Here is a 508,252-nt window from a genome sequence, read left to right as displayed (position 1 = left end):
TTTCTTGCATTATGATAGCAACAGTAAAGTGGCACTAGTGTGAAACTGATAAAACCAAGATCCTGAGAAGGTTAATGTGTTTTTTTTTTAAGTGACCACAAATAGCACTTGTGAATGGAAATCTGCAGCGTCTACTTAGAAAAGCTATCTGTTATGGCAGTATTATGAGGGAAAAGGAAAAGATAACATCATAAGACTTCCTGATTCTAGCTTAGTCTCTTTGTGAACTGAGGGATGCAAAACTCTCTAAATCAGAGATCTGAGGTGGGCAGGATCGGGCGCTGTAAAATGTGAGCATTTATATGGGTCCTGTAAAACCAAGCACATATAAAAAGGGGGGTTGATTTTCAAGTCCCTTTTGTCTCTGTAAGCACATGCCACTCACTACCTCTTAAGAACTGTAGAAAACACCTGGTACCTACAACTGAACAATGGGCCTGAACTCTTGCATTTTTGCTGTGTGATGTGAAGTTAAAAGGTTTAGTACAACGGACTTGATTTAGACAAGCAAACAGAAACAAATATGGTATTTACTTACTGTAGGCGCTTTCAGTATCTAAGGTTAAAGAGCTGCCTGTTTCTCCGGTATAATTCCAGTGGTTTCAATGGATAAATTTGATGCAATACATTCACCTGGTCACCTAGCACACAGCAGAGCTGTTCCCTTTGTGTAGAACTCTGGATACAATCAGTTTGCCATCTAGTGGCAACTATTTTGAACACAGACAGTAATTTAAAACAGTAGATGTTATTTTAAATACTGGAGTATATGAAATCATCTGAGTCTGAAAACATACTCTATCAGGAAAAAAATATTTTGAAGCATCAAAGCGTAACTGCATGTATACCCAGCGTTATACATTCAGACTGGAAAAGAATTCTGACTCAAGCTGACTATCAACAGAAAACCATTTCCAATTGTGCTAATATGTTCCATACAGTGTGTTTGGATATATACTACCTGTAGCATTTTGTGTGAAAGAAGATGGAATGAAACAGTGACAATGTGACAGCTTTTAATTCACCCGTGTCCCTCCTGCCAGTCTCTCTGGGATTAAAAGAAATGTTATTACTTAAAATTTCTACATAGCCAAACTGTTTGCCTTACTTGAGTAGTCTCAATGACTGGAATGGCAGTTGCTCGTGTGGGAAAAGCAAAGACATGACCAAGTCAGATTCTTTGTGTTAAGGTTATGAGTTACTAATACAAAGACCAGTTCCAGGTAATGATCACATGCCGTACCTCCTAACCCAAGGCAGCTACTAGAATTTGCTCAGGAAATGCAAAAAAAAAAGGTGTACTGTTTGGTGGTGGATGGCCTGGTAGTACTTATGCACTTAGGTAAGTGGGTTTATTTTCCCTTCTTTTAGTTCTATTTTGGCTGTTCTCGAGAGTAATGGGACATGTATCTACTTCTAGCACTTAAATGATCTTTGTCACTATACTATTCATTGTTTTACCACTGTTACCATATGTATCGTGACACAGGAAATGTATCTGACACAAGGAAATGTTATTATCTTATTATATCGATGCAAGTCTTATTGCTTAAAACTGCAAGTGGCTAGACTTCTACCCTTCCTTCTCAGCAAGGAGTTCCATAAATTTCTTAAGAACCTTAAAAAAACATTAAACCCAGTGTCAGAATACAGACACTGGATCTGATTTTAAAATAGCAAAAAGATACAAGTCCTGCATGTCTAATTCCTACTGGGATCCAATTCCATAATGATGGAGATGAAATACTTGAGAGCCACGTGATGTCAGTCAGCCTAGAAGACATGCCAAATAGCTAGCAGTAGCTAACCTCAGTGAATGACAGGAACCAAAGGTTGACGAAAGGTCAGAAATGAACACAGGTCCTCCAATTTAGAGTATCCAGAATTGACAGGGCAATCCTCCAAACACTGAAAACTTGAGCAATATGATGTGAAAAACTGGATTTAGAGAAGTCTTAGGCTGCTGGAATGTGTTTTAGGATCGTTAGCTATTATTCTGCAGAAAACCATTTAATAATGAGTTCTACTAAACAGGACCTGTTCTGAAGGGTTGTTGAAATACATTTTGGAGGTGTCATAAATACATTTTTTGTTTGGTTTTTTTTTCTGACAGATATCAGCTGGATCTAATGGCAGGGGAGCAGTAAAAAATTGAGTAAAAATTGTTTAGATGAGAGCATTTATTAGTTTTCTGAGCTTAATGATGTCTGCCTACATTGTGGTAGTCAAAAATATGAATATACATAGATATTTCATTGAGTTACTGAATGCATCAGTATTCAACCTCCTATTCAGTGATCACAGACAAATGCTCAATTCATTGAAAATATACTTTAGCCCCCGTTGCAAAGCTAGTTGCGATTAAGTGCCTTGCATTCTGTTCTGGGCCATGAATCATGGTCACAGAGTTAATTAAAGATCTAATGACAGGGTCAACAGGGTCAAGTGAATGAGTTTGTCTATATGTAATTAGGGCAGAAAGGAAGATAATGAAGTTCAGCAGGTGTAACTGAGATCAGAAGCTGTCTGTTGTATTAAAGTGCTTGACTTAAAGGTCCAAAATTGTTTCTGGAGTGAAAAGTTGGGAAAAATACCTTTTTACGTGTCAGTGGAAGACATTTTTCTCTAGAAATGACAAGTCTGAAAACAGACAATTTCCCAGCAGCATCTTTAATCTCCGCTGAACTCAAGAATGTGAATAATATGATTATTGCAACAGTATACATTCTTTGTTTTCTAGGCAAATGCAATGTATCTATGACTGCAGAAAAATAAAGATAAATGAGAAAATTTTTGAGATGGAAATTCACCCTGAATGTGGTTTATTCTGTATGACATCAATTTTAGAATTTCTGTATTACCTCATTTTAAAACAATGAATTAAAACTAAAGATGGCAAATGACAGAAATCATAAATTTGTGGCTCTTTTCAATCTAATAATAAAATATACACTTTATCATGGCTCCTTTATACAGACATCTCTTGCTCACCAGCTTGCTTTCTTAAAACAATCACTTTCCTCAAATGTGCGTGAACAGCAAAAGCACACTCCATGAACAAGACAAAACACTTGCAGAATAATTTGTTGCACAATCCCAAGAACCCATTGTAAAAGCACTGAGGCAGGTTTATTTATACTTCCTCTCTGGAGAGGAAAGGGAAACATGAACATGTTAAGTGTCCCAATAGTCCCTCCCCAGAAGTCCCCCAGCTATATATTAACACATTTATGATAGCTATTGGCAGTGCAAATTTCTTTCTACTACCTTGCCAGCACTCAAATTAGTCCTTCAATCAGAAGGTACACTTCTGAAAATGAACAAGGAGTTCAGAATCCATGCTCAATCAATCCTGGTATCTCTCCTCAGAGTGCCAAAAAGGGAGGGCTAATTAGTGCCATGTATTACTGCGCTTGGGACACCTGCCTGCAATGAACAAATATGAGACCGTTAGGTCATTTCATAGAGACTCTACAGCCACATCTACCCTAGAAAATTAAAACAGTGACTGCAAACGTTCCTGGGCATAGAAATGGGATTGTACATTAAATTAAATGATGATGGAAAAGATTCTTGCCTGTGCTGGAGAGCACAACTGTGGAGGCTAGTGCAGGCCTGGTTCGTGCTACTGGGCAGCTTGTGGACTTTCATCCTGTCTGGTAGAGTACACACTGGTCATATCATGTCATTTGGACCAGGAGCCTTCCCAGCATTTTTGTGGCACTAGTATACACATAGTCTACTGTCACTTGTTGAGCTTTCACATTAATCCCATAATTAATTAATTCCATAAGATGTCCAACCATCCCAAAATCATCCATTATATCCTGTCAGCTAGATTTTGGCTTTTTCAAAAGACAGAAACCCAGACTTGTTAGGTTATGTGGTTAACAGACCATCTGCACATACATGAAAGAACAGAGAAATGCTGTTGTAGGGGCAGCCCAAATAATACCATAATGGCCCGCTCCCAAGTTCGTCAAGGAGAGCCATTGGTCCATCTCCACAAGCCCAGAGGAGCAAGGATGCGCTGTGGCGGGTGGGAACCCAAATTACAGCCTTCTGAAGAGCAAACAACTTGTCCCTTCTCCTTCCAGATTTCTGTCAGGAAAGCCTTAGCCCCATTGCCCTGTTATGAAACCCATCAAGATGAACCATTGGGACCAGCTCTTGGGAGCAGCTTTCAGGCTGAGGGGGTTACTGCCTAGGGGTGTGGGACACATTATGGGATGCAGAGGAAGAGGGGTTTTGAGATTGCCCAGTATTTATTATGGAGTGTTTACAGGAAGGAACGAAAGGCTGGGAAAGGAGGGATTTAAGTGATTTGGATAAGAACAAGTGTGGAAACGTGTGCTTGTGTGTGAGAGAGAGTCTGGACCAGTACCTGGAGTGGGTCTGCAGCCACTGTCCAAGTTCCAGCAACAAGGAGACCAGGATCCAGAGGCCAGCTATGGGTCAGACTGCATGTCTGAGCCCAGCAGTCAGAGGGACCTACCATGCACCTATGTATAAGCGTATATTCTTGCTAATGTGTCTCGAGCCTATTCAAACAGGGAGAGGAGCAGACTGAGACCACTGGTGTTTGTGTTTGCGTGAGTACTCTGTATGCCTGAGTGTGATCTGTGTGGTGTACATGTATATATAAATGCATATATGTGATGCATATGTATGCTCTGTGTGTGTATGCTTACTGGGAATTCATCTTCAGCCTTGCTTCTGTTTGGACCTGGGGGCATGGAGTTACAGCAGCCTTGCTTCTCACAGACTGTTTGTTCCAGCACAAAATATTTTCCTCTAACAGTAGCAGCAATTCTGCAGCCCACTTCTCAATTTGTGTGGGTCTAGTCCTAAAGATTATTTTTCCTTTCTTCACTATATTCATCAAAAATTCCCACTACCACTAGCGGAGATGCCTGAATAGCTTCAAAATGTAGGCTTGTGATAACCAGCACATTAAGCTTCTCAACAGAAAGGTCAAATATTGATCTTTTAAAAATACAGATAATTAAACTTGGTTCTTAGGCATACAGTAGGGGCAGGGTGGAAAGTTTACACTGCTGCAATTGTGTTATAGCTTCTCTCTGGATAAACAGAGGACTTCATTTTCAGTTCTATCTATCCCACACCGTTCACAAACAATAAAATTAATTTCTAGTTTGAATAAATAAAGCCTACTAAATTGGTTCCTTTGCCAGTACTTGCAAGCTTTATACTGAACTTGTTCACAAAGCCAACAGTGTCAGCTAGCAAAACAAAATATGTTATTTACTATTTTTCCTATTAATTAAGCCAGCTCCTTAGATAAAAGCAGCTCATTGGAGTTAATTATTTCTAAATTAATCCGGTTCATTTGCAGTTTGCAAATCAGAAAGAATTCTACCATTTTTTTTTAGTTGAATTCTTTTAGTACTATGAACATTTTAAAGTTCTTGAGCATTTACACTGAAATTCAGGGAGACAACTTTTCAGGTGCTGAAGGTGTCTAACATTCACTTCTTATTTAATCAATTATATTGAAAGCTCTTTTTCATGTTATTTTGAGGAAGGAGGGCCTTGTTTAAAGCAATCCAACAAATTTGGGAACTAATAATAGACTGATACATTCAAAGCATATTGCTGCTTCCACTTAATTCTCAGCTTTCCCATCCCTCAAAATTTACCTGTCTGCAACCGTGGTTACAGAAGGAAAGAACCTTATTGCTTTAATCTTCATGGACAGAGAACCTAGACCTCTCATAATTCTATCTCCTTCCATATCAAGGCCAAGCTGCCATATTAAGGCTGTACAATGCATATATGATCAACACCAAACTGTGTGGGCTGTCTTTCATAAGATACAAATAAGTTATATTTGCTAAAATTGTAATACATTATAAGTCAATGAATTATAGTTCTTTTTTTCTTTTACAATGCATTTTCATCAAATTCCCTTCGCTGCATTTACAGAGTTTTCCAGTCACTGCAGCAAAAGAACAAAAATAGTTGCCACTAATTATTTTTCCAAGCTCTTTTGTCCTTGTACATGATATAAGTATTGTTCTTCCCCATCAGCAGATGGAGACAGAGTACACATGTTTTGATGTCATTGTCTTTCAGTTATTTAAGAATTTCTCACCACACAACCTAGACATCATCCATTTGGTTGGTCTTCGTGTTTTCTTGAAGATTGCAGGATAATGAATCAACATACCATGGGGTTTAGTAATTTCCCCGATTTTAAGACTTTTTCTCGGTTTTGGGATCACCTAAGAAATATGGGTGTAGCTCTACTTTTAAGGCACAGTGTGCTGCAGAGCGGACAACCAGCTAACAGTAACACAAATCCCTTGTAAGCTTCCATGAGAGGTATTCCTATAATGTTGGTCTATGATGTAATTCTTCAAATTGTTTATTATTTTTGCAATGCTGTTCAACAGCATCATAAAATGTGGGCTTAAATGGGAACATTCTGAAAAATAACCCGTAAGTAATAAGCTTAGGCAGCAAAGTTATCAGTAAGCTTTTACCAAATTTTTTTTACAGTTCACTATTACAAATTGCCTTTTTTTGACTCAGGTAGCAGATAGGAACTAGGTTTTTCCTGGGTAATATTAAATGCCATTATCAGTTTCTTAAAAGAGATAATGCCCTATAGAAGTATCCTTAATTTCACTTTCAAAAGGTGTCTTTAATTATTCTCCATTCTGCGATTGTCTGCACTTAGGCTTTTGTCACTCTCTTAAGTCTTGTCCATTAGATATCACTACAAAGAAAGTACATGGGTACAGCCAGATGCCAAATAACTGTATTCATTAATTATTCTCAAGCATGTGAGACTAAGGTATTGATAACCTACCAAAGTAATTGGTTTGTGGGTGTTTCTGTAAGGTAAACCAGCACAAACTCCAGGAGTTCAAAAGTAACAGAGTACTGTTTTTCCTCATAGCCATAATAATAATCTGTTGCATAATGTTTCAGAAAATAGTTTGTATTTGAAAGTAGGGCTTGTTGAACCCAAAGTAGTCTATTTTAACCTCAATTAAAATTTGTCTTCTGTCTCCCTTTGATGAATATGAGTTGTCATGTTTCCTATAGCTGACCCAGTAGAAAAGAATTTGGAGAAATTAAGAAATACAAAAAGTGATTTTGCTAACAGCAACAGAACCCACAGAACATCTCTTCCATTAACAGCCACTATTGAGTGATTTAGCCAGAATTTTGGGTCATACACAGTTTCTGCCACTCCTAAACTTGATTTGCTCCTGTTCACTGGCTTACCACAATTCTGGTGCTTCTAATCTCCATGCAAGGATGCAACAGAAATATTATCCTTTCTCTTGCAGTATTTAAAGTTTTCAGTTCTGCAATAGAAATGGGAAGAACCTCTTGGTCTCCTCAACTAATCCATGCCTACAGCTTCCATAACTTTCCAGCCAAACTTGACTTTGGTTCTGTCTTCAATCTTTGTCTGTTTAGATTGACTCACTGTGAAGAAGTCTGTCAGTAAATGTAAACTTTCATTATGTTTAGTAAATGGTCATAGATTAATGCAATCTATTAATCTCACAATTATCTTACTACTTAGAGTTACTGCAAAAGTTTATGTGAATTAATTCTAGGTCATTGCTGTTTTCAGCTGATACTTTGTGGTAGGTAGGATGCTCTTTGAACAAAACCTTTTTTTCCTTCCAAATACTTTTTAATTACTAATGCAAATATTTCTTCATTAATTTGTTCCTTGTAACTACTGCAACCATCTAAGGCAATTAATTTAGTTTTTAGATTTTGTTTCAGTCTATTCCTTTGACATGTCTTCAGCCCTCAAAATAGAACTTAACTGATATGCAGATTTTTGTGGTAGCATTTTGCACAGGAACGAATTTCATACAATACTACCAGTACTTCTCCTGACAGTATTCACAATCTGAGCTGTCGAATCCATGAGCAAAAGCTCTTTTTTTGCTGAGTGCAGACTATATCTTAAAGCAGATAACTTTTATTTTGTATGATTAAAAAAGCACAAAAATCCCCAGTGAAACTTCCACATATGTTAGTGGTAGCAAAAAAGCAAAAAAAGTTGATTTGTCATTCAGTTTCAGAAGTGTTCCCTTGTATGATCTCTTTTTTTTCAAAATAACACACTATACTGAATCATAATGTGTCTGTAAAAAGCCAAATCTGAACCATTAAGGGACTGCTCAGTAGAAGTTAGATCTGCTCTAAGGCACACTAAATTTCATCCTACTGAAGGAACAAAATATGGTTCAGGAAAAGGAGAAGGGTCATAATATGTCAGGTATTTCTTAACCTAATTATACATAATTTAGTGTGAATTATGCTTGATGTACTAAAGTAATAGTCAGAAGAAAAATGTCAGCAAAGAACATTGTAAAGAACGTACCACTCCACAACTGCAGTCAATAGAATTAATGTTAGAGATTGTAAACTAATTAAAATTGTAAACCAACTAAATTGTAAAACTAATTAAAAGTAGGAAGGTATAGTATAGTAACCCCAAGGAAAGGTGATCAAATGAATGTCGATGAAAGCAAATAGAAGGTAGAAACTAATGTTGTTAATGTTGCCTCTAAGTAGCCAAGTTATATTATAGACACACTTTGGCTGACTGTGGCTACGGAAGTATGACCATTAAATGAGATAGTAGGATTTTCTCTTTGCTCTTCAGCAGCTTATGGTTAGCTCACAGATGGCTTCTGTCTCAATTCAATTTAATCCAATCAATTCACCTCACTCTGTCCTATACTTACCTATAAGAATGTTTTTTGGGGTGAAAACCAGCTGCTTCTTCCTGCTGATACTGGCGTACGGAATATAGCAACAGCACCTCCTTTCACTCATCATGTGTCCATGGCTCTCAAGGTCAAAACTGCTGAAACCAAGGTAAAAGGAATTGAGTTTGTGTAGTATTGTATGTAATCAGATAGTATTTAGAGAATTAAACAGGTACTGAGGGGCTTGAAAAAGCAGTTGCTTTCATTCTTACTGTAAGAGTGTTCTTCGGTGTTCTCTTCCTAAAGACCAAAATGAAAATGACACCTTTCACTATAGTGCTGGTAGTAAGTACTGCGAAGTACATTTTATAAAAGGGATTTCAAAATATGTCATGTATTTCATTTGAGAGAGATAATTCTTGAAAGTGTTTAATAAAATCCTACATTTAATGACAGCAGTATATTCCTAAAATTCTTCCTTTAAGTTGTTCTAACGTATAATAAATACCTCTGTGGTTTTTAACTTGCATTTTTTGCTTTGAAATATTTGAGGGGTTAGAAAGGGAAAACCAGATTGAAAATAAAATGTATTCTGAGGTTTTAAAAATATTTGTCTAAATTTTAGTGAAATGTTTGACCAAAAAAATGAAGTAAAATATGATAAAAATGGATTTTTTTCAAAGGGTTTTTGTTTTCTTGATATTATTTTAAGAATATACTCTTAGAGCTGAGCTGCATGCATTTCCTTAGCTTACTTGACTGAGCAAAGCATGCTATACCTAATACATCACTACATCCCTGTGACAGGAACTAAGAGTATTCTGGGCACATAGAGAAAAATCCTGGGCCTTTGACGCCAATTAAAGTTTGTCACCAACTTCATGAGAGGCTAGGAATTTACCTACTGTAATTAGAAGTCAATAGGTCATTGGCTCACAGCTGTCCTTCAGCTCTGTGATTTTCACTTCAGTCCTGTCTCATCACTTTTATTATTGTATAAATCTACGTAGAGAGCAGATAAGGCTTCAAGAAGACAGCTTCTAGAGGAGGGGCAGCAGATAAAGCAGAATTACAGGACATGTGCATCTGCTCAGAGCAATGGAATGAAAAGGATTCCCACCAAAAATGTGCAGAAGATTAAACTTCCAGTGCTTAGACATACTTTCAGGGGGGTAAGAGATAGCACGGCTGCCAAAACTGCACGTGACTTTGTAGTATCATTATAGTGACCATGGGCTACACTATGGAAAAAAACGGATCAAATGGAATATTTGCCTGATTTTCATTTAGAATAAGACTAAGGACAATGGAAATGGGAAAGCTGTATTTAGGCCTCAGACCAACAGGACTGAAGAAATTACTCGTTCTCAGTTTTTGCTTGACTTCGTTTTGATGTAGGGAAAGAAGAAAGAATAAAGAAGAAAAGAGGAAGAATGTCCTGGACATCTACTTATTGACAAATATGTTTGTACAGGCATGATGTATTTCTCTCCTATTGCATTAGAAACTAAAGCTCCTTGATCTCCCTCCTCGTGGGAGATAAATGCATTTTTCAATATTTAGCACTTTACACTATTTAGCAATATAAATAAAAGCAGTTTGCTAAATTCACAGTATTCATGCTTCTGTCAATTTCAGATGGTTCCATAAAGATGTTATCTACCACACAACCAGGCCAGCAGTGATCCAGTGAGGCATCTGGTTTTGCTCTGGAGGATCTGTTCTTTCCAAAGGCAGTTTGTTCCGTTGGCTAATTGCCTTTACAGTTAAAAATGTCCTTCATGCACCTTTTAAATTTGTCTAGCTATAACTTGCAGCTGTTTACTTCTTGTGGCTTTTCTGATAGATTAAAGAGCCCTTAAGTACCTGGTATTTTCTGCTTGTGAAGGTACTTATCCATCATAATCAAATCAGCTCTTAGAGCTAAACAGATTGACCTCTTTAGGGCTGTAGTCCTAATGAAAAAAAAAACCAAACCCAAACATTTCTAGCCATCAGTTCCCTTTTGTGGCTCTTCTCTTCACCTTCTGAATTTCTTAACAAATTGGATACCACTTCCTAGTGCTGCATTTAGAGACAATACTTTTTCCTTACTTCTATTCATATTCTCCCACCGTAAACCCCAAATTCTTAAGGTCTTCTTTTGTGCCACAATAGTGCAAAAGAAGCTGAAAAAATGAGCTAGTATGAGATAATGCTCATCTACAGCCCTTCTCAAAGTCTCTGCTCCCTTGAATAAGGGTTCCTTTTACAAGCATATAACAAACTAAATCAAAATGGAAATTGTACTTTAGAGGTAGCTTATGTTTTGTTTTTCCCACTGCAATCTTAACTGCCAACTGAGTTTAATGTAAAAATGGCGACTTAGAAGAATATTCTGTACCTTTTGTTTTGTTTTCTTTTCTTTGTGCATTAATTTTGAAGAACTTGTCAAGAACACTATTCAACTTTATGTTCCAAATCCATAGCGATCATAAGGACACTCAATAACCAGTTTTGATAAAAATTCTGGAATAAAACCAAATAAATAAAATGAGCAAGTCTCTTTCAAACTTTGTGAAACATAAATTGTTTTTTAATCTTCACGGCATCTTATACATTTGGGTTTTGGTTTCATTCCTTTAGTATTAGTTTTTCTCCAAGTAATTCCTCTTTCTTTTTAGTTATGAATATGAAGTTATTATTTCTGCTACCTTGGTCCCTATAACCAACCTACACAAATGTAATTCCTTTTTCCTTTCTTCAGAATTGGGTCCTATTCCTCTGTTAGTTGTTACCTTTTTTTTCCCCTCAAACTCATTCCCATTATATGTACAGTGTCACCATTGAAAGAGATAAACTAGCTTCTTTTGCATTGAAATAATGCTTGACTATATGCAGTCTATACTCTCTGCTTGCCATTCTGATACACTGAAAAATTGCATCCAGTCCTCCGTATGTTTTTGGTTTTTTTGAACAACAGAGACGAGAAGTCCTGTAAAACATCAAAACTTCCAAACTCACTAGCTGTTAGCTCATTTCCATTGATCTCAGGGGAAATTCAGCATGGGATCTCGCAGGGCATAAAGTGTGCAGGCTTAGGACACTAAGTCTCATTATTGCATAATGTATCATACTTTGGAGATCCATGGAAGTGTTACCAGAAGAGTCAAGTAAACATACATTGCTAGTTACAAATATTTGATAGCCAAACTGTAGGAAGGGGAAAAAAATTCTCATTACACTTGTTGTGGCTGGATGGAGAATTTACACAATAGTCTATGCCTAAAACAGAAACTGGAATGTGTTAGTAGCAAAAAGCAAAATGTAGCCACAGATCATTCCATTGGAAAGCATCATGCAGCAAAATATTGAAGACAGACAATATGGAACTGGTAGCAATTCTGTCTGCATTCACTGTGTTTTTCATGACTGCTTTCTACCTACATTTTTATATAAAGAGTAGAAGATGCAGAATGGAGGGAATAGGCAAGGAAAAGAATGAAACAGTAAAGAAAAAGTCAGCAGTTTAAAAAAATGGCTATTGACAGAGGAAAGATACAATGAAGTTAGGAAAGAGGAAAGGAGAACTATGACATGATAAAGCACTAGCTACAGTGGTAAAATAAAAGTCAATCTGGAGTCTATTAAAAAAACCCCTCTTATTTTACTGACTGATGTACTGACTGTAGTACACGACTTGATTTTCATGTTCTAAAGCAAGCACGCAATATTGCAAAGCAGTTGCTCATGTTTGATGCATAGAGATGTCTAGTTCAAATGTCCCATATTTCCCTTTAAAAAAATAAAACTAAACATCTGGAATGTCATTATATCATAACAGAAAACCAGAAATTAGCAAGACTATTACTATTACAAGAACATATAAACCTTCAAACCATAATTTTACATTATACCTGTAGGAATGAATACAAGTCCTATGGTCTCCCTAATTCAGGAAGCCAACTTAGTAGGTGAGAGATATGTGATCAAAGATATGTTCACTTGAAAGAATCTCAAGGAATTTTATGAAACTTACCAGGTGAAAGCTAAGAGTTTTTCTCTGGCTGCATTTCTCCTGAAACTTCAGTTTAGAAATGAAAACAGTAAAATGCAATGAAAAAATAGTGATACTAAGGTATCTTGGGAAACGTGTATTCTTTGTATAACTCTGTATATAGTGTTTCTCTTTTCTTAAAGACAGAGTATTTGATCATAAGACAGTGGTTTCTTTATGAAACTCATATTTTTAGGGGTATTTTTTCAGTTTGGAGTTGGAATTTATTTAGAACTAATCCACAAAAAAATGAACTTTGAAAAATATTTAACATGTGTGCCTTATTACTCGTTTAAGGTGTCTACATCCTTACCTTTGGAAGTAAGCACCACAGTGATGTTTTCTTGAGGCTGGAAAACTTAGGAGTAACTGCTTTACAGTTTTATAAATTTTATTTGTTTCAACATATTTACAAGGAAGGTATTTCTTTTATGCTAAAAACTAGGCTACAACTATGTTAAAAACTAATTAAGCATCTGGATGATCTTTCAAGCTGATTGATAGAAATATGGAATTAATCTCTAACAATTATGTATTAAATGTAAACATAACATTAGGCTTTACTCTCTTTTTTCCTTTTGCAGGTTGTTCTGGTGAACTTGTTGATATGCATGGCAGTTTTCTACATCGTGTACTATGTGGTCCTATATGTGTGCTTCGCAGTATTCAAGTAAGATTTTCTTGTCTTTAATCTAATCTGATGGCATAGCACAACTGGCTGTAATGGGTAGAGTTATGACCCTGTAGAGGAGGCATCCAGACTGGAGGCATCCAGTCCTAGTTATCCGGTGAACATAATTTTCAAATTCATTTGAATTGATGTACCTGAACCTTCATTCAAGTGCACAAATTGGCAAACAGAGACTCAAAACTAACATAAAATGTTGGTTCTAATCTACCTCCTTGCACTTGCTACATGTAAATAAATGAACATAAGAGCAGAGATTACATTTAAAAAGGAAAAGGAAGGTTTTATAAACAATTAAAAAGAGAAATTATATTCCCTTGGGAAGTTGATTAGCATATATAGTGCCAGACAGGTGGCACAAAAAAAAAGTGGAAATCACGGACACTATGTGCAAGGACAAGACCAAAACACGCAATAGAACATAGAAAGCTTGTAAAAGCCCAAAGTATTCAATTTCAAATCACATTTAAAAACACCTATAATGTGTTGCATAATCACTAAGGCTTTATTAAAAAGCTCTAGTTAAATTTATTCTTTCTATTTCCACAGGATTAAAATGTTGGATGGCTTGGCACCTTTCGATTTTAAGACAAATCCCTCATGGATTAACCCATATTATTTAGGTGACTGAAGTTTGTTTCTCTCTTTTTCCCCAGCCAAGAAAATAGACTGTGTCTGGATGTAAACTTTTCTTCCTTATGGATAGTATCGTAGAGATGTTTTAGTTATACCAATGATTTCTGTATTTTAACTACACTGCATTTAAATGCTTATTCATCTTCCCTGAACCTCCCATTTCTGTTCTGCTACTTATCATGCAACTAATTGTTAGGCCTTTCCTTGAGCTGTTCTGATCTTGCATCTTCTGAAGCAAATGTGCTGCTTTGGCAGGATGCTTCATTTTCACTGCAGAACAATTACCTTTTCTCTGTAAAGTTCCTCCACAAAGTAAAGTCTAATTTTCATACTGAAGCAAATCTCTAATCAACCATATCAGATTCAGATCTGAATAACAAGTCACATTCAACTAATGGAAATTTTGTTTTGGTAGTGCCTGAATACAGTGTGCTTTAAAATTTCAGGGCTCCATTGTAGCTCAGTTCCTAAACATATCTTTATATATCTTAAAAAAAATATAAAAAATTCTATAAATTTCTACATCTTCATCTGAAACTCTCAAAACATTTCTTTTTCCTAAACAGTAATTCCTAAAAAAGTATACACATACATGAAATTTTACCAGATTTGTAATCTGTTTTATAAAGGCAAACCATATCATCTGTCAGTAAAGTAAACTGGTTAGTTCATAGGGTTAAAAAGAGTAATAAAAATTTATGGATATTGCAAATGAGAACTACTTTACTCAATAGTCTCAGGCCTCTCACTCATGCCTGTTAAAAACAGAATACTGTCTTTAAAACATAACCTTAAAATAAAAATGGAAGTCAGCTCAGGACTGAACTATTATTACTGGCCCATTTTTGTAAAAAAGCTTACAGAGCACCTATCTGCACTAAGCATACTTTCAGAATTATAAAATTATTGGCAAAATTTAAAAGGTTCATAAACTATAGTAAACAAAAAAAACATAATAAAGCAAAATCCCTAAAATGTGTTGTAAAACATTAATCTTTTTGGAAGTGTTATTTCCCATTTCCATACTTACACATGGATTTCCACTCCTCCTCTTCTTATTTTTTACATCTTTTTTAACTGCTAGGTGAAAGATTCATAATACAGTAGGAACTTATTGACCGTATTAAAAAAAAGAATAAAATGGAAAGGTATAAAATGCTGCCAAATATATAAAATAAATACAGTGAAAAAATAACGATGGTCTCTACTTTTGGTGACAGCAATCTTAAGTATCACATTACTGCAACAGTACCATAGCCACCAAGCATACAGCCAAAGTTTGCCCTAAAAGTGATTGGTTTTGTTCCTGCTACATGCAGTAGCAAGTAAACAAGCTGAAAACTAAGCACGACTTCATTGCTATGTATGTTGAAGAATACATCACATTAAATGCAACAATGAGGTTCCCTACGCTTCCCAGTGCAGGTGCTCCATGCCTTCCAGAGTGTTTTCCTGCCTGTGGAGGAGGCACAGCTTGCCCATGCCAAGCTGTAAACCCTCAAAGGAGGTGGTCAGCACAGGCTGGTGGCACAGCATGGCTCAGCGCGCTGCACAGAAAGTGATGAGGCAGAAGAGCACTGTTCTGTCACTGAGAGAAGTAATTTTCTAGATCAGATAACATTAATAGCAGCATAGTTTAGTTATTATCACTTTGCTGGAAATCCCTATTCATGGTTTAACACAACACAGAGACAGCTGCTGAATGTCAGGCATGGCGAGTGCATGGTAGCCGAGTCAGCCTTACTATCAGAGCTGAGAAAAGCCAGGCTCCTGGTTGTACATACCATGAGATCCATACAGATGGATGGCCTCTGTTCACCTTGTAGGCTCTCTGTTCTATCTCCCCTTGTATGTCTCTTCTTTAAATTGTTTTGATCTGTATACATATACACATACACATATTTTTATATATATATGTATTCTTGATGCAATGATGTGCACAAGGTGAAAGCTATGAAGTTTCTTACTAAACATATTCCCTTAACTACACAATTCTGTTTTGGATAAGAAGAATTTGATCAATGTTAGCATCAACCTAATCTATCTGGTACCATATACAAAGAGTGGGGATGATTCCTAAGTAAAATTTCCGCACAATTTCTCTTCCAGGCTATATGAACTGGCCATAATCCTATGGTTCCTCAAGTTTTTCCATAAAATATATAACACTTTAAAGTCTGTAGGCAAATCAGCACAAGCCATGCAGATGTCGGTAGCAAAATTAGAAATTAACTTTATAATTAAGACATTAGCATACCTGATCTTGTAAAACATAATTTGCGTAACTATCTGACAATCTAACTTTACATTGCTATTATTTTGACTATAAGAAAAAAAGCCTTTCAAAACTGTGTCTGGTGTAAATATTTTATTTTCATGTACAGTTCTTGTGATATCATTGGAAATAACTTTCTTCATTTGTGGTCTGCTGTTTGCCCTGGTTGTGGAAGAATGGGTATGGGATTATGCTGTAACAGTTACTGTTATTCATATCATCATAACTTCAGTTGGTAAGTAGACTTACTGCTAAATATATGTATACTATCACAAATTGAAGGGCCAGTCCGCTATGATTCATCTGCTGTATTACTGGACTGACTTCATGATTTTTTCCTTAAAGCTAAATAAATACCTGTCTCAAATTTCCATCCATTTGGCTCATGCATGTATTTAAACCTGCCTTTTAAAACTCAAATCTGTTTTTGTTGTAGAGTTTTAAAATACAATTTTCTTATAACAATTTCAGAGTATTAGTTCTTAATTTGGCAATTAATAGCAAACAGATCCAGCCTACATAAAATCTCAGTGGCTGGGAAGTGTGGTTTTCTCTAAACCAGGAAATTAACAGTTGTCCATGTCCTGACACTTTGCGACGTACTCATTAACACATCAGCTCTAGTTCAGAGTAAAAATGAGGCTTGCTGCAGCAGAGTCAATTCAAAGTTCTAAACTTAGATCATTTGAAATAAATCTCATTGAGGAAAATAAAGCATTTTACTATCAAAGCATCTTCCCACTTCCCCCCATCCTGAAACTGTTCCCCTCAAAGGAAAGGAAAAGAACTGGCTGCAGTAAACAAGACTCATCACTTCTTACCAGTCCCTGGTAGCCTGCTTCCTCTTCTCATGCTGTTTAGAAGAATTTTGCTATGGCTGATTAGGAAATATATTTTAACATCATCTCTACCAGAGCCCATTTTTTTTCTTCTATAGCAATGAACTTAGTATTTTTATTCTATAATTTAGAAAAATTAGGAAAATAGGATAAGTATCACTGACAAATTAGGACTCACTCTCTACTACATAATAATTCATCGTCCACCTTCCAGTGCTTTGTCCATTTGTCTTTTAGTACTTTATACAGATGGGGATTCCCCAGCTCCCATGGCAAGCGCTGCCAGACACCAAGAGACTTCATCTTAAAAATTAAGCATAATTTCTTATCTACTGAATTTGATTTCCTGGATTTTAAACTACTGTTACTCCTTATGAATAATTCTATATTTAAATAAGAAAAAAATTACAGAAACAGCAACAAAAAGTGCTTTGTAGATAATCTGTAGAATCATAGAATCATAGAACAGTTTGGGTTGGAAGGGACCTTAAAGATCATCTGGTTCTACACCCCGTTCCATAGTCAGGGACACCTCCCACCAGACCAGGCTGCTCAAGGCCTCGTCCAACCTGGCCTTGAACACCTCCAGGGATGGGGCAGCCACAACTTCCCTGGGCAACCCATGCCAGTGCCTCACCACTTTCATCATGAAGAATTTCTTCCTAATGTCTAATCTAAATATCCCCCTTCCAATTTAAAGCCATTTCCTGTAGTCCTGTCACTACATATCCTTGTAAAAAAAGTGCCTCTCCAGGTTTCTTGTAGCCCCTTCAGGTACTGGAAGGTCACTATAAGTTCTCCTCAGAGCCTCCTCTTCTCCAGGCTGAACAAGCCCAACTCTCTCAGCCTGTCCTCACAGTAGAGGTGCTCCAACCCTCTGATCATCTTTGTAGCCCTCCTCTGGACCCGTTCCAACAGCTCCATATCCTTCTTAAGTTGAGGATTCTAGAACTGGACACAGTATTCCAGATGAGATCTCACCAGTGCAGAGCATAGGGGCAGAATCCCCTCCCTTGCCCTGCTGGCCACGCTTCTTTTGATTTAGCCCAGGATAAGGTTGGCCTTCTGGGCTGTGAACACACATTGCCGGCTCATGTCAGGCTTCTCGTCGACCAGCAGCCCCAAGCCCTTCTCTGCAGGGCTGCTCTCAATCATTTCATCCCCTCTCCTGTGCTGAAACCATGGATTGTCCTGACCCAGGGTAGGACAGGAAGGTATCATCTGTCATACATACAGGAGATATATATGTATGTATATATATATAAAGGGTGGTATCTTCTGTCATTACATTAGGTGACACATTTTGATTTCTTAACAACCCCAGATTTATTATCGTTTCTTTCAGATGGCCAGCCAAAGCTCTGCCAACTGTGAGCTGCTATGCAGTGTACCTCCCAGCTCACTTTGCTGTCTCTGTAGCCCTGACAGCTCTTTTTGAGGGGTGCAGCATTGAGTCATGTAATGGCCCTACATTTGCTCATGCAGTGGGGATCTGGGTCAGCTTGCATGAGGTAAGGGTGAGTGCCTGACATAGGAGAGAGCATGTTGTGCAGTAGTGCTAACACAGTGTGCAGACTCAGCCTGCATTGCATGTTAAATTGAAACTGTCAGGCAGCTTAATTTATTTGGATTGCAGCAATATGTAGACACTCTACCAAAGGATCAGTGTCTCTGTTGTTCAGGTACAGGTATGTAAGAAAAAAGGCAGTTCTTCCTCAGAAAGCCTAAGAGTTCCATTTAGCACACACTTGTTGGGTTTAAGATTTGCCTTCCAGTGGGATGTCTCACCAGCCTAATCTTAATGGTATAGCCAAATATCTGAGTGATCAGGATCTAAATATGCAATTGCAATTTCAATGAAGGTAAAGTATATAATATATGAAACATAATTAAGCAGACCTTTGATAACATAATGTTTGCATGTTATCATCCTTATTGTTTAAAAATTTACATTTCGCCTTTTCTTCTCCTTGCAGTTATGTCTGAATTCCCCCTGATGTTACACTGGTGGCTGGCATTAGGTATAATTACATTCTTGAAAGTTTCAATTTTTAGGCTCTGTGTAGAGAATTAGTGTGTACAGTATGAATTGTTTCTATGAAATATCTGTTGTCTCGTTAATTTGAGAATTGTCAACATTTAAATAAGAAATATATGCTTTTCATTTATACTTCTTTTCATGACACAGGCAAGTAAGGCTGGACTAACATTTGCCTTGCCTTAAAAAAATATTCTGTTTTAAAACCAGAATGCACTTGGCTTATGTTAACCTTGCTAACAAACAGCAGATACGCTCATGCTCTTAAAATAAACCATGACTAAATCACGACTAATCAAACTATCTCACTTAATTCAGGAGTCAAAAAAACAGTTGTCCAAACTCTTCTCCTTGGTACCCTTATAATCAATGGAAAGAAACAGGCACCTCCAGAGGGAATTTTATGAACACTGCTCAGCAGTGCTTATGATGCATGAAATAAATCCTCGTCATCACATATCCTTAGAGTGAATGGCAAACCTACAGTTTTCTGAATGTTTAATTTTCTGTAAAATTAAAAGCATAGCTTTGTACTAGAATATATTATCTTGAAAAATAGTTATGGGAACAGGACTGGCTTCTGTTCTTTCTGATATGATGGATAACAAGGATTGGCAGCTGCAGTAAATTCCTAAATGATGGGGACATGCAAATAAATCCCCTGCCCTGTAACTGGTTTTGCATCAGCAGCTGCTGGGGCTGATATCTTTGTAGGTGGTTAAAGCCTTGGGAAAATGTTAAAGTAGACAGGCCATTTTTAAAATATTGAAGATAAAAAGAATGTCTGTTTAAAGATTTATCATAACATTTGTATTCCACTATAAAGATTAATATAAAACAGTCATACATTTTCTTTCAGGATCTGGAGTGATTTCAATGATTTGTGGAGGACAGATTTTGGCATACTGCTTGTTCAAAGACAACTTCATTTACCCAATTCTAGATGACTTTTGAAAAGAAAAATTAGAACTTGCCTTTGTATTTATATGAATTCTGTGTTTTTGTTGGCAACATAATTAAAATGGAGTTAGCAACTGTCTAATTGTAAGGCTAATATTTAGCTTACCAGACCTCTTGTATCTTACATTTGTTTGTAAAGTCAATGTCATCACTTTTAGCGGTTGCATGTAATCACTTTATGTTTTGTATGTACATTTTCCATTAAGCAAATAATTAGATACACAGTCTTTTATTTGAAAACAAATAAAACAGAAGAGGAGTAGAGCAATAATGCAACATTCTTGCAAAATCCTACAAGGAAAAGGAAAAAACAGATTTGAATTTAGTATTTTCAGGGTGCTTGTTATCTATTGCATTTTATGAAATGCTGTCTCTAATTTAGCCTGGAGTCTGACCTCTCACAAGTGCTGCAAAAATTTAAAGTCACACTATGTAGCATAAAGCACTGTAGGTTGGAGCAGTCTTTACTAGAAAACCCTTGGCAAAGAGAATCCATGAACAGAACATAGATCTGCATCTCTTACTGTATTAAATCTTTCACCTAGAAGCTGCCCAAGACAATCGCAGGCAGACACACAAACCCAGTGTTCGGTTGACTCTTTTGCTTCCAGAGATCCTACAGACAAATGTTTTCTACAATAGCTTCAGGCTATTCTCTCTTTTGCTAATGATCCTTTTATGCTCTGGCTGTGCTGGAAGGAGGAAAGGCAAATGCTACCGACAGCCACTTTTTTACATATCTCTTTCTTTCTCCCCCAGCTGCATATGGCAAATGACAAAATGTGAATCTATGGGTACTGGTAATTAAAAAACAACAAACAAACCACAGTAGTGCCTTCAAGTAACTCTTTATCTCTTTAACCATAATAAAGTTGTAACAGGGAAATTGCTAGAAGGCAACTTCATCTTAATTATACCAGTCATTGGATTTCAACCAGAGTTTGCTTAGAAAAGCAAGACTGGATTGCTCTTGGCACAGGAGTATTAAATGCTGCTTCGCCTTTATCTTAATCAACAGATAATGCCTCTGAAAAACCCATCCCCTGTTGATCTAATCAACCATCTTAACATTTATTGCAAGTTTTACAATTTTCAATTATGATTCAATACAGAAAGTACATATATGGTGAGAAGAACCTTTCAGAAGACTCCCAAAAGAATGAGCTTGTCTCTCGTGAGTGACAGATATGTAAGTTATTTTAGAGACAACCCACGTTTTAAATCCATAGCACTGAATAGATGTAGAATTTACAAATTGTTCAGCATAACATGCTGTGTACTGTAGTCAGCAGAGATTGTTCCAGAAAGTGAATTAACTGACCTGCACTGATCACTGCTCTGAACCATGGACCGTTTTTGGTTTGCTGGATTTGTATCCCAATAACATTACTGTGAAGGTAATCAATTGATATTATGTGTTAGAAAAGCATTTGCACATTTCTTCCATATTTGTTTCAGTTCAGAACTATAAAAATGGATGGAAAGGAAGTACTGTCTGCAGTGAATTCATACCTCTGTACTCATCCTCATACACTTTGTGTGTGTAGATAGTGTGCCATGTGGCAGAACATGAGTGGATTAGACATAAAGTTAATCCATGGGTGGAATAAGTTTCTATATTTAACTTGTCAGGATTTTCCTCTATGTGTGTCAGCCCAGATGCAGCTTTTAGTAGCTCTGCTGCCTGATCTTGACATTTTAAAGTTTTGTTTTCTATTTAATACCTTAAATCACTAGCAAGAGATAGCTTCAGACCAATATGAAGAGTGCTTTAGTTCCAAGATTTCTCCAAAGCACATACAACTAGGCCAGGCCTAGAAAAAGAACCACAGTAAGTACTCTACTGGAGATTAAAAGCCTTAGACTGGCTATTAAAGAGTCATTAGCATTTTGCATTACTTTCAGATATGGAATGGTGAGACAATTTCAACATTATTTATTTCATCTTTTCTATCACTTTTATGTTGAACACAAATGACAAACGTTACACATAATGTTTAAAGTGTAGAAGAATTTCATATTATACAAATAAATATTCATCATATAAGCAATATGAGTTATATCTGTGTAGGCATTACCAGGTCAGACGCCTTCAAAGATAATAGCTAATACTGTGTGTTTTCTATCCAACACATCAAAAGAGTACTTTTGAATATGACAAACCTGGCTGTTTCTGGAACAATAATAATGGGACCCACTTGAGCAATTTGCATGTAATTAACTAATAACAGTCAAGATAGAGGTAAGAAAGAAGAACAGCTGGAGGGAAAGAAGGGTGTTGCGTATGTTTCACAACAACCTCCCAAAGACTACAAGAAGACTGCTACAGAAAGCAGAAGGAAAACAAAGCTGAAACAGGGACCTGTGTTTGAAAAGAAGAAATTAATTGAACGCAAGAAATGAAAAGACAGAAATGGACAAGATCAATGAAAGAAGAAAAATCTTCAGACTGGTTCCTGCCTCAGGATTTTCAGAATTCTTTGCTCTTTGATTCAGCAAGACACAGGAATATTGTCTAATTTAGTTAGTGCGGGCTTAGCATTAAGTTATTTAACCCTTTGTGATACAGTCTGGTAGTCAAGGATTTGCACAAGTATCAGTGGGAGTGTAGACCGTCTAGAAAAAAAAATGGAGACTTAATTCACTTCCAGGCAGAGTCTGCAGGGAAGAAGGTTGAAAGTTGGAAACATTAGGTACAGAAATTAATAGAACAGTATACAAATGCCATACCTTAATAATACCATACTTGGAGTAATTTAAGACTTTTTTTTCAGAGGGAAGAAACTCCTTTTTATCTTATCCAGTCACCTACTGCAAGAGATTATTGTTCTCCTCAATTCAACACTCTCTCCAAACAGCTCTGCATTCATTCCTGTTCCAAATGGTGAAGTGACTTTCTCATAATAAAACATAAGTGAAATGCACTTTTTTTGGAGATCTTAAGCACATATTCCTGGGCTAATAGCACTGCTTTCAATGCAATGTCAAAGTGTAAATCAATTTAAAAAGTTGTTCTGAGATCAACAAACTAACACAGACATGTAAAACCAGCCAAATACCAAACTGTGGAGTAGTTCAATACACAGACAACGTAATTATTTTAGTTGGTGTTTCCATAAAAATATAGATCTAAATACTTATAATTTCCTAGTTAAGTAATGAGCTAGCTATTCAAGGTAAGCCTGTCATTTTCCACCTCTATAAATTAGTTGATCAACATTTCCAGCTCTTTTGCATCCACTTAAAAAAGCAAACAAAACAAAACCCAGCAGTAATTATTTCTGTGCTCCTAAAAATACCAACCACTGATACACTAATAAATACAGAAAACACAGTATGAATAATACTAGATCACTACCAATTGGTAGATGAGACACCTGACTGCAGTCTCCTACACTGAATAACTCATGCAGAGGGTTCCTACAACCCATATACTTCTGACTAGAAATATCCATTGTGACCAAGTGAGCTTTGCTGAACAGAGAAAAGATGTGAAAGCTCATTCCATCATCTGGTATGTATGTTGTCACACAATAAAGTTAGGTCCTTGTTAATCTCCACAGGTATTTAAAGCTTTACTTATATATTTTTTATCTTCCAAATGTCACTTACCGAGAATATTTATTTCTTGGCTTAAGATCCTGTGTAATGATCCATCTGCTCAGTAATGGCTAATACTCTAATCTCTCCTTTTTGTGAGCTAATCACAGTCCCAGACAGCGTACACTCTCTTACTAGATGTCAGAGAGGACAAAGGTCTTGGGAATGGTTATAAAATTTGATGATGTAATTAATAACTTTTATTATTGGGTTTAAACCTTTCAGTGTGAGGCTATGATTTTAAGACACAAATCCATTTCCCAGTGTCTCCTTTGCTCAAGGAGAATGATACAAATCCTTTCAGAGTGCTGAATCCCTCTTCAGCACAATTACACCTGTGTTGCAGGGCAGGTGTGATCCATGATAGACTTACATTCTTCTCCATACTTGCTTTTGTTTAGGGGACCAAATGAATACCTTGCAGTGATCCTCCAGTTCACGTACTCGGGTTTCCATTGTAAATGAGGGTGAAAGAAGAAAAAGATGTGTGCTTAGATGTGATCCTGACATGCAGTTTTGGCACAGCATTGGCTTGGACTGGGGATTTGGGAAGTGACAGTACAACAGCAACTATGGACAACCAAAATCTGAGGAAAGGCCTTGGCCCCAAGACTTTAAAGTTGCCTACCCCTAGAAAACAGGCACGATCAAATATAAGGATGTTTGTTGAAACTGGAGCCTGTAAAAAATAATCAAAGGTACTTTCAGTCTGCTGCTGTCATTGTCCTAAATCAAAGGTAGTCACAGCCTGGCCATTACTCTTCCGAATCTTTCAATAATAATAAATCCTAATATGAGATTATTTGCTGTGGATTTGCAAACTGATTTGTAAACAAAGGGTCTGCTCCCGCTTCTGATAGCAAAGACCCCGTTATCTCTATTTGAGCAATACTTTAGCAAAGGACAACTTATATATAACCAGACCCTCTCTCAGAGCAATCTTGTCACTAGATTTTCAGCAGTAAAAGAAAAAGTGTTTAAACGAAATATGAGTGATGGCAAAATGCTCAAATACATTAAGAATTGTCAGTTTCCTAGCAGTCTTCAGACACCTTTGAACTGAAATTATATCTACATGCGTAGCTTTCAAAATAAACTGGAAAAAGGCTTCAATTCAGTTCATAGACCTTGATGGGGGTCCACACAAAGACATACCTTCAAAAAGGACAAAAAAAAAAGATCAGTATCTCTGATATCTCACGAGGTATTAAATGACATAAAAATTGTAGATAGTAGCCAAATTACATGGGCAAATTCTGCAGTAAACCATAGGTATACAAATACATTTAAAATTAATCTGGATTGTAAGGAATTGCTTTAACACTACTTCACCAAAAAATTGTAGTGAATCCTACAGAAGCTGGTAATGTTCCTTAGCAAAGTCGCAAGAAACAGAAGAGCAGGCAGGGAGTGGTAAAGGTAAAGGGAAGAGGGCATTTCAAGAGTGTAGATTCTTCAGTACCCAGGAAGAATGAAAGGGAACTTGTAGGATACAAAAGAACTTACTCAGCTGGGAGCAATTTTTCTTTCTAATGGGAGATGTGCTGGTAACTAGGTCCTGGCAAAAGTTTTCTGTACATCATTTATACACAAGAAAATTTGTTTTAAGACAGCCAAAACCATCTGTGAACACAGTTAAAAAGAAAGAAAAGGTTAACAGTGTCTATGCCTGTTCATATCAGTCCCATTAGATCTCAACTGTTCAAGTTAGACTCGCAAGGGTACCAACAAAGAGAGAATAGGAGGGTTGCAATGACAGTGGGTGCATTCAGATCTAAAGCAGTAAAATCTCTAGATTGAATTAATCAGTCAATTATTTGGTGTGCCTTGTTTTCCAAAGCATTTTAAGCATGCAATCACTGCTTCAGAAATAAATTTTATTTCCTGAACATGTGTCATTAAACACTTCAAGAAAAATGCGAGTTGTAATTGAAAAGCAGCTACTGTTTTCCATTGTGAGGAAATGAAACAATGTTAGGTCTTCAGGTTTAAAGCAAATAAAATCAGTTTGGATTAAAAACAAAGTCATATTAAAAGGAAATTTTCACATAAAAATCTGCTTATACCAGAAGGTGTTTTTATTGAAAAAAAAAAATTTCCCAGATGATAATGTTTCATACCTTATTTGTTGTATTTATTTTTAGAATGTGTTATGTATCACTAGATAGCATTTGCAGATTGTTCCAGTTGCCGAGGTAACTACGTTATTTTAATGATCGGTGCAGAAGATCATTATGTAAAACATGATGTTAATTTCAAACACAGAAAATTGATGTCTTGCTGTTACCTTGAAGCTCCACTTCCCTGCCCTCTTCCCCCCCAAGTGGCTTTTTCCATGAAAATTAATGGTATAGCTAAGTGCTCAAGGATGATTTGGGTTGGCTTTGGAGATAACTAAGGCAAAAATGACACCTGACAACCAATGAGGGATGAACAAATTTCAAGCCGCTACAGTTTGTACGGAAATATTATTGGAAAAAATGTTGCACATATTCTTAACTAATACACATGAGCAGTTGGAGGGAATTTTAGGAAGGCACATCTTACTCTAATTTCATTTTTAATTTTGAAAAATATTATTGCTTAGCAAATTATAGTATTGCTAAGCAAATTATAAAACACATGTAAGTATTGTCCGTGATCAACTGACATTTAACTGTTGCTACTTTTACTAGATTATACATCTACTAGACTATATCAGCAGTACACATGCCATGCATTTATGATTTTATTGCAATCATAAGTGCTCTTTCTGAGGCTGCAGTGAGAACCTTGCTGATGTTAGTAGGTCGTGCTGTGTTTCCATTCCCAAATCTGCTTTCCTCGTCAAAAAAAAAGTATATGTTTAAAAATCATCAAAACTAAGTCTCACACAATTTCTAGGGCACGTAAAAGCAACTGCTCCTATAGCTGACCAGTCTCACAAATGCAAATTGTCTCAGGCTACCAAATGCAACTGAGTTTTGTCACCAAAATCTTCTTTTGCCTCTTCTCCAGATTTCTGCCTGCAGTTTGTGTTAAATTATGGACATTTAATTCTCTAGGTGGAACTGGATGCTTTTATGTATTAGAACCCGATATGCTCAAGACATTTGCTAGCTTCTGTATTCTCCTGATACTTCATGGCAATCACCCAACATGTTTTAGAGTCAGCGAACTGTTCTGACAATACTGAAAGTGCATTTTGATAGAGACTACCTTTATACACACTGTACCTCTTCACTCCATGGAGCTTATTTGAATCCTTTCCAAAGGATTTCCTCTGCAGGCAAAGCTCAGACTTCAAAAGGCAAGAGATCTTTCTCAAATTCTTTACCCATAATTACACCTACTACACTGGTCTTCTATTTCAACCTCTCTACCCCAACTTCTCTGACATGCTAAGGTTTGCCAATTTATATACATCACAATGAGGACTGCAAGCTGAAAATGTAAGAATGTGAAAAAAATACAGTTGTATTAAATCAGTTAGATACTGTAAGAAGAGCATACAATATAGCTGGGAATAAGCCATCTATTAACTAACAGGATTAGGAATTAATATCCCCTTTCCAACAGCTTATGCCTCACTTGTCCACTATGTTTGACCACATACTTTATCCTGAGAAGCTTTGCTTTCATCCTTAGCTCTTACCGGTCTAAATTTTCAGTCTTTGGAATGTTTTAAAACTTTCTGATGAGTAACTTTCTGTTCGAACGTGCTGATTACATAAAATCTAAAGATTTCAAGGAAAGAAATATTCTTTTTATTGAAATTTGTTGACAGAATGTAATAAAAACAAATATATTACCCAGTTGACTACAGAATATGATGTAAAAAACTCAGTCAAGCAGTGTAATAAAGCAAAGCAAAACTGAAACAAAACTGCTGAAGTGTATGCTTTATTTCAAATATTTTGATAGGTGCTTTTAGAAATTGTAAAACAGACTTTTCAGACTATTTCATGGAAAATTTAAATTCTTGCAGGAAAAAAAGAAAAAATGGAATATGTCGGATCAATTTTTAGTATAGTAAGATGATTCATATTTTTTTGAGAACAAGCACTCTGAATTATCACAGAATTACCAGATCACAACTACTTCAGATTTTTTTAATCTTTTTGCAAACAAACGTATTGTATGAACAACTATAAGCACAGAATTAGCAACTGAAGATTACTTAAGGAACAGTGAGAAATAATAGATTTTAAGAGCAAACATGAAAAGGAGGAACACTAACCACAAAAAAATAAGCCAGCCATGTTAAACCTGCTAGAGGGGAAACACTCCACCTCTGCTGTAAATGGTGTAGAGAGGCTATAGAGCCATATGTAGAATGGGTAAAAAAAAATTACAGTATTAAACACAGAAAAAAAAAATCTGTTTATTCAACTCCTATATGTTTGCAGATTCTTTGTACTCTGATTCATCACCAAAAACTAAACACATTTCTCACAAGTCTGATACTGTCAAGAACGTAAACAGAAGGAAGTGAACAACAGTTACAGTTCTTACTGTCACTGAGGATTTTCAATGAATTCTTCCTAGAAAAAATTGAAACACAATTTTCCGTAGCCAACTTATTTCAAAAGGATACAGTGACTGAATCGTAACTACACTATGTGTACAACAAATATTTAAGATGTGTCTTTGTGGCACTACTTACTTCCAAGCTGTCCATGATCCCCAAATACTTCCAGGTGAACTACAAACATTTCATGTGCTATGGCTTCTTTTAGTTTCTAAGTTTCAGTAATTTGAATTACATCACAACAATGAAGTGCTTCGTTAAGAGTCATTACAATAAATCAAGTATTGAGTCAGAAAATACAGACTACATTTTTGTATGCAATCTTCCCTCATCAAGTTAATGTGTGCATGATGATCATTTTTGAATTACACTTAGTACGTACTACTTTTTCAAGAGTCTCGCCTGGTGCAGCGCCCATGGTGGATGCACAAGAAGGGGAGAATAAGGCTGAAGATATAGTCTCGATTTGGGGAGCACTAATTAGTCATAGATTTGAAAACCTGGAATTACTCTTCTGATAAACTACTTTGTGATTGTCTAGGCTGATCTAGAATTTTCTCCATAACTCCAATCAAACAGATGCAGCCATTATTTGTATGTGGTTTATATGGGGAGGTCACCCACTGTAGAGCTAAAATTTCTAGAGATCCAAGATTCAGGAGTGCTTTATATAAACCGTTTCAGTGTTTCAGTACCCTTATGGTAACACAAAAGGTGTTTCCTTGTTCCCAGCCTGTATTTGTTGAGCTTCTACCTCAATCTTATCATTCTTCTTATGTCTTTGGTAGGTCAAAGAACTCTCTGCTACAACAAATCCTCCTGCACAGGTATTTACACGCCTTCATCAAACCACTCCTTTATCCTCAGTCCCCTGCAGAGCTGAACGTGATTGCTCAGACCTGCTATCATTCCCTTCACTCCGCATGGCACCCTTCTCCACCGAGCAGTCTTCGAAAGAGCATCCTGGCACTGCGCAGGTGCTGTTTCCCTCCTCTTGCTAGAGGCTCACCCCCTCACACCCCCAAACCCTCACTCCAGGGGGGTCACACAGCATCCCTTCCCTGCTGGGCAGCCATATCCGGATTCAGGGCAGACTTCTGGGAGGAAGTGCTGACCTGCTTGAAGGTAGGGAGTCTCTACAAAGGGATCTGAACAGGCTGGACCGATGGGCTGAGACCAATGGCTTGAGGTTCAACAAGCTTGGGGAAGATGGCTGGAAAGCTGCCTTGCAGAGGAGGACCTGGGGTTGCTGGTTGAGAGCCAACTGAACATGTGCTAGCAGTGTGCTCAGGTGGCCAAGAAGGCCAGTGGCATCTCAGCTTGTATCAGAAACAGTGTGGCCATCAGGTCCAGGGAAGTGATTGTGCCCCTGTACTCGGCACTGGTGAGGTCACACCTTGAATACTGTGTTCAGTTTTGAGTCCCTCACCACAAGAAAGACAGTGAGATGCTGGAGTGCATCCAGAGAAGAGCAAGGAAGTTGGTGAAAGGGCTGGAGAACAAGTCTTATGAGGCAACTGGGACTGTTTAGCCTAGAGAAAAGGAGGCTGAGGGAAGATCTTATCACTGTCTACAACTACCTGAAAGCAGGTTGTAGTGAGGTGAGTGTTGGTCTCTTCTTTCGAGTGACAGGTGATAGGATGAGAATGAGCCATGAAAATGGCTTCAAGTTGCATCAGGGGAGGATTGGACATTAGGAAAAACTTCCTCACTGAAAGGGTCGTCGGGCACTGGAATAGACTGCCAAAGGAGATGATTGAGTTCCCATCCCTGGAGGTATTTAAAAGATGGGTAGATGAAGTGCTCAGGAATATGATTTAGCAGTGGGCAGGTATGGCTGGGCTTGATGATCTCAAAAGTCTTTTCCAACCTAGTGATTTTATGAACTGCGTCCACCCCAAAGCAAGCCGAGAGCCCACCGGCACCGCCGGGCCTGCGTGGGCGCTTCGCACCGGGCCGCGGCCTCTCCCCGTGGGAGGGTTCGCGGGGGGGCGGCGGTCCCGCCCCTGCCCGACCGGGAGGCGAAGCCAGGGGGAGTCCCGCGGGAGCGGCGTCCTTCTCCGAGGCGGCAGCGGGCAAGCGGAGCCGCGAGGATGGTGACCGTGGTGACGAAGCTGGTGCACTACCTGCACTTGAGGTAAGGCTCCACCCGCCCCGTGTCCCGCCGGGCGCTGCTCGCACCCTCTTTTCTCCTTTACTCTTTCCTGGCTTCATTGTTATATTGCTGTAGGAGTAGCTGTTCGTGCCTGACTGGCACGGATGAAGCCTCCACATCACCTCTCTGTCACGATTTTGCGATGGACAAAGCGACACGGGTGGCTGGTGCCGCGGGTCCCTGCCCGCCCCGCCGCCTCCAGCCCGCGGCTCCCGGCGCTGCAGCGCGTCCTGCGGCACAGCGGGACAACGAGGAGCCGCGGGGAAAACAGCGGCTCTTGCTTGGTGGTCCGAGGAGTTGATGTCCCTACAGTGCTTTGTAGCGTAATTATCGTGGCGTGGATTAGGCAAATCCGTGTTTATTCTCTTATATAGGACTGATAGGATGCGTTACATGGGATACATAGGATATATTGCTAAGGCGGTTTTCCCAATATCATCTATTCTCATTAGAATTCAGCAGTTTTTACCAATATCATCTATTCTTGTTAAAATCAAGCGTTTTTCCACAATGTCATCTATTCTTGTTAGAATTCAGCAGCTAAGTAAGAGTGGGTTTTTTCTTAGAGCAAATAGAAAGCAAGATGTGCCGTCCCAAAGATGTTCTGGTTGCATTTTGTTGGATCGCAGTTTTTCTCATGGTTGTGAGCACTTAGTCTGCATTAAGAGACTTGACCGAAAATATAAAGAAAACGCATCAAGAGGGAGCATATATGGAGACGGAAGTTTAATTGGTGGAAGCAGTGATGGTTTTATGTAGCATTTTCACATAAGGCACACCGGCTCTGGGAACTGATTTCCTTAGCTAAATTTTTCCTATGTGGCTGTAGGAATGATTGGACAAAAGGGCCACCAATTGTACTGTAACTTTGTATTGGCATGATTTAAGACTTGATTCTTAGGGTATGTGCAGTCTCTAGATTTTTTTTTTTACAACAATTATTAAATAATAAAACTTTGGCATGAATTACGTGAGAGACGTGTGTAAGGTCACCAATTTTTAACCTCTGTTCCAATGAGATGTTTTAACTGCTAAAACTGTTTAACCCATTCTGCAAGCCTAGCCAAAATCACAGCTCTAATTTTCTAAATTTGTGTGGTTTTATACTGCCATTCCAATGCTGGGAAAATAGAGAAGGAAGTCAAGATGGAAAAATCCCTGCCAATTCCTTATGCCTGTCTCTCTTCTCTTGTCATTCTCTGAACAGCGGTTATTTGTTCAGCTGCATATTACTACTGGTTTGAACCAGAGTTTCATGGCTCTATTTGCTTTATAAGCATCAGGCAAAAAATATCTCAGCCTCAAAGACTTAATAATATAAAGGGAATTAGGAAACAGCCAATAATGCAGACGGATGGGGGAGTGCAGCAAAGTGATAACGTTATGTCCTTGAACCAGCAGCAGACTGATCACTGTTAAGTGTTTTGTAGGTGTCATGAGAAAGAATGCAAAGAAGCTAACAAGGTTACAAAACTTTAAAGGAAGCTGTTCTCATGCTGGACAAGCATCAAGATATCGAGAAAGTGTAGTGAACATATCTGAAAATTTAATAAATGTGTGGCCTGTGGCCTGGCTGAAGGCAGAATTTGATTATTTTAGTAGTGAGTGAAAGAAGTCCGTAAAATTAGGGAAGATGTTAAAAAGCCCAGCAGTTTGCTTTTACAGGAGAAGTAGAGCTATTGGAGATGTGACTGCAAAGTCAACCAGTAAATGCCACAGGTGAAGAAACTGGATTTTATAGTCTTTAACTCATGAATGAACATGAGTTAGGATAAGTTGCTGTTTGTCAAAGTTCAGTGAGAGGATAGATCTTTCACTGAGCATTGCTGGAGTGGTAAACAGTGGTAGAACCTGGCAGGACATAAATGAGCAAGAGGTGTTCCCTGGAGCCAGTATGCATGAGCAAGACAGTGTATATTGGCATGCAGAACATATCAGGGAAGGGTACTTGGTCATCTCTAGTGAGTCTATAGGCTTGAATTGCAGCTTGATTTTAGCAAAATCACATATTAGCTTTGTCCATCCACATCACAAAATTGTGACAGATAAGTGATGTGAATGTTTCATGCATGCCAGTCAGGCACGAACAGCTACTACAGTGTGCTTATTAGCAAGAGACCAGCAATATAACAATGAACCCAGCAAACAGTAAAAGAGAAAAGAGAGCACACAAATATGACATTATCTGGCATATTCTTGAAATACTATAATTTATGAGCTCTGCTTAAACCATGGTTTTAACCAGTAGGTTTCTGGCTAGCCATGCAGTAATATTTTTCCTATACGCGAGGATGGAAATAGTTAAAAAACAACTAACAACAAGGAAACTGAAAAATAAATTGCTCAATCGAATTAAGAACAGTTAGGCAGCTGGTGTGCTGGGGAAAGTGCTTATCATCAGCATTGTGCCTTTTCCTCCACTGAGCGCAGCATACACAGAAATGCTCAGGGTCAGCTGTCATCTTCGTATTCTGTATAAATTCTTAACCAGGGAGGCCTGGTCAGTAAATTGCATTTTAAGGTCCTGCCAGAGTTGAGAGAATGAGTATGATGTTAATATGTCATAAGAAAGAGATATTTGAAAGTGAAAGACTGTACTTAATAAGTTTATGAGAAGACAGTTTGTGGCAAGTTTAGACTATGCCAATAAAATAATACACTGGGCAACCCAAACAATTACTGTAATCAGATCCTTAGAGAATCATAATTATGCCCTTAATTTAGTACTTACTGAGAAACAGATAATTAATTCAAATCACTGTAGGACTTGCACGGTTAGCATAAATGACGACATCATAGGAATCTGTCTTACCTTTGAATCCTTACACCTTACACCCTGCAAAACATAGGATTCCGAAGCTACAGGAATAATATTACAACCGTGGGCACTATACAACTGTTCTACGAAATGCTCTTTCTGAAAATTAGAAGTAAATACATTGAAATACAATATTCATACTTACTAGAAGAAATCATGTAGCAGTACTTGGTCTCTTACACTTACCTCGAATAATTAGCCCTTTTGAGGCTGGTTCGGTAACCATTTAAAGTCCCATTCAGCTTGGTCATAAATTTCTGATTAGTTTCAGTCAGATAAAAGCAGACATACTGAATGGGAATGGATCAGCCAAGAAAATAATTGTAAAAATAGTAAATTACGTTCTCAGCAAGGTGAGATGTTTCCGCATAAATATACTTCATGTAATTATCTCTATGTAAATAAAGATTGTGCACCAAGTGAAAGCAGGGCAGCATACAAAAAACAAGATGAGCAGTGATTCTTGAGAACAACAGACAAAGGAGATGGCAGCAGATAGAGCAGCTTCCAAGGGTAACACCAAGCATCATGAGCAAACTGAAGACAAAGATGTAGACTTATGAATGTTAGACATTCATGCAGGAGTGAAAATTTAATGCTACCAAGGAGATTTCCAGAATAAATCATATTGCAGAAATTTGAACTGAAGCATGGCTGTGGTGATTCCTCATTTTGGGAAATGAAAATGATTAAGCTGCACAAGTGCAAAGGAGCAGTCCCAGGCTTGAGGTGCTTTTTGGGGAGTTCAGCATTTATTGTATTATGAATTAATTATCTGATTTTGTAACCTGCCTCTAAGAGGCATGAAATGGAACAAGATTGTTAATTGAAGCAGCAACTAATATGACTATTCTGGAGTGGATATGAGATCTCTGCTTTTATATGTGCAATTTTTATATCTTTAAAAAGTTAGCCAGCAAATAAAAAACCTTGTGCTAATACTCTTAGTCAGATTTTTCTTCATCTTTCCGATTCCAACATCTTTACAGCCAGCAAGAGGTTTCACTTAAGTTGTGCAGGCTTTGATAGGAGCATGGCCTTAAGATCACTTTAAAAATCTATGATCTTGGTTTGTGCTGTTCAAGATGTGGCTGATGGACTGAATCCTGCCTGAGGAGTGTTTCTAGCTGGCCTGGCACGTTTTTCTCAAAGGAGCCCATGACCAAGAATTTTGGACAAGACACCACACTGTTCCTCTGGTGCCTCAGCATGTGGCTGAGCATGATTAGCTTGGCGAAGGAGCAGAGAGGAGAGAGAGGATGAGGGAGGAGAGGAAGGAGCACTACTCTTCCTCCTGCTTAGAGGTCCAGCAGAGATTGAAGTTGCTGATGTTGCTGTGACAAATACACACAGTCTGGACGTCTTGGTTCAGCATCCCTGGCTACCATGCTTGCACAAAGTGTTTCCCTGTGAAACTTCTTTTTCAGAAGTTTCATGTCCCTCTTAGAGCACCCCAGGGAACACTCATGATTCCCAAGTCCAACTACATGTTCTTGCATCCACTCCTCTGGAGGCTTGGTACCAGTCTGGCCATCTTGATGGACAAGTAAAGGATACAGGGTTCTGCTGAATGCTGCAGCTGAGTTTAAACAGCACAGGTATTATTTTATGCCTCTTTACACGCTTGTACTAGCAGGCAAATGATCTACTGGGACCACTGCCTGGTCTTTGATTCTTACCAACCCCCTTTCTCCCCTCAAAGCCAAAGATGTGATAATTGTACATATATTTTTTTTCATTTGTAAAATTATGCATTGCAACAATTAACATATTGGAATACATAGACCTGAAGTAACTTTGTTGACTTTTAAAGTTCTTGAGTTCACTTAGATGCTTAATTTAGCTTAAAGTAAGATTTTTTTTTTTACGTTTCGTGTAACTATTTTCTGTTGCTTCTTCCACACAGTGTAGGAACACAGCACAGGACAATGACAGGTTGGAGAGAACTTAATAGCTCACTGAGTGCTACCTTGCGGCTTATAAAAAAGCTACCATCTCTAATCCATTTCATAAACATGCTGAGCTTTTTTAAAGATTAAGTTGTTTGTCCTTCTTGATGGGTGGACTGGAACCTTTCTCCTCATGATATTTAGAAACAAATTTCTAATTTTCCACCTATTGAAAATTTCTACACATTTCTTTTGTATCGATATTTTCCATTAACTTCAATGGATCTTGCCACTGGAGATATCTATGTTATGAGTACGCAGAAACAGCAATTATATAGTTTCTTCTTAGTTGCTCATGCTGAGTAGATTCCACTCTTTTCCAAGTGATTGTCTGTATTTGATTATGTCTGTCTTCATTATGAGTGATCAGAAGTGACAGTATAGTTTTGAGTAATGTCTGATCAATGTCTCTGGTGATATTAAACTTGTGCTATGTAGCCTGATACAGCTAGATGTAAGTAGGACTGTGTATGACATCTTTATTGCTGCATTACACTGTATCTCATTATTGCCTTATGACCAATTAATATCTATCATTTCAAACTGATGAGTCCCCTGGCTTGTAGCATAAAATCTAGCTATAAAGTCTATTAAATAGATGTACTTTGTGTATATTTTTTATTTTTCCAGTCCTTTTATTCATCCGTTTTTTCTGTTCAATACTCTGGCCTTTCTGTAAATTGATATCTTTAGTTTCATACTATTACTAAATGTCACATTTTTCTTTCTGTGCCAAATTTATGAATGAAAAATGATAAGAACATTAGTAAGAGGGAACCTTTAGAAATTTTGAATGAGAAGACTCTCTTTCCACCAATTAATCAATTAGCTTTCCAACATAATGTATTGCTATCGCTCTGCAGCTAAGTTTTTCCCCAGTTTACAAACTTGCTTTGTTCCCAATCTCCTGTTTGTGTAACCATGTATGTAGTTATGCTTCTTATGTGGTATAATATCAAATGCAGTATTACAGTCCATGTTGGTTAGATTTGCTGCAGCCCTCCCATCTTTAACAAAGAAAGTTATTTGATTACCAAAATCTATATTCACCTTGTTAAAGTAATGTTGTATTTTATCCCAGGTTTTCATTTACCTCTGTATCTCAAAATACCTTTTCCTTTGAAGTTCTTAAAAAGACTTGCACACTATTGAGCTCAGAGTAACAAGTGTGAAGTTGTCAGGTTTTCTGGTTTTCTTTTCCTGAATTCTATCGCTTATGTTGACATGCTCTAGTAATGTGGCATCACTTGAGCTGATAAATTTTTTAAATTATTTGTTATTGCATTTATAGGTGAATTGTTTCAGTATTTTGGGGCAGGAGATAATCTATTTTGCCTTGCTTAATCTTACCGAACATTAAAAAACTTTGCTTCTATCTTGAATGCTATTTAATGTTACACACAAGGCCAGCTGGCAGATGTTTCTCAGGCTGTGTCTTCTCTTTCTAATACAACCTGCCAAGCCAGACACGGCCCTGGCTGGATTGGTCCATGTGGTGGCTTTTCCGGCATTGGAAGGTATATGGCTGTAATAGCTGTGTAGTAATTTCCCTTGTTCTGTTAAGGAATGCAAAGATAATAACTGTGGTTTATGCATATACCTTTGTTCCCTCACTTTTCCTGCTGGAATGCTTATTTCTATTCAGTACTCCAGAGAATCACAGAATCATACATTGTTGAGGCTTGAAAAGACCTTTAAGATCATTGAGCCCACTGTATCCTTTCGGACGCGTCCTCTCAGAGAAACTGACTGCAATAAGTAATCAAAAAGCCTAATGTCTCCATCTATTTTTTTTCTGAAACAGCAGTCAATAGAATCCTTAAATACTTGGTTCCTATCATGCAATAAGTTTAAATTTTTATCTGCTTCATTCTTCCATTGTACTTTCAAAACCACCTTAATAATCCATGGCCAAAAAAAAAAAAGCCAGTGTGGCCATCACAATCCACCAGCTGGGTTACATCACTTTAATAATTTTTCTCTCTGCAGCACAAAATATCAAACTATCAAAATGAGGAACAATGCTGCATAAAGTAAGCTAGATCAGAGATTTAAAACAGGAGTTCAAAGTACAGTGAAAAGAAGAATTGGGATCCTTGCTGGAAGATGATGCTTATTTGGATGAAGGCAAGGAAAGGTGTTGCTCCGCCATCATAGTGCAGTACTTCAATACTTCAATAATACTTGTGTAATACTTTTGTTTAGACACAGAAGTGAACAAAGATTGTAAGTATTCTGTGGAAAGAAGGCTAGAGCCCTCCTAAGAAAAGAATTGTAAATGAAATTTACACTATTACAGTAGTACAGTGCCTCTTCTGTTTTATTTGTCTTGGACCAGACGGGTCAATTTTTCTTCTCAGTCCTGTTATGTGATACACGTTTAAGAGCAGTTAAGGAATAACAGAAGTCCGTCAGTCTTTAGTGTTTTTGATTGCTGTGAATATGAAATTAACTTTCTAAAGAGAAAGTAATGTGTGTTATTTTGTACTTAATGAGCCTTACCCTTTCCTATGTGAGGACTCTTCAAGCCTCATAAGAAGGGCCATTGTCTGCTCTGGGTGCAGGCACCCACTGCAGTCCAGGTTGCTCAGATCTGCAGATGAATGAGCATGCATGGGAAGATAATAACAGTTGTGGTAACATCTGACATCTAAAAGAGAAACGTCCTTTAGGACCAGTTTCAGTCCATCTCAGATGATTAAATTGATTTTTTGCTACAGAGGTGAGCTGCTGGACCCTTGTCCCTCCGTGTTGTTGGTGTGGGATGACTACAGGGAAGGGTAGGTGTGAGAGGAAAACTGGTCTCAACATCTTTTTTTCCTGTTGGAAGTTTAATTCTGTTAAAACAATTTTGCTCCTTTCTGCTCTTCAGAGTAAAGAAGCATATGGTCCCACATTTGAAGGCCAGCACTAGCAACAAATTAACGTCTTAGATAAATGCTACATTTTGTTATTATGACAGCAAATGCAATTACACCTGGACATAATGAGACAAAAGATTCCATACCCAGAGAAAAGCACGTTTTCTACAAATTAGAGACCAAATATTGATTTGTAATTATATATATGAGATAGGATGGTTTATATCTCCAATAATCTTTAAAGACTGCCATCTGCCTCTAGACAAACTTAAGAAGGAAACTTAATTTGGATAAAAACCTGCTGTGGCTATTTAATTCAGTTAAGGGATCAATTTCTAATAAAATTTAAGGATTGGTCTGTGTGATAACCCTCTGGACAACCTCCAACAGCAAATTTGTCCTTAGCTTTTATTCCCCACAGTGTCACAGGGGTACTCCACTTCTTCATAAGTGATGTGCCCAATATAGTCAATAAAAAATGACTGAAATAAAATTGGAAGGATATAAAGATGACTGCTAGTAATAATAACTTCGAAACTGATAGAAACGAGATAATGAGAAAGTGCATTAAAATATTTCTTTGTTAAAAGTAGTAGAGATGTGAGGTAAATTGCCTTTTTAAGATTAATTTAAAATATGGATTATGAATGCATGCATGTGTGCATGCACTTGCTGCAAAAGGGATGAACAAAGACCTTCAATATTATGGGATAAGACACACATGAAATGAGGGCAGAACAGAAGTGTTCGAGTACATGTCAGTTTGAAGTATCTTCTCAGTCTTTCAGGACTGCATTTCTGCTCTAAGCAAGGGAAGTTTGCATGCAATGAACTCCCTGGTATACACTGACTCCCCCTGCACTCTGTGCCCTTAGCAATTTACTTTGAACTCTCTCACTCAGCCGAGTAAAAGGTCCAGTTCAATTTGATAAAAAGGATATGGTGATGACCTGTAGATAACAGGTTTAAGTGCAGTGTGGGATGTTATATTTTCTTTCAATGTTTCTTGCAGCTAATGCAGAGAAACCATTTTAATGTTTTGGGTTTCGTGTTGCTGCTCATTTAACAGTTTACAGCAGATTTGTAAATCTTTCACGACATTTTTACTAAAGGAAATATTACTTCATCTATTACACTGCTAACAACCACATACAGTTTTCTTAGGTAAGTCAGAAGTTCAGGCTGTGTTACAGGTTAGCTGCGTTAGTCATTTGTGATGAAAGAAAAGCCAGTATTAATGCTTATGCACTAGGATTAAGATGACTTGAGTGCTGTAATCCTTCCTGTTCGACTGCTGGCATCACGCTGCCATCTGACAACAGCTGTTTCCTCCTTACCCTAATAGAAAACATTGTGGTAGATCGTTGCTTGAGCGTTATAAGCTCAATCCTTCCAATTTAAATTTTAGTAAATATGCATATTTATCACAATAACAACCTCTTAAATGTGTGTACATATTACTTATAGTCTTATTTAGTTTTGGCATCTCCTTTAGTAAGTACCCAAGGAATCAATGAAGAATATTCTAACTAACACTTAGTTTTTAGTACTGTAGTTAGTAGTGTGCCATGTGGGACAGCAGTGTCCAAAATGTGTAATAAAGACAAAAGCAGGCATCTGGGGCACATAAAAAAATGATTAAGCATTGCATGCCATGACACTTTGTAATTGCCACTCTTGGCAGGAGGCCAAGTGTGAAGTGTGCAGGGTCTTTTGAAGCTACTGGAGCTGGAAGATCTTGCCTTGGAGCTCGGCAACAGGCTGGCATTTCTCTATTTCCTGCTAGCTGCTACTTTCAGGACACGAAACTGCATTTCCCTCTAGTATTCCCTGAGCTTCAGATTGTAGGGATTCTTGGGTGAAGCTTGGCATTCCAAAACTCATCCACTGATTTGTTTGACAGTGACCAGTATGTTTATATGTATTGCACACATTTGGTACTGAAGGTAAAATAAAGGCTTGCTAAATGACAAAGTATTCCTTGAAAGTGGAAGACCAATATTTGTGGTTTGTTTTGTTGTTTTTTTTTTTTTTTTAAATAGCTCATTTTGAATTGGTGATGCACAGAAGAGTGACCACTGTTGGTTATGAAGTGGGAGAATTTTGCCTGAAAATCTTGTCCCTCTTTATGAATGTTTTCTGAGTTTAGCTTGGGAACACAGTGAAATACAGAGATGGACAGAGAGTAAAAGAAAAAGGCCTGAAAAGTCAAGCAAATACTTCTGTACCTTTCAAGAGTAGAAACTCTGAACTGAAGGATCCCACCATTACCCAGCACTCTGTGTGTGCTGTAGGTTGTGCTAGGGATACCACTAATACGCAGGAAAGAGGGGAAGGATTATCTAAGTGTCAGTTTGAGAACTATTATGAGCTGATTCAGAGAGTTATTATAAAAATAATAACCTAACTCTTAACTTCCAGTGGCTGAACTCCCAACTTCTGCTGGGGAAAAATGAGCTCATGGCCAGGGTGTCCCAAAATTCACCTATACCAGCCTGTAGGTAACGGTTGAGAGTCATGAAAATAAAGCTGCTCCCTCTTTTGCAAAACACAAAACTTTGCTGTCTACTCTTCCTAGTAGATGTGCATTATGAGAAACAGAATTCCCTACTTCATGTTGGAAGATGATGATTTCATAGGCTGGAACACACCATGGACCTACCAGGCGTAGACTGAACTTCTCATTGACTTCTAGAATCATGCTCTGGAGTTTGTGCAGCCACAAATTTGCAGTCCATGGCATCTTTGGGCATACTTTTGTGTTAGCCAAGATAAATGCTAAGATTGTTAGCTTAGCAAATCATTGGATTCTGCAGGGCTTTTGTATTAGCTCCTTCTGGTAATGAGCCTCTGCATGCAAATATGAATAGTTGGACCAAATTAAAATATTACAAGCTCTAACAGGTAAAATCAAATGTTGCCGTTATTTTTACGACACTGCAGAATGTATGAATAGTGATCAAATGTTTAGGGAAGAAATGAAAGGGAACAAAATATGGAATACACTGTTTATATTAAGGGTCTGTTCTATAAGCTGTAATTAATATCATCTTTAGACAAATGAATTCTTGTGAGTATTTTCAAGGGAGGAGGATTATTCGCACCATCTGCCTTGGTTGAGTTTGAAGGAAATCTAATTCATTTGAAATGCTTTCTTAGGTTTTAGTCCTACTTCCTCAAACATAACACCAAAATCAAATAATCAGTAGGACTATCTGTGTATGCACCAGTATTAACTGGATTATGAGTTCTGAGGATGCATGTGAATGTATTTTTTAGAAGGACACAGGAGCTGTTACTATATTCTGAGTTTTTATAGTGAGAACAGATCTTCTTTTAGGAAGTCTTCAATCCAGAGTTATTCTTAAAATTAGTACTTTTTGCTTTAGCAAAATGTATTTGACAGTTGTAATTCTTTAACTCAAAATATCACTGAGACATATAAAGTCATGCAGAGGACAGATTTCTATTTGTCCATTGACATTTTTTATGTTTACATTTCCAACCAGGGCGTAAACAGTTTCACCTGACTAAAATGCACCATTAAAATTTAAATACATGTTTATTTTGCTAATATGTAGTTCACTGAATTAAGATAACCCTGAACACCCACTATGAGCTGAAAACTTGGCTTGTGATTTAGAAAGGGGCCTGTGTTTTGCAGATAAGTACAGTGTCAGTGTTATTCTATGTTTGTAATATTTCAGCTACAGGGGTTAGAATAGAAGAATTGCTTCATTTCTGCAGAGCGGGACAAGGCCAACCTGTGCATCACAAGATCCGGGTTTAGAAGTGCAGGAGACTGATTCTTTTTGACTGCCTTATACTACTTGGTTTTGACTGTAGCAGAGGTAGTGTCATTCAGCCTTATCTCACCAAGCAACCCAGCTGCACTTGCTGCCAGAGGGGTCGTGGTGTAATCTTGCCAGTAGGGAGAGCAGGAGTGTAATGATACACACCTCAGATCCCAGAGGCCTCCCAGACTCAGCGTGTAGAACTTTCCTAGAAGGAACACTGAGCAGGCCCACCAAAAACTATAAATAATACTCTTGAAGAGGGGCCTTTTGCAGCAGCGTGCCCATCATCCTGGGCACGACCGGAGCCCAGGTGGTGTCCTTGCACTTTGCTCTCTCTCTCTCCCTTTCCTCTCTTTCTTTCTTTTCCATTAACGTAGATTTAGCAAGCCAATACCAACCTTATCCCTAAGAATGCCTGTACAAATAAGTTTCTTTTTGGACCAGTTGTTTGGCATTGTTTTGCTTTCCTTTAGCCCAGTGTGTACTGAACCCATACATTTTATGGGGAGATCCAGGGTCTTATCCTCGATGACCCCTGGACTGTCCAGGCTGGATTGCGACAAGAACTGAGTTCCTGGAAGTCATTTGTGACGACACCATGTGAAATGTGATTCTGATTTCCTTGAATGGTGATGCTTTTAAGTCTAAACAGAAAATGGTATCCTCAGGAATTTAAAGATATTAAATTATAAAGTTAACAGAGTGTGTTTCTTTTTTTAATTAAAGTTATTTTTAAAAATAATGCAGTATAATAAAGGGGTTTTGATGTTATCCTGGTTTGTACTGAATCATAATTTGTATTTTTTGTCATTCATGCAGATTCACATTACTTTTGTTGTTGCAAGGAAACAGAATTTTTTCTAATTATGGCCTATATGAACATAAAAGGAACTGGACTAGACAGAAAGTCCATCTACTTGGTACCTTAGCAGTGTTCAAAAGACACCCATACCAGATTTTTAAAATTCCTGATGCTTTCCCAGCTTGCAGCCATATGCTGCCAGGCAGTTCCCAAGTCAGATGTTCTTTCTATGTATTTAGTAATAGACCATGAATTTCTTTTCTATGAACATGTCCAGACTTGCCAAGAACCTGTGTGAGCTTTTAGCTTCCCCAGCATCCTGTGGCAAGCAATTCTGCTGCATAATGACACACTATAACCAGCTTCTGTTAGTTTTGAATCAGTGTTTTCATTCCAGTTATAGTTGATGCCCCTTAGTTCTGGTACTGGAAGAGGCAGTGAATGATGCATTGATGGAGCTCTTTTTCTTTTTCCCATCACTGTTTGTATCTTACTAATTTAAGGCCCAGTCTTTACCTGCAGGCCACCATTTCTTCTTTGTTTAGGTTTTTAATTTTAGGTTTTGTTTTTAATTGATCTTATAATTTTAGTAGCTGGCAGTAAAATCACTAGGATTACTTGTATGAGCAAGGTATACCCAACTGAGCCCTGAATTAGAAATGACATTTAATATAGATTAAATATGAGTATTGTTTGAACATGAAGACAGCTTCCATTATATTTTGTTTGGATGTTGGGGGCAATCAGTGTCTTAACAGAAAACTTGATCTGACTGTACAGTTTAGGCCAATACTTATTTTATTATTAATGTGCATTGTTTACTTCAGTAAGAGTATGTTAGGCCAAAAGAGTTTGCCAAGTGCTTTAGGAGTTCAAAAGATTTCTTGACATACACCAGGTATAATACAGAAAATGCCATTGGCATATATTCCCAGTATTCTTCTGTATTTTGCTATATGCCTATGATTTAAGAATAGCATATAAGCATCTGTTGCAGCACTTCTCTCCTGTCCCTAAATATGAATAATACAAAACAATAAATAATACTCATACTGAGTCTTTATACTTTGAAATTTGTGTCCTTGTAAAGCAACTGTGATGATGCTTAATTTTAAAATAATAGCCTTGCTTTTCATTGTACTTACCTGCAGTCAAAAGAATGAGAAATTAGGTTGACAAAAATTGTTACAATATTTTGAATAGAACAGTCACAAGTAGGGAATTCCACTGACTGAAGCAAGATACTTGAAGACCTTGAAGCCTGGCATTAGTTGTGGGGGGATGTGACAACATCCTAAAGTTATTGCCATTTCACAGCTTGTTGGCAGCTAAAAAACAATGTATTTGCTTCATGGGGAAAACCAACTTGCCAGTTTTGCCCAAGTAATGAGTACTTTAGGCAGCAGTTAAGACATTTAAAACTGTTACAGTTATATATTGTAATGTATATTTCTGCATACATTACAGCACACATTATACATTGTGCTGATTCCTTGTGAAAATATCTTTCTGTTACTACTGTAATGAAATGCACTTTCCATAGATAATGGTGTAGAACCTGATGCTTCCACAAACACAATAACTCTCAAGCTGGGGCTAGGAAAAAGAAAAAATTGCAGCTTGAAATCTGCTCTTACAAGCATCTGCTCTTTTTATAACAACAATAATCTTTTATAGAAATTTTGTCTTAATTTTTAGTGATGCCCCAAAGCAACCGAAGGGAAGAAACTAACAGGCTAAGAAAAGGAAAAAGAAAGATTTTGGCAGGCATGCAGCTTCTTCCCCTTAACAGTTTATTCATTGCCAGGAGCCCCAGAAACAGCATACAGGCACATAGTCTCTGCTGATTCTTTGGTAAAACTATAACTAATACCTGAAGAGGGTAAAGGAGCTCACGCGTTGCAACTAATGTTCTGTTCATAGGACAGGAACTTGTGAGTGAAACTTTAGTCCCCAGAAAATCAGTGGAGGCTCAGTTTCTGACTTGGTGGGGTTAACGCGTTGCTTCACGTGCTTTGGCTGCCAAAAAGCTGCTGTAGTCTACTGTCTTGTCATTTATAATCCCATTTCCACTGCTTTTTCAGCTTTTGATGAAGTAAGGCTACCTTATTCATAAGCACTGATGATCCCAGCTATAGAAATCTGGTAATTTCTTGTCCTAGAGCCTGGGCATTTACCATATAATTTATCAATTTATCGATGTTTGTCATATCTGTCCCTTCTAAGAACAGAACCTAAGACAATCAATGGTAATGTCAATTAAACATTTAAAAAATCTGGAAACAAGTGCTGGATGTTATTATGTTATATATGGCCCATAAGGGAGAAAAAAAACATTTGGACAATATATGAGGTTTGCTTGTTCGTTTATGGCCTGTGTGGCCTGGTTTCGACGTGCTTGTGATTTGTCCCTCACCTTTCAGTTTGTCCTCTTAAATCCAGATTTATATGTGAATAGCACAGAGGGAAGCAAAATACAAACAATGTAACTTTCATATAACTACTACTTGATTACCCCTAACCTGCTAAGCTAACAGAAAGGTAATTTCATTATATTTGTTAATTTGACTGTTATAATTCTGGGAAAATTGCAGACTCTTCTGGAGCAGGATGTAGCTGAAGCTTTTCTGCATCAGCCAGCAGGCGGCAAGGAGATGAAAACTTCTACAGATGATTATCCCCATATGTACTTCTGTAACATGTTCCGAAACAAAGTTAAATTAAATAGGTACTAAATTCCCTCAAGAGCAACAGAGCTGATGGTATCACAAGTACCTTCTTTGTAATATTTTCTACCAAATTTTGTTGTCATGCACACTTACATACAAGATGAGTCTCTTCAGTGACAATTTGTGAAATATTCAAACTACTGAAAGTGCTTAATTCTTATAGTTCAGTTTTAAAGACAGTAAAAATTTAGTTTGGAAAAAGAGGTAAAAACAAAATAGTTTTTGCAGCCTGCTTACTATACAGGGATTGTTAAAATGCGTAATTTCTGATGGAGAGACGATTCTCTGGCTGGAAACAATGTCCCTTTTCTAAAAATGCTACTTTCCATTAACATAAAATGTGGTCCTCAGCTCTGTGCCTCTGTCTGTCACTCGTATACACAAATTCACAGAAAATAAAGTAATACAGTGCTTTCTTTTACTGTCAAGGAAGGGTAGAAAAGCAAAGATGGTGATTTCTTCATAATTTACATAATTTATCCCACGAAAAGAGACAGGTAGACTCGTATGAATTCTGAGATGGAAATATTAGTGACCAGATTATGGTGCCTTCTGGCAATGTGATTTTTGTTTAGTAAAAATACATGAAAAATGTGTAAGAGGTGGTGTTCCCCAATCCTGGGAATTGCTTTCTGTCTCTGAGAAAAATGTATGCTTTCACTCATGCAAGTTAGTAGTAACATTTCCATTGATTTTCAAGTGCCAGGATGTAACCATCCCTGGATTTGAGAGCACTAGGCAAGGGCTGCAGATGGCTCCTTTCCAAAGACCAAACCCTGACGCAGCCACACGTTGTGACTACTCACGCAGAGCCCCACTTTCTTGTGGCAGCCATATGGCTCAGAGCCATTCCCTGGGTGCCCTTCCCTCTCGCTGGGTGCACGTGTGGGTCCTACTCTGTAAACTGCCCCACTTCCCCAGCCTTTTTTGTGCTGTACGGTCTTGTTCAGATTTTGTTTCTGACAGTATTGATTACACCCAGTGAAGCTATAATTGCATTTCCCAGATTGAAATTTCAGGACACTTGGGTATAGATGTCTCATAGTATTTATATGTTACCTTGTATATATTTACATTGTTTTTCCCCAGATAGATACAAGCTTATTTAAAAGATACTTCAGCTTCTCTTATTTTTTTCTGAACATATGGTGAACAGTACTGTACATAGCATGAGTTATTAAATAGCAAGCTACTATATTAAATCAAAGCAAATCTGATGGCTATAACATAAATATCATTTTTTGGATTAATTTCTACCAAATGAAATATAAACGTTACATTTTTCCTGCAGAAACTACACAGATGATATCCTGATGTAGGCCAACTTTCAAGTTTAGCCTTCTGTAACACCAGTGATTGCTTCCAAAATACACAAGACTGGTCGTGTATTCTTGCCTTTCATTTCTGCAGCTCCTGCTGAACTTTGCTCTACAAATCTATCACTATTCCTTTGCAGACATGAGCAAATTAGCTGGTTTTTTTGTGAAGTTTAGTCATTTGTGACTGTCACAAATGTGCCCTTAGAGGACTGAAGCCCTAGAAGCTAAAAATTTGATGCTTTCTTTAAAATTACTTGTGACTAGTGGTGTAGCTATGCATCAGTTTAGAAATACTCATGAACTTTATAGTTGCTGTTAGGTATGTGGTACTAAAATGCAACTATAATAGTACTTTATTATTCTTCCTGTATGACTGGTTTTTTTATCTTTTTCACTGGCTGCTTTCAATCACAAAGAAACAAAACCTCAAATATTTATTCCCTGAACAAATTTTTCCACATTTTATTCACGTTAATTTTCCTTGTAGCTGTTATTCATGGGAGTAACATGAGGGTTACTTTTGAATAGCTATGAAGAGCAAATAAAAAGCATGAGAAGTGCTATCAGAAACAAATAATCAGTTTTTTTCAACAGTTTATTTTTGTGAATTTCTTTGTTCAGATTTGGGCCAATCTTTGTTACAATAATGGTACTGGAAAATAGCTTCCAATTCCAACTGTCATACACTTACACTCAAATTTAATTCAAAATTAAAAGTGGTAAGTGTTGCTGTCAAAGGCAATTTATGCAACAGATTTAGAGAAAAAAAATTGGTTGTATTAATGCATGAATTTTTACGGAGTGCAAGCATAACAGAATGAAGCCTGGCAAGCTGATGAAAAAGGTAATACAAGTAAGAATGTGGAGAGTTCTGTTCCTCCTTTCTGATTTGCTACTGAAAATCACAGACACAGTTTTAAGATATATTGTCCCATTAATATGCTATTTGTCAAACTGTAGTCAGGACTTCAGATGTGGCTAAAGAATAATGACCTTCTTTTGGATTTTAATCAAAGTTCTGGAAAATGCTGTTCTGAGTTGATATAAACCAGTTTTTAATTCATGTTGAATTCAGAAGATTTGTTTCAATTCAAAATAGCAAAAATAATACTAACAGCTTGACATAGTCAATATTAAGGTTGGCTGAATTTTATCGCATTACATGAAATGTGAGAGAAGGAAACATTTTTATAAGATTTGTTTGGGATGAAAGAGAATTGCTACAAAACGAATATTTTTGTCAATAGGAAGGTACCAAGAATATTTTGCTTTGTGTTAACTTGAAGTTTTACTGGGTAATCTTCAGTCTGAAGGCCCTTACAGAGAAGTGGTTTTCTTTCTTGCAGCCCATGACTCATGCAATTGTTCCTTTCTTTGTTCTGAAGCATTTCTTCGCCTCTCATAGCGACATTTCTGGATAGCTCTGGTTTGCTCAGCTTAGGATTGTTGTCACAATTTTCGTGAGCTTTTATGATTCACTAAAGTCAGAAGAAACTCTTCTCCTTTGTGGCTGTTGTATATTTACTTTTCCAGATGTTTCTGTGCCACTAATTCAGCTGGAATCAAATCTGCAGACAACAGCAAGATCAGAAGGATAACGAAGAGTTCTCAGTCAACATGGAGACTGACATGGTGAACATGTGCAGGAGAGAGCATGGTTTCAACTTCCTAGCCAGATGTAGACTGAAAAAGCTATCCCAGCCCCTAGTCAAACCTATCTAAAGCAGGGAGGGGGTAGCGAACACAGACTGTGAACCTGAGTGAGTGATACATACAGCCTGCCTTTTAAAGCAGCTAATCATGCATTTATTTTCAAGTATGTTCTCCACACTTGCTAGCACCGTCTCCATCTCAGCTGATGAAACTCTGGTTGATCAGCTAAACCATTCAGTTACACCCTAAATGTTGGATATAAGGGTCTACTTCCTGACTTAAAGGAGAAGAGAGGTGGAGTTGTGGGTTACAGGAATCTTCTCTGTTCCTGCCTTTCCAGAGGGTTTGATGTTGATTGCAATGTCGAAGAGAAGAGACAAATCCAGGATTTCTGGCATTCATATAGCAGCGCTTTCACAACAACAAAGCGAATGCCCCCTACCACTCTGTACTTATCCCTTATAAAAATTTCAGACAGAGCTTCCTATGTGTTCTTCAGTCTGCAAACTGGTCAGTAAATCTGCTCAAACTGTATCATATGCATATGTTCAAGTCAGTCATAGAAGGACTGTAAGCACTGATGTGGCAAGCAGCCATGAGAAAAGCTAATGTTTTCCACAATCCTGTGTTTATGGTACAGCCGGGACAGTATTTGTCATGTGGTACAAGGTCTCAGTTGCTGTACAGAATTCAGGACCCTAATGTTCAGAAAAGATCAATTCAAATTGGAACAGGTGCAAAAAGTCAACAAGAATGGTCAGGAGGGTGGAAGAAAGCAAAAAGCATGTAGCATGTTTAACCTAGAAAACCTCTTTTTGAACCTGAGGGTTATACAACAAAGGGTTATACAACTGCCTTTTATAAATGTAAAACAGAATTGAACAGGAACATGAGATACCATGCTCCAGAGTTTTCCTTTTATCATTTTCATACACTAGCAGAGTGTGTACACCTATGCAGTGAATGTATTCAGTGTGAGCTGTATCTAGGTGACACCTTGGGAGAAATAAGAAGGAACGAGGACATTATATTCTGAAAATACACTGTCTTTTTATAAGTGGCATATGTGAAGTCATGGTTTATAAAACCAAAATTGTAACAAAACTAGCTCAAGAGAAAGGGGGCATTCAGTCACCAGTGAAAATCTCCCAGACCCCAACATTCATGCTGACTTCCCACCTCCCAAAAGTGGCATGAAGTACCCGTTGTATTACTAAATTTTCCTCAGAAGCTCTATCCCTCCTGTTGAGATAATGCGAAGTGTGCTAGATTTATCATCTGTTATTTGTGCTTGGGGATACAGAAATCCATGCCATTTTATCCTTATTAAATCATGCACCAAGAGAAAGTAGACATCAGGATATAAAAGGATGCAATGTGCTGCATTTTTTTTGGTACCTGTCAATGTAATTGTACATATGGTGAATAGTCCTTGTAAATAGCTAGATATCATTAGCCCTGTAGGGGTTAATAGATATTATTTCCTGATAGGGAAAAGGAAGTAAGAATTGATATGACGGTTTGCACAAGGTCACACTACAAATAAGTGTGAATAGATTACTACCACTGAAGCTGATATATCTCTGGGTAAAATTCAGCAGCTCTACGACCATGAACAAAACCATAGAGCAGATAAGAACCTCAACCATTCAGCCCAAATGTGATTTATGTAATGTAAGCAGATGGGCTGTCATGGGCAAGATCTGAATTTCTCCTGGAGATGCATTCAAGAAAAATCAAACTTGATAAACTTAAATAAATTCATTTACTTATTACTCTTCGTACGGATAATTTAAAATCCAGCATCCTTAGTTACAGCTTCACATTTTGCGAAGTCATCGAATTACGAATTACCGAAGCAGCCACCAGAGTGCACCAGATACATTTTAGAGCGACTTGCTAGAAAAAAAGAGGAACTTAAGAAGTGCACTTCCCTATTCTTATTTTCTTGCTATGGGAAACAAATGCATAAAATGTCTATGTGGAGGGCACTGAGGGAGAAGGTGCAGACTCTCAAAACACTGGAAGGTGTCAGTTCTCTTACTTGTAGTCATGTCCTTGCAGTTGCTTTTGTTCTGATTTTAGGTCTTGCTTGTTAAATTCCCCCCACATATCGAGCTGCCTCTTGATAGTATTGGACATTTTTCCTCCATAAAAATCCTATGAATATTTGAATATTGGATACATATTAGCTTGCAGGATCAGACCATAATAAATGTTTATAATGTGCTGACTAGCAAACACGGCATAGCCTTCTGTATACAAATCTGCTTTCCGTGTACACGTGTGACTTCATCCTCATCTTTGATATTCAGGGAAATGTAAGCTGATCTGAAACACCTCCTACATAGCAGTACTGTACATTTCAGAGTACCGACTAGTCCACATTGTGTATGCCATGTGGTACACGTTGTAACTGAACATTGTGTATTCTCTATTTTGAAGGGCAAGATAAAGCATTAAAGGTGGAGCTTATCTGATGGATGTGGACATCTGCATGTGACCTACTTATTTAGTAAACCTTTCTAGTCAGTGGAAATAAATAGACAATTCTAGGGTGTGATTCATCTGTATGTCCTAAGGTGGATGTCTAACAGAGGGCAGAGGATTTTACCCTCTAAAATTTTCTTTTACAACCTTTCAGTGGAGCATAAAACCACTTGCATGGGTGTAGACATAAAGAATGAAGCAAGAGAAATCATACCCTGAATATGTAACCTGTAATATTCTTTTTCATATTACTTCTGGCATCGGTTATTAACAGTTATAGGACACTATTCATATATATGGGTTTTTTATATAGTGGAGTGCAGCAATACATGAAATGCGAAGCTTAATAAGGGTTAGATTTCATCTTACAATATACAAATAACTTTCCATTTCATGCCTTTTCTGTCTAGGAGCTGGAACCCTGGAAACACAGTTTGGGCAATGGAAGTGCTGCCATTTTATTTGAACAAGAATTAGATGAGTGAGCTAATAAGACATGTTCTGTCCAGTTTAAAGCTCGTTTAAACAAATTTTATAGTAGAAAATGTTAGAGAAAAAAAATGAAAGTATCCTGCATTAAAAATATACTTTAAAAGTCCTGAAGAACAGTTGCATTTCCACTGCAGCACTGCATTGGTTGTCTAAACACTATGGCATTGGCTCCAGAGGGACCTCCGACCTCAGCAGGAATAAATCCTTCTCCTGCCATTGAAGTCAGCCTGTAAATTCAAATTCATAAGCCAGGGTTTCTCAGTGGATTGTGTGATCTGCTGATAACTGACACATCACTAGGAACATGGAATTTGAAAAATCACCTATACAAAATATATAGTCATAGATTTATAAAAAAGATGAAAATCAGTGTGGTTTTTTTTATTTTGCAAAACTCTGAAAAGGAAAAAGATCACTGTGCAGTGAAGAGTCAAAAGCATATGTTGAATGCATGCATATTCAAACCTTGTAATACAGCAATGAAGGATGGTACTGATGAGAAGTTCTCTTTTTGAGCAATCGCTTTGAGAGAAAGCACTAAGCAAAAGAATCCTGTGTGATCTCCTTGGCTCTGGTAACTGACTACATTAAGTCTAAAGGCGCTGAATGACATCTTAATCTAAATATTTAAACTCTTTGAAGGAGTGTTGGAATCCGTAGCAAGATGGACTGATTTGTAATCTCCTTTCTCAATGTTATCTCCTTTTATCACATACAGCTATATGCCTCAAATGATGCATTCTTATCTAGTTGATAATGAACAACCTTACTTTGCAAATAGCCATGCCCTAACCTTGCTATATAATACATTTGTAAGTCAAAATTGTTTGTCTGACTCCACTGTAAATTGGGCATAATTTCATGACAGAAAACTATGCTGATGTAATGCTGTTGTGACAGGACAGTTTGATCCTATCAAATTGTCAGACATAGTAAAGAAAAAAGTGTGCCTAGACCTAAGGTCCTAAATCCCCTTTTGTGTTTGAAGTGCCTCATATTAAAGACAGATTTAAGAAGGAAATCAGTATTTCTGGTGGTTTTATCAAGAATTTGAGCACTCTTTTCATTTATTAATAGAACTTATTTCTTTCTAGCTCCTTTGTCCATTCTACTTGTGATATGTTCACAAAAGCTTTCTTACTTTCCCATTGCCTGGCACGAACATTCTGGGCCTTGCCATTCTTCATTTCCTACACACGCACTCCCACTCCTCACCCCTCTCCTGAAGCAGTAACATTTTCTTTGAGCAGTCCCTGGTGACCTTGCATTAGCAACATCTTGTTTCTGCATTCTTCTTTTTACAGCATGTTATGGTGTGCCTTAATTACGATGTGTTTTAAGATGCTTATCAAAGAAAAAGCAGCTTATATTTTTGTTCTTATAGCACCTAATATATATTTAGTTTGTGCAAAGGGCTTTGGAAAGCACTCTTTAAACATGGAATGCTTTAAATATGTTTACTTTTCTTTCTATTATTTTGTAACTATTCTTTAAAGGAAGTGCTATAACTAAGTGGAGTATTTGGCACACAAACAAGGAGCTAAAGCTTTAGAAATGACTACGTCCTAAGGTTCCTAGTATTTACACGTTTAGTTTTCTTGATTTAGTTTAAAAGGAAGAGGTTGGGCCCTTCGGAAAATAATTTTGCATTCTGCATAGGCTGTTTGACAATTAACCATGTGCATTTAAATAAAGAGCCAAAGGCACCAGCAGATCGGTGTAGTGACATATATTAGTGACATACAGTAACAGGATGTTTTCTCATCTCATGCTGATGTCAAGTGAGCAGTGAAAACAGATGAGTCATTTGTGTGTTTATGTGAGAAGTTAGGACAATTTTTGCCTTTTGGACACAGCCTGAGATGTAGAGAGAGTACTCTACCTTTGCAGGGGGAGTACAGGGATATTTTCACAGTTCCAAGTTTCGCAGTGGTTTCTTGTCCTTGTTTTTGTGTATGTTCCTGTGAGTAGGCACATGCAGATAATTTATCCCAATGTATTGCTCTTGGTGCGTACTGCTAGTTAAGCTGTTGTAGCCGTGCTACTAAGCTACATTCTTAGCAAGGTAAAGCATACTTATCTGCTGAAGGAGAACTGTAGCTGTGCCTTCTCTTCTACGCGTTTGTTTTGGAGACAGGGAACATGTTGGGAGGAGGGACAGCACCAATCTCTTTTCTATGCACTGTAAATCTTATGAAAAGATCCACTTAGTTCAAAATAGACTTCTTTTTATTTCTAATTTATATGCAAAGCTTATCTGTTGGTACTAACATCTACTTTACTGTTTTTTTAAATTTAATATGAAAGTTTTGATTAAAAATAAACAATACAAAACTTTTTAGCCATAACACCTTGGCCAGCTGCCTAGAGTTAAAACATCTTAGAGAAGCCATGGAAGAGGCAGGCTTTATTAAAACTCAACCCTACAGTAAATTCTTCAGATGAACTGAAAACTAAGGCAGCAGTTGACCTTCGGTGATGCGAGAAGTGAAAGGGCACCTCTGCAACAGTTGGTATATTGAATGTTGGCCAAGTTTTCCCATGCTTGTAATGTTGAGACTCTTGGCAAAAGTTTGTGATGACCGTGCCCTTTTTAAAGAAATTGGGGACTTCCTGATTGACATTCTGTAGAAGGCCACCTTTTTAAGAAGAGATCTACTGGATTAAATTATCTGCTTAAGTCCATGACAAAGCTGTTATGTCTGGATATCACTCATGAACTCCATGGAGTCACCAGCTGTAAGTAGCAAGGATTCTGAAGGAAAAACTGATCGTGCTTAAACGTGACAGGAAGTCCTTCCTATTTGGTTCTCTGCTTGGAGCAACTTCACAGTGACGATAGGTTGAAATTTCTGTGCTGCCTCTGCTTGGCAGCTCTGTGCTGGAGAATAGCAGCACAGAAAAATGTGTGGTTCATCCACGACTGCATGCAGCTTTCTGATTTAGGTGTACAATGCTTTAAATAAGTAAAGGTTAAGAACTCAATACCTGCACGCTCCAGAATATTTCACATAGCCTGGTACTGAACTTTTCAAATGCTGAACTGCAAGCAAAGCAGTTGCATGATTTTTTTGCTTGTTTAAAAGGAAGAAGGAAATGCATTGCAAGTTACACTCCCATTGAAACTGATCTATTCACTTATGGCACAAAGCAGTTATAATTCAGACAAATCATACGCTTCTGTGAACACAGACAGATTACAAACCTAAATAGTGTATACACTTTTACAGGTTATGGTATAGTTGCCATGGAAAAAAAAACCCAACATAAACAGGTTTGAGTGTTGTGTTACGGAACCTGCCAACCAGTTCAAAATACCAAGGCACTGAGTCCTTTCTCACCAGAGTTTGTGAACCATGTGCAGAGGAGGCTGGCCCTACTGAAATGGTTGACCCAACACTGCACTTCTCCGGCAGTCGCTGGTTGGTAGAGCGCAACCTTGGAACTAACGGCAGCTGGTTTAAGGCACAGCAGCTCTAAGGCAGCTCAGTCACCTTGTGTCTTTGCCTGATGTTATCACCTGCCAGGATTTTTATAATGGTAGAATCATAGAATCATAAATGGTTTGGATTGGAAGGGACCTTAGAGATCATCCAGTTCCAACCCCTCTGCCATGGGCAGGGACACCTCCCACTAGATCAGGCCTGTCCAACCTGGCCTTGAACACTGCCAGGGATGGGGCATCCACAACTTCCCTGGGCAACCTGTGCCAGTGCCTCACCACCCTCATGGTGAAGAAATTCCTCTTTATGTCTAGTCTAAATCCGCCCCTCTCCAGTTTATACCCATTGCCCCTCGTCCTATCACTACAAGCCTTTGTGAACAGTCCCTCCCCAGCTTTCCTGTAGCCCCTTCGGGTACTGGAAGGTTGCTGTAAGGTCTCCTTGGAGCCTTCTCCAGGCTGAACAACCCCTACTCTCTTCTAGCTTGTAATTTTAAAAAAAAAAAAACAAAAACAAAAAAACAAAAAAAACCACCATTGTTTTTAGCATGCAAAGTTAAACCAAGCACAGAATAACGTTGTGATTCACTGAAACGGCCAACGCCCAAAGCAAATGCTTAACGCTGACGGCATCCTTTATTTCTCCCAGCTGCGTTCGCAGCCCCCCGGGGCAGCAGCCATCCGTGCAGGGCACCCAGCAACTCCTCTCTCATTGACTCGCTTTTCTTCGCCGTGCTTTAAACCGAATTTCAGGCTGGCTAAGGCACGCCGAGATCTTAACACTACGCGGTGTACGGGACCCCTCGGAACGCGGCGGGGAGCGGGGCTGCCGCTGCGGAGCCGGGAGGAGGCGCCCATCCATCCATCCCATCGCATCCCGCCCCGTCCTGTCCCGGCGGAGGGCGCGCAGGAGGCGCCGCATCGCCCGGCCCAGCCCAGCCCAGCCCGGGGGCGCTGCTGCCGGGACGCGCCGGGGCTCGGCGTCCCCACCGAGGGATGCGCACGCCATGAGCTGGCGCTCCGGGTCCCGCGGCGTGGTCCTCACCGCCTACCACCCCAGCGGCGGCGCCGGCGGGTGAGTGCGGGGCGAAGCACGGGGGGAAGGTGCTTCCTTAGCCCCTCCGGGCTGGGGTGGGGGGAGCTGTGCTTCGTCTCGCATCCTCCCAAGCGGTTTTTCCTTTCTCTCTCCCTTCTCAACCCCTGCACGTCCTGGAAAAGTCCAGGCGCTTTTGCTGGGCTCGAGCGCCAAGGGCAGACGCTGTTGCCACGGTGTTTGTAGCTGGAAACAGATCCTTGGCAGCCCGAGCGTGTTAAACCCAAGCGTTTAACCCTGCTCGGTGCGTTTCTGGGCTTGGAGCGTTTATAGGATGCAGCGCTTGGAGCGGTTTGTAGGATGGATGGTAGGTGCTGCATCCAGGGAGAGCTGGACCCCAGAGCCTTTGGGATCGTGCTGTTTGTACCATGCGGTGCATGGATTTTCATATGACCCCTTTGCACTCTACTGCGTTTTACTTTGCATTGTTATTGTTACTGCTATTATTATTGTTATTACTTTGTTATTATTATTATCATCATCATTTTTACTGTGATAAACATAAGGAAGGTGCAGGCAAGGGTAAGATAAACTTTCAAAGACTTTGTGAATTTGCTTAAAAGGAGCGACTGATAATAGACAAAGAAGCCGGCTTCATTTATATGAAGGTTTAGGACCTCCGAGTGCCTCCCAGCGTGTGTTTAATACGGGCAGAAGCGCTGAGGGCTTTTCCATAGCAATAAGCAGAGAGACTGCTGTATGCAGAGTTTTGTCTTTAAGGCCCATTCAGCTTTGCCTCTTCCTTGCTGCAACTCTCAACAAAGCTCCCATTGATAAAGATGGGACTTTTATTAATGCTGAGAAGCCAGCTGAAACTGGAAAGGTATTGAAACTGGCATGCCATTTGCATGTGCCCATAGGAAGAGCTTGTCTCATAAAAGGCATTACAGTCTGATTAAAAGAAAAGAGGAAGTACAGTGTGTCATCCTGTGCAAAAGATAACTGATGCGTGATGATACGTCATAGCAAGAGTCCATGGCAAAAGTGAGAACTGAACCGAGAAATACAGCCTACCCTGTGTTTGAACCACAAAGCCATGCCTCTCTTTTTATTGAGGTACTTCCTTCTCCATTACTAATGTTATTTATCAACGCTGCTTTTAGTTCTGATGTCATCTTAACTACATGTAGAAGGGCATCACAGATCTAGTTGTTTACTACTGAATGCAAACTGTGTGCGTTTTGCAAAAACATCACAAAATTCACCACCTTCTCTGTTATTTTTTGTGATGGTTTTACTTCTCATACCTCTTCTCAGTCTTCCCATGGAGGAGAGGTAAGATTATTTATATCCTGCTCCTCAGGATAATTTCTGAATAAAGACCTGTGTATCTGTACACTGTTGGGATCAGTTCCCCCTTTTAATGTATGTTTGCCTGCATGCATGTCTCTAGGCTGCAGTTCCTCTGGGCTCCCAGAGGCCCCAGACACATGAGGACAGTCCCAGGGGCCCCTCCATGGCCTAGAAACTTGTATCCTCTGCCAAAGTCGTTCCGTTAGGAGCAGCGATCTCATCAGGTTCTCTGCAGCTGCTTCTGGGAACAGCCTCCTGGGTAAACTGAGACATTGCCATGCAAGTAATGGTGAACCTTCATAAATTGTTCTAATGTGGGATTAAGGGAGTGTGTGGGGAAATTAATGTGAAAAGCAATGCAATTTCCTTAATTATAGCAAATAAATATGTACCATAAAGCTGTGCAGAACAGGATATTCCCACAGTTAGTTTGCTTGAGTTCCACAGCTGGCAGTGTTACAACTTTTAAAGCCTTGCATGTTTGCCATTTAGCTCATTAAACTGAAGAACCTGAAGGAGACCTCTCTGCCTTTCTGCTGTGCCACTCTAAATTTGTACCTCAGTTCTGTCTATCCTATTTTCATTAACTGGGATCTCAAATCTGTAGTCCTTATTCATCTTCTCTCTTCTGCCCTAGATCCTCAGTGTCTTCCCACTACTGAAGTAAGAGGTCAGGATTATTGTTTTCATGAGGCAGGGAGGGAAGCGAATGATCACTTGTTATTTTTTGGTCTTTTTAAAAACAATGAACCAACCAAAACTTTTCTGAAACAATGTAACAGTTCTGTAGGATGTTTTTGTATTTTTCTAGCTACTTCTTTATCAACATTCCCAAGATGTGCAGAGCTGTGTGGTAATAATAGAACAAACTCCCAAACCCGTATAATTCTGAAACATTTTGTGGAAATGTGTTCTTCCTTTATGCTCTGTAAATGCGTATAATGTAAATGTGGGTAAATGCATCAGCTCTGTGGTCCAAGTTCTGCGTTTTATTGCTGGTGTAGAATTGGAACTTATTTTGCCTTTTATAATAAAAGAACAAAATAAGAACAACTTAGTATCTAGGTTAGCATATCTGCTAATTTGAAAATTCTGTAGATTTTTAACATGGATCTGAATATTAGGAAGCCTATACTCCTTAACCATTTTTTTTTCCTAACTGAGAAATCTTGCTTCAGGAGATGAAATAATTTTACTGATCTAATAGATTGTTGAGCTGCTTTCTCATTCTTTTTTTTTTGCCCTTTAAAGGTGCAATGAGCCTGTGAAATATTTCCTTTAGGAAAGGTGTACCTTACTGTTAGTTCATTAGGCTAAGGCTAAGACTAAAACTCAGTGTGATCAATGTGGTTACTTTCAGTTTGACAGTATAGCAATATTGCCTTGACAGTGGTGATGCTCAAAATAGCCTCAGAGCTGCCTTCTTTGCCACAGGGATGTTTATTTTACATTTTACTTTGAAGTAACAGTTAAAGGAATATCTTCTTACATTGTAGGTATTGTGGGTGATTTCTGTGGTATACCTAAATATTAATCCTAGAACTTCCTCAGAGAAATCACAAAGGCAGATTACCAAGTATCAAATTCAATTTTAATTGGTCTGGTTTTCATATTGCATCAGTTTTCTCACTTTCCAGTTTTAACCCCAGTGGGTCCACTAATGCTAGATTGGCTATCTTCCTATGTGCATTTTGATGTCATCTCCTTTTCTTTATGATGTTCATGCACAAGCTTTTAAATAATTTCTTCTTGTTTTTCCCATGGAACCATTTGTTGTTGTAAATGGACTCTGGAAAATGCAAATGAATCAAGTAGCTTGCAGTCTAAGACCCTGCTTCAGTGGCTGCTTGTAGGCATGTCACCTCGTGCACATGACTTGAAATCCACACTCTTAAGAATAAACTTCCAGTGCCATTTAAGTTCCTTCCTGGGGAATTTTACCCCATATACTGCGGAAAAAAAGGACAGCAGGTCTTGTGTCCTATTTGCCAGCCACATGTAGGCGTTTCAGATAACAAGTCTTCTCATATGGCTGCATAGGCTTTACCCTCAGGCAATCAAAAGCCATCCAGAGGATCCTCTATAGGACTATTTCTGTCCTGTAGAGTGAGTGAATATATCTATGTATGCATATATATGTATGTATGTGTATATATTTGTGAACATACACATATGTAAAAATATTTTTTAAATGTGATTAGGAGTCTGGAGTATTCCATGGATGGGAAATAGGATATAGTGAAACTACAAGTGAGTGAATGCAGAACTAACTGCATATGTAGCACTGCGCAAGGCACATAAATTTCCGCTACAGAGTATTTTCAAGAACCAAGCCTAAAATGCAGACTAAGTAACAGATAAATGACTGTAAATGTAGTGGCCACTGGAGTATGACTTTTCTTTTCTCTCCATACCTTAGTCTTATCTGGGAAATTACTCTTTTCTATTGTCTCCTGGACTGCACCAGGCTGTCCTGTGAGTCACGGCTTCCCTGTATCTGTTTCCAGTGAGTTGTTGTGCTTGCTTACCAGCAGCCACCACGTGCACTTCTGCTGCCACTTCACGTGCACTTCTCTAATTTACATTGGAAGACCAGTTTGAGTTTTGAAGCTTTGCAAGCCAGCACCTGTTTAACATTATATGTACCTGAAGGGCCTGTGAATCTTCATATTGCCAATGACTCATTAAGGACTTCAGCATTTCATAGAGCCTAGGAGATGGCTTTTTTCCCCTCACAGGCCATGCAGTTATGTGCACCTTCCCTTATTTGCCCAGTTTCAATCTTGCATACTCATTTGCAAAATGAAAACGATGAGTTGAGTTTCACTGAGATGAAGCTAAGGCCCAGACCAGTTCTGGAAGGAGTGCTGTAACCCTTAGCTACTGTAGAAGAGAAGATTGCTGCTGCCTCATGTCTCCTCTTTAGAGTGACACCTGCTAGCCAGGGCCTGTGATTCCCAAGGCTCACTGTCCCACTTCATTAATAAATCCACGTGACTTTCTGAGAAGCCATCTGACACTGTGTGGCAGTGAAATGAGGGGGGTCTCCATTGGGTTTTGTTGTAGAGAAGTGCCCTTTTTTCTGTGGGTTACTGTGTAAGTCTGCATAAAACAAAATATTTATTTGTGTATGACTTTGTAAATGTGGGCTTTACTAAATTAGTAGTGGTAACGTTAGTGTTCACTGTGGAGATGGGTGACAAGTGAGGGACATAAAATACTTGGTATTCTCTACTGACAGCTGTGGTTTAAATCAATCACTCACTGCTTCTCCCTGAGAAAGAAACCAGATGACAAAAGTCCTTTGAGCTTGGAAAAACGACTAAGACTTCTGCTATGAATTGCCCAGAATCTATTATTTTTTCAAATGTTGACCATAAAGACATTACAAATCATGGATACAAGAGGAGTTTGTTTTCCTTTCCAGAATAATCTGCCTCATTCATTATTCAAATATTTGCTCATTTTAATCCGAAGACTTAATTGTTTCCATCTTAAGCTGAGTAGAAATCTAGTAGTAAGCATGAATTCATGCCTTTTTTCAAGGGAAGTTTCCATTTCCATTCTTTCTTTTCCCACCAGTGACTCACTATTGGAATTGAAATACAGTGAAACCCAGTATGAAGCACTAAAGCAGTGTGAGAGATACATGTAATGCTTAATGTATAAGCAGGAACTCAAAAGGGCACAACTCCCATACAAGGACAGGCTGAGAGAGTTGGGGTTGTTCAGCTTGAGGAAGAGAAGGCTCCAGGGAGACTTTTTAACAACCTTCTAGTACCTGAAGGGGCTACAGAAAAGCTTGGGAGGGACTGTTTACGAAGGCTTGTAGTGACAGGACGAAGGAGAACGGGTATAAACTGGAGAGGGGCAGATTTAGGCTAGACATTAGGAAGAATTTCTTCACCATGAGGGTGGTGAGGCACTGGCACAGGTTGCCCAGGGAAGTTGTGGATGCCCCATCCCTGCAGGTGTTCAAGGTCAGGTTGGATGGGGCCTTGGGCAGCCTGATCTAGTGGGAGGTGTCGCTGCCCATGGCAGGGAGGGTGGAACTGGATGATCTTTAAGGTCCCTTCCCACCCTAACTATTCTATGATTCTGTGATTCTATGATTACTTACAACGGACTTAAGTTGGTGCAGTCTTTCGCAATTTAATTTGCAGTCTGCTAGTACAGCACAGATTTTGGGTTCTCCACATCATTACAGCATTAGTTGTTCCTAACCCCTGTAACCTGTCTTTTGAGATGCCAGTATGGATGGTTCAGTACCTTCCATGTGTTCAAAGATCTATCACATTATAACTTGCTTTACAAAATAATAGCAATGTTTTTATCAGCTGAGTTTACAAGCTCTGCGTGAACACAGTCTATCTAAATGCAGTAGAAAAATCTTGCCTTGGCTTTGCCTGCTAATTTGAACAGCGTTTATTGTCCAATGCCTACCAACATCTTCAAATAGAGCTGACAGGCAACAATGCTTTAATTGCTTTATTTAGAATTGCTTTTATGTCTGTTGTACTTAATGCATGTATAAATATGTAGTATACTGTAGACCCGTAATGTGTTGCTTAGTTACCAGTGTATTGATCCCAGTAACTTGATCTACTGACAGCAAGATGTGTCCTGACATTTCCTGCTTCCTTGATTCCAGATTGTTGCTTCATGGGGTAGCTTCTTCCCCCAGTTTGCACCTTTTTTCTTCTTTGAATTGGTCTTGCTCCTGCCTTTGGTGCTTACTGTGTCTTTCCAATCAATTCAAAAGCCCTTCTAGTGCCTGTTACCTATTGCCAAGTTGCTGTTCAATTTTATCTTGTTAGAGGAAGCAAATAATCCTCTTCGAGTCTCTTTGTTTCTTCAGTCTGAAAACTCATTTTGTAACACTTCAGTATTTTCAGCATCCTTCTTTATGCTTGTCCTGCTACTTTGCTTCTCCTTCATCTCCCAGTCTGAATTACATGCAGTACTTCAGTGTCAGTCTCATGAGTGTTACCCACACAGGTAAAATCTCTGCCTTGCTCCTAATTACCACCTCAGCCAGTTGTGTATGCTGCAGTCATGCTGTCTTGTTTTTCTAAGCATCCTAGTGGAACTCGTGTTGAGTTGCATGTCCTTTCTGATCCACAGGTCTACTCGAGCTTTTATTTTTCAGTGCAGTCCCTGTTGTCTGACATAGACATTGTCACTGTTTCTTGCACTTAGATATCCATTTAGCATCTGTCAGTATGATAAAACAACATTATTTCAACAAGCCTAGTTCAACGTGTGACCCAGATTATTCAACATAATGGAGGTAGGTTTGATTTAACACCTTTTGCTCTCAGTGAAAACAGTCTATTCAGTTCTGCTGTGTGTCAGGCCCTTAAATAGATATAAAATGAGAAAAACTGTGCTGAATCAGTGGAACTACATAGCAGAAAGGAGTAATACCAGGGCCTTGGGAATATAGGCTTTCTTTTTTCTTTTAATGACACACAGAGAATGAGATGTCATGCTTGTCTAGCTATAAGGGATGTGAAGCATAAAGGCCTTTTGAACATTTTAATTAAGGACTTTCCCGTTTTTTCTTGAGAGTGTACAGAACATAATGTAATGTATTACTAGATGTACTGTTATACGCATGTAGACTTCATGCAAAATTGGGGTGTAACTGAACTTCCGATGAGCAAAGTGCCAGAGGAACTGTGTAAGTCTGAACTCCACTGTTTCCTCCAAGTGTGGTATCAAATAAATATTTTTCTATTGTTTCTCTAAATTCTTTTTCTTTGAAGAGCAGAATTGGTGAAATTTTTTTTCAAATAAGATGGATGGCATTTTCAGTCTGCTGATAGTGGCACTCAATTAAGAAGTGTTATTATCTATTGCCAATATTTTACTTTTGTTTCATAACCGGAACTGAGAGGTCTAAGGTTTTAAAAGGCTACTCATACATTTTTCAGTAACATTTGCAATGCCAGCACCCTTCTCTGTTTTTAGTGCTTTTTTACTAAGGTTACTGAGTATGCACCTTCATTTTTTCACACAGAATAGTGTGGCTGAATGGAGGCCTTCTGCGACACCCTTGTTTCCTTGGGACACTTCTTAGCCCAGAAGTTGAAAAATAGATAAAAACTTCTTAGAATATTTATTTTGCAGTGCCCTTGCTGTTGTTGGAGGACTAGATGAATCAGGGTGAATATTTGAGGAGGTGCAAATGTCAATGCTTTTAACTTGTTTAGAAATGCTATTGATGGTACACTACTCATGAGAAAGCAGCGAAGTGAGAATAATGCTGACTTCAGCAAATAAAGAAATCTCATATATCCTTAGTGCTAGACTGCAGCAGAACAACTGGTATGTTTTGCTTGATTTATCATCGGTACAAATCTTCGATTTACCAGTCCTCAGACTACCTTTTCTTCCTGTTCATCAGTCCCTAAACTACCCAGACAGCTTTTGCTGTGGCTTAGGGAAGTCAGATATTTTTTAATTTCACTTCCCTGTCTGAAAACCAAGGAAATACTTAAGAGGATGTGTGGGAACTGTTTACTTAATATTTAGTGGTATGCGCTTAATAAAGTACATTGTTTAATTTTTATTATTTTTGATCAGTGGATTGTTTTTAGCTGATTTCTATGTAATTGTCAGAACCATAGTTGATGGGACTCAAGGCCACTGACGAAATATTCCCTCTATCAGTAATTCCCTGCCTTTAATAAAATACAACAGGAGGGCCAGGAGTTTACAGGAGGTCCAGAGGTATCGGGGAGCCTTGCCTCTGGTTTAAGAGAGTGCAAGGTTAGATTTTGACTGTACAAATAAAGCCGAAAGTTCTTTTGGGCTTGTAGTCACCCAAGGAATCCTTTAGTAATTGTGGTTATAACTGTCGTTATGAGTCTGTGGTCACAGATGGAAAGCATGAGGCTCAGAGTAGTAACCAGAAGGCTCAGAAACTGCACAGCGAGGAAGTCGCTGGCCAGTCACAGCAGGAGGACAGAGCTATGGTTACTGTGGGCCAGTGGAAGATGCTTTCTTTCTTGGCAGTTGCCCAGAGGATGATAGATCTAACAGCTCTGTAGCGTAGCTTCTGGAACCTCACCACGTGATTCCCTTTGCTACAGCCAGGTAAGGGAACACTGGTAATGGCATTAGCACTGTGGGAATAGTTACGTCCACCATAACCCAGTTAGAGGGCAAGCTTTTGTGTCCTACTGTAAACTCATTCTGATGGCTTGTCTGTGCCAGCTTCTCCTGAGAAACCTATGCCTTCCTAATATTTTTCTTGCCCTGGCATTGGCATTTCTTGGGTGACAGAAGTACATTGAGCTGAATTAAAAAAAAAAAAATCCAACTAAAAGGAATATTTTTTTTGCAAGTCTTGTTCTCAGACAGATTGGCCCAGCAAGTGAGTGCATCAATGATGGTGCTGGAAAACCATAGGAAAGTGAGATTTAACAGAACCCTCTGGCAGCAGACTACGTCTGTGCCAGGTTAATGTAATCACTATGGGACTGCGATTTGACAAGATAAATAATTTTTATGAGTCCTGGTGCTGGCTGTGGCCTCATCCTGTGAGAGGCTTATCTGATAACTCCATCGGTTCAGATTTGCTAAAAAGATGCTTGATGGCTTAACTTTATACTGATAGGTTTTTAGTCAGTTCAGGTACAGCTCATCCTTTATCAGCCGCTCTAAAGCTAGCGTAAGTTTCATCTCTGGGTCATTTAGTCATGAGTCGCACTGTTCAGTGATTCAGTCATGTGCAGTGCCACCACCTGCAAAAGGCAGGCTGTGATGTGAGAAAAGATCCTTGGGATCCAGGTGCATTATGCAGCAGGGAACATCTGCACTTCTGTTATGGAACCTGCCTTCCCCTCATCATTTGCACGTGGAATGGAGCAGTCTGCCTCACCAAAAGAAACAGAAGCTGAGCTTAGATTTGCACACAGTGTAATGAGGTAAATTAAAGTGCAGCTTCTAAGCTATGGTTGGTTGTTAGTTGATAAGCTCTCGAACGCTGGTTGACTTGTGCCTTGTTTAAACACACCTTTCTTTGCTCTGAACTTTGCACCAGAAAGATTGCTTTGGTTTCATGGTGCCCAAGGTAATACATCAAAACTGTATCAGGAATGAGAAGTATAATCAGAACAGCTCAGATAATTTTCTGTAGGAAACACAACCTGACCTTTCACTGCGGTAATATTTTAAGGGTAAAAACACCTAAGACATTAAATATATAGGACATATGCAAATACAAGTAATTAAAAATCTTAGATACTAATTAAAATGTCCAGGCATTTGGCCAGTGATACAAATTCTATCTGCCTTCCTCTTTCAGAGAAGGGCATTTGCACTGTTACTTGTTCTCCTTGAGGTGAAAGCAAAGGACAAACTGTGTCTGAGCTTCTTACTGTGGATGGTGCATACAAGAATAAACTAAAATGTGATCTTTTTTCTACTAGTAAGTATGAGCTGCTCATGAAAGTTTATGGGAAACTTTGAGTTTCGTGCTGTGAAAGCTGGTATTTGGCACTCTGTACTTAAAATCAGAAAACAATTTATGAAGACGTATGGTGATAAAATCTGTGTGATGTGTCATAGTGTTTGGGTTTCTGAGTCTTGCTTGAGTTTTTGTAATGATTGTTAAAGAAAGGTTAGTCTTCCTGCCTTAGGGATTGGAAGGGAGGCATTCACTTACACATTTTTCACTTGCTCTCCGTTTGCTGAACTATTTGATATGGATTTCCCTAAACACAAACCTCGGTACGGGTTGCTATAATTTCTCTTAAGTCATTTTGTATACATGCATATATTTAATCTCTGAAATACAGATTAGGTGAAAATTTAGGTTTTGTTGTTTACTTCTGAAGAAATTGCTAAGTGAGATCCAGTCAGTTAGCAGCCAGCAGCTTGTGCCAGGATGTCAGTCAATATCTCTGCATAGGGCCATGCCAGCAGGAAGCAGGGCAGAGAACAGGACAGGATGGGATGGGAAGAGATGATAAAGCACTTGGCGTAAGTGCCCTTATACAACAGTCTTTTCAAACCTTTCAAACGGTTTGTTCTAATGTAAGCGTGTACTCATAATTTCATAGGAGCCAGGAGCCAGGCTTTCAGCAGTTTTTTAGCAACAAGGCGTTCTCTCCGATCACCAGGCTGTGCTGAGTGGTATCTTTCTTAGGCCACGTTTCCACTGCAGTATGCTCAGACCTTGGCCCGGCACCAGCATGAGGCTACTGGATAGCTGTGTAGCTGTCTTCATGTGGATAGCTGTGTAGCTGTGTTTGAGCCTAGGCTGAGAAACCTTTCCTTCAAGCCTTGGCCATTTGGGTTGGTTTCTTTCTTCTCCCCGTGTGTGGTATAGTGTTGACACAGGTGCACAACCTCCGATTCTGGATGAGATCGGTGCCTTTTGTACCATGCTGTATTGTGTTATTCGCCTGGAGGTTTTTGAACCCCTATTTCTATCTCACCTTCCAAGTCTTCTCACGTAAGTAACTTCATATCTAAAATGTAGTTCAACTTTGACTCAAAAGAGCTTCAGTTAGATAAAGAGTATTTCTCCAAGTAGATTATCTTGTAGGAGTTACTGGTCTTAAGAAATGGAAGAATCAAGTTCACATCTGCATATACTGTGTTGGTTTCTTTTAATTTTATTTGCAACCTTCCTTGTAAGTAAGACCGTAGATAACCTTAGTGCCTGTTCATGCAAACATTTTTTATGTGGGTGTATTGTTAAATAAGTTGTTGGTTTCGGGTTTGTTTTTTTTTACAATGTATAATCACCTGTATGATTTTATATACAGCTGTAGCTGTATTTCAGTTTACTGGCTAGGAACACTAAGTTTTTTGCTAGCAGCATTGCTCTGGGCAGCAATTTTTTATATAAAAACCTTTTATTGTCCTGCTATAAATTTCTTTCTACAAGTTCAATTTCCTTTAAGACCTGAAGTTCTTCTCTGCATAGAATTCTTTCCTTCCATTCTATACTATACATATATAAGTATGTATGTTTATATATGAATAGATGATCTGGAATTCTACAGATTTGTTTTCTATGGAGTGGTGATTTCATCACATCTGAGCATACAGGTCATATTGTAGATATGCATATTAACCTCTTCCTTAAGATTTCTTTTGTTTTCCTTTTATTTTGTTTATTTGAAATTGCAAATGAAGACTTGTAGGTAAAAGCGTTTTGTTACAACAGCCACATCATCTTTTAATGAATATCTCTGAAATAATGGGGGACTCTTACACTAAAAACAGTGCAGGACTGCTTAGAAGCTAAGACACTTTTGCAGCTTATAGTAAGCAGTGAGGGAGGTGTAGTATTTTAAAGCTTTGACTTTTTTTGTCATTAACTATGTTCCTTTGATTCTGTGACTTGTTCTGAGCTAGTCAGAGATGATCCTTTGTCCCATTACAAGTGACTGCTGTCATGAGAGTTCATTGCTAGTGCTTTAAATAAGGAAATAACTTAAAATAACTCCCAAAGGGTCATGTCATCTTCCAGATCAAGATTGGGACATTCATTTGTCGGTATGTAAGCTGCCTTGTGGCTGGCCTCATTAGCTTTGGAGGTACAGAGCGTGTGTTTTCCAGGCCTTCATCCTGATCCCAGGGTATGTTATATCTCTCACTGATAACTGTCCATCAACGTCGTCTGTCAAACTAGCATGGCAATTTTAATTCAGAAATCCGGTGTCCTCAGTGGTCTTCAAGCACTGTGAGTCCATGTGCCATTTAGTCTGCTTCCAACTTATTAGCATCTGAGAAGGGTGGGAGAGTATTACTGCTTTGAGGTGTCACAGGACAGTAAGCTGTGCCAGCCTACTAAAAAGACATCCATATCCGTTTAGTTTTCTAAGGAGGACACCTGTGACCCTTGCAACCAGAAAAGGATATTACTTTATCTTTTTTCCATTGCATATTGCTTTCTATTTTTACACTATTAAGGTTCCCTTATGCCACAGGTTTTACTTTGTCAGAAACGCTTGCTTTTTGTGATTGTCAACAAATTACTGGGGGACTTTCCCTGTACATCATCTGTCTGATTGGCCTCTCCGTAATACTAAGGAAATTATTAACATTAAGTAGATATGACTAAGATATCTTGCATGTTCTTTCTTCTAGATCCACCAAGGTCTGCCTTCCCTTTTTTGTTTTGCGTGATAACTTGGAAAAAAGGCAGTGTGGCAGGCATATCCAGCTGTGGCAGGCTCATGTGTGGTAACTACTGGACAGCTGTGACTCTGTACATTGAGGTTCCCTTAAATGGTGCTTTGCAGGTGTTTTGCAAAGGACCTCTAGGATTAAATGGCATTAAGGAAAAAACCTTTACAAGGCCATTTGAAGTCCATTGTGCAATCCTGGGAATCTTCTGATGTGTCGGGTTGAGTGAGCAATACAAGGGAAAAAGCAGTGATCTTTTTTTTTTTGTGGGGTGTGGCTTTGCTGCTGAAGAGGTCACTGTGGTACCTTGGGGTCTAATCGTGACTTCCAGTAGAAGAAAGCCTAGCTGTTGGCTGGAGGTGTGGTGCTGAAGTGATTTTGATGCCCTTCCCATGAATACCTATGAATTCCCATGAATTTTTGATGCCCTACCCATCGCTGTTTCCAAACGAAGCATTGTTCTCTGCTGTAGCCACACAGGGTGGTGACTTGCACTGGGCTGGTGGCCTGCTTCAGTCTTGCATCTAGTTGGCTTTGTGCAGTGTTGTCACTCAGTCCTCTGACAGTCCTGCTAGCTGAATTTTTCCCATGTAGTCTATTCTAGCAAATGGTGATACTCTTTCCTTTCCACTGGATAGCACAGCCTGCAGGTTGGCTGCCTGCGTGCTTGTGCTGGCTTTGAAGGGGTCTGCCTGTTAAGGATGGGGTGTGGATTTAGGCTGCTCTGAGAAGGGCACTGAAAGGTTGTGTCTGCCTCTTGCAAGCTACTTCATAAAGGCTTAGGTGACCTTGAGGTATCACCTCTTGGAGCACTCTTGTGGAAGTGACAGCTTCAGTGTATTACCTTATGATTTAAAACAATTGTGTATATACATGGTAATAAAAAGGTCATGTTTTTTTCTGAGATGGGATTGTACAAATAATTCTAATTCATTTACTTCTGAGGTTTTATGAAATGGTGAAAGAGGGAAAATGAGGTCAGTTGCCTAGAGGGCAGAGTCAATGAAAATATCCTAAAATTCTTGTTTGCACCTTCCTGACTTTAAAAGAGGAAGGAGATCTGAATACCCCCAGTAAAAACATCAGTAGGGGTGGCACAACCTGTAAGTTTACACACTGGTTGCAATTAGAGAATTGGGAATTCAGAAAATACTGTAATTTGGGTGTATGGACATTTGTCTTTCTTTGAATATCTCCTTTTCATCTTCATGTTAAATTGTGTTGTAAAATTCCTGTTACGCTGTTTCTTCTTCCCCTGCCATTGCTGTATTAACTTACACTGTAAGTTATAAACCCTTTTGAAATTCACAAGTGTGTTTCCTTTTCTGTGTTAACCTGGCGGCACTTGTATAGTCCTTGTAAATCTATAGTAAATATAATGCTTTGTTCAGGTGCTTTATTTTGGCAAGGGAATTATCCTCTGAGATAGAATTGGTACTTATGCAATCAATTATTTCTTGCATCCAAAGAAACCTCTAAGGTTGCAAAACTGCATGTTCAGTGCAGAAAATATTAAGAATGTGTTTACTTTAATACTTCTGGTAGGAAGGGACTAACTGTGTCACCCCTCCTGAGCTTGAAGGATGCATTTGTCACCCGCATCAGGCCCAGAGATATTTCAATTCCTTCATTGCCTCCCCAGCAGTCTTGGTTATGTGCTGGTTCCTTAATTTCTAGGATGGATTAGGTAGCACTTTAGGGAAAGCCAGCAGGGTCCTGCCTGGCACGGCAAGGCAGTGTGAGGGCTGGGAATGAATAGAGTGGTTGGGCAGTGCAGCCTTGGAACTGAGAGTGAAGGACTCGTGGGGCTCCCTGCAGCTTCTGCTCTGGTTTGCCTCACGCTTTTGTTCCCGTTGCTGTCTAGAAATGTCTGCTCTGTGCACTCCGGTCAGACCTGTTCAGGCTGTCTTTCTTTCCTTCCAAACTGCAGACTTAGATAGCTGTCATAATATGATATTTTCAAATTAATTAAAGTGGAGCTTTTTTGTATGTGACTTAATATTGCATTCAGCATTTTATTTTTCTGTGTACACATGATACTTTCTAAAAACATATGGTATTCACTTGTGGAAGGTGCGTCTTGTAATGGGAAGTACAGATGTTGGGCATTGAGATCTTGGCCCTGTAACTGAACATCGTGGATAGTAATACTCCAGAGTGCATGGCATTGTTCTTGTTCTTCTGTACACAGTGTGTGTGTACATACAGCAAAAGGAAATATGAATTTGTATTTATAGGAGCATCTGCATATGACTTGTGCCTTATTTCAGATTTAGTGTGTTATACATGAATCACTGTTTGATTTTCCTTGATTATTACTGGTGTCTGTAATCATAGCTATTTAGTATTATGAATATGTGCTATTTTTACTCTGTTCACACAAAGGAATATCTAAAGTTGAAGTCAAAGATTTAACCTCTAGATACGTGGGGGAAGTTAAAAAGAGTAAATGTCATTTTTTACTTGCATTTTTTGCTGGCAGTTAACCCTCCACTGAAATGTTTTGTTTGGGAATGCAGGGTAAGAGTTATGGCTAATATTAGTGACACAATAATTTTTAAAATACAGATTGATGTTGCTTTATATAGCTGACTGACATCTTCCAAAGTGGACTGATACCTTTTTTGAACAATAATCATGGAGAACATTGTCAACTGAAAAAACATAAGTGGCACCTATATATTGATTTAGAAACCGGTATCTCATATTTGTAAGATGCTGGTAAGGAAAGGAGTGTTAGTTAAGAAGGAAAACAGAGGATTGTACTAAATTTATATTAGGAATTATGATCTAAATAGTTTATAAATCTAAAATATTACTTTTTTTTAAAAAAAATTACAGTATTTAAATCCCCAAATTCTCATAGTCCCTGCCTGCATCCTTTTCTTGAAAAGTATATACAGTTGATGAGCTATTTTGGTCTTCTATTTCCATAATTCTGGAAACACTTTTTTTCTCATTTTACTAGCAGCATTTTTTTTAAAGCTGCAGAGCAAGCTGTGACTGTCAGCCTTCCATTTCTGACCAGGCTTGAATATTTCCTCTTGCCATCTTAATATATGATCAAGTCTTCCATGACTGTGTTAAGTTTTGATGAACTCGCTGCCCATTTGCCCACATGGAAAGGAGACTGCTTACACAAAAAAAGAATCAGATCTAAGAGCAAAAATCAAAAAAACATTCATGCTGTTAGTGAAAAGTGAGAAATAAGGATTACATGTGTAGTTATGAACAACTAATAATAGAACACATGTGATTTTTTTTTTTACGGTTTGGTTTTCATTTTGGACTGCTGTTTGTATCAAATGATTGTTTATTTCATTTGCATGTTTTGTTTACTTTTTCTTAATTTCTAGTGTTTGTTTCTTTTTTTGTCCCCTGCAGTCCCCCCCTTGTTTGTTTTGTGTTGTGTTCTCTTTGATTTTTCCCTCTCCTGAAACAAAACCAAACCTCTTTTAAATCCTGTTTTGTTGTCATATTCAGGTCCTGATGCTCAGACCTTGTGGACAGGTAGCGTGCTCCCGAACGCTATGGTAGGCATTCAGTGATGGGAGGCGCCCTGTCAAGGGAGACCCAGACTGGAAGAATGAATTAACTGCTGTGGGTAATCTGAATTCTCCTCCCCGTCTCTCCTCTCGAACCTGACACAAGAGAAAATATGTAGTTTCTTCCTTGGTGTCACCTCCATCTCTCATGGTGAAGCAACAGAGCAGCTGTAGCTTTTAAATTGTGCAGCAGGGTTTTTATGTTAGGGTTACTAGTAGCTTCCAAACTTGTACTTGAATGCATCTGTGTATTCAAATCGGTAGCTGTACATCTGCATACTTAACTTGTAAGTGAAGTTAAGTACCAGAACAGCTTTTTTTTTGGTTGAAAAAATACATGTTTTTATATTGTTTCTGCCGATGTTCAGGAAACAGAGGTGGTAGTAAAGCGGGAGAAGGAAGGAAGGAAAGAATCTGTGCTCCTGAGTTTCTTCCTGCTTGCTTGGTTGTCTACTGACATTTAAAAACTACCAGAAATATGAGCAGGAGAATGAGGTTCATGCTGGGTCATAGGACACCAAGCCATTGGAAGTGTTTGTTGGTCTAGGTAAGAGAGAGCTACAGATGATTCAGTTGTTACACCACAGGAACAGGTATTTCCCAGCAATATTTGCTTAGAAGAAGGAATTTGATAGGAAAGGAGATGTTGTAAAGGTTCATGGCTTTGGCAGTTGCCCTTGAAGATAGGAAGTAAGGATTGTGATTGGGTGCCCTTTTCAGTCTCTTTTGCTGAGGTGACAATGGATTTTACCGCTGCTCCTTTCTTTGTGCATGGGTCTGTGGGTCACGTTATGAAGGAAACAGCTGGGTCAGGGGAGACCTGCATTGCCCTCTGCAGTGATGCACACTGCCTAGCTTCTAGCAGGGGAGTTCTTCAAAGCACTTTTGCCTCATTATGTGGAGACATATGCAGCGTTGTTGTGTTAGCTCCTCTGAGAGCAGATGATCACTTCTCTGAAGCTGGTTGCAAACACCTCCTTCCTCATGCTGAGCCTGAACTAAACCCATATGGTCCATCCCTTGCAGTGTCCTTGAGGCCTCCATATTTCCTATCCTTCTTGCCTTTAAGGATGCTTCTTAAAGTCATCCTCTCTGGCATTTTCGTTCTGAACAGACTCATATCCCTCAGTATACTGGTGTGCTGGTCTTCTCAGACCCTTCTGCTTCTTCTTCTCCCTTTCTCACCCAGCTACTGCGAGAGCACCTTTGTCTACTTTGTCTTCCTGGGTCTTTGTCGATGGTTTGTTTGGACAATGAAATGGTTTCCTGACAAAACGTCTTTAAACTCCTGTGTGGATTTCCTCCCCTGCTATTTGAGAATGCTAATACAAATGCATTTATGATCTATTCTGAATGTAAGGATTATATCGTAATACATTGACTATGAATGCCAGTTTCCTTCGAGCATAAACAAAACTACTGTATTGTGCTGCAGGCCTTATATTTGCAAGTAAAAGGGTTATAGATCTAACCAATAGACCTTTTAACATGGTAAGAGCTAGTGCTTTTAGAGAGCTAATTGCTTTCAGAGTCAGGAAAGTGAGTCTAGTATCATTTCATGGTTGTAACTGTACTTTACTAGATGGTCCTGGTATTTGCCAGGATGGCTTAAATCCGGCTTTGTTGCTATGCTCCTATTTTTTTTTCACTGTGAAAAGAAAAATTAATTATTTAAAGCTTTCCTGTCTGTGCCTCTCAATAATGGAATTACAAATACTGTATCTATTTCACTTCCTGGTTTATTCACTTTGATATTTGTGGAGCCTGAAGTAATTTCACACAGGCTTTATTCTCTTCTTTGGGAGAAGATTAGTTCCAGTCATTCTCTTAGAAGATTAAAGAAGAAGTGTTCTTTTAAAATGTGTGTGATTTGTGCGAATGTTTTCCTAATAAGCGGCATTAGAGTAGTTATAGAGAACATGTTTTGCATACGCTTTTGTAATTGATAGGAATTGTGAAGAATGAAAAGAATCAAAACTGCAGAGGACACATCCGTGTCCACATGAAGCCAGGTAATGTAGAAGACATTTGGAGGGAATGAGAAAGGTCATGAACAAGGATTCATTTGGAAGGAATGAGAAAGGAGATTTGAGTGAGGCCATTCTTTTCCTTATTTTCCTAACTGTGAGCAATATGTTTTGTTTAAAACTAGAGCTTTAAACACAATTAAGGTTGTACATAAGGGAAATAGAGTCTGTCTGTCGAGTTTGGAGACTGACTTCTGCTTTCATTTAGTGGGACTTGAGGTTCTCTAGTCCCTTCCAGTTCTTCCAAAAGCATGCACCGGTTGCAAACCTGCTTGGAACATGGTGCCACTTGTGTCAGTGTATCTGTACAGGTCACTCGGATTCCCTCGTCGCCTTGTTTTCCCTTCTGGTGGATTTGACACTCCCAGGAATGGATATTTCTCTTTCTGAAATGTATGCTTTTGAATCAGAAATTTCTGTGGGCAAAATTAGGAATGTGTTTTCAAAGCCTTTGAGAATCTTCATTCAAGTAGTATTAGAATTAAAAGGGTCAGAACCCTTGTTTCAGGACCTGAGATAAAACAGACTACTGCATTTTGCCAATACAGAAGTAAAACCAAAACTGATTTCTTCTGATACCACTTCTCCATTTAGCTAATTGTGCTAATTATTGCAAGTCTGATAATATCATAGAATCATAGAATAGTTAGGGTTGGAAGGGACCTTAAAGATCATCTAGTTCCAACTCCCCTGCCACGTGCAGGGACACCTCCCACTAGATCAGGCTGCCCAAGGCCCTTTCCAACCTGGCCTTGAATACCTCCAGGGATGGAGCATCCACAACCTCCCTGGGCAACCTGTGCCAGTGTCTCACCACTCTCATAGTGAAGAAATTCTTCCCAATGTCTATTCTAAATCTGCTCCTCTCCAGTTTATACCCGTTCCGTCTCATCCTATCCCCACAAGCCTTTATGAATAGCCCTTCTCCAGCTTTCCTGTAGCTCCTTCAGGTACTGGAAGGTCGCTATAAGTTCTCCTCTGAGCCTTCTCTTCTCCAGGCTGAATAAGCCCAACTCTCTCAGCTTGCCCTCATATGGAATGTGCTCCAGCCCTCTGATCATCTTTTTAGCCCTCCTCTGGACCCGTTCCAACAGCTCCATATCCTTCTTATGTTGAGGATTCCAGAACTGGACACAGCATTCCAGATGAGGTCTCACCACTGCAGAGCAGAGGGGCAGAATCCCCTCCCTCGCCCTGCTGGCCACACTTCTATTGATGCAGCCCAGGACACGTTTGGCCTTCTGGGCTGTGAGCGCACATTGCCGGCTCATGTTGAGCTTCTCATTGACCAGCACCCCCAAGCCCTTCTCTGCAGGGCTGCTCTCAATCACGTCATCTCCCATCGTCTACTGAGAACAGGGATTGCCCTGTCACAGGTGTAGGATCTTATACTTAGCCTTGTTGAACCTCATGAGGTTCTCACAGGCCCATAATATGTGATGTTCTAGTTAAGCTCCAAATTTGAGTCCTTGAGTCTCGTGTCTCACTGAAAGAAGTAAGCAAGCTTCTGTGTTTCCTGGTTGAAGAGTAATCCTTAAAAGCCTGCAGAGTTGAACAACTCGGACACTGGAATGCAACAGTCCCGGAACCCACGAGGAAATACAACTGGTGCTGTCATTTTCTAGTGGACAGGCTTCATGGCTGCAGTTATCAATCCTGAATTCTTTCTCACTTTATGCGGGGTGGAACAAGATCACATTTGTTCTGAAACAACATGGTATATCAAGTAACTCTTTTTGCAAATGTTCAGAAGTGTGTATGTTATAGTTCTAACACCTTTCTTCATAATAAATCATTTCATGTCATCACTCATACACAAGGGCTAATGATCTGTACCATCATTATAGATAGATTGTGTATGTCTATTTACAACAATTATAATTTATCTAACCAGAAGCAGAAAATAGGTGGTGTCTAAATGGCTGTGTAGGAAAACAGGGATCTCTTAAAGGAAATGTCATGAAATATTTTAATCTTCTTAGAAGTGCTGTATATAGTTCAGGCAGATTACGTTTTGGCATTTTATCTGGAATCTCCCATTTCTGGTGTAGTGGATTAGAATATCAAGTGTAGTAGTCTGTGACATGGCCACAATTTCCCTCCTGTTTTCTTCAGTGACAGGTGGGGATTGGAAAAGGAGGAAGCTCATATTCACTAAGGTAAAAAGAATCTTATATAAATAATGATGAGATTGTGACTGAAAAGAGTACTCTGTATGTGTGTGTATATATATACACGCGCACACACACTTTTTAGACTTACAGTCTGACAGCCTAACTTTGGCCTGGTTTACATTTATTATTCATGGAGGGGTTTAGTGAGTTTTCCAGTTTTCGTTTGGTGGTTGGTTTTGTTATGTTTGGTAGTGCTTGTATGGGGTTTTTTTTGTTAATCTCCAGAGCAGTTTTGAGCGGGTATTAACAGCAGCTGATGGTATTACAAAAAAATCCAAGAGACCTGATTCTCCTTGCTCAGCCTCTTTTATGCTCATTTAGAAAGTGAGTACTGTTTTATACCCTTTCTGCAATCACTTTGTACTCCATATTTGGAAGGAGAACAGAGCTTTTCCTCAGTTCCTACTTTTCTGGCTTTTCTTTGGAGTTTAAGGGGGATTTGGGCAAGTTTGATTGCAATTGACATTCAAAATGTCTCATAAGGTCACAAGGTAGCCAAAAGAAAACTTTTTAAGTTGGGAGAGAAGGAGTGCTAAGTGTCAATTCACTAAAAATATTGGAGATTATGTTGTTTCATTACTGATATCTTTGTATGTCCTGTATGACTTTCTTGAAAAGACTGAGTTTCAGGAGAACTTTTGTCAGTCATGGAAAGAATAAAAGATGGAAAAGGTAGAAAGGAAAATGCAATTTTTGCAAGGAGTGACAAGTTTTAGGAGCTGGAATGAAAAGCAGAAATATAAGCTCAAACTTAAGTTTCTCTAATGCCTTCTAAAAGTTATGAAGTGCTTTAAAAGTGGTGAGAAATGTTGTTGCCTTGTTCTGGACACCAAATGTCCGGACTTGGGTCATGGCAGGTATTGCTAAGGGTTTACCTGCTGCTCTGAAAGACAGTGATATTGGCTTTTGTTTGACAGGATTTTTTAGCTATCAATGCAATAGAATCTTTTTAATATGTAAGCCATATAAAAAGGTGAAAGCATTTACATCTAATTTTAGGGAGTGTCAGTACTCTGTGGTTTTACACAAAGTAAACTTACTTTAGAACAACCTACTTTGATGGATACGTCAGTTGCAATTTGATCTTATTTTAACAAAAGACTTTGAAAGATTCTCAAAGCTGCACTGCAGAATACTTGCTACTGTGCCAACAGGGTGGTGTGAAGAAATTTCTTAAAGGTTAGATTGAAACCAATTAGAATAAGTGCTGTGGTAATAGATATACTTGATTTAACACATCCTTGGAATCAAGGCCTTGTGTTGTCTTCATGTCTGATTATTTGGGTTGCAGTTTTGCCTAGAAACTCTGAAAGATCTGGATGTCCTTCTAGTAGGTGCTGTAGCTATGGGAAAGCCTGCTGATGTCCTGGGGCAGTGTCCCAAGCAAGAACAGGGAGCTCAAGCCAGGCATCTGCTGTAGCCATTAGATTAGAGCTTTCTTGGTTAATTCAGTTAAGAAGTCTTGGCACCTTGTAGTGCTACTTGGCTTCTTGAAACAAGGGGAGGAATGGGGGGAGCTTTGGGCTTAGGAGCTTTACTTATTCCCACACTTCTGTTGCTGAGCTTTCAGGATGAGAAGCAGGACAGGAGACCACATTGTTTCCCTCTCCTTATCTTGTTGGTTGTTTAGCTTTGAAAATACTTGGGAAGTTCTGTATTTATATTTAAGAGCACAAGATCTCATGGGTGTGATTACTTAGTAAATAGTTTTCAAAATGGGCCACAGTACCCATAGGCATTTTTAGGTTGTTTAAACTTAGTTAGCCATTGTACAAACTTAAAATTGCTGACATGGATTACTGCTTAACCTTGTAACTTCTATGTCAAGATAATTCTGTTTTGAGAGTGCTACTCTATTTATAGCCACATTGCTGGAGTCTATCATAAACCCACATCAGCAAAGCTTCCTCTTATGTGCCTTGCAGTTCACTGTGGGGCAGATCCTGATTTTTAACGCTCAGTGGTGCAGTGGGTGAAAGTCTGCAGAGATCTGAGACTCATCCTTGTTTCTGTTGCTGATTTGCCTCATGAATTTGAACAGCATGCTTCATCTCTCTGGGCCAAATACCCACCCCTTTTTTCACCCCTCTCACAGCCTTTGTGTATCTTGTTTATCAGGTTATTAATACATCCACCCATGCATTGATATGATGCTCAGAATCAGGGAGCCCTAGATCAGCTGAGGTATGGCTGCACTAATACTGCTAATAGCTTTTATGTAAATGGCCAAATGTACCTTGGCTTTAGGAGTGATGACTTGCTTTGCACAGGGATTTCAGAAGTGCTGCTATAATATAGGTGTAGTCAGGTATGTCTTTATAATTTTAGATAACTCTGGAAGGAAAGTTCCAGTTTATTGAGTTGTCAAGAGCATGTATCTGAAGGGGCTGCAGTGCTCAAGATGTTGCCTGTATAAGAACTCCAATAGCAATGGTTTATGGCCAGGATTACTTAAAGGAGCTTTACAGGCCAAGAATATGAAGATTGTGTTTTCTTTGTACAGCTTAAGTAGGTGTAATAGTCCAGTTTGACTAGTAATTACGTCACTTGTTAAAGCAATGCTATTTCTACACTGTTCTCAATGGTGAAAGTTGGCTGATACAAACATAAAACTTTTAATCGCATAGAATATTGAATTGGCCTTCAGTTTATAGCCTGTTTAAAGACAATGTTTAAGACTCCCAACAGAGTTCATTACAAGAATTGTTTTTAATAGCTTTCCTCTGGAAGAGCTGGAATCCTTCATCTTGCATCCTTGATGTTTCTACTAAATAGATGTATCTCTAGTGGGTGGTACAAGAATATTAACTCTGGTAATTGCAATAACTGTATTGAAGAATGGCTTTTATACTTGGGGGTTCAGTCTTGTACTGAGATAAATAGGCAGCAATCTCATCGCCTGCAAAGGGCATATGTATGAGTATCAGGTCAGAACTGACTGTGTAATTTGTAAATGAGAGCATTGCACTGTTCTTTGTAAAGCTATTTGAAGAGTGAACTATTTACTAACGTTTGGAAATAGATGTCAATAAGATAAGTTTGAGAGTGTTGTTAGTAAAGACATTAATGGAAATACAAGTTTTCTAGGGGAAAAGAAACTTCTGAGGAGTAAATTTCGCATTTAGCGATCTGAAATGCTAAGTGGGTAGTGTTTGAAAATTAAATGACTGTGTTTGTTAGCAGTAGCTTACATTTCCCGGGAGAAGAAAAGAGATCTCTTTAAGGATACTTGTGAAAAGCAACTGTGTTCTTAAAATTTAAAGATCACTTAGACTTAAGAATGTGCTGGAGAAGTAATCTATTTTCTGCAGCCACAGTAATAGCTCTTTTTATAATGAGTTGTGCTTATTTTGTACTAATAGTTTTTTTGGGAAAGAAGTCTTCTACAAAATTTTTTGAAGGTTGCAACACGGGGTATTTGTAATACTTTAAGATTTTTTTTTTTTTTTTTTAATGAGCCAGTCTGTGCAAGTGGGATTAATTATTTTTAAAAACATGTCTCTTCCAGATTCCTTATAATATTATTACCGAGACTTACTGGTTTTCCCCTTCTAATCCCTTTTTTCTTGGCCTTAACTTGTTCCCACCTATACATTTTTATTGTAATATGCAACTAGTGCTTACTTAAGCATATGTTTGGAAAAACATGTAATTCAGTGGAAGGTCACAGCAGAAATGCCATGTTCTTGGTCTTGTCAATAAATATCTAAAAATAAAAATCTTCATTGGCAGCCTATTTTTCCCTATACTGTGCATTTTAACACTTTTCCTTTCTCATCCAAACAACTGTGATGTCAAGACTGTACTCATTATCCTCAAAAGGTCTTTCTCATTGGTGCCTCTCGTTGTGCAGAGAGAAGGATTTCCAGAGCCACTGCTGTAGAGATTATGCACCAAATACCTCTTCGCTGGTACCTTTCCCTGGTGGGCCATGCAAGGCAAGAAACATTGAAACAAGCGTAGTTAGAATAAGATCTGACCTGCTCTGTCAGCTAAAGTGTTAGCGGTTGTTCTCTTCCAGCCTGAGCCTCTCTCTCTGTCCTAGCCCACAGAATTATGATTCATGGGTGTGGACAAATGCAAATGTCTTTGCAAGGTTTTGCAGTCCAAACAGAAACTGGAGATGGGGGTTGGTTGAATCTGGTAAGAAAAGACAAGACATTGGTGAGTGGACCAGGAGCCTGTGGCTTCAGCTCCTGAAGAGCCCGAGTGCTCCCAGTCATCTGTGGGGCTGCAAGCTGTGGATGGGCCCAAAGCTATGTGCAGTCTGAAAGAGAGATTCACAGTGGAGTGGTGAGGTCTTTGTGTGAATATTTTGTGGAAGGCTTCCCATGTCTTTCGTGTCCTTCTCTGAGGGCTTTCGTGACGAGAAGTGGCAATATTGCCTGCTCAGAGCTGGGAGTTGCTGTATCAATTCATTAATGACAGATGGAAGGGTCAGACCTTACAAGAAAAGCAGCTGATTTTGGTGGCGAAGGGCAAGTGTGTGTGGTGATTGAAGGGTAAGATGCAATCTGTGAGAGTTAATGGAGTGTTTTTAACACGCAGCAAATGCTCACAGGACCCTGAAAATGACCTGAAGTGCTCTGTGCTGAGTATCAGCTCTGCATTTCAGGACACAGACTTCACTTCTTTTAAACAGGACTCTAGTCTGGAGAAGGTAATGAGCTGGCTTTTTTGGAAGGACAGTAGGAGCACGGCCCTGGAAGTGTGGCACAGAGCCATGATATACTGCAGCAAGTCCCACCTCAGCCTGCCAGACCTTGCCAGTGTGTGTGCTTTTAACATATTCAGTCTGTTAGTTTTATATTTTGCACGGTGTGCTGCGGTGGTTAAATTTCAGCTGAGGTGGGTCAGTGCGAGCAGATTGTTCCAAAGGTGAAAGGCCACCAAAGAGTTGCTGAGCAGCTCTGCGGTGTTAAGCTGAGGGACGATAAGCTGAGATCTGACCTCACTCAGGCTGTAGTTCAAGTTTACAGACCCTGTTTGTGAGAGGAACGCCATCTGCTCTGAGCACCTTCAGCTGCTGGAGGAGAGAAGCCTTGGCAAGGGCTGGGAACCTCAAGCTGTTTTGGTGACATTTGACCTGCTTTGGCCGTGCTTGGCACCTACATCAGCTGCTGAGGACGTTTCTGATGCAACTCCATGAATGCCTTTCTGCAGCACAGGTTGCATGCAGGACGCACCTGTCAGGAGAAGTATTAAGGACTGAGGTAGCCACGTGGAAAAAAGTGTTCGTTGGGTAGCTTGTACAACTAGCAAGATGTTGTTATTGCCAGTAATACTAAAGCTAAATACTCCTATATGTGTTTTTTTAATTTGTCTTCCAAATAAGGGCAGGTTAAGGAATGGTGTTGGGGTATATATTAGCATGGTAATTTATTGTCATTTATTAACTTGTACCTGGAGCAGAGAGGCAGGGCGGGTGGAAACACATAGTCCTTCCATAAAGCTCTTTACCTTTAAAGGCAAAGTCCATATAGGATTTCTTATCAGAGAATCAAGCACATATGGTGTGAAAGGATTTGTGACTTGGACACAAAAGGGGCTTATCTTCAGAGAGAAAGGTATGGCTTTTTTACTTAGGGGCAGCTAACAAGCTCAGTTGCCCCAAGATAAAAAGAAAGGACAAGGTGATTTTTGTTTTAATTCTAGATAAACTTGCAAAGTCAGCCAAATCAGAAGCTAGGACTTAATTTACTGGGTTTACATTGTGATAAATCCACAATGCTTGATCTCTGATATGTTTTTCTCTCAGAATCAACCCCAAATCATGCCTCCTTTTTTTAGAATATGGAGACAAACCCAGACATAAAAGACATCTGAAGCTGTTCCTGAAATGTTAAGAACTTACTGTTTTTTCATACATGGAAGAATGTTGATATACTGTCATAATAGTAATTTAAGTTTAGATATAACCACTGGAGATCGTCTTGTCCAATCTACCCACTGCTCAAAATAGGACAGCTGAAGTTACAACAGATTCCTATTCATGTAATCCACATCTTCTTTCTGATAGTCTGAATCAGTTTGTGGCTTTTGATTTGGTATATTTGACTGTAACTATGACCTGTAACTTCAATGACATAATTATAACTTATTTTGCATTTTTTTAAGAGGGATTTTGTGCTAGGTCAGTGGTAGTTTTTTGCTGGTGAGTTAATGAGGCCAAGGTGAGACCTAGAGGTTTCAGCTTGTTGGTTTCTTTTTCATAATTGCAGGTGTACTTAAGATGAAAGATCCCTTTTGAGAGACTTGGCAACGTGTATTTGGCAGGGTGAGCCAAAAACTAGTAATCTCAAACTATAAAAATGGCAAGCTTTCAGCCAAAAAGGAAGCAAGATAGAAACAAATAGTAGCCTTTCTTAAACGTTTGGATGCAGCAGTTTACTCCTCAAACTGTAATTTCAATAATTCTATTTTGTGCTTTCCCAGCTGTAATTAAGGTCATAGATATCAGACTAAACATTTATGAAAAATAATAGCAGAATAGCGAAGGATAAAAAGTAGGGGTACTGTCAAGTTATAAGAATTTACTCAGCCAGAAAGGCACTTTTGAAATATTCTTTATGAACCGTGATGCTAGGAAGAAATGTGCCATGAAGTTGGTGGAACTGACTGTTGTGAATTGAATTAGAGGTTTGGTTTATCTAGGATTACTAGAACTTGGATTCATTATTTCCTCTTTAATACAGACTCTTGTGCCATTCCAGACTGGGAGATACTTACAGCAGAAATGTTAAATTATACATATATTCCAGATATTAAAAGTAATTTTTAATATCTTTGGTTTGCTTGTTGACAGTAGCTTTGATACTTTGACACAATTCATCACTAACTGCCTTCACAGCTATTAATATATCCTGTATCTTAAAATGCTCATCAAGAATTGCCTTTTGGTTTATGTTTCTAGCCGTCGATCTGGCCAGTATACAATGAACCATGACCATTCCAAGAAGACGCTTGATGGAGCATCATTTGACCGCTCAGGATCCCAAGACTCTTTGGATGAACTGTCTATGGATGACTACTGGAAAGAACTTGAAAACATCCATGAAACCAGAGGAAACAATCATGAGGAACGAATAGCACTTGTGGTGAAAGAGCCAGATGGTAATGAAATCCACTCTTGTGAATGATCATCGGTTTGCTCATTTAGAGTTTGTTCCTTAAGCCTTGTTTTAAGAGGCGGTACCCACCAAACATATTTAAATCAAAAAGGAGGTCACTGTGCTGAAGATCCATGTGGAAAATTCCATTGCCTCTGATGCATATCACCAGAAACAGATAGTATCCTCAAAGAGAATGTCATCAGAAATAAGTAAAAGGCTGGTTTTCCTTTAAATGGTATTTGCAGAACTTCAGAAAGGTGCTTGTACTTGCAAATCAGAACAGTCAAGGCTTTATTTGCAGTTTACTGTTAAACTAACTTACCCTTTCACTCTTTGTGTGTGTTGTTCGTTATTGTAGCTATTGTGGATAGAAACCTCACGCTTTAGAAGACAAGCCAATGATTAACCGGTTTAAGTTTAGTGAGTAACTTTCTACACTTGTAACTATTGTGACTGTTCAGTTGTATTATTTTTGTTTCTCAGAAGCATCAGTTAAGGGCCATTCCTGAGGGCATGAACTTAGGAGAAGCTGGGCAATTTGTTTATTTTTCTTGTCCTATCATACGAAAGAGGAGTAACACCCTTATTTCCACTCTTCTCTCAAAAATTCTTTTTAACAGTACAGTGTCTGCCTCTACTTATCTTACAATAGGCTCATAGTCTCAGTAAATTGAAATCGTGAGTTCTGTCTGCATGTTGATATGACCTCTATGTGAGTGAGAAAAATGGACTCCATTAGCTTTCAAAGAGATTTGCTCTTTTGCCTCCATAAGCATCTTGAAACATCACTGCTATTTACAAGTGTTCTGAAGAGGGATGGCCTCTGGAGAAAGCAAGGCTCTGATCCTGCATGCCCAGAGAGCAGGGCATCTGACAGAGCTGTGAGGCTTTCTCCAGAGCAGCAAAGCCCATTCTTCTGCAGCACATGAGCTTACTGATGCTGTTACTCCTTCAGGCTCTGCACTCCAAACTCCACCATTTCCTTTTTATTTATATGTAGCCTTCTTCCTCCTAGTTGCTGCTCCAGCTTGAGCTGCTGACTCTGTCATGAAGTGCGAGTGAGTCAGCTCAGATGAGCTGATCAGCTTGAGCATGTGGTGTTCTGCCCCACACCTTTTGACCTTTTTTCTGAGGCTCAGGATTTGGCTGCACAGCCATAGCAATATTCATACTTAGAATTTTGTGTCTGTTTTCTGGGCACTATGGGAAACTACAGGTGAAGCTGACATGCCAGCATTGGAGTACTGATTAATGAGAATGTTGCTTGAACATTTGAGAGGGTTGCTAGCATTCAGGACAAGCTCAGCTGCTACAGACAGAACTTAATATTTTAAAGAAAGTATCATTGGAGAGATACTGGTTTCATAAGCAGAATTTTTGCCATTGGTGACAGTATTTAATGGCTTTCTCCTCTTTTATGTGCAGTGATCTGTCAACTATAAGACTAAAGCAACAGTTGCTTTGTGGACTGCCAGCAGGCTGGAGATCATGTCTTAAGAACTGATTAAAAAATAGCATTAAGGTGACTCCTGTAGCCTGGTTTCTCCTTCATTAAATTGAGCTAGTGGAGAGCAGTAGGGTTAATGTGTCAAGAAAAGTGGGCAGAACTGTGTCAGTAAAGGAGCTAAAAAGATTGAAAACTGAACTAAAAATCAATGAAGCAGCAACGATCAGAAGCTTTCAGACTTCCCCATGCACATTTATACCTAGGTACATTCATAAAACGGTACATGATTTAATGGAAGTGTTGTAGATTATTATAAAGATTGCCCAGTAGCCGTCTGTATTGGATTAACTATTTTAAAAGCTTTGATATCCTGTTAACCCTTTTGAAGCTCTTTAGAAACAATAGCTTTTTTCAAAGTCACTATAGTGTAATTGTTCTTAATTGTGTATCCCCTTAGTACTTTCCCTGTGAACTGCCTTAGCATCCAGTGTGACCAATGGTACACAAAAGCCAATGTTTATGCTTTTTTCTCTTTGCCTTGCTCAGAGGGAGAACTGGAAGAAGAATGGCTGAAGGAGGCAGGTCTGTCAAATCTATTTGGTGAGAGCTCCGGAGACTCCCTGGAAAGCATGGTCTTTCTGTCCACACTGACGCGAACCCAGAAGGCAGCAGTAGAAAAGCGAGTAGAGACTGTCACACAGACTATGAGGAAAAAAAACAAACAGCACCAGATTCCTGATGTCAGAGATATCTTCAGGCTACAAAATGACTCAAAGGGAAATGTAAGTTCCTGTCTGTAGTTTCGTTTGATTCTGGCAAAGAGAAGAGAGGGACATCCAGGAGTAGAGGGAGAGGGGAAGGAAGCACAGTAACAAAATCTTTCCGTATTTCTGTAATTTCCGTATTTCCGTAAGATTTGTGTCTAACTTTTCACTGATTTCCAAGGGAATTTATCAGAAAAGCATTGGTTCAAATTTACCATTGCAATAAGCAATTTTAGTATGTAAAAAGAAGTGTGTATATTTGCCTTGTATTACTTAAAAGGTGATGAACAAACCAACCACTCCATGGTCAAGATATTAACTTGAATTAATTCTAATGCAGATGCAAATCTCATGACAGCAATCCTCTAAATTGCTACCAAAAGCTCACTTTTATCTTTGAGTGGTAGTGCCGTGCAGCAATCTGGACGGGTCTGCCAAATAGGGAGCAGTACCTTTTACTGGTGCTCTTGTTTCTTTTTTTTCTTAAAAAAAGGGGGAGAAAATGGTACATCAATGTAACCTCCTCTATTTTGGCTAGGTCTTTATGCCTGTCAGCTGGGGGCTTAGTCCCCACACTAACTCCCAGAGCCTGTGTGTCGTTAATCTGTGTGGGAAGTTGCTCTGACAGGTCTTGGAGGGTCCTCTTGTGGGGCATCAGACAGGAGAGTTCCTCTCCTGCATATAGGAATGAGGAAGGAGGGAAATGGAGACTATCATTAGAATTCCTCTTCCGTGGAGAAGTGTAAGTGTCCTCTCTTGTCCCTTAAAAGCAATGAGATCTTCAGCTGTCAGAAGACTCTGACCTGACGAAGACGCACAGCTGGCTTACTTGACCTGTCCCTTGTTCTCGCTGCTACTGCTGCCATTCAGCACAATGCTAGTGGAAAGCACAGTGAATTTTGAGGGAATTTAACTTCCTCCTTCCCACAAGAGCTTCCTTTGCTTTGGCAATTCCTTTCAAATATAGTACAGGCTAAATGTATTGGGGTGAATTTGTAAGCTCAAACGTGTCTTCTGGAGGCACAACTTCCTTACACTGTTCTGCTTTGCGTGTGGTTGTAGAAGGGGTATTAACTCCACAAAAGCTTTCCAGGATCTGGTTTGGAATTGACTATGCTGAAAAATTATAACATCTAATAGCAGAGCGATTTAGGTAAAATATTATGTAACTTAATGCAATGTAATTTCTAAGTATCTTATTTCAGTAAAGCACAAGAAATACTCCTGTTCCTGTGTTTAAGCCACACGTTTTAATGTTACAAAATAGTGTCACAGTGTTCAGTTGATTTGTCACCCTTAAACTACATGCGTTGATATTGATGACATCACTGGGAAGTAATGCAAACAGACAAATGCAAATAGCCATTAAACATGTATGAAAAAGAACAATATTTCTTAAATATAGAAATAGCTGAAAAAAAAGAATCCTTCTAAACCTGTCTTCCTGACTGAAATAAAGTAATACAAGTGTAGCTCCTCAAACCTGTACTGCACTCCTTTCTCCAGAGCAAGATTATTCAGAAATCATTTCTTGTGCTTATTCACCTGTTCTGTCACAGAAAGCCTGTAGTGAATTAACTTCTACAGCCTCCGTAGGTAACTTGTTTCTGTGCTTTGTTACTCTCCCATCATTAGAAAGCTTTTTATTTAACAAAGGAGGAACGAAGACATTTGCAGCTGTATGAAGTCATTCTAGTTTAATAATAGCCTCTGAAAATCCTGTAACCTCCTTTCACCTGGAGGAAAGCAGGAGGAAAGGTAAAACAATAGTGATGATGTTTTGCATGAATGCAACAATTGTGTTGTTGTTTCTATTAAATTTCCTGCCATATTCCCAAAAAGAAGCTAGACTTCTGGCACCTTGATAGCTTCCCAGTCTGCTTCTACTGCTCTGTGAAACAGTAATAATTTTCTGGGCAGTCGCATTGTCTTCTTCCACCTCTCAAGATCCCCAATTTTAATAAAAAGTGAATATACAAATTTGTGTTGGTAGGAAAAATCTTTAGAACTTGATTTTTTTTTCTCAGTAAGTATGGAGCTACAGAGTGCTTGAGTAAAATACAATTAAAAATCCAGAGTGCAAACCAATTCACTGTTGATATGATTTACCAAAAAGATAATAAAAATAATATGTGGGTAAAAATGTATATGGGTATATATATACATATATATATATATATATGGATATAGATTTTCTACATATTCTGAAATATATTTTTCTGTAGTAAATGTCATTCAGTTCGTGGGGTATGACAAATCTTGAGAACTCAGTAGTGCAATATTGTAGAAAGGACAAGTGTTTCAAATCCTTTCCTGTTCTGTTGACTCTCCGAAGTGTCCTAATGTTGCTGTTGGGAATCTAAGCTATAAGCACAGATATTAATGTCAGTCTACCCTGAAAAAGGGATGGGAGTGTTCTGTAGGGGAGGCAGTCATGTAAGATTTTGCAAGAGGAAGGAATTTGGACTGAGTCAGTCTCCTCCAGATTCCCTTTCTATATCCTTTCCAGTGCAAACTATGGCTTCAGATCGAAGATTTTCTTACTGTTTGCAACTCTAAAAAAATTAAGTCTTGTATCCACTTATCCTTTTGGGAAGAAGGGGAATAGTCTTAATTAGTAATTTTTTAATCACCTAGATTTCAGATCCCCTTAGTCTTTGGCAAAGAGTTTTCTACTGAAACACATAGGTGTGCTTTTGTGTAGCTCTGATTTGCAGGAGTATGTTTTAGTCATGCACAGGGTCAAAGGAGTTTCTACAGCCATGTATTTATTTTTTATAGGCATGTGTATTTATTGTTCCTTTCTCAGGTCTGTGAAGGAAATGAACCCTCAACTGTGAGAGGAAGTGAAAACAAAAATGAAACTCAAGATGGATCAAAAGGTAATGCCAAATAACTCCCTTTTCTTTTTCTTTTTTTTTTTTTATTTGTAGGCTTTCAACTACACAACCTACCATATAGATCCTTATTTCCAGTAAATTTTCAGTGAAAGAAATCACTGTGACATTCCTGTTCTTGTGACAAACCTGTTCTGACCTGCGTTGTAGTAAATTTTTAAGTGTGGCTGTAGATAGTATCCTTGAGCCATGTGTGAAATCTTGTTTGTTAGCGGTGATCATTTTATAATCAAATAATCTGTGAGAAGTCTCCTCTCATAGCTTATGTTTAGGTCTTTCCTGATCCTTAATTTATCCTTTCTGGTTTATCTCTGCTGTACAGTACAGGAAATTAAGTGTTACACAAAATGTCATCAATGCATACAGGAGAACAAAAACAATTGGACTATAAACATCCAAGAAAGTGAGAGCTTGCTATATATCTGCAGCTCAAGAAAAAAACAGGGATGGAAGAGCAAAGTTTGTTTACCTTTTAAAGGAAAATGGAAAGGAAATAGCATTCTGTTTGTGCAGGACTGGGTTATGTCCAAAAGCGCATGATTACACAGGAGAGGTAGAGTACCAAGGGAAGACTCCTCTCTCTCGCTGTCAAGTAGGACAGAACATCACAGAAGTCCTTAGCTGTTTCCATAGTTTCTGCTTTCAGAGTGTGATGAAGAGCTTCAGTAAAGCTTTTGGCTGCTCTTCAGGTCCAATAATAAAAGGTTGGCAGCCCTGCATCGTCTTAGGTTTCTTTGAAGTAGGCATTGCACTGTCTGTCATACCGCCATAACCATTACTTTATACATCAGGATATTGGTAACTGGCAGCCATTTAAGCTTTAAGAGACTGCATTGCTATTCTGCTTTGCTTGTGTGTTGGGTTTTTTTTCTTCTTCTGGTGGACTGGGTAGTCCATAAGTGTTACACTGAACCCTATAGCAGCTTAAATAGTTAGGCAGGCAGATCACGTTCCCTACTGCACGTTACTTATCTATAATTAAGCCACCACATAAATTTCTGCTCCAGTTCTAGAATACTGACCAGTAGTATTCTGGAAAAATGGTTACTGTGGGATTAGATTTAGGAAACGGCAACAGACAATATAGGATGTGGATGGAGGTTGAAGTGAGAGAGATGAATATAAGCCAGCCGTGAATATAGAATCAATCATAGAGTGGTTTGAATCAGAAGAAACATTAAAGATTGTTTAGTTCCAAATCCCCTGCCATGCAGGGACACGTCCCACTAGATCAGGCTGCTCAAGGCCCCATCCAACCTGGCCTTGAACACCTCCAGGGATGGGGCACTGGCACAGGTTGCCCAGGGAAGCTATGAGTGCCTCACCACTCTCATTGTGAAAAATTTCTTCCTAACGTCTAATCTAAATCTTCCTCCTTCCAATTTAAAGTCCTATGTCCTATCACTACAAGCCTTTGTAAACAGTCCCTCCTCAGCTTTCTTGTAGCCCCTTCAGGTATTGGAAGGTCGCTATGAGGTCTCCTCAGAGCCTTCTCTTCTCCAGGCTGAACAACCCCAATTCTCTCAGCCTGGCCTCATAGCAGTAGTCCAGGTGAGGTCTCACTAGAGAGGAATAGAGGGGCAGAATCACCTCCCTCGACCTGCTGACCATGCTTCTTTTGATGCAGCCCAGAATATGGTTGGTCTTCTGGGCTGCAAGCGCACATTGCCGGCTCATGTCGACCTTCTCATCAATCAGCACCCCAAGTCCTTCTCCACAGGGATCCTCTCAATATCACCAAATATGTGCATTCCCAGAAGTGCTGTTAATCCTTCCCTTCCTCCCTTGCATCTCGGCAAACCTCACTCCTATAAGAACAGTAAAAAATTGGGAGGACTGCCAGACTGCTGGTTCAGCACAAAGGAAGGAAGAGATGGCCGGTGTTTGTGTCAGTAAACTGCACTGTAGGATTCAGAGCTGGAAAATTACCAAGCAATTATTACAGAATTTTTATCACATCTGGTTCTTTTTGTCCAGTGGCCCTGATGAATTCTTAAGAAATGGGAAGTTCTGAAAGGCAACTTCCATATGCTAGCTCTCCTCAGCACAGATTGTGGTGTGGATGGGAAATGCAGCCTTGCTTACATCCTGATACACTTCTGCTTTTGTCAACATGCAAAAGTGGGCTCTGCTCCCAAGATTGGAGGAGGAAGAAATAAATCACTTCAACTTGCAGTTGAACCGTGCAAGTCTGGCAGTGTCAAAACCACCACACCTGTTTCAGTGCTGTGCTATGGCCTTACCTCAAGAATAATGAGCAAATTAGTGTTATGCAAACAGTGAATTAATTTAAGGCAAAAAGTAAACAATGCTTGATATTTCAAAGATATTAAATATTTATGAAATCCAAATCCAAAGAAATTATTTTAAAATGGACCCCCTCCCCCTCTTTGACAGAGACGTAATACCAGTTTTACCTAAAAAATATGGATATAATCTCAGACCTTATTAAAAAAAAATCCAAAGTTTCAGTAAACTGAAATGTCTTAAAACTGTTAGAGTGAATTACTCTGGCCCTTCTCCAAGGGTGATGACTGTGTTCCTATATTGGTATTTGAATGTTGCATTCCCAAGTGCTTCTGCCAGACTGAAGGTGATAATGGTTTGCCCTTAGGTCATACGCGGGCTGTGTGAACTTGTGTTCACTCCTGCTTTCTTGCCAGTCCAACACACCTTGTTTCTTGTCTGAACAACGTGAGCAGACTCAGGGAATAATGTGAAACCATTATGTTTTGTTTTTTTCCCCTTTCTGCCTGATCCTGCTCAAATAGGACAGTTTAATGAGTTCCTAAGTTTTTTTTTTTTGGTGGTGGTAGATGCATATTTGAGGGTTTTTGGAAGGACCTTTACCTACTGGCTTCAAATGCCTCTTTTTGTTTTATGTAGGTGCAGAATGTGTCTACAGGAAAGAAAAAAGAAAATTTAGAATTATGAATTAAGCTGTCAGAAGACATTATAATTTTAACAATCCATAACACTCACTAAAGACTTGCAGACTTGTAAAGCTAGGAATATGTTCAACAGCTATGAAAGAAAAAAATAGATTTTCTATGGATGCCTATGAAAAGGAATGAATAACCATGTTGGTTGAGACAACTTGAGAAATAGAAAGGGAGGAATAAAGCAGATGAAAAGTTAAATACTCGCTAGCTTAAACAGAGGAGCAGCAAAAGTTGGGACTGCAGTTGTCCTTCTGAACAGACGGGATTAGCTGAAAGGAAAGAATGTTAGATAAGACCTCTGCATAATGGCAACCTGAAAGCATAATGGTCTGGCAAATGGATGAAAGCATTGTGTGTGCTTTTATAGCGTGTGGGAAAAAAGCTGTAATGTTTGCTTCTTGATAGGGAAAAAGACTGACATTTGGTTGTGTTTTTAATTAGAGTTTGTTTCTACTTTTCATTTTACATGATAAATGAAGAATTTATGGCTGGAGTGATACAATGTTTGTGAAAAGATTACAAAGCTTCTTATTTGCTACTTAAAATCATTAGCCATTTTATCTTTCTAGTTATAAAGATCTATCAGCATAGCTTCATCAGGGTATACTCTAGATTCTCTAGCAAAACCAGGAAATAGCAAGGTTGAAACTTCCAGTGTTTCCATGTCCTATTAGTACAGGACTAATATTAAGTACAGCTTCCATATCCTTTAGTGAAAATATTTACATTTTCCTGTATCACACTTTCATGAATTTCATCACATTTCTTTCATGAAATATTGCATGTAGTTGGCAGGTTGACAGAACATCAAAGCTGCTTCCTCTTAGAGCTACTTCCTAATTAATGTTTGCACAACAATAGGACCAAGGCTTTATGACCAAGAAGAAACTCCCCACAACAGCAGCATTTCCAGACCTTTAAAACGTGCACAGCATTACTAAGACATCTGCTTTACACGGCACCTTCGCTTGACCAGAGGACTGAAACAGGAGCTACTGCTTTATTATTTGTTAACATCAGATCCTTTCCAAGCTGGTAGGAAGTATGTAGGTCATATATAGGCCACATTAGCAAGACAAAAGTCTTGGGGGGACAGGGTACTGTCTTCCTTTGGTTTGGATGCATTAAATAGTTTACATGATATATATAGATATACAAACAGGGAGGCCAAAGATCACAGCTGGGAACGAATTTGACCTTGATTATGTTTGGTTACTGAGATCTCAAATATCAATTTACTGAAAGGACCAGCTCTAGTTTCAGGATCAGCTTAATCTTTAGCGTATGTCTCAGGCATTTTCCGAGCTCTGTGGAAAGTGGCCAGAAGCCACTCTGGAAAGAGCAAGAGGCTGATGTGCGAAAACAGACAAGGGGGGCTGGGAGCGTTCATTAGAGCTTGGCGTTGTTCGCCTTAAAGACCTTGGAAGTTGATAATGAAGGAGCCAGCAAGCAGCAGTTTACTGATAAGTGAGTAGGCATTGGAATGCAGAAAGCTGGCTGCATTTGGTTCAGGAGTTTGAAAACAGCCTGAGGAAGACTTCCTACTTCATCCCTAAGACCCCGGCCAATGACCATCAGGAGGCACTACGCAGGCGCAAGATTGGAGTGAACTTTCCAGTTCTAATTATAATACGAAGTGGGGATAGGGTATGAATATGTAGTAGGCGCTTATACCTGTGCATGTCTTTACACTATAAGTAGCTGCTTGTTAAGCTATACGGTGTGCAAGCTAGGAGGAGAACCCCCTTGCACCCCAGCACTGGAAATAAACATGCCTGCTTTATAGCTTATTTTGGGTTATATAGTTTTATTCCGCAAAACAAGGCAACATGTGCAGCAGGCAGTGTTTGGAAATGTTTTATTCTACTTCTCACAGCATTGGTTGTAAGTAGAGTCAAAGTGTTAACTCAAATACACTTTCTCTCTCTGGAAGCATCTCAGCTCTAGATCAATTACATTGATGTGGGAGCGGTTGCATAAATTACTGTGCCCTACTAGAGGATGGCTGTGGTGGCTGCAGCCACTTGCCTGTCTGTAGGGTCCAGCAGGCTGAGGTCGATTCACTAATTGCTCTAAAGAACAGAGACTAGTCTTGGTTTTGTGTCTTTCAATTAGATGCAGATAAGGTGCAGAAAAATTTTCAAGTTGGTGTAATTTTTATTATTTTAAAACTTGATGCTTTTTATGTTGTTTGGGTTGCGTGCTTGCAACTCAGCTCTTTTGCAGACCACTGAAAGAATGAGTGTTGAGCAAGACTTCCCTGATGCCTTCTTTCTTAATCAGCCTGTCTTGCAGCTTCAAGGTCAAAGGTTGCTATACCTATAAATATTGTCAGGGATTTTTTTTCTGGCTTGGTTTAGTACAGTTATTCTAGGCAATGTGAAATTTTCCCATAGTGATGTAAAGAAATTAATCTATTATGTTACACAATACTCATTTACCAAAGAATGCGGTATACTATTTCCATCACACTTATTCTGGACTTGTGGTATGTTAGCTTTGAACATGTTGCATTCTCCTGTGAGTTGGAGCCAGTGGCAGAATCACGGTCCCACTAAAATGAGCAGGATTGATTTGTTTATATTAGCCTTGATTTTAAGAATATATGACTTTTAGACTTCAGTAAAGCCTTTGACACAGTTTCTCACAGCATTCTGCTATGGAAACTGTCAGCCTGGACAGGCATACACTCTCCTGGGTTGAAAACTGGTTGGATGGCCGGGCCCAGAGAGTGGTGGTCAATGGAGTTAACTCCAGCTGGAGGCCAGTTACAAGTGGGGTTCCCCAGGGCTCAGTACTGGGTCCAGCTCTGTTCAATGTCTTTATCAATGACCTGGATGAAGGCATTGAGTGCACCCTCAGCAAGTTTGCAGATGACACTAAGCTGGGTGGAAGCGTGGATCTGCTGGAGGGTAGGGAGGCTCTGCAAAGGGATCTGAACAGGCTGGACCAATGTGCTGAGACCAATGGGATGAGGTTTGACAAGGCCAAATGCCGGGTCCTGCACTTGGGGCACAACAACCCTATGCAGTGCTACAGACTAGGAGAAGTCTGGCTAGAAAGCTGCCTGGAGGAGAAGGACCTAGGGGTGTTGGTTGACAGCCGACTGAACATGAGCCAGCAGTGTGCCCAGGTGGCCAAGAAGGCCAATGGCATCTTGGCTTGTATCAGAAACAGCGTGACCAGCAGGTCCAGGGAGGTTATTCTCCCTCTGGACTTGGCACTGGTGAGACCACACCTTGAGTACTGTGTTCAGTTCTGGGCCCCTCACCACAAGGATGTTGAGGCTCTGGAGCGTGTCCAGAGAGGAGCAACGAAGCTGGTGAGGGGGCTGGAGAACAAGTCTTATGAGGAGCGGCTGAGAGAGCTGGGGTTGTTCAGCCTGGAGAAGAGGAGGCTGAGGGGAGACCTTTTTGCTCTCTACAACTACCTGAAAGGAGGTTGTGGAGAGGAGGGAGCTGGCCTCTTCTCCCAGGTGGCAGGGGACAGGACAAGGGGGAATGGCCTTAAGGTGCACCAGTGGAGGTTCAAGCTGGACATCAGGAAAAAAAATTTTCACAGAAAGGATCATTGGGCACTGGAACAGGCTGCCCAGGGAGGTGGTGGAGTCGCCTTCTCTGGAGGTGTTTAAGGAACGGGTGGATGAGGTGCTGAAGGGCGTGGTTTAGTGGTTGATAGGAATGGTTGGACTCAATGGTCCTAGAGGTCTTTTCCAACCTAGTGATTCTATGATTCTATGAATTGCATCACAAATACTTGCAGGGTATTTGTAATTTCTTGTACAAGGAACCTAGTGCTGGATATATCCTTTGAGGTACTACATCACCAGAGAGATACTGGAGAGATCAGGGTCTTTCTCCTGCTGAATTGTCTCTGATGCATTGTGTTAGTATTACTTATAATATAAGTTCCCTTTTGGGTCTTTCGTGATGTATTTTAACTCAAAAGTAGTGGTTGATTTACTATGAAATTAGATGACTTCTTTTTCTAAAATCTGTACTGTCTCTCCCTTTATTTCCTGCTGGTTTTTTTTGTTTGGTTTTGGTTGTTTTTTTTAATACCAAAAAATGTTCTAAATTTGCATAGCGTTTGATTCTTTTAAGGAACAAAGAAAGAGAAGTAAGGCCCTTTTTGTGTACTTCCCTGTGCCATGGAAACCTGTCTAAACAGTTTTGAGGAATCTAGACTCTTAACACTGAGATGAGGACAGGAATGTTTAGACAAAGACTGTACTTGCTGTTATTCCCAGATGTTAATGCTTTGGATCATAGGAGAAATGTTCTCTTCTGCTTTCGTAATTTTAACAGCTGAAAGAATTGCTCGTTTGTTGCAGGATGTTACAGTCTTTTGAGGTTGCCAAGTGTTTGATGGCAAGAAACTTCTGATGCCGAAACTATTTGGCTCTAAGATTCTGGGAGTCTGCTGTTTGTTTGAGGTTGATTGCTTTATCTTTTCATAATAGAAAAATAAGAGAAAACCCCGTTAAAGAAAAACTATGGAAGACGAATCCTTGCAAGAAGCTAAATTTGCAACTGACATAAAAAGTGCAAAGTCAGTGAACTTGCAGCCAGAAAATCCATCCTTTGCGCAGCGTCAACTTCTACTTGGTTTTAAACTCAGTATTATACATCAAGTGATGTTCAGTTGTGCTACTGTTGATGATTAGTTTTTTTCTACACTATTTTCAGGTTCAAAGTACAGTCTTGGAACTGATGAGCAGAAGAGTCCGCTTGAAGATTTGCCATCTTTGGACACTGACATCAATTTGGAGATATCGTTTTCAGAACAGGCAGCTAATCTCAAAGACAGCTCAGTAGACAAAATGTGCAAGGTTGGAGGGGGTGACACTCTTCTTCCGGTACGTGTTTCCTATTTATTGCTCTCATTCTTTGTTTTTACTACTGGTTCTGATTGGATGATATTTTTCTGATAGTGGATGAACTAGACTTAGAAGAATGTTGTTGGATCTAGCTTCATGGAGACACACCTTCTCAAGATAACTCATTTTTGGGAAGAGTATTATTGGTAACATAGAAGGAACTACTTTTATGCCTATTTATTTTATTGTCTCTCTGGAAAAATGTACTTCATGTGTAAGGAATAATGACTAGTAATATTAAGCTGAAATAGTGGCTTAGAAGTAATTGTACACAAACTGTGTCTTCATTTGTTTACAGCCTCTTTTCTTGTTATGTGAGTTGAGATATTTTACTTCTGATATGAAAAATCTCTGTTGTCATGTAGAAAGGGCTGGTGGATGTCCATAGAAACTGTGTGCAGCTTACTGATGCAGATAGGTGAGGGATGGGAATGAAGAGCAAAATGACCTATGCAAGTCTAAAGTCAAGTAGCAGGCAATAAAGGATTAGTTTGTGCTCAGTTTTTATTTCCAAATCTTAATTTTAAAAGGCTCATTCCGATTTAATCTGAATAAACACAAAGAAGACCCTTCAAGACATTTTGTTGTTGATCCTCAGGCATCTCTTTGAGGATCCCTCTCTACTTAACAGTTCTTGAACATGCAGTTACATGTGACCTGTAAAACTAATGACTGGTGTGAAAAATGTCTTTTTTTTAACAGTGTATGCAAACATGTTTGAGTAAACATAGTGTCTGAATTAATAATGTTCCATAGTTCTTCAAGCACTTAATATAGATAAGGACATGTATAGTTTTTCAGATAGTAATTACCCCATGTATCTTGGTTTAAACATTATGAACCAGACACTAATGGATATTTAGAAATGGATTCTAGAGTGTTTGAATCATGTTCTTCTAATGCAGCCTATATCAAGGAAACTATTGCTATACTCTAACTTACTTCTATATATATGCGCATATACATATATGCGTAAACATAATTTACCTATACTTTTAGCTAGGCTTATGAAGAAGAATTGCTCAAAGACATGGCTATGGGATTTCTCCTTCAGTGACTGAAAGAGTGGCAAAATCATAGGAAAGGAAGTTACCTGTTTAAATCTACAATTTGTGTTTGTTGCACCTTTATCATTGGCAGCTATTTTTAAACATACATCTTTGTTGACGTAAATGAAACTTCAAGGTGGGAAACTGACTATCTATCTGACTATATACCTACAATTTGTAAATTATTTTTCTGTTTCTGTATGTAGTCATGTACCATAGCTACCAAGTTAACTGCACTATCACTGGGTCTGTGCAGGATGAGAAAATAATTCTAGAGTACAATATATCTTTCTAGATGGAAGAGAGTCTTGTCAACCTTCCTGCTGTGAGTTCAGCACACTGCTAATGTCAGGCACAGGCAAGAGTCTTACTTAGAAGCCTACTGGTGAGACATGGAGTTTAGAAGCTCTATGAACTGGGAAATCCCTCTGCCTTGCCCTCTCAGCTCAGTGCCTCATATTAGACTCAGACTGCAGCTTCTAACCATTTGGGACAGTAGAAAGAGCCATAATTAAGAATTCCCCTTCCCTAAGAAAGGGATTGCTTTTTTTTATTATTTATATAGCAGCCAAATACGTTATTTTGTTTGCATAAGTGCAGAGGGATTTCTATTCCAATTGTATATGCAAAGGATTGTTCATGGACAGCCATTTCCTCCACTGTAAATTTCAAAAGAATACAGGAGATGGTGGTGGGTGGTTACAAGCAAGACAAAGCCAGACTCTGGAGGTGCACAGTGAAAGGGCAAGACGCAACGTCCAGAAGTGACCACAGGGGAAATTCTATTTTGCAAAGAAAAAAGTCACCATGAGGGCATTAAGCAGTGAAGTGGTTGCCCACGGAGGTTTTTGGGACAATGCAATTTAGTTAGCTGAATTAGATGACCTCCAGAAGTCACTAGGAACCCTTTTCCTTATATGACTTTAAGATCACCTGATTTTTGGCCTGTCTAGGGAATTCTCCCACGATTTAGTCGGTAACAGCAGGCTTCATGATAAAAGTTTGTGCCCTAAAGGAAACGTAACCTTCAAGCTAAGAAATTTGTTGTGGCTTGTATTATTCACTCTGCTGCAAATCTCTGCTTTTAGAATTTCAGGCTGCCAAAGGACAAAACAGGTACCACAAAGATTGGTGACCTGGCCCCTCAGGACATGAAGAAAGTCTATTCTTTAGCACTGATTGAATTAACTGCTCTCTATGATGTACTTGGGACAGAATTCAAGCAGCAGAAAGCTGTAAAAATCAAAACCAAAGGTGAGTCAGTTTCATGTTCTGAACCAGATGGGTCTGTTTTAATCTAGTAAAACAAATGCATCTTGTTCTTTAAGATTTTTCAGCAGAAAATTTATATTTTTATATATATATATATATATATATATAAATGACATAGGTCCTGAGCATTTAATTATGTGCCTTACCTCGAGGCACACCTAAGAAGTTCATGGATATAGTCACTCCAGCTACAGGACCGTGCTCTTTGTCTAAATACAAAAGTCAGGTCGGTCACTGAGCAGATAAACCAAGGAGTGAAGAAGGGGTACTCTCTTAGTAGCGTGCTGTGTTGGAAGAATTACTTCACAGAAATTCTTATGTGTAGCTACATTCCCTGGGAGAACACGTGTAGATGTTCTTTGTGGATATTCTTTTCCTGCTTTCCTGAAGGTAAGTACTGTGCTACTTCTACCTGACTTTTTTTTTTGCTTTAGTTGCCCTTGGCAGGATATGCTGGGAGCCTTTGTCACCTGCTTTCCTTTTCTGTCTGGTATAAACTTTCTGTGTCATATATGCCTTTCCCGTCCAGCATTTACTCAAGCCATAATGCAGTTTTTATGCTGAGTGGCATATTTTGAGTGGAAGATTTGGGCTGTTGCAGAGGATGTCAAGACAGCTGCAAGGTGTCATTTTGCTCTGCAAGCTGTTGGAGCATATGTATAATCACGATGGTTTTTTTGGGAACATGGGACACATGGAAACCAATTTCAAGATACTAGAGGTTTTCGGTGCTCTGTTTGTTTTCTGTGTTTATGGCTTCTGCTAAATTCTTTACAAGAGCTTGAAATGTGTTACCAGTTAATAACAAGACTACTTTGGTCAAAACCCTGTTGTCAAGGTTCAGTGAATGTGACAGTGCAGTAGCTCACTTCATGTAATTGAAAGAAACAGAGAGAGTTGAGAGATGTACATCAAGGTACAATAGATTCTTTAGGATATGCTCCTTGCTGTACAGTTATAGAAAATATTTTTTAAAATGCAAAAGGCATACACAGAAACATCTATTAGGTCTTGATCCCTTTTAAACATTTTTTTTCTTGAAGAAGTGTTTGTGCTTTCACTAATAAAGAGACAAAACACTTTCTTCTCTTGTGTTTTTGGTCTTAGTTTTAATTGATTCTTCTTACCAAAGTTATTGTAAATTGAATTTCACTCATAGCATTGTTATTTGAATTATAGACAGTCTTGAAAGACATTGAATTGATTAAGCCCCCTATTTTCCCCAAAGTTAGAGATGGACTAGACTTATAGAAATGTGCAGTAAATAGACAACAGCATGTCACCCATTCTGCCAGACAAACCTGCTTTTGCAGTGTAATGCCTTCACCACCTTGTTGCTTTAGCTGACCCTCACCTCTTCAATCCTGAAGTGCTGTTTTGCTTATTGATTCATACAATGGTGGATCTATTGGCTGTTCCCCTTTGTATTTGAGTACGTGAAGACGATGAAAACATAATTCTTCTATGGAATGTTGGTGCCGTGCCTGGCCCTGCCTTTCTGTTGATCTACTACAGTTTGTTTTTCCAACTCCATCTCAGTAGAAACTTTTATTATTGACAAGATCTTAAAGATGATAAAACTAAGGGATATGGATATCAAGTGTATGTATGAGTCTCTACATATTTTATAGGTAGAATTTTTACGCTGATAGAAATACAAGAACTCCCTGATTTGGCACTGAAACTGATGTTTCTTTGATGTATATCACATTCCCTCAAGGGCTGGCATATTTTTAGTAATTACAGCTGTTCTGTGCTCAGTGTTGGCACGGCATCATACCAGGCAGGAGTTTTTAGCTACACGTAGTATTATGTGCTCTTTCAGAGAAACTGCACATATTGCAATTATCGGTATTTCTGACAGAGAAGTTCTGTCAGTGTTGTGGTTTACCAAAGCCAGCACCACACAGCCCCTCGCTTGCTCACCCTCCCTGATGGGATGGGAAAGAGGATCAAAAGAGTAAAAGCGAGGAAGCTCATGGGTTGGGATAAAAACAGTTTAATAAGTAAAGCAGAAGCTGTACACACAAGCAAAGAAAAACAAGGGATTCATTCACTACTTCACATCTGCAGACAGATGTTCAGCTGTCACCAGGAAAGCAGGGCTTCATCATGCCTAATGCTTACTTGGGAAGACAAAATGCCATAACTCCGGATGTTCTCCTCCTCCTTCCTGCAGCTTTATACACTGTGGAAGATGTCATATGGCGTGGTCTATTCCTTCAGTCAGTTGGGGCCAGCTGTCCCAGCTGTGTCACCTCCCAACTTCTTGTGCACCCCCAGCCTACTCACTGGTGGGGTGGTATGAGAAGCAGAAAAGGCCTAGACTCTGTATAAGGCTGCCCAGCAAGAACAAAAACATCCCTGTATTATCAACACTGTTCTCAGCACAAATCCAGAACATAGCCCTGTATTAGCTGCTACAGAGGAAATTAACTCTATCTCAGCCAAAACCATCTTGGTCAGCAAAGTTTGGTTTAGCAATTACTAGTATAGCTCTCTTCTAATGGTCGTTCACTTCTGCTCAGCTGAGCCGTAAACACATAGGAGTCCTGTTTACTTGAAGACTAAGGCTAGTTTTGCTTCTGGGCTAGATAAACTGAGACTAGATTATTTTTCTTTTAATTTGCATTGCATTAGTACTATTGTAAAGACCAAGGCTTAACTGTAGTTTTGCTTTAATTAAAAAAAAAAAAAAAATATGGAGATGAAACACCTTTGGCAAGATGTATCCTGCCAGTGTTGTATAATGCAAAAGCACAAGAGTTGAAAAGTTCTTTCAAAACCTTCATAAAGAGAAGTGCTTAGAGTAACTCTGGGTGATAATTACTCATTACAGTAGCCAAATTTCTGGATGCTTTACTCATGCTATTTGCATCTTAGCTGTAATAACTTGCATTGAATGGTGACGATCTGCATTGCAGGGTCATCATCGCACCAATTCTGCAAACCAGAACCACACAGATGGTTCATTTATGCAGTTTGCTTCAGTGTACTGCAGAATACGTGGATGGCAATTTGAAGTCAAAGCAGAAGACTTCTGATATACAGTTGAAGGAAGAGATGAATGAATCCTTCTAGCCAGAATGCTTTTTCTAATAGCTTGATGGACAAAGACATTCAAACACTTTGAACAAAAGGCCAATAGCTCTGAATAGGCTTATCACTTCAAAAATGTGGTTTATGACAGTATCACATATATTGAAACAGATGTGGATAATATCTGTTCCCTTTTCTTTATTCTTCAGACTCTGGCTTGTTTGGTGTTCCACTGTCAGTTTTACTGGAACAGGATCAGAAGAAGGTGCCAGGAACCAAGATACCACTGATTTTTCAAAAGGTAAATAGGCACAAGGAAGTCAACCTGTTAAATACCAGTAAATGACAAATAACATTTTGTCCTGGATTTATTTGCTCCTTGTAGGAAAGTTTTCAGTATATTACTCTAATAAAAGTTATTTTAAGTTTTATTTGCAGCTTTAATTATTAATTCAGTAAATGTGATACTTTGCTTTCTATCAGACATATTTTGAGGTAAAGGAACAAAGTTTGGTTTTTGTTACAAGTGGTCTCCATGACTTAAGCAAGTATACTAATAAGCCTGTGAAAACTGACGGTGTAAGAACCTGCTGTAGTTAATTCCATTTCATAATGCTGGCATATCTTTCATCATCAGTAGGGCTGTCCTTTATTTTTTTTTCAGAGCAAATGCATGAAATTCCTTAGAAATTCTTGATCCTTGTGCACAGGCTGAACCTACCTATCTAGGAAGTTTTTTTTTCCTTTCAGAACTGATTTGGGCCATGAGGCAGCTTGCTAAAGACTAGGCATCAGGCTGGATGGATAATTGTCTCTGGTGGTGGCAGCTGCCTTTTTTCCAGATTTCTTGCTTTAGTATAGGGCAGGATGCTTTGGCCTTTATCATATCGTGGTAATGGGAAAGATGATGGACACCTTGGATTTACTACCCATGCATAGTAGGTGTCATTGCATGAGAAGGGAAACACCACAGTGTGCAGAGCTGTCCTAACACTGACAGAAACTCAATGCTGTGTCCTCTCCATTTCAGTAGGTTTGGGGACCTGCTTGTTAAGTTATTTTTCAAGAAACAGAAAGCTCAGTAGTTTTGCATCACTCCCTCAAAACTATTGCTATCATTCATGACAGGAATTACTTCCTCAGGATCAGAAAAATACATTTCTGGGAAAGATGCTCTCTAGAAAAAAAGAAAGTAAATGATAAAAAGTGATTGATCCGTGTGCTATCCTAGCAACGTAGTAAGCGTAGTTCTTCAGGAAGGAAATTTTGCATAAACATTTCTAGCTTACAGATGTGATTTGTTTTCAAGGTACAGACATCATATGGAATACAGTTTTTATTTAAATGAGAATATGAAAATATGAATTTTCTTATTTAAAGAATATGAAAATAAAGTTTCCTGTTTTTTCAGCCTATTCTTTACAGCACCTGCTTTCCAAGAATAGGGGATTCATGTAGAATGCAAGAAAAAATGGTTTTTTTTGTGGCGTCTACCTTGGTTATCACTAAAATGAAACAAACAAAGCTAATAGAAAGACTGCTATCTAATCTTCTAATAAAAAAATACATCAGTTTTTATTTAATTGAGGAATTATGGTTAAAAATAATGCCATAATTTAGCATAAGGGTTTTCCGACTGGAAAATCTGAGAATAATACCTATTAACAAATCTCCACCAGTAGTTTCTGCTAAGAGTAATTTAGGTCTCTGGCCTGTAATGAAGCCATGCAAAGTAGCCCTGTTAGAAATGAAAAGGAGATTTTCTGTAGGCAGAAGGCTGGTGATGGCCATCAGCCAGCAAGTTTTGCTGGCTGTCAAGGGGGCATTTCTGAGTGATTCTATGTGAAGCAGTCATGACCAGCAGTGGCACCAGACACTGCCTCCATATAGACTTGAGGATGGTGCCAAACTGTCATGGTTTAGCCCTGGTCTGGCAAAGTCCTTAAACAGTCAACAGCAGAACACAAGCCACATAACATGTTCACAACTTCCTTTTGCCCGACAGATGAAAGTGGCAGCCACTGTTCTGGTGTAATCCAGGTATGATGAGAGTTGGATGTGGCCAATTAGCACATTGTTTTTTTTAATTTTTAACCAAGGAAGATATGCCAGGGTGATGTGTTGGATTTTTTTTTTTAATGGCATTTAGCAGTTAAATAAAAACAGTGGTAGGTAAGCCCCCTTTAATTTCTGTAACTGGAGAAAACACAACTGTGTTGCATAATTGCTCTTACACAAGAGCTGGCATAGGTAGGTATGTAACAAAGGCACTGCCTTAGTTAAACATTGTAAGAACTATTTGTGCTAAAATGATCTCATCACCATTTGAAGTTTACAAATTTCTTTTGAATACTCTTAGATCCATACTGCAATGAATACTTCTAGGCATATATTTCAGAGAAACAGAATTTATTATATGTGTTTTTAAGTACTTTTACAGAATTTCTACTAATGCCAAGCCATATATTTGACTGCATACTGTTGAGTTTGTTAGGAGAATGCCAGTATTTGCAAAACTGAGACTTCTTTAAAGCCTAAAGCTACTTAGTTCTTCTCTTGTTATAAAGAATATTTGTGAGAAAGCTAGTACTGTATCTCTAATGTTACCTTAATTGTTTTGATTCTGAGACAGTTTAACAAGGGTAGTAACTGGGATTTACTTTTGAAGCTAGCATTCTTTTGGAAAAAAATTCTTCAGTCTTCAGAAGAGACTTGAAGGAGGCTTGAAAAATGTAGTTTTCTTTTTTAATAAAACAGACAAATTCTTCTTTAATAGTGTTCCTAAGGCATGTAAGAGCCATATTTAAGATTTTGCTCTATATCTACAGCTGTAATCCATTTGTAAACTATGTGTTTGTATTTCTGCTTGTTACATATGTGCCAGCACAAATGCGTGCATACACATACCCACACACACAGATGCATACATAAGGGCTCCAATATATCGGAACTATTTAGCAGTAATTTATAATTGGCATCTTTGTTCATGCAGTTTGGTTTATGTTTGACAGCTGATTGCCCAAATAGAAGAGTCAACTCTGGAAACAGAAGGACTTCTTAGAATACCAGGAGTTGCAACAAGAATAAAGGTAAAATGTTGCATAGGTTCTTGACATCCCTCAAAACCTATCTGTGTTTGCAGATTTTATTTTGTCATACAAATATATTTTAATCTTCAAAACAGAAAGACAAATCTCTTTACAAAGAAATTAACTTATATTATCTAGAAAGCTCATGGTTTCATCCAGTGTAGGTTTGGGGAGAAGACTAGAGTTCAAATTTGAAGGAGCTATGTTTCAAATTCAGTTGTGCCAAAATCTCATTAATTCTTGGCATGAGCTTTTCAGCGTTTTGGTTTTTCCCTGAATCAGCTTAATCATCTGAACAGTTCATGCACAGTCTTTCTACCCCAGGAGGAAGTTTTTCTCTTGGCATTGTGACCTTATTTTAACAGCTAAACTTAACCTATGATATAGTGCAAGGCAGCCAGCACGCATTGAAGAACCTCTCACATTTATTTTTATGAACAGCAGTATAACTACTCAGCTCGCTAAGTGCAATCTTGTTAGGCACGTCTGTGCACACCGACACTTTGCAGAGTGAGTGCCAAGTACATGCAGACTCTTCCCCAGTATTTGCCTTAATGCAGGAAACTAAATAAGCAGTATGATTCATGCCAAGACTCAATGTGTTAAAAAGACTCTCTGAACTGGCTATAAATTCTGAACAGAAAGGACCATTTAAGGGGATTCAGCTGTCCAAAGACATCTGCCAGCCTCTGTCATGTAGAGCTTGGTCCAGCAGCTGGTTCGTTAGGAACAACTGAAAGAGGGAATATTACAGAAAGTGACTTTGTTTATTTACCAATAACTAGGATGTATTTTTTCAGTTTTCCTTCATTCTTTATTTTCTACTTTTCTTCAGTTCTGTATATTGGAATGATTTTGGAGTGATTTTGTTTATTTGTTTACTCTTTGATTTTATCAATTTAATACAATTTCCCAGGCAGGGGATCATTCACTATTTGATTTTCATTAAATTTTTGCATATTCATTTGCAGTAGCTGCTTCTTTGAATTAACCAATTGTTTTATTAGCAAAGATTTGAAGTTCATTTGCTTATTCAAATGGGAAACTTCATAGAGAACCAAAGAAGCTAGCATGCTAAAGGACTGATATTTTCTCTTTATTTTCTTAAACTTTGTTCTATAGAAAAAGAAAATGTTTTTCTCCTTAGATAGGTTTATAGAAGGGCATAGTTAATCTCAAGAAGAAAAATATTTTGCTGTGTTATTTTATAGATATTAGGGGAGTTATTTAAAAATTGCAATGCATATCTAGAATGCTGTATAGTTAAATACATTTACCTTAAAATCTAAGCATTGGTCCATTAGGATGCATAGTTGACGTTTCTGCTCTTGCCTCTCAGACAGAGCAATTCATTTTATCCGTTGTTTAATACTGCATTTGCCCCAGTGATTTGATCTGAATGTGGGTGGATGAGTTGATGAGACTTAGAGGGAGGATTGGAGTCTTTATTTGTAAAGCTTGCTTTTGTTGATGAGCAACAAATCATACCCCCTTGATTTTAGCCATTTGAGTTTGGACCTTGGCATCTTTGAAACCCCTATATAATTACAGGAATTGTTTAAAAATTGCATTGCATCTTCAGCGGAGACTGAAGATCTCTCTGGGAAACAACTGAAGACATCCAACTTCTATGTCAACCTAAGTGTCCACGTTTTCTTTGGAAATTAGATCCAATTTCCATTTGGATCAGTTAAATGAGAACAGTATCTTAAAGATGTGTCTGGTGTCTTCTATCCAATGTGCTCTTCTTGCCCAGATAAATAATTAAGGCCATACTTTTCCATAGCACTTTCCCTCGCTTCATCTCACATAGTTCACAAAACAAGCCAATGTCTCTGTCCCCATTTTCTGTCTGGAAAAACTGAGTCTAGAAGAAGGGAGGGACTTATAATAGGTGCCTTAGGGCCACTGGCCCTATACTGAGGCCACTTCCCATTCTGCTGGACTGAGAAATAAATGAAGTGGGTGCAAGGTCAGGATTGGTGCTTAATGGGAGACTGAGAAAGACTCAGTCTTTGCAGCATGTTCCTGTTCATCCGTCTCTGGAAGCCCAGTAATAGCACTGCTGTGGGAGCACGGCTGGTATATGGTAATGTCTGCTGCCAACAGTATCCCACCTTTTCCCAGTCCCAGATTTATGAGGTATCATTGAGACTTTCAGTGCTGTTTGTTCTACTACATAATCTCATGTTTTGCAGTACAGTCCCCTTCCATAGACAGCACGTTTGACATCCAGTGTTAGGCAAAGTGGTATGTAACCAGCAGCATTGAGTTCCCTGTAGATGACAAGACATCCAGTCACACAAATATTTTCCCTCTTTTTTTATAAAGAGAACCAGCCTCACCTTAGTGTATGTTTTGATAGAAAACTGTGTGTTAACTGCCATATTTGTTTATAGAAACAGCCATGCATGCTTAGAGTAATGCCCTTTGGTAGTAGTTTCAAAATTGTTGTTTGTATCAGCCACATCTTAATATTTGGGGAGGTGGGAAGTCATAACCCTTATGTGAATGGATATGATATCTGGTTCTAATAGTTTATTCCGTATGGCCCTGAGGCAGGCCCCTGGAAATTTTTCCTGTATGATTTGGCTGTCTGCTACTTATTGCTACATGCTTGCTTGCAGTGTTTCTGACCCCCAATTTATCTTTTTGTTGCAAAAGATCAGAGGCATCTGGAGTTAAGTAATATTTCAGATGTCCCCTTTTTTCCCCCCTTTCAAATAATGGAAAGTATTGTTATGTGTGTAATACATGATTTCCAGCAGCCAAGTGTTATTGGTATTCTTTGTATCTGCTGCCTTTCAGAGTCTTTGCCAAGAACTAGAAGCAAAATTTTATGAAGGGACTTTCAACTGGGAAAATGTAAAGCAACATGATGCAGCAAGTCTTTTAAAGCTCTTCATCCGTGAACTGCCTCAGCCACTCCTCACTGTAGAATATCTCAAAGCTTTTCAAGATGTACAGAGTGAGTAGTGTCCTTTCTGTCTCAGCTGCAAAGAACCAGTACCAATGCAGAAATATGCGTCTTTGCCAGAGCAGTATTTTCTGTAATGATATGTGAAACTGAAAAACAAATTGAATAACAACAATATGACTTCTAAGAAAAACTGGGTATATTTTTGCTAATGTACAAATAACATTTTTCATGGGACATCTAATTTAATTGTTTACGCATAAAATGAAGGCACACTGCCACTTTCTGATAACATGTTTCTGATAGTCATTAGGAGGTATAGATGTGTTTATAAGGAAATGGTGTATGATGGTATCAGTTTATAAACAATATTTGCTTCAAAAGAAAACAGCAAAGATTTAACAGTTCTACAGAAAATATAACAAGTGGTAATTTATAGTGTTTAGAGTATTTTATTCATTTACACCAGGAAAAATTAGAGCAGAATAGTCAGAACTGCTGATAATCCCCAGTCCCTTGAGGGTCTGCAAGTTCCTCTGAAAACATCCTCCTTGCCAACTGGTCACCAAGACAGCAAACATACCAGTTGTAATTGAAGGAGAGCTGTTTGGTTATAATGAATCAGGAGTGAGAACTCACATGTGTTAACTTCTCAGCCGACATAGGAGTGCAAGTTGCAGAAAAAATGTATTCCCCTTGCCTGCAGACAGAACAGTGGCTCATTTCTAAGGGACAGTTTCAAGGAATTCTCATGGACAGGCAGACAGACAAATATTCTTGAATACTGTGGCAGTCACTGAGTTGTGAGCTGCCCTTACGACCATTAAGTTGGTGGGAGTAGGGGCCGGTGCTTCATCCTGCTGCATACTGGGTTTGATTTTGCAGTGCTCAGTAGCAAGTTAAAGCTGGCCAGAATGCTTTCAAATAATGCTGGCAGCAAACAGATCCTCAAGGTTGTTCCACTTACCAGATACCGATTGGAGCCAGGAGAGTTTCTGCCTGCCACTCCTGAGCTGCCCTGAGGCTTATGTGCTTTTATCCAGAAAATGCTCAGGTGCCAGGAGCCAAACTCCTTCTTACTTAGAGCCAGAGGGTTTGATGTAAAACAAATGTAGCACTTCATAGCCTCCTATTGTTTAAATTATCTGCCTGTCTTGTTGGTTACATTTAGTAAGATTAGATATTAGAGAATAAGGGCCATCTTTCTGACAGTAATTGTTTTTTTCATGACACTGTGACTTAGTGTGGTTAAGTTGTTGAAATATTTATTTCTAATTTAAACAATTGTATTTGTTAATTTAAGTAATTCAGACCACTACGATTCAATTGTTGTTTAGGAGAACTGACAGAAAACCTTGATTTATGTAAGAAGTTTTAATTTTTTTGCAATTCTATTTTTGCTTACTTTTCTGAGGAAAGATTAATTCTCGTTGTTATTTGAACATTGTGGCATGGTATTTCAGAATTAAATTTAAGCCTTACTTTTATTGTTTAATGTTTGTTTTTCTAGAGCAGGTGGATACATTGTCATCACTACTTATGTGTTTTAAATGGCTACATAATTTTTCACTCATTTATTCAGATCCTTAATTTTTATGACAGAAAGCAGTCAGCAAGGGTTTTTGTTTTTTTTTTTTTTTATTCCGTCAATGATTTATTTTTTGTGGTATCTCCCAAACTGATTTGGATGAAATGTATTTGAAATAGCAGTTCAGTTGGGATCCCAGCAGGATGCATGAGAACATCCCTGTTGCATTTTGAAATACTGTGACAAAAATATGTCAAGTGCAGGTAGCTCATTCTTCACTTGTTTTATGTACAACCTGACTCATTAGGAATCTGCTGAGATGACTTGGTAGAGTACGTCCTCTAAAGCACGACAGGAGAAAGTTTATCACAAGTGACAAACGTGGGAGAGTTGGGGCTTTCTGCTGCTCAATACTACTTGAACACAAGAGCTCTCCTAGGAGGTGGAGGAGTGTAGGGATGCACTCATCCTGCTTCTCGGGTGAATGATGAACCACTGAGTAATTGGGTAAAAGGCAGAACCAACGTCACTGTTCTTTAATTATAACTTGCTTCGTTTGGCACAGCACTCACTGCTGTAGATGCATATAAAACTTCTCTGATCTTGGCTTTAAACCCACTGGTTTGCCATTGCAGCTGCTGCTGCTTATGTCGCTGGAGACCTGCCTTGTTCAGCAACACATGGTATTCATCCTGCGTGGGTGACTTGGGAGACCATGCAACTGTTAAAGCAATCAGAGAAACTGTGAAAGCAGTTTTGAACATATCCTTTCATATGTTGGGGCACAGGCTCAGAAAGGGAGTAACCGTTAGCTGACTATTTCTTCTTGTAACATTGCAAAACAAAGAGTCACAAGGCATCTAGAAAATATTGCCAGAAGACTGCTGAGTCATGCAGCAACTGATTCCTAAAAGAACATTTGGAAATCAGTATTAGAAAAGAAGGATCTGCCAATCCTTTGTCATGCTATGACAGTTAGCCATGTGTATGCATTCAGCATTTTGCAAGAGGTTTCCACTCTGAGATCTTGTTTTTCGAAGAGGACAGTTTTAAAATACTGAGGTTCATGTGCTTCACTGGCAGATCTTCCAACGAAGAAACAGCAACTGCAAGCTTTGAATCTTTTGGTTCTCCTTCTACCTGAAGCAAACAGAGACACTCTGAAGGTTAGAATTGCTAATATTTTTTTCCTGCACAAATGTTTTGACTATTTCTCTGAATTCACTGTGATGAATGCTGTTGTCCTTTAACATTATTTCTTTTTCAGTCCAGAGTTAATAGTGAAACTAGTGATTTTTTTCTTTCTTCATACTTCACGGAACTTCAGAAAAAAAAAGACTTGGGACCCTAATTCCTCCCAAATGACTCTTAAGAATGTGACTTGAAATTTTTCTAGGCAATTGCAATAATAATTTCCCAGTGAGCAACCTTTTCTCTTTTCTCTTTTCTTCCCCCCCCTTTTTTTTCCAGCTGTCATGATTTTCAGTGCAAAAATAAATAGTGTTAGAATTCTATAAGTGAGGGTATGCTTTCATGAAATATGTTTAGCTCTTCATTTTTATTCCCCACTTTTCTCTGTGCTGTTTGTTTTTACTCTCAATAAGCTAGAAATTCACACTCCTGTTGGTATTTGTAGCACGTTGCACGGAATCTTCTGATTTGGTCTTGTCCTTTTTTAGCAAAGCTATTAATTTTTCTTGGACTATACTTACTACTAAAATTGCTACAATAAAAAATTATTTTGCTGGATATGTGTAGGATGCAGAACATCTATTACAGGCAAAAAATCCCATTGAGTCTTACTGTTTAGACATGACTTTCTTTTCATTTACTGTGTGGAAGCAGTCGAGGGCTCCTGGATTGAGTTACGAGTATCTGGAACTGAGTTAATTGAAGGCTAACAGTTAATAACTGTCTATCTGTCATTTGCAATGCTGTGGTTTACTTATAAATTGCTTACCTTACAGAATTGGCCGCACCATGTTTCCCTAACCATGACAGCTGTCACTGTTGTGTTCACTTTTAATTTAAGAAAAGCCAACAGTAGTATTTTTAAAAGCATCTGTAGGATGCTACTTAGGCACCTACAGAATGAGGGGTTTGAAAAAAATTTTACTGTACAGGGCTTCAAAGTCTTTTGAATGCCTTTGTAGATGTTATCCACAAAGATAATGAGAATTATTTCCTTCATTACTTAAAGGAAACAAAACTTGCATTACAGTCCTGTGAACAAATCCATACTCGCACTTCATATTATTGATCGCTTCTAATGTCTTTTGTTAGGAATGAAGAGCTTTTCAAAAAAATGTGTAGCATTGTTTCACTTGTAACTTTTTCATGTGCTGAGTTGAGCTATAAGTTCTGCTGTTATTTCAGGTACTGCTTGAATTCCTCCAAAGGGTCATCGATCATCGAGACAAAAATAAAATGACGTTAAAAAATGTTGCGATGGTGATGGCCCCAAACCTTTTCACATTTCATGGGTTTGGCTCAAAGACTATTGAACAAAGCGAGTTTGTGATGGCAGCTGGAACTGCGAATGTCATGCGCTTTATGATTCGGTACCAAAACCTTCTCTGGACAGTAAGTGTATTCTTAAGGGAGAGGGAAAATCATAAACTTTGCAAACAAGGCATCTGAACAAAGAAATAATATGAATTTATTTCCATGATTTAGAGAAATATCAGCCCCATTCAGCTGAGTTCTTGCTCATAGGTAACTCTTAGGGGAATGAAACAGAATCGTTACGTCTTATAGTTGAGTTAAAACTCTGATCATGAGAGCTTAATGTCATATGCACCACATGTGGACTCTAAAATAAAAGTCCTTGAGGTATCTTTATATTTGGACTATTAATATCCATTGTTATAAAGAACTTATTCTTTTCTGCTTAGAGATATTAGCAGGAAACGGTGTTTTGGTCCCTTTTGCTTTTGGGCCAAATGTCTTATTATATAAAACAACTTTTGATAAAACATGAAGTTATGTCTTAAGGAAAGCTGTGACTTAGACAGCCTGGAAAAGTTCAGGCTTTGTTGTCCATCAAGAACTTTAAACATTCTTGGCCTTTGCTGCGTGTGAGGAAAAGTTGTTATAGCCATTAAACAGACTAAGTGTTGAGTAATTTTTTTAGGTTTTGGCTGAGGGCAGTAAAAACACCACATAATTCTACCTCTCTTCCTCTGAGACCTTACTGAATGGAGTATAATATCACAAATGGAGTAGTTTTTAAATTGTTTACCAGCTTTATAGTATCTGAATCTTTAATTATTGCTGGAAATAAATACTAGTTTTTTGAATTCTACCTGACAACAACATGTTAATTTACAAAGTGTTGATGAGTTAGTTGCTTAAGGAAATTATTTATTCATACTTGCTGTCTATGTTCATCTAGATTCCTAAGTTTATTGTTAACCAAGTGAGAAAACAAAACACTGAAAGGCAGAAGAAGGAGAAAAAGGACAAAGCTATGAAGAAACTCCTGAAGAAGATGGCATATGACAGAGAAAAGCATGAGAAACAGGAAAAGACTTCTAATGATGTAAGGAAACATAGATGTGAAATATTTTATTAATAAGACTTATCATCTCTAGGGAAAAGGGAACATAGCAGAGGGGATATCTACATTTATTTAACTGGGAATTTCAATAGATAGCAAGTTAATATGGATTTTGCAGTTTATTGGTTAGCAGCCTGACACATAGGTTGGACTGTTTGTTTCTTTTCCCAGACTTTTCAAAATATTTCTTTTCTGAAAAATTATATCCCGCAGGTTGTTTCAAATTGGGCATCTGAAACAAATGTACATTAGATCTGTATCTGTAGAGAGAGCAAATGCTGTGACAATACTCAGTATTACTGTATCCATGTTTAGGTGCCTTGCTGCCTAGTGGAAGTCACAGCAAATTAAGTTTACTTAAAAATAAATATCTCGATTTCACTATTTGATATTTTATAGTGTTTGTAATCAAAACTAGCTTTTAATCCTTCTTCCTTTTATAGGAGTTCCCAAACCACTGAACTCTTTGCCTTAATGAATCTTTAACTATTCTTTGTAAAGTGGAGCATGCTAGAGCATGCGCGGTTTGCCCATCCCAAGTAACCCCAAGGAATGAAGCAAATGTGAAAAACTGATAAATATAATCGTGAATATAATCTACAGTTCAGCATGTCTTCGTTAGGTAACTGACTTCTCCCAGACCCATCAGTGATGTTAAGGCGTAAGTTTCAGTGTAACACTCTTCACCTGTTCTTTACAATGAAAAAAGAAATCCTGTGGCATTATAGTGTTATTTTTTTCCTGTACTTTAGAAATATTTGAATTGAACTGTTCCCACTGACATGGAAACTTTTCAAAAATATATCTTGTGTACCTGGAAATTGTTATTTAAGATTTCAATGAAGTTAGCAATTGCAATTTTTTGAAGATCATTGGCCAATACAGTATGCTATCTTAATTATAATGCATTTTAAATACATCATTCTGAAGTTATTTTAAATAAGTAAACAGGTAGCACCAAATATGTGTATCCTGATAACATCATGAATCAGACTGTGGGTTGAGGTCGTATTGACGATTCTGGTGAATTAGAGACATCTTGTGGTAGCTTTTAAAAATGCATTTATCTGAATAGGCTGTTTTTCTTAAGTGTGTGTATGGGAAACTGTTACAAGAAAGGGTTGTCATATTCTAATGAAGGCATTTTTTTAAGCTCTTAAGCAAAAAAAATACAGAATTTTGCATTTCAATATGCTATAATATCCCTCAAATCTGCCTGGTTTAATCTTGCGAGTATGCCTTCTTTACTATTTTTGTACAAAAAGCTGAATTCTTTGGACAACTGCGTCCAATATCCAAATATATTTCACTGCTCCTACCTCATTTTTTATGCAGTATTTGACACACCTTTTAATGTCCAAAATGAATTAATTCCCTGCACATCACTTTGCCTTACTTTCGTGTCTGTCTATATGAAGGAATCTGTACACAAAATGCGGACTTACATACAATTTTAAAATAAAGATAATTGAACACTGACATTTGTTTTTCTAATAAGAAAAGGATTCTTCACATACAATTCAGTTGAGACAATGTTTAATGCTGCCATCCCCTGTTCAACATAGAAATAACAGCAAATGTACTGAAATAGGCAAATGCTGTTGCAACTTCAATTATTGGATTTTTTTTGTAGTTCAGTGCTGTTGAACTTTTAGAGTAAAATACGCCTTTTTAATCCTTTGGGGAGTTAGGGCTGAAGTTTCATGTAGTACATACCTAAATGTAAATGTTAAATTACTATTCAAGAGTTTTCTTTAAGTCCTAGAAATCTGTGAATTTCTTTCAGAATTAAATGGTACAATTATTCACGAATCTTTCATGCTTCTTTATTCAGTAATTTGGGTGCCTTTCAGAATAAGTTTCAAATTTATAAAGCTTCATTGTGAATGAAAATTCTATACCTCTTTCTAAGTAAAAATTTTCTCATTATTTAAGGGAAACTTGTTAGGTTTTTTTTTCTTCCCAATTTTCAATTTATACTTCCTTAATTTGAAATTGAAGTGATTTTCCTCTGAAGTTCCTGAACTGCATTCCACTATTAGATGGCAAGTGAGGCACCTAGACTTGTGGTGATTCCCCACTCCAGTGAGGACTCTTTGAAACTTTTGGGAGTTAATTATCTTGCATGTAGCTGAAGTAAAACCAGGTAAAAGCTGCTGGTTTTTACTACATACTGTGACACCTCACATGATTAAATGTAGATGGACAGAGCTTCTGTCACTTCCACACTCCCTGGAAATACCTCAGTATCTGCATTTTTAATGGCAGTCAGTTCAGTTGGGTAAAATTTCATTTTATCTGTGATGAGGCCTCTCTATCAATCAAATTTCCCCTTTTAAGACAGACATTAAATAACTTTGACTGCAAACTATAGGCAAGACCTATGTGAAGTGCTAAAAGTGGTTAATATTAAAGGACTTGTGAGGGTTAATTGAGAGTTGTTGGTATTAGAGGGTTCTTGAGGGTTAATTGCTTTTTTGGGATACCTGTGCATACCTACGACTCCAAGTCTGTCTTAGGGATTAAGTCTTAATGTTGCTGGTGATGTGCATTATGCTCTAGGTGGGGAAAGAAAGATGCACTCAGGACTAGAAGTTCACATACTACCATAGCCAGATTTATACCATTGGTCATTGTATTCTTCTATATGCTGCAGTTGCTGCAAAAAAAACCCAAAAAAAATTAGCAGTCATGTTAGCAGCAGAATGCAATACAATTGGGTTTATCTATTTACCATTGTATCCATAGCTGTTCCGTTTGCATAACTCTTTTGAATTTTTACAGTATAACGTTACTGACTTGCTGAATTTGTTCTCCACTGTAATGCTAGATTTTTTACTAAAAAATTGCTACTTGTTAAATCATTTCTCTTTATATAGTTTTATACTTGTTTGTCTCAATCTGGGTGCAGCATTTTGCAATTCAAAACTGCATACCATTTCTTTCAGACTTTGTCTCCCAGGTAGCAAGACCCTTTGGAATTCCAGTTTTGTTCTTTGTAATTCTCATTCGCCATTCCTACTTGATATCATTCACACATTTAATAAGTATATATTTTATTCCATCATCTGAATTATTAGTGAAAATACTGCATAGTCACTTCATTCCTCTCTTCATCTAGCCTGATGAATACTTACGTTTGTCCTGCAAAATGGAACAGCAGACTCTGGAAGAGACCTGCCCCAGATCCTATAGCCAAGCAGCTGCAGGTTTTTTTGTGTTATATAGATTCAAGTTCCTCTGAAAAACAAGAGTTTGAAAGAAGATGAGTACCACACAGATGACTGCTGCGCCTGCTACAGATTAATTGTTTTAGGCCTGTGTATTTTCCATCAACTAAGGATCTATCTTTCTTCAGGCTTTTAAAGTGTGCAAGCACCTAACTCGGCCAGGGAGATTTCAGTGTTGTAGACTTCATCCTGTGAGAGCCCGTGAGAGAGGAGAGGGGACTCACAAACTAAATAGTATAGGTGACCTACCCTTCAGCATATTGTCAATCACCTTACAGCTACTTATATGTTAAAATGTGGAGCCCTGACTTGAATGTTTTGAACTGTACCGTGCAGAAAACAGGTCCTTCTGTGATTCTGCTCTGTTTTATGGCTACATTTTCTTTCTGACCAACTTGCACAGTGAAGGGGGTGAGGGATGCTCAGTATCTGTATCTTTATAGTTGAGTACCATGAACATACTGTGCAGCTGAGCATGAGTTCTTCTGTAAATGCAGGTGATGGTCCAAAACATATACTAGTAGTAGCTACTATGAAGAAAATTAACTCTATCCCAGACAAAACTTGCACAAAGTGGCAAAATGTACTCATTAGCTGCGCTAATAATGATTCAGTGTGAGTAACTGAGTAATTATTCTGCTTGATCTGTGACCATAATGTAATGGTTTTGTGGACATTTCTTATTCCTTCTCTTACACACTTAAAACAGCCAGGTTTATAAATAATTTATGATGTGCCTGCTGTATGGAAAAAAGACCCTGTTACCCAGCTGAAGGTTCGAAAAACTCCATTAAAATCAAATGAGACAAAATGAAACAGGATTGTATACAAAAATGAAAACCAATTTAAAACTACCATACTGAATTTGATGCACGACTAGTTTGGGCATCTGTAAATAAACCTCTCATCCTTAAAAGTTTCCTTTCCTTTTGCCAGGATCCCAACAGATTGGAAAGAGACAAATGATGTTTAGGTAGGTGTTAACTTCCTAGCAGATGGCTACAGACATTGTTTCTGTAGTTGGAGGTCCTAAAGAACAGAGTTTAGGGGTAAATTTAGGGAGTTTTTCTGCGAGATCCACTGCAGCCTTAAAAGTCTTTGCTTTCATCATTACTACTAAGCAATTTCTCGGTTTCGTGATCATAATTCTCTAGACAGAAATAGTTGTTATGTCTAGTATTTTTAAAATCAATGAATAAAAGACTGGGTAAAAAAGGATTGTTTGGTTAAAATTGCTTACTATAGCTCATCACTTGTATAGTAACGAGCCTTTAGCTTTCTCAGTAAGCTGTACTTCTGATTCTCCTCACGTTTATACTTGTTCTGTATTCACTTAACTCAGATGGTTCCAGAGAAGCTATCCTAGATTCACAGGTGCCCAAATTTGTTCATTGATTATGGAAGAAGAAATGTTCAGCCTTACAATTGCAGAAAATGAGGAGAAAAAAGAAGAGAATGAACTGTCATAATCAACATTGACTACTGAGACTCTGACATTTCTTTTCCCATTAAAATGAGTATACTTGGGTAAATGGTAATGTAATACGAATAGAAAAATTACCTCAAGATTTCCAGGGACAGAAATTAGGATCTTATTCACAAATAAATTATGCCTTTTGTAACTGCAAATGTCATGTACTGCAAATTGAACAGAAAAACTGTCCTTTCGAGTCCTCCTTCTCTGTAACTAATATGACTGATATTCATCATCAAGGATTTTTGAGTTGAAATAAAATACAAGCCTATTATGTAGTCATACCTGCAAGTTGACTAGCTGAATATATTGTAGTGAGTAAAAAAGTAGGGAGAAAAAGCTGCCATAGTGAATATCTGTTTTAAAAGGAAATTATATTTGAAAAGAAAAATCACTTAAAGTAGATGGACCTGTGAATACTTTGTGATTTCTTATTTTGGTATGAAACTCAGATTAAATGAGACTGGAAAGGCTTCTGGAAGTCTTAGTGGGAGTGAGGGGTGGGAGAGTGTTGTGGTGCAGGGGGATTGTCTGGCTTTCGTGCATGCAGCAAGTCTTTTCCATATCAATCTCGTATTCTTTCTATAATAGCAAAGTGTATTCTTAATATAGCAGTAATTGTTCTTGTTATTCTTAACATCTTTGAAAAATTATGAAACACTACTGTTTTTTTGTTCCAAAGTTCTTCTTGCTGTTAAAAAGAGATATGAAGGTCTGATGTAATTTTCTGAATTACTGCGTAGTTACCATATTTCAGCAGTGAAGTGTAGTAGATAGTAGTTAAGTGTACTTATGGAGCACTGTACTATGTTACTTATTCTGTACCGTATTTTGAGAAGCTCATCAAAGCCAGCTGCTAGCAGCTCTGTTCCAACACTGTTATTGCTTTGCAGGTTGATGTTCCTCAGGGAGTGATACGGGTGCAAGCGCCTCATCTTTTGAAAGTTTCCATGGCAATACAGCTGACAGAAGAACTGAAAGCTGGTGATGTAGTAGCCAGGTTTCTCAGCCAGAAAAGGTACAAACACATTTTTGTTTTCTTGTTGTTTCGGGAGAAGTGGCTTTTTATATATTATATCAAGAAAAAAGTTTTAAAATACTTTAATTCCAGGTGAGTTCATGAACTTTTGAGACTATTAGAATACATGCTTCATGCTTCTAATGTCGTTAAAGTTCATGAAGCCTTCAGGAATACATGAGTGCCCTTACTAAAAAATTAACTACTATTTCATGTCATGGATCAGGAATACATTTGTTACTTTCTGTCGAGAAGGTAGAAGGGAACTTTAAGGAAATAAGTCTAGGAAACAAAGGAATGAGGAAAAGACAAAGAAAATAATTTGTAAAAAATGCATTTATATATAGCAACAGTATAGGTATTAGGATATAAATATATGCAAATGGTGTGCACGTTTAGTGATGTAAAAGGAAAGCTATATTTGAATCATCCAAAGCCATTTAGAGAGAAGTTTTAATCAAGCTTTTGCATTTATTTTTATATACATGAGCAAAGTAAGAAATCATAATAGACTTAGAAAAACCTATTTAACACGAGTGTATTATATGTAACTATTCAAGCTAAAGCAAGAATGTGCTCTGCTAGTTGAGGTTAAGAAGTTGCTTTTTCTTAAATGCTGTATTTAGACGTTTATATGTTTGACAGAAAGTTATTTTCTGGCTGTGCCTTAGCATATATTACTACAATTAAGCAGTGAGAATAATAGAATCCCTTTGTAATACAGGGACTTTATTTTTCCACTGTCTGTTTTTTACTTCTTTTAGCTGAAGCAAAATTAAAAACAGCAAGAATGGGTTTTTTCCCACCCAACCATAAGGCTTTTTCAGAAATATGGAGGGTTTGAGAATACTTATTTTTACACCAGCAGTAAAAGAAAAATCAGAGGGTAAATATCAGGCTACTTGCTAATAACAATGGAATTCTTTTCTAAATTTGTAGTTTCTTAACGTCTCTCTTATTTTACCTTTTCTATACTGTATTGCTCACTTGCATGACTATTCATCTTCGCTAGCGTGCAAAGGTATTCTTATTCACTTACTGTATCAGTAAATGAGTGTAAGCACAAAGGGTTTATGACAGGTACACTGCTGACCTTAATTAACATAAATTCTCCCAGACACACCTAAGTGGCTTTTTCACAATATTGATACTCATTGTGTTGTTTTCCTGACAGTCTCCAAGCACTCAAGAAAGAAGAGGTCTTTCTTTATGAAATAGGAGGAAATATTGGTAAGAATGGTTTCTGAAATACTTTTTTTTGGGGTTTTTTTGCTAGAATAGGATTTTTCAGCAGGTTGTCCCTGGGGTTCATTGTGGTTGCAATTTTTATTCATGTCCCTTGTTCTCCTTGACACTAAGGCAGACAGTTAACGTGGAGAAGGAAGCAGAGATATCGGTGTGATCATCATATTAGCAGTGTCGTCTTATCTCCCCCAGAGGAAGGTGGCAGCTGTAACAGGTGTTCCTGATATGTATTTACAGTGAAGAATCCCAGAAAGGTTGGATAAGAAGGAGCTTGAAGTTCATCTTATTCATCTTTTCGCATTGAGGCACAAAAAGTGAACTTACAGTCCTTCACGCTCTGCATTTTCACGTTGATTACAAGTTCCTTTGGGGAAAAAGTGCTTAACCAGAAAGATGACCTCGTGATAAAATTTTCCAACAGTCAGTCTTTCCTGCTCTGTGTCTTCCAGGCCCTCTTCATTAAAGCAAATAGCAGGTCAACAAAGTTGGCACCAAACAATAATTTTGAACAGAGCTCTGAAATTATCTTTGATGAATATATAAGTCTTTTTGCATTGGAAATCAGTTTCTAATTACAGTGTTTTTCATATACTTAGTGAAAAAAGAAGATAATTAGAACACAGTATTGGATTGGACTTATATACTTTTTTCTCATTAACCGTGACCTGTTAAAATTTTATTTGAAGTTATATGATTCCATGAGTACCCAGTACTTCTGCAGTCTGCAAGTTTAAATCCTCTATGTAAATTATTACCTCTAGTATTTTTTCTTTTTACCTAATCACTCTTTTAAAAAATTTGGGGTTTTGTGTATGTCTAAACGAAAAGACTTTGAGTAAATTGAAAATAACATTTTCCTATGTTCTTTATGTCTTAGTGTTTTTACTAAGTCTGATGGCAAAAAAAGAGTTAGTAAGATGGCTGGGTACCAGATTAATGCATTATATGTTCTCTTGCATATCCAATGTATAAATATATTTTCTATGCCTGTTAAAGCAGCTTGTGATCCCAGGTGTAAGACTTTTTTAAAGGAGAAGAGTGTCTTGTTTATTGTACAGAAGTGTAATCATTTGAGAAAAACATTTCTGTAACAGAATTCCAGTGACAGTAGAACAACCTACTGTCACTTTAAACATGTGACAGAACTTGTATGTTTCTTAGAGAAAATACATGGCTAGTTACAGATTTGTTTTGTTATGAAATAGGCTACAAAGCTTAGATGCTTCCTCTATCTGAATGGTTTACTTCCAGACAAGTTCGCCTTTAATCAGTCCTTACAAATACTAGTCCTTATTAATAATCTCACTTGAGATAAAAAAGAATACCTGTCTTTAACCGGCTGTATAGGTTTAAGTAAACCATCTGTTGCAATCTTTGCCATTCTCTCTTTCTGCTTAACGTGACTGACTCATGTAAAGAGAGACCACAACAGAGAAGACTCAGTAGGATTGTGATACACTCATACGCTTACACTTATGCTCATAATTGTAACAAGCATAATGCTGTGATCCTGTGCCCTAGCAGATGGAGCTGCTGAAGTCTCCCAACTTTTTTGAGTACTCAGTACATTATGGGGCTTTAGGGCACTGAACAGTGCTTCTGCCATTGCTTCTTGACCAGGACTGGGTACAGACATGGCAAACCGCTGTCCCTGTGCTCTCACTGCTTGAGCTTGCTGCACAGTGTGTGGGAGAAGGCTGAGTTCAGCAGCATGAGCTTTACAGGTCATATAGGTTGGGATGAAAACGCTAGAGGGAAAACAGGTGCCACCTGGCAAGGTGAGCAGATGGAGAGGGAGCAGATGGGGACTGAGCGTATTTGAGCAGGGCATCTTGCCTTCTTGCCTTCTCTGTGCAGGGAGTCCAAAGAGCTCACAGACAAACCCAGCATCTCACCTCTGCTCACCTCCTGCTTCAGGAGCACATGTGCTTGGAGACGACTGGCTGGCATATGAGCCATCTACCCCGACCACTGTCACAGAGGAGTAGGAGAGGGGCTGTGATGTAGAGCTGTAAATGCATGAGAGAGTGCTTTGCCTGTGAGGGAATGGGGAGAATATGCAAATCCTGATGGGTCAGCATACGCTATTTTCATCGTAGCTACTAGACATAAATTAATTGCTTGTAATGCACCAAAACCACTGTACTACTTCTCGAAGAGTAACCATTAAAAGTGCTATGCAGAACTGCTGAGCAAGATGAGCAGAATAACAAGTAACACCTTCTTAGCAAGGACAAACCTTACTCAAACTCTCCTTATAAGAAGGGAAAAATAACCTGAAATTTTAATGGACTTCTATGCAAATCTAAACATAGTGTTTGCATTGAACCACAAGAGGACCAGGCCATTGCTCCTTTTTTTCCCGAACCTTTCCAGGTGGGAGCTATACACGGTCTATGTGAAGCATCTGACCTAGAATGTGCTACAGCGGTAGCACAACTCCTACTCTCCTTCCTTCTTCCTTTGTCCCCCTTCCTCCCCAAGACAGATTGGAAGGGTGAGAACAGTTCTGGGTTCTAGTTGTGTTGTCCTTTGTTTGATACCACAGAGAGAGATTTAAAACCTAAATGTAAAGTTGTTTCCCTTCTTTTTTTGTTACTAATGTAACCACATATCTCTTCTGTTTTTAGGAGAACGCTGCCTTGATGATGATACCTACATGAAAGACCTATACCAGCTCAACCCAAATGCTGAGTGGGTTATAAAATCTAAGCAGAGCTAAGCTCAAAACTAATGGCAGAAGAACAACCTGTGGACTTTCTTGGCTGAGTGTTTCAAAGGGATAGTATGTCCTTTTAACATTCAACTGTGTGATATCTTTTAATAGAACCTTATGCAGTTTTTTTTTGAAAAAAGTGATGGAAACCCAACAGTGATTATCAGTAATTGTTCAGTTTTACTCACAGAAAAATTTTGGAGATACCACAGTTTTCCCACTCGTATTTGAAATGAGAATAAGTACCTTAACTATTTTAATGGCACTAATCTAGCTCCACCTGGTAGGTCTTGTTTCAGGAGAATTTATTTTTCAAACAGATGTTTAACCACTTTATATTAGATATCCACCATCTGTTTGTGTAAAATTCTGTATTCATATAGGTTTTTACAGTACTACTGCACTGGAGAACCAAATATTGATCAGCACTTCTGAATGGTACAGTATTAAAAATACTTAAAACCACTCATGAATTTCCAAACTAATTGTGAAATTCACAGGAAAAACTGCAATGCAATATGTTTTGTCTCTGGAAGTCCTAATTTTGTTCACTTCGTAGGTAAAGTTTGATGAAAACTATTTAAAAACAACTGTGAAAATGCTTTCTATGCAGCTTTTTTGCTAGATCTTTTAGATATTTTGTATTCTTCTCCAGTTGATTGTATTCTTGAGATTATTTATAAAAAAAAAAAAAGGAAAGGACTGTGTGACTTGTGACAAGGTGAGTAATTTTAAAGCTCACCACTCTTGGCATTGTCCTTTCTGGAATATTGTCATGCACTAGATAGACCTTCTAGGTTTTTCAGCAATATTATGCAGATATGTTACATAAACTGTTTTCAGGTTTTTTGGATATTTGATAGGTTGCAAAGCATTTTGTAAACTGCCAAAACCTGCCAATTACTAACACAATAAAAACTTTAATGTAGAATAAAATAACTGTGGAGGGAAACTGTAGACTAAATTTCATAGTAACAAACTACCAAATATTTTGTTCAAAATCAGTGTAAAAGTCTACTGAGGAGTTCACATGGATATTATCTACTATCAGCTTTATGTCTGGTCTATCCTGGATGAGGCTAGATATCAAGTTCTGATTTCTCTTATGCTGATAGATGCTGTCTAAACCACTTCAAAAATTAATAGTCTAACAGTGAACTCCTGCAAATCCTTCTCTCCACATGGAAGGACTGAAAAGTTCTGTGTGGAGTTCAGTGATGATCAGTTATAGACTGATGTGGCTTATTGCAAAACAAATTGCTGTGGACTGTAGCTCCAGAGCCCCAGTCTCACAGCAACACTTTGAGCTCACTAACTTGTGTACCACTTTACAATTTATTTGTAAACTAGCTCAGCCATGCTGGAGTGCTCACACCTGCATGCTGACTGCCTGCAAAAACTACTGTGAAATTATATCCTTGAAATTAAATATTTTCTTTGAGTGCACACACAGAATTATTTTGACCTCATAGGGAATATTCTATATACAATCAAGGACTGAATTACATATTTTGACTTGATCAAAGTGGATTAAAGGAATAAAGGGTCTTTCTGCTGAGCTTTGGATACGGGCCCTGACTTTTTTCTTCCCAAAGTAACCACCAGAAGTATCCATTTTATAAATAACCAGTGAAACAGAACTCTGGAAGGTCATGAAAAAATTGGGCATCTACTGATTAGTTATCCATAGCATATGAACAATTTTGGGAACATAAGTATTTATTATTTTTTAAAGTCGAACACTTTTCATATGGAAAGGGAGCGCTGAAGGATTCTCAGAAGCAGGATGAATAACAAAGCAAATTGTTCTAATGTGACTGTACTGCCCTCGAAGCTCCATCTTGTTGGGTACCTCTATGTGGTATAGCACCGTGCCGCTATAGGCAAACCCTGTTAGAGAAATCACTTTTGTCATTAGAACAAACCACACTCCCTGTTCTATAATTGTAAGGAGTAGAGTAGAAAAACAGTTCAGTGCTTAGGTAAATATTTATGAATCTTATGTAATAAATATAAGGAATTTTTTTTGTCAAGTAATACAAAAATTATGTATGTTTTCATAACACATTACAGTTCTGTAAAAGATTACTTGTTACTGGAATTCTAGATGTTATTTTGATCAGGAGCAAAGCATAGATTATAGAAACAGCTGTACAGTTCAGTATAAGATTATAACCACCCTGTGACTATGATCTCTTAAATAACTTTGTTTCTGGTTTAGTGCCATTATCTTTTTTAATTTAAAAAGCTCTTTTTTTAATTAAATGTTTTTTTTCTGACTTCTTTTCTCTTTTGAATTATTATGTTTCTACATAAAAGATACACAATTGCCACTAAGTGGTGATTATTTTTTCATTTCACACTTTATATTTATATTAGGAAAAGACAGTCTTGCAACCTAAATACCTACTAGAAAAAGAAATACTGGCTAGAAGTTCAAAAGTTTGCTGCAATCACAGTGCACCTTAGCTAAATGCGTAATACAACACTTACTGGGTATAAGTGAGGGAACAGCAACCCTCTCTCAGCATTTATTGAAAATACTGGCTCTTAATTCTTCATAATTAAAGAATGAGGACACAAGAGGGAAGTCCAAAACGCACTCAGGTAAGCTAATAAAAATCTCTTATAATTAAGAAGACAACGCTGCCTGGATTGCTTATTTGGGGCAATTTGGCAGCCTATCATCATTTGACTGACAACTTGGGAAATGCAGCTGCAGATTTTTTTTCACACAGCTGACAGATTAATTGATTTAACACTTAACGTGCAACTCCACCTGGGCAGAGCAGCGCGGATGCATCTCTTCCAACTCTGCTCACACTGCAAGGCTGGACTAGGGGTAAGAAAGGAGTGGGGAGGCAGGTATTGGCCCCTCATGCAACATGGATGTAGAGGAGCGTGTAAGAAAGGACAGATTTGTGCTTAAAAATTATCCCTGTGTATATTTGGTAGGTCCGCAATCCTCCTGTGGAACAGCTTTCTTGGACTGCCTGTCCTTTTCAAGTACCAAACAATTTGCACTGATTGTTCCATAGCCTTCTTGACTTCCTCACCTTGCATGAAGTGCATATGCCACCTGTGGACCTCCGCAGGCGCTAAGAAAGCCGTCTGCCCTGTGTGACCAGCATTGAGGCAGGCAGCAGCAGCATGGGTTTTTCTTGCGTAGCAGGTCAACAAGCAGTGTGCGTGAGTATGCTGGTGTGGTTTCATGAAGGTGGTAGGCAGCAGGAAAATAAATGGGTCTGGATGTTTCGGAAGCACTGGCAGAGTTTTATTTAGGCCTTTCAGTATGTGTCATGATTTAGATAAATTCAAGAGATAAGGATTTTTATCCAGTGAGCACTGATGGAGAAGGATATCTTTGAGGCAGGCCTGCTTAAAACCTTTTCCAGCCCATTATTTCTTTGTCACTTATTCTCAAAAGCAATGGAACTGCCCAGAAAATATGCTCTTTTGGTATAAAGAGTTAAATTGAAGCAGAAAGCTAACTTGGCAAAAGATTTGCTAAATTAATCATTTCCACTGCATCACACCTAAATGCAGATGAGGGTTAGACATCTATTGTGCTTCTGTTTTTCAAAGGTTGCAGCCCATTCAGAGATAATAAAATGAGTATGTGCTAATCTTACAGCACTATTTGTAACAATTATTTTTTGTGTAGAGCAGTGCTTATAAGATTTTCAAACCACTGTTTGTGTTTGCACACAGAGCACATCTGAGGCAGGTAAGTACTTATCATCCCCATTTAACAGGTGGGAAAAATGTTCATAAATAGCTTGCCTACAGCTAGAAGGAGTGAAATCAATCTGATTTGTAGAAACTGAGTATAATCTTCCAAAAGTTGTTTTAAAAATCTGCCATATTGGCAATAACAGAAGTACAGCAATCATTAATCTGATTTCAGGGGACTGTTTTAATAAATACAGTACCATGGGGTTTAGCCTGGTTTGCAAAGGAAAAGTGTCTTGAGTAATCTTGCTGCCTGTGTGTGTCTTTCCCTAATTACTTTTGAATCTGTTGGCAGACTTCAATCATTTTTGGCAAATGGAGCAGGGGGAGGGAACATCTCAGAAATAATTAAGTTTCTATGAGCTTCATAAAACTAGGCAGCTGGAAGGGAGACAGGGACAGTATGCATCCATGGTTTAAAAAGAAGATGACAGCATAAGTTTAACCTCTATGTAGGCACCGAAATACATGCAAGAGAGACCATATACTTACTCTGACTGTGGAGGGAGCCTGGGCTTGGAACTCAGAGCCAGCCAATGGGTGTTGGCATGAGGCGCTTGGATGCCTGTGAAAACACTTGTTGGTGTTGTCTTCTGACTTCTGAATCTTCTTTGCTGACTTGATGTGGGTGATTGTTGCTGAAGCTGCAGTTCTCCCTAGGGGGCTGGCTTTTGTGGTGCAGCTTCTCTGCAAGTAGTAGAACTTGTCCCCATCCCTTTCCTATGGACTGAGCAACTAACTGAGCACTTTTCTGGATGGAGCTGTACCGACAGTTAATGGTGTTCACACAGGCAAGGAGGTGGGTGGAAGGTTTGTTGGAAATTACCTTCATCCTGGACAAAGATCAGATCTAAGATTGGATTTATACTGTAGTGGGAATATAACTTGCCATTTAGATCCCGTGTTCTAAATCATTCAGAGGTGGTGGTGATGGTTCAAAATCTCTGCAGACATTACCACTCCTTGTTTAGTCCCTTTTGGGATAATGGAAAGGATTTCAGTTCACAAAATTTCACATTCCTCCTATGACACTTTAAAACTGGTAAGTAGCACTCATTCACACTGGGAGACGGTCTCCCTGTTTTACGTGCCAAATGAGCTTTGACCTCAGTGTTACCATTATGTCTCCATAAAGTATTTGTCTTGAAAAATGTGTGGATTTTGTTTTCATAAAATCATAGAATAGAATCACTTGGTTGGACAAGACCTCCGAGATCATGGAGTCCAACCATTCCTACCTGACAGTAAACCATGTCCTTGAGCACCTCATCTACCCATCTTTTAAACACGTCCAGGGATGGTGACTCCACCCCGTCCCTGGGCAGCCTCTGCCAGTGTGTGATGACCCTTTCTGTGAGCATTTTTTTTTTTTTAATTGGCTTCATTCCTTTTGCATCACGTGAGATGTTACTAGATCAGGTCCTGCAGGTCAGTTTTGCATTTCTTTCCCATGAGATTTCGGCCTCCTCCAGTCTGGTGGAACACCTACGTGGTTATTATACGAGGAGCGGCTGAGAGAGCTGGGGTTGTTTAGCCTGGAGAAGAGGAAGGTGAGGGGAGACCTTATTACTCTCTACAAATACCTGAAAGGAGGTTGTGGAGAGGAGGGAGCTGGGCTCTTCTCCCAAGTGACAGAGGACAGGACAAGGGGAAATGGGCTGAAGCTCCGCTAGTGGAGGTTCAGGCTGGATACCAGAAAAAAAATTCTTCATGGAAAGAGTCATTGGGTACTGGAACAGGCTGCCCAGGGAGGTGGTCGAGTCACATTCCCTGGAGGTGTTTAAGGAACGGATTGATGAAGTGTTTAGGGACGGTTGGACTCAATGATCCAGTGGGTCCTTTCCAACCTGGTGATTCTATGATTAGGTGAACATGTGTTTGCTGCCCGCTGTAACGGAGGATCAGCCCTACAGCACGTACGCCTTTTATTTCCGTGCCTTAAAGCCGCTTGCTTTGTGCGAAATCCCTGAGGCTTCGTGGGCAGCCGGTTCTCGCTGTCCTGACCCGACCCCGAGCAGCTTCTCTCTCTTTTTCCCACGGGCGCGGCGGCAGGTGGCGGTGCGGGGCCGCGCTGTGCCACCTCCTGCTCCCGAGACGGCGTGGGGAGATTAATTCCCCCCCACGTGGGCCCATGCTGAACGCAGGAGCCGCAAAACAGAGTGTGTACATCTGATAATGGCTCCCCTTCCATTGTTGTCGTCTGTATCTGTTCCCCCCCCAATATAAATAATAGCAAATTAGTGCCTTTTGGAGAAAGCGAGAATTTAAAATATCATATAGTATCCCATCTATATCATTCCCTTAAGGATATGATTTAGTAATGGACAGGTACGGTTGGGCTTGATGATCTCAAAGGTCTTTTCCAACTTAATGATTCTGTGATAGTGCTCTAAATATTAGGTTGGTGCAAAAATGATTGCCCTTTTTTATCATTGTAAACTGTGATGCTTATTTTAGATTAAACTTTTATTTAACTATGTCAGCATAACTATGAACATGCCTATCCTCAGCATAAGAAGGGTATGGACTGTTGAAAGGGGTCCAGAGGAGGCTACAAGGATGATCAGAGGGCTGGAGCACCTCCAGCTCCAGGACAGGCTGAGAGAGTTGGGGTTGTTCAGCCTGGAGAAGAGAAGGCCCCAGGGAGAGCTTATAGTGACCTTCCAGTACCTGAAGGGGCTACAAGAAAGCTGTGGAGGGACTGTTCACATAGGCTTGTAGTGATAGGACGAGGGGCAATGAGTATAAATTGGAGAAGGGCAGATTTAGACTAGACATAAGGAGGAATTTCTTCACCATGAGGGTGGTGAGGCACTGGAACAGGTTGCCCAGGGAAGTTGTGGATGCCCCATCCCTGAAGGTGTTGAAAGCCAGGTTGGATGGAGCCTTGGACAGCCTGATTTAGTTGGAGGTGTCCCTGCCCATGGCAGGGGGATTGGAACTGGATGATCTTTAAGGCCCCTTCCAACCCAAATTATTCTATAATTCTATTCTACGATTCTATGTTCATGCAGTATGCCATTTTAAAGCACAAAATGCATTCTAGTTATTTATGCTAATGGCTTTATTTTCATTGTTTATTTTTTTTTTATATTACACTGTCAAAGATTGGAGGGGAAAGCATATTAGCACTACAACTTCTTGAATCTTGGTGAAACTGTCACAGCAGAAAAGTATTGCCAGGAAATTGACAAAATGCACCAAGAACAGCAAATGCACCATTTACATCCAGTACTGGTCAGTAGAAAATGACCAATTCTCCATGACAATGCTTGACTGCATGTCTCACAAATGACTCTGCAGAACTTGCACAAACAGGGCTATGAAACTCTAGCTTACTCAATTTATTCACCAGACCTCTCTTGCACCAATTACCACATTTTCAGGCATCTCAACAACTTCCTTCAAGAGAAGGTTTTCCATGACTAAGTTGCAGTTCAGAACACCTTTGAAGAATTCATTAGTTGCAGGACTACAGAATTCTATGCCACTGAAATAAAGACTCATTTCTTGTTGGAAAAAAAAATGCATAGATTCTATTGGTTCTTATTTTGATTAATACATTTTATACTAAGCTGAGACATACTGCTTTAAAGTTGGTGGGTGAAAATGGCAATTATTTTTGCACCAATCTAATATATATATGATCCATAGTAACAGTTACTTGTTTGTTCCTGCCTGCTTTCATGCCATCCATCCTGTCAGCTGCACTGAGAGCTCTTTGACTTGCTAAATTTTTGTATTTAATTTGAAGTATTTTTCCTACATCTGCTTATAGTCACGTAGTAGGTAACTCATTTATCTAAGATGGCGCATCAATCAGGTACAATTTCAGTGCCCGGTTGTCTGGACACAGTGAGACCATGAGGACAGAAGGCTCTGCTTAGGAGAAGATTGCAAGCTTGTGTGAGTTACTGGAGTATCCCGTGTGGGTTATCAACATGAAAACGCATGAGTCACTCCAAAAGACCCAGAATAAATGAGGGAACATGCAATCACTTAGAAATGCTCAAGCATCAGCTGAGGTTCCAAATCCTGGGCTGTGTTTGATTAGCAACTCAAAACTGGTTTCTTGTTTATTCACTTTTTTCCCTAATCTGAGAAGAGTTGATTGATTTAAATCTTGCCTTCTGTTTTTGTATTAGACTGAAATTTACAGTGTTTCTACTCTAATTCAGTTATCTTAATTATATTCCAGCATGTTTCACTTTGTGCTCTGCAAGTTATAAAGCAAATAATCTCCCAAGCCCTTATTCTGAATGCTTCTCCTCCGGTATAGTCTGCCAGAAGCTGTCTTTATTCATAAATACGATTCAGCCTGCGTGAACGGAGTCTCTTTCAGCAGGAACCAGGGCCTATCTCATTGTGGGACTTCATGTGTGTGTGAAAGACAGAGCTGAGAGGTGCCCATCTCCATGTCCCAGTCTGTCTCCTTATTTTCTGTGCGTCAGTCTCATTCAGTACAGCTTCTGTGACTGTAAAATCTTGAGATGCAGCCAGGCAATGTCTGTCTAGGATGCTGTTTTTGTTTAAAACACTTGTTCTTCAAACTAGCAGCATTTTGTGGGATATCATGAAGGTAAAACCTTACTGTGCAGTCTTGGGGTCCTGGCAAAAAATATCTGCTCATGCTTTTAGTATGCCATTGTGAACAAAAAAAAGAAAAAAACAGAACAAAAAAACCCCAAAATTTTCTTCTTGTTGTGTTTAGTTAAGAGAGAGCAGACTGTTCTGTTGTGGTTAGGAGTTCATATATATGAAAATTATAGTGAAAATTCAGCAAAATTAGAAGAATGTGGGTATTTTGGGGCTACGTATATAAAATACATATGATTACCATAGTTTGCTCATCATTCTTTCCAAATAATTTCTAGTTTGCTTATATCAAACCCGCTTGGACCATTATAACAGGAATTAAGCTACAGAAGTAGCTGCTAAACCTGTGACAGAGTGTTAGTAAAGCTAGGAAAGAACTATTTTTTTTTTTTAATGCCAAAACACCTGTGGATGTAGCACATTCAATTCTGAAAACACTTCTTTGGTTCTAGGAAAAACTAGCATAGACAGTACAACTAAACTGCATAATTAGTTATGCTGATGATGACAGGACTGGTATCCCAAGTCTTTTTATTAGATATTGTCTCACATGTCTCTGTGCTGGTAAGATGTCCTTGATTACAAAGTAATTTCCTGAAGATTCCACCAAGAAATGCTGAATGTGGTCAATACTGCTTAGAGTGGCTATTTTTCATTTGTTTCTACCTTTATTTTTAGGTACTTTTAACCCTCCCACTCTTTGATGAAGCCCTTTCAATATTCAAGCAGCTGGTAAGGCAGAGACAAAAGGTAAAGGTCTACCCTATATGATGTTTTTGTCTGTGCTAGTGTGCTCCATCTACAGTATGCACTGAAGAAAAGGCCAGACGTAGTATCCATCTATGTAACCTCAGAAGGCATAGCTGACAGTTCAGCTTCAATCACTATGAATGCATTTTGGGACCTTTTCTCATATTTATTGCTTTATGCAGTGGATTTCATCTGTCATTTTTTCAGCAGTCATGAGGTCTCCACTATCATGAGGTCTATCTCGAGCCCTCTGCAGTTGGTCCCTTTAAAACCTTCAGAAATTTAGTAACAGAAAAATAACCTTATCACTTCATTTATTCACCTCCTTCTCCAGATCAGGTATATGTTGAAGAGAATGGGCCAGAGTGCTTCACTGGTGACCTGCCTGCAAGAAGACTGTGCTTTCCTACCTTTTCTTTATTATCTTTTGAACTTGTTTATCCATGTGAGTACCTCTTTTTGTTTATTTTCTTTTTCCCCATGCCAACTTAATTTCTTAATTAAGACTTTTGATGTCTGGTTTTATTTTTTGGGTCTTCCTTATCCACATGCTTGTGAACTCACTCAAAAACTGCATTAGGTTCATGAGTCATGACTTTATAAAAACAGTGTATTTTCTTCAGTAATGGATTACTACAGCTAACAATTCAGCTGTGTCATACTGGAGTTCTGTTTAATTGGTGGTTGAAGACCATCTGTTGCTGGTAACTAGCCTGTGTTAGTTTTCTCAGTTTGTGTTACAACTTTTTACTGAAATTCAGTTTGAGATAGTTCCTCTGGAGTCACTCCTGTAAATCCTAGAGAGATAATACAGATGCAGGAAATTTAGTTTTTCTGCTGTGGCCTCTTCTTTGGTCACTCCATTTATGCATTAATTATTGATCCTATAAATTTCTGGCAGACCTACTCCTCAGCAAAGAAAAACTGGTTTTATGGCCTTTTAACAAGTTGTTCCTCAAAACCCTCTTTTGGCTTGCTCACTATAATTTAACATAAAATATGACAGTGTGTGTGTGTGTGTTCTGTTTTGTTCTCTTCCGTTCCTTCCTACTTAAAATTTCAAATAATGCCAGAATGATTAAAGAGCAGAAAGGTTAAATATTAATTCAGTGAGCCTCCACTATAGTGGTTTTGCTACTTCCAAACACTTCAGTTGTTGACTTATGGGGAGGTTTTTTTTTTCAAATGGCTTACTGTTTGTTTTTTTCAGTCTTGGAAAAGTTGAGTCAGGGAAGTTGCTGGTGCTGACACTGTCGAATTGCCCTGGAGCCAATCTTTGTATCTAGCCCAGCCCAGCAAGCACTGAGGTATTTAAGGAATCGCTGTTATTTGTCATCTTTGAGCCATGCCTCAACTGCTTGTCTTCTCCCTGCTGCAGTGTACAGGGTTTGTGTTTTGAGGCATGACCATGATTAACATTTTGGATGTTGTTTGTAGGATCAACAGTGTTGCCTGTTCCTTTGCACTATTACAGTATGTAGTACACTGTAAAGGGAGTTTAAGAGTGTCCAAATCCCTGTGGAGTTTGCCTTTGAATGAAATATTAATAATAAAAAAAAAATGTAAATTTTGCTTCAGCCGCGTCAATGCAGCTCTTAAGACCTTTCTGTTCTCTTCTAACACCTTCCCTGTAGTGCGCTAGTCAAAGGATATGATTGCTACCGGTGGGCAGCTCCATTTTTCTTTACCTTTTAAATATTTTTCTTTTAAGCTTTGCAGCCAGTCTTTGTTGGACTCCTTACTGGATTAAGTCACAAAGGCTCGTTAATTCTCTCTTGAAATTCAGCTAAAGAAATGGTGCCTGGGGCTGTGACACTGTAGCTGCCTGACAGTTTATGTCAAGGTGTGCTTCGGTAAACTAAGGCAGGCAGAACTGTGCTTTCATTTTATAATTCCTGTGTTTAATGGTTAGCAAAGTATTTTAATTTCCTCTTCTCCCTCCCTCCCCAAGTTGGGTGAGCAGTTTTGGTGCCTCTGGAGATGGAGGTTTTTCTGTCCTTACAGGCTGTATCAGAAGTGCCAGTGCAAGTTTTGAGCCACAGATTCCTGTCACTTCCAGGGCCACCATCCCTCCCCCTACCAAGAGCTTTCGCCAAGGGCTTCTGTTGCTCCTGCTTAAGAATCAAAATGAGCAAGAGTGAAGTGAATGCCTGATTTCTGGCTGCTTTCTAAGAAGAGAGGGAGTCTCTGGAGGGTCAGTACTGTGCCCATCTTGTCCCTGTGGGAGGTGGTGTTTTGACGGGGTCCCTCAGAGTGACATTTCAGAAACTGAGTCTTGTTGGACTGTTGGCTTTCTTGTCAAGGTTTTTCTCCGACACTGATCCTCTGCTTCATGATAATTTGATCATTAATTACTACTGAAAAAAAATAATCTTGATGGAACACAACATTTTTCCTTCTTTGACTGTTTGAATCCCAACGTGGTACTTCTTTGTGTCCCTCCCATTCAGAAACATTTTCTTTCCCAGCTGATTCTGTTTTCTCTTTCTCCTCCTCCCACCCTTTTCGTTGTCTTCCAGTCCACTCATGTTGTTCCAGCACCCCAGTCACCTTGAAGGCAGCTGTGCTGTGTGAAGCAAAGAGGGGCAGCTGTGCACAGGTCTTCATTGTAACTCTGCAGTAAGGCTTCTGGACGCTTGCAGAGACTGCAAACTACCAGCAGTCCTGTGCCTTTATACTTTCTCAGTTCATTCTTTTAAATGGTCGTCCAAAGACCTGCTTAGAAACTTTAAACAACTGCTGTAATTACTCAGTCTTTCTTAAATCCTTTTTCATGTGTTACGCTTCCCACAAATGCCATTCATTTCCCAATGAAACAGCATAGGTATAAATGATCTTTTCTTCAATATTAATTTATTTCTCCTCTGACCTTTTCTAACACTTCCAAGTATTTATGGTGTCAAGAATGCGTTGACTCACCACATTTCAGTGCAGTTTTCATCTGCTTTGAGCTCCTGTCTACCCTCTGGCAGTGAAGGGTGAGAACAAGGAAATAGTAGTTTTCAGTTTTGGGTACCGATATTAATCTCAGAAGTTAGGATAATGGCCAGGTGTTAAATATAGAGCCCAAATTTTACCCTTATATTTAGTGTAAAAACCTGGTTTAGCTGGGAGATGTGCAGCAGTTTCAGAATACTGAAGGCAATTTGATGCAAACTTCAGAGAAAACTATTAAATCTGTTTCTAAATTAGAGATCCCTGCATATATATATATATATATATATATATATATATATATATATATAACATTTCATTGTGTCTCTTCCTCCAGGAATAACTTATTGTTATTCCTCTTCAGACTGCCCTCAGATTGTAGCCAGCTGCCTTTGAAAAAAACAGAAAAAGTTGAATAGTTGTACATCAGAAGTACGGAAAATATGAAGCAAGCAGAATTATTCAGCCTAATTGTGTCTGGGGTGTCATTGAAGTTTATTAAGGAATAGAAGGGCCAGTTCTAACTTTTATGGGCCAGATTTTCTTAAGAATTTTGTATAGTATGTGCAACTTTCCTTATACTGAATGTGTTACACTGGAAACTTTGGTCTGAGTGTGTGGTTCATCCCCGTTTTCTCCACAAAAAGCATGATCCCACGTGCTCATTAAGCAATGATAGCTAAACAGTGAGAGACTGGTTGGCAAGTAGTCAATAATTTATTTGTAGCAATGAATTTATAGGAAATAGCACTTTTTTTCCCCCCTCTCCTTGCATTTAGCAAATTACTTGGGATAATTTGCTAAAATATTTTCACAAGAAAGTTCAAACTTTATCATAATTTGCTTTTATAGATGACATGTGGAAAATACTTCCTTTTTTTTAATTGTATTGAAGTGTATTTGAGAGCTGGAGGTAGCTAACTGATTGAACGATTTCTAGAGAAAAATACTTAAACAGATTTTTAAATGGTTACATTTTCAAAAGGTTTGTGCCCTTACCTCTAAGGCTACCCTTTGGTGTTTGAATTTCACACTCTAAAGAAATCTATTTAGAGCAAATAAAACACAAAACACCCACCTGTATTGATCAAATATCAGTGCTACCCTGCAGTTCAGAGATGTGCACACTGAATAGCCTGCATGGCAGAGTGAGTTCTTAGTTTTCTTTGCTCAGCGTTGTAGAAAATGAGATTACATCTCAGTTCTGTAGGGCAGAAAAAGATTTAGACAAAGATTTATTTATGCCGTGAAATGTAATCCAAAATGAATCATCCCTGTTCCTTGTTTTATAACACGGGCAGAAGGGAGCATTGAGTGAAACTGTATCAATATCTATCAACATCTGAGATGGAATATTTATTTAAATAACTAGGTGCTGATTTTGTAGCAAATGAAGGGACATTTGAACTGGCTTATTACATGGTCTGGACTGAATGTTACCTTGTTCAGCTGGAAGTAACAACAGCCTGATGTTGGACCTTGTCTGTTTTGAGCAGAACACAATAACCTCTTCAGAGACACATGTAGAAGCTGGAGGCTGGTGTAGTTAGTTTGTTCTGTTGAGAAGGGCTCCTTCTTTCTTCCTCTGAGCTTCACAGACATGTAGGGTGCACCAGGCTGGAAGAACACGCAAAGAAGGAAGGGTTTTGGAATAAAGCTTTGGGAGTAATGAGAACAGCTGGGAAAGGTAGATAAGGGTTTTCTTCTGATTTCATAAACTCTCTTGGGTTATATCTATGCCCTAATGGGAATAATTCTTTTCCTGGAAGACAAAGACTTTCTATACAAAACTTCAATAACTTAGGAAAAAGCAGGAGGTGAGACCCTGTCTGTGGGAGAGTCTGCTATATGTGCTGTTTTGAAGCTTCAGAAGAGAGCTGCTTCTGCTTGTTCTGCTTATGTGAGCCACCCTGGAGTTGTCTTTTATGGGGGCTGAGTTGAGTCATTCATGTGGGTCCATGAGTCACTTGTTGGGCTTTTGCAATGCGCTTAAGCCCGAGGCCGACATGTCTGTGACTGCAATCTGAACACTGTTAGAGTAGATGGAGCCTGACTGGAAGTGGTAATTCGTATGTCCTAATGGGCTGCTGAAGCCTCACAGTCCAGGAAGTGAAGAGACTGGTAGAAATCATGAACTATTTTGACAATGATGTCAGAGGAAAGATGATAGTGAAGCTGAGTTCGTAGACCCTGCAGAGCAATGTGGCCTAGGTACAGTCAAGATTCTTGTAGGGCTCCTGAGCTGTGTGATTCAGAGAAGTTGCAGAGGGCTGGTGGCAGCATTGAGATCTACCAAACTGTCAAGGCTGTGATAGAGATGGGGACAGCATCTAATACTCAGCACACTGTAGGGCTTGAAGATTATAGGAATACCTTATACTTCCCACCCACATCTGCAGTGGAGCACTGTTACATATCGGGATGGCTTAGAAAGGGAAACCATTCATGCTCTCCAATAATAAAAATGTCTTGTAACAACATAATCAGTCTGTTCTTACTTTTGCAGTCAATAGCATTTATATGTATGAAAGAAGGGTGATTTATGAAATGCACACCGTATTGTGCTTTGTTGTGTACTAGTAGTGCTTTCCAGATCATCATCATTAGACTGGATCAAGCAGCCATAACACAGAGATTGCCATCAATAACACTTTCTACCAGTGGTCTTGCTGCAATTGCACTTCAGTGTGGGTTGAGTTACAGTTTTCTGTTCATGACAAAGAACTGTAATGCAAGTTGAGACCAAAAACTTTCTTCTGCAAAGATTCCCAGAAATCAGACTGCTTAGAGGTTAATACAAAAGAGTTAGAGCATATTCAGGCTTTTAAAATTTCCCTCTTGAATACAGTATTCACGGATGTCTGCCAACTCTGCACCTTTCATGGTCCTTTCAGCTCCTTAGGAAAAAAAAAGGTGGGGGAGGTAAGAAGAATAATTCCTGTTAAAGTATTGGAACTCATTCACATAGGGATTTGCCATTTCTTTAAAGACATGAAAGCTATGCTAGTCTTTAATTCTGCATCTGAAATGCCCTGACTTGCAGCAGGGAACAAAGAGGATGTGTAGTCCATTTTTCTGTGGACTCTACAGATTTTACATGGAAGCTCTTGCCTGATGCTACTGAGCTTTAGGCTGAAAATTGACTATGAAACATCTTAAGAAGGAGGGTCAGTAAAGAATGTTTCTGATATAGTATTAAGTGGAGTTCCTTAAATTTAAAAGTATAATGTAAGCCAAAGCCATTGAGGAGGCTCTACAATATTCAAATTTCTTGTCTTTTCTTCTCGAGGTAGTTGACACTATCCTGCTAGTCTCTGTGCGTATGAATCCATAGAAAACTTTGTAATAACTCTTACTTCCAGCTGACAATCTAGTATGTTTATGCTACAACACTGAAGTGAGGCAGATAACCCTATTTGCTGCTCTATGTGTTAATTCTATTTTATTGATGAAATATGTGATGTACAATTATATAAAGAGTTCTAGTAGCATCTGATACTTTCTAAGAATTAGGTAGGGAGGCAGCTGGAGGAGAGTATAGTTAAATTACTTGTACATCTGAAGCATTTAATTGTTTTTGCTCCACAAATTTTGTGGAGCAAAATTGTTCCTGTCATTCCTCACCTGTCATATAGCTATTTCTGTAGCTAGAAATGCAAAGTATACTAAAGCAAGTTTTATTTTGGTAATGTCTGACCTATTATGTTTTTTCTTATGCAGTGTTTGTCTTGTCACCCTGTTGTAAGATAGCAGATGCTTATAATGCAGTTCTCTCTCGTACTTTCAATGTAAGAAGAATTTCCAGTTATGTCTTGTTTGCTACAGCCTCGGCTTTGTGGCACAGCATTTGTACAAGTGCCAGAGTTTTGCCTACTCCCTTAGTCCAAGCTTGAGTAAGTTAATAGTGACAGATTGATCATGCTTGTATTTTGTATATCAGACACTAGGTAAATTATCTTTTCCTTTTGAAAGGCCTAAAAAAGAGTTTGACTTTCTTTTTAATCATCAGGAAGGGGAGAATGGTGCAGCAACTGCTGTCAGGGGAGGGAAAAATACAGACTGCACTCCTTGCAGTTGGGAAAGATGCTGCCCTGCACAGTGCCTGACTGCTCAGTTCAGTGCTGATCCGCCTTCAGAAGCTTCCTAAGAAGCACTGTGACAAGCCTAACATGTCCCGCACATGCTATAATTATGTGTTTGTCAGCTGGCATTACTTTAAACAAGTTTTTAGAACAAAATCAAGGGATGGAATAGTTTCTGATAGTGAACCGCAAGAAGGCAATTTAGAAATGCGGTTGTAAAAAGGTTGCTACCAACTGGAGTCTAGCTCACAGTAAATTACTTCAAATATATTTGCTGTTTCTGATTCTACAGTGTTTCCTCTAATTACATCATTGCCTTGGAGGGACAGTAGCTCTCTATCAGCTTGTTCAAATTGGTTCTGGAGACAACATGACAAAATGTTGTCTCCTTTACAGTGAAAGACACCAAATAGACAGAACACCAGTTCCTTAATGCAGTTGTTCATTACCCATGAAGAGAATGATTTTATCTATGTTGATATGATGGTTGACTCTCCCATGCACCAGTCTTTCCAGTCGCATTAAATTGGCTTCAATGCAAGGAAGTCAGTGATGACTATTTATTCTTTTTATTAGTTTGAAACTACACTAACTATAAGCAGATTGGCGGGAGACAGACTGACAATACGTGTACACCTAACTGCTGAGAAAAAGGAAGAACGCATCTTTGTTAAGTAAATTCTTGTTTGGTGCTGTAGACAAGGATGTCTGGTTTTGAGGAAAGGAACACTGAAAAGAGAGGGGTTGAATTGAATTTACTTCATATTGTTTTTTAAGCTGACATCACTCTGTATTATGCAAGCATAAAAGGGTTTGCACTGTATGTAGGCCTTCTTTAGTGGTACTTGGTTGACAGCTGCCTTCCACTGCTGAAGAAAGGAATGCAAGCTTGTATTTATTTTTATGTAACATAAGGTTAGATTGTTAGGAGATGTCTGTGTGCCTGAAGAGCCCCTGCAGCTGATGACAGCATGCTAATCACAGTGTTGGCAGTGGTCCAGAAAGAAGAAATGGTACTCAGCATCCCTGCTGTATTAACAACCCCTAGAAACATCTCTGCCTATATCATCTCTTTGATGAGACTGTGATTTTTGGGGAGGTACCTGGGCTGCATCTAACCTGGTACCAATGGCAGTAACTGGTAACGTAGGTGCTGTGCACGTACAGGGTTGGCGTAGTCCACACCGCAACCTCTTCATGCTATTCCCTGCTGTTTCTATGCATCATGTCTAGGGTTTATGCACTGTTAGCGACTTCCAGCTTCACAGTGCAGTTGTAGATCACACAGCATTTTCTTTAGCATCTAATGGGCAAGGTAATGCCAGTGGAATGTACTCTGGAGGAGAAATGGAAGTGATTAGACTGCTACAGCTCATTTAGTTTTCTAGATCTATGGCACCCCTTGAGCTCCAGGTCAGTTGTTTTTGGACAGGGGAATTCTAAGGGCAGTAATTGGTTTTCCATAAAGGATGGAACAAGTGCTGATGGGTTTCAATAAACCTCTACCTGCACTGGAATTAAAGCAGTAACACTGCTGTGGCTTTCTTTATGGCTTTACTGGTTCTTTGCATCATTTATTTCCTCAGGATACAGCAAATATGTGATTTACCCTGGATCTATTCCAGTGTTTATATTCTAGTATGCTTACTGGACTATAAAATAAAGGGAGTGCTCAGTATAGAAAAGTAGTTCATTTCTTAAAAACTCTTAAAAAAAAAAATAAAAATCAGGACACAGACCAAGGATCTTAATTCCATTCACAGTAAAGTTTGTTCTTGTTTACCAGGGAAGAACCTTGCTGAGTAGCCCCAGTTGTTGCATCTAGATTCGTGTGCAGGGATTCATCTGTGCAGGGAAGACATAGCAAATCTTAACTGCAAACTTAGCAAGCAAATCAAACAAGAAGATGTGTTCAAAGGTCCTAATTTTTGTGTTTTAGATATCTATAATTTCAGTCCAGCAGGCAGAGTTCCTTTGGTGGCTGCTGTTTGAAGAAATGCTTTCTTAATGTTTTCTCTGCTGCCATTCAACATTGCCTCCTGCCCTATGTCCTGCTGCCTTGCCTGCCTGCCTTTTCAGCGTCCTTTTTTTTTGAGTTGAGTGAGGACGTGTCACACAAAACATTAGCCACATTCAAAAATCTCCAGAAGAAGCCTTGCCTTTTGGCAACTTTTTCTACTACCAAGGAAGAATTTGCACTGGATTGCTGTTGCTGTTGCTTAGTGTGCTATAGCAAGTTCTCATTTGGCAGTCACCCTACGAGCCTGTAGTTCTCCATGTTTAGAATCAACTGCCATTAATCCTCAACAGAAATATTAAAAAATTAATAGTTGTTGCAAAACACTGATAATTCCCAGACCCTCCATGTGTTTCTTACCAGTACTATGGAGAGTGAAGACCCCCCTGCAGTGAAGAATTATTTCTCAACCACAAGACGTCCTTCCTTTATTATTGCTTTCACTCTTCAGGGCCAATTTATATGAAGCAGCACCTGTGCACATCTCAGGCACGTCTGAAGAAAATCTGTCTGTAGTAGTACTGTTTATAATTCTTTAACATGTTATCTTAGAAACCACAACAGAGTCTCACTTGTTGATTTTTGATGGAAATTAGCATAGATGGAACTGGGGGCAGAATTTTCAAAGGAGAGAGAGATAAAGTAGAATAGTGTAGTTATTGTGTTGGATAACTTAATTTCCTGGGGTTTATGGGTTTGCTATAGGCATGCTGTTTGTAGTGAGCCTGAATTATGACTTTTGATTATTAATAAAAAAATGGATGACAATATTCCTAAAGCATCTTAAAGATAACTATTGCATTAATGCTACATTTTATTTATAGTTTATATTATAATCTTGGCAGTTGTTCCTGACATTAGTGTGCTAGCTTGAGACTTTCAATTCTGGTTATAAATTTATTTTATATATATCAGCAAAAAAATGTTTCTATTGTCTTATTGATTTTAGTAACACTTTTTTTCCTTCAAGGCAGCTAGATACTTGGTTTGAACTTAGCTGAGAATGAACATCACTGCTTAAGCTTCCTTGCGCCATAGCTTGAAGGCACCCCATGATAGTAAATTCTAGCAAGAATACTTAGAGTAGTAGTACTGCCCTGCTGTAATAATTCTCCATAATAGAACAACTATTGGTATGCCTGGTGTACCACGTGCCATTAAGATATTATTTTCAATACGCATGAAGCTTTAAATACTTCTAATCCAATCTATGTTTTCTAAAGCTAATGTAAAGTACTAGATACTGGCTTCCATTGTTATCGCCACAATTATATTTAAATTACAAAGGCACTGAAATAAGTTTACACTAGTGAAATACTTGGGGTAGGTTGCAGTGCAGTTGATAGTCTTCCTTCTTTCAGGTGGATCCTGGTTTGGGCATCTTTCATTAAGAGGCTGAATGCGTTTTTGACTGGTAGCAGAGTGTTAGTTTTTAAATGGTTACTTTCCAATTGCAAATCAAAGTCTCTTTCAAAGCACTGAGTCAGAGGCAGATCAGTGTGACTCAACCGCATTTGCGCTGCTATAAAAAACATGTATGGCTGCCGTTTTATGACCCTCTCTATAAATGTGTGCTGGGTGGTTGAGATCTTTAAGGATGGCTATGGCTTAGCTAATGTATGCATTAACAGGGATATTCAAATGTACCTTTCTCCACTGGTTCCTTTTCATTACACTGGAAAACAAGATTTAGTTGCTTTGGTTGCAGTACTTGATAAAGCTAAGTATGCTTCTTGCACTTCTGTTTAGAGGGGGGAAAAAAATATTCGAGGCCTCAGACTGCTAAATGAAATAGAGGGAGAAACATGGTCATTAGCTGGAGTGGTGGCTGGCTCCCGAGCCAACTCTTCCATTGTAAGGAAGCAATGGATGCTTTTAAGAGACTGACTTATCAGTGGCTAATGGTTCTGTTTATTGAGCTTGCGCAAATGCATTTGATTTAGTCAATTTAGGCTTTGCATTTAAGCAAATTACAAGTTAGGACTTGATCAGCAAGAGGTAAATTAGTTTGAATGCATATAAAAGGATCTTGCTGAGGTTAAATTTACAGTCAAACCATTACATGGAAATCATAATGTGCAATACATGTCAAGTTTGATAAATGAAGTAGGACTGTAAAATTGCTCTTATCTTGAAGTGTGCTTGCATTTGGCCAGCTATAGAGCTGAAGTGCTGTTACGACTGCTGTCTTAAACTGGCTCAGGAGAGTGAAATCTTTCCGAAGTTGGAATTACTAAATTTAAAAAGGACGAGTTGAAGAATCCTTGCAGGCAAGTAAACTACAAAGCTCTTCTTCCTCTGCTAAACTACCCAGGTCTTCTTCCTCTGCTCCTGGGTTTTCCCTCCATCAGGATACTTCCCAGCAAATATGGACTTCTGATGCCTGTTAGGGAAAGGTATTGTTGCAAACACAAATGGTGAATTACTGGGCAGGCCATGGCTCTGCAAATAGAGAGGATGAACTAGGTGGCCTCTTCAAGCCCTCCCTGCTGTGTAGTGGGGTTTTTGGTTGTTTGGGATTTTTGTTGCTACAAGGCTATTTCCTCTAGAGCCAGTCCTATCCACATCTCTTTCAAGAATATCCCCCATGGTATAGCAAAACCCTCACTTTTCTTTATTGACTGCCTCACATCAGCCACATAAGAAGTGGTAGAAACACCTGAGCCAAACAGGTTTTTGTTTTGTTTTTAAGAACTGAAAAAAGCCTCTTGTTGTTACTAAGGTGACTAACTGTAGATTATCAGTGCAAAATAACAGCTATCAATCAAAACTATCAGTTCTTATATACCGGAAAACGGGATATTACAAAGATGCAACACAACAAAGTGAAAGATGGAATGGCTTATTAGAACGACCATGTTAAAAAGAAAGGCTAGTAAAACAATAAAAATTCTAGTTTCAAAAATGTTTGGCAGGGGAACAGAAAATGGTCCATGGACAAAGCAGCTAAATGGTAAACTTTATTCTCCATCTGTTCTAGTACTTTTAACAGTTCCTAAGTTGCAGTAACATCCAATCTCTGTTACGGAATCATGTTTTACAGACTTCACAACCCAGTGTGCCACTACTAACTGATGTTAGAGCTCACTGCTACTGCAGTTAACTGTATAAAATTTCTTGGAGGCTTAAAATAGACAATGTATACAAAGGTGTGCTTGTGCATTGTGGACATGCTTGCCCTAGTCTTGCACTGAATATGTTAGTATCTTGCAGATTTGGCCTTAGAGCTACGATATGGATGAAAATTGAATCACAGAATCACTTGGTTGGAAAAGATCTTAGAGATCATTGAGTCTAACTGAACCTGTCCTCTACTAGACCATGATCCCTAGTACTTCATCTACCTGTCTTTTAAATACCTCCAGGGATGGTGACTCAACCACCTCCCTGGGCAGCCTGTTCCAGCACCTGACTACCCTTCTGGTGAAGAAATTTTTCCTGATGTCTAATCCGAACCTCCCCTGGCACGAGTTGAGGCCATTGCCTCTTGTCCTATCACCTGTCACTTGGAAGGAAATACAAACACCCACCTCGCTACAACAAGGTAGTTGTAGACAGTGATAAAGTCTCTCTTCAGCCTTCTTTTCTCTAGGCTAAACAACCCCAGTTCCCTCAGCCACTCCTCAAAAGACTTGTTCTCCACCAGCATTGTTGCCGTTCTCTGGACACCCTTCAGGACCTCAATGTCTTTCTTGTAGTGAGGGTCCCAAAACTGAGCACAGTAGTCAAAGTGTGGCCTCACCAATGCTGAGTACAGGGGCACAGTCACTTCCTTGGTTCTGCTGGCCATGCTGTTTTTGATACAGGCCAAGATGCCATTAGCCTTCTTGGCCACCTGAGCACACTGCTGACTCATGTTCAGTTGGCTGTCAAACAACCCCCATGTAGAAACATTTTCTATTCTTTCACAGAATTGGCCAATCAAAGTTCTAGTAGGGCTTTAGCCCTTCTGATTTTCTCTCTGTGTGATCTCACTTCATTGTTATAGTCTTCCTGAGATGCCTACCCCTTCTTCCAAATCTCATATATTTTCCGTTTTTTTCCAAGATCCACCCAGAGCTCTCTGCTCAGCCAAGCTGGTTTTCTTCCCTGACAGCCATTTTTTCAGCACATGGGGATGGCCTACTCTTGCGATGCCAGGATTTCCTTCTTCTTAAAGAGCATCCATCCCTCTTGGGCTCCTTTGCCCTTAAGGACTGTCTCCAATGGAGACCAGCCTTCTGAACAGTCCAAAGTCTGCCCTCTGGAAGTCCAAGGTGGCAGTTCTGCTGACCCCCTCCTTACTTCTAGAACTGAGAATTCTATCATATTGTGATCACTGCACACCAGGAGTCTACAACCGTCACACCTCTCACAAGGCCTTCTCTGTTCACAAACAACAGGTCCAGCAGGGCATCATCCCTAGTTGGTTCACTCACCAGTTGTGTCAGGAAGTTTCTGGACATCAGGAAAAAAATTTTCACAGAAAGGGTCATTGGCACTGGAACAGGCCACCCAGGGAGGTGGTTGAGTCACCTTCCCTGGAGGTGTTTAAGGGACGGGTGGATGAGGTGCTGAGGGGCATGGTTTAGGGATTGTTAGGAATGGTTGGACTTCATGATCCAGTGGGTCCTTTCCAACCTAGTGATTTTATGATTCTATGATTCTATGAAATTGTCTTCCACACACTCCAGGAACATCCTAGACTGTTCCCTCTCTGCTGTATTATAATTCCAGCAGACATCTGGTAAGTTGAAGTGTCCCACAAGGACAAGTGCTAGTGATTGCGAGACTTCTCCTAGTTGCTTGCAGAATATCTCATTGGCCTCTTCTTCTTGTCTGGGCAGTCTACAGCAGACTCCTACCATGATATCTGCCTTATTGGGTGTTTTTACCAACAGACACTCAACCCCATCATCACCATGATTGAGCTTAAGCCAATCAAAACACTCTAACATAGAGGGCTACCGCACTGCCTCTACTTCCTCACCTATCCTGCCTGAAGAGTTTATAGCCAACCACGGCAGCACTCCAGTTTTGCTTACTGTAACTTGAGTTTACTCTAACTCTTCGAACCTTACCTTACCAGGTTTAAAGTGGCTCTGTTGGATTTTGGTCAATGACGACTGCTAAATTCTTCTCTAATGTAACTGGCATGCAGCACTCATCTTTAGTTTGTATTTTCAAGCATGATGTCTGCATACAAGTTTTTTTTTCCCCTTTCCATTTTTCCCTTACAGGACGAACAGTAAGCAACTTTAGTGTGAGAAGCAGCGTTGAATTTTCTGGCCATTATAAACATATAAACAAAAAAAAACAAAAAAAATTCCAGACTGTTAAAAACCCTACCTATACCAGTGCCCATTAGCTGATTATTGAATAATTGTAATCTTTAGGAGAGTAAACAGCTGGAAGTATACAGATGCACCACGCAGAATTTTTTTTTTTCATTCTTTCATTTACATGAGAAAAGCCAGAAACAAACCACTGTGAGCTATTTTGTACCTGGCCCTGGTGCAGCTTTGCAGGTCAAGTACTCCCATCTGTAGCCACTCTTTCCTCTGCCCTGCCATAACGGCATTCCTGACCTGCTTATTTCCTTCTCAGAGCTGTCCACTTGACTGTATGAATGCGTAATCTCATACGTAGATGAAATTTCAGTGTTTTGTATGTTGTAACCTTTTCTTTCAGTGGGCACCAGCTGTATTTAGCAGCAGATGAAAACCGGGATTTCTAATTAGGGAAACCTACTGTAGTAATAGTTGTTATCTGGGGAATTTGTTCTTCTGTCCAGCTGCCCATGGACTGAAGGAGATGCAGTATAGTATTAGCAGTACCCTGGCATGTCAGCCTTGAGAATTCCAAGACAGCAGTCAGAGGTTACTCAGATTTTGCCTACTTGCTTCAGTATCAGTGAATTCTCAACCAAATTCATCAACTGTTCCAGCCAAATTCATCCCCTTTGTTAAATCTCCTGTTACTGAACACAGAGATTTGTTCAGATTGTCAAAATTAACTGAATAGTAGCAATAATGCAGCAGCTAACAGAAAGACTTGAGGGGAATATACACGTAAGGTAATTCCTTAAAATGCTGCAGCTGTGGGACAAAGATCTAAGTGGTTGCGTCTGAATGTCAGTCTTACTGCGGAGTGCATTTCTTTGTGGAAAAGAAACTAGCCAGTAATGCATGGCATTACCTGGAATCTTTTCCCTAAGCTGAGGTTCTGCTTTATTCAATCAAGAGTAGCCCAAACGCAGGGTGTTGTATTGAATTGTGGAAGAGCTATCACGTTGAATTAGGAAGAAAGATTTTACCAGTGACATGAAATGAAGCAAAACACCAGGGTTATGACAGGCCTGCCTACAGCTTCTGGAGTGACCAAAGTTTGCTGTGTATTGGTCGCTGGCACAGTCTGGGTATGTGGCCCTGCTGTCTGAATTTGTAGATCAGCTTCACCATTTGGATGTTGTGGCAGTGGGAACCAGAGGAGATCTGGAGGTGGCATTTGAGGTGAAAACTGTAGTCTGATGGCTATAGCAATAACAGATTGACATGACACTGTTTATTTCCAGGCAGCAATATTTCTTTTCAGTTGAAGATTTACTCTCACCTCAGTTGAAGGACATAGTTGTCCACAAGACAGGTAAAGAAAAAACAAATGAAAAAAATTGAGGGATGTAGGAGCCTATGTTGCTCCACGTGTTGCGTTCCCTCAGTGCAGACGGGTGGGTGCACACACGGCGGTTTTTCATCTCCCAGGGTGCCAGTTTCTTGACATGAAACTCAGTGAAAGACTGAGGCCTTTGGCTGTTTAAATCAAATTCATGTTATATTATAGTACAGAATCATAATGTTGAAAACCACAGGAAACGTAGCTGCTCTAGGGCTTCAACTGCCAGTCATCCCTTCTTGCTCATGCTAACTAGAAGAACCAAAGTAGTCAAAATATGTTATGATTAAAAGGAGAGATGTCACAGCAGATTATTCAACTTCACAGAATATTTCATATTACTATATATCATAAAAGTCTTTGAAACTCCAGACATCTTTCATTATTGTTGTTATCACGCAGTGTTAGATAAAGATGGGGAAACAGAAAGCATGGGTTTAATTTTGTACTCAAAGATCCTTTTGATAAAGAAATTAAAAATGAGGAGACTAGCATTAGGAAAGTTTCGTGCAGTTCTCTTCAAAGTAAGTAATTCTGTAGCCAAGTGAAAATGAATAATGGCATAGAAATATACACAGACTAGAAAGACATTGACTGAATACTTTCACATTTTGTTTCAATTCTGTTGTGTGACACATCTACAGTATACTTAAGAAATTATTTTGCAGAAAGGTCTGGATGGGTTTGTGTCTGTTTATGAAGCGTGAAACAGTGAAAGTGATGTTTCTTCCTACATATTTACACTAGACATTCAGCTTGTATGTACAATGTAAGACTTGATGGATAGCTGAAGAACTGGTAGGGTTTTGTCATTAGGGAACACAGGTGATGTAAAGAAAAAACTATCTTAGGTTAAAAATCCAGTTGTCTAGCTATAGTATCTCATTAAATTCATAGACTCATAAAATGCTCTGAGTTGGAAGGGACTTTAAAGATCATCTAATTCCAACCCCATTGCTATGTGCAGGGATACCTTCCAGTAGACCAGGTTGCTCAAATCCCATCCAACCTGGCATTAAACACTTCCAGGGTGAGGGCATCCATGACTTCTCTGAGCAACCTGTTCCAGTGCCTCACCACCTTCAAGGCGAAAGATTCCCTCCTTTAATCTAAATCTACCCTCCTGCAGTTTAAAGCCATTAAGCCTTGTCCTATCATTTTTGCTCTGAATTACTCTGACAACAATGTTTTTCATTGCATAGAGCATTTTCAGAAGAGTTTTATAGGCTTTTTATGAAACCTGAAAATTGTGAAGTCTTCATTAAAGGTTTAAAAACTGGTATGTATCTGGCGGTAGTGAACTTTTGTGGGTCCTTCAGGAAGGTGTTCTGATGAAAGGTATGGCATACATTTTTCTTATTGGTCAGAAACAGGTCAGTGAAAAATGTTACTTGCACATACCGAGAAACCCCTCAGCAGGCATCCGAGATCTCCCAGAAGCCTCACGGCTGAACAAGGAAAAGACAAGAATTGGCATTCCCAGTGGTTTCTATTGTTAAAATAGAGACAGGAAAAATGGTTTGGATTTTTAAGTACTGTAAGTTTTTCTTGTGCATTCTAAAGAAAATTATTAAGCCAGCAAGATGTTTTTCCCTTTTTATAAGCTTCTATGAAAAGCTGAAAGTGAGGTTTGACAGAAAGAACGATTTGCTCATTACAAAGAGTCTAAGTTGGAAACTGTTTGTATTTTAAATGAAAAACATAACTTTTTTTATATGTATAGCAGTTTGCCTAAAGAGAGAGAGGAAGAGGCATTTCTACCATGCAGAGTGAACGTTTGTTATAAATGCCTAAAAGTGACCTCAGTCAACAGGGTCACTCTTAAACACAATTTTAAAAACTTGCAGATGTGAAGTTTCAGTTTTGAAGTTCATCAGTGAAATGTATTTAATGAGTCTGCAAAACAAAGCTGTAAAATATTCTGCATATAAAAAAAATCCACCCAAACAAGGGTTTAAATACCTGTGTTCCTTAAATGCGTATTAGTTTGCAGTCTTGACTTGGGAAATTACATTGCTCCTGGCACTGCAGTCCAGCAATTTCCATACGGTGCTGAGGCTCACGAACTGCTATTTTTAGGAAATTTTATCTATGAATATGTCATGTGGCAAAAGGTCATAATAGGGAGCTGGGATTATTCCCAGATGCTTTGCTGAATCTTCCAAGCCAGAAAGCTTTCCTAACAGTACTTGCTGTATCTAGTCAGGGATCTGCAAAATCAAATTAAGCAGGTTTTTCTCTTTCCTTTTAGATTGGCTGTTTGCTGAAGTAGCTGTTGTTTCAGCCTACTGCATCTATTTCCTTTAGCAGAGGACAGCAGCTCGTTGATGCTTTCCACTCAAAAGTTCAAGAAATAATGTGCATTGTTTCCTTGTTTTTGCTCTGTGTCACGCATTCCTGGAAGGCCACGCAAGGGAAAAATAATTCAACAGAGCAAAGAACATAAAGGACTCTCTCTCTTTTTTTTTTTTTCTTTTCTTTCCATTTCTTTTATGCAGAAACTCCGGTATTTGTTTCGAAGGCAAAGACATCTTTATGTGAAAGACCATTGCTGATGCAGCACTGAGCAAAGCAGTGGCAATTTCCTGCCTCTGAGGCAGGTCGTGGTATTAACTCTTGGCACTCAGTTGTTTGAATTTCCCTTTTCTCTTAAAGTCCAGAAAAATTCCAACCCTTTGCAAGCAAGTTTGGATTAGAAAAGAATTCAACATGCTGAATAGAATCCAGAGGCTAGGAAGTATGTCTCAGAACTAGGTAATGTGTGTAGGTGTAATGGCCTGAGCTGTTTGGCTGTTCTGTGTTTTGAGAAACTCATGACAAGAACATTTGTCCCTCTGCAGAAAAGTGTTTGGTCTTCCTTTGTTCATATTTTTTCAAGACTTTTGGAAATTATCAACTGTATTTGAAGTGTTACATGCTATTTTTCTTGAACTGCTCAAAATATCCTGAAATATAGCAGTAAGAGTAGGTAAATACAAGAGACATAAAAAATAAAACAGAAACAAATGAATATTTTACAGTATGTTTGCTAGTAGCACTAGAATGTAGAAGTTATTGTAAGACAGTGCACGTTGCAAAACCAGGCTTTTTCAGAGACAAATGCATGCTTTACTAATTCTTAGCATTTTGAATGTGCATAACATTGCACAGACATTGACTGTTAACATTAAAGGGCCAGCTGCAACTCAAAACTAGGTTACTTGCTGATGTCAATTACTTCAGGGCTTTACTGCAGCTAGATGTTTTTCTTCAGATGTATCTGTCTGATGAATGTTAGACTCCCCAAATGGTTAGAGTGGTAATATACATATTTATTACCACCTCTTTAATGTACTTTCCTGGTGCAAAGGTGTTTTTTTCATAGCAATTTAGAGAAATATTGCATGCCAAAGAGGCCTTTTGTACAATACAAAGCACTCCTGGAGGACAGCTCTGGCAGCGCACATTTCGCAGCTAGCCTATGCACAATTTTTGCAGCTAACCTTTTTTTAGTCATGTCAGAAATTCTGAAGAAATGTATTCAAAGCTTACTGCGGGCAGAAAAACATAATTTAAAAAACCCTTTTCTTTTAATTGTGTGGTTGTTCTACCTTACTGCTGGGTTTGTGTTTTGTTTTGTTTTTTTTTTTTTTTTCTGTTGTTTTTCTCTTTTGTGGAGGTTTTAATATTTGTAAAGTATTGTATTTGGTTTTATATTTTGTATATGTTCTGCATGTCCAAGCATGACCTTTGCAAAAGGAGCTTTTTAAAATTTTGATACCATCTATAGAAAAGATAATGCATGTTCCAGTGATTATTTCATAGTCCCCTAAAACATACAAAGCACTGAGGAAAATCACTGGGATTTGGCATTTTTAGTGAGAATCTAGGAAGTACCTTTCCTCTTCCTATCTATGTTTAAACTGCTATTCACAGAACACTCTGAATTTCATTTAAGGAAGGTCTTGGGTGGCTTCTGCATCCAGAATTCCTCACGAACTGACACCATCGAGCAAGAGAAGTGGAGTCTAACTTCTGAAGCTGCTTCTGAAGCTGCTTTTGCCTTAAGGGTGTAATTAAATAGATGACAGCAGAGATTAGTGACGTCTGTGCTGGTAATCTAGGATTTTCCTGTTTTGTCTCCATTCTGCTTCAATGCAGTAGTGGCAGATTTCATCTTCCTTTAGAAACCTGGCTTGTGAATTTCGCTATGTGTAACTCCAGTATCACGTGCAGTTGGAGAGAGGGGGAGTATCAAACTTTATTTACAAAGGATCATTTAAAACCGTACTTCCAGGTTAGTGATAGGGCCTTGGTCCTATTCCTTCCATTAGAGACTGCATGTCTCAACATCAAACAACATAGAATTATAGAATCATAAAATCACCAGGTTGGAAAGGACCCACTGGATCATCGAGTCCAACCATATGCACTTAATATGCATCCAACTAAGATGCACTTAATCAGAACATGGCTAATAGTAAAAAGCAAAATTTCCCCTAGGTAACAACTGTACTTATTTCAGAGCTCACTTTATTTCCTTTAAAAAAGAAAAAAACACACCATATTTAATGTCTTCCAAATTTTCCTTGTCTATTAGATCCCACGCAATTAGAAAACCAGATCACTTAGATCAAGACAGTATGTAATCCCTGATAAAATCCAGTGCTGTTCAAATTACATAGCAGGGATTTTAAATGCAGCATATTTTCTTCAATAATCCCAAATAAATTACAAGCAGTAACATTTTCCTTCCCTACGCTTGCTTCCATGGCTATAGCATGGCAACAGCCATGTAGACTACATACAGTCTCGAATTTCTCAAGTGAGATTTTCATAGGAAATATTATTGTCAGACGAATTTTCTAAAACCTCTTGGGAGTGATCAAAGCAAACTTTTTTGAAGCAAGGTAATATGCCTGTTTCTAATGAAGGACGAAGGCATGCATGCACACAAGTGCATTATTTAGAATGGTAAAGGACCACAAATTTACAAATCTACTTAGCAAAAGCATTTAGGAATTTCAGCATTTCAGGGAGTTGGACTTGATAATCCTTATGGGTCCCCTTCCAGCATGAGATATGCCATGATTCTAAGTTTTGTAGTAAAGGGACATTTTGCATAGTATGAGGTCTCACTCATCAGAAGAATGATGAATTTCAAGCTGTAAGGAAGGAGATAAAAATTATTGCTCTACTCCTTTAATGAAGGTGATGAGGGGAAAGGATTAGACCTTGCATTCTTGGGAGCTACCCTGAAATAGCCACTTCAATATACCACAAACACTACTCAAATACTTGCATAAAGACATTTTATTATGAATGCAATGTATATATAGATTTTTTTCTTTTTGTTTTGTTTTAAATCAGAGGTACTTATATAAACAAACAGCCTCATACTGGCTGAATGACACTTAGTTTGCAGGGCATGACAATGGCTGAACACCTTTCAGCTCCAGACCTTTGCTGAAGTTAATCTCTTGAGGTTTAGCAGTACCCTTGGTGAGCTTCAGAGATCGAATGCATCCTTTAAAACGGATATTAGTCGTCAGCCCAAACTGGGTCACACCATCTGAAGAATGCAAAAGAAAAGGTAAAGAGAATTATGTTAGTTTGAGTTCATACTTCAGTTAGTTTTTTCAGAGTGCTGCAGGAGAATCCATGTCCCCAGCAATACATTGTTTTATTTGCGCTGTACCTTCTTTAGTGAAAAAAAGGACAAACATGTGACAAATGCTTCTGTTAGTGGTAATAATCCATTTTTCTTTCCTTTTTCTGTCCTAGCATTACAGTGGCAGGATCTGGACACATTTAAACTCCCATTGTAAACCATTTAACTCAGGTACATGACAGAGAGGAAATTAAGGAAAATGGCCAAGTGGCAGTTTGCTACCTACAAATGGTGTATGATGTGTACCTGCCAGTCCTACGGATCTTCAACTTCTCAAGCTATTTAACAGAGCTAAAAAAAAAAAAAAGACCAAAATGGATGCAATTCTCAGCCCTAATATCATGAGAAAGCCATTCCTCACTATGGATTTCAGGTGTCATTTAAGGAACAGGTTTGAGAGTTTTAAAGCATTCTGATTTTTTTTCCCCCCCTTGCTGATAGTAAAGCTAAGGATTTGAGTACTCTTCCACTAAAGAAGGGGGGGATAAAAGTGAGGGCTGGTTTGACTCGGAAGCTGGAAATATTTCTCTCAACTGCTTGAAGTGCATGGCCCAACTTATTGCTCAGTATTCTTCCAAGTGAAAACATGGCTCCAGGTATGTACTCTGATATAAAACTGACTGATAAAGTAAGGGTTTCAGAAATAACATTACACTTGTAGAGGACTGGCCAGCCATAGCACTATGCTGTTTCACAGAGGATGATATGGCTGAATCCACCTGTCCCTCCTTCCACAGGGAAGAGCGATAGTAGGAGATGAGTAATGGCTTTTATGGGTAGCCAGGAATTTATATTCTTGCTCGTGCTCTGGTGGCAAAAAGTTTCTCAGCACAGGATATTCTCCACCAGCTAATTCTAGCTCATTTACAACTGTTTTGCACTGATTATGCAACCAAGAGGACCAGAAAATACAAGTGTTTACTAACTTTACAAAATACCACGACACTTTAAATTTGTGATGAGGGTATTGGGAATGTTAAAACTAATCTTGGATGAGCCATACTAGACTGTGGGAGGAGTGTGAGGCATTTAAATTTGCATGTAGGCTTATTAAATCATTTCATGACTTGCCATGTGGCTGAACTCAGGAATAATCACTTCAATGCGGTGTAGGTGTAGGCTTGTTTTGTGCAGGCTGCAATGTTACTGCCATTTGTTTCTCTTGCTATGTTCCTCTTGACGTACAGTCCAGAATGAGATAGTAACTCCATCTGCAGTATCTCTTTAGTGCGAGCTGCTATGGTAAAATCCTCCTTTGTTATATAAAGGCTGCCACAAATCTGTTTTCTTCTGGCAAAAATTTGTTGGTCCTTATCAATAGTCACTGTGACTGAAGTACAACTCTCATATATCAGTATCAAGAAAATGTTTGAAAAATGTTCTGAAGATTGAGAGAGAAGGCTTTTTGATGCATTGTATCACATATTAGAATGAGGGGAAAAACAGCTTCCAGAAAATCATTCAGGAATTAGCTCAAGAGGCATCTTCCTTTTGACCTCAGTATGCACTAGTGCAGACAAATACTGCAGATATAATTAGCTGCTTCGTTTGCAGACTAGAGGGGAACTTTATTACAAATGCAGGAAAATTGGCACTTTGCAGACATCTTAACTCTGTTTTCAGAAAATAAACTGCTACTAGATAAACTTATTGATTGTCTATGAACGGATGAATCGTAGTATTCATTATCAGCTTAGTGGAAGATGAAGCTAGCTACAGAGCTCAGCCCAGTTCTGGATCCTGTTCAACTACCTCTGTGTGAAGGAAGTTCTCTCGAGGGATTCCAGAATACTCAGTAGAGAATTTTGGGTTTTTTTTTTTTTCCCTTTAAAATCCACCAGACCACAGGCAAAAACAATAATCAGAAAGAGACGGTTTCCTCTCACCTCTCTGTGCAAGCTGTTGTCCACATTCCTCCGTTCCTCAGGTTTTACAGGGTGATTTACACATTCAGTGCCCTGCTGCCCAGGGGCATATATGCATTCTTTAGCTAAATTTAAATTTGCCAAATGCTGTTACTATTGAAATATAATTTTTATGCTCTTACTAAACAGAAAGGTTTAAGACAGGAGGCTGTGTGTGAATGTGAGCAGCAGAAGGCAGAAAGTCTGCCTACTGAAATGTGACTGCCTACATTTGAAACTGAGCAGGGGAATATGTGAGAGTCTCTTGCTGCTGCAGAACTTCTTGTTCTGAAATGCAGCTGAATGCAGAAATGAACATCCACGCCAACTGAGACAAATTTGGACAGTCTTACCCATAATCTTTAGCATACTAATCCTAATTGCATTTAAGACATTATCAAGGCAGTGTTGCTAGAGCATAAGTAAAGCATTATTTGCATGTTAAATGCTCACCAGGATATCCTCCAACAAAGACAGGGTCGTTAGTGTCTGCTGAGGTTGAGGCCCTGTTTGGGCTGCTACCATCCACCTGTCTGTCATCCACAATCAACTCTAAACGGTGTTTGATCTTTTTGGCTAGAACCTTGTGCCACTGTCCATCACACAAGCTGCCTGGTGCGTCGGGCTCATAGATAGCAGAGAATCGGCCTGCTCCGTTGTCAACGTGAAACATCACCTAAAAAGTGTGACATAACAGTCAGCTAGTTCTCAAAACAGTTCTTTTGTTTGCTTGTTTGTTTTTATTTAAGTCAACATGCTCTGACTGCACACACTAAAGCTCTAATTAAATACCAGACTCTAAGTGGATTGCTGTCCCTCTGAGATCTGGGTTATGCCACTGAGAATAAACACCAGTGGAAATATGTAAAATTGTTGTAAAGGTTGTAATTTTTCCATTTTTTTTGTCTTAGTTTTTGGGTGTTTTACACCCCCACACCATGTTCTTTAGAGTGGAAGGTTACTGTCTGTTTTTCCAGACTGAAATAAAATTACACATAAGAAACTAATAAGATTAATGACAAAGACTTGCCTCAAAACTTTCTGTATTCTTACTAATATAAGTCGTGAAGTTGCAGGTTTAGGAAACTTGTTACAGAATCTTGCAAAATATCTTTGTAAAGTGTAAAAGCCTCTTGATGTATGGGAGGTGGCAAATGCTGCATAAAGGAGAAACCTGATATTGACTGAGACACCTTGAGATTGGGGTAGTTAGTTAGCTAACTAGCTAGTTAGTTACCTGTGCTTTCTAAAACCAGTCTCTTGAAAGAGCTTTGCTACTCACTTTTCCATCTACTAATTCGATGCCAAGCCCATCCATTTTCTGGCTGCTGACTCCCAGCAGAACACCGTTCATTTGTGTTGTGCGGAATTCAAACTCCACGAGCAGGTCTGTTCCAACTTTGTATGCACCAACTTACAGAGAAAAGGGAAAGGGTAATGAAACAAAGAAAAGCATTTAATAAATTACTCCTAATAATCACACAAAGTGTGCCGTTAAGGCAAGGTAACTAACTCAGCATTACTAATGCACCCCATTTCACGTTAAATCATGTAAGCAACATGTAAGCTGTGCTTGGTGTGAGGCCTTGCTCGAAAGTCATATAGCCCGTCACTAGGCAAGATAACTAAAAATGATAAGCAAAGAGCTTCAAGTATTGGTTTCACTTTGCCTCCAGTCTACAGGAGTTAGGTAGCACTGGAAGTTTTTAAAAGTAGCATCTCTTCTTTGGTCTTTGCCTATCAGCAGAATTGCTGTTCATTACCTGTTTTGGCAAAGCCTGTTCCATCAAAGTATGTTCCTTCCTGTGCAGTGACAAAGCATTTGCCAACATTGAAGCTGGAAGTTGGATTATCCAAGTCAACGGGTGATTCTGTCATTTTAAAATTTCTGATGCAGCCATTGATGCTATAGGTGACCTGCAGTCAATATTTCAAACAAAATGCATAAGTGTATAAAGCAAGCTGAAATGCTCAGAATAAAGGCCTAAAGTATGTCATCAAAAAGCACTTTTCTTCTGCTTCTTGGCTGGATTTATGGAGCTGAATAAAACTTGAATTTTACATGGCTAATCCTTATTATCTGTTTGTAACTGGAATCTAATTTCAGTCATACTGAGGATGAATTACAATACATTTCTGGGATGTGGTCTGAGTCACATCTATTTGACTTAATGGAGGGGACATAAAATAATACACTGCATAATGAAACACAGCAAATTACATCAGCAATGTAGGAATTTAATGGCCTATACTTTACCTTTCTAATTGACTAGGGTTTGTGAGTAGATAAAGATACTGGATATAGTTCTCTGGTTGCTGGTGATTTTACTAGGGATATCTTTTTTCCCTTTTAATCACTTTACTCTGGGCCTAGTGTTACATGGTAAGACAGAGCTAATGCAGGTACGCATCTACTTAAATGAACAATGTCCCTATGTAAAGGTTGTTGAATGCACATAGTTCTTTGTATAATAGCTATGTTTAGGTCTGGTAAGCACAGTGACAAGGACCATTCCTGGTCAGAGAGGTAGATGGAGGTGGGGCATGGGCTCAGGTGAGCGTGCATGGTAGCAAACTGCAACTCCAGTTTGGCTTCTATGCTGGGAGCATGCTTCTGTGACTGTGAGTGATACGTGCACAATTAAGCTGGTGGTGTAAGTAAATGAGATCCTGACTGGGACTCTACACCCTGGGTTGCCCTGGGTGTGACCAGTGTATCCCAGTGGGACCTCTGACAGCCACTGGCATCTCTTCCAGACCTCTCCTTCCCTTTTTTCTCTGAGGTGTGCAGAAGCTGCATTTTGGATCTCGGCTTCAGACAAAGTCTTTGACCTCTGACTTAGAGTCAGGAAAATTATCCCTGATATCAGTGGGAGAAAGGAAAATGATAGACCTGTATTTTGAGAAAAAGACATATTGATAATCAATGCAGTAGGAAGGAGGAAAATAAAAATTGGCATATAAAATACAGCATAGAAATAAGTCTAAATACAGAAGGGAGAAAGGCATACGTGCTGAGAAAAGTCTTGACTCTGCACAGAACCTCCTCTAAAAATATCCTGACTACTAATTTGTAAGAATTCCACAAGGATTTCTATCTTTGTAAATAAAAGCTGAATGTACTGTGGAAATATATAGATTATCTGTGCTAAACATGCTTGTTCAAAATTTTCATGAGAACTTGAGCACTACCAGTGAATAAAATAATTCCTGAGCTAAACAATGCTTTCTGTGAGATTTTTCATAAGTAGACCTTTTTCTAATTTATAAGTAAAAGTCATCCCCAGATCAACAAGTTTTGATACAAAAATAGAAAAACATCATAAAAGAAAACAAATTTTGCTATCTTCATTGTGAGAATAAATCACAGAAAAGCAAGATTTGTAAACAACTTGATAACATTCTCTAACTTTAAGATTTCACTTTCCCTATGGAAAAGCAAATCTGGTAATATTTTAGCATGGTAACTAGTAATATAACATCTTTTGCTGAAAGCAGAGTTTTGAGTGCCTAAAATGTGACATTTGCTGAAGCCAAACAAGTAGATATTGGTCTTCTCCACTGAATAGGAAGCCATCCCACCTATGGTTATGTATTAGATTAGTGTCTTGAAAGGCTGATGTGTGTTTAGCAGAAAGTCCTAACTAAGGTAATAAATGCTCTCAACTTACTTTGCTTCAGAGCCTTTACATGAAGCCTACAACACAATACCCCATACAATCTACATCATGCTGTGTATTTTAATGAATGACTGAAAAGCAAGCACTGTTTCTTAACTTCTGTGAATGACATTTGAAGTCACAGCTTCATTTAAATCCTAAAGCACATAAGAGCGTCAGGATCTGACATGGCAGCGATTGCCTGACTGAGCCACTTATCTGCACAAGTTACTCCATTACTTCTGATGAGGAGCAATAGGTAGGGATTTAGTGTTACCTTTCTCCTTAGGTTAGTGATTGTAAATTGCACGTGTATTTCAAAGAGCTTAATTTGATAGTATTAGGAATTATATTTTGTGGGTAATTAAGTATTGCTTTTATTTCTAAGCGCTTCAGATTTGGTTTGGTAAATCCAAATGATCAGTAGATTTGCTTCAGTTTGGGCCTTCTGCGCAATCCAAAATTTGCTGAGAAATATGATTTTACAGGTAAGTTTTCTTTATGGAATATGACTCTCAGATTTAAAGGGGCTACTCTTTCCCTTCATCCCTTGTCCATGAGTTGTTACAGGGCCTTATTAAGCAGGACCTAGGGATTTCTTTTCTGCATTTATTTTGTCCACCTAAACTGGTGGACTCTTGCCTGTCTATAGACTAGTATTTTCCATTCCATAACCATCTTATTACAATGGTATTTACTCATGTGTAGTTTCTTTGAGAGTCTGTTTTGTTTCTTTGCCAGGATTTGTATTTTCGCCTCTTCTTTACAGATTCTGCATAATCACTGACAATGAGTCAAGACATACTGCTACTGACATTCCAGTTATTTGTCCACGTTGTGCTACACTATATGCCTAATTTGTTGTTTGCCAGAATTAAATTCACTCAAGTTCTGGCTTCTGCTTTGAAAGACCCCTCTGTGCAAAGAGAAAAATAATGCAGGGAGGAGTTTTTCTCTCATTCTGATACTGGCATATCCTGGGGTGTGGGAGGGCAGCAGGAAAGCAAGATGACTGACATGGGGTTGTGTGGATAGATGAAGTAAATGGTCTGGGAGAGGGAATACAGTATTCCTAGTTAATTCAACAAAGTTTAGGCCCAAATGATAATCACCTCTCTGTGCTCCCTGTTTGCCAAGGTTTCTTCTGTGTCAGCACAGAAGCTGGGCATTTAGACTGAAACAGTGATAAACTGATACATGCATATTTCATTTGGAAACAGAAAGAGTTTTCATGGCCTTACTTCAAAACACATTATTTCATAGTTTAGTGATAACAACACAAAAGCAATTACTACAGTAAGCAGTAGTGCTACTGTGTTCTTTGTCCAGGGTAATTTTGGCTTCTACTCCTTCTCTTAGGACACGCTTTCACTGTTTATTAGCACTTATTGTTTATGGTTAGATGAATTCCTGCCAAGAAAAAGGCAAGTAGTATTCAGGACTTAATACACCAGCTGTTCAGTGAGCTAAGTGGATTCAAGTGTATGGATGGAACTCTGTTATTTCTAGTTCTTTTCATTAACTGGGTTCCAAGTTGGATCTTTCCATTGAAAGAATTTAGTGGACTTCCAGTAAGATTCATTTTATCAATGTTCTTGCCCAGTCAGGGCAAACAAAACAAAACTGCAAAGACATTGGTACCAATAAAGGTACACGTAAGAAGTGTAGGATAACTTAATTGAACTTGCTTACCGGACCAATTCTTCTAGTTGTGTAGTTAATGGGCAATCCACCAACATACAGCATTCCGACAACATCCAATATATCAGCTTTCTTGGGACTAACAGTCCTATTTGAAACATCATCTACAATGAGGCTTCCTTCTTGCTTCATTCGAATTACTTTTATCTAAAAAAAAAAAAAAAAACACAAATGCAACACAATTATGGATAGTTTTCTGATAACAGTTTCCAGATTGTAACTTGCCTTACGGTCCAAAATATATAATGATATGGGAGAAAGCAGTAGGAGTGGGTAGCAGAAGTACTGTGGCAGCAACTATGGATAATGCCCATGGAACACAGCTCCTGTGCAAGATTTGTGCAAATACATGACTGCTTTTTAATTAGTTCTGGTTGAGGAGGCATCATGACTATTACTTATTAGAATTACTGAAAGGACTTGGGGTTTCTTTAGAACGCTTGTTACTATCATACACACGCCACAATATTGTTTTTCCTGGAATTAGATAGCAATTTTAAGTACTAGAAGCAGTAAATGCTGAATATTGATGGCACCAGTTGCAAATCTTTATTACAGCACATGCTTGCAGACAATATTGACTTTATGATTCCACAAGTAGATATGCCTCAGATCATAGTTCACGCTAGTGTAAATATAATACCAACTATGTTCTGTTGGTATCATGGCTTCTGTTTAGAGAAATGGTTTGTGAATTGCATGGAGGAAGTGCAATTGCTGAAGAGCTGAGGAAACTCTACCCCAACAACCGCACGCCAACTTTGTTCCAAAGATCTATACTGAAACGTCTACAAATCAGTATAGTAATGATTCTGTACTAAAAAAAAAAAAGAGATAAAATGTAAAATGTAACACATGCATTAGCAGATTCCCAAGTAGCACAGCAGTTAGGTCACCAAAGTAGCAGAGAGAGAGCAACAGCATTTTTCTTTGGCTTTTCTTTAATGTGGGTGCTTTTGCTTCAGTGTGGCAGCACATCTGTCATGCAACAGGAATGACTGAGCACTGACAAGGGGTGGCCTAAAGGCAGGGGACTGAACTTGGTACTTATAGACCACTGTAAATTTGAGATGTACAGTTACAGTCTGGGCAGGAGGATTTGGTGAGCAAGATACGAAGTGAGAACAGTCAGTCTTACAAACAACCTAAAGAGATAACAGCAGGCTCCTGTTAGCCTGGCAGAGAATGTTTCAACCTAAACCATTTCAAACGGAGTAAAGCGTCTCACTAGAAGGATTATTTTAAGGAGAAGCCCCCACTTCTTAAAAATAAAGACTGTGGCCTATGGTCAAAGAGACTGTCTTTTCCCATGCTCTCAACACAGACTTTCTTATGCTATTTGGGAATTGTGACTTTGGATCTTGTCTCCATTCTTGCCTGCAAAAAGGGCACCTACAACAAGGGTGCCTCTCTTGCGGAGTGCCAAGCTGCATGCCCAAAGAGCACAGTCTTCCATTAAGAAAGAGATCATCTAGTTAGTTCTCTTAGAACACAGAGAAAATGGCTAAAAAAGCAAAAATACAACTCTTCTGTATTTATAGAGGGCCTAGCAGAAAGAGGCCCTGGCCTACTGCCAGTGGTCCTAGGCAGTATATAAACCAGATAAACAGTGACTACAATTTTACTTTTTCCCTTCATAAAATATGTTGGTATAGTGCATTTGCTAATATCAGGATGTTCACAAACAAAAATCCAGTGAGAATAAAATCCCTATGGAACAGGATGGGAATGAAGCAGAGAGGGACTAAGGATGACCGCAAAGAGTGTTTCATAAGAGCAATTCAGATGTAATAGAAAATACAATAAGATTTTTTCTTATTTGGTGATGGAGAGGTGGACGATGACTTTTCAAATACCTGTCCAGAATTTAGTACCTCTTAGCGTATATGACCTGAATACATAGTTACATGTATTCTTTGCTTCTCTGCCTTTATTGATGTCTTCAAGCACGTTACCAAATGAACCTACCTATATGTCTGTTGTCCTTGGTCCAGTAAATACTAAACTTTACAGCTGTGATATTATTTCTTCCTTTACCATTTGAATGCCACAGGCATTGTATATAAATGCATCCTGTCATGAAGTTACAGAAGGGGATGCCAAAGATATCCATGAATGTCATAAATATTCCCTAACGAATTGAATTAATAATGCAGGGAAGAGTTACTTAAATGTTACTTTTTTTTTTCCTTTGATCTTAGCATATGGCCAAACAACGACATTATTAACAGAAAAACAACTGGCTTTAATGATGCATTCCATCATCATGAACTGATACTCACTAAGTCCTATTAGGCAAGAAGAAACTTTTCTGTGGTTCCTTACCATACATGGGAAATATTCTAATATGTCCAGAAACACGTTTCCTGAAGGACAGTTTCAAAGATAAGCACTAACATTTTTGCTAGTGGAATATGTACTGTGTGCTTAACGGATTTTGCAGGCTACAGAACACCCTAGTTGTAAAGTTTAGTTTCTATAGACTACAATTTGCAAATATTTTAAGGCAAAACAAAGCTCACTCTTAGCATTACAAAGAATAATTTATCATTAGAGATCATTATACCTTGTGCCACTGGCCATCACTTATTTTGTTGGAAATCATTGTGTTGGTGTCTCCACTCCCGAGATCATAGCTGAAGTAAGGCAGCCCATTCTTTATCTGAACTGTAGCAAAATCGGCATGGTTGATGCGGGCCATATAGAACAGCAAGCCAGAATCAGCTGTTGTTCGGACTTCAAATTCAATTGTAAGTCTGGAAAACAAACAAATGGGAAAACAGCAATAAAGTAAAAGATATCCAGAGTCAGAAAGTAGGCACCTTTATCTGCTTTACCTTTTTGTTCTCCTCTAAAACCACTCTACAGTTAGTGGCCTATTTTACTAAACCATCAGAGTTTAAGAAAAATAATTTAATTATCTGTGAATTGCGTTTCACACATATCTGTTCCCTGACACATGAGTGTTCGTTAGTTCTTTTGCTGTGGAAATAGAAAAGTGCAACTTTGGCATAGAATTTCAAGATATAATTCTCAGCTGCAATTGTAGTTGCTAGAAAATCTCAGCGCTTGTAAAATTTCAGCAGTGTTATCCATCATCCACACACATAATGCTCACAAAGAAGAGTGAGCTGTAGTGACAGCTGGCAGATGTTGAGTTTCTAATCACTTGTATTGCCTGAACACAGCTCACAAAACTTTTAAAGATGCAGAGAGAAGAGTTTACAATCAGGATATAGAACGCTTATTCTGATTTCTCCCAACAGAAAATGGGAGTGCATATGAGGAGGTCTCCTGACCCTTTAGACAGAATGGTGATGCCAAAAACCTCCCCTACAGCAAAGAACTTGGGAAGAAGTGATTCAGGTTATCTTGATGCTAAGGTTGTAAAGGCAGTATATCATTAATCTAGTGCAAGCTAAGCTGCAAAGTCAGTAGTTGATAATATAAACATGAAAAATCATTGCATGAAAATGATCAGGCCAGGATTTTTATTTGAAAACAAGACAGGCAAGGACTGTAGGATTACATATTTCTATTAATTATTTTCTAAAATTAGCATATGTGAAAATATGCAGTACAGCATCTTAATAGATAAAAATAAGTATGAGGCTGATGGACTCATAAGCTATAAGGTAGCAAAAATGCTTAGTGCTGTGACACAGCACATTTGTTAACAATCACGTGCCTTCAGAGCAAAAATGAACAATTAACAAGTTATAACTTCACAAATCCATTGAAAACAGCTGTGTTTTTCTAAGTAGCTCTTGGAATTCCTTTGTGTATCAACATGTATATGTACCTATTGTTATACTTCGGGAGAGCAATGTCATTTTGCCTCTTTACTGTGTAAGTTTGCCCTTAAGCATTGGAGGAAATGGGAAAATGTTTGCTTATTACAAGAAATTATCAAGTTATGGAACCATGAAAGCTTCTGAAAAAGCAACCTATGAACTCAGTTGTATGACCCAGTTCCATTTTTTCTGTTTGTTGTGTGCAAATCAGTCTGGGATCTGTGTGTCCCCAAATCTTTACAAATAAAGAAGCAAACTGGTTTTGTGACAGCTACTTAGGTGGGCACTTCATTGCCTAGATTTCATGTTTTATGTTTGCTTAATGAAATGAATTAGCTATGAGGCGTGACCTTTCCCAGGTTATGCCCATAATTTCGGGAGATGCTTTTGAGAATATTCGGAGGGGCACCTTGTTTAGCACATGATTCCTTCAAAACTCACTGCTGAACTCAATGGTTTACCTGTTTTTCACCTTGGTGTCATCAAATGCAACTGCAATATGGCTGTTCCTTGAAAGACCAAATTGCTTGCCACCTTCCAAAACGGCTGGTTCTGTGTCAGCAGCACAGGAGTCCTGCAAAATATACAGCAATCACACAAATGTCATATTTTGTATCTATCTCTGCTAAGCACACACTGGAAGTCTTCCAGGTGCTCAGGAGTGACAATATTCCACCTAGTCTAGACACTGGCCCTGCAATTTTCTGGCGTCTTGAAGTCCCATCACACCAGCTAAAGTTATAAACCAGCATGACAGGAACTTGGTGTCAAAGCAGAGCTCATTAAGCTGGCTGTAAAAACTAATAAAAGCAATATATGAACATTGTTGCTTTCATGCCACCAATGGATGTTTACAAGGGTCTTAAGTGCTTTCCAGGTGGCTCAGTGGACTCCTAGCTCACATAACTGAGTTTCATACAGCATCATGCTCTCTTGCAGAAATGAAGCAAGATTTAAGTTTTAAAGGGATACTTTGCTGTTGACCTGAAATCTAGTTGCATTAAAAATAATGAATTACAAGTAGTTTCATATTCTCTACCTGTCAATGATGCCCCCATTTCACCTCTTTATATTGTTTTAAAATTTTGTTCTGTATTTAATGTGCTGTTGTTTCCCCTGGTGCTGTTGAAAGGCCCCCCAAACAATAAGGGAAGCTGAATAACTGATGTTTAGAACCAATAAGTGTTAAACTCCCTGAGCTGTCTAATGCAGACACATTACCCAGGGGGTAAAGAAAGAAAACCCTCCCTGTCTGTTCCACTTCTGTTAATCTTAAAGTGGTACAACAATGGAAGGTAAAATATTCCCTGCCCAGTAAAATTACTCCTTTTAATTTTGCCAAGTCTTTTAATCTCTGGCACTAATGCTCTTGTACACGGGTGCCTGGGGCAAAGAGAGACCGTGGTAATTACCAGCTCCTAGTCATGTCTAGCTTCTGCCTCCCACTGAGAGTATTGTGAAGAAACTACTCAAAGGATCTAACACAACACAATATCAGGACAATACTGCTGGAAAAATCCCAAACTTTGATAGCTGTGAGCTCTGCCTTCAAGCACTGTGGCTGATATCATTTTGGATTAGCAACAGTCTCTTATTTGAGCCCTGATTCAGCAGAGACCTGCAAAGCACAAGGTGTGGTGCTCTGCTGACAGAGTCCTTTCTGTGAAACATTTTGAAAATGTCATCAGTGATTCATCAGGCATTGAGAGTTCAGCTGCAAAGAGAAAATTTATTTCCCCCCTCACTCAGTTTTTCAGTGCTGTTACATTTTTTGCTGTCACACGTCACAAAAATCTTCACAACATTATAGAGCACTTCTAAAAATTAGTCTTCCAAATGTGTGCTCCAGTTTGAATATGACAGAGTAGAACACCATGCATTATGATAAGAATATATCAATGTTTAATGAACGGGAAGAAACAGGGAAAATTCAGCAGGACCAAACAAAGTTATGAATGTGTGATAGTAGTCTTCCAGTGACCATCAAATAGAAAAAAAATCATATTCCCATAATGTTGGGTAAAGTTTTGGATTACTTTAAGCTTTACACATTTATCTAGATGTTTAAAATCTATGTTAATAATAATACTGTGTATATAATACTTTCAATAGCATTTGGGCTTGCTAAAATTTGAAGATGGGGACTAATTGCTGGTACTGGAACAACAGGGAAGAATTGGAAAATACATTAACACACACTTTTCTCTGGCATGGTGTTACATGGTAAAGGGAAATATTCTGACAGTAAATTCGATCCTTGGCTAATATATATCAGTAAAAGCTCTGGCCCTGACACTTTAGCTGCTCCCTATCATCAGCAAACACTGCTGGTTTTCTTCATCCCAGGAGGAGGACTGTAAGGAAGGGCAGGGTGTAGGGGGACTGTAAGGAAGGGCAGGGTGTAGGGGGAAGTGTCAAATACATTGTGATGGCTGGAATCATAGCAAGCATACACCAACTATTTATTAATAAATACTAATCTATTATAGTGAGCATTCATTAAGTTGATGTGGAAACATAAGTAAAAGGAAGAAACATCAGTAAGGCATGCTTAAAAATCTTCCAGGTTTTATTAATAAGCCTGTGCCTGCTTTCACTTTATCTAAGGATAGGCAGGTTTACAGCCTTCACAAGACTGTGAACTAAGCATGGATCACCAGCCTCTATTAAAATATTTCAGCTTTGTTTTTTCAGTAATGGCCTAAAAGTGTCCTGAGCTTAAAGCTTGCTGCTTAATAATTACCCATATTAACTGAGAGCCTCAAGATGAACTCTTAAGCCACACTTCAGCCTTATCAGATGTCAGGGACTGGATTGGTAATCAAGAAGCTAAGTGTGTATCACAGTGGAAACGAAGCATAGAAAAGCCCACTGGTGGACTGTCACACATTCTCTACAAACAATGCTATGTTAGCAATTACAAAGAAAGTAATTAGGGAAAAAAGGAAGCACCACTGAAGTAGTCCTCATAGTTTACTGAGGAGTGTTAATGAAGCAATGAAGTAATGCATGGAAAAATAGTGGAAGATACCGTCATGGAGTCAAATGCAGAAGCAATGCTGGCGCTCTTCATTTCAGTAGCAAGTGAATCCTGAGAAGCAGTGAAAAACATGAGGCTGAAGCAGCAGTTACCCAATATAGAAAAATATTTTGGCATCCATAGCAAGCAGCAGCAGCAGACTGGTGACAAGTGTATTTCCCAACTTCTAGATCTTGTTTTGCCTTTAGCAGAGGGTAGGGTTTTTTCATTTGAGATTAAACTCCTCTCCCCTTTTTCATGCAGATAGATAACAGAGACAAAAAAGCCTTAAAAGGGCTTTTTTTAAAGTAGAACAGATACCTTACTTAAGTCTACTATGTGGATATAATTTTTTCCTGCTGTATATTTTCAATACACAGCCCTCCACTGACTTTCTGTATAATTAACTGTCACACAAGTTATTCTGTTGCAGCATTCCCCAGAAAAATACTTGGGAAAACTTTCTTAGATGAACACAAAAACTACCCAGAAGTTGATTTATTTCAAATACTTTCAAGTCTTCAGAATACTAAAACTGTTTCACTTTTTTTCTAAGAGAACAATTGGACTAATGGTATCTTATTTAGATTTTTATTTTGAACTCCTGTTTTGAGTTATCATGGCTCTAAATATGTGATATACAAAACATCTAATTACAATGGGACTCGTTTTTGGTATTAAGGAGCAGATCTATTCCTCTCAATTTTGCAAGTTAAAAGCTAGTGCTTAGAGTCCTAGACAGTGCGTACTTTCTCTCTCATGTGCTTCTGTGTTGTTTTATCTTGTCTGCAATGCTTGATCAAGGGATGATATGACTGCGCTCTTTCCAACAGTGAGCAATAAACTGGATAAACTTTTTTTACCTTGTTGTTGCCTGGTGCCCTATCTTCTACGGTAGCCTTACTATACTGCAAATTTGCATACTTTAAATTCTAAACAGAAGGATGCATCAGAGCCCTCATGTTACAACTACTCCACCTTGTGGGAATGAATAAAAAATGCTGCCCTGGAGCATTAAAAAGGCCGATATATATGACTCTGGGGCTCAGGGCAAGGTAATAACTAAGATGGAACTTGCTTATCTTGAAGCCCAGGCTCCCATTGCCAGGTACACAGATGCATGCTGTGCTGTGGAGACTTCAGTAGAGCCTTACAAGTCCTTCTAGATAAAGCTGTGCCATATACACACGGTTAATGAAGATGGGCACGAATGTCAAATATAAATTTAACCTTAATGAGTATGGGGTTTTGATCTAATATTAGTGCCATTTTTCTATTTTTTGTAGGAAAACTTTGTTAGAAATCCTACCTGTGTCCAAGGAAAACCAGATATAAATTCTGAAAACAAGTCAGGTAACAGTAAGTGACTGCAACAATGAATTCAGGTTCCTTTGTCTCTGAGAGACTTACAGCTGACACTAAAAATCACAGCTTTTTTGTGTGTTCGTGTGTGGTCTTAAATTAATTGATAATTTTAGTCTCTGGGTCACACAGAAAAAGCCAGCACAAACAAATTCAGTGTCCTATAATCTTGTGTCAGTGAGGTGTGAAATAGGAGTGAAGATTAAACCTGATCCAGTGTGGGAGCACCTCCCAAAATAGTCCAAAGATCACATGAAGCCAGTTACAGAAGTTACAAAATACCAGTGGAGGAACTGCCATATCAAACGAACATCTCTGGTTCACCTGTTTCTTCATTCTGTCACTGACATGGCAGTTATCGTGTGCCTTGGAGAATAGCACAAGAGATGGATTTCCCACAGGAAAATTTCCCTTCCAATTCCAATCAGATATTTCTTGGCTTACATCTAAAGTGAAAGGGATTAGGGCTAAGCATGCAAACTAAAGGGAATTCTACTGCTATATGATTCTTTAAATTACTATGTAATAATTCAAGCAAATTACATCAACCGGTTTTCTATTATCCACAGGTTTTACTGCAAAAGGTGTTGTTACAATACCATGCTGAATTGTTACCATTTTTGTGTCAAATTACTTCATTATTCTTGATGGTTAACCTTTCAGTTTTCCCTGGGAAGGGAAACTTTTCAAACTTTACCTGAGGGAAGTGATCTACACTTACAAGTGCTAAAGAGAGAGATGGTGTTGGAGGAGGAAGGGAAGCAGGAGTCGTCCTTGGTCTTTCTTCCTCCCCATTAGTGTCTGGTTCAGGTTGTACCAGGACGGCTGTGCGGACTGGTTTATCTTCATCCTCAGGTGGCCTAACCTCTGGTTCCAGAGAGGGACATCGTCCGATATCCGCATTTTCAAAGGACACTGGTTGAGCAAAGTCCATGGGGCTGAGAATACACAAAGAAATTGATCTCTGTTATTAATTTTCCTTACTTTTTACTACCCGTTTATACAGAATAGCTATGTGCTGCAGTGCAATTCCTCTTCAGAGGACATGAGAGTCAGGATTCATCCCATCTGTTTCAGGCACAGAAGTGGGACACTTAAATTAGACGCAATAGTCACCACTGACTTCCCTTTCTACAGTCAGCGTAGAGTGACAGGCATTTTCGTTGGCAAACTTTACCAGCTTAAGGCTGAATCACATTGCGGAGAAGTCCTTCTCTTGAATGTACATTGATGGAGTGTGGAGTGATGACATTCTAATATAGGTATTTCAGTTATGTTAAAGAAAGATTTAGACGGGAACTTTTACAGAGGTTTTACCTTATTTACCATTCCCTTTCTTTTTACTTAAATGTGCCTTCCAGATTACTGAGGCATGCACTTCCACAAAGCAAGTTAATTCCCATGGTGGTTCTCAGAACTTGTATGCTCTTGGTGATCAACCTTACTTAAGATACAGTGTTACAGAACACTGTAAATACCTGTCACTAAAGCAAGTCTTACTGCAGTGTTACAGTTGAATTTCTCTGATTTTATGGATAAATAGCCAGGTGTTGGCTTGTTGGTAAAGTAGTTCATTAATTGAATAGCCTGTGGAGCGTATATTGTAGTCAAAAAAAGAAAACAGATCATATTCTAGGATTTGCTATTAGTATTATTCCTTGCATCAATGGAGTTTCTTTTGGCAGTCAAGACAGTTATTCAGACCTCACTAACTGGAAATTTGTTGGCATCAGTGAGACTTACGTGGCATTAATGACAAGATTCCATATACAGCCCTCAAATGGTGGTATATTCCTGAGAGGTGCAGTCTGAAACTGAGAAGAAGTACCCCCTACAAAGAGTTTCCTAACAGAGATGGGGTGGTCTGTTGGCAATCTCTGAGTCTGGCCTTTGTCTTCATCTACTTGTACAGTGAACATCCTGTGAAAAAGATTTGAAAGCAAAGAAATATATATTTTACTCTGGTTATTACTCGTATTGAAATCACCACTTTGCAGGCTCCATTTACTCCTACACCAGCTGTAACACTGAGCAACCCAAATTACGTAATTAGCAGCTAACATTAAATGCATATTAACCACTAGAAGGTTTTCAGTTATTGCTATGCTTCCCTGGTAGTTCTCTGACAGAGCTTTTTAAAGCCATGCTGCAGAGAGGCATCAATACCAGTCACTGGTTAAATAGGAAGAAGTGGTTCGTAGTGTGCCACACTGACCTGATAAGAGCCCAGTCTGCTGTACTGGGATGGTAGGTATAATCATCTAGTGCTCAGCAGAATAGGAACAGCATGGGGGCATGTTTTGTTTGTGCTCCCTGTTTCCAAGTTTGCACAAGTTATGCCCCATCTGTTGGAGTAAGGGGGTATTAAAAGGTGTGTCCTTCAGGACACATCTAGGATTTGCCCAGACCCCTCAGCAGTGGAAGCAGGAGCAAAGAGATTTCTCAGTGGGCAGTTCAGAGCAACAGATTAATTTGGTTTCTGATAAGTGTTCCAGAGAGGACACTTCTCTCCACTGCCTTCAGAGAAAATGTAGAGAAATTGGACTGTAAGGACTCCAGTTACCCTTTGTGCTGCTGTGTGATAGCCATGGTTACTGATGGTCAATTTCTTCCATCAGTATGCAATATTTCATCTCTTTTTTAGCCATTATCATAATATACATTTTGGGTCCAAGCAGAACCATACAATGATGTATACTAGCCTTCAACAGTGTCCCATAATTACCTTGGAAGAGAAAGCAAATACTTCATAATTATATGGACAATTATTTCTCTGAAGAGTTTTCAAAGGGTGTTCCTCGTATTTAATCACATAAAACTTGAGTTTGTGATGAGCAGAGGAGGAGTTAATCTTAATTTATAACTTTTCATATCCATTTTGGCTTACAGAAACTGCAAGGTTTAGACAATTTGATTTCTAACAGAGTTACTTTGAAAACACAGAGGTTTCATCAGAACAAGCATCATCACTGGATGGCATTGTACAGCCATTGTGTCCTAATGTACTCTCACAGGTCAAGTTGCTGTACTTGTTATAATACTGCATAAAAGAACTAACTTGTTTTTGTTTAGGAGCTCCTTGTTATCATCTACATATCTGTGTTCTGTCACAGTGACACAAAATGTTTCGCAAAATGCAGTCATCCATTTCCAAAATAACTCTTTCTCCTGAAGAATTTGCAGTTTTACCTTGAACTAGTGATTGAGTCTGGGGAGAGATATTGTCTGAAGGCGTTATTTACAAGTTGGTTTTTTTTAATGACACAATAGATTATATTCAGTCAGAAAGTTATACTGACAAAGGATAAAGAAAAGCAAAGCAGATTAAAAAGAGGACAGGACACCTCGGGACTAGAAAGACAGAAATTGTTGCTAGACAAGGCTGCAGTGTTGTGAGGGTAAAAGGATGAAGCCCAGGGTTCACAATGCTTGGTTAAGCGCATTTTGTAATACGCTGGATAGTACATCTTTCTGATATTTTTTTCTTTAAACAAAACAGAACAGCATTGTCCATACTGGACTAATTCATTGAATTTCTGTACAGTATGTACACATTTGTACGTCCAAATGTCCACAACAAATCCTATTTTGAACAAGGGTTATTCCAGGCCATAAATAATACTGACTGCCTGAGTTCTACACAATAGAGCAGTGCTGTTTCTAATCACTTTCTGAACGATGAATTGTAATTAGCATTTTTTTACCACCTCTGAGGAAAGCCAAAGGAATTTTGGTGAAATTCTGCTTAAAACAGCATCGTCTGAGATGGTCTGCAGTGGCTTTCCAGCAATAACAGTGACTGCCATTTATTCAGGACTGTCTTCATTGTTTTACCATATTTACCTGGGCACCACCCCAACCTCATGAATATACACCAGCACATGGCATCTCTAAAAGACTATAGACTGCTGTACTGTTGCTGTTCATATACTTTGAAAACAGTCTTTTTTTCTACATGTCTTGAAAAGGCGCAGCGTTGCTGCAGTTTTTCTCATCCACAGATTTGATTAATAAAGTATATTTTCCAAGTATCAGAAGTTTAAAGATGTCAATTCAGACAAATGTAGGTCTCTGGAGAAACAGGCTGACAACCTGTGAAAGCATGTAAACCCATTTCTGCAGAATAAGAATCACTGTCAGAAAGCGATTTCAGAAAACATTTGGATAAGGAAGGAATTACTTGAAATTGTCTCAACATTGTCTCATTTGCATGGATTGGTAATGACATTGGTACATTCGCTTTACTGAAATAGTTGTGCTGCGTGGTCTGTTGCCCTTCTAGATATTTATTACCCTTTAGCTCTTTCTATCCGGATGGAGTGTGCTCTGCCATCGTGAAACTCGCCAGACTCTGGTTTGATGGTGATTCTGTGGGGATCCCGTATCCCAGTGGAGAGGTGCACTTCTAGTCGACCTCTGTTCAAGAACACTGCATAGTAGGCCTGCAATGTGTATGTTGGTACAAGAAGGTAAGTTACATTTGGAAAGGAATTATTTCACTTACTTTTACGTTAGTGTGCATGTTTAATTTTCTTACAGTGTTTTTTAATTTACTCACCATGGCAAAGATACTGTAGTTTCTGTTCTGCTGCTATTGCCGTATACAGACTGTCTTGTATTTTTATAACGAGGAATGGATAAAATGAGGTCATGCGGAAAAGTCTCATCAAAACTGCTTATCTATTTTGCAGGGAAGGATGAAGACTTCTAACCTACAATTCTTTTTGCTGTTACAAGGCCTGGTCTTAAACCCATCAAGCCTTTAACAGCATTGATCTCAGTGCGAGTTCTGTGTTTGGATGGCTGGCAAATCATGCTAGTAGTTACTCTAGCAACCAACATCATGTTGTAGCAGATTTCAGGATCTAACCTCCAGTTACTATAGCAATGAGTGTCATGCTCATTTCTGTGACCTGAAGTGCTGGGTAATGATAAAGGAGCCCCTACCCTGAAGTTAATATCATCCGAGAGAGCCATTATAATGTGTTGTTCCTGGAGTGTGTTGCTACAGGTCACTGAAAAGCCTTTTCCAAAACAGACAGGAAGGAGAATCATGGAATATCACTTCCCAGAAGTCCTGAACAAAGAAGGCATCAAAATATTCTGTTTATCTCTGTTATTCTATACTTGTCCATGAGGTTTATAATTAATCAAGGCTTGAATAATTTCTAAGAACAATCACACTTTTACTAGTTAGTCATTTGGATTCTGTAGCTAAGTTCCCTGAACAGCCTGCCTCTATCCTTTTCTTCAGAATGGATTTATATTGCATATTTTTATTTTATGGAAGAGAAGGAGAGGCTGGAACATTCTTAAGTCTTGCATTGCACAGCAATACAGGGGCTTACCTTGCAGTGCTTGTAGCAGATTTATTTTTTTTTTGGGGGGTCTTAGGGGAAACAGAATGATCCTAATTTATGCCTGTATGAACAGGAATGAGTCACATTTCCACACACTAATAGTGCATAAGTAGTCCTCAGAATGAGTGAACAAAAGTATCTTTAATATTCAGGTTTGACTAAAAAAACAACATGAAAGTGTCTATATGATAGAAAAACAAATTTGTTGTTTAGCAACAAACAATCGGTGCCTCACTGTAAATCTGTAAGAGAAACTGTTAGTCAAATGCAAAAAACCACTTCTGAGTCTCTACCAGATTCTTCATTAGATAAAGAATAGCATTAAAAATAATGAAAGTATAAAGTGTCTTGAAACAAACCAAGTGGAAAAAGTTCAGTAAAATTGTGGGTTTTATCTTTTGCTAGGTTCCTCATACCTGCCCCGTTTGTCTGCGCTTTCTCCTCAGTGGGGCAGCTTTCCTCCCAGTGTACCTGCGCTTTCTCCTTGGGGGGACAACTGTGCCACTTGTGCCAAACAAGATGATTCCAGACTCATTCTTGGTGCTGAAGGAGAGGTTGATTTCTGTGCCTATGTCAAAGGAGACAGGCGGCAGTTCCACAAAACCTGGCTTGGGGAAGCTAACTGTATAAATGCTCTGCAGAAAAAAAGAGGACAGGAAAGTGCATTAGTAGGATTAAAAGCAAGAGTATGAATATACAGAAAGATTTCTTAACAAAAATAATAAATGTAAATATGACTACTGTGAAGAGATGGAAAGTAATCTTAAAGACTAAGCAATTTACTTCTCAAAGTGTTCTGCAAACACTAATTTACCTGTTTACATCTGGCATCATTAGAGTATTTATGGAATCCTGTCTTACAGGAAGACAAAGTTCCAGTCTTATTTCAGTATATCCTCTTGGATTAAAAGTAACTGCTCACAGGTGGGTTTTTCCTTCTATATATATGTTTGCCTTTGGTTGATTCAATGAGATTTTGCTTTTAAATCAATACAATCGGTAACAGTGGCTGAGACAGCTGGGGTTGTTTAGCCTGGAGAAGAGGAGGCTGAGGGGAGACCTTATTACCCTCTACAACTACCTGAAAGGAGGTTGTGGAGAGGAGGGAGCTGGCCTCTTCTCCCAAGTGACAGGGGACAGGACAAGAGGTAATGGCCTGAAGCTCCGTCAGGGGAGGTTCAGGTTGGATATCAGAAAAAAATTCTTCACAGTAAGAGTCATTGGGCACTGGAACAGGCTGCCCAGGGAGGTGGTCGAGTCGCCTTCCCTGGAGGTGTTTAAGGAACGGGTGGATGAAGTGCTGAGGGACATGGTTTAGGGAGTGTTAGGAATGGTTGGACTCGATGATCCAATGGGTCCTTTCCAACCTTGTGATTCTGTGATTCTGTGAACATAAACTAGGTTCTATTATTTGTCAAATGTGCCCAGAAAATACTCCCCATTAATCTGTCATTGTTGTTTCATCATTACTGTTTCACTAAACACCAATGTTTTCTTGATGACTCAGGCTTGTAAATGAAGCACTTGCTGTACACAGCCCAGCTCTTAGGACATTAGCAGCCATTAACAAAATTTCAAGAGTAGTATATGTCATCAAATAATAAATCACTGCATATTCTTGGAGATTTTCTGTAATCACTGCCAATTCTTCTACTCTTCCAGTGCAGAAAACCAGTCTCTAGAAACAATGACTTTTTTTTTGAAATAATTCACCATTTTTTTTGTACAGTAGAACCTCTTTCAGGAATAGATATAATGGATTATTAAGCGAGATAAAATCATTGCTGATGATGTTCACCTTCTCTGAAATCTGAGGGTATTTAAATAATTGAGTGCATATCCAGTCTTTATCCTTAGCTTTTACTTCACTTCTTTTTAATTACCTTAAATTTCTTGTTTTGTACAATTAGATCTTATTTAATTCCCCAACAAAATGGTTAATCCAATTAGATTTCAGATTCTGAAACCTCAAGAGTTACAAAATAATGTGAAAATTTTTACCTAATTCAAATTTGTAAGATTGGAAAGTATTCGAGCAATCCAGTTGTTTACAGTTTAGTTTTGTCACAAACCTGAAAAAAATGGCCATCTCATGACAGATGCATCTAGCCTTATATCATGTCTGAGGGTCCTATTACTGTGTGCTTTTTGCTCTGATGAAGGCCAGAGACAGAAGAGATGAAACACAGCAAAAGAGGGCACTCATCTTTATTTGGCCAGGTTTCAATCATTGCTCAAAGGAAATTTTTAATATTTTGGAGAAAAATGGTTGGAAAGTATCTGTTTAACAAAAACTCATTTGGATTTGCTGTAGTCGTAACTGATACAGCACTTGAGATCATACAGTTGCTTGCAAAACTATCTTAAATGGTATACATTTCCAGGGAAGAAATATAAACGATTTATTGAAGACAAATTTCACTGCAAACATTTTCTCATATATGAAGATTCTTCTTTTCCATAGAAAATTACTATAACCTCTCTCAAGCTTAGGATCAGATTCCTTGAATTTTATACACATTGCAAGCCTGTTAATTAGAAGCAGCGACAACTGAAAATAATTAGAATTAAGTTGTATATATTTAAAGTTAAAATAATAACATCAGTTTTGCACATTCCTAGTGAACAGCTAGGAATGTGAAATGTGCCTTCCAGTTCAGCGGTAACAGTACTCATAACAGTAAGTGCTCTACAGTTCCTATCCTAAGGATGACTTTCTTTCAGGTACCCCTAAATATACTGATTGTCAAAGTACCTCTGGTTTTCTGTAATGAAAGATTTTGCAATAACTTCTATTTAAAAAAAAATAAATCTTTGGATTTTATGTTCATCAAAATTTTTTAAGGTTTTTGCAATATGTCATTGCCTAATTCAATCCTCATTAGTGTCAATAATTTCCATTTAAGTAAGCTGAAACAAAGCTAGATCATTGCTAAGCATTTTTACTTTTTACAAAGGCATGTAGTGATAGGATGAGGGGGAATAGCTTTAAATTGGAGAGGGGAAGATTTAGACTAGACATTAGGAAGAAATTCTTGATAAGACACTGGATTGGGTTGCCCAGGGAAGCTGTGGATGCCCCATCCTGGGAAGTGTTCAAGGCCAGGTTGGATGGGGCCTTGGGCAACCTGGTCTAGTGGGACGTGTCCCTGCCCATGGCAGGGCATTGGAACTAGGTGATCTTTAAGGTCCCTTCCAACCCAAACTGTTCTATGATTTCAGAAAATCCTACCTTTTAGGGATATTACAACCGTCTAGGGATAGTCCAAGAAGTTAATTCATCTTTCTTTCTCTTAAATAGAACTATTCCGATTTTCAAACTAGATTCGTATGTGTGTCTGACTATGATTTATACAACTAATGTGCTATGCCGTAAAATCAGAAACCAGAAAATATTTATACCCATTAAGACCAAAAATACGTGGAAGTCAGACTAACCTCTAGTGTGCATCCTTTGGTTAGACCAACAAAATCAGGACTACTCAATATATTATACGGTGTCCTTGAAATTTCAATGTCTTTGAGGCAACCTGTATATTTCTTTAAGTTCACTTCAGGCCTAAAAAAATAGAAGTACAATGTATTTTCACAAACAGAATTTAGGGAGAACACAATCAGCCAGACACACACACACACACACACACACACTTTCAGATGGACAGCTGCCTGGCTTTTTTTTTTTAAAGACACACATACACTCAAATGAGTACATCTTGCCTTATGCCTCTTATCAGCACATATTACACTCTGCCTTCCATCACTCAAAAGTGTACTGGATCTCATGTCCAATTGGCAACAGTCACCTGTCAATTTTTTTCTTTATTTCCTATAATTCTTTTGGTAAAGCAGTGCTGTCACCTAGGGTGTTTAAATGCAGTGAGCTATGAAACAGTTGTTCCTTAGGCAAAGCAGAAAGATGCAAACTAGGAAATCTTAACAACAAGAAGGGACCTTAACTGGAAAACAAATGTTTCACTCATCTTTTTGCATGCTATATCCTAATGAAAGAGAAACTTTAGCAAACATTTTGGATTAAGTATTTACCAAAGACTGGAAAAAAATTTCATTTGATTTTTTTTTTATCCTTTAAGAATTCTTTATGTTCAGGTGGACTGACATTTATTTTCTATGTATTTTATGTTCCCAGTATCTTTCTTAGGAAAATCACTGCATATTTCCTTGTGACACAGCAATGCATTTGCTGATCTCAGGCAGTTAAAGAAAAAAAAACCCACCTGGGTTTGCAATAGAACCTGACTATCCAACCAAGACAGGAAAATATTGTAGTAGAATGGCAAAGTTCCATGGTCTGGCTCATTAGCTGATTGCCAGAAGAAATAAGAAACCCCCTTAAAGTAACAAAAGCTACTAGCATGTTTGAAAGCAAAAATATTATTTCCCAGCCTCAGACCACAACTACTGGCAACATCTGAACCAGGCTTGCAAGAAGAAACGTCTTATAAAGTGATTTCAGAAAAAAAGTTGCTATTCATAGCATGGAGAGTAAATAAAAAAAAAGAAAAAGCACTATTTAATTCACTCATGATATTATCCATGAGTGCTTCATAGAATATCTGAATAATATAAACAGGTCAAAGAATGAAAAATGAATTTGGAAAATAAATAAGGAGTTATTAGAGGGAAGAAAATAAACCCCAAACCAACCAAACATTTCAGATCCCTGGAAGGAAAGAAAAGATTGAAATGACTATTAATTACAAAATAAAACCATTTTGCACAGATATTGTTCAGCTGCATATTTTGGTACTGAAAGCCATTCTTTGCATTTCAGCCATCCCAGCAAGCGCGGTGTATTCTCTGGCAAATTAGCATCCCCTGTGTAAGTTAAAGTAAGCATCTGGTTTTCTAAAATAATCCATACTTTGTTTTATTTATGATCACGTAGTTATAGTCGCCTTTCATTTTTCATTTTTTACTTCCTCCTCAGTTCCTTTACAGATACATCTTCCTGGCAGCAGAACAGTGTTGCCATGTCTTTAGAAGCTGTGCCCATGGTCCTCTGTCTTTGTCATGCAGAAAACATCCACGCTCCTAAGCCCTTCCTGTCCTTTATGGTTACAGACTGCCCTTTTGCTGTCCCATTACAAGCAGTTGCTGTTATCTTTTAATTTCCAACCTGCATGAACTCTACATCCTCGCAGACATTGAACACTTGCTTGATTTTTTCTTAAAGACTTCCATTTACCCTTGTTCCCTTCCAAAACATACAAAACAAGGTCCAAGTTCATTCACATCTGGCATAAATTCTTGGCTTTTTTTTTTTTTTTTTTTTTTTTTTTCCCTCCAGTTTCAAGGGAACAGCAGCAAGGATTTCTATAGCTTGGGAAGAAATAAACTTTCTCAGGTTTGGGTGTGGGATGGGAGTGAAGATATATTTTTGTAATTCAAACCAGGAATTAAGCTCCAAGACATAGTGAAGTTCCTACATTGAGAATATCAAAGCAAAAGCAACTGACACAAATAGTTGCAAACTGAAAACACAGTCAGAAGTAGGTGACCTCCCCTATTCCCCCATTCATCCTCCTGCTCTTAAACTCAGAAGGGGCAAATTTCACAAAAACCTGCACTTTGCTTTCACACCCGCCTCAGTAACTACTTCACTGCCTTGGAGTGCTTCTCGCTGACCTGGAACTACGTTGCTCTTACAGCCTGGAGATTACAACCAAACTTGGCAATACAGCTTTGCCGCAGCTTTGCTTCTAAGGCATTCCAATGTTATAAAGAAACACAGCTGAAGTAAGCAGCTGTATACAGAAAAGAAAAGTTGTTCGGCTAGGTATGTGCACAGCAGGTAAGATGACAGCGTAAGCACTTGGGAGCAGCTTTGCTTGTTGCAGCTGAAGCAGCTCGCTGAATTAACAGCCTTAGCGTAACAGCTGGTATAGATACTACCCACAAGCTGCTTCTGCATTGCCGCCTGTGCTTTCAAGCTGCACTTACTAGGCACATGCAAGTCATGCGAATAATCTAATTATTTTTACCTTGCTTTCATACTAGGGTGAGAAAGAAAGACAAAAAACCACCGAAAATCAAAATTACATGAATTGTAGCAAATGATACTTAATAGCAAGGTTCAAAATATTTCACAATGAAGCAGATATACATCGTTTACAAACATCACATTATGGATGGTGAGATTCTATATGCTCTATCAAGCCATAATAATTAACAGGGTTACTCAGCAAACAGCTACATTAAAATGTTGTAAGTCAGAGGCCTTTTAAAATTTTTTGCTATACTTCATTGTGAGTAAAAAAAAAAAACCGTGTAAAAGATTTTGGCCAAACTGACATGACCTGGTAATTACAAAGTCACGAGTACCTCAGTGCCTATTGTTTGTAGTATCTAATCCTCCTTTCACTATTCTTGATTCTAAGTTACCATGACATTCATCTTGTCCCAGTGACTGATGAATCATAGTTGTAGGCAAAATGGTTACCACAGGCCTAAGTAGCTGGGGTACACTGAATTTCTAAGCAACCACAAAGGATTTGTGGGAAGATAATTGCTGTAGACATTTTGTTATGCACTAGTGTGATCTCACACTTACAGAATATAGTATTATATTTCATTAGTAAAAGAGATCTTAGATCTTTTTATTGCTGGGTGATTTGACATCAGAGGTCAGTTATTAACCTAATAAATTAACAAATATGTCTTTTCTTTTAATTGCAAATCAGCTTGTGGACTAATTACAACAGTTACTTGTGCACAAGACCACTTCAAGGCTGTCATTATGCCATGTAGCTAAAGTTGACATAGATTAATGGGCTTGTTTCTGTGTTGCTCATCTATTCAGTGTAGCACAGAATTCTCATTCTTGTCATTGCAAAACTGCTGAATATTCATTTAAACTACAAGTAAGCTTTTTGGTCTACTTATATCCATGTAATACAGCCACTAAATTCAAGTATCTGTTATCCCACTTACTCAGTTTATTAAAGCTTAACTTAAACTTTACCAAGAATAATAGATGATATTTAAAAAACAAATAATGGGAATTTTACTTGAGTAAGAGTTTCAGGATCAGGCTTCTGAAGGGAAGAGGCTGCCATATTTCATTCTACTTACATTAAACATATCAAGAGTATTGTATCATACACTTCAATTTTCTGAATACAGGAAGAATTTAATCTAAGGAGCCCAGGAACTTTGGTCTACAAATAGTTTTAAATCATTTATAAGCACAAAAATGTTCTATGTATTTAAAGTATACTGACCCTAATTATGCAGATGTGCAAACTCATTTAACTGTAACCCTGTGAGGGGCTGTCTGTAGTTCTATTTTTCTACTGATGCACAAGGTAAACACTTGTGCTTAATTTTTTGGAGGTATGGAGCCATTTATGCAAGTTTTTAGTCACAAATTCTATTAATTAAATAAAAAACACATAAAAAGATGAAGTAAGCTACATCACAGTTCTGCACAGCATCAGAAAATTGTTAACATGATTTCCATTATACTTCTGTAGTGTGAGCTGTGTGAAGCACATTGAAATATATAATATATGTAAATAAAGCATTGATCTGGCAACGTCGGGTGTGTTGGGTGCTCACCATTCATTTACTGCAAGTGAACTTGAGAAACAGATACAGAGAATAAGATTACACTGCATTTACAATCTCTTTTCAAGGGTAAAGAAATTAGTGTGAATCAAGTTACCTCAGATTTCGCAGAGTTGGCAATCCCCCAAAATATATTTTCTCATGCCCTTTTAAGTTGAGTCCAAAGTGGCTGCCTGAAGAAGTTGTTGCTATGGTCTCTTCTTCATTGGTGTCTATGTCTACAATCGATATGTTAGCTGGAAAAGATTTGAGATTAGTTTCAAAATATCAGACATAAACAAGGATGTCTTAATGTAAGAAAGCAACAGATAAATACTTGAAGGGTTGGTAGGTGGGGGTAAAGGCAAGAAGGGTTGTATTTAGCAATTAAGACACTGGATTTCCAATTTGCCAATTATGGGCAGAGGAAGAGACCTGCACTTTCCTCTGTTTCCATAGCAACCTGAATACCTATAGTAATTCTGTATGCTTTATTTTACATATTTTGTAAATCTGTTTCAATTTGGAATGTTCTTCTTGTCAATGTAATTTGGAGCTAACACTCCAGGAAAAAATCAAGGCAGAAAACATTATTTTACATCTAATTTGTGATTTCAGTACAAAGGTTGTCACTTGACCAGGATTTTTTAGTGTAAAAGTTTGTTAAGCATTGTCATCATGTGCCTTAGAGATTGGTGACCAGTCACTCTAAACCATTTTCAAACCCAAACCAGCCACTTGTTCTCACGTCTAATCTCAATCTGGAGTCATATAACCATCCAATTTAAATGCTTGTTCCATGTGTATTTTTAATGTATGGATTAATACAGAATATAAAGTTCAATGAAAGAGACAAGACACACTGAGAAATGCTGATCAGCTTGCAGGGAGGAATTCTACCATAGAGATGAAAAGAAAGGGTTCGTTCATTCCTTCATTCCTTCATTCATTCGTTCCTTCCTTCTTTTTTTAATTCCTTTAGACAGTTAAATGCAAGAGATTGCTTACTATCTACACTCCACAGCCTCACACCTCCCGCTGTCTACACACTTAAGGAATGAAACGAACCTTTATTTTAATTAAAAAAGCTACCAGCATGATTTCTGGTTAAGGATGGAATAGAGTGTGTTTGGAGATGAAAGACCTGTCAACCTCAGGGGATTTCAAAGGGAGGACTGGCTAGAAGAGCTAATGCATACTCTGTGGAGAGGAAGGAGCGATGGGAGGAAGAATGTTCTCTGATAGAAGATCTCCCCACGGGTAAGTCTTGTAGAAGCAGCTGACTAAATAAATGCCTTAAAAGAGAGAAAGAATGTGCAAAACCTGAAACCAAATTACAGTTTTCAGGAATGAAAGAGAACTGCATGTGGTTATAGACTTTCCTGCTATAACCCACTGTAAATAGAATATTTTCCCTTTAATTTCTATACATATGTTTTCTTTACAAACAGAAGGATGATATGAATAAATTATAACTATGAGACATATTTTTCCTTAATACCTCCTGAGTGAAGTATGAACTACGATAACCAGCTAGCAACAAGACTTTCCTTGTCTAAAAGTGCAGCAAATCTACAAGTGAGAGCTCTGAGTTATTTTGGCCAGTGTACCAGTTCCCAAGTCTACTTCAGTCAAATGACAAGAGAGTGGGGCTATGTTTGAGATGCAAAGGTCAGGTAGAGAGCTGGCACCACAAGGGACAGAGGAGTAAGAGTGTGTTCAGGGGCTCATGCTGACCCTGAAGATTCAGAATGCATTAAGACTTCTGGACATAAATGCACAGAGAATGTCACGGACTCCATAACAAAATTAATACGGCTCAGGTAAGATTCTACCAGCCCAATAACTAGATTAAAAACAAATAACAAAAAAGAGTGTTTTGTCAGCACAACAGCCAGCATTCTATGTGATTTAATCACAGAATCACAGAACGGTTTGGGCTGGAAGGGATCTCTCTGGAGATCATGTAGTCCAAACCCTGCTGCTAAAGCAAGTTGACCTACAGCAGACTGCAGGAACGTGTTCAGGTGGGTTTTGAATATCTCCAGAGAATGAGATTCCACAACCTCCCTGGGCAGCCTGTTCCAGTGCTTTATCACCCTCACAGTAAAGAGTTTTTCCTCATGTTCATGTGGAACTTCCTGTGCTCCAGCTCATGCCCATTGACCCTCACCCTGTTGCTGGGTACCACTGAAAAGAGTCTGGCCCCATCCTCTTGACAACTACCCTTTTGATATCTATAAGCAGTGATAAGATCCCCCATCAGTCTTCACTAACGTAAACAGATCCAGGTCTCTCAGCCTTTCCTCAGAAGAGAGACGCTCCAGTCCCCTGATCATCTTTGTGGTCCTCCACTGGACTTTCTCCAGTAGTTCTTTGACTCTCTTGAGCTGGGAAACCCAGAAGTGGATGTAGTACTCCAGATGCAGCCTGTGGGGCAGAATATATGGGGAGGATAACCTCCCTCGACCTGCTAGCCACACTCTTCCTAATGCACCCTAGATACCATTAGCCTTCTTGGCTATCAGGGCACACTGCTGGTTCATGGCTTGTTGCCCATCAGGACTCCCACGTCCTTCTCTGCAGAGCTGCTTTCCAGCAGGTTAAATCCTAACCTGTACTCCTGCAGGAGGTTATTCCTCCAGAGGTGCAGGACTCTACACTTGCCTTTGTTGAACTTCACTAGGCTCCTCTCCACCCAGTTCTCTAGCCTGTCTAGGTCTCGTTGAACAGCAGCACAGCCTTCAACTGTACCAGCTACTGCTCCCAGTTTTCTATCATCAGCAAGCTTAACGAGAATACACTCTGTCCCCTCATCCAGGTCACCCGTGAATATATTGAATAAGATTGGGCTCAGTACTGACCCCTGGGGAACATTACTGGCTGCAGGCTTCCAACTAGAATTTATGCTGCTGATCACAACCCTCCGAGCTCTGCCATCCACCTAGCTCTCAATCCACCCCACTGCTCAGTCACCTAATCCACAATTCCTAAGCTTACCTATGAGGATATTGTGGGAGACAGTGTCAAAATCCTTGGTCTCTCCTCATCTACCCAGCCAGTTATGCCATCATAGAAAGTTATCAGATTAGTCAAGCATGATTTCCACTTGCTGAATCCATGCTGACCACTCCTAATAACCTTTTCTTATCAAATTGTTAACAAGTGCTATCGCCTCACATTTTGAACCAGTAACAGGTTAAAGAATTAGTAGCACTTTTGAAGATGTTCCCAGTTGTTTCCATGCAGACTCAGAGCATGACACTGTATATTGATAGGGAATATAAAATAGTTGTTGTGTTTGTCTACTTAGATACTGTACTAGTGGTACTGAAGTCATTGCTTTTTTAAGCACTTTGGGATATGCTGAGCATGAGAGAACTGTATGGTATGAAAACTATTGCTGTCCTAACAAAAATCACACAGGTTTGTTTTATGATTTTGAACAACACCAGGGAACAGATGAAAATGCTTTTTTCCCCACACAGAAGCATTTTAGAATGTAGTTTACACAACCGTAATGCAGAATTACGCCTGAAAATAAAGGTACCTGTTCATAAAAAGCCCGCTTGACAGTGCAATCATTCACATGCAAATCATCACACCTGTAATCTAAGCAAAAGAAGTTGCTAAGTCACTAGAACTTTACAATTCTGGCAGTGTTGCACATCTTCCCCACGATTAGACAGTTAGCTGTACTGCACAGGTAAGTGGGAAATTCATGGTATTGACACAATACAAACTCACCTTGCTTTTGAATTCTTGACAGGGTGAAAGATTTCCATTTGCCATCATTATGATTTTGGTTGCTGGTAACAGAAGCTGTACCTGAACCTAGATCGTAGCTCACTTTTATGCGCCCACCACTGAGTTCTACACTCATGAAATCCTTCTGTTAATGAAAAGGATTAGATAGATATAGAAATTATGATTCTTGTGCATTTTGGTAAAGACATATGACAGTAAATAAACACTTAGTAAAAAATCTACTTAGGAATTTACTGCCCCAGACTGTAATGTACAAGAGACTGCTGCCAACAAGCTATTTTTTTCCTCTTTTTTTTTTCTCCTTTGGATTGCTAACTTGGTTGGCATATTGCTAACAACTTAGCTCGAGTTTTAATGGGATGTCTTACTTACTTTTATTTTTCTAGATTGAAGATGAAATGCACATTATAACTATGAAACTTAACAGTCAGCTTTGATTATATGTCTGTACTACAGTTAGTACATTTATTAAATACCTCAGCTAGATTTAAACTTGCAAGGTAGGAAAAAAGAGCAGTAAAGATGGTAAACCAGGCTTGTTTACCAGGGTTTCTAGAGACTATTCTGTACTGAGGGCGCAACACAGCGCTGAACTGTTATTCTTATCAACCATTGACACCAATATTTAAACAGTAACTGAGGATAGAGGAAAATACATTATGATGTGCTGAATACTTACGCAAAACTGATAACAGTGTTATGAATATAAACATAAATTTATGTTAACTAGAAAAGAGTAAAATTTAACCAACTCTAGATACTTATGCTTGTCTATCCATGCATCACTAGAAAGAACATCCTTCAAGATTTTATGCAGTGGGACAATATCTTGAGACAAACTGTATCATGGATCAGTTGCTTTCTGGCTCCCAGTGTTTTTCAGAAGTTCGAGTAAATATCTTTTTTTCTAGAAAACTTCATAAATTAATAATTATACAAAGTAATTATACAAAATAATCTAAAATAATTACATTAATTATACTTTCGATATTTAGTTATGAAAACTAATTAGAAAAATTGTGTAAGTACTTCATTATCATAATAAAATGTTATCTTTTAGTATAATCAGTCAGAAAGAGCACCCTCCTCCTTGATAATTCCAGTAATTTTGATAATTTTTCCCAAAATACAGGAATCTGAAATAAGACTGATTTACACAAACACTGGTTTTGTAAAATAATGAGTGGTCAGTAATTCTTCGAGATGTCAGTGAGAACTGCTGTACATAATTTCTGGCCCATATGAAAGGCTAAGGAAAGGATTCTGTTCCCAGTGGAGATGCAAATCAGTCTGAATCAGAGATGCTGAAGCTGAGTTATTCCCAATTCACGTGGATGACCTGGTCAGATATCTTTATAAATTACTTCTTGTTATCCACACACATATTGATAGAGTGTGTGAATAAAAACGTCAAACAGCTTTGTAACTAATGTTTATATTCTCTATTTCAGCTGTAAAAGGCAACATTTTTTGACCCTGTAAAAATGTCATCATCATCACATCCTATTTATTGCACCATTCAGTTTTCCTTTAACACCACTCACATTAAATACAAGCTTTTTCTTTGTAGGACTTCCATCTAATACTTGTCTCTTCCCATATTCTTCCTGCCCTCACACTATGATACTTGACACTATGAAGGCACAACCACAACTGGCAATGTTCGTACAGGTAAACTTTTGAGATAAATGAAAATTAATTAATAAGTTCATAAATTATTGGAGAAGTGGGCCTCTGAGAACCTCATGAGGTTCAACAAGGCCAAGTATAAGGTCCTGCACCTGGGTCAGGACAATCCCCATTTTCAATACACGATGGGGGATGATATGCTTGAGAGCAGCCCTGAGGAGAAGGACTTGGGGGTGCTGGTCGATGAGAAGCTCAACATGAGCTGGCAATGTGCGCTCGCAGCCCAGAAGGCCAACCATATCCTGGGCTGCATCAAAACAACCATGTCCAGCAGGGTGAGGAAGGTGATTCTGCCCCTCTATTCCTCTCTTGTGAGACCCTGTCTGGAGTATTGTGTCCAGTTCTGGAATCCTCAATGTAAGAAGGATATGGAGCTGTTAGAATGGGTCCAGAGGAGGGCTACAAAGATGATCAGAGGGCTGAAGCACCTTCCCTACGAGGACAGGCTGAGAGAGTTGGGCCTGGTCAGCCTGGAGAAGGCTCCGAGGTCTTATAGCGACCTTCCAGTACATGAAGGGGGCCTAGAGGAAAGCTGGAGAGGGGCTATTTGTAAAGGCTTGTGGGGATAGGTCCCAGGGGAATGGGTATAAACCGGAAAGGGGCAGATTTACACTGGACATTAGGAAGAATTTCTTCACCATGAGAGTGGTGAGACACTGGCACAGGTTGCCCAGGGAGGTTGTGGCCGCCCCATCCCTGGAGATGTTTGAGGCCAGGTTGGATGGGGCCTTGGGCAGCCTGATCTAATGGGATGTCCCTGCCCATGGCAGGGAGGTTGGAACTAGATGATTTTTAAGGTCCCTTTCAACCCTAACTATACTATGACACTATGATACAAGCTGTAATTTCCTTAGACTAACGTAACGCCCCTTAGTTAGTAAATACTAGGTAGTCAACATCCGCATCATAACATTGTCTTCACTTGGACAGCAGTGAAGCACGATACTATGCAACATCATACCAGGACAGTGCTATATTAAATTACTATTTGTTTTCATAATGCTATGAATTAAGTCCCTGTAATGATGGCATGAAACCCGTAAGCAGTGTGGAGGTTATTTGTTTTTTCTCACCAAGTCATCAGTAGCAAGATACATCAAGAGGGCATTCGATGAAAAGGTCCTGAATTTGAACATGACTGTGGAAATATTGGGGTTCCAGCGGACTGGGCGGCTCACCATGGCATAGCTGTCGCCATCAAACTGGACTGTCCCTTCACTGTCTGCCACCTGTGGGCTGAAAAGAGGCAATTCCAATCAGTTTCCTTCACTGTGTGAAGTTGAACAAAAAGAAGTGGGGCCCAGGGAGGTGAGGGGACACCTCTTAGGAGTCTTCCTGAACTTGGTTTGATTTCATATCAAACTCATATTTTTTCACAATGAGGGTCATTGAGGCACTGGCACAGGTTGCCCAGGGAAGTTGTGGCTGCCCCATCCCTGGAAGTGTTCAAGGCCAGGTTGGATGGGACCTTGGGCAACCTGATCTAGTGGGAAGTGTCTCTGCCCATTGCAGGGGGGTTGGAATTACATGATCTTTAAGGTCCCTTCCAACTCAAACCATTCCACGATTCTAGGATTCTATGACAAGTGAAGCTGCAATGTCACCTCACCGGCTGTCAAATGCAAAAGCACATCTTGGAGGAAGATGGAAGAGGAATGTGTCACATGTATGTCACGGTCTGTAATGACTAATTTTGCAAACCTCAGTATAAAATAGCATTATGTACTCATTCATCTCTAATTAACTTGGATTTGTTATTGCTAGTGATTTTATAACTTCTGGATGGTCTCACACTGAGACCCCTGGACACTGTGATCCACAAATTACCAACACCACAAGAGCACAATCATCAGTCCCTTCACGGTTTTTGGTATTACAGAAAATACCAAAACAGAACAGAAAAGATCAGGCCTTGAGTTTGATATGATTTTTATGATAGACTCTTCCCCATTTCTGTCACACAGATCAGATAGCTGCAAGAAAGCAATTTTTTGGTTTAATCACAAACACAACAGAATATGAACAAGGGACCTATGTGTGAAATATTGGCCAGGACCATGCTTCCTATATATCTTGGCATGCATACAAGGATCTTGAATGTAGTCCTCTCACTTTCAACAGCTACATTTAATGGTTACACTTTTTGCAGGAGAACAGGAATCTTCCTGGTACTGGAACAATGGGGTAAGGCAAAAGGAATTTCTAATACAGTTTTCTGCAAATCTCAAATCTAGTATTCTTTCTTATCTATCACTAATGAATGAGAAATTTAAATTTAGGGAGAGATGCACATAAATGTTTAGGCATTTCTATTGAGACTTGCTTGGAACTAAAATGCATATATCATTATGCTCCTTAAATTTCCACCTAGGTGTCAAGGGCCTACATTTGTAGTCAAGAAAATCCTTTGGTAAAACTGCTCTGTTCACAACTGAAATTTCCATAATTTTCAAAGGGCTAAGCTTTAGCAGGCTGTCAAGCTAGCAGCCTAATTTGAAAACTAGCCTACCCTTAACTGCCTTGACTGGGTCTACAATTATTTTACCTAACACAGTATGAGCTGCATTATACCATATACTAACATTGCCCTGTTCCCTAAAAAAACCAGGAGCATCTAAGAGGACACTGCTGCTTTCATGCAATGGGTCATTGTGGAAGTCATAAACCATAAACAATGTTATGAAAGACCTAGAGTCTGTGTTCTTTACATGATAATTTCCCAGGACTGTGCTGTAGGATCAGGTGGTGCCTCCGTATAAGGACCCTCAGCTTCTGAAGTTGAGCTGTGGCAACTGTGTTTGCAATTTGTTTCATGCAAAAGACGAATGAAGATGGGTCATAGCTCTCTAAGGACAAGGACACTTCCAGAAAGGAATGTTCTTTTGACAACAACTTATGTTGTTTCTAAATTCCTGAAGAGAGTTCTGAGCCTGTGTATGGCTCATCCTGGTCATGTCTGGATGGCCATCTACCCTGTCCCGAAAAAAACAGGTCACTGACAGGGACAGAATTTCCGATTCTGTTTTGAGAATGGAAATACCTTCCTCTTGTAGGGTCTTTGCTCACTACACTTGTGGCTGTGAAAGCCACCTTGAGGCACGTGACTCTGTCCCATGCTGTATGAGAGCTGCAGACACCCACACCACAGCTGTCCATGAGCCAGAAAGTCCCACTGTGGATCACATCGTCTTCTGTGTTTTAGCTAATCCTGGTTACTGGTTAGCAGAAGTCTGTCCATCACAGCAGTATTACACCACCTTAATTCTGTTAAGACACCAACCATTTATGGCCCAGACTAGGTGCTTCGTGTAATTGCAACCTAACTTGGTATTTCCTGCAACTCCCAGTGTTGCACACAGACCACAGCTGTGTACTGGAACTTGCTGGCGGCTGTGGAAATTCCTGCTGCTCGCCATAGGATGCAGTGTCACTGCAAAGAGGTTCCTAAAGGAGCATAAGAAACAGTCAGTGCTTTACCTACCTGACAGCACATCCTTTACAGTCACCTTCAATATCCCTGAAATTCCACAGTCCTATGGGCTTGCTGTCTAGAAAGGTTTCACCCATGCAGCCAGTGAAGGTGGTGACTCTCACAGCATCTGACTTCTACAAGAAAAAAACCACAAATCTCATTAGAATTCAATTGGAAGTGAACTGCTGTGACAGAAAGCATAACTCCTATGGGAATCACAAATACCAGAAGATGCTTCTTATTATTTCAAGTATCAAGAGTAATATCTGAGAATCCCTCCTATAGCAAGCAATCAACAAAAAAGTGAGCTAAACTTCGTATCAGTCAGGAAGGAAAAACTCACCTGCATTTGAGATGCTGGGAAGGCTTAAGCAGAATTATTCCTGTAGAACAAAGAGCTTCATTGACTTCCATGTCGCCATTCACTTTCCTAGCTTTACCAGTGCTTTACCTACCTGACAGTACATCCTTTACAGTCACCTTTGATATTTCTGAAATTCCACAGCCCTATGGGCTTGATGAATTTTGGATGCAGAAAAAGTGCAGATGGCAAAGCAATTAAAATTCATATCACATCAACACTCATTAAGCTAGGGTCACACACACAGGGTAGAGCACATTAGATCATAACATGGTACTGTGATGAAGGTACTAATATTTGACAGTACACAGAGTACTCAGCTCAAAATTATCCTTCTAAAAATACCTAGTTTCATCTAAATTTCAATTAATCAATATGAGCTGATTAAAAATCAATATACTTAGCTATTTGAGATAGACAAGCACCTGCTGTTTTCCATACAGCAATTATGAATATTAAGATCTTGCAAGAGAATATGGAGAAGTGCAACTTGAAAATATTCAAGGGAAAGTACGACTCAAAAGACTTAATGTACTAGTGATATTTCCCAGAGTAATTGGGAAGATTTTAACTAGCAACAAGCATGAACTTAATGTCACTTTTGAGAAATTCATGACATCTAAATATCAAAGTCTTCTACTCAAGTCAGATGAAAGATGTTTTTAAAAATTAAAAGCCAGTCTTCTTTTTGAATACATTGCAAAGATGCATGCACAAAGCAGATTTCTGAGACTAAGATTTAAGAAGTGTCACTGACCTTGGTAAATGTCCAAAGAGCTTCATGGTTTTAGAAAAGTCTTAATTAAAGTCTCCACTTTGTGAGCCTGACAACTGTACCATGTGATGACAAAAAAAATCCCAAAACTGTCGTGTCTGAACAGATCAAGCCTGACAGTGTTTAAAGCCCTGTACTGCAAATATGTTAGGCATACCAAACTTAAAATATACTGTCTTCCTACCTCTGCCCTTGTCTTTACTTACCTGGAGAAAAAAACAACAAAACTAAACATCAGGTTTGTTTTCCTGACTAAGAAAAAAAAATGAAGAAGTCTGGAAAATATCTGGAGAATTCTTAGTGAGGTTGAAAATGGCTGTTCTGGCATCAGACTTCTGCAGTATCCACTATTCCCATGCCAGTTCAGCACTGCAACTCATACTTGATCCTATGTGCTGAACTGTGCCCATTACCTACCTCTGCCTCACTGTATCTAAATAAAACAAAAAAATAAAAACATTAAGAAAAGAGTTCAGATTTAAATGTTACTGTGTTCTGGGCCTTTTGTTTACCCTGAAACATCAAGGGTAAATCCTGGAAACCTTCTCCCTTTAGAGATTCTGCCAAATCTCTAACTTTTTCCTACATACACACTTCGTGAAGCTTCATTGTTACATAATTCTTCTTGACTAAACATTATTCAAATACTTTTAGCATTCAATTATTAAATAAATACTCCAAATAAAAACTACTAATAAACATGAAATAAAGCAATAGATATAATATTAAATATTTTAAAATGAAAACTAATTTTTTCTCTGACAATGCATTTTAAGTGAGACTGACCTTTGTTAGGAATAGTGATATATTTTATTGGAGCGGTAGGCTCCAGCTTTGGGGCGTGGCTACTCAAATAGTACATATTATCTCTTTATAAACATTTGCCTCAGTTTTCCTACTATCAGACTATAATACTAAGAGTTCTTTATGAAATAAAATAATAACACTTAAACCTACAGATGATACCAAGTACAACATGCACCTCTATTAATCTTATGTAACAGCTTTGTTGTGGAAATAAGTACTAGGCACAAGACTACTTGATGCTGTGACACAGAACAACTGCTGCTGCATTTCTGTATTATTTTTGATTCCCTGGGTCTTAATGTAAACAGGCATTTTTTTTTAAATAGGATTCAGATGAAAGCTCTGGTCTGGGAGTTGTGATGTTCTAAAGCTGTACGAATATAAGCGATATTATTATGTTTCAGTACTTGCCCCACTTGCCTTCTGATAAGTCAAAAGTGATGTCTAAAATAAAATTCAAATAAGGTTTGGATTTAGGCTGGTCTCTGAGTTTGAAGTTTCATGACTCCTCTGGGGCATCATCTTTGGACAACAGACCAAAAGCCACCGGACCATACATCTTCTAGGGTCTCAACTGAGTTAACAAAATTTAAATGTGGCATAAACCAAACTCTCAATGCTTTTCCAAATACAGAGCGATTAAATTATTATTTTAATGATAATTGTGGCAGTTACGATTGTTTCCTGAGCCAGTCTGTTTTCCTGAGTCAGCAGTCAGAATCTGACAAGCATTTTAATGGCACGGGCAAACACGACCCTATCACCTCAAATGGACTCCTGTGTGTTTGCGCCTTTGGTCATTATAGCCACACAGCACTGCAACCCCTGAACAGTCCTAATTCAGCTCAGTGGGGCGATTATTCCACTGAATTATTACGGTGAGTGAAAAATAGGACATAATGCTGAATCAATTAAATTTGGTGAAAATTAAATTAAATGGTGAAGACAACAGCAGAAACTAAAGCTTACACAGCAAAATTCCAAGAATGAAAGAAAGCTGAGAAGCATTCTTAGGCATGAGAGATGAAGCACCTCTCCCTGGTTTATTTCCATTTCTTTTGAAAAAGCAAATCAAAGGGACAGAGTACAGAAAACCAGTGAGGCCATTCTGTTTTTGTAAGGGTCACTAATCTCTGCAGTATCACCTTTACAAATAGATTATTTATTAATTTTAGTAATATATTTCAAGAGTTCTTGTTTATGACTTTCAGAAGAAAGCAAACACCTTTAGTTGCCTCTAGATAGAAAGCTGTAAGGTAGAGAGCAAACCAGAACCTCCATTTAAGGTTACAAGCACAACCTAGAAAATTATGACAAAGTCTGCTTTATCCAATACATAGTTCTCCAATAAATTCTTCAACTGACTTTCTTGTCTATTTCCCATCTGAAATCAAATATGTGAAAAAATGTGCATGGCAATTATTTACACTCTTGAAGTTCAAAAGAAAATGTCAAGATTCATTGCATCTCCATCTTCAAAACTTGAAAATGTCCATTATTTTTTGTGGGTCCATTTCTGATAAAGCAGAGCATGCAGGTCCCAGTCCACTAATACAGACTGACTTGCAATTTCACAGCCCAAGATCTCATGTAATTTTTTTCTGTTCCTGTGAATGCTTGTCAATAACATATAACTCAGTTAAGTCAGCTGGCAATTCTGCAATTCTGCTAGGTCTTGCTTTTTTTTATGTATGCAGAAGCCCTGACTTAAGAACCTGATCAAGTTCTAAAATGAAATAAAAGTTATCTGGCTGTGCTTCAAAACACACAGATATCTTTGAAGCTGAAACTGAACTTCAAGACAATTATTTCAAGCAAGTGGAATCTACATTTTCTATTCCTTGTGTCCTCTGACTTTGTTTTTGTCTGTCTGGAGATGTGCATCTATATTATTCTCCATAAGAAAGAAATATGTCCATCCACATATTCCCAAACCAGACCACTCTAGAAAGTTGAACTTTCTAAAAACTAGAATGTTGGGCCATAAAATAATTGTGCTATTTCAACACTGGAGGACTCATACAAACTTGAGTATATAAAAAAAGTTCGTCAAGTTTATAATTTAGGAAAGTCTAATATCAGCTTTTTTAATGTTAAATGATGATTTCTTTTGTAGCATTAACATTTAAAACATCAAAATATTGATTAGGCAATAATAGTTCATTTAAATTGTTTTGTATTGAATTCCTCTGGAAAACACATGATAATTACTACTTATGGGAGAACATTTCTTTTGCTGAAAGATTTCCATCCGTTCTTTTTGGCATAAATCTTCTATTCATTCCCATTAAGTTAAGCAATGTAGAAGCAGTCACCAAAAAATGAACAGGCAAAAAGAGCAGAAAATAGAACAAGGATCTGATGCAGGTAACAGTTAAAAAGAGGGGTAGTGCAGGTGGAAAACAGGAACATCAATTCAGCCAACCACCAAGGTTCTGATTCAATGAAGATGACAGCATGGGCAGCATGCGCCTACACGTCTAGGCAAATCCTAACCATCTTTCAAGAGTGCAGGTGTACTATTTGCTACTAAAGCACCTACTACAATGATGCCAGCACATTAAAGTCTACTATTTCTACTGTAAGCAATAGATAAAATTCTTCACATAACAGTCAGTTAATATACTAGCATTGGACAAGACATTACCTTTATTTTTTCAGTTAAACCACCAACAAACAGCACGGCATTAGCATCTACATCCAGAATGGTATACCCAGGTGGAGAGACAGCACTGAATGTGGCTGGCACGATGCTGGCTTTAGGACCATCCAGAGCTCGCACTGATATTGACCCATTTTTCCCAGTCCTGGAGATTTTAACAAAAAAATTTAAGCATAACGAGTCAGTAGTTAAACCAAACATTGGAAAAATCTATTTTAGATGGCATCTTTTAATAGAGGCATGTATTACTGATTTCATTATGTTCCATTTTGATACAAATTAACAGACTCTCATGCATGCAACAATTAAAGACATGATCACAGAACAAGGGCTTTTTTCCTCACCCCAATGTTCCTTTCAAAGAAAATTTGCTATACAGATGAAATGGAATTTTCATTAACCAAAATAAAGAAGTTGCATTATTTAAATTATTGCAATAACATTAGTGCTAAGTAGTTGTTTCTTGAAGTAACAAATGATGCAGGCAAGATTCCAAATAAAATTTCTGAATTTTGTAAGGTTTATTAGTTTATATTTGAACTGAAATGAATGATCGTGTGATAAAGTACTTCAGTTTGGTCCACTGTAACGCACAGAGTTCACATTTTCTGCAGCAGAGCTCTCTGCTTATCAAACAGGCACAAACATCATTATGTTTAAGGATGTTACCTCAGTGTCTCTGAACCAAATCAAATATTGATGGTAACAACAACAAAAAGAGAATTTACCATTTGAAAATAGTTTCTGCAGCAGTTTGCTTTCTGTTCCTTAGATTATCTTAATGCAGTAACTGTCATGGAAAGAGTTTGCTAGCAGTTTTGTAATAGAAGGAACAGAAGGTGGAGAGAGATGATTCCTCCTAGTCTTTGAGGTATATAGAAAGGTATTTCACAGGAAATTTAAATAATTTTGAATCCTTCGCAATAATTTGCTTAATATTACTTTCACTTATAGCACTATAGATAGTAACTTTACACGAAAAGCTTACTACTTACCTAACAGAAGTAAACAACTAGGCAGTTATAGTCACAACATAACTTACTGTTTCCTCTCATAATAGAAAGAAGTTGGCTAAAGTCATCTACATTATTCTGAAGTATTTTGTTTAAAATTTTCTTTTAATGACAATATTTGATATTTTCTTCCAAAGTCAACTGAATTCTAGGTAGATAATTTTCTATGCAGCAGAAATTCCAAATTTTTACTTTATTTTTTCCAGGAGGTTTACTTATAGGAAGCTCTTTAACGGATAAAAGATCTCCGTGTAGTGATTGTTGAAAGACTAACAGTACCTAAAGACGTTTTTTCAGACTGCTTAAGTTTCATACTCTCTGAAAGAAAGTCATTGGCACTTTCTATCTATATTGCGCTGAAATCAAGATTCCAGTTTAAAAACATCCAAATGCAATAATGCAGAAGTCACTGAGCAGAATGACACCGTGTCTAGTATGTCACAAATAGTACTGATGTCTTTCATCTTCAAACAAACTGAAATGCTAACAACAGACTCTCCTCCATAAATAATTCTCTCTTCTTTAGGGAGGGCAAATGAGTTTGAAGAAAGAACTCGGCTAACTTGACAGCAAAAAGACATTGCTATCCTGTGCATGACAAGTCATCAGGTTAGAAGATATTGTTCTAGTAATAGTCAGTTCTTGCAAAACTGGTGGATTGCAGAACATGTATCAGCACTTTGTGGCTGATCATCTGAAAAATTTATGTAATGCTATGCATACAGATTTTGCTCTTCAGGAGAGGCATTATGTAAATTTGCAAGTCATCAACACCAGATTGCAAAATACTATTTAGAAACCTCTGCTCCTTGACCCCTTGAGAGCACAGAAAATCTTTAGCGGAAAGTATAGATTAGCTATGCCACAGCAATTTAAAACCAAATTCTTGTCAAGCTGGGCTAGATGTGTCTACAGTGATTTTGTCATTCATGTCCTTTGTCCTCAAAGGGAGAGTGCTGCTTACTCTGTCATTAACAATTAAAATAATGGCAATACTTAAATCACATTTGATTAAAATCACAACTAATCAGGTCCTGCTCCTAACCGAGGCCTGCTGAAGTCAAGTGACATTCTTTCACTGATCTAGTGAGTCCCAAAAGTATTCTGTCATCCATTTGACTGTGTCCCAAAACTGACATTGTCTCCATGTCGCAAAACTACTTTAAATCATTTTGTCACATACTGTTATACCAGGTTTTCCTTTGTTCATTGATATTTTGATTGATCACAGTTCTTTATGCCAATCAGATTTGCCTCTGTAAGCAGGTAAGTAACTCTGTAAGTGGCATTTGTTAAATCCGTGTACCATCAAAGTATAGGGAATTTCTACGGGAATTCCTATAGGAATAAACAAGAGAAAACTGGAGAATTGGGCCTCTGAGAACCTCATGAGGTTCAACAAGGCTCAACAAGGCCAACTGTAAGGTCCTGCACCTGCGTTGGAGCAATCCCCATTTTCAGTACACGATGGGGGATGATGTGCTTGAGAGCAGCCCTGCAGAGAAGGACTTGGGGGTGATGGTTGATGAGAAACTTGATGTGAGCCGGCAATGTGTGCTCGCAGCCCAGAAGACCAAACCTGCATTGGGCTGCATCAAAAGAAGCGTGGCCAGCAGGGCGAGGGAAGAGATTCTGCCCTTCTATTCCTCTCTTGTGAGACCCATTCTAGAATGCTGTGTCCAGTTCTGGAATCCTCAACATAAGAAGGATATGGAGCTGTTGGAATGGGTTCAGAGGAGGGCTACAAAGATGATCATAGGGCTGGAGCACCTCCCACACAAGGACAGGCTGAGAGAGTTGGGCTTGTTAAGCCTGGAGAAGAGAAAGCTCAGAGCAGATCTTATAGCGACCTTCCAGTACCTGAAGGGGCTAAAGGAAAGCTGGAGAGGGGCTATTCATAAAAGGTTGTAGGGATAGGACCAGGGGGAATGGGTATAAACTTGCGAGTGGCAGATTTAGACTGGACATTAGGAAGAATTTCTTCACCTCGAGAGTGGTGAGACACTAGCACAGGTTGCCCAGGGAGGTTGTGGCTGCCCCATCCCTGGAGGTGTTCAAGGGCAGGCTGGATGCAGCCTTGGGCAGCCTGATCTAGTGGGATGTGTCCCTGCCCATGGCAGGGGGGTTGGAACTGTATGATCTTTAAGGCCCCTTCCAACTCCTACTATACAATGATACTATGAAACAAATTTTACTTCAATTCCATAAAAAAAAAGTTCTATGATAACGTTTGCATATACGAGATAGTGAAAAGTATTAGCATGCTTTAAATAAAGAGGTGATGAAAATTAATCACTGTAATTATCAATATAGTTTTAACACACTGGAAATTTTGGTGCAGAAGTTAACTGAACTGAATACCTCTGATCATTACTCAACAGTCAGGCTTTCCATATTTAAATTTCACACAGTATGCTGAGTAACCTTGAGAGTTTCACAACCTCTGTGCCACTATAACTCCTTTACGGCCTCTTTGGGATCCCCAATTAAGAACTGCTATCAGCCTTTACGCCTACCATATCATTATGATTGTGTGTCAGTGTCTGTCACCACCGAAATCTATGGCAAAATTCAGTAGGCCAGAGTTTCATCTTATGTCCCCATTCTAAGTGGGTGCTCTGCTCCAGCTATTCAGGCAGCTCGGTCAGGTTGCTGAAAAAGTCTGTGGTTGGAACTGAGCAGAAGTTTAGGAAAGAGAGGTGAGGGAATGGACTGTCCAACAGCTTACAAATGGAGTCAGAAGAGAGTTATCGAATGGACTAAAGTGTTCAAAGTTGAAGAATCTTCAGTGGGGTTTCAGGAGACTGATGAAATCTGCCTTAGGAATGCAAAATCAGTCCTGAGCTTTTCATCTTAATCCCACAAATCCAACTAATGTCTCTGCAATGTAATTATCCTAAACACTGCACTGTACTTCAGATTTGTGAAGCTGTAATTGTTCTAAATTGCTGATCCAGCAGTTTGTGCAAAACTAAGGGCACGCACACTCTATATATCGAGAAGAACTAGCTTAATGGGCAATGTGCTTTTGTAGGATGTGTGAATTTTTATACCATGTCCTGGCTTCATATTCTGCTGAAGCAGCTTTCTTGAAAACAAAAGCCTGGCATTACTGTGTCATGAAGCTATTTTAGTATGCAAAATATGAATGAGTCAAGATTTCAACAATTTTTATTGTAACCCAGTTTGTATTTTCCTAGCAATAAAGTTTCATGGAGCCAGCTTCTGGAGATGGTGCCATAATTTTATTTAATTATCTGCTCCAAATAGCTGATTTCCGTGATTTTACTAAATTATTCAAACTGGATGCCATTTTCCCCTCTGAGAGCTATGGATGTAACCAGAATTAGAGTGCTTTGTTTTCCTTCTCCTTCTTTCTCCCATTTTCTGACTTTATTATTGGTTCTATGTTTAATACTATGTGAAATTAAACATAATGATGCAAGATGAATTGCTCAGCTTCATATCAAATATAGATGATGTTATCCAAATTAGTAAGAGGTGATTAGAAGCAGAAGATAAATCACATTAAGTTATGTAATCCTTACGCTGTAATTACCACACCATATGTCTTCTGTTTGCTATTTCTATGGAAAATAAAAGCTTCAACAAACAAATTTGAAATTTGAGTATTAAGGTATCTATATTTCTAAAGTTCAACAGCATTCAACAGCTCATCTCAAATTATACTTTAACTTTCCAGAATATTTAATCCTTGAGTATTCATGAACTGTATCTTTTAAAATATTTCCCGTTTGAAGAGACATTCTCTCCATGGAAATGTCATTTGGAGTAAGAATTGAGATACTGGTGTATGACAGACCATTCATTTGCCGTACTTATTGAGAGCAGAAATTCAGAAAAGCTGCTCTTCTTTGAAATTCAAGGAGAAAACAATAGTATTTGCCTGTTTGAGTGCCAAAACCTCTAACTGATTTTAAAAGGAAACTAGTTGAAGAAGAGAATCAATAGAGTCATAGGTAAACAAAAGGCGATATAAGCAGTCATAGACTGTTGATACTAGAGGGGAAATACATGATGAAAATAAATTCTTAACACAGAACAACTGACATTTCAATAGTAACTGTACACTTTTTTTACTATTCGACATAGGCTCAAAGGCCTTCCTTCATTAAACCAGACTAGAATTTTCCATGTTTATATATTTTTTCCAAAAAGCTGACATTTCAAACATAGCAAACATTTCCACTTAAACCCGGTGTATGCCAACTTGCAAACAGTGGCTTAGAAACAGAACTTGTTAAATTTAGCCATTTTTTCCTTTAGGAACCATGTCTTGGAAGTGAAATAAAAACTTGCCTAGAGGCTTCAATCCGGTACCAAAACCCATCGTCAATGGTCAGATCTGGATACTCCACTCGTCCAACACCAGATCCCACATCCCACAGGAAGCTCACCTTGCCTTTGCGCATCTCTATGGCCAAGAAGTCAGTCTATATGTAAAATATAAAAACAGAAGCAATCTCATTTTTAGTTAAAGGAAGTTTTCCAAAAGTCTTCACATTTCAGAAGGTCACACGAGGCATCAGAAGCCCATATACAGACAGTGAAGTATGAACATTAATTTTCACAGGGATCTAAAATGAGATTCTTATTTTCCTGCTTTCATTATTTCAAATGATGAATCTTAAGCCAAAGAAGGTGAATTACTTATGTCAGTGATACACAGTAAATGGCTGCTAGAGTTGCAGAAACGTTAATATCATAGCCATCAAAAGAAGGATTTAACTCAGAATAATGTCTGTAAAACATCCATTGGATGGCAGAAAGATCTCAGCATTCTAGGCTAGTACATGATGCCATCTAGCCTCTTAATTTTCTATGTAAATAAAACATACGGTTCAAAATGTTGGGAATAGAATACTTTTCCTATTTACTGAATTACTATTGATTATTCTAGAACTGTCTGCTACAGGGCTCGTGGGAAATGGAATCATTCATGATTATTACGCTTGGAATTGTAGTCTTGACTTAAAATTACAATAAATAGGAGCTTTGACAGATGCAAGATGATTAGTTACTTCATTCCCAAGGGGAAACACAGAACCAACCCCCCAAGTACTCTGGCTGCAGTGTGAATTTTAGAGCTCTAATATAGTCCATGTAGAGAGTCTCTCATTTTATATCTAGTTTGAATTAAAAAAAAAAATGCTGGTCATACTTTAGAAGTCCCTATATTGATAGCAAAGACAGTAAACGTCTTGATTACCTTAGGGCCCCTACTATTGCTTTGAAGTCTCCAAGAGTTTTAAAAAAAAAGCCTTTCTCATCTTTTTTGTCAGTATTTGTCAGTAGTCTGATTTGACTAACCAACCCTGACACGACAAGCAGGAGACAGACTTACAAATTTGGCACTTCCAAGGTAAAAAAGCAGATTGTCAGCAACTACAGTCTTCACATTGACAATGACAGTATTGTATGTTCCTTTCTTTATTTCTGGTCTGTATGTGCGAATACAGTTGCCTCCAGAGGACACGGACACTTTGATCTTAAAAAAAAAGCATAGCAAAAAGAATTCAGTTTACTGCTTATTATTCCAGAAATACCTTTAGATGCTTCCAAATAATTATATTATAATTCCCCCCCCCCTTCTTTCCTTCCCACTTCCATGTTACATGTACCAGGAAGTTGCTTGGATATGTGCAGAAAGTAAAAATGGAATATTCTTTCTGGGATTGTTTATTAGAAGGAAATAAAACTCCTTCTGGCACTCAGATTTGAAAGGACAAACTGTACGGATCAAAAATAGCTAGAATGTATACCAGTCTAACAAAAGCAACAGTGGAATTATAGCAGTAGAGATAGTCTATAAGTAAATTGTGCAGCCAGGAAAACAAGCAGCACTCCCAAAGGGATCATAGTGTATTACTATCAGGTAGATAGGATGATCTAATTTTTCCTTGTAGGATCTCTGATTACACCAATTTAAGACACCTTTTAGCAATTATTTTTAAACAAACAGTTGTATCTATTACTGCTTTTACAATAGCCCCTAATGGAGTTGGTATTCATAATTTTCGTTTTCACAGCTGAGTGACATGCATTTGTATATGTGTGCTAGTTTCTTCAGGCTCTGAGCACAGATAAAAACAATATAATATTTGCTTTCATGATGCCAGCACAGACATAACAACAGTACAATGGTATTTCAATTCCATCTAGACAAGTTTATGTATTAGAGATGCACATAATGGTATCACCTTACGCTTAGGGCAAACTTCATCAAAAAGAAGATCTTTTATGTGAGGCCGAACTCACAATTTCCCTAGCTCAGAAATGCTGAGCAGTTGAATACTTCAAACCCTTCAGACAGAAGATCAATGTAACAAAACCTTATCATCACTGTAGCCAGTCTTTCTAACATGGGCAAATTTACTAAAGTATATGGAATACATTTCTTTCCCAGGATTCTATTATTCTCTAGATTTTTTTTTTCCAACTATTTTTTTGGGGGAAGTTTTCTTAAGTACCATCTTCAAAATTTTTTTTCCTTCGCTGCACTGGGTCACAATATGAATAACATCAGTAACTAGCTGATCCTTGAGTCCTATTACTGACTCGAGGAGTACACTCATTAAATGGACTAGAAATACATTCATAACTCAAGTTCAAATCTTCAGAAGTGCTACTGGACAAAGAAAGTCAAGACCATGGGAAAAGCAAATATGGTCAGCAATTTCATTCAGTGTGAGATGGTGTCATTCTTGGTAATTTAAGTTCTATGAAATGAAATCATGGGCTTAATATCAATGGTGAGGCAAAAAAATACATTTTCATTTCCACAAAAAAACTTTTCTGCTGTACTACCATTCAGAATATTTCTTAAGTAATAACCTTTCCAAATGCATTCCTACAGATGTTATCCATTTATCAAGGGCACGTTTTAAATGAAGAAACAAGATACATAACGCAAATCATCAGAATATTTTCGGTTTATCTGAGAAATTATAATTATTATTTTTTCTCTTAACACACATTTAGATTTAGGAAGGATTCACCCTGTGGAGAAGAAACAGAAAGGCAGAAAATAAAATCCCATCAATATTCAAAAGGTCATCTTACTGAGAAAGAGGGCTTACCGAATTGGCTTGCTTTCGAGCTTGGTTTATCAGCTCTTTTATCTGAGAAATATTTTTCCCTAAGTTATCCTGAAGTTCTTTGATTGGCTTGATTTTATCTAGTAAGCGATCTGCTTCCTTTTCTAGGGTTTTAATACTGGAATCTGCATCAGCAACTTCATAAGAAAGAACAAGACAGAATTTTAGAGAATAGTGTCAAAGAGTAAATACATATTGCAATAATAAATTCCAAGAAAATTGTGCATACACAATACTCAGGTGATTGCATATGCTACGATGAGGGTACACACAGACCACAATGCTACCTGAACTGAAGAAGGCAATTTAAGAATATTTAGAATCAAGTTAAAGTAGCAACAATAGCAAATGCGGGTGTTAAAGCAGGATTTTAAAGCAGTAACTGCTTCAGGTCAGGATGATAGCATTGGAAAACACCTCCTGTAACAAATACTTATGAATGAAATGCTTACTTTCTTTTTTTTTAAACTCCAGTTTTGAAGAAAAATGTTAGATTAATGAAAACTGGTTAGTTTCCATTGGTAATTTCTGAAACAGGGTTAGAATTAAAGTTAATTCTTGAGGTAACTATAATTACCACAGCTAGAAAAGGGGTTTATTCTGGTTGCAAGTTTAACATTCTATATGTGTACTGAAAGCATATTAAAGAACAGTGGTGGTAAATTGCAAATGTTTTCTTTTTTTTTTTCAGGTGAACTTAATAATTTCAGAAGGATATTTTTTTTTCTCTTTTTCTTTAAGCTTCAAATGACTTTTTTTGCCTCTCAACATACAACCGCGAAACAATATCCCCTCTTTGACAATTCATCAGCAGATCTAATGATTGCAACCCTCTAATGAGGGTATGAGTTTGTGTGGATGACACTGAAAGGGACAAACCTACATTTGCCAGAAGAATGCAAATTGCGCGATAATGATAATAATAACAATAATATAAAGCATGAAAGCCTGGATATCTAGTTTTTTAATAGTCACCTAGACATTGATATCAAACCTTCAAGATGCTTCTAAAGGTTCATATAAATGAAACTTTTTACTAAGTCACTTTATGTCAGACCCTTCAAAAAGTAACTACTTAACTATTCAATGAATGTGAAATGCAGAGCACCATGCGGAAGCTTTGGCGGTAAGCAGTAAATCACTGTTTACTGGAAAAGGCACAATAAAAGCAGCAAGAAAGAAAATGTACGTACTGATTTCTGAAGGCAAGATAAGGGACAGAGAAAAGACAAAAAAAACAAAGATAATGTAAGAAAATGTTCCGAAGATCTAAACACAATTGTAAAGCAAATTAAAGGACACGATTAGTCTAGAAAAAAATACTACCTTTTATATATGACACATCGTATAATGAGAATTCAGAGCCTGAATTCTGATATACAAGAAACTATGTCTACTTTAGCATGTAGTCGTGACTGCCAACATACTATCTATATACATTTAGATTGGTTTACTCTGCATTTACTTCAATGTCTTTTCGTAACTTCAGTATCCATTGTTGGAGAGTGGTAAAATACTTCTGGAGAACATCTACCAGTTAAGCTTTAACTGATGGGAAAGAGTTTGCAAGTGTTAAGAACAGTCCTCAATGTAAATGACCTAATGGTGACTGGGGACAATCAAGAGATTCACTTTCAAAATTATTGCTCCTAACTTCAACTAAAATGCTATACTAGCATAGGTATACATAACCTTAGAATACATGGGCTGGGACAGATGGCCTAGTCTAGATCCAGCACTGCCAAGAAATTACTGCTTTTAGTCAACTTCTCAGTTATTCATCACTACCCTGCCAGAGGCCATTACTTTATAGATCTGTTTGTTCTATAACCCACTATAGTCTAACCACACTATTTCAATGAATAACTGCTTTTCATATTGTCTAAACTAACATGGATCATTCTGCCTGATGGGGATCATACCTAAGGCTCATACATGTATCTCAGTTAAAGAGAGATCAGGCATTTGCACTAGGCAAGAAGTTACAAACTATCATGGGAATTAACTTTACGCTGGTACAGCCACACTTTGGAGAAGATACTTGTCCACAGAAAGAGTGTAACAATGCCTTACACTGGATGTTTCAGGTGCCCAGTCCAGCTTCATCAAGCCGATAACAATGTGGGGAGCCCAGGATAGCTGAGAAATTAATCCTTGGGTAATTTTTAAAGACACTCTGGTATTGTGGTCAGCCCTGGCTGTACACTCCTATATGACATGTTCTACTAATCTACCACAAAATGTGCTGTAATTTAGAATAATTTAGAATTCAATTTTATCGATCATAACCCAAATGAAAATGCTACAGCAATTGTCACATTTGATAACAGAACTCACTGTCAAAAGAAAAAAGCATACAATCAACCATTCTCAGAATCTCCTCTTTTTCTTTCTTCTACCAAAAAATAATGTATATGAAAGAAGTCATGAACTTCACGAGCTGATTATCTGCCTGACTGAAGACAAGGTTAGAGAGTGGAATTCTGCTTGAATCAAGGGGTGAACTGTCAGTCAGAGCCTTTGATTATTCACCTCCTAAATACTTTAAAAAGTAGACTGCAGAACAAATCTATCCATTACTTGCTCATCCTGCTGACATTAGCTTTTCTCCAACTGCTAGCAGCAGTCCTTAAGATTTAAAATTCTTTTTATACATAAAGTCCAGAAAATAGAAGCGATAGATTCCTTTTATCCCAGCATACTGTAGTAATGCTATATGTGTGAAATTTTGGACTGTCTGTTTCATCTTGAGATGTGAAATTAATTCCACAAACTGAAAAAAACCCACCACCAAACAAGCCCCAAAAGATCTTACTATTCTTGATAGGATCTTTCACAAGAGCATTTGTTTTTGCCACATCATCTGCAAGTTTACTGTAGTTGTTTCTCAAGCCAAGGAGATTCTGGTTGAGGTCTTTAATCTGGGCCAGGACATCATTTGCTGTATCGTTGGCTTGTCTTGCTTTGTCTTTGGCTGCCTGTACCTTTACAGCTGTATCTGCAGGAAAAAAAAAGATACTGAAATTATTGCCTAGAGTACGGAAGTTTCCTTAATACACCTTAAGAATAAAATCCTTGGATTAAAATTCTACCGTCTTTAAATGTGTTGTGTAGTTCTTTGAGAGCTGCGGCTTCACATGTATTAAGACACTCCTAGTCGACATTCCTGCAGAATCTGCCCCTTTACATCTTTTTTGAGATACCAACTGCACCTCAAGAAGAGAAAATGTCCCAGCCCCATTTGTATGTAAAGATCAAATAATTTTTATTAGGTAAATTTTTGTGTAATTTTGTTGTTGCTGCTGACTCATTGGTTAACCTCTGATCAAGTGTCAGATATAATAGAAATAGGACTTTCAATGTTCTGATGTGCAGAGTATAGAAATCTAACTCCATGTGCTTCAGCTGAAATTGTGACAAATAATCTTGTGAATCAGGAGACCAAGGGTCCATTAACTGAATGAATCACATAAATCATAGACATTCTTGGTGACTGTAAGCAAAACAATTAGTCTAACGCTGCCTCATCTCTCTGCTTGCAAAAAGGAAATGAATGTTCTACCTTTGGGGTGAAAACATTCAAGTCTGGAATGTTTTTGATTCTGCTATTGATAACTCATAAAACAGACAGCTAGGTATTCACGCAGGTATTTTTCAAATCCTGTGTTAGTAAATTAAATTGCTTTAAAACTTGTGCAGCTGTTGAGCAGCTCAGGTGCTGCTGCCAAGCTGGGATTACATCACATAACAAGCCAGCAGCACAGTTTGTGTTGGGCTACGGAGCTGCCAAATTTTCTGAATTCCCACAGATGGGAGGAAGGGAGCACACAGAAAATGCTGTAGTGGACACTCCAGCTTGCAAGGGAACCCATGTGAACTCCCAGTCTACGACCACACCGCAGTCGAGTTGTGGGACTCATAGGAACATGCTTTGCCACCTGCTTTCTGTGGAACTGCTCTTGAGTTGCTTTCCCTTCGCATTCTCCAAGGTAACCTCATGTCCCTGAGTCATATGAGAATTTTGGAGAGTGGCTCAGAAGTTTGGACATGTTAAACAACCTTGCAGAGACAGTGCCACTTGTCCTGACCGGAGCGTCTTGTAGTAGGGTGTGAAATTAATTGACTCCATTGCAGTGGTGTGGAAGGCAGAGGAACTTGTGATTTCTTTCAATTTCTGACTAAGAGACAGTTGATGAATTAGCTCATACAAGCATTTGCTTGAAGCAGATTGTACATTCCTGATTCTGCGACTGCGTAAGGTCATGGGAAACATGGACATTTTCTCCATTTCAAGGGATCAACAGTATAGTTTTCTAAATGGTGTCCTAAGTAGGTCCTTCTCCTTCTGTGGAAAATTTGATGCAATCAAGCCTGTGGCCTGGGAAGCATGTGATGCTTCATAAGGCCAAAGAGAATTGATGGGTTTGTCCTGCACACTGGAGAGTAACATAACCCTTTTTACTTTCTTCAGTAAAGGTATATTACGCCTGTGCTCCAAACACCTCCATCTCTTTTTCTGAAGTTTGAAAAGCCCCCCAAAATACAACAGCACGTTGAAAATACAACTGAACCTTTAATAAACCTTTATCATCACCAGTACCGACAACGTGAAAGAACAGAAAGCTCTGTTTGCCTTTTTTCACCATATGTAAGTATCTCTTATTGAGGCTATTATTAGAGATCATACGCCTTTCTGACAGAGTGAAAGCTGGAGTTACTCCATGAGTTCTCTCTGTTGGTCACACAAAATATATTTATCTTCAGCCACACCTTAAATTACGTCTATCTCTGCACACGTGGTTCCTTGTCCAAAGGCAATCTACCTATCTATCCCATTTTGAATCTTTCTGCTTTTATTTGGCTATTACTATAGCATGGGCAGAAGAAATATCAGTTTAGCGGCTCTCTGCTTTCTTGAATCCTTGAAGAACAAGATTATGTGACAGGATCATTCCCTCCCCCATCCTCATAGGTTATTTCCCTGTTGGAAAAATAACAGCATTTTCTTATCCATGCCATTCATTCTTAATACACATCTGCTTGTTTTTATGAGTGTCCTTGTTCCAAGAGCAAGCACTCTTTAACCCTAATCCGACAAGAGTTTATTACATTGTTAATGGTTTCATATTTCATATTTCTTTACTTGTTTTATATTTAGCATTCTGTGTCCTAAGGTCAACTGGCCTTTTAGAGGCCCATTTTTTTTACTCAGCCATCCATCTGTGTATAAGAGGAGAAACAGATATGCCAATACCTGTGGCCAAAACCTGGGAAATGATATAAAAGCATGACATATGAAAACTAGTTTTTGTGAATACTTAACTTCAAGAATTACTAAATCTAAATCAAACTTTTCAGTTATCTGGAATCTCAAAGCCACAAAAATGTGCAAGATGAAAAGTAAATTGCTCTTTTGTGCCAAGTTTATACTTGCAGTCTAAACCTTCCAGACCATCACAAATCAGACAGAATATAAATTTTCTTTAGAGACTTTTCTTAAGGCATGTCTTCAGTTTATGAAGTGCTCCTTGGAGAGAAAAGTTGTAGCAAATCACATTGATAAAAAACTTCTTATTTTCTAGAACAAACATCCAGTTTATCACTGTCCATTATAATGAAACCACACTGTAACTCCCTGTCTCTTGCTATCATAAGGCAAAGTAGCTAACATTCCAGGACTCTGGGACTTAAGTATCACAGACTTCTAGAAAATTTTTTGGTTCTACAGGATTACAAATGCACATAGCACTTCAGAGGAAAGCTTGTTCCAGGTCTAAGCAATTTACAGTCTGGAAAAGGTACAGAACACCAAAATGTTCTTGGAAATACTACTGTTGGATAAATTCATAAGAGTGTGATAGAAAGGTAAGACAAAACCTGGCGAATTTCATCATGCTTTCTCTAAGAAGTCAGTAAGCCTTCATTCTTCTTGGGTTAAATTACACTGGTTAAATTATAATGGTTCATTAAACAGCGGTTTCATAAAAAGAATTTTCATGTTTAAAGAAAAGACTGTCTCAGATTGCACCATAACTCCTGATATCAAAATTATTTTCTTTCTGAAACGTTTTCAAACTGCAGACGTGTGGTACCTTTTGCGGTGCCAAAACAAAAAACTGATAATATGTAACCGTTTTCAGTTCAGTTCTCTCTCTGACATTGCTCATCTTCATCTTATTACAGTGGATGATGGTCAAAGTGGACATAGCATGGACACAGGCAAAGATTAATCAGACAGATGTTAAATGATGGAAAAAGAAATAAAAAAGCAAGGACGAGTCAAGTGTGACAGCACTCTTCTAGCTTACCGTTAGGAATGGTGGACAGCTTTCCTAAGGTTTCATTCAAAGCTCTCAGGAGAATGGAATTCTTCTCATCAGCATTTTTCAGCCTGTTCCGCATGCTGTCCAGGTCATCCTTCTTTTCTATAAAAAGTGCACATAGTATAGCAGCTTTAATTCTTTGTTTCTACTATACATAATTTAAAATGCATAACAACGAGGAAGCCGTTTATCAGTAAGATATTATATTGTGTAAATAAGAAAGTCCAGTAAAACTGGTTGTAGGGTTCACTGATAAACTTCCGTTTAAGTTCCCTGCTTCTATCATATCTAAATGCTTCAGTTCCTTGTACTGTTGCATATTTATCAAGGGTTTTCCTAAGGTGTACAGAGGAAAGGAGAAAAATGACAACCACAGGTGGTATAATTTATGCAAATTCACACAATGACCCACTGATGGATGCAACAAGTCTGATGTTTAGTCACAGCTTTGATTCCTAGGTTACATTACTATTGAAATTTTCAAGAGGTTTTCTGGTATGAATGAGTTGACCATTACATGAAAGAGGCAAGATGGATTAGGTCAGTTTACTGTTGCAATTAAGTTCACCAGAGCCCAGTTCTCTTGGATTTTCTCAAAGATAACCAATGTTGACATAACATCTAAGGAAAACACATGAGATCACCCTAGCACTGATCATCAATATGAGACTACACTAATCATAGGTTATAATGAAATAATCATACTATTTTTTTTTAAAGATCACCTAGTAAATAAAACTCAAAGCTAAGAATTTGCTCAAACCTAAGAACTAGTCCAAGTCAAAGGCACAAGTGTGTGGTATTCAGTAAATTTCAGATGCAACTGCCGTTATCCTTTACAGGGAAGTTCCTGTTCTTCAGCAGCTGCTTTGAACAAAAATTATGGAGTTTTTTTGGAACAATATCCAGCACAGCAATAATTTTTCACACTCTCAAAAGTGAGATTCCAACTAAGTTTTATGGCTATTTAAGTAGACATTAATTCAAAATTTAGAAGTAAAGTTTGGCAAAGAAAATGGTAGTTAATGCTTAAACTACTATCTTAGGGGGCATTTTTCAACATTTCTTTTTATCAATATGGAACTCCTTGGAACAGACAGCTGGTAATTTCTTACCTTAAAAGCATGCTCATACTAAGAAAGTAATCCAACAGCACTGTGTTTGACAGCAGGAAGAGAAGACTAATTTGTAGAAAAAAGAGTTCAGGATACAAAGTACGACTGTAACCTTCAGATACGTAGTACGTTATTTAAAATAAAAACCTAGTTTCTGATACTTATCCAAGTAGATACTGGCATAGCAAAACATATTGGAGATGAGGTTTCTCAGTGAATTATAGTCACATACTCATCGAAACCAAAAATAATTTCTTTTTATTAAGGGACAATAATTAGATGTATCATTAATACTCTAGTACCTCCAACAGCATCAGGTCTGTAAACCTTTTGTGAGAGAATTAACAGAATAAAAGACTAAACCGAGGGATTGTGGTTCACTTTCCACAAATTCTAAAAAAGTAAGGTTTCTTAGAACTAGATGTGTAATAAACAATTTGTAAAGAGAAAAATCAAACAAAATGTATATTGCCTACAATAAATCATTAACTAATTTTTCCAAGACTATAGCAAGACTGAAATAGAGGATGGAATTTAAATGAGAATCATACTTTTGTTCTTAGACCCTTTGAAATGTCACTCAGGAAGAAATTTCTTTGCTTCATTTAAATTAGAGCAACACACAGGACAGCAGGAATGCCTGGAGCTAAGCCTGCATTCCAGTAAAATATCCTGCAGAGGAACTATGTGAACTGTAAAAGGCACACTAGAATAAAGTTAGGAAAAGTTAGGAAAAATCATGTAAATTATAAGATCACTCTTCGCCTCCAAAATACCTTTATATTTAAATGACAGGTTTTGTCTTCACTGCTTAATGAGGCTACTGATAATGTGATGTTGTTAAACCAGGATGAACTCATGAGATCCTGGTCTTAAATGCTCTGAGATTTTATCCGTTTTCTGCTTTCTACAGTATTACTACTTGTTCAGTAGTAATACTGGTAAAACTCTTTTCAGTTCCTCCATTTAATTCTGAAATTAGATCTGCCTGATATTTCCTCGGTGCCTCTGGTGCCTTCTGCAACATTAGTGCTTATAAAATGCGTTAATATTTCTGAAATATTTGATTCATTTCCGATGGTAGTGTACTAACTTTGTTGCATTCTCCTAAATTATGTCTTTTTCTCCTCTTTACTCTGCAAGATCCAACATTATGCTAATTATCTCCTGATTATATTTCTGAAGAATGTTTCCAGACTTCTGTTTTCAGCTTTGTAACCATAGCAGCAAACTGATTCTTACGGATTTTTATAAGGGAACATTCCCTAGAATCCCTGAAAGTGGATATTTAGACTCCACCAGCTTAATACTTTTAATTTCTTCAGTTGTTTTAGTATTTTGAAGTATCTTCGCATACCGTAAATCAAGATGGCCTCACTTCAGCTTTTCCCTATCCTTCAATTATTAGCATTTATGAAGAATGCTGTAGCTATGATTTGAAGGCCTGAGATCCTCCAGTCAATCAGAGAGGCTAAACAAAATAGAGAGCTACAATCTCAGTTTTTCCAAACAACATAGCTTATCTGACTTAGAAGAGGTCAGTGGGTCTGCACTGAAAGAAGCCAGGCACTGTCAATTCACATGGAAGTGTAGATTGAGGAGTATCCTGAGCAATGTATCTCAATTCTGTTTTCACTTTATTAGTTTTACACGGAGATAGCACAGCATGCTGATCAATGTACTATTCATTGTTCAAATCAACAAATCTATTAATCACTGAAACCATACCCTAAAGACTAAGCAGAATCCTGAAGGATTTTGCAGATAACATGGTACCTACATGGTTAACATGAACAAAAATTTTCAATTTTTCAATTTCCATGTCCATATTTAAACACAGCATAACTGAATAAAGAATTATTCCTTCTTCCTCTGAGTCAATAAAGCGAAATTAGTCAAATGGAAAAAAAAATATGCCTGCACCATCTTTTTCACCTTAAGATGAACTTTAGAACTTACTTACTTACTGTTTACACAGAGTGATGTACTTCTGGAAGAGACAAGTTTTGACGAGTCTCTGCAGATCACATACATAGGTGGCACTCATTAATTACTGATTATGTGCCACCCTCACAATAATAGTGGAAAAAGATGTCTTCTGATAGTATGACCAAATGCAGCGTATGATGTGAAACTGTTCAAGAAGATATCATAAGGCTATGCTACCAATGCACAAACCCCAAAACAAGAATAAGAGAGGAAATATATCAAGGAGCAACATATGCAGCTTTTTTTATAGACTGGATTCTGCACAAATGAACTAGCAGTTACACATATCGCTTTCTGTTATCTTTTTTTCAGTTCTTCAAAACTGCATTCTTGCTCTCCACAGTCTCATCTGATAAAGATGAAGATGAGTCGCAAGTTAAATTTTTTCCCCTTAAAACATACGGGACTTAGAAACTTGCATTAGGAAGAAACAGGAAAGAAATGTAACTAGCGAAATGGAGCTAATGATAGTTAACTTCATAAAAAGACTACTTTCAGCACTGATTGCAGTTTTCGAATGAATATTATGCTGGTCCCCAAACCAATGCAATGATTTGGTGAATGCAATATGCCAAGTCAGTAAAAATACAGAGCAGAGGAGAATACTCAAACAAGGGATTTAGCTGTGTCTATCAGCTGGAAAATGTTTCAGCTAAAAATATTCATGTGTTGTCAGACAAGACAAGTCCCCCTCCAGCTGTCAATTCTTAAGCAAAAGAAATGACATGAGCTGAATTTTAGTAGTCACCTGACAGCAGTCTCCAGCTGAAGAGGAGTTTATACATCTTATTTTTGCTTTCCATTGACCAGTTTTGACAAAGTCTGTATATAGTCTCAAATCTGCACTGGGGCTAGTGCATTTTTAAAACAGTAAATTCAAAATTATAAGGAAGAAATATTGCTGCTAGCAAATGGAAAAAGCCCCAAGGCACAGAGAGAATGAAGTTGGCAGGAGCAGTATTCACTAATTTGTAGGCAAAATTTCAAATGTCCTTCTTAGCCAGAGCACTGCATACAGCTTGTGCTTCTCCCATCAGGGTTATTCCTTATAACTCCTAGCCCCACAGAGAGAAAGAAATAACTCTATCTCCATTTTAATAGCTTCTGTCAGAAGCTTTGCTTTGTAAGGACTGTTTCAGCAGGTTTTGGTGGTAATATAAAATGTTTCCATGATCAAGAGCAGTTTTACAACTCATGTAATTGGCCACAAACCAGAGTAATGTTATAATGTAGCAAGAAAATACTCCCACTTTCATCACAGCCCAGCCTGGATTTTTGGAGCGTGCATTAGTGGAGTGGCTTACTGGTCTTCATTACTTTAACTAATGCACTACCTGTAGAGCAGGTAGAGAGATTTTAAACTAATCATTATTTCTGTCTACTAGATCTCTATGAAGTGCCCATCATCCATCCTGCACTTCCAGTCAAGAATCTGAACAGGGGGGTTTATAAGAATCGTAAAAGAAAATATCTTTATATTAGTCTGACACTCAACTCTCACTTTCTGTCATGGCAACATCAGGACATCAAGAAGGGATTAAGTTTATAACACTAACAACATCACCACTTTGGAGCAAAAGCAGTATGGGGGAAAAAAGAAGTCTAAGAAATTGGTCATCACATTTTATTGTCATGCATCTGCATTCCAGGCACAACATTAACTCATGTCTGTGGATCAAACTGAGGAGCATGGCCACGTCTTATCAGATGCAAAAATGCATACCGCAAAAAGTTCAGAATGTTTGTATGAGGCACTTTAAATCTAAAAATATCAGAGAGCATTAAGAAAGCTCTATCTCATTACCCTTCAGTATGGAGCAAGAACATAGAGAAAGATATAATATGTGCATTTTAAGCACTGCTCTCCGCTGTCATTAGGACTGCTTTATGAATCTTTAGACAGCTTAGACCCTTGCTTCTTATTTATGAAACTGGTATGAAATTATCACTAGCATACAAAGGAAGAATACTATACATTTTTTTTTCAAAAATCTCCGAACTAAATGCCTTAATGAGGTTGTAATACATCTTTTCTCAGGGTTAGATTGGACAGTTTTGTGGGCACTTTGAATTGACATATATCCAAGTAAAGACACTATTTTATTTTATCCTTGAGAATGGGGCCATTAGTCTGTTACAACTGCCTGGGGAGTACATAAAGCTATGGACTCCCCTCTGTGGCACCTAGTCAGCTCAGAGGAACACTGCAGCAGTGAAGAGGCAGCACTGCTCTTTCAGTGTTTCCTACACACTAGCCATAGCAAACTGCAGCCTTCCAGAAAAGGGAATTAACCTTAATCATTCTACTTCAGCCATACTACTTGCACACTGGCCACTCTAAAAAAACTCTAAATATACACCCAAGATTTACTAGTAACTGCAGTCACACTTTTTTCTGAGTTGCAACAAGAAAGTAATGTTTTTAACTTTCAGTGTATGACAGTGAAACGTAATGAACGACCTTATGAAACACTGTGCTTTATGACTTTACTAAACATTATATTTACCTGCTAGCTAGTTCATAGAACCGTTTGGTTGGACCTTTGAGATCATCAAGTCCAACCTCACCTGTTCGCTACTAAACCCCATATCCCTGAGCACCTCATCTATCCGTCTTTTACTTACCTCCAGGGATGGTAACTCAACCACCTCTCTGGACAGCCTGTTACAGTGCCCGATTACCCTTTTGGTGAAGAATGTTTACCTGATGCCTAATCTGAACCTCCTCTGGCACAGCTTGAGGCCATTTCCTCTCATCCTATCACACGTCACCTGGGAGAGGAGACCAAAACCCACCTCACTACAACCTCCTTTCAGGCACTTGTAGACAGTGATAAGGTCTCCCCTCATTCTCCTTTTCTCTAGGCTAAACAAGCCCAGTTACCTCAGCCGCCTCTCATAAGGCTTGTTCTCCAGCCCCTCCACAAGCTTCATTGCCCTTCTCTGGATGTACTCCACCAACTCAATGTCTTTCTTGCCCAAAACCGAACACAGTATTTGAGGTGCGGCCTCACCAATTCAGCCAACCAAATCAGATTAAGCATTAATGTATCTTAGTATGAAAAAAATTTTCAAGAACTATAGTGACTGAACATAAGCTTCTCAAAACATACACAACAAAATTTCAAATTACAAAATCGAGGGGATTGCAATGTACTAAAATGGAATAAACCACAAAGTTATTCACTTGAACTTATTCTGGCTAGACTAAACAAAGCATTACTCAATAGTTGGATAAAAGACCTTAAAAGCAATTCTACAGAGGACTCAGTTAACTGGTGCTCCTCTCAGACTTCACTATACCAGCAGCACAAACACTGTAGACTCCTATTCCTTTCTTTGTTCTAAGTAAAGCTAAAGCAATTAAAGCAGTAATGTTTAACATTTTCACAAAGACAGCTGTGTGAAAGTCAGTGTTGGCCTACTTGAAAGCGGATAATTGTATCATGCTTATTTCCCCTCAGGTTTAATTGAAATTAATTATCTTTCCAATTCCTTCCTAAGACTGCTGTGGAGAAAGAAGTGGTGAGTGCTGCTAAGCAGATGCTTTATCAGCACTGCAATAAGTATTTTCTTAGAGGACCTATAAAACAATCTGTCTGGATAAAGACACAGAAATAAACTGCCTTTGGTTGCAAAGATCAGAAGATCATTGAATCATAGTGTCATAACAGATGTGTGTCCAAAGATAAATTTTTTTCCGTTTGACCAACAGTCATCCCTCACTTCTGACTGTCTAACCTGTTTTCAAAGATTTTCAAAAGTCTGATCTCTAATCTCCTTAGTAAACAATTCCAGTTCTTCTGTATTTTAATTACAATGAAGATTTTCCTAATACGTAATCCGTAGCAGTGCATTTGAGATACGTTAGTCACATCTTTGGAGAAAATTTGACATAACTATAAACTTAATCGTCTCTTTTTCAGTCTACAAATTTAAATTCTTTTATTTCAGTCTTTCCTTATCAGTCTTTTGCTAAATCCCAATTAGTCTTCATGATGTCTTTGGGACTGTCAGCAAACCACCTCAGCCCTAATGAAGTTCAATGCCTAAGACTGTAGTCAGAAATTAGCTGAAGCACAAGGAATGCTTCAAACTGGAAGCAAAGCAGTACAACAATGCTTTTCTTGTACTTAATGGGCCTGAATGCCATATACTGCACATACCTTTAACATCATTTTCAAACATCTTGGCTTCATTCAGGACCCTGAAGCTTTTCTGAAGAGAGTTCTTAGCACCATCCTTCAATGAACCTTGAGGACCAGATGTCTGTAGAAAAACAAGCAATGCCATATGTAAAGGAAAGTCTGAAGTCATGAAAGTTACATGAAGATTGTCTAAGTGAACAGTTATCTGAATTTTAAATGAATGTTAGTGTGCCCTGAATTATATCCTATTGCCATTATATTGGTCTGCAAGCAATAAAAAAAAAAAAATCTCTAATTCATTTTCTGTTGTTTTTACCAGATGCCCCATCTCCGTTGGAGTATGAGTGATGATTTTAATAAAGAGAAAATGTTTACAGTGTTAAAGAAACAGGTTTGATTCTAGAAGAAAAACTTCTTCCAAAACAGACAAACAAACAAAAAAGAGATTTCAACTTGAACACGGGCTTTTTCCTCTAGCTATAGACATACCACCATGCAGTACAGTATATCTCCCTAACAGAAACTACAGTGCCTTCAAAAGCCAGACTGTATCTGATGATCTAAATTCTAATATTGACAATAAAAATGCTGCTGTGATCAAATTCAACAATTGCAATTGTTAGGTCAGTAAAGAAAATATGCTATAAAAGAAATATAGTTTAGAAAGAAGAGGAAACTGCAGTTAATCTGAGAGAGTGTTATTGCTATAATAAATAACCATCCTTCACCATATCATGCTACTTAAAGATCTTTCTTTATAAAAACATCCATCTCTATCTTCTGTGCAGAGATTGATCAAAGACAGAACGATTTTTCTAAATTAGATTAGTATTTTCAGTTGGTAGGAAATGTTCTAGTTTCTGAACCACTGACTGTTCAGTTTGTAATACTGAACTCAGGTCACACATCATACTGAATACATTTATTTAAGAATACTCCTGACAGCCAGATAACATTCTATGTTAGTCATGGGTCATAGCCTTGTAACTAGTATGTAATTAAGCAGCAGCTACTTTTCATTTTCCAGGGCAGATATATAAACTCAAAAATTAACTGTGTGTCAATTAAATTACAGTTATTATTGCTATTCATTACCTATATAATGAGCAAGCCCAGAGGTGATATTTTGCATACTACTCAGGCTTTGTTGTTTTTTGATGATACCGTAAACAACATATATTGGACTTGTCCATTTCTTTTTTAATAAAAAATCTTAGAGAATGCTTTGGATATATGCAAAATTCAGAACCAATTTTTTTGTTACGGGATATCTCATGGCATATGTTGCCCTGTCACAGGGATACAACTATTATAGATTCCTTGTATTTATATAGGATGTAAATGTAAATGTAGCTGTCATCACAGACTAAATGGTTTCAAACACTAAGGCCCATATGACTGCCATATTTCCAAGCTCACCTGAAATATTAAGCTGTGTACACAAATTCCTTTTAGACGAAAAGGTACATTCAAAACATGAACAGAATTAATTTCTTACAAAAATTTTTATCATATAATCCATATAGTATTAGTAACAGAAAATTACATATAAACTAAGAAAAAAGACAAGACTATTCAATTAAGCAGACTATTCAATTAAGACTGCGCCTGAAGAAAGAATGTGTGGCCAGATTTTGTGGCAGATGCACCCATCAAATCAGATAATACTTTTATATGTCTTTTCCCATTACCAACAGAACCGAGGGTATGGCCACTCTGTGGTCACGGACTTTGAAAAGAGTGAATGTTAATATTAAATGACTAGGCTTGGTTGACTGGCTGTTAGAGCAGTTTATATTCAATACCATGAGGGTGGAAGGCCAGATATACAATGCTAAACCAAGTTGTTCCTCAAATCAGGAACAATAATTGGGCATGTGCTGACAATTATTGAGAAACAGGTTACAGCATAAAATTAATACTAGAAAAGCCACTTCATAGACAAATATAATCATGCTGATTAAAAGCTTTGTTTTATATTTATTTTAAAATAATTCTGAAAGGGAGGATTAATCAAGACATCTGCTGCAAAATAAACATTTTTTTGCTAGCTTTTCTTGTGGATCATGAGACATTGAATTATGATGAAGTCAATAATGAAAAAAAACCCAAATATTTCTAGCTTTGTGTTAGGCAAGTTTGGGTGCTTTTGGCAAGCCTGTGTCATGATGAACCCCTTTGGGATTTAATAAGGCTAACAGTCAACGATCTTTCATATGATGTTCAAAATTGCGATACCTGCTGTAAAAAAGTAAAAGAAAAGTAACAGAAATTTTTGATTCTATGTAAACTAGAGTCTCAGGAATCTATTTTACGGTAATTCTGTCTCTTCCAGAGCATCCATAGGCCGGGAATAGTAGCTTCCTCACCCTGTGCCTTCCTTCAGGCCCCTTGCCCTACACATGCAAACTCTGTGCAGCTTGGCTGCTTGTAGCACCTTGTGTTATAAGTGGGATCTCATTATGCAATCTCAATCATAGCTTACAGGCATAAATTCTGTTATAATAATATAATACAAAATGCTGCTACTGAAACTATAGATCATCCTTAATGGTCTGTTTTTTTCCTATCCATGGGTTAGCAAAAATTTTAAGAAACTGAAATAGGAAAAGAAAAACATCTATCAAATTACAGAAAAAAAAAATGTGAATTTATAACTAGCAGAAAATTTTGGGTAAGGAAAGAATTTAGGAAGAATATCCCCTCTGTCTTTCTTTTTTTTTGGTATTTCAATGAATCTTGAACCATGTTTGTGTCAAACAGCCCAGCTTCTGTAAGAGTTGCAGAAAGATTTCAGTTCAGCCCATAGCCTGAAGTTATAGCACTCTTCTGGGATACAGGAAATCTCTCTAGATCTCCCACGGATGACTGTCTGAATCATTGACTTGTCTCATTAGCAGGACAATGTGCTTCAAGCTGCAAGTTTGAATAAGATGAGCCACAGTCAAATCATTCTGTGAAGACTCCTCTGACAGCACATGCTGGACATGATCTGAACATATATCAGACTTAGAATTGCTGAGGACTTTGCAGAAAGGAATTTTTTTCTGAGGTTTCATGAATGGATACGAGTATGAAGTAGGAACCAGGTTGTCCAAACCTGCTGGCATGTTGGTGATTTTGGTACAGCTCCAAGCATGGATGTATGTGCACTGCGACAGTTTTGAGGCTCACGTACATAAACTTATACACGTACAAAGTATTTTATAGACTTAAGTGTTAATTTACAGTACAAAACAGTTCTGCCTTATTGAACTGAATTATTTTCTTTTCACACAGATATACATTCTGTGAAGTTTTCACCTATGCAAGACTTAGGGCTATTCTCATTTTTACTAGTACTGATGACAGCTGAGCATTCTGAAGTATCAGAACATTACAAATTAATTGCTCCTCAGGACATCCTCACAAAGAGGATGGCTAGGCAGCTTTATGCCATTACCACATAAGGTAACCTAGACATCCAGCCATAACTATTAGGGTATCACTACAAACAAAGTCAAAAGCAAAGAAGGAATTTGGACCCTAAACACCTAACATGTCATCTCTGGTTTCAGTTACTAGCCTGTAAGCCCTCTCTAAAAAGCCTAAGAATAATCACACTTTTTTCAAAATATATTGTATAACTATGATCTGCGAGACACAAGCTTGATCTGTTAACACGACTCCTCTCTTCAGTTACTTTCTGCCTTGGCTAAGTAATGGTATGTTGAAGCTGCTTGAACACTAGAGATTTCTCACCTGTGATAAATTTATTTTGCTTTTAAAAGGGAGACCAAATCCATCATAAAAAGGTAAGGAGGGATTTTTCTGTCATATTTTTAATACATTTTTTCCCAGTCATTTATCAGGCTGCCTGTAATCACGATGGATTTTAAGCATCTTTTCATTCCTGCTTTTAGCAACACTAGCTTAATTGGAAAACAAAGTAATTTTCCCATTACAAACGAAAAAAAAAAAAAGCCCAAGATAACACTAAAGTTCATGTAAATTATTTGCTCCAGTGACTTACAGAATCGAGTCTGAAACTTAATCCTATCCCTACCATCTCTAGTTCATGCACCAGCTTGCTGCTGTTGGGAAACCTTCATTCTCTGGAGAATGGGAAAGGCCTGGCTCAGGGATGCATGTGAGCTTCATCCCTTTTCTCCGTTACCTGCTGGAGATCAGATTCTCTTACAGAAGACTGGCACCCACAACTGCTCACTAAAAAAGAAGAGAATGTGGCTCCATCTTTCAAAAGGAGGGGAAAGACATTATCTCTGTCTTCTACACAGGGTCTCAAAGAGCACTTTCTAAGGAAGGAGGGGATACAGTTTAAAGGGGCTTAGCCTGAGGGGACTCAAATCCACAAATGCTGCCTTCTAGGACAGTGTTTGAACCATGGTTCACCACACAGCTCTGAGCGAGGGTATGCTCCTGCTCTCATGCTGAAGCTCAGATAAAAGTAAGTTAGTTTGGGCCTGCAGAAAGGTGGAGTCTGATGTAAGTCGCTAGCAGTTAAGCTCTTCACCTAGGATGAGCAAACTTTCAACAGTCTTTACATACAAACAAACAAATAGTTTAACAAAGAGATGACTGACCTTCACAATTAACACATTTTTTTAAATGTGGCCTGAAATCCTCACATGATCACTTATGAAATAGTGGTTAAAATCTATCCTGTTCTGCAGCAATTTGATTACCTCTGCTCTATATCAAGTCAATTACATTTCGAAGGCAGCAGCTCCCTCCATTTTCTTTTTTATCACCTAGATCCCTGTTACACATACACAGCTTATAAAAAAAAACAAGCTCCCTCTAATGAATAGATGCAATGGAAATGCGCAAAACCTCACTGTAATAATATCTTAATCTCTCTCCTTGCTATTCACTTGTCTCTACATTCATTGTCCATCTTCACCTCTATCTCGTTCAAATTATCTATCCACTTACTCTCCATGGTATAATCAGCTAGTTCACCACCTGATTATACTCTTTTCTAGTCATACTATAATTGCTTGGTTTCTTGACTGCTGTATGTGTCTTTTTTTCCTATTCAATCCTTGAAACAGCTGCCTGCCTCACTCACTGCAAGTCATTAAAGGAGTAAAAGATATCTACCTGTATTAAATCCTAATGAGAAGTAAAAAAAAAAAAAAAAATCACAGCTCCTTATTTACTTCTGAAGTATAATTAGGAATTCCAGTGAAACAAATAAGAGAACTAGTGCATACTAATGTGTAAGCTGAATTTTTTTAATCAAGAGAGAAATACAGTAATTAGTGTTATTTAAATAGACGTTGACAATGTAAACAGCCTAAAAATATTATTTTTTTCTTGTGCAGTGCTAGATCACTTTATCCCTCTCCTAAATACAGACCTCTACAGCATGTTATTGCTTTTGCTATTCTTGTAATCCATTTGACTGAAGTAGCTCTCTGCAAGCTATCTATTCAAGAACAAGTGCTGTAACTACAAGTTGTTTCTGTGCACCTACATGTTTCTGCATCAAATTGCAGAAAAATTTGACAGAGTTTCTCATAGCACTCTGCTCAGGAAACTGTCAGCCTCCGGTCTGGACAGGCACACACTCTCCTGGGTGAAAAATTGGTTGGATGGCCGGGCCCAAAGAGTGGTAGTAAATGGAGTTAACTCCAGCTGGAGGCCAGTTTCACAAGTGGTGCCCCCTGGGGTCAGTACTGGGTCCAGCCCTGTTCAATGTCTTTATCAATGACCTGGATGAGGGGATTGAGTGCACCCTAAGTAAGTTTGTGGATGACACTAAGCTGATGGAAGTGTCGATCTGCTGGAGGGTAGGGAGGCTCTTCAAAGGGATCTGAACAGGCTGGACTGCTGGGCTGAGACCAATGGCATGAGGTTTAACAAGCCAAATGCCGGGTCCTGCACTTGGGGCATAAGAAGCCTATGCAGTGCTACAGACTAGGAGAAGTCTGGCTAGAAAGCTGCCTGGAGGAGAAGCACCTGGGGGTAATGGTTGACAGCTGACTGAACATGAGCCAGCAATGGGCCCAAGGGGCCAAGAAGGCCAATGGCATCTTGGCTTGTATCAGAAACGGCATGAGCACCAGGTCCAGGGAGGTTATTCTCCCTCTGTACTCGGCACTGGTGAGACTGCACCTCCAATACTGTGTTCAGTTCTGGGCCACTCACACCAAGAAGGATGTTGAGGCTCTGGAACGTGTCCAGAGAAGGCAATGAAGCTGGTGAGGGGGCTGGAGAACAAGTCTTATGAGGAGAGGCTGAGAGAGCTGGGGTTGTTTAGCCTGGAGAAGAGGAGGCTGAGGGGAGACCTTATTACTCTCTACAACTACCTGAAAGGAGGTTGTGGAGAGGAGGGAGCTGGCCTCTTCCCCCAAGTGACAGGGGACAGGACAAGGGGGAATGGCGTCAAGCTCCACCAGGGGAGGTTCAGACTGGACATCAGAAAAAAATTTTTCACAGAAAGTGTCATTGGGCACTGGCAGAGGCTGCCCAGGGGGGTAGTGGAGTCACCATCCCTGGAGGTATTTAAAAGATGGGTGGATGAGATACTCAGGGGCATGGTTTAGTGGTTGATAGGAATGGTTGGATTCGATGATCCAGGAGGTCTTTTCCAATCTAGTGATTCTGTGAAATGTAGGGTCTGGCAATTTTACATTATACTGCCACTTCATCGTGTCTCTGTGTGCCTGTAAAGTGCATGTCAGTTGCTCGCTGACTGACTTCCACAAATCAGGCATCAACTCCTTTGATATTCAACATAAAAAAAAAAATTCTAGCTATGCTCAGAATATTTTCTGCTCACAGTATATGCATTAAGGAGCCAAGCTTCTTATTATGACTGGCTGGAGAGCTGGCTTTACCTTACAATCCTATTTTTAAAAGTTCTCTCAGCTTCCTCTGAAAATTTATAGGCAGTTCTTCAGAGTGAGAATAAGATTTCTGAGTGAAAAATGGTGAAGTTTAGAAAAGAAGTTTTATGGTTTCCATGAATAAAACTTTCTGCGCCCCTTCTAAAATTCTCAGTTTCTAGAACTCTGCTAGGTGTGTGCAATTCACCCTACGTTCAGAGAAGTGCCTCTGAGCATTTCTGTGGAACTAGAGGGTGAAGAGTTAATTGAGGTACGGAGCTCTTTAGATGTGTGCAAAACATTCATTAAATATAAACTAGTTTACTGAACATCTCAAAGCTTTCCCGAAGCAGCTGTTGGCTTGAGCCAGAGACAGAATGGCAGAAGATAGACAATAATAAACAAAAAAGAAAGGAAAATAAACAACAGGAGTTAGGAACAAATGGACATGGAGTTTGAAGTTACATGTAGGTCTGACAGAGGCATAGCTTTAAGATCTTGACATGAGAATCTGCAGTGGAAGAGGTCTCTAAATAAAGTCATAAGACAGCAAAACAGGGATATGAGCACAGTGCCACAAAAAAATCTAAACCTTCTTCACAATTTACTTATTTTTCTTACCGCTTGCATAGCTTCATTTGCAAGAGCCTTGGCTTCCTTGGCAACTTTCTCAGCTTCATCTGTGTAATCCTTGATGTTAGTATAAGCATTGAAAGCAAGTGTGGCATTGAAAGAGAGGTTTTTGGCTTCAGCAAGGATTCTGTTGGGATAGGAAAAGTAAACACATCATTAAACTATCAGAGCACAACAGAACATACTTTTTCAGACCTAACAGCCTGTTTTTCTAAGGTATTTCTTCAGAGAGCAATGCTACACTTGATTTCAGGAGTTCTGGCATCATGTGTTTAATGGAATTCACATTTTATCTGTGCAAAAAGACATAAAAACCAATGTTTGCCAAAAGAAAAGGTTCTGTTGGATAAAAATGGATAAGACACTGAAAAAAACCCAGCGTAGCGCTTATCACTATAATCCAGATGACATACATTCATAATGTGGGTTTATAGGTTATGAACATGAGGGGATCATCACAGGGATGTTCTGAAGCAAAACCTATGAACAACTGTTTTCTTGGTCAGGCTGCCAAACACAGAAACACCAGGTTTGGAGGAGCTCTCACTATCTAAGCCAAACCCTAAATGTTAATTTTGCTGACCAAAATGGAAAACATTACAAATACTTCATATTGAATGGGGTGTTCCATTTACACGAAATACTCCATTCTAATAACTATAATTAGATTAAAAGGTAAATATAAACAAATATTTCCTGGTCCTGGGACTGGAGCTCAACTAACCTCCTGCCAGGGGAATTCCTAGCCAGCAGGCTGCAGAAATCTCTTTTCTAGCACTCTCTCTGTATGATATATTCAAATATTTTCTACAAAGAAGTACTGCACCTACAGAATTAACTTGAAGATGCTTTTCCTGAATAAAGGGTTAAAACCCCTGTTTGAAATAGACAAAACCAGATCTGAACTTGGATTTTTGCCTCTCTGGGAAATGTTCTAGTCATCAAGGTTTATGGCAATATATGGGAGGGAAGGGATTACCCCTGCTAGACCTGTTCCAGCTTGTACGACATATGTAGTCGTTGAGATAGTGTGTGTATAAGAAAAAGAAATTCATTCTATAATCTAGTAATTAATCTCTCCTCTAAGGACAGCTTGGCTCCAATCCTTGCTTCAATGAATATTTCTACAAAATGTAACAAGGAAAAACAAAGGGGATGGAAGGTATACCTCCTGGACTCCACATGCAGTTCATAGAGGGAGAGAGATTATCTTTATGCTACTGCTCAAAGGGCATTACTGAGCTGCCTCTGCATCACTCCTGGAAAAACACATCTCCTTCCTCAACTGCTGATAGACCTCACTAGAGTATAGTAAGTTTTTCGGATGCTGTTTCAAGAGAAATGCACAGTCCAGAATAGCTATCTAGCTGTTAGCGCAAGTACTGCTTAGAAATACGGTTCAAATCCCTTCTGGTTAGGAAGGAACTGAACTGAATTTGCCAAATACAAACAGTATTTACTTATCATCAGGCAATTACTCTTAAAGGAAAAGCCTATACTAAATGCTTCCTTGTATACAGAAAAAACAACTTTCTTCTAGGTTAAATTCATGATCTATTCCACGTTTTAACTCTCCAGAGAATTTCCTCACCATCAATCAATATACTATCTGAAGCTTAGGGTGTAATTGGAGAGAAAGGACTTTCCCTCACTTTCTGCTGTAAGACAAAATGGTACTTTTCAGCAAATTTAGTATTAACTGAAAGACACCCAAGTGCCAGTTGTGAAGACAGATATAATTTTTAATTCCTAAGACAGAGACTGCATAGTCCTGTAAAGTATGACTGTTTAATGTCAGTGCATGAAGTCAACAGCTTTATCCTGATGTAGGATTACACAGCACCTTAGTATTTCTTTCTCCTTTGAATTTATTTATCTGTCCACATTAGAAATTTTAATATTGAACAATTTGCTTTTAGATACAATTTTTAATGTCCTTGATTCTGCATTTTTTATAGTGTATCTTGGGGAACTTAGGTTGACATCTGGATCAGGTAGAAGTATACATGGTACTGCTATATAGCAGTGAATGCAACTAAAACACTACCAGAGGCTCTCTAAGGTCAAACTCTCAACCTACGTCAAGACAGAAGCATGTGCACACACACATAAAAGAAGTCCATTTAGCATAGTTAAAAATACCCAGGTCAAAATATGTTTTGCCAATATTTCATTGAGCAGATAAAGTATTCTTTTCATGACTACATTTTCTCTGCTTTGTAGTTCCTCCATGCCAACCTTTCATTTATTTGGATATTTATATCCACATTCAGTATCATGGTTGAATGTGATACTTGTTACCTACTTAGGGCCTGGAAATGCAACACAAAACTGACATCTCCTAATCAGACAGCGCACAGACCATTTACAAAAGCCACATTTTTCTAGAAGCAGTGCCCTTCTAATCCTTCTTACCCTGAAAACCACAGCTATCATTACTATATGTATTCTTCAAAACATACGTTAGACTGAGTATCTACGGTAGTTGACTACACTGCATATTTTACAAGTATCAGACACTTTACCAGAGATAATTCTGTGCTTTTTCCTCAAAATTACAGATGTTGGCAAGAAGAAGTGTGTTAAGTGTCTGCTTGCAAGTCTTTGGGATAATAAAGTCTTCATGTAGATCTAAAAGATGTAAGCAGCAATAAAAGGAGCATTGTTGACATTAAAAAAATACCTCTTTTTAATTCATGCAGTGCTTCTGAGAAAATAAAACTTTAAAGCTACGCTGGGGACAGGTCCAAGAGGGAGAATATCCATGATCTATTTCCAAATACTATCGTTGCAAATTGCACTTACTACTTATTGCTTGCTTTCTTAAATGCAAAATTGTAATAAAAGACATTTCCTATCTTTCTCCTCATCATCCCCCCTCATCAAACACCCCAAAAAACAAAACAAAAAACCCCCTTACCTTCCATTCTTTCCAGGAAACTACATTCATGATGAGTTGTAAGTATGATACTTCTGAAAGGGCTATGGTTATGTAAACCAAGGGTGCTGCAATTTTATTTAGGAATGTGATAGTGGTAAACAGAAACTGAAGTTTCTATACTTAGGTTTAAGCATTTTGGTCTGTGACATCTACTCATTTTGGGAGAGTGTTTTGAAACCACTAGAGCGAATACTGCCTGCCATTACGGGGGATTTCTGACAGTAAACAAATTAGTACCAAGATAAAGGTCGCTTACCAAAATGGTAATTGTAAAAATTAAAATATTGCTTGTTTTTAACAAATGTTTATGAAAACACACAGTGGGGCCTGTAAGACAAAGTTCAATATTTTTTTTCACAAGGAAATAGCAGTAAGAATATGGTAAATTAAACTGTGTTAAGAATGCATTTGAGGCCACTGTTTGCAGGTAACACAGCCTATAAACATCATAAATTATGAAAATTTACATGAGACATACACAAATTAACCAACTGGATATTTGTATATTCACATAGAACACTGGTTATTTGTATAGTTCCAGTCAGCGTCTAAGAAGATGTCAGAGTCTAAGAAGACTGATCTTCAGTTTCTGTCAAGCAGTTCTACAAACCTGCGTCATGATTTTACCATTACTAATGAAGGGCTGCCTTACCCATCCAGTATTGCAGACGATTCATTCAGCTGGGCTGCATGTTTTTCAGCTTGCAACACCTTTTCCGGAAGCATCCTGTCATGAATTTCTTGTGATAAATCATCTATTTTATCCTTCAGCTGATCAGACATCGACTGTATTTTATCTGCAATGCCTTCTACATACTGAAAATGACAAAAGAACAGCCTTTAATTCACTGAATGCAAGCATTCTGTAGTCCTTTATATAAATGTTTTTTTCCCTATGAGGGATTATCTCAAAACTTTCCTATGCATTAAGATTTCAGGGGACCGACAGGCAAAATAAATGGCTGGCCTGGAGAGCAGAGGGGAGAAAAAATAATATTTGAAGAGCTACTTGCATCTCTTGAGCTTAGTAGAAGTTTTTATTTTACAATTAAGGAACTGCACAATTTAAAAGCTTACAAACTCTACAATGGATTTATTTCTTAAATGTAGATGCATACATAGCTACATTAATTTGTCATTGTGTTCCACAATAATAATTAACCAGTGACAGAAGTTTCATGTTTCATGACCCTTTGAGTGAGTCCAATGTATTTTCGCATATTGAAGTATCTTAGTAAGAACTATAATTTTTGAAGACCTGACATTCTTTTTCCAATAAGTCATCTCAAAATGTTTCCTTTACCATTTCTCCAAAAGGCATTTTTCCATTCATTATCACAATTTTTAATGCAAAGATGGAAATATTTCCTGAATCAATAGTATTTCAGGATTATTATTATTTTATTTTTTTCTAGCTAAGGCACTGATCTCAAACTCTGTTGATAAAACTTCAGGCAAAATTTTCATGTTAAAATTTAAGAAGAGAGTGCAATCTTCTCCCTCTGATCTATCTAGACTTAAAATTGTTGCCACAGGCAACAAATTATTTCTGAAGTTTCCTTCTGATATGCACACAGAATTTTGTGAGGATAAATCTACATGTAGATCGCAGAGGCAGAGTGAGATTGTGAATGGGTCTGCTGCATCTGCAATTCTAAAGATAAAGTCAGTACTGCAATCACAATACTATGTTTATAAAAGAAGTCATAGCCTATGAAAAATTGCGAGGTAGCTCTTTATATAATCCAACAAATCATTTAAATCTCAAAGTTAATGATTTTTATATGCCAGATTAGCTTTTCTGCCATATAGCAATGGAAAAATTCTCTCTTCCAATCAAATATTCCAACACTGATAAATAAATAAAAAATCAGGTCTTACTTTAATTATCTATTTTGCTTCCATAATGATACCAAATGGTAAGAATTCTCAGATAAGGATTTTGAAACACTCACCTCTACAGCTAAACTGATATTGTTTGCAAGTTTGTTGGCTTCAACGAGGACATCATTCCCTTCCTGCAGGCTTTTTTCAACGTCTTGTCTGCTGTCTTCTACAGCTTGCTTCTTTTTCTACAGCACGTGTTCACACAAATAAAAGTAGGAGTTGTTTACTAGAACCAGGATGCCAGTTCAAATACCAGCATCCCAATACAAGACTGCATTTTGTCACCATGCCACAATGTCCCTTCTGGAATTCTTTTAGTTTTCAGAGCAAAAACAGAGACAACAATAAAGCACATTTAGTGCAAGATATGTTTTCCTTTCCTCCTGTCCTCAGCTTTGTATCCTCCTTTCGCACAGTAGTTTTTTTGTTGCTGTATAACACAGTTCTCTGACTGTAGCACTATTACAAAATGAATGAGCAAGAAGTTAGAAATCCTACTTTTTATTCAGATGTGCAAGTTTCTCATTTTGACAACTACCTTCTCTGGCTACGAAGGCAAAATTTATCAAAATATTTTGCTACTTTCCTATTTATGCCTACTGGCATTTCACTAACTACTGAACATTAAAAAAAAAAAAAAAAGACGACGGTTTGGAGCAACCTTAGGATTCTTGATTTTCCAACTAGTAAAAGTATTGCATATCGTGTAGTAAGGATGGGCTTCTGAATAAGGAAGCGGCAATTTCCTATGCAAGATCCATGGAGGAGTAGCACAGATTAGTTTGATACAAGACCATGACATTCTAGCATTAAGAGTCCTGTGATGGCTTCTTGGTCAAAACAGGCTCAAAATAAAGTAAAAAACTTCCTGAAAACAGCCAGGTAGGCAGGACTGCTGGAAAGGATGCCCACAGGCACTTTGATACTGTGATGCAGAGAATGTTTTAAAAGCTGAGATAGCAGGCAATTTCTCCAACCTTTATCATTCACCTTTGGGAAGAAAACACACAGAACAGATCACCTAACTTCTTTAGAGCACTGTAATGCCTTAATTCAATCAAGCCCACAAATCTCTGCTGAAAACTGAGGTCTCAGAACTCTAACCTCACCATTGTACATAAGGCAAAAGCTCATCAAGATACAGTCAGAGTTGAAACATTTATATTCATTAGGTTGGCGCTGCTCTTTATGTTTGGTTAAATGCTTGTTAATGTACAGTATAATATACTCTTTAAGTCTCTGCAATTAAAATTAAATCAGGCAGGCCCCTCTGCTATGAGGGAGATAATTTATGACAGCTACTAACTATAGAGGATACAGATTGATTTATTACTCTATAATATCCACATACCCCCTTCAGTCTTCTTCCCAGTGGTTGGAGAGGGAGATGAAAGTGTAAGTTTTCTAGGAGCAAATATATGATAGCAAAGATTTTAATTGAACTACTACTTAAATCTTGAGCTTAGGATTTGAATTTTTCATAACTATGTATACTGGGATGAATCTAATCTCTTCCAGAATAATAAATCCAATGTACCCTCCACTCAAGTGTTTAAAAGCAGATGATATTATTTTGATAAAGCTGAGGAGTAATTCTACTTTTATAAAGCCAATGCATTTCCTCATTCTGAGAAACATGTTTCCTTTTAATACCATCAGATATAGCTATATTTTAATAATATTTTTGGTTTGCTTATATTTTTGTTTCAAGATTTAATCATGCAAAGTTTCAAACTTTGGTCAGACTCCAAGTAATCAAGCACACAACTTGTCAGCACTCACCTCTACCATGGTCATATTTTTTTGGTTGACTGCAGATAAACGATCAGCCTCCCTAATTTTATTCGTAGCTTCTCTTAGCAGATCTCGAGCATCATCAACTTTGGTGTGGTAGTCTGCTAGCTTGTCCCGGACCTCATTTTTGAGATCCTCATTTTTCTCACTAGGCTCACCAAATAATTTCTTCACCTTGTCCAAAACACCTTCTGCATTCCTGCAATACATAACCACCCGTGAAGGCACCGAGTTACTATTCCCTACACTAAATAATCCAATTATTCTCACAAACATGCAAATGAAATACACTTGTGAATAAAACCTCAAAGTAACTTTCAATGGAAGACACGCTTAATAAAGTGAAACAACAGTTGTTCTTAAATCCTTCCTTAAATAGGTTTTTAAATGCTACTAATGCCCTATTTATTAAGTAGACAATATATAAGTTGCCATTCTTGAAATCTGACTAGTAAAGTGAGGTTTTCTGAAACATTTTAACTAAAAGATAAAAAGATTAATCTCACATGTAACAGAAAGTGGTTTCCTACCTTGATCTGAGTGGGACAGACAAAGTGATTCAGACAGTCAAAAATCATGTAACATAAATACCTTCCTGTAACAGAAACAAACTCCAGGATCCTTGGACTTACCACTTCCAGTGAGCAAAGAATTTCGCTTATCTAAAATGAATTCTTGGATATTTTTAACAGACATTGGCTACACAAAAATACCAAGTTTAACAAATGCCTCTTTTTGGGCAGAGGATACAATATTTCTTGATCATCAGAGACTTGCTGCATTTAGTTTTAAAGGACTGGAGTCTTTAGGTCCTGTCATTTCTCTGCCTCATAATACCAGGCCATTGAATCAGTTTCACGTAAAGCAACACCACTGTGTTAATGCAATGATAAGACAACAAGAGAAAAAAAAAAAAAAAAAACAAAACCCACCAAAAAAATAAAAGACAAAAAAAGAGGCACTTTCAAAATGATGCTTTAGAAATAAAGAAAAATCCTATGTAAATAGGAATCTGTGCTGAGGGACATGGTTTAGGGAGTGTTAGGAATGGCTGGACTCGATGATCCAATGGGTCCTTTCCAACCTTGTGATTCTGTGATTCTGTGGGTTAGATAATACTTACAGAAGAAATCTGTTGCACTTCCACCTAGACCAGATTAAGTTTTTTTCCTGCCTCATTATGACAATGTGTCTGAAGAAGCCGTGTGGAAAACTAGAGCTGTATTTTCTGAAAAATACTGCACTTTGGCCTACCTATACGGAGTTTCATTAAAAACTTTCTAAAAATGTAACATATAAATAAATGCAAACAAAAAAAAGTACCTACGAAGTAGAAAAGATACGCTGCTGGGTATAAATTAATTGAAGGATCTGAACCGGAGCCAAGGAAAGCCAAATTGCTACCTTAGCTTTAGGATTTTCTGAGATGGACTTTTCCCCCCCATCTTCCCTGTTTGGTTTTGATGAAAAAAATCATTCATGTTGTACTATTTGCAACTTCTGCGGACCAAATATTTAACCAAAAATTAAATCCCAATATTGAAAACCTGTCACAGAAGAAGCAGAGAAATGAATTCAGAATTTCTCCTGTACCTCCACCATTGTTCTGTGTATAAGCAGCTACTGTCTTCTGGCAGATTTTAACACCTTATGACTTCTGCAGTATTGGAAGAACAGTATAAGAGAGACAGATTTTCTTTTTATGCCCTTGGCTCATAGCATAGTCCAATCACCTATTTGTCCAGTGGTCTGCCTCGAAACTTCTTACTGGTGCTCTAAATATAACACTTCCCTATTGACCTGTTGTGCTTTTTTGCTCTGCTCTTTCTAATGATGTACAAAGCAATAAATCCATGTAATCCCCTGCTTTAGGTACAAGAATTTCTGTGTGACTAGACTGCACCAGATTCCTTGAAATACTGTCTTGCATACTTAAGCTGTGCTACTTTCACTGGGTATCTTCCTAGAAAAAGAACAAAGCTATAGAAAATGTTTGAAGTGGTAGAAGCAGCAATCACAGGGCTGGCCTAGCCCCTGGAATGCTGTAAAGTCTGGATCCTCAAAATGAGTACAAGGAAACAAAAGAAAGATCAGAAACCAATGACAAAATGATTTTATAAAAAAGTAAACTGTATACGTATATGAAAGCCTAAAAATGTTAAAACTGTCCTGCCTGGAGAAGAAATGAGAACTATAACATCATAAGTAGCATGGACGAGGTGATCAACTGTCCAATGTCTCTCCAAATACAAACATTAGAATATCAGGCAGCAATGTCAAAACACAGGAGGCATCTCTTTGAACAGAAGATAAGTTTGGATGGCAGAAGGTCACAATGGCTCAAAAACCATCAGACAAATTTATGGAAGAAAAAGTCACACAAAAATAGTTATTCTGCATGCTAAATAAGAAGAATTCTGGCTCACAGTATCACTTGATAGCAATTCAGTGGCATCCAAGAAAATGTGTATGAATGTTATAAAATACTGAAAGTTTTATTTCGTAAGTATGAAAATCAAGGCAGTTTAGAACAGAAAACAGTGTATTTTTAACATGCTCTTTTTAGAGAGAAATTATTGACTTGTGCTATTTCAGTACACTAAGGCAATCAAACTTCACACTTGATTTGGAAAGTTTGAAGGACGTAAAAGACAGAAAAAGTTGCACATGTTAGAGCAGTTTTGCCATCTATGAAAGCAAGAGGACTTCACTTCATTTGTCTTTTTCATTTAACTTTTGAACGCTCACTGGAAACATAGGAGAGGTAAGAAGAATTGACTGATTCTTGTCAATCTGTTATTGGATGAAAGCGGAATACAATCACTGTCAGAAGATATCTCACCAAAGAGTAAACATGATTAACCTCTTCAAAGTGATCATGAGACTTGCAGAGCTATTCAAAAGTAAATATTTCTAAATAAGTCTGTAAAAATACGTGAGAACATACTGATCCACACTCATGCATGTGTACACACAGTTTTAAGAACGATTAATTTTTCTTCTTTCTTTTTCCTTACATACATCCAATCCACTACCTTACTACATTATTTAGGAAGACTTAACACGTTTTTCTTTAAGATGCAGTACTTTATAAAGAGTTTCAGAAAATGTCATCTAGGGACCTTTCCTCTCCATCTTGTAATCCATAGTGAGTAATTTTTGATCTATTGAGTTCAATGACAAAATTTATTGGATCTCAACGACTGCCTATAAAGAGGTAATCCTATTCTTCAGATGAACCACACAACTTTGAAGAAATCAGTGGTATTTCTTAGTATAAAATGTATTCCTTTATCAGGAAACAAAAATACTCACATTGCACTTTTCAGGAAGAATAGTAAAAGAGAAGTTCTTTCCCTCAAAAAAAGCCCTACTGCATTTCCTACTCTAGCTACTGTGACAGAGCAGAAAACGCTAGTCTGACAATTTGACATTGGCTGTAGTACTTGAGGAAAAGGAATATCTCATTTGAATGATCTCTTAGTTTGCTCTAAAATTGCAGGCAGCACTTTAAAAGCTTTGGCTAAATTTTTCTCACCCCTACGTTTTCCTGGTTTATTTCTGTGTGCGAGTGAAGAAGGGATAGAAGAGGCTCAGAAGTATCAGAAGAAAAAGCAATAAAACTTTGTTGAACAGTAAGTTTGCAATATATTCTTTCTCACGAGAACAGAAAGTAGAATCATCAGTATTGTGGGAAGAAACATTGTACCGGCAGGATTTTCAAAAATGTATCTGGTTTATAAAGTGCAAAATACACAGTGCAAATCTGACTCCATACTGCTTGGAATTCTTAGCTAATCTTGTATTCTATTTGTGTCCTTAAAGTAGGCATGCACCTTATAACTGTCATTTTTAGGCCTGAACATCCCTATATCAGACAGGTTTCTGAGCCATCACAACTTCAATGGACATGTCTCTACTCAGCCGGATTATCTGCTTCTGGTGAAGTGCTGAGCAAAGCCTAGTTCTAGGAATAAGCCTGATCTGACCGATACAGAACTAACAGACTACTAGAATCTTAATTTCAAGCCTTCAATTTTTCTGGATCAAGTACATTTTCACCAATTTGCAAAATGCTCTATAGAGTCACCAATATAATTATATATACATATGCAGTTTTTACAGAAGGCTAAATAGCCAAACCCTGAGCTTCCAAGCTGTGCCATAGGGTTGGAATATTCTGATCTACATTATTCTGTATACAGCACAATACATCCTTTTGAATGTCTATGCTACTGGAAAAACTCTGCAGACAGATAATATTTTTATTACACCAATTAGTTTTCCAGGAAAAACCTCCAAGCTTCTACACAAGCTTTTTTAGTACAAAATCTATTCTTCAGGTCTGAAGCAGAAGCTAAAACAAACTGAGAAAAATTGCTTAGAATCCAATTAGAAATGTCACTGGTACTTGTGGAGCAGAGAAGCAATTTCCTAGGGACTGATTTCCACATATGTAAGCATTTCAAAAAATGCAAATGCTATATTAACAGATATGAAGTATTAGACTTTGCTTTCCTTCACATTTCTATAAGCCTCAGCTTGAAAACTTGGTCGGAAAAGATAACAATCACATTTAGAAGAGTCAGATATCATCACTGGGAGGCTGAAGACTGAGGTCTCTCTACTCACTTTAACTCATCTTGAGCTATTCTTTCTTGCATATTCAGTTCTCGACTTCTCAACTCCATGATCATTCTTTCAGCCTCACTCTGCAGTTCTGGAAGACTCTTCTCCAAGGTCTCATCTTTGGTTCCGAGTGTCTGGTTCAATTTTATAGCATCTTCATTTGCAGCTGCAGGGTGGCAAAAATATATATACATAGAGAGTTAGTAAATAAAAACATCAGAGAGTTTTTAAGTATATACCCATCAACACTATCAGCACGTGGAATGCAACTTGCATGGTTTATTCCTGCTGTGAAATATGAAGGATGGTTGATCCAATGATCAGCAACAAATGAGAAAATGATAAAACCATCAAGCCTTTTAGTATGGCTTACTTTTAAGCACAAAAATTAAAGTGAAGACGTCTCAATATCCAGTATACTAAATATATTGCTCCCCTTCTCTCCCCCTTCCTGCCCCTCCCCAAAAAGAAAGAATTTGCACTGAATCTTTGAAACAGCAGAAGATATTGTGGTATACTGCTCAGAGAATTAAGGAGTAGGCAGTACAAGCAATGAAGATTAGATTCAAACTACTTTTGGAGAACTTAAAAATATGTCATTTTTAGCAGACTTAACAGTGCTAGGACAAATAAATGATCAGGACATTTTACAAAAAGAAGTAGAGAGAAGAGGAGTGAAAGACACCCACAGATGTCTAAAACCCACTTCTATGTTTCAAAGCAATACCCAGAAATGGAAAAGAAGGAGACGAAGGCTAGAATATAGGATGGTATTCTGTAAATGCATTACTTGTTTAGAACAGCTAAATTACCCCTAACTGATAAAACTGTACATATGGTATCATATTCAAGGACTGACTAAAATCTTTCTGTAACAGCACACCAGAACATATTAAAATACACGCTTTCAGAAGCAACTGGGTCATTTACAACAATCAGTTCCATCTTCAGTTTTAAAAAGTACTGCTGCCTTATCAAAGGCGCAGGGCTCCCAATTACCCAATTTCTCAAAGATAGCACAGTTGCTGCTTGCATGGGTACTTCTGAATATTTTAAATTGCATCTCTAATCAAATAAATGAAAAAAATCTGTTTTCCAAAATTCAAATAAATTACTATTTCGTCCACAAATTGTGAAAGTTTAGAGTAAATGACGAAGAAAATTCTAATCCAATGATCTGAAGTCTTTGTCTACTTCTAAGGTATTGCATAAAGGTACCCCTCTCAACGACTTCTAACTGAGTACTTGTTATTGCTAAACCTGCTGGAGGACACTTGTTTGGGCTACAAAACACTAGTCATAAACTTTGTGGAATAAAAAATTGTTTTAGCCCTTATCAACTCAAATTCATCTTGAAATATTAAGAACCTCGTCTTTTCTTTAAAAAACTTCTTGAAAGCTCGCTTAATTTTTCCTGAAACTTCTCCCTCACTTATTGTATGTCAAAGCTGCACGTCCTGAAGATATCCTAAACTGCTCTTCAGTTCAGCTACAGAGCATGAACTAGGATGTGTTACATGAAAGCCAACACAAAATGTATTTTACAGCACTTGGACAGAAGTGAAAACTCTCTCTTCCAATGAAATGGACCTTCAGAAGCATAACTACTGAAATCAGTAGGGTAGTACGAATTTTTAGGAAGAAAGAATAGATCTGTATTTTTCCAGTTAAAAACCTGCCTGTGATTGCCAATCATCTTCATATTTTCAGCCATAATCTTATTTAATAGTTTCATGCAATACAGAGTCTTGCTTCTCAAAGCCATCAACAATAATACTTCTGTTCATAAGTCTTCACTGTATTTATAAGGGCAGTGAATCAGCTTGTGAAAGAGAGTTGGCTCCATGCCACTACTTAGGTAGGGTTAGGAGTCACTTGCAAATTCCAAGCAGCAGAAGTTCATTAACAGCAAGTAGTAATGTATTTTTTAAATCATTTGGGGGAATGAAGATAAAAGTGTGAATGTACCAAGTGCTAAACTTACATCAAGCTTTTTTAACAATATATGTCTTTTAATTGCTTTGAAAATAAACAAAAGCTAAGCCCTGTTAGTTACTTCATCATAATAGCGTTTCCTCAAATAATAGCAAAAATCCTGAAAAAACATACTCAATATTCAAGTAGTCTCTGTTCATAACTACCACTGCACTGTTTATATAAAGTGCGTGTGTAGACTGCAGAAAGTCTGAAGATAGTTGACCACAATTTCTTCACTCAACATTTAAAGCACACATTTCTCAGTGAACAAATGCTTCCGTAGTGTCTCTCAGACCCCCTTCCCCAAGATTCTTCAGTATTTTTGAGAAACAATTGGCCTATTTTTCTTTTTCCAATACCTTCAGCAGCTTGGAGAATGCCTTTGACAAACTGTCCAAGAGATTTCGCTCTGTCATTAGTCCTCTCAGCATCCTGCCCGGTTTGCTCACCATCTGCTGTCACCTTGGTAGCCTAGTGATCCAAATTCAGGAAAAATATAATTAATAAACAAAACAAGGCTGCATTGTGTGATATTCCTACGGGCTGAATCTATGTACAAAACTTTCCTCAAGCAGAAGGCAATCAATGAATTATTGATCAGATGCATAGGAAATGACATCCTCTGTTCAAGTACACAATTAAATTTTATTATCTTTTCCTTTAAATGTAAACTGGAACACTTTATTTTAGGTTATTAGAATGCCTTTTTTTTGTGTGCAACAGCACACAAAGGGAGACAGGATGAAATTACTCACTGAATATGCTTAAAGAAATATGCTTGGAACTTTTTAATAGATTCCTTAGGGAATACTTCCCATAGTTTCACAATTGTGCACTTTTACATTGATAAAATGCAGCAGGTATCATGACCTCTTTGTACCCTCCCCAGACACATTCCTAAAGAGACATCAACAAGCAAGAAGTATTTTAAATCAATACATTAATTAATTCAAGAAACAGAAAAAAAAATATCGCTTGAAGTTGCTTGTTTCTAACATATTGGGGCGCTCAGTAAAATTTTAGCTTTATATAATTAAATGCTTTATAATTTTATTGAATAACAGCAGCAGCAGGAGGATGAAGACAGATGCCTTCTGTAGACCTGAAAACACGCTAAGCAAAGGAATTAAGACATTCAAGGTCCCCATTTACAAAATGGATCCATTTTTATTATAAAGCAGCTGACCATGTCAAGTAAAAAACTTGTCAAATGGTATTGCAAAGCAAAAAAAAAAAAAAATCCCCATTTCTTCTCTGAGGATTGCATTCCAAAGAAACGTCTCCAAGTAGGGCATTACGATCTTTCTAGTCTCTGGGAAATGGCTATAAGGTCAATGTTTCTAAATGAACTCAGTTTTTTTCTGACTTGAGCTCTACTAACTGTTTTTCCAGTTACTCTCAACCCCCATTTCAATAAGAGTCAAAGAGAAATATTATCACTTTAACACATTTATTTTTGCCTGATTAGCTTCTAGATGGAAGCCCTCAAGACACATCAATATAGCTGGGTTTCGGAAATGAAATCCCTGGCATTCATTATCATACCAGTTACAGTTTTCGTCTACTTCAGCATTATTCTGAAAGTAATTTATATGAAAATTGTTCAGATAAATAGAATTATACAGGAAGAATTAAGAACCCATACTGACTGGGGGAAGAAGGGGGGCGGAGCATTTGTTTCCATTTTCATCCCTATATCATAGAAGGACATGGATTTCCACATTTATACATTTTACTTCCTGTAAGATTTACAAAACCCTTTATCTGTCTGGATGAAGAACTAAAATATTGTCACTGTGAGCTGTAAGAGGCAATTGGGATAGGAAAAAAGCAAAAGTACAGAATGCTCTGGATGAACAACTGCTCTAACGCAGCTTGGCATTTCTGATGTTATTTCATTCTTCAAGTTATTGAGAACTACCTTATTATTTACTGCTAAATCCTCCACAATCAGCCTTTTATTCTTTGGGTTTTATTTGCCTGGAATTTTCACATTCACTTTTATTATAGTCTATACTATTTCTAAGCTCTTTATTACAAATGGTGTTTTATAACTTACATATACTTTTCTTAGTTTTGATTACTTTTCCCGCATTCATGCTAACTCCAATTGGCCACTTGAACCTCTCAATATTTATGGCTAGACGGCATGTACTACATTTTTGTGCACATTAATCTGTCACTAAACAATTTTCATTTCCTCTCGATGACAGTTCTCTTTAGTACTTAAATCCCATTCAGCTCCACTGAAGGCTTTCTGTATTTTGCCATAATTTGCTTTGCTGAAAAATAATCTTTCACTTCATTATCTGGTCAAGCTTTAGCTCCACAAACCAAACTAAATGGCAAACATGCTTCACATGATAACTAGCCATTCCACGGCATATAGATTCTATTTGTTGATGAAGTCCTACTCATCTTCTATATATTCAGTTTACTACAGCTTGTCATTTCTATGAGATTAGCCTACCTAACAGGCTAACTCCTAACAGTTTAAACAGGCATGGAACAAGGAACAGGCAGGCTGGACCCAGAGCAATGGTTTGGAATCTTCAAGAAGTCTGGACATAGATAAGACTTTTTGGCATAAAGGAGATCCCTACCATGGTAATCTCAAAAAGAGAGTATCATCTGAGATCAGTAAACCTGCTTAGGTGATGTTCACAGGCTGTACTTAGTGATGAAGTTTCTGTGGAAAGCTTTGTCCCAGTCTTAAGACTATTAGCCACTCAGCAACTTAGACTATTAACAAGTATTAGCAATTACACGTTTTTGGTTTGGCTTTGTTTGTGTGTTTAGTCTGAGGTCTTAATTAAGCCATAACAAACTCCTCTGGGGACAACCAGTGGGGAGCCCTACAGGAATTTCTCCAGCCAGTGAGCTGCAGACCATGGAAGGAGGAGTAAAGACCTCACTGTACAGATGGAAGTTCTTGGCTCTCCCTCCAAAAGCTTTTAACTACTGCAAACTAAGTTGCTTTTGCAACTACTTCTAGAAATGTTTGAGCTTGAGAAATGCAGTGGTATGGGCAAGATGAAATAGTTTACAAAGCTGAAAGAAGCATTTCAATCAAGAGGACAGTTTCTGATCTCTGACTTTCTTGAGGGCCCTGATGGTACCTAATTAGAAAGGAGGAGGGGGTTCTAACTGAAAATAGTGACCTGAAAAGAAGTGAAGAGCCTGAGGTCTGCCTCTGGTGGCAGATGTGGGAATATGCATGCTAACAAGTAATTGGTGCAAGAAAGACGTCAGGCTCTTCTGTCTCACAGAGTGAATGAAGGAAAGACTATGATGGTAAAAAGAAAAGGGAGTTCTGCACCGATGCAAGAGATCACTGGTTGAAAAAAAGACCACAAGAAATTATGTGATTAACAGCCATATCTTCATTTGGAAATGAGACTTGAACACACTATATGACGACTCACTCCTTTTGAGGGGATATTATTCCTATTTACAAATATAGAAAGAGAAGGGTAGGACTTCCCACCAGTAGCCACAAAAAGGCCAAAGGAAAAAGATACTAAAAAGAGTGACCCTGCAAAGTGAAAAATTGTCTTAGCCTATGATTGAGAAATTTTAATACAAGAAATAAAATCTTCCCTACTTGTAGGGCTGTCATGAACTAAAAATCACCACGGATGTAAAACTACCAATAGTTACTTCTGGCACACAAACAAAAGGAAAAAGCAGGCTTTCTTTATATTCACACTGAGACCACGTATAGATAAATACAGCTGCATGCATGTATATGTGGCTATAGAGACACACATAAACATACATACATATGCAAAGACATTACAGATACTTTCTTATTCACTACTCATGATATCATAGTTTTTTTTAAAAAAAAACCCCTTAATATAGTCCACACAAACAAGCCAGTTTCTCTGAGAATTTTAGTTATGTAAATCCATAAAATATTTTAAAATAATATACTAAACCTGTCTGGGGTTTAGGTAAATTCTCTCATGTGTGTATTCATCAGTAGAATAATCCATGTCTTTCTTATTTGGCTATTTCAATGCATGGGAGCACAACTCACAAACATTATTTTTCCTAGTTCTTCATAGTTTGGACAGCTGTAATTTTCTTGTTGCTGGTCCATTTCCCTATTTTTTCTCCACTAGGTGGCACAATTTATATTACTTTCTTAGACAATGTCTTCTACTGACCAAAATAAGGTCTATATTGGAAAAAAACCTTTCCTAATAAAAAAAAGTAAATAGCACATCAATTGAAATCCAGAAGACTCTCAGTACCCTCGTAAATGAAATACAGAATACACAGATTTAAATAAACTCACATATCTCATGCATATATTTGAATTCTCCCTTTAAATATTTTCCCCATTTCAATTACTTCATTCACTGACTTTTAATGAAAAATTGTTATTTGTTAAACCAAGAATTCCACTGCTTTGCTATAAAATTTCTTTAAAGTAAGTGAATCAGGCTAAGCTACCATTTGCTCTACAGCTCAGAGACAATCAAGCCAACAGAACAAAATGGAAAATGAAACCACAAAAGAGCAAAGCTTTTCCTATAATGTACTTGAGATGTCTAGGCACTATGCAACTCGGAAGGAAGCCAAGCTACTTGTATTGCAACAGGCAGTCTCAATGTGTTGACAAGTTATCTGAGACAGTCAGACTTGGGAGATTTGAAAGTAAATGTGATGAGATGATGTTGCAGAAAGCAGATAGCCTTACCAGAAACAGCACTAGTGTTCAGAAGAAAAGGAAGGAAATCAGACAATTCAGTTTCTGAAAGCCTCACCCAGTCAAAGAAAAGCTCTGGACATGTGAGAAACTGTGTGGTACTCCAGTGGTTTTGTTGTTATTGGGCTTGTAACATAACCTGTAGCTAAAGTCATGGGAAAGCCCATAAATGCAAGATCAAGAACTCTCCTTTAGTGTCAGCTTTTCCAAATAAGCTTATTCTTTGGTGCTCCATATGAGTATTATAAAGTTTTCTTACATTATTAAAAACTTTTGCAGAAAACATCTCAATGTATTGGCCCATAAAAAGAGATTGTTAGAGGACTTGCTGCCGTTTCAAACACTGAGAATGAGAAGTATCTTACAATTCATCTATTTATTCATGTTTAATTCATATTCAGGAGATTTCTGTCATTATGCAGCCTTAACCAAATCCATAGACCTCAATGTGATCACAGGCTTACTCTTGTCAGTAGTTCATCCATTTCCGTCACCAGGGTATCCAGATTGTCTTGTGCTAGCTGAAGAAGTCTCTCTGGTGCTCGCTGAGGTGAAAGTAAATGCTGTTGGGGAATAGAAGAGGCAGAGTGAAAATCTGTATTTAATGGAGCTCAGTGCTTCCAAATATTGTAGAGAAGAAGCATCAAAAGTCTCCTTTTCATTACAGTATGCAACTCCCTTTTGACACTGACTCTACTGTCACTCGCATTCAACATTATTCTCAGGAATCTTGACAGTTTTACACAGTTCAGTGGAGAATCCATAAGTATGGCAGGGAACATACAGTATATAAAATATGTAACTGCTGTATGGACCACCAGCATGAATACTATTTTGTTTGTATGTGACATCACTTTTTCCGTACCTGCAGCATAATTCCTTGCATATACATACACAAATTACTGCTGTGATATTTATTTCTTAAAATAAGTCAAAATAAATAACTGTAATAACATTTATCAACCAAAGAAAGTTTGAAGTAATTAAATCTTGGCTTTTTCTTCTTTTCTGAGCCTACTCACAGCTGTGTGTTTGAACAGATTCAGGTACAGTTGTACTGAAGCCCCGTTATTTATATATGTGTATATTGTGAATATACCTTTAATTCTTGTGTCATGTTCTCAAAACCATGCAACATTTTATATGGAGCAGGAAGTGGACCACTAAGGTTAACACTGAGAATCATCTGGTTTAGCTGATCCAGGTCACTGAGAAGCAGTCCTGTGCATTCATCATCACAAGCTAGGGGAAAGAAGAGCAAAGTTTATTCATTCCTGCTAAATGTTTAAGACATATGTTTGAGTTAGAAATTTCATGGCATACATACAATTCTGTGAGAGGTAACAATAATTTCAGATCATTTACTGCAAAAAAGCATAGTGTGAAAACAATGGGATAAACATCTAGGGAACAGGAAAGAACTTAACACTTAGGACTTGCTAATGGGACAGTTTAGTATAAACCATGAAAACAAAATCAGCAGGCATACTCACAAAAAGAGGAAACAATTATCCCCGCCTTTAGGAACTAGCCAATATAAAATCCTAAATCAGACAAGCAATTTAGATAAAGTCTGAGAACAGTGGGCAGGTAATTTGGAAAACCTAAGGAGCAATTTAAGAAGTATAGTATAGTTGTGGATTTGAATGTGTGAAAAAACCAAAGAAATCTTGCAATTTACACTTTAAAATCATATAACAACATGGCCAATCATGCCAAAATTGTAAAAAGTACCTACAGTTCAGGTAAAAATACTGATAGATTTCTTTTAAGAAACACTTATTCCTACCTACTTTTAATAATCAGCTTATAAGTTTTTCATCTATGCTTCATTTCTTGCAAACTCTCTTTAGCATGCAAAATAGTGGTGTATGCTATATATACAGAAAGGAGTTTGTATTCCCCTCCCTCGCTTTCTATTAACCATAACAAGAAATCCTGAAAATCTTAAATTCTTGTATCATTTATGCTGAAGATAGGAAAAATCTTCATCCTTTGGGACAGAGATGCGGGAATGGTTTTTCTGTTTCCCTTCATAAAGATTCTACATATGACTGGCAAACTTAAACAATATCTCAGGAGGTGGAGCAAACCACGAAGCAATGATTTAACCAGTGTTGTTAAGAGATACGGAAGATTATGCTGGAAGCTTTAGAAATACGTAATTGTGTCTTTCAGCAACACTCCTAGGCAGCTCAATGGCTAAAAACCCACTAAACAACGTGTATGTTTCTGTAGAATAAAGATAAGTCATTTTCAATAGAGAATAACACTTTTTTTCCCCTGAAAACTATTCTTCATTTAGATTAATCTTTCCTAATCTTTAAAGTTTTCACAGTTATTTAAATGTTGTTCTTACTCTGTAGGTGGGCTGTTCAATAGAGCAAGGATTTGAGTCAAATACAGAGAAAAGAATAATGAAACCCAGTTTAATATACCATGAAACTTGTGTGATGACTGAAAAGAGACAAGATAGACACTGGATTGATGCAGTAAGAAGTGGGTGCAAAAAACTAGATACTGTTATTTTTAAGACTTCCTTTTGCATTTTTGTTGCTTTTATCTGCAGTCTTCCTCCTATTTCACAGTATTTTGTTATATAAGCTGAACTGCACTGGAATTTCTCTCCAGCTGTTAACTGTGGGTATGATACATTCTGAATTATATTCCTATGTGAAATGATTAAAAAAAGGGTTATTACCATCCCATCTCCTGTGACCTGTGTGCTTGCTTTTACAAGTCTGAGAGAATTAAAGGAAAAAGCAAGTTTTACAGCCAAATGAATGTTTTATAAAACAAACACCTGCTACGTAGCTGGTCAAGAAGGTAAATAAACCTGATAATCATTTTGCAAGATGCAAATAACTATTCTAACTATAGGCAAATAACTATGATAAATACGATTCACACCAATGAGACAAAATGAACAGCTTATGAAGAAATGAAGTATTTTCAATGAGCAAACACTGATAAGTGAGTGTTCAGTATAAGTTAATGCCTCTTGCACTATAATCAGGTTGAAAAGAGGAACTACACCCAATGAGGACCACAGCTGGGTAGATGAGACAGGACTAAGCTACTCCAATATGCAGTCTGAAATGTGCCGTAGCTGTGGGAAATATTTCAAGAGCATGATTTTTCAAGACAAAATATTGCTGTCTAGCTATAAAAATGTCAAGATAAATTTGTGTCTAATGTTAACAAATGCAGCACTAAATTCAAATAATTACAGCAGTGCAAGCATGTAAGAGGCAAATCATGCAGTCAATATTACAATAGTCCAGCAAGCAATTAATTCAAATTACTGCATGTTCCATTTTCACTACACTCTGCCATGCACAATAATTCCTGTAAGGTTTTTGACTTACCTTTTGTGAGAAGAACCTCAAGAGTATGGATGCCAAAGAATTATTTTTTTCAAATAGTTGCTCAAGTATTACAGTACTTTTAAAAAAATAATTGCTCTTTTATTAAAGACACTACAAGACTGTGGACATCTAACAACTTATTCCACCTTACAAAGAGAAGATAATGTGCAATAAAGGAATCACATGTCTGAGCCACAATGTTTTCCTCCAATTGAGTGATTATCTAACACAATTTGGTTTTAATACATTAATTGCTGTTAGTGTTACAGATAGGTAATTTTTGGTCTGAAGGCAACCATGCAATCTCTGATACGAGGTGGTATCCTATGATAGTCAGTGACTCTTCAGTATTAGTTTCCTGCTGCTCGACAATAAAAAGTGTTGAGCTATTGTTAGGCTCACTGATCTGTTGGCTGCTTCCTCATTTTTTCCCATTTTGGCAGTGATCTCATAACAAAAACCAAACAAGCTTTCTTCTACCCTCAGAACAGCTTTAGTTTCCTTGCCTTGGCTGCTGGTTTCAGGGCGTCTGCATGATGTATCTCCAAAATCTTGGAAAATTCATACCCATATCACGGTCTAAAGTACTGACTCATCATTTCATTATAAATAATTTCATTATTTATTAAGCCTCATTTGCTGGTTCTGATGCATACTAATACCAGCTATGTTTATATAGTGCTTGGATCCAGCAAAAGACATTGGAGAGTGGGTCTAAATTCAACAGGAGCTCATGCATCACAAAAAAAGGAGAACAACTGATAGTATATCAACTTCTAGACCAAGTAGCAGTGTTTGTCTCTTATTGAGCTCACGCAGACAGAGAAGCTGCTGGGCAGCACAGAGTTAAGTTTAATTCCTACAGCTGTGCCATGAGGGCTCACAGCTTCTGTTAAACATGGAACACAGCAGAAGCTAGTCCAGTGCTTCATAAATCTGGTGTTTCACACAGTATCATTTTTTTCAGTAAGCTCCTAGCTCCTGCTGATTTAAGGACTCTGTAGGAGCTAGAAGATGCTTCTTTTCACAGATTCTTCAAGATCTGCCCCTGACAGAGACATCATCTCTGCTTAGTTCTGAATTTGGGAGGGCTGAGGTCATGGGGCTATTTCTTATTTTAGAAGGAAACCTTGATTCCACCAGGACCAGCGGCTAGGAGTTTCCTTGTTCTCCTGAGTGCAGAACTGAGTGGCAGCTGGGAAAAACTTCCTCTCATTGCAAGCACCAGTCTACTCAGAGTACAATAGTTAAGTGTCCAAGATCCAACTATTAAAAGAATGTGATTTTCTCCTCTTGCCAATATTGAAGATGTAAATTCATAAAGATATGTTTGTTGACTGTAGTACAGTCAAAGGTTCTTTTTTCTTTTCTGCAAGACTGAGTTAAAGAAAAATTTCTAACAATGTAATATGTTTGATCTCTCTATGTCATGAGTGCTTCCTGTTCCCTGTTAATATTGTACAGCAGAACCACACTGACTGCTTTATATTTAGGTTTTTCCTTGACCCCAAGCCTTTGGAACTTGAGTTCTGACTTGCCATGTGGTTAACAACAAAGCCTTGAAGTTCTTGGTAGAATAATTTTTTCCCCTAAACACTGCACAGTAGCAAGCACAGTCACTGTTCCACAAAAGCATTACAATCTATAGTTCTTCATTTTATGTAAAGCAAATTCTACAATTGAAGTGAAATGGATTGTCACAAGGTGTGACAAAAAAACCCACAAAAGAATTACTAAAAAAAATGCGTGATTGCAACACGCTTGATTCAAACTCCCTTGCAGCTCCTTCTTTCCACTTCAGATTGCTAAAGTCAAAGCTCTATAGGAAGGCTGAAAAGAGAGCAATACATGCTTTGGCTTGCTTATGTATTTCTGGTGTGTATGTATAAAAAACGAATCAAGAATAAACTAATGATCTCAGTCTGCCTGAGCATGTTGGGTACAGATGAACTGAGGAAAGGCTGTTCCTGCTAATATACATCTTAAGTACCGCAGTGATTATAGGCCAGTCAGCCTAGTTGCCAGCCTACAACTTTCAACAGAATAAAATTTACATATATTTGTTACAGTAAAAATGAGTGATGCGCAAGGAAGCATCAAACATGTAAAGGACAATTAATTTATAGTTATAAATAAAAATACGTAAGCATTAGAGGAGATCTGGGAGAACTTCTATCGTACTTGAAAGTATACAAGGATGCAGGCAGCACTATTTCAATAAGTTTGCAATCATTACTAGTTTTCTTATTGGAGACTGTTTCAAAACAGAAGAGAAAGTGAGTATAGGAAGTGGATTAGTTGAGACCAAAAATTACAAGGACATTTTCATCAGCAGAGTATTATGAGTATCTGTACATGATGGTCTAAATGGTCACTTTAGCTGGGGAAATAATACAGTTATTAAACATAATAATGCAAAATTTAGAATTTGTATGATATATAGTAGACCATTTAGACTCTTGTACGACTAATTAAAAAAAAAACCCAACCTTACTCTTTGGATATAATTTTCTATTCCGTAATGTCATCCTAAAGAAAACAACATTGTTCTGTCCTAAGAACATAAAGGGGAGTGAATTCTGTCTGTGTCATTCACCTGTAAGTATCTTTCCATTGCTATTTAGGAGTAAACAAATTCTCCTTTGTACAGTGGCTTTTAAAAAACATACATTCTCCTTCCATTCTACCTCTAGCTTTCTAAAATATAACTGTTATAACACAGCACTGAAAAGTGGCAAGCACTAAGCAACTGAAAAATGACATGTTATGAAAAAAAGCAGTAAGAACCTGGTAAAACAGATTTTCAGCTATAACAGAAATTGATCACTTTAATGAACATGCACGTTCTTCCAGGTTTCTTTTTCCTATCTTTTCTCTGCAGATTTTCACTCTAAATTCTTTAGAATAATTATGATAAATTATTTTGTATGTTACTATATAAATATTATATTTAAACAATAATACATTACAATATTGTGGCTAAAAAAACTGTCTAATTGGATTTAAATATAGCTTTCATGTAAGACTGTGTGGTGACCTTTTATATATTTGCCAAAAATTCATTATTGAGATGGTTATTCTGCTAAATATTCAAAATAAATTTTCACTTTCCTAAATACTAGCTATAACATACTAACTTTGGACAGCTTTATCACACTACATGTTGTATTACTTAAACTACATTTTTTTAGATATTGTTTGTATTTGCATGCATTTTCGTTAAGCAAGACCATTTTATCACCTACCTCAGGGTTCTTCACACTTCTGACAGGTACTGTGCAATTGCAGTATTTAAAATGGAATTCAGAAAATGAGCAGAAGTGGATAAACACATACAGCTCATTTGAAATACTGAATGCAAACAGGATTCTTTGTATGGCATTAGTTTTCTGTACATTAAGAGTACTTAATCACTATTAAGTTTCATTACAACAGAAGCTAGTCAGAAGGGAATTTACTGACTATTGGAAGTGGCTGATACACAAAAGTAAAAATAGATTGTATACAGGACCAAAATCTCAGCTGCATTCTCACCAGATTCTCCAGTCTCAACTCTGACTGGACAGAAAAATGTTCTGAGAGTAAGGAAAGAAAGCATAAGGGTTTCTCCAAAAGGTGTTTCAAATGGTTCTTTGACAGCACAATGACTACTTAAGCACATCAGAGGCTGCAGCAATGAATTCATATCAGAAGAGTTGTACTTTGAAGCCTGTGACATACTAGGCAGTGCTAACCACGAATGAATTCCCACCACGTCTACGCTTGCCACACTCCCTTTGTCTGCCACAGCCACCATGTCTACCACAAGCTACAAAGGTAAATGGTTTATTGATCAGGCTGGTGTTCTATCACATCAGGGTTATTGCCCTACATCAGTAAAGGTGGTTTTGGAGTAATATGGGGGTCGAAGAACCTTTAAGCAAAGGTAAAATCATACAGTGAGAGCAAACAGTCATAAAATGTCTACTGAAATATTTAATTGCAGTTTTTGCAATTTATGACATGAATGTTATTGATGTGGTGTCAGTAGTAACATATTAGTTCATGAGACAGGGAAGAGTCAAAGTACTTTCCACCCGTTCTCACAGCTGGCTCCTATTTTTATGACCAAAGGAAAGAAATCTTTTCAAGTGATTCCACCCTCTTAGCATTGACATGAAACACTGTGTGCAAAGGACTGTCCTTATGGTGAAAACTGATTATCTACTTAAAGTAAAAATGCCAGCACAGGTAGTGGAGACACATTTCAACACTGGCACATGAATATGTTGTAGTTAAATTGCATATTATCATGAACCACACCTTTCAAAGCAAAACCATAGAAAATTTGATTTGCCTGCGCACAGCTTTTCCCATTCTTAGTGAGGATTTTTAGCATTATTATCTACACAATCAAATATTCTGATTAACAAATTGGAAAACGCTTATAAATGACAACTTGCATTTAAGCTGTTTTGTACAAAGAAACTCTGCCATCCTGAATATCCAAGAGACTAATTCAGAATAGTGATATAATAAATAACTAGTAAAAAACATAACCGAGCAGCACTTGAGATTGAAAACACTGTGCAGCACTGGAAATAATGTAATGGGTATTCAGGATGTTGAAATATTAAGCTATTTTTGTTTAGATGCCACTCTGGAAAACACAGTCTTTATTTCAGAAGTTTGTAGCTGTAACGCTTGTCGTCTTAAGTCACGATTACAATTCTCCTTGACATGTAGGCCACAAAATGGAATCCAAAGCATAGTTACTTCAGCAGAGTAGCTGCTTCCTCTATCTGCATTCATTTTATCATCTAAAATAGAGATCATATGCTAGTTTGGAATTAAGTCCTAAACTGTATCATACTGCAAGACATCTTTCTGTACGACTCATGGCATAAAGCATTGCAACTGCTGGTAATTTAGGACAATACTAAAAAAATCACTAAAGTAAATATTGTCACAACAGCAGTGATAATCTTTAGCAAAACTATAGACTTCAAAAAACTCACAAAACGAAATCCTTCAAAGCTTCGTTGTCAGTTTTCAACGAGCATATCAACAAGTATTGAGAGTTTTCACAACGTCTCAAGGCTTGTGAAACAAATGGACCAGAACACTACAGTACTGAGAAACCTGGCAACTATTTTCAAGAATTCCACACAACTGACAAATGCAGAAGCAGGGTTGAATTTCTGAAATACGACAAACGCAATCAAAATTTTTTCAAAATTACATTAGTATACGTACAAATGCATTTCATGCCATCACGTGCATGCCGATGCTCACAGCCAACACACTTCCACCCTGTGAATCCAGGCTTGCAAGTGCACTGTCCAGTGACAGGGTCACAGGGAACAGGCAGGGAACCATAGTGATCACACTCACATTCCTGGCAGGAGCCTCCTGGAGTTTGTGGATTTCCTGTGTAGCCTGGAGAACATCTAGACATTGCAAATACAAAATCAGGTTTGGCTAACTGAGACACATAGTGTATTACAATGAACACTTGGCCAGGTGGTAAACAAAATGTATATGAACATTCATTCATTCACCATTAAATAATCTTGGGTGCTTTATGACTTCTTATGCATTTGTAGAGGCAGACACATTGCAAAATGTCCAACAAACTGATAATAACTTTTCACCAGGACAAGGAACAGTCTGGATAGAGGGAGTATGCAAATGCCATTCCATACACCTAACGGTTTTCAGTTAAACTTCCATTACACCATGACAAAAATGTTTCTACATTAGCAATATTTGGTCTGTACAGTATATAGTGCTTTCCCCACCCCCCAGCCACTTGTGTTATGCATTAGAAGTGAAATTTCACAGTAGACACTTGCAAATCTGAATCATCTTAATCTTAATCTTAAGTTGTCTTTCACAGTCAGTGCCCATGAGGACACAACAGTCACTAGAAGAAAGGGTATCGGTGACATCAACACGCACTATAAGCATCATACCTAATTTTAGATGAATTTCATATATTTCAGTTTAACTTCTGAGGCCCAGGGGTAAAACAACCCCTACAAATCAGGAAGCAAGACCAGGACAACATCAGTGATATACATAACACTGATTATCAGTTTACAGTGGGTGTACATAAAAATTTCCTACTATGGCTGTTTTAACAATATATGAAGAGGAAATAACTTATCCGAAGGCATGTATTTAAACATTAGTAAATACATGTTTATAGTATTAAAGAAAATTGTTCTCCTTCACGTATTGCATGCCTTTCCCTGTCCTTCTTTTTTCTTTTTCCATTCATCCTACCTTTCGCAATACTGGCCTTCATATCCAGGTGGGCATGCAGTACACCGGTAATCACTAGATCCTTCCGCAACACAAGAAGGGCTAAAACTAAAACAAAAACAAGTAAAAATCTTTTCCCACTCTATTGCATCATTTCACTATAAGACAGATGTGCAGAAGGGCCCACTGTAGACTCCATTCAGTGTAAATGGCAGCATTTTCTTATCTGTTTATACACTGGTAGAAGATCACCTCTTTGTGTTAAGAATTTTGTGAATGCCTTGCTGTGATACTTGGCACAATTTATACAAAAGCTGGAAGGGCAGAATCAATGAAGGTTGTATCTAAGGGTACGGAGTCAACAATGCCCATGCTATAGGCTTATGTGATTGAATGGTGCTGTCAATTACAGTGATCAAGTAAAGGTAGTACTGGGACGGATGTGAAGACTAAGAAACTGAGCTAAGGATGCGAAGATCAAGAAACATTCAGCCTTTCTAGTCTGATTTAACTTTAGACTGAATAAAAGGAGATAAGTCAGAAAGAGTTTACTCAAAGGTAAGACATAGAGAGGGAGAAAGGTACCAAAGCCATAGCCACATGGAATCTCCCCAAAAGGTAGCATCAGATGATCTCAAGGATGTACTGAAGAGAAAGGATTGGTCTACGGAGAAAAAAAAAAACCCTAAAAGCTATCTTCTTCATGATCACAGAGGGGTCATATTTTAATTATGAAGACACTAGGTTGTTTTTAGTAAATCATGACATAGATGAATAAATAGTGACTGCAGTGCACACTTATGGGAAGTCCACAAAATACCATGTTGCTGGAATATTAGTGCATTAAGTGCCTGCACAAACAGTTTAAACAAACAAAAACAGTAGGTAAGGGAAAAGAAAAACAGTTAAACATTAAAATGGTGCAATACTGTAAAAGCCTTTCAGCGCTTTGTAGAAGAACCAGAAAACCACCGAGATGGATAGCAGTGAGCCCAGAGCTCCTTCTTTGTACAGTATAGTCAGCATCCTACTCTAACTTGCTTATAATGCACTAAATCAATAGTACTTGAATGAGTATATAAAATTACACCTCTATTAAAAAAAAGTAAACAAATTGGTCTATTATTCATAAACTCATTATCCAACACATTTTCAACTCAATAGAAGTAGATCCATACCCTCAGGAACAACTCATTCTCTGCTCTTTTTATTTTTTTTTTAACTTACCATGTTTAAAGCTGCCTGTTGATTGTAGAGTGGTATAAATACAGTATTTAAAACCTTAATGGAGTTTTGTAAAATTTCATAAATAAAAATAATTGCACTATACTAATTCACAAGTATTATCATGTCAGTCATGACACAGTAAGCTAATGAGACACCTCATTAGTGATCTGTATTTCATGCAGATTATGATTACTCAGCTACCATGCAATAGCTGCAGGTAGTGAGATTTGTTTCCTTAATAGTATCTTGAACAGTTTTCACCAAGCCACACGACACATATATCCAAGGTGTGATACCCTCATTCCAATCTAATTCTGTAGCTTTATGGAACGGATTGATCCCACCTAGGCCTATCCATCTAAAAGTTAGGCATGTAGTCTGAGCCAACCGTACAGACATTCTTGAGTCCACACATTTCTCAGTTGTAAAGCACTTCAGTAAAGCCCTCTTCTGTGTTTTATGTTAGCTTTTAGATGAGATGCTGAAGTGTTCTCTGGAGCACAGTATGGAGAATAAGTCTGAACTCTTGCAGCAGTGTGTCATAACCACCCAGGTGAAGAATCTCGCTCATCCGCTGTTCTGACACCTGTATTTCTGGGAACCAAAGGTTCTAAGCCCCAGGAAAAAAAAAATAGGACCAAATGATATTTTCACACTTCCTACTGCCAGTTACTAACAGAAAAAGGTTTTCCCAGTGTATTTGCTGATATGCAAAGCTGAGAAATTTGGCCAATCTTGTTCTTTGCATCTTGAATGTCCTTTCTTGATACTAGTAGGCAAAACACATAACCCAATTGTGACGGAAAACATTCATGAAAAAGGGTACAAGTCAGAAAAACTTGCAGTTAAGGTGACATAACTTTCTGAGATAAAGAGTACTTCTTTAAGCCTTTCTCATCATTCTTTTGGTTGTTCTCAGTTTGGTATTTATGTGTCTTGGAAGTCTTGCCGTAGATGAAAGATCATAATGTGTTTTTATCTACTGAAGTTTGAGAAAGGGATTCTCTCCTTCAAAATAAACCTCACACTTGACAAAATGACAAAATGAAGAAGAAAGAAAAATAAGGACAAACCCCCTCTCAGATATACTGGCTGAAATGGTCACTAAAACATCCTAAAGGTCAGGCAAAGCACAGAAAAATGGGTTTTAAGAACACTTCCAATCTTTCGAGAGGATGATCACAAGCCTTTTCAGAACATTACTATGGTATGATTCCTAATATCAGCAAGGCCTTTGATACTGTCTTTCACAGGATCCTCCTTAACAAAAAGTGCAGCATACAGATTGATAAACACATAATGCAGTAGGTGAACAACTGGCTGATGAATCAGGCTCAAAGGGTCATAGTGAATAGGGTTACATCAGGCTGGCAACGTGTAACTAGTAGGATTCCACAGGGACCTATCTTGGGACCAGTACTCTTTAATATCTTCATAAATGACCTGGATGCAGGACTCAAAGGTTTACTAACCAAGTTCGCTGATGACACAAACCTGAGGGGAGCTGTTGACACTCTTGAGGGCAAAGAGGCCCTGCAGAGGGATCTAGACAAACTGGAGAGCTCGGCAACTGCCAATCATATGACGTTTAACAAGGGCAAGTGTCAGGTTTTGCACCTGGGATGTGGCAGCCTTGGATATACATACAGACTAGGGAGTGAGAGGCTGGAGAGCAGCCCTGTGGAAAGGGTTCTGGGGGTTCTGGCCAACAACAAGTTGAACATGAGCCAACAGTGTGCCCTGGCAGCCAAGAGGGCCAACCGTGTCCTGGGGTGCATCAAGCATGGCATTGCTAGCCGGTCCAGGGAGGTGACTGTCCCGCTCTACTCTGCAGTGGTGCAGCTCCACCTTGAGCACTGTGCGCAGTTTTGGGTACCACAGAATTAAAAGGATATCAAGTTACTGGAGAGCGTCCAGAGGAGGGACACAAAGTTGGTGAAGGGGCTAGAGGTGAAGTCATATGAGGAACGACTGAAGTGACTCGGTCTGTTCAGTCTGGAGGAGACTGAGAGGGGAACCTCACAGCAGTTTACTGCTTCCTTGTAAGTGAAGGAGGATGATCAGACACTGATTTCTTCTCTCTGGTGACCTAACAATGTTCAAGAAACATTTGGACAATGCCTTCCGACACATGGTGTAAATTCTGGAGTTGCCCTATACAGGGACAGGAGTTGGACATGATGATCCTTATGGGTCCCTTCCATCTCAGGTCATTCTGTGATTCTGTGATATCATTAAGGGCTTCTCAGCAAAACAGCAAACAAATCGCAAGTGCTAAAGTATCATCTGTTGTGAACACATGCGGAGATGTTGTGGTAAGGCTCATTAGCATAAAGCAACTAATAAAATTTATGCTGCAATAACTATATTGCTTTTAAATTATTCTATCTTTCACAAATTGCCTAAAACTCATGTAACATTAAATAAGAAATCAATAAATTCCACAGTGGAGCAAGAAAGGCACTGTAACACATTTATGCCAACATAATATATAAGCATAAGACTTTTTACAGCTCCTTTGTGGCTGTATTGTACTTGAGTTACATTCTAGTTTCATTTGCGAGAATATCTTTATAATACACATTAATTATCTGATGAGTATTGCATTTTCTAGCACTTATTCATTTATTCATCACAAATTAGCAAGGGAGTAATTTCTGACTTTTAAAAGATCAATTAGCAAAAGTAGATATGAAACTTTTTTTTGTACGGCTTACATTCTCCTGTAGCCATCTGAAAAAGGACACGCTGAGCCCAAATCAGAGTTCTGGTTTGATGAAAAGGTAATTCTGCATTATTGGTTTGCTCACTTACTTGTTACTAGAAATGGATAGGGGACAAGCACAAGGCTGACAGTCATCTGGAGAGCCCTGGACAATGCCATAAAATCCTAGTGCACATCTCTCACAGTGGTGACCAGCAGTATTGTGCTGACAATTCTGCAGAGAAAGGAGACAGAATGAAAGCTGTATTTGATAATTACAAGAAAGAAGACAATGCTTTGCTTCCAGCCTCAGAGATTCAAACTTATTTTGATTCATAACTTTTCTCTCCCTGATATGATTTGCAGTGGGACTGCTTGTTTAATTATCTATCAAATGCCTGGTGAGTTATATATGGGTTTACAAGAAGAATATAGGCCTATAGCAAGCCAGATGTATCCTATGGAATTTCTCATCCCATTCATCTTTCCTTTCCTCTTTTGTTCCAGCTGTTGAAGCAGCAGAAATAACCTATTAAAAATCAATCCTACTGTATCAGGTCACACATACTATTACCTATATGAACAGTGTTGTGTTTACATATGGTACATTGCCTCTTTAGTTTGCAGATATTTAGGTTTTCTTTTTACACAAATAATAATTCAGCAGCAATAAAGAACTGCATAATCAGAACTCTAGAAAATCAGAATGGAAAACTTTAAAGGTAGAAGGTTTGCTTTTTTTTGGACCCCCTTTAACTTCGGCACTATAGCTATTTAAGCAGAATTGGATAAAAATACTGCTCTCTATTTTTTTAGATCAGTTACACAACTTATGAATTTTACATTGAGGTCACAACTCAAACACTGTGTTCAGTTTTGGGTTCCTCACTACCAGAAAGTCATTGAGTTCTTGGAGCATGTGCAAAGAAAGACAAAAAAAACCTGGTGAAGTGTCTGGAGAATAAATCTTATAAGGAGAAGCTGAGGGAACTGGGGCTGTTCGGTCTGGTGAAGAGGACGCTGAAGGGAGACCTTATTGCTCTCTACAACTACCTCAAAGGAGGCTGTAGTGAGGCAGGTCTCTTCTCCCAAGTGACTAGTGATTGGACTATAAGAAATGGTCTCAAATTGTGCCAAGGTAGGTTTAGATTGTATAGTAGGAAAAATTTCTTTACTGAAAGAGTGGTGAAGCACTGAAAGAGGCTGCCCATGGAAGTGGTGGACTTACTGTCCCTGGAAGTGTCAAAAAAATGTGTAGATGTGGCTCTTCAGGACATGGTTTTAGTAGGCATGGAGGTGTTGGGTTGACAGTTGGACTTGATGATCTTAAAGGTCTTTTCCCTCAATGACTCTATGATTCTACATTAAGATTAACCTACTGTTAATATGTTCACAAATACAATACCTGACAAATTGATGTTTCAGGGTCACACATAGTACTGTGTCCATGACACTGACATGCAACACAGGCACCTAAGGACTGAGCAGGTGTCCTTCCAGCAGGTGAAGAAGGAAGCCTATAAAATCCTGGAGAGCATGACTGCAATAAAAAAGATGCAGAAGAAAACACATCATTAGAGTGGACTAGGTATGGGAAGCATCGCAAGCTCATCTTTCATACCACCAGTTTTTACAAGTTGTGAAAAGAACCTGACAAGCTTCCAGCTGTGTTACAAACAATATACAGTACTTTACAGACAGCAAAAGCCAGCCCTAATTGGAAATATTGCTAAAAAATCCCTGGAGCACACCACTGCCACCAGGCTTTTCCTATTACAGCTTGGAGAGACACATGGAACACCTCACTGTTGTTACTGTGCACCAAGCATCAATCCTCTCATTTCTTAAAGTTTGTTTTCAAAATAATTTTTTGGCATGGGATGTGGAGAGGAATCATGATGACACTGTTTCCTCTGCCCTTGGTGAGATTTTCAGGTTTGACAAGCTAATACATGCCTACATACTGCCTGATGGATAACAAGCAAAAGCTGGATGATAATAATAATAAAAAAACCTGTCTTGGTGGCTGCATTATTTATAGTAATATAATTTAAAAGACCATAAAAGTAAAGAATTCAAAATATTAAAGGTTTTACATGTCTTGGGACTATTAGCCCCAAATCAAATTTATCTGTCTCTAAGCCTCCTCTACCCCAACTTGGCAATAAAATTCTAAAAGTAACCTAAAAATTACTAGTAAAGTTGACACATGCAAAATCAAGCACTTGATCTTTATTTGAGGCTTATTATGCAAATGTATGAAAGTGTTTACATAGCTCCCAGAAAGCACAGCTATGGCAGCATAAACATGCAAACAGGATCATTTTGATAGTTCAGATGATTAGGGGTAAGTGCATACAGACAAGTCACTTGCCCCATGTATAAATCCCATCACCTAGTGGTGGCAGGAGTGTATGAAAGCTGCGTGACGAGATCATTTCCTACTGCTGACCACAATTTCTGCTCTTTGGAAAGAATGTGAAGAGCGCATTTTTTCAAACAGCAATAAAATGGAGAGAGAGAATCTAGAGTAAGTAACTTTTCATGATCAAAAGTAGGATTCTTCATTCAAACACTAGCTGACATGCCACATTCTATTCATACAATTCCACTCTGACAGTTTTATAATCATTGCCAAAACCTCCAGGAAAAAAAGCATAAACACAGTTATTAGAATCACAAAGAAAGTAATCTAACTCACTCCTGCTTTTCCCCTTTTATTTTGACTTAGACTAACATTAAGATCCCTGAAGCACAGAAATAGCCTATCTGCTTTTTCATGGTTTGTGAAGAATTCCAATTTAGATAAATAATCTCAAATGAAAGTAATTTTTTTCTTACTACAATTTCCCTTTTTCCCCCCCTCCCTCTCATTCCCCAGAAGAGTCGTTGTCCAAACATAAAATGCTATAAAGCATAGTTTTACAAGTTCTGAGTAACTTCAGGATTGGGGTATAAATATATGGTATATCCTCAAACAAATCTAATCTCTAGCTGTTTTTTCTGATATGTTATTGACAGTTGTCTTGTCTATTTTGATCTAACCATTTCTGAGATGAAACGGAACACAGACAAAAGATGAAGCAGACTGCATTTTTCATTACTCGTTTGGAAGTTTTTGAGAAGTAACCATTAGGGAAACTCTTATCACTGCTTTTTTTCAGCCTGCTACTGAATTTTTTAAAAAAATATATATAAATGTTACTTCTAGTAAAAAGTGCTGTGCACATAGTCCTCACAATGCAATTACAGGATAAATCATGAAACAGATACATATATCCTGTTAGCATTTGCTTAATAAATGCCTGAGTATCAGATCCTGTTTTTTTCCTGCTGAAATGAAATAAACCTTCAACGAACACACCACAACCTTCAAAGAGCACACTAAAAATAAACTAAGTTACGATCATGTGAAGACTGTACAATTAAGAACAAAGTATGAAGGTGGAAATAGAGACATTTATTCTAGCCCCTGGCGGCTGTGAATTAAAAATTAATTTCTAGTTGCATCGTTATATACTTTCCTCTAAAAATGGAATTTGTTACAGTAATTTTACAAAAACGTGTACTTCTGAGCAAATGCTGGAGCCTGTTAATTTGTTGTATGGGTATTTACACACATTCAGCTGCACGCTCGTACCAAAACAGAGTGCAAAGAAAATCACTTCATTCACTTCTCTGCACGCACTTCCTATGAACTCAATTTTCCTATTGCCTCATTTGCTGAGTAACACAACCCTATCTAATATCTGAAAGGAAAAGAGTTCTCATGGATAACAAGGCATCTTTCCCTTCATTTACTTACTCCAAATTTCCTCCCGTCACCAGCCTTTGGTAGCCCTCTGCAAGATCCCACTTAGAATGTCTGAGGAATTTTCAAAATAATTGAGTTGGCTTTCCCTGCTACCTCCACCTAGCAATTGCAGCAAAGGTATTTGGAATTGCTTAATAATAAAAACACACTGGTTTGCACACAGAAAGACTGCCAGTCTCAGCATCAAGAGCACATATAGTAGAAAATATTTTCTATTTTGCGGTCAAAGTATTGCATGTTAAACGCTTTCTCTGGTACCTATTATAAGATACATTTTACAAAAACATACAAGTCAGCCAATTTTCTATAAAACTTGAGTACTTTTGAAACACACAACCTTCAGCATGAAAATATTTAGATAAGCAAAATATAAATATAGTGCACGTATGAGGAGCATCGAGCTCATTTAATTGACCAACACTTTTCTCCCAGTGCTCAATGAGTCAGAGATTTACCAAACTTCAACAGTTCAGGACAAAATTTCCATTAATATCAATCAGATACCTTGGTTTTATTTGATTTTATTTCAATGACTTGATCTCTTCTAAGAATAAATTAGAATACCATGGTCCAGAACTTCTGCTTTTCTTTACAAGCAGCTCCACTGCCTATATGAGGTGTACTGAAATTTGATGGGTCACAAGACTATTTTATGGGAGTCCTTTACCAGCACTGGAAGAATAACTGTAGAGGAGTAAAAAAGAAAGATATTTGCCAGAACTCAGTGGCCCTTTTCAATGTATTTTCATAGATCCACTTAGATAAAATATTGGTGCTACAATTTTAGTAACATTCTTTCAACTCTCTTTTGTTTTCAGATTTGGTTTTATAGTTTATTTGGTGAATATTAGTCAACTGACATCTTTTAACTTTTCAGGAATTAGTAGTATACTAACTTCAATTACTCAGTATTACAAATGTTTATTTGTAGTTTACTTACAACTATCAATAATTTATAGAATCAGTTGAGTTTTTTTTAATTCAACATAGAGATTTCCTGTGATTTTCTCCACACAGTCTGTGTATTGTGGTTATAATAAAACGATGCACACAGCTCAGCCTTTGAGAAGATAACTTAACTGTATTGTGTATTACGGCCTCACAATAAGACAATAACACAGTGCAATCTGTTGTACACAGTTATAGCAGTGTTATGCCCTTGTCTGTCCAAAAAGGCTTGAACAGTCAGCATCAGCCCCACAATTCAGCCTCAGAGATGTCAACCCAGTAAAGATCATGTTTCTGAATTCTAAAATTATTTGAGCCTTCGCCATGGTTTCAGTGGCTATTTTGCCTAATGTAAAAAAAATGTGCTTAAATTCCTTGTGAGAGATACTTGAGAGAGAAAGAATGTAGGTAATTAAGAGAGAGTTGTTGCCAGTTAAATGAACTCACACTCCAATTACTTATCACACCTTACTAATGAATGGGCCAAAGAACATAGAAAGACTTTTCTGGAAGTCAGGTTAATACTATACCTCACAAGACAAACCAGAATAACCCAATGGGCAGTCACATTTCTCAATCAAGTATGCCTGAGGAGTCACCCCAGATACAGTGCCAACTTCAGCAACTTCCATTGAGATTTCAGAAATCCTGTAAAAAAAGGAGCAAACATCTCCAATGAGATTAGTCAAGCACTAACCCAAACTCAGTTCATAGCCAGTTTTATTTGTCTGTATGTATGCTTCTTGACGTATAGGAGACAAACAGCACTATTTTTGCCTCTCCTAAGGAAACAACAGAGCTACCACCACCTCCACTCTCATTTTCTATTTCTACCCAATAGTATAACTAACTTTTCTCTCATGCTTGATTCTAACTCTTTTTTTAATCTCTTTTTGGCCAAATTAGTAACAAAAGCGAATATATAATTCTTCAGACGAGGAGCTCATTAAGAATTTGAAGTCACATACTAACTGCAGTTAAATTCCTTATTCTGATAGGTATGACAATAAAATTGTTCACTAAATGAACTTTTAATTAGCCAACTATTAAAAAACAAAATAAAATCTATCCTCAGCAACTAAAGCAATCTAACAAGCTCTAGAGCAGACTTCAAAGGCATTGGACATTTGCCTTTTTAGAAATCTTTTAGCTGTAGCCAGATATCCTTTTTTTTTTTTTTTCTAGGATCATTTAGGCATAAAACCAAACAATTCAAAGCAAACAAGAAATCCTACTACAGAAGCACCTACTAGTATCAGAAAGGAACATGTTTCATGGTAGGGCTTGACATTTCAACTTTCCAAACATATGTTTGATTGTATTAATTACAATATCTTTGTCTCTTAAACATTCCCTGTCTTTCAGGCACGCATGCTGACCTGCCAAATGGGGTTGAGTAGATCATGGACAAAGACAAGAAACATAGTCTCTAATGAAATATATTTAATCCTAATGTATTGCAATGCTGTTCTTTCAGCTTACTCCTTTTCTTGGGGGCTTGTTAGTTTCTTTAAATGAATGCTGTGACCTGGTACCCCTTACTGCCTTTGAGAAACAAGAAAAGGGTAGAACGGCTTAAGTTCTAAACCTTCAAATATGTTACCAACCTAAAAGGAAATCTGGAGCACACGTGACTAACTAGCTGAATAAATGTTGATAGCTGAAGTCTATTCATTATCTGTGTATAAGGCTAATGCAGAGGAACTCACAGAACTGCTCAACTCCTCCTCATGCTCACAGTCCATCTATCTCCTCCCAGACCTTGATTACTGACTGTATTCTGTGCATTGGCATATAAGCATCAATGTCAGGATGACTGTAGGAAGAGCAAATATCCACTGCTCAACCAGATGAGTTTTTTAATTGAGCTTAGGTGACCAGATCCATACCTTTTGATACTTTGTGTCAATGCAAAACAGCCAAATCATCTAGTAAACTTAAACCACTTTCTCCTTTCTTACTACCAGAAGAAAGGGGCTCAGTGTAGAAAGAAAACTGAACAAAAAAAAACCAAGCAAACAAAGCCAGGTCAAGCCAGAAGGCTGAAAATTAATGAGGGTAAAACCATTCAGATCTGATATGTCAATGTATGCTTACACTGAAATCTCTGTACATTTAATAGAAAAACAAGATGAAATCTGCCTCCCCATCATCTTCAAGGCTAAGGCAACGGTCTGTGTGCTGCAAAAACCTCTATTTACTCTCAGAAAGCTTTGTTTACATAATAATATACTCTGGGATCAAAAAGCTACCTGTTGTTTGTGTGAAAATGTTGCTTAAGGAAGGTCAGGCTTGGATGATTTTTGGAACATGTCTAATAGTCAGCAGTCCAACAACTGCTACCTGATCACTGTCAGGGATATTGAAATAATTCACAGTCAAATTGAAAGCATACATCCAATTCAAACTAATTTATTATCACAGCCCAGTTGCCTGAAAAGCAAAACAAAAACCTATTAAAAGAAATGTTTCAATTTGGAGCAGTGAATGTGAAAATGAGGGCAACAAATTCAACAATATAAGAGAAAAATGTTTGGCTTTGGATTCTGAGCAGAAATATCTAAATCACTAGTAATGCTGCAGCTTTGAAGCAGAAATAACATTAGCATTGCTGCTAAACTATATAGCAAATACAGCACTGCTGCTAGAACTGGTTTATTTTTATGCTTCCAAATGCTGCTTTGACTTAATTTTAAAATGCTTTTCCTGTAGTTTATCACTTATCTGTGCCTTTTAAACTCTGCAATTGAAATTAAGACACTACTGAAAACCTTAATTTTTTTAAAAAGACTTCATATATAATGTTCTCCTCCCATCCACAGCTTCTTTCACTTTATACTTTTTAATTTTAAAATGCTTTTCCTGTAGTTTATCACTTATCTGCACCTTTTAAACTCTGCAATTGAAATTAAGACACTACTGAAAACCTTAATTTTTTTAAAAAGACTTCATATATAATGTTCTCCTCCCATCCACAGCTTCTTTCACTTTATACTTTTCTACTATGTACAGTCAAGTAAAAACAGAAGCTTTACTATTTTAGAACTGGGCCACTATTTTGAAAGCATGGCACACTCTATTTAAACAAATGCTTTATTATAAGTCACTTAATTCAAACATGTATTTGAAGCTGAGCATAAATATTGTCCTTTAGAGGGCCTTGGACTATTTTTAATAAGAGCCTTCAGTTCTTATGCAAGCTAATATTCTGCTAACCTTTAACAACATTTTGGGGGATTTATTTTGTGGTCTTATGCAAAACTTCCTCTGAAGTCATTCAAGGTGCTAACTTAAAAAAAAAAAACCAACCTACTGATTATTTTCTACTTAAAGTCTCAAATGCCAAGTGATCTATGCTACCTCTGTAACAAGGTAGGTCATAAAAATCTATTGTAACGTAACTACTTCCAAAATCAAATATGGTCTGATATGCAAAATTATCACTTCAGATGGAGAGTTACCAGAAAGAACAGATGAACTCTTCACTAAGTCCTGCTGTCATATAAAATGCTGCATTCTGAAATCTGATACTCTAAAAATACATCTTGGTTATTGAAGTGCCACCTTGCAAGCCTGCCCTGAAACTGAAAGGTCCTCCCGTGTTCTGTAATATGCCTCATTACTAAGTAGCCTTGATAAAATATTGGTGAATTACAACATGGGTCTAGTTCAGTCACAATGGTCATACGCCTATTAGAACAAAATCATGAAAACAGAGGTTCATTTTCATAACTCATGCTGTTTGAGCTAAGATAGCATTCTTTTTATTTTTTGCTTCCACAGGTTAGCTAGGACCTGCAGTGCATAAAGGAAAGGGAAGAAAGAAATAGACTCAAAACATGGACATCCTTCTCAAATTTTCCATGTCGCACCGGAGTTACTTTCCTATCTCTTTCCACAGGAATACTCTTTGCTTGTAATACAATATCCTAAACTGACTCTGCCAAAAATAAATTAAACCAATGTAAAACATTCATGGCATCTGTTGTTAATATTTAGCATCTAGATAGGGCAAGCCGGTTGACTACTTTCTGTAAATGATATACTTTAAATAGAGACAACATCAGCAACGACTGTTCTCTGTCACACAATGCTACAACACTGCATTGTATCTGCCCCTACTACTCACCCTCATAAAAGCCAAAGGTCACGTTCTTATAGACTTATCTGTGATCCAGAAATGTAGACATATTTTTAGCCTATCACTTTTAGGACAGAGTTATAAAAAGGACCTCCGGAGACTGCTGGACTTTACGTCCAGTTATTCCTATGTACTTGCTGAAAAATTTTGCTTGCAAACGATACAGTGAATTCATCATCAAAAACTTTTAGGTATAGTTTACATAATGTATTCCAGAACTTCTTTACCCCTGATAATTTTTCTCTCATGACTATTATGAATCTTGCCTGCTGAAGTTTAAGCTCATTTCTTTTTTGAATTACCCATCACAGCAACAGAGAACTGATTCCCTTCTTTCTCTTTGTAACAACACTTCATGGATCTCAAGGCAATTTCTAATTTCTAAAGAAATCTCGTTATTTACCAGCGTGCATATTTGTTTCAGGATGAATGTGCTTAAGTATTTTTTCTGTTCTAGGATCCTGAAAAGAAGTATTTCATTTGCCTATTGTGATTTAAATTTTTTACTCTTATAAAATACCCCTCTCCTGCATCTTCTGCTTTGCTGAATGCTAACTCTTTCTATTCTTCTCAGCAACTGCTTATAGCTTATGTTATCAATAAAAATTCTGCTAGGAAGATCTATTCTATTATCTGTGACTACTCCACTATTTCAGAACACTGCACAAAATAGTTACCTGCTCTGCCTCATAATGTTGCCATGAGTAGCCTTAATAAGAATGTAATGAACATCATGCAACACATTCAGGAAGTCTTCCCGGGATACAGCTCTGCTTGGTCTTGAGTCATCTCCATAATGCTTCCATGTCAAATCTGCCTGGGACACCGTCCTGTTGACACCTGTGTTATCATGATAATATTCCCAGGGCATAGTGTTCCTAGCTCTTTGGTCATCAGCATAGTATTCCCACTCATGCTAAAAGACAGTAATATAAAACCAGATTATTTACAGTATGAAAAAGAACCAAGTGCTTAAGTTCTGAGGAAAAAAAAAGAGATGGAAACATTACCTCTGTCATCTCTATCTCATGCCTTGTCAGCTGCCCAATCAGAGGGGCAGCCATGTGCCGAACAATAATCCTTGCATGAGTGGGAGGCCCACCTCTTATGATGACTTGCGGGTAATACGTAGTAAAACCTGTCTCTTCTCGTGCTTCAAAGTAGATTGCATATTTCAGTTTCCCTCCGTAAGTGGTCAGCTAACAAAGCAAAACACAAAGTACAAAAAGAAATCTTATTTTCAGTTAGCTAAAAGTGACCCACGCGGTAGAAAATAGCAATACATGCTGTGGAACTGCCTGGGGACAAAGGCAGCGTTCAAGAACACCCATCAGCGTTTTGTTATTGTACTACACTAAGACCAAAATGTTATCTATTTCTTTATATGTGTCTTGGTGGTCCTCAAATTTCGTGTTTAGAAAAAGAAACACCTAAACTTACGTAAACCAAACCAAGAAATATCAAAAGCACAAGATAAATTGCCACAGAGGTGCATAACAATATCCAAAAGGGGCGTTACTTCAACTGTTTTCTACTACTTAACTTAAAAAGACCAGGTATGTTTTTGTAAAATTAAGAGAAACAAAAAGTTTCAAGAGAGATATACTAAATTAATGCAGTTTAATATTTTACGTAAAATTTTTATGAGAGAATCTTACGGAAAAATATTACATTACTGTCTGTAAATATATATTTTTAAATAGTGTTTAAATGTTACAGACTTATGAATTTCCATGATAACGGAGCAAATAATTTTCAGTGATGGAATGGCATTTCTTATCTTTTGAAGTACCTTCTACTGTTTGAGGACACGCTTATTGAAAGGGAAAAACGGCACTGTAAAATACAAATAATATTTTAAGAAAACATAGATCCATGTCAGTATTCAGTGAAATGTTATGTTTACCTTTTGTCCTTCAAATTGCTCTGGAAGTCTCCAGTAAACAGGTTCTGACCGAAGATCCTGCATCACCTGTTCTATATTTGCTACTATTTCAGGAGGCTGGAATGTAATCCCTGAAATAGTGCTGCGCTGAAGATTTTCATCCACCAGCGGTAGAATCATTTGTTCTGGCTTCAAGGTCACCTATATATATTCAAAAAAATCAAGAAAATCAAGTCTGTTTTTCCCCATGCAGTGTTAGTTTATAAAATTCTTACTCTTTAAAAAAAAAATATTTCTAGATAAACTCATTTCACATCATGAGCAACTTGTCACAGAACAGTCTTCCTGTTCCTTCAGGTACAAACAGTGATAACGATTTCCCACAAGCCATTTGCACCTTGTCCTCATGTTAACAAAGAGCATACTAGCACTAGTTACAAAAATATATCAGCAAGTGATCTTAAGAATTGTACTGAAGTGATTTTCATAGTTCTGTTTCAGTCCTCAGCCTCCTCTGTTCGGATTGTGAGAAATGTACCTTCTGACGAAGCATACTTCCCACCAATGCTTATATGTCACTTGGACTGTGGAACACACTACCTGATCCCTTGATATTTTCACACAATAGTCAAGATAAGCAATCTCCAGGCAACATGCAGAGAGTGAGGGCTCAGGGTTTCTGTTACTCTAAATTCAGATTTAGTGAAAAATATAAGGATGCCACTTAGAAACTTGTAATTTCCTTAGACTTACTGGAAGAGTCTCAATAACATTATACAGAAAACATTATTTTGATCAAAAATTGTATAAACATTCTTATTAATTCTGCGCAGAAGAAATTCTCACAGAAAGTGCGTGAACAAATGCAAAGGGCTGGTATCAAAATTGCTTTTTTGCAAAGTAACAGATGCAGAGTTATATCTCTAACACTCATCCCATCAACATGGTGTTCACAAGATAGGGACAAGTTATTGAGGAATCAAGCATCTTAATATTTCCATGTACAACAGCATCTATGGACCGACCAGACACAGAAAGATTCCCAACACTGTGAGCCCTAAGCAAGATTTCCCGAGTTCCTTTCATAACCATATTTTACTGTTTACTACTTTAGACATCAAGAAAGTGCTCAATATATTTGAATTTCAGATCAGCTTCGCCTTATTGTCATATAAGACAGTATCTGCTTGTTTAAACATGTCTAATGGCATTTGAAGCACCTGAAAATATCTGAAACAGTCACTTATCAGCTGGCAGAACCCAGTCTCATTAAGTTTACAACTCTGAATCAATTCTGAAACAGATAAGAGTACCAAAAACTAGATGAGACGTGGACACACACATTTTTAGATGGGACCATAAATAGGAAAGGAAATTAATCAAGAGTTACAAAATAATCAGGAGTTTTAAAATATGTTTCTGCTTTGTGCTGCCACAAAGGTCAAAGCACAATTTTCTAGAACTGTTGCTGTCATAGAACTTGATTAAATTTTATAACTTGTCAGCCTTTTATAGTCTTTCATCTCCAGACTACCAGCATATGATGGGCAAAACTGAAATAATGAGGAAAAAACTGGGTCAGATCATGATAAATCACTTAGTTCACTGGAAAGGGAAAAAGGTCCTATTAGTGTGAACAGTGAAGGGGAGAATGGGTACTATTCATATTACTATAACCAAGAGATATGAACCCTTTAGTAAGAGGTCACACCTTGACTTCAGTCTGAAGTATCCTTATTCAATTGATGCTTCTGCATGACAAATCAGGGGCTTTGCTTGATTTGCATTACGCAGACGTTCCTGCTATGGTCAACATGCTTTCTAGCAGAGATATGACCGATCATACACGGGGACTGAACTAGTAATTTTCTATTAGAAATAGCTCCTCCAGAATGTAACTGAGAAACTGGCATAGCAGCAATAGACAGCAGTGGTCTCAATGTGTGTTTGTGCTCTCTGGAGATAAATGGAGACATCCAGTCTGCCTTATTTGTCAGTCCAGCATAGGTCTCAAGGACTTCTTCCACAAAAAGGCAGAGAGCTCTTTATTTGCTCTGATTGATTATACATTCTCATTCTTGGATTTAAAAAGAGCTTTAGAAAGTCTTTTAAAAAGAAATAAAAACAAAAAACCATGAAAATAAACAGATTAATTGAACCACAGGAAATCCATGCTGGACAACAAGCATCTGTGACCCTTGGACACACCTGGGTAAACTGTGTTTCATATACCAGAGACTATGTTACAATACACTGGACTGCATAATTTCATCACATGGAATAGTTTGACCTTCCGAGGGCTTTAATAGCTTTACTTTGGTTCGACATTAGCTTTCCTATAACTAGTTTTTCTTACCTACTTATTTCCTCTTAATGCCTTGAACCTGATTGTTTAATGGAACATACAGCCCTCCACTTCTCAAAGTACAAGGAGGAAAATGATCGCTTAAATGCTTGGCCATTTTCTAGCTACCTCTCAGTGCCTAGCTAAAAGATGCCAGCAGGAAACAACATTATCGCATTACATGGCTCAGCAGTTTCCTACTCACCCACATGCGAATCAGCCCCCTTGCCTCACTGCACTGCGTAGTCAGGCCAAAGCAATAGCAACTGCTGCAGCCAAGTGGGTTTCTGGCAGAGAGACCAAATGTACCAGACTTGCACCTGTCACAGTGGACACCTTCCACATTAACCTGGAAGAGAGGGAACAGTGTTTGGGTTTTTTTTTAAGAAGGTAAGCTTTATTTTGAGGCAGGCACAAGAAAAAAATCACACAGTAATGATAATAACAGGGGTAGAAATAAATAATAATAACATGTAAGGAAATATTCCAGGAATTTTCCAGCTTCTTATCATGTGTGTATGCAAACATATACAATTAATATAATTGATGCATTTGCATTTGTATCCACTGAGCAGCTCCGAGCAATGGATGCTGGCTTCATACTGACAGTTGTAAACACAGAAAAATCAAAAGGCACTTTAGGCATGACATGCTCAATAAATGATTAATAAGATAAGAAAAACTATGTCTGTCTGAAATTACCAGGATTAATCAAGCCTTTTATTTAATAGGAATTAGCTTTGACAAGTTAGAGCGTTTAAGGTGCAGTACTAAATGTTCTTGTTGAGAAATATATTTTAATGGAAATATTGTAGGGAAAAGCTTTCACCTCTTTGTGACTGTCTTCCACATCATTGAATAGTATTAACATGGCTGCAGCGTTTCACTGTTGGAATGTCAATGCTTTTATTTTCATTTTTCAATTAATCAAAATAAAAAGCTATAACAGATAGGGCTAGATACACAATAATTTATGCAAAGCCTTCTAGCACCATTTTTTATTGAGACCAAGGTATTTTTAGAAAAATCACCAATATGAAAGCACTGGTTGGCTTCTTCTCTCCACCTTTTTTTCCTCTTGAGAGTAAAGTGAAGAAACCAATCTAAAAAACAAAATCCACTTTCCAAAGCTTATACAGGAAACCAACAGGATCCTGAGGATTTACCATTTTCAACCCTCATTTCCACATGTAACTATATCAGCAAATGTGCCTACACTCTATTTAGCTTAGAATTTGCTGCTTTTGTCAGGGTTGAGAGGCTCCTGAGCCTTTGAAAGCTCATTTCTACAGCTATAACAGCAGGTTTAAAAGGGAACGATTACCATTTTATCTTCTTCAGCTTCCTCAGTATATAACTCTTTCAATAAAGTTACACAAAAGGTTAACCAACTCTAGATTTAAATTCAACCTTAGATTTAAATTCTGGAAAAAAAAAATCTGCTGACTTAATTCAGTATTTTCTGTCACAAATTGCAGTTTCTTATCATTAAGCATTAGCTTAATGTATATTAATATATTAATTTTCACTCACAGAAACACAGAAGTAAATGTATTGGCCTTAAAAGAATCCACAAAGAAACATTTCTATTTAAAAAAACATAAATCCCCATTATTTCTACTTAGTGCTTACCAGAGCTACAAGACATTAACATACTAGACCTAATCAAGGAAAGGGGCAGCAAGCAATTGGTGCACATCATGTTTCAGGAGAAGTTGAAAGAACCAAGATACTTCTATTTTTCCATTTCAGAGGATGACATAGGACAAATAACACTGATCATTAGACTGAGTTTTACTCAGATGGTCCATATGATCAACTCACTCACTTCCCTTTCCTCACGGTCACACCATAATCAGTGTATCAGTATCTGTGAAACAGAACATAATGTTTTCTGTCCAAATACCATAAAAAATGGAGAATGGGCAAGCAGTTTGCACAAGGAGGTTGTGAAAACCCCATCCTTGGAAAAACGGCCTTTCACAAACAAGGTGCTGAACTAGATGACCGTCATAGGTCCCTTTCAATCTATTTTGTTCTATAGTTATTGAGTCTACCCTTTAAACTCAGAATGAAGTGAGTGGTGCCCATTTAACCAAAGAATTACGTGATAATTTAATAATTTAAATTAATCCTTCCATTTTACTAGCGCTTCGTGTCAATACAATCACTGAAAAGGAATGAAACAAAGTCACAAAAGGAATCTCTAGAGGTTGGTTTTTAAAATGTCCTCCTCCAAGCAGGACTATCCCCAATATTAGTTAGGTTACCTATGCCTCTTTCTAGTCAATTCTTGAAAATCTCCAAGAATGGGGACTTCACAAACTTTGTCCACTGTTCCAGTGCTACATAACTCTCCAAGTGATTTTTTTTCCTAGTGCCCAGCCCAAATTTCCCAAGCTGCCATTTGCAGATGTTGTCCTTGTCACATCTTTTACTACTATCAGAAAAGACGTGACTCTTTCAACTACCTTTGAAGTGGCTATAGGCTGCAATTGCATTTTCTCTCCGCCTCTACTTTGTACAGACTTTTAAAAGAGTCCAGCTCTCTCAGTATATCCCTACAGATCATCTGCTCGGAGTCTCTTTGTAGCCCTTCTCTGGGTTGTCTCCAGTTTCTCAACAACACTCTTGAATCAAGTCCTAAAACTCGAAACCACTTCCAAGTGTGTTCTTATCAGCACTGAGTAGAGGCAGATAAAGACTTTCCTCTGCTGGTCATACTCTCCATGATGTCCTTCCTGGCAGCTATATTGGCTAGAATGATGCAGTATGCATGCAGCCCAGTAAGCAGTTTGTCTTATTTACAATAAGAGTACATGACTGGCTTATACGACGTTTGCATTCCCCGAAGCCCATATGTGCTTTTCAATGGGATTGCCACTCAATCTTTTTCTTCCTAATCTGTACTGATTCTTGAGGTTATTCCACTCCATTTCATAATCTTTCTATTTTCTTAATCATCAAGCTTTTCAAGGACCCTCTATGACTGTGGTTCTAGTGTTCAGAATGTCAACCTCTACCTCCATCAAAACAGCAATATTCTCAAATCTGATGATGGTGAATTCTGTCATCTGTGTCACTGATGAAAGCATTGGCTCTGGGATACTCTGCTTGCTGGCTACAGGCTCCATGTCAAAACACCAATTATTGCCCTTTAAGCCCAGCAATTCAGCCAATTTTCAAACCACCTAAGCGTGCTGCTCTTCCAAGAACAATTCCAAATAAGAATGCTGTAGTTGATGATTCCAAAAGTCTTAGCTTTAGGGATCCTGAATTGGATGCAGTCTACCGAGAAGAATGGATACTACTGCAGTGAATTCTACTCGTAAGTTATTAATATTGACTCCCTCTGCGTCAATGAACTACAAAGAACCAGCACTGTGGCGTCCTGTTATTACTGATATGTTTGTTTTTCATTTGCCAAATATCTGAATGGGAATCGTATTGAATAGGGTTGAAGAAATATACATTGAGAAGAAAGCCTAAGTGGATGCTGTCCTGGCAAATATTAGTGTGTGAAAAAAACAACTGAGAAGCATTTAAGTTTTTCTTTAGGTTAGAATCCTCCTATAGCAGTTACCAAATGCACTATCAAAGCCAGACAGATTTGCTTGCATATATTGTTGGAACAGTCAAGTACAAATGTGAATGATTTTTTAATAAACTTCTCATCATCTCTAAGATCAGCTTGCAGCCTTCATTGTCCTACCTTGCAGCTGCATTGGCCAGTATGATCAACGCATGAGCACTTCCCCATCTCTGTATCACAGCTCTGTGGATCAGTCCCAGCCAGGAAGCACTGACAAGCAACACATTGTGGATAATTCCAGTAGCCTGACCTGCACTCAGTGCATTTTTCCCCAGAGAATTCAGGGCGACAGAAGCAACAGCCTGTATTTAAGTCACACTGAGAACTCAGGGCTCCAACGAGGCTGCAGTCACAGGGCTAAAAAGGAGAGGAACAAGGAGAAAATTATAACTGTGCTTCTGAAAAAAAAAAAAAACCAAAAAAACCCCAAACAACCAAATGCAGAACAGAAAAGCAACTCACCTCTTTCAAGTATCTACAAATAAAGTACAGCAGCGAAATGCCATTATCTGAAGGTAACATCTGAATTATAAAGCTAGGCATCCTTATTCAACAAGGGTAAAGCAATTACACTAAGTACATTCACAATACTGTTTTCTTTTTGAACAGACATTGCTAATCACTGATAAGTTAGGCAGTGATATCAAATAAATCCAAAAGAGTCAAGACACTGGAATATTTTGTGGACAAAATTAACTTAAAAATATAAGTACTCTCTAAAAAGTGCTTCCTATGTAAACCCTCTGCAGGGCATGTTCAGACCACTTTGATAAAACTGGAATTGCTCAGGGGCTGCAGTGGAATCTAGTTCAATGTTTATTATTCATGCATCAGACAAGTAACTATCTTCACTGTATGAGCAGGACTCTCAGATGAAAGTAATTTATAGGGTAAGGGATAGAGATTCAATCATGTGGCGTACTGAGAAGAAAACTTGCTCACAGAATGAGAGTTGTGCAGGCAGGTAAGAATAGAAATAGATGATTTGCCAGGGGGTGGTGGCGAGGGGATGCAGGTCTAGATAGTGACTACAGAAGTAAGTAGCAGGGAAAGCTGCAGGCTTCCAAAGAACAGAAGAAACTCTCAGCGTTATTACTGTGACTGCACTGCAAAGTTAGCACAGGACATTTGCTGTGATCACTGGCGTGACCAGAATCTCATATGGTTCGGCTTGCAAAAGCAAATCCAGTGCCAGTAGCACAGGTTACCACAGTAACTGACATGGATAGACTTGCTAAAATTAAGGATACAAAGCTGAAAAAGAGAGGAGGAAAACATGCTTCAGTTTCTGAGCAAAACAGTTTATTACATGGATAGCTACAGCACCTTTCTACTGATCTGCAAAGATTACTTATAGAGGTGATCACATACAGCAAAAGCCAAATTAAATCTTAACCAAATGCCAGAGAAACTATTTAACTACTGGTTAAATGCTAGACTGCTAGACTACTACCTAACCTAAGCAATAAAACCTTCTGACAGAAAGAAACTTATTCTACAAGATAGGTTTGAAAATAAAGCTTAGAAAGCGAATTGTTCACCATACACTGAAACAGCTTGCCGTGCAATATCAAAACCTAATTCACAATCAGATGTTACGTTTGTTTCACGAGCAAGCAGTTTTATGCAATTCTCCCTATCCCCCTGAGTTATGACAGCTCTGAAAATCTACAAGGAGTGCGAGCAGGAGATTCACGTCTCACTTTGCAGAAATTATCTGTAACATACTGAAAGAGATGTGGGCTGATAGATCATTATTAATTTAGATGGTGCCGTGGAACTGCCATACTAATGTGCTCACATAAAAGACAATCAGAGAATATACTCCAGAGCTCAAACAGAGGTCTTCAACCTCATTAGGCTAGTTTCAGAAGCCAAGAGTTTAGATCACAGCAGCACAGCAGAGGTTTCACAAGAGCAGTTTTCCACACATACAAAAAATAAATCACTCTTGATAATTAGTTTGCAGCCTGGGCTACATGACAAATAGCTTTTTAAGAAAGAGCCTTAATGGTGTAAGACCATGTTCAGACAGCACATAGCTTTTCGGACTAATTGCAGCAGTAGTATAAATCCTTCATCATCAATGAGAATGGCAGAGAGGAGAAAGCGTTTGCACAATATTCATCGTCACCAGTTTTTTACCTTAACTGAATTTTGCTCCTTTTAACTCAAGAGTAGGTAACAAACAACAGATTTCATGGCCTCTGACATACTATCATTGTTTTCCTATTCCTTCTCCCTTCTTCACCCTCCTTCAGCATTTTTTTTTAACTGTGCCAAACATGGAAACAAGAAGGATTTAAAGGCTAATGAGTAGGTTTTTTCCCTATTAAGAACCCAGGAAGAAAGTGCATTTTACAGCTACGGTGGCAGTTTCTTTTTGTCTCTCTTCACTGTCTTTTATGCACAAGTAAACTCCAAGTACAAATTCTCAGTGGTAAGACAATTAGAGCCAAAGTAAATTTGTTGTGCAAAGGCATTGTCAGTTACCTGTAGCTCTACATTTATATAAGTTGTGCGACAATGTAGTCGTCTCCTGAATCATGTTAAACACAGCCATAAGAAAAGAAACCAGGCTCAAGCAGGACACTAACTCAGTACGACAGTAGTATAAACAGGGTGTCCAGTGTTACAGGCAGCATAACTGAGACACAGGATCTGTAGTGTTCAGTAATGGACCACCAATATTTACACCACAGCCTGAAAACAAAACTTGCAATGTGGATACAAACCATGATTTACAAACCTAAAACCATATTCAGCTACAAATTACTGTATTTATCCCACTGGAAAGGGGTAACAAAACCAGAGAAAATAGAGGTTGACTCACCTTGCAGCCACTGACAATATTGTGGCCCCAGTAATGTGGTGCACATTTGTCACACATCTCTCCAACAGTATTGGGAGGGCAGATACAGCGGCCACTGACGGGATCGCAGTTATTACCGAAACGTGAACATTCACAGGCTTCACGGGAGGCAGAAAAAATAAAGCAGAGGAAAAGTTACCCCTTTATGGGACACCTGGAGAGCAGACTCTAACAGGGTTAGGACCATTCCACCAAAGACTCAAATGTACAGTGAATTCTCAGTTATCTGTGGACAGAGTGGGGCAGGAAAGGTAGGGTAAACCCAAAGAAACCCAAACCAGGAGCAATGCAACACAGGTTAACTGAGGTTAAAGTGACTGCAACGGGAACAGAATGGGAAAAATAAAGGCACCAACTGTAGAAGTGCAGGGACTTCTGAGGCGATGCATTCATGTCCAGTTTCTGAGCTCACGCTGTCCTGTGTAAGAAGCCACCTGACTGTCTCTGAGCTCTCTACACAGGGAACCTACAGTGTATTCAACCTCTTCCACCAGCCTGAGTCAACATCCTGATATTTCTGCTGCTGTAAGCAGATTTTTCTTAAAGAGCAAAAAAAGGTATTTTAGTTTCTTTTTCCCATTTACTCTGTTGTTTTTCAGATAACATTTGTTCAGTCTTGGGATGACATCAGCAATATGCTTTTTCACAAGAAACTGGGACTCTTTGCAGATTTTATTAAATTTAAAATATTTTGGGTTTGGAAATGGTTGCAAAAATGGTCTTTGTTTCTAAGCAAACAACTCATTGGTGGCAAATACAGATTTAAGGTATGTCAATAGTTATGAGGCATAAGACACGTAATTGCTTGGACACGTAATCCTAGTGCAGGATTATTTTCATACGCACTGCCAACACTACCCTTGAGATCAGAGCCAAAGCATCATAAGCTAACTACGACTCTCTGAGTGATAATCTATTCCTTGGGGTGTTTATAGGGCAGTGTAACATAATGTTCATTGCTGAGGGCTGTGTTGAAGTTCATTACCTTCACTGTGTGAAACGCTTCAATTCAGAGTAAAACTATAAAGTAAGAGACATGCCAAGATATGACTAATATCTATAGTTCAAATAAAAAGTGACCTTTATTTTTCCCCATCAATGTTATCAAAAAAAGGTATCTGATGCAAAGTATATAGTAAGTTTTCCCTCCATCATGCCAGGAACAAGACATTTTGTACTCTACATAAAATCTTTTGACACTGTGGTTTAAAAATGTTTCAGAATACATCTCTCATTGGGAGACTGAGGCTTTCAGATGTGACAGCTCTTTCAGTTCTTACACAAAATTAGATCAAAAGGCATAGAGAGGAAGCAAGTGATACCCCAATATTTTTTGCATTTTTACTTTTATCATTATTAAAAAGGCTATGGGAAAAAGTACAACAGATTTGTTGCAAGCAACAGTGAAATAGAAATCTCTTTTGTATCTTTGCTGCTAGAATGTCAACGCTAACTGATAATGCTTTAAGGGGTTTTTTAGGCTTTATGGTTTTTTTATTGCACAAGAAAAAAAATCAAATTATATTCCTTTTGGATAAATGCTAGATAAAAGAGGTCCAATATTTTATTCGACGCTTAACTGTCACTATGGAATTCATTTTTGTGCACTTTCTTCCTAGCATGATTTGATATACTTCTATTAAATTTCTGATTTTCTCTTGTGATTCATAATTTAATTCCTTTTTTTTGTCATTTGAAGGAATACATAAAAAGCCTGCTAAAAATAAGGGGGGAGGGGGAACCCAACATTTTGAAAACAGAATTCCTTTCCATCCACTGTATTAACTTTTGAACTTTTAAAATATGAATTTTCTGAACATTTTTAGCTCTTGTGACTCTTTAAAATATTTAATGACCACAGGCAGATAATTTTTATTTAAAACACTGTTTGGATCTATACTGCTTTCCCATTTCACCTCTGTTCTTTAAACTCTGTCATTTCAAGTTTGCCAAGAGAGCAATTAAAATTTTAATGTGAAACCTTGCTAATTGGCCTCTTATTTTCCTTTCCCAACTGTATGAAATTAACAACATTTTGTAGTATTTCACAATAGTAATGGGCTTTTAAAACTGTGAAATGTTAGAATAAGAGACTAATTGCGAAGATAAACTATAGTATTTCCCCCATATACATGCTAAGAGATTTAGGACAGCAGTTATTTACATTTTATTTCAAGCTCTCTCATCAGTGCGAACGAATCATTCCCTTTTCCAAGGTGCTAATGTGTTTGCCCTTTTCAAGGTGGTAAACATTTTCTGAGCCCTTCCTTCCCATGGGAGACAATATCATAGAGTAATGTTTTCAAATACGATCTATAAACTTGGCTCAATGTGTATGAACACTACAGGTGAAATCAAATTTTACTGCACAGATGTAGGTCTCAAGGCTTTGCTGCTCCTTCCATAAAAAAAAAAAACAGAGTAAAAAAAGGCAAAAAGCTAGCCTTGCTGGTTTTGCTGCTGTTCTAGATGGAAAAGGAGGAGGAACAGGATACTGGACATGGTGAATTCTGCTTTTGTAAAGAATATAACTTCTGCCTGAAGAATGATAGCAGCAATACCCTTGGCTTTATTTCTCTGCCATCAGCAAAGAACGCGGAGCCACCACATTTCTGGTGTCACAGCAGCCAGTTGCAGAAGACAACTACCTGCGTCTCTCATGATCACATCTAAATGATTCTATCAGACTTTAAAAATACACTTCTATTGGCAAAGATGTATATTTCCCTGTGAAGAGACAATCCATTAGGTTCTTTTCCCTCGGGAAGTCAGTACCGCTTTAAGGACAGGAAGCATTCATTTCAGTGTTTAACCTAATGTCCAGAAGGACAAACATAAATGTAAAGAAGTAGCTGGATATATTTAACTGTGTTGTTGGGGTTTCAGCATCTAGAAAAGTCTACTTTTCTTGTGTTTATACAAAGGACATAATAAAGAATTTTACCTGAAGATCTTGTTGTACTTAAAGAGTACACAAGTAAGAAAGATTCCAAATATTACTGTACAGATATTTTTTTTTCAAAAAAGGATCAAACATGTAAGGACAGTGAAAAGATTTAGGATAAAACTAGAAGCAAAAGGTTTGGTTTTTCTTCTTCTTTTTTCCATCCCTTCATGCTGATGTGATTTGGCAAGAACCTTAATCAGCCTCACATGATACTCTTACCGTAACTAAATTATAGGAATTTTATAGAAATTTTTTTAACAGATAGTACTTCAAGAAAAGAACATTCCTGTTTTTTCTAAATGTAGAATTAATAGATTAGCCATAAACTGATCTTATAATAGAAGTAATCGCTTGGGTCTTTTGCTTTTTCCCAGTCACCATCCTTGCCAGCTGACCATTTTACAAGACTGTCTATGAAAATACCTACCCGTCAGGAAAATTTGTTAGGCAATCTAAAACCAGCCAAACTAGAATTTTAGTAATAAATAAACAAACATGCAAGTAAATGAATCTATAATTGGCTGCAAAGAATTTACATACGAGTACAGCCTCCTTCTTCAAAGTTGTAAAATCCATGAGCACAACGGTCACACTTCTTTCCTGTCACTCCAGGCTGGCAGTAACACTGTCCGTCTCCATCACAGTCGAAGGATTTGGAACCAAAAGAGTTGCAGTTGCAGGGAACACAACCTCTTGAAGACTGTAACCCAAAGGTTCCAGGCTGCCACAAAGAAATGAAGAGCAATTACTACATGAAATCATTGCCAGGAGAACAGAGGAAAGAAAAGCTGAATGTGTAGGTAGATCAGGGTGGTTCTTTCCTTTTCATCACTGAAATACTACTCTTAACAGACTGAACTGTAGCAGTAAAACCCTGGGGCAAAGGTACTAAGTACCCTACACAGCTGAAAAAAATTAGGTTTTCAGAACATTACCTAATTCCACAATGAACGTTGTGCAATGTAACACATCTCCTAAGATGCTGTGTTTCCATAAGTGAAATTCCCACAAGAACATGGAATATATGTCAGCACCATACACATATCCTGCGTCTGGATTGTAAGATTATGTCAGTCAGAGTTTGTTGCTAAATGAGTGAATTCAAATTCTTAGCTATGAATGGAGATGGATTCAACTGGAAAGTCTCTGAACAGATAGACTTTTATCTCCCTGACCAGGGGCAATATCGGTATACAGCACCCTGTAACATGAGGGCATTTATTTTGAATGATACTTAGGAATAACTTTGGAAGAACATAGATACTTGTGTACAGTACAAGCAAATTAAGGGAACTACCTATTTTTTAGACAAAATCTCTCTGTCTTTGGGTTAGGTCTAATACTGATAGAAGTAATCAACGAGGCCCTTTCTCTTCTGGTTTCATTCTTTGCTTTCATTTGCATTAAGTATTACAAAGTTCCTAAAGAACCAGAACAGATGTTATTTACTATAGGAATAAATTTAACTCCTTAACTCCACTAGTGGAGTACAAAAAGTATACTTGTAAAGAAGGGAAAACGTGCTTATTTGCATACTGTAATGTGGGATTCTGCGTGAAGCTTTTAACCAACAGAACATGTGGATTCCACTGTACCAGCTAACAGAGGGTTCTAGGAGCAAACTGTACTTGATATTCAAATTCTGAACTCAGTCTTGAGCTAGAGTGACTTAAAATGGGAGTACTTTTCTACCTTCCTTCCAGTATGATAATTTACAGAGGATACTGAAATCCAAGTTATGTTACTAATTTCACATAAAATTGATATCACAACACTTAAAAGTAAAAAATCTGTCAGAGACTTGGCGAGGAAAGCAAAATGTCAAAAATGAAATATTAAAAAGACAACTGCTAGCTAGTGAACATAAATGGAACAAAGTGAAAAACATTTACTTTTACAATATACTACTGTGTGACCCAGGCATGTCGTGTTAGATTTTAAGCTAGCATACATCAGAACAGATTTTTCAAGTCAGTGGAGCTGCACTGACTTGCATTTTGCATGGATTTGTTTCACAGTGGAACCGCTAACCTCTTGTGTAGGTGAATTCCCAGAGACTTCAGCAGGCTTCCATGTAAAAGTCCTGAAATCTGATCTCCCTTAGAGAATCTGCTTATAGGTAGCAGAATATAGAACCACACCTATGGTCAGAATTTGGCCTGAAGTATCATATTAATCTAAGCAAATGCTTGATTACATATATATATAAAATAAAGAATTACACTGATTTTCATTTCCAAATTCTATATTGGAATTCTTTGTCAACCATATATTTCTGCATGACAAAACATGGTGCACCAGAGAGAAAGAAATACTCAAACTCATAATCGAGTTCCAAGATTCAATTCAATATACGGACTATCTGTAAAAATGTCTTTTCCATAGAAAGAAACACACAGAAATGCAGATATGCAAAAATCTCAGGACAGACATTCAGATTAATTCAGTGAAGCAACCAATGCACAACATGCAGCTCAGTTCTCAGCAGAAAGTTTGGCAGGACCTAATAAATTCTCTTGTAAGGGTGAAAGCCAGAAAAAGTCTCATAAACAAGCATTCCACCCTGTGTGAAGGAAGAAAATATCACTAACACGCTGGGTTGTATTCTGTGATGAGCTCTGCACAGTCAAAGACATCGTGATCAGTCATGCAAACTTCCAAGATGAACCCCCCTCATGTTAAGCCCTCAGCAAAGCTTGTTTACACACAGCAATTCTAAGAATCACATTTACTGAAGAAGATATAAAATCCCGGGTGACAATGAGGAAATACAATGAATTTTCTACATATGTTGTTACATGATTTTTTTCCCTGTATCAGTGCTTGTTGAGTGTTTGTGTGGGCAACAGTTACACAGTATATGCTAAACAGGTAAAAGCTCATGTTCTCCAAGGGTATCTATAGAAGCAAAAAAGGCATGGGTCCCAGCACGCGGCTGAGGAGGAGAAACACTGCCAGGTATTTTCCAAACTGGATGCGATATGTGCAGAGGTTGTGAGTTGCAGGGGGAAGACACCCCAACATTCTTAAAACACTGTTCTGTTAGAATCAATTGCATCATAATTATTTCATTTCAGGAAATAAGTCACTTTGTTGGTACGTGATATCTAATGAATACTTCTGTCATTCTGGATATTACATTCAACTAATGGGCAGTTCATACTTATTTGTACACCAGTTATGTTTAGTATTTCAAGACTCTATATTTGCACTTTCACTCTGAGGCTGATCCTTCATCCAGACGCCTTAAGCTTTTGGTTCTTAAATTGGTAGAAGGGGAACTCCCATCTTGTTGAAGGCCACAAAATCCCACCGATGTATGAACATCACCCACATATCTCACGCATGCTGCTTCTGGACTTATTCTGCTATTTCACTTCTTGCCCACAGTGTCATTCTCATAGTATGAAAAGCCCTAGAAACCGGGAAGTATCCTAAAAAGCTGCCTGTCTTCTGAGCCTGTGCATTTCTTGATGATTTCATATATTGTAGCACATTTATTATAAATAAAAATAAATCAGAAAAAAAAAGTCTGTGGGAGCTCCAAACACAAGCAAATATTAGATTTCAGAGCATGCAATGCACACAGTTTCTGTTTACCGGAGTAGCAGGCCGGTAAGCACCCCGTGGGCACCCACTGGCACTGCTGACGCCCCATCTCCGAGGAGAAACTCGGATCTGCTGACTGCTCCGTGCATTTTCTTTCAGTTTAGGCACCTGTCTGCTGATTTCACAGCGTCTGCCCATGAATCCTGACTTGCAGATACATCTTCCTGACATATCACACTGCAGTGACATGGATCCTAAAGCACTGCAGCCGCATGGTATACAAAACAGCTTTTCAGGGGCCCAGAAGTAGCTGGGCTTTAAGAATGAAAAGTAAACACTGTTAGAAAGAGAAGAGTATAAAACTACAACAAAGAAAACAATACATGAATAAAGATAGTAGTAAATACAGTAGCAAACAAAGATTAATTCCAACCGACAGCCAATATTGTATCAACAAGCTTGACATATTTTCTGTGTACATTATGGAAACTGTGCAAATTCCATTGATATGAACAATTTTTCTTTGAATGGACTCTATAAATACTGTTGAAACTAAAGTGTGAGCAAACTTCTTCAGAAATTACACGGTTTATGCGGGGTGAAAATGATCCTTGTGATTTTAATTACACACACACAGAAGGTGTTCTGAGGGCACAAGCCTAACCCGCAAGTCCTCATGCTGAACTAGATAAATGTGTAGCCAGCTATAACATATTCCTTAGCAGCCTAAAGAAAACTCTGTGGACGCTCACGAAACACTGGGTTTTTTTGCAGTGATTTACATGACAGCAAAACAATATCAAAGCAAAAGACACTTTCACCAAAAAAAGAATACATTATTTGGACAATATAAGAACCCCTAAGAAAGAACATAGAAGTAGAACATTCACAGCAGTAGTAAATTAGTATCCTGGTTTCTTTTTGAAAATCAGATGCTATCAGATATTTTGCAACTCTCTTCATAAAGAGATTTTCCCCAGAGCTATGATACTTTTAACTAGTTTATTTATAACAAGCATTCAGAATATAAAGTGTACATACCACATATAAAATTTATTTACACGTACAGTGAGGCTTAAAATATATTTGCATGCAGTGTTCCATATTTTGTTCTAGAAAAACCTTTGGAAAAACTTTTAAAACCCAGCCATTTTACCTCTCTGTATAAAAGAACTCAGACACACTCTTTAAGTGAAAAATGAGCAAAACCCACAAAACTATCCAAACTTTAACTGTATGTAGTACGAGAAACAGGAAAGAAAACTGAAAGAAAACACTATTTCTTGTCACTCACCTGGCAGGCATCACATCGGCGCCCAATCACATTGGCTTTACACTGGCATTGGCCTGTCCGAGAGTCACAGATCTCTGAGAATGAGCCATTAATGTGACAGTGGCAGGCTGCAGAGGAAAAAGAAGGCACTGTCAATGTATTGCCTAAAACACCCAGGCTGCTGAAGCGAACTCTAACTGCAAAACCTTTACAGCGCAGCTTCTGCCACCCTGAGAAACCCAGGAAAGCAAGTCTGAGTAAAGCAGGAAGGTATTGCTCCCATACAGTGACAACACACATTAACTGACCCATATTAATGTGGAATTTTGGTCCAAATTATTACAGTGAGAAATTTTGCCTCAACTTCATAAACGACTTGTTTTATACGCTCCTTTTAGATCAAACCAAGATTTTTAGTGTACATTACTGAGTATGTGACAATGCAGATTCAAGGTTTTAATGCAGTAACTTTGCCTTTACATTTTAATTAATGTCTAATTTCCAGATTGGAGTGGGGGGAAAGGGAGGTAAGGCTTTCCACCTCTCAGGAAGCTGCTCTCTCAGAACAGCATGGCCATTGCGCCAGATGGGATTTAGCTATAGCAGGTGGGAGTGCTACTGCTCTCCATGATGGTCCTTCTGCTCTGGAGTGCAGTCTATGTTGATAGAGTAGAGAGCATATTTTGGCAGGCTGAGGACCCAGAACAAGGCTACTTCCAGGAGCCTCACTATGGGGCACTAACCTCCTCGATCCCTAAAGAGCGACTCCTCACTAACACCACCCTGTACTACAGCTGAAAAAGAGACTGAGGATTACAAACTCCAGCATCACAGTTCCCAGAGCAAATATAACCCAGCTGACCAGTTTAAGTCATCACAAGGCTCTCTTAAGGATATGAAAAGAAACTGCATTTTCTTGAGGAAAATAGCAATGCTTTGAGCTTCTAAATTCTCTTGTTCTAGGAGAAGAGAAATTTTTGGGAAACTTTCTATCACCCGTTATATTTTGTTGACCACATTTTTTTTGGCTTGCAGAGATTAGGGAAAAAAATCCCTCTTGGCACTCAGAGTAGAGAAGAAGGATATGATCAGGTGTCACAGCGACTATGACCATGCAGTCACCAATTCTATAAGCATGAGCTGGGTCCTGCATGTTATTTTCTTCCCAGAGGGGAATGAATCCACATCTCTCTACTTATTATCAATGTACTCTGTAAACCAGTGCTCCAATCCACAATTTGCCTTCCTGTAGTGCCCTGACTGCATGTGTTGGTCCTTTTCTCAATGTGACAGCTTCATTTTAAGAAACACTTAAGAGTCCCAACAGTGGTCACATACTTGAATGTCGCAAGGTGCCATTTGAGACAAAGCAGTTATATTTTTTCTATATATAAACTATTACAACAGGAGCTTCCTTGTTACTTTATTTTGCTGCATCATAAATAGAAAGGATTATTTTCTGCTCTTCTCTCCACTTTTGAGATATTCTGGAAAAGTCACTTCTTTTAAATGGAAGTGACCTCATGGCTTGCCAGTCTGTTCACGGCCTTATTTCTCAAATGGTTAGACAGATGTCTCATATCCTGGAATAAGTAACAAAATATGTTGGGTGCTCATATCAGTTTGGTAACAACTTCAAAGGTTTCGAAGTCTTTCTGTGAACTTTTAAAAACACTTTTGCTATAATTAACATTACTACTCTTTTCCTATTACTCTCATTTTCCAATACTAAACTATAATTTACCTATTTCATCCTGTATACAGTCCTCCTACCATAATATTTATGTTTTAAAACTGCCGACACTTCAAACTGTATGAGCGATGAGTATCACATACAAATTTCAAGCATCCTTCTAATTAAAAGGATCAGCAGTTAAAAATGATGTGTAAGCCCAAACTCACAAATCCCAATTCTCAATGCAAATTAACAGTATTTCACCACCCCTTTTATACATACCTCAAAAAAAAAAAAAAAAAGCGCCTTTCTTATTTGAATTGTTTTGCTTATCAGGCATATGACATCACAAGATTAAAAAAGACAACTCACACTGATATTATAAACAGAAGATTTGTCCTATTTATATTATATATCACCACAAATGGCATACCACCTATTCTTAGCCACAGATGACTGAGTGCAGTACAGTGGTAAGGCAGAATTTGGAAGTCAAGACTTTGATTATCTTTCTTGGCTCTGGCATTACGTACATACAGGAGAAACATACAGTCAGGGCTATTTATCTAAACTGTTACTCAGTCTGATAAACTGCATTTATCTTACCTAAAGCCTTCCCATTCATTTATCTCTACTGGGAAAATTAGCTATTGTCCAAACCTCCAAATGGTTGCTATAATACCATACAGCCTGTCAGAGAAATCTGTCTTGCTTTCTCTCAAAATGACGCTGGTCAAGACCCTTCTCATTCTCACTTGATTTGTATAAATATTTATTTGAGTGTATTTATAATCAACCTACACACTTATTTGCCTCCAACAGTAGTATCTATGCACTGGCACGTAGGCAAACTTGAACATTTACTTTAATTCCTCTCATGTCACTTAGTTCTACTACCATTAGCACAACCTCCAGGTATTTGCTTCAGTACCTTGTGCTGTTTCAAACCAAGCAGCAAACTCCTAGAGTCAAATCAAATTAAACTAGTACATTTGCCCAGTCGTCTTAGATTTATTATTTTGTACAGATGCACCAAGAAATTTAGAGACGTTACAGTGATATAAAGTTGTACTGTCATTTGAAACGGTTAACGACAACAGTACTATACCAAGAAAGAGCAAGAAACATTTCAAACAATAATTTGAAAGCAAAACCCATGCTTTGCGATACTCTTGGATTTGGCTTTTTAATAAGAAACAAAATTGAAAACAACAAAGTAAAGACACAGTCCCTCTGATATTGTAGCTGCAGGGCAACTTCATGGAAGTCTGCAAAGGAAATAAAAAAATCATATGCAAAAAAAGAAAACCCACATGAAAGACAGAGAGTAGATGAATACAAAGTAACTGTGAGCACAAGGCTACGAATACATTAGGGAGCTCTCCTTGTCAGAGATACTAACTACAAAAGCAAAGCTTGCAATTCTACATTAAATATGTATTTATTTTAATACTTTTTTTTTAATTGTATGTTTTCTGAACTCTCCTCACATTACATCTCTTTCCCATGCAGCTCCACTACACAAACATTCAAGCAGCAGTCCTCTCAGTGCCTCAGGAATGGTGACAAGCTATTAGAAACTAAGATTTTTGAAATACACTTCTTTTTAAATCACATTGTGCACTTAACACTAACTTTATTATTCATCAAGAACTGTTAACTCATGTAGAGAATATATTTGGTTGTCTAGTGACTCAAGACTTCTGTGGTTGCAACACGTACTGCAAAAATGGTACCTCTGTTCCCATCCTCCCCAGAAATAAGACACCTGATATAACACCGTTGTACTCACTGGAGTTGCTCCGAGTTTATCCCAACAAAAGAAATTGATTAAATCTTTGTGACAATGAAATAAAATACTCTGCTCTTTCAGGACAGTTTATTATCTGTGTATTCCACTCTGCAGAATGGAGTGGGAGGGTACGTGAAGAATGTTTTTAAGTTAAAAGCACTTGTTATGCCTATTAGCTGCATTCCGTACGGTGCCAGCAATGGCTCAGGGAGAGCCTCTAGCTCCTACAGAAGCAAAAGCTCCTGTTCTCACCAAATCTTCCATCTACTCTCAATAATTTCTTGCATTCACTATGAGGAAGTATGAACTGGGGCTCATAAACATGCCAACACTCAGTTGAGAAGCGGTAGCTTGCTGCAGTGCCAGGGCAGAGCACCTCAGAGATTTTACACTCTGCTTTGCAGGAGGTGTGAGAATCTTGCCCTGTAAGAGGTAGTAGCTCCCAGCTCTCACTGAGGTAAAGCAGGTAGGAAAAAGGTCACAAGTGCTGCCAAAGTCAGAATCTACAGTCACTGAAAAATCACTCCCTCCTTGCAGCACCAGTCTTAAGAGTTAATGGGATTTCCCTGGATGGCTTATAGCCCTTTTAGTGAATCATTTGCATTTACTTCTATTTTTTTTTGTAGATACGACATTTAGTATAACCTTTTGCATCCATGCAGTGCTCCACAATCCCAGGTTTTTTTCCATGTCTGCTTCATTACTGTTGCAACTACAGTGGGAAGTTTTTTAATAGGTTCTTTTTTCTATTTACTTTGAAGTCTCCCTTTCCAGATGCAGATGCAAGTAAAACACTATTGTTATTAAAAGTATAAGTATACCGGATCATTCTCCTGCTCACAGAAACAGAGCAAGTCTTTCACTCAGGAACAGAGATACAGGATAGATCAATACTGTCAGGAGCAGTAGAAGTTCATGACTTACGTTGACAGTTCCTTGCATCAAGAGCATCACCGAAATATCCATCAGCGCACCTCTCACAATATTGGCCTGTTGTACCTGGCTTACACTTCAGGCAAGCACCAGACAAGCTGTCACAGCTGCCAGGAATGGAGAAGTCAAGGTTGTCATTACACTGGCAAGGCTGGCACGATCCCCCTGGTATTAGAGGCTGTCCAAAATAGCCTTCTGCACACCTAAGGTAAAAGACGCCAACAGTTAATAGTGTTGAATAATCCTCTTATTAAAAATATTTAATTTTCTTGCCTCACTAATCACCAGAAATGATTTGATCTTCTTTCAAATATTTCTTAAGTGTCTTTTTTTTCTCTCTCCTTCCTCCTCCTTTTTAACAACTGTAGATACAGTACCAGCTGAAATCCTGCCAGTTCTGCTAGTAATTAGATTTCAGTGGGAGAAAAATCTTGTCACTGGCACTGAAGACGAGACAAAGCATAATAAGAAGTCTGTCTATTGGCACACTAGAGGAATTCAAGTCCCTGTTAGATAGGCTTTGTATTTCAGCACATCATGTCTAGATACTCTGTATTCATTTACCAGCAAGCTTGATGGTTTTTCCCTCTGTCTTAAAAACATATTCAGTTTAGAAAAGCAGGTTTAGAAAGTAATACAGACATAAATTTGTTTACTTAACAAGATCCTCCCTTGAGTTAGCCTTTCCCTGATCTACTGCATGCTAAGATTGGCTTAATTAATGATTGCTCGCCTCTGTATACAAGCAGGTAACAAAAAGATTGCTCATTATCACAGGAACTACGTTGGCATGTACTAACCTTTCATATTTTAAAAGAGATGTATAAAAATACCGCCAGATTTTCCACTTGTCCACCAGCAGTTTCCTGTGAGTACCGTGTAAAACAGCTTAGTGTACCTGACCTAACGTCAGTGTGTATTTTTAGCAAATTTCTACTTGTCTCACAGTCTATTTCCTATTTATATTCTGGTCTGCTTTCCCTTTCTATTACATTTGCTCACACTTCACAGCAAGAACAACCTGTAGATAGTGAAGAAAAAGAAGAAAAATTGCCCAGGTTCAGCTAATGAAGCTATTCATGTGCATACCAGATGAATTCAGATTAGTGTAAAGAAAACAAACTACATAAAACACATCGCGTAAATTAATATTTCTTACTATTTTAAAGTCAATTTGAAAGCAATTCTAATGGTCAACCAAGGATTTTAGGTATCATCCTAATACAGGAAAGCAAAGCACCACTATGCTTTCACTTTTGTCCCTTTACGCTCACGAAGTTAATCCCTTCCATTGCATCCACAATATCTCATGAAGCTTCCAAGTGGATCCTAAACTAACTGTGCAGTCTAAACATTTACTAAGTATTATTCCATATCACTAGCAAAGATTATAAAAATGGATATCTGAGACTAAGGAGGAAATTATAGTTGTATCTAATTGTTTTTTGTAGTAAGATATTACATGAAGCAGGATTTTTCCCATTCCCTAAAAATACCCACAATGCAGACCACAGATGAATAACATGTATAAATAGTCCAGTGGTTTGGGTGCACTTAAGCACTCAAGAACGTGACTACTTTAGCATACCCCATCTCTCCTTTACTCCTTCTCTCACAATTACCTCCTCATCACAACAATACATCAAAATCCTGTCATTAGGCATTTTATTTTCAGAATCTGTCACAGATGTAGCCATATATTGTATGCGCTTGTACTCCCTGCAAAGAAATGGATATTTTTCCCTTGAAACGGACATATCTTAGCAAGCTCAAAAGACTGATTTTTAGCTTACTTTCACCAGAACAGATAGATTTTTTTTTTTTCAGTGATGGTATCTCAGTTACAAATAACAAGAATGTCTCTCAATACATGTCATAATTAACAACGTTTTATCAAAGCCAAAGAATAATTGGGTAATTTAAGTAGTTATTTTATTTTACCTAAAACTGATGATATGCGAGTTCATCTGTGCTTTGCCAAGATGTTTCTCACTTATTACTGGCATATTTGTCATAAATCTATCTTTTGGTACTGTTGATCTATTTGACTTCACTTAACATGTATTCGTTTTCCTCTTTTACTTTTATTAGTTCTGTATCTACAGCATTCACCGAAACCTACCAAGCAGTTCACAAAAAAAATTACTCCAGGGACTTGTGAGAAATTCACTGCTAATCATTTCCTTCTATTAATAGCAGAGACCTTGATAACTCTTCGTATTCTCATCAGATTAGCCTTTGTTAACTAAAATTAGCAAAAACTACTATAATCACATAGCTATGTTCTACTTATATATGTACATAATTTTGACTTCAGATTCAAGATCATCCTGAAAGGAGGGGCAAACCAGTTAAGCATAAAAGAAAACTGTGTTGCGTATTCTATCTGTAAATTCTTTCACTTTTTCTCCCACTTCTGAATTTACAGGGGAAGATTAAAAAATCCATTTTCATTAACTCTATCTTCATTCCTTTGAAGACATTTCTACTTCAGCAACTTCTTCTCAGATTCAAAGCATTACATGTTTGGCAAGGCTCATATTAAAAAAAAAAAATCTAACAAAAAAAAAAAAACCCAAAACCCTCAACCAAAACCCCAATAATGTTTGTGACAGAAAACTATGTTTATGTATTACACAAAAGACTCATCTGAATAAATAGCTGCTATGTAGAACAGAACGCCTCTAAGATGAAAAAATAAACAAAAATAGAAGCAAAAGCAGAAAGGAAAGATTGTTTCCACATTTTCATTTCTTCCTCTATGCTCACCTTTACCCTCAAATGCAGGCATGTCTGTGACTGACACTATTTGTTTTTATTTGGCGTAACTGGTGCCAAATACAGGGCCAATGAACAAATAGATGCATATGTATGTGTACTGGGTCTGGTTGGGATGAAGTTAATTTTCTTCACAGCAGTCTGTATGGTGATGTGTATATACAGACAGAAACACAGGCCTATTTTATTTAGTTCTTTATATTTACTGGAAAAAAACCCCAAACCTCTTGAGACAGAGTTAAGTTAGGCTACAAATCCAAACACTTTAATGTCTAGAAATAATATTTTTACAGTTGCCTAGAAACTTATTTGCATTCAACCTGTGTACAAAATCAGGCTAAAGCCCTGTGAAGAAATGGCTCATGATCCCACAGTTAAAAATCTTAACCCAGGTGCACAACACAGATATTATTGCTGTGTGACTAACTATAAATCTTACATTTTCTAACATCAGAGTGCCTACCTTCATAAGCCACAAACAATCCTGCATAACACATTTGTTGTATTAAATCTCCTGAATGTTTGTGGCTTTTCCCATCAGCACTGCAATACGGACCTGTACTTCTGGCACTAGCTGGAAAAATTACATTAGCTAGAAGGAGCAGCAGGTTAAAGCCCAGGGACTCCAAAGGGACTGTGGATGGTGGCACTCTGTGGTAGATGTTAAGAATGTGGGGGAAGGAAGGACATGACCCAACTCACCCTTCTCCTCCCAATTAATTTACACTGCCCTCTCATCTCTCCATCTAGGAAGAAACCATATTCATAAATGAAGGAGTGCTACAGGAGAAGCTGGACTCCCATTTTGTTTATTTCCCCTAAAACTCTATGCTCTTGTCTATATCAAGCCTGTGTAGATGGAAAATGCATATCATCATCCTGTAAATGTGCTGGGCTCAAAGGGCAGCTTTTTTACATTCTCATATGCCTCCATGGAGTTAGGAGAGTGTTAGTCCTGCCTCATATGCCTTGGGAAAGCAAGCAGTGAGCAAAGGAAGAATGTAAGTCTAATTCCTCACGGAAAAGGATTAAATGGGGACTTTCTCTACAATTATATACATGGTACCTCCCAACACAGTTTTGCAATCGTTTGGATGTGGTCAGGAGCCAGACCACTCTGAACACTGAGCAATTTTGGCAACATTTTCCTGAGGAGTTCAAGTGAGAGAAGTAGCAACTTTTTTCGACACTTTTCAATTCAGATGTCTGAGTGTATGTATATAAGATCTTATCTCCCTAGGGGGCAGAGGATGATTTTGGAGGCCAAATAAGTTGAGTTTTGCATATGCTCACTTCATGATACTCAGTATGTCCTGATAATTTAGGACTGTTGGGTTAATGAATCATGTGGCTCACATCACTTGTCACTTTGCAGTTGCTAAAGTGAAACAGAATTTCATGTAAACTCTCCTAGCAATTATACAATCACTATTAATAGCAAAAGGCAACACGATTTCTCCTGTTCACTATTACTGGAAGCTGTGGGCATTTCCAAGCAACTTGTTACAACTAAAAGCAAATAGTTCTACAAACACTGGAATTAATGGCCTAATTTCCAATGCATTTATATATATCTCATGGTTACAAGGCTTAGGGCTGAGTATTTGCTGCAGGATGTTGCTATTCAGCAGGGAGTAATCCCTCAGGCTACAGCAGCACATTTTCCTTGCCCTGTGAAAGTTTTCTTATGGTCAGAACATTTAATAATCTCTCTCATTCTCTCTCTCATGTATTCTCTGCTGTTTAATTAGGTGTGAGTTCACACAGTATTCTCTGCCTTAGCTATGACATGTCCTGATTTATTAACCTCTATTCAGCCCCTTCTTTTCATGAAACCTTCACAAACAATTATCTCCAAGACCTCCTACCCTTCCATTAAATTTGGTTGAAATTGACCTACAAGTTCAAATGTCTTTGCAGGCAGCAAAGACAGACAGGCATAAAAAGATCACACTAGCCTAATTTCCTTAGGAAATCAGGCTAAAATCTGAGCTTACCATATATTCAGATTCTGTCCTACTGCATCTTCAGCCTGTGCTCCAATCAGAAATAGCACTTGTTCCTAATGGAAGCTGTCAATGACCCCGCATCGACAAACTGCCACCAAAGTGCTCTAGATGTGATTTATTCCTACCGTCATTAACTTCGCAGCCCACTAGCTGAAAGAAGGTGATGACTTCCAAGACAGGCAGAAATAGCACGCAGCAGGAGCGGACTCAGTGATGATGGGTGGAAACAGGTGACAGCCTGCACTCACACTTTAGGACAGATATAGCACAATTGGAGATTTAAAAGGAAGCAGTTGTAAATGTAAATTGGAAAGACAGGACGAGAGAGTGATTCACAGCATACAGTCGGGCTACTGCTTTTCTGGTTGGCTCTTCTTTTTGGTTCATTCCTACTTTTCCTCATCCCAGCCTGAATATTGTAAGTATTCATTCAGAGGCCTTAGCCTTTTTTCAGGCTTTACGTTGGAAAATGATGCAGGCAGCTCACAGAAGTGTCAAATGGCAAAAGCCTACTAAGAAACAAAAAGGGCATGTTTTCATGCCCCATAACTGCCTAGCCAGACGTTAGGTGTTTGGCCACCCCAACCTTTCTTAAGAAACGTGCCATTTGCAGGGTCACATGGGACTGGGATTATGGAGCCAAAGCCAATGCTGATTCATCACAACCTCCAAACAACTAGCAGTTGTCTCCTGGCACACTAACTGCTCTTGAAAGCTGTTCCATCCATGTGAAATCCCAAGGGACAGAAAGGCGTGCAGACACTGATGATATTCCTTATCTGTATGGTCTCACCTCCTGTGGAAGGGGGTTGCCAGGAGCTTAGCACCAGCACTCACACTAGCCTTCTGTTTCATTTAAATTCTCCATGTGATCCTTCCCAAATAACAGGATATAAGGAAGGGAAACAACTTTCTCTCTCAGTACTAACATATCAGTCAGACCTATCATAGCCAAGACACACTAGACATATTCTTATAATTTTTCTTTTGTATAGGTAGCAATGAAGTGTAGAAAACATTTTGAGCTTTTCCACATGCATGACAAAGAAGTATTATTTTTTCTGTCACTAAAACTTAACTCTTTTTTGCCACTAAAACAGCTTAATCTGTCTGCTAAAGACTACTAGTGGGAAATAGAAGCAACGAAAATGTAAAATACTATTTTAAAAACAACTAAAATCAACAAATAGCTTATTAAAAGAATGCACTTTCACAGCAACTTTTCAAAAAGAAACAACAGTAATTTATTGAATACTTGATTCACCATGCTCTAAACATTCAAATGACAAGAGACAAAGTATTTATAAAAAAATCTCAGAAGAGTGACAGAAAAGCTAGAAAAATCATTTATTTTTTTTTTAAAAAAATCATTCTTCTCAGCAAATGCTGCTTGTCAGTTTTGCACTTTACCATGAAGTAATAAAGCAAGCACTAGAAATATGCAAATATATGGACACAATGTCAGAGGAAGATGCACAGGAATTTCTTCAGTGAGTTTCAGAACATAGAAATGGAGACGATAAGGGGAAGCAAGAAAAAAGTAGAACAGTTCTATCTGATCAATGCTTTTGTTTCTGTTCTCTTATGGTTAAAAGTATGGTGCTTGCTTACCTTTCACAGCGTGGTCCCATGTACCCAGCTGGGCATTCATCACATATTAATCCACGGCTTCGGTCAAAATGGCATATCGGGCTAAAACTGTGTTGTTGATATTGTGTAAGAAGAGGGACGAGGAAGAAACATAAAGAAAAGATTGTTAGCAGCATAGTTTTCTTCCTAACTTCAGAGATCCTTAATTTGCAAAACAGCACCCAGGAAAAGCGATTCTGGTCTAGGACGTGGGGCTTAAGTTTGACTCCAACAAATTCAATTTAGAATGACTCTGCTATTCCTGTGACACTGAATATAGAGTAACGGATGGCAGCATCCCAATAGCCTGTTATTACGGGACTTGAGCCTGCCACGGAGTGGTCTGGATACCATTAAAAAGGCAGGAATGTACAGCTGTTTGTTTGTGCCCCCAAGGGCCTGGCAAAACAATCTATGCCATAATGTGGCCCTTACATAAATCTTTCTGAAGGACAACTGATTTGAAAGTTCAGTTAACTTTGTGTATAACCGGCTGTGAATAAACCCAGTGAACAAGAAAGGGGAGGAGCACAAAGAGAAAAATCTGGTGCAGCTTCCCAGAGAAAGTATTTGAGTAAATCATGTGCCAATGACCTCAAGCAAAAGGCCAAACGGGCACACTGAAGTTTAAGAACAGTTCGCAGGATAGAAAGCTCTACCTCTTTGCTATGTTCTACTTATTTTTATCTGTTTTTTTAATAAATATGGATACCATAGGCATTTGTAAGCTCCACCTCTCGATGTCTGTTTTGTAACTCTGAAATGTGCTCCTTCACTTTTTAGCATTTTGCTTTCTGTAATCTTTGTCCCTCCCTTAACACATTTTTGTGAGGAAGCCTCCTGGCACAATAAAAGACACTACACAGAAGAGGCAACCTGCTCTTCTGTTTTGCTGGAACAATTACTAGAGATAGAGACATATAGGACCTTTACAGGACCTCATCCAAATATAGAAAAATACAAAAAGGAAAAAAAAATATCAGGAAAGACTGAGAGCAGATGCATGGTGGAGTCACTATTCTCAACAGAAAAACAAAAACCCTTATCTTTTGTAACCTAGGAAAACAGAAATTGAGAAGGAATATAATTGCTCTAGCAACCACATCAGAAGGAATGTATCCTCAAGGTAAAAGATCACGCTACAATGCTAACAAAAAGACATAATAAAATCTCCAATAAAGTAAAGCAGAATATAAGATGTAAGTTTCTGGAAAAAAATAAGCACAGGGAAGACAGAAAAACTTAATTAGGATCATGTAACCTGATAACCTGCCGGTGACTGAACCCCACTTCTCAGGAGTCATCCATCCTATGATCTGACCTCAGTTACTCTTTGTTCTGTTTCTGTTATAGATTAGTTGAATTTATAAATACCTTGTCACAGGCCAAGTTATGCTACAGACATAGAAGAGATCAATAAGATAGATGTAGGAACATCAGGTCCAGTAAACACTGACAGGAATCGGGATTTTCCCATTTTCCGTAAGGATTATGTTTGTGTTATTTTGCAATGCCATTCAATTAAGAATAGAGGCATGAATGCATGAGGAGACAACTGAAGAAATAATAACTGTTCATTCTATTTTTAAATAGCAATGAAAGCAATTTTCAACAGAGGCATACATCCTGTTTGTTAGTCCCAACCTCTCTAAGAGTTACATGTGAAACTTTGTGGAGATGCTATCACAGCAAATTATAGTGTCACACAAGATTGCCTGTACCACAGCTCCATGAAAAGCTCTGAATTAAACTGCATAAATTTTAAAGATAACAACAATTAGATGCCCATTACTACTAAGCAATAATAAATAGCAGAATTCCTATGTATTAAGGGTTATGCTCAGACCTAGCACCCTTTGATTCTTTCTTTGACTTGACAGTCAGTCCAGATGTCAACATTAAACATCAATACATTGAAAAATTCCCATTGGCATGCTATAAAGAAAATATGTGATAGGATGAGCAGAGTTTACCTTCCTAATTATTTAGAATTTCATTGCTTAATAGTGATAAATACTAATGAACAGTGTACATTGATCTGTCAAATCAAGCTTGGAAAAAATGTTAGTCCCTCTGGATTCGTCATCACTCTCTTTAGTTTTTACATAAGGAAACAAGATTAATACCACTAAGGACATAGAACAAGTATGAATACACAGTATGCATATGTATGTGATATGTTGGGAGACAAACCTTCCTAAAGGCTTACAAGTATGTTATAGAAAACACCTCTTGGGAACAGGTTTGTGATTTCATTCAACTCTCCAATGAAATATAACATTCTGAGACCAACCAGAATTCCTAGTTCACATCCTATAAATTTAGTTGCAGACTTCTCATTATCTGTATTAAATTTATCACCACTCCAACAGAAAATTAGTGATTACCCTAGACATCTACATTTGGTACAAAGAATTACATAGTTGTATTTCTGAGAAATTCTATGGAAAAGAATCAGTTTATTTGAAACTCCTAAAGATGAAGAAAGTTAGAATAGTCCGTAAGAGTGATGCATTAATAAGAAGAGATAAGACAAAGAAGTCAAAAGTCAAGTGTGCATTATATATGCCGTTTATTACACAAGTATTTATTTCATTTGCATTGTATAAATACCAATATGGATTTAAATGCAAAAAGATGAACATATAGACCAGGACACAGAAAACAAGCTTAGACAAATTCATTTCAGTTTCCTGATTTGGCCAAGTGTTCTTTTATGACATATGGTAAGTAACTCATCACTGTTGTGCTTCAGAAGGCAGTTTTATGGTTGGCTTCGGTGATTGCATATAGAAACTGATGCCATTAGGAAACAAGAGAGGGAATGTGCAGCAATTAAATCAGCTTAAATTAACTACAGAACACCAGCACCATCACATTTCTAAAATGGGTACAACAGTTCTCCCTCATCTTTTGTGGCAAAGACTGAGGTGCTGTGAGAACACTGATGGTAACCATTATAAATATTATACAGAAATGAGACACTGCTCTAAAAGACAAAACTAGTTTCTTAATAGAAATACATCTTAGAGCTCACTATATGAAAAACATTCTCTGTATACAGGAACTTAGTGTTAAGCTTAGACACCTGCAGATGCCCTGTCATGCCATGCTAAGAATTAAGTACTACAGGGATTAAAATCTATAGGTAGCTATTGATAATCATTTAGTATATAAATTCGTCACTTGCTAGGTTGTTCAGAAAGAACATGACATATTCTACATCTGTACAGTGACATGAATTTGGTAGAAATTTCTTTATTTTTCAGATGAAGGAATCTGAATTGTTTACATATATAATCTTCAAGTAACACAGTAAATCTTTAACAATTCTTTCCTCATAAACAAATTGAATAGTTGGTCTAGAAATGTCATAAAAGCTTGAACCTTACAATGATTTCTAAAAAGCTTAAGGATGTTGTTCACAGTTCTGCTTTTGACTACTTTAAAAGTAGGAAGCTATTGCACAGTTCTAATGTAGGGCTAAACAGTTTCACAGCTCAATAACATTTATATTCTGTGTTTGTTTTGTAACTATATTTTTCAAGAAAACAAAGTGTTATAAAGGAGACACTCTTGTTCAATTTCAAAAAAAGGAAAATAAAGCAGTCAGAACTCTGATGAACATGAAATAGAAGTCTCCAGCATTTTGTAAGAAAACCCCTAAATTCAATCTATTTGACTTGATTTGTCGCACATCTGCACAAGATACAGATGTGATACCATTCTTTCTATTTTATCAGTACAGTGTTCTCAAACAAAAGAAAGAATTAATTAACTGTGCAAGGAAATGCTAAGTATATGAAAGCAATGAGGATGTCAGAGGTACTACGCCTCAGCAGCAGACATAATAAACCCATGTATATCTAATAAAACCAGCTGAAGAAATGTGATAACGGGAAGGCAGGCTCCCATGCTACAATCCCCTGGAATTTCTGTTGATAAGTAGTTAGATTATTCCTGCCCTGATTGTTGCAATTTTAATAGGACAGAATACCACCATGAGCAACAGAGTCGGTTTGCACTACTTAAGAGCAAAATCTGTTCATCTATGGACCAACAGTGATTCTTTTCAGGAGAGAGCCACATCCAATTTGTGGTTAGGATATGGATGAGCATTAGTTACCACCATGTCAGACACATGCTCAACAGTTCCTCATCTTCCTGTACGACTATTTGATTTGTTGCCTAACAGCAGCTCTTCTGCATAATCTGTACACTTGCTTCTTATAGCAGAGCTTCATTCCTCTGAAGCCATACTGGATGGCATAAACCAAATGTGCCAATTAAAATTGATACACATAATCTCTTTTTTTTTTTCATGTGCACAAAAAAAAAGTTGACTAGACAAGATTCAGAACAGTTTTTTTCACCTACATCACATCAAACAATTTAAGTATTGTTATTTTCAGGTACCAAGTGTGACGAGACCAATCAAAAAACATTCAAGCCACCTGGGCTATTAAATTTTATGTAGCAAGTAGCATTGACAACTGTTTGTAATAAAATAAATATTTGATTAACTTTTCACTATTGTTTTTATTAAGTAAAACAGAATAATAGTGATTTAGCTGAGATGTGCTGACAAAATATTTTTACTTGCAAGATCTAAGGCTGAATTTAGACTCTAAATAAATCAACTGGAAAGAAAGGAATATTAAAAGCAAAAGAAATCACTGTTTCACCAAATCAACAGAATTGGATTTTAAATTCAATTACTAAAAAAAACAAACATCAAATCTACAACTTCTACTCAAAACTAGAAACAGCTACTCTTAAGGAGAACAGAATAGCAAATGGTAGGTATTGATTTAAAGAAAAGAGTAGTCATCCAAATTCTAGGTTGTTCTTTTTAGCCTAACCTTATCTAGCATTTATCTTGATCTTTGCCTCTCAGCAAAGCTAAGCACTTCATACAACTATAAAAAGAAAATAAAAGTTCATATTGCAGAATATGTTATTTGATTAAAATAAAAAGAATCTCAATTATACATGTAAAAGAATAAATTAAAAACTTATAGAGAAAGTGAAACATGCAATAAGTATACATCTTACTTGTTAGAAGGTATGTTTAGGGGGCAAGCACACAGCTGACAGTCTTCTGCTGTTCCTTTAGTAGGATCACCATAGAAGCCAGGAAGACATCTATCACAATATGAACCACCTGTGTTGTGTTTGCAGTCCTAAACAGAAGATGAAAAGGACAAATTCACAATTAGATAACTTACATATGGGAAGTCCTTGAAGGTCACTCACCTAGCTGATCCTCTCAAAAGGGCTCTAAGAGGGCTGCATTTTCTGCTGCTAGCTGAGAACTAGTTCTAGAGGTTAGCTATGACAACCAGTGCTTCACATGTCAGGTATTTCTATACCTCTGAATGATTTTTCTCAATGTACACCAAAAATAATATTCAACTGCAGACCTTTATCTTTCTACTGTCCAGTCGCTGCATTATTGTCATTTGATGAAAGAAAAGCAATCTATAGAGCAGCGCAAGACAGGTTTAGTATTGCAGTCTTGCAAGAGACTGTATTTTCTGACAAAAAGTTTGCAGTTGTTGATTATAGAAATACAGGTCAGACTATATAATTCATAAAAAGGAATTATAATATTTCACATTTAAGTGCATTAGCTCATTTTACAAGGTATACAGCTAGCAGTATGTTAGAAGTATCTGTGAACAGCAGCAAAGCCTAAATTGCTTAATTAATGCTTGTTTGCTAGAATAGGATCCAGACTACAGCTTGTATGTAGAAACAAGGATGAGTATACTGTATATAGGACCCCAACCAACCGTTTGTGTTCCTGTATGTGACTGGCTTTCATAATAGAAGAGACGGTTTATCTGAGTATATGAAACATCTAATGTATTACATAAATCCAGCAGCATCAGATCTGCATTTCTGTATATAACCTTTGGCCTGATCTCAAATTAAATGATTTTTTTTGGCAGATGGGAATTGGTCCTCTGAGAATACGCTTCCTATGATGACTTGAAAGAACCAAATTTTAAAGAGTAATTACCTCTTCTACTGTTCTTTCCCCTCATCATACAGGATTTAGAGATAATTCCCAATAATTTGGCACAATTCACGATAGGTTCAGCAACTAGTTTTCCGGCTTAAATTCTTTCATTTTGCCACATTTTTAGCATACCATGCTATTCCCTTCACTGCTTTTGGCCCCAAGACACCAAAGTGTAACCCTTCCACAGTGTGGAAAGAGAGGAAGCAAGATAAATGGTTTTGACTTTTAAATACCACCTTGATGTGCTGAGTATAGATTGAAAAAAACATATGGCAACTTCAAAAGGCTAAAACAAAAGCCATTAGAGAGACTTGACTTAATGGGCTGTGTTCTGATCTGATTTAGACAATGGGCCAGATTAAATCTAGAATCTGTTTCACCCAAGCTGCTGCTTTAGAACTCTTGGGTTTTGGCTTTTTTTTCAAACATGTAGATATTTCCAAACTCATGATTTAATTTAAAATATTTTTAAGAACACATTGCAATTATTTTCTCATTTGCAATAAGTCACACATATAGAATCATAGTCAGAGTTGGAAGGGACCTTAAAGATCAACTAATTCCACTCCCCTAGATCAGGCTGCCCAAGGCGCCATCCAACCTGGCCTTGAACACCTCCAGGGACGGGGCATCCACAACCTCCCTGGGCAACCTGTGCCAGTGTCTCACCACTCTCACAGTGAAGAAATTCTTCCTAATGTCTAGTCTAAATCTGCCCCTCTCCAGTTTATACCCATTCACTCTCATCCTATCCCCACAAGCCTTTATGAATAGCCCCTCTCCAGCTTTCCTGTAGCACCTTCAGGTACTGGAAGGTTGCTATAAGATCTCCTCTGAGCTCTCTTTTCCAGGCTGAACAAGCCCAACTCTCTCAGCCTGCCCTCATATGGAATGTGCTCCAGCCCTCCAATCATCTCCGTAGCCTTCCTCTGGACCCGTTCCAACAGCTCCATATCCTTCTTACGTTGAGGATTCCAGAACTGTACACAGGATTCCAGAATGGGTCTCACAAGAGAGGAACAGAGGGGCAGAATCACTTCCCTCATCTTGCTGGCCGTGCTTTTTTTGATGCAGCACAGCATACAGTTGGCCTTCTGGGCTGCAAGCACGCATTGCCAGCTCATGCTGAGCTTCTCATTGACCAGCACCCCCAAACCCTTCTCTGCAGGGCTGCTCTCAAGCATGTCATCCCCCATTTTGTACTGAAAACAGGGATTGCCCTGTCACAAGTGTAGGACCTTACACGTGGCCTAGTTGAACCTCATAAGGTTCTCAGAGGCCCACTTCTCCAGTCTGTCCAGGTCCCTCTGGATGACAACCTGTCCTTCCGGTGTGGCAACTACACCACTCAGCTTGGTGTCATCTGCAAACTTGCTGAGGGTGCACTCAATATCGCTGTCAATATCATAAATATTAAGCAGCACTGGTCGTAGTATGGACCCCTGAGGGACACCACTTGTCATGGATCTCCATCAATACATTTAAAAAAAGAAAATAACTCCAGACATATAGTACTGAAATCTGAGCATATGTTGCACTGTGTATGTGTTAGTGTTTACCTGAGAAATAACGATCTTGTTTGGTCGTATACTTTTGTCCCTGAGCCAGTCTGAATTTTGCAGGACAAAGAACAAAAATATGTAGTATGCATATGAGACATAATTTGCCCGTTCTTTTCAGTAATGTATTAAAATTTATACTGATTTGCCAAATTTATAGATCACTTTAGGTACTGAAGTAGATGAGTTATTAGCCCTTCTACAGATGCTATCAGTAGTCATCAAAAAATTGTGTTTTCTTGAGATCAATTAGTTGACACTCTGTTTGAAACTTGCCAAATGTACAGAAATGATTTTGAGTATTGTCTAGTTTAAGCAATGTCTGATGATATTATTTCCCTAAAACATGCTTAAGCCTGTGAAATCTTAGTTTTATGATCATAGGAACATTTAATTAATTTTTTATGTCATGAGTCTGGGTATGAAGATCGTGATCAATCGTCCCTCATGTATTCATACGCTTTCTTTTTATTCCCTTGAAAATATGGTTTGTTCCAGCATATCTATCTAGTGGTATTGGTGAAATCAATGCCTTGTTCCATAGATTCACAGACTTTGTAGCCACGAATGATTTTATGCTCAAACATTTACGCTTCTCAACTCCAGGTACTGGATCTCAAACTATTTTGAATGCCTCCATTTTCTGGACTTGCTTTACCTCCAAATGTTATTAAACTTCACTTAGATAGCCTTTAAGTAAGACTGTGAAATTCGGTGTTGTCCAGAATTTTATGTATGACTTTGTTGCCCAAAGGCTTTATTGCTGATGTCCTGGAGGAGTGTTTTTCACCATTTCCTACTGAGCTAGCTTTCCACTCTAGAAAAAAACAAATTAACATCTTTATGCCCAGTACCAAGCAATCCTAAATTCTACTCCCACTTAGCTGCATGTGCAGCAGAGTGTACACGAATGTGGAAAGAATGGATCTGAATAGAAGGCTAAAGATGAAAAAAAAAACTTCAGTCAGGGGGTATGACTGAGTCCAAGTTAGCATCTTTGGCATGCTGCTGTCCTACCTCAGGACACCTGTCACAGACACAATCAGGGCAACTGCTAGTTTAAGCTAGTTAAAGAATGCAAAAGGGTAAGTCTGGGTGCCTATTTTAGTATATTCCCTGGCTATCTAGATGAGATAATGGTATTATGTCTTCAGAAGCTTGAATATGCTTATCTGGCATTTTCAAAATACCATAATTTCAAGACTACATGGACAATTCCCTTTCCTGGTGTTACAAATGCAGTGAGGATGTTGTAGAGGATTTACATCATTTTCACCCATGGTATAGCCTATACTTCATTTAGCTTAGAATGCACCATTTAATTACTGTGTATATGAAGATCGGTGAAGACCTTTTGTTGCTCCTGTGATGAACGCTGTCTAAAGCATACGTTCACCAGCTCTGACACTGGCCCCAATCTACATGGTGTGTATCGTTTACAAAGAATAAAATACAAAAGGGATGCCACTGGGGGCTGCTCTCCTAGCACTCTGAGCATATCTTTGGGGAGAAAGATCCGCTTTCTCTGAGCTTCCTAATAGGAACATAGTATCTTGCAATGAATGAAACACCTTGAAATGTGTTTGCTTTTCACGAGACTTAGGTTTAACCAGCCTCCTAAAGCTACTGTTAAAGTGTGTGTAGCACTACAAAAGAGTATTTCTGAATGGTAGAATTTGCCCTGTGTACCAAAGCACTTACATATATCACAATGGTAACGAGAATGATGTATCATGCAGCTCTATATGGTTGCTGTGGGGATCAAAGGGCTCTGCAGGTTACTGCAAGATATGAGTTAAAATGAGCTTTTTATATAGGCCTATGTCGAAGCAGATGATTTGAGCTTTTATCATGAGTCAAAAACATTTTTCAGCTGCTTTTCAAGTACATTTCAAAGCTAAGAAAAAGCATAAAGAAGTATCACATCAGTAAATTAGGTGCCTAAATTGTCTGTTGTATTACTGAAAAAATGCCATGAATAATAATGAGGAGGCCAAAAGGCTGTGTAAACCTCAGTAGAAAGAATGGCTTTGATGTGAAACATTTCTCTTTTTCAGTATTCAGACATCTCTCTCTTTCACTTCAAAAGGCTTATGATCCAAATTGAATAGCAGCGTTTAATAGCCTGCATGGATACTAACCAATCTAACTTCACTTACAGTGTTTTCAAAGTAAGCTGCAAGAAAATCCAGAACTGATTTTAAGCTCCCTGTGCGTCTCTTTTTTTATAGGATGATCTAGTATAAGCTCAGAGAGAAGACATAAAATACAGAATGCTTGATAATGCATGTAGATTAAAGTACATTTTCAACTGGTTATTTCCCACTTCCTTGCCAGTGCTGCGATCCCATTAGATCAGCTCCCTTGACATATCAGAAGGGGGAGCTCTACTGTCTCAGTCCATACCTTACATCAGGAATACAGTATGCAACTATATGGCCTTCTCTAACATCCAGGCCGGTGCTATAGACAAAAATAAAGAGGAAACTTGTACAAAGGCTAAAACTTGAAGGCACAGAAGCAAGGAACCTCAGAACTTGCATCTGGCTATGAACTCCTAAGCCAAATAGTCAATATCTATGATTTTCCTTGAATAGGATTCTCCTTTCCCTTTCTTTTCTATTAACTGATTTTATCCCACACTCATGTTACAGATATCATAGCTGGAGACTATAGGCATTAATGCAATAAATGTCATCGTTGTTGAGAAACATAAATTCATTTTACCCCGGTGATAAACATTTTCATTGCATATAAGCGAAAGATTCAAAACACAACTATCATGTCATAAATATTTTTCATCCCGAGTGTTAGGTACTTCTTTACAGCTCACAGTATAATTAAATTGGGAATAATTTTAAGCTTCTATTTATGAAAAAGCAATTTTTAAAATTCAGTGATGTACACATTATTAATATCTTGTTTTGCTCTGCACTGCAATTAAATATCTTGTACAGGCAAAACAGGAAGACTAGTGATAATTCTAAGTGCCAAAATACATTGAAAAATGCCTGAATTTTATTTTTAGATTTTTTTCCCAGCAAAATTTCTTAAGGGAATAAAAAAGAACATTTAGAAACATGCACAACACAAAGTCTGCTTGAAATTCTGCACGGAAATGAGCATATGATATCCTACTAAACTGGCACTGGCTCAAATTGTGTTTCTGCAAGACTAATGAAATGAGAAATGTTGTTTCAAGCTTCATGCCATGTCAGATGATATAAAGCTAAAAATGCCCATGAATTAATCAGAACAGTCTATTCAGCATAATTCATCCATTCCATAAGGTTTCTGAATGGGCTGGAAAGAGTGGTGTGCTGGTAGGCTTGTTATGGATAATATCAGATACTTAACTGCTGAATCAGCAGGTTACTACATAAAACCTCCATAGCCTATAAGAAATGGGGGGAAAAAAAATAAAAAGTTGATTTTGCCACATTCATATGTTTATTATTTTTAAAAGTACAATTTAAATCTTTCTTCAAGGTTTAGCAGGAATTTAGGTAAAGGAAGCCATTAAATATATCTTCTTGTACTAGAACAGAATTTACAAAGAAGTTACCTGCAACATTCTATAAATTAAATACACTGCAGGAGACAGAAGGGAGGGGGAGATAAATCTTGCATGGAAGAATATTGACGTATTTGCTGCTTTATGCATGCCGTACCTTAAACTACTGACTCTATTTCAAAACATAAATCCTATGTGAATTAAAATTCCTTTTGTTTAACTGCAGAAGCTACCAGATGTTGGTATGAGGGAATCCTTAACTATAGCAACAGTTCTACATAAAGATCTCTCCTGTTAATCGATGATTTTTGTTTTTCTCCTTGAATATTTCAGGTCTCAAAGGCCATTAATTCAATTGCACAGGTATATTGAATTGATGTTGGGCATATCCATCAAGTTTCCTGTAGTGACACTTACCAGGCATTCTCCTGTGATATCATCACAAAAGTCTGCATGACCAAAGCATGTGCATGGTGCACAGATTCCACCAAAAATTGTGCCATTCACACGCCTGTGTCGAGGCCAGCAAGACTGCAAGATAAATGGAATAAAATTATAAACTCACTCAAACAGGGAAAATAATAGGATTTTAAAAATAATGTTGAATTTATAATGCACACACAAAACCACACTTGTAAATTAATAAGAATACCAACATTTCTCTAGAAAGTTGTTCTTCCTGGTGCTATGGGTTTGCACTGACCTTTGCCTCACTGGCAAGTGTGAGATTAGAGGAAGTCTAAATTTGATCATTCTTCTGAAATGGTAAAAAAAGTAGAGAAATGAAGAACTGAAACAAGACAGCATCAAAGCAAGAGGTACAGATTGAAAAGTAGCTAGAAGGCAAAATACTGGAGGAGAGAAGGAGGAAAGAAAACCCTAAAACAACAAAAAAACTTTTCTGAGAAGTTCAGCTGCAAAGAGCAATTAAAACACCATTTAGTCTTTCTTGTTCGAAGTCTAACAAAAAGCTACAGTGAAACAAAGCACAGGATAAAAACAAAGCTATCCTTTTATTTACAAATTGTGCTTCTTAAATATAGAGTATGGTAATTTCCCTTTTGGAAGGTTCTCTGATTTCTTTTCCTTATAAGGTTAAATTCAGATCAATATTAATTAAATGGCCATTTTTTCTGAGAAAGGTGACATCGTACAACTGTGATTCACCAGCAAAAATTCAGCTATTCCATTCCTTCATAATAAGATGTCAAGCAGCAGTCTCCTTTGCTATATATCTCACAAATGGCTTTATAGTTTTGGAAAACTGTCTTTCCTCAATAAGATTGCTCATGTGATCCAGGGACTTTGCATAATGTAAAAAGAGCACATCACAGAATGTTGACCTTCAAAAGCACTTGGCTAATATGAAGAGAAAGTTCTGTAGTGATTAAATACTAAAAGGACCATTTAATAAAGAAAATCCCTTTCCCTTCACATACGCCCTCCAGAGAGGTAACAAGAAGATTCTCCGTTATAAAAATAAAGACAATGTCCCTTTTAGTCTTAGTCCTGCAAAATATTAAAGTAATTTGAAGATAAATTGAAATTATTCTTTCAAAAAAACATTAAAAAACCTGAGACACTACACGTATTTTTTTCTTTTTTAATCCTAACAAAATCCATAAACTAAAAATTAAAATTCAGAGTCATAAAATCTAGAGAAGAAAAACAGGTTAAAAGAAATTATACTCTTTTTTTTCCTGTGGCATGAAATACAACTGACTCAGTTGTTTCAGGATAAATCTATAACTCTTTTTACTTTTCCCACAATTCTGAAGAGAATGATCTTGTGCACAGATATATATGGCATTGCACAAGGTAAAGGTCCAAAAGTCACTAATTCTAAGGAACTAGAATTAACAAAAGAAATTATATAACATTCAAAATCAGGAAAGTTCTTGCGTGTCATAGTGATCCAAGTTAAAGACAACTGCTTTCACAGTAAAGGTGAAAGAGTAGATAGAAAGGGACAAATCTGGTGGAGAAGAGCAATTAGATATGAAGATGATGACAAATAAAGGCCACAAGAGTCACATGAATAGAGCAAAGTAACTATCACAAATAAGTCTCAATTTGAAATTTAAAATTTTACCTGTTTTACCGATGTTCATGAAATTGTGTTCATTTCTCTAACATAATAGCAAAAATATAAAAGTTTTCTTTTATTACAACTTGTAGAAAAATTAATTCAAAATTTTTGTAATGGAACAGCCTCACTAGAGACAGCATATTTTAAATGCATTTGGTTGTCTTCTGAAGACAAAAAACAGTGTGTTCATGTAGAAGACTATCATATCTTCTTGGCCTTCAGTTTTGGGAGGAAAATCAACATGCAGGGAGGGACTACAATATGGTTTAGTTCAATAGGCCTGTGGTGAGCACTTAGCAAGGGCAGGAATGTGCACTAGTGCGCATGGAGACAGTTATCCATAGATGTACTTTCTATTGTGGAATACAATCTCACGTGTGTATCAAATTTGAGGGTCTGTTTTGAACTGGAGAGAAGGTTTAGCACTGAAGCACACAATATCAGACAGAGCATTTCAGCAACACCAAGGCAGTAATTCTACCCAAGTCTACAGCTTCTACAACAAAAGTAGATATTGAAACATCTGCAATTGGGGCCTTTCCAACTGCTTTCTGGGAAATCACACTTAAATTGAGAGGAAAAACGGACAAGTAAAAAAGAAAAAAAATGTGTAAAGCACAACGACACTTCATCCAGCTTTTTCTTTAAATAATTAAACAGACAGACAACGGTCATACTTCAAAGTTATTTCTCAGCCAAGAAACTTCTCCTTTTTTGTGTGCGTCTGTATCATTTTGGAAGTGATAGGAATATTCATTAATTCCTTCAGGCCTTCCTTCTACATTACTGTATCTAGCCCCAGCAACAAGCAACCACATTTGGCATGAAACTAGACTCTAAGCCCTAACTATCACATATAAGCATGTAAGACTTTAAAGACAAAGAGAGTTGACAAGCAAATGCCTAGAGTGCCTGTGTAAATGGCATACTGTCTGCAGTTTTGTGAAGCAGAGCATCTTGGTGTTTGAAACTACCTCCTTAAAGGCAAAGCTTTTGTAGAAATTTTTTTGGCTTCTGTTTTCCTCAAGCTATGCCTACATAAGGTAGTTAATCATATGTATACTTGTATGAACACATTCTGTGTGAAGTAATGCATTTGTTAGGAAAGTGAATATTTTCTGACTGTGCGTATATGTTGATATCTGTAACAGACCCGAACTAAGGTAAAACAATCCTCACAAGAATACACAATCCTCAAAGACTCCAAGACAAATGGCAAAGCTCTGCAAACAAAAAAGGAAACTCAACAACTACTCAGATCACTTGATCCCGCTTTGTTGTACACGCGTCAGCTAATCACCATTTTCATTGTAGTAGTTTCATGCATTTGTAATATCAATTGGCTGAAGAGTACAAATACTGGTTTAATTTTCTTTCTGTTAAGAGATTGGTCTTTTCATAACATCAAAATGTAAAACTTCAGATTTCAAATATAATGAATGACCACCTATAAACAAAGGGAATTAAGACAAGCTATACCAAATTCCTAACGGGAATGGACAGCTCTCTCTCTTCTACCAACACAGGGCCATTCATTGCTTATAATTATCACAGTGCTAGCACAATTGATCTAGATTGCACCATGATACCCACCTCACACGAGGTACCATCATACCCTGGGGGACAGTCACATAACTCCACTGCAGATGCCACCTTTCTCCCAGTTGAAGCATGGTCAGCAGCTTCAATGCTAACGCTTCTTAGCCTGGATGTAGCAGAAATTGAAGTTAACACAAGAAACTAGATAGAAGCATATGTGCAGCTGGATGCAACAAACAGTATATAGTCATATTCAGTGCGTCATTTGTGTTCTCCTGTTTAAAAATAAGCAGGTTTTAATTTTCCTCAATGTCTTCCCGAACTGCATCTTTGTAGGCTTGCTACTACTTCTGTCCATCATGTGAAGGAGACTATGGTCAGATACACATTAATAAAAATAGATTTTAAAAGTCTCACAGCACTATCTCAGAAAACAGAAGGCTATGCCTGGCCTGCAAGCCACAAGTGCCAACTTGCGTTGCAGCTATATATATAGCAAATTTGACACTAAGCAATGTCTTCAAAATTTAGAGACCACTACTCCAGCTTTCTAAAACATTGCATTACTAATTTTTGGTTATAGGGTGTATTCATTCTGGAGATTTGACCTCTGAAAAAGTTTTCAGCTGTGTCCATGAGGATCTGAGTGTTATGTACACAAAAGAGAGATGAAATCTTCTACCATATAACCTTGTTTGCCTAATGACTAAGAAGACAGATTTGGAGAATTTTCTGTTCCATACACAATCACCCATAAAAAATAAATGTTAGACAGTGACCAAATAGCCATTGTTTAGCCAAGCACTGAACACGATTTTTCTTTTAAAAAAGCATGGAAGTATGATGAAAGAGACATCAAAAGTTTTTTTATAATCTTACAGGTAATATATGAAACAAATACAGTTTTCCTCAACAGTACCCATTTGCGGAAAAAAAAAAATGGATTTGGGGAGTCAATTCTTATGAGAATTCAGAAGGAACATTAAGGCATTTTTGAGGCTCAATATCTTTTTTTTGCACCCAGCAACCTTAACAGAGTGTTTGATTACTAGAGCTACCTGAAAAACTTCTTTTGTAAGTCTTTTTCAGAAAAAAATATCCTCCCATTATGGCATGTGTTTTGTAAAAAAAATAATCAGTTTTCTTTGGAAAAAGCGAAGCAAAGTTTTTTCCCTCCATACTAAGGCATTTATCTTTTGGCGGCCAAAACAAATCCTGAAATTTATTTGGGTAACCTTGGATAAGAAAACAACCAAGAAAAATATTTTGTTATTTCTACAGTAGTTAAGACATCATATTTTCCCGTTCAATTTTATCACTACTTTCAGAAAGATAGACATGAAAGTCAAGGGGAAAAAAAAAAAAAAGGAAGATTTCTGCAATTAGGATGGAAGCTCCCAAAAAAAAAAAATGTTATCGTCACTGGGACACGACTAGATTTTGGAGGGATTATGCAGTTAGATTGTGAATTGTGTAGTTAGAAACTTAAATCGATAATAATTTGTTGATACTAAAACATCTGAACAGCCTTGAAACAATTTGAAGAAGAGGATGTATGTTCCTATCCCAATCTTCACTAAGATCTCTCTCACGTTTCAATATTCGCCCTTTGCTTCACTGCTGCATGCCTATTTTACAATCATCCTTTTGAGTTTTCTTTACAATAAGATAACCAATCTCTAGATTATTAGATATCGAATGGTGATGACTTTAACAGTAAAAAATCTAACAATTTAAGGAGAAGAATGAGTAAATAAGAAACAAATAGCTAGTAAAAGGCCAAGTTCTATTTATCCTTTGAACTACAGCTAGTTCCCTCTAAGCACAGATCTCGGAACAAAGAGAAGCATTTACTCACAGAAACAATCTGCCTAGTATTGTCACACATTTACATTCACTGAATTGTTCCAATTTTCATTACATTCTGCTATTTGCTAAATGGGATTTTAATGTGTTTAACAGTTTTTAGCATTAACAGTTACTCGGTGAAGAAAGCTGCAGTGATTTTTTCCTCCCATTTTCATGTTGCAATTTTGGTTCCTTGATGCCATTCTGCATTCATTGAAATACGTAATGCCAGCACTAATGGGGGACTGGATCCTGGAGATGCATAAACAATTTGAGATTTGACATCGAAACCAAATATTTAAGATGACTGTTACTGTCAGCAGGCAACTGTTGACTTCTAAAAACAAACAAGATTAAAAGGGAAGGGGACGTTTCAGGCTGTATCAGCATAGTTTGCTGTCTGCTATGCCAGGCATCTGAATCACATCAGCTACATAAGGCACATGAAGTACTGACCCAATCATTGTTCATTTGTCTTCAAGCCAATTATGCCTTTGCCTTTCCTCCCATCTTTCTCCTTGCATCTAGCACTGATTCCATATGTGGTTGCAAGCAATCCATTATCTTTAGCACCACAATTTCCAATTCCTATCTGAGTCTCTACAGCATTCACCATCAGTGGCTACTCTGAATATTAAAACTGAAGAAACAGTGCTACTAAACTTTCTTTGAAGCACAAGTTAACATTAAATTAAACAAAACTATAAAAGAGAGCTGTCTTTTCCAGGCCTGTTGCTTCTACCACAGACAGATTTAACTTTAACAGTTTGGAAGATCTGTCAAGTTAGTGTAGTATCACGATTTAAACCCAGAAGCTGTAATTACTTGCAAACTGATTGCTGCATTTCTGTGCTCTCATTTTTCATACTTGATCATCTAAATGAAAGCCCACTCATTTGAGGAAGCTTCCTAATCATGCCATAGAGCTACAAAAACATTCTAAGCTTGAAATGCCCCAAAAATGTTCTCAAAAACATGTTCGAGTCAAATTCACCATTACTGCATTAATATTGTTTAGTAACTACTTGAAAGTGCTACTGATTAAGTAATGTTTCTAGTAGGTTAAACTAAACCTGGGTGGACAATATAAACTTTACCTTAAAGCTATCACTAACTGTTAGCTCTCGATAACTCCATTGAACTTCTAATTCTCCTACATGACTACAAGATCATTCTGACTTCTTTTCAAGCACAGATTATAATAGCACCCTTGGAAATCCTTACACATGTAATGTCATTAATAATTTTGAAAACTTTCAGCATTTAAATTAACAGGTTGCTTAATGTAGCAACCTCTAATTAGCATGTTGCATAATTCTGCTGATGCTTTGAGACAGAAATTGTCATTCATGAAGGATTTAATAACGCTGTAATATTCTGTCTCTCTGCCAGACCCTCTTTATTCTCTCAGAGGAATATCCATCTGTCCACCACACATACCTGTTTAAAAGACAATTTAAAAATCTTAGTTCATATCTACTTATCTACTTATCTACTAAGGCTCAGCTCTACACTTTTATTTGGCAAAAATGTCTTCCTTTGGAGCTCATCAACATAGTCCTTAATCTGCCCAAGATACCACAAGAAGTACTGTCTTCATTGGGTCTGGACCTTTGCTCTGAAGACCTAAAAAGGGCAGAATATGGACAAAAGAGTTGTTTTGCATGGTCTTAGACTTCTAAGCACAGCTTTGCACCTAGTATTTTTTAGCATGTGTGAAAGTCAAAGAGAATATAAAAAATTTCTCTTTTTTTATGAGAAATTTCAGGGTATGCCTTCATACCCTGAAAATGATCAATATCCCTACAATAACAGATCACAAGCTGGCCTCGATGACAGTAAATGCTGTTGCTGCTACATCACACACTATTCTGAGATTTATCTCCGTCCAGGAAATTCCACCCAGACTGGTGAAATTATGACTCCTTCAGTTAAATCAGAAGTGAAAAATCCAATTCACTTAATTGTGGCATCAATTTCACACCCTCTCTCTGTCATATTAAATAACAATGAGCACTCTTACATCACTGAATAAAATTTGTTCACTTTATTGCAAACTATTTTCAGAGACTTCTGGACATGCTGATATTACTATAGTAGTAATTACTATAGTAGTAACACAGGAGCCATTGCATTTTTCTCTGGTAAGAGAGATTATAGACACATCTAGAGATGTAACAGTAATACAAAACCATTTCTAGCAAAAAAAATATTCTTCAAAATTACTTTAGTAACTCCCTTTTAAGTCATTATCTTTAAGGGACAACCTTCCTGGCTATAACGTCACTACATCTAGAAGACAATGGATACTAACCTGCAAAGCAGGAATTATATGTTTGTCCCAGAGTTCTTGAAGAATATTTCCAGGACACATATTCATAGTTACCTACTACACACCACTTAAATGTTCCAGAGGCTGAATATGAACAAGGCTACAAAACACTAAGGCACTACACATGGCTAAAGCAGTACTCCAGGGTGCAGGCAGTGATGCATAATCTTTCAAATGTGCCACTAACAGGTCTGCCACTTCTTATTTACAAGGCACAAACTGTAGACTATGGCAGTTCTACACCTGTGCCGATCTGAGCACTGTGTAGTCATCCTGAAGGGATCTGATCTGTCTCATCCACAGTGCTACAAAGTAGAGGCAAGGTGGAGACAGTACACGTCCAGCATGTACTTTCTTCACAGATTTTAACTGCCTAGCCAAAGTGGAATTCTTTTGTAGAAAAGCTCCCCTTCTCATTCTAATGCAAATGTCACTACACAAATGTTTGTTAAACACTGAAAGCTGAAGCTTGAATTTCCCATAATAATTTGTAACACCTTTGGTCCAAACAAAGTCAGTTATACATATCTACTACGAAACAGCATGGTATAAAAGCCCCTAATGTTCCCCCCTAAGTTGGTCCTGCACTCCTTTAGTTTTGAAAATTCTGACTAATGTTTTTTATTTATTTTATTTGAATGAGAACAGAGTGAAAGAACAGCATTCACTGAGCTCCCATTGTCTCAGCTGCAAGCTGTGGATTAGCAGCTTCTCCTGGTCTGCTCATAAAGCATAAGAGATGACCTCTGGTCTGGTGCTTCGACTCTCCCCTAACACCAAGGTGGGAAGGTGGTGGGCCATGAAAGGTTTTCAAAGTGGATGCAAGAGTAAGTAAGACTGATGACCAAATGAGCAAATTAGGAAACAGTTTGGCTCAAACTCAAGCTAGTTATGACTCACAAACTTATTTACAGAGAGGTAATACAAAGTAATTAATCATAGAAAGTGAAAGAGTGTGAAAAACCCATGATCTCTTTTTGCAGGGAAAAAATGTGCACTACCAAAGCTTAAAACAGAAAACTGCATGCTGTTGACACAACCTGCATTTCAACTTAGGATGTATTTTAATTACCTAAGTATTCAAATGATGGTTGGGTTACTTAAGAAATTTCACAGTAGCAAAAATTGTATTTCTGCTCTCAGCAAATAATCACTAATGTCATATCAGCTCCTTCCATTCCGAATTGGCTTATGCTGCTGAATTAAATTCTGTGCAGGTTAAAGAACATTTCAAGGTTTCATGCCTCGTGAGCAGAAAACTACTACATTATCGGTTCCATAGCAAATTTAAAAAATAATATTTATGCTACCTAACTAATAATGTATAGACAGAAAGCAATAATACAATACCAGGAGAGGGGCCGTCGTCCAGCCCATCTGCAGTATATTCTTATGCACTGATGATGATTTTAAATGCAAGCTGAGCTTTACAGGTTCAACCACACTGCAGCCACTGAGATAGAACAACTAGGTTGTCTCAATCAACACCTTTCTTTTGATCAGAAGGAGGAGAAGAGTTGACATGAAATCAGTAAGTTTAAGCATTCCAAGCAGCAAATTGACATAAATCCAGGGAAAAGCTTTGAGATTAGCCAGTTCGGTGTTTGCTACTGATTAAAAACGTAGTACTCTCCCCTGAGGCCACTTTCCATCTTGCAGACTTAGGATATTGTTCTCTAGTCCACTGTTAATGTGGCCTGTATGCTCACTGAATGGGGAGAACAATATTTAAGCAATATATCATCTCTCACTTCAATATGTCGTTACTGCACTCCATAATTTACCACATACGTGGGAATTACAGTGTTCACAAACATATTTATAGAACTGTCATTCATGCCTTAATAGTCCATGTGACTTTGTTTTCTTACAAGGCTGCTTCTTCTGTTGCCTCTCCTCCTCTTGTCTACCCAAAATGAAAAAAAGATACTAACAACTTGTTGAAAGTGTAAATTAATTCTGTGGATTTGACGATAATAAATTAGTATATTTTAGATTACATAAGCTTAGTTCTGGGAAGAGGTAAAACAAGTATTTTGAGAAGCATCCTATAGCAAACAGACACGTTTCCCACATTCACCTGTAGATGGCATTCATCTCATAGCTGTATGTAGCTCTTAGGAGGATCCTCTTCACGTTTGCAAGAACAGTCATGAACTCCCTCCTACTGATTGGAACGTCAGTATCATGCAAAGAGAAAGATTCTGGTTTCAGCACAATTTCTTCAGTGTGCTCTTCAAAAGGCTGCAGGTGAATCCCCTCTTTGGTAGTGCTGATTCTCAAGTCACCTCCCTAGACAGAGCCATGACATTTAAATATGAAAAAAGAAAAAAAAAAGTCAGGAAAAAAAAGCTCTAGCTTTAGACAGCTGGCATACAGGACTTATTGAATAATATATTTTACAAGAATAATAACTATCAGGGATAACATTCATCTTTCAAAGACCTGAAATGGGCTTGCCTGATAAAGTTGAAAGTCAGTGCAAAAGAAAGTTTAGGTTATTCAGCTAAAATCCAGTGTCACGGCTTTGCATAGGCAAAAGTAAATTCATACGCCAAGCTGCACAAGAACAGGTCTGCTGAAAGAATGTCAGTGCATTACTTCAAACAACCAATTGTTTTATTTCTTTATTTTTCCTGATGAAGAATGCAGTTCTGTATCCTACCACAATATTGCCAGAGGTTTCTTGAGATACTGAATATTTTAGTTCTCTAAAGCGCATCCATTTTCTGCCACTATAAATTAGCTGAAAGTACGTGCACCCTGCTATTTTGAGTCCTTAACCATCAGGCTTCATGCTGAACATCTGACAAAGTAGGCAATTTCTTTCTCTCTTTTTTTTTTTTTTCCCCTGGCTAAAAGGACTTTATGATGACATCCACCAGACTGAACAATCAACTGATCACTTTACCTCAATGATGACATCAGATTGAACCATCAATTGAACTGCCTTCTCTTCCTCTGTGAAGTCATAGGAGACTGTAAATTTCAGATGTCCTCCAGCAGCTGCTACCTAGGGAGAAAAAAAAAAAAAAAGACAGAAAAAACGCAATTAAATGCAAAAAACCCAGGTCTTAATTAGTTGTGGGCAGTTTTCTCCAGCACCAGTATTTCCTAGAAACAGACTTCCAGCGTTGCAAAACCATATGCAGATGCCTGGGAATTAAATATCTAAGGACCATTCCCCTTCAAGCTCAACCATCTAGAAATCATGGTCAGTCATTTTTCTTCTATGCCTGTCGATGGCTGGAGATTCCTTAAACACACAGACTAACAAGGATTCAAGAAAGCAAAAATAATGGGAAAACAAAGATGGAGTGGTTTGGGGCAAGCTATAAAAATTATGTACCAAGACAGGTTTTACTTTCTCTCAATCACATAACCTTTGCCTAAGATTAAAATCCTACAAAGGGAATTAATAGATCACACAGACCAAAAATCTGTTAGAGGAATAGACAAACAGATAATAGTTCAGAAAGCAACCAGAATGCATTAACGACTTCAAACATATAACCAACAAGAAATACTACAGGAAAGGGGTGGGTTTGACTGGTCTGGAAAAGAGAACACTAAGAGAGAGTAGGAAAATAGTTTACCAAGACATAAAAGACTGGAAAAAGTAAATGGCCATTTTCAGTTTCCTGTTGCAACTGCAAGTAAGTCATGAAGAAGACTTAACTTGACCAAAGAGAAATCTTTCTGACTGTAGGGATAGTCAAATCAAACTACTTAAAAATGCTATTTAATTTCTTCATTAAATGTTTAACAGCAGTTCAGACATGACAGAGATAATCTAGGTGTGATGCCTAAGAGTTGGGATATGACTGAGAAATCTCTTTTAGGTCTCTGCTCACCACACCAGTCTGAGTTTCATGGCTGCAACTGGCAAGATTTGCATATCACAGACAGGATCACACATTGAAGTCAAGATCCCGAAGTGACACTTACTGGAGAGAATATCTGGTAGTTAAAAATATATATTTACTTTGCGTGCTGAATAATACTAAAGCAGATTAGAAAGAAAACCCAAGCTTATATAAAACAGAAAGTACCACTTCCTTCTGCCATTGTTTATAAAGGTAATTTCCTCCCTCTGTATATTTAAGTTAGAAGTTTATGTACAGGCAAAAGAATTCAGAGGTCAACCCACTTGCTGCATCAACAATAATGTCTCAACTAGTACAAAAACCACTTTTCACTGAATTTTGAATACAAGGGCAATAAAGAAGGTGGGCACCTGTGAAATCCCTTCATTTTGACGTTGTTTCCTGTATCACCTGAAGACTGAGTGTTCTGCCTCAAGGACTGTCATCCGAGGCTATATGAACACCAAAGAGAACAGAGCATAAAAGTTTTCCTTGCTGGTGACAAAAGCACATATTGTTGAGACAAGAATAGCTGACTAAAAACATCAAGAAAGTTCCACAGAAATTCCTTTATCTCTCCCACCTGGTTTTAGATCAATACATCAAATGTTCCTTTCCAGCCCAGAAGGCAGAATCTACGTGTTCAAGAAAAGTCACAGGCTCCTCAAGAAATACAAGTATAGATAGAGATATCACAGCTATCTTAATTCTAATCCACTAAGTTTCTGGTAGATAGTTAATTTTTTGGCTGTTCACTATTAACTGTACTTCTACTGTGATATTACGTGTTATTAAAGGAAGTAATAAGAGAGAGCAGATAAAACTGATTATGACATCCCAACAACTGCATTCTGGGTCAGCCAAAACCCTCTGAAGCAGGAGAGACAGCTGCTTTCCTGTGAACAAATGGCCATGGTCAACAGCAAGAAAGCTGAAGGTTAGGAGGAAGCACTCAGTACTTACTACCTTGTGCAAAGCATGCTTTAATGTTATGAATGTCACACTAAAATCACTTTTAAATCAAGACAAGTGATAGTAAGCCACAAATATTTAAAGCACTGAAAACAAACAGTATTTCTGCAATTATTTGCAAAGCCATAGATAAGAAAAGCTTGCATTTTTTTTATATGGAAATCAGATTCTAGAAGTCTTTCTTTTCCTGCAATTAGTCAGTCTGCTGTCAATGCCTTTCTGAGGCAAGCTGTCAGGATATCTTCTGCTAACGTCATTGGAGAGTACCTCTTCTTTATACAGATTTATAACCTCTCTTATTATTGAATTATTTGGTGATTCACACTTTCCTTCTCTAATGCTTCTTGTAACTCTGCCCACAAAGTTTTAGTACTTACTCTACTACACTAGGGGAGGCTTCCTCATTTCTTCTGAAAAACACATGCCAAACAACTTCAGAAGATCTGCTGCTATCTCCAGTAAATAGGGTGCTTTTTACAATCCCTTATCTCATTAAGCAGTAAAACTCTCTTCTGTCAGCTACGAGGAGACTCAGTTTGTGATTAAAGCATCTAAATACAGTTGTTTGTGAATTAGATGACCATGAGTGGAAGCCAGATGGAATATACTGGGGCATCTGAAATGGTACCATGTGGCTACACACAGACAACCCAAAGAAGTCCCTTACATAGTCAAAGGAATCTAGAAAGTGACTTGTCAAAAGAAGAGGGAGACAGAGATGGAGAGAGAGGTGGAGAGGGAGGCGGAGAGAGAGAGGAAAAAGGAAAAAGGAAAAAAGGAAAGGGAAAGGGAAAGGGAAAGGGAAAGGGAAAAGGGAAAAGGGAAAAGGGAAAGAGAAAAGGGAAAGGGAAAGGGAAAAGGGAAAGAGAAAAGGGAAGGGGAAGGGGAAAAGAAAAGGAAAAGGAAAAGGAAAAAATAAAAACATGAACAGGCAGAATTGGAGAACAGGTGAATTGGAGAAAGCCAATACACATACCACTGAATACAAAACCAAGGAGAAGTCTCACAGCATGTTGCTGGTAGTAACTCAAAGTTCAACAAGATAATATGTTTTCTTATTCCAGAAGACATCCCTAAAACATAAAAACCTCCATTTGTTTTCTGATATGCCTGTGAACATTCTTTTGCTTCCTGTCATGATCATGAGAAACGACACAGATGCTCACTCAGTCTTCCAGTGTCTCTGCCACATTCATGGTGACAATATCTACCAGTAAAAACAGTGCTTCAAGGTAATGAAATCATATTATATACAGTTTAACACTCCATGCTAGCCTTCTTCGATTTCCCCTAAATAGAGCTGCAATAAAATGCTGAAGTTTATTCGGACTCTTTCACCATCAAAAGCTCTCTAGGTACACGTTTATTTTATGACACGGATTTCAGTAAATACAGAGATATCTGACACCAGAACATCACCACCAACTATGTGAAGGAAATCCTTGAAAAAAATAAAAAGAATGCTCCCAGTTTATTAGTGGTGACCAATTTAGTCCATAATGGTACCTATGCAGTTGTGACACGATTTCACAAGGCGCTGAACCATCTTAACTATGTACCATCCTAACCAACGGCTACGTGTATATGTCTTGTTCTAGCCAGCCTACTCAATGTAGAAGGGAATGGACAAAGGGTTGCTTTTCTAACCTAATTTACTTAAGTTTAAGGAAATATTCTATTATTAATCCTACTCTCATCTGGATTGTTATCTTCTTTACAAAAAAGTATGAGCTGTAAATTTATGATATTTAATTGGGTTTTGCTGATTCAGTCTTCATGATAGTTGTAGAATGAAGGAAGGCAAGGACTAGAAAGGAATTCCATTAGAAGCAGCACCAAGAAAACATCAAACTTTTATTCATTTAGTGACAGGTCTCAGTAAAGATTGCATGCTTTAGTTCTACTCAAGATCCAATTAGAGATTAAACAGACTCTCCTCTCTTAGACAGACCTGAATCTAGATAGGATATAAAAGCTATTCTGAGGTATTATAGTAATATTTCAGATAAAGCAAGGAGCAGAATAATCAAGTTGCATTTGAATGACAGCATAGTTCTGGCTAGCTTCAAGAAAATGCCGCTTTCATCACAGGGAAGTTAACTTCTGCCCCTGAAAGAATGGACTCCTTCCATCTCTCCAACACCTAGAGGTCCCCCAACCTCTGTCCCAGGTAGTTCAGAACCCTACCGTTTCCCTGCTTAAGTACACCTAAAATTATTCTACATAAACTGTACAAATTGATGCTACATTCTACTTAAATTCACTTATTCAGAACATTGCTCCAGAGTAGTTAATGGAACAAGGAGGGAATAAACTTTCATAATGCAGCCTGACTACTACATTTGGTTCAGTTGCTTTCCATGAGTGTTCATCTACAACTCTGAAACACTCAAAGAGGAAACAGAGCATTTCAAACCATTCACTGTCACCTCCAGTTTCTTAAAACAGACCAACCTGATAACCAAGTCACATTACAAGAATATTTCCAAGCCATTCTTTTCTGGAATATTATCGAGAATATTATGATACAGCCTCTTTTAATTTTAAGGATTTCCTCCACTCATCCTACATAAAAGCCAACCATAGAATTGTCTGGCCAACCACACCTGAAGTTTAAAATCAACTTTGCTAATGACAAGCCTTTACAAGATTTAGAATATATGATTATTTGTTATAGTTACTTCACCATAGTAATCATAGCACATAACTGTAGTAAGGTTCCTCACTTCTTTCTTCTTCCTTTGCTTTCCATATATTCAAAATCCTTCTGTGACTGTGCCTTCCCAACCACTATACCCCAAGCTGCTGTAACGAGAACAAGGTTTCAGAAATGTAAAGTATATATTCTTCCCATTGTGATGTGGTAATCATAATTCAGGTACAGTTACTGCCCATCGCTCTTACTGTGGTGATAAGTACATCTCAGTCTTTGAAATCACCCAGTCTGGCAAAAACATGCCAGAGGCTGTGACACTGTAGCATAATATGTCAGGCACTGATCATAGAGAGATATTTAAAAAAATTAACCTTGTATGTCACCAAAATTGCAGACATTTTTCCCTGACTGAACACAGTAAAATTGCAGATGAGAAAAAAATAACACGTTTCAAAATATCGTATCCTCATCAAATGTTTCTAAATAAAAACTGTTTACTGCTGGTCTTGCAGCTGTCAACAACCTCATAACTGAAAGTAATTCTTAATTTTGCTGATTAAACATTCATCTCCCCATTTCATGGTCTTCGATTCCAAAGGGACAAACCATAATTACAGTAGACGTATCAATAAATGCCTTTCTGTAATATCAGAATGAAGTACTAACTAGAACATTTATGTCAATGTTCAATTCCATTAGGACACAAGAGCCGACCCTTACCCTTTCATTTCTGGCTGTACTCCTTCATGAATATTTCAAAAAGAAAATCAATTTGCATAATTTTGCAAAACCATAAAAGCTCATACTTCTGTGGCAACAAAATCCCAGCACACAAGGACTATTAAAAACAAAAATGCAGGACTATAAAACAAGAGCAACTGTTCAAGTCCAAATTAATAGCCCCTCTTAGATAAAATACTTCCTTCAGTTTGCTGTTGCATTTAGAGGTAATCAATATTTGCATCCAATATCGATGAGGACATCCCACTGTGTGATGATCTTAAAATCAAAATCCATTACTAATGCAAGTGTTGACTTGCTACTGAAAAAGCTTAAAGTGGCAACAAGAAATAGTTAAATACTATTTCTCTGTTAGGACAGTTCACCAGGTTAGATAAAGCATTCTTAGGCTTTCTTTTCTTTCCATGTTTGTAAAGCACCAAGCAAAACAGCTTAGGAACATTATTTGTGAACATTGCCACAAATGAAAATGAAAATGAAAAAACCCTTAACTTCTAGCCAACCAAAAGAAATTTTCCTACCTCCATCTACTTAACTGTTTCACAACATTACTATGGGCAATATCATACCACAATGATGGCTGCACAAGTAATTCAAAGCAAAGTATGACATAACTAGCACTTTGGGATCCTTTAGGAACTTGAAACATAATGTTTCAAGCATGAAAGAGTTGTCTAACTGCAATATCTGTGTGCAAAATTATTTGGACAGAAAGGAGATGCTGTTTTTAATATCTGTCAGTGTTTTTAACTTTTAAAGTGGGAGACTTTGAATGGAATAGAATGTAAACACACCCATATTTTGAAGAAAATTCCTTCTTTTCTAACAAAATTCAAGGATATGCAATCCCTAAATCTCCAGTCCTCAGAGGTGGCTTATCATTTCATATAATAAACACAGCAATAATGCATTCTTATTTAGTATTTTATTGCACATCATGGAGACCTCTATGGATCATATATCAAAATAAGACAGCAAAAATAAATATTAAAAAGTATTAAACAAAGATATAGATCTGTATAAACATGTTTCTGTGTACTACAATTCACAGGCATTAATCATAAAAATACACAAAAAACTCCTTGCGTTTTGATTTCATTTTTTCAGGGCAGGGGAAAACAAAGCAGTGAATCAGAACTCCCCTGATTTTTCTCTGTTTTCATTCAGTACAAACCATGTTTTGAATTACTTTGCCTCTGGAGCTAATACTTTCTCATGATTAAATTTGTGGCTACTTTCCTTGCTTGTTAGTTTTGCAGTCTTTCTTCTACTAACCTCATTCATGGCAAACTAACATAGCTATGAAAAATACTTATGTTTTCTTTTTGGGAAAGAAACTGGTGTTTGATGTTAGTTGAGAGGTGCACTAGTTAACAGTAACTAAATATATGGATTTATTACACAAAAATTTAATTTTAATACTGTTCGACTCCAAGAACAAAAATTTTTCAGAAGAGTCTAGACAACACTTAATTAACAAATATGCTTTAATATAGAATTCAAAAGAAAATAATTTTAGATAAAATTTGTCATTCCATTCTTTATTTTATCCAACCAAGAAAGCAATTCGACACTTGTTATCACCATCATGGTAATACACAGATGATTCTCACATGAGGTAATGCACTCATACTTGTGAATACTGCACATGCAGAGACATACATACACTATACAGGCAGAAGCACACCAAGTGAAAACAAAACTTGATATGAACTCATCGTTCCAAAAGGTAAGCGAAAACAAGTTTGTTTCAAAATAATCTTAAATAAAACGTCCTTTCTGAAAATCTTTGCAGGTAAACTTTATCGTTTTCTTAAAGTTCAAAGTCTTTATCTTTCTTAGATATGATCTTCTATGGAATAACTATATTTCTTCTTAGAAGGCTGAAGGGAGGGTGAGCAATCAAGCTAATGAGATTTGAGAGCAAAAAGAAAGACAAAAGACAACTGAATTGTTGCCCAAGCATAAGAAAGGAGAAATGGTATAGCTTTATAAGACCACCCTAAAAGAATTCATATTTTCAACTTCAACTTGCCTTAATGGTAGCTGACAAAAAAAATTCTCTAGCTATTGTGAGGATAATCAAGCTCTATGGAATCTACACTTTCTGTGTTCATGTGTGTTATTTTAACATAACTTTTTTTATTTCCTTAAAGCAAAAACTGAACAAATAAATTACATTATTTTACAGCAAGACAATACAGCTTGGCACTTCTTACCATTTGTTCCTACAGATGCAGTGCCTTCCAATTACAGACTTGAAGCAATATCACTTCCACCAGTTTTTATGTACGTAGTGCATCTCTTACTACAAAAAGAAAAGCACACCCTTCTATTCATGAGTTATTTCTGCTTTAAAGGCAGAATGATGGAGAAAATTTGCTTTGAATGAATTAATAACTGTTCAGAAAAAGGGCAAGTATACTGCTCAAGGGTTAAATGTGCTCAAAGAATTGACATCAATCTTCTACCGGCACAGGCTATATGAAAGTCATATATTAAGTCCCATTTGAAGGATTCATCATCAAAAAAATACTGTAGTTCCATGAGGTATGTTAACACAGAGAGTGTGATTAATAGAACATGAATTTGAATTCAGGCAGGTAGGGAAAAGTTCTACTGAGATTAAATGTTCTCAGACCTGTTGAGTTCATACATTTAATCATGTGGATATTTCGTGAATTTTTTTACAGCAAGTGCTATGTGGAATCAAGTGAGAGTCACGTATTTCAAATAAAGCCTCCTATTCACTTCACAAATTCATCCTACAAAGTGTCAGAAATTCTTTTACCTTTGGCTGCAGAATATACAGCACAACCAACTGAGCATAAAAACTATGTGATAGTATTGTCCTATGTGCATCGTATTTTAATCTTCCGAAAACATCAGAGGCACCTAGAAAGTAATATGACCCTCACAAGCTTAGAGGAGAATGGTTACATGACATTGTTATCTAAAATTCTACCCAATATGGTTATAATTAAAGTACAGGAACAATACAGAGTAAGTATGCACAGACAGCAATGCAAAAAAAAAAAAATGTTAAAAAATTATTTCTACTGAAAATTTATCTTCTCCTCATGCATGTTTGTCATCTAACTCAATACTGTATCTTTTGTACCTTTCCAGAAGATATTCTTGACCTTACTAGCTAAATGGTATGCATTCCTTTTGCTTTTTCTATGCATGCTGACACTTTTCAGTTTTATGGAGACTTTTCATAAAGACATTCCTTGCCATAAAGTACATAGGCACTGGGTATGCTATACGTGCTTGCTGTTATTATAGGTGTTGATACTTCTCACATTTGATAATTGAGGGCTTCCTTCTTGGACAGTGCTTTCTTGAAAAAATATATTTCAAATTTCACTCTTTCTAAGCAAGAAAGAAGGATAGATCCATCATCTTTCAGACAACTAACTCCCTAACTCAAATTCAGGTCACTTGGACTAGAAAATTATTAAGATATAGAAGAAGCCGCTGGCATAATTTAAAGAAAAAAAACTACACAGAAGTCCTTAAGAAGCAACCAAGTTAAAGCGGGGAGATAGTGATGTTTCAACAGACCACTAATAGAAAATAAAAAGTTAGGTGATGAATTTTCTTGACTCTACCTAAAAGCAGAAGCACTTTTTCCATAATTTATTTAATGATATTCAGCTAGAAGAGCTTAGCTAAAGATGATGTGCTGAGGTGTTAACAAGGAAGGATGAAGTAATTACACAAAAATGAGTCAATATGATGCTTGATCTCAAAAACTTGGTACTGTTAATGCTACCAGTTGAGACTGAAGGCATATGAGATTTTATGGTGGATTGAAATTGGTTGGCTATCAGGTGCCCACTAAGTCACTCTCTCACTGCCTCTCCTCGAGAGTACAGAGGAAGAGAATAAGGTAGATACCACTGGGAATGTTCTCAAACACACCCATGATGAAGCTGCAATAACTTATCCCATGTATTTGAATTTTTAGCTTTTATTGGTAAAATATTATCCTAATGTGTAATTTTTACCTTTGCTGCCACTTTCAGCTCACTCTTTTTTTATCTTATTCAACGCAGACATAAAGAAAAAGTTGTTCCTTCCCTCCACACAGTTCCTGCCTTTTAGATTCTTTAAAACAACTACTCTAGTCCTTATTAATTTTATTTATGTATATTTGTAATTAAATAAATACATTTCTTCCTGTTTCTCTTTAAGTCTTACTCTCCTTCGGGCTTTCTCTAGTTGACAATAGAGACGCATACTTTAACAAAGATCAAAGATCCTTCATAAAGTTGGAACTGCAACAGTGTCTTTTGGAAAGAGAAAAGACTAGATGTAGGATATTAAAACAATATTTGACATAACAACAGCCTCACCTTGAGAGATGGGAAGAATGAGTTTGTGTGTATGTGCATACAAGTAAACGTATGTGGTTTTATGCATATAGTTAGCATACCTATGTTTAAGATCCCCTCTATGGAGAAGGTACACAGACCCTAAAATCAGGTCCTTCAGAACCTCTCAGAAAATATCGCACTTGATGCCAGTAAAGGTTTTCATATGTTAATTTTCTAAATAAGACAGCTCTCCCTACTCTGGTGTCAGGATGAACACATCTAAAGTGTAACAGCTATTACACTCAAATAAAGAAGTGTTACTAAAAAAACATAAAATCAGTTCCAATAGCTATTGATTTCTCGCAATGTAAGTTCAGTTTCTAGCAACGACAGATTCATGTTTTGTCATTTGTATACTTGGAGAATGGAGAATGACAGTATCTATGTGCATCGGAGACCAGAAGATTGATGAATCATTCTGAGTTTCGGTGTTACAAGCAACTGTTTGAAGACTAACCGTAATTTTCATCCTTAAATAGTGAAGTCTTAGTATGGAATTTCACCACATGCTGCAGGATCTTTAAAGCTAAATAACAGCATATGAATCTTGAATCTAATAATCTAGGAATTTTTATTATTCATTACTATTCACTCTGCTTCAATAGCTTTTCAAAAATTTATCTTGAATTTCAACTGACAGGGTGGAAAACCTCCATTTCATTTTATATTTCAGCAAGGACACCAACTTTTAACTTCCTTTTAATATCTTTTGAATTCTTGGTGTAACAAATAGCTATAAACCTCACAAAGAATCAACATATTTGTATGTAATTCATACATAAAATGAAAATACAAGGTCTTCTGAGCGTGATTAATGTGATTTATACACCTACATCAATTTCCTTTAATTGAAAGTGTTCCTTCCTTGTTTCTGTTGGCAATGTATGTTTTCTGCTCAGTTCTAACGTAAGTCAGTCTGCTGGGTCCTAATAAAACAAGTTTTGACTAACAATGCACATTTTCTACTTCAATCTCAAACTCTTGCATATTTAGCAGGGTTTCCTGCTGCTTTAGAGTTAATGCAAGTACTGTAGACTGAAGCAATGATTAACTTTATAGCTGGAAGATAAAATGTGCATAAAAGAGCTATTATTGCACAATAGCATTAGGAGAAAAAGTTATTAAAAATGTTGAGCTTAACTTAGTACTGCTTAAAATATATGTTAGATGAGGAACTTGACCTACACAAAGTTATAGTTTCCAGACACAGTAAGAACACACCATAAACTATTTTACAAATGCTAATCTGTATTTAAATAATAGTCATGTATTAAGTTAACCACACATAATCAAGGAGTGGGTTGTTTGGTGGTGTGGGCTTTTTTGCACTATACACGGTCACAGGATAAACTCCCTCTCCACTTTTGACAGTAACATTTCTTACAGTAACCGTCATTTGAAACCTAGAATGGAAGATTACATCCAACACTGTCTTTTGGTCCTCCGCTGCCACACCCTCCATTAGGAAAGCACGAATTCTGTTTCTTCACCTGTCTTTTCTCACCCTCCCTCTAGATGTACATGCCCTTCTGTTATTATTTCATCATCTCTTGCATTAACTACCAATTACAATTTAAGAATGTAAGTAAATCACTTTATATCAAATGCTGTGTATTTTCTTATGCACTCAGCATTTCACTCTCTTTCCTCAGACTGTAACAGAGATATTGTCTAGTTCAGGAAATGTGTGCAAATTGCTGCAGACTGGGTTGGTGCGCTAGACATCACTGATGAGCGAGCGCTTGCTTACACTGTTCCATATGCATGCAGTACTGGTCACTGTTGGAGACCACTTCCTAGACTAGACAGACCTTTCCTCAGACTAACTATAGCTGCTCTTACTTGCTCACAGATCTTTCAGAACTGATATCCCGCTGACAGAAACTACTGTAGCTCCATGAACTCAATTGATTTCTGAAAATTTCTGTAAACACGGAATCTGTCTTTTCCTGTAGTACCAATTGCCAACTACGTTGTTGATATCTCACTTCTGAAGAGCTAAAGCTAATGTTAACAATCTCTGTGTACTGTGATGTATCCACTTCAGTTTGTTCCAAATTTTGTAGTCAGTATCTTTCATCAATTTGTTTCTGAATGTAGAATAGAAAGCAGGTAGCTAAAGGTCCAGACAAAACATTTCAACATTTTGTATTAGGTAAAAAAAAGAATGGACTGTGAATCAATAGAGAGTAAATAGCTATATACTAAACCTGCACAAATCCGCTTAGGAGGTCATCAGGATTCTGTTTTTAACATATAAATATACTGTGCTTAGGAAGCAAACTTAGAAAAGCATGCAGTCCATGTGTGACATGGGGAACAGACAACCTGTGTACTCTTTGTCACTTTCATGGTCTTGTAATAAACCTTGCACATAAAACTCTATGCACCTACTTGTATACCATTAATAAAGTTATTAATAGGAAAAAAACATGTATTTACATATATTTCGGAAGATTGTAAAATTTCACATTCCTGCATAATGTGTCTGGATTTCCACTGCATTCTCAACATCATGCCTGAAGATTTTAGCTTAGATTAATCTTTTTTTGTTTCAAAATGCTGTTCCGTAGTGAAGTGTAGCATCTGTACAAGTTATCAGTGTACAAGTGTACATTTATCTGCACAAATAATGCTGCTCAGAAAGAACCATTGAGGCCTGTCTTGTGCTATAGGTAGGAGTACTATTTTGAAATATTCCTGTTTGAGCAGTGTTAGTCTAATTCTGTCTTCAATGAACCTGTAAAACTATAAATTGTAAAATGGTAAAAAGTTGTTTTAAATCCGGTATTTAGTTTGTAATAAAAAAATCAGATCCAGCAATTAATTCCATCCACCAGTAAGTGATCTTCATAAAACTTTTAGTTTACTTGGACTGCAACCTGAATCACTATGAACTTCAATTACACATAGCTTTCAGATCTTTCTGTAGAGAATTTGAAATACATTTCAACCAAACGTCACGCTATTTCCTGTTAAAACTTACCTTTAAGTATGCTTCAGGCACCAAGCAAAATATCAGTTACTTTAGGATTACCATGCTGAAAACCACCAAAATACTAGGTTACTGTATGACTAATAGTGATACCCAATAAGACCTTTCACATCCAAATCATTCCTGCCAGGTATTCAGTGGGAAGTCATGGAACCAAGAGCAACGCACAAAATAATTAACACTCAAGATACAAAATCTGTTACATACCTGCAACTAAGAATTTAAAAAAGACATGCTCATAAGAAAGCATTTCACTCGTATGTATGGAAGGCATATTATACATCAACTGCATCTTTTGAGAAAGTCACGTTCTCAACACCTAATTCAATCCTCATGCACTCAAAAAGTCATCAAAGTGATTTCTACCTGACTTAATAATTTATTACTCAACGTTTTCTGTAATACAGCATATTTTAGCGTAATGGATATAAGCAGTGAGATTTTGGTAGCAGGTCGATGACAGGAGTGATCTCTGTAGGAAGTGGTCAGGGGGCTGCCCCATGCCGGGCATGGGATGGTCCAGCTGGCTCTGCAGTGGACACACCACAGGCTATCAGCCAAGTTTCTGGTGCTTCTGTGGAAACATATTTAAGAAAGGCGAAAAAATATGGACCAGGGAGAGGAGAACTAAAAATAGTGAGACACATCAGAGCAAACATCTAGCTCAGAGAAGGAGGAAGAAGAGGTACTCCACAGCACAGGAGTTATTCCTGCAACTTGCGAAGCCATGCTGGAGCAGATCTTCCTGCCAGGAACTACAGCCCATGGAGAGGCCACACTGAAGCAGATTTTTCCTGAAGGAAAAAGCATAAGAGGGAAGGAGTGGCAGGGAGGAATTGTTAAGTACTGACTACACTCTCCAACTTCCTCAGTGGCACTCTGCTCCAGGGGTAGAGGAATCAGGAGTGAAGTTGTGAAGTTGAGTCTAGGAAAGGACGAAGGAAAAGTATTTTTTAAATTTCTGTCTTAATTTCTCACTACCCAAGTATATTTCAATTGGCAGTAAACTAATTTAATTTTCCCCAAATTTGGCATGGTTTGACCATGACAGTAATTGGTAAACAATCTCTCTGTCTTAATCCAAATCCACAAGCTTTTTCATCCTATTTTCTCCCCTTTGTCCTGCTGAGAAAGAGGAGCAAGAGAGTAGCTGAGTGGTTGTGTGGCCCTTAGCCAGGTTAACCCACCATACCATTGATTTTTCATTCTGGAACAGCTGATTTGAGACTATCATGTGAAGTCTGCAGACATCAAGATATGCTTATTACAAACAGAAGAAAATTTTCAACGATATTTTTAGTTACAACCTGTGGAAAAACGTCTTTATATAAGAAGTGTCTCAGAAATACCTGAAAGCAAGGAATACAAACCTTTTAAAATCCAAGAAATCTCAGTCTCACTGAAGTTAACCAGGGATCTGAATTTCAATAATCTGAACTGAAGCTACAGTATCTAAAGTTGCCTAAGCACTCTACAGATGTAGCAGAGAAAATACGATTAGAAAAGGCCAAAATATGCTATGTCACAAAATATTCTTCAGAAATGAAGATCAAACAAATAGGCAAGAATTCTGGAGTATTGATCTCTCAATGTGGAGAACAGCAAATGGTAAATTCTATGTGACATTTTTTCAACAGTGTTTAAAACAGGATTTTGCTTTTAGTGCAAAACTCAACATAGCACAATCAGACTCAAGCTGTGCAAAGACTTTAACTCGTAGCTGACTCAAGTATCTAAAACAGTTTACCCATACTAACACGTTGTTATACAGCTAACCAGTTAAACCAGTCTCAGTTTATTTACCTACTGACTGAATCAATTAAAATAAACAGCAAGTTGAAGGTAGTGCCACTAAAAGAACTCTTAACTTCTAGTATCTCAACCACTCAACAGTTTAAAGAAAAACTTTGACTTTGCCAAAGTTCATGCGCAAGATGTGACACATACTATTTCTCACTGTATTTTAGTCCCTGTGGATCCCTCTACTGCCATTTAACTACTGTGAACTCAGGCTTACTTGCATTTAGCATTTCTAATATGATTCTTTACTCTGGAATAGGTCACCGTACTGTACTTCACCAGAGAGTAACAGGAATGTCTGAGAATAAATAGCAACAGCTGAATGCACTAATTTACAGTACAGTGATTTCCTAATAGTCAACTGTATCTCTGTGATACACGGTAAGTTGTAAAAATATAATTTCTATTTTTTTAATTTTAAATTAAATATTTTTAAAAAATAAAATTAATTATTAGTACTTAACTGCTTGTGGGTCTGTATGTAATCACAGAACAACAGAATCATTAAATGGTTCAGTCTGGAAAGGAACTCTGGAGATCATCTATTCCAACTCCTAAATCCAAACAGAAATTTAGATACATTTTTTTTTTTTTTTTAAATTGAGACATATATTTAATTGGGCTTAGCCTGGTCTGGACTGAAGTAGTCAAAATGTTAGTAATTAGGGGTTAGAAAAGCGTCTTATTACACCATTCTGAGCATTCTGCTCTTGAACAGTTTAGCAAAAGAAAAGCAAAAAAGATAGCAATATTATTAGGTAATTGAAGGATGTTTTTAAAAAAAATATCTATTGTCTCCATTATTCCTCAAAAGAAGGAAAAAGAAGGAGCATATAAAGAATGGATACCATGAAATTACTTGTAAGAAGAGTCAGTCAATCTAAGAAGTTTTATTACATTTCAAAAATATAGCAATTTCACTTTTAAAATGCTATTTTGGTTGTCCTGGAACTTTTAAAATAATCTGAGAAAGTTTGCCAGACATTTTCATCTGCAAAATATTTTAGAGGCTAACCTGACAAAACAGAATTTACCAGTCCTCCACAGCTGTGCTGTTAATTCTCTTTATTTTAATAAAAGCCTGGAAACAAAAAAAGAAAAAAATCTGCTCCAGATCAAACGAAACCTTTGACCTGCAATGAAATCCTTCAGTTTCTCATTCTGGCTGGGAGAAAAAAGAAATCCTCCATTTTTTTTATTTTAGCTGGGTGAAAAAAAGTTTTTATCACAAGTTGATCCAAACGAATTCTCACTATCTTTTGCCTCAACTTTTTTATTACATGGCCCAATGAAAAATGCATTATTCATTCAGACACATCTGAGACTCATTCCCATATTTGTGGAATCTCTAGTCTTTCATGGTTATATCTTCTAACCATTAAAATTAATGCTGCCTAATTCCATTGCACATGAACTATTTGCAGTGAAAATTACTACTAACTTTTTTTTCATATTGAAAATGTAGCTGCTGCAGGCAGGAAGAGACTGTGAGAACATCGAAGAGTGGAACACACAGGCTAGATAATTTAAGTGGGTCTACAAGTTGCTGTTAGTTTGGCTACTTACCACAAACCACAGGTATCTCCATGGTGCAGTATTATTTGCTGTTTTCTAAGAAAACGGGTTTCTACTTACAAGGGCAGGCCCCCAGGACACTGTAGGGTTTCTGCTAAAGTTCAAAGCACGATATGAAAGCATTGACTATCTATCAGGACATGAACTGCTGTAACATTCCAGCTCTTGGGTGGCACAAATATTTATGCAGCTTTCAGCACATCTAATTTAAATTCATTCCCACAGAAATTAAGTAACTATGTTTTCCTGGATATCTAGGCACAACATTACCTTGTTTTCACTCATGGTTTTCCTTAGGTGTCTCCATGTATTTAAAAGTACTTTTCCATTCACTTTGTCTTTTGAATTATATCTCCCTATTTAGATACATTGACTTTCAATACCGCTTTTGTTGATTATATAAATTACTTTAATCAGGTTTTTTTTTTAGTGCATGACATTAATTTAGTGCAAAATTGTACAAAAACTAATGGATTACTGCATGTAGAGGTGCTTGAGTTAACTTGAGGACTGGAAGCCATCACTACAGTGATTGGAAATTCGGAAATTAATATCTAACCTAGATAATTTAAAGTTAGCTCAGAATATTTACACCACACTACTGACAGCTGCACAGCTAGGGCAGTTTTTTAATAAATAACACGTTGGACCACTGAGGATCTAAAAACTTGTCATGTGCTGTTAACTGGTTTTCAGTTGCTTCATCTTATGCAGAAAGCTAAAATACATAAATATTTATTAATAGTACTTTTTCCATTCAAGCATTAATTATATTTGCCTCTGGACAACATGCAAAAATTACTGAATGGAGAAATGACCTTTGCAATCATCAGATGATTCTAGCAATTTATATACATTTTGTCATTTGCTTTAGAGTTTATAGCTAGTTTAGAAAGATGATATTTTATAATCTGCTGTATAGAAACATTTCAGTAAAGTACATATAAACATTCCTGTAATGTAAACCATTACTTACAAATTACATTGACCGCAGTTTTCTTATAGCTGTGTTGCACATAGGATGCTGTATCTTATTTTCATGTGTAAATTGAATCACAGTTTCATAGAATCGCTTGGTTGGAAAAGATCTTTGAGATCCAACTGTACTTGTCCACTACTAAACCATATCCCTGAGCACTTCATCTACCTGTCTTTTAAATGCCTCCAGCAATCGTGACTCAACCACCACCCGGGGCAGCCTGTTCCAGTGCCCAATAAACCTTTCAGCAAGGAAATTTTTCCTCATGTCCAATGTGAACCTCTCCTGGCGCAACTTGAGGTCATTTCCTCTCATCCTATCGCCTGTCATTTGGGAGGAGAGACCAACACCCACCTCGTTACAACCCCCTTTCTGGTAGTTGTAGACAGTCATAAGGTCTCCCCTCAGCCTCCTTTTCTCCAAGCTAAATAATCCCAGCTCTCTCAGCCACTTCTCATAACACTTGTTCTCCAGCCCCTTCATCAGCTTTGTTGCCCTTCTCTGGACATGCTCCAGCACCTCAATGTCCTCCTGAGAAAAAATGACAAATGATTATTTTTGTGAAATATCTCACCTCATTGGGAGATCTGGGTGTTATTACACAGGATATCTGACTTGTCTGTACAGGTTTCTATCACAAATCTAATACCAATGGCACAACAAGATTTTCTGTATTTAAGCTTACTTTATAGGTAAAGTACGTAGTGTAGGCTGTCAAAGAAATTTTCAACAGAAATTACAAACTAAACTAAGATACTGTTCATGGACTCAAGGTTTTGTTCCCTTTTTTCTACCTTTAGTCAGCTTTTCTGAATATTTGTCAAAACATAATACTTTCAAGTTAAAAGTGGGAACAGCAGGGACCCTAATCGCATTTAAATGCCTCATTTAGTTTTAGAGATTATATTCCTAGTCTCTCTCCACTGTCAGTGGAAAAGGAGAGGTTATCCCAAAGTACATATAAAGCACAAGTTAACGCTATGAATTGCCCTTTGGGGAAACTTGTCTCTCTGCTTCAGTTACACAGGGAGCCATCAAGACTGGCTTGTGAACTTACCACATCAGAATAGAAATAATTATTTGGCAAGTTTTCTGCATTTCCCATTTAGGAAGTTCAGTTGACAAACTGCTTGGTGAGCCAGCAAATAACAACTCTCTAAACTGCTTCAAACTGTTTTCTCTAGTGATTTTCATCTTGCCAAGGAATTAATGTGGTTTGAAGTTTTTCTATACTCAACTGGATGTGTGTAGTTCTGCTTAATTCTGGAGAACTTCAAAGTATTATCACAAAAGGAACAGAAAACAGTAACAGAAGAGGTGTCTAGGATTCTCTCTCTCCTAATTCTTCTGGGAACAGTCTGGAGGAAGTATGGGCCAGAAGCCATTCTCAAATTATATTTTATACAGGACAATTCTTTTTTGGAGGATGAAAGATTTAAGTATTGTAAAGTAATGGAATAATTTTATTAGTTACACTATATTGTTACTTCTTTAAATAGTTGCCAGTAATTCAACAGTATAGTGTTTTAACAGTGTCCCCATATCAGTGGCCTCAAAACTAAAGAACAGGTCTAGGCAATTCTTTTTCGTGTAGTTTCTTACTACAGATGTAATCTCAAAGTACCCACACGAACAATACTTCTGACAGCGTAGCTCAAAAAACTATTTTGTAAGTTCTCATTTTTATTTTTTTTTAACCTATGTATTTAAAACTCATTCCATCCAAGTGGCACCTTATGGTTTAATATAGATGTTTGTGTGTTGAGTTTTGACCCAAACACCATTTTATTACCCCAGTGTCAGCCTAGCGCATGAGAAGTTAATTTTTTTAAATTATTAGGCCTTCATTTCAGCAAAGTTACAACTCTTGACTTTCTTTTTCCTGCCTACTTCCTCAATACAGTATCATTTTACAGTAAAATGAAGTATACGATGTTTTAAGAGCGTTTTAAAATGTCTAAAGTAATAGCTGTAAGTCCTAATACACTCTGCAAGACAACTTTTCCCAGACTAACATACAGACATAAATTAGTACCATATTGTACACATGTTGTGTGAAGATAATATCCTGCCAAGTAGAAAAATGTCATCCTAAAATAGAAAGCCACATTTCCTCAGGATATTGATCTAGCTTAGTTGGATTCTATAAAGGATAAAAAAGTGGATAATGTAACTTCAGACATGAGAAGTTATTAAGTGAATTGCCTGTTGGAGTTGTAGCTAATCCTCAGTCCCTACAGCATGAGAATCTCTCAGGTCAGGTTGTTTTTATAGCTCTAAACAACTGATGTAGCTCACTTTAGGGATGGAGAAGGAACTCTGAAGTGATTAACTTACTATGGTGCCTTTTCCATGTATTTTTGCACAATTATTGGCTTACTTGCTTCCCAAAGTCTTAATATAAAATGCTTGAGCTCCACAGTTCCTTTTGAACACTTATAAGAACTTTATATGTAGTCATAGTGCTGTAGCAGTAATTTCTACTATATCTTTTGTTTTCAAGTTCACGGTGTTTAAATATCTAAAAGGCTTAATCAATGACTTTAAACAAGTGAAACAAGATACGACTATCAAGATTTCAACATTACATTAATGGTTAGACATTTATGTGCTTTAGCCTGGATCTCCCTGTACAAGAAACAGCAACACTAACCTCAGTGGAACTATGTTCATCAACTGAAAACTGGCCATCTGCAATCTGTGGTATCAACAAGAATAGAGAAGACAGAACCAATGCAGAGTAGCTACTGAACTACCATACAGATAAGAACAAAAATCCCCATTCCACTTCAAGGACACACACTTTCATTCTTATGGTCTCCAGAAAGATGCTTAAGACAAGACATTTGGAAATTAAGTACATCTTTTCTGCCTCATAACTGATGCTGACAGTGTGCAAAACATCATGAATTGGTGCATCCTTAAAAGAGTACAGATATCATGGCTGAGGAGCTGATAAGTTAAGAGAATGAGGGCATGATCACATACTTTTACACAGTTAACTGTCCCATAAAACTCTAGTTCTTGGTAAGCAAAAACCAAGTTTTAGAGAATGCACTATAGACCTCCTGTCTGCAATAGAAGTGAGACGACATAGGCTGGGTAAGATATCTTTGACCACTACTTCTCTTGCATGGCCTGCTGGAGAAAAGGCAGAATATGCCTTGAAAAGTAGTTAATTCTTCTTTCCCGTATCCCCCTATGATTCTACTTGATGTGATTTATTACCTCCCTTTCTCTAACCTTTGTCTGCTATTTTAATACTGGCTTAGATCACTTTCCAGGGCTCATTGCTTTTTATATCCTCCAGTACAAAAATGTAGTGTGTGATACAATCACATAAATTAGAAGAGTAATAACAATATGTTGTTGCCTCATTTATTTTGATAGCAATCTGAATCAAGGAAAGGTTAAAAATTCTTAGTCTTTATAGAAGCAAAATCATAAAATGTATTAACATTAATTAAATGTATTTTATTCTAAAATGTATTAACACCATGGATATATATATTCTAATCACTGCTAGCATAACTGTTTTAATTAATTAGCAGAAGATTATAATATGAAGACAGAAATAACTTGTCCCTGAAAAAGAGATATTTAAGAGGATTTTCCTACAATATAATCTCAAAATATTTCCCTTCTTTTTGGTCACTGTCAAATGTAATAGACAGCAACTTACAGCACAAACAGATGGATAAAAAGCAAATATAACAGTTTGTGCTTTGATGTCACAGTAAATAACTGCACTTCTTTATGCAGCACAGGTAATTTTGCCTCCAGATCACTTATGTGAGTTGCCAGCATAAATGCACTACATAAAGCAGCACTACAACCTATTACAAAAACACTGTGGTTTCCCTTAAAAGAAAAAAAGAACATTTAATAGTGCAACCGAAGCTAGACAGAAAACATTTTGGTCTCCTGGATTTTCCCATACTAACCATTTTTCAGGGAAAATTCAGAATCAAATAACAATGGCAGAGGGAAGGACACAGAGTGGGCTGCCACAGAAGCAGACTTACTGTCCCAAACAAAATCCTCATTTATTGCTAAATCTTCATGTAATAAAGGTTTTAATATGTGGTTAGGATGGACGAAGACTATTAAATAAGACACCTCCATTAGTTCAGAGGTACCCATACTACAGCTTGGTTCACATTAGGAGGGTGTGTGATGAAGTATCACTATATCTTTGCCTGCTCCTTACATTCTCCCCTCGGCATTTGCTGTTGATCACCGTGACTAAACAGCTACTGGGCTGGATGGTCTTTTGTCTGTTACAGTTTAGATATTGCTATACGCACAATATTTGTGATATATTATATAATAATAAGTGAAAAACTTTGTCTTTTCCTCAGAAAGATACTAATGGTTTATGATTCTATGTAAAGAACTGGAAGTATTATTCTTTTAGTGCCTCATGATCATAATAATAGCAATATACTCAGAAGGTAATGCATTGCCACACCTCTATCTGTTCTCCCTGAAGAGCCAAATAAAACTGCTTGGCAAGAGTAGTTCTAAACCTAAATCTATGATCTCCCTCTCAGGACAAATTCTTCTTCTCAGATCCGCAGTGTAAATCTTGTTTGTAGTTTACTGCTTTATTACACATTTTGCTCCTGTTTCTCTCAGCATTGCTGGTGGAAGTTGTTCCTCAGAGCCACTGCAGAATACCTGATACAGATCCACAGAACAGAACACCTAGTACAGAGCCAGATCAAAGATTTGTAATAGAATAGCTAAAATATGTTAGTATATCAATATAGATAGATATTAAATGGGAAAATTTTTGCCTTGGTTATTTTAATATATATATATATAGACATGGCCCACACTTCCCCCATAAACATGGTCCACACTTCTCCAAGAAAATGATACTTTATTTTCTTCCTAGTCACCCAGATGAGAATTAGGCCACAGGAAAACATGCATCCACACTTTTCCCAGACACAATCACTTCATGAACTCTGCTTTTTTTCTTTTCTCCTCCCTCTAAAAAAAAAAAGTCAGGGGTATCATGTGGTATTTGTAGACCAATTGTTAATTGTCTATGAAGCTTGTAGCAATTAAAAAATCCATGTGGAGAGTTGGCACAAAATCTAATAAAGAATAGATCAATAAATAAGTGAAATAATTAATTAATTAAGAGAACCTATTAGAAGCCCTCATAGAGGTTACAATGACAAATAAGCCCTACGGAAGACTCTAAAAAGCTTGGGAAGTCTGACGAGCTCACTGAACGTACCATGTACTCACACTTGGAACTTAGCTTAGGGGGTAAGGGCTTTTCTTTTACCTTTCTTCTTAGCGGGATGCTTAATGCTGTCCCAAGGAAATGTACTTATTAGGGCAGCTCAAGTCAGTAGCAATTCATGCTTTTGTTCAGTCCACACAGCCAGGACAATAAAGTATACCAATCGCAAAATGTTTGCTTAATTTCCATTGTCATATTGCTGGGATTTCTATAAGTTGCTGTGCATACAAAAGATATGAAGACAATATTTAAGACCTTTTCGGAAATATTCAGCCTATTTGCTTTGAACTTTCAATATTTCACATAAAATGCACATATGTATTTCTAGTGCAACAGTTAATAACTTTTTGCAGCAAATGTTCAAATTTTCTGACAATTGCAGATTGCCCAAAGCACATGCACAGCCCACTAAGATATGTACATAAATCTGTGATACTGATTATATATTTTCATCTACACTGTTAATGAATGAAATCTAGTTTTAGTACCCCTCCTATTAATTATTTGTTTGATATTCACTGTTTTAACACTGACCAGAATCAGAGAATCATAGTATCATAGAATCATAGAATGATTTGGGTTGGAAGAGACCTGATATCCACTAGGTTTTACAATGGATGTCATTTATCCTTCCATAAGAACTCCATGATAATTCAGGACAGATGGTAATATACTCATTATGATGGATCTTTTAATTAATAATGTATCCACATTATCCAACAGAATATCTGCTGCATTCAAGCATTAATTAACATCCACTTATTTTAAAGTAGTAGTAGCCACCTGCCTAGAGCAAAATAAATACTGCTTTGTAATAGAAGCTTAAATTCACCATATTCTTCAGGCAAAGTGTACATATTTAAGTAAATAAACAATGTTTCCAGTGCTTTATAAAATCCAGCAGATGTAGTGTATATGCTGTAGTATTTATGAAAACCTGGTCTTCCACGCTTGAAAACAGCACACTTCTAACAGGCAAGGAACTCTGAAATATAATTTTCAAAGACATGGTTGACTATAGTCACTTCACACTTATTTCTGCTACAGTTCTCCTCTACACCTCTAAGCATCTCAGAACAATTCTCAAGTAGAAATCTGATAGATGGCTTTTCAGCTCTCTCAAGATCTTGGCATTTGAATATGAAACTAAATTTGTTCTGTAAAAATGTCAGATGGACTTTATTAGATCAGATCAAAAGCTATTTAGATGAATATCCTCTCTCTAAACAAGAAAAATTTCATAATGTAAGTAAATATTTTGTCATCTTCAACTCAATAAGCCCTGAATATAATCAAACTGCCAAAAATTTCTGTATTTAAAAAATAGTCTTCTATTTTGCTACACAGCAGAACATAGCTCCATGTTCTGCACATATTTTATACAGAAAAGCACATAAACATGTCCAATTTAAATGGACATAAAAAATTAAACATGCAAAAATACATATATGAAACCTACATAACAATTTAATGAAATTTTTCTGTGTTAAAAACATTAGGACTTTTTGAAAGGAAACAAAAATACTTTTTTTATAGAACTAATAAATGTTTTTACTTCAGCTGCATCCATGAAAAAAAGAGATTTGCTTGTGGCAATACATTTCACAGATCTATAGAACAACCATTTTCTAAAAATAACCTGCAGCATTTAGGTATCCAAAATACTGAAAGGCAGCCTGAAAGAACTATCATATAAAAATCTTGAGAGAAGGAAGCAAAAGCACTTACCTTTGGAAGACCCAATATGCAATCAGAACAAAGTTAACAATCTGTACAATGCATCAATTGCTGATAGCCTGGAATTATCTTACTTCTAAAAGCAAATATAGACTACATTTCATAGTACTGGAAAGAAAGTAGACAAGCTAAATAATCATTTACAGGAAAAGAAGCATTGGCTGACTTTTTCGTATTTGCTTAGAGTAAAACTTCCAACAAGTATGGGGCGAGTAGACTGAAAGTAGACTAGAGTCACTAGAAATACTTATTTTTATTTAACTTAAAGGGAATGCTGCTTCTTTCATTATTTTAAATAAACTATGTGAAATCCATCAGTATATTTTTCACAAAAACTTGCATTGAAAATTTGGAAGCTTTTTTCCTGATTTCATTTTACTTTCATGTGTAACTTCCAGAAAAACATTAGCTTTGCAACTCTGTAAATTGTATTAACAACTGTGTTTTGCCACACACTTTCAGAGAGGTTTCACAATTGATGAGACTGCCACTAAACAGTGCATGCATTTCTATTTAACTCAGAATTGAGGACAGTCAGAAGACTGAGATTTGGAAAGCACTTTTGACTCTCCCAAATCTTTCAGCTATCATTTATCTCCTTGAATCTTGCAGGCAGAGGGACATTTTGTTTCATAGAGTTCTGGGAAGGCTTGGCAATGAGACTGATGATTTATTGATAAGGTTATTTACTTGATCATGTTCATGGTGGGCATAAGAGATTTTGAGTAACTGTATTTGTTACCAAGTGTTAAAACTTTTTATTACTCCTAGCCCCTTTTCAATAACAAAGGAAGGAAATGAAAGTGGCAGATCCTCAAAGGCCCACTACGGTAGCTCAGAAAATCTCCATTAATGCCGGAGAGGCTCAGAAGATTTGATCTGCCAATGCTACTGCAATGTCCAAAATCTGAAACAAAGAATCTCACTGCAATTATTCTAATAGAAAATTTGAAAATGTTTGGTGGAAAAAGCCAAACCACTATTTTAATGAATAATTGTCATCTGGCTTTAATATAAAAGCTTGAGGTTTGTTTAAGAAAGGTTGCCTTGATCAGTTCTATATTTAGGTTTTTAAGCTTTTTTAATCTCATGTGGCTAGTTTTATTCTCTCGTATCTTTTGCATCATACATTCATATTTTTGTACAACAGATGAGATGAATGTATAAAGCTCTTTGTATTCAAAGTATATGTATATCATATATTTAACATAAAACAAAAGACAAAGGACAGTGACAAAATTGGATTTTCATGCATCTACCTAAATTGAACTAATACATCACCTATGAAAGAGATGAATAATTTACTGGACTGCACATCACGAAAGATGAATCTCAGCAACAAAACTGCAGAAAGTTGTTTCTTAAAAGGAGTTCTCAACACAGCACACTAAACAGAATTAACTCACACATTTTAAGTAGCAAGACACAGCTGACCAAACAACGTGTCTGTTTATTTGATTAGCTTTAAGGGCATCTGCTGTTGCAAATCTACTTGTTAGGTTAAAAAATGCAGTTTCGGTCCACCAATTTTATTAGTTTAGACTGCCTACATTTATTAAGCCAGGAAACTTTGTTTCCATAGCTAATGACAACAGAATACTAATCTATTTGTTTCTTTTTCATGTTACTATTTTCTTTGACTTTTCAATCTGCTTTTTTCTAACTTGGCAAACATTTAAAATTACTTTTAAATAAAGTATGTACATATAATGTATGTCTAGGTCTCTACTGTTGCATTTGATTTAAAATATGGAAGAAATTCCTCTATAATATGACATAATTCATTCATCTGAGCTTCAAAAAGACTTCAAGGTAAATGAAATACTATGCTACAGTTTTCTGGAGCACAGAAGATACAATATTGACGGAAAACTATGGTTTACTATTCACTGTATTTATATCCACTAATATGCAAATGTGCTACCCAGTTCATGGCAAAGCCAAATTGGATTTGTGTAAGCTTTGCCTTATTATCTGCACAGTAAAGTATATACTGCAGGAAACCTTTCGGTACGAAGCACAGTATATAAGAGATACATGGATATATGTAGAACTGCAGTGCTGACTGGCTAGTTTCATAACTTAAAACCTTTAATTCAAGGGAGTACTGATTTCAGGCCACACTTTCAGAGCAGACTCCAGCTATCTTACAGATAACTGAGATATCATTTGGAAATATATAAAGCCATTTCTTCTATGCTATATCATATTAAAAATTGAGTCATAATCAAAGTGTTCTTTCAGGACAGTAAACTGAAGGTATGTCTCACTGACACTGTCATTTTTAATTAATAAAATACAGAAATCCTTCCTTGTCTCTCTGTGTGCACGTGTGTGCATGTAATCAGACCGAAAAAAACTCAGAAGAAAACTGACACAGAAATTTGTTAAAACAACTGCCTTCACCATGGAAAATTTTCCTGTCTCAAAGAAGAGCTAAATTAACCAAGGAACTGTTCCAGAAGTGTTCCAAGTTGCACCCGGGAAGATTCAGATTAGACATCAGGAAAAGGTTCTTCACCAAAAGGGTTATCAGGCACTGGAATAGTCTGCCTAGGGAAGTGGCTGAGTCACCATCCCTGGACATATTTAAAAGACAGTTGGATGAGGTGCTCAGGGATATGGTTCAGTAGTGGACAGGTACATTTGGACTTGATGACTTCAAAGGTCTTTTCCAACCAAGTGATTCTATAATTCTATATTTGATACTCAAAGGTTTCAAAAGCTTATAATAAAATAATGAAAAATAATGGTAATATTACAGTTCCTTTATCTTGCTTATTTTTCTGAGGAAATTACGTCTGGAAAACAAACTGATAGGGCTAAGAGGGCCAAACAAATAAAACAAACTCTTCAATTAGAAAAAGGGATTCTCCAGTATCGCCGTACAGAGTGCCTCTGAGACTGAAAAGGCTTGTAGACACCAATTAGAAGTTCATCCAGCCATCTCAGGAGACAAGAACGGTACTGCACATATTGTGAGAAATGTTAGGTACTTCTAGCAAAATACAGAATGTTCAGGCAGACCCATTAAAAAAACCAAACAAACAACCTCACCAAAAATAAGTGCAAATATATTCATTTGGGTAAGACAATCATCTACGTCTGCTCATGCATGCTATCTGCTCTCATTGCTGTCGCTCCTGTCAATCTGAAGTTGATAGGTAATGGCCCTATGATTCAGGGAAACTGCTGAAGTGTGTACTCAGGCTTCAGTTTGAGAGATGGGTTCATTTATCATCATAATAAGCTATTACCATTGATAGGTCGCAACTCATTGAAGAGACAGTCAGTCTAATTGGCTCAATTCAGTTAGCTCTGGGTGTGCCTCAAGGAGAGGAGCAGGGTTTTGCAGGTAATATTCAATCACTCAACAAGCCACTTGTTCAATAATTCATCACAGTTCAGATTGGGGTTCTAGCACACGATTATCCCTTCAATATGCTGAATACCTGGTCTTAACCCTTCTGTCTCTTGGATCCAGGAAGACAAAGGCAAATTCATTCTGCAGTTAGGGTAACCCTTTCTTCTAGAAACTTACTGAATATTTAAAATTTCCACTGAGGTTTCCTTTCTAAACAAATCTGTTGTAGCTAGCTAAAGCCTCTCTCTCCGGAAAACAAAATCTTTGCTCCCATCATTCTCTCCTGCTAAAGCTCAGCTTATACTATCTAAACCTAATAGGAACATAAAGTAATGAGCTCATTTATCCTTCTAGAGATTTAATGAAGCAGTATGGGTCTATTCAGATATCTTTAGCCGTGAGATAATGATAGGGTAGATGAGACAGAGGGAATAGCGTAGAGGAGATACAGGACCTATAGGATTTAAAGGATGCTTCATACTCTGTTCAGATATTACATAAAAGCATGAGTCACTCACAATATTAAAATGTTTAGAATAATGACTATGAAAAGACAAGTTAAAACTAAACCAATAATTCAAGCTTTTAATCACTATTTTGCTTGTCAGTTCTGGTTACCGTTTCACTGCTCAATTCTTTGTCAGTATATTGAAATCACACTGAAAACTACCTTTGAAACCTTTCAAAGGCTTTAAGGCTTTTTTTTTTTTCCCATCATTATCAATGGTATGCCGTGGCCCACCAGCCAAACACCCATCTATTTCTCACTCACTAATCTCTGACATGGGATGGGAACAAAATAGAAGGAAGGTGAAAAGACCTGATCAGTGGGAAGGGTTGGAGAGAAATTCCTGATACTGCACAAGCTCTGTTTTAGACACAAATGCAAAGCACAGCACCGTACAGGCTGCTACGAAGAACGTTAACTCCAGCCCAGCCAGACCCAGTATAGATGTTAAAATACTGTTCACATCAGACTATCTGGTGATTTGCCTTTCTGTCATTTTCTTATTAAATGGAAATATACAGAAGTGATGATTTTTATACTTTTTGGATGACCGATTGGAAATTTAATAAGTATGGAATACTACCCTCCGAAATTTAACGTTTGTAAGGCACGCTGAGAGTAATGGCACTACCAGTCACCAATCGTTTATGAAAAAGCCAAGAATATATATAATTTACAAAATTACTTATTTAATTCTTATTATAATTAGTCGTGGAACTGGTTACTTCTCCCCATAAACAAACAAAATAAAATAGAAAGCAGCTCTTTGTATATACTTTGAGTGCCAGTTTGAGTTTCCCTTCATTAATGACATCTTAATTGAATTTGTACCATTTTCAACCAATTGATAAACCACTCTCCCTCCTCCTATACTCTAGTTAGCAACGTTGCTTTGTGTGCTAAAAAATGAGAGACTCCTGTCAATATTTTGTTGTACAAATATGCAACCTTTTTGTTAATGATAATGGATGTAAAGTAATGAACGAGGGCAGCTGGATTAAGTCTCTCAGACCTATGAACTCATTAAAAATTTACGTGACAGCCATAGAGTGAAATATGTGTTACACAAATTCACATGCATATACCTCTTAATTGCATCTGTACACAGGTGACTAGCACTTGGATTTGGGCACTTGATCTTCATTGGTTTAGTCTAAAATCTTCTCAGTGACACAAGGTAAAGTTAGTCAATCGAGTTTAGACACTAAAATTTAGTTTCTGAAGACAGATGAGAAGAAAATTCCTATATTTAATTCCGATATTTAAATTGGAAATAATGGAATTTATCTATTTTGTAAAGAAGCTGCATGTCAAGAATTTTTTGAGCTTGTCAGATGCTACTGAACATGCCGATGTTCAAAACCAATATAGCACAGATATAAAGTACTACAAATGGTTTGCAGAAAACGCTGTTTCCCTTGTGCAACATCAAAAATTCTCAGTATTTTTGCCCTTTTGCATACTGCCTTTTTGACATGGAAAGCAAAATTTGAACACCACAAAATTACAAAACTAAAGCTCACTGGCATCATGCAGTTTTACTAATGAGCTATAAACTCAACCATTTCAATTACATTTTACTTCAAGGTCTTGTAATTCATTTAAATTTAAAGTAAATTGTGGGGGAGGCAGGTAAATCAAGCAGAACTCAATTACTCAACAAAGATAAATCTGGAAACTGAACTGAATACTACTTTTTTGTGCCTCTCACATACTGAGAATGACCTTATGTATCCCCTTTTGGTGCTGGGCATAGATTGTTTCATTATACTCCTGCGAAACCCAGATGTTTGGACTACAAATTATGTCTGATTAATATAAGTGGATAAGTTCAGTAAAATTCCATTGAACTCTTTACTTCCAGCTAACTTGTGATCAGCAAGGAACTTCAAATATAATTTTCAAAACAAACTCTGATTTGCTGAAGAAGTACTTAGCATGCAAAGGCATACAAGAGCAACAAACCCCTCTATGTATCCTCCCTTTTACAAACTTCAGTTTTCCTTTGCAGTCTTAAGCAACCACTGGTCAATTTAGCTATCTCTAGCCTAGGAACCGGCATCACCATGCTTCTTTGCATGTTGATTGGCCTTCAGTACAAATTGCCAGATATATTAATTCTCTCAAAGTCAAAGAATTTTTTCCTTTTTCTTCTGCCTTGCTGGATCCTTCAGTATTTTAGTATTCTGGATCAGAGATAAGAAAAGTAAGACTTTTCAATCTGGCAAACATATTCCCCAATTTATTTTCTTCTTCATTATTTCCTAACACCCTTCAGTACTCTCTCTGTAACATTCACATCCTTTATTTTGTGAAACTACTTTATTTCTTGCTTGTTTCTCCATTTTTCATCTGCCACTATTGATTAAAACTCTTGCCTTCAAGGCAGACTTGGCTAAGCAGGTAACACAAAGGACAAGAGATTTATGAAATAATTTCAGCAAAAATAAATTTCTTCTTTTCTCTACAGAAGTATAAGATGATTTTAGCACAAAAAAATTAAACATATCATGGGATATGTGAAATATTGCAGTCAGTGGACTCAGCTAGCCAGATTCTGAGCCCTGTTTCAACTTATTTCCTAGGTGCAAAGAGACCACACGAGTCTACTGGGCATCCTTAGTTTTCCTTGCAATCACAATAATAGCTGTACTTGAACTGTCTCAACAGGCTATCCAAACATCATTAAAAACATTAATAAAGAACGAAGGGTGCAAAAGTTACTTATGTCTTGGTGGTTCTTTACAGTTATGGGTAGCTGAAACCCAGACAGGACAGTCCTGATACCATTTCAATTTGCACAGGGGATCAAGCAAAGTTTGGCTAGCCACACCTGCCAAAGAATGCAGAGACCTATCCCTGTCTCGTTTCATGGTGCCATGCTGAGAAACTATTTAAGCAAAGACAAAACCACGTAACACAAATTAGGTAAATTTAAAGGAAGCATCAGTCAGCTCCGGTTCAGATCTTTAAAATGCTTTGTTCTTCACTTGGACTCCTGCTATGTTTGTTTCATCCTTTCAGGATCTGAATTTGCCTAGTATCTCATTTTTTAGCAACTACAGTGAAGTAAGCGCTAATAAAATGAACAGCACATTTGGTATAAGTTGAAGACATCTTCGTAGTGTTGACTAGGTCTGGTGACCGTGGTGACTTAATTTAAGCAAAGACAATTTAGATTGTGATTTAAAATAAAATACTATTATTTATATTAGTTTAAGGTTTATTTGTTAAAAAATAAACACATATCAATAAACTAAACAAGCTTTTTAGGACAATAAATGAATTCAGATATGAAACATAAAAGATACCAAAGTAGCTGTCTTTACAAAAGATATTTTTATATAAGGTCAGATGAATAATTCTAATTTTTTGCAATGTGTTGGCTGTTGACAGTACTTAAAAAAATCTGAGGATCTGCAGCAACTGTGAGTAACTTCAGGGGTGTTACACTGAATGGAGGTTTCTTGCATACTATGTGCTGCTGATGCCTATTACTGTTTCTTTTACAAATATGAATAACATGCATCTAATTTAACTATAATCCCACTGAAATTTACAAGACATTAAGAAACAATAAATGTCCACATAAAATTGTTTTTTATATGTTAAGCCTTATACTTAAAGATCACATTCCCTACTCCACCCTCAATTTACTTTTGCAGTCTTGGAGATGTTCCTTGTTACACATTCAGATCTGGGGCTGAAACTCCTTTCTGCGCAGAGGCACAGAAAAGCAAATTCATCATGAAGTACTGGGCTTACCGTCACTGCAGAAAAAATCCCTTACACAGCAGATACTTCAAGCACTGCCATCATGTGGTGGCCTGTTTAGACATGGATAACCCATCTGCACTAGGCAACCAAGTTTTCTACACGAGGGCCTAAACTGTCCATATAACCAGTTGAAAGAAAGATGTGTCTTTAAAGGCACACAAAGGGAGATCACATCAGTCCATCTAAGCTTCACTGCTTTGCTTCCCTGACAATAAAAGCAATACAGACACTTGCTCAAAAAAAAATCAGTGTGCTGGCTAAATTTAACATACAACTGAGTGTTGGAATAATGTGGGCTAGCTCACTCACTGCTTTTCATGAAGTCAGTGAATTTCAAAACAAACTGATACTAGAAAAAAAGTAGCTTCCAACAACAATTTAATTTGCATCTCATCCATTTACACCAAATGTTGTTATACCAAGTCGGTCTGCTCTTCTTTTTGAGGCAGTCAGTTAAAGCAAGAAACAGAGTTGTGAATCTACCTAGCTATCATGTCCTATGAACAAGACAGTCTTGAGATGTGAAATCATGACAATATCAGATAAAGCTTTCTGGGTCTAGATGCATTAATAATTTAGGACAATTGATCCTGTCATTTCTGTTCCAGATGATTATTGTATTATTTAGGTTCTTTATGTTTTGCATTTCAACTTACTCACTGCCCTCCAGGAGCTGTAGACTGCAATTTGCTTTGCATTATTCTCCCTTTTGCATCAGAATTGCCAAAGAAATGAAAACAAATGGAAGGAAATAAACATATAAGCCACAAGGACCTCACTTATGATTATTTTATAATCCAATATTTAATCCTATGAGGTGTTCTGGGCAGTCTGCAATAGATAATATGCCACAAAACAAACTGCTTACTCCATCCCAATCTTTAGCTTTAGAGTACTTCTAAGGGGCTGAGAGATTTTTAAAGCCTGCATGTATTGACTACAGGCTTATTACAGTGTCTTCATTTCTGGACTCAAAGAAACATCGACTTCTGTAAGTCAGCAAATAGATTACACAGCTAATTATAAAAGAATAGGCAAAATGAATGAAGTGATGGTATTAAGTCAAACAATTACCCTTTCTGTTCTGTATCCACAGACCCTACATAAAACTTTCAGCTGTTGTCATGGTTGTAACTAGAGGTCAGAGAAAGAACAATCTACCCACCATATGGCGTCCTAAGTCTATAGAGCTGACAAACATGATGTGCTAGTATTCTTCCAAGAAATATCAGAGCCTTTTATTCAAGCATTTTTTGTTTTGATTTTCAACATACTCGGACCTCATGAAGGACAAAATTACATAAATTTTACTTACACTGAGTGGGATCATACTGTACAACTAATTCAAATTACTCCTGTAAAACAACATTTGATGCACGAAGCTTCTCAATCTGACTAAAATCTGCCAATAAGAAAACAGTGGATTTGACCAGAGGTGTTTTAGGGCTTCAACCACATTGTTTGCAGTCTGAGTAATGGCAGTATTAAGATCTGCTTAAAAGCCAGATAGAGGAGTTAGAATGGATGTACGATACTATTGTCTGCATGACTGCTGGATGTTGAGACCTAACAATGTTCAGAGAATCTAGGACAGCCTGCACCTAGAGGCTGAACTAACCTGTGACTGTTGACCAAGGGCAGCATCCTAACCATCTGAAAGAGGCAGGGTAAATGTCCACCTTCATGGTTAAAGCTGGCCCTTAGAACAAGTATGCTGAGGTATCTAAGGAAAAGAGGCAGAGTGTATACATAATGTCTTAACCTCTAAAACATTGTGGACACCCAACTCTTCCACACTGACTTTAAAGAAACAAGTATTCCATGTCATCTTGCTGAGTTTGGTATCTAATTTTTAATTAATTTTATATTTTCCTTTCAGTGCTCTGACCAAACATTATCAGAATGTAACTCAACACTTTCAAACAAATTTCTAAACTATTTTAGCATGGACACAACTTCAAAACAAACTTATAGATCAGTTGTGAAAACAAGTCAAGAAACTACTAACAAAAACAAAATGGTGGTTTCAAATACCTAAAATGTAATTACAGTTGATAAAATCACACAATTTTTCAGTAACTAGATGCTCTAAGACACCACAAGTCGTTTCGGTTGTTGCAGCCCTTAGTTCAGTAGGCTATGATAAGGCAGGCAGGCAAGACAAACGGTTTCATGACACCTATTAAAACCTTAATAGGAGCCATTTTAAATTTATTCTCCCAAATTATCCACTAGATATTTTATTTCTAGAAATTAAATTATTCCAGATTACTCCCAAATGTATTCTGCACGAAAATCAGTGTTCAATTTTTCAGTTCAAACACACATTATAGTGTTAGACAGGTAAAATATCTGGCTTTAAAAAAAATTATCTGTATTTGCACAAGAAGTTCGAGTTTTGGTAGTAGCTCATATATTTAGAAGACTAAAAGGATATGGTGATTCTAAAGCATTTGCTCGTGTTCTTGCCTCACTGTGACATAAACAAGAATCCTATACCATCTATAGCCTCTTGTCAGGTATAATGTCTCTTTAGAGACACAAAGTCCAGTATCACATAGCCAAGTGTCACTCAGATACAGACTAAAAAGAAAAAGCTGAAGGCTGTGCACTCAGGACCATCCTATTTATGACACTTTTTTCATCCAAAAGAAGCATTTGGAGGTGAATGCAAAACAAGCAGATAGCACACATACAGCAATCAACATTGTCGAGACATACACACAACATGCCCATTTTATATTAAAAGAAGTATTCTAAATAAGGTTTTTGAGCTATATTTGAATGCCAAGAAATGCAGGGATGTTACTACCTTTGTTACTCAATTTTATTTTGGGGAATCACATTAAGGAGCAATAATTTTAACAATAAAAAGGCAGGCTTCTGTGACATGAGGTTTATAAATAATCACAGAAATGTACGTCTTGATACAGGTTTTCCTAAATCATTATCTACATTTCCTAAGACAAAAATTCTTAAAAGAAGCTTGCCTGCTCTGAGACACCAATCATTGCACCATAACACAGCTAACAATCACTCTCAATAAAGGATGTTTTTGTCTATTTCAGCTATTTGGTTTTATCCAGTTTCAGCTTTTTAGAGAAATGTTTTATTGAGATCACAAATAAGGACTCTCACTATTCTCTTTCCATTTCCCCCTCCATAGTGTAAATCATATGGCCTAAGCATGTCATTATGCCTTTAATTTACGTGATGCAACATGACAGTTAAGATGTACTGTGGTAATTTGTGAGTGCTTTCAGTATTATTGTAGTATCAAAAATTTATATGGTTCAGTTATTAAGGCAAATTGCTTCATTCATACAGAGATATCTGACAGTAACCACAAAGGACCTCCAAATTATACTGAAAAAGTATCTTCTGTGTTCAAATAATCTGTGCACATTCTTACCATTATGTTGCTCACTGAATAGAAACAGGATGAAATTCTGTCTGGAAAAGTATCAGTTCACATCTCAGGGTAAGTTCAGCAAACATGGAAGATTATAGAAGAAACTCTCCCTTGCCCAGCTATATGAGTCTAACTAGCTTTAACAATTTATAGCCACGAACAGGATGCCCAGTTCTTTGGAACGGTGCTATTTAGTTTCAACGTGCTCACTTACCTTCTGTCATGTTGATTTTCAGCCAGCAGGAAGAAAATAAATAAATAAGAGGTTGAGTAGCCTGAAGAAACTGCAGAGGAAAATGTGCTGAAGTGTATTAATGTTAGTACTTCTGATAAATTTTAACATAATTATGGTAAATGGAAAGCTGTTAAGCTTTTTTCACATATAGGACTCATTCAGTTCTCAATTCTACTCTCTGGAAATAAAAAGAGATTTACATGAAGGCATCATGTATGACAGCAGAAAGTCTAATGGTGAGAAGGCTGAAAGTCAGACCAGTAAAGCATCCAAGACTGTACGATGCAAATACTTGGTATTAACCTGCAGGGCATGAATATGTGTGTACATGCACACATGGACACATGCCAACTTGAATAAGTATCCGCATTAAAACTGGCACAGAGTGCACAACAGCATTTTCTGAGTTCTGGGGCAGAGAGCTCCCCACATACAAGTTTCTTGCCAACCACTGAAGTTTTGTAACACACCCCCACAACATCTGATACACAACTTGCATCTCTGAAAAGCAGACGAAAGAACTAGTTTTGTATAGCTGAGGATGAGGTGGGAAGAGAACAAGACAAGCTGAACCACACACTGGCTAATTCATTGAAAAAATGATGCTGTGAATTACACAGACTACTCTAAAATCTGATATTGGAGGCCAAAAGAGGGCTAAGGTAAAAGATACCTAGCTAATTTTCTCTAACTTTATTCCTTTCAATGATACTCCATATGCCTGATGTCTGTCTGCTTGCAATTTTGTTCATCAAATAGCTATCCAACTTAATCTTCCCTCTGTTCCACCCCCCTTCTAAGCTTTACTTCTTTTCTCAACAAATCAAATTAGCGTTTAGGCAAGTACCATCTGCACTTACTTTGTTGCCCAAATAAGAACTGGGTGCACTCCAATAATAAATCTGCGGCAGTACTTTTCGCGCAGCCACATTGCTGATGCTAAACTGCTGATGGCCATCAAATCTCTTGTGCTTAGGGGTAACTCTGATGATACCTGGTAAGTCAGTCAGATACCAGCCATTCATGTCTTCTACCTATAACGACAGAAAAAAAAAACCAACAAAATGAAACAAATTACAATGAGAATCAAGACATCAGTCATTTCAGTAGTCAAAGCCTCTCAAATCTTCCATTTTTAAAAAGCTGATCAGGTTTATATGATTAATAGCAGTTTACAAACAAAGGAAACAACAAAGTAATAACAGAATAAGATCTCTTATTGTATGTGACTGGGAGTTATAGCTTCAGAAGTAACTGCAAGTATTTGCCCTCTACTTCGTACAGTCCAGAGTGAGGAGGAAATTCTATCCACAAACTTACATGTAAGATTATCTGAAATATTACTCAAGTTTTCAATAAATAATATCAAGTCACAGAGGGTACAGAAGATGAGCAAATGGATATACATTTTCTGATTGTTGTAGGCAGCATAATTTATAATAATTTGTAATTCTAAAGCCTCATAACATACAAATTCAAATGTACTTTTTTTTAGATAGCCAAAGAAAATCTGGAAAGCACCAGGACTTGAATTTCTGAAATCCCATAACTAGAAATGAATCATCAGAGAAGAGCACACTGTTCAGGCTTCTGGAGCCTGGATACAAGTAAAACAATAAATTATCTCAGCCATGGGATGGAAAATTTTCCAGACGCAGGCATGTAAACAAGCACATTAGGCATATATGATTTTACTTGCAGACGTACAGCATACCAATACAGCCAAACCCAAGAGCTATTAGACCTAGAACACATTTCCCAAATTCAGTCTACAGACATGAATATGTAGCATGCATCCGTTGCAGGGGAATAGCTTTCTGAGCTTTGAGAACTAATTTAAAGTTTAGAGTATATTTGCAGGCTAAAGACATTTTTCCACAGGACAAAAAAGAACAGTACCTTCATGTCCCTTCCACATCCTTTCCTAGGAATGCAGTATGTAAAAGAAATCCACTCAACCAGCCGCCTATATGGCACCCCTCTTTCTTACCTAAGCTGTATGTTGTACATTTAGTGTTTCAGAATCTTTAATTATTTTAGGTCTAGAAATTTAATAATGACCTGGGAAAGAGGTTTCCCTATGGATATGTTGAACTTAATTCAGGGCTGATTATATATGCACGTTGCAGGACTGTGTTTATGCACGTGGCTTCATTTTTGACTGTTATAACTTCTTTTGCACTTCTCACTGTTAAACTGCACATTTTCAGAACTTTCTTACAATGAAGAGACACGAAGCTTATAAGCATTTTCTTTTGGATAAATGAAAAATAAATGGGGCACAAAAGAACACACATGATTTTATCACACTCTCGTGACAACAGACAGTAGCAAGACACAAAACACAAAACCAATGAGATTTACTGATATGTTTTTTCCTTACACTCCTGTAGGTAAGGCGAGAGTGCGTGCAAACATCTGTTTTTCCCGAGCAGAAACACTCCTCACAGCCCTTGGGATTATCTTGCTGCAGATTGAAGAAACCTGGTTTGCAACGGTCACAGTTTTCTCCTTCAACATGTTCCTGGAAATGCACATTAGAATATTACTTCAGTAATAGACTAGAACTTGAGGTCTCCAACTTTATACTCAGCAGAAGAGGACTATAAAGACATCTGCCGGAAAGACTATTCTCATTTGTGAATATTAGTAGAAAATCCTCTGCATGACAGAAGTTACTGTGGCTGCCTGTAAATAACAGGACACAAAATATAGATATTATAGGATTTTTAATTTTTCTTTTACATTAATAGACATACTTGATTTGAGGGAAAAATCTAATTTACCTCCTTTACACTTAGAAGTGCCACACGGGGAGGGGGTAGGGGACACAATGTTACAACCTCAACAACTGAAGTTTGTAGGTATGGCTGATAAAATCTGTGCATGCCCAGCTGATGTAAATTACATATACATAGTATTAGTCATACCAAAGTCACACCATATCAGTTTTTCAATGATCTATCACTAACAGGTGAAATTAGGCTAAATCTAAATGTTAAAAGGGCTGCATTTCTTCTTTCCATAACTACACGTGTTTGCCAGCCACGCAGCCTGGTCTGCAAGCTCTTACTCTGCAGAAAGGCAGGTACAAAACATACATGAAGAATTCTAAACTTAGCACTTGGTAATTACATTTTTCAGTGAAAGTTTACGTTGTGCATTAAGTCCTGCTAGCTTACACAATAAATCACTTTGTCCTACAGGCAAAAATAAAGTAAGCTTTTCTACAAGGGCAATGTTGTAAAAGGTGCATGCTATGATGCTGGTTTAGTAATTCAATATTTTTCCCAAGGTAGCCCAGAAAATTCTTTCCTTTCAAAAGTGCTATGTACAGTCCCTTTAATCCTGGAGACAGTGCTCTATAGTACGTACAGAGGACCAAATTGTTGGCTCCACGTCAGCAGAGAATGAACACATTACAAAAAGCCTGCCCACACTGTGTATTCTATGACTGCTTGAAACACACAGTGCTGAAGTAAAATCCACCAAAAGCCACTTGATAGCCTCCTGGTTAAGATCTAGCAAGGATGGAAAAAGCAGGGCAAAGCATGAGGAGGTATGGGGAGAAAGGGTAGCACACACGGATTAAGAGAAAATGAGAGGGAAGGGGTAAGGACAGACAAAAAAAAGGAGATAAAATGAAAACATAAATAGATTTTCACCACTAATTATACAGTAACATATAGCAAAATTTTGTCACTCTGTCTCTATTTCTGTGTGGTATTTATGCTACCCTTCACAACACCATACAGACTCTGTTCAAGATACTAAAAATATCTTTAACACAACTCAAGGCTCTCAGTCAATTTCTTTTAGCTTTAATATCTCATTAATTTAAAGAGTAGTATTTTTACATTTTCACCAGCAGTCTCAGGATTATTCAATGCATATTATTGCCACAGGTATGCTGAAATCACCCAGTTACTCATGCTTCATGTGAAAAATAATGATGATAACAATTGAGAACTCACCTAAACACTCCCGTGCACATTCTACTAACTAGAATTACGAATACTGGTCCCAAACATTTCAGACTTTGCTAACATGCTTAGCGTGTGCAGAGTGGGAAAGATAAAATAAAATAAATCTGCAAAGCAAAAGTATGTGTTTAAATAAAAAAAAATCCTACTCTGCAGTCACAAGCATGTCATCAGTGAGTAAAACCTGTATAATTCTATTGAGTAGGCAGCAAATTCAGTGGATAATAGACATATAAAACTCAAAGTGGGAAAGGAGGAGATCTAAGCTATCCTTCAGCTAATGAAGCAAAGTTTCTACAGCCTTATTACTTTCTGAATACTGTGTTCAATCCAGTTTTACGCAAAAACGAGACTTTAACCAAATACCTACAGAAATCTCTATGACACAATTAGTGATAAAACAGGCTTTTACATCTGTCCCTCACTTTTCTGTACTTTAGCTTGCTCTGGCTAATGTGGTAAAGATAACAATCTAATGCTCACTTCGTTGCATTTCACTGCTTACAGTTAGAACTGTTTTTCAGCAGTCAATTTCCTTTACAAAAAAAAAAACTATCTTTAGTAAATTTAGAGCTCATCATATGTAATTGAAAGATGTGATTAAAAGAATGGAAGCATTTTTCCTAAGACCTGCTATTAACTTGTCAAGACATCCCACTTTATTCTTCATATGGAGCATAACTAATCTGATGATTTCAGTGTCCCTTTGACCATAATCCGTTTTGATTTGAAATTGAAGATTGCTAGGGAAAGTAAATGTGTATGTATCTGTATCTCAGCTACCTGCAAAGGGTATCATTTTTCTCCCACAGGCACTTATAAAGGGATTAAGAGGAGCAGAAAGGAAACAAAGGAACAGTGAAAAAAAAAAGTGGACTCAGTGGATTGGGACTCAGCAATGTGCCCAGGTGGCCAAGAAGGCCAAAGGCATCTTGGCTTGTATCACAAACGGCGTGACCAGCAGGTCCAGGGAGGTTATTCTCCCCCTGTACTCGGCACTGGTGAGACCACACCTCCAAAACTATGTTCAGTTCTGGACCCCTAACCACAAGAAGGATGTTGAGGCTCTGGAGTGTGTCCAGAGAAGAGCAACAAAGCTGGTGAGGGGGCTGGAGAACAAGTCTTATGAGGAGCGGCTGAGCGAGCTGGGGTTGTTTAGCCTGGAGAATAGGAGGCTGAGGGGAGATCTTATTGCTCTCTACAACCATCTGAAAGGAGGTTGTAGAGAGGAGGGAGCTGGCCTCTTCTCCCAAGGGACAGGACAAGGGGGAATGGCCTCAAGCTCCGCCACGGGGAGGTTCAGGCTGGACATCAGAAAAAAATTTATCACAGAAAGGGTCATTGGGCACTGGCAGAGGCTGCCCAGGGAGGTGGTGGAGTCACCATCCCTGGAGGTATTTAAAAGACAGGTGGATGAGATGCTCAGGAGCATAGTTTAGTGGTTGATAGGAATGGTTGGACTCAATGATCCAAGAGGTCTTTTCCAACCTAATGATTCTGTGATTTGCTGAGGTAGGAAGAATTATCTCTACTCCATATTTGTTCCTTTTGGTCAGATTGAACTAACAGGCATTACACAAATAATGACATAATAATAAGAATCATTCAGCAGTGGTTGTTGTGCATTTTTCACATGACATCTTTATCAAACTTCCTTTCAAGCTCAAATGTAGCAAAAGCACCACTTTTCTGATCTTCTGGACCTGATATACAAGGAATTAGAACTGTGATGTGGATAGATGTTATTTCTGACAGAAAGCATGTGACTGCTACATAAAGTGAGGATAAGGTTAATTCTCTGAGTAGATTTCAGTGCTATTCAGCTGTCATACCAGAGCATTACGTGTGTATGCAGCATAAGCTGATAGAAGTATTTTTTGTACATTCTGATATTCAAGGATGTAATGTACTTCAAAATTCAAACTTGTGACATAATTCTGTTAATTAAATTCTTAAAGTGAACTCCCACAAGTACAACACAGAAAAATTGACCCACAGTACAGTAAATTGTCCTTTGGGCCTACTCATGGTCAACAACTAAACCGTCACTTACAGAGTACAAAGACTTCTACTAGTAACTAGGTACCTTATAAGAAGTGGATGCATGTGTTTTTAGAAGTTTTTTATTTCAGTATATTGATATATAATTTTCTGGAAGTACATGAGGGCACACAGAGAAAATAATTCTTAATCTCCTTAACAGAAATGAAGAAATTCACCCTACTGAGTGGATGGATATTTTTTTTTTTAAATAAGCTAAAGATTTTAAACAACCATCCAAAGGCAGGAGAGACTGACCATTTTGGAATTTAGCAAAATAGATTATATCCCTGATGACAACTACTAAAAGGTAACTTTTTTATTTGTTTTAATACATCATCAGCTCATTTACTCTTCTAGAGTCATACTACAGGTCAGTTTTAGAGCCCACAATACTTGAAGCACATAGTTTCTGAGTAGATGAGGATGCAATTTTGAAACAAACAATTTGCAGCCTTCTTAATAATCTCTTAATTACAGATTTCTCAGGTCTTGTATGACTGGCAGCAGGCTTCCATGTACCTTGGTTAATTACAGCGAATACTGAGACAACGCAAGGCAATTTAAGACTTCACAGGAACAAGAACAAGTGCTCTATGAAAAGTGAATAACATAGACATCAAAACAGTCAGGTAAAATAGTGGAACACTATTGTATGATAGACTTGCATTAAATGCAAATTTTCAATATCATTACTATCTTCCTATGGCTCAGAAGAATTAAACATTCATACCTTGCAGATGCAGGGACCAATGCAAGGGTCAACATTCACACTGCCTTTCAGTAAGCAGTCACAGGGCAGGCACTCAGGATATCCTGTATAACCCAATGCACATCTATTGCAGCTTTCTCCTGTGTAGCCAGTCTTGCAGTGACAGAAACCAGGCAGCATACCTTTGGGAAGAGGGAGAAAACATGAGACATGCTTACTTATCATTATCCTTGTTATATGTGCATTTGAGTGCTTCCAGCAACACCTTTGGTAGGTGTAACATGAAGGCATTTACTGTTAATCAGACCAGGCATCTATTTAACTCAGTATCCTGTCTGAGAGAGGCTAGAATAAACCATGTAAGAATAGAGCACGTATACAGTGATTTGAATTCTGAGCTTCCAGAAATCCACACATTAGAGATCTTCTCAACTGAAACTTACGTTACTTCCTTGCATCTAACAATGCCTGAAAACTCTTCTTCCATTAATTCACCTATTCACCATTGAACATGCTTTTACTTCCAAAATCCATAAAGCTCCCTGATGGCAAGTCCCACATTTAGCTATGTGTATGTAGTGTGAAAGAAAACACTGATGTGTGTTAAACCTGTATTTATTGCCCGCTAGTTCTCATATCATAGAAAACAGCAGGTAACCATTTGTTACTCACTTTCACCATATAATCTGTGATTTCAATACACCTCTATCATATCCTACATAACACTTTTATTTCATACATCAAAATCTCCTAAAAAAATGCTTTGTATGGCTGAAAATCTCTGTTGTCCTTGTCTGCACTATTTTCAGTTCTAATAAATCATTAAGGGAGAAGGGAGTTCATAGTATGGACCTATAAACGGTTTGATGATTTTTTCAGCTTTGTTTTTTAAGCACCAGTAATACTTCCAAAGGCTCTTTTGACCTTTTTGACTACTGATGAGCCAGCACTGAGCTGATATACCCAGGGCACAGTCCAGGGTAATTTTTTAGTGCTGGTTCACGACTAGTAGTGCTTAATTAGAAAGTGCTATAATCAATATGCAAATAGAACTACGTTTCTCTGCATTCTACTTTTCCTTTAATTGCTACAGAAATTCATCAGTTATTCTACTACCCAGCCACTGACTATCTTGAGATCTTTCTGAACATTCTGCAGTTCTTTCATTTTCCTATGCTTAAAGATTCTGTACTTGCTAACTTTGACACCTTCCTACTCATCCCTTGTCCATGTTAAATATGAATATTTTCAACAGTTCATACTGGTCATCACTGTGAAAATGGTCCATTTATTCTTTTAACCAAGTACTAACCCATGAAAGAACCTTTCTCCTTATTCTATTATACTTTCTTTCACGGTCTTTGGTGAAGGATCTTGTCAAAACTTTTTGAAAATCAAAGTATAACATTCATCAAATGATCCTTTGTTCACGTGTTCATGGAATCCTTCAAACAGATTCATAAGGCACACTGTCCTCAAAACCAAAAGCCACCTGGTCTTGAGTTTTGCCCATTTTTGCCACAGTTCAGAAATCATATAAATAATTCATCGTACTTTTACTGATTTGCTTGGTACCTTCTGATTTTAGTTTCCTGGGACCCTCTGCTTTTCTTTTCCAAATTGGATAAACAGTTTCTATTTATTTAATATTAATTTAAGTTTTAAAAGTATTATAAACTATATTTAATGCTTCAAGCAAGTCCATTTTTAACTACCTCCAGAAAACATGGATAAATAAGATATATGCTTGATGAATTTTCACTCTTCATTTATCATCTGCTCTAAACTTGACACTTCTGTTTGAGACAGTTCTACTGACTTGTCTCCATGAACAAGAACTCCCAAGTGGGAAATTCCCTGAGCTCTTCTATTCACTGATACAATTTATCTAGCTTTTCTGCTGTGTCCTTTTCTTTCTTGAGATCTCCAGTTATAACTTGATTGTACCTTAATCATATTTAACTCCTACTGAATTTGAATCTCTAGCAGTCCTTTTTATTCTGATTTATCTGAAGAAGTACTTCTTAGCAACACTTAAAACATTCAGCAAATTATTCTTTAAAATGCATGCAGATGTTATTAAGACTACGACTTTCCAGAATCTGTCACAATTTATGTTCTTTTCTATCATTCTCAATCGGATATAACTTTTGCTTTTTCGGGGGCTTCCTTTTTATTGTTTAAATAGACACTTTTTCCTATTTAATTATGTTGCCTGAATAATTTCAAACTTGAGGAATGCCTCTTCTCTGAACTTCTAACATGCAGTCTACAGATCCTATGCTTGCCATTAGCAATCTGGAATGCTCATTTTAATTTTCTTTTTAGAGGTTTCCTTGTTTTGATTAAGTGGGAGTTCTTTGGGAGAGGCTTTTTCATTCCTACAAGAATATTGAATTTCACTGCCTTTCAAGAGGAGAGTTCTAGAACAGTTCCTTATGCATAAATCCAGAGGTCCTTCTCTTTTTATGGTTCCTCTAACTAGCTGTTTGAAGAAGCAGTCACCTACAGGAGTTTTAAATTATATTATCTGTTAATCTACACAGAGATGAAATTCAATCTGTCTTCTCTAACTTTGCAGCCTCTTTGATCTCCTGTAGTGCATCATATTGACTGTCATCTTCTTGATCTGCCCTAATTATATACAGAATTTCAGTGCATGAAATTTCTGTTACTCACTACCATGAAACCATGCGCTCTGTGGTTTTTGATGCCTGTGGCCCAACTGATTCTCAGATTAGTGACTAACTTTCCTCTCAGCTAACCACTGGCAAGGTCCCACAGCATGGCAGGCTTCAGGCTCTGTTGTAATTTTTGCATACAAGCTGGACAATCTTGTCTTCTAATAGAAACTTATGTTCTTTACTGATGAAAATACCCTACTGTACACCAAAGTTTAGCAGTAAAAGACACAGGCAAGTCAAACTCTTTATAAAGTCTTATAAAGTTTTATAAAACTCTTTATACTGTCTTATCTGAAAGTCTCAAGAACTCATTCTTAGGTTCACAAGCTAAGTCTCAGCATGGAACAACATGCAGATACTTATTTACATGTATAGTCTCCCCTCCACTGCCCAGTCAGTCTATTTTTTTAGTTCCAAATCAAGAACCTTCCTACTCTTTCCTTCATTTGCAGTTAAGGAAGCGAGACCAGAACTGGAAACTCCAATGGCACCAGCAGAGTAATCCCCTTATGCAGTACACACAATAGGGAATACCCTTCATTGAACAAGAGACCTCACACTCCACAACAGAGAGGAAGGCATAGAGGCTACTAACTGTCACATATTCTCCATGCTCTGATGCTTGTTGATATGGTCAGTCTGTATGTTTTATTTGGCTCAAAGCCTTCTTTCATTCACAGCACTTGATAGATCTAGGCTCTCATTGCACTACACAGTACGTAAACGCCTGTCAGTGACCCACTGGTTATCTTTGACCAGGCTTCCACAGTGTATAAGTAGTGTATATTATAACAACAGCCTAATTACATTTTGATTTAGGGCAGATATTTCAGGTCTGTCTTTTGTTGTTGAAATGAACTAACATGTCAGCAGAAGCATATCTTTTTTTGCTTTTGGCCTATTATTTCATAGGCTTTGTTTGAATGAGACTTTATTTGTCAAAGCTATTATTCCCTCTTTTCCACTTGAATATTATCAGTTTCTGTCCTATCTTTGAGTGTATAGAGCCTTTGAAAGTTCATCCTAGAAGATAAGTCATCTTGAAATACAAGTTTTATCAGTCAGTTTTCTTCCAGCCTACCAGTTTTTCAAAACTGCACAAAAATAAATGCAGGCAAAAGCAAGCAACGAACCCTTGGATAAAACCTGCAATCCCAGGACTACCTTCTGCCATTTTCACTCCTGTTCGACTGTGCGTAAACACCAAAAATGATCTCATGGAAGTCAGTGGGGCTGCTTGCTGAGCAAAGTGCGATGAAGACTAAATAAAGATCAAGATGTCTAGACCTTATTTATCCTAAAGTGTCTGAGATTTTTTTTCAGCAAAAACAAGCACCTGCCATTGGGATTACATTGTACATAAAGAGGCAAAAGCAAAAAAACTTCACTGCATGATAGCACGCAGTGAAGACTGAGTCAAAAAACTCTGCCAGTTTCCAAACCTTACAGGTCTTGCAGGTGCTTAAAAGCCAAGTAAAATGTCTATTTGTTAAAATCTAGCCACTGCCGGTTGAAACAAGAGTACTGATTCACTAAGAAAACCTAATTACTGGAGTATAGAGTAATCCTGAACATTCTGGACAATTGCAAGTGATCACAGTATCAGTGATGGTCAAGTTTACATTATTAGGGTGGATTGGACATACGTAGACAAGCTCAGTTTTAAAATTATTACCATCCAGTTACAAAACCTAGAGATATTTTCATCAGTTTATCAACATCACAGTTCGCAAACATTTATTGTAAATTTCTGGCTGTAGCTTTTCTATACTCACAGGCAGTGCAAGTAGGGACAGGTAACCTGGGACGTGTATAGAGATGCTGCCCAGTTGTGTAGGGATGAAGTCAGGAAGGCCAATGCACAGCTGGAGCTGAACTTGGCAAAGGAAGTAAAGACTAACAAGAAGGGCTTTTACAGGTACATCAATCAAAAGAGGAAGATCAAAGAGAATGTATTGATGGTTGGAAATGGGGATCGCGTATCAACAGATGAGGACAAGGCTGAGGTACTTAACTTTTTGGCCTCAGTCTTCACCAATAACCATTTTCCTCACCCCTCCTGGGTCATGGGACAGCAAGATAGTGACTAGGGGAGCAAACCCCCTCCCACAAGAGAGAAGGATCACGTTCGTGACCACCTGAGGAACCCAAACATATGTAAGTCTATGGGACCTGATGAGATGCATCCAAGTCCTGAGGGAATTGGCAGATGTGGTTGCCAAGCCACTCTCCATGATATTTGAAAAGTCATGGCAGTCAGGAGGAGTCCCTGGTGACTGGAAGAAGGGTAACATTGTGCCCAGTTTTAAAAGGGGTAGAAAAGACAACCCTGAGAACTACCAACCTGTCAGCCTCACCTCTGTGCCTGGGAAGAACATGGAACAGATCCTCCCAGAAGCTATGCTAACGCACATGGAGGACAAGGAGGTGATTAATGGCAGCCAGCATGGCTTCACCAGGGGCAAATCCTCTATGACCACCCTAGTGGTCATAAATCTCAACCAAATTACTCTCTACAACTACCTGAAAGGAGGTTGTGGAGAGGAGGGAGCTGGCCTCTTCTCCCAAGTGACAGGGGACAGGACAAGAGGGAATGACCTGAAGCTCCGTCAGGGGAGGTTCAGGTTGGATATCAGAAAAAAATTCTTCACAGTAAGAGTCATTGGGCACTGGAACAGGCTGCCCAGGGAGGTGGTCGAGTCGCCTTCCCTGGAGGTGTTTAAGGAACGGGTGGATGAAGTGCTTAGGGACATGGTTTAGGGAGTGTTAGGAATGGTTGGACTCGATGATCCAATGGGTCCTTTCCAACCTTGTGATTCTGTGATTCTGTGGCTTTCTATGATAGGGTAACCGCTGCAGTGGACATGGGTAAACCAATGGATGTGATCAATCTGGACTTCTGTAAAGCCTTTAACACTATTCCAAGAGTAGTGGTCAATGACTCAAAGTCCAGATGGAGATCCATAACGAGTGGTGTCTCTCAGGGGTCCGTACTGGGACCAGTGCTATTTAATATCTATGATATTGACAGCGAGACTGAGTGCACCCTCAGCAAGTTTGCAGATGACACCAAGCTGAGTGGTGTAGTTGCCACACGGGAAGGATGGGATGTCATCCAGAGGGACCTGGACAGACTGGGGAAGTGGGCCTCTGAGAACCTCATGAGGTTCAACAAGGCTAAGTCTAAGGTCCTACACATGGGTCAGGGCAATCCCCATTTTCAGTACACGATGGGGGATGACACACAGCCCAGCAGAGAAGGACTAGGGGGTGCTGGTCCCTGAGAAGCTCGACATGAGCCAGCAATGTGCACTCACAGCCCAATCATGTCCTGGGCTGCATCAAAAGAAGCATGGCCAGCAGGCCGAGGGAAGCCCCTCTATTCCTCTCTTGTGAGACCTCATCTGGAACACTGTGTCCAGTTCTGGAATCCTCAACATAAGAAGGATATGGAGCTGTTGGAACGGGTCCAGAGGAGGGCTACAAAGATAACCAGAGGGCTGGAGCACCTTCCCTACAAGGACAGGCTGAGAGAGTTGGGCTTGTTCAGCCTGGAGAAGAGAAGGCTCCGAGGAGACCTCATAGCGACTTTCCAATACCTGAAGGGGGCCTACAGGAAAGCTGGAGAGGGGCTATTCATAAAGGCTTGTGGGGACAGGACAAGAGAGAACGTGTATAAACTGGAGAGGGGCAGATTTAGGCACCCCAGGAACCTCCCAGACTGTTCCCTCTCTGCTGTACTATACTTCCAGCAGACATCTGACAAGTTGAAGTCTCTCACAAGAACAAGGGCTAGTGATTGCAAGACTTCTCCTAGTTGCTTGTACAATACCTCATTAGCCTCTTCTTCCTGGCTGGGGGTCTATAGCAGACTCCCACCATGTTATCTGCCTTGTTAGGTGCTCCAATAATTTTTACCCAATAATTTTTACCCTACCATTACCACCATTAAACTCTAGGGTATCAAAACACTCTAAACACAGAGGCCTGACCCCCTGCCTCTCCTTCCTCGACTAAATATACACATATATAATATACAAAAATATATATAATATACAAAAATACTTCTTTTTCCCCTGAAACAATGCTTGATCAATTATAAAGTAAGTCCTTTATGCCTTTCTCTTATCTACTAAAACCTGATGACAACAACAGGATGCAATCATTTAAATCCTCTTGCTGCACTTCATCGATGTGCAGGTTGTTATTGTATTTACTACAATTTTCCATTTTAATTGTACCTACAGTATTCCAGCACACAGAGAATGTACAGCCTTCACCTTTATTTTCTTTGAGAATTGTTCACAGTGACTTTATATCCACACTGATTTTCCTAATTATGGTGTTTCCATTTTAGTTTAATGTTTTTAATCTTCCTGACTCATTTGCTTACCACACATTTAAGAACCATATTCCCATCTTACACCAGGCAAACAATTTATCTTTAAACCAGCCAGAAAACTCCGAGACATATTTCAACCTACGCAGTGTGCATTCGTTCTGGTTCACAGGTGAATAGATTCCTTCAGACAGTTCATGCTTTTCAGCCTTTTCTTTATGAAGGCTCCCCAGTGCTTCAAACCCAATTGCTGCCCAGGGTGAGCAGTGTAGAGTAAAAAGAATTTTATCAGGGTATTGAATATGAATTTGAGGGGGAAAGATGGTAAAATGTTACCTCCTTTCATAATGTTCTGTACCAAAAATTATATCCAGACCTGCTCTTGATTCTAACACAACCTCTTTCATTACTACAAAAACTTTTCTTTAAAAGAAATATTAGAAAGGATTTTTCTTTCAACTAGTATTATTGTTTACTTTCTGTTGAATAAAATGTTACAGTTACAAATCTGGCCTGCTGGTCCAAACACTACAACCAAACATAATGACCAAGAAGTTTTCTTAATGTGTTTGAATCTTATTTTGTACAATAAGAAGTAAAGAAAAACAAAGAGACAGAAAGAGCAAATAGCAAAGAACAGGACCATTGCAGGCAGAATGACCACAAAGCCTACTTATGTGTAGACCTGTCTTATTTTTATTCTTGTGGTCTTACAATAGGTAAATAAAATATGATAAATATCAGAACTGTTCTCTGGCCACTGTCTAGACAGCACAAACTGTCCACTTCTTGCTGGAATCCCAGGATGGGGTAGGATACAGACAACTGGTTTCATGAACAAATGCATGGACTATTCCAGGAAGGAAATTCCATATATGATAGCTGCTACCTAAAAATCTGTCATTGCTTTTGACATTAATATATGGGAAGTATTTTAAGCATATATAATAACCTCTACAGTAAATAAGCCATAAAGAGGAAATATCACTGTGGTTAAAAAAGCACTGAAGGAGAAAAATTACTCCATGTATTACAAAGAGCAGAGTTAACAGAGATTAAGAATACTGCAGTGTGCGCAAAAGCAACAGGTCTCTAACCAGCTGCAGCCAAATGAGTTGGAGACAGAAAATCATGAGTTTTAATTGTGTGAAACGAACAAAAGAACTCTCTAGTTCTTGGGACTGGAGGAATTGCTGAGATGTTAAACTTGTTTGAATGCCTGAGGCTAGATGAGCAGGACTGGCTGCTTGCCAATAAAAGTAAAAGGAGGTAAAAGAGAGATAATCCAATTTTGGATATGCTGTCTTCAAGGTGGTGGCATGACACATTTCTTGATTTATTGGGAAGACACAGTTAGCAATCTTTATATTAAATGGATGAATGCACTAGAGTAAAAAAAAGGAAAAGGAAAAGGAAAAGGAAAAGGAAAAGGAAAAGGAAAAGGAAAAGGAAAAGGCGTTAAAGCACAGCACCACCCAGTCAGATTCAGAAAGTGTAAGAAGATTTAAGAAGCAACTATGAGATGGTTTAGATTTGTTGAAAACCCAGAGACAAAAATAAGATTATGAGAGCTCCTGATGGCACTATTAGTGACAACCAAACAAGATGGAAAAACATCTTCATCATTTTGCTTCCCTCTTCCCATGAGAGATGAGCTGACAGCTTATTAACTGCCTTTCAGCTGCCAGGCCCCTGGAGAACAACTCGCACCAGTGGCTAGCATGGAAGGTGTGAACAGAAAGAGCAGTAACGAACGAGAACCAAGAGACTGAGCAGCTGCTTACCACGCAAGTGGGACATTGCATTTCTTTGAATTAATCATTCTCCCATCTCAAAATCATAGTCTCAGTATTTCACAAAAGTGCTGAATGTCAGCAGTGACAAACGTTTGACTAAAAGTTGTCCTATTTAACAGCATGAGAGGCTTCTTTGTTGTATTAAGTCTGTTGTCTGTAACCTATACACTCAGGTTTGGTACAGGCTGTGTTTTATCCAGATTTGGCATTCATCCTCTCCTCTGCTTCTACTGTCTTTCCTATCAATCCATGTGATATAAGGTCCCAGGTACCTCTCTATAAGCAGAAGACACAACCAGCTCCAGACCCACTGCAGGGCACAGCTGAGCCATTCAGCCCAACAGGTCAGAGAAGAAGGAGGGAGAAGAGACAGAGCAGAGATTCCCCTGCAGCCCCTGGAGGAGACCATAGGGGAGCAGATATCCACACTGCACACCATGGAGGACCACCTGAAGGAACAGGTGGATATTTCTTGAAAGAATAGCCATGGTGGAGGAGATTTTTTTTTTCCTCAAGTATGGCAGTCCATGGGAAGGACTCACACTGATGACAGGGAAAAGTGTGAGGAAAAAGGAGCATCAGAGAGGAAGCATTATGACCACAGTTTGGTCATATAACCTCCACTGTTCATCCACCTGCACCACTTGTAGGAGGGAGGAGGCAGAGAAGCAGATGGAGTTGCGAAAGAAGTGAGGTTGAGTTTGAAAAAAAAAAAGAAGGAAGTTGGGGAGAGAAAGGTGGATTTTAATTTTTGCCTTTATTTATCACTATCTGAATGTATTATTTAAATTGGCAAGAAATTAAATTAATTTTCCCCAAGGCAAGGGTTTTTTTGCCCATGACAGTAATTGGTAAGTAATATCCTGGTCTTTACCTTGACCTATGAGCTGCTTTACCTTATTTTCTCCCTCTGTCCTGCTGAGAAGGGCAGTGACAGAGTGGCTTTGTGTCCAGTTGCAGCTGGCCAAGGTCAATCCACCACATATATCACTGTTACAGCAATCTGTATAACTTTATTGAACTAATGTAATCAGTACTTAGTTGTTAAAGTGGGTTTTACATTTCCGGGCCCTGTATTTGCACCTCTGCTACGCTGCTTTTATATTCCATTGGACTCTATTTCAAAAAAGACTGCTACAACATCTCTTCATGATGAGTAATTAGCCCAATTAAAACAATCCCTAAGAATTGATCTTGAGTTTTGTTATCTTCCTACAGCATTTTCAGAAGTTTGTTAACAAAAGGACTTGAAAAATATGTCAATCCACTTTTTCCCAAAGCACAAGGAATCAGTTTACTCTCAAATTGAAGTGAGCTTTTACAGGGCTATGGTAAACTGCTTGCAATCCAACAATAATAATATAGCTGGCACATAAATATAATATCTTTCAAACAGATATTTTTCTAGGTTTAAAATGGAAATACGCATAGAGAGCAAAAGATATTAAAATGTTATGGTTCTATTGGTTTTAATTTCTGCTGTAACAGAAGGAAGCTCTGAAAAGCTGAAATTCTCCAATATCTTTCATGGGGACTATATTGCCAAAGAAGTCTCATCAAACTTGAGAATATAAAATCTCACTTTTTGAAGAAAAGTATCATAAGCATGCAGGTGGATTCTTGTTCACATGAGTAAACTTAAAAAAAGTTTGCTTATTTTATAAAGAAATATCACAAACGTGTTTTAGCTTTTCTTTGACCACTGCTGAACTTGAGCTTTAACTGAAGCTTTATCATTGTCTTTCAGGAATCTTACCTTCTTCTGCATGTTTCTCATCTTTGACACAGGTATCATTTAAAGACCCATTTGGATCACAGGAACATGGCTGGCATGGATCTGGGCTATCTGGCAATACCTATAGAAACAGACATCACAAAACAAAATCTTACCTTTAGTAATTGGAAACTTTCATTTACATCTTAAACAAAAAGTAGGAGAGAACAACTTCTGTATAGGTAGCTTGCACATTAATAAAAATGAGGTGGTTGCCAAACTTAGACTATGCAGTCTAGGCATTAAAGTTGCATTTTGGATTTTTATTTAGAAACATCTAAATAATTTAGATTAATTATTATTAAATAAATAATTATTAAATAAAGTTGCTTAGAACTGAAAAAGAACAGGTGTAGAGATTATAGAAGACCCTTGTATAATTAAAATCAATAAATGTAATGAAGTAGATTTTAAGCATTCACTACCTAAAGTAATACTGACAAAGATTTCAGCTGTTATGACAAACATGAATCAAACCTGAAATAAAGTTATTTCGTCAGTAACTGAACAAAACGTGTAAGTAAAGAAAAGTGAGCAATGAACAATGAAACAATTTCCTTTTGTTCTTGAAAAAGTTACATCAACCAAACTTAAGCCTTGGTCTAATATCACACTGGGAACATAAATCATGCATGAATGAGATATACTACAGATACACTACACACACACACACACACACACACACAAAATTCCTATTAGTTGGATGATAACTTGATCCAGAGGAAAAAATCAAGTGTCCTGCAGTTGAGGAGATCAGTACTTCTTTTCTCAAGCTCTAATGCTGAAACTATTATACCAGGGAGAATGCAAGCATTGTTATTTGCTGATGTTTTCTATGTTTATGGACTGAAAACTAATCAGACTAAACACTGTGATTGACCCAATTGAAACTACACACATAAAATATCAGGAATTTAAGCACATACTAATAGTGTAGCTGTTTAAAGCACAGGCACAGCCCATATTGACAATACAAGCTAATACAAGATTTACCTTCTGACAGGTTCGACCTGGACGAAAATACAGCCTTATATGATAAACCATAAAAAATGATTCCTGCTGCATTGAAACTAAAAGGCATTCATGGGACACTATAGAATTTTAGTGGTTATTAATTCTACATTGCATTTAAAAAATTAAAATTATAGACTCTCTTTCCCTAGCACCACATACAGCAATATTTCTTTGATCTTTGATAACAAATCTTGAGATTCATTACTGAAGAAAAGTTCTGTTTGGAGGACCACATCCTCCTTTAAATTTAATTGAAATACTAGCTGGAGGCCCTGACATCAAGTGCATTCCTTAATATCAATACAATTCACCTTCATATTTCCTCGAGTGTTAACTTTACAGATTTCCGGCTGTGAAAAGCAACTGCTACACTGTCAGAATTAGAATTAGAAGTTAACCTTCACAAAATGGCAGTCCAAACTGTGTAATCTCTTTTTAATAACTCAACTCCCCATGCTGAAGTGATATTTTGAACACTGAGCTTTACAATGAAGTAATAAAAGAATATGCGTTTACCCCTTTAGGTCTGAAGTAACCGTCGATACAGGTCTCACAGTTTATGCCACCAGTGTGGTTTGTACAATTCACACACACTCCACCTCCAATGTATTCTCCATGGACATTCAAACTCTGATTTCTGTCTGCAACACCCTGATCATAGTAACATTCTTCAGTCTTCCCATGACAGTTGCATGCTAAGAGAGAAAGAACTGTGTTAGCAAATGCTTTCTGGCTGGAGATGCCATGCTGTTACTAAGGTGTTAAAAATTTGAGTTTTTATCGTTTGCACTGCATACACTGTAACCAATAGCACAACAAACATTAATTTACTACTTCAATGTGAAAAGTAAGGTGGTCCCATCACAAATACAGCCTGGAATTCTGTATATTGTATTTTCTTCTTAATGTTTTGTCTAGGGGAATATGGAAGTCAACAGACAGAGCCTAATTATGTTCTTTCTGTTTTCTTTTAGGGTGTTTTTTCTGTTTAAACTGATATTCTAGAAACCTTTTTGTGGTTATGCACACGTATGGTTCATGAAAGAGTCAGCTAATTTGAAATACATGAGGAATTATAAGGAAAGCAGTAGATTATTATGAGTGAATTAAAATAATTTCCATGACAGCTGAAAGACGTCCTAAAAACACTTGATTTGCACATAAGCATAGAATAATTTAGTCAGAACAAAGGGATTCCCTATCTGAAAACTTCTTTAGAAGTTCAGATTTGAACTCCTAGGCTTCAAGTTCACATGCAGGAGAGCTAATTTAATAATATTTTGCTGTGAAAATGAGGTAGCTCCCTCTCTTCCTTCCCCTGTGATATTAAAACATTCATTTCCACATAAAAAGAAATTCAAGGCTTGTCAACATTGTAGGGAGTCATTTTCATCTCATCTGAAGCAGACCCAGGGAACTGCTTCCACCACGAAAGTACGATTCACTGAGGATTGAACAGGGCATAATGAATGTCTCTCAAGAATTAAACATGAAAATAAATTAACCCTAATTTCATTTCAGAATGCATTCCCAGTGCAGACACAGTCCCAGCTGAAACAAAGACCTCTGTAACCAAAGTTTATAGGACACAAATAAGCAATTACTACACTTTTAGTATGCGGATATCTGTTTCTATTTACTTATTTTTAATCACTCATAGTAAAACTACAGCTGCAATCCTACAATTGAATAAACACTTGCATGTAATGGAGCACAAGATTTTATTATGTTCAGAAATATAAGCTGTATGTAGCTTTTGGAAGTAAGGTGTTACAGTTCCATTATAACTAACCTTACTACAGTAAATCTGAAAATGAAAATCCCACCCTGTGAAAAGCTGATATTTTAAAGTAAGTTTTCATTCCATGCTGAAAAACTATATACATTGTTTTTTCCATTAAAAAAATCAGAAACTCAAATTGTCTTTTCATCACGTAAAAATATTTTGTTTCAGCAAGGTTGAACAACACAATATATAGAAGTGTCACTTCTACAAAAAACAAGTCATTAAAGATTAACATAATGAAAAATGTAAAAAAGATTGTTTACTTATCAGGATACAGTCCTCTGATCTTATAAAATGAAGCAACCATAATTATAAAAATTCAACAAGTCAAAATTATTTTTTATACAGTATTCCAGCGATATCATCATGCTACAATAAAATATTCTGAGTTCAATAATACCATAATTCTACATGTAGTTTTTCCATTACCCCTCTAGAGCTGGTCTAATAAGTAAGCAACAACTGATTCACAAACAAATGTGGTTAGAAATAAAACTAAGTGCAGAATCATGCAGGACTTGATTTTGGTTTTCACCAGCCGTTGCCATAAACTTTCTCTTCTGTACCACTTTCAACTTACGTTCACATTCATGCTTAACCAGGAAAGTGCCAGCATGCCAAGGCTGTTGATTGAAACCAGGACAACACCGATCACATGTCTCTCCGCATGTGTTGTGCTCACACTGACAGACGGATTTCTAATTTAAAAGAAAAACAAATATTTACACAATGCGATGTTTTGAAGAATGTTTCCATGTACATAATCTGCATTCCAGTTCAAATTAAGAAAACGTTAACACTAAGAATGGCTATATTCTACGATTCCTCTCTTTGTTCATTTTTATTCATTTATGTATCCTGTATTCACCAACTGAGAGACAAAAGACTGTGTTTAACTTTTATAGCTCTATTTTAATAAAACAGACATGATGCGAAGGAAAATAGTTGGCCAGAGAGCTAAGGAGAATCTAAGAATGTAGGAGAATCTAATTAGAACTAATTGAAGAAAGGAAGTTGCGGAATTAAAGTTCCCCAATACAGCAAATAAACCAAAGTGCTGGAAACCCTCAGATACAGCTTCACATTACAAGAAAATTAAACTGATAGCTAGTTTACACTAAAACAAGTAAGCCACTCTCCACCCTTCCCTTAGATGTAGCAATCCTGCAGCTGCAGAGTGAAATCAGTTCGCTTGGCTGATCCAGTAAAACTTGGCTTTTCTTTTAACACTAGTATTATTTTTTTACTAGATGAGTCAACTCATCATGTAACCTTGTAACTGCATAATTAATTCTATGTCAGGAATAGCAGAGTTTTTGAACTAATAAGAGACGAGAGCAGGACCAGCTTTTCAGTCACTTCTCAGTTCCTCAGCAGACCACCTTAACACCAGACTATTGTCAGCACGAAACCATTGCTGTAGGGAATACCCAAACTCTCTGAGCCACAGAAGCAGCTTGGAAAAGAAAAAAGGAGCTGCAGGTTGGAGAAATGAGGAGCAAAAATTGTCTTCCGAATAGCTCTTCAGTGGAGGGTATTTTCTGTGGTCCTTGTGAAGCTGCTAGAGGTCAAAGCAGTAGGCTAACTGGAAGAAACTCTATGGCTCACAGGACAAGCATAAACCTTGCAAAACAAGGTTAAGTTAAGGAATGCTTCATAAAAGCAAGGCAGTAAACTCAAGCAAGATTATTCTTTGTAGTGCAAGGGGAAAGATTCATTGTGTGTGCTGCTTTTGGCTGTGGTAGAGTTAATTTTCTTCATAGTATCTAGTACAGGGCTATGTTTTGGGCTCGGCTGGAAACAGTGTTGATACAAGGATGTTGTCATTATTGCTGAGCAGAGCTAACACAGAGTCAAGGCTTTTTCTGTTTATCACACTATCCCACCAGTGAGTAGAGTAGGGATACAGAAGAAGCTGGAAGGGGACACCTGACCCCAACTGACAAAGGCACAGTCCACACCATATGATGTCATGCTCAGCAGCTAAAGCTGGGGGAAAGAAGGAAGAGGAGGACGTTTAGAGCGATGATGTTTTGCCTTCTTAAGTAACCATTACACCTGATGGAGCCCTGCTTTCCCAAAAATGGCTGAACACCTGCTGATGGGAAGTAGTGAAAGAATTCCTTTGTTTGCTTTGCTTGCAAGAGAAGCTTTTGCTTTACCTATTGAACTGCCTTTATCTCAACCCAAGGTTTTTTTTCACGTTTGCTCTTCTGATCGTCTCCCTCATCTCCCTGTGGAGAGGGTAAGCAGGGAGCGAGCAAGCAGCTGGGTGGTATTTAGTTGCCAGATGGTGACCTGTCATCAGGTCCACAACATTGTGCTAACAACTACAATCAAGATATTTACAAGCCAAAGCCTACCTATTTTGATACGGCTCAGTCTAAAGAGTATCCCTGGAGACCTAAATCAACTACTCCAAATCTTTCATGGCTTGAATTGTTTCATCTACGCTATTTTTTATACTGGTCAGACAACAAGTATGTATTTGTCATCCTACACAACAAGACTCCACACTTGTCAAAACGCTTTTATTTTATCTAGTAGGCAAACTATCTGAACTGAAGTAAGTATTAATTGCAATAACAGCACTTATTTTCTGAGGTAGGCCCAAATCTAACAGATGGCACTGAGACAATCCTGCAGTTTGGTAACTTAGGTCATCTGAAACAATAATTCAACACTTGCTATACACATAATCACAGTAAAACTTAGATGGTTCAAACCAAGGAGTTTGTAATTTTTTTACAAGGATCCATGGAAACTGCATAGAATTGTAAATGCATACTCTGTAAGCTTTCTTCCAAGTTTTTTTATTAATCAGTTCCTACACAACCGCTTAATGTCACATACAAACAAGATTTTCTGTTAAATCCTACAAAGCTCCTACTTAAGTGAATAATATACGAAGGGATCCCACATTGTGGCATATTAGCAATACTAGTAGACTGCAAATTCTGTATTAGTGAGAATCTGTGCATAGATTTGGATCATCGGTAACTAATTATATTTCTACATTGCAATTACATTGGTTACATGTTCATTAACGATGCAAAAAGAAAGCTACAAGTTGGAAGACATTATAAACAGCTCATGATTTTCTAGATAGCAAAATTAATACTTCCTGAATAATAAATGTGCCATTCTAAGGCCACCATTTGTTTGCGACTATCGGTTAAGCACTTTATAGTCATTTAAGAAACATCTTGATTAGTATCAGTAAGGAAAAGGCTGAGTCACTGTTAATACTCGTTTCTACAGATACATAACAAAATCCAAATTTCTGTTGTTCCTAGGAAATTTTAAATACAGACTGAATTACCTGTAATTTATTCTTTCATTTCAGAGAAAGCCTTCACTGACAATGCATGAATGTTTATTATTCTGGTTGCCAGCACTGTTTCAGTCTAGCACTGCTTCTGAATGTTCTTCTAGGTGAAGAACAGACATAAATTTACAGAACTCTGAGGAACATTATGATTTTTTCTTGTGTTTCACCCTATGAGTAAGGCATATTAAAAAAAAAAAAAGAAAAATACATACATTGGTCACTGGATCCAGAGGACAAGCCTTTGCATGGCCAGAACATATACACATGCCTCCAACAGAGATATCTTTTATAGAATAGTAATACTGTAAGACAAAACAGAAATTGAATTGCTAAGTGGATTGCAAAATGAAGGTGCCAAACTGCAGAATTCATTTCTAGTGACAAAACTGTCAGAACCTATTTCATTTCTTTTTTGATCTATTACACATATAGCAGACAGTGAAATCCAAGCTGCATCTTGATCAACAGATTCAGACTTCATGAAAGAAAGGATATAAACTGGCACAGTTCCATTTGTTTGAAGTCACAAGAGCCATGTCAATTTATACAACAGTATACACCAAACACAAGAATAGGAAAAGGCTATATTCACACTGGAAAATGAAAAGTCAAATGCTATAGAATTTATTACCTTCAGAAAACACAAAAAGGAAAAGGTTTGATGATGGGGAGAAGAGAAAGACTAGAACAAAAACTAAGAAACACCTTGTTGCCCATAGCTGAGTCTTATTTGGGCATTTGCCAAACTGTGGAAAGAAGTCTTTTTCACTATTGGCCTTTTGAATGACTACGGAATAGTCTTCACTACTGAGATTTAAATAATTTCTTACACACTGCTGTGCCATTTGACCTTTTATACTTTTTGTTTGCTGGGGATTAATAGTCCTAACCAGAAAGAAGGATGGAGAGATATTTATAATCATGTATTATGACTTCTGCGAATAGTGGATCTCACACGCCATCTTGTCTATTTTCATCTGTTTTGGTGAGAGTCCTTAAACATCATAAAATTGGCTAAAAAAACCAAACATAGGCTATTTGCACATTTCGCCGTTTCTATGTTCAATCTCTTTTTCAGATCATTAATAAATAGGTTAAACAAAATGGAAACTCATAACTCACAGTTAACCTTCTACCACTCAGAAATGTACCATTTGTGGCTACCCTTTGTTTCCACTTTTTGCGGAATAGTGGCTTGTCTGTTGTATTCCATAGAGACAGCGAGACAAGTACAGCAAGTTTCTCCTTATTCCTTTGAGGACAGTCTCATGGAGAGGTGCCATACTGAAGTTATTGTTCTTTGCCGGCTTAAGAAATCTGTGGATTGTCCTGCACTCGGTGATCATGAGCATACAGCCACGTTTAAAGTGTGAATTCAATTTTGTGCTTCTGTTCACTTAAGATCAGATTCTTAAATGTGCACTCTTATGTAAACAGTTTCCGTAACAAGTAAGGCTGCAATCATTGCATTCAAGTGGAAGAGTTTCTTGGTTTGTAATACAAAACAAAATGGCACATTCCAAACTTCCATGAATAGCCAGCATTCTGTGCATTTAGATGAAGAAATGGAAACCAGAATTTTCTTTACAGTTATCCATCATTGAAAATTAATATTAACTAAAGCCAAAAATAACAATACTCCCTCTCCATAACAGAACTTACCACAACAGTACCCTAAACTTTCCAAAAGAAAAATAAGATGACCAACAGAAAGAGGAAGGGAGGAGAAAAGAAAAAATGTGGGAAAGTATACATCCCCTAAAACTGCTTTTAAGCATGCTTAGTAGAAAAATCAGAGGAAAAACAGAATAATACACAACATTTGAGCAGCAGGAAAACAGGGAGGTGTGGCATAGGAAGAAAGCATAGATGGCAAAAAGAAGAGATGGGGCTGTGCACAAACAAGAAACAGTGGAGAAGGAGCTACGTGCTTATGTTAATAAGCATGTTATCCATGTTTATAACACCATTAAGCAGAAAAGATAAAATTGGCACTTCTGCTATAGAGAAGATAACAAAATAAAGGAAATTCTCTAACACCAGGATTTTAATGGATAGCCACAGGTATTCACCATCTCCCAAAATTTCCTATGCCAAACAAAGGCAGGTGCAGCATTTGCAACATAAGAAAATTTCTACACATGCATTTCTACTGTCTCGCCAGAACTTACCCTCCTTGTAACAATGGGATCAATTTCCTTTGGATCTTTGTGTGCGAACATCATCAAATCAGCATTTAATGTCCGTATCCTTTGAAATCTCAAGCGAATAAAGCGAGCAGAGGTGAATTCCAGTAACACGCGTGAAGGATCATCAGCACTAGGCCGTCCATTAATTAGAGAAGTGTGAATCTGAAGAGAATTATTAAAGCAATAAGCAGTTAAGTGACAGCAATGATGCCATGATTATGCCAACAAAAATCACTACAGGCACTGAATGAATGCCTTTGTAAATGTAAAATACCTTCTTTATTTAGAAAGTAGATTTCCGCCAGAAAATATTCCATATACCCACAGACTCGACTTATGGAAAAGCTTTACAGTAAAAACGTTTTGAGCAAAGCCAAAGTCGACAGCTACAGAAAGACTGTAGGGCAAACTGCATACATGTACCAAGGCCCTACAATAATGACCAAGCTGCAGGCAATTCATTTCTCCTCCTGTAGTTTAATATAGGTATTTTCAAGTTATCAAACAACCAAAGGGCTCAAATATTTTGAGTTAAAGGAACGGATACTTGGAATGGGACTCAGAATTAAACAAGGGTCTATTTGCACCTCTTAGAGCAGTCACCATTAAATACTTTTGAACTTAGTGTTTTCTAATGCCAGGTAAAGGTAATTCTTGAAATACTGTAAACATCAACAGCCAGATGAGACAAAATAAGGATTGATAAGCATCCCCCCCTTTCCCACTGCCTCTTTACACAATACATCATTTCCCTTGAATCTTGCTCTCAGCAAGCTGGAGCAATTTCCTGGGTTGCAACTGTTTTCACCTGGTCCCTAAGGAAAGTCTTTTTCACTTGAGAACTCTGTTCAGTATTTGTTTTTCCAAAGACACTAGATATTTCCACTTATACTGTGGTTTCCATAAAGACTGCCGTCCCTTCTCTGCTTGCCCTGTCCTGAAGTCCAGAAACCTTCTAGGTAAGCGTGGTCTGTGGTTCTTTCATAAAAAATCTCTGACCTGAATTACAGCATCAAGGGTAATGCAACAGAAACATGCAATCTTTTTCCTCTCCTGTCTTTTCAGCCAATCATGGCATATACTAGCTGTGAATCAACAAAATAAACCAGATGGGCTGCCACAGAATTGTTCTTGGAAAAGGCCTATAAGATGACGAATGTCAGATATAGCAAAATATTGTTAATATTCTCCCTAGGAAGAGGTAAGAAAGAAGCCATTAATTTCCCTGTATTCTGAAGTATTAAATTTTAATTGGGGCATTTTTATTACAGGCTAGTACACTGAAAGAATGTTCAGATGCTGAGCCAAATGTGCAGAAAATTAGAATGAATAAAAGAATTATTTATTCTCTGCAATGAACATGTTGTGTACCTTACCTCAGTGCTCTGAATGACAGGTCACTATCACTGAACATGATCATATTACCTCTGTTTTAGGCAAACAGCTGCACTCAGAATGCCAGCTGGCACACGCTCAGCAGTGGCTGTCTTACATCGAGCGAAGAGACAGCAAATCAACCGCTCCCAGCAAAGCAGTAGCTCTGCCTTTCCTGGAGTTTTTACAGGTGCTGGATAGAAGGCTTATTAAACAACTTCTGTCTTGCGCTGCGTAAGTGATACTACTAACTTATTTTTACTATCAACAAGGAAATCCTAAACCTCATCATGCCCAGCATCCTGCTCCGTTGTATCTACAGGTACACAAAATCACTGAGAGCAACTCAGACATATTTTGCTTAAGTATGAATCAGTAACTCTAGGCTTCTGCCATGTTATCTCCAGGAACAGGTGATACTGCCGCCTCCTCCAGAGATCTAAACAACACTTTCACTTTGAGGTCTGACTCAATGTTGCTCCTGACTACAAGTAATTAAATTAAAAGAGACAGTTGGCTGGAAACGAACAGAACAAAATGCTATGAAAAAGGGGCACAAACAAAAGTTGTAATAAAAAAAAACAGAGGAAGCGAGGAAAATCACCTAAATGAGAAATGTCTGGCTACAAGCAGGACAAAAATACATTACAGAGAAAGCAAACTGTTCAAGTCCTCAGTGAAAAGAGAGGAGAATATGTGTGGAGAGCAAACTTCAAAAGAAGTCTAGAGAAGGTGGCAATGAATCTAGTGGAAATCATCAGATCCTTTCAAAAGAAACAAGATCTTAGTAAGAACATACACCTAAAGATTTCTTTGCATAATATTTACCTGTAACAAAGGAAATACATTTCTTTCGAGTGTTTTTTCACACCATCATCTCCTTTCTTTAAACAGGATTCAAGAGATTTCATTCTTATAGGCATCAAGCTTAGATGGGTTATAGCTTAAAGCAGTAGAATACTAAAGACTGAACTCTGATACTCCAAGGATAAAGAAGAAATATGTCTCAAGTAGGGCTGAAAACGTCCCCTATCTCACCCTGAAAAAAGCAACAGCACCATACAAGCAGCATGGCAGTCGGACTATCTCATGAAAAAAACAAAAAATTAAGCCTTTGGGACTGGGGGGAGCAAGATGCAGGTAAATGCCCGTGCATTAGAATAAGCAAGTGCCCACAGTGAGTTGAAAGTCTGAATCACGCACACAGCTTGACACTAAATGACACAGCTGACAAATAGCAGTCATATCGTTTGATATTTTTTAAAGAAGAAATTTAGTCTTAAGACACCGATGGAAAAAAAACCCACCAACTTAGAGAAATAGTTTTGTTAATGTAAATTAACAAAACCAAAACAGAAGGCTTCGTTTTCAGAACAAACCCCTTTTTAAATGGTTTCATGGTTCTAACTGCCAATAGCACATCTATTTGGCAAGGCCAAACCAGTAGAGATGACTGTCATTTATATTGCCTTTCATGGTCATGTTTAAATATTTCACAATTTCATTTTAAAATAACAAATAAATAATTTCTCATAATTACTGAAATGCAGCTATGTCCCGTGTGAAATGTGGCACATGTTCAAACACATATAACAAAATGACACTGAGATTTGGAAATTAAAACTGGGTAGTTTTATCAAAATTAATCTAAAGGGAAAATGTTATGCAGGCGAAATTAATTACTCTAAACCATTTGCCCTCCTCTCAACATCTGTGATGAAATCATCAATTTCTCCCTACAAACATAATCAATTTGAACAGTGTTCAACTAAGTTGTTCCTACTCCTAGAAAAAATAATGAGGAAAAAAATAAGAGTACTGTGACAACATCTGTCATTCATCAGGAATAAACAGTTAAGAATTTTAAATAACTTTTTTTTAAAGAAGTTTAAGTAGAGATCAGACACAATATTTTCAATATGACTCTTAGAATGAGACCTGCTTGTTATTTTACAGAGCACACTTTGTTTTTCACTTCCCTCCACAATCTTCAACCAATTTGTAAGTCAGTTTGCATAATAACACACTTTCTAGTCAAGACACTAACATGGCCCCTACCCTGCAAATATGTTTTAATCAGATCTGGAAACTGTTCCGGTGAACAAGGACCTCAATATCTGTCTACCACTGTGCCATCCAAGATCATCATAGTGCTTCGTATACAGCTCTGCATCCTGCAAAGGCTGGCTCCGCAAGCAACTAAGGCACTGATGTTCTGATCTAGCCGTTAGCATACTACAGTACGAGCCACACCGGAGTTCTACAGCAGAGCTAAGATCCAAAGCTGAGTCAGACAGGAAAATACTAATACATGAATCCACCCATTGGGCTGCTACAATTTGGATAATCCAAGGTCCCATGAGAGAACAATCTCAGATTTTGCTCAGGTTTTATGCAAAACTTTTATTTACCAATTCCAAGACTAAGATAATCACCACAGGGGCACACTGCTGGCTCATGTTCAACTTGCCTGTCCACCAGGACCCCCGAATCTTTTTCTGCCAAGCTCCTTTCCAGCTAGGTGGCCCTTGGCATATGCTGGGGAATGGTACTGTTCCTTCCCAGGCGCAGGACTTTGCACTTCTCCTTATTCCTGTTGGCCCATTTCTCCAGTCTGTAGAGGTCCCTCTGGATGGCAGTGTGACCCCTCTGGCATTATCAGCCACTCCTCCCAGTTTGGTCTTATCAGCAAACTTGTTAAGGGTACTTCTTGCCACACCATCCAAATCATGAACAAAGATGTTAAACAGGACTGGACTCAGTTGTATATCTTCAAGTTATTTACTTACCAAATTATGTCTTCTATATTTGGTTTGGAACCAAAATGTTCAAATACACATTGAACAAATGTATACTCTAGTTCAATGTAAAATCAGAGAAGTTATTTTGTAACACCAAAGATCTACCTCATTCAATGTCCTGTCTCCAACAAAGGCCAGTAGAAAACTATTACCAAGGAATATAAAACCAGGACATTTAGAGAGTGATCTCTCTGACACAATATCACCACTTCCACTGAACAATCTAAATGCATCCTGCGTGATTCTGAGTCATAGTGTTTAATGTTTACCAATTGACCTTTTCTCTTTTGTTAGTCTACTTCATTTTTCAGCCATTATGTTTTTCATCGATACAGACACTTGTCCCAGTGGGAGGAAATCTGTTTCTTTAAAAAAACCAATAAAAATAAATGTTTCTGGTAGGGCTGGTTAGTTGTTTGGGTTTTTTTTTCCTTTTAAGCCTGGAACTCAAACTAAACTGTTTCAGTGACAGTGTTCTAGTTTTTCATTTGAGGAAACTGTGAGTAGTCCACGTTTTCATTTTTGAACTTCAGTATGATGCTACATCAACTTTTTTCAGAGAACTTCTGAGAGGGCTGTAGGTTCTCTACTCTGAAGAGAATTTAGTCTAACATTAGACCATCAGCTTTTAGCAAAAGTGAAGTTCATATAGTATTCCTCATTTAGTACCATAAGCTGCTATTAGAACAAAATATCTTAAATTTTGCATTACCAACAAATGCTGCTATTACATAGTTTTCTGATTTCACAGATTGCCCACACCTAAGCTGTACAATGTAAACACTACTAAAGATATTCAAAGGGCATCACACTACACTAGAACGTCTGGACCATGTCAGAATCAAAAGGCCTATCTAGCATGGTAGCCTGCTTCATACAGTAGCCCAATCAGCATACTAACAATAAGATGAAGGCAAGCATACATAATACTTCCTTGAGGATTTCCTGAGCTATAGGCACTTTCTAGATGTTTGGTAAGCCACAAAGGACTTCCATTAACTTACTCAGTCTCACATTAGACCCATGTCACCTTTTAAAATCTACACTGATCACATAATATGTATTTCCTCACCTCATTTACATGTCATAGGGAAAAAAATATCCTCCTTTTGCTTTTTTTAGACCTGTCTGCTACTAAATTCACTTAATACTGCCTAGTTCTTAAATTGTAACAAAGTAACACATCTTTCTGCCAGCTCCATTCTTCATTATATTTGTTCACCACTAATTAGCTTGGCACAGGTATCAAGCTTCCTGATCTGTGTTTTCCTTGGATTCCTAAGGAAAGCTTCTAAAAATTGGTATTTCATTTGACATCCTATACTCTCCAGTTACTAAGAATATTTGTGAGCAGTTAAATAATAACTGTTGTAATTCACCTATTTTAGCCTTCAGTGCCTTCTCACTATCCAATTTATCCATTATTTCTGCACCTCTTCAGTTAACAACCTAGTTTGTGACTGCTTCTCCAACTCCTCTTCCGTAAATAATGTTTCCAGTGCAGAAACCCTTCTGACAGTTTCTAGCAAAAACTGATTCAAATCATTAATTTAGTTTTTCAGCAATGACCTTATCTTTCTTGACTGCTCTTTGATCATCTCTCAGCCCACCAATTCTCTGGCAGACTTTGTGAATCTGATGTGTTTGAAAAAAAAGCTTTATTTCAACTTCACAGTCAGTCACTCAGAATCTTTTTCACATCGTTATTGCAGTTTAACATTTTATTTGCTGGAACTTATTTTCCTACCTCTTTTCCTCACTTGGAGGAAAAGAATGAATGGCTTCCATTATGAATCATGTTAGTTTATTTTTAAGATATATTATCTTCCCTTTGTTTATGGTTTAAACACAGGATTTTTGGAACCATTCTTAAACATAGAATGCATGTGTGTGTAATGCCATCTTAAAACAAACTCTAGGCTGTCTGATTTTTTTTAGTTATTTGCCTATCTTTTCTATTTTTATGCTGTATATCAGCAGGTTTTGTTCCCCTGGGATGTTGCATTCTGAGTATTCTGAGTATTTTTGGGGGTCTTTTTACATAACAATTGTTATCTTCCTTTACTAGCCATGCCAAGAATACTCAGGTGTTTAAGAAATATTCTTTTGCACTACATTCTATTCTGACACCTATACAGTCTGCCAAAGGGTTACAGAAGGCTGATGATATATTCTTAGCCTTCCTTCGGCAAGACCCACTCACTTCCACACTTCTGTTTGGGCAGCTGCTGGTATAGCATTAAACCTATGCTGTCCCAATTTAGGTGCTGAATTTTATTTCACAGAGATTTTATGCATCGTTTTATTTCTGCTGACTTTCTTATTTTACTTTATGTTATTCTTAAATCCATAGTGTCAATCTTCCACGAGCCACAATTCCTAAAGAACTTCTTGTTTCTGACATGCTTGTTGTGTCACCTCTTTCCAGTACCCTTTAAAGGTATGTATTAACTACCAGAGTAATTAACCTTTCTCAGCCCTTGGGTATGGATATTTCAGCAGATACTGGGGCAATATCCAATCCCAGTTTCTGTAACAAAGACACCTGCAAGGACTTTCAAGGTGCTAGATGACCATCAGTCTACCCACCCATATGACCAGAATTTCTCAACACATTTCATTGGGTTTCTGCCACTGAGAAATGACAGACGTAGCCTAAGAAACTTTCTGTCATTTTTTTGCCATTAGACAAGTCTGATGAACATGGACTTATTTAGAACGTACTTGTAAAGGACCTTCAGAACAAAATATCACCTAACCACATATTTGTACACTTTGATAAAATTTCCCTAAGACTTTTCTTCTCAAGGCTAAGCAATACTAGCTCTCTCAGCCTCTATTTATAGGACAGATGCTCCAAGTCCTTAAGCATCTTCCTAGCCATTTCCTGAACTTGCTTCAAAATGTCCATGCCTCTCTTGCATTATGGAACCCAGAATTGGACACAGCTTTCCAGGTGTGCTCTCATGACTGCTAAGCAGATGGCAAAGGATCACCTCTCCCAACTTGCTGGTGATGCTAATTAATGCAGCCCAGGATACTGCTGGCTTTCTTCACTGTAAAGGTTCATTGTGGGCTTATGTTCAGCTTGGTGTATACCACTGCTGTCACTCACTGTTTCATCCTAATGCTCCTGGGTGATTTAGGCACAGACAGCTACACGTCTCAATGAATAGAGCTCCCAGCCCATTATCTGATACCAGGCACTGAACTATTGTGTACCTGCCCAAGTACAGGAAGAGAAGGAGTGTTCCTCCCAGTGTCAGAAGTCATCAGTTTGCAGTCTTCACCATCATGGGAGTCTCCATCTCTGAATCAAAAGGCACAGGCTCTGCTTACCTCAATTTTGGTACAGTTATGACTTCAGGCTGCAGAGTCCCAGAGAAAAGTCAGTTCATCTTTTTCCTGTCACCTCTGATGTTGCACAGTCAGTTGACCTCCTCCTGCAGTTCTTTACTTGATGACACAAATCCTCAGCCACAGCAAACATACTGCAGGCAAGGACACTCTCTCTTTCTCCCTCAACTTCAGCAAGGTCTCAGACAGTTCTAGCAGCCTCAGAGGTGAAAAGCTTCATCCTCTCTCTGAAGCTTAGCTTCAGCTGAGGGTTCTGCTGTATTGGGGTAGTTGCGCCACTTGGCGCTGGTGACTGCACCCAGACTCTGCCTCACCATGACTGTTGAGCAAAAATCCACTCTTTCTGCCCCTTTTTCTGTGCACATTTCTGTGAACTGGTATGCAAATGTGCAGCATGTTAGCTGCCTCTGTTGTTCTACTTATTGCAACAGTAAAAACGCTGCTGACTTGCATGCAAGTATATTACCAACTGCAAAATTACTTTAAATTAACACATTTCAACAACGTTTTAAAGAATTTTAGGTATGCACAATGCTCTCATTCAAATTTAAAATATCCATGTATGATTCCAAGTGGTGTACTTTTCTTAGAGCTTTGGTATTTGAAGTTAGTTATGTTGCCAAGCAATTTGAGTACAGTCAATCTCAAGCTGCTTGTAGGATATAAAAAAAACCCAGCTGTTTGGCTATGTAGAATGGAATCTTTATGTTCACTTTCCTTTCAGGAAAACAGCATCACTAACCAATATGCTTTTCAGTAATGCATATTTATATACTGGATGCTAGATAAACTTGAAGATTTAATAATTTCATAAAACTGAAGGTTACTTAGTGTAATTTGTCACAAGGATGGAGCCAGAACATCACTCTGCAATAATTTTTGGCTAGTAGTGGTAAAGAATTCACTTTGTTCAAGTACTTAACAGTTTACTTTGGGCATCATATCAAGACAGTGGGGTTCAAGCCTGATGCTCAGTGTAAGGCAGTGCTCTAAACCTGAAATATTGTCAAGACATGTCAATTTCTTGCTAAAATTTAATCTCAGACAGCAACATAAAGGAGAAAAAAGCTTCTGCCCTGAACAAAAAGATTTGCTACTTGATAATCAGCAGTGGAAAACACAGATTCGTCAGTCTTAAAATGATTTGATGAGAAAGGTCCTCCAGGATTTACATTCTCATGTTATACATGCACATCAATATGAAGATGGACAATACTGAACATTAATTTTTCCACAGGTGATTCAGTAGCTCTTATAATTCCCTCAGCTCATTTGCAGTAGATGTAAAATTACTGTTGATTATTTTATCTCTTGGCATCTTATACTTAATCCCTAAAAACAAAAGTCCTGTGAATTTTCCTAGTGCAAGCCCTAATCTATTGTTAGAGTTGGTTTCAAAACTGGTATAGTAGATGGAAGCATACATCAGAACTCAGCACGTGATTTTGTGTCATAAATGCATATTTATGATAACTGTATACAAGGAGTAGTGTATTTTGCAAGATTTGCCATATTTCTAATAAATATCTCACTATCTTAATAAATTAATGGTTTAGTAAGTGAAAGCACAACTCCCTTCTGTGCCTCGCTAATGAGTACAAGAGCTGCTTGAAATGCAGTGCTTAAACTTGTATTAAAATGTCAAGGGCTATGCCTGTCAAACTCTATCTCAACTAACTCATTCCCCCTAAGAATACAGGCAAATGTCATCTTAAGAAACAGTTTAGCAAATACTATTGTTTCATTGACAACTATACCCTACAGCTTAAGCTAAAAAGGGTTTCATCTCTTCAGTTCTGATTAACTTGCTTTTGTCATTTTCCTGTTTCCAATTTCACTTGAAACTTAATTTGCTTACTCTAGCCACTGCTTTTCTATGGTTTCTGTAATTCTCATGCTTGTCGTTTTTGGAACAGAAACAATTTGTCAAAGACATCATCTTGCATATTTTTAAACAGGCTGCTCATTGTCAGAGCAATAGTTATTAATAAATCACAGAATAATAAGACATTTGATTACCTGGAAAATGTATTTGTCACTTCAAGTTTTTATTTCCTTTATATTACTGTTTTAACTAAGTGGAAACATGACACTATGCTGTAGCTTCAGCAACAATTATGCATCCTGCAGTCCATAAGGGATTCAGACAGGGTGTGAGGCCTGGAATACTGTACTTTAAAACAATGATTGTTTGTATTCTATTGGCTCTTCAAATTATAGTCGCAAGTGAGACTCCATCTCTTAACACAGTAAAAAGGTATTTCGTGCTTAGTAATAACTGACAAGATAACCAAGAAAAAGTTAAATGCTTGGCTCTTACAGGAACATTCTCAAAGATGAAAGTTATCTACAAGCAGTAGAATGGCAATACGCTACAGGTTCTAACACATAATATCAGAGGTGACCTATGATTTTAAATCATCAAGTGGTAGCTGTTTTAAACTTCACTATACATAACAGTGGTCTGAACTCCGACGTCTGAAAACGTGTATGATCACTATCATTCTGGTTTGCATTTTGTCAGTGTCATACAGCTGCTGCCTAACCGAGCGGCACTTAAGCAAGCAGATTAGAACAAGAAAAGAAGTCACATGAATGCAAAGGCTCATGCCAATGGCAACTCTAGGTGCAAAGCAATTCTGAAAATTACGTTACTCTGGGTTCTGACCAAGCAGAGGTGAAACACACTGGCAACAGTGAGTTGAAAACTACTGCCTATCTGCTTAAAAGGATGATTCTAGTGGTTTGTCAAATACATTCTTCATAAGTACTGAAAAAAGGAGGAACATGAAAAAATCTAAATTATGCTGTTTTTAAACAAAACACTGAAATGAGATGGCACATTATCATAAGAGGATATTTTTTTCATTACTACTGTTGAAAATAATACCTTCCTACTTGGACAATAATCGTGAATGGGACAAGTAATTCAAAAAGAATGACTAAAACAGGAAAGTTCTGTTTTCTTGTAGATTATAATAAAAACCAATCTGATTCCCAGATTTAACTAAAGGGCTTCTAACTATGCCAAACCAAACAATATTAAAAAAAAAAAAGCAAAAAACCTAATAAACCCACAACTACCCACTGACCCTTTCCTACCAATATATTATTATTTCCCTTACTACCCACATTGCTGTCCTAAAAGCTCATGGCATTTCCATTAGATTTTTTTTCTCACTGGGATGCACTGTGGAGTGCACTGTGGAATTACAGACAAATTTACTGCCAGAACAGAACAGTGACCAGTAGAAAGAAAATCCACAGGAACTTGTCCAGCTACAAGCAGTTGCAAAGGGCTGCCAAACACAACTGCTGATGTGAAAGGACAACGGGAAGATTTAAGCTGTTCAAACGGTAAACAAGTACATCTGCTCCTGAATGTTATCATTAAATAAACTGCAGTAATATGCTTTACATTACCGCAGCATTCTTGGTTTTGTTTTTTCTACAACTCTGAAGCATCTTGGACTGGGGAAATTTCAACAAAAGGTTTGGGGGTTTCTTTGGATTGCAAACCATATGAGGAAAAGCCCATTACAATTACTATACAATGCTGGAGTCCAAATTCTATCAAAATCTATGTCATATCATTTGGAATATGAACCAATAAATGCTTTTGAAATCAGGTGAGATTCCTTGGAATGGTAACCATCCAGTGCCTTTAAAACCATATGTTTTTAAAAAGAAAGAATAAATAGGACACTTTGCTGTAGAATACAATACACTTTGATATGTTCCCCACTCTGAACCTAATCTTTTCAGTCTAGGAGATATTTTACAGGGGCTAACATGAGTCAGGGAAAAACAATCAGTTTCTAAGTAGTACAGAATGAACAGTGCAGGCCAGGAATAGTATCATAAATCTTCTGTAAAACACAGGAGATTAAAGAATTATGTGCATGAAAACAACTTTTTGTTCTTCACTCTTATCATTAATTGTTGTAAAGTTACAAAAATAGCAGTGCTTACTTTGGCTACAAAAACTAAACTTGGCAGGGCTTTGTCAAACTCTCAACTGTTTGGGTTTTTCAGAATTCATTTACGATATAATGAAAATTATGACATAAAACAATACAATATGTACATTAAACTAGTGTGCTGGTTTTGTCTGAGATAAGAGTTCATTTTCTTCATAGCATCTTGTGTGGGGCTACGTATGAGATCTGTGATGAAAACAGTGTTGATAACACAAGGAGGTTCCAGCTATCGCTAATCAGTGCTTACACAGAGCCAAGTTTTTTCCTGCTTCTCACACCACTCCACCGGCAAGTAGACTGGGATTGCACGAGAGGTTAGGAGGGGGCACAACCAGGATAGCTGACCCCAAAAGGGTCCAAAAGTATATTCTCTACCATAAGACATTGTGCTTAGAAACAAAAGCTGGGGAGCAAGCTCACCAGGGCTTTTAAATCATTCTTTTAAATCTGTTCTTCCTTCAGAAGTTCTTCCTATCTCTTGTAAAACACAAGTTCTACTGTTCTTTATGTCCCCTGGAGCTCAAGCCACAGAATAAAGAGTACTGCAATGTTAACTTAGATATTTCATGCCAAAGTAAGAATAGAACATTTTCTCAAATACAGCATTGTTTGTTGATACAGTTTTCCTGCTTAACAAACTTGGCTCTGTGCTTTCTTCATTCACGTGTTCTAGAGTCTAGACCTCAATCAAAGAAACTGTCCATTGGTATTACAGTGTCTCACTACAGTGTCTCACTAACTTTCCTTCTATTAATTCTCTGTGACACTTAGACTGAAAACTCCAGATAAACTATGCTGTTTGGGTTTTATTGTCTTTTACATAAAATTCCTTTGCACTGTCATGAAAGCACACCTAAATTTGGCCTCAGGCTGACCTAACTGCATGTCCCTGCTTCACTGACATTTTATCAATCGTCACTCCTCCATGTAACCCATCTGGATTTTAATAAATTTTACCTTTACTTATTTATTGACAATACAGAGATTTATTATTTAAACAATAAGGAATGATTCATCTTGAACAAGGCACTCACTAGATTTCTCCCAGCCCTGGCTTTAAACTACCTTATAACATTTTCTGCTTTTTCCTCTCTCATCTCTGCATCTCTCAGCTGCTTATCATCCTTATCAAATCTGTAAGCCCTTCCATGCCTTTGGCCATCAGATTCATTGAAAACAAGAATTAAGCTATTCTTTCTCCCGGTAATTATCCATGACTGTTAATACATACTCAAAAAAAAAAAGACAAATCCCCTCAGAAAGTTGTGCTATAATTTTTTCATCTCAGAACAATAATCCTATGCAAAATGCAATAGAAAGCCAAGGTAAAATAAAACATGTTTGTGGTTTTACCTCTCAGTGGAAAGCGCTTACAAGCAGTATTTCATTTGAGTGAAATTTTCTAATTGTATGTGTAAGGTCTTCAAGTATCAGCTCACGCACCCTCAAAACAATCATCCATTGGTGATATTTCAGTTCCCCTCGTCAAGCAGAAAAGAAAAAAAAACTCAACAAGTTATCAAGCATCCAGTGTTCTTGTTTTGCCGCTGAAATGAAATCTACTACAGTCCGAAAACCTACCAGACCCAACAGGAAGACAGGTTTGGATCATTACACATAAATACCAAGATGTAAGCGTATCATTTTCCTTTGCAACACTAGAAGAGAATGCTGAGTTATAAACTACTTTTACAGACATGACTTCTCCTTTTATGATTTGGAAAAACTACCATAGATGTAAATGAAGAAGTGCGATACTTATCTCTTTTCAGCAATCATGTGATCAGTAAATGATGGATGCTAAAGATAAAAGATGAATTCTCTCATCAATTTGAGGTTTCAAACTGAAACATTGTTCTGTACAGTAAGTATTTTGTATATTGCAACTTTGTTACTTTTTAAGTCTTATGATTCAAATGCTTAATCAGCTTTTGTTTTTTTCAGAAATGGTAGAAATTATAACAAGAGTTTCTGGTCACAGACAGAAGACATGCTAAGACAGAAAAGTGGACTGTTTGACTAACTAACAAAAAGAAACTAATTCCAACTTAGCCCACACAAAGGTACCAGTAAATATCCTTCTGCTTGTTTTCACAGTAATGGGAGGCTGACATACTACTAATATGAAGTTTTCCACAGTTTTCTTCAATTATAAATGTTTTCAAAATCCCCCTATGACATTAAACATGTTTGGCAAACGCTTACATTGTTTTTTCCTTTTACATATCTATGAATGTCTATTAGGAAATCAGGTTATGTTAGTGAGACAATACAGCATTGTGTATATGAAATATGTAAAATTTATCCATTTTATTTATTTTACTTGGCAATCATTTGTTAAATGTTTTCTTTCTGTTCCTCAGATTAGTGACTCAAGTTTAGTTTTTCTAAGTAAAATTTCAAAAAGGCAAAATCCCAAAAGCAACAAAATTAACCAGACGTGGATCTTTGTCCAAACCTCAAGTATGTTTAATTATTTTTTGTAAACCATTTCTTTCATGGTTGTTCTAACTGGAAACTTAGGACCAGCTGAAAGCTTACGTGCCAATACTCTTGAAGAAAATTGATATTCTATTCCTTCTTGGTAGACACAGGTAAATTTTTAGGCTAAGTTAAGTTTTCAAAATACTGAAAGGAGACTTGTAAGTGGAAGTTATCACAGTCATTTCACTGTGACCAATTCTACACAAAAAGGTGATATCCAAAATCATGACATGACTTAGTAAGACTTCCTGATGTTGCCGTAGCCAGAAGGTAGGGGTCGGAAGGGAAGCAAATAAAATAGAAACCAAGACCAACAGAGAGAACAAATTGTGATGTAATCCAGAATGTTAACCAGTGGCTGTTTAACCACTGAAGCAGTGGAACATTGAATCCAATGAGATAAACAGTCTTCTCAAAAGACCCAATCTAACGGTTGTAGACTCAAGTGAAAAGATCTTTAATAATAGGTACGATTTACCTAAGGATCCTGTTCACTGTCCCCATCACTAATCACGACATAACACTATCTGTGCATGACTGATGTCAGAAAAGCAAGAAGATGAGAATGACCCTAAGATGATTGAACATTTGGATTTTAGTCCAACGAAAACCCAATTCATTATATTTTACAAAACACATCTATACCAGCTGGTTGGATAGCCTACCTCAAAGTATGTTAAAGACCTGGGAAGCAGGACATGTTCTGAGATACAAGAACTGCATCTGATAAGATTTCTACCAGCTGAACTTTAGCTTTGCTTTCTAGGCAAAAGACTGTCACATGCCTTCCATTCACAGTTTCTTGAAATTTGTTTTTTAAAAGATTCAAAGACATTAAAAAGTTAACATGACTGAATAAAATGTTATCTTTTTGCATCACACAAAACAACTCAATCAATCATAATAAAAATTTATCTTTCATTGTTTTGAAAAAAATCTGAATCATTTAAAACTGTTGTTATTATTGTTCATACATCAAACTGAAGAAAGATGTTTGCAGTACCCTGTTTTGGAATTTCTGACTCAGACTGTGTTCATTAGCCTATGTCTAATGTCTTTGTCTAAAGTGTGATGCTGGAAGTAAAACCAGCTTAAATGTCTCAAGATTTTCATCCATTACAATAGATTGTTTGCTCAGGTTTTGTATAATCCCTTTTTTGCAGTGACAATATATCAACAAAATACTGGTGGCAGGACAACATATGCCATAACCACAAACACTCTAAGGAAATGTAGATATGCACACCAAATGTATGAAAATTTAGCATACTTATGATAAACACCTAGGGTGACTGCAGTGGAAGGCATGGACAGAGATATTACTGGCACCAGATTTTACCATACAGAAGTCTTTTCTACATCTTTTGCTATTGAAAAGAAACCTATCACTGTTAGATAAGGGGAACTGACAGTTCAGACTCTAGAATATGGTTTCACAATAAGACAAGATGCTAAGTGAAGATTAGGAGCCAAGAGGATCAAATTAAAAATAGGGATTATAAAGACAGTACTAATATTGCAATCCACAATCTTACACATTTTTCATTAAGGAACACTGTAGCATCTGCATCATTCATTAATAGGAAAAAAGTAAGCACAACATTTTCAGTCCACAACTGGCAATTTTGAGTACTTCGAAAAATTCTGACCCTATGCCTTCTAAGCACTGACAGTCTTAGACTCCTTGTGAAAAATGGTAAAAATATGGCTATGGGAAGAATGGACTTGGGGGTCCATTTTTAAGTCTCTCTTTTTCTCTTTCCTTCTCTGTGAACCATTGAGACTATAGTGAGCAGGACAAACAAGATGGTATGAAGAGAAGAAAACTAGCAAGAAAACATTGGGAAGTAGCATAGTACAATGTCCCCAATGGCATCATTGGTCTTGAGACTTGCTCAGGGAACAGCAAATTACTGGTAAAGGAAGAGCTTCCACTTGACTGAAGAAAATAAGGATTAATGAACGTGCTCATACAGACTAGTCCTTATTATCACTGAAATGTTATTTCTTTTTTATTTACCTCACACTGAGATTGCTACCATCACAGGAGTGGCAAGAAGTTAAACTTCTGAAGGAGCAGCAGTGAAGCATCACCTTCATTACAATATTATTCTCACTACTAGAACAGTGACAGGAAAACCAGCTTGTGGAAAAGGAAGGACGCCCACAATAACACCCCTCCATCAGTCCCCTGCTTCAGCGTTAGTGCTGGCTTTGGCCATACTTTCTTGTCGGAGGCAATCATTGCGACTCAGAGAGCATCACGCTCCATTGTTCACACAGACAGCACTTGCTAAAGTCTTTCGGTCTCTAATTTTTGCCTTTGTGAACATGGAAATAATACTATGCAGTTTACTGATCAACAGTTAGGCATCTCAGAAATCCTTGTATTAGACTTTCTGAAGTTATTGCCAAGTATGTTTTATTTAACACTACATATGATTTAAAAAAAAATTTAAAAAAACCAAAAAAAAGAACTGAGGAAGCTGAATTGAATCTGCTGCTGTCTAGTATTCTCTTTTGCTTAGGAATCAATGTATCAAATTCACCCTCAGGAAATACGCTAAGATTACCTGTTAGTAGTAACCCTCCCAATGTAAAGACATGACCTTTCTGTAGGCTGAATTCTTAGATAGAACAAGGCTAAGGTTTCATGCTGCTGAAGTCTTAAACTCTCATAAAGGCCTGAACAAACATTACGTGAGCACCATATGCTTTCAGAAGAACTGGAGAAGACAGTTTGATTTTGCACCTGGCATCACTGTTGCAGTAGAATCACGTTAATGATATTTACAGACATGTAAAGTATGCCAGTCAATTCAAATGTTTTAGCCTGCACAAAATACTCTGTCTATTCATTCAAATACCTGCATTCATTCATTGTTTTGACATCTTAGCCCTTTAAGCAACTGTAGGAAAGGTGAGAAAAATGTAACTCTCAGAGAATTATAACAGGTGAAGAAGTAAATTTGAAGCAAAAATTATTTTAAGCAAAAATATTAGAGAGGAAGTACATTCAGTCTGGTAGAAAAACATCAAAAGGTGAAAAGGTTTAAAAGATCAGCAAGAAAAGGAAATTAAGTAGGAATTTTAATACCTGAAGTTCAAAAGGAAGCCAGCAAGGCCAAAATGGTACAGATTTTAGGGGTAAACTATCAGTAATCGTACGTGATACTGTTGCCATTTTTTCCTAGAGAAAACATTTGACTTCAATGAGCAACAATGCTCAACAGCAATGCAAAACACAAAGTCAAGAGCAAAATTCTAGGAAATCACAAGCAGAAAACATAATAAGAGGACTATAAATCCATGACTCATCCACACCTTGAATACCACTGACTCCTCATCTGAAAAGCGACATAAACATACTAAGAAAAGTTCAGAGAAGAACAAGAAGGTGATGAAATTAATTAATACCTTCCATATAAAAAACCCCAACAGAATAGCACAGGCCTCGTCAGCCTGGGAAAAAAAAAGATGAGTTGAGTAACAATATGACAGACATCTATGAAATTACAAATTACATAAGGACAGCGATTACAGGTTCACTTCTTATCAACTCTTCCAGTTCAAGAATTGGGGTTCAAATGAAACCAATGGGAGACAAGCTACTAAAAGCATTGGGTATGAAGTACAGCTCTAATATTTAAGTTATTTTTAAATCCTATTTCATGCACTACTTTAGTGATAAAAATGAGAATTACAAAAATACTGCCTCGTTAGAATGATAACAAATATATGCGTTCTTCATTGGTTACAGTTTGTGGCAGAGATAGTTATTGATTTCTTCTCACAATATCAAATTAGTATTGCAGCAATTGAAAAGAAGTGATGTTCACAGCACCCTGATACAGCTACTCTGTGTCTCAGTTTCATTCTCCCATGAAATATGAAATACAATAAGACAAGTAAAAATGTGATGTAAATCCAAAAAGCTCAGAATTGCACAAGTGGATATGGTGATGCGCATTTGTATCTATATAATAAATATATTTTAAAAAATGTAAAAGCTTTTATTAAAGATTGGGATAAATGAACATTTAACTCCCCTTCCTCACCATCCCCTTAACTCTTAGTACTGACATGGTTAATCTTTTCAAATCCCTTCCTCCTTGACTACAAGAAAGAAAATGAATGTGTTCCTAAAGAAAAAGCCAGACAGTGTAAGACACATCTCTAACCTATCTCTGCCTTGGGTAGGAGTCAAAAACATCTAAAAAGGGTTGCAAAACTGTCGTCCTGCGCATCTTGTCTCTACCACAAGGTTAACAGCAAGTGCAGACTACGTCACCATGAAGTAGATACTAGATACCAATACTACTCTGACCAAGAACTTCAGGAGAACACCTTGCATCCAATAATTCTGGCAAAGGGCCACTGAGACTGAAAAAGAGACCAGTGTTATCTCTGCGTCCTGCCAAAAGATTCTTCCAATGGCTACACCCTTCCAACACCCAAACACTTCTGAAGGAAAAGTATTCTTCATCTACAGCCACTTCAACTTCTGCTTCCCTCCTTTTCACATTAAATCTGTCTACCAAACTGACAAATAATACTCAGAATTTATAACTTCTGTGTAAACTAAATACCCAAAGGCAGAAATATCCTTTGAGGCAGCATCTTCTGAAAACAGATTCCACCCAAAAAGAGGGAGGAATTTCTTCTCTTTGTAAATTTACATAACTTCCTCACAACAACAACAATTATAATTTTTGAAAAACAAGCTTCTATCAGATCTCCTCTATCCAATGACACTAATAGGGACCAGGGCAGGGAGTCAATTGGCTATTCCAGTTTAGATTCAATAAGGTGGGAATTACATTACCACCCTTCTGGTTTTTACACTTTCAGAAAGCCTCACTGTACAGAAACTGAGTGTTTCCTAGAATATGAGGTTTTTTGCTTCTAGAATTCCTAGTAAAAGCAAGTGCTTTCCCATCTGATCAGTTAAACCTTTCTCCCACTGTCTTTACCGGATCTGACCTGAAGTCTCTGCTTCCACAGAGAATTACTCTGTATTAAAGAAACAATAAAACAATTATTTTTGATCTAAATATTTTCTCCTAGCCTACACAAAATGCTCTAAATCTATTCATGCCTGAATAACACTTATTCTAACCTCCTATTTTATTTCCTACCAAGCTACGGGTCAGGTAAAATGTGTCACTTTCTATGAAAAGTCATGTATTTTCCTAGCATGTTATAGTGATCAACTGGAGCACCTGTAGTCCAGCTTTGAAGTATCTGCAATCAAGATGGAATGCCCCCACGCATCAAAATACAAATAGTATAGATCCTACTTCAAACAAGAGTTCACAGAAAGAAAACTTCATACATCTCAGTTTAAAACAAAAAAAAAAAAACAACATTGAAATTTAATGCCCAGAGCCTTACATCCACCTAGCCAACAAAGTAAAGAAGCTGTGATACAACATCTAGTCTAGCAAAAGAAGAAAAATTTCAATAAAAAAGGTACAAACTAGATGTGAACATTAAAGGCTCACGTGTCAGGGAAAAGAAGCAAAAATCACTATGGTAACCCACTAATTTTTAGTTCTCAACCTAATGATCATCTGAAGAAATAAAGAAAAGAAGTACCATTCTGATATGGTGTCGAGTAAAGATGAAAATGTCAGAAAACGGGTATTCTTCTTTACCTGAAAATAGCAGCCTCATCTCACCAGTTATTACCCCTTACATAAATGATTTTTTCTCAGTTAGCGCCAAAAAAATTACCATTACAGCAAGAGACATCAATTCAGTAAAAGCTAATGAGTAACTCATTAAAGTAGCTAACCTCTTTCAGTTCCTCGTCTGGCTTGAGGACACTGAAACAGCAGAACTTGCTCTTTCATTTTGAAATATTATTTTGGGAAACTGTAGAAGTTACATTTATTGATGGCATATTAGAAATATCAGTGCTAGAATTCTACCTTTGCCAGTGTGATATAAAGCCATTATGGTTTTCCTATGTTTTTTTCAGGTATTGCTGATCATGACTGAGCAAACGTAAACTTGTGCTAGTTTGGTAGATAAACATATAAAATTTGAAGCAACTTAGAAGCTTAGTTTATTGTAAACCACAGTGCCTGCTAGTAGGGGCTTTGAAAGCTGATAAGGAGGAGCTGGTATGCAGAGTTCTGCTGATAAGAAGAAAACAGGAATGTGGACAACAGCAATCTCGAGCAAAAACCGCTTGAATCCTAGTTTGTAGTTCAGAGGAACACCAAGAGTCCAGAAAGCATACGCACAGTTTGGGGTTAAAAAAGTTCATCCTGAGGAAGACTACTAACTTCATCCCTGAGACCCCGGCCCACGACCATCAGGAGGCACTGCGCAGGTGCAAGACTGGAGAGTTCCTTCCAGAACAAATTATAATATGAAGCAGGAAAAGGTTATGAATATATAGTAGATGCTTAAATTATGCATGTCTTTACACTATAAGTCACTGTTTTTTAAGCTAGATGGCACACGAGTTGGGCAGAGCTTATCTCCCTTGCGCCTGCCAGCGGAATAAACACATACCTGCTTTATAACTCATTTCGGGTTATAGGGTTTGATACTGCAAAACAAGTTAAACTAGTCTGATGATAAATTATGTAGGGTTTTTGTTTGGTTGTTTTCTTTTTGTTATTGTTGTTCTAGTTGTTGGTTTTAATTCTGTGACTGCAAGAGAATATTAATGGTGCAAATAGTGCCACTATTAGATAAATTCCCAAAATATTTTGCTTAGAATTATCATTACTCCAATCAATCAAGTCACTGACTATAATGTTCACTGAAAGCACACACGAGAAGAACATATTCTGTGTCTTTCAAGATGACAAGTTTTAACTTAAGATACTACTGTATCTAAATGTAGATTTGGATTTGGAACTGGGTTCCCAACCTATGCTCCTTCCGCACTTCATCAGGTTTCCTGTGGGTACACCAGAATGATATGCCTAAATAGCTCATGGGTTTTGAAGCAAACAAAAGATACTTAATGTACATTTCATAACTTTGTTAGTCTTTCAAAATGTCTGTAATATCTCATACATTGAACAGAAATCCTACTCTGGAACAAAAATAAACTATATGTCGTTGTACTTCCACTGAAAGACCAGGAGCAAGGCAAATACCACCTACAACACAATTGTAAGTAAATCTGATTCTGGTATGAATTGTACTATTTTTCACACTACATTTGATGAAATATGAAAAAGAATTAATCTGGGTTAATTCTGTGTTAATGCTACATATTTCATAAAGAAGTCTACAGCGACTCCGATGAAACCGGTGTTTTACTAACAAAACGAATTTACATGTTTCAAATGTAAGCTGAGTAATTCATGCGGAATGATACTATTGAGTCACTATAAAAGTTAAGCGTTAGTCTTTTCATTCAAGATGTTCTCTCTCTTTTAGCGCCATATCTCAGATTAATAACTACTTGTGTGAGGTAGGATTTAGAGTGGCTTAAATCATATGCCTTTCATAGAGTATGCCTGTATCTAACAATTTCTCATTTCTAAGAGGAACAGAGCAGATGCATCTCCCCCTTCAAAGCCTTCTTCCCATTTAAAGAACCTTTTTACCAGATGCCGGTCATTTACTAGGTTCAGGACAGAACATCAATTACAACACATCAGGCCAAGTTTTTATTAATTGCACACTTAAAATCAGAATTAAGTTCTGCTTCAGTAGGCTTTAAGCCAATGTTTCAGTCATGGATATATACCAGCATTCTGAATAAAAGCCCTTTTCTGTTTAACTCAGCCCATCAAGCGCTAAAGAAGGCAGTGGTTTAACTAAGAGGACAGCAGACTACTGGAATCATTATCTGTCTGCAAAAGAATTAGATAGTCAAAGAAATTGAACGATGTAAATTAAATTAATTGTTGGAATAATTACTTTGGCATTATATTTTCAGTGCAGATGTTCTCTGAAACAAACTCTATGAAATTTCCTTGCAAGTCAAACTGCATGTTCTGTTCACCCCTCAAAAAGCACCGAGTTGGAAAAATTTTGAAAACATAGTACATATGTATGCATAATTTCTTTATCTGCTCCTGATAGATTTTACAGGAAAAAACACCCATTCTAATGATACAATTACAAACAATGCAACTACAAACACAAAGTATTTGCCATGATTTTTCCTAGATATGCAACTGATTTCATATCTGATAACTCACAGATCCAAGTTTACATCTTTTCAAAGCATATCAGCAGAACATTTTCATTTACAGCTGTATTTTTCTATTTTTGCAGTTGGCATTGGAAATTTCCTGTGAATATAAACAAACTATACATATGTATATCCAGTACTCAAAAATAATTGTATTAACAATTATGTATGTGAATATTGATTTTCATATAGAGAGGAAGTTTGTACTTCTTTATATGTACTTCTTTATATATATATAATGGCCAGAGAAGCCATTAAAAAGTGGAACAGAAAAAAAAACAAATGCATAGTCATTGAGGCTAAAATTTCACAGAACATAAGTAGACTTTAAAGAATCTGGAAATAAATATATACTGCAGATCTAGTGCACATTCAAGTAACTTTATTTCCTTGAATTACCAAGTTATGCGCAAAGCAAATGTTGGAAAAGAATCTGCAAAAAGATATACGGTTGGAATTTGGTACACGTGGCTTTCCCTCTCTCCGTTTTAAGTGGCTAAAAATACTGTATTTTTAGCTAGAGTTTTCACATTTGCCTTTCTCTTTGAAACACAGATCCTCGTTCTCACCTCCACCACATCTTTTCTACACCCTCAGTTAAAGCAAATGACTGGTCCATGATTCATGTGCCTGGAATCACAATGAAATAGCAGAGGCCTCTGACAGCAGAAGAATGAATGGGTACATGCAGGGGCGGAGGGTCAGTTACAAGCTTTTAAACACAATAAGTTATCATTACCATTTAATATCTTAGCTTGTACACAAGGACTGAAAATGCAACTCAAAGAAAAGCTTTTTAATGACTTCTCTGGGTCCACGTTTTCTCCCTACATTCTCACCTTTGTTCACAAGTGACAAGCACTTAAGTTGTCTAAACATACTAGTGCTTTATTCTACATAGTAACTCTTTTACCTCTTGATTTACTTTGCAGCATGTGCTTATTACCCTGTACCTTGCAGGCATTTATATAGGGACATAAGACGAGTTTTTTTAAAGTTGCAAATAAACTACCTACTCCTTTTTCAAGCATACCAAAACACTCTGACTACTCAAGGCAGATATTTGCAAATTAATCAAAGGACTTCTTTTCGGCCAAGTTACAGCACATGGGCTAACATCTTATCTTACCTCTCCATTCTCAAGAGGATGGATTTTGGAATAATAAGAAGTGCATATGACTTCATCATCTTTTATATAAGATGGAGTTCCAGGACGGGGATGAATGTTGTAGCGTGTCAGGCACTCGCTGTCCGTTATAGCATAATACTGCCATGGCTGATAGTCTATACCATCCAATGAACGCTCTAATATCCAGTTCCCAGGTCGAGGTGAGTTAGCTGCTTTCACAATAACATATGCAATCTGGAAGATCTGAAAGACAGACAAATTGTTAAAAATATGTAAACCCATAATTACAAATGCATTCCAATTTCTCAATGGCTACTAAACGAAGAACAGTAAATATGATCATGTTTGATTTTTTTCCCTAGAAATGCAATACGGCCTTAGATCTTACTGCAACTCTGTAACTGCCAAAATAAATTCTCTGTTAACATTTCTGAAAAAATGATCAGTTGCATTAGGCCAATAGAGACTTTGAAAATATAATTAAAAAGCCCTCTAAATTTCACATAACTTAGTAGGTAATTGCTAAGCTGCAGCTTCAGCCAAATGTTTGCAAAGTTGTTTCGTAGTATTTTCAGTTTGTAGAAGTAGGTTTGTTTCTGTATGTGTATTTATAGACATATACTTTCTGCAATGTTTAGGAATTGCCAAACTCTGTTACAACTTTCTCACCGTTAAGAAAAAACATTGGCATAAGCTCTTGACAGGTAATCACATCATGCTGAAATCACTCTTTAAAACATTGTTGTTTCAGTCACATGACTTGGCACTGTGACCATAAATAAGCTTTATAGGACAAAGACACATCAAATATCACTATAAACAGAATGTAAGCATGCAATCAATGCTCATTATGGTCCATTTCACCTGCTTATTCAATTGATTTATCATGGTTTATTTCTGTATACAGGCTTGCTGGAATGCGAGCTACAAAAAAATACACCTGCAACTGCAGAATGACCTATGTTAATAATACAGTTTTGGTTTGGGTTGGGTTTTTTAACCTAGTAAAATCCAGACATTACAGAGGTAGAATTGAAGCTAAAAAAAGAAAACATATAGCAAATTAATATTTTTAAGATGCAGTGCTGCGAGTCTGCACATGAGGATGCTAGAGGGTATCATGGAGAGAAAAGTGTTGATTTATAATAATATTTAACGTTTTCTATGCAGGATAGCCATTGTAAAGAAGCTATTTGATTCAGACTCAGACCATACAAAACCTGTTTTGACTAATTAGTCAATAAATAATGCTGGTGAAAGAAGATCCTACAGTAATAAATGAATAAATAGACAGAAGACTCAAACTGTCATTTTCATAACTACCATTATTATTATAAAATACAAATTATGTTAAGTAACAGAGTACTGCAAACACTCGAATACATTTGATGATGAAGGCAAAGAAAATATTTATCTCTAATTATTTATTCCTGTCTTCTCTGTAGATTCTGAGAAAATCGTAAGATCCAGAACAGCTTCTGTCAGGAAGACAAATCACCAACAACCAAAGTTTCTCAGAGGGAGTAAGAAGGAGGTGAGGATGTCTTTGTTTCACCCTGAAAAACATGTGTTTAACTGTGCATTTTTAGAAGATCATCTCAAGTTATCAATACTTTCTCCAATAGCATAAAAGAAAATCTCCAGAGACAAGGAAAAACCCATGTTTCGCTCCATTGTTTGAACGGGAATCATACAATCACTTGTCCCCTGTTTCACAAATGGCTATTATTCTTTCTAATTCACTTATAGATACATTCCATCGTGACCACAAATAATTATATCTGTAACTATACTGGATTAGTGTAATCGATATTGTTTACAATAAACAGAGAAAAACATAACATTAAACAAAAGTTATTTTATACACTGTCCTTTGCATGAATAAAGAATCCAATATACAATGCAAATTGTTTTTACATCAGCATGATGAAGTCAGACCACACAAACTCTTTCAGCTCCAGTCATTCAGAATACAGTTCTCATTTTAGAGTACTTCTAAATACTTTTTAAAGTAAAATTTAACTATGTGTTTTGCAACAAACTCTCAAAAAAACCCTATTCCTTATATGTTGAAATTATAACAGCTAAACACATTGCTAGGGCTTCTGCCATGGAAAAGATGTGGTCTAGGACATAGCTGACAATAAATTCATAATCTCAGGAGTGCGCACACATTTTTATTTGTGGAAGTCCTAAAATTTGCAATACTTCACAGCGAATTCAATGTTTAATACTGCCCTTAGCAAAAAAAGGAAACATTTAGCTCTGCAGAAATCTTGGATGCATTGGCTCTGTGGGGCCAAAAGGCATAATCAACAGGAAGCCTTTTTTTGTTTGCTTACTTTGAAACACCAGGCTCTGTGGGAGAGTGAAACTTTCTAGAGTTACTTTTCAAATTAGAGCCCTATTTCAATAACATTTCCTGCATGATCTGCTGAAGATTGGTTTGAAGTCTCCTTTCTTACATCCTGGGACAGCAGCTTGACTGTAATTTACTATATACCCTTGGCATTGGTTATCTTTAGCATACCTTGTAAATAAAATTGCAATATTTTTTTTTTATTTAAAATGCAGTGCAGAGGGAACAGCATATTGCAGGTCACAGTGGGGTGAACATTATTTCTCTTAATCTAAGTTTTGACAATAAAAAAAAGCTTGTTCACATAAATAAAAGAGTACATATGAAACGTTGTTTTTAACTATTATTCAATTAAGAGTTTTCAGCCTGATTCAGTGTATCACTACTGTCCTAACCTCTGAGAGTTCCTGTAGTGGCTTCTCAACAGCACCGAGGTATCTACAAACCACTGACACATGAAACATTCTCTTTAGTCCTTCACGTCTCTGTTCACGAGTGGAACTGAAAAACTGTCTTGTATAAAACAAAATTATTTCCTGGTCAGAGAAACTGAGCTGATATTACAGACCAGAATTTTTAAATGTTACTAGGCTGTTAATGCAAATTGTAGTCAAGGGAATATGAGCGAGCACATGCATTAAAAACAAGCGCTGGCTGATATTATTGCTGATTGTTCTCAATAAGAGTAGGCTGAAGAAAGCACAGGATGCTAATCCATGGGATACCTAGACTTGTAGAGCTTTAGTATGACTCAGGAAAATGTTTGTCCCGGCTTAGAACACTACACTAATCACCACGAGCTCATCATAGTGCTACACACAGACAAAAAACATAGTGCACTGCATGCTTTCATGTGCTTTCTAAACGAGTTAACAATAACAACTAGTGTAGAAAAAATCCTAAAATTAATGGCAGCCATATAACGATTCTGAAATCAAGTCAATATCATGAAAGCAATACAGACTTTCCAACCACTTGGAAAACTGACATTTTTCAGGTACAAGAGTAATTCTTCTTTTACTGCAGAGTTCCTTAGCAAATGGTGACCTGGTTACTATAAAACAACAAGCTAGAGCTTAGCAGCGTGAGAATACTAATACCAATAAAGTCCAACGTATCACTGAGTTTTGCTGTATTTGTTTCCACAATCAGAAAAAGTGAATCTGCTCAGCTTTATGGAACCAATTGTAACAGTGAGCTTCTATTCCCACAGGCTATTTGATGGAGCACGCCTGGTTTACTTTTCAAATAGCATCAATCAGTTGACACTCGTCAATCAATGTAATAATTGTACAATCTTAAAGGACGTCTGCTTTTGTACAAGTCCAATACCATGTCACCTGGAGTCCAGAGTTTGCTGATACAAATGTGAAAACAGAGGAATACCAAGCAGCTTTGTAGCATGTAATTGTCCATTAACACAGCTGCCAAAGAGCAGCTGGTGCTTTTTTCTACTCATTTGCTCATGTGACCATAGTGTAATGGTAGAAGGGGGAGGGAAATAGTCTAAATAGTCCTTTAAGCTTTTCCCAGATTATAGAGAACTATCCTCAAGATGAGGAACAAAATGAGTCTTGGGTCTCATTTTCCTGGTAATTTTCTCAGCAGTGAGATCTGCGAAGCACATATTGTGAGCAATAGTTCCATAAGTTATAGCTCTGTGTGATCTTATGAATGCCTCATAAGGCATAGAAAAGTGCATCCTACTATACAGGATAATTTGCTACACTAATATTATTCAGATAGAGCTGAAGTGAATCATTAATCTGCATAGAGTTAGCTAGTGAAGCAGCAAATCTCATTGTGTCTGACTCCCACCTGCACATCTATTTAAAAAATAAATCCCTCAGTTAGAAACTGTTCATGTAAGTCAGTATATCACCAGAGAAAAAAAAAAAAGAGTACCACACAACTCTAAAGAAGTATTTCCATCTCATTTTCCCAATAGAAGAATGTAATAGCTCTAATGGAGACTTCAACCAGCAATCTCATGTAAACTGTGTATCCATTTATCTACCACAGTTATATTACTTGTTGATTATTATTCCAATTCAGTGGTCAAGTAAACATTTATTGAGAAGAGTGCAGAATTTTGGCAAGGGTTTGTTTCCCTACAGGCTGGCATAAATAGTGTTGAAATTCATGGCCTAAAATATTCCATAGATTTATTTAACCAGCCATTCAGAAGCACTGTTAGGGACAGCAAAGCATTGCAGACACCCATTGTCCCAGTACAAAATCCATCTGGATGAGTCAGCTGAGAAAGCTACCTCAGAATGCCCTGCAGGCTAACAGGGGTTATTGGCTACAGGGGAATACAATTCACTAAGAGAAGCAGGGGAAATAACTTTTTTGGAGTGTGTAAAACTTATTATGATATGTGTTAAAAGGATTATGTAAATGGGCAAGACTTACTATGGAACACTCAGGGGAGTAACCACAGGTGGGGAAAGGGAGGGATAGAGTTAGATCAGGGAGAAACACGTGAAAGACAGAGGAAAAAAGGGATAAAAGGGAACAGTTGACTATAAATAGCTAGCTGGCCAGCATGTTTGTCCTCTGTTCAGTCACTGAAATCTGTTCTGTTTTCCTGCTAAATCCTCTTTAAGTATCTTCCATTTAGGTGTGCCCCCTCTTTTGAGTGGGTAAGGGTGAACAACAGTTAGCTTCAAGCTTGATTAGCTTGCAAGTAGAAGAGGTCTGAGTAGCAGCAGTTAGAGTAGGAATGCAAGTCTCCAAGCCAGTTCTGTTTGAGTGCTGGCAACCGGAGATGCCAGGGATATCTGGGGCCAGCTAGTGGATAGGTAGTATCTAAGGGCAGCTACTGAAGTGTTGCATTTTGTATAAGCATCCATAGATGTACAGGCACATATGATGCCCCTAGTAGACTTTCATCCCAATCAGCTGGAATGGAAGAACAGGGCGAGGAAGCCTGGGCTGTATTTGTGCGAGTGCTGTGTGTTCGTGTGGGTGTTGATAGGGCACTGCAGGCAATTAATGTTGCCCTGTGCAGCCATGTGTGTGTTTTATTCTCCGAAATAGGAGCTCTGCTTTGCTACAGTTTTAGCATGAAGACAGAGCCTTGCATCCATCAGGCTACCAGATTCAGTAACTCCTAGTACCTATCTGATTATGTGTCAAATAATCAGAAATCACAGATCTAAACAAATCCTCAATGCACATAAAATAGTGTTTCTTAACCTTTAACTTCTATCTTTACACTTAAGTATGAAAACAACTGTTATATATGCAGGAAATCATGCATCACATATATGACATTTGAACTTTTCTTCAGTTTGGAATAGCCTCTCCTTCTATAGGCTTAAGACATGAAACAGACAAAATCCAAGTGCTTCTGGTAATGAGCTAAAGCAGAGGTCTTGTGAGTTTGAGAAACAGCTTCTCTTGTTCTCAGAGGCTGACGTCAACTCATGATTCTATGTGGTCAGTCGTATTTCAATTCCCCTATCATGGATGATGGAATCATAGAATGCTTTGAGTTGGAAAGGACCCTAAAGATCATCCAGTTACAACCCGACTGCCATGGGCAGTGACACCTTCCACTAAAACAGGCTGCTCAAAGCTTCACCCAACCTGGCCTTCAGCACTTTCAGAGATGGGGCATCCACAGCTTCTCTGGGCAACCTGTTCCAGTTCCTCACCACCTTATCAAATGCTGTTATGCATTATTGCTTGTGTCCATTACTTATGAAAGAGGGAAGAAAGTTTTGATGCAAGCATTTTCAAACTATTGATTATATGAGAACTAACTTTCTCATTTTAGTATCACATCCAACTCAGACAGAGAAAAGCCTAATTTAGAAATGGAGTAGCTCTCCAGATTACTTAAATGCCCATCTAGCACATACCTTTTCTATTGCTGTCTAGAGACAGTGGCCACAGTTTCAAATATTCTGTTCACAGTTAAAAATTCCGTAATTGAAAATGTTGGCGTGGAGAAAATAAAAGATGCTCAGCAGTATTCAGCTAATATCAGTTTAGAGAGCTGAACATCTCCCCACCATGCTGCATTACCCTCTAATGACAGTGTCTCTCCTGTTCATCTGAACTGCTTCCAACTGAAATCCTGCTACCAGATGGGGAATTTGGGCTGAAAGATGCACACATTTGATTCCAACATAGTTTTGTTTGAGTTTTTTTTCCACTGTTGCAAACAGTTCTGGTTACTAGCGAGCAGGGCATCATCTGTCCCAGAAAAATTGTAGATATGAATGTAATTCAAAATAAGACGTCCACAGCCCTTGGAGGGGGAAACTGAGAATGATTTTACCATAGCAAACACAAAACACACTGCAGCAAACTCACAAAAGCTCTAAGGTAGATGTCTCCAAATTAAGCCCAGCTTCAGTTAGAAATCTCCCATCTTTTCTAATTAGACAAAAATCTACTCATGTACAACATTTAGTTCCATTCAGTAAACGCCTGCCTAAACAAAACAATTTTAAAATACCTGAACTTAGAATAATATCAGCTTTTTTCCTCCCCAGTATATAACTGCAAGAGAGGCTCGGGTTCCCTTAAAAACATTTTCTTCTCCTTGCGAAAAACAGATCCTTTATTAATACCTCTCAGCTCTTGCTCATGTTGTAAGTAAAAGATGATTATAACTTGTGTCATTTAAAAAAAAATAAATAAAAGCAAAGCCTATTAAAACAGCACACTTTATAAAATGTCAAACTGTAAAGCCCTCAAGTTGTCCAGCTTATGAATACCTAAAATACATTAAGCCAAATGGAAGGAGTCAGTACCTGCAAAGTTTCTGGCAACGTCAACTTTGTTCTTTGTAATTTTCTCTGTTGGTATTCTCCACTACCCACTGTTCAGTTATTTGTGAAGCCCTTAAAAGAATAGCTACTTTCTGTTGACCATTTTTGCTGCTCATCATTGGCCTAGTGTAGACCAGAACTGAGGGCTGAAGTTAGCAATTTCTCTTCTCTTTATTTCCAAAAGCTAATCACATCTTTCCATAGAGAGAGAATATGGTGAGTAATGGAAAATTGATGGAAATGCCAATATGCAAACCTTTGTTCTTCAAACCCAGACAACAGCAGAGAAGAACAAAAAAGGTGGTTCTTCTATTGTGGTGATAAAACACCAAAAAAAATGTTTTTTTTTTTTTTTTTTTTCCCCTGCTCAGCTTGCTTCCTAGTGTTGAAACTACCAAGGGTGAAGTGTTCTCATCTCCTTCAGTGAAGTTTCCGTGCAGGATACTCACATCAGCTGCATTTCAGAGTAACTTGTCCATTCCTCTAGCTCAACGAGAAAAGAACTATCACAGCTGTTTTATTAAGTTCCATTTAAAAGTTCTACAATGCACAAACCTTGAAACCTAAACATTCAAAATCTGTTGTCAACCTCCTCACCTATTACAGACTCATATATTATACATCTTAATTTAGGAGATATTAATTTTAACATAAGATAAAACTATTTAGTCAGATACATGAATTGTACATAAATGCTCTCTGGGAAAAGCAGATTCTTATTTTTTTGTAGAACCATAGAATTGTTTGGGTTGGAAGAGACTAACCCAACCCCCCTGCCTTAAGTAGGAACAGCTTGCACCAGAAGCTGGCTGCTCAGTAGTTCCCAGGATCCTGTTTATTACTCTTTTTAAAAATAGGTGCGATATTGCCTTTTCTGAAGTCACTGGGGACTTCACCTGACTGCCATGTATTTTCAAATGTAATGAAGACCAGCTTAGCAACTACATCAGCCAATTCCCTCACAACCGTGGCATGAATCTTGTCAAAGTTATTCAGATTTCTGTTTTGTACAACAGAGGGCAAGTTCACACTGCACTAGTTTCATCCATGTGAAATTAAAGATCTCTTTGATGTCATGGTTTCTGACTTTTCTGCAAAATGTAAATAAATACTTGTTTTTTAGTGAGGTGACATCTATCTGTAACCCACCTGGCAGAGAGGGATACAAACATCTGATACTGTTGTACTGTTAGCATATAGCATCATCTGCATTATCAACATTTAACATTTCCCTGCTGAAACCTTCACAGGCTTTTACTTTGAGTTGTCTGGAAAAGAACACATTTTTCACCATATATAATGGACGCTAAGAGGCATCATCTTGAGGACCTGAGATTTTTATTTGATTTTGATTGTAAGCTCTTTGAGGTCAAGATCATCGAATATGAAATAGCTATGTACTAATCTATATCCATTCCCTGAATGTGACACAATGTTGTCTCTATTTCAATCTAGAAGTACTGTGCAATAAGAACAACTCAAACAATGAAAACATAAAGTACTAACGTTAGCCTCCAAATAAAAAACAGAGACTTTTCCCCAAAATATTTTCACCTTCTTGTTTGCTTCTTTCTTTTCTTCACTTTCACCTCAAGTACATAATGCTTTATTTCTTTAGCTAAACATAACAGTGGTTAAAAAAACTTAAAAATCTCTTCTGGCAGTGATCCTAAGCTGTCTCATGTCACTATACTTCAGAAATTTCAAAAGCACACATAAGGAAAGAAGAAAATTGAAAATAAATGAGATGCTAAATCTGATTCCCAGATCAAGAAAGTGTATGCATGTTCAGTTTTCATTTTCACTTTTAGATCTTAATACTTTTTAAATTACATTAAGAACTACTTTAGATGTGGAAATGTGGCTGTATGACATAGCAGGGGATATATGGAATATGGGAAGTGAATTATGAGATGAGTAATTTTACATATTTCCATCTCATAGCCCCCTTTTATAATCAGAATTTAGTTATGAAGAATTAGAAAACATAACACATTAGGACGCAAAACCAAGCAAAAGGTTTATCTTCATAATGAAGTTGTATGTTCTGTTTAAGAACAAACCAAGTCACTGTTTTTCCACGTTTGGTAGCTAGAGAGATCCAATACACCCTTCTCTGAGTTTCTTCAGTCACTTAGTCCACATTAGCCCAAATCAAGCAAAAAGAGCTACACTAATGACTGTTTTGACTGACTGTCTAAACTACATCACTGATAAACAAGTGTCTAAATGCTTCCACAGAACATGTGAACTGCACATGGACTTCATGGAGCACAAAGAGAGAGAGAATATTTTTGCCATCAATAGATTTGATGAAAGGCCTGTGTGTGTATATATATTCACTCTTCATTGTTCAGAACAAGAGATGATTTTATGCAGCCTCAAGCCCTATTTCAACATTTATTTTATTATCATTAGTACTTTTTCCTAGAGTGGTTTTAGATCCACCAACAAAGCAAGATCATTGCAGAGATGAGGAAAAATTCTTCACAAGTCAGATTCAATGCTTTTGAGCAATCTCTGACCTACTGTGCACATTATTAAGGGTAGCAGCATTTTAGCCTGTGCCATATATAGATATCTGAACAATTTTACATCCTGGTAACCTATATAAAAGGCAATTAAAACCAACTTTAAGCACATTTCATCAAATCATGGTATAAAAACTGACATAATGCTGCAAAGCATTGCATGACATTCAAATGACAAAGTACTTTCTTGCTATTAAGGGGGGTAGGAGCAACTCCCAACTTACACACAAAACCGTACAAAAGACAAATTAGTCAACCAATATCCTATCTCTTAACACATATTCCACTGCCCTTCTGTTACGACAGTCTTCATCGTGTGTACTACAGAATCTTATTGCCCATCCAGTAGTGTAGACCTTACATTTCAATTACAATTTTGTCATAAAAGGCCGGCACAACTGAAGCACTATTTCATGACCACCACTGTCAGCTGCAAAACTCTTTTTTTCAAGTTAGATTTTCATTCATCATAAACTATTCAGTGACAACATATTCCTTTAGTAAGTAGAGCAAAATCTGTTTAAGACTGAGAAGCCTATCACCCCATTGTCTGTCATGTTGACATTCTCCCAGGGTGTGTGACATTCTTTAGAACCAGAATTGCCAATAGTACAAAATCAGAAGAAAACCTTGTATTCAAGTCAAAACATATGCGTCACTCTGGATTCAAAGTTTATAATACAGTATTTAGGACCTCTATCCAGAAACTATTTTCTTGAAGGATAGAAAAGTGAATGTCTTTCTTAGCTAATGCCAAAACTAAAAAAGGAAGAGTATTATGCATATTTGCTTTAGCCATTCAGGGAAAATGTAAGACAAGTAACCTCAGAAAGAAAAACTATAAATTCACAAAACTTCTAAAGTATTTGACAGTGTGTATTACGAACTGAAGCTGAAAGGATTTGCTTACTTAGAAATCTTCCTGACTAACCTCAAAGCAATACAGTCTGATTTAGCGTAGACCATATTGGGCAAAATAATCCTGTGGAGATTTATGGTTAATACAACAAATCAACGTAGCTAGCAGCACTTTATATAGCAGGTATTACAACTTTCAGGACGATAATGGCTTCTTAGCATTTCAGAATGCATTGAATAGTACTCCCTCCCTGTATTACTGCACTACTCATGAGAAGCTCTCTTTTTTACTGCTGCGGAAAGGCCAGCCTGAGTAACCCCACTAACACTTGTTTGTTAGAACACCGAAAAGCTTAATGTAGCAGGCTCTACTGGAACTATGGCTGGCATAGATGTGCACTCTTGACCCTTAACCAAGGGGAACAGTCATTCATTTTTCTTTAGGCTTTAGTCCGAATGACATCCATGTGGAAAACTTTATTCTGAGGCAGGAACTGAGCCCTAGATGACATCTGTCACCAGTATGTGTACATTCTGCTCAAACATATTCTCTCCTCCCTAAGAAGAATGGAAGGCTACGTTAGATAAAGCATAGTTGCTAACAGTATGCAAGCCAGGTAGTTTTTAAAAATGCTCACTGTGATGTCAAAATATTTAGTACATTTCTGCTTGTTCTCAAAATTACTAATAATTACGTTTTCAGGGTATGGTTGGTATGAATTCTCACTGGTATATTTTTGTGTTGTTTGTTTTCTGGTTTTTCGTTTTGCTTCTTTTCCAAACAATTTCATTATGAACTAACTTCAAATCCAATCATTTTGTTCTGATTAAAAAGAATAGCAGAAGAGCAAAGTATGCTTTGTTTTGCCTTATAGATATCTGATTATTGCATTACCAGCAAATTGTGTAACTAAAGAAATGTAGGGAAATGCTAAAATATTTAGATTGAGATCTATGGAGGAAACAAAAAAAAAAATTAGGAAAAAAAAATCAGTACTATAACATCCAGTTATATCTGTAAAAATTGTCTGGGGACTTTAATGAAACAGAACCGATCTCATTCTGTTTTATATTAGTTCTACAATCTCATTCTCATGGTTTGGTTGCATCTTTAACAGTTCATTACCGCTTAGGTATAACTGAGCCAGAGAACTAGACTTGGGATATTTTTTTGAAAGAGAGATAATTAAATACTTTGTATTCTCAAATGTTTACATTACTTCAAAATAGAATGATTCATGTGCAACAAATACTACAAACAAATATTCAGGATGACAGCTCTATGTTGCAGGCATTGGCTGTAGCTCATAGATCAGTATTTTATAATTTAAATTTTTACAATCACTTCAAGCCAATGCAGAGTGCCAGCTGCTCCAGCAAGGGGTGGAAATGTTTTCCCTATTATCTCCAGAAATATATTCTTGTCCCCTCCCCTACACCGGCACTAAAACTCCATACAGCAAGCCAAATTCGAAAATTGATCTGGCAGAAACCTAACTCCCACAAAGCAAGATGTATTTTTCAGTATCAAGGTAGTGATCTGGTTTGCTGCATGATAGCACAAGTGCTGGTGCCAGAACAAAGGAGACAGGAATGTCTCCCCTTAGCAAGGTGGGAGAGAGGGTTGTGATGGGACAAAGAGTAATCGTGGAACTGCAGCATTACAGTCTGAACAGACTTCGATTCTGGTTATATTTCCATCTTGAGACAAACATTTTTGATGATGGACAAAACAAACTGGTATTTATTGGTGAAAAGTCTCAGTTTGGATTTATTTTCATTTCTGTTAAATTACTTTCTGGTTTGCGGATGAAGAGAAGCTTTAAGCTTTACCTTTACCTTTACAGAAACTGTTTTGAAAACATTTCAGCAACTGAAGTACATAATTGTTAATAAACCAGAAAAAGAAAGTGTTAACTGAAAACTTAATGTTTGGACATACACAAACAACTTACGAAGACCAAGTGGCAGCTAATTTTACTGATCTAGTTATTGTATCCCAAGACTACACAGTGTCATTAACCTTCTCTCTATTCTTTTAGCTATTCTGATATTTGATTTCAGAAGCTATTCAATAGAAAGTTACTTCATTTTCTTTTTACTCAAAAATGCGTTTGGTATTCCAGAGCAGAGAAAATATAACATGAAAACCAAATATCTGCTAGTGATAAACATATTCCTATAGTTATATGCAGATAATGTGTGAAGGTTATTTTAATACAGCTATGTTGCTCAACACATTCCGATTCCTTAGGTACTATTTGGTGAACTGTTATTAGTAAACAAAGAAAAACAAACAAAACCAAACCCCCCCCAAGAAAGCTCTACGAAAAAAGGGGAAGTTGCGGGGGAATATCTTGTCATCCAATTTACCTTATATTTCACTGTGGCGGTAAGACTAACTTCAGTCAATACCTAAAGGATTACTTTAACTGGATCTAATTATGGGGTTAAACTGTTAAGATAAAGAGCCACACAAAGGGTTCAACTTTGAAACCAGACAAAAGGGAGATAGTTCCAGAATCCAAACATCATGCAACAACTTCAAACAGTCAAGACTAAAAAACATTATTTCTTCTTTAAGAAGAAAATAAATTGGACAGGGACGCAGACTGAGTAAATTCATGGTCTCTGGCATCTAATTTCCAATACGACACAGTTTCCAGTGCAGGTTTTTTCAGACTAGTTTTGGAAGGGACAGTGAAACACATGCAACCTCATTTACTAGAAACAAAGAAATGGCTACTCAAAAGGGGCAGCTTTACTTCTGAGATTACACAAGTATGTCAAGCCAGTCCTTCCTACAGCAATCTTTTTATAATCTCCTCAGTTAAACACTAGAAGGCAGAGGGAAGGCGGCTAAAAGAGGGCAGAGAAGTGGTGACGGAAGTAAGAATTTAATTGCTCACCTAATATTTCATTAAAAACAGCCATTATTTAAATTAAACATATTTGGAATAGGTAGCCTGTCTCAGTCTGGGGCAACATCTTCAACATGGCTCTGCACGACAGTACTTGCCACGCTTGCCTCAAGTCCTCCTAGGCTAACAAATGTGAACTCTGCCATGTAACGGTGACAAACTCTTTCTGAGTTGCACTCCCCTAAGGGATCTGGCTAATGTTGTGCATCAAGGGAACTGACAGCTGAAAATAATGTTTCCTTCAAGCAGCTATCAACACAGCACACTCATACTCATAAAGCAAAGGAACAAATGACAAGCAAGGTCCCATAAGCTAGGTCTCTTCGCAGGAGGTTTCTCCTCTCCAATAGTTTCCTTCACCCCCAATAAAAGTCAGTAATATTGGATTAAGACATGGGGGAATACCACCATTTTGGTGTCTGTAGCATCTGTCAGGCTTAATATCAAGTCCGGACTCTGTTCAGATACAGCACTTATGAGGGTACACCCACATTAGCTTTTAAGCTGGGTCCTCAGCACCAAATAAACACAAGTCTTCTCCTAAGTCTGTCCCCTCTCTCCCACTGTGACACTCTTAGCTAATGTAGGCAAAATGGAAGTATCAATATTCAGACTTTTTCCTCAGTTGGTTTCAAATTTTACTCAAATGTTCAAATACAGGTCACACTTCACATGACGTATAGTAGTCCTCAGCATAGCAGCAGATGTATAAACACATTGTTTACTGGATGCAACCCAAATTTCAAGCTTTAAAATAAAAATAATAATTTAAAAAAAAACAAGAATGATAAAGCACAGTAATAAAATAGTGACTCACATCCACATTGTGCATGTAGTATCTGTGACTCTGCTATGAAATATTAATTTCTGAAATTTATTTTATAAGTATTTCTGATGTTTGCAGCTGTCCCACCTATAATCACAAAGAAAGAAGATATACTTCCCATGGGACTCTTCTTCTAATGATCCTTTCTTCAATGTGCACATACAGATTCTGCCTCCTTTCATTGATAGGATGTGGGGGTGTTCCTGCCTTTTAATCTCTTCACAAACTGCCACATTGAGCTTTTAGAACACTAGTCTTGGTCCTATCCTCTTATTTTCCTTTCCCAGCCTGAATCTTTCCACTCATCCTGTCAGACTCTTTGTTCTCTCACATCTGTCGTTTTCCACAGAGTCACGTAGTTGTACAGTCTTGTATAGAGAAAGCAAAAGTACTCAGTTTTGCAATTATTTTCCTTTTCCTAGCATTATCCTTATTAAGGATACATGATACGTTTGCAACAGTGCACACACATACCCGTGTATGTGTTTTTCTGCTCATGGGTATTAAAGTGAATCAAATAACAAAGAAATACTTCAAAACCAGATCAAAATCCTCCATTAAAATCATATTTCAACCATGAAGGACTACAAAATAATTAATTTAGCATTAGCAGAATATTGTTGTCTGCTTTTTGCAAATGCTTTTCAAAATGCTTCCTTGCACGTCAAGCATTCTTCTCCTACTTCTATTCAGTTCTCTATATAATTACAGAAACGCCACTTCCCGAAGTATATTATGTTCCACTCAAACAGCGAAGCCCATGAGTCTAAAAACTTACTTTGAAAATACTGAAATACGCTTAAGGAGAAGTAGGACTGTAGTGATTTTTTACATAGAGTCAACATCCTCCCTTCCTACAGAAGCAAGGCAGGGGATAGGATAAAAGCACAAGGTGAAGAGTTGGATATTATCAGAGCTTAAGCAACTTAAAACTGATGAATTGCAATTACTTTATAGATAAATCAACTACATAGCTTAATCAGTTATTCTTGCTCTTGCACCTTATGAAGTACACCTCATGAGATCTTCTGAGGCTCTGAGGAGCGTCAACTACTTTCCTTTTCTTCAGAAATATATGCCTGGAAAGGATTACCTGGTCACTGAACTGATCCTCCACAGTCTCAGGCAATTAAGATAGATTGATTTTTTCATGAAATTAGGATTGCTAGAAGTATTACATGTACTATCATAATTACTAGTAATAACACACAAACTAATGCATTCCTGCAATTTTCAGCCCATTACTTGCAGATTTATCATTTGTTATTTCTAAGTTAAGCATTTTTACACTTAAAACAAGAATTTATCAACACAAACGTAGCAATTACTGAATCTCCTATTAGACAAAGATAAAGAATTGTATATTTTTTAAGTGAGGTCTCAAAAGGTATCTGGTGATCTTAATCTTTCATAGTGACTACTACGCATTGCACTAGCTGGAAGACATATTTCACATTTTACTGACGACTTTAATAAAGCCTAAAATGATGTGTCGTCAAAATACCAAAGCATGCAACCAAAAACTTCTAACACTCCTCAAAATCCAAATAACTCTTTTCTTTCTTACTGAGCAGATCAAAAACCATACAAATTGCAACATACCTTTCACTGTATTTTGGAGAGCAATATACTTGTTCCATTCATGTAAGGTGGTGAGTAACCATAGCGTGCATTCCTAACTACATGGGTTATTCATGTCATAAAGAGTACGCAGACAGCATTAGCCACACAGAATCTCATCCCATCTCTCTGACATATATGGGAATCTCAACAATGCTCCTATTCCAGCCAACACAATGAATGGGCTTAAAAGAAGATATTGACCTTAGTCCTACAAAAGGACAAGGACAAGCTTCCTTTCATCAATAAGCAAGAGAACATGGGAAAGGAACAGGCTCATACTTGAGCCTTGTCTCATTTAAATAACAACAAGAACCCTAAACGCATACAACACACAGTGCAGTATTCTCTGACCATGGTCAACAGGCACACAAAGAAGCCTTTTAAACTCACTAGAACAATCTGTATTTTTCCTTCAACATAGTCACTCTTTCTGTAGTTGCTACTTTTTAGTATACTAGAAAACTCAAAACTTTAGGAAGTGCACACGTTTGCTTATTTTTTATAACAACCTAGATACTGACACAGCAGAAAAGAACCAGAATTTGTAAAGCTCTAGTTTAGCAGATCTGGCCTACTACACAAGTAAGATCAGTGGGTGATGAAAAACAATGACGGTAATTTAGCTCTAATGCCTAGGAGCTACTCACATATTAAGAGATCATAGCCAACAAAAAGCACAAACCTCTGCTTTAAAGGTAAACCAGTCAATAACTCTGAAAGTTTAAGAGACATTTAAAAAAAAACCCAAAACTTTAATGCCACAGGAGCTAAAACTCAAACTTCCATAAAAAGGTTTAGATCTCCTCACAAACAAACATGTACATTGGATACTTCTGCAGATACAAGGCCAAAGAGAGGTGTAGGATTGTTTCTACCAGTAGCAATGAGGGTTCCAAATCCAGAACGCTAATAATTCTTGCAAAATTCAAATGCTTTTCCAGACATAAAGACTACTGCCCTACAAGCACTTCAGTGTCATGTATACAAGGTATTTACAAGAATCTTTACAATCAGATCATTTGGATGACAGTTTGTGTACAAGAAATAAAGGATAAAATCTAGAAATCCAAATATTGTTCTTTGTTAAATCTTACTGAAATTCTGAGTTCTGGACTAAGTTAAGACATCGTTTGACCTCTTAAAACAAAATTTTATGTACGCATGCACACAGAAGTCTCAATATCCTGCCTTTCCTTTCATTTTATTTTCTAACAAACTGCTTTATTCAAGCCTTTTTAGGTGATAATCAGCTACTGCCCTCTTCATGTACAACTAAATGAGAAAGAAGGGAGATAAGGACAGGCAGGTTCCAAATAAAACCGATAATCCAGTAACAATAAATTGAAATAGAAAACTGATCTTAATGAAGACATCACAAAGGAGGGGGAGCTGAAGGTGAATCTCTCTCCAGTGAGCCAGACTGTGGAAGGGCCTTCCCTGTTTTCTCAACACTTGGAAAACAGGTTATGTTTTCTGCTCTGATTCAAGTTGCAGACAAATATGGGCCGACCACAGGCAAGAGAAGATTTTAAGAGGGAGAAAAAACTAAAATTAATTTGTAATCTACTAAATCAAATACCAAAATGGTCAAGTTTAATCACATGATGAACACATTTGGTACTAGATACTTGTTCTGTATTTTCCTGGCATAAAAGAAAAAAAAAAAATCCATCTACCCTCAAATCCTCTTGCTTACATACACCGAAATTTATATAGCATTTTTTGTAAGCATAAAAAAAATGCATTCTGTGTAGCTATATCTGCCAAGCAAGTTTCTACTAACAGGAGGCAATTTATTTAGAGATCTCATTAGTAGAACAAATCTCTAAACCCAGGCTCTTCCTCAAAATAATCCCCCACATGTGCATGTCTACCTAGCACAGAAAATTATTTTTAGTACATTTAAGTGTACATACTATGCTATTGAAACAACAAAGAACAGTACCCTAACCATAAAATTCTATTCATGTAAATTTCTGCCTGAAACCATCTTTTGTTTTTAAAGAGACAAACTAGATGTTACTGTGGAAAAAAACAACCAACTGAAAATGTTATATTTAAAGTAATTTTAAACACGACTTCATAAAAATACATATGAAATAATTCTTAATTTGGTACATTATGTTAGAATGAATGGTTCAGTCAGATCTTCCACATAAACAACAGGAAGTTATAGCTGAAGTTGTGTGTCTTCATAATATAAAAGCAGCAAAAAGGAAAATACTCCAGGTCATCTACTGTGCAAGAAAGAAAGCCTTTGCAGAAACAAAGAAACAGAATAACTCTACCTGTTGGAGATCCAACGTAATGGTCACATAATGATATTCAATTCCATTCTGGATACTAGGACTTTGCCACCAAGTGTTCTTGCCATCAATTGCATTTGTTATTGGATGTCGTTCTGTTAGAAGAGCAGGAATACATAATTAAAAATTGTTAGGACATTTAAATGTTATTAGATATAAAATCTAGATTTTAACAAAATTACAGGAGGTAGCACTTTAAAATATAAATACAATAAATAGATTTTTTTATTATTTTTTATTTACTCCTGTGGCACGGTCATGGTTCTTGTTACCAGAATACTCATCTATTCTTAGTTGTTTAATTTGGGTTAGGATCACAAGGATGCTTGAATGCATTTAGAGGCTCTCCTGATTCTACAGGAAACATAGGCAATCTAAATTAAGCGAACACTCCCTGTAACCTTCCAAAGTTTCAGGTACTGTGAAGTCATTAAATGTCGCAATAGAAAAAAAACAAATCAGGGGCCCAAGATTTGGTTATGCAGAGAAAGCAGAGACTAAAGTAATATGGTACTTGCACTTCTAAGCACACATGGAAGTAATTCAGAAATCATTAGGGAAGAAATGATTTAGAAATCATTACAGAATGTATGTTTTAACTGGAAAATTGACACATATGTGCACATAAAGGTGGTTATAATCCACATCAAAGTCAAAGATGCATTACTTCTCATTTCTACGTTTACTGCAGTAATCTCAAATAATAGAGAGAACAATTTATTTACAGAATTGAATTCTTCCTTTAGAAGATTTGAAGATCTTCTAAATTACTGAAGCTTGCTTACATAGTATTTTATATTATTTAGACTGAAATTGCACTCAACATTTCATGGTTACTTTCTGTGGTTAATTAGTGTTTCTCTCCACTATGAAATAGAGAATAACATAACCTCAATGTTAAAAGAACATAATAAGATAGGAGAAATCCTACCCCTCTCATTAAGGATGGCTTTCTAAACTGATAGGTTTTCTTGATATAAAACTGGAATATGCTTCATGATTAGCCAGTCCTAGAATTGCAATTAATTAGTTCATTAACTGATTAATTCACTTGTTATTTTAATTATTATTTAAATCAACCAGCCAGATTGATACTTTGTGTCTCTGTTTTCTTGCTACATCAACCACCTAGCTCCTAGCTCATTAAGGAAAGCCAGAATGCCTGAACATATTTAAAGACAAAATTAAAGTGCTTTGGTGAGGGAAGGAATAAGTCCTCAAAATTGAAAATGCCAAAAAAAAATTTAAATATCAGATCATTCAGTGGCATTATCATACAGCAACTCAGAATACTGGTGCTAAAAATAATGTTTACATTTATGGTGAAGAGAAAACTAAAACACACCCATACTTTACATGTTGTCCATCTCCACAGCTCTGATCATCTTCACAAACCTTGGCTTTAAATAAGTGCTAGAAAAAATCACCTGCAAATCAAACTCAGAGCTCAGTGATTGTGACAGAAGCTGCCTAGTTGGAAATTTTGATGCAAGTCTCTTCAGGTGGAATTGATACAAAGGTAAATCATGAAAAGGAGGACTGGGAGATTATATCAACAATTAACTGCAATCACCATTAAGAAAGTTTAATCATAATTAATTTGAAAAACTAATTAATTGCTGGCATGTTTTGCCTATTTAACAGGGAAGGGAAAATAATACAATGTTTGCAAAAAAAGGCTGGACTCCAAATGCAGTTCAAGGACCAATCTCCTTGATAGATGGCAAGAGGGAGAATTTACAGAATAAGCCCATCAAACTGTGCTCTTTAATTTCAGCTCACATGTGATTAACCAGGGAATTTGTGTTCATTTCCTACTACAGTAATTAAGGGGAGGCACTCTAGACTCACACATTCCAGGGGGATCATTTAAAGTCTGGTTACATTACATAGTTGTCCTATTAATGAGCCATCTCTGTTTAGATAAGGCATTTCCTTCTGCCAAATGAACATTTAAAAGTCTTAAAATGAGATGTGGTTGGCAACAAAAAAACAGACGTTATGAAGCTGGCCAGATTCAAGTTTTTAAGAAGGTAGCAGTGAGGGGACATAGATATAAATCATTCAGATGCGATTCATATTTATGTACTTGTGTATATGTGTACATACAGATACATTAGCATACACTATCTAATATCACAGGTAGGACAGGGGGACAAAGTAATCCAGCTCTGGCTCAGGTTCTGTTTCTGAATTAAACAAACTACAGAGTAAAATAACTTGTATGAAGTGCATGTGTCTCTAAACATCCACCTACAAAGAAAGGAAAGAGTCTATTGCACAGTGTTTCTGCCAGCTGGAATGGTTCCAAAAGCCCCTAAAATCTTCTCTGAGAGAGATACACTCCTATAGTATAACATATTTGAAAGCTTACATTGCAAATAGTGTGACCTTTCCTCAGAAGGTGACACTTACTACAATTAAAGAAAACGTTGAAACTTGGAAAATAGCTTGGGGGAAGAAAAAATACGTAGCAGCTGCGTTCAGACAAATGAAGTGGTCTATACTGGGGCAAATTATAATTAGCTTCGCAAATACAAGGAGCAAATGGATAGGTAGCCATTAAGCAGGAAAGCGTCTGAGGATGGTAATGGACAACTAGCTGTGTATGTCTCAGTGGTGTCACACCATTAAAAAGGGAAAATATCTAAATAAAACATGCAAACACGAATATATTCTGCTCATCCTGAAGCAACTCTCCATCTCCATGCAGTGCTGGTAAGAGCTCAGGTGAAATCTAATAAAGATTAAAGCCTCTACAGAGAATTCAGAGAACCACAATTTGCACAGTAAGAGTTCTAGAAAATACAGCCTATGAGAAGAATGAAAGAAAATACATGTTTAGTGTAAAAACTAGATAGAGCAATACTATCAACCCCCAATTATGTAAAATACTTCTGTAAAGAAAAAAGGAATAATCTATTCCTTGTATTGAATGTAGTTAGGAAAAAGGTAGCGTGAATTTCTTCAAGGAAGATGCAGACTAGCTGTCAGGAAAAGAATTTATAACAAGCTAAATAGCCCTAGGAAGGGTGGCCCTGGAAGTTTCTAAGAAGCTAAACAAGCTTCTGTCTGGAGAGCTAAAGCCACAGATAGCTCACCCTGTCTAGAACTAGCAGAAACATTAAAGGTCATCTTTTTTTCTTTTTTCTGTGGTTTTAACTACACACTTAAATGTGATTTGCCATGAGGTGTAACTATATCTGAGCTAGGTTTTAGAGGGAAACAGCTGGGGAAAAAAGAGAAATTGTCTCCACGCTTCTGAGGCTGTGCTTCTTCCAACATTTTAAACACTCCCGAAAGTCTAACAGTGTTAATACTATTCATGTCAAGTCATGCAAGGTCACACAGAATTAACCTTGCATGACTTGACTAAGAAATTTTCTTATTTCTAATCTTGCCAAGTACTAAAAATATGCATCTCTGAAGCAGATGAAAATGAATTTATATTTGAAAACTGATTTTGCTTCCGGGTAGTCTTTAAGAAAGCAGTGTTAGCAAAGCTCAATTTTAATACGAAAAACTAAGCAATTAAACCAAGCAGTGCTCCATTATCTTATCATCTTTTTGCTGGCTTAGTGACACTGAATTAACATCAAACGAAGAAGAAAAATATCCCAGAACACAATAAAATAAAACGAGAGTTAGCCCTAAACTGAAATTTCAGATGTTGCTTACATTAGCCAAAATGTTCAAATTCCACATGCAGGTAAAAGTCACCTGGTATTCATTCATGGTTATATGTATCAAGACAATTCAACAAGAGCTGTAGATACTTATTTCACCTAAATCTGAACTCAGGTGCTCCACTTTTAAGTATCTGAATTAGAAAGTTCAGTTTGAGGAGCATCCAATAGCAGATACAGGTTTTGAAATACCAGTGGAAGAGATGAGTAGCATAATTTAAAGAGACATACAATTCATAGCAATCAGACCAGTGGCCAACAGTTCTGTTTGCTGAGTATCTACAACCTTTGGAAAAAGTATTTTTTTAAAGGAACTAAACAAAATTGGCACACGTACGATGTGGAACCCTGCTCCTTTGGTCACAAATACGGCACTGAGGGTTCCTTGCAGGCTGTCCAGGTACATGTTCAACAAGTTTGCAGTACATTTCCCGACCCTTTTCTCCACAGGTAGCATTGGTTGTGATGACAGCATTGGTAGCCAGGTTCAGCACCGCAGGAAACAAACCTGCAAACAAAATGAAATAAAATCATAAACAAAAGCAAGGGAGGCAAAGTCAAGGTGAATTTAGCAGAACAATCATAAATGAACATAATGCTTGTTACTACAACAAAGCTTAGTTTTCAACAACTATGGAACTAATGAAGTACAAAAAAGCACTAGCAACTTTGGGTTTGAATCCAGAATTTAGGCATCAGAATAAAGCCTTTATACTGATGCTTTCCTCCTCATTCCCTTTTAAAACTCAAATTGGTGCCTTCTGGTTACACCTTAAACAACAGCAGGATACCAAAGAAGAATGTAAAGTATGGAAACATACAAAGCATCATAAATTTTTTTTTTCCATAATAAAATCTTGTGTTCCCACCCAACTGGACACTGAAAGGTTGTATGCAAATTACCCATGAAAAATCTTTATTATTATTCTTTTCTGCTTACATCTTCATGGGAAAGCTTTTCCTTCACAGACTGCATCACTTGTATTACACTATATTACTGTTCTGATTAGAACCTCATAGTCACCCTCATTATCAGAGGAGCCCAGTAATTCATGCAGCAACATGAATAACATCTGTCATGTGTGGTTTCCCTTTCCTCAAGAAGAGGATAATATATACAATATTATACCTTCTATGGCAGAACTGTTGTTATTTTTTTCAGGTGCACATGCTGAGTGATGTATAATAATTCTCATCCAGCACAGCACTTAAGCACATGTCTGTGCTCTGCTGAGCCGAGTTCTATGTAGCAGTAAGCTATAAAGATTACAAACCATGTGAAGAACAATCATTAAGGTGGGTTACTCTCCCTTCCACTAAGTACTGATCAAAACCTTTGAGCTGTGATAAAATTGATCCATGGAGACAAAATAATATGATACGTTGAATGTATACATTAGCACCTCACATTAAATCAACCAGTTTTGCATCCTTAAAAGCATTATTTGCCATGGCTGCAGGTTAAGCCAAAACAACAAAAAAGCCCCTGAGATATGGATTGGGATCATCTTCAGATTTATTTGACAACAATTTCCACTGGCCTCAATGCTATTCTTCTACAATTTGTTCAGCTTTTAACCCTATTGTAGTATTACAACCTTAAAATAAGGCTTTAATCAAAACTGAATCTGTAATTATTCTACACTGATAAATCTCCCTTTAAAACGACTTTCCTTTTCCTCCTCCACAGATGGATGGGACTATTCAACTGACTCCTTTCGGTCTTTTAACTCCAGTACCATGCTTGTCTCTGCAATTAACCTGTATACCATTTAATTACCAAGCTTGGGTGGTCACGCCACAGCTGTCCTCTGACATCGTGAGTTAGTGACTCGTGCTCACTGTAAAACCGTGTTAAACATACTGCTGGAGAGCAAGAGAACCAATTAGTTACTAACCTGTCTAATTTGTATAGCCACTCAATACCTGAGATTTTATTGATAGCTCAGCTTGTTCTTCTGTATAGGTTACAGCTCATTTTCATCACATTTTTAAATCTATACAGCTAGTCTGGGTTGGTTTTTTTCTGTGCACTCAGTGATATTTGCTGCCTTCTACAATAGGGGCACATGGTAAAAATCTGCGTAAGCATCAATAGAGTAGACGAATTAATAGCTGTGGAGCTTCCTATGTTGACTTACAGCCTCATTATTCTCTTTTTAGGCTATACAAAGTTAATAGTGTAAAAGCTAGTAATCATTTAGTCTTAACATCAATTCTAGCATTTTGTTTTGGAGCTAAGTATTTTATTCATTCAAACGTGAACCTTGTAAAAAGGACAGAAGGATCCTACATGCAAGAAAATGCAATATATGGCATCAGGGGAATAAACCCTTCAAAAACCAGCAGAACAGCTGGAAAACAGCAGCCAAAAAGCCTCCAGACTCACATAGCGGTAAATATACTGCTTATAATAAGTCTGTATGCAAATCATAACATTATTCTAAATTTTTACTCAAATTTTAAATGTAAGAGACATAAGTAAATGAGGAGTACTCAAGGAACTCATCAATTAGAATATAATTTCACTCTTAGGTAAAGTCTCTTATGTAGAGAACAGCTTAGGGCAAAACTACCAAAACTGCCTTGCTTGTAATCACTACAAACAGAGGCACTGAAAACTGGCTGTTTCACTGAAGAGACCATGTGAAGACCCCAGCACCTCACAATGAAGCGCACACACACTGCATTCCCTGTAGGCTCACAGGAGTGGACATGACAGGCAGAGACCAAGAGATACATAAAACGTTCCTACACTGCACTTAGTACTTTGCACTCGATATTGATGAATTCCCTAGCCCTGGAACTTCAACAATTTTAAAACTGCAATTAACAACTACATATCTGAACTTTTAAAAATAACTTTTATTAGCAAGGAGCAGAAATTTGGACTCAATGATCCTTATCGGTCTCTTCAAACTTGAAATTTTCTGTGATTCCACGGTAATGCTATGTACTGCCTCAAAAAAGGCTTTGCTTAAAAGAACGTCTGATGTGTAAACATGATGAAGTGAAGGAAGCAGTACTAATCATATTTCTACAACAAATATATATGATACTTTCAGAACATAAGCATAAGATTCTAGCAATTCAGAAGATGAAAGCATTGTCTTGAATCCTTTAGTTAGGCCCTTTGAATATGAAACTAAAATGTGAATGTTCATGATACTAGTATATACTGTTTACTCTTCCTAAAATTCACATCTATCCAATAATAAATCCACAGGAAAAGGCCAAGAGAGCTGAAGACATAAAAGTTTACTTTTTTTATAGAATTTTGCCTTATTTTTCCTATTTTGCCATATATTAGAAATATTTTAAAATTGGTGTACTACTTTTGTGCATCCTAAAATTAAATTTCTCCCTAACTTACAAGTTCAGTTAGTCATAAATCCCATTTAGAATGCTATGGACATCCTGCTATGAAATATTTCCAAAAATTCGATCTCTTGCAGTTACAGACAGCTCTTCTTTCTTTATTGTCAGACATCTCCAGTTATCATTTGCTCCAGTGCAAAGACTGGGTAAAATACTTCCGAGTCAAAAAATATTATCTCTGTTTTGTGTAGCTCAAGTGTAAGCAGAGAAATGCTGCTCCAACTGCCAACTACATCAATCTTTTCCCTCCTTTCTGTCACTGGCAAATTAGCATTCATTTCTACATTTAAAAATACCAGAATTCTAGTAACTACATGGAGTAAATAGGTAGAAAATATTGGCTTCTTATTAGGTGCTGGTTTTAGCAGCCTGGGTTTAATTTGTAGCTTTCAACAGACTTCTGTTGCATGAAGAGAAAAATAGTCTTACATTCCCACCTATGAAATGAGCGTGGTCATCTTTCTGCTTTCCACTTTCGCTCTTAAGCATGGAACATATTCCATGAAGCTTTTAGAGCATGGAAGCCCGATAAGACTGTTTACTGTTGATAGGTGGTTAAACGACGAAAGGAAAATAACACAGAAAGTAATAAAATTCTTTGAAGTGATGTCTCATGCAAAGGTAATCAAGAAAGCTGCTCAACTCAACTCTCTACAGAATTAGTAATGATAAGTTTAGCACACATTGTCAACAAAAACCATTTTAGGGGGGAAAAAAAAAAAGAGTAAAAATGAAAAGCAAGGATTGCTGATTTTTTGCTTGCAGACTCCAATGTAGTCAAGTTTTATACCGCCACTGTTCTATTTAAGTAGAACGTGGTACCAAAGTACTAACTACATATCAGTTTTTTAAATGGTTCCTGGATCAAAGCAGATCTGCATATCTATCTTAAAGACAAAAACAGTGGATGCTTGGCACCAGTGTTTTTTAGAGGCCTCACGAGCAACCCTTATCATTCCTAGAGTTCTTTGTCAACATTGGCATGCATATAGGAATAAGTGGTTCAGTGAGTTTAACGTATTTAGATTAACAAACAGATATTGACAAGATTCCACAAAGGCCATTAAAGGAACTAAGCTATCATGACAGGAGGGAATGACCTCTGATGAGATAACAACAAAAAAAAGTAAATGGGAAGTAACACTGGAAAATCACAGAGAACTTCGCTGAATCCTGCTTTGTTCAACAGTTGTGTGAGTAACTTAGAAAAGAGGTTAAAAAGTAAGGTGACAATTTATTGATGACAAAAATTATTCATAATAACCAAAATAAGAACAGATCACAAAGAGTGGTAGAAAAATATCACAGTATGGTGATAGAATATCTCAAATTGGAAGGAATCTTTAACGATCATGAAGTCCATCTCCCTGCTCCTTGCAGGACTACCTAAACGTAAATCATATGGCTAAGAGCACTGTCCAGATGCTCTTTGAACTGTGACAGGTTTGGTGCCATGGCCATTTCCCTGGGGACCCTTTTCCAGTGACTGACCACCCTCTCAGTGAAGAACCCTTCCCCTAACGTCCAGTCTGAACTTCCCTTGACACAGTTTCTTTCCATTGCATCATGTTCTATCACTATTCATGACAATTCAAATACTATATGATGTTCCCTATCTCTCATCCCTTATAGGACATATCAGAACTACGACAGACATAAGTTTGACAAGATCACAGCTGTGGATCAGCTTCTGAATGTGGACATCAATAGGCTATGAGGCTTCTACTGGGAAAAGAAATGACTACGAGATGTATAAAATGACGTAACTATATAAAATTATAAATGGGTTTAGCAAATGAACATTTAGAATTGAATGTGGTAAATTTAGTTACACTTTTACCACAAACTGAGTGTGCCAAATCACCTTATCATACAGAGGTCTTCTTCATTGATTGGGATTTTTCTGTCTGTTTTTAAATTAAAATGCTTTTCAGTATAATAGAAATTAAATTCTGGAATAAATTAATAAATTCTATAATAAAATGTTTTAATTCTACAAGCAAGAATGGATTGAAACCCAATTAGATTAATACACAGAACAAGGGTTCACCTGGGGCTGCTAGGCATGAAGGCCCTGGTGTTCAACTGTCAGTTCAGAATATCCCCAAATCACTGGCTGTTGCAGTGTTTTATCCAGAGAGACATTACTGAATTCTTGTTCTGTTTTCAAATTTTCTCCTCAATAATGCCTGTAATACACACATTAGTTGTTTCTTACCAAGGCTGGTAGCACATACAGACCAATATCAAGGAATAGAAACTGTGACCTCAATTTTGTGTGGCATTGCTAATAAAACCATAACATTTTTGCCAATATCCATTTTTTCCACCAACCCGTGTCCTCTATACTACATCCTATTATTACCTTGCATCCATAAAGGTGTCATTAATGGCTACTTATTCTATAGATCCTCAGAACATTCTTTGAGATTGGTGATTTCCTTGCAGTTTTCTGCAAAGCAATATTACCCAATTCACTTCCTTGTTTTTCTAATCTCATTGCATAAAGGAAAATAACAGCCCGGCTTCGCATCTTTTTTCTTTTCTTTTATGCACTTTTCAAGTTTCCTCACCAACCTCCAGCTCATAAAAGCTCAATGAGTATCAGTGGAATAAAACCCACCAATCTGATGCCTGGCACTCTGCCCTATTTTGTCATGCTCTATTACCTGATTCTCTGCCAAACTGACAGATTTTCCACATGCTTTATTGCAATAGTTGAGATCAGCAGAAGCACACGCGCTACAGAGGTAGCAGGTACAAGACATTTTCATAAAGCCTGTCAGCTGTTGAATTCAATCTCATTCTCACTCTCACTCTCCTCCCAAACAGCGCTATTAGATTGACCTTCAGATCACACTGTAAGACCTGGATGATTTCTCTGACCTGAGAGAGGATGTAGGGATTCTAGTGGGAAATGAAAGATATTAACTATATCTCCAGCTGCCGAATGGTGGTTACAGGTTCATTATGAAGTGGGGATAGTCACTGGAGTAACCTACTTTTAAAATATGTCAAGGAACAGTCACAGCAAAGGAGGGGTACTGAGAATAAATACGAATGTAAACAAAATATTACCTTTTAGTCTTTAGTACATTAGTCATTAGTACATTAGTCTTTAGTACATTAGTCTTCCTACAATTTACGGGTTCTGACACTTATGTGTTTCTTTCCTTCCCTTCACATAACCAATGGAGAACTGCAAATACTGTTTCAGCGACATCAGCCTCCTACATCTACAGACAAACTGGTGGGATACATCTCACTAGGACACTTTAGTTTTACAATGGAAGCAGGAATTACAAGGGAAGAAGCAAGACCAAGGTTATAACCTCTGTTAGGCTTCTGCTACTGCGTGGGCGAAGCAGCAGACACCCTGAGTGAGAAAGAAGGAACCACCAACCAGCGACAGGAGAATGGTAGAAGCAGCAGAGATTTTTGCATGCAGGTGAAGGAAGGAACTGTCTAACTGACTGAGGGAATCCTGGAAAGAGAAAAGAAAATTAGAAGGAGAAAGACCACTGCAAAGATCCACATAGGAGGTTCTGTAATCTTTCCTCTTGACAGATAATGGTTGGCACATGAAATCTTATGTTCAATATTATTTAATGTGTAAGTTGTGTTTACATAGTGACAGATCAGCACTCTATTTTACTGAGGGTAAAATTTATATAAGTAGTCATAGTCTCTGCACGTACAAGCAAAATGTTAACTAAAAAAAATTATTGGTTTTAATAGTATTTTTAAAATATTTCCAAGATAGAAGACAAACTTTGGTTTACCAGGTCTGGGATTTTCTTTATGTTTTATTAAAGCATTAGAACTGAGAAAATGTTTTTCTCCTTCAAAGAAAGCTCTATTAAGACCTACACATCCTTCTTCTCTCTTCTAAACAGACCAATATTTGGCACTTCATATTTCCTTCAATCTTCTCAAAATATCCCTAGTCTCTTCAAAGAAGCAAATAAAACAGTCTGCCTAAATACGTCTAACTTTTCAAGCCAAACTTCCTAGTCTATAGAGTACTTTGAAATGTTCATGCAGTGAAGCAGAGCTGTTTGCCACTGAATTTGTACTAAAAAGACAAAAGAGAATATGTCAATTTCAGACGTTCTAAGAAGTGTCACTGGAAAAAGAGAGACTTGTCTGCTGCAGCGCAGAGCTATGCTAGGCTGTGGGAACACAGTGGGGAGAAAAAACTGGGACAAAACAAAATGTTGCAGCACAGAATAGCTTCCAGCTGTGCACCACAGGGAATAACTTAATGCACTCTATCCACAATGTAGATGAAGAGTTTTATACAAGTAGAAAATAAGCCCAATTTGAAGAAATAGCTGTCCAGACACAACAGAGCTTGCAGACCAGAAAAAAAAAAAATTTAAAAACCCCAAACATAATAAGTCTGTTTGTCCAGAGGAAAACAAAATTGAAGAACAAATATTTCAGTCACCATTTATGTCAGTTGCCCTAAACCACTGTGCATTATCATCCTGTTTGGTAGTCATACTTTTTTCCTTCCAAAGGAAGTGGAAGTGTAGTTTTCAATGTTTAGTGGTAGAGGCAGTTTGCTTTTACTTTCAGATAATTTTCTGCCTTTATACTGAGTAACGTTACATGCATCCTCCTGTAAATTTAACTTCAACACAAAAGGCATTGTATAAAACCCTAACCTGAAGAAACTTGACAGCAAAGCAAATTATAATCCTTACAAAATAACACAGGCATCTGATAAAGAGTATATTGATTATCTAGTAATATTACCTTGCTTCTCCACAGCTTACAGAGTTCAAACTCTGTAGGGACTTCGCTAATTTTAAGAGTAAAACCTTATCAGTTTTACAGATTGGGAGATTGAGTGAAAAAAATTGCTATCGGTTTACCCCAATATTATGCTGTCTAAAATATATAAGAATTGTCCTAGGTTAGTAATGAATTTCCTTCTTCCTAGAGCTGTCACAGAAGGTTGTTTTGCAGAGCAGAACAGGAAAAATACAGGTGAAGATAAAATCCTGTCTACTTGACATTCATGGCTGAACTCTCACTGAATCAAAAATCCAAAGCACAAAGATTTAATGGACATCTCAATTCCAAAGGTACTTACATCCCCAGTCTCAGTCAGACACTGACTGATTTTCAAATATATGCCTGTATTCTGGCAGAAATTTTAAAGCACAAAATCCTAATTGCACAAGTATCTTTTCTGTATCAGGAGTGCACTATGCACAAAGAAGCAAGCAGCATTCTTTACAGTTATTACCTTGTATTTATCAGCCACATGACTTTATTAAAACCTTTGTAATATAGTAGTATGGTCCTGGCAAGCCAAGCAGGCCTAACAAGAAAAAGTAAAAGGACTTCTGAGAGACAACAATGATCTGCTTCGAACAGGAATTCTCCCGAATTGTGTATCTTCAGTTTTTACATATCACACATCAGTTTACAACTTTCCCAAATCGCATGATATGGCTAAAAACATTAATTTTTCTTCAGTTCCCTTGTCTGAATACCAGTATCTCAGAAGACCCTTGTGGTGATGCCAGGTACCCACCAAATCTGCTCTATCACACCCCCTCCTTATGTGGTCTGGGGAGAAAAAAATATAACGAAAGGCTCGTGGGTCAAGAAAAGGGCACAGAGAGATTATTCAATGACCCTCACTGTCAAAACAGATCTGACTTGGGGAAATTACTTTACTACCAATCAAATCAGAGTAGGGTAATGAGAAATAAAACAAATCTTAAAACATCTCCTTGCATCACTCACTTCTTCCCAGGCTTAAATTTATTCCTGAATACTCATCCTTTCCCCCCATAGCGGCACAGGTGGACAGGCAATGGATGTTGCTGCATGGGAATCTCTGCTCCAGCACATGGAGCACCTCCTCCTCCTTCTTCATTGGCCTTGGTGTCTACAGAGTTCTTTCTCTCACATATTCTCACTTCTGTCCTCTGTCTTCAATTGCTGTTGCGCAGGGGGAGGGTTTCCATCTCTTACATACAGGAAGCTACTTGCAGCTTCTCACAGAAGCCAACATCTCACAGAAGCCAACCCTGTAGCCCTCCCACGACCAAAACCTGGCCATGCAAACCCAATACAACACTGTATGGTTCCTCTCACTTATGGTCGTCTCTCAGCTGTGAAGAGAGGGAGAGAGATAGACCAGCACGATTTGTCTATCCCAGTTTCATCCCACTGAAGCAGGAAAAAAAGGGGGATTATGACACTGAATAAAAATTAAAACAAAAATAATCAGAATTTCTCAAAGGAAGCTGGAATAATTGGAGCCTCTAGAGGCAATTTACTGCTGACTATTGTTTTATGCAAAAAAAAACCTTGCTTATTCTTCATTGTCTTAGACACTGAAGAATATGAATCATATTACTATTTTTGCAAGAGCTTCAAAATGAACGTCCATTGAAGCCACACTGCAGAGTCAGAATTAGTTACTGTGCCCTTGAGTCTCCAACACTGTCAGCTTAAACAGAAAGACTGAGATATTTGCTGTATTCTTTTACAAGATGGAAGGAAAGACATGTTTTGGAGGCTAATAAAAGTCATCCATCTATTCATTATCACCTACACTGACAAAAAAAATCCAAACTGAGTTTGGATTATTTTGGATTATTCCTGATTTATGTAGAATATGTGCATGATTTCAGTATCTTTTGAATATATATCTTGTGAGAAAGAGTATTTAAATAATATTTAATAATATTTATTTTCTCCATGAGAAACGCAGCCGAATAATTTTCCCCCCTTACATCTATTTTGTCCCCTAACTTGAACTGTGTCTAAATGGGAAGATCAAATGAGGTCTGAGCAGATGGCTGCCAGCAAATCAGTGACAATGTACCATGGTTTAGAATTAGAGACAAAATGTGCACCCTGGTATACAGTTTCTGCTTGTAACTGCCAAAGACATCTGGTTTAGAATATAAGCCAGCTTGAGCATCCCTACACATGCTTACTTTAGCATTCATGAAAATGAAATTATATCAATATCTCTTAATACTTCTCTGGTAAAGCTGTGACTATCTGTATTAGCCGAAACACTCTTTTTCTTCTTTATAAAAATGGACTCAGAGCTGCCATGGAATCTTTACATTCCATTAAAATATGTCAGAACTGCATACAGATGAATCCCTGCATGTTGCTTTAAAAATGCATAGGATGACACAACAAGGAAAAGTATCCTCTAGGTCTATCAATAGGCTTTCAATGAGCTTCAGTGCCACTACTGTCACTAGTATGTCAATTATTTGCATGCTTAAAGGTTTTAGCAATGGACTCTCAGCTGGAGAAAAAATTGGTTTGTTTTTCCAAAATCTGAAGCAAATATACATCTTTTGGCTGGCCTTGCCAACAGTTAAGAAAGTTAGGAAAATGCCAAAAAAACGTTTTTGGGTCCCTCACACTTTGTGAATAGCAACAGCCTTTTATGCAGCATTTTCTTTTTAACAAAAGTTGCTTTTGGTCTGTCTAGGTGACAGCTGGCTCAGTTTGTGGAGACCTTAACATCTATACTTTTTAATTCTACATGAACTGAAGAACATAGTTCCACATTATATAATGAGACTTCTAGTAACAAGATGTAGCTGGTTGGCATTCATACAAAAAAAAAAATATTTAAAATGTAAGGTCTTTGCAGACTTACCAAGTTGAAAACATTTATGAGCATACCTGTAAGCACCATGATAATTGACTGTAATATTTAAAACTAAATCTAAAACTTAAGTGTTCTCTAAATTATTTACTGACCTAGGAAAGAGAAAGGGAAGAGGGAGCATAAGAAATCAGCGCTAGGTGGGTCAGAAGAGTGACAGGTTTAACTCCCTGTGACTTATAAATCCACATTCAACAGGGCTGGCTGATAAAGGCTCCTATTAATGTTTCCTAGGTAAGAGTGATACACTTGATTATCCATTCCATGCAGTCTAGTTATTAAGAGATACAGAATTGAAGAGAATGACTTCTTCATCAGTAGAAGGAAGGAGGACTGAATTTAGAATCGGTACTAAGCCCTAAAAATAAGCAGGAAATTGAATTTTGCAAATAGGCAGCAATTAAATGCAGTGCTCCTTTTATGCAGAATTGGGGGAGATTTTAGTACATGAGATAGAGCAGGTGGTGGGGCAAGCAGAGCTCCTTTTAAGGATAATGAGAATACAAGGGAATACACAGTCTTTGTCAATAGAGAAATGGTAAAATCAGGAAGTTCCTGCAATGAAGAAACTAGAGAGAGGCCTTTTTATAGAGGAAAAAGGTAAAATAATGCTGAGCAGATGTATCACATTTAGAAGCTTGGTGAACCCCAAATTCAGAGGAAAGGGTGATGAAGAGAACAACAACCTTGGTGGCCCTTCTGCTTTTGAAACCCACACCACCTAATGCAGGGAGGCAGGAAGGCAAGGAGAGCACAAAATGACCGAAGTAGGTGTTGGGGGTGACACCTCAAGATATACTGTATTTCTCACATCAGAGCAAGAGAAGCAACAGGTGAGCTGGTGAGGTGGTAGCCATAGAGCACAGAGGGAACTCTGGGGCTGAAAACAGAATAGCAATAAGCACATTTATCAATAAGAGACAAAACGTAAGGAAAGATGAGGGGAAAGTTTTATACAATAAATGTGGGTGGGAACAGATAATAAGCTCTCATTACTAAGAATACAAAGACTGTGATCTCCTTAAACAAAAAAAAAATAAAAAGAAGTCGCCTTCTACAGACAGACGCCATCACTCCAAAGTAAAAAAAAATAACATTCCAAGCTAGACCTAGTATAATTTCTACAGAGACAGTGGGATAAACTGAGAACTTTCTTCAGGGTAATTTTCTGTGGGAAAGGCTTCCAACAATCAGTAACGAACAAAAAGACTGAAGCCACATCTCTCCACTTGAAAGTTGCCATTTAAAAATTTTGTTTGTAAAGTCTAATAGAGAAAGAAACATTTATCCTTTTCTAGCCATTTCTCTAACTAGTTTCCTCAAAACTCTAGTTCTGAAAGTAAGGTTCGTTAATTTCAAACACTGATCCTTAAACCTGCCTAGTATCTTTTTTATATAACTGATTACTTTAGGGCTGCAGAGAATTGCACACAGTATTAAGTAGCCTAAGATATAACTGGTTTTCTATTCCATGTACATCAACAGTTAATTTGGCATCTTTGCAGTCAATTCAGCTGTTCCTATACTAGGACCAAAGCAAAGGCACTTGAAATTTATTACATATCTTGGGCAGCTACCAGTGCACCAGCAGGAACCATAGGGACTTTGCATCACAGCAGGGAGCAGCACCATATTTTCTGTATTAGACATCTTACAGCCCTTCCTGAAAGTGTCCTTATTTATCAGTTTTTATCCATTTGTTGAAAAAAATTAAAGCTCATACACCAGATAATTATTAAATTCATCAGACAGCAGAGATCAGTTTAATATCCTGTAACAGGAAATTTTTCTTTCATTAGAAACTAAGGAGCTATCCAGTTATTGGAAAGATAACAGAAATACATATTTCAATTAATTCTTCATATTATAAAAGAACCCCTTGGGCCATCTTCAGCCAACTACTCAACTCAAATTAGAACTACTCACATATACTCCTCACATTCTGCTCACTTGCATGCCCACTTGTCATATATTCAATAATTTATTGACATAGTGCACATGGGTTGGTAGACAGGTTTTCCACGGTAGTGGTTTCTCTCTGTAAAGTGATATTTCTGGGCTTTATCCTTTTTAAATAATGGTTCAATTGTACTGTCAATACAGCTGAGATCAAAGTACGCCTGCTGTCATGTAGCAGAATTTCATCTTCTGTTGATTTTTGTGGGGTGCTAATACTTGATTCATCTTGCTCCAAATCTTGGCTAAAATATGTAATATATTAATATTTCATCATCTAAAGAGCATTCTACTTCCAATTATTTTAGTCTATCTGTGTTTAAATCATCTTGTTTTAATTGGATTCTGCCAACTATCACACAGTTGATCTCAAGCAAGCAGGACAGAGAGAGAGAGAGAGTGAGCAAGCAATCTTTTACCATGCCACATGGGATTATAATCTCTATATACAGACTAGACCTGAGTTCTTAAACTCTCATCTCAATGAAACCTAACAGTAATTGGCAGAATAAATAGTGTACTCGCAAAGTCACAAAATCAGGAAGACCTAGTATTAAAAGGCCAATGCTAAAAACATAGACTCATAGAATGGTTTGGGTCAGAAAGGACCTTAAAGATGATCTAGTTCTAACCCCCTCCCGGCAACCTTCCACTAGATCAGGTTGCTCAAAGTGAGATCCAGCCTGGCCTTGAACACCTCCAAGGATGGGGTTTCTACAACTTCTCTGAGAAACTTGTTCCAGTGCCTCACCACACTCACAGTAAGAAATTTCTTCCTAATGTCTAATTTGAATCTCCCATCTTTCAGCTTAAAACGGTTATCTCGTGTCCTACTACTGCACTTCTTTATAAAGAGACCCTCCCCATCTCTCTTGTGGGCCCCCTTTAAATACTGGAAGGCTGCTATAATATCTCCCCAGCAACTTCTCTTCTCTAGGCTAACACTTAAATGTTTAGCCTTAATCTCTTTCTCATTCCCTTCCTGCTTCTTCTAGCACGTTTCCCACTCAAGCATCAGTTAACCATTTCCTGTGATGCTATGCAAAGTCCACTTGTCTGAGCACAAGGTGATCACATACCATTATGCCAGTCTATGGATTCTGCTTTTTTTGGGTGTGGGGAAAGAGAGTGCTAAATATTCATTTAAAAACATGCCTTTAAATGCAACAGAAGTAATGTACATTGTAACTATTCCTGGAAACATTATTTGTCCTCACTTTCAAAAGACTAACTTTCAATCTGCCCTCTCTGGGATCCTACACTTTTGTACACCCCTCCCCCTCCCACCTTGAATCTGCTCAGTTGATGGTTTTATGAATGCTTCCATCTTTGTATGGAAAGGTAGGATTAAAGAGAGAAGTGCACCTGCAGCTTGCACTCCTTCCTGAATGGAGGCAGTATTATTTTGTGATTGGCATTATCAACTTTGAGGGGACATCGGGATAGGGCAGGTAGCAAGCCCGTATGTTCAAGAGGCACAGGTTAATGCAAAAACTGCTGTCACGGAGGCTACAGGTACATGTTGTTCATGTCTAACTTGGATATCTCACAGTCTCCTGAGCTCATCACACCTGAGTCAAACCTGCAGTAACTCCCAGGTGACAAAATCTGCAGTCTAAGACAACTCAAAGGCTCATCCTTAAAATCAAAATTAAAAAAAAAAAAAAAAAAAAAAAAAACCAAACAAAAAAAAAACCAAAACCACCAAACCCAAACATACTTTAGCTGTTTTGGTCAATTACTCATAGATAAAAGAGTCATTTGCTCGTAAAACAAAGGCACTGTAATAGTAATTTTTCTAATATTATTTCTGTCTACATTCTCCTTGGAGCACACAAAGAAGGACATCAAAGTTCTCTTGTTAAACCCCAACATGTTTACAATATTGCGTACATTACATAACCTCACAATTATCTTAAATGTTCTGATTTTGGATGATTGCTAAATTAATGTGACTATGGATAAAGCAACATCTAAAACAGTATTATTGTAGAAGTTAGTAATAGTAGAGCATTTCCTAGGAGTACATTTTGAAAATCTTAACACAGGGTTTATAATCCGTCACTGACTGTACCTACAAGCTACTCTGTGAGCATGAGATTCAGGTCCTGGCCACAGAAGCACTCTTCCCCAGTCCCCATAGCTCCCATTCCTACTGTGGTTCCTGTGGCTACGGGCAGCTTCTCATAAGAGAAGTGCTCAGCAATGGAATGAGAAGTAAAAACGGAGCAAGCTGTTTCAAGAACAATTTCTTCTGCCATCTCAGTCTCAAGAACCATTTCCCCAAACTTTTGTTCAGTTCTTACCCAACTACATGCCAACATGGAAATTCTTTTCAGCACATTGCAATTTCATTTTCTCTTTTCTTTTTTTAATGCAACAAACTACTGTGCTCTTAGTCATCTTGTTTCTAAAAACTGACACATCCAAATGACCAAAAGGCCTTCCCATAGACAAGACACTGAAATAGCACAGGCATAGAAGTGTAAAATAAAATATCCATTTACCAAAGCCATTATACATAGGAAGAGAAAGGACATTTCTATAAGCAGAACAATTCAGATTGTTTGCAGATGACACTAAGCTGGGAGGAAGTGTGGATCTGCTGGAGGGTAGGGAGGCTCTGCAAAGGGATCTGAACAGGCTGGACTGCTGGGCCGAGACCAATGGGATGAGGTTTAACAAGGCCAAATGCCGGATCCTGCACTTGGGGCACAACAACCCTATGCAGTGATACAGACTGGGGGAAGAATGGCCGGAGAGCTGCACGGAAGAGAAGGACCTGGGGGTGCTGGTTGACAGCCGACTGAACATGAGCCAGCAGCGTGCCCAGGTGGCCAAGAAGGCCAACGGCATCTTGGCTTGTATCAGAAATGGGGTCACCAGCAGGTCCAGGGAGGTTATTCTCCCTCTGTACTCGGCACTGGTGAGACCGCACCTCGAATACTGTGTTCAGTTCTGGGCCCCTCACCACAAGAAGGATGTTGAGGCTCTGGAGCGTGTCCAGAGAAGAGCAACAAAGCTGGTGAAGGGGCTGGAGAAGAAGTCTTAGGAGGAGCGGCTGAGAGAGCTGGGGTTGTTTAGCCTGGAGAAGAGGAGGCTGAGGGGAGATCTTATTACTCTCTACAACTGCCTGAAAGGAGGTTGTGGAGAGGAGGGAGCTGGCCTCTTCTCCCAAGTGACAGAGGACAGGACAAGAGGGAATGGCCTGAAGCTCCGTCAGGGGAGGGTCAGGTTGGATATCAGAAAAAAATTCTTCACAGTAAGAGTCATTGGGTACTGGAACAGGCTGCCCAGGGAGGTGGTCGAGTCGCCTTCCCTGGAGGTGTTTAAGGAACAGGTGGATGAAGTGCTGAGGGACATGGTTTAGGGAGTGTTAGGAATGGTTGGACTCGATGATCCAATGGGTCCTTTCCAACCTTGTGATTCTGTGATTCTGTAATTTGTGAAAATAGGAATATACGACTATGAAGAGATAGCAAGAATATACATAGGAATAAAAGAATCTGTAAGATAAACCTTTGAATTGCCAATACCTAAAGAAAGAGGCTTTCAGGGTAGAGAATCTGAGGGGTGTTTATGTAAGTTTAAAAAATCCATTGATTTTAGTTGGAAGAACTAACATTCACATTAAATAGATAAAATTATGTAAGGGCAATGTAAATGCAAAAAATTTACATATAGTTTTCTCACACAATTTCCATTTTACTGGGTTTTATTTCCATTTTTACTAAAAGCCTGTTTTTAAGAGCACAACATTTTATTTTCCATTAGAGCACCACACTTGTAAACAAACCCAAAACAAAAAACATGAATTTCTTTGATGTGGCAGTTATAAAGGAAATTTCCCTCAGTTTCTGTCTCTTTTGTGGGGTTTAAGTTAAAAGAAATAGAAAGAGCTTTTAAAAATTCCTCTGCCACAAAGAATACACATACTAATCAATCACATTCATGTCTGGAAGGCAAAATATCGAAGTTCTGCTTCCAACACTTTTGGTTTATTGCAAGACCTACATTAAACCTCTTTTTCCACATCTGTAAAATGGAGATAATATCTGCCCTGCTTTTAAAAAAAAATATGGAAATTAAGCCAGAGGAAAATGTCTAGATGTAAAATTAATTAAATGTATTTACATATGGACTTTTTTCCTGATGTGGCAATATCTAAACATATCTCTTATTATTTCTAATAACTACAGAAAAAAATACCTTTCTTTTTTTAACAGAGGAGACATAAGGAGGTCAAAGGGAACTTTTTACTCTTGAAACACACTACGTATCTGGTTAGGGTAAAGCAAGCACACATATACATTAAACATAAGTAAATGAAGGTAGACCACCACAAGACACTTCTCATGAAGCATTCCTTTACACCTAATGATTCAAATCTGCAAAGGTCCTTCTTTTTTAATTTAAGCACGGGAAATGTTCTCTCTCTGTCTTCAGTATTATCCCTGGTATAAAGATAATGCCAACTCTAACTCCTCCTGTAAAAGAACTTTGAAATCTACAGATTGGTTTATTAGGTATTTTACAATTCCCTTTAATTCCCCTTGTGGGGTCATTCCCCCATCAGCAGTTAATGTTTAATATATGCTTAAATATCATGGTGCTGAGTGCAGAAAAAAAAAAAAAACGAGTAGAAAATTTCAGTAAAGCCTCTGCTAAATTAAGAGAGCAAGAAAACAACAGGAGACTCTTGTGTAGTTACAGAATCTTTCACACCTCTTTTGTGTTAAGTACCAAGAACATAATGTTTCTTTTCACCACCCAGAACAGAACAAAGTTAATCTACATACATAGTTCCACAAAATATTTTCATATAACTTATGCTCTCTGTGTGCTGGAGAAAGGATCAGCTGCTTGTAATAGTCAATCAAATAAACTTAGTAAGTCCAAGTATCTGATAACAGAAGCAAGCTACTGACATAACCTCAGAACACAACACTGATGATTCCAAGTCTACTCATCACAGTTAAGCAGCAATACAGTGTATTGGAATATTATTTAATGCTACCTTCTAACTTAAATCCATTAAGAACGTGCAGATGTTCACTCCTAAGCATCTCTTACAAACAAAAAACAACCCCTGCTAGGAGCTACCTTAAAATATATAAACACCTTTGTGTAAGTCATTTTAATCATGAGTACCACATGAATTCAAATTGTCTATATATGGCCATACAATTGCTCAAGGAACCTGAAGAACATGTAATTGAAACAGAATTTAGCTAAAACAGAAATACAGAAAAAATAATTTTGATGATTTTTCATTTTAATGCAATCTGATGAAAGTTTAAGTTGGAAGAATGGGTCAAAAATTAGGTGCTATGGGTCAGAATTTAGGTGCCATGCCTTAATTGGGCCTTCATTAAAACTGGTAAAATTCCAAGGCTGTGTCTGAATTCTTTGCATCTTGGTGTCAAAAATCTTCTGGTACCAGCTATGAGAACTGAGATGAAGTCAGACAAAAACAGATCAGCACTGCCTAGCATAACTCTTATCCTCATTCTTGCTACAGTTTACTTCCGCAAATTTTTTCTACTTCTGCAGTATACACACCAAGGGCATAATTAGTCAGCTTTCTTGTTAATGATCTTGGCTAAAGCCATCGCTGCACTGCTGACTTCTCAGTCTTTATTTATACTTATTGTAGGGATGTATATTTTGCTGACATACGCATTTGTACATGTGAAGTAAAACAATCATGGGATGTCACTGACTAAACTAATTTTTTCCTCCTAATGAGGTAATTTTTTTCAGCAAGCGGTAAACCCCACCACTTTCTACTTAAAGCATTCTCTGATGCTGCTTTATTTCTTGCACATGGATACGTAAAAAAATGGAAACAAAATCCAGAACAATGCCAAAGCATGGGTGATATATTATAGGGACCTTAGACAATTAGTTACAGAAAAACAATTGTGGCGCAAAAGGTGTCAAAACCTACACACAAGCCCCTCAAAATGAACTTCAGACAAGCCAAGTGAGAATTTCAAAGCTGTTATGAATATAGTTATGAATACACACAGTCACTGTTGGTTACACACCAAATTTTTGCCAAAAAATGCAGCAACAAGATATCTAGAAGGTTTAAGTGCAAAACTTGAAAAACTGCTGATTTCCATTTGGCTGTCCTCAGGCACAGTTCCACCACAACAACAGTTTAGCTGCTGGTCTGCAGATTCAGCACTGGCACACTCTCATTTATGCTTAAGCACACTAGTTTCAGAGACTCATCCATGCCAGATGCCTTACAGTTTAAAGTTGAACACTTCTGGCTGCAGGAATGACACGTCACTTATCTCAGGTGGGTGGCTGACACTACCACCTAAGTAGTGTAGGCTTGCACTCTTCTCTCTTCCTTGCTCTGACTGTATCCCTCAGAATTTTATCCATGAAGGATTTTGAAAAAGCATTGAGAAAGAACAGACCAGCCTTAAAATTAAGATGCAATTTCATTTTGACACAGAGATGGTGATTCCAAACAGAGTACGTGTACTCTATACAGACTGCCCATAACCCCTCTCCCCAAAAAACTCCATCTCCAGCTTCCCCAGTTCTCTGCTGATCTTGATAATGTCCAACCACACAAATAGGAATTCCGTTAACACTGGAGCTCTAAAAGCTGAAGAACATTACCTTGATTCCTAGTGAGACTTTTCCTTGCTTGAAGGTAGTAAAGCAAAATGCTTTAAGAGACTGAATGATGAACTGGATATAGCACAGAAGAAATTCTGCTGATGTACATATAGAAGAGCTACCAGATAAAGACTAATTGTATAGAATCTGATTAAGTCATGGGAGTAAAAGGATAAAATTACTTTGGAGATATACAAAAGGGGCATGGGAATGAAAGGCAACTGAAAAATAAAAAATTCAAAAATTATTTTCCACATCTGAGGTCATTTCAAACATTCCCACATGCAAGTGGCAACAGTGAAGACCTTTAAATAAGTTACAGAGATTTTGTGAGTAGCTTGTCATCAAAATTATGAATGTAGTTAGTTAAAGTTATTCTTAAGAAAGAGATTTTTTTGCCTTACTATTTGTAGACTTCACTAATAAGAGAACAATTAAGTGGCAGAAAAACAGCTATTCAAAATGTGTGTAAAATGAGCCAGAACAGGTGTGATCTTACAGCAAACTAAATAGGCACTTCTGAACCTATACTAGTAGAAAATATCACCTTCCTACCAAACACAGTTAATAAAAAAGAAAGCTCAGTACAATTTTATCTTGAGTCATGAAATTTTTGAAAATGGTGTCTTTAGTTTCATTAAGTTCTAGAGCGTGTTCACCTGCAATCTGAAGCCAGCTACAAATGAGTTTTAACTTACCATCAAAATTATTTTTTCCTCATTTAACTCTTTGTGCTTCAAGACTTCCTTTGAACTACATGACAGTCACTGACAAATGAAAGTCTATGGAAGTAATGATTCTGCATCTAACAAAACCATTGTTCACAATACTAAATATCTAATAATGTAAGACCGAAGTAGTTAAGCTTATCTTCTCTGAACGTCACTATAAAATTGTTCTAATTATGCTAATTCAGTAAAAAGAGAGGAAAAATTTGATTTCTTAATGTTACATATTCTCCTGAAACTGAAAGTAGAAATACGCAGCTCTTCATTTATTTAACTGGTGTTTCGATTTTGCAAGTAAAACAAATTAAAATTGCAATTGCTATATACCTAACAATAAAATATTATGATCAATAGAAAATCTTCTCTAAAATCCTAAAAATTTTCATGGAACGACCAAAATTTGTAATGCTAACTTGCAACATGTTATGTAGTCAGAGTCATTAAGGGGTGTTAGGCAGTCTTGTTGTATCTTCACTCTTCCCAGCTAGGCATTGTCTCAAAGGCCTTCAACCTTGTTAGCAATTAGCCTTTACTGTTCAGCTTGTCAGGCTTGCACTCTGTGGGGACCTAGAAATCAGTCAGTCAAGATAGCACTATAAATATGTAAATCTAAACAAACTAATAACCCAGACAAAATTTCACTCTTTTTTTTTTCCTTACAGCTCTAGCATATTTTGATGAAAGGCATAGCTCAAGGAGACGAGGAACCAACATCTCCAATTGATAGGATCTACATTCTCTAGCTGCTGACTTCCTTGGCAAATGCAGCAACAGACCTGGACATTCAACTGCAAGAACTTCATCTTTTGCCACATCCAAATCATCTCCACCTCTGAGAAAGCTTCACCTGTTAATCCCATTTTTTTCTAAGACGAATTTCATAGTGTATTCTTTCTTTCTTCAATTAGCTATTCATAGTTTTTTATTATTTTTCTGCTCCATTTCTCATGTGCAAAAGATTCTCTTTAGAATCTTAAACTAAGAACCACATAATCAAATATACATTTACCTTACAATTGTTTCAATACTCTAGCCCCAAATACTACTTTTCAATTAGAGTAATGTTGTATAAGCCTACAGAATATGCAAGGTACCGATACTTTCCAATACATAAAAATAGTTGTGCATCTGAAGAAGTAACACACAAGTGACATCCCTAAACATTCAGAAAGCAAAATATCTTTATATTTTTCAGTTGTAGCACAATTATCATAGGTGGATACCCATTTTTCAAGCGATATGTGTCCAAGCCAATCTAATTAAAACATCCTGTCTGCAGATCTTGATTGATCCAAGAGGACACAGTTCTCAAATTTTATTTTTTTTGTTTCGTGCATAAATCAACTTTTCAAAACTAAATTTGCAAGGAAGAAGAAAAACAGGTAGCTTTATCTTTTGTATATTTGATGAAGCTCTGTCAAACATAATTAAATTATGCTCCTCAAGAGATACCACCTAAGAAGTTAATACAAGCAGGCTGAATCATACTATGGTGACACCCAATTCTTGCCACAGTCAGGTGAGAAAACTACTACAAAAATACAAAAATCCCCTCCTTCTGGGTTGCACTGACCAACCTCACGGTATTAAAGTACAAATGTATGGCTAATGCTGATAAAATCACACTCAGTGAAACTGCAACACTGCCAAGCAGTGCGTACCCAATGTTGCTTGACTATTTAATTTAAATATTAAATTTCTTCCCAAAGTCCTATTATTTCTAGAAGACTACCTAAGTGTGACTCACTTCAAAAAAATTCTGTGACTAGGTAGGCAGTATAGCTGACCTTGAAAAGTAATGTAACACTTCTACAAACATACTGGCTTTATATCACGCTGGAATGAAATCTCTTTTGTGCCTGTGAAATTAAATATATACTATACTTCTTAATGAAAAACTGCATGTAGGAAACAATTTTGTCATTAGAGATGAAAGATGTATTACCATCAAAATCCATCAACTACAAAATAATAAACAAATAGGATACAGTTATCCAGAACTAATAGAAAACTTACTGTATGGATAAATAAAGATGAGAATAAAGAAGACGCATGGAAACAAACAGGATGACAATAAAGCAGACCTAGTAATTCTTCAGCAAGAATTAGAGAATTGTTGTGAAGCAACAAATTACTATGAATTTATCTAGTTAAAAAAAAACCCAAGGAAACTGTATATTTGATTAAGAAATATTTGCTCAAGATTCGCATAGGCAAAGGTTTTGTTTAAAGCAAATCATTCCAGAATGACTGAATCTTTGAAGTTAGAAGGGACCTCTCGACATTGTCCAGTATTCCCCCCTATACACAGCAGAGCCAACTACAACAGGTTTCTTAGAGCCGTGTCCAGTCAAAAATCTGCAAGCTCTCTGGGCAACCTGTTCCTATGCTTGATCACCCTTGCAGTAAAAAGGGGATTCCATGTTTAAATGGAATTGCCTGTATTGCCATTTGTGTACATGGCATCTTGTCCTTTTACGGGGCACACATCGACAAAACGGTCTCTGAACCTTCCCTTCTAAAGACTAAGCTCCCAGCCTTCCCTTGTATGTCAGATGCATAAAGCCACTAATTATCTTCTCTGGATTTGCTCCAGAATGTCCATGTCTGTCTTGTACTGGGCAGCTCAGAACTGGACAGAATACTCCAGGCATGCTCTCACCACTGAGTAGAGGAGAAGAATCACTTCTTTAGTGTGGAGAAAAAGAGGCTGAAGGAAGACCTTATCGCTTTCTGTAACTACCTGATTGGAAGCTGTGGTGAGGTGGGTCTCAGTCTCTTCTCCCAAATAACAAGCGATAGGTTGAGAGTAAATGGCCTCGAGTTGTGCCAGTTAGATTGGATATTAGGAAAAAATTCTCCACTGAAAGGGTGGTCAAGCATTGCAGCAGGCTGCCCAGGGAAGTGGTAGAACCACCATCCCTGGATGTATTTAAAAGATGTGTATACGTAGCACTTAGAGACATGGTTTAGTGGTAGACTTGGCAGTGTTAGATTTGTGGTTGAACTCAATTATCTTAAAGCACCAAACCAAAAGATTCTTTGATTCTGTGATTTTGACCTGCTGGCCATGCTCTAACTAACACAGCCCAGGATGCTGATTGACCTTCCTTGTCACAGTAGCACCCTGCTGACACATTTGCAAGTTTTTGTCCACCAAGACTCCCTCTGTTGAACTTCACGAGGTTCTTGCCAGTCCATGTCTCCAGCCTGATGAGGTCAGCCTGTCCCTCTGAATGACTGCACAACTATCTGTTCTGTCATCTACCCTGTCCAATTCTGTATTGTCTGCAAACATGACAGTGCACTCTGCCCCATCACCCAGGCCATCAGCGAAGAGGATAAATAGTATTGGTCCCACTACTAACCCTTCACTAGCGACTTGCCTACAGCTCTCCTTTGAGTCCAGCAGTTCAACCTGTTTTCAGTCCGCTTAAATAGTCCGTATTTTGTCAGTTTGTGAAGGAGAATGTTAGCAGAGACATTGGAAAAAAGCCTCATTGAAGTCAAAATAAACAGTATCAACTGCTCTCCTCTCATGCACTGAGACAGTCATCTGATTGTAGGAGACTATCAGATTAGTTAAGCGTGATTTCTCCTTCACAAATCCATGCTGACCACTCCCAATCATCTTCTTGTCCCTGATATGTTTGGAAATAGCTTCCAGGACAGCAAATGGTCCCCAGGGTCAAAAAGAGACTCAGTGGACTGTAATTTCCTAGATGCTCCTTCTCATGCTTCCTGAAGATACAAATGGCAACCAGATCCATGGAATTTCTAATTATTCAGGGGAAGGGACATGTAGCACCTGATGAAAGTATACGGCACAGACTAGGCATGCAATCTGAAAAGACAGCTCTATTACAGTAATACAGTGGTATGCAGCAATGGTAAGATTACATGAAATATATTTAATTAATAAACTGACAGTACATAGGATCACTTCTGTAGAAGCTTTGAAGAAAATTAAGCAGTTTGTTTCCTATTTCAAAATAGTCATTAATAACCAAAATAACATTGATAATATAAATGGACAGGCACCTAAGCATCTCCACTTATTTTTGATTGCAGCAGCAGCAGACTATAACTACTCCTCCATGGCAGATGATTTGCCAGTATGACAACTATAAACACTTCAGGTGATACAGATGCTCCTTACACAGTGCAAGAAATAACAAAACTAAATAGGCAATCACTTTGAACTTCAACTTAAGTCCTCAACCATTTGTGTATTCTTGTTTGACACTTAAAGTCTTTTTGGATTCCTGACAAAAGTTTCTAGCAAATTTGTTTTAAGTAGCTTCAGAATTTTCCATGAGACCTGACTATGTTGTCACCGTCTGCTAAAAGGTGAATAAAACCCACATACTGTAATACTTTACACTTAAATTCCATCATCCTATCCTCTGGATGACAAAAAAAGATATCATCTAATTATCACAGACAATTGCACTGCCAATCTTACCTGCTCACATTAAAGGAAAAGAAAGAACTGGTATGGGTACTGCTGAAGTAATAGCTTTTTAGATGACTGATACTCAAAGACAAAAATACACGGATTCGTATATGTAAACTGTGTTACCCAAAACGCTGCAACAGACTTTTGGAACTTCTTCTGAGTGTGCAGTTATATGTTAGATACTTAAAGCACACCATGGATGCTAGCAGTCTTCCTACTTTTTACTTTAAAGGAAAGGCAAAAATCCTGTATTGTGCCCTTTAAATTGTTTTTTCGTTGCAGCAGATGGAAAGTAAACAATAGATATTAATGGTGAGCAGAACTGTTTTCTCAGATTCCACAGTTATTTCCACAGCTAGCTGTCAAATTCTCAGTAAAAGGCCTGGAGAGCATACTTTTTTTCCCAAATGCCAGTTTCTTCCACTTCAGATAGACACAGGCCCCAGAAAGACCACAGTCTAACCTTTGAGTTGAGTCATTCATTTTTGATAGCTGTTAGAGCTGCCAGTATCAACACACTGTGTGCTATTCATGAACCCCTCAATGCAAATGTCATTAAAAAAATGTCTAATTTGAAATGCTGAGGTAATACCTCATTTTTCAGGGGAAAAAAAAGATTTCATATATACTTTTCAGAACTCTCTCTTGTTATTAATGAGCTGCTAATTTCATAACTCTTTGTACGTAAAACAATAAAAGAAAAATAAAAGCTTTTTAACCAAGGAAAAATAACTTAGATGTATTTTAGCTTTGCTTTTAGCAGTCTAGATTATCTACATTCTATTGAATTTTCTAATATATATTTTAGCACAAGTCTTTGGATGATGTGATTTTTGCACACTGTAGTAAACCACACAATGTTGACCACACTACCAAAAGCAAAATTCTATAAACAATTAATCTTTTAACTTAGTTCTTTTAAATCAGTAGCAACATTTCACAAGTTTGGGGGCATGTTTTCATTATTTAGGGGTAATACTTCAGGACAGCAATTAAGTGAATGAAGAAGTTTATTACATGAATGAACAACCTACACTTCACTGTCAGGTTTGCTATTTTACAAAATGAATAGACAAAACAAGAAGAGTCAGACAGAACACATCCAAAATTTCAGAAGTATTTAACTCTACCATAACTCATCAGTTTATATATTCAAACTACAAATGGCTCTTAGAGAAAATATATCTTCCCTAGTACAGAACTTTTCTTCTGAAGATTAAATAATTTTGTGAAATACCAGAAATCCAGGATTTTACACCCTGCTGTGAACTCTACAGTCTTACACTATGCGATACTTTTCAAAAAAGAGAAATTCATGAAGGATATTGGTTTCCCTCAGATTGCTTGGGTTTTATTTACTTATATTTAGTTTCAACAGCACATCTTACAGTAGAAAAAGCAATAACATTTCATTTGAGGGATGCAAAAAGGTTTTATAATCATCAATAAAATAAATCGGTACTCCTATGGTAATACACATATCTATGAGCAAACTGTAGTTCATTCAATTTTCATATAATGGAAATAAAAATACAGACAGTGTTGAACTAGGTATATGATAGGAAGACTTTATACAGTGAAGAAGGTAAAGCCCCCACAAAGAGTTTTTCCTAACCCAGTATTTAATGGATTCAGTTCCACTTCTGGAAGTGTGCACAGCCCCTGTGAAATCTCACTTCCACACTTTGAAAGCCTTAGCTTTCAAAAAAAAAAAAGCCTGTGTTCTTTAACAGAAATACAGAACCCTCACACACCACAGACTACCCTCCACTTCTTAGCAAAATAAGTGATCTGATTAGGAAGATATTACACAGCTCTAAAGAAAAGCAGGTACTTGTATAAAAACGTATACAAATATATTTACTGACAAAAGTAACCTGCACTATTGAAAAAATAGTTATTACAAGTAGATATTAAGTTATCAGTGGCTGAGCAGCTTTTCACACAATTTCTACAAAGCAGGCAGGTAATTGTATATTACTTCATAGTATTTCACAGATTACCTCCTAAATTACAAACACATTTGGTAACTTCTGTTAGTCCTGTGTCAAGAAGTACAGTTCATCCCCAGAAAAGGGCATCAATATTTCTAGTTATTCTTTGGTTTGGTTCTGATAGCCACTGTCACCGTTTTCAACTTGAAATACAATAAAAGTTACATATATTTAGCACACATTAATCTTCAGCACTACAAGATTTCTGTGCAATGATACTTTTTCAACATATAGTAAACCACATCTTTTAAGATCAAGAGGCTATAGATAAAACTTTAGTTTAAGATACCCAAAGAATTAGGAAGCGTTGGGATGTTGAGAGGAGGTGTTTTGAATCAAGATAAGTCCCCTTTCATCAAGACTGCAAGGAAGTTCTTTTGTACCAACAAACACCAAGGTTGTCAAAATAAGCTTAATAGACTAACTACATGTTATCACATTTAATATTTGAACTAGATGTCCATCCTAGTATAGTACCTTTTTGTTATGATTTTTCTAGAAGATTTTTAGCGAAGCAAATAAGCCAGAATTTCTATCATGAAAAACATTTATATCAAATGCACAAATATTTGATATACTCTGAAGACAGTATTCAGAGGCTTGCAGTACTTGAGGAGATACGTTTAAAAATTTAATTTTTAAAGGTAGTCAAACATCTTAATTCCAGGCAGAGGTTCAAATATTATACATTTCTTATGTCTGTAAAGAAAAAAAAATCAAGAACAACAAGTACGCACCCAAGAAGTTAAAAAAAATTATTAAAATTATTTTAAACCAAAAAAGTCAATCATGAGATGGCTATGGCTCAATTTTCCAACAGATCTGGCAGCACCATGGGAATGTGAGCCATTACAGAAGCACTGAAGAAAGTGGAAAATAATGTTTCAAAAGCAATAGGGAAGGAATGGTGGCAATTGCATTTGCAGTTATTTATGCAAACAGAAATAAAATTGTGGATGACAGGCAGCATCTTTTACAACTGCAACTTCTCCACTATGAAATTCATATGAACTTATTAAAACATCATTGTAAATTGAGAAACTCACCTCCCTGCTTACCTTAGGATTGCAACCCTGATGAACTTTGATTCCTTTGAAATCAATTTCTCACTGACTTCACAGATGCCGGCATTTTTTCCCATCTGTTTGCCTTTCATAACATACATAGTATGTTAAAGAATATTTCCTGAAATAATTCTGGGAGTAAACCAGGGGCCTGGTGCCGCCCTGCTGAGAGGAGTAGAAATCTGTGTATTTTAGGAAATGTTGGATTATTTTAAATACAAGCGTCCTTGTTCTCATGGCCTTAGAGTTCAGCTAAGCAGCTGGAAATGATGAGCCCTTCTCATCAATTAAGTCATCTCTGAAAGGTCTATTACCACTCCACAGCTTTTCCATTAGGTTCCTTTTTCAGATTGGTACCAAAAGGGAGCTTCTCTTCTGAGTTTCAAAGAAGCAGCAGGATGCACCCTCAGCTGCCAACCACACTGGCTTCCTCATATCAATGTATCCCAAAACATTCAGATTCTTCCCTATCAAAATATTCCCACAAGATCTTAAAATGAAAGGCATCCACATTTAGTGGGTATGTCCAACTGAATCTTTCAGAGTCAATATCTGCTCTGCAACTGCAGGCCCATGTAAGGCTACACTGATCTCCTGCTTTACACGGATGGTATTAGCACATCATTGCCTATGTCAGTGCATCCCCATTGTCATCATTTAACTTGCAAGGCCGCTCATGAAAAAACTTGTTTCCTACTCCTATTCCTTCTATTTTTGAGCAACAGCATGCTGCATGCTGCCCAACCCACCTCTTCAAAGGTCAGACAGCTTACACTGTGTAATATCAGTCATCCAGGTCTTTGCTTTGCATTGGTTCCTGATCTGTGAGGAGGGAGTTACCACGACTGGCTAACATCTCTGCCAGTAATTGTCCTGCAATTAGATAACTACCTGAATTTATATGTTTCACTACAGTTGTTTTGCCAGGCAGAAACAAATTTTTGTAGGTAGTGCCATTTCTACATGACCATACAATAAACTGTTCGATTCAAGAAGGCAAAAGGGTCCACAATAGGTCTTTATAAAATCGAGAAGGGCTGAGTTTTCATGAGTGCCTTAAGCATGGCTCATTCAGTCACTCTGACTAAGCAAACAGGTTTTGATGTAGCTAATGTTTATGGGGAAGATATATTCCACAGCTCACGGTACCATGGGAATAAAATAGGTCCTGCAGTTAGACAAGGATTACATGTTAACGTCTCCGTAACTGGCAGCTGAATGCCCTAATTTCATCAGCACTTCTCCTAATTAATGACATAGTCAGAAAAGCTTACCTAGTTGGAATCAAGAAATGGTAGTGTAAAGGGTGGGATCTGCCACGATGGATAGCAGACCAAAAATAGGTCTTACAATACGCTTTCACAGTGGTTTCTGTGAGACCTAAGACTATAGACCACAGAGAAGCACCACAAAGCTCCAGAAAACTTCATATTCTCACAGAATACACACTTTGTGTTATTTCAAATAAGCAACAACTCCAAGAGTGTGCTCCTAATCAAAGATCTCTTAAAACTCTTCTTAGTTGGTATATGTCTGCTGTGCAACATTCCACATCTAGTTCTCTTTATCACCTGAATTTGATGCAGCATTATTTGCTAATCTTTTCCTACACAGCAACATTTAAAGTCTAGAAACAGAATCTCAGAATGGTTTAGATTGGAAAAAACCTTTAAGATCATGAAGTCTAACTGTAAACCTAACACCTAAACACAGGTATTTAAAAGATGTGTAGATGGTTTAATCGTGGGCTTGGCAGTGTTAGGTTTACAGTTGGACTCGATAATCTTAAAGGTTTTTTCCAATCTAAACCATTCTGTGATTCAGTAAAAGATGACAAAGGATTCATGACAAACAATTTGGTCCTGACCATGGAAATACATAAGTTACAGAGCCGCTCTAGGCATTCTATCTGATAGCAGTACTCTTAGTTTTGGTTCATCTATATTTTACACCTGAATTCTTCAGATGGGAATCTAAAAAGGTATCAATTTTCTTTTTTCAAAAGCTGCACAAGCAATTGACCTATTTTTATTCATAGGGATACATTTCGTATTCACGGCCATACACATGTAATAGACATAAATCAAAAAGGGATGAAATAGGTTATGAAAAAATGGAGGTGGTGAGAGAGGAATATGCAGTAAGAAACTTAGAGCGTAGTACTCCGTGATTTACTTCAAAAGAATAAAATGTGATATTCTGTCTCTCAATGCCTAATAAAAACAGGTATTTCCGACCTGCCAAGTAATTAATTCGTAGAATATGCTACACAGATGAGCAAGTGAGACAGTTTCTCAACAACACTGAAAGATTAATACTTTTACACTTAAAATACTGTAGTGTTTCAAATTCTACTGAAGTGATTCCTAAAGTTCAGAAAAGCAATTTATGCTCTGTAACACGGGCACCCTCAGCTAGCCCTGCAGAAAATTAGAACACAACAGAACTCATCTAAAACATGGCTGTCTGCAGCAAGTGACTGGTTCTTGCGATTAAACTACAGTGTAATTTGGAAATGGAATCCAATAGCCTGAGGTTAAAACATTTTGCCCCCACCTCACAGTCTGTTTCATTTTAATTGACATCAAATAAAAAAAAAAAAAAACAAAAAAACCAAAATTGTTCAGGTCTTTCCTCAGGGAGTTGCTGCTTTAACTACATAACGCTTACTTCCCATGGGCTGGAGGAAGGCTCTCCTGTCAGAATCGGTTCCCTTCGGGCAAACAGTATAAAATGAAAACAGTTACAAGAAACAAAACCATGTTCAGTCCGCGAAACAATCCTTTCTACTGAGCAAATAAGAAAAGAGAGAGCATTGCTGAAAACGATTCTTCACTGATTTAACAAGGGATCCCAAAAGCACTATTATTTTGGACCTAAGCTCCACAGTTCTGTAGAAAAAAAGAGAAAGAGGAAAATCCCATAGACAACAAGGAAATGCTAAAATTATGCTGATAGATGATGAAAATAGAGATTGAGGTGTGTGTTTTCAGATGTCTAGTGTACAGTAGAACTTTTAGCATCCTAACTCTTTGAAGGTGATTTATGCAACAGACCTTCCCTTTCTTTCCATTAAGAATGGCATAAATATTGGTGTGAAAACCAACTCAGAGCAACCAGAATTTCCATTTAGTATTTTTTTCATGTACCATGGACACACACCATGAAACTGAAAAATAGATGTTCCTATCTCCTTCAAACCAAAGTTGTCTTCAAGTAGAGCTGAAGGGAATTTCATACATTCTGTTTTGTTTCAACATGTGAATTCCTAAATTAGACCCTAGCTCTCCATTTCTTTCTAGAGGAGAACATTATGATCCTGGAAGAAACAGATGTACATTGCCAATTAAATTCCATGAAGTTCTCCTTCCCCTTTTGGGGAACTTTGTACTCTGTGAGACTCATGTTCATGAAAATAATTCCTATTTCTCTTTTAGACTGCTTCTAATGATTTAGCCTCTTTCTGCATTAAACATAAGGTCTGTTATAGGTCTGTAGTCCAAATGTGTGTTCGATCGTTTACTCAAGGAGTAGCCACAAGTATCCAAATCTGATTGTTACTTCTAGTAACTATAGAAGGAAGAATTAAGCCACAGAATTATTTACTGAATTCAAAATGACCTCCCGATATTCAAAAGTTCTTTGCATTGCTCCAGCACTGGTCTGTTGAATAGGAAGAGGAGTTTTAATAGGTAAGTGAGAATACAAATGTACTAATCTAATATTTAACTAAAAAATACCATGAATCAAAATTATCTATATTTTTCAGTAGTATATAGAACCCAAAAAAACCACCAATTCAAACAAGTGTTTTGAATTTAACAAGGTATGTTTTTTCTGTTAGAATTCAGAACCACTAAAATAAGTGGTTTCCACTAATTCTGGTTGGGGGACAGTTATCTAAAATCTTACTATTGAAATACAGAAGTTTCTAGAAAATAAGAGCATTGGAAGAACTGAATTTAAGAACATGGTAAAGCTTTGTCAAAGACAAATGTTTCACACTGAGTGACAAAGTAACTTCTAGGAACATGTAGTTTCTAGCTTCCCTGCTAGAAACCTGCTGTTTATTGCACTCCTAAGCAAACTGAAATTGCATGATGTGCCACTGTACTAAATGTTCTAAATTAGAATGTGTATAGTACAGAAAACTAATGAAATCATTTTCTTTTCAGAAAGTACATGAAAACAAACTTAGAATTTCATGATGGAATTCGAGGACATTAAAGACCCAGAAAAAAAGCAGGATTTTCTTCGATTACTAGGAACCCACAATGAGAAGACACATACACCACTCCCACCCACACTTCTTTCTTCCTTGGGGACATAACGTGCCCTCCACAGAATCCAGGCCACAGCCAGCTACAACACTCATTTCATTCCTGGTGTCACAGTGGTGTAGTTTCTCACCAGGAAAACAAACAGTGTGTATCAACAACACACATATTCAGGATTTCCACTGTTAAGCATGATGAAAAGTCAAATGACAGCTGTTCAAGAGAACATGACAGAAAGTGCAAACAAAGCCAACAAATTAAAAAAGAAACATGAAACAGACTTTAGCCTTTATTTTTCATTTATAGGAACTCAACACTGCCCTTGCAGACTGCCCAACATATAGCAAAACGGACAGGAAAATTTAACAAATTACAGATATGGACACAGCTCAAGTTCAGAGCCACATTATCCAAATCGTTTCTGCTTTGACTTTAGGGTAGCCTATTTTTTGACAGAAGGATTTATTCACATTACTTCCTGGAAGTGACTTAGTAATTAAAATATCCCATATATGCCTTATTTTTTAATTCAAAGAAATAATGTGCAATTCCAGCCACAGCTTCCAAATCTCAGTTGTCTTTAGAGCCAGTGGACAAAACCAGCCACTGATCCATCTGTTCAAGATGCCTGCAGTAAGCAGTCTGTCAAGCAACCTGGTGGTTAGTTGAGTCATAGCAGTTATCCATTACTTAAGAATTCATTCCTGTTGACAGAGGAACTTGGTTATCTCATCCATTCTTCAATATTTTTAAAATTATTTCCTCCTTCTCACCACAAAATTTCAATTCTCATCCACGGACTTTTAACTCTTAGTATTGCCAAATCTATTTGAAAAACATTAGTAAAATGCACCAAAAAAAAAAAAAATGCCAGGTAATTTTTTTTAATAATCACTGCAAGCAAAATGCACTAAATGAGATCAGAAGATCAGTGGAGTGGATGACCTGAGTGGGTGTCATAAAAACTAATGCCAAAGCCCCTTTAAATCAATGACAGCCTTTGGATCAGACATAGTTACTAGCAATCCATTACCAGAGACGTCAGTTTTAAATCTTTCACTAATAATACATTCCTATTAATTAAAAAAAGTCTTCCTAAACACACTGAATTCCTCTTTCATGTTTGCATCCTTGGAGTACTAGAAATAACATTCCCTACAACCCTCAAAACAGAAACATGGTGGTCTTGCAGGTGTATGGGAATTCGGTTTAATGTCCTTAGAGATAATTGGGGATGCAAGCAAAAATGTTCTTCCAAAACAGGAAGAGTGAAGCGACTGTCTAAAACAAAGCACATGTGCAATAACCAGAAAGCAATACTGCAGATGGCTGTAACACTGTTTATATGAAATCTGATTATTCCTCTCACTTTTGGCACAGCATATAAAGAAGCTTATTTTTTTCCTACATGTGTAATGCCTTTGCCAGATAGACTGAAGAGCTCAACAAACACATGCTTCCTACGTTTCATCTAACACAACTCACTGTCCCATGAGATAAGGTCCTATCCGAAAAGCAAAGTCAAAAAAAGTCAGTTGGAGAATCCAAAATACAGGTGTTCCAGTGTAATAATGCTTCTTCAGTCTGCAGGCTCCAGAAAGAAACCACAGAAGCATTCAGCACAGTATGAGGGTTAAGACAACATCAGCTGTAACAGAATTTCCAGAAAGACATTTGCGATGACTAAAATGTTTGAAATTATTTTCCTCATTTTTTCCAAATAATTCATTATGATGATACAGACTAACAAAAGGAACTAGTCTGTTACTGTTCTCTGTTACTTCATCCTGGAAAATGTGGTTACTAAAGAAAAAAAAAAAAAAACAAAAATAAAAAAAAAACAAAGATGGGAACATGGAAAGTAAAGTCATATATAACTATTTTAGGAATTCTCATACATGGAAGTAAACTGGTAATAATTACTACAGTTCATAATTTCTTGTAAGGTTGACACTTTCTTCAAGAAAACTACATAGCATTACCCAGAAGGAGAGCTAGGTTGCTTCTAACTTTTGTTACTTTCTTGAGATTATAAGTTTTCTACAAGAAAAGGGAAAAACTGTCTCAGACTAAAGCAACACATAGAGTCAAAAGCCAGTAATTAAAAAGTTGAGCAAAAAGACTTTCTTGCTAAAATTTTCAGCTCAGAGAAAAGTTGAGCTCTTAGAAGAAACACCAGGAGAGAAAGTATAAACACTCAAGTCAGCATCCTCATTTTGAAGCGCACAGAGCAGGAATAATTTGCCTACTCCAGTGACAGAAAGAACTGCTCCTAAACATATGGGTTTGTAGCTTAAAACCTCAAGCTGAAGCTTTGTTTGAGCATCTCACCTCCAACCAGACTTGCCGCAGGCAGACTTCAAATCCTGAGATATGATATTGATTATTCTGCAGTGAGACAGAATGCCAGCATTAAAGCAGTTTCTCACACGCTTCGCTGCCCTGGACATCATTAACAATAACAACTGAAGAAAAATAAAAATAGTTTTCTCTTGTGTTACAACTCTCCCCATGGCTGCCACAGAAAAGGCTGCATCAGAACAGAATGCACAGCTATTCATGACTATCGAGAGAGCAAAACGTAATACGTCCTATGTGTTTCACCCTCCAGAGAGCCCAGATGCTTGTCAGCCAAGCGAACTGGAATATAATTTTCTACTGTAGCTTCCTCTTACTAGAAGAGAGTTAACGTGTTCTTCGAAAAAAGTTCACCTTTCATGGGACTTCTGCTTTTAGAGGAAAAGCTCTTGGTAATCTGCAGATCTTATTATTTCATTTCACCTTACATGAAGATCCTTCAGAGGAATCCTCCAGGACAACCTGCAGCTTTCTTTTTATTGTTCAGCTGTGCATAAGGCAAAAGGACCTCAACTGTCTGCACACCAACTGCACTTGCCTCCCAGTACATGAAAAGGTGCTCGTGAGAATATACTGTTGGTCGAAATGGTGAGAACACTTTAATATTAACTCACCTGGGAAAGTTATAAGAATGCAACAGTTTCGAATTCAATGTAAATGTAGCATAAAAAAAAAAAGCAAGTCTTTTCTTATTTAAGTAAGATACACTGTATTGTAGAACTCATCTCAAACATACATGACAGTAAACCTCATATTTATGTTTACTATGTCATGTCTCTGTGTTAAAGTCAGGAGAGTTTTTCAAGCTGATAAAAGTTCAAGACAGAAAGTGAACACCAGGAATCCATTCTAGATGAATCTAACTTGTTTCCCCACCCGGCGGCTTGGGTACAACGTCCTAACCAAGCTGACAGGAATTACTTCCATGAGTTTCACTAATTTTCCTGTGTTTTTATAACAGCTTGAATGCTATAAAGTCGTATATTGTAAATTATCAGCAAGTCCTGCCCTTCCTAAATGCATCACCAGTGACAGATACAGAACAGAGCTCTCCACCAGTAAGAGTTTAAAAAAAAAAACAAAACAGGCATCAAACCAAAGATAATCCCTAAACACAAAACTCCGGCCCCTGTAACAGAATCATATTCAGAACCTTACATTTGAAGTACTTATTTGAGGAGTAGAGTCTCTTATCCTTTAAGGAGAAGCTTCAAATCATCCCCAGTTTGAACTCTACAGAAGAACAAATGCAACTGATTTTAGCAGTGCCATATTTTAAAAGACTTAACAAGATCCACAGCCATAAAGGAGGAGCGCAAAAAATTTGAAGTTACTATTTGAAACAGATAGAAATGGGTCTTGTGTGAGGCTCCTGACATGGTGGAAAACAAACAAACAAACAAACAAAAAAAATAGGACAGAAACAAATGGTATTTCTCATAAACTCAAATACCTGTGACAGAGAGAAGGGCAAACTACTCTTTCAGTCTTCCGATATTCTGGTAGTTCTTTATATGAAACTCATCAGCGGTCCTGGCTGACTGGGGAAGTTCCACTGGACCGGAGGCTGGCTGATGTTGTGCCCATCTACTAGCAGGGAGGATCCAGGGAACTACAGGCCTGTCAGTCTGACCTCAGTACTGGGGAAAGTCTTGGAACAGGTGATGTTGAGTGCTATCATGAAGCACATGCAAGAGAACCGGGTGTTCGGTCCCAGTCAACATGGGTTCATTAAAGGCAGATCTTGCCAAACTAACCTGATCGCCTTCTATGACAAAGTGACTCGACTACTGGATGAGGGAAAGGCTGTGGATGTAGTCTTCTTGGACTTCAGTAAAGCCTTTGACACAGTTTCTCACAGCATTCTGCTTCAGAAACTGTCTGCCTCTGGCCTGGATGGGCGCACACTCTCCTGGGTTGAAAACTGGTTGGATGGCCGGGCCCAGAGAGTGGTGGTAAATGGAGTTAACTCCAGCTGGAAGCCAGTTACAAGTCGGATTCCTCAGGGCTCAGTACTGGGTCCAGCTCTGTTCAATGTCTTTATCAGTGACCTGGATGAAGGCATTGAGTGCACCCTTAGCAAGTTTGCAGATGACACTAAGCTGGGTGGAAGCGTGGATCTGCTGGAGGGTAGGGAGGCTCTGCAAAGGGATCTGAACAGGCTGGATAACTGGGCTGAGGCCAATGGCATGAGGTTCAACAAGGCCAAATGCCGGGTCCTGCACTTGGGGCACAACAACCCTATGCAGTGCTAGACTAGGAGAAGTCTGGCTAGAAAGCTGCATGGAGGAGGAGGACTTGGGGGTGTTGGTTGACAGCCAACTGAACATGAGCCAGCAATGGGCCCAGGTGGCCAAGAAGGCCAATGGCATCTTGGCTTGTATCAGAAATGGGGTCACCAGCAGGTCCAGGGAGGTTATTCTCCCCCTCTACTTGGCACTGGTGAGATCTCACCTTGAGTACTGGGTTCAGTTCTGGGTCCCTCACCACAAGAAGGATGTTGAGGCTCTGGAGCATGTCCAGAGAAGAGTAACGAAGCTGGTGAGGGGGCTGGAGAACAAGTGAAGAGTGGCTGAGAGCTGGAGTTGTTTAGCCTGGAGAAGAGGACGCTGAGGGGAGACCTTATTGCTCTCTACAACTACCTGAAAGGAGGTTGTGGAGAGGAGGGAGCTGGCCTTTTCCCCCAAGAGACAGGGGACAGGACAAGGGAGAGTGGCCTCAAGCTCCACCAGGGGAGGTTCAGACTTGACATCAGAAAAAAATTCTTCACAGAAAGGGTCACTGGGCACTGGAACAGGCTGCCCAGGGAGAGGGTTGAGTCACCTTCCCTGGAGGTGTTTAAGGGACATGTAGACGAGGTGCTGAGGTGCATGGTTTAGGGAGTGTCAGGAATGGTTGGACTCGATGACCCAGTGGGTCCCTTTCAACCTAGTGATGCTATGATTCTATGATTTGATAAAGTATAACTCAGAAAACCATACTAATAATTTCTCTTGTACCATGCTTCACTTTCCTTACAGCAGTCTTTAAACCACAGCTTAAATGAGCCACACAAGATCATAGGCTGAATTTAACAGCTCTACCAATAATTTAACTTAAAGTTTCATTTCTGCTTGTATGAATATTTGCTCTTTTTTCTGTGTCTAAATGTCAGCTATGATGTGGCAAAGGCTGCTGACCCTGAACCATCTATGTAGCAATGTCAACAAGGAGTGAAACATTAGTGTAGAGGACCTGGTATCCATGCTGTAGGCATTTTTGAGAAGTGGTACTTTAAATTTATTTTGGAATAACCCTAGTTAGATTCCAGGAACGGCACATTGAATTGCATCTTTGGTTTAAAGCAACCTGAAAGAAATCCACTCTGGAATAAAAAAAAATGAAAAAAAAAAAGAAAGAAAAAAATCATCAAGCAGAAAAGATCAAGATATGCACTCAAAATAAGTTCTGAACAGATTTCAAATGCAAACATAGAAGAACCCTGAATTCGAGGGCAAAAAAGTCTTCATCAGGTCCTCGGGTAGCTGAAAAATGTATAGCTCGTAAAACGCCAATGAAAAGTTTCACAGATCTACATCTTAAACTATCACCTCTGAACATGATTAAAAACCCTTGCAACGAATATGAACTGAGTCAGAAGAGTAAATACATTAAATAGTCACTAAGGGAAATGCTGCATATTGGATAAAAATTATCATCCAAAGAAGATACACAGAACAGACTCTATAGAACAACTGTCTTATTCAAAGGCCCTAGGATAAATATGGTGCTTGCACCTACCCAGCACCATCAAAGAACCAGCAAGAAATTCTGCCCTATAGAATCAGTATGGGAGCAGTATAGGCAGAGACTTTTGGACTCTTTCTGGCCTATAGAGCATGCCTGCTTGTTCCAGATCCCACTACCTTGTCTACCATTTCATCATCTCAGCTTTAAAGTACATCTGCCTTCTGCCTTGTTTCTTTCAGCAATCTATAAACATAGAGAGATAGGTAAAAAAATAATGTTTACAACTTTACATAATAATTCTGTAATTTCATTCTACCCCATTTTTTACTCCGCGTACCAAACCTGTCCCCTGACATGGAATTTAAAATTTCAGTCTTCAACATTTCCCATTATGGCTCTGTTCTCCACACATTTATGTGGGTTTAGATTCTCTACTCTATGGCTTGCAAACAGCTGAGTACTCAGTATAGAACTGAAACTGAGCACCTATTTTGAGCCAAGAATTTTGCTAGCTGTTAAAATAATGAGCTTTACAACATTTACTCCCTTTTGAAGCCGACCTTGAGCATTAACAAAAAATGCTCCAATGAAGGACACGCCACAATTAAAGAAACAAACCTAAAGATTTTTTCAGATAAAGAAAGCTGCAGGAAAAATCTTGCTCGTGTGCAACTATTAATGAGTTTTCAGTGTGTATACATACTCCTCAGAGAACCTTTCATAAACAGTTCCCCAGCTGGGGGATGCTTGACAGTGCAGCTCCACAGGGTGCCTCTATAAATACTCCAAGGCCAAAAGAACTTGTGAGGATGAATAGCTTGCCCTTCATATAATTTACATGCTCAAAGTCACAAAACACTTTGCATATCTCAGTAGTCTCACAGCCTTACCTTATGATTTCCTATGCAGTAAGGGAATAGCATCTCTTTTCTTGAATTTTAATCAAGGAAAATAAAAACAAAGTGTGAGATAATTTATAGTATGCCTGCATGACACAAGGCCACGGAGGACTACCAGAGCCAGTCCTATTTAAATTCCCTCGGTTATCAGTAGTGGTGCAGTTGTACCAATTTGTCTCATAATTTAGAAGCACTGTTGACCATAGCCAAAATGGTTAGTTATCTCTACACTAAACAGCCTTTTAGTTGTTTCCACAACACTGAACATACAAGCTAATGAAAACTTCCCTGTTTCTCTGTGGGCTCTGGCTGAAACTTGCAGCTAAAAAGTAAACAAAACACTAACTTCTTGTTGCTAGATTTGCCAACAAATAAATGGAGACAACGGACTCAAATTCTAAATAACTACTAGGAGCATCAGAATCAGTCACTGTCTAAGAAAACAGAAACTGCAGGAACTGGGAAAGACAACAGGTTAATTCTACAAACCCTGAGGGAATGCTGTAAGGGATTTCTCATATTTCTTCCCTGTGAGGTTTCTGTAACAAATTAAAGGAAAAATTATCTAGGTAACAGTACTTGCCTTTTATTTTTTAGAAGTGTAAATCAGGAAACGTTAATACATAATTAATGGCATATATTTATTTATTTATGCAGCCATGATCTTAAAAGAAACGTAGAAAACTATGATTGAGTCTAAGGGCTAGCTTTTGCCTTCCCAAATTTTCTAAGCCACTGAAGTCTTACAGCAGAAATTTGATAGCTATTGCTTCAGGCACAGGCACCAGGCATAATGGGTCTACTACTCATTTACACTACAGACCTTTTGGTACTCCTATGACCTTAAATTAACATTAAGAAATCTATACAGTAATGCTACACATAAACAAAGTACCAAGTATGTTACTGTGTAGTAACCAAGTATGTCTAAAAATGGACCATTGGTTACATGAAGTGTTTCTTGTATGGACAAGGTGTCATTTCAAATAATACAATATATTATGTGAATCACAAAATTATTAGAAGAAAATAATAATCATAAAGCATCCAACAATGGATAGGCAGCTGACAGCTTTAAACTAAATTTAAGATTGAAACAACAGAAGGGAATCACAAGAAACATATTACATGAATTTATGTGCTTACTTCATATTTGCTACTTGAAATCCTAGTATAAAACCAGAATATCATAGCATAAGCCTGTTTTATTGCTCATAGAAACATGGTTGTGTGTAATTGGTCACTGTGTAGAATTTTATCTTGAGAAAAAGCAATTGTGGGTATGAAAAGTGGAAAAAATAAATTTGGTGTGACTGTTTTATGGGACTCAGGGGAAACAAACTCCACTATAAAGTGTCGATGTCTTTTTCTTTTATTTTTTTCAATGGTGAATTAAAAATTACTAACTCAAATAACACTGCAAGACATGATCCTTAATCAAATTTACTAAACAAAAAGAGGTACTAATGGGCAGTAAAAGTATTGATGTGACCAGTATTTGCCAGCATTTATCAATTCACCTGGAATTAAAACCCAGAATTTCTTTCTTATGTGTTATTTTTGTTTCTGGAGCTGAATGAGAGGAAGAAGCCTACGCACAGGAAGGAACACAGACAGACATTGGCTCAGGTACAGCCTGAAGATATTTCAGTACTGTCTTCCATCAGACTCATTTAACTATCTTCTACAAAAAGTACTATTAAGAAAACAATTAAAAACTAAACCCATTACTGCAGTTGCCAGTTAGAATGCAAACCAAATACCTGGTGTAGCACAACTGATACCAACATAGTTATACCTGGCTTATTGCACTTTCACTGCTCGCTTTTTACCTCTGTAGTTTACCAGCAGCGCACAGGAAGCATTTACAAGGTTTTAAATCCAAAGAACACTTAATGCTTGCTTCGACTCCACTGAAGGCAATGGAATTATGCTTATGTTTAAAGTAAACTGTTCATTTGGATGCAATGATGAAATGTGACCTAAATCACATTACTGCAGTGACTGGATCAGTTTCTGAAAAGTCTACAAACGTGTAGCTAGGCAAAATGGAAAACCAAACAGGCAACAATTCAAATCCCTGGGAATTTACAGGGGGGAAAGGGACAAAACAGGCTTTCCCCAGCACAACCACAGAACACCCTTGCACACTTGGAATCCAGAGTCTCCAGCTGTTTCCTAAAACTCTATTCAGAATTTCAATTTCAAAGATGTATCAGGGAGCTTTTCTTTCTAAAGCAAGTGTGACGCTTGGGACATGGGAAGCCTGTCTTCCAGTCCACACAGAAATTACTTTTTCAGCAATTTAAACTATGCCTCAAACATGTAAAATACATACAAGTCTCAAGCACAGAAGAGAGCTCTACTGTTCCCCTTTCCAGGAGATAGCCTTTATCATCATAACCTACTGAGCTATGATCACAGCTTTTTCTTTCCACAAAGCCTGAGTCATTTCTTTATACATTTGATAAGAGCAGCTGGTCGTGTGAGGTGCTCTGTGTAAAAAAAAATAGCAATTGCTATTACATTTCAACTTGAGACAGTTCCTGAAAATACATACTGAGGTGATACTGAAGTACCTGTGCAGTAAAGCAAGAATGCCCAGCTTCTGGATCTTAAATGTAAGCGTGACCTGTTTATAATATCAAGACTGAGAGGGTTTAGAGCACAAAGAAAAGCAAAGATTTAAAGATTAAAAAGTAGCATTCATACAAGATCTAAGCAGGCTAAGGGAGTCTTTTATAAAATCTGATCCACTACACTTGCAGAAAAGAAAAAAAACTAGTCAGTTCCTCCAGTTGCAATGTAGGTACAGGCAGCATCAGACACAGCTGCTATTATTATGACACAAAAAAACCAGTCCCAGAGTAGTTTCCTTAACATTTCAAACTGGGTCTCCATTTGCTTCTATGAATAAAAGCATCGAGCTGGAGAATCATTTATAAGTATAGATAAACTAAGTAATCTGGTTAATAGGTCCACATTGTGACCACTGGTCTTTCACATCTGCTTTCAAATATATATATATTTAATGTTTTGTTCATTTGGATAAATCCAGAATAGCTACCAAAAACATTACTTTTTAAAAAAAAAAAAAAAAAGAAAACAGTCTCAACTGTTCTGGTCCAATAAAACAGCTGTTATTATTCAGGGCTAATTAAAGAAATGCTAAGTCATACTTTTATACTGAATCTAATTCTTTGGCATACTCATCTGACTTAAGGATCACTTGAACTCTAAAAGAGCCATATTAGTATGAATAAAAGCTGTTTGTCACAAGGTGGATTTTTTGTAATATTACTGGGACAACAGACCTCCAAATTCAGCAAATAACTAAAAAGAAGGCTGCTAATTAAAAGAAGGCTGCTAATTAGGTGATCAAAGAAAGTATGCTGACAACATCACCCAGCATAAAAATCACAGATTAGGGATTACAGATTTCATTTGGAAAGAATATTTTCTTTTATGTTTTGTAGGTACAAACATTTTAAATTATCAGTAGCATAGAATAATTTTTCCAACATTTACTTTTTCAAACAATGTCCAAATTAACTGGATGAACCCCTGGTGAACCTAGTAGAGGTTATCAAAATATAAAGGTCAGAATAGCATTCTTTTTTTAGCCGTGCTTCATCTTCATAAGCGTTACATTTTTCTCAGAAAAAGAATCTTCTTGTCTTTCATCAGACTCTAAAGTTCTCAGTTTCTCATACCCAAGATTATAAATAATCTCTGTAATACCCCTACATTTTATTGGGAAGTGTTCTTCCATTTTCCATATTGGCATACATCTTCTTAGCTCTCTTACACTGGAGACAGACTTGCAGTTTTTTATCAACTCTCCTCTTAGGACAGTTACTGACTGTCTTCTAATAAGAAGTCAATATAAAAGCCATGAGGGAAAAAGAAGGTGTATGAAATTTAGAAGCTGATTGTACATATTTCTTGCTACACAGAGAAAATCAATCATGGAGAAAAATCATGATAGCAGAAAAAAAGACCACCTCAAATAAGTTTATATGTGTCTTTTATAATAAACTGACATGATCAATTGCTCATTTTTTTTAAGATGTTAATCATGTCCGCTAAGTATTCAGTTTGTGTTGTGGTAAGTATCTTATCTGGCTTTCTCAATTTTTAAATTAAGTCTTAGTGTTTTCAACAGCTGGTAATAATCCCGCAAAGCTAAACTAGACACAAAAAAAAAAAGACAGCCAGCAATGAAAAACGGTGATTACTACACATCTTTTAGAATGATGATTAGCTTCTCTTATCTTGAGAGGGGAAAAAAAGTATATTTTCCTCCTTCACTATTTCTAGTTTTCCATTCACATGTACCCGGTGGATTCTGGCAAGTGAACTATTCTACTTCTGTAGCAAAGAACATAGTTCACCAAAGTAGCATCAGTAAAAGTGTTACAATAAGCTAAATTTTCAATAATATAGAAAATCTCTGAGCAGACTTAGATGCTGTCTTGCTGTGATATGAGCACGGATGGAACAATAATCATAACCTTGTTCCTTCAAGGAACTGAAATAATTTTTTCCTAACATAGCAAGAACTTCACTATTTTATTATTATCATCATCATCATAACATTGTCATATTCTCTTATACTAATCCTTTAATTCAGAGACTACAAATAACTCATGGTACTCTGATTCCAGTCTTGTTTCCATCTCAACAGATGACAAAATAGCCAGAAGGCTCTTCTCGCTACACAATACATTTAGGGAGGTTGAATAGGAAGGAAGAACTAGCTCGAAGAGTTAATTAACTTTAAAGAGATAATGGACCTAATACAAAGCTTTTCAGAGATGTAACTCATCTAAAGGCAAGTCCTTCAAATGGCAGGGCAAGAGCTGTGGGACATCTGTCTCGTTAGTATATTGTATAGAGAGACACAGCCAAAGTATTATTACAAAATTTTTACAACATGCTTTTTATGCCAAGCCTGTCAATTACCTCAGTACAAAAGAAAGGTAAGAAATCAGGTGAAACATCCATCACTTCTTAGATGAAATGATAAAATATATATTCATTTTTACACATAGAAACCAAAAGCTAGGTCAGATTATCAACTGAAATTTTTGTAAATATGAAACTTGCAGACTCATTATCAGTATTCATCAAGGAAACAAAGGAATACAAAAAACAATATTCTGCAAATTCTGTTCCACATTTAATACTATTTAATATGTTCATTAACTATACAAATAGAACAAAGAGTATACATTAGAGTGGCACAGTCTAAAAAACAGGATTAAAAGCTCTCTAGCAGCTAGAGAAGTCTGAAAAGCAGATCTTGAAATCTCAAAACTTACATCAGGAATAATCAGCTCCATAAACAAAGTCATGGGAGAAATCACTGACTAGCAGTTCTGTTGAAATCACACAAGAGATGCAACAGACCTCCTATCAGGAGTCTCTAAGCAATATAGTTACAAAAAGGGTGATTATCATTCCATGGCATCCAATCAGATGTATAGTGCATCCTGCTTTTAGGTCTCAAAAATTCATATTAAATAGCTGGAGGTTAGAAACAGCAGCAAAAACGTGGAATATTGTAAAAGATAGTCCAAGATGTGACCTGAGCAATAGTTTAGTTTTAACACTGCACTTTTTTTAAAGATCTAGGTTTCAGAGGCCAAGAGAAATTATCAGAAGTTCTTCTACATCAAGTAGAAGAACTCAAGTTGTTCAGTTCAGACCAAAAGAAATCTTCAGATGCCTGTAGGGGTACTACAAAAAGAAGCGAATTTTGCAATACCTTTTTTACATTACCCATTCATAGTATCATACCATAGTTAGGGTTGGAAGGGACCTTAAAGATTATCTAGTTCCAACCCCCCTGCCATGGGAACGACACCTCCCACTAGATCAGGCTGCCTAAGGCCCCATCCAACCTGGCATTGAAGACCTCCAGGGAAGGAGCATCCACAGGCTGCCTGAGCCACCTGTGCCAGTGCCTCACCACTCTCATGGTGAAGAAATTCTTCCTAATGTCTAGTCTAAATGTCCCTCTCAAGTTTATACCCGTTCCCCTGGGTATAAACCACAAATATCTGGGTTTTACCTTAGGTAAGCTAATAGACTGTTAAACTTAAAACTACCCCAGTGGATTGTGTTCTGTCTGTTCTGTAACACAATATATTCAACATTCTTATGATGAACTTTCCAGTGTCTCATTCTGATAGCATTTCAATGGATGTTTCATCAATCAAAACATGATCATTTAACTGTTATTTTTATTCTTGTCTCTAAGTCAATGTCTGTTAATAATTTGTAGACATCTCAGCTACACGGAAACCATATATGGGTTAAATAGGCAAATATTGTGAGCCTGCTGACCTGTGGAAGTGACATGAAGTGGTTACTTTACTAATGCTTTGAACAGACATTATTCTGCCATCATCATTTGATTTATCTGATATCTTCTACCAGCAGATGAAAATAATTCTATTGGTATCTCTTAGAGAATCCTATCCAGTTGATAGAGTGAGCAACAAATACTCAAGATTAAGCAGTTTTAGCCTTTAATTTTCAGTGATTCATTGCATGGACTTGAACAAATGACAAAGTATGATCTTTAAAACTGACCAAGTAATTTAACTTCTCTTGCGGGCTTTAACTGTCTCATCTAGAGAGAATAATCTCGTAGTTCATAAGGATTCTGCAAAATTCAAAATATATGTTTTGAGACTTAGCATAGAGAAGCTGGATGTGCTCACACAGCCTAGACAGTGAGATGCCCAGAATTTCTCTAAAATACATTTGAAAGAACGTATTTTAATCTGACAGTTCTAACATATGATAACTTTTTATGAGTTCAAATAATAAGCCAAGGAGACAGTCCTTCCTCATTCACTGAATTTCTACAGAATCCTAAAATGTAATTAGCAGATCTCCTACTTTAACAAAGTAATCGTAAGCTGTGCAAGTTTGGCTTCACTTTAGCAGGAGTCACAGTGACACAAATGTGAAAACTTTGTGCAAGGGTGTCAGGTCATTTTTTGCAACTTATCTGCCCTACTGTCTTTGCACTATGCTACCAAGCTTAAAACAGAGCCTCTTCCTCCTCATTCTTCTCATATAGCAGATTTTTGGAAGACGCTTATTTTTCCTACTCCATGCCTAGTCTGACAGAATTAGTAGCTTTTCTGAAACATGGTGCTTAGTACCTTTGCAACATTTCCCAAGCTTCACATTGCAACTAACAATGGCAATTGCATGCATAAAAAAATTCCTAATTTTATTCTTTATGGTATTTATTCATTGTGTTTGGATTTCAGCAGTCACTGGGGATGACTTCTGTAACATTACCAAATACACACAATTATTGTTCCTTTAGTTGCATCTTCTGAAATACAGTGAAATTCTGGTTTAAAAAAAACACTGAAAAAGCCTAATCCAGGCAGAGGACTCACTTTCAGTAGTAATTACATGAATGACACTTCACTTTCACCTTTTATGGGAGAAACAAACAACAGCCAAATTATGCAATTAATTTAAAACTAGTTAAACAATACACTTCTGCATCAATTAAGTATGAAGAGTGAGAATAAAGGTGGAAGAGAGTCTATGTAGTTTCAGTGCGATGCTATATAACCACAGGAAGCAACTGAAAGGAAAACAGGTTGGGAAGAGTCCAATTAAAAGGTTAGAAGTACTCTAACCCATAACCAAATCACAGAATCACAGAATATTCTGTGTTGGAAGGAACCCACAAGGATCATCAAATTCAACTTCTGACTCCACACAGGCAACCTAAACATTAAACCACAAATATAAGAGTGGTGTCCAAACACTTCTCGGAACACTAAAAGGCACGATCACTTCACCAGGAAGCTTGTTGCAGTGCTTGACCACTCTCTCAGTGAAGAACTATTCCCTAATACCCAATCTGAACTTCCCCCATTCACTCATGTCCTAACCAAAACAACGGTCAATTTTCCGGGGTACATTTAGGAGAGAAGGTAGTGCCATTCATCCTCACACCAAATGCATGCTCTCATCCCACAGTCATAGGTAGTTATGCAAGTATTTTAATTAAGCAGCATATGCCTCACTTGAACTTGTATACCTTGCAAAAAAATGAACTGGAATAAATGAAGAAGCCAAACTGAAAAATACAGCAGTTTCTCTAGACTTAGAAAAAAAATCTTAAGAAGAACATGGAAAGATCACAGAAATCTATGTCTAGTTTACTACATCATGCATTTCATAGAAGACCACAGATATCCTTCTTGTAACTATCTATCTGCCTTACTGAACATAAACAAGGGAATTGAGGAAAAAAGTCTATTAAATTCTGTCTTACAGAAAAACATAAAACACACAACATGCTATTGTTACAGAATACATATCCCACTGAGTTAATCTAACTCAAGTTTCTATTTGCATAAATACACTTGCATTTCACCTGCAATTTTCCTGTATATCAGAAAAAGAACAGAAGTGTCAGAATAATAAATAATTCATAGTAAATTGCTGAACAACAGCTGAATGACAGATTCACCATCTTTCAGCTGCAATACAAATAACTAGTATTTGTATAAAAGCTCTACGTTCAAATCAATTCAACTTAATCTCCTGTTTACAAGAACTTCTTTTGGCAAAATAGGATTATTTTGCAGAAGGACAAGCAGAAGGTCAAATCCCATAAAAGCATACTTGTAACAGATCTCTACAACAGAGACATTCACTTAATTCAGCTTCCTTTGGCCCCAGTTATTCACCAATCGTGACCATGTCTCTTACTGGAATTTTGTATTGTACAAATTTCATGGGAAGCAAATGCAAGTCCCTTTAAATTATTTTGACAGATTACTCAAAACTCAAAAAAAAAAAATATGAAGAGACTTTTCCAAAAGCTCTGAGGCTTATCTAAAAATAGCACTTTCAAATTCATACATGCTGTACTTAGAAAACAAATCCTAAATTCCTATCAGAATTTCATGAACGAAAACAGTCTGGCTGAAATTTTTCTGATTTGAAATTTATTCAGTACTGTTTTTTCTCAAATATATTGGGAAAACTTCGTAGAATTGAACATTCCTTACAAAGTCGGTTCTGATGATACAACTTATTACAATGTTTTCACAAAAAAAATCTGTATGGGCAGTGAGATTATCTTCATAAGTAAATCAGGAACTTAACTAATACAGAATAAAAAAAGCACTTAATAAGGTTAGGAATCCCATAAAGATAGGCTAAGAAATCATTATTTAAGCTATGGCAAAAAAAAAACAAAAACAAACACCTCTCAAAACTATCTCTTGGTTCTGTCCGCAGAACTATTGTATTTTCCATCACCTGCAATAGACAATGCCAAAATTAGATGATGGGCTAATGCAGATTCATAGATTTTGATGCGCAGAAAACCCGATTTCATCTAGTCTGGTCACATGCAGAGCCCACGGTACAGATTTTCACAAAGAGATGCCTGCATCATATAGCCTAGCTGAGATAGAAAAATGTTTCCAAGAAAGACACGCAGTTATGGTTAGTCTTTTGCCTCCCTCAAAAATATTTCAAAATTAGGACCTGGTAAGATTCAGGGCAAACCCTTTGTGTATAATTACATTTGGTCTGCTGAACTAATCTATATCTAAATATTTTGCTTTGGTATTTTAATAACTCTTTCATTTCAAAATGCTGTAAGCATTTAAAGTACACAAAGTAATCAAAAAATTTAAAAAAAAAAAAAAAAAAGGAAAAATTTTATTTTAACCTAAGGTATAAGGGTGATTTTTTAAAGTGGAAAGAAAGCCAAGATAAAAAAATCAGTTCATACCAGAAAAAGGCCAATTATTGATTATTCACACAATTTTACTCAAAACTCTTTTGAATATATCATTGCTAGAATTAAGACATTTTTTTTTTCTCAAAAATGTGCTGATGCCAGTGCAATAAAAGCTGCTTACTCCTCATTTGATTTTTCTCTCAAGTACTGCTGAATTATTGTTGCTCTTGAAGCCACCAATCTGGATTATGGACAGCTGGCTACACACCGCATATAAATTCTTTGCTGCATGACAACTTCTCCAGAATTCAGTTGTCTGAGTGAGCATGCATAGTATGCATGTACTTATGATTCATATCATTTGTTCATAAATGTATGCCCTATTCAAGATTATGCTACCATGAAATCTACACTATGCTGTAAAATTCCATCTGATTTTATTTTAATGGATGCTTAATGAATGTTTATGATATCTATAATATTTACTAGCGACAAATTCAAGTTTCCTTGCAGATATGTTATAATGATGATAAACAGCTTCAGGACAAGAAAAGATCTTCCGGAGCTGGTTATATAATCCCATTATCTGTTTTTCTGTTTACAGTTTCTGTGGGATATCAGTTATCGTTAAATCTGTGACACACTGGTCTTTGCAGAATAATAATTTTAATGAGGTTAAATTGATCAAAGTAAGCTAAATAGTTTAGAGTACTAAATATGTCAACTTTGTTACGATTCATAACCTAACTAACAGTTTATTACAGTTGCTTCATGATATTATTTTCCAGCACTGGATTTCTTGTTAGCTACTTTCTTGTTAACTAATCCTTAAAGTATCATGCCTCTTGAATGCCTCCAGTTATCAGTCTTCTCCAGGATTTTTCTTTGGATTAGTGTAATGCGAACCTGCCAACTATTATCTGAAACATCTTACTTCCCCTTTTCAAAAGCTGGTATAGCTTCTGGCTTTTTAAGGCTTTCAAGTTTTTCTAGAACTGCAACATTCTTAAACACGCTTCATCAATTCCTATCATTAAATAATACAATATCTACACCATTTCAATTGTTTTGTGGATGTTTTTCTTTCTCAAACAATTCTTATTGCCTTTATCCACAATACCAGAAGTTTATTCGTCCCCTGCAGGTTTATTTAGCTTCCAGATGTCTACTCACAAATGCTAATTCATGCCAGTTATCTTTTTCCTTTTCTTTATTATGTATTCTTCTGTTAATATTGCCATCTTCATTTCTCTCAAATAGGCTCTTTAAAAACAATAAAATTATCTTTTGCATTTTGAGAATGTTTTCAAGTATCTAATGACGTTTTCTTTTAAATAACACTCAGTTACTCACATTATATTGTGTTTTTACAGATTTTCATCCCATTTAATTTCACAAGGGTAAAGTCTGAATGCATCAGAACAATCTATTTCACACTTGTGACACCTGTAGTGGAAAATGTAGTTTTTTCTATGAGAAATATTGATTGAGTAGTATGTATTTGTAAAGCAGCATTAGACAAATCAGAAAAGGTGAAGCACTTTTCAGTTACTAAGGCAATGGGCACATGACTTTGGCATCTCTTATCTGAAGTCAGTCACAGATGACTTCATGAAAACTGGGTTTCAAATTTTGTTTTGACTGGATCCTGAATCTATGAAAAAATAAACGTATGTCTAGAGAATGCAAGAAGGAAGCAACACTGTTTTTAGAAAAGGGAATCTGAGAAGGGGCAACAATAAGACAGTGACTAATAACCTGAAGTCTCATTTACTAAATGTTTTCCTTCACATTACTTAGCTCCATCTCTTCATCTTCCCTATTATTTCACATATCAGGTGGAAACTTTGCTATACTTAAAACAAAAACAAACAAACCCAAAAAAAAAAAAGAATGCTCTGAAGTGGTCCTGTGCTACAACTTGTGTAGATTAGTTGCAAAGCATGTAGCTCTTTCTGAATGGAGCAAATACTTGCCCTCAACTAGACACAGAAGGCAACCCTAACCACTTCCTGCTGATTATCTTGCCACTTCCAAGTTTACCAGCAAAATGGGACTTTAATTATCAGCCATTAAAATGTAAACACAATGACAGCCATTCAGAATAAGTAGATATCTAACCTAAAACTGAAATCAGTAAGAAAACAGAGTATGCTAAAACACTGCCCACTCATTTGTCATTTTTCTCCACATGAAGTGTCTTACTAGCCAACGGAAAACTCACATTTGAGAGTAAGCAGGTAGAGAAGCAGCGATCTGCCCCGTATTTAAATGAGGTATTCTAGATAAATTCAAAATTACAGTTCATAATACTACTTTAGGCATAATAGTCTGAGAGTGCCTGCATCCTCCCCTCTGAAAGTGGACTGTGGACTCACACAGTTGAAAGAACTCAGTCGCTACTACGAACTTCACTATTTCAGAAGACTTATTGTCGGCTCTCCAATACAGCTGTATCTGCCTGAAATTTAAGAGGAGTTCTCTGTATGCTTCCTGAATTCCACTAGAGAAAAACTTTTAGATAATTTTATTCCTAAGTAGTTAAAAAACACAAACAGTAAAGAAGAAGAAGAAAAAATATTGCATGTTTGTTGGTTTTTTGGGGGGAGGGGAGGTGGATAATACACCAGTATCTAGTAGGAGAGTTTCCGTGAAGTATGAAGTCAAGAGAATTTTCCTAAACAGTACTGGAAATAGAAAGCTATTGCACATACATTGTTAGGTACAGCATAGTGACCATATCGAAATATTTGAATGTGAGAAGACAACTCACATTCCCTTTAATTCTTTAGAATTCAACACGTTTGCAGTAAAACTAGCTAATTTTTAACTACTGCCCAGACCTAATATTAAGGGCACTATCACAACTTCCTCTGTAATTTAAATTACATTTTTCCTTGCATCTTTTTCTAATAGCCTCGTTCAATACACCAATTAAAACTTTTTTTACTTCTGGAGGACGGATGATGCAACCTCTTCTCACTACCCCTGAAATTATCCACAGGAATGTTCACACTAAAAAACATAGAAGTGTTCTCAATATGGATTAAAAAGTTGCAAAATATATTGCCCACAATCAGTCCTCTCAATTAGATTATTATTACAGATGTTCTTTGGAGCACTTCAGTGACAGCTAAATAAAAAAACAGCTGTTTTGGCAGAAACTGGTAGTATGTGCATTTTGCAAATGTATTTATAAACACACAAATAGAAAACCCAGACTCCAAAAAAAACAGATGGCAAACATCAAAACTAGTAACATCCCTTTCAAATAAAAATACAAGATTACCATGCCCACCTCAGACAAAACTGAACAGCACTGATTTGAAAGGTTCTCTCAGGACATGATGTCTACATCTTGCTTTTTATGACACAGCACCACTTTACCTAAGGATTGTTAGCCAGGATTAGCGTGTGAACAGTGTGGATAAATCTCACCCGAAAGCCTTTAGTTTTGATAGCTGTTCTCTATCCCTATGTTTACTGTCACAGTCCTACAGTACTTTCATAAGGAGGTTTAATATTAGAAGTTTGATTCACATAGAAAAGTCACTAGGGTCACCTACTGCATGCCCAGACACAAGTACCAGGCTGCCCCTTATTTTGACCAAACATCTAGCTATCCAGATTATGTTCAAAGCTGTGCACTGTCCAGAGCTGCAAGGAAGGAATGAAGCTTCTAAAAAACTTCACCATGTCCAATGCAATGTAAAATAAAATTCTAAATAAACCATTAGCAACCTAATTTTTAAAAAGGAAATCTTTAAGAAAACATAATGCACCTCTGCAACCTGGTAAGAGTTATCATTGTTTTATTTGCTGAGATGTTTTTCCAAATACCATCTTTGGTTTTAGGATATTATTCCGCTTTCTAGTTGAACTGGATTGAGCAAAACGTATCTCCAGTAAATTCAGCCCTGCTGACTCCCGCTAGACTTACACAGAAGCATTATGTATCCATAAAGCCCCAATGTTGCTTTCTTCTCCTGATAGAAAGAATAAGCACAGTTTACATTTTTTCCCCAAGATAACGTACTACAAAAGATCCCAAATTGTAATTTAGGTATGCACAATCACAAACTAATTTTCATGTCTTCACATTACTTAACGGAATATTACATTAAGTGCTGGTATTATTTTAATGTTCAGCAATGTCTTTATTTTCTAACAGTGAAAATGACAGCCATTCTTCACAGAGACAATGAGGAAAAAATGTCACTCCAAAACACAAGTTTTCTTTCCAAATTAAGCCTTTGATGTCTTCTAGGCTTATTAACATCAATATGCCATTTCTTAAAATATACTTCTTCTTTGATGCAGCTTCTGTTGTTCTTGAGTCATTAGAATACATTATTATACTGGTCAGTTGGACAAGTATTTAAACTTAGATGGATTGGTAACAACAAGGCTTTGTGTTTAATTTATGCCTATGAAGAAGCAAATGCAATACAAAACTAGGCAATAAGCCTGAAAGAATGGCATAATTTAACACAGCAGCCCACTCAAAGTAATTTTGTAAATATACTGCTTTTAAAAAAACCAAAGAAAACATTAAGAAAAATTTGCACAGATAAGAAACCTTATAAACTTTTGAGATATCAAGGTTTTGAAACTTCCATTCCCTTCTTACTTTTTTCTTTCCGTACTTCTCCCCAACAATAACTGAAAAGAAGTACATACAATCTGAGTGCTTTTAAATAATAAAGTTTAGAATTTAAAGTGGGGAAAATAAAAGAACTCTGCACTATGAAGTATTTTTTTTTAATCAGTTATGGGGCAAAAATAATTTTAGTTTGATGGATACTCTGAAAAGCGAGTATAGATAAAATAGAGGCAATAAGAAATATAAATGATTGTGTTTAATAGGAGTCTCTTTAAAAAATAAAACCATAACAAAACATTAATGGTTATACAGTAGTGGCACTTACAGTAGTAAATCCTTAAAGAAAAAAAAACTGACACACGTATGAAAAACAGAGTTACTAGTCCATGATCTAATGAAATAACAACAAAGCAGGGAACTGACCCTAAAATGCGAAAGTCCTCAAAAGGTCAAAAAAAACCTGCCTTTTACGTGGCAAAATAACAGTCATCTTTATCAACCTTCTATTTTTCACCAGTAAAATTAGTCACCTAAAAATCTGTCACACCTACATTTCTACCAGAAGCTCTCACAAGCCAGAGGAGCAAAGAATCATGGCATCTTTTTTGTGTAAGATCCCTCGGTTCCTATATAAGCTGAGAAAACTAAAGCAATGGTGTCTATCAAGGTGTTCAAAATGACTACAAGAAGAGAGCAGTACCTTGTCATAAAAGCACTTCCCAAAGATAAGAAAGTCATTAAGAGGTCTGGAGATTTGCTCTCACCTGTGAGCTTTTCTGTATCCAGAATTAAGAGGGATGGGAAATTCCCCTTCCCACAGCCTAACCCTACATTCCCAAAAAGAAAGGAATACATCGAACCTCGTCAGGATACTAGGGTCTACAATCCCTTCTTCCCCACAGAGAGTATAGGAGCTGCCACGCAATGTTACCAAAGCATGAACTGGCTGTATCCAAAGGTATGGTTTAGTCAACAGAAGAGTCTGAAGAGGAGGTGACTGAAACCCCAACCTTGTTCCAGCATTCCTCTATAGCAGCTGCTTCATATGTCATCCGTCGACATAAAACATACCCCACAAGCTGATTAGGTACTCAGAAGTCTATTTTAGTCAAGTATCCTTTGACAGGACCCTGAAGGCACCCAGAAACATTAGAGACTGTAAATTATAAGCCATGCTTATCTCCATTTGAGTAGTTTAAAGCCGCAAACTAATAGAAAGGCCAAGCTTGAAGAAGAGGCTTCCAACTTATAAATAAACCAATTTCATTAGCAATCAATGCTTGCATGCTTATTCAGGCTTGCAGACATATTTTCACCTCATTATTAGACAGAGTAAGCAGAACTGGAACTTCAACTGATAACTTGCAAGCAGCCGACTTGCTCAAGCTTAAAGGACCTCTTACTTCAAACTACAGGTATTTTGGAGGGTAAATGGGAATTGGTTAAAAGCAATATCAGCATTGTACTTCAAGCTAACGATGCCATAAGGAAAACCCTCTGATAAACAGGAAGAAAATTCTTTCCTCCCTGGCATAGCTAGTGCAGGAATAAATGTACTAAACAGCACAACACATTCAATCTTCAGTACATCACTGCCTCAAATGATTGGCAAGTGACTGCAAACAGCCTCATTTAGGCTTTTGAACTCTCCTGTGTGAATGTAAAAGCACAGTTCTTCATGTCTAAACAACAACTGGGAAAGAACTTTAGAACTGTGCATTGCATAGATATGCCAGTGTACATCTGCACAAATGCACATTTATTTATATAGACATTTATCCATCTTTCAGGAGTTATCCGCATTTCTATCATCCTCATTGCTGTGACAGAATCTTGGCCTCTGCCTGCCTCTCCAAATTCAGTTGCCTCAACAGCACAGCAGCTCCCACCCAGGAAAAGTGGTTTAAAACATGCAATGAATCTATGTCTCAGACACTTGAGGAAAAAAAAATAAATAAAAGGCAATATAATAAATATAATATCAGATTATCCTTCAAAGGTAGTCATTATGTTGGAGAAGACAAGAACAGAGACAGACAAACTTGGATATCCATATTAATTCTAGCTTTCTCACAAACAAATTGACCAGTGATCTAAAACTGGTAATAAATTTAGAATATCTTTTTCAAAGCTCCCACAGGATTAAAAAGAATGTCATATTTGGAGAACAATTACTTTTTGTTGCTGCTTGTTGGTAGTGGTGATTTTGTGTGTCCACATTTTCATACGGAACAAAGACCTGAAGAGCTCAATATGACAACGATTAGAAGCAAGACCTGAAGAAAAATTATTACCTGAATTTAAAAAGAAGGGAATTTTCTTTACTCTGTCAAACCTAACTTAAATCAACACAGCTTTGAAACTTGACAATGACATGCACTTACACTGCACAAGACCCATTTTTAATGTAATTGCCAGAGAAATGCAGTGCTGCTACAGATCATTACTGCATACCTCATGAGCCTAATTCACTAACCCCGTCAGATGCAATTACAAGAAAGCCATCCGAATGTAAAATGCCACCTTAAGAAAGCTGTCATGTACAGTTTCTCTGTAATAAAAGAGAACTCAAATACTGATACATGGCACCTGGACTATCTCATTTCTCAGTTGCAATACTTATGGGTTTTGATTTTTTTTCTTTTCAAAGCAGTGTTCATCCGCATGAAGTACACAATAGTAATCAAAAATATCATCCAGTTTAAAAACAGAATGTGAATCTCAGAAAAAAGCTCAGAGTTCAAACACAAAAGAATTCTAAAAACTTCCCTTGATAAGACTGCCCCACAAACTGTCATGTGGCTTCCTTCCTCTGCCTTCTAGTTCCAAGTTCTAAACAAGGTTCCAACTCCCTTTTCCTCTAAAAGTCCTATGAACTCTAATAGCCCTTTTTTTTTTCTGGTGGAACAGTTAGAACACTGGAATTTTTCTTTATTAAAGGAATCTTCTTGAGCCCAGTGCCATGACAGTCTTCTAATAGAGACATATGATTTCCCACTAACAAGGCACTGCCATCAGATGGTGGTAAGGCAGTTAAATAAAATTATATTAACATAATGCAGCCCACAACTCTACATTATGTCTTTCATCTACAAACTCAAATTTTGTTTTCTTTAGGAGTAACACTCACAGAAATTTGATTACATTTCCTGAACTTCAGATAAACTATTAGATAGATGGGGAGTGGGGAAAACAGATGAAAAGCTTAGATTTTGGATTATTCTCAAAGCAGGTGTAAAGATTCTTCCAAGTGTATGCCGCTGAGTTACTGAGTACTAGATATTCACTTACATATATATTCTCCACTGACACAATATCTACATAGTCCTGAATCAGTCAAGTTTTGCTCAAACTCAAAATAGAATAGGAAAAATAGCAAGAATAGGAAAAATATCCTAGCAGAAGTGAAAGACTGGCACAACGCTGCTTTGTTACTCCACATCTCTTCTTGGTATGGGTCAGTGCAACTGCATAAAATGAAATCCACACTGCCCTGTAACAAACTACATTTGTCCCTGACAGAAATTTGTGTAGGTATATAACAATTTCTAGGTATATAACAACAACTCAGCAATGACTGTTATGAAAAATGACCAATCTACACAAAACTGGTTATAAAATTTATAAGCTCTCCAAAGAGCCTGCAAAATGACAGAATAGCTTAGGATCCCCTGGGATCTTTATTTCCTGAGAAGGTTAGAAGTTTTGTGAGAATGTAGTACTTTTTACATTGGCCCATTTGTTCAAACTGATTATGAAAAACAGAAAATAACTATTTTGATCTAACTAGTATGATCTGTATGTATTAAGACAAGTGAAAATCCACTGTCATGCTTTATTACAAAAGGATATTTTTTGCCACTTAATGCCTAAGTAACCACACATTTTTTGATTCTGAGGAATTATTAATTACTCAAAATTAATTATTTATATTATGCAAAATTACAGTCAATAAGATATGGCAGGTAGCCTCCTTAAAGGTAGAACGGTTAACATGCAAGTAATTAACTTCTGTACCAGAATACTGACAACTGCTGTACTGCTCTGTGGATCAATTCAGCTTTCTAGGGAAAGCATTTTGGCATTTTCTTCTCTGAACAATACATTCATCCCTCTATTTTTCTAACTTTACAAAGAATTACAGCTTTATTACACTTCATTCAAATTAGAACCAAAGTTTTCTTGAATTTTTCAGATTTAGTTTATTTTCTACTTTTATTCGCTCCCTTCTTTCTTCCTACCTACCTTCCTTACGACATTTTTTTCTGATCACCAGAAACTGTTTCAGACACTTTGTCCCGAGTGCTCAATCAGTTCTCCCAGCTTTTCCTGGTCCTTCTACACTTCACATCCTCTCTTCATTTACAGCATCTAAAGCTGGTTATTCCATAATACTTTTAAAATACAATTTTGATTCTTTATCTAAAGCCTAAAAAATTCATCTCTAAGTCAATCCAGATGAAAACAGTATTGACTGAAGATCATTATCATTTGGCTGGCCTGTGGAGTTGGGTTAAAAAAAGACAGTTTCAAATCATCTGACATTGTACAAGGAAAAAGGATAGCATAAGGTCCTTTAACATTCAGTAAGTCAAAGAGGCTAAATACAGAATTAAAATAAAAATCATGTCTTGAACCTAGCAGTCTGATTAGGTCATACTGACAGCAGAATGTAATAGAACATGTTCTTCCAACTTGGTTTCTCTTGATAACTACAGATAGTTTCAGTTTTCCAGCTCAGCAGACAAAAACCTTTTATAAGGGCTATTTTAAGTTTCTGAGAGAAGTAAAGTAACATTGTTACAGAAATTAAAAAAAGAAAAAATATTAAACATTTAGCATTCATTTAACATTCTAGGAATTTTAATATTTTTAGCACCCTACTAGGCATCAAATAAGCTTTCCTGTCTCCAAGTTTTACTGACAACAAACAGCACATAAATCACAGGAGCAAAGTCTTTTTAGAAGAGACTGAATGCTCTTATTTTTTTAGCAAATTAAATGATCAAAGCAAATTATGTCCGTGGGGATTTGCAGTCTTCCATCACGCCTCAAGCCTCGTGAGGGACTTTAGGCCATTCTACCAGAAGACGTGTGTGTATATATATATATATATATATATATATATATTACACAGCAGACGTATATAAGGCAGAGCCTAGAAGCTATTTCAACAATTTGTTGTAGCTGTTTTCTTCTGACTTCATTGAGCTAGTTTGCTGAAATTAAGCAACTACATAGCTCATATTTTAATATAAAGGGCGTAAAATTATAGATCAGATGGTAGACAGATGGAAACATGGGCTATTGGCCCTTATAAATTGACCAGGACTTCAAAACCTGCATATACTTCTTCAACAAAAATGTATTTCAGAATAACTGTACCTCTTGGTTATAACCCTTACTCCAAAGGCACAACGTAGCACTGAATATACACACTGAAGCTTCAAGAATTTCAGTAGTGGATTTCATAAATAAGCGTTAAGTATAACACATCATAGCAAAATAATAGGATTAGAAAATAATAATATTGTTCCAAAGTGTAGAGTATGTAGGACTTAAAAAAAAAAAAAAAAAAAAAGGGCTCAAGTCACAATTCTTAAAATTACAACCCTTTTGATTAAAGCTATTTAAAATAAAGACTAAAATATAAACTTCTTTTGAGCAGAAAACCTACGGACAGATCTTTCTGTGAAAACCACATGCTCTTCAAAATAACTTCAAAGCAAATTTTAATTACCTTCTGCACTTACAAAACCTTGCAGACTGACAGAGAGAGAATGTATATGTTTGTGAACCAGACCATGCAAAGGTTGTCTGAGTGCTTCCATTGTCCCATTCCTGCTTCTCAGAGGACAACTGCTTCAGAGCTCTGTCTGTGCCTATCATTATCTTCTGTCTCAGGCACTACAACAAACCCAAGTTCCCATTCTCTAGGGGTTCACAAAATTTTAAATACAATCATTCTTACTTGTTCATTTATTCGGTAAAGGGTTAACAGTGAGATGAGCCACATAATATTTACGTTTCTGTTTCTCTCATGACCGAATAGTAGGTCCCTTCTGCTGACTCAATTTTATTTCCAACAAGCACACAATATTTAGCGGGTCAGATTTCATGTTCTTGCCTAGATAAAAATGTTCTAACATACTAAGGAAGAGCCATATGCTGATACAAAAGCTCCTCCAACTTAATTTTACTAAATGTTTGTGTGATACTTAAATATGATTTAGGTAGTCAAAGATTTACTGGTTTGATACTGTAAAGCAGCAAAATGGCATCTTGATGGAGGTCTGAAAATTCCCAGTTGCTAGTCAAAGCAATCAGCATTCCAACCTGCATAATAAATAGAAGTGAAAAATACACGACATTTTAGGCATACCCGCTTTAGGCTGGTCACCTGGGTGCTAGGTATTGATTGACTAATGTAGCCTCAATGCACTATATAACAAGACAAGCACAAAAATCAAAGCTCTTGAATTTCAGCCTTTTAAACGCTACTGGTTTTTTTTTCTCCACACCTTCACACTGCATATAATACTGGCAAGCAGTTGTCAGTCTTCAGAATATGTCACTGCAAGTAATTCTCGGACTCCTTGACATTTACAAGAATAGCTAAAGAAATGAGATTAAGCTTCAACTACAATATTTCCTATTTTAATTGTTTGTTTAATATATAAAACATCCCTATTATTCCTTGAATGCAGAGCTTCATATATATGTTTTACTCAAATAGTATAGACTATATATAGATTACTACATAACTGTATAAATATGTATGTATACACACATTTATATAAAAATATCATGTTTACATAAAACACTACAGCTTTTAACACAATATATTGAACAGTACATCCAGTGCCAGGAAGACTCCTTATGTGTGCATAACGTTACAAATGAATGTGCCCAGTTTAAACCATATCTGCCATATATCAAAACTACAGTCTAGGTATCTTTCACATAGGGCCACCACTGAGTCTACCTGCAGAGAAATACACTTTATCTGCACTCTCACAGCGTGTCTGCACTTAACACTGCTCAAATACAGGAGGAAAGGAAAGAGTTATCTATATTCTATTGACTTCTTGACTTTGTCAAATGCACCTTAACTTCAGCGTTGTTCAGCTATAATGTTCAATACACTATTGACTCTAATTGCAGTCATTCCATGCTCCCAAAAAGGCAGTTCATGTAACATCACAGGCAGCAGAACATTCTCCCTGACAAAGTCTAGCCATTTCAACCTAGATTACTATGTGAGTTTTAAAGCCTGAATTTTTTTTTGTTTTGTTTTATGAATACATATGTCTTTACAGAGGCCACAGCCAAACAGTTACCTTACTTTTTTAATCCCATCAGGAATATTAAGTTGAGTGTCTTATAGTTTAAAAAGAGTTTTTGAGACTATCTTAGACACAGACAAAATATATGGGATATCCTGGATAGCATATATAGCAAGAGCTATATATTTAGATGCCTAGAGAGATCTAAAGCATGCACTAAAGGTAACTTCTGTCCATAAAAGACCTGTGTCATTATTCACAGGCATTTAAAAAAATTCCCAAATTCAAGTTCCTGAGATTTTTGATTCTTCCTCAAACTACATCTATTAATCTCTCTAAAGTTCTTGCCAACCCTGTAAGCCTCACCTCACCAACCTGCAAGTTATTCCTCGTGTTTTCCTAAAGACCTCTGTACCAACGAAAAGTGGTTATTAGCAGATCACAAATTTACTGAGGTTTCAATTTCTGCTGTTACAAAATGCAGAAACTTTTTTTCCAGTGTCTCCTGATAAGATAAAAGTATTATAAAGATACCTTTTCTTAGTAGGCAAAGGAAGATTTGTGCATCCAAAAAGCTCACTCATTCTCACTAAGTAAACCAGCTGATCTGATATACTATCATCTCATCCCTTCCTGTAAGTCCTATAAGTCTATAAATTACTTCTAAGACCTAAAGCTGGAGAATCTGAGATGATACATTAAAGCCAGATCTCTGTCTGACCCACACAGGACCAATTGCACATTACAAATCTGAGGTGTTAAGAGAAGAGTAGATGTTAATATTTCTGCTGGCTAAATTTGTTTCGGTTGTATTTTCACTTAACAGAACATTTTATAGGTCTGTTAAGCACTGACCAACCATTATTTTACTTAGACTGGCTGCAAGCCTCAAGGCAAGACACACGAGAAAGAGAAAGCGAGAGAAAGGGAGAGAGAGGAGCAGGGGAGAGAGAGAAAGAGGGAGAAAGAAAGAGAGAGGGAGCAAAGGAAGGGGAGCGAAGGAAGGGGAGCGAAAGGGAGAGGGAAAGAAGAAATGATAGCAAGAGAAAGACTAAGAGAAGGCAAGAGAAGGGAACCTTGTCCACGTAAACAGGAGTAGAAATGCTCCTGATCTCGGGGAAGGAGCAAAGTACTTATCTTCAAGTATTAATATATGGTCAATTTTAACTTTTTGAAGGGCTTGGTGCCCAAAACAATCTCAGTCACGAGACCAAAAGATGTTCAGAAGTGAAATCTTCATGAAAAAAATTATTCAGAGCTGTGTAACTTACTTTGTCATTCCCTGTTCATACCACCATTCAAAGAAGCTCTTAAACTTGCATGACAGTATCTGGGCAAAATACCATGATGCTGTGGCCTATGTCTGATGGAGTTCAGCAGAACAGAAAGCTTAAAATCAGGCACATAGTTACAGGGATTTGGTTATAGCATCATCTGGACAGATCTGTCCTAATTCACTACCTAATCTGCAGGGAAGTCAGCGTAACTTCCTAGTTCCTTCTACTATTTCCCTGTCTCACACTGATTTTCAAGGAATGCAGTATCTGGCCTAGTGAACGCTCAGGGCTTTAAGGAAGATTTAGGGCTTCCCACATCTCATCTTTGAATGTATAATATAGGATTTATACACCAAATAATTTTCAAGTTAATTTCAGATAGTAAAAGATACAACAACAACACAGGGGAAAAAGAGACAGAAAATTACAGCAGTATAAAAGGATTCAAGCAGCATTTGTTTTTCGTGTTTTCATATGAGAAAATAAGCAGCAAGGCCAAAATCTACATAGCTTTCTAGAAATTAAAACAAGTAGGATTAAAGATAAAATCCTCGAGTCTGTGATTTCCAAATTGAGCACAACACAGAGAAACACAGACTGTCTTCACCTATTATCTCCTCCATACCAAACACCAGAACAGCATTAGTGAAGCAGTGCTTTCAGGACTCCAAGACCACCACTGTAGCATCTGAAGCTGAACCTTTCTTTTCTGCAAAAGAAATCATACCTGCTTCAAAATTCTAAGCCTAACAAAATTTAAACGTAAGCTAAGGCTTCCCTCATTCAAGAAAAGAGACCACATCAGAAGGTCACATTCAGAAACTCAGTAGATCTTCAAACAGCATCTGAACTCTTTGGAGTGCAGAAAGTGTCCACAATTGTTCACTATGCCAACTAGGACCTAGATTTTTTTAAAAAATAATATTTGCAATGGCTTTTTCACCCAATTAAAAAGTACTAAATTCTAATAAAAGCTTTAGAAAAACAAGTATCTGTAATTCATCTGACCTGGACGACATTACTTAAAATGTTCAGAATTCTCTGCTCATCAGGTAACTTTACCTATGTTCCTCATGCTGCAGAGAGCTTAAGGAAAGGTTTCATAAACCCCGTCTCTCCCGAAGCCCTTTCTCAAATCTTGGCGTCCCAAAAATCTAAGTGTCCTGGAAAATGAAATTAATTAAAATTAGACTAAATTAAATTAATTAAAGCATTAAATTGTGTTAGCCCACCGGCCAAAGGTACCAAAAGAACCCTCCACAGTGGTCATGATCTCAGCATTGAGCTCCAGGGTACGTATGACTGCAATTCATACACTCAAAAGAACAAGTGAATTCCCCAATAACTGCTGTTTGTCATATCTCATGCTACTGAGGCAAAGAATCTTCTGTTGGCTTAGTTTTAGATAGAAAGTACAAGGAAATCTCAAAGGAAAACATCTACATTATATTTTGGTTATGGACATTCAGCAACAAGACAGCCAAGTTCCTTTCAAATAAAGCTACACAAATCTAATGAGGCAGTAAGCATGAACCACACCTAGTCTCTGAAGGTAATGGGGATCACAGCTGCTCTTTTCACAAGACTCAAGTTTTGTCATACTAAACAAATGCAATCTTCTTTTTCCTTCCTGTACACAATATTTCCATTTTACAACATATAATCAGCTTTCCAAAAATTCTGATCATATCCTGTGCCCTTAGAGATTTAAGAAAAGAACTGAATCCTTTCCCATTTTTTCCACAGAAAGCTTCATGATGTGTGGCAACCTACCCCTTGTTAAAAATCAGTCGTTATAAGATATTAAGACTTTAAACACCCTCTGGTGTCCAGATTCCACTGGGAGAGGAGGGAATGAGAAGTCATCTATTGGTAATGTCTGTTCTAGCAGAAGACAAATTCAAGATACAATTCTGATTTTTTGGGCTAATTTATTTTTCAGAAAGGTAGAAATTAATGTAGTTGGAAAAAAACAAATCAATAAACTTGTCACAGCAACCTTTGAAGTTCTTCTCTTTCTACCATCCTGAGTTGCCAGGCATGTGGCTCTCATTGTATAAAAGCTGCCAAGTTCTCATCCTCTAATCCTATAGCATATGGGATATTTTACAGACCTCAGTATGCGCATGCAGAATTATCTGTGTTATCTAGATCAAAAGAAATTAAATTACTACAGGATGAAAATTATCATTTTGACACTGTTCCACTATGTTTCCTGCCCTTATTTCTTATTTTGTGACAAAAAAGTCACAATCATATTTATTTCCTGAATTCAACCTACATGATTTCAAAATGAGAGCTAGAAATACACTTCCTCCTTCTTTCATAATAGCACTATTTAACTAATAACACTGAATCATAACTACAGCTGCAAGTAATACTTTACTGATGCAATTTCTTTACAAAAAAAAGCTGAACTACAAAACAAATTAAAACCATGTCTAACTCTCAGTGAATATAACTGTGTAATAAAATGGCTACAGAAGACATTGGTAGTTGGTTTCTACTACCAGCTTTACCACTGAAAACTTTACTTCTACCTATTTGCTTGTCATATAAACTTTTGTTTGCTTACAGTACTTGTAGCAAGACATAGATAAAATATGGCCATCCTGTAGTACTCAAAAATAACTGTGCTAAAGCAAAAAAAAGGCAAGATCTGAGTTTCAAGAAGTAGTTTCAGCTTTTGGCTTGTTGCAGTTCCGGTTATTTCAACTTCAGTCTTAGCAATGCTACAAGCATTACTAACTTTCTAAGACTTCAGTTACTGTCACTTCCGTCAAGCAGTACATGATTTGTGAATTTCATCACTCTTCCACATCTAGTAAGTCTTCAGAAATACGTTGTTGAAACAAACTGAACAGCTTCAGTACAGAGAATTTATCCATATTTGCCCCAGAGTATTTAAACCTACGTTTTCCATCTCCCAGGGCACTGGTCCCAATTCCAAACCAGTTGAGAAGGAGAGGGAGGGAGTAGGTATTTTCACTTTTCTTATTCAACCTGCTCTCCTGTGAATTCTTAAATATTAATTGGTGCAGAAAACAAAAGGAAGCATGATTTTTCACCCATAAAGACTAGTCTAGTCCAGACTTTCAAAATGAGAAGTATATTGTAACTTCATTAATGTTTTTCTCATTTCCATTCTTTCTTTGCCCTTCTATGTATACACTATTAATCTCCATTACAATTAGTATGTAATGAGTATATAACCCACTACTCGCTTGAATTAGTTCCTTCCTCATCACCTGTCCTTTTTTCTAACAGCATCAGGGTATCGAACAAGAAAGCAGTGCACAAACTGGGGGCGGTTAATCTCTCTCTCCAGATAAGAACAAGCCTCCTTCAGATGACAAATCAGAGCATTTCAGACTTATACTCTAAAGTGCTGCGTGAAACAAAATAACTATATTGATTATTGACAGAAATACTATGTCAAGCTACATGCCTAATGTTACCTGGCATAGATAGTTCTACCAGCACTTCATGTCTCAATGGCTTGGGTTGCTGTGGCAGCTTTGTGTTTTGGTCATGTTTCTGAAAGGCCTTCTTAAGTTGTTAAGGAAATATAATGTTAGGACACTGCTAGCATAAAAGAAAGCAGTATTTCTTTTAAAACTTCCCTGATTTCCCCTTTCTTAATTGAGAAGGGGCTATTGTATAACTAAATTGTATCCTTAAATGAAATGGAGGTATTGCATAACTCACAAATATTTTAGAGCAAAAAGACAACGAATCTCTCTCAGTGTAATAATTAAATGTTGATTTTGGAATTCACACCTAACTTTCCTCTGGAAATCCGCTCAGGCAGAAAAATGGGAAGGGAACAGATTTTGGTATTTTTATTCAAAAATTCTATTCAGCATCCAGAGACAGCAAAATAATTAACTTTATTTGTTCATACAAATTTTGCTGTTGAATTCTGCAGGCAGTTTAGTCTATTGTACATGATTTCAACTAAATGTAAAAAAAACCAAAAAATAACAGTAATTTCATCATAAAGGTAAAAAGTTTTACTGCCATCAAAGAAACATGAAAGCAGTTAAGTTACCTTAAGATGCTGCTTTGGATATGACTATTCCTACACTTAAATGTAGCCCAAAATAATATTTAACTGCACTTAACTGACCTAAATAGTCATGTAAACTGCATGCTTATCATTTGGAAGCGAGTCTACACACAAAACTGAATACAATAATATTTTTCCCTTTGTGATGGGGAACAGTTAATCTCGGATTACAGGCCAAATAGGGATAACAGAGAGCATTCATTTATAACAGAGGTTGATTTTGGATCCAAGCTTGTTTTATCTGGCATACCAGCTATACTACAGGAAACCATACTCAGATTAGAACACATAAGATTGAAAGGGTCACAACATTATCAGATTTCCCATGCTGCATACTGTTGCTCTGGGTAGCATCTTAAGACAAGTAACAAAATTCAGATGCAAATATAGGACATAATTTTTTTTAACCTTTATTTAAATTTATAACTTCCTGTTTGTGCTGTTCAACTATCAAGTTTCCAAAAGCTTATTAGCAAAGACAAAAAAATATACTGTGACCTGATTTAGAAGGCCACTAAACTTCCTTATCCTTCATGCATTACTTGTCCTTCCAGGGTCTGACTCTGCAAACACAAAGCATTCCATTAATAACAATAACTGGATATTTTTCAAAAATCTCATACTGAGGACATTAGCATTTGTAGAATAAGAACATTGAAAATGCAGCAGTCTTAAGTAAAGGACAATATCTCTATTTACACAGCACTTTCTACAGATAGCTGCATCATCCTCTCCACGCTGAGTACTGCATTAATACCATTACCACATTTTAAAAACACATTCTTGATATTCTGTTGTTCTTCTAGTCAACTGATACATGTGAGGGGCTAATCATCCACCTCACAAAGACTGCAGTAATGGGATACATCTGAAATACAGATATCCATACACGATGGCATGCATTGCTTAAAAAGCATCAGCCAGAGGAGTTTCCTGGAACAGTCATATCTGGGAAGGAAACGTGACCTCAGCTTCTTTCTGTTTGGGTCAGTATGATTCTAGCAGATAAATTACAGATTTTAAAGAAAACAAATAATTCTTCATCACATATTTAAATTAACTGAACGCAACAACAGACCATCCAGTACTAGAAAGCCCCTGTCTGCAGAAATGTTGCTATTTTTCAAATTCTGGAGAAAAGCGCTTCTTCCTTTGAAAAAGTCCCATAAAAGCTGTTACTTTTTCTGAGGGAGACAGAGGCTGGCACACAAACAGATGTTCTTCTCAGACAACAATATATTTCCAAGAGAAACACTACTTCTATTTCTGAGCCTACTGAAATAAGCCCCTTGGGCCTTTTTTTATCAGGCTGAAGACTGAACCAAAAACTATTCGAGTTGTGTGCACCTCATCTTTTCCTTTCAGGTCCGATACCAAATAAACTGTCAGATCCAAGGATAAGTTTTTCTGTGGGCAGAAGTAATGAACCTACTACACTTAATAATATTAACAGAATTATAAAACTAATCCAGTATTCCATTATATATCCACTATATCAAAAGCAAAATGCACTTATCAACACATTTCATTTATGAATGTAGAAAGAACAACTTTGATCACCTTTCAAGTACACATCTATTCTAGACAGATACAAGTAATTAAATGGAAGTTATGCAGAGACATGCCATAGAGATTGGGGATGGAATAATTATAATAATATTGGAACACAAAAGGCTTCTTACAAGGGTGGGATATATGACCTGTCTCCAGTCTAGATGTTCTTAAAAATGCTATTTAAAAAGCAACGTACATCGGGATAGCTATAATGTCGTTATTTGTCTCTCCTTACAGCAAATCAGCCTATATTGCCACAGCTAAGCCACATCTAGCAGCCACTTTGTCTGTGTTAAACTACATGGTCTGTATCTCACACTTGTATCTATAGTCTAATATTAAAAACACGGATTGATTCAGAACTGTCCCTGAAACATGAAAGTCTTAGGTAATCAATTTCGCTGGAATTTTAATGAGTTTAGTCACATGCAGTAATTCTAAACATTATACATGTTGGATCTTAGGTAGAGCAACACACATCATGATGAAACCAAAGTCCTCCATTGTATAGTACAGCACACTGGAGACAAAAAACTCAGTTATTAATATGGAAGAAGACTTTATTAAGGCATGACATCCACTAAAAATAACTAGAGTTAAAAGTGGTTAAGATTTCAAGGTTTGTTTTAGAATAGAGCTGCAAAAATATTCAGTAACAAAACAGCTTGTGTGTCTTTGCTAATTTAAAAAAAAAGTAAATTATTTAAAACAAATATTTTCTTTCACGCTAATAACATTTCCTACTGGAAACTACGGCTGAGAAGCAACATATCTTAAAATCTCTTTAGGTCCAATAAGTATAAATACACTCTTACACATTAAAACCACCTTAAAATCTAAAATAAGATACCAGAAACAATAAGCTTTGCTAATAGAAGTTATTCTAAATTATTTAGAATAAGCCTCTAAAACCTTGACCTGACTTCTTAAGACACTTTAACCAATAAAGGGTGAATCTCTTGCTGAAGCCTCTTTACACTGGTAAAAACTACAAAAAATATTTGTTCATAAAGAATTATATACCTAGTTGAAATTAACACTGGTAAAGTTTTTCACAGTACATACATACACTCACAAGTGCACGCGTAGGAGTGATTCATGTTCATGAAACAGAAGAGTGGGATTTTAGATGTACCATCTGTTGACATGCCAATCAATATTTTGATCCTCACAAATTCAGAGCAGCTGTTTCTTCAGCCCAGCTGATATAGTGAAAACATCTCAGCTTGGACAGAGAAAAGTTTAATCCTAACAGAAGAGATTACTATAGGTCTGTATACGTCATTTTAAAAAACTTCCCTTGCATGTAATTGCCACAATTAGTTTAACTTAAAAGCTAATTGATTTTGTTTGCTGTTTAGGTGCTGCTATAAAGTCAAGGGAGCTGATACAAAGATAGAAACAAAGCCTGACTTAAACAGGAAACAACAGTAAATGCTTCTTCATAGCTTTCTGTAGCAACTCGCTCCCTATTTTTCAACTATAGCTAATGCTTCAGTTTAACTACTCAATCTGTCAGCTCCGGGACCCTCTGGCTCCTCTTGTTCTTCCAGTCATTGTACAAATTAACCAGTTACACACACATATGTCTAGCAGAACATTAAGACAAAACTAAACATTATGTTCTGCATTGTATGCTCCCTTTTTAAGGACTGGGAACAAAATTCTTGCCACAAGCAAGTCAGTAAGAATTTTACCATGATTTCAAACAAACCTAACTTTCACACTAAAGTAAGTACACACCACAAAATAGTCGGAATTTTACTCAGGTTTTTCAACTAACAGCCATAAAGGAAAACCAAGCAGTAAACAACAGAAAATTATTTCCTTGGACTCTCTGTGGATTTGGTTTAACAAGAGAATACCTAAGTTCTGTTTCACTTCTAGAAAAAAATAGTACAGGAACTGTTATACTGTAGACAGATGCTACACTTTTAAACTAACTCCAGGAGTGATTTAAAAGTCTGAAGTGCAGAATATAATGGCTTTTTAAGATTAAAGTTAATAATTACTCAAGTTTATGAAACAGATCAAGTAGAGTAATTTCATCTCATTCTACATTGTCTTAATAATATTAACTCACTTTGAAACTAAATGGTATATTACAAAGGTATTTAGATTAATTAAAGGATTAATTAATCAATGGATTTTCAATTAATTAGAAATATTTATTTTCATACAGCATATTTGACCCTAAGAATCTGTCAAGTAATCTTAGGCACACGCTACGCAGCTCCTTTTGCACAAAGATAATACTGCATGCAACAGTTATTGGAAATAAGACCAATTTTTTGTATTTTGAGTTATATTATGGGGATTGTTCAAGACGAAATTCAAAAGGTGAAGACAAAAAGCAGACCAGCAAAACAAGTAGTTGCATAAGAACCTATCACCACCTCTGAATCACAGTTTTGGGACAAACAGGTATTATAAGTAAAAGCAAAGTACTGTACAGCTACAGTTATGTCAGTATTATGAGGCACCAATACAGTAGAATACAGCTGCATCCATTGACCCCTTTAGATATTATCATCTAAGAAGGACAGCCAGAAGCAAATTGAGGAGAGCAAGGATTTCAACCAAAGGATAAGCTGTATCTTCAGTGAATAGACAAATGACTCAGTATAACAACCCAAATTCCACTTTATTCTTCTGGGACAGAGTCTAATTTCTCTGAAAACTGACTCAAGCTCCTGATGATGATGACTGTTGTTTTTATTGTCACTGTTGGTGGTTTCCCCATCACTCTTCTATGTCACAAAAGTTCTTTCATCAATTAAACAATGAGCTTCAAAGTCACTTTTAAATAACCCCTACCAATATGGCAAGCAGGCTCAGTGCGTTTTTCCCTCTAGTTAACAAGCTATGAAGTTCATACAAGCATGTAACTATTAATTTGGCTGGCGAATGACTACCTTATTCTCCATGTCAAAGCTGCAGCTGGGGGACGAAAATGAAGCTCCATGCATAATCAATGACTGTAGGGTATGCATGTAAAAGTTTCCCACCTACTCTGAATCTAGAAAATATTTGCCACATTTGCTATATGAGCATACCAAAAGTGACTGGGAGGGAGAAGCACGCTTACACAGAAACTAAACCTGCACAACACACAACCTTAACACAATGGAACTAATTCAGAAGGCTTTGACCAGCTGCAAAAAGACACTGCGCTTAAAGGAAGAATTCAGTGTGCATATTACAAATAAATTTTCCAATTATATCTATGGAGGTTTTTACAGTGGTAAAGAAAAGCTTTTTGTATGAGAGCTCAGTGTTCTTTAAAAAGTAATGATTAATAGAAAATATTCTCCAATTACAGCACATGCAAAAGCCAATGAGAAACATACTTCAGTTTATGCCATGTACTGTGTATGGAAATTCTTAAATTCATAGCTGAGGATTTTCCACAATTGTAGTAAAAGGTGACTAAAATATTATACACAAGCACGGTACCAAGAAATTTTTTTTTCAGGCAATACTAACAAACTCAGTATTGTCAATAACAGCCCAAGGTTAAACACATGAAATGTATTTTTGATGCTCTGCGATCATCTCTACGCTGCCACTACAAAAATATCCATGCATAATTCACACAACTAAGTCAGATATGCAACTGCATCACACTCAGATCACCAGTTCCAGGATTTGCACAAACACAGATGTTCTGTTCTCGGTGGCTTCAGATATGAAATTGAAAAGCCCTGTATGTTTTATTTATGTTACTTTGCATTCTTTAAAAGGTGTGGATTTCTTCCTGTTTCATACAGCAGAGGAATTCCAGAGGAATCCAGACTACTCATATTCCCTACCATTCCAGATAGATTTAGGAAATGCACAAACCAGTATAACATAGTGCTTTATCATAGATATTTAGAAACATAGTAATACACACAAATAATGCTATTTATTTACTCCTTCTCCCAGTCTAAAAGTTATTCGGCAACAAATATATCGTAGTAGTTCTGTATTCTCAGTGCAAGCTACACTCCAGGAAAGTTAATGTATAGTGCGTTTTCCTTTAACGGAGATTATCCAGATACTTATGTGGCACAGGATTACAGGCTGTTGAGCAGCTAGCATAAACAAAGGAATGTATTGCCACGTTCCATATCTTCCATTAAAACCTAAAGGTAACCTGAGCCTAGAACTCTCATGATTCATCTGCAGAGCTGCTGTATAAGCAGAAAACCAAATTAAATCCTAAATTAAGTCTCGCTCTCACTGGAAGTGTGCAGAAAAACGCTTCCCATTTTTCCTGCACCTCTAAGCTCCTGATTGACAACTCTCAGCTTTGCTCCATTTTCCCAGGAAATACACAGTATGTTTAGTGGCATTTTCCAAACTATTCTGATGAAGGATTTGCCTGACTCTTTCTAACTGCCCTCAAAGATTGTCCCCACTCACTGCAGTAGGTGAAGAATTACAAGATACAGTACTTCGTTGTTAAAAAAAATATACAGCTTTGAAAATAGGATTCTTCAAAACCTCTTTCATTCACTTTTTGGTAATTTCCTTTTTATTAAATATTAAATCCATTAATTATGACAGTAGTAGACATACGTCAGTTGGGAGAGAACAAGGCCTTGTAATGGTATTTGGATAATCCATTGTGCAGGAATGTACATTATTCTTCCTGAGGTTTCACAAGAGTTCTCTGGCATAATACTGCTACAGCTGCTTTACAGTCTAATGTTACTACAAGCTCCGATTCAATGATCATGTCTGCTAGAGGAATCTGGCAGGGAGCAGAGTCCTAGAAAAATCTTTGTGATGCTAAGGTGTAACTACTGGAGACTGAACTGCTGAAAACACTGAGGGTAGTAACAGCTATTAGTTCTGAGTTTCGCAAGAATCTTGGGAGATCTTTGTTATTTTTCAGAACAAAAATCATACAAATTCAAGTTACTTTTCCTGAAAATATTATCATTTTTCTAATCAAAATAAATCATTAGAAACATCAAAAAGCTCTAATCTCTACCTTATCCATGGTACAGAGGTAGACTAAATCACTGCCATTTTCTTCACTACCTCTATCATCTACATTTTTTTATTGAGGAGAACATCAAAACTGCAGAAAACCAGGAACAAGGAATCAGCTATCAACTACAGTAGCTGATAAGAGAGAATAACTAATATGCAGTCATCAGCAGGAACCAGCTCATGAACTAATTTTATTGGCAAACATCAAGAAATTCACTTTCTTGTTTCAAATACATGGATGCAGTCAATATAAAGTTTAGCAAATATATCATATTTGTCTGTATTTTACATCTGCAAGCATGACTTGAACTGTATTACTGTTAAGTGTGGCCTGAGTTGTTAGTGTGTGACAGATGTTCTAGACAGAACTTTTTTATTCATCAGAAAAATATCCAGTAATTCATAGAAACATAGAACAGTTAGAATTGGAAGGGACCTTAAAGATCATCTAGTTCCAATCTCCTGCCATGGGTAGGGACATCCCACTAGATCAGGCTGCCCAAGGCCCCATCCAACCTGGCCTTGAACACCTCCAGGGATGGGGCAGCCACAGCTTCCCTGGGCAACCTGTGCCAGTGTCTCAACCACTCTCTTAGTGAAGAAATTCTTCCTAATGCCTAGTCTAAATCAGTTTATACTCATTGCCCCAGTCCTATCACTACAAGCTTTTGTAAACAGTCCCTCTCCAGCTTTCCTGCAGCTCCTTCAGGTACTGCAAGGTCACTACAAGGTCTCCTCGGAGCCTTCTCTTCTGCAGGCTTAACAAGCCCAACTCTCTCAGCCTGTCCTCGTGTAGGAAGCACTCCAGCCCCCCGATCATCTTTGTAGCCCTCCTCTGGACCCATTCCAACAGTTCCATATCTTTCTTATGCTGAGGATTCCAGAACTGGACACAAGACTCCAGATGAGGTCTCATAAGAGAAGAATAGAAGGGCAGGATAATTAAGGGCTTAGTATCTAAGAAAAAAGTTGGGAAAAAAAAGAAGATAAACAAGTACGCAAATTGGATCGCATTTGCATGTATTTATGCCCTATCACCATTTCTGACAATATTCTACAAATATAAAGAATCTGGACTTCAAGGGGGAAAAAAAGAAAAAAAAGCAACCCTGCACCAGGCATATTGCCTCCTATTCCAAAATACTATAATCTCCAAAAACTGTCAGTCCAAGTAGCTGGATAAAGAACTAGAACATGTGTGGGTGGATTCCTTCCTCCAGCCTGAATTAATTAACAATGATTGTTTGCTGTATTATTTTAAAGCGGATTTTTGGAACAGGTTAAAGAATCACTGTTCTAACCTCAGTATTTCAAGCCTAGTAAGAAAGGCTCCTGCAAAAAAACTTCTAGGAGGAAAAATTAATAATAAAAGGCTTAAACATAAAGTGCATCTTATGTTTTTATTTGTTGCTTGGAGAAATTCATGCATTCTTGTACAAGACGTACCTTATTCAGTTCGACTGTGGTTATTTCAAGTTAAAACATGTACAGAAAAAACACACAAATCCATGTCTCCAGTCAGTCTGGGCAATTCTACCTATTTCTAATGCCTTAGATTGGCCCTTAATTAGTATATTTTCCTCTCTCACATTCTAAACCTGAAATACATATTAATACCCCCTGGTTTCACTTTCTCAATATTTGTCTTGTATAAATACAATCATTAAAAAAAAAACAAAACACATGAATCCTAATTTCAAGATGACCAAAAGTTTATCTGCAAAAACGTTTAGTAGCATACAGAATGAATGTAAAAAGGTTATATATAGAATGCATTTTACCACAGTACACCTTCAATGAAAAAGGCCTGTTACTTGTCATAAAACCTTGACACTGGATTAAAGAACTCCTTTTTTAAACATACACAGAATTTTACACATTGTAAGTCCCCACACCCTCCACAAAAGGCATATTTTCCCTCACATTCTTGAAGCCAGAGCCCCACATATGTTAACTAACCAGACCGAATGGATCACATAGTGGTTAACTTCTACCTTACCTCTCACAGAAGAGAAAGTACTTCGGGGTTCCTCTCCCAAAGAGCCATTGATTTTCAGTGATTATCTTAAAGACTTCTACATTGCTTTCAATTTGGCTAATACTGGGCAACACCTTCAATATTTAGGTGAGAACAAGGTGATAAACAGAGCAATCACCTAAGGCTGCTTCTCTCAGAAAAGCAGAATGCAAGTTTACCAACATTATCCTTCCCAATACTAACTAAATCATTTAGAAGCACCATTCTCCAAATAAAGAATGCTCAAAATGGTTACATGCCATCAACCATAATGGAAATGTTCTACACATCAAGATTACAGCTGGTTGGTCATTTTTGACCAAAGAGGTCCCTATAAAGAAATAGGAGACTTGACTTCTGCTTTACCAGATTACATTAACAAAGCAAAAGTTTTTTTTTTTTCTCCAGAAACATGGAATCTAAGTCCACACAATCTTAATAGGTGGAATATTAAAATTATGTCCCAATATCTCTCTTCTCAGAGCACAGAGTACACGTATGTGGGAAGGAATCTTGTAACTCCTCATTTCCATGAGATAACACAGAGAGAACAGTTTTCAACTAAACTCTGAAAACTCATTTAAAAAAACTACACCTATAGATAGACTTAAAAATACTGACCAAGCTGCCACCATCCATTGCCTAAAATACTGGCACCAGTCATGTTCTGCTAACACTAGGTTGACATTCACCCCTCATTTCCCTTTTAAGTGAGAAATTTCACTTTAACTTTGCAAGTGTGCTATATACATCAGCTCTTGGAGTCAACTTACACTTCCGATTTGTGAGACACCAAGAATCAACTGTACTCTGTGAGCTATCTCCGCTATGTCAGCAGCTGACACCACAGATCCAGTTACTGCGCAGCGTACGTTCCTCAGCCCTATGCCTACCATTCACACCTTTCACAGATACGTAGCTTCAGCTCTCTCCCATGATAGATACTTAGACCTTTTAATAGAAGGATGAACTCTTGGAGATCAAAAGCTAGTTTTTTATTCTTTCTAAATGACTACTAGTTTCTCTCACATTCCAAAGAAAAGAGGATGAACCAAGGTTCAAGATTCAAAAGGAACATCATATAGCACTGCAGTAAGCTTGTCTTAATCGCAAGTTATACATATCTTCCAGAAACGCTGTTACAGAATGCACACACCTTTCAGGTTCTGATTCTTCCATTTTATTAGACATCCTACGTGACCACTTAAGTGTTTAAACAGAAGAACAACTAACATGTCTAGCTGGGGGAAAAAAAAAAAAAAAACCTTAAAATTGACTCCAGGTTTCTGACCACAATAAATCTTCTACCCACTTAAAAGCAATAATAAAAAAAAAAAACCCAACCAAAACAAAATCCCAGAACTACAGAGTGTTCTCATCTTTGAGGTGCAAAATGTTCTTGAACTGTTCTGTTCTAAAAAACAACATGGGAATTCATTGTGATGTCTCAAATACTGTTTTTCAAAGCATTGCAACTCCGTTACATAATCTTCTCCCCAGACATCTGACTGGTGCTAACAATTAGAAAGCAATACTTGCCATCCAGCGTTACGGTTATTACCAAATAAGTTGAAAAGCAAAAGTCATATGTCTAAAGCTTTTAACTACGGGTCCAGTAACATTCTTGTCCATGTTAAAAAATCACCCACGACGTTGTTGAAAGCAGACTTTCCAAACTTTTTGCCTTAGAGAGAAGTTCATTACCTCCTTGCCTGCGCAACACAGTGATATCAACATAGTGCTAGCACCTCCTAGCAGCTGTAACAGGTCGTGGAAAGAAATTTAGAATATAGTAAATGGCTTAAAAAATTGGCAGGCCAATATTTGAATTCAACTGTGAGGTTTAGAAGGTCCTATCATCACATTATTAACATTTAATTAGAAGTCCTATTGCTCCTCACTGAATTACCAGAACTCAGTTAATAAAATACCAAGGATGGAGCAGATAAACACCCAAGACACTCACTCCTCATTTAAAAGGAAAATAGTGATCATATCCTTCTACTCTACTATTAAAATCTTGGTCTTAAGTGTTTACTAATAAGACATCATCTAAACACAGTCTAAATGTTTTTATCTACACAGATACTTGTTCAACTATCGTTTATCCTCACTCAGTAAAATTAGTATTAAGGTGTTTGCTGCTTAAGGCACTTTCCACATGAAATAACAGTGCATCGTGTTTTCCAAAGTAAACCCTAAACATTCCTAATTCAAAGTGTTCAGCCTATAGTGAGACATCAAGGTCAAACAGAAGCTAGCTGTTATTCCAGCAGCTTTAATTAGTTTTATTTAACACACCCATGGTATCTCCTTACTGTATTTTTTTAGCAAGGCTAAAAATGTAAAGAGCAGCAAATGCAGGCACCAGACAGAATACTGTGAGCTAAAGCATGGCTTTAAGGATTTCCTAAAAGAGCTGATAAATTTAACAAAGTTTATGTCTCCCATATCTATACATCACCCCTTTGGATCTTTTTTCCCACATAACACCAACCGGAAAAGCAAACAAAGAAAATCTTAAGTGTCAACACACGTGAATGCAGTGTAACAGAAGGTGACTGTGTGCGTAAAACATCGACTACTGGTGCAGGATACAATTCCTGATGCTCCCATCCCAGTCGTGGCGAGGTTTCAACACCGAGAGCGGCTTTATTAGCGCACCCAGCTGTCACCTCAGGTAAACGCCGAGCGCGCCCGGCGCAGCCCACCGAGCCTCCAAGGGCAGAGATGCCACCAGACGGGCACAACTCGAGGAGAGGGCTGCTGACACATGAGCCTACGTGACGCTTCAAGGACCAGGACGGGTCTCCCCTAAGCTATAAAATAAGGATGATTTTGCCCCTCCGTGTTCGGTCACGAAGACTTTGTCTCTTATCAGAAGCCTCTGTGCGAGTTAACGGCGAAGGGGGGAAAAGCCCTCCCTCCTCATCCCCTGTGCAGGCTGGGAATTACTTGTCCCCGTCCCCCCCGCGACTCCCCGGCCACTACGAGCCCTCTCGTCCCCGTGCGGGGCGAGCGAGGCGCCGGGTCCCCCTGTACCTCTTTGCTGCGGCGGCGGCTGCTGCTGAGCTCGGCTGCCGAGCGCCGCCAGGAGCAGGAGCAGCGGCAGGCTGTCCCGTGCCATGGGAACAGCGAGCCTCCCGCCCCGGGCCGGCCAAGCGACGAGTGGAGCCGCTGCCGCCCGGCAGAGGAGAGCGGACCCCGCTGCCCCGGGCGGGGAGCAGGACACACCCCCGCCCCGCCCCGCCCCGCGCGCCGAGGGCCGCTGCAGCCCGGGGGTCCCGTGCGCGGTCGGGGGAACGGGGAACATGGGCGCTTCGCACCGCCGCGGGGAGGCGGCGTGGGGATGGGGAGCAGCGCCGAGCCCAGCCGGGAGGGTTCGAGCAGTTTGAAAGGGAGACGTTTGTCGAGTTGTGTGAGAGAAAGAAAAGTACCTGTACGGTGGGGAAAAAAAAACCAAAACAAAATAAAACAAACAAAAAAAAAACCCAAAAAACCAACAAAGAACCCAACCAAACCAAAAAACAACAAACAAAAAAAAACCAAAACAAAAAAATAGCAAAACAATAGCAAAACAAAAAAAAAAAAAAAAAATACCCCAAACAGACCAAAATCAAACAAACAAAAACAAAAAAGGGAAAAAAGCAAGCAAACAAAAAACAAAAAAACAAACAAAAAAAACCAAAACCAAAAACAAAAACAAACAAAAAACCCAAACAAAACAAACAAAAAATAAAACCAAAAAACCAAACAAAAATACAAACCCAAACAAACAAAAAACAAACCTGACCCAAACAAACAAAACAAACAAAAAAACAAACAAACCCGAACAAGAAAAACAACACCCCCCAAAAAAACCCAACCAAACAAAAAAACCAAACCAAAACAAAAATACGAACAAAAACCAACCAACCAAACCAAAAAACCCAACAAAAACATAAACAAAAACCAACCAACCAAAAAACAAAAACAAACAAACAAAACCTAAACAAACAAAAAAACAAAGCCCCCCAAGAAACCAACCAACAAAAAAAAAAAGAAAAACCAAAAAAACAAACAAAACCAAAACCCAAACAAACAAAAACAAAACTGGAAAACACTGAAACAAATGAACAAATAAAATAAAATAAAATAAAATAAAGCCAAACAAAAAACACGCGCCCAAAAAATGGAAAAAAACTAAAAAACACAATTTACTGAGTAGGCATTCATTTCGGAAAACTAGAATTGCTAATAAGCCGAACACATTTTTCACTGCTGTGTGTGGGGATAATATGTTAAAGCTAGCAAAATAAGACAAAAAAAAAATCGTATTACTGCATAAAGGGAAAATCAATGTTGCATTAAACTGGCAATGTGTGCTCACAGCCCGAAGGCCAACTGTGTCCTGGGCTGCATCAAAAGAAGTGTGGCCAGCAGGGTGAGGGAGATGGTCCTGCCTCCTATTCCTCTCTTGTGAGACCTCATCTGGAGTCTTGTGTCCAGTTGTGGAATCCTGGACATAAGGATAGGGAGCTGTTGGAATGGGTCCAGAAGAGGGCTACAAAGGTGATCAGAGGGCTGGAGCACCTCCTATACGAGGACAAGCTGAGAGTTGGGCTTGTTCAATCTGGAGAAGAGAAGGCTCCGAGGAGGCCTTATAGCGACCTTGCAATACCTGAAGAGGCTGCAAGAAATCTGGAGAGGGATTGTTTACAAAGGCTTATAGTGAGAGGACAAGGGGCAATGGGTATAAATTGATTTATATAAATACTTTTAAAAGTCAATAACATCGGATTTTGATAATGGAAGGAAGTGATTACCAAGGCTTCCAACCTGCACATAAGCAGACTGGAAAAGTATGTAATAGATTGTCAATAAAAAAGAGCTGCACTGGACTTCCCATGTTATCTGCATAAAAGCACAAAAATGGGAATTGTGCTGGCAGCCCGCTTCAGGCTTGCATGATCACTCTGTATCTTCACAGATTTCATAACACAGCGCTTCAAACTGAATGTTCTTTGTAATTCACATAGAGTTTAAGCAATTATATGTATTTCCCGACATAAGTACTTCAGTATGTACGCATACAAACGCATCTTTACTTGCTGAATTCAACACTGAGCAAGGCTAGGGATAACTATGTGCGAGCCTAAGTTTGACCCATTGTCTATTTTAGCTCTCAAACCACAGCCTTTTCTGTTAGTAAATTTGTCTGTTAATCCAAACCCAAATTCAGGGAACGTGGCATTTTGTGTATAATAGACTGTTACATTGAGCAACACAGCCTGCTTGTTTCTCTCACTGTCATCCTGCCCTGAGTAGGCTCGTTCTTTTTCTTCACAGTGACTACTCACTTTTGAGGTTTCACCCTGAATGGCCTGGGCTCTACTGTTGGGATTCCTGCTACCAGACACCCGTTGCTTCCACAGACTTCTAGAAACTGCTCTGCCAGTACAGAGTGGCAACAATAATGCTTTTGTACAGCTCAGCCAATTGACACTCATAAGTCAATGGGAAATAGTGCAGTCCTCTTGCCAAGAGATGATGTATTGGCCTTCTGCGCTTCTTACTAGGAAACTCAACTTCAGGGTTCATCTTGATGTTTTTCATGTTGTCAGCCGTCTGCATTGATGTGGAGGTATACATAGTCAATGAGCTGTGAGGGACAGAGAGGGAAATGGTGTTTATGACACTATCCACAGTTTTTTCACTGTCATTATTTAGACTATACAGTGTTTCGATTCGTTGTTTAGATTATCCAGTGTTTCCATACAAGCAGTGTGGCTGCTGATTTCTTCTAGATGCTTCTCTTTCTGCGATTCCCTTCATGCGTCTTGAATCCTGTGTTCAGTTCTGGGCCTCTCACTACAAGAAGGATGTTGAAGCTCTGGAGCGTGTCCAGAGAAGAGCAACAAAGCTGGGGGAGGGGCTGGAGAACAAGTCTTAAGGAGCGGCTGAGGGAACTGAGGTTGCTTAGCCTTGGGAAGAGGAGGCTGAGGGGAGACCTTATTGCTCTCTACAAAGTTGTAGAGAGGAGAGTGCTGACCTCTTCTCCCAAGTGACGGGTGATAGGACAATGGGGAATGGCCTCAAGCTGCACCAGGGGAGGTTCAAACTGGATATCAGGAAAAAAAATTTCATGGAAAGGGTCACTGGGCTCTGGCAGAGGCTGCCCAGGGAGGTGGTGGAGTCACCATCCCTGGAGGTATTTAAAAAATGGGTAGATGAGGTGCTCAGGGACATGGTTTAGTGGCAGATAGGAACGGTTGGACTCGATGATCCAAGAGGTCTTTTCCAACCTGGTGATTCCATGATTCTATACAAAAAATTTGCCTGCAAGTAATTTTGTATATATGCAAGAGGAATAAGCTAGTGAATTGTTAAGTACAATAATGAAAGTAAAATGACTTCATCCCAAGTGTATGCCTGTAACTTGGGAAATTTCATGCCAATTTTATAGGTAGGGATTTGACTACATCTACACTGTTCTGATACTAAAGAACACATTTATTGGTTGAATTAGACCAAGCATATTGGCAGCTGCGATCTAAAAGCCATACCAGCATGAGTTGCATACTCCCCCAGCTGGAGAAATTCTTTTCAGGGCTCTGAGAGCTGCAGGCACTACAGATGAGTTTGAGGTAATATTCCAGAAGCAGACTGTAGAAACTGAAACTGACACATGAAGGCAGGATTCTCTGCTACTTTATGTAAAGGCAGTGTCCTCAGATGTTAGGTAGTAGGTTCAGATATGGATTCACCACTAAACTGGGCTGAAGTAGGTTATAGTTTTGATTTTATGTTCAGAACTGTCTTAACAACCTTTTAATTCATACCCAAAGTCAGATTCTCTTTCATCAGTGCTGCTTTATTCTGTATACCAGTTTTTCTTGCCTTTGCAGCTTCTCAGTTTGCTGTTCATCTAGAAAACAAAAGCTAGTATTTTTTCAGTGTTCTGATGTGTTTTCCTCTTTTAAGATACCTGTAATGTATCTCCATGACTCATGAATTATTAATATCAACAGCAGATTGGTTGTAGGGGTCTCTACTTCTCCTAATATCAATATTACACCAGTATGAAACCCAATATATGTTATTTACCTGACCTTTCTCATTTGAATTGGCTTTTCCTACTATTGAGCCTGTATGATCCTAAATGTGAGAGAGTGTTGTAAGAGCTCAGCGTACTTTCCGTTCAGCTGCATCGTTGTCATATCCAAGTTCCTAATCACCAGTCAGAGCCACCGCTGGCATCTCTGTAGCTGTACATCACAGCTGTAAACTTTAATAGTTTTGGGGGAGAGAGAGGCAAGAGGTGCCAGGATAATCTGCTGACATTACATCAACAACATTTTTTGCATCTGAACCACAGGAAATAATTTCGTACTATAAAACGCCAAGCTGTGTCAAGGAACAGCAAGAGGGAGCTACTCCAAAAGGAGTGAGTTGGAAGATGAAGACAAAATCAAGGTAATCAGGGCGGTGACCTCACTGACAGGGCCTGATCCCAGGGTACCCAAATGTGGGAAATGCAGACCAAGCTAAGTGTCCAGCTCTCCAGACAGATTCATAGTCACGAGACAGATCTGAGGTCAAGCCAGAAAGTCAAGTCTGAAAATCAGAGTCAGGATCAGCAAGGTGCAAAGCAAGGCAGAGACATGTGAAGTGCAAGCAGAGACTGAGGGCAAGGTCTTGAGCCTAAATGCAGCTTTCACTCCTTAAACGCAGGAAGGTACCAAGAAGGTTTCTCCAAGCTCTTCCTCACACATCAAGGATCTCACCACTGCCTGATGCAAAGTTACATGGCTGTGCCAAGTCGGAGGTGGCCTTGAGCACAGGCAGACAAACCCATAGGACTGGGGAGAAGAAGCTGTCGAGCCTGTGGGTGCTCTCAGGGCCATGACAAGCTGGACAAAACAGAGACAGATACAAAGTTTTTTAGTCACAGCACTGACCAAACAGGCAATAAAGACAGTGTTTACTGAGGTGAGAACTGCTGGGCCGAAAGAAGGATATGGGTAGAATCAAGTAAGGTCTCATCTAGGAACCAATATCACTTAATATTTTCATGACTTTTGCATAAGAGCGAGAGGTTTTTTTAATGAGTTTTGCTAATAAAATAAGATGGAGGAAGAACAATGTATGTGATGTACATTTATATATTTATGTATACACATGTAGATTATGAATTTATATAATTTTTACTCTCAGTGACTGAAGTATAGAAAATTTGAAGATGCTAAATAGTACAGGGTCCAGGGTCATGCATGTAAGAACTAACAGTGACAGTTTCTTAAGAGAATTAACAATAAAGAATATAACCTGGAACTCCTGGATGGAAGTCATTGAGTCACAAGGCATTTTTTAATCACCAGAGTGATGCAGCTGTGAAATAAGCAGGTAGTGCCTTGCATACATAAGACCTAGGATCAGATAAAAAATTTCCAGTGAAGATAAGAAAATTTGTACAGTTGTACTGTTCCATCCCACCTAGGATATCATAGAGAATCATGATCACCCATGTTTAAGAATTTATTCGGACTTCATTTCAGGATGGAGCTCATATTGTTTCAAAAACTCCGTTTTGCCTTGCTCACCGCCCCTGTAATTAGACTATGAATCCCGTGCACCCAACCCACTTACTGCCATTATTTTTATTAACTCTTATGAAGATAAGTGTTCATTTAATAATACCTCACTGCTGGTACGTAGGTATAAGGATCAGATAGGAGTAATGGCTTTGCCTTATACTGGGTTCCATGTGCCATTTGTAAGCACCACTTATTTCTTATCTTGACTTCTAATAACTTCCTTTTAAGATTTTGTCCTTTCTGATTATGCTGCTATTTTAAGTTTTGTTTTAATTTTTGTCCTGTAAGAAAGAAACAACTTGGAGAGCAATGGCAGCTACATTATGTTGGCTTATATTTAGCGAAGAACATGAAGCAGAAAGCAAATTTTTTACAACCAAAGCATTTGTATACTTACTGTAAATAATATACCTGTTGCAAAGCATTTTTTAGCTCTGTTTTCAGAGAATCAGATAGCTGCCAAAAAAAGACTTACCGATTTTAGTAGTTACTCATTACAAAAAAAGTAGAACTTTCTCTAAAATGACACATAATCCCTTCCATTTCAGAATGCAATTAAAAATAGTGTCTATCATTCATTTATTTAGGAGGTCTGTTGCATGTGAGAAAATGCCAAAATTCCTAGAACTGTTGTTAGAACTGATTTATAAGAGGAGTTAACATCTACTAATTTTGCCCTGAAGTATAACTTTGCCTGTCATGGAATGGAGATGAGGATTGTGTGGCTGAATCATCAGTGTGGGTTTTATGTTTCCCTGCCAGCCGTTAATGAATTGTAAAAAATAAAAATTAAATTATAATAATAAAACACAAAATTAAGCCAATTCCATAGAATTATATTGATCTGCCTTCCTAAAAATGGATATTACTGCAAAACATGCAGACAGGGAGAGAAACAGATGGAAGATATCTGACAAATAAAATTTCCAGATACTGTCCCATCTGTTTCCTTCTACACATTTCAGCTCCAAGATTTTTAGCATTATAGGGTAGCTTAGGTGATATTCATCTTCACAAGGACATCAGACCAAAAGACTGGCAAAAGCAAGTCAATGCAGTAATCTGAGAGCAAATATCGGTTCACTAGATTATTACCAATTTATATCCCCAAAATACAGACGTTAAATTTCACTCTTTTATTATGGAAAGATTCTGCCTTCAGAAAGTGTTTCATGAAGTCTTTGGTTCACTTTTGAAATTGTTTTCCATAAATAGTAAGACTAGCAAAATTAAAGAAAAAATCAAAATGTGCAGAAAATGTTGCTTCACAAAGATAATAAAAGAGATGTAAGTACATTGGAGATAGTAGGTCATTGTCAGTTAAGGTGCAGGAGTTCTTGATAATCTTCTGTAGATTTGAAGGCCATACTTCTTTACCTGGAAAATCTAAATTTTTAGCTCCTCTATATAAGTTGTATTATACTTTCTTCATTCTCAATACATTTGTAAATAAAGTTGGTATTTCTTCTCTGAGACACTCAGTGACATCATTTATGAAAGAGAAATGTGTTATGAATGTTGCCAGAAGTTACAAAACCAGAATTCATTAACTAGGAAGAACTGTGGACCTGAGGAGGATAGCTGTACAGACTAAGCACCATCCAACCACTCGCTCACTCCCCTCACCTTCCTCCCAGTGGGATGGGAGAGAGGATCAGAAGAGTGAAAGTCATCACCCAGGTATTCACGGAGCCAACTGAAATGAGTATGAAGTTTTAGAATCAGTGAGATCGGTTAGATGGTTCAAGTCACACACATGGTTACATCTTACCAGCTGGCTGTACTGTTGCCTGATACACCATGGGAAAATCTTTGGGGTTTTTCTGGATCAAGGCTGTGACAACTCTGTGTTATAATGTGATTGAAGCTGATGACAATTTTTATTTAGAATAGAAAAGCTTGTAACTCACTAGAAGGCAAATTATCAAGGAAGGAAGGAAAGGAATGAAAGGAGGGAAAGGAAGGAAAGGAATGAAGGGGGGAAAGGAAGGGTCTCTGAAGATTATCTAGTCCACCACCCCTGCTAAAGCAGGTTCGCCTAGAAATAGTTGCACAAGAACCCAGGCTGACTACTCCCAGTAGCCTTCTTTACCTCCAGTGCGTGGAGATGGTATCCAGGATGAACAGTTCCATCATCTTTCTGGGGATGGAGGGCAGGTTGACTGACCTGTAGTTTTCTGCGTTCTCCTTCCTTCCCTTTTTGAAGACTGGAGTGATATTAGCTTTTCTCCAGTCCTTAGGCACATCTCCTGTTCTCCATGATCTTTCAAAGATGATGGAGATAGGTTTAGCAATAACATCTGCCAGCTCCCTCAGCACTCGTAGGTGCCTCCCGTCAGGGCCTATGAATTTGTGAGTGTCCAGTTTGCTTAGATAATCTCTTTCCAGATCCTCCTCAACCAAGGGACAGTCTTTCTTTTTCCAGATTTTCTCTTTTTCTTCCGGGTCTGGGATTCCCAAGGGCCAGCCTTAGCAGTAAATACTGAAGCAAAGAAGGCATTCAGAAACTCTTCCCTCACCACATCCTCCATCACAAGGGCATCCACCTCATTCAGCAGTGGACCCACGTTTTCCTTCATCTTCCTTTTGCTGGCGATGAACTTGAAGAAGCCTTTCTATTTCTTGACATCCTTTGCCAGATTTAATTCCAAGTGGGCCTTAGCCTTCCTTGTTTTATCCCTACATACTCTGACAGAGTTCCTGTATTTCTCCCAAGTGGCCAGTCTCTTTTTCCACCCTCGATAAAATTCTTTCTTCCAGTTGAATTTTTCTGAAAGCTCTGTGCTCATTCATGCTGGCCTCCAGCCTCCTTTGCTCAATTTCTTAATCCTAAGGATGCACCATTCTTGAGCCTGGAGTAAGAAGTTTGTGAAGATTGCCCACATCTCTTGGACTCCCCTGCCTTCTAGAGCCCTATGCCATGGTATTCCTCCAGATAGGTCTTTTGAAGACTTGTTCATTGGGAAAACCTGGAGAATATTGTAAAAGAGTAGTGAAGGTCACATTTTTGTCAAATTACATATTTTTGTGCATGGCCAAAAGTGAACTGCTTCATTTAAGCTGTAGCATAATTTTCCATTTAATAAGGAAGCCTCCAGATGTCATCCACAGCCTTAAAACTGGGATTTTAGAAGTAGCCACAGAGCAGATGTTTTTTGACTCACTTGAGTTTTAGTTCCTATTTCTGGAATAAAAAATGTGAAAATCTAGAGACTGGAAACGCACAAAAGAAATAATTTTTAATGTAATGCTCTTTTAAAGAGAATATCATATTGTGTACTATTTAGCAAGTGCCTTTGTGTACATTTACAGAAAAAAACTGTCACATAATCAACTTCTGTACTGGTAACATACTTTCCTTTTAGCAATCTTAAAGTGTAAAATTAAGGGATATTTCTGATGTGTATACCCACCTTCAAAGAGAAATCGTGATTTGATGTGATCAGTAAATTATTTATTTTACAAGATTATAATATTTTTAAGATAAAATTTCAAATGGCCAAGTTAAACAAGCAAATTTTATTTAAATAAACACCCAGTTACCCAATCTTTATTGATAGGTACACTACATCA

General features: G+C 37.6%; 3 protein-coding genes across 7 annotated transcripts; 2 read left to right on the top strand and 1 right to left on the bottom strand.

The window, feature by feature from the left end:
* Positions 1–8,687: 8,687 nt before the first annotated feature.
* TMEM244 (transmembrane protein 244) lies at positions 8,688–27,568 on the top strand. The gene is made up of 6 exons (XM_009562884.2): positions 8,688–8,880; positions 13,332–13,417; positions 13,985–14,058; positions 16,456–16,581; positions 19,162–19,206; positions 20,083–27,568. The coding sequence occupies exons 1-6, from the start codon at positions 8,848–8,850 to the stop codon at positions 20,175–20,177; spliced, it is 459 nt and encodes a 152-aa protein (XP_009561179.1). The 5' UTR covers positions 8,688–8,847; the 3' UTR covers positions 20,178–27,568.
* A 2,713-nt stretch (positions 27,569–30,281) lies between these two features.
* On the top strand, positions 30,282–124,539 carry ARHGAP18 (Rho GTPase activating protein 18). 5 transcript variants are annotated; one of them, XM_054062995.1, is made up of 15 exons: positions 30,282–30,430; positions 82,997–83,196; positions 85,189–85,424; positions 88,216–88,288; positions 95,934–96,103; positions 98,262–98,427; positions 101,694–101,785; positions 104,496–104,573; positions 107,382–107,541; positions 110,102–110,184; positions 111,395–111,601; positions 112,413–112,559; positions 118,175–118,299; positions 119,474–119,529; positions 122,175–124,539. In XM_054062995.1, the coding sequence occupies exons 1-15, from the start codon at positions 30,387–30,389 to the stop codon at positions 122,264–122,266; spliced, it is 1,929 nt and encodes a 642-aa protein (XP_053918970.1). In that variant the 5' UTR covers positions 30,282–30,386; the 3' UTR covers positions 122,267–124,539. The 5 variants fall into 5 exon arrangements, with proteins under 5 accessions (XP_053918970.1, XP_053918969.1, XP_053918972.1 ...); XM_054062994.1 differs by lacking the exon at positions 30,282–30,430 and adding an exon at positions 55,621–55,875; XM_054062997.1 differs by lacking the exon at positions 30,282–30,430 and adding an exon at positions 81,007–81,296.
* Positions 124,540–152,217: 27,678 nt separating this feature from the next.
* On the bottom strand, positions 152,218–499,431 carry LAMA2 (laminin subunit alpha 2). Its single transcript, XM_054061626.1, has 64 exons — positions 499,146–499,431; positions 421,760–421,930; positions 417,719–417,831; positions 399,526–399,768; positions 376,213–376,392; positions 374,254–374,343; positions 371,291–371,408; positions 369,441–369,619; positions 367,893–367,992; positions 357,339–357,499; positions 352,966–353,106; positions 351,443–351,616; positions 315,235–315,336; positions 314,404–314,615; positions 308,198–308,309; positions 304,933–305,046; positions 298,470–298,597; positions 293,397–293,483; positions 286,990–287,201; positions 282,620–282,726; positions 278,317–278,497; positions 274,791–274,927; positions 272,078–272,314; positions 268,571–268,714; positions 266,043–266,222; positions 265,147–265,335; positions 264,814–265,052; positions 260,526–260,643; positions 256,639–256,773; positions 255,344–255,468; positions 251,324–251,410; positions 250,292–250,485; positions 242,788–242,930; positions 242,153–242,251; positions 237,331–237,442; positions 234,998–235,160; positions 230,354–230,564; positions 228,640–228,756; positions 227,337–227,500; positions 223,732–223,870; positions 216,296–216,398; positions 209,011–209,127; positions 205,518–205,700; positions 202,685–202,839; positions 200,950–201,093; positions 199,905–200,038; positions 194,557–194,716; positions 189,976–190,100; positions 187,568–187,730; positions 184,785–184,929; positions 181,156–181,294; positions 176,910–177,030; positions 173,888–174,106; positions 172,405–172,553; positions 169,855–170,031; positions 168,833–169,049; positions 166,762–166,821; positions 164,192–164,304; positions 162,503–162,692; positions 159,928–160,083; positions 156,340–156,493; positions 155,859–155,989; positions 155,030–155,252; positions 152,218–152,573 (listed from the first exon to the last, which is right to left on the bottom strand). The coding sequence occupies exons 1-64, from the start codon at positions 499,414–499,416 to the stop codon at positions 152,416–152,418; spliced, it is 9,765 nt and encodes a 3,254-aa protein (XP_053917601.1). The 5' UTR covers positions 499,417–499,431; the 3' UTR covers positions 152,218–152,415.
* Between the last annotated feature and the right edge of the window lie 8,821 nt (positions 499,432–508,252).

This window comes from Cuculus canorus, chromosome 3, assembly GCF_017976375.1.
Source record: "Cuculus canorus isolate bCucCan1 chromosome 3, bCucCan1.pri, whole genome shotgun sequence".
Taxonomy (NCBI): Eukaryota; Metazoa; Chordata; class Aves; order Cuculiformes; family Cuculidae; genus Cuculus; species Cuculus canorus.
This window is presented reverse-complemented; position numbering and strand designations above follow the sequence as displayed.

What these genes read in the sequence shown, in the direction of transcription:
- LAMA2 (XM_054061626.1), bottom strand. Translation starts at nt 499,416, where the DNA reads ATGTTCCCCGTTCCCCCGACCGCGCACGGGACCCCCGGGCTGCAGCGG. An exon ending in CAAATGAAGCTATGCAAGCG is followed by an intron (nt 216,399 to 223,731) that starts GTAAGAAAAATA and finishes GTTTTTCTACAG; the next exon opens with ACATCTGGTCCTCAAGGTTC. An exon ending in CAACTAGAAGAATTGGTCCG is followed by an intron (nt 156,494 to 159,927) that starts GTAAGCAAGTTC and finishes TATTGACTGCAG; the next exon opens with GTCACCTATAGCATCAATGG.
- TMEM244 (XM_009562884.2), top strand. Translation starts at nt 8,848, where the DNA reads ATGGCTCTCAAGGTCAAAACTGCTGAAACCAAG. An exon ending in GTGTGCTTCGCAGTATTCAA is followed by an intron (nt 13,418 to 13,984) that starts GTAAGATTTTCT and finishes CTATTTCCACAG; the next exon opens with GATTAAAATGTTGGATGGCT. An exon ending in TATCATCATAACTTCAGTTG is followed by an intron (nt 16,582 to 19,161) that starts GTAAGTAGACTT and finishes TTCTCCTTGCAG; the next exon opens with TTATGTCTGAATTCCCCCTG.
- ARHGAP18 (XM_054062994.1), top strand. Translation starts at nt 55,808, where the DNA reads ATGAGCTGGCGCTCCGGGTCCCGCGGCGTGGTCCTCACCGCCTACCAC. An exon ending in TGTGGTGAAAGAGCCAGATG is followed by an intron (nt 83,197 to 85,188) that starts GTAATGAAATCC and finishes TGCCTTGCTCAG; the next exon opens with AGGGAGAACTGGAAGAAGAA. An exon ending in AGGAAAAGACTTCTAATGAT is followed by an intron (nt 112,560 to 118,174) that starts GTAAGGAAACAT and finishes ATTGCTTTGCAG; the next exon opens with GTTGATGTTCCTCAGGGAGT.